Raw genomic sequence first — 503,915 nt, 5'->3', positions numbered from 1 at the left:
ATGGTTTTCAGAAGTAGGAAGTCTCCAGAACATCTAGTTCCTTACACAGAATTGGGAGACCTTAAATTCGGGGTTTGTGAAGACCACACCAGGATTTCTTGAAATGACTGAGTCCACATTCTGGAATAAAAACTATGTCGCACAGTGGATAGGGCAAACTTAAACCAATAAGATATAAAGATGCTTAGTGCAGACCTGGGGCCATCTCGTTTAGAGTGACTTCAACAGGGAGACACAGCAAACTGAAGGCACTGCTGACAGTAAGAATGCATGGTCTCTCATAACGAGGTGGCCATGGCTGGCTAGAGTGCAGCCTCCACATGTCCTTGGCTATACCCTCTGCTGATTGTGGTATCACTGTTGAGCTAGGAACAGGCCACATCCAGACATGGAAGCACCAACAATGAGAAAGACTGTCTTCCTCCTCGAGGCTTTTGCTTGGAGCTAAAGAACTTTCCCAGAGCCCCAGCATTTGCCTCCTCGCACCCCACTCCCCCACCCCTGCTCAGGCCTAAACCAGCAAGGTACAAGCCACACAGAGGAGGGTTAGGAAGGGGAAGAAGGGCAGCCCGGCATAGGTGCCATGGCCATGACAGTGACAGTAGGACTTAGGTTTCTACTCATTCAGGAAGGAGAGCAGAGGGGTAGGGAGGAGGGCCCACAGGCCCCTAGAGCTGGCAGCCACTAGGGTAGTTCAGTGCTGGAGAACAGAGAATCAGCAACTGGGCTGGTGCCACATGTTCCACTGACTTTGGGATCCTGTGGCTGCTTAGACTCCCTGATTTATTTCCTCATCAGTAAAATGAAGGTTTACAAGATAATGTAGGAAAAGTGCTGCTTTATGGTGGGCACTCATTAAAGCATGGTTTAATATCATTATTTTTGCTGCGATTTTGCAACTACCAAGAAGACCCCATTAAAAAAAAATCTTTGCCGTTACTCTGATGCTTTAATTAATTTCCTATCTGCTGGTTGGGGCCTCAAAGTTTTCCACAATCTAATCAGGCATGAGACTGGAAATAGAAATCCCTACAGAAGAGCATGCCGTGGCCAACACATGCCCAGAGGGAGATGACAATAAGCACAGGAGCCCAGCCCTTCTCCACCAACAAGCCTGCTTTTGTTCCTACACAGAATGGTATCAAACACTTGCCTGAACACAGATGTTAACCTGGGGGTTAGAGGTAAGACTAATCAGACACAGAGAAAGGAACACTCCAGGATCCTGAAAAGGAAGGATCCAGTGTCAGGGACACTGTCACTGAAGACAAGGTGGACATGTCCCTATCTCTGCTGTTTGTGTACTGGGTTGACCATCGGGCTTGCCCCTGCCCCAGGCTCTCCATCTCTAAGGCTGGACTTAGCCTGTCGTCAGCCCCCTGCACAAGTAATCACTCTTGCCTCTTCATTCTGACCTGTGGGATCCACCAGCTGCAGTCCAGGAATGTCCTGCCTTACCCTGGGCCCACCTGGAGCAGCTCTGAGCCAGGAACTGAGCCCTGGGCTCTTGCCAGGGGCCTTGTGTCTAGGGAGCTTCCTCTCAGCTCCTGTAGAATGACCAGTCCCATATCAGGGGCCACACAGTGACAGCAGAGAACAGGAGGATGGGACCAACCTACCAGCTCCCCAGCCAGCCATATGTCTAGGGCCCCACACCTGTATCTAAATCCTCTGTCAACTTCTACTTGTGTAAATAGAAACTGGCAGTCTCTTCCTGACAGAACCAGTATGAGATTTACATAAAATAGCAATAAAAATGAAGTTCAGCAATGCAAGACACAGTGCAGGAGGGGCCAGGCCCCAAATGGTGCCACCAGCACCAAAACCCTCTTGGGGGTAGGCTGTTCCTGACTCACCTTAAATGCCCTCGGCTCACCGGCATCCACCCACTGGTGCCTGCTTCTGGGCTCTGCCTGGAGGGCTGACACCTCCAGGCTGGTCTATATGGCTCCTGGGTGCTAATCCTTCTGCATTCAGGCTACCCTGCTGGACCTGCTCCCAACAGAGAAGTACCTTCAAACCCCAGGAGGTCACAACATCATGACAGCCTCTGGCTCAGTGGAAAGCACTGTCCTCTTACAGCCCCATTCCTCAGGAAAGGAAAAGCTCACTGAATTTCTATCAGTTCAGTGGGAGTAAAGCAGACTTTTCTCCAGGGCTTTTCAATAAGTCCAATCTTTGTATCCATTCTCACCAATTTATGACTGTGTGTTTCCCACCTGATCCTGCCTTCTCATTGGCTGGCTGACCAAACATTATTTCAGAGCTGGTCTGTGGAGTAGATAGACAGTGCAGTCAACATGCAGGCAGTGTGGTCTCTCTCAGCCCTCCCAGGACAGTAACAGCACCTTTTTTAAAAAAAGATTTTATTTATTCATGAGACACACAGAGGAGGCAGAGATGTAGGCAGAGAGAGGAGCAGGCTCCCTGCAGGGAGCTCGATGCTGGACTCAATTCCAGGATGCTGGGATCAGGACCTGAGACAAAGGCAGATGCTCAACCACTGAGCCACCTAGGTGCCCCAGCAACAGCACCTTGATGCCAAGGTGGGGTCTGCTTGGGTCACACCCCTCAGGACCTCCTCTCATTCTCCCTCAAAAGCCTAGCTACAGTGTGAGCCCATGCTCTACTTTCCATGAGAATCAGAACAGAAAAGAGAGAGATGGAGAATGCCAGAATCTGCTGCCGAGTCAGCCAGATGAATAGCCAATTTAGTTCTGCCAGGTTGCAGCAGGGGTCCCTTATCGGCCCACTGCAAAAATCAATCAACACAGACCAGGTCGTACAGAGACACGAGAGGAGGAAAGAGCCTTCAGGTCTGCTCCTTGTAAATCAGCATGTAGTTTTGCATCATTTCTTCTGATTGTAAATCTATATCCACCACAGAAAATTAGGAAATAGGGTAAGATGAAGAAATAAAGGCTATCTATAATTCTGCTGCCCAGAGAGACCCACTATTATTAGTTCAGTACATTTTTATCTGGTCTATATTTTTCAGAGGTGAAGTATTGAACATCCAGTTTGGTACCCGGCTTTTTTTCAGTTAATATTTTATACTATCATTTTCTTCCTTAAATACCCCCCAAAACATGACCTCTAGTAGCTGTGTGATGTCACACTGCACAGATATTTTTGCTAATTTCTCATTGCTAGATATCATGTTGGTCTCCAGGATTTTCGCTATTTTAAAAAGCAGTATAGTGATACTTCTTGGTCACAGATGGTTTCCACAGCTCTAAGGCATCCTTAGGTAACTGTGGCAGCCAGCAGCCAGCTGTCCTCCTGTACACACAGCTGGGCTGCATCCCATCCTCCTTGCAGATGGGAGTGCCTGTGCCTGAGCTCCACCCATGCATATCCCACTCGTGTTCCCATGGAAACCACATGTTCAAAATGGCAGAACCTTTATCAGTCTATGTCCCTGAATGACCACAGGGGGAAAGAGCTACCATAAGATCTGTTCCACAGCCCAGGTGAGTCCTGTGAATAGGAAATAAACTTTTGTTGTATTAAGCCATTACCTGTTTGGGTCTTGTCAAGAGTTTAGCCAAGCTACTCCATGGTACTGCTGCCTCAACATCCATTTCATTTGGCTAATAGGCCTATGGGGACCTTAAGTTGATACTAGCCCCTCATGCAAGTGCATGCCCTAGATAATGGCCCACAGAGTCACAAGTTAGTTCCTGAAAGGACTTTCCCAATAGCCATTGTGATCATCCTTCCCAGCCTTTCTCCTTGACACTCCTTAGCACCCATAGAGCTCCCAAAACTCCTTTCTCTTTGGTTTGAATTTACCAATCTGGCCTTAGCCCAGGAACCCAAAAGCACTCTACTCACAGAGTCTAATAAGTCCATGAGCCACATGTCCTATGGATCTCCCCGTCTGCACTCTGCCTTGACTTCTATGCTTGGTTTCCCATCACATGCCATGACCTTCCTTGCTCTAGGACTTGTTAGTAATAAACTGCTCTACTGTAATTTCTCTTGTGGTCTGTTATTGAATCATGGCTCACCATCCAACACCCTGTGCTCCACTGAACAGATGTTAATTTAACACTAGCATCACAAACAGGATGGTAGAGGCATGCTTGCTATCAACAAATGGGAATGCCTTTTAGCTGTGAATGGTGGGCTGGCTTTCCAGGAGGCTAATTCTATCTAGAGAGAGAGATCCACTGCTTGCTAGTGTTCATTCACACTCTTTGCTTGGCAGTATACTGTCTATGCAGAGTGCTGCTTCAATTTCCCATCCCAAAGTGAAAGTTGGGAAAGAAACAAACAGGATTATCCCAAACTTCAAAGTATCACTCATTGATGCTGTTTGAGGTACCCTGAATGTGTTGTCATTTGCCTGCTAACACACCACAGAGGATGAATTTCCCCAGCAGGTATTCAATTTTGGGTGTGTTTCTCAACTCTAAAGGTAGACCTAGCTGTCCACTGTTAGAATTGACTAAGATTTTTTAAAGGTTCTGTTGTGTTAGTTAATAGCCAGGACATGCTAATGGCAACCTCACCCAAGGATGGGCTTCCACAAAAAGGTGCCAGGCAATGACTTTGGGAGCAGGAAGAGATTCCACTGTTTGTAGGTGGCTCTGGAACACCAAGTCCTAACTAATATAATAGGGGCACCCTACCCTCACTCAGGAAGTTGTGGCTCCTCACAAAATCAGGTGCAGCAGAGGCGCTCAGTTCTTCTATTGCTGTGTGCCTTGCTGCTGTTACACCTAATCCCCCACCCCTATGGGATATTGTGGTTCCTACCCCTGGCACATGGTGGAATGAGATCTAATGGCTCGAGCACCTACTATCATCTAAAGTGCCCAGGGAGTTAGCAAGCTCCTCACTAAATGTAAAATGCCCGCAGAAGTGGCCGAGCCACTGCTCAGCACAAGGATACCAACATGCCAAAGCGCCGATCCTGCTCATCATGAAAATCCTTCTTAACCAGATATGTGCTCATCCCGTTTGGCCGACAAGACATCATAGATTGATTCAGATCAAGGTACACATTTCACCTCCTAAGTGGATCAGTTACAGGCTCTATAACTGGAATCTTAAGGAATTTCTGCCTAACTTGCCAGCTCCAAGCAGCTAGACATATCAAGAGGCACAATGGCCTATTCAAAGATGTACTCCTCAAGCTTTTAAACAAGTGGTTCTCCAGATGGACAGAAAATTTACCCCAACCTCCAATACTGCTTGATTCCTGACCCTCAGGTCTCCATGCCCACGCCACCAACTACCAGTTTTCTCCAAAGACCCCCTCCATAAAAGGAGGGGAACTTCTCCTTTGACATCAGGGAAGACGTCATGTTTACTAGATAAGTGCTCCTCTCACCATTGTGATCTTCCCCTTGTCTCACCATCTTCCACATGCTGACAACTTGAACAGTATGATCCCCTTTGTGTAAAAATCCAAAGGGAAAACCCCTACCAAATTGCTTAGAGATCATGATTCTACAGATTTCTGGGCCCAAATGATGGTCCAGTACCAGCCATGAATGAAGCTAAGGCCACCAGCTTTGCCTCACTATTCAGATTATAAAGGCTGGCTAATTAAACCAAATTCATCAGATTTTGTAGAAGATTGAAATTACAGCTTCAGGGAAAATAGCAGAACTGAGTGAATCTCAGAGGAAAAAAGGCCCTTCACCTCATAGATACCAGCCACATCAGGAAATGAAATCCAAGCAGAAACCCTAGGATCTGGTGGTCTCTATTAGCAGACCCCAGCCAGGCACTACCCAACCATAGAGAAAGAAGTAAAGGACCTCTTCCTCCAGAGTAGCCACATTGCCTTTGGTCAGCATCCAGATTGTTTGTCTCAAAGGAGGCCCCTGCAAGGTAGCCAAATACAAATGCCCCCCTTGGTTGTGACTATTATTCTTATTGTGTACAGCCTAGGTAATAGGGTTGCTAGTAGAGCCCTCAGGCTTAACCCCATCTCAGGAGATATGCTGAGACAAAATCAGTCAGGTGCAAATATACTGCAGGATGGCTAAGCACAAGTGCTGATGGGCCCTGGTAGAAGAGATTCAGGCAGCATGCCACCAGGCATGGATTCTGACCCAGAGCTTACCTCCTTCTAAATTAAATAGTACCAACAGAAGCAATGTTTTAAAGAGTCACTCCCTCTTTATACTATGGCCCTCTCAATGTAACCAAATCCTATCCACCTAGCTGGCAGATTTATGCTCTAATTATCTTAGTTTTAATGGGGCCTATCTCTGGATTATAAAAGTTTCATCCATAAAATGTCCCTACAACAAGCCTATCAAAGTACCCAGATTTCATACACATTGTGAATGGTGTCCCCACAAACCTCGGTCAGGGACATCACATGCTCTTCATGAGGTATGCTCCTGATGATCCAAGGGAGCCCACTGAGGTCAGCTTACCTAGCTAGCAGTAGAGCCCACACTTGTAGTTCCATTCTGAGCCAGCCTCTAGCCCATGTATTCAGAATGTAACACTGGCAGTCACTCCTACCCTTCACAGATCTCCCTTGGGATGGTCACTCCCCACCAGACTGGCTCCATCACCTTTAAGTATACCAACATCTCAGAGACACTGCCCCAGCTGAAGAGCTCATGGTTAGAGAAAACTGTGCTGCTAGTTCCTGGGATCCCTTCTCTCTGCTCCACATGCCTGTGTTTGGCTTCTTCCCTGGATGCATGGAAATTCCTCAGTTTTACAAAGAGTTGTTTTTCTGGGCACAATGTCTGACCCACCTGCGTTTCATCATCTTTAGCCAAAATTCTTCCCTGGCCTCCTCTTGGGCAGAGGTGAACAAGTGCTGCATCAGTGATCCATGTCAAGAGTTTTCCACTGAAACTCTCACACACACTGCCCGTAAAGGCCAGCCAGGTATTCCTGAACCAATGTTAGTGTTACTGTGATGCTGTGGGAAGCAGAGTGTAGCACTCCAACAAGCTCCGAATCCTCCCCAAACCACTGTTGTGGGACAGCCCTTAGCACTGCTATCTTTGCCAGACACTGAGGATTCTGGGGTTTCTCAGAGGTCTACCTCCCTATACATCAACCTACCCTTTCTTCTCCACTGGTGTTTGGGAGGCATTTAGACAGATTTCCATAGTCTGTGGTTGGCTCCAGAAGTGTCAATATTCCAGTAATTGTATTAACCTTTTTTTAAAGATTTATTTATTTATTTATTTATTATTATTTATTATTATTTATTTATTCATGATAGAGAGAGAGAGAGAGAGAGAGAGGCAGAGACACAGGCAGAGGGAGAAGCAGGCTCCATGCCAGGAGCCCGACACGGGACTTGATCCCGGGACTCCAGGATCGCGCCCTGCCAAAGGCAGGCGCCAAACCACTGAGCCACCCAGGGATCCCAATTGTATTAACTTTTAACATGCAGAGTGATTTTTGTCCTTTCATTCTAGTTATTTCCACCCCTATGTTTTCCATCAAGTAGAGAAGGAATTGTATCAACTCACCAAAATTTAGCTAAGAAACTTTTGGGAAGAAAACAAGGTGGACAAAAAAAGACTGTTCCTTAAAACTGTGATGTGCTCTGCAGATTGGGGGGGAGGGGGCAGGCACACGAAGTTAAGTCTGCAGGAAAGCAGGCTGTACATACTATAGGCCTGCAGGCTTCCTCCCCGATCCACCCTCCATGCATCATGCTACTCCACCCCATGGCTCTGGGGCCTGGCTGTGGGACTTGCTTTGACAAATGGGATGCTAACAGATGCAACACTCATGCTTACACAGTTGGATACCCTCTTGCATCCCTGCCAGCATGAGGGTATCTGCTGCCTCCCAGCCACCCACAGACATGAATGCAAGAAATAGATGCTGCTGGCTGTAAGAATTAGAGATGTTGTGAGCATATCTTGCAGAGCAAAAGCTGACTTATACAGAGAGCATTTTCTCTAGGCCCCCATTTTCTCTAAGATATAATAATCATATCCTGGAAATGATGCCACAAATCCCCACATGGCCTTAGGGCTCCCAGTTGTGGCCTTGGAAACTCTCACCTCTCCTCATGGTCAGAGGTGTGATACAGGACTCCCTGGAAGAAACTTATCACCATCAAGAGGACCACTTTCTAGCAATTTTTTTTCTCCAGCAATTTTTTAAAAATATTTTTAATATGTAAAATTTAATGTATAATACATTACTCCTAATATCAACGTGGAAATGTTTAAAAGACACAAAAGCCTTCAGGGTACCTGGGTGGCTTAGTTGGTTAAATGTCTGACTCTTGATTTCTGCTCAGGTCATGATCTCAGGGTAAGGGAATCAAGCCCCATGTCAGACTACATGCTCAGGGCAGATTCTGCTTAAGATCCTCTATCTCCCTCTCCCTCTGTTCCACTCCTTCTAAAATAAATCTGGGGATCCCTGTGTGGCTCAGTGGTTTAACGCCTGCCTTCAGCCCGGCGCGTGATCCTGGAGTCCCGGGATCAAGTCATCAAGTCCCACATCAGGCTCCCTGCATGGAGCCTGCTTCTTCCTCTGCCTGTGTCTCTGCCTCTCTCTCTCATGAATAAACAAATAAAATCTTTAAAATAAATAAATAAATAAATCTTAAATATATATACATATATATATGTATGTGTATATATATATATACCTATATATGTATATGTGTGTGTGTCTGTATATATATATATATATATATATATATATATATATAAATGTAGCTTTAAAAAACAGATACAATGGGATGCCTGGGTGGCTCAGCAGTTGAGTGTCTGCCTTCAGCTCAGGGTGTAATCCTGGGGTCCTGGGATCAAGTCCCACATCAGGCTTCCTGCACGGAGCCTGCTTCTCCCTCTCCATGTCTCTCATAAATAAATAAATAAATAAATAAATAAATAAATAAATAAATAAATAAATAAAATGTTTAAAAAAAAAAAACAGATACAAAAGCCTTATAGTGAAAATATCCCCTGCCTCCTTCCCTTCAACCCCTATGTCCTAGGCCTCCACCCAGACTTAAGGCCATGCACATTCCTGCTTGAATTTCACTCCACAGTGAACACACAGCACTCTCCTCATCTCACATTTTTCACTTTGGAAATCAATGCACATCAGCAGTTAGGGAGCTTCCCTTGCATTTTTAATTATATTCCATACCTGAATATATCAGAATATATTTAATTGGTGCCTTACTGATAGACAGTGAGGCTAATATATTGCAACTGCTAACAATATCGCTGTGCACATCCTGGGAAAAATGCCACTCCTATGAATGATTGTATGGCTGCAAGGTAATTTCTGTGCACTTTCTACGTTGACACAGTGCCTTCCATAGACACTAGATCAATTTGATATTCCCTTCACCAACATATGATAATGCCTATAACCCCACAGATTTGCCAACAAGGATCATGGACTCATGGGACTTTTAATTGTATTTCTCTCATCAGAAGTGAGAAGTGAGGTTGAACTTTTATTGGTGGTGGTGTTAGTTTAAGAGCTAGTTGCTTTTGTTTTCCTGCAGAGCTTTTCTGTGTGTCCTTACAGCCTTTGCCTCTTTTCTATGGGTTATTGTAGGAACTGTTCTAGTAAAGACATGAATGCTTTTTATGTAAATATTTACCTTCATCTGTGTTTGCTTCTTGACATTGTTTATATATTTCTAGGTATCAATGTGGAATCTTTTTTAACTGTCTTATAGTTGAATCCATGAATTTTCATTTATGATTTTGCAGTTTTACTAAAATAAGCTTTTAGCTTTCCCTAAAATAAGATTACCAAAAAAAAAAATTTTAACTCTCAAGTTTTTCCTAGTTATTTTTATGGTTTTATATTTAATTTTTAAAGCCTTGGTTTATCCAAAACTTACTTTGGTCTAAGGTAGGAGGTAGATAAATTCTCTTTTCCCCCAAATATCTATACAGTTTTGCCAACTCACTTCTCAAACGGTCCTATTTTTCTCATTGATTTCCACGGCTCTCCTCATCCAATACCAGCTTCCCATTAAGCCAAGTTCTGTCTCTGGAATCTAAATGAAGCAAGAAACATCTCTCCTAAAAAAATGAGTGGGAAATATCAGAAAGGGAGACAGAATATAAGAGACTCCTAACTCTGGGAAACGAACAAGAGGTGGTGGAAAGGGAGGTGGCGGGGGCTGGGGGTAACTGGGTGATGGGCACTGAGGGGGGCACTTGATGGGATGAGCACTGGGTGTTATGCTATGTGTTGGCAAATTGAACTCCAATAAAAATGAAAAGAAAGAAAGAAAGAAAGAAAGAAAGAAAGAAAGAAAGAAAGAAAGAAAGAAAGAAAGAAAGAAAGAAAGAGAAAGAAAGAAAAGAAAAAAAAGAAAGAAAAGAAAAAAAGAAAAGAAAAGAAAAGAAAAGAAAGAAAAGAAAAGAAAAAAAGAAAGAAAAGAAAAGAAAAGAAAAGAAAAGAAAAGAAAAGAAAAGAAAAGAAAAGAAAAGATCTCTCCTGACTGGCTCTACCACCAAAGTTGGCACAAATACAACCCAGAGCTTTCAGGGTAATCAATAAAGAGTGATTTCCTTTACTCTGGGAGATAAAACCATGCTTCATACTTCTCTAGGACTTCATTCTCCCTAGGACCTGTCAGAGTTCAGGAGGAAGGCAGATGATTCATCAGATACTTATGGGTACTACTGACTGCACTGCATCCACCTGACAAACACCTCAAAGGCCAGTGGCTGGAGCTCAATGTGTTCTACACCAGAAAGGGGAGAGCTTTCAGTCCCTGTCAGCCACAATAACTAGGTCAGCCACCATGTTCCAGGTCTGGCAGAGATCGCCAGGTTCCAGGTCTGGAGACCCGAGATTGAGTCCCACGTTGGGCTCCCTGTGTGGAGCCTGCTTCTCCCTCTGCCTGTCTCTGCCTCACTCTCTCTCTCTCTCATAAATAAATAAATAAAATCTTTTAAAAAAGTAATCTGAGTTATTGAAGAATTATATAAGTTTGAACAGTTTAAAGAAAGTCAAGAACAGAAATCTCACAGAGGAAGACATTCACATGGCCAACACGCACATGAGAAAATGCTCCGCATCACTTGCCATCAGGGAAATACAAACCAAAACCACAATGCGGAGGGAGGGGCAAGATGGCAGAAGAGTAGGGTCCCCAAGTCACCTGTCCCCACCAAATTACCTAGAAAACCTTCAAATCATCCTGAAAATCTACGAATTCGGCCTGAGATTTAAACAGAGACCAGCTGGAATGCTACAGTGAGAAGAGTTCACGCCTCTATCAAGGTAGGAAGACGGGGAAAAAGAAATAAAGAAACAAAAGGCCTCCAAGGGGGAGGGGCTCGGCGAGGAGCTGGGCTGAGGCCGGGGCGAGTGTCCCCAGGACAGGAGAGCCCCGTCCCGGAGGAGCAGGAGCTGCACCAACCTTCCCAGGGGGAAAGGGCTCCAGGGAGGTGGAGCAGGACCCAAGAGGGCGGGGATGCCCTCGGGCTCCCGGGGACACTAACAGACACCTGCGCCCCGGGAGAGTGTGCCGAGCTCCCTAAGGGCTGCAGCGCGCACGGCGGGACCCGGAGCAGCTCGGAGGGGGGAGGGGGCGGCTCCGCGGAGGGGGCTGCGGGGCGGGAGCAGCTCGGCGGGCTGGGGGGCGGCTCCACGGAGGGGGCTGCGGGGCGGGAGCACGAATCCAGCAGAGCAGGCCCCGGAGCACAGGGCGCCGGGACACAGACCAGGATCCGGCCTCCCCCGGGACAGGCAGAGGCCGGGAGGGCCCAGGACAGCGAGGACGCTCCTGCCCCGAGCTGAGCAGATCAGCGGCCCCGCCCGGAGCCTCCAGGCCCTGCAGACGGAGAGCTCTGTGGTTACTGCGGGGGATGAAGCCAGGGCTGCAGAGCTGGCCCCGCCACTGGGGTTGTTCCTCCTGCGGCCTCAGGCCCTGAACAACCCCCACTGAGCCCTGCACCAGGCAGGGGCAGAGCAGCTCCCCCAAGTGCTAACACCTGAAAATCAGCACAACAGGCCCCTCCCCCAGAAGACCGCTGGACGGACCAGTTCCAGGGGAAGTCAAGGGACTTAAAGTATACAGAATCAGAAGGTACTCCGCCGTGTTTTTTTTTTTTTTTTTTTTTTTTTCTGGTTGCTTCCACCACCTTTTTCTCCCACCTTTCTTTTTCTTTCTCTTTTTCTTCTCTTTTTTCCTTTTTTTCTTCCTTTTTTCTGTTTTCTTTTTCTCTTTTCTTTCCTTCTTTCTCTCCTCTCTTTTTCTCCTTTTCCCAATACAACTTGCTTTTGGCCACTCTGCACTGAGCAAAATGACTAGAAGGAAAAGTTCACCTCAAAAGAAAGAAGCATAAACAGTCCTCTCTCCCACAGAGTTACAAAATCTGGATTACAATTCAGTGTCAGAAAGTCAATTCACAAACGCTGTATAAAGCTACTGGTGGCTCTAGAAAAAAGCATAAAGGACTCAAGAGACTTCATGACTGCAGAATTTATATCCAATCAGGCAGAAAATAAAAATCAATTGAATGAGATGCAATCCAAACTAGAAATCCTAACGATGAGTGAGTGACATAGAAGACAACTTGATGGCAAAGAGGGAAACTGAAGAAAAAAGAGAGAGACAATTAAAAGACCATGAAGATAGATTGAGGGAAATAAACAACAGCCTGAGGAAGAAAAACATACATTTAATTGGGGTTCCCAAGGGCACCGAAAGGGACAGAGGTCCAGAATATGTATTTGAACAAATCACAGCTGAAAACTTTCCTAATCTGGGAAAGGAAACAGGCATTCAGATCCAGGAAATAGAGAGATCCCCCCCTAAAATCAATAAAAACCGTTCAACACCTAGACATTTAATAGTTAACCTTGCAAATTCCAAGATAAAGAGAAGATCCTTAAAGCAGCAAGAGACAAGAAATCCCTGACTTTTATGGGGAGGACTATTAGGGTAACAGCAAACCTCTCCAGGGACCTGGAAGGCCAGAAAGGGCTGGCAAGATGTATTCAGGGTCCTAAATGAGAAGAACATGCAACCAAGAATACTTTATCCAGCAAGGCTCTCATTCAAAATGGAAGGAGAGATAAAGAGCTTCCAAGACAGGCAGGAACTGAAAGAATATGTGACCTCCAAACCTGCTCTGCAAGAAATTTTAAGGGGGACTCTTAAAATTCCCCTTTAAGAAGAAGTCCAGTGGAACAATCCACAAAAACAGGGACTGAATAGATATCATGATGACACTAAACTCATATCTCTCAATAGTAACTCTGAACATGAACGGGCTTAATGAACCCATCAAAAGGCACAGGGTTTCAGACTGGATAAAAAAGCAGGACCCATCTATCTGCTGTCTATAAGAGACACATTTTAGACAGAAGGACACCTACAGCCTGAAAATAAAAGGTTGGAGAACCATTTCCATTCAAATGGTCCTCAAAAGAAAGCAGGGGTAGCCATCCTTATATCAGATAAACTAAAATTTACCCCGAAGACTGTAGTGAGGGATGAAGAGGGACACTATATCATACTTAAATGATTTTTCCAACAAGAGGACTTAACAGTCCTCAATATATATGCCCCGAATGTGGGAGCTGCCAAATATTTAAATCAATTAATAACCAAAGTGAAGAAATAGTTAGATAATAATACACCTATACTTGGTGACTTCAATCTAGCTCTTTCTTTACTCTATAGGTCTTCTAAGCACAACATCTCCAAAGAAACGAGAGCTTTAAATGATACACTGGACCAGATGGATTTCACAGATATCTACAGAACTTTACATCCAAACTCAACTGGATACACATTCTTCTAAGTGCACATGGAACTTTCTCCAGAATAGATCACATACTGGGTCACAAATCGGGTTTGAACCGATACCAAAAAACTGGGATCGTTCCTTGCATATTCTCAGACCATAATGCCTTGAAATTAGAACTAAATCACAACAAGAAGTTTGGAAGGACCTCAAAAATGTGGAGGTTAAGGACCATCCTGCTAAAAGATGAAAGGGTCAACCAGGAAATGAAGGAAGAATTAAAAAGATTCATGGAAACTAATGAGAATGAAGATACAACCGTTCAAAATCTTTGGGATGCAGCAAAAGCAGTCCTACGGGGGAAATACATCGCAATACAAGCATCCATTCAAAAACTGGAAAGAACTCAAATACAAAAGCTAACCTTACACCTAAAGGAGCTAGAGAAAAAACAGCAAATAGATCCTACATCCAGAAGAAGAAGAGAGTTAATAAAGATTCGAGCAGAACTGAACGAAATCGAGACCAGAAGAACTTTGGAACAGATCAACAGAACCAGGAGTTGGTTCTTTGAAAGAATTAATAAGATAGATAAACCATTAGCCAGCCTTATTAAAAAGAAGAGAGAGAAGACTCAAATTAATAAAATCATGAATGAGAAAGGAGAGATCACTATCAACACCAAGGAAATACAAACGATTTTAAAAACATATTATGAACAGGTATACGCCAATAAATTAGGCAATCTAGAAGAAATGGACACATTCCTGGAAAGCCACAAACTACCAAAACTGGAACAGGAAGAAATAGAAAACCTGAACAGGCCAATAACCAGGGAGGAAATTGAAGCAGTCATCAAAAAACTCCCAAGACACAAAAGTCCAGGGCCAGATGGCTTCCCAGGGAATTCCATCAAACGTATAAAGAAGAAACCATACCTATTCTACTAAAGCTGTTTGAAAAGATAGAAAGAGATGGAGTACTTCCAAATTCGTTCTATGAGGCCAGCATCACCTTAATTCCAAAACCAGACAAAGACTCCATCAAAAAGGAGAATTACAGACCAATATCCCTGATGAACATGGATGCAAAAATTCTCAACAAGATACTAACCAATAGGGTCCAACAACACATTAAGAAAATTATTCACCATGACCAAGTAGGATTTATCCCCGAGACACAAGGCTGGTTCAACACCCGTAAAACAATCAATGTGATTCATCATATCAGCAAGAGAAAAACCAGGAACCATATGATCCTCTCATTAGATGCAGAGAAAGCATTTGACAAAATACAGCATCCACTCCTGATCAAAACTCTTCAGAGTGTAGGGATAGAGGGAACATTCCTCAACATCTTAAAAGCCATCTACGAAAAGCCCACAGCAAATATCATTCTCAATGGGGAAGCACTGGGAGCCTTTCCCCTAAGATCAGGAACAAGACAGGGATGTCCACTCTCACCACTGCTATTCAACATAGTATTGGAAGTCCTAGTCTCAGCAATCAGACAACAAAAAGACATTAAAGGCATTCAAATCGACAAAGAAGAAGTCAAACTCTTCCTCTTCGCCGATGACATGATACTCTACCTAGAAAACCCAAAAGCCTCCAACCCAAGATTGCTAGAACTCATACAGCAATTTGGCAGCGTGGCAGGATACAAAATCAATACCCAGAAATCAATAGCATTTCTATACACTAACAATGAGGCTGAAGAAAGAGATATTAAGGAGTCAATCCCGTTTACAATTGCACCCAAAAGCATAAGATTCCTAGCAAAAAACCTAACCAAAGAGGTTAAGGATCTATACCCTAAAAACTATAGAACACTTCTGAAAGAAACTGAGGAAGACACAAATAGATGGAAAAATATTCCATGCTCATGGATTGGCAGAATTAATATTGTGAAAATGTCAATCTTACCCAGGGCAATTTACACATTTAATGCAATCCCTATCAAAATACCATGGACTTTCTTCAGAGAGTTAGAACAAATTATTTTAAGATTTGTGTGGAATCAGAAAAGACCCCGAATAACCACGGGAATTTTAAAAAAGAAAACCATAGCTGGGGGCATCACAATGCCAGATTTCAGGTTGTACTACAAAGCTCTGGTCATCAAGACAGTGTGGTACTGGCAGAAAAATAGACACATAGATCAATGGAACAGAATAGAGAATCCAGAAGTGGTCCCTGAACTTTATGGTCAACTAATATTCGATAAAGGAGGAAAGACTATCCATTGGAAGAAAGACAGTCTCTTCAATAAATGGTGCTGGGAAAATTGGACATCCACATGCAGCAGAATGAAACTAGACCACCCTCTTTCACCAGACACAAAGATAAACTCAAAATGGATGAAAGATCTAAATGTGAGACAAGATTCCATCAAAATCCTAGAGGAGAACACAGGCAACACCCTTTTTTAACTCGGCCACAGTAACTTCTTGCAAGATACGTCCACGAAGGCAAAAGAAACAAAAGCAAAAATGAACTATTGGGACTTCATCAAGATAAGAAGCTTTTGCAGAGCAAAGGATACAGTCAACAGAAATAAAAGACAACCTACAGAATGGGAGAAGATATTTGCAAATGACGTATCAGATAAAGGGCTAGTTTCCAAGATCTATAAAGAACTTCTTAAACTCAACACCAAAGAAACAAACAATCCAATCAGAAATGGGCAAAAGACATGAAGAGAAATCTCACAGAGGAAGACATAGACATGGCCAACATGCACATGTGAAAATGCTCTGCATCACTTGCCATCAGGGAAATGCAAATCAAAACCACAATGAGATACCACCTCACACCAGTGAGAATGGGGAAAATCAACAAGGCAGGAAACCACAAATGTTGGAGAGGATGCGGAGAAAAGGGAACCCTCTTACACTGTTGGTGGTAATGTGAAATGGTGCAGCCACTCTGGAAAATTGTGTGGAGGTTCCTCAAAGAGCTAAAAATGGACCTGCCCTATGACCCAGCAATTGCACTGTTGGGGATTTACCCCAAAGATTCAGATGCAATGAAATGCTGGAATACCTGCACCCCGATGTTTATAGCAGCAATGTCCACAGTAGCCAAACTGTGGAAGGAACCTCGGTGTCCATCAAAAGATGAATGTATAAAGAAGATGTGGTCTATGTATACAATGGAATATTCCTCAGCCATTAGAAATGACAAATACCCACCATTTGCTTCAACGTGGATGGAACTGGAGGGTATTATGCTGAGTGAAGTAAGTCAATCGGAGAAGGACAAACAGTGTATGTTCTCATTCATTTGGGGAATATAAATAATAGTGAAAGGGATTATAAAGGAAGGGAGAAGAAATGTGTGGGAAATATCAGAAAGGGAGACAGAACATAAAGACTCCTAACTCTGGGAAACGAACTAGGGGTGGTGGAAGGGGAGGAGGGCGGGGGGTGGCGATTATGGGTGACGGGCACTGAGGTGGGCACTTGACGGGATGAGCACTGGGTGTTATTCTGTATGTTGGTAAATTGAACACCAATAAAAAATTAATTTATTAAAAAAAAACCACAATGAGATACACCTCACACCTGTGAGAATGGGGAAAATTAACAAGGCAGGAAACAACAAATGTTGGAGAGGATGCTTAGAAAAGGGAACCCTCGGGATCCCTGGGTGGCACAGCGGTTTAATGCCTGCCTTTGGCCGGGGGCACGATCTTGGAGACTCGGGATCGAATCCCACGTCGGGCTCCCTGCATGGAGCCTGCTTCTCCCTCTGCCTGTGTCTCTGCCTCTCTCTCTCTCTCTCTCTCTCTCTCTCTCTCTGTGACTATCATGAATAAATAAATAAAATCTTTAAAAAAAAAAGAAAAAGAAAAGGGAACCCTCTTACACTGTTGGTGGGAATGTGAACTGGTGCAGCCACTCTGGAAAACTGTGTGGAGGTTCCTCAAAGAGTCACGAATAGACCTGCCCTACGACCCAGCAATTGCACTGTTGGGGATTTACCCCAAAGATACAGATGCAATGAAACGCCGGGACACCTGCACTCCGATGTTTATAGCAGCAATATCCACAATAGCCAAACTGTTGAAGGAGCCTCGGTGTCCATCGAATGAGGAATGGATAAAGAAGATGTGGTCTATGTATACAATGGAATATTACTCAGCCATTAGTAATGACAAATACCAACCATTTGTTTCAACGTGGATGGAACTGGAGGGTATTATGCTGAGTGAAGTAAGTCAATTGGAGAAGGACAAACATTATATGTTCTCATTCATTTGGGGAATAGAAAGGGAGAAGAAATGGGTAGGAAATATCAGAAAGGGAGACAGAAAATAAAGACTCCTAACTCTGGGAAACGAACTAGGGGTGGTGGAAGGGTTGAGGGTGGGGGGTGACTGGGTGATGGGCACTGAGGGGGGCACTTGACGGGATGAGCACTGTGTGTTATTCTGTATGTTGGCAAATTGAGCACCAATAAAAAATAAATTTATTATTAAAAAAAAGAAAGACAAGAGCACATAGATGTTATATTCCCATTTCTGCAGCTGCCTTAGAGTGCTTTTTAGAATAATAGTCAGTGTCTTTTAGAGAAGACCACAGACTGGAGTTTTTGCAATTTCTCCACAATTTAACTTTTGTTACTGCCCTAATCTCCAGACTTGCCACTTTTCTCATGGTGAACAGAAAAATCCTGTGGGCTCAACTTGGAGAGTCAACAGGGTTGCTGGGTGCTGGGGAAATGGTGTTCTCCTGAAAATTGGGCTTAGTGGGGCCCCAGTGGCAGAGTGAACAATGGGCAGACAATAGTCAAGACCAGGTAAACAGGGTCAAGACCAGGGTGTGAAACAAAAGGAGACATTTCTGTTAATACAATTAGAAATGAAATTAAGAGGAAAAAAGATACAAATATTTTTAAAAAGTAAAAAAGGTGCAATGTGAAATTGGAATTTAAGATATTAATTTAACGGTACCTAGGTGGTTCATTAGATTAAGCATCCAACTCCCGGTTTTGGCTCTGGTCATGATCTCAGGGTTGTGGGATCAAGCCCCACATTGGACTCCACATTCAGCACAGAGTCTGCTTGAGATTCATTTCCCCTTCTTCTCCCCTCCCGTCTGCATCTCCTCCGCACTGTGCTTGCTCTCTCTTACTCTCTCTTAAATAAATAAATAAAATCTTTTAAAAAATAAAAATACTTATACAAACTCATGATTTAAAAAATAAGTTTCCTACCTCTTACCCACTGAAAGGGCCAAGAAACTGATATCCCAGCAGGAATTATCACACTCAGAGTGCAGTTTTGGTTTCTAAATACCCCCTCACCAAAAGAAACCAGGGCTCCTTGAAGAAATGACTGGCTCTGGAGCTGAGCCAGGGAAAGAACAGATGATACTGGCATGCTTTGTTAGGCTGAAACCAAGGAAATGCTTCAGTCAAAAGGACTCAGAAGGCACCTTGAAAGGGCTGCAACTGGCTAAAATTGTAGTAATATGAGCATTAAAAGAATAATGATTATAATATATTATAAAACAAACAGGGGTGCCTGGGTGGCTCAGTCAGTTAAGTGTCTGCCTTCAGTTCAGGTCATAATCCTGGAGTTCTGGGATTAAGCCACACATTGTGCTCCCTGCTAAGCAGGGAGTCTGCTTCTCCCTCTCCCTTTGCCCATCCCCCTGCTCCTTTTCTCTCTTTCTCTTGCCAACTCTAGCTCTCTCTCAAATAAATAAATAATTTTAAAAAAAACAAACAATAATGAAAAATCTGAATCCGTAATGTGAGAGGCAGTGATGGAGACAGACATGGGGGAGGTAGGAGTAAATTGAGCTCTCTCTCAAATAAATAAATAATTTAAAAAAAACAAACAATAATGAAAAATCTGAATCCATAATGTGAGAGGCAGTGATGGAGACAGACATGGGGGAGGTAGGAGTAAATTGTCAAATACTCAGGCAAAAATAATTATTCTTAAGCAAAAGTGACAAAATGTTAACAATCGTTGAAGCCAGATGGTAGGTACATTTCTGTACACTTGAGAATATTCATTCTAAAAGAAGCTCCTGGGTACTCCCAATGTGCAGCTGCATCCCATACATGAGGAAGGAGAGAGCAGGTGGGCTTCCACCAATTAGTGAAAGGGGTTTTCCTCAGACAAGTGTGAGAGTGTGTGAGAGTGAGTGTGTGTGAATATGAGAGTTTAAGAGTATATGTGAGAGCTATAAACTCTTGGGACTTCATCAAAATAAAACGCTTTTGCACAGTAAAGAAAACAGTCAACAAACCTAAAAGGCAACCTACAGAATAGGAGAAGATATTTTCAAATGTCTTATCAGATAAAAGGCTAATATCCAACATCCAGAAAGAACTTATCAAACTCAACACCTAAAAAACAACAAATCCAGTCAAGAAATGGGCACATGATATGAACAGACATTTCTCCAAAGAAGACATGCAAATGGCCAAAAGACACATGAAAAAAAGCTCAACATCACTTGTCATCAGAGAAACATACCAATCAAAACCACAGTGAGATACTGCTTTACAACAGTGAGAATGGCTAAAATAAACAACTCAGGAAAAAGATGTTGGTGAGGATGCAGAGAAAGGGGAGCCCTCTTACACTATTGGTGGGAATGCAAACTGGTGCGGCCATTCCGGAAAACAGTGTGGAGGTTTATATCAAGAAGATAAAAATAGAGCTACCCTAAGACTCAGCAATTGCACTACTAGGTATTTATTCAAAGGATACAAACAATGATTCAAAGGGGCACATGCACCCCAGTGTTTATAGCAACAGTGTCCACAATAGCCAAACTGTGGAAGGAGCCTTGGTATCCATGAAGGATGAATGGATAAAGAAGATGTGGTCTATGTACACAATGGAATATTCCTCAGCCATTAGAAACGACAAATACTCATCATTTGCTTTGATGTGAATGGAACTGGAGGGTATTATGCTGAGTGAAGTAAGTCAATCAGAGAAGGACAAACATTATATGGTCTCATTCATTTGGGGAATATAAAAATTAGTGAAGGGGAATAAAGGGGAAAGGAGAGAAAATGAGTGAAAATATCAGTGAGGGTGACAAAACATGAGAGACACCTAACTCTGGGAAACATACAATGGGTGGTGGAAAGGGAGGTGGGCAGGGGGTTGGGGTGACTGGGTGACGGGCACTGAGGGGGGCACTTGGCAGGATGAGCACTGGGTGTTATGCCATATGTTGGCAAATTGAACTCCAATAAAAAAAAACATTTTTTTAAAAAGAACCCCGGGCAATAAAAAATATATAATATATAAAATATAAGCAAACAAACCCTGGGCACTCAGCAGACCCTAACAAAGGCCACTCCCTTCCATTCCTGCCTGCCCCCCTCAGGAGACTCAACCACCTGTGAGTCCAGACCACAAACACAAGGGCCTCCAGAGGTAGCCCAGTGCTGATGCCCAGGGTCACCTCCCCCAGACTGCTTAGCAGCTTGTAAGAGTCTGGGCAGGATGAGTCAGTGGGACGTCAATGGGCAATGGTCTTAGGAGTCAAATCTGTCTTTATATCTGCCACTTTGGCAGGCATATGGCATTGAGCGAATTATCCAACCCTCTGTGCCTGTTTCCTCGGCATAAAATGTGGTGCAATGAGAGAGATTTTCCAAAAATAACCTTAGGGCTCCCTTTAGGTTGCCCAAACAATGAACCAGGTAGGAGCAGGCGCCCTCCAATCTCAGTGGTAGAAGACTAGCCAAGCTCAGCTGTCTGTAGGACCACAGTGTCCAAGTGCTGGGCAGCTCCTATAAATAGCTGACACCCCAAACCCAGACCACTCAATGCCAAACACATCTGCTTATGCCCACTGGGAAGGCTGCTCTTACACATGCCCTACAGGAGGAAGATCCGCAGGGCAGGGCTCCCTCCACTGGAACAAATCAGCATCCTGGCTTCAGCACCCACTCCAGAAAGATAGGGCGATCAAGGAATTCATGCCTTCTCTTTTCTGGCTCCTCTTTTCTTCTCAGCCAACGTGATGCTCACAGCAAGACATATCCCATAATGCCTGTGGAGTGACATCATGAAATTGGCCTCACGCAGGCATGCAGGCTCTGTAGTGAGAGCAGAGTATGCTCAGCAGAACACAGCAGTGGACAGGGCAGGTTCCCGCACCGGGAGCTGGGCTCTGTCACTCAGTCAACAAACGCTCATGCAGTAGCGATAGATCATGTGCCAGATCTATCTAGGCCTAGTGATGAGGCAGGGCATGAAACAATCCCTTCGCCCTTGTGGGGCTTATATGCTAATGAGATGAGACAGGCAGTAAATGCACAGATTGAGCCTGTTAGATAGTCTTAAATTCTTAAGGGAAAAAACCCAATGGGTAATGCTAGCACAGCATATGTTAATCCTTATCTACCATCTACCACTGAAGTCCTTCTCAGTGAAATAATATTTTGGGGGCCCTGCATTTGCCACTGGCCTGCTTGTCCAGCTGGCCAGAGCACAGCCCTGTATAGCTTCAGGCCAACAGAACTAGGGAAAGTGGGACCTCACCCAATACAGATGGCCTGACTCCACAGTCAAACCCCAAAGAGTGAACTTTTCCGAGAAATCCTTTTACTTGGTAGCACATCGAAGCAATCTGATGTCCTAGTCATTCCCATTTATTTCTATTTGTAAATCAGCATGCTAAACAGTCCTGCTTTGGTGAGCTGGTGAAAAATGTGCTGAAAATGTATTCTCCCTCACACACATAATGTTGATTTACTGTTTCAATTAATCTCGATTCTTCCTCTTCCACAATTTAGGTGGTGGCTTTTCACACAAGTTGTCTTTGGAGCTTCAATGAGCACAAGCATAAACATCAGTTAATTTATCTGTTTTCACTGTAGACAATTTCATATGCCTGAACCATCTTTTTATCCTTTTTATGGGCTAGTGGAAGGGCTCCCAGCACCTGGGGGTGATAGTCCCTCATTGCACAGCCAATGAGGGCATCCATCGTTTGTATCTTGCCTTCTTTGAGAGGCCCTAACTTCAGATACCCAGGTAAAACAATAACAGGTATTTCTGCCACAGAAGGGAGTGTTGAGCCTGGGCAGTCACGACATGGGACAGAAAGAGGTAGAGTGAGCCTTACAGAGGAGTAGGGAGCCAGCAGCCCACAGCTGTGCCTGGTGTAATCATGCCCTACTCAGCAGAAAGGTTTATGTCCGCAGACAGAGCTGACCTGGCTCAGCACAAGGACTTGTTCCGTGCTCTTGAGGAAAGCATTTGAACCGCCCCCCCCCCCCCCAACACACACACACTGTAACCACTTTCTGGATCTTGGGGAAAATTTTGAGGCCAGACAGTCTATGTAGGTAATGAAGAGTCCCATGGCCCATTTTCCACTTGGTGGGGACAACTGGGAGGACACTGCAGAAAGGAAGAGAAACTGACCTGCCTGACAGGCCTACTGTGTGGAGGCACTTGATGAGTGAACTGAAGAAGATGTGTGCTCTATGGGCACCCACTCTTGAGTACAAGTCGAGACAATGCTCAGACACAGACCCACGGTCTCCTGGGACAGCTGCATCCTGGCCCCTTTTCACCTCCACTGTCTCTGGCTGGGATTATTGCAGTGGCCTCCTGGTTGGCCCCTCACCCTACACCAATAGCTTCTTGACCTTCTCTTCAGCCAATCTCACCCCTCTGTTACACCCTTCAATAGCTCCTAATCATCTCAAGATAAAGTCCAAATTTTTGATGGCTTTCAATGACCTTCCTGACTTTGCTTCTTGATATTTATTCCCCATATCTACCCTGAGATTCAGCCTCACTAAGATCACTGAGGGGCCTGCAGTTATCTGGACAGGCCAGGTCTCCAGGCAGCTGCAAGCCACGGCTCAGGTAAAAAAAAAAAAAAAACTCTCCCCTCAAACCCACACTCAAGGTCTCATCTCAGTCATGACATCTGGGGTGATCATACCCTGAAACCACCTTCTTCCAACTGTCTCCTTAAACTTAGTGCTCCCCCTGGGTGCTCAGCTCTCTTCTGGGCTTTCCAGTCCTGCACTGGCATCTAGTTACTTTTCTCTCTGACACCACAGTATGAACTCCTTTAGAACAGAGATAGTGCTTCCCTACTGCCACATCTCCAGCACTAACACAGCCAGGCACATGACCAGCATGCCACAAACACCTATTGAAGGCAATACTGGATGGATGGATGGATGGATGGATGGATGGATGGATGGATAATATATTATAAACCATGAATGCTTAAAGGGATTGGCCCAGTTACTCACTGTTGGGAAACTAAGCCTTTGAGTCTCAATGGCCCCAAAATTAAAACATTATTTTATGTATTATATAAGAGATATGAGTTCTTTTTTTAAAAAGATTTTATTTATTTACTCATGAGAGACACACAGAGAGAGAGGCAGAAACATAGGCAGAGGGAAAAGCAGGCCCCCTGCAAGGAGCCTGATGTGGGACTCGATCCTGGATCCTGGAATCATGCCCTGGGCCAAAGGCAGATGCTCAACCACTGACCCTCCCAGGTGTCCCAAGATATGAGTTCTTACTCAAGTTCTGCAATTGACTTGCTGGTTGATATTGGCCAAGTCATTTCCCTGTTATGGACACAGTTTCCTCAGACGAATATAATATACTGATTCCCAAGTCTTATAAGATGGTGGACTGAAATAACACTCAAACCCTTTCTACAACAAAATTCAAGAAGTACTACATTAAGAATAACAATTTTTATTTTTATTTTTTTTTAAGAATAACAATTTTTAAATGCATAACTGAGCTCATAAGAAATAAGACAGGTCTTTATATGCCAGAAACAAAAGAAAAGCTAAAGTCTATACCCTGAAGTATATAAGCTGATGCTGTGACTGCCCAGTTAGTGGGTTGAGGGGTTTTGAACCTAGTTAATTAGAGGCTTAAGTAGTAATATCTACAGAGTACCCAGGAACATAAAGATAACACAATTTTTTTAAGTACAGCGTTTTGAAAGAAACACAAATAGAACTTCCTAAAATGAAAACTATATTAATTTAAATTGAATATCCAAATGGATGGGTTCAGTAGTAAATTCGATAACTTGAAGAGAAAAATAGTAAACCAAAAGAAAGATCTGAGAAATATAATCAGAATGAAGATGGATATAAAAAGAAGGAGCTAAACTTACTGGACAATGATAGGTAAGAATGGATGGAGGTGATGGACGGTAAACATTTTAAGAATCCAGTGTCAGTGAGGAAGAAAATTTGACTTTATTAAGCCTGGTATGCAGACTTAAGAGCAAGCACTAGAATGTATAATTTCCAAGTCAGAGAAGGAAGAGGGTTAAAAAAAATTATTAATACAATAGAAAGAGCAAGAGATAAAAATACATATACATTTTTTTAAAAGGCAAGAAAATGGGTGAAGGTGAGTGTGACATACAGGCTTCCAGCTATGAAATGAGTAAATCATGGGGATGAGAAGTCTAGCATAGGAAATAGTCAATGATGTTGTAATAATACTGCACATGACTGATGGTAGCTACCCTTGTGGTGAGCACAGCATCATGTAGAGCTGTAAAATCACTGTTTTGTACATGGGAAACAAGTGTAACATAGCGTGTCAACTATACTCAAAAATTTTTTTAAATAGCCAAGATATGGAAGCAACCAAAGGGCCCCCCGATAGATGAATGGATAAGGAAGATGGAGTATTATTCAGACATGAAAAGGAATGAGAACTTGCCATTCACATGGATAGACCCAGGGGGTATGATACTGACTGAAATAAGTCTGAATGAGAAAGACAAATACCCTGTGATTTCACTTACATGTGGAATCCAAAATACAGAACAAACGAACAAACAGCAGAATTAGACCTATAAATAACAGAGAAAAAAACTGATGACTGCCAGAGGATGCACAAAATGTGTGCAGTGAGAGATAGAGGTTCTCCAGTTATGGAATGAATAGGTCACAGGAATAAAGATAGAGTGTATGGAATATAGTCAATGGTACTGTGATAACATTGTAGGGCGACAGGTGGCAGCTACACTTGTGGTGAGCACACTATAACATATAAAGAAGTTGAATCATTACACTGCACACCTGAAATTAATGTAACATCAAGTAACAAATATACTCAATATTTTAAAAAAATTTTAACAAAAAGACAAGAAAACTACCAGTCTGGACTAGATGGCACGGAGCCGTTTCTTCCTGCTTCTCCCCTCTGAATATAATTACAAACCCTGGAAGTAACAAAAAGCAACCAAGGAGAACTCTGAAAGATGGAAAGAGAAATGAAAACTAGCTTAGGAACCCAAACTAGGACTAGAACACAACATAGGGCATCTTATATCCCTCCTCCCAACAGAAGACAATGCAGGCCTGGCATTTCTTTCCCAACTCCCAACCTAGTATGACAAGATGGCACAGGAAGGCTCAGGCTTCCTCTAGTTGGAACAGGAATCCCTCCAACACCACTGAGCCAGCCCAGCACCACCAGCAAAGGAATCAATCAGGACTCCCAATGACAATAAATGGTTGGGACTCTCCAACTCTGAGATATACTGGGGTATCTTGGAGGCACCAGCATGAGTGGTCCAATTACAACAAGTAGCCCAGTCCAGAAAATCTCTTCATGCCTGGGAGCCTGAGACTATCCTCCACACTAGATGGCCCAGGGGCAGGGATGAGGGACAGGAAGTGCAAGCAAGGCTTCCACTACAACAAATGACCTAGGCAAAGAGGCCTCTTTGTGCCCTTGAGCCAGAGACTCCCCTCCTTGACTGGGAGAAACTGAGACCACTAGGGGGGAAACACTGCAAAAAGCAGGGACCCCAAAATCATCTTTGCACACATGGGCCTGAGATTCCTCTCCTCACCCCACCCACCTGCCAAGAGGCATGGAGGCAGCTGAGTAGCAGGAGCAAGAAGCATTCTGCCACAGTGAGTGGTCTAGCCCTGAAAGCTTCTTTGCCTCCCTCAACAGACCTGAAATTCTACTTTCTGACCCAAAGACATCAGGTATTTGGGGGCATCCACAGGCACAGTAAGTGCACAGCTCAGGAGGTACACTCCAGCCCTGCACACAGATGGACCCCACCCAAAAAACACACTATCAGAGAAACTTCTCTGTCCTCAGGGACTTGAGTCTTCCAAACTCTCAATCTGGACAAACCCCTACCCCAACCCCACCCCCGCAAACAAAGTACCACTGTGGACCAGCAGGAGCCCCATCAGCACCAGATAAATCAATCAGAATAAAATATCACGTCCAAGGTTCTGAAAATTCGGCTGCCATTGAAACCACAACCAACAAAAAGTAGACAAGAATATGTGCACTAAACATAACTAGGAGATTTAATAGAACCCAGGGGTGGAGTTAAGATGGCAAAGGAGTAGGAAGACCCTAGCCTGCCTCCTCCGTCAAACACAGCTAGATAAATATCAAATCATTCTGAACACCCAAGAAATTGATCTGAGGACTGAAAGAGTAAAAATCCACAACTAGACTAAAAACACTGTTTTGGGAAGGTAGGAGCTGTGGAGAGTTGATTTGGGTAGAGAAGAGCTACGATGGGTGTTACGATGAGGAGGGAGCCCTGATGGCAGAGAGAGGAGCAAGGGAGAAAGGAAGAGAGAAAGAGCAGAAGTGCAGTGCAGGGAATTGCCCAAGAAAAACTGTCCCCCAAATCCACTGACTAGGAAAATGAGAAGGGTAAACTACCACAAGTTTTCATAAACAGCGGGGTACAGAGAATTTTCAGAGGTCTGTGACTCTACCAGGGTCACACCTGGTGAGCTCTGCAGTGCTCTGGTGGGGAAGGAGGACAGAGACGTGGGAGTGAGCAGTTTGGTCTGAGGGTCCCCTGGGTCACATGAGGAGAAGCAGCTCCATTGCTTGGAGTGCATTTGGGAGAGGGGATATGACCTTTCTGGGCAAAAGATTTGGCCAGAGCCACTGAGCTGCCCGTTCCCTAACAGAATCGGGGATGCTGTTTGAGGACAGAGAACCTTGCTGCTGGCTTTCTGCTGTGCTTCACCATAAACCTGAACTGCTGCGTGGTTATACAGATTTCTGGACAAACTGGCCAATGGCCACAGCATAGCAAGACCCTCCCCAAGAGGATCACACTGGTCGGCACTGCACAGATCTCTAAACTTTGGATTTTTGAAACCAAGCCACACACCTGAGATAAAACACAAAGTACTCTGTCACCTGGCAGGCAGGCAGCTCAGATACAGGCACAGTGAAGTTGGGGATCTGACAGAAACAGGAAACACAAGAGACATGACTATTGGCTTTTCTGTGAGGGCTTCCAGAAGAGTAGCAGGCAGGAAATCCCCACTCCAGGGCTCTCACCCTGCCATCAGTGCTGACCAACATCAGAGAGCAGCACAGCGCCATGTTGTGGAGTCTGGAGACATTGACATGGAGCTCAGCCCCACTGCACCCTGCAGGTGCATCTCCCCTGGGGCAAGTCCAACTCAGAATCAGTGCAACAGACCCCTCCCCCAGAGGACTAGCACAAACCCCTGGCTAGAACCAAGCCAACTGACCATAGAGTGCTTCGAAGCTTCAGCTCTAGGGGAAATAGGATCAACCTTCCCTTTTAACTTTATTATTACAATTTTTATTAGTTTTAATTTCATTTTATTTTTATTTTTTATTTAAAAATTGTTTTGTATCTAGCTTCTTTTGTTTAAGATTTTATTCATTTATTCATGGGAGACACACAAAGAAAGGCAGAGACATAGGCAGAGGGAGAAGTAGGGTCCATGTGGGGAGCCCAATATGGGACTCTATCCCAGGACCCTGGGATCACGACCTGAGCCAAAGGCAGATGCTCAAACACTGAGCCACCCAGGTGCCCCCTGGATCTAGCTTCTTTTAACAGACCAAAACACACCTAGGATCCACCTTTCTTTTTATTCTGGACAAAATGACAAGACAGAGAAATTCACCCCAAAAGAAAGAACATGAAGAAACAGCCAGAGATTTCATCAGTACAGAATAAGATGTCTGAAGTAGAATTTAAAGCATCAAGCAGGACAGAGGAGAGTTAAGATAGCAGAGAAGTAAGTTCATCTCATCTTTTGAATACAACTAGATAGCTATCAAATCATTCTGAACACCCGAGAAATCAACTGGATATCTAAGAAAGCAAATGCTGCAAGTTTACCAATACAAAAGTAACTATGGTTTCAAAGGTAGGAGGTGTGGAGACTTGAATCTGGTATGATAGAGCTAAGGGTATGGCGGAGAAGAGGGACCCTGCTGAAGGAGGCTGCCACAAAGCATTATAAGCAGTGGAGTGCAAAAGCAGAACTTTTAGGAGTCTGCTACAGCGGGGGATGTGCCTGGCATAAAGGTGCTCTTGTGGTGAAGTGGAGTGGAATATCAGGTGTCAAAAAATGACCTCAGGATCCCTGGCTCACAAGAACAGATGGTGCCTGAGTGCAGCAGAGTTCCCAGGCATAGGAGCTGGGAAGCCAGCTAAGAACAGCGAGTCTACGAGCTATCCTCTGTGTCCCCATAAACTGTGAACCACCGTGGGGTTGTATGATTACTCTCCTGGGAAAGGTCCAGCAAAAGGCAGAAGGATACAGAGCAAAACCCTTCAATGGGAGGAGTAGCATGTATCCACACAACAAGAGTCCCTAAAATTTGGAGTTTTGAATTTAGTTATACAAGCCTGAGATAAAAAAAGCTCAGTCACATCTATAAAGAACTTATTAAACGCAACACCAAAGAAACAAAAAATCCAGTCATGAAACGGGCAGAAGACATGAACAGAAATCTTACACAGGAACACATAGACATGGCCAATGGAATGTTTTTTATATTCCCCAAATGAATGAGACCATATAATGTTTGTTCTTCTCCAATTGACTAATTTCACTCAGCATAATACCCTCCAGTTCCTTCCATGTCGAAGCAAATGGTGGGTATTTGTCGTTTCTAATGGCTGAGGAATATTCCATTGTATACATAAACCACATCTTCTTTATCCATTCATCTTTCGTTGGACACCGAGGCTCCTTCCACAGTTTGGCTATTGTGGCCATTGCTGCTATAAACATCGGGGTGCAGGTGTCCCGGCGTTTCATTGCATCTGTATCTTTGGGGTAAATCCCAAACAGTGCAATTTCTGGGTCGCAGGGCAGGTCTATTTTTAACTCTTTGAGGAACCTCCACACAGTTTTCCAGAGTGGCTGCACCAGTTCACATTCCCACCAACAGCGCAAGAGGGTTCCCTTTTCTCCGCATCCTCTCCAACATTTGTGGTTTCCTATCTTGTTAATTTTCCCCATTCTCACTGGTGTGAGGTGGTATCTCATTGTGGTTTTGATTTGTATTTCCCTGATGGCAAGTGATGCGAGCATTTTCTCATGTGCATGTTGGCCATGTCTATGTCTTCCTCTGTGAGATTTCTCTTCATGTCTTTTGCCCATTTCATGATTGGATTGTTTGTTTCTTTGGTGTTGAGTTTAATAAGTTCTTTATAGATCTTGGAAACTAGCCCTTTCTCTGAAACGTCATTTGCAAGTATCTTCTCCCATTCTGTAGGTTGTCTTTGAGTTTTGTTGACTGTATCCTTTGCTGTGCAAAAGCTTCTTATCTTGATGAAGTCCCAATAGTTCATTTTTGCTTTTGTTTCTTTTGCCTTCGTGGATGTATCTTGCAAGAAGTTACTGTGGCCGAGTTCAAAAAGGGTGTTGCCTGTGTTCTCCTCTAGGATTTTGATGGAATCTTGTCTCATATTTAGATCTTTCATCCATTTTGAGTTTATCTTTGTGTATGGTGAAAGAGAGTGGTCTAGTTTCATTCTTCTGCATGTGGATGTCCAATTTTCCCAGCACCATTTATTGAAGAGACTGTCTTTTTTCCAGTGGATAGTCTTTCCTCATTTATCGAATATAGGTTGACCATAAAGTTCAGGGACCACTTCCGGGTTCTCTATTCTGTTCCATTGATCTATGTGTCTGTTTTTGTGCCAGTACCACACTGTCTTGATGACCACAGCTTTGTAGTACAACCTGAAATCTGGCATTGCGATGCCCCCAGATATGGTTTTCATTGTTAAAATTCCCCTGGCTATTCGGGGTCTTTTCTGATTCCACACAAATCTTAAAATAATTTGTTCTAACTCTCTGAAGAAAGTCCATGGTATTTTGATAGGGATTGCATTAAACGTGTAAATCGCCCTGGGTAACATTGACATTTTCACAATATTAATTCTGCCAATCCATGAGCATGGAATATTTTAACACCTCTTTGTGTCTTCCTCAATTTATTTCAGAAGTGTTCTATAGTTTTTAGGGTATAGATCCATTACCTCTTTGGTTAGGTTTATTCCTAGGTATCTTATGCTTTTGGGTGCAATTGTAAATGGGATTGACTCCTTAATTTCTCTTTCTTCAGCCTCATTGTTAGTGTATAGAAATGCCACTGATTTCTGGGCATTGACTTTGTATCCTGCCACACTGCCAAATTGCTGTGTGAGTTCTAGCAATCTTGGGATGCAGTCTTTTGGGTTTTCTATGTACAGTATCATGTCATCTGGTAAGAGGGAGAGTTTGACTTCTTCTTTGCCAATTTGAATGCCTTTAATGTCTTTTTGTTGTCTGATTGCTGAGGCTAGGACTTCCAATACTATGTTGAATAGCAGTGGTGAGAGTGGACATCCCTGTCTTGTTCTTGCTCCTGATTTTAGGGGAAAGGCTCCCAGTGCTTCCCCATTGAGAATGATATTTGCTGTGGGCTTTCCATAGATGGCTTTTAAGATGTTGAGGAATGTTCCCTCTATCCCTACACTCTGAAGAGTTTTGATCAGGAATGGATGCTGTATTTTGTCAAATGCTTTCTCTGCATCTAATGAGAGGATCCTATGGTTCTTGGGTTTTTCTCTTGCTGATATGATGAATCACATTGATTATTTTACGAGTGTTGAACCAGCCTTGTGTCCCAGGGATAAATCCTACTTGGTCATGATGAATAATTTTCTTAATGTATTGTTGGATCCTATTGGCTAGTATCTTGTTGAGAATTTTTGCATCCATGTTCATCAGGGATATTGGTCTGTAATTCTCCTTTTTGGTGGGGTCTTTGTCTGGTTTTGGCATTAGGTGATGCTGGCCTCATAGAACGAATTTGGAAGTACTCCATCTCTTTCTATCTTTTCAAACAGCTTTAGTAGAATAGGTATGGTTTCTTCTTTAAATGTTTGATAGAATTCCCCTGGGAAGCCATCTGGCCCTGGACTTTTGTGTCTTGGGAGTTTTTTGATGACTGCTTCAATTTCCTCCCTGGTTATTGGCCTGTTCAGGTTTTCTATTTCTTCCTGTTCCAGTTTTGGTAGTTTGTGGCTTCCCCAAAATGGTCCATTTCTTCCAGATTGCCTAATTTATTGGCATATAGTTGTTCATACTATGTTTTTAAAATTGTTTGTATTTCCTTGGTGTTGGTAGTGATCTCTCCTTTCTCATTCGTGATTTTATTAATTTGAGTCTTCTCTCTCTTCTTTTTAATAAGGTTGGCTAATGGTTTATCTATCTTATTAATTCTTTCAAAGAACCACCTCCTGGTTCTGTTGATCTGTTCCACAATTCTTCTGGTCTCGATTTCGTTGAGTTTGGCTCGAATCTTTATTAACTCTCTTCTTCTGCTGGGTGTAGGATCTGTCCGCTGTTTTTTCTCTAGCTCCTTTGGATGTAAGGTTAGCTTTTGTATTTGAGTTCTTCCTAGTTTTTGAATGGATATTTGTATTACAATGGATTTCCCCCTCAGGACTCCTTTTACTGCATCCCAAAGATTTTGAATGGTTGTATCTTTATTTTCATTAGTTTCCACGAATCTTTTTAATTCTTCCTTAATTTCCTGGTTGATCCTTTCAGCTTTTAGCAGGATGGTCCTTCACCTCCACGTGTTTGAGGTCCTTCCAAACTTCTTGTTGGGATTTAGTCCTAATTTCAAGGCATTATGGTCCGAGAATATGCAGGGAACGTTCCCAATCTTTTGGTACTGGTTCAGACCTGATTTGTGACCCAGTATGTGGTCTATTCTTGAGAAAATTCCATGTGCACTTGAGAAGAATGTGTATTCAGTTGAGTTTGGATGTAAAGTTCTGTAGATATCTGTGAAATCCATCTGGTCAAGTGTATCATTTAAAGCTCTCGTTTCTTTGCACATGTTGTGCTTAGAAAACCTATCGAGTATAGAAAGAGCTAGATTGAAGTCACCAAGTATAGGTGTATTATTATCTAAGTATTTCTTCACTTTGGTTATTAATTGATTGATGTATTAGGCAGCTCCCACATTTGAGGCATATATATTGAGGATTGTTAAGTCCTCTTGTTGGATAGATCCTTTAAGTATGAGATAGTGTCCCTCTTCATCTCTCACTACAGTCTTCGGGATAACTTTTAGTTTATCTGATACAAGGATGGCTACCCCTGCTTTCTTTTGAGGACATTTGAATGGAAATGGTTCTCCAACCTTTTATTTTCAGGCTGTAGGTGTCCTTCTGTCTAAAATGTGTCTCTTGTAGACAGCAAATAGATGGGTCCTGCTTTTCTATCCAGTCTGAAACCCTGCGCCTTTTGATGGAGTCATTAAGCCTGTTCATGTTCAGAGTAACTGTTGAAAGGTATGAGTTTAGTGTCATCATGATACCTATTCAGTCCTTGTTTTTGTGCATTGTCCCACTGGACTTTTTTTAAAGGGGAATTTTAAGAGTCCCCCTTAAAATTTCTTGCAGAGCTGGTTTGGAGGTCACATATTCTTTCAGTTCCTGCCTGTCTTGAAAGCTCTGTATCTCTCCTTCCATTTTGAATGAGAGCCTTGCTGGATAAAGTATTCTTGGTTGCATGTTCTTCTCATGTAGGACCCTGAATACATCCTGCCAGCTTTTTCTGGCCTGCCAGGTCTCTGTGGAGAGGTCTGCTGTTACCCTAATAGTCCTCTCCATAAAAGTCAGGGATTTCTTGTCTCTTGCTGCTTTAAGCTTCTTATCTTTATCTTTGGAATTTGCAAGCTTCACTATTAAATATTGAGATGTTGAACGGTTTTTATTGATTTTAGGGGGAGATCTCTCTATTTTCTGGATCTGAATGCCTGTTTCCTTTCCCAGGTTAGGAAAGTTTTCAGCTAGGATTTGTTCAAATACATATTCTGGCCCTCTGGCCCTTTCGCGACCCTTGGGAACCCGAATTAAATGTATGTTTTTCTTCCTCAGGCTGTCGTTTATTTCCTTCAATCTATATTCATGGTCTTTTAATTGTTTGTCTCTTTTTTCCTCACTTTCCCTCTTTGCCATTAACTTGTCTTCTATGTCACTCACTTGTTCTTCCACCTCGTTAACCCTCGTCATTAGGACTTCTAGTTTGGATTGCATCTCATTCAATTGATTTTTAATTTCTGCCTGATTGCATCTAAATTCTGCAGTCATGAAGTCTCTTGAGTCCTTTATGCTTTTATCCAGAGCCGCCAGTAGCTGTGTAATAGTGTTTCTGAATTGGCTTTCTGACATTGAATTGTAATCCAGATTTTGTAACTCTGTGGGAGAGAGGACTGTTTCTGATTCCTTCTTTTGAGGTGAGGTTTTCCTTCTAGTCATTTTGCTCAGTGCAGAGTGGCCAAAAACAAGTTGTATTGGGAAAAGGAGAAAAAGAGAGGCGAGAAAGAAGAAAAGAAGAGAGAAAAAGAAAAAAGAAAAAGGAAGAAAAAAAGAAGAAAAAGAGAAAGAAAAAGAAGGGGAAAAAAAGGGGTGGGGGAAGCAAACAAATCAAAAAGAAAAAGAAAAAAACCACGTGGGAGTATCTTCTGATTCTGTATACTTTAAGTCCCTTGACTTCCCCTGGAACTGGTCCATCCAGCTGGTCTTCTGGGGGAGGGGCCTGTTGTGCTGATTCTCAGGTGTTAGCACTTGGGGAGCTGCTCTGCCCCTGCCTGGTGCAGGGCTCAGGGGGGGTTGTTTACCCCGTGAGGCCCCAGGAGGAACAACCGCAGTGGCGGGGCCAGATCTGCAGCCCTGGAGTCAGCTCCCGCAGTAGCTCCGGAGCTCTCGGTCTGCAGGGCCTGGAGGCTCCGGGGCGGGGCCACTGATCTGCTCAGCTCGGGGCAGGAGCGTCCTCGCTGTCCTGGGCCCTCCCGGCCTCTGCCTGTCCCGGGGGAGGCCGGATCCTGGGCTGTGTCCTGGCGCCCTGTGCTCCGGGGCCTGCGCTGTTGGATTCGCGCTCCCGTCCCGCTGCCCCCTCCCCGGAGCCTCTTCCTCTGCCCGAGCCCCCCCCGAGCTGCTCCCGCCCCGCAGCCCCCTCCCCAGAGCCGCCCCCGAGCCCCCCCGAGCTGCTCCGGGTACCGCCGTGCGCTGCAGCCCTTAGGGAGCTCGGCGCACTCTCCCGGGGCGCAGGTGCCTGTTAGTGTCCCTGGGAGCCCGAGGGCATCCCCGCCTCCTGGGTCCTGCTCCACCTCCCTGGAGCCCCTTTCCGCCCGGGAAGGTTGGTACAGCTCCTGCTTCTCCGGGTCGGGGCTCTCCTGTCCTGGGGACACTCGCCCCGGCCTAAGCCCAGCTCCTCGCGGGGCCCCTCCCCCTTGGAGGCCTTTTGTGTCTTTATTTCTTTTTCCCCCGTCTTCCTACCTTGATAGAAGTGCGAACTCTTCTCACTGTAGCATTCCAGCTGGTCTCTGTTTAAATCTCAGGCCGAATTCGTAGATTTTCAGGATGATTTGAAGGTTATCTAGGTAATTTGGTGGGGACAGGTGATTTGGGGACCCTACTCTTCAGCCGTCTTGCCCCTCTCTATTCATTGTTTTATTATGCATATATTATTTCATTCTTTCTTATTTTGGGATCCAGTTTCTTTTAACAAGCAGACTAAAACACACAGGATCTAATGAGGTTTTTTGTTGAGAGTTTTTCCTGTTGTTGTTTTTCTTTCTTTCTCTTTTTCTTCTGAATAAAATGACAAAATGGAAAATTCACCCCAAAAGAAAGGAGATAGTAGTCACTGCCAGGGATGTAATCAATATGGATATAAGGAAGATGTCTGAACTAGAATTTAAAACAATCATTACAGGCGACTTGAGGGGCTAACTGCTTAAGCATCTGCATTTGGCTCACATCATGATCCCTGGGACCTAGGATCGAGTCCTGAATAAGGCTTCTCACAGAGAGCCTGCTTCTCCCTCTCCCTGTTTCTGCCTATGACTATACCCTGCCTCTAAATGATTATAAAAATAATCATTTTTACATAAAGATAATCACTAGCTAGGCTTGAAATAAGTATATAGGACAATAGAGAATCCCTTACTGTAGAAATAAAACACCCAAAATCTAGTCAGGCTGAAATTAAAACTGCTATTATTGAGATGTAGTCACAAGTGGAAGTCATAAAAACAAAGATGAACAAGTCAGAAGAATGAATCAGTGATATATAAGATAAAATAATAGAAAATAAGGAAGTTGGAGGGCAGGGCAAGACAGCAGAAGAGTAGGGGTCCTCAGCTCACCTGGTAAGTTAGTGAACTTACCTAGATAACTTTCAAAACATCCAGAACACCTAGAAATTCGACCTGAGATTTAAAGAGAGAACAGCCAGAACACTACAGAAAGGTTTTCGCTTCTAACAAGGTAGGAACGAGGAAAAAAATAAAATAAAAAAGAATCAAGTGGGGTAGGGGCACCGTGAGGAGCTGGGCTAAAGCCAGGCAGTTAAAGCCTCCGAGACAGGAAAGCCCAGCCCCAGAGAAGCAGGAACTTTAAAAATTTGCACCAGATTCTTCCCGGATGAAAAAGCACTTAGCAGAGAAATCAGGAAGAATCGCAGGAGGGGCAGTGAAGGCTCCAGTTTCCCGAAGTCACTAGTAGAGGAAGGGGCACCAATGGGAACGTGCACCACAAACTGTGGACCTATCTCAGTAAAGGGCAGGAGCAAGCAGCCGGCGGGGCATTTGGGAGAAGCCAGTAGGTTAGGAAGGCTGGCTCCAGACTGAGGTGTCTGTGCCCTGCTGCCTTCAGGAGCCACGTACCCAGGGAGCACGGTTCAAGCAGCAGAGGACCCCAGATCCCAGGGCCTTCAAGCAAAGCCCAGGATCCTGCACTTCCCCTGGGATAGGCGGAATCAGGGAGGGCAAAGGACAGTGAGAACTCTCCTGCTACTGGGCACCTCCAAGCTGTGCAGAACAGTACACCCCTGCCAGCTTGAGAGCATCTAGGCCAGTGTGGACTGGGAGACTGCATTAATAGTTACTAGCGGAGAGCTGACTCCAGAGCTGGAATTCTGGCCTCCACCATTATTGTATTTTCTCCTAGTTTTACCTTGTGCCTGGGAGACGCAGGGCCTCCAGGGAACAAAGGCTTCACAGGATAAACAGCTCACACTGATCCCGGCACCTGGAAGGGGGTGGGGCATCTCCCCCAGGCAGAGAATCAGCACAGCAGGCCCCTCCCCCCAGAAGACCAGCTGGAGGAACAGGGGAAGAGCAAGTACGTTTTTTTTTGTATATTTTTTTATTGGAGTTCAATTTGCCAACATATAGCATGGCACCCAGTGCTCATCCCAAGTGCCCCCCTCAGTGCCCATCACCCAGTCATGCCATCCCCCCCCCACTTCCCTTGTGGGAACGAACCCCTTGTTCATTTCCCACAGTTAGGAGTCTCTCATGTTCTGTCACCCTCACTGATATTTCCCACTAATTTTCTCTCCTTTCCCCTTTATTCCTTTTCACTATTTTTTATATTCCCCAAATGAATGAGACCATATAATGTTTGTCCTTCTCCCATTGACTTACTTCACTCAGCATAATACCCTCCAGTTCCATCTGCATTGAAGCAAATGGTCAGTATTTGTCATTTCTAATGGCTGAGTAATATTCTATGTATATATAAACCACATCTTCTTTATCAATTCATCTTTCAATGGACACCAAGTCTCCTTCCACAGTTTGGCTACTGTGGACATTCTTGATGAAACAGTGCTGGAAAGCTCCAGGGGAAGTCGAGGGATTTAGAGTATATAGAACTAGATGGTGTACCCCACCTTATTTTTCCCTTTTTTCACTACAAATGGTTTTAATATCAGACTAAAAATTTCCAATATTCTTTCTCTTTTCCCACCTTAATTACAATATTTTACCTCTTCATTTTTAAGTTTCTTCCTTTTTGACTTTCATATTTCTAAATTACAAGTCTTAGATATATTTTCCACTACTATATTCCCTTCAACATACTCAATTTAATTTTAGGAGATACATGAGGTGTTTTTTCGTTTTGTATTTTTGGTTTTCTCTGACTCATTTTGTTCTGCAATGGCAGAAATTAATACCTTCTAAAACATGACCAGTGTGCACCAGAACCAAGTGGTATATACCATGCTGGTTCATTCTGTGAGATTATATTCTCTCTTCATTCCCATTCTGCCCCCCTCTTTTATCTTGTTTATCTTTTGGTGGCCAATGTTAGGGATATCTACAAATATTGCTGGTTCATAAATTTGGGACTGAGCATCTTCTAACATACAGAACTTAATAAACTCAGAACTAAGATGACCACCCTTTAGGACCCGTCAGAGAGGCTACATTCTCCTGCCACTAAAACCCCTTCACCACCACCATCTCCTAATACCCCCCCTTGTTTCTCCTTTTTTTTCTTTTTTCTTTTTTTCCTCTTTACTTTTGCTTTTTCTCTTCTTATTTTCTTTCTTCTTCTTCTTTCTTCTTCTTTGGGATTCTTGGACTTTCATTTTGTATTATTTTGTTTTAAAATTTGTTTTCAATTTAGTGGTCCTTTTGTTTTCATTTGTTCTGATCTTTGTTTACATTTTCTGGTCTCTGACCTCATCAGAATCATCTAGGGTGAAACTTAAGTAGGTCATTATTGATATACTTGACTCAGCCCACTCATACAACAACTCTGCATTGAGTAAAATGACTAGAAGGAAAAAATCACCGTTAAAGAAAGGAGCAGAAATAATACTTTCTATCACAGAGTTACAGAATATGGATTACAACTCAATGTCACAAAGCCAATTCAGAAGCACAATTACAAAGCTACTGGTGACTGGAAAAAAAGCATGAATGATTCTACACACTTCATGACTGCAGAATTTAGATATAATCAGTACAAAATTAAAAATCAATTAGGAGAGAGGTGGGGCAAGGTGGCAGAAGAGTAGGGTCCCCAAGTCACCTGTCCCCAGCAAATTACCTAGATAACTTTCAAATCATCCTGAAAACCTATGAATTCGGCTTGAGATTTAAAGAGGGAACAGCTAGAATGTTACAGTGAGAAGAGTTCGGCTTCTACAAGGTAGGAAGATGGGGTGGGGTGGTTAGAAATAAAGAAACAAGGGATCCCTGGGTGGCGCAGCAGTTTAGCGCCTGCCTTTGGCCCGGGGCGTGATCCTGGAGACCCAGGATCGAATCCCACGTCGGGCTCCCGGTGCATGCAGCCTGCTTCTCCCTCTGCCTATGTCTCTGCCTCTCTCTCTCTCTCTCTCTCTCTCTCTCTGTGACTATCATAAATAAATAAAAATTAAAAAAAAAATAAAGAAACGAAAGGCATCCAAGGGGGAAGGGCCCTGTGAGGAGCCCAGCTAAGGTGACAGGGCTAGTGCCCCCAGGACAGGAGAGCCCAGCCCCGGAGAAGCAGGAGCTTCATCAATCTTCCCGGACAGGATGAGCACTGGGTGTTATTCTGTATGTTGGCAAATTGAACACCAATAAAAAATAAATTTATTATTAAAAAAAAAAATCTTCCCGGAGGGAAGGTGCTCACAGGGAGTTGGAGCAGAATCCCAGGAGGGCGGGGATGCCCTCAGGTTCCCAGGGGCACTAACAGACACCTGCACCCCAGGGAGAGTGCGCCACACCCCACAGCCCAGCTCCCTAAAGGGCTGCAGCGCGCACTGGGCTGGACCTGGGAGAAGCAGCTCCCAGGCGGCTTGGGCGGCGGCTCCGGGGGGAGGGAGCTGCGTGCCCCGGAGCACAATTCCACCAGCACAGGCCCAGAAGCCTAGGGCGCCGGGGGACACAGCCGAAGATCCGGCGCTCCCCCCAAGACAGGCAAAGGCCAGGAGGGCATAGGACAGCAAGGCGGCCTGAGCTGTGCAGATCAGTGGCCCCCACCCCCAGAGCATCCAGGCCCTGCAGACTAAGAGCTCCTTAGTTATTGCAGGAGCTAAATCCAGAGCTCCAGAACTGGCCGCCACCACTGTTGTTGTTCCTCCTGGGGCCCACAGGATAAACAACCCCCAACGAGCCTCTCAGTGGCCTCACTGGATAAACAGGTTAAATATCTTTCACTGAGCCCTGCACCAGGCAGGGGACTGAGCAGCTCCCCCAAGTGCTAACACCTGAAAAACAGCACAGCAGGCCCCTCCCCAAGAAGACCAGCTAGACCGACAAGGGAAATACAAATTATTGACCAAGCAACACTGGAAACTTCCAGAGGAAGTCAAGGGATTTACAGTATACAGAGGATACTCCCCCTTGTTTTTTGTTTTTTTATTTCTGTTGCTTCCCCCCCCCCCTTTTTCTTTCTTTCTTTTTTCTTTTCTTCTCTTTTTTTTTTTTCTTTTTTCTTTTTTTCTTTTTCTTTTCCTCTATCTCTTCTCCCCTTTTCTCCTTTTCCCAATACAACGTGTTTTTGGCCACTCTGTACTGAATAAAAGGAAAACCTCACCTCAAAAAAAAGAATCAGAAACAGTCCTCTCTCCCTCAGTTACAAAATTTGGATTACAATTCAATGTCAGAAAGCCAATTCAGAAGCACTATTATAAAGCTACCGGTGGCTCTAGAAAAAAGCATAAAGGACTCAAGACACTTCATGACTGCAGAATTTAGATCTAATCAGGCAGAAATTAAAATCAATTAAATGAGATGCAATCCAAAATAGATGTCCTAATGACGAGGGTTAACGAGGTAGAAGAACGAGTGAGTGACACAGAAGACAAGTAGATGGCAAAGAGGGAAACTGAGGAAAAAGAGACAAACAATTAAAAGATCATTAGGATAGATTAAGGGAAATTAGTGACAGCATAAGGAAGAAAAATCAACATTTAATTGGGATTCCCAAGGGCGCCGAAAAGGACAGAGGTTCAGAATATGTATTTGAACAAATCATAGCTGAAAACTTTCCTAATCTGGGAAAGGAAACAGGCATTCAGATCCAGGAAATAGAGAGATCCCCCCCTAAAATCAATAAAAACCGTTCAACACCTAGACATATAATAGTTAACCTTGCAAATTCCAAAGATAAAGAGAAGATCCTTAAAGCAGCAAGACACAAGAAAGACTTTTATGGGGAGGACTATTAGGGTAACAGCAAACCTCTCCAGGGACCTGGAAGGCCAGAAAGGGCTGGCAAGATGTATTCAGGGTCCTAAATGAGAAGAACATGCAACCAAGAATACTTTATCCAGCAAGGCTCTCATTCAAAATGGAACGAGAGATACAGAGCTTCCAAGACAGGAAGGAACTGAAAGAATATGTGACCTCCAAACCAGCTCTGCAAGAAATTTTAAGGGGGACTCTTAAAATTCCCCTTTAAGAAGAAGTCCAGGGAACAATCCACAAAAACAGGGACTGAATAGATATCATGATGACACTAAACTCATATCTGTCAATAGTAACTCTGAACATGAACGGGCTTAATGACCCCATCAAAAGGCGCAGGGTTTCAGACTGGATAAAAAAGCAGGACCCATCTATCTGCTGTCTATAAGAGACTCATTTTAGACAGAAGGACACCTACAGCCTGAAAATAAAAGGTTGGAGAATCATTGACCAATCAAATGGTCCTCAAAAGAAAGCAGGGGTAGCCATCCTTATATCAGATAAACTAAAATTTACCCCGAAGACTGTAGTGAGATTTGAAGCGGGACACTATATCATACTTAAAGGATCTATCCAACAAGAGGACTTAACAATCCTCAATATATATGCCCCGAATGTGGGAGCTGCAAATATATCAATCAATTAATAATCAAAGTGAAGAAATACTTAGATAATAATACACTTATACTTGGTGACTTCAATCTAGCTCTTTCTATACTCGATAGGTCTTCTAAGCACAACATCTCCAAAGAAACGAGAGCTTTAAATGATACACTGGACCAGATAGCTTTCACAGATATCTACAGAACTTTACATCCAAACTCAACTGGATACACATTCTTCTCAAGTGCACATGGAACTTTCTTCAGAATAGACCATATACTGGGTCACAAATCGGGTCTGAACCGAGACCAAAAGACTGGGATTGTCCCCTGCAGATTCTCACACCATAATGCCTTGAAATTAGAACTAAATCACAACAAGAAGTTTGGAAGGACTTCAAACACGTGGAGGTTAAGGACCATCCTGCTAAAAGATGAAAGGGTCAACCAGGAAATTAAGGAAGAATTAAAAACATTCATGGAAACTAATGAGAATGAAGATACAACCGTTCAAAATCTTTGGGATGCAGCAAAAGCAGTCCCAAGGGGGAAATACATCGCAATAAAAGCATCCATTCAAAAACTGGAAAGAACTCAAATACAGAAGCTAACCTTACACATAAAGGTCTAGAGAAAAAACAGCAAATAGATCCTACACCCAGCAGAAGAAGAGAGTTAATAAAGATTCGAGCAGAACTCAACGAAATCGAGACAAGAAGAACTGTGGAACAGATAAACAGAACCAGGAGTTGGTTCTTTGAAAGAATTAATAAGAGAGATAAACCATTAGCCAGCCTTATTTAAAAAGAAGAGAGAGAAGACTCAAATTAATAAAGTCATGAATGAGAAAGGAGAGATCACTACCAACACCAAGGAAATACAAACGATTTTAAAAACATATTATGAACAGCTATACGCCAATAAATTAGGCAATCTAGAACAAATGGACGCATTTCGGGAAAGCCACAAACTACCAAAACTGGAACAGGAAGAAATAGAAAACCTGAACAGGCCAATAACCAGGGAGGAAATTGAAGCAGTCATCAAAAACCTCCCAAGACACCAGAGTCCAGGGCCAGATGGCTTCCCAGGGGAATTCTATCAAATGTTTAAAGAAGAAACCACACCTATTCTACTAAAACTGTTTGGAAAGATAGAAAGAGATGGAGTACTTCCAAACTTGTTCTATGAGGCCACCATCACCTTAATTCCAAAACCAGACAAAGACCCCACCAAAAAGGAGAATTACAGACCAATATCCCTGATGAACGTGGATGCAAAAATTCTCAACAAGATACTAGCCAATAGGACCCAACAGTACATTAAGAAAATTATTCACCATTACCAAGTAGGATTTATCCTCGGGACACAAGGCTGGTTCAACACTCATAAAACAATCAATGTGATTCATCATATCAGCAAGAGAAAAACCAAGAACCATATGATCCTCTCATTAGATGCAGAGAAAGCATTTGACAAAATACAGCATCCACTCCTGATCAAAACTCTTCAGAGTGTAGGGTTAGAGGGAACATTCCTCAACATCTTAAAAGCCATCTACAAAGAGCCCACAGCAAATATCATTCTCAATGGGGACGCACTGGGAGCCTTTCCCCTAAGATCAGGAACAAGACAGGGATGTCCATTCTCACCACTGCTATTCAACATAGTACTGGAAGTCCTAGCCTCAGCAATCAGACAACAAAAAGACATTAAAGGCATTCAAATTGGCAAAGAAGAAGTCAAACTCTCCCTCTTCGACGATGACATGATACTCTACATAAAAAACCCAAAAGCCTCCACCCCACGATTGCTAGAACTCACACATCAATTTGGCAGCATGGCAGGATACAAAATCAATGCCCAGAAGTCAGTGGCCTTTCTATACGCTAACAATGAGACTGAAGAAAGAGAAATTAAGGAATCAATTCCATTTACAATTGCACCCAAAAGCATAAGATACCTAGGAATAAACCTAACCAAAGAGGTAATGGATCTATACCCTAAAAACTATAGAACACTTCTGAAAGAAATTGAGGAAGACACACAGTGATGGAAAAATGTTCCATTCTCATGGATTGGCCGAATTAAATTGTGAAAATGTCAATGTTACCCAGGGCAATTTACACGTTTAATGCAATCCCTATCAAATACCATGGACTTTCCTCAGAGAGTTAGAACAAATTATTTTAAGATTTGTGTGGAATCAGAAAGACCCGAATAGCCAGGAGAATTTTAAAAAAGAAAACCATTTCTGGGGGCATCACAATGCCAGATTTCAGGTTGTACTACAAAGCTGTGGTCATCAAGACAGTGTGGTACTGGCACAAAAACAGTCACATAGATCAATGGAACAGAATAGAGAACCCAGAAGTGGTCCCTTAACTTTATGGTCAACCAATGTCGATAAAGGAGGAAAGACTATCCACTGGAAGAAAGACAGTCTCTTCAATAAATGGTGCTGGGAAAATTGGACAGCAACATGGAGAAGAATGAAACTAGACCATTCTGTTGCTCCATACACAAAGATAAACTCAAAATGGATGAAAGATGTAAATGTGAGACAAGATTCCATCAAAATCCTAGAGGAGAACACAGGCAACACCCTTTTTGAACTCGGCCACAGTAACTTCTTGCAAGATACATCCACGAAGGCAAAAGAAACAAAAGCAAAAATGAACTATTGGGACTTCCTCAAGATAAGAAGCTTTTGCAGAGCAAAGGATACAGTCAACAAAACTAAAAGACAACTTACAGAATGGGAGAAGGAGAATTACAGACCAATATCCCTGATGAACTTGGATGCCAGAGTTTTCACCAAGATACTAGCCAAGAGGATCCAGCAATACATTAAGAGGAGTATTCACCATGACCAAGTGGGTTTTATTCCTGAGCTGCAGCAGTCGTTCAACATTCACAAATCAATGCGATATACCACATTAATAAAAGAGAATAAGAACCATATGATCCTCTCAATAGATGCAGAAAAAGCCTTTGATAATCCTACACATCCTTTCTTGATAAAAACCCTCCTCCATGTAGGGATCTAGAGAACACACCTTAACATCTAAAGACCATATACAAAAGAACTATAGTGAATATCATCCCCAACAAAGAAAAACTGAGAGCTTTTCCCCTGAGGTCAGGAACATGACAGAGATGTCCACTCTCACCATTGCTCTTAAACATAGTACTAGAAGTGCTAGCCTCAGCAATCAGAGAACAAAAGAAATAAAAGGCATCCAAATCAGCAAAGAAGAAGTCAAACTTTCACTCTTTGCAGATGACATGATACTCCATCTAGAAGACCCCAAGAACTTCACTCAAAAACTACTAGAACTTGCACAGGAATTCAGCAAAGTCACAAGATATAAAATTAATGCATATAAGTCAGTTATATTTCTATACACTAACAATGAGACAGAAGAATGAAAAATCAAGGAATCCATCCCATTTACAACTGCACCAAAAACCATAAAATACCTACGAATACACCTAGCCAAAGAGGTTAAGCAACTATACTGTGAAAAGTATAGAACACCTATGAGAGAAATTGAGGAAGACACAAAAAAGATGAAAAAATATCATATGCTCATGGATAGGAAGAATAAAGAATTTTTTAAATGCCTATGCTACCCAAAGCAATCTACACATCCAATGCAGTCCCTATCAAACATTTTTCACAGAGCTGAAACAAATAATCCTAAAATTTGTATGGAACCACAATATACACCCAAATAGCCAGAGGAATCCCCCCAAAAAAGAAAACTAAAGCTGGGGGTATCACAATGCCTGACTTCAAACAGTATTACAATGGTATAATCATCAAGACAGTGTGGTGCTGGCACAAAAACAGACACATAGATCACTGCAACAGAATGGAAAACCCAGAAATGTACTCTCAACTCTATGACCAAAGGAAAGAACATCCAATGGAAAAAGAGTCTCTTCAACAAATGGTGTTGGGAAAATTGGACAGCCACATGCAGAAGGAAACTGGACTATTTTGTCATACCATACACAAAAATAGGCTCAAAACAGATGAAAAACCTAAATGTGAGGCAAGAATCCATCAAAATCCTACAGAAGAACACAGGCAGCAACCTCTCTGACCTCAGCCACAGCAACTTCTTGTGAGACATGCCTCCTAAAACAAGGGAAACAAAGATAAAAATGAACTATTGGGACTTCATCAAGATAAAAAGCTGCACAGCAAAGGAAACTGTCAACAAAACTAAAAGACAACCTACAGAATGGGAGAAGATATTTGCAAATGACATATCAGATAAAGGGCTCACTCGTATCCAACATCCAGAAATAACTTATCAAACTCAACACCCAGAAAACAACAAATCCAGTCAAGAAATGGGCAGAATATATGAACAGACACTTCTCCAAAGAAAACATAGACATGGAAAACAAGCACATGAGAAAATGCTCTGCATTAACTGCCATCAGGGAAATACAAATAAAAACCACAATGAGATACCACCTCACACCAGTGAGAATGGGGAAAAGTAACAAGGCAGGAGACCACAAATGTTGGAGAGGATGCGGAGAAAGGGGAACCCTCTTGCACTGTTAGAGGGAATGTGAACTGGTACAGCCACTCTGGAAAACAGAGTGGAGGTTCCTCAAAAGGTTAAAAATGGAGCTACCCTTTGACCCAGCAATTGCACTACTAGGTATTTATACAAAGAATACAAACATAGGGATTTGAGGGGCCACATGCACCCCAGTGTTTAGAGCAGCACTATCCACAATAGCCAAACTGTGGTAAAAGCCCAGATGTCCACTGACAGATGAATGGATAAAGATGTAGTGTGTATATATGTATATATACACACACACACTACTCAACCATCAAAAAAGAATGAAATCTTGCCATTTGCAAAGTCATGGTTGGAGTATTGTTTGGCATTATGCTCCATGAAATAAGTCAGTCAGAGAGACAAATACCATATGATTTCACTCATATGTGGAATTTAAGAAACAAAACTAATAAACATAGAGGAAGGGAAGGAAAAATAAAATAAGATGAAAACAGAGAGTGATGCAAACCATAAGATACTCTTAACTATAGGAAACAAACTGAGAATTGTATGAATGGAGATGGGTGGGGGGAAGGGGTAATGGGTGATGGGCACTAAGGAGGGCACTTGATGTGAGGAGCACTGGGTGCCATATGCAACTGATGAATCACTAAATTCTACCCCTGAAACTAATAGTATACTATATTTGAACTAAGTTGAATTTAGATAAAAAATTTCTTTTAATTATAAGGATACTACTAGTTGGGCTTGAAAAACTGCCTAGAAGACACTAGAGAATCCCTTATGCATAAATAATATCACTAAAATCTAGTCAGGCCAAACTAAAAATCTCAAATAAACAATTCAACTTTACATCGAAAGCAACTGGAAGAAGAAAAATGATGTTTAAAGTTAGTAGAAGGAAAATAATAATAAAAATCAAAGTGGAAATCAATGAAATAGAGACTAACAATAGAAAAGGTCAATGAAACTAAGCAGTGGTTCTCTAAAAATATAAACAATATTGACAAACTGTTAGACTTACAAAAAAGAGAGAGAAGGCTCAGATAAAATCAGTAATAAAAGAGACACTACAATTTATGCCACAAGTCCAAAGTATCATAACAGACTACTGTGAACAATTATATGCCAACAAATTGGACAATCTAGAAACAATGGATAAATTCTTTAACAGTTACGATCTGGGGCACCTGGGTGGCTCAGTCAGTTAAGCATGCCGTTGGCTCAGATCATGATCTCAGTGTCCTGGGGTGGAGTTCCATGTCAGGCTTCCTGCTCAGTGGGGAGCTTACTTCTCTCTCTCTCTCCCCCATGCTTGTGCTCACTCTCTTTGCTCTCTCCCTCAAGTAAATAAACCTTTTTAAAAATTTTATGAAGGATGATCTGGGAGTAGTTATGTGCTGGGAGGATTCCAGAGTGGGGTGAGGAATGGAATGACACTGGGGCAGGGAGCAGTGTCCATGAGTGGGTGACAGCAAGTAAAAGAAGTAGGGGTGGGGGGACACTGAGGCAGGGAGCAATGTCCGTGGAGGGAGAGAGAACATTGAGTATGAAGGACCAGGGGCCAGAAGCACCAAGGTGAAATTAGGGGAGGCCCAGTCCAGTCCAGTCCTGGGCTGGGAGGGAGGTCAGCCTGAATCAAATGAGGAATGGAAAGCCTCTCCATGGTGCTAAGGACTTCTCAGCTACTTCACCAAGAGGCCTTTCCCAGCATGCAGCACTAGAGGTCTGCTACCTTCATAGTGTGATCTGGAAACCCTGACCATTTTGAACAGGCCAAGGCTTCAACCCAGGGTATTTGATGCCACTCCCTCACAGATGGCCCAACTCCATGATAGTTGAGCCCCTACCTCCATGCCAAGTGCTGAATGCATGCTGAGAACCCAGCTCTAAGAGAGGGTCCACTGCAGGAGCCCAGCAGTACCCTGTATGCTTTAGTGTCCTGGCCTGCAGGAATGACCTTAAGTGCAGCACATATGGTGCTCTGAGCTGGGCACATTTTAAGTGTGTCTTATATGTGTTAACTATACTATTGAGCACCCCTCTCAGGCAGCTCTGTCATGTCCTCATTTTAAGGATGAGATTGCTGAGGCTCAGGGATGATGGGAGTAGGAAGAGGAGACAGCTGGGTCCTTCTCTCTCTGGGCTATCCTTCCTGGTTGCCACTGTACAGGTGCTCACCTTCCTGCACTGGTGACCAGGCTTCCCTTGAAGACCCTGTGGCATAGGGGACTGCCACTCACAGAGCTGGGGTGACTTAGGCCAGATCTGTTACACACCTGAGATGATGATGGTGGTAACTATGGCAGGTACTGGATGCCAGGCACATCTGGAGGATGCTGTCTCTAGGGTGCACACAGGGTCCATGTGCATGTGCAGGCAGGTGCATGTGCAGCTTCCTGAGAGCAGAACCACACCTACCTGGGCCCCTCCCCTCCCCATGTGGCCACAGGCCCCCTTGCAAGGGTCCGTATGTCCAACTCTCTAAGGTGTTCAGCCCACGGCACCTGGTATGCTCAGAGGATTAGTCCCTAGAGAGGAAGAGGAGCTTCAGCACGAGCTGGCAGGCCCCTGCCATAAAGGCCTGAAGGAGGGAAAGTAGCCCAGATCCACTCCTGTCCTGCTTTCCACAGACATGTGTCAAAGCACTGATGACCTTCACTTGCCAAACCCAATGGCCACCCTCTATTTCCACCTCACCTGACCACATCACTGACTGCACCCTCTTCAGCCAAGGCTACTACTCCAACTCTCCATGACCTTTGGCCCTCTGCCTCCCTCGCATCTCAGTAGGTGTGTCCACGAGCATGCCACGGGCACCTGATCCAATCCCTGTACTCAGACCTCTGTCCTGCTCTCCAAATCTTCCCATCGGGACATTTGGGACAAACCTCACCCTTCACACAGCACACTCCTAAGTCTCAGTCTGAGGTGCCCAGAATGGGGCCTAGGAGCTTGGTCAGGAATCCCCCCTCCATCCTCCAGCCAAACCTCAGCAAGTCCTGCCAAGGCTTGCTTGACAACACATCTCCAATTATCCCAAGGTGTGCCTTCCCACCACACAGCTTCCAGCACTTCCCAACACTTCTCCAAGTTCTCTGTCCCCAGAGCCACCCTGCCTAGGGCCACTCGTGGCTCTGTCCCAGTCTGGAAACCCAACATAATCCCCCACCCTCCATCACAGCTCCTTCCACCGCTCTGCAGCACCCACTAATTGGGTGGTTGCTCCACTAGTAGCAAACTAGTCTGTGTATCCAGCCCCATGCCTGGCACTGAGTAGAGCCCAGTATGTGTTGAGTGCATGGATGGTGTACTCTGGTCTTAAATGGAGGAGAGTTTGAGTGGGTCAAACGCAGCAGGGACTGTGGGCAAAGCCTGGGGTGGGTGTTCAGGAGGAGACATGCTGCCCTTCCATGTGGAAGAAGGAGCAGCCACAAGGTTGGACAGGGCCTGAGACAGGCCACCTAGGGCCTACCATGACATCAGTATGGCAGGATGGGCAGAGAAGGGAGGCCTAACTATGTAGACTGGACATGTATAGAGGATTCCTCAGTGGCCTGGAAGGCCCAGGCCAGGGCTCACAGAAGGACTCAAAGCTAGTTTAGAGAAGCCCTGTGGAGGGAGCACCAGCATGGGAGATGCACTTCAGAAGTGAGGGATGGGTGTGAACCACACACCCCTCATGGCAGCCCACATGGTGCTAGGGCTACCCTGGTCTCCACCACACAGACGCTTGCAGATGTACCACCTCAGTGCACACATGGCTCACCCTGGGCAGTTAGGAATGACAGGGCAACAGCCTCTGCGCTGACAAAGTCTCAGGGTGGCCTTTCACAAGGCCCTTCCCCTCTTAGGACCTCTCCCTGAAGCCCCCTTCTCAGCCCCAAAACACTGCAAACAGAAGGCAGGGTAATATGGAACACTTGCCTCAGCCCAAGTCAGTGACCAAGGAGCAGAAGCATGGAGGCAGGGGCTTTGTGACTCTGCAATCAGACACACACCCTGATCCAAGCACATCCTCTCCTTCTGGGTTCAAAGTGGGAGCCCCAGGAGACAGGCAGGCCTGGGAGGGGTTTGACAGCAGAGACATTCTTGGGGCTGCTCTGACACCCAGTGGTGATTCTCAGAACCAACTGCTCCAAGGAGAAGTGCAGCTGCTCCCCTGCAGGGAAGTGGGGCAGTAGGCAGAGAAAGAGGGAGAAGGGGTAGGGTGGAAGAGAGGGAGGGACAGCGGGAGAGGGCAGGAGAGGGCAGGAGAGGGTGGGAGAGGGTGTAGGAGGAAGTCTCTAGGCCAGTGGTTCTTAAGACTGGAACTTGAAGTGGAATAAACTTGGCTGACTTGCTCATTCAGGTCTGGGCTGAGCCAGAGTGTATTTCTAATAGATTCCTGGGGATTGCTGGTGGTCTGGGACAACACTGAGAACCACTAGTCTAGGAAAGAAATGGGAGTCGAAAAGGAACATCTGTGCTAGTGCTGCCTACAGGCTGGTTCTGTCATTACCATGCTATATTCCCATAGTGCTGGCCCCAAAGTCCTTCCGTGGTCCTTCCCATACATCTGCTGAGCAAATGTAGCCTCCCCATTTGGGCATGAGAGGTGGCTCTTGAGAACTGGGATGAACACCTTCCACAAGGACTCAAAGGTTCAGCCTCCCATTGTGCCTGATACACTTATCCTGTGCCCATGAGATGCTCACTTGGCCTTTGACAGGTCACCAAAAGGGCTCTGCCTAAGGGGCTGCTCAGGAACACCCAAGGCTCACGGTCCATTGGGAGATAATCCTGCTTGAGAAATGTCATCCAGATGATTAGGGCTCAGGCAAGGTGCCACTGACCTGATTTATCACTGGCCAGGCAGAGGAACAGAGAGCTGTGTGAAGCCAGTGCCAAACACCTGCCTCCCACTGTATCTCTCCCCTCCTCACTGTTTTGAGCTGGCAGAGGAAGAAAGGCTCCCTAGGATGTCAGTAGGCAGAGCAAGGGTTGAAGGGAGGTGCTATTGGCAGAGTGGAGAGGAAAGCATAAGTGTTCCAGGCAGGCAGGGCTTGGAGAAGCTGGGACCAGGGGTGGTGAGGCTGGAAGGAATGCCCTGGGGACTGGTGAAAGCGCAAAGACTGCAGTCCACCCTGGACCCCTCTGACCTTCCTGAGCCCCAGGAATATGCACTTGTCATCAGCACCTGGACACTGCAACCTCACTGTGCTACACACTATACCTCAGGTTAAAACACAGAGGTCCATTCCTCCCATTGGCTGAGGAGACACAGCAAGTCACACAGAAACAGGCAAGAATGTAGAACTCTCAGTGAAGGGAGGAGAAGGAACAATCAGGGGCCATGATGTCATCTGCCACAACGCCCAGTAAATACTTGATGGGATGAATGAGTTTAACAGATGGATGAAATGACTACATTCATTGCCAGAAAGAGTGACTGTCCTTCTCTAGGTCCAAATCTGCCCATTAATTGGGGAGTAGGGAAAGAAATTACTGAACAACAACAAAAAATCTGTGACCAAATGACATTTGTATTGTGTGAACCAATCATTTATATGTAATTTGCAACTACCTAATGTACTGATCAGTGAATACCCTGCAAATAAGGGTTCACAGAAACTGATTTCCATTGAGTGTCTAGGATAGTTAGGCATTATTATCTGCTGTTTACTGTATGTTCATCAGCAACTGCAGTCAAGGTACTTCTTCCTGAGCTTGGATTACAAAGTGGCCAGGGTGACGTGACCACTGGGATGTAAAAATTTTGAGGCACCAGGCAGGGGCTCCAGATGGAGGGGTCTGCGCCCTGCTGCCTTCAGGAGCCGCGGCCCCGGGAGCACGATTCCAGCAGCACAGGCCCTGGATCCCAGGGCGCCAAGCAGACACAGCCCAGGATCCTACACTCCCCCCAGGACAGGCAGAGGCGGAGAGAGCACAGGACAGCAAGGACTCTCCTGCAACAGGGTACTCCAATGCTGTGCAGATCAGTGTACCCGCACCACCCTAGGAGCATCTAGGCTAAAGTGGACTGGGAGACTGCATTAGTTACTGCAGGGAGCTGATTCCAGAGCTGGAGACCTGGCCACTACCAGTGTTGTTGTTCCTCCTTGTTTCACCATGTGCCTGAGGAGAGGTGAGGCCACAGGGGAACACAGGTCTCACGGGATAAACAGCTCACACTGAGCCCGGCACCCGGCAGGGGGCAGGGCAGCTCCCCCAGGTACACACACCTGAGAATCAGCACAGTAGGCTCCTCTCCCAGAAGACCAGCTGGAAGGACAGGGGAAGAGCAAGTTCTTAACCAACCGGTGCTAGAAAGCTCTAGGGAAAGGCAAGGGATTTACACTATATAAAACCAGAGGAGACCACTTTGATTTTTTTTTCTTCCTCTATCCAGTACAACTGGTTTTTATAGCAGGCTATAAAATTCCAATCTTTTTTCTCTTTTCCCACCTGAAGTACAATATTTTACCACTTCGTTTTTAAGATTCTTCCTTGTTGACTTTCATATTTCTACAATTACATGTCCTAGATATGTTTTCAACTTCTAGATTCCCATCAACATAATCAAATTAATTTGGGAAATTTACAAGATATTTTTTTTTGTTTTCTGTTTTTTGTTTTCTCTGCCTCATTGTGTTCTACAATGGCAGAAGTTAATACCTTGTAAAACATGACCAGCATACACCCAGAACCAAGTGGAACACCATGCTAGTTATATTGTGAGATTATATTCTCTCTTCATTCGCATTGATGCCCCCCTCTATTATCTCATTTACGTTTTGGTGGTCAATGTTGGGGCCTTCTACAAGTATTTCTGGTTTATATAAATTTGGGACTGAGCATCTTCTAACATACAGACCTAAAAAAACTCAGAAACATGAGGATCGAGGTGGGGCAAGATGGCGGAAGAGTAGGGTCCCCAAGTCACCTGTCCCCACCAAATTACCTAGATAACCTTCAAATGATCCTGAAAACCTACAAATTTGGCTTGAGGTTTAAAGGGAGAACAGCTGAATGCTACAGTGAGAAGAATTCACACTTCTATCAAGGTAGGAAGGGGGCGGGATAAAGAAACAAAAGGCATCCAAGGGGTAGGGGACTCTGGAGGAGCCGGGCCTGGGCTAGTGCCCCCAGGACAGGAAAGCCCCATCCAGGAGAAGGAGGGGCTTCACCAATCTTCCAGAACAGAAAGGCACTGGCAGGGAGTTAGAGCAGGACCCCAGGAGGGGCGGGGATGCCCTCAGGCTCCCTGGGACACTAAGGAGGACCTGTGCCCCAAGGAGAGCACCCCACACTACTGCCCAGCTCCCTAAAGGGCTGCAGCCTGTGCAGCTCAGGCGGCGGCTCCACGCGGAGGGGGCTGCGGGACCCCAGGAGCAGCTCAGGAGCGGCTCCCGCAGAGGCACCTCAAGGAGGAGGCTGCACTGACAAGCCCGATTCCAACACCTCAGGCCCGGGAGCTCAGGGCCCCGGGGGACACAGCCCAAGATCCAGCGCTCCCCCCCAGGACTGGCAGAAACCAGGAGAGCCCAAAACAGCAAGGACACTCCTGCTGCCTGGCGGCCCAGAGCTAAGCAAATCAGCAGCCCAGCCCCAAAGCATCCAGGCCCCTGCAGACTGAGAGCTCCATAGTTACTGCAGGAGCTGACTCCAGCTGCCACTATTGTTGTTCCTCCTGGGGCCTCACAGGATAAACAACCCCCACGGAGCCTCACAGTGGCCACACCTGATAAACAGGTTAAATAACTTTCACTGAGCCCTGCACCAGGCTGGGGGCTGAGCAGTTCCCCCAAGTGCTAACACCTAAAAATCAGAACAGCAGGCCCCTCCCCCAGAAGACCAGCTAGACCAACAACGGAAAAACAAATTATTGACCAAGCAGCAGTGGAAAGTTCCAGTGAACTCGAGGGATTTACAGTATACAGAATCAGAGGATAATCCCCCGTTTTTTGTTTTTTAATTCTGTTTGCTTCCCCACGCCTCCTTTTTTTTTCTTTTCTTCTCTTTTTTTTTTTTTTCTTTTTCTTTTCTTCTTTCTCTTCTCTTTTTTCATTTTACCAATACAACTTGTTTTTGGCCACTCTGCACTGAGCAAAATGACTAGAAGAAAAACCTCACCTCAAAAGAATCAGAAACAGTCCTCTCTCCCACAGAGTTACAAAATCTGGATTACAATTCAATGTCAGAAAGCCAATTCAGAAGCACTGTTATACAGCTACTGGTGGTTCTAGAAAAAAGCATAAAGGACTCAAGAGACGTCATGACTGCAGAATTTAGATCCAATCAGGCAGAAATTAAAAATCAATTGAATGAGATGCAATCCAAACTAGAAGTCCTAACAACGAGGGTTAATGAGGTGGAAGAACGAGTGAGTGACATAGAAGACAAGTTGATGGCAAAGAGGGAAACTGAGGAAAAAAGAGACAATTAAAACACCATGAAGATAGATTAAGGGAAATAAATGACACCCTGAGGAAGAAAAACCTACATTTAATTGGGGTTTCCGAGGGCACCGAAAGGGCCAGAGCGCCAGAATATGTATTTGAACAAATCCTAGCTGAAAACTTTCCTAATCTGGAAAGGGAAACAGGCATTCAGATCCAGGAAATAGAGAGATCCCCCCCTAAAATCAATAAAACCGTTCAACACCTCGACATTTAATAGTGAAGCTTGCAAATTCCAAAGATAAAGAGAAGATCCTTAAAGCAGCAAGAGACAAGAAATCCCTGACTTTTATGGGGAGGAATATTAGGGTAACAGCAGACCCCTCCACAGAGACCTGGCAGGCCAGAAAGAGCTGGCAGGATATATTCAGGGTCCTAAATGAGAAAAACATGCAATCTAGAATACTTTATCCAGCAAGGCTCTCATTCAGAATGGAAGGAGAGATAAAGAGCTTCCAAGACAGGCAGCAACTAAAAGAATATGTGACCTCCAAACCAGCTCTGCAAGAAATTTTAAGGCGAACTGTTAAAATTCCCCTTTAAGAAGAAGTTCAGTGGAACAATCCACAAAAACAAGGACTGAATAGATATCATGATGACACTAAACTCATATCTCTCACTAGTAACTCTGAATGTGAACAGGCTTAATGACCCATCAAAAGGCGCAGGGTTTCAGACTGGATAAAAAAGCAGGACCCATCTATTTGCTGTCTACAAGAGACTCATTTTAGACAGAAAGACACCAACAGCCTGAAAATAAAAGGTTGGAGAACATTTAACCATCAAATGGTCCTCAAAAGAAAGCAGGGGTAGCCATCCTTATATCAGATAAACTAAAATTTACCCCGAAGACTGTAGTGAGAGATGAAGAGGGACACTATCTCATACTTAAAGGATCTATCCAACAAGAGGACTTAACAATCCTCAATATATATGCCCCGAATGTGGGAACTGCCAAATATTTAAATCAATTAATAACCAAAGTGAAGAAATACTTAGATAATAATACACTTATACTTGGTAACTTCAATCTAGCTCTTTCTATACTCGATACGTCTTCTAAGCACAACACCTCCAAAGAAACGAGAGCTTTAAATGATACACTGGACCAGATGGATTTCACAGATATCTACAGAACTTTACATCCAAACTCAACTGGATACACATTCTTTTCAAGTGCACATGGAACTTTCTCCAGAATAGACCACATACTGGGTCACAAATTGGGTCTGAACCGATACCAAATGATTGGGATCGTCCCCTGCATATTCTCAGACCAGAATGCCTTGAAATTAGAACTAAATCACAACAAGAAGTTTGGAAGGATTCAAACACGTGGAGGTTAAGGACCATCCTGCTAAAAGATGAAAGGGTCATCAAGTAAATCAGGGAAGAATTAAAAAGATTCATGGAAACTAATGAGAATGAAGATACAATCGTTCAAAATCTTTGGGATGCAGCAAAAGCAGTGTTGAGGGGGAAATACATCGCAATACAAGCATCCATTCAAAAACAGGAAAAAACTAAAATACAAAAGCTAACCTTACACATAAAGGAGCTAGAGAAAAAACAGCAAATAGATCCTACACCCAGCAGAAGAAGAGAGTTAATAAAGATTCGAGCAGAACTCAACGAAATCGAGACCAGAACTGTGGAACAGATCAACAGAACCAGGAGTTGGTTCTCTGAAAGAATTAATAAGATAGATAAACCATTAGCCAGCCTTATTAAAAAGAAGAGAGAGAAGACTCAAATTAATAAAATCATGAATGAGAAATGAGAGATCACTACCAACACCAAGGAAATACAAACGATTTTAAAAACATATTATGAACAACTATACGCTAACAAATTAGGCAATCTGGAAGAAATGGACACATTCCTGGAAAGCCACAAACTACCAAAACTGGAACAGGAAGAAATAGAAAACCTGAACAGGCCAATAACCAGGGAGGAAATTGAAGCAGTCATCAAAAACCTCCCAAGACACTAGAGTCCAGGGCCAGATGGCTTCCCAGGGGAATTCTATCAAATGTTTAAAGAAGAAACCATACCTATTCTACTAAAACTGTTTGGAAAGATAGAAAGAGATGGAGTACTTCCAAATTCGTTCTATGAGGCCAGCATCACCTTAATTCCAAAACCAGACAAAGACCCCACCAAAAAGGAGAATTACAGACCAATAGCCCTGATGAACATGGATGCAAAATCTCAACAAGATACTAGCCAATAGGACCCAACAATACATTAAGAAAATTATTCACCATGACCAAGTAGGATTTATCCCCGGGACACAAGGCTGGTTCAACACTCGTAAAACAATCAATGTGATTCATCATATCAGCAAGAGAAAAACCAAGAACCATATGATCCTCTCATTAGATGCAGAGAAAGCATTTGACAAAATACAGCATCCATTCCTGATCAAAACTCTTCAGAGTGTAGGGATAGAGGGAACATTCCTCGACAACTTAAAAGCCATCTATGAAAAGCCTACAGCAAATATCATTCTCAATGGGGAAGCACTGGGAGCCTTTCCCCTAAGATCAGGAACAAGACAGGGATGTCCACTCTCACCACTGCTATTCAACATAGTACTGGAATTCCTAGTCTCAGCAATCAGACAACAAAAAGACATTAAAGGCATTCAAATTGGCAAAGAAGAAGTCAAACTCTCCCTCTTCGACGATGACATGATAGTCTACATAGAAAACCCAAAAGCCTCCACCCCAAGATTGCTAGAACTCATACAGCAATTTGGCAGCATGGCAGGATACAAAATCAATGCCCAGAAATCAATGGCATTTCTATACACTAACAATGAGACTGAAGAAAGAGAAATTAAAGAGACAATTCCATTTACAATTGCACCCAAAAGCATAAGATACCTAGGAATAAACCTAACCAATGAGGTAAGGTATCTATACCCTAAAAACTATAGAACAGTTCTGAAAGAAATAGAGGAAGACAGAAAGACATGGAAAAATATTCCATGCTCATGGATTGGCAGAATTAATATTGTGAAAATGTCAATGTTACCCAGGGCAATTTACACATTTAATGCAATCCCTATCAAAGTACCATGGACTTTCTTCAGAGAGTTAGAACAAATTATTTTAAGATTTGTGTGGAATCAGAAAAGACCCCGAATAGCCAGGGGAATTTTAAAAAAGAAAACCACAGCTGGGGGCATCACAATGCCAGATTTCAGGTTGTACTACAAGGCTGTGGTCATCAAGACCGTGTGGTACTGGCACAAAAACAGACACATAGATCAATGGAACAGAATAGAGAACCCAGAAGTGGACCCTTAACTTTATGGTCAACTAATATTCGATAAAGGAGGAAAGACTATCCACTGGAAGAAAGACAGTCTCTTCAATAAATGGTGCTGGGAAAATTGGACATCCACATGCAGAAGAATGAAACTAGACCACTCTCTTGCACCATACACAAAGATAAACTCAAAATGGATGAAAGATCTAAATGTGAGACAAGATTCCATCAAAATCCTAGGGGACAACACAGGCAACCCCCTTTCTGAGCTTGTCCACAGCAACTTCTTGCAAGATACATCTATGACGGCAAGGGAAACAAAAGCAAAAATGAACTATTTTGACAAGATAAAAAGCTTCTGCACAGCAAAAGAAACCGTCAAAAAAACTGAAAGACAACCTACAGAATGGGAGAAGATATTTGCAAATGGCATGTCAGATAAAGGGCTAGTATCCAAGATCTATAAAGAACTTATTAAACTCAACAGCAAAGAAACAAACAATCCAATCATGAAATGGGCAAAAGATATAAAGAGAAATTTCACCAAAGAAGACATACACATGGCTAACAAGCACATAAGGAAATGCTCCACCCACTTGCCATCAGGGAAACACAAATCAAAACCACAATGAGATTATCACCTCACACCAGTAAGAATGGTGAAAATTGACAGGACAGGAAATAAATTTTGGAGAGGATGTAGAGAAAGGGGACCCCTCTTGCACTGTTGGTCAGAATGTGAACTGGTATATCCACTCTGGAAAACTGTGTGGAGATTCCTTAAAGAGTTAAAAATGGAGGTACCCTACGACACAGCAATTGCACTACTAGGAATTTACCCAAAGATAGGGATGCAGTGAAAAGCCAAAACACCTGCACCCCAATGTTTATAGCAGGAATGTCCACAATAGCCAAACTGTGGAAGGAGCCTCGGTGTCCACTGAAAGATGAATGGATAAAGAAGATGTGGTATATATATATATATATATATACCGGAATCTTAGCCATTATAAATGATGAATACCCACCATTTGCTTCAAAGTGGATAGAAGTGGAGAGTATCATGCTGAGTGAAGTAAGTCAATCAGAGAAGGACAATAATTATATGGTTTCACTCATACAGGGCATATAAAAAATAGTGGAAGGGATTATAGGGAAAAGGAGAGTAAATGAGTACTAAAAATCAGAGAGAGTGTCAAAACATGAGTCTCCTAACTCCAGGAAAAGAACAATTGGTAGTTGAAGGGGAGGTGGGGGGGATGGGGTGATTGGGTGATGGGTACTCTGGGGGGCACTTGACGGGATGAGCACTTGGTGTTATATGTTGGCAAATCGAACTCCAATAAAAATATAGAAAAAAAATTTTGAGCACCACTGCCAAGCTGAGGAATGGGTTATCTTCACCATCTTTGTCTTCCAGTTGGATGCAGAAGAATCCATGGAATACTCCTAGACAACTAGATAAGGCAGTGTGGTCCCCTATTAACAGCCTGGGGCATAAGTCTCCCCTTCCTATTCAAACCACGGGACAGGGATTTAAGACAGTAAGACCTTCTGTGGTCAGCTCCTGAGATCTAAAGTGGCCATCATAGCAGTCAGCCGTTACATCCAGTGATGTGACTCTCATTTCCACATGTTGGTATGATCCTGCAGGTGTAGACTACAGTAAGAACTTTGGATGGTTATGCTCCCGGGAAGCTTGTTATTCACTAGTTCCACAAAGTCAACAAGAACAGAACCCCTTCAAGAGCCCCACACTGGAATGAGTAACATTTGTACAATATCCTTCTTTATAGCATAATTAATAACCGCAAAAGTCAAATGGGTACTGGACTAAAGGGTAAATCAAATGAATGACAAAGTTCCTTATGGGCTGATATGGAAATACTCGACATGTTATATGAAAAAAAAAATAGGTATAGGACACCATACATCATACATCAGCAGTTTTCAAGATATGACCCAAGGACCCCTAAGGATGCCCGACATCCTTTCAGGGGGTCTGCTAGGTCCTCCCTTTCCAACTACATGTTGGAAACTACATATTTCACTACATGTTCCAACTACATATTTCCTTCTACACATCAACTAAAAACCATATCACAACAGAGTGAATGCAAAAGCAGATAGGACAAACCAGCTGTTTTGTTATACTGTACCTATACTAAAGAAAGGTTTTCAAATGTGAAAATGCTTTGCCTCACTGATTTTATTTTGGAAAATGCATTTTATAAATTATAGGCCTAAAACATCACTATATAATAGCTTTACCTTTTTAAAAATTTTTAAGTATCTTTATAATATTGGTATTGATAAATATAAGTCACATTTAAAAAACTCTTTGGAGGCCTCAAAAATTTAACAGTATGAAAGGATCCTGAATCTAAAACGTCTAAGTACCAGGGGTATATACACCACCCTTTGTGTAAAAAGGGAAGAAAAATATCTTTGTACTAGCTTATATATGCATGAAGGATCTCATGAAGAATAAACCAGTAGTGGTTAAGCAAAGAGAGGGTAGGAAACGGGCAGGTGGAAAACCCCTTACTCAAGCTCTCATTTAAAAAAAAAAATTCTGGAGCTATGAAAATGTATATAGCCTATTCAAAAAAAGTTTTAAGAGGAGATGGAGGCTGCAGGGGTCAGCCTGACAGGAGATGGGGACAAAGTCAGGCTGAAAAGGGGAAGGGGTGCAGTTTGTGTATGGAGTATCTATGTTCCTCACATCCAAAACCATCTCTGGGCAAAATTCTGAAGGATTCTTCTCTATAGAGATGAAACCAAGAGACCCAGAGCTAATGGTATGAAACTCTTCATCTTAAACTATACCATGTACCCACACATCACCATTTAATCAAAGTCTGCAATAGGTGAGGTAAACAGAAAAACTAGCCCAAAGAAAAGCGAGGTAATTCAGGATCTAAAGAAAATTTATAACAACAACAAAAACACAAAGTCATGCACCCAAAAATACTGGATAAGTTACTGAACCTACACTGCCAAGTGGATCTGACTGAGGAAAATGGTACAGTGTTCTAATAGTCATCTTAGAAGAATTATTATACATGCTAACCATATGTTCATGTAGAAATGGTACCTTTATATGCATATAGCAGAAATAAAAAGAATGTGCTTTAGTATCAGATACAAACCCATTTCATTTACTATATGTGTGCTCCTAAGAAATGTATTTAACTTCTGAGTCTATTTCATCCAACATAACCTGGATGATACCTGTCATACAGTTAATACAAGAATTTAATGAGTCACTGTTTTCTGATGTGATAACACATTCCCCAGCACTTAGGGAATTCTCAGTAAGTGCCACTCATATTCCTCATGATGCAGCAGAAATAGCTGACAGTGTGTTACTGTAAAATAATCTAAAATATATATATATATTAGTGGCTGTCAGAAGTTGGGGGTGGGAGAAATGGACAAGCTGGATTTTATTTTTTAGTTTAAATAAATTAAAAAAATAGAAGTCACCATGAAATATGCTTTAAGGTTAATCATTTAATGCATTAACATTTCACCTATAAACATACAATTTGCATATACAGGGAAAAACAGGTTCTGAGGACATAAGAGAATACCAGAGACAGGGAAGCAATCAGAAAATAGATCAATTCTAGGGGTGAAAAATGGAACTGCATTCCATGCCTGTGTCTACATAAACTTGGGAAGGAGAAAGAAAAATGAAACAGATCATAACTAATGTAGAAAATATACCTGGGCCATTTGTCTCAACCGTACAAACATCCTGGGGGTCCTGGTCTGGCCTGTTTCAGGATGATCATCTGAAACACAGCCACTGGTCTCTCCCTTCTCTTTACTAAGACTCTGAAGTGCACTCCAGGAATTAAAAGATCAGATTGGCATGTGTGCAAGGTCAGTGGCCAACTTCTTTCAGGTACATTATATAGAGGTATACATGACAGTGAAATGCCTACTCACACCTGAACAAGCTGCTTCCACCTCTTAACTTTTTTACTTAGGATTACCTAAATTGAGATCACAAAGTTAACATCTTTGGAAGCTGGACCAGGGAAATGAAGTATCTCAGCCCATCTTTATAACCACTATGCATTTCGTATCAGCATCAAGTCACTGGCAACAGTGAATTTCCAGGCTCAACTCTGTCTGCGCAGTCGGGCTGGCCAACAGGGTGCACACACAAATGCCTAAACTTCAGTTCACATCTTCCCCTTCTGTCAGTTGGGAACTCTGCTTCCTGGGCATTTCAGTGACCTAACTCAATAGTGTGTGGTTCCAGTAACTCTAAGTTCAAAATTAATACCCCAATTCAACATTAAAAACTGCTTAATATTTTGTTAGTAAAGCATACAGCTCTAGTAATGACTATAATCTGAATAAAGCCATTCTTACTATATAGGATGTAAAATCATAAAAGCAACATTTTTAACCAACAAAACTGGCGTTGTCACACATCATCTGGCAATTTTCCGCTGTATCAAATATCCAAAGAAATGACAATCAAGTGCACTTCCTTTCAGCTAGATACAGACTCTACAGTGGCCATAAGTTCACCAGAACTGTCCAGGAAACCAGGCCTGCCTGTGGTCACCATAAAGGTCATTTGTGGCAGATGCTTCCACGTGGAGATCTATTTAAATCTGCTCAGAGATGGAGTCAGTTGACCAGTAAGACACATGAGTTATGTATGTAACTGGCCACAGAAAATGAAAATAAAATTTGTGGTACTAGGAGTGTATTTTGTGGAAACGGGCCACAAGAGAGTGCGAGGACAGGCACTGTTACTGTGCTAACATTTTCTAAAGTATGCAGGACAGTAAAATGGACTAATCAGGGGCTTTATAAATTCACATAAATAACGGAAATGCAGTATTATGGGGTTTTCCAGGGCTTCAAACATTGCTGGGGCTCAAAATTAAATGTTTACACTTCTCTATGACACCTGAGTCAGGAATAAAAACAAAGCTGGTGTCCTAGTCAGGTTGAGTAATATCTTGACAACAGCAGGTCATTCATGTCCTTTGGCCTCATTTCCCATCTATAACCTGAGTCTCCCCCACAGCCATGGTCCCAAGAGCCCCAGTATGCTACCACCAGGGCTCCATGCACCTCAGTGCTTGGGGGACAGCTACAGGCCCCAATCCTGCACAATACAAGACACCTGCTCTTTAACAGCCTTCAGAAGGACAGAAAAGAGCATCCTCTACACAGTGCAATCCCTGGAAGCCTGACACAGTAACATCGTAGCTATGGCTCTCATTCCATTTTCCTCACCATTCTTTTAATAGCACTTTCTCAACAAGTAGAAAAATAAGCTATAAGTAGTCTGAGGTGGCAATAAAAATACTCAAAGCAGCCACTAAAAACATAATGTCTCTGAATAAAGTCAATCTACCTCCACATATTTGGAATTATTTTGCCTTCTTCAAATTTTAAAGGATAAAGCCCTAAAAAACTCTGAGGCTTATGTCAATTCCTAATGTGAGATATTTTCCAAGGATCAGTACCAAGAAAACAAAGACTAAAATGAAGCATTATTTTAAAGGGGAGGAGGAGGGAGGGCTGCCCCTCCCCCATCATCCTGAGCAGTCACTGGCCCTATAGATGGTGGGAATATCAACCCCACTGCCTCAGGGAAATTCCTGAGAGCTTAACAGCCCACGATTCCTGAAGTTACTTGCACCCAGTTTTGATCTAAGGCTTGTAAATTTGATGTTTAACAGAAACTGCAACTGCATCAACTCCTTTCCACAACACTCACTCATACATCACCATACTATTAACACAACAGTAAAGTACTTGTCCCTTAAGCACTAATACCTAACTCTGAAAAGAAAATGCCTTTCAAAACAGGTGTGTTCAAAATAAGATCTTCCAGGGAGTTCTACAAAGAAACTCCTGGAATGAACCAGTGCTCCAAAAAGTTCATGTTTTAGCTAAGCAGAAGTCAGAAGTCTTCTCTACAGTAAGTGTATGGATTAAACTATGATGTCACCACTTTCAAAAGAACTATTCAAACTATTATTAAAAACATTTATCACCAACAGAAACACCCTGCAAATTATAGTATTGCACACAGGGCATCAGAAGCTATGCAAATCCAGATATGAAGGACTTTAGAAGACCCAGAACAGAGACCCTAAGGCCATGCCCGTGGCTGCTCCAGCCAGCATGCCCAGAGCCAGATCACTGTCATTGTCTCGATACCGCTCTTGAATGATGACTTGGTTGGCAGGCTGTTGTCCATAAAGTCCTAAAAAAAAGTAAAAAGCAGAACCTGTGAGAAGCAATTTGTGAAGTCCAACATTCCCTCAGAAAGACAGCATATCCTGAAAATGGTAGAGGCCACATCTCCCTGCATCTGTGTCCCTCCTCTCAGTGCCGTCTTCCTCTGGAGAGGTGTGGGGTGGCTGAGTGGGTGCTCCTCAGCTCTCCTCCACCAAAGGCTAAGGTAATGGTCTCTAAGACTGCACTAAGAGGAAATCAAGGTGCTCAACTTTCCAAAGTCCAAAGCCCCAACCACTGCAAACAGCAGGATCCTAATGAAGCTGTAAGCTTCAGTGTCTGCCTTTCACATTACACTCCCGAGGATGACAGGTAGATGGGGGACAGCGTGGGAGATACACAAAGCTGCAACAAGGCAAGAGCCAAGAATCTGCACCTAAAGGTAAATATGTAAAACCCATTTAAAAGCTAATTAGTCTCGTGATATTCATGCAAACCATTTTTAAATTATACCTTAAATCTGCTAATATAACTTGCTTTTAATTTTTAATCATGTCTTTATGGGGGAAAATACTTATATTAGCGGAAAAACTTCTAAAAAGCAAACTAAACAAGTTTAATATTAATTTGCATGATTAAAGTTTACAACTGGAATGTATCATTTGTTCTATACTTCACAGCTATGTTGTCTAATAGCTAATCAGCTTTAAAATTACTCGAATATAAACAGCGTTAACTTTCCTTCCTGACCCACTATTCACTTAAGAATTCAACCCTAGGGGAGGGATCTAGAAACTAATCCAATAGTAATGTATTCATGCAGATAAAAACCAACAGCAAAATAAAGGCTAACATTTAGAAGTGTTTATCACTCTAAGCATTTAGAGTACTACAAGCATTTACGTGTACTGACACTTAATCCTCACAACCTTGTAAAAGGAGTTTACTATTATCCTCATTTTACCAATGGGGAAAAGTGAGGCACACAGGGGGTTAAGTGCAGTTAAGACATGAAAACCCAGGCACTAGGGCTACAGTTGTAAGCTCAGGACCACTAATGCCTCAAATATAATGGAGGGGGAGAAGAGAGGAGAAAACCCTAAAGCTATATAGTAGAATGAGACCATTACAAACCTATGGGCTGATCAAGTACAGGTAACAGCACTGGAAACCAACAATCTTTTATGCAATGTTTAAATCTCAAAGTTAGGAAACTGTAAAAACTTACTTTCACAGCCTTAAAATTTTAAAGTTTTCAGTTAGGCAACTGTAACTATGAAATATAGGACAGTAAAAAATTGTAGGCTGATTTAATTAAAAAGATCCCTTGGACAATCTAAATCTGCATTTCCCACAGAAGGTCACACCAAGGGACTCCCATACCACATGACCAGGAGAGCCTTCTCCTGCAGCTCCTGCTTACCTCTGCTCCTACCAAGGAGTGAAGTCCTTACCCAAGTCAGCTGGAAACATTTCCAAGTTGTGCTTATTATAATTACCTAATTTAACTGAGTTTTCCATAAATGGCCAAAATGTGAATGTGAAACAGGCAGATATTGTTTCCCCAGGATTACTAAATCAGATACTTTAGGGAAAACTAAAGGCAGATAACATTTACAAATTACTATCAAAGCAAGGAACTGAGTAAATTATAGAAGAATCAGAAAATATGGACTTGTCATTTGTACTTGCCAAGGGAAAACTGCAGTGCAATAATGTCATCAGTACAATCTCTGTAAGACAGAAAACTCCAACCACAGAAGCCAACTTGAAGACCTAGAGCCCACATCAAAAGACAGCTGAACAACCATCCACTAATGTGGGTAAATTAAAACAGAACACTTACAGTGTGTACACAGCACCCTTTGTACTTTTTACATTGGCTGACTGACCACTGGCTCCAATCATATTACAGAGAAGGGCTTGGGGGTGTCTGGCTGGCTCAGACAGTAGAGAATGCAACTCTTGGTCTCGGGGCCCTATGTTTGAGTCCCACGTTGGGTGTGGAAATTAAAGTAAAATTTTTAAAGAGAGAGAGAGAGAGCACCTTTAACCTGCTCTATGCATGGACAAAAGGACAAAAGGCAACAGTATGTCATGAAGTTGGCAAAGCACTGGAGCATCCAGAAATGCTGAGAAGCTCCTGTCTGGTTATCAGCACAATGCTACTATGGGATGACCACAAACCAACTCGGCTCCTCTATAGCAAGTATACTTACTAGTTGGTCACAATGCTAATGTTGAATGCCCACCTACTTGACTCTGCCCTTTACAGCAAATATATTGAGGGTGTACATGAGAGTGCTTTTTGTATAAGACAAGTCAATGATAAAGACAGAATCTGATTTACAGAAATTCCCTTTATAAGCACTTGCACAAAACTTCTGCTCTTTCAAACAGTAAGAAACAGCTGAGATTATGCCAGTCTGGGAGCTGAATTAAGAGGCTGGCTCTCATGGCTTGGTCAGGCTAGGGCTTAAAAACCCATCACCAACTCCAAGATAAATGGGCAAAGAAATCAAATTTATAAATAATTATACCATGTTTATTTTCACCAGTCATCGCAGAAAAGTTAATTAAAACCACTTGACAGGATGCCTGGGTGACTCAGTGGTTGAGCGTCTGCCTTTGGCTCAGGGCATAATCCCAGGATCCAGGATCAGGTCCCACATCAGACTCCTTGGGAGGAGCCTGCTTCCCCCCTCTGCCTGTGTCTCTGCCTCTCTCTCTTTCTCTCTCTGTCTCTCATGAATAAATAAAATTAAAAAAAAAAAAAACACACTTGACAATCTGTTTAGACCTAACAAAGCTATCAAAACTTTTAGAGCTAACAACAATAAGCTATCTTTCAGGACGACTGAGAAACCAGTGTTTCATGAACTCCAAGTGGCGTCAGAAACTGGCACACTGTTCTGAGAATCAATTGGGTAAATGGTATCAAGATTTATTGTCAGGACAACTGGGTGGCTCAGTGGTTGAGCATCTGCCTTTGGCTCAGGGAGTGATTCCGGGATCCTGGGATTAAGTCCTGCAACAGGCTCCCCTCAGGGAGCCTGCTTCTCCCTCTGCCTATATCTCTTCCACTCTCTCTGTGTCTCTCATGAATAAATGAAATCTTAAAAAAAAAGAAAAAAGATTTATTGTCATACTGTCAGATAAAATGTTATAAAGTCCAGATTTCCCTCAAAACAATCCAGAGAGGGCAGCCCAGGTGGCTCAGCAGTTTAGTGCCTACCTTCAGCCCAGGGTATGATCCTGGAGACCCGGGATCAAATCCCATGTCAAGCTCCTTGCATGGAGCCTGCTTCTCCCTCTGCCTGTGTCTCTGCCTCTCTCTCTCTCCGCTCTGTGTTTCTCATGAATAAATAAAATAAAATCTTAAAAAAAAAAAAAAAAAAAAAAAAACAATCCAGAGAAGAGAAAAAGAGATAGAAGTGAAATAAAATTAGGCATGATGTGGTAGCTGAAGCTGATAATGGACAAATGACAGTTCATGACACTACTGTCATGTCTACTTTCACATGTTTGAGAACTTTTATACATTTCAATGTATCAAAAGAAGTATAAGTGTCTATGCTCTTTGACATATTAATATGCACAAATAAAAAATGTATCCTAAGATTTAACAGGAATAAAAAAGAAAATCAGAGATGTTTAAAGCAGTACCTATAATTGCAAACAAGAAAAAAGGAAGTAAACAGCGAATATGACAAAATATATACAATTTTAAAATGAGAAAAGAAATGCAAAAATACAAAATTGCAAAGATGAAAAATTTATTTTAATCTTTTTTTTTAATTTATTTATTTATGATAGTCACAGAGAGAGAGAGAGGCAGAGACACAGGCAGAGGGAGAAGCAGGCTCCATGCACCGGGAGCCCGACATGGGATTTGATCCCGGGTCTCCAGGATCGCGCCCTGGGCCAAAGGCAGGCGCCAAACCGCTGTGCCACCCAGGGATCCCTGAAAAATTTATTTTATATGAGGAAGGTAATTCACACCTTGTGCTAAGATCACAGGACTAACAAATACTTTGTTAAATAGTTGTGCTAAGATCACAGGACTAACAAATACTTCATTTTCTAGCATCATCATTTATTGGTTTTCAACTTGACATGAAAAAAAGTCAAGCAAGCAGAATCTCTCATAGTCCGTGCTAGTTGAGTGAACTGACTAAGTTCACTTAGTTCTGCTAAGATCACAGGACTAACAAATACTTCATTTTCTAGCATCATCATTTATTGGTTTTCAACTTGACATGAAAAAAAGTCAAGCAAGCAGAATCTCTCATAGTCCGTGCTAGTTGAGTGAACTGCATCAGACTGCAGGAACAGATGAGCGGAGAAACCCTCATGCGCTAAAAGTATGAGAAACCAAAGTAACCACCAATAATTAGAAGGACAAAGACACTTTGACTCGGGAGCCAGTGATCTCTGGCATTAGCATCAGTGCCCACTTAACCTTTCTGGTAACAGATTCTCCTTCCACTCCTTCCACTGCACTACATTTGCTCACAAACCCCTCAGATTTCCTATCTCTGTTGTTCTTGTTCTAGGCTATTCGCCAGCTCATTCTCTTATATGTGGATCTGACATGCCATGTCCACTGCAACTTGCTCCTGCCTGACTTCCTATGCTCTCCAGGCATCTGGGTGTGACCTTGATCTTCAGTACATCAGTCACATGGCTCTCAGCCCCCTCACCCTGACTGCAGGCTCTAGCCTCATAGCCAGCATTCTCTTACACCTCCCAGTGCCAAAAGTGCACCCAGGACTTGAGCTATCCTACCTACACAAGCCAGTTACTCACATCTATAATCTTTCTCAGGAAAGGTGAACAATGAAAGAAGTGCATCAAAAGCCCAGAATAAATACAAGTACCTTCCAAGTCTTTACTTCACCTGCAAAAGGGAGTATCACCTGAGTAGTGATAATTTTTGAAGGATGTTACCGGAAGAGAAAAACAGGAGACGGAGACTGTTACCCTTAAAACTGGCCTCTTAGTTTGGTTGCTTCTTAATATAAGTGAATACCAGTAAATACAAATCCTCTCCTCGGGAACAAATCTAAATACAATAGTGAAGTTTTGAAAAGCCTACTCTAACTTTCTAAGGGAGTGTAAAAATACATGGGTTTTTTTTTGTTTTTTTTTAAAAAAACATAGTACCAGAATGATTTGTGCTCTATAGTCAGAAACATAGCTCATTTATCCTTAAACTGAGAAATACATATCCTTCGGGACTCCTTGATCTACCCACTAAACGAAGAGAACTGAGGAATGGAAGGTGGGCATGAGTTACCTGCATATGGATACTGGTAGGGTACAGCATAAGCCTGCCCGTTTGCAGCATAGACAACTTGAGTTCCTGGTGGGTACGCACCACTGTATGGACCACAGCCATATGTCTGAAAAGAAATAGGCCCATCAGAAATAAAATTTTGAAATTCAGCATCAATTTGTAATAAAAATTCTCAACAAAGTGGGTGGGGAGGGAATGTACCTCAACATAATAAAGGCCATAGATGACAAGCCCACAGCTGACATCATATTCAGCAGTGAAAAGTTAAAAGCTTTCCTCTGAGATCAGGAAAAAGAGATGCCCACTCTTACCATTTTTATTCAACATCATAAAGTCCTGGCCAGAGCAATCAGGCAAGAAAAAGAAATGAAAGGCAAATAAATTGAGAAGGAAGTAAATTGTCACTATTTGCAGATGAAAGAAAACTGAGAAACTACAAAAAAAAAATAATAAACTAAAAAAAGGAATTCAGTACAGTTACAGGATACAAAATCAATATATATGAATCTATTGTTTCTTTTCTATCAGAATGACAAATTAAGAAACTCCATTTATGATTAATCAAAAACAACAACAAAACCCTAGAAATAAATTTAACCAAAGAAGTGAAAGACCTGTACCCTGAAAGCCACAAGACACTGAAGGAAAAAAAAAAAAAACCTGAAGGAAACACAAATAAATGAAAAAGCATTCTGTGCCCATGGATTATAAGAGTAGTTAAAAGGTCAAAACTATCCAAGGCAATCTATAGGTTCAATGGAATCACTATCAGAATTCCAATGGCATTTTTCCCCAGAAACAGAACAGTTATACAATTTTTATGGAACCACAAAAGATCCCAATTGCCAAAGCAAACCCCAAAAGACAAAGCAATCTTAAGGAAAAAAGCAACAAAGCAGGAAGCATCCACTCCCAAATTTCAAATTATACGACAAAGCCACAGTAATAACTGTATGATATTGATATAAATACAAACACACAGATCAATGGGACAAAATAGAGAGCCCAGAAATAAACCCACACACATATGGCCAATTAATCTATGATAAAGGAGCCAAGAATACACTATGGGGAAAGGACAGTCTCTCCAATGTTGTTTGAAAAACTGGACAGCCACATGTATAGAATAAAACTGAGCCATCATCTTACATCATATACAAAAATCAACTCAAAATGGATTAAAGGTTTGAACATAAGACTTGAAAGCAAAAAACTGTAATAGAAAACATAGGCAATAAGCCACCTGCCATATAAGTCTTGGCAATATTTTGATTTGATTTGACAACAAAACAAAAATAAACAATTGGGATTGCATCAAACTAAAAATCTTCTGGGAGTGCCTGGGTGGCCCAGTCAGTTAAATGGCCAACTCTTTTTTTTTTATATAATAAATTTACTTTTATTGGTGTTCAATTTGCCAACTTACAGAATAACACCCAGTGCTCATCCCATCAAGTGCCCCCCTCAGTGCCCATCACCCATTTACCCCCCACCCCCCGCCCCCTCCCCTCCCACCACCCCTAGTTCATTTCCCAGAGTTACGAGTCTTTATGTTCTGTCCTCCTTTCTGATATTTCCCACACATTTCTTCTCCCTTCCCTTATATTCCCTTTCACTATTATTTATATTCCCCAAATGAATGAGAACATGTAATGTTTGTCCTTCTCCAATTGACTTACTTCACTCAGCATAATACCCTCCAGTTCCATCCACGTTGAAGCAAATGGTGGGTATTTGTCATTTCTAATGGCTAATATTCCATTGTATACATAAACCACATCTTCTTTATCCATTCATCTTTTGATGGACACGGAGGCTCCTTCCAGAGTTTGGCTATTGTGGCTATTGCTGCTAGAAACATTGGGGTGCAGGTGTCCCGGCGTTTCATTGCATCTGTATCTTTGGGGTAAATACCCAACAGTGCAATTGCTGGGTCATAGGGCAGGTCTATTTTTAGCTCTTTGAGGAACCTCCACACAGTTTTCCAGAGTAGCTGCACCAGTTCACATTCCCACCAACAGTGTAAGAGGGTTCCCTTTTCTCCGCATCTTCTCCAATATTTGTGGTTTCCTGCCTTGTTAATTTTCCCCATTCTCACTGGTGTGAGGTGGTATCTCATTGTGGTTTTGATTTGTATTTCCCTGATGGCAAGTGATGCAGAGCATTTTCTCATGTGCATGTTGGCCATGTCTATGTCTTCCTCTGTGAGATTTCTGTTCATGTCTTTTGTAAATGGCCAACTCTTGATCTTGGCTCAGGTCATGAGATCAAGCCCCGCATCAGGCTTAGCACAGGGCACGGAGCCTTCTTAAGATTCTCTCTCCCTCTGCTCCTCCTCCTCCTAATTACTTAATAATAAAAAAATAAAAATTTTCTGCACAGCAAAGGAAACAGTCAATGAAATGAAAAGGCAACCTACTTAGGGGTGCCTGGGTGGCTCAGAGGTTAAGCATCTGCCTTTCGCTCAGGGCATGATCCTGAAGTTCCAGGATGAGTCCCACATCGGGCTCCCTGCCTGGAGCCTGCTTCTCCCTCTGCCTATGTCTCTGCCTCTCTCTGTGTGCCTCTCATGAATAAATAAATAAATAAATAAAATCTTAAAAAAAAAAAAAGGCAACCTATTAAATGGGAGAAAATATTTGCAAATCATTTATCTGATAAGGGATTAATATCCAAAACATATAAAAGAAAGTCATACAACTCATTAATAACAACAACAAAACTAAAATGGTCAGAGAATCTGAATAGACATTTTTCCACAGACAGCCAACAAATATAAGAATGTTTAACATCACTTATCATCAGAGAAATGAAAATCAAAAACACAATGAGAAATCACCTCATACTTGTTAGAATGGCTACTATCAAAAAACATAAACAAAAAACAAGTAACAAGTGGCAGTGAGAATGTGGAAAAATGGAAACTCTGTGCACTGTTGGCAGGAACATAAATTAGCGTAGCCACTATGGCAAATAGCATGGAGGTTCCTCAAATAATTAAAAACAGAACTACCATAAGATGCAACAATTCTACTTCTGGGTATAAAAATGGATAAAAATGAAAACATGACTCAAAAAGATATATAGTCATACCTTGTTTTATTGTGCCTTGCTTTACTACACTTTGTAGATGCTATAATTTTACACGTTGGAGGTTTGTGGCGACCCTGCATCAAGCAAGTGTACTGGCACCATTTTTCCAACAGCATTTGCTCATTTCATGTCTGTGTGTCAGATTTTGCAAATTCTCACAATATTTCAAACTTTTTAATTGTTATATTTGTTACACCAATCTGATCAGAGGTCTTTGTTTTGGTGTGCCACAAACCATGCACATAAAATGGGCAAACTTAATTGATAAATCTTGTGTGTTCTCACTGCTCCACTAACCACTAGTTCCTGCCTCTCCCCATTCAGGCCTTCCTATTTCCAAGACCTAACAATTCTGAAATGAGGCCAATTAATAACCCTGGGATGGTATTTAAGTGTTCAAGTGAAAGGAAGAGTCGCCTGTCTCTCACTTTAAATCAGAACCTAGGTATGATTAAACTTAGTGAGGAAGGCATATGGAAAGCCAAGACAGGCCAAAAGCTGGGCCTCCTTCACCAAGCAATTAGCCAAATTGCAAATGCAGGGGAAAAGTTCTTGAAGGAAATTAAAAGTGCTACTTGGGGGAGTGCCTGGGTAGCTCTGCTGGTTAGGCATCCAACTCTTCATCTTGGCTCAGGTCATCATCTCAGGGTCCTGAGATGGAGCTCTGCATCGGGCTGCATGCTCAATGCAGTCTGCTTGAGATTCTCTCTTTCTGTCCTTCCCCCTACTCATCTTCTTTCTCTCTCTGAAATAAATAATAAAATCTTTAAAAGTGCCACTCCAGTGAACATACAAATGGTAAGAAAATGAAACAGCCATATAGTTAATATGGAGAAAGTTTGAGTAGTCTGAATAGAAAATCAAACCAGTCCAACATTTCCTTAAGCCAAAGTCTAATCCCTAGCAAAGCTCTGACTCACTTCAATTCTGTGAAGGCTGAGGGAGGCGAGGAAGCCAGCCTAGCAGCAGAACCCCCTTCAGTAATTTTTAGCAGTTCCAGGAAGAAGAATATGAAGCACTAGGAAAGTTGCTGGGTAGGAAGACCCTGAGGTCTAAGAACTCAGCAGGTGACTGGGCAATCTTCCAGTAACAGACATCTATGAATGGGCATTGCCAGAAATGGGCAGTGGACCCAACTTTCACTGACCAAGTGAATGACTACTATATTCTGGGAAATCTGGAGACAAAAGGCCCAGCCTTCTTTATAAACTTGCAGGTGGGGGGAAGGGGAGGACAGACACGCGTACAGACAATTACAATTCCGGTTGTCATGTGACAAGTACTATATGACATAGGGAAGAATAGGTTGCTGCTGTCAGACAGATACCTACATGGTTTAAACCTGTTGTCTTATAAAAGCAGAGCACAGGAGTTAAGCTTCTGGAAGATGGCAAAAATGTAGATGTTCCCTATTCTTCCTGCTAAGTATAACTAACAATCCTGAACATAATATATAAAAGAAACATAAGGAGACTCTGAAAGGGACCTCAGGACCCTAAGAAGGACAGATGGTGAGCTCTCTGGGTTTCCTTTTTGGCTCCTACATCCTAGACTAGCTAAAGGAGAAGAGAGGAACCACTAAGTACAGACAAAAAGGCCTCAATAAAAGCCTGCTATCTACCCAAAATCCTTGGGAGGAAAGGTGCCATCTGGCAAGAGAGACCATTTTTAGGCAGTAACTGCTCTACTCCCATCCAGTACTACAGAAATAACTGTGGCCCCACCCCAACTTCCACCAGCAATACCAAGTACAGAAAGTAAACCTCCATTCTCTATACTTGGCTGCAATAAGGCAACCCCTGCCCCTGTTCCAAAGTAATATCAGAGAAGGTCAAGTAAGGAGCTGAGAATATCATCCCCACCGGATGTAAACAACACACACACCTCTAGTCTCATGCCATGGTGTTAGTGGAGAACATGTAAGGAGCCAGAACTCCCACCTTTTTCTGGCACAAACAATGCCCCTCCAGACTTGTGGGATACAATCAGCAGAGACCTAGTGGCAAACAAGTGCTCATCAGTAACCACAATATTAGTGGAGGCTAGTGGGGAGCAGTAAAGAGGACTCCTCCAATTCCCATACAGGCTGATATCAGCAGAGACCTGGAGGAGGGCCTAAATTCCCAACCCTCCTGACAAGAAGGTGACAAGAAACCCACCCCCTGGGAGTTTGGCTTAGTGGAGAACCTACACTTCCATCCCTACATGGCAGCAACACAGTAACTGTCTCTTCACCCATAACAGCATTGGGAGGAAGTGCACTGAAATACAAGATTTAAGTTAAGATTCAGTCTTATGATACTGAAAATGTCCAAGTTTTGATCAAGAATCATTCATCATATCAAGAATCAGGAAGATTTCAAAATGAATAAAACAAAAGAGATCAATATGACAAAGATGTTGGAATCATCTAGAAAGGTTCTTAAAGCAGCTATCATAAAAATATTTCAAGAAGCAATTATGAACATGTCTGAAATACATTTTAAAAAGTCTCCACGAAAACAGAAAATCTCAGGAAAAACTATGTAAAGATACATACACATATTTATATATTTTCAAAATATAAAAAATGAAACTTTTAGAAAAAAAATCTATAAAAAAATACAGTGAATGAGCTTAATAACAGAAATGACAGAGAAAAAGAATTAGTAAACATGAGTATAAATTGGTGAAAATAGATCAATAAAAAAAAATTAACAGAATCTGAGATATCTAACACCCATGTCATTATGTTCAAAAGAGAAAAGGGGTAGGACTGAAAAAACATTCCAGAAATAATGGCCTAAATTTTCCCAAATTTAGGGGAAAAAAATCTACATATTCAAGAAACTGAATACCAAACAAGATAAGCCCCTGCAAAATCCATACCAAAACACATTATAGTCAAATTCTCAAAACTAAGGACAAAGAAAGTAGCCAGAAACAATGCACTACCTACATGGGGGAAAAATTTTAATGATAGGAGATTTGTCCTCAGAAACTATGAAGGCCAAAGGAAATAGCACACACTTGCCAAATGTCCAAAGAAATGTCAGACTTCTATACTAGTGAAAATATCCCTCAGAAATAGAGAAGAAATCAAGACATTCTTGGGTAAAGGAAAACAGAATTTGCTACCAGCTGATCCTAAGAGAATGGCAAAAGGAAGTTCACCAAGCAAAAAGTAAACAATTGAAAAAAGGAATCTTGAAACATCAGGAGGTAAGAAAATATGGTCAGAGCAGAAATGCACGTAAATATAATAAACTTTTCTTCACAGCTTGACTTTTCTAACAAGTCTGACAGCTGAAACAAAATCTCTAATATCATCTAATGTGGTTCTCGTATATAAAAGAAATGTAAACACCTGATTTTGAAAAATACATATATATGAATGACATAATAACTAGAGCAACCACTAAAAAGGCAATAGAAAGAGATACACTCAAGAAACATTACAGATAAATTAAAATTCAATTTTTGGGGCAGCTGAGTGATTCAGTTAGTTAAATAAGCATCCAACTCTTTTTTTTTAATAATAAATTTATTTTTTATTGGTGTTCAATTTGCCAACATACAGAATAACACCCAGTGCTCATCCCGTCAAGTGCCCCCTCTTTGTTTGGGCTCAGGCCATGAGCTCAGGGCTGTGAGATAAAGCCCACGTCAGCTCTGTCAGCTTTGGATTCTTTCTCTCACTCTGCCCCTCCTCCCGCTCTCTTTCTCCCCACCCTAAAATAAATAAATCTTTTTAAAATATGCAATTTTAAAACATGTTCAAATAACTCACAAAAAGCGTAAGAGAACATAGAGAAATTTTAAAAAGAGAACCAAAGGAAAACAAAAAACAAGTGGCATACTTAAACCTAACATATCAAAAATTACATTAAATGTAAATCGCCTTAACATATCAATTACAAGATAATTTGTCATAAATACAAGGAGAGATGACCCAATTACATACTGCCTATGAGAAACTCACTTCAAATGTAATGATATATGTAGCTTGAAAGAAAAAAGATGGGAAGAGATAGCATGCAAACAATAAAAAGTACGCAGAAGTGGCTATATCAATATCAGAGCAGGCATCAGACAAAAGAAACAGAAAGGGTCATTACATTATAATACAGTTAATCCACCAAGAAAATATAAGTGCCTCTTGACCAAACAACAGAGTTGCACATGTAAATCAGACAACTTATATGCTAAGGACCAATTCCACAAAAAGTACAAATTACTACAACCCACTCAATATGAAACAGAGGATGAACAGTCCTATAATTATTAAGAAAATAGAATTTGTAATTAAAAATACCCCCCAAAAAAATCTTCAGGCCCAGACTATCTCACTGGAGATTTCTGCCAAACATTTAAATAAGAAACACCAACTCTATATAATCTCTCTAAGAAATAGAAGAGCAGGGAACACTTCTCAAAACTCATTCTATAAATCCAGTATTACCTGATACCAAAATAAGAGTACAAAAAAACCCCACTACAGATCAATATCCTTCATGAATATAAATGCAAACATTTTTAACAATATTAGCAAAGACAGAATTCAGCAAGAAATGAAAAGAATTATACACCCAACTAAGTGAGGTTTATTCCAGGGATGCAAGGCTGGTTCAGTATTTGAAAATCAATGATCATATTAGCAGGTTAAAAAAAAAAATCACATGGCCATATGAAATTATGTAGAAAAAGTATTTGACAAAATTCAACACCTATTCATGATTAAAAAACAACAAAACAAAACAAGAAAACAACCCTCTCAGAAAACTAGGAAAGAAGGGAACTTCCTCAACTTACTTAGAAATTCCAACCAGGGCAAGGAAATAGAAGGCACACAGATTGGAAAGGAAGAAGTAAAACTCTATTTGTAGATGACATGGTTGTCTATGTAGCATATCCCAAAGAAGTACAAAAGAATACTCCTAGAACCAGTAAGTGAGCTTAGTAAGTTCACAAGCTATAAGATCAACAAACAAAAATCAAAAACCTTGGGGAAATTGAAATTTAAAATAAAATATCATAGACAAGATTAAAAAAAAAAGAAATACTAAAGTATAAATCTAACAAAACGTACAAGATTTTTATATTGAAACTACAAAATGGTGAAAAAAAAAATCAAAGAGCATCTAAAAGTCCATTCATTGACTGGAAAACTCAACATAATAAAGATGTCAATTCTCCCCCCAAAAACCTGATACTTAGGTTTATTTTTTTTTTATTTTTTTTAAAAGATTTTATTTATTTATTCGTGAGAGACACAGAAAGAACAAGAGGCAGAGACACAGGCAGAGGGACAAGCAGGCTCCATGCAGGGAGCCCAACGCAGGACTCGATCCCAGGACCCCAGAATCACGCCTTGGGCCTAAGGCAGGCACCAAACCACTAGGCCAGGCAGGGATCCCCTGATACATAGGTTTAAAACAATTTCTATCAAAATCTATCAAGAAGATTTTATTGTAGATTTAGACTTTCATATGGAAAGGAAATGGAACCAGTATAGTTAAGGGAATTCTGAGAAGGAAGAATAAAGTAGGATATCAGTCTACCCAATCTCAACACTTTTTATACAGCTATAGTAATCAAGTCTGTGTGGTGTCAGAGGAAGAAAAACACACAGATCAATAGAACTGAACAGAGACCCCAGAAATGGACACACACAAATACAGCCAACTGATTTGTGACAGAAATGCAAAAGCAATTCCAAAAAGAACTAAAAGTCTTTCTAACAAATTGTAGTGGAACAATTAGACATCTATACTCCAAAAAAAAAAAAAAGAAGACTTTTAACTCTAACACATTACAAAAAAAATTAACTCACAATGGAAAACACTTAAATGAAAAAAAAAGAAAACACTTAAATGTAAGTCCTGAGACTATAAAACTTTCAAAAAATAACATAGGAGAAAACCTTAGGAAACCTGGTCTGGGTTAAGTGTGAAACGTGACAACAAAAGCACAAACCATAAAAAGTGATAAACTGGACTGCATGAAAATTAAAATTCTGTGAAAGGCATTATTAAGAGAATAAAAACACATGCTACAGAACACATATCTGACAGAGGGCTGCTATCTCAAACATATATAAGAATTCCAAAAGTCAACGTTAAAAAAAATAATAATTAGAAAACAAGCAAAAAACCTGAGGTGACATTTTACTGAACAGGATATATGATCGCAAGTAATAAAAAATGGCAACATCACTAGCTATTAGGGAAACGCAAATTAAGATCTGAATGTGTGGAACACCTGGCTGGCTCCATGGTTGAGTGTCTGCCTTTGGCTCAGGGCATGATCCCAGGGTCCCAGGATTGAGTCCCGTGTCAGGCTCCTTACATGGAGCCTGCTTCTCCTCCCTCTGCCCATGTCTCTGCCTCTCTCTCTTTCTCTCTGTGTCTCTCATGAATGAATAAATAAAATCTTTAAAAACAAAACAAAAAAAAAGATCAGAATGTGTAAGATCACTACAGGTGTTAAGACTTAAACACCTGTTAGAACAGCTAAAATAAAACAAACAGTGATACCACTTAATGCTGGGGAGGATGCAGAGAAACTAGAATACTCATAAGTGAAATGGTAAAGTCATTCTGGAAAGCAGTTTGTTAGCTTTTTAAAAAACTAACCACGTACTTACCATACCATCCAGCAATTCCATTTGGAGGCATTTTTTCCAGAGAAATCAACTTTATGTTTGTACAAAAACCTGTACATGATGAGTGTTCACAGTAGGTTTATTGGTAATAGCCAGAACTCTGTGACAAGTCCAACAGGTAAATATGCCCCCTCAATACTTAATGGGGTACACATGCAACAATCTGGATGGGTCTTAAGGGCACTGTGCTAAGTGGAAAATACTAAACTCAAAAAAAACTCATGTGATCACGTGCTGTATGACTCCATTTATGTAACACTGTGGAAATGACAAAATCATATAGACAGAGAACAAACCACAGAGTTAGGAAAGGGAAGGAGGTAGGACTATGTAAGGGTGTAGAAGGGAGATTTTGTGAAGTTTTAGATCTTGACCGAGGAGAGGAGCTGGTTACACAAATCTATACATATGATAAAGTGACACAAAACCAGACATAAATATTGTGCCCATTTCACATTCCTGGTTTTCATTTTATCTAACAAGTAACAACTGGGGAGCTGGGTGAAGAGTACATAGGATCTCTACATATTATTTTTGCAACTTCCTGTAAATCTATAATTATTTCAAAATTAAAAGTTAAAAAAACAAAACAGAAGTACCTTCCACAACAGACTTCTATATGTAGGACTAAGCATTTGGCAATTCTAACTAGGAGATACCCCCAAAGTATTTGGTATGTGATTTTTTAAGGTTTTGGGTTTGTTTTCTTTTTCAAAATTAAAGCAGTTTTTCAGATTATAAAGAGAATTCCAGTAAATCATTAAGTATAAACCATAAATCATCAATACCATATTATGAAAGCAACTACCATTAACATGAATCATTTTTAGATCTTTTAAAAATGTAAACATGAAGATTATAAATTTTATGAAAGAAAATAATCTCTTACTGGCTCAAGGAGTTCTTAAAAAATTTATTTCTTAAAATAAAAGGATAGTGGCACAGAGACCCCAACTTCCCTTCATTTGGATTCCAAAATGCCAAGATTCGCTCCCTACCTCAGGGGTTGGTGTGGCATAGGCTGTGTAAGGAGGTGGGGAAGAAGCCACAGTTGTTTCATCATACAGGACTTCTGAGCCAACATAAGCCTATGAGAAGAGACAAAGAATGAAAGAGGTTGTCACAAAGCAACCATAAGTTCTTAGGATTCTATGCATATATATTTTATTTAGCAAATTCTTAAAAATTAGAACAGCAAATACAACAGCTCTGTGAGAAGCAGTGAACAGAAGTATCTCCCCACCATTCCCTTTCAACCCTGAACTCTAGTAACCTTTGAATTCAGGAGGGGGGGGGGGGGCGTCTTCAGCCATCTGCAGGAGGCAAGAACAAAGCTCTCATGGCCCAAGGAGGCACAGAGTCTCCATTACCCAGGCCTTTTCAAAGATGTGTCACTCTCAACAACTCTTTTGTTGAATAAAAATCCTACAGTCTGAAATATAGCAGAGATTGTTCTACAGTCTGTTTTTTTATTTAAAAAAAAATTCTTCAAAAAAAATAAAAAAAATAAAAATAAATAAAAAAAAATTCTTCATTAAATTACTTCCCAGTGAAAAGAAAAATCTATGCACTATTTAAAAAAAAAAAAATCTATACCAAAAAAAAAAAAAAATTCCATACAAAGAATCATCTTGGAATCTTACCTCTAACTATATGGATCATTAATACTGATTTCAGCCATGAAGATTTTTTATCAAAGAAAAGGTAACTGGAGTTGCAGAACAGGCTTAGGAGGAACTATCTTGGACTAACAGGAGTAGGAAACAATGACATTTGGATATTAAGTCTTTTGTACTTTCTTTTTCCACCTGCACAAATTATCTTTCTTTTATAAGCTTCCTCTACTTTTTCTTCCTAGAGAGATAAAAGAAAAAAATCCCATCTGAAGAATAAAAATGTTGACCACAAAAGTTGCTTTGATTCTGACACACGCGAGCATGGCATTATAAGCCCCTACAAATGGGATTTACCTGTCTCAGTGACCTCAGAAGCAGAACTAGAGTCAAGTACAAGTTCCAAAAATGCTTGTTTCACAAGGCTGAGATGCTATGTGATAGAAAGGACTCTGCAGTCCTTTATGAGCCATCCCTGTAGATCACAGAACCCAAAGTGTTGCAAAAATTTCTAGATAACAGACATTTCTAGAAGCTAACACTTGAACCAGTGTTGCCTATATCCAGAGGGCTCCTCTTGCCTTTTTATTTTTTTTCCAGTTTCAAATTTTATTTCATTAACTAGACGTTGAAGAAAATGTGCATTTCGAATCTTTAATTAAACTCATTTATCTAAAACATGTTTACACACAGGACAGATACAGGATTTCAAGTAACTTATGGTAGAGTTCACTGTCCATTTAAAAATATGCTTCTTTCTTCCACAAAAACTGTGTTGAAAAGCAAACAAAATTTTCTTTTATACTGCGTAAGAGCTAGATGCAAAGTTCTGATGCAAATTTACTTCACTGTCAACTCTGATGCTGAAGCTGAGAGGCAGAGATGTCCATAGTTCGGTTAAATGATGCAAATAAAAAGCTTCTGTTTCTCTTGAATTAGAAGCCTTCGTTCATGGTCTCTCTCAGTAGTACCAGACGTGGCTCCCATACGCGGTCACTTCTTCTTTCCTTTTCCTTTTTTACTTCCCTCTCCTTGCTGAAGACTTTGGTCCCCACCTCCTGTTTTTTGTGTCCTTGTTTTTAGTTTAGGTATCATTTCTGCTGCATACATTACTGACTTACGTGATGGGAACTGTACGAAACAGAGGCTGCCGTCTTCCTGCTTGAGTTGGACCCAGACTCTGCCCCTGTACTGAACATCACAATTCCACTCTCTAGAGTACATTTTATTTTTCTCAAGGAATACATTAAGTCCGACTGCTGAGCACACATCTTGAATCTCAGTAGCTGTAGGATTTTCAACAGCCTTGCTGATGGGGATGCGCCGGCCCTCGGCGATGGTCTTCTTGTTGTTCAGGTACGTGGGGTAGATGCAGATGAACCTGTCCTGCTCAGCCAGGGACCGCACGGCGGCGCACGCCATCTCCGCCGGGGACCGGGGCGTGCAGGCCTCCTCTTGCCTTTTTAAAAGGTTTGGCAGAATCTAACTTGCTCTCATATCAGCAAAAGGTGCCCTGCCCAGCTATGACTATTCAGCCTTGGCTAGATGGCCAAGAGACCCATCCCCATTTTCCTTTCCTAATCCCTTAGGCTCTCATTTGTTACAGCAAGACTAAATGAAAACGTTTCTGGTGACTGCCTTTAGCAACTTACTGTGTTTATCCTGGAATCCTGGAGTGTAAATTTCCAGGCTCTAGAGAAAAGAAAAAGGAATGTTTTTATATAAAGCAATCCAACATCTAGTTCAATGATTCTCAAGCCTGTGTTGGTATCAAAATTTCTGAAAACACTTGTTTCAAGAACAGGTCTTCAGCCCTTACCTCAAGACTCATTCAAAGCATTTGAGACATGCACAAGAAATACATAATACACAAAAAATATATATCTGTGCTATATACACTATATAATATTTAAAGCATAATCTTATTACTATACAGTTTTTGCTTCACTCTTTAGTAAATAGAAAATGCACTCTGCTTACTATACTGCAACTTGCTTTATTCAGTTCAGGTCACACACACAGATCTACTGCATTTGTTTTTTAATGGCTACATAATGTTCCATGATATGAGATTTAGATTGTCAATTTTTTGGTAACTGAAAATAATGCTGGTATTTTTTTGGTTACCTTTAGAAACTGACATATAACATTTAAGTTTAAGGTATATAACATGATGATCTCATATATATATTGTGATAATCATTTTGTTTTATATATATATAAACTTATATACATATATATAAAACAAATATATACATATATATATATATACATATATATATATATATATAAAACAATAAGATTAATACCTTCATCCCCTCACATAATTGCTTTGTTTTTTTTTTTTCTGGTGATATTAGAAATCTACTCCCTTAACCTGTTCAAGTATATAATAAAGCATTTGTTCATTATAATCACCATACTATATTAGATGCCCAGAACTTATTCATCACATAGCTGAAAGTTTATACCCTTTGACCAACATCTGTCCATTTCCCCCAACCAACAGCCCTGGGAAACCACCAGTCATTCTACTATTTCTAGAAATTTGGCTTTTTTAGATTCTAAAAGTGAGAGAGAACATACAGTATGTCTTTAATTTATTTCACTTAGCACAATGTCCTCAAGGTTCATCCATGCTATTGCAAAAGGCAGAATTTCCTTCTTTTTTTCACGATTAAATATTGCACGCGTGTGTGTGTGTCACATTTTCTTTAACCATTTATCCATCAACAACTGCTGAGGCTGTTTCATGTCCTGGATAATGTGAATAATGCTGCATTGAACACGTGGGTGCAAGTATCTCTTCAAGATAATGATTTCGTTTCCTCTAAGACATATATCCAGAGGGAGACTGCTAGATCATATGGTAGTTTTTTGAGGAACCACCATAATACATCCATAGTGGCTTGTACCAATTTACATTCCTGCCAAGAGTGCCCAGAGTTCCCTTTTCTCTACATTCTCACAAACACTTATCTTTCATCTTTTTAATAACAGCCATTCTAGGAGACGTGAAGTAATCTCATTATGACTTTGATTTGCATTGCCCTGGTGATTAGTGATGCTGAGCATCTTTTCCTGTTGGCCATTTGTAGATCTTTGGAAAATTATTCAAGTCCTTTGCCCATTTTGAAATAAAACTGTGGGTTTCTGCTATGAAGCTGTACAAGTTCCTTATACATTTTGGATACTAAGCCCTTATTATGTAGATAGTTTACAAATACCTTCTACCATTCCATAGGATGTCTTTCCATTTTTCTGTCGTTTCTTTTGCTGTGCAGAAGCTTTACAATTTGCTGTAGTCCATGTTTACTTTTACCTTTGCTTCTATAGTTATACCAAAAAAAAAATCATTGCCAAGACCAATGTTAAAGAGCTTTCCCCCCAAAACTACTACTTTCTTACATGATACACAAAAATAAACTCAAAATGGATTAAGGACCTAAGAAGAGAATACAGGCAGTAACTTCTCTGACCCATCAGCCATAGGAACTTCTTGATATATCTCCTGAGGCAAGGAATACAAAAGTAAAAATAAACTATTGGGACTACATCAAGGTAAAAGCTTCCCCACAACAAAGGAAACAACCAACAAAACTAAAAGAAAACCTACCAAATGGGAAAAGATATTTGCAAATGGTAGATCTGATATAGGTTAGTATCCAAAAAATATAAAGAACTTCTAAAACTCAACACCCAAAAACCAAATAATCCAATTAAACAGAGCAGAAGACATGAAGACATTTCTCCAAAGAGACATCCAGATGGCCGAAAAGATGCTCAACATCACTCATCACTGGGGAAATGCAAATCAAAACCAAAATGAGATATCAGCTCCTAACTGCCAGAATAACTAAAATCAACACAAAAAATATGTGTTGGTGAAGATGTGAAAAAGGAGCCCTCTTGCACTGAAGGTGGGAATGCAAACTGGTGAAACCACCACAGAAAACAGTACAGAGGTTCCTCAAAAAATTAAAAATGGAACCTTATGATCCAGTAATTGCACTACTGAATATTTACCCAAGGAATATGAAAACACTTATTTGAAGAGGTATATGCCACCCCTATGTTTACTGCAGTATTATTTACAGGGCCAAATAGCAGTCCAAATGTCTATCAATAGATAAATGGATAAAGTAGTGTGTGTGTATGTATGTATGTCTAAACATGAATGTTACGTATATGCATATACAAATATGTATATGTATACACACGTATGTATATGACGTGTATACACACACAGGAATATTATTCAGCCATAAAGAATGGCATCTTGCATGCCATTTGCAACAGCATGGATGGAGCTAGAGAGTAGTATGCTAAGCAAAATAAGCCAGTCAGAGAAAGATAAATACCATATGATTTCACTCATTTGAGGAATTTGAGAAATAAAAGAAATGAACAAAGGAAAAAAGAGAGAGACAAATCAAAAAGCATAGTCTTAACCATGCAAATGGATGGTTGCTAGAGGGGAGGTGAGTGGGAGATATGGGTGACATGGTGAAGATAATTAAAAGTACAATTTATCACAATGAACACTACGTAATGTACAGAATTATTGGATCACTGTATTGTACACTTCAAAGTGATATAGCATTATATGTTAACTTACAAGAATTTAGAAAAGAAAAAGGGAGCTTTTTCCCTATGTTTTCTTCCAGTGGTTTAACAGTTTAGGCTCTTCTTATATTTAAGTTTTTAAATCATTCTGAACTAATCTGTGTGAGTGGTCTAAGTTAGCATTCCCATTTCATTCTTTTGCATGGGATTATCCAGTTTTCCCAGCATCATTTAATAGTTTATCCTTTCATCATTGAGTATCCTTGGCTCCCTCATCAAATACACCTAAACTGGCTCAGTCAGAAAAGCACACCACTCGATCTCAGGTCATGGGTTTGAGCCATATGCTGGGTGTAGAGATTACTTAAATAAATAATAAATAAAAATTTAAAAATATATATTGACTATATACGCATGGGTTTATTTCTGGACTCTTGATTCTGTTACAATGGCCTATGTGTCTATGTTTATGCCTATACCACACTGTTTTGATTACTATAGCTTTGTAATAAAGTTTGAAATCAGGAATTGTGAGGTCTCCAAATTTGTTCTTTTTCTAGCTATTCAAGGTCTTTTGTGGTTCCCCCTTGAATTTTAAGATTGTTCTATTTGAAAAATGGCATTTAAACTGATGGGAACTACACTGAATTTACAGATGGCTTGAGGAGTAGGAACATTCTAACAATATTAATTCTTCCAATCCATAAACACATATCTTTCCCATTTGTATCATCCTCAATTTCTTTCATCAATGTCTTGTAATTTTCAGTGTACAGAGCTTTCATCTCCTTGGTTAAATTTATTATTAAGTATTTTATTATTTTTAGTGCTATTACAAATGGGATTGTTTCTTTTTCAGACAGTTCCTTGTGAGTATACAGAAATGCAACTGATGTTTGTATGTTGGGTTTATTTTTTTTTTTTTTTTTTTTGTATGTTGGGTTTATATTCTGTAATTTTACTGAACTCATTTATTAGGTCTAGCAATTTTTTGGTGGAGTCTTTAGGGTTTTCTATATAGAGATCAAATCATCTATAAAAAGATCATTTTACTTCTTCCTTTCCAGTCTGGAGGTCTCTTATTTCTCTTTCTTGCCTAACTACTTTATCTAAGACTTCTGGTGTATTAAATAGAAGTGGTAAGAGTGGGCAATCTTTGTCTTATCCCTAATCTTGGTGGGAAACCTTCCAACCTGTCACCATTAAATATGTTAGCGGTGGACTGGTCATATATACTATTAATATTGACATTCTCATTACCTTTGCACCCTTATGTAAACATTTCTATAGGGCAAATGCCAATAAGTTACACTGCTGGGTCAAGAAATATAAACATATTTCAGTGGGTATTGCCAAATGACCCCGGGAAAAAGTTGTAACGAATTCTGTTCCTACTAACTGCCCATATACAATCACAAAAACTAGACCCTAAGTCTTAAATTTCACAAATTTCCGGTTCTCCCTCCATCCCTTTACCCTTCCCTTTCTTAATGACTCCCCATCCTTCTGCTCTCATCTATATCAGTTTCTTTTCTGTTTTTTTTTTTTTTAAGATTTTATTTATTTATTCATGAGACACAGAGGGAGAGGCACAGACAGGCAGAGGGAGAAGCAGCACTCAATCTCAGGATCATGAACTAAGCCAAAGGCAGATGCTTAACCACTAAGCCGCCCAACCTCTGAGCCACCCAGGTGCCTCCCTTTTCTGTTTTACTGTCATTTCACTACATCCTTGAGTTGAAAGCTTTGCTAAGTTATTTTCAAGGTGAGTTATTTTCAAACATTCTGGTTTTCTAATGAATGCAGTAAAGCTGCAAAATTCCGCAAAAGATTTACAAGCACTTTACTACTGTCATTTATTTCACTAAATAAAGGGTATCCTATTGGATTGTGAATATATTGTATCTGGATTTAATATTGTCTCTTATGGACTTTGGTCTGCAAATTCCCTTCTATTATTTCAGAAAATTTTTCTTGCACTGACTTTCTAACTACCTTCCTGGGTTCTGCACCTTCCAGACATCAATAATCTTCCTGATAAACTCTTGTTTAACTTGTTAACTTGTCTAACATAGTTCTGATCTTTTCTCTAAAGTCTTTAATCTTTTCCCCTTGCTGTCTCTGAGAGTATTCTCAAGCCCTTCCTTCATGCCAGTAATTCATTTTCTAGTTGGGCTTGTAACCCAAGGAAGGGAGCCAAGATTTGTGCCTTTACATTAGATTATAAAATGAATGGCAGATATACCCTATGATGGACCATCGTGGTTACCCAGATGCAAAAGGGCACCAAAAAAACATAAATTCTCTCTCTCATGAAGATTATGCTCTAATAAAAAGAGATAAACACGATAAACAAGCAGCTCGTTAGATGGTTAAGTGTGTGTGTGTGTGTGTGTGTGTGTGTGTGTGTGTGTGTGATGCAAGGGAGGGGGTTATATTTTTAAATTGGTAGCCAGGAAAGCATTCTTGGAAAATTCCATTGTCTCATGGGTTTTCTTTTCCCACAGATGAGGAGGCTCTTATATTTTCCTTCCTATTTTTCCTTTACAGTATAGTTGTCACACCATTTCTTTGTGTCTTGTGTTTAACAAGGGAAATGACACCTAAAACTTGGATTTGCTTTCATATACTATGTGTTATTTCTTCTTGACACCCTTCCTAATCTGACATCAACTGGTAGCTCCACCTCACTCCACCCCAACAATGTGACGACTAGATGTTACCCTCAATCACTTTTCTTTAATCAGAGGGAATAATAATGGGAGAGAATAAAATTTCTTGTGGCACTAAGTCCTTTCTGAAAAACCTGGCTTCTACACTCTTCCAAGCATATTCTCTTGAATATCTCATGCTAGGGCTCACTTCACCAGCCACAGAATTATCCTACTCCTGTGACCTTTGAACCCTTCCAGTGGCTCTGGAATGACAAACCCTGAGGGGAACCTTCCACTCTCCACTGAGGTCCTAAGGATATCCTATTCCCAAGGGTTTTTCCTTAGCTTTCCCAAAAAGCACCTTATTCTTTTAATTAACATCCCTCTCACAATTATTGAAAATTTACAAGACTTAACTCCTCCTTACTGCTTCTGAGAGTTGGGGATAAAAACAATGATACATCTCAATAAAATCTTCTATTTCTTTCTTTGGCCATCACTATTTGTACACGATGCTTAAAGCTGAACTTCTTTACTGCTGAAAGATTTCTCCTTCATTTTACCACTTCTACTCAAAGGTCTCAGTTATGAGTTGAACTCTGTCCTCTGCCAAAAAATGCACTGGTATCCAGTACCTTTGGCTTACTTAGAAATAAATTCTTGGGGTGTCTGGGTGGCTTAATCAATTAAGTGTTCAACTCTTGACTTCAGCTCAGGTCATGATTATAGGGTCATGAGATCCTGAGCCCATGTGAGCCCATGTCAGGCTCCACACTCAGCATGGAGTCTGCTTAGGACACTCTCTCCTTCTCCCAATGCCCCTTCCCAGGCGCATGTGCTTCCTTACGTACTCTCTCTCTCTCAAAAAAAATAAATAAATAAATAAATAAATCCTAAAAAAAGAAAGAAAGAAAGAAAAAAAAGTCTTTACAGAGGGACTCAATCAATTAATGAATTAATTATGGTTCCTTACTCTAATACAGTTGGTGTCCCTTTTAAGAGAACATCTGGACATAGACGCACACGGAGAATGCCATTACAAAAGAGGCAGAGATTGAACTGATGCAGTGGCAAGCCAAAGAATGTCAAGGATCACAAACCACAACCCAAACTAGGAAGGAGGATTCTATTCAGGAGTCTCTGCTGACACACTGAGCTTAGACTCTTAGCTTCCAAAACTGTGAGAGAATACATTTGTTGTTTTAAGGCACCCAATTTGTGACAGTCATGGGAAACTGTCTCCTGAAACTATTTTTACCTTTCTAAGTCATTTTATTTCAAGTGTGTAGCTTAACAGTCTATATAGTTAGACTTTGTATTTTTTACCCAATCTCAGATCTTATTTTTTAAGGATAATTTAATCAGTTCACATTTACTGAGATCATAAATATCATCAGACTAATTACTGCTAGTACCAGATATTTTTTCCACTATTTATAAAAAACATTCCATGTGACACCTCAGTGTATAGTACAACAAAGAGCTCTGGAGACAGGTTTAAATCCTGAATCTAGTCTACTAGCTCTAAAATCTTGGGAAGTGTGGTAGACAGGATAATGTCAGGATTCTAACCCTGAAAAGCTGTGAATGTTACCTGACAGGACAAAAGGGACTCTACAGCTGCAATGAAGGTTAAGGACCTTGAGATGGGGAGATTACCCTGGATTGTCCAGGTTGGTCCACACTACTCATTAAGTCTTTAAAAATATAACCTTCCCCAGCTGCAAAGAACCAAAGAGAGGACCACAAGAAAAGGGGTTGGCCCAGAAGCTAAGAAACTAGGAAGCCTCTAGAAGCTGGAAAGGGAAAGCCAACAGATTTTCCCCCAGAGCCTCAAAGGGATCAGAGACCATGGCCCTGACAACACTATAAGACCCAGTTTGGACTCCTGACCTCCAGAAATGCAATCACAAATTTGTATTGTTTGAAGCCACTAAGCTCAGGGTAATTTATTATAGGAGCATTAAAAAAGTGATATAGGAAGTTACTTAACCTCATTAAGCCTAAATTTTTTTTTTTTTAAGATTTTATTTATTCAGGGCAGCCCTGGTGGCTCAGCGGTTTAGCACCGCCTGCAGCCTGGGGTGTGATCCTGGAGACCCAGGATCGAGTACCATGTCGGGCTCCCTGCATGGAGCCTGCTTCTCCCTCTGCCTGTGTCTCTGCCTCTCTCTCTCTCTCTCTCTCTCTCCTCTCTGTGTATTCTCATGAATAAATAAATAAAATCTTTAAAAATATATTTTTAAAAAAAGATTTTATTTATTCATGAGAGACACAGAGAGAGAGGCAGAGATAGAAGGAGAAGCAGGCTCCATGCAGGGAGCCCAATGTGGGACTCAATCCCGGGACCATAGAATCACACCTTAAACTGAAGGCAGACACTCAACTGCTGAGCTACTCAGGCATCTCAAGGCCTAAATTTCTTATAACAAGAATAGCATATATAAGATATAGTGAGGGATCCCTAGGTGGCGCAGCGGTTTGGCGCCTGCCTTCGGCCTAGGGCGCGATCCTGGAGACCCGGGATCAAATCCCACATCGGGCTCCCAGTGCATGGAGCCTGCTTCTCCCTCTGCCTGTGTCTCTGCCTCTCTCTCTCTCTGTGACTATCATAAATAAATAAAAATTAAAAAAAAAAAAAAAAAGATATAGTGAAGATTAAAAAACATATATAAAGCAGTTAGCACAGTGCTTAGCGCCAAATAAGTGTTCAACATACGTATTTAAATTCTTAAGTAGTAATAATACAGGTCCAGTTTATTAAAAAGTGGCAAACTGACTTTACATGTGGTAATTTCTCCACCAGTCTATAGGAAAGGCTGTATGTCTTCCAGGAAGTACCATTTAAGATTCACCAGAAGACTGTAAAAAAACAGCTACATATGGGATTTAAAGTAAACTCTATTGAGTTCAGCATGAAATAAATGTTTATACTGAAGGTAAACATATATGTGAAATGTGGAGCAGGCACTCTGACAAACTGGTTTGGATTTTATGAAAATAGTCACCTACATATGAATATTTTAATATGAATGAATATTACAATAATCTGTTAGTCAATTATCACAAAACCCAGAGTTAACTCATGAGAGTGATATAGAGTGGTCAGAAAAAAAATTCTTTCCCTCAAATTTTTTTTTTTTTTTTTTTTGAGAGGAGGAAGAGCACGCATGTACTTGTGCTCCATCAGAGGAGGGTGAGGGAGAGAGAGAGGGAGAGAGGGAGGGAGAGAGAGAGAGACTTAAGCAGGCTCCACACCCAACTCAAGGCTTGATCTCACAACCCTGAGACGATGACCTGAGCCAAAATCAAGAGTCAGCCACTTAACCAACTGAGGCAGGTGCCCCCCACCCCCAAATCGTATTTAATCAGTGTTTTCAAGATTCTGATCCAACTTCACTGCCAATGTTATAACAGGCTGAGAACTGATAAACCTGGGTCTTCTTCCTTGTAACTCTTCATTCCTTCTTCAGAGATGGCAAATGGAGGAGGAGCCACCAAAGGAAGAAAAAGACTACATACACAGATGTTAGTATTTTTAAAAAGATATTTATAGGGATCCCTGGGTGGCGCAGCAGTTTGGCGCCTGCCTTTGGCCCAGGGCGCGATCCTGGAGACCCGGGATCGAATCCCACGTCGGGCTCCCGGTGCATGGAGCCTGCTTCTCCCCCTGCCTGTGTCTCTGCCTCACTCTCTCTCTCTCTGTGACTATCATAAATAAATAAAAAAAATTAAAAAAAAAATTAAAAAAATAAAAAGATATTTATATAAAAAGAACAAGATTTAAGAAGCCATTCAACTATGTCCATTACCCAATGTACGTATAATAATGAAAAAAGGTGGAAAGTTAGCTATATATAAAGACTTTGCCATTTACACTATAATGGGATCTGACCTGGACAGCTCTGGAGAGGCAGAAACTAGGACCAGGGTTATCAGGCATGGAGTAAGGCCCTATTACATTTCTTTCACACATCCTCTGAGTCACTTATTCTGCCTAAAGGAAAACTCCATTCTCATTCTTTTCCCTTCTGACAACTGGAAATTAAAACACAACACTTTTTGGGCCACCTGAATGGCTGAGGCCATTGGGAGTCTGCCTTTGGCCCAAGGCATGATCCCAGGATCCTGGGATCAAGCCCTCCATCAGGCTCCCTGCTCAGCAGGATGCCTATTTCTCCCTCTCCCTCTGCTGCTTCCCCTGCTTATGCTCTCTTGTGTCAAATAAATAAATAAAACCTTTAAACATAAAAAACAAAACAAAGAAAACTATTTAAATTAAACACATAAAACCCCAAAACTTACAAACAATCATCTGTGCTTTCTGCACAAAGACTGATAGTTTTCCCATCTCGGCAAACAATCTGCAGCATACATTCTTTTGGCTTCCCATCCGGAGGCTGAATATCTATGAAAAATAAGTAGAAAAAAGGAATATTTATATAGTTTTTTTTAAAGGATTTCTTACCTAATAGCTCATATAAGCAAAGGACCAGTAGTATTCAAAACATTCCAAAAACAAAACATCTCTGTCCTGCTCTGTAGAACCAAGCATATGAATCACAACTCTGTTCCAATTTAAACTTCCTGCAGGAAGAAAAAGCAGGCCTCTTCAAGAGACCTATCTCCACATACAGAGTTAGATGTATAGAACGGTCCAGATATTAGAAGAGTAAGTCCCAAACGATGAAAACTGTTACCAAGCATCAGATAAAATGCACTTTTATTCACAGGAACTACTAAACTGGATCACTACTTTAAAAGTGAAAATCATATTTTTAAAGTAGCTCTGTGTACCAAGAAATAAGGTCTATAATATTTGAGCCTGGTTTAGGTAGATACTTAAACAGCTAGCTAGTCCATGGACACTTGTGTTTCAAGAACTAACATGCAGGGATGCCCAGATGGCTCAAAGACTGAGCGTCGGCCTTTGGCTCAGGGTGTGATCCTGGAGTCCCATATTAGGCTCCCCACAGGAAGCCTGCTTCTCCCTCTGCCTATGACTCTGCCTCTCTCTGTGTGTCTCTTATGAATAAATAAATAAAATCTTTAAGAAAAAATGCAAGGGCAAGATGTTACAACACCAATGGTTATTACAAGCAGATATGCCATCTGTGACCCTTTAACTTAAATACTATTATTTAGAAACAAGATTTCAAACATTACTGTTTATTAAAACAGACTCTTTATTCCAAATAGACACAGAGCTAATAAACAGGGAAGTCTACATATGCCCTTGAATAGAAGTCCATACTTATTAAAAATCTATTCCTTTTAAAATGAATATAAGGAATAACTCCTGGAAACCAAGGCATCATGGATTTTTAAGTGACTGGTGGTGTTATCAATAAGATGCCCCTTTCTGAGTCACAAAACCTATAACTACCTAGGCTCATTCTATTTTTCTTGAGGATCTCAGCACTCTGGTTGTTCTCCACCACCTTCTCCAGGACAGAACAAGGAATGTGGACTGCTGGATCTGATTCAGATGAGAAAAGTAATCTGCCCTAACTGTATGATCTATGATCCAAGTGTCTGGGTGTCCACTGTATCACCTCCCATATGAAACCCTCCTTTGGTCTGTTAATAAAAGCAAAATGAGTAAGGAGGATGATTCAATTCCTACTAAGAATGAGGAAGGGTAGAGGACAGAAGCTGGCCATGAGAGACTCACCCCGACACTCGTGCCCGGTGCGGATATTAATGCAGTCTACTGGCATATGGACCTTATCCTCAATGCTCTGCCGAGTTTGGTCATCATAATAGATCAGGTGACCATCCGACCACAAGTCAAACCAATTCTTCTTCCAACGCTTCAAAATAGTACCTGAAAAAAATGGGAAAGGTTGGCTTTGAGCCAAAAAAGCAAGGCCTTTATCCTCTAGTTCACAGGTAACAGAAACAAAGAAAACTTTCCTCTGGCCCCGTAAGTATCATGCATACAATTGCCCAGAGCACTACATCAAAATGGAGATGAAAGCAGATTCCAAAGGCACAAACACCCATGCTGTACCAGGAAGGACTATATGCAGCTTACACTAAAGATACTAAAAATGCTGTCAACTTAATAGTCCCAATTTTTTTTTCCAAAAATTTTTTTAAAAGCTCAATAAAACCTTGATTTTGATAACAAGTGTTGGTGAGGATATAGAGAAAAGGAACCAAGTTGGTGAGAATGTAAATTGGTATAGCCACTGTGGAAAACAGTATGGATGTTCCCCTAAAAGTTAAAAATAGAAATACCATATGGTCCAATAGTTCCACTATTATTTACCCAAAGTAAACAAAAACACTAATTCAAAAAGATATATGCACCATGTTTATTGCAGTTTTACTTACAATAGCCAAGATATGGAAGCAACCTAAGTTGCTAAGTGTACATCAATAGACAAATGGATTAAGGAAGATGTGATGTTTATATACAATGAAATATTATGCAGTCATTAAAAAAGGATGAGATTGTGTCATTTGTGACGAGATGGACAAACTTAGAGGGTATTATGCTTAATGAAATAAGTCAGACTAAGAAAGACAAATACCATGATTCTACTCATGTGGAACCTAAAAAAAAAAAAAACCCACCCAAATGAATAAACAAACATTAAAGGCAGGAATAGGGGATCCCTGGGTGGCTCAGCGGTTTGGCGCCTGCCTTTGGCCCAGGGCGCAATCCTGGAGTCCCGGGATCGAGTCCTGCATCAAGCTCCTGGCATGGAGCCTGCTTTTCCCTCTGCCTGTGTCTCTGCCTCTCTCTCTCTCTCTCTCTCTCTCTCTCTCTGTCTATCATGAATAAATAAATAAAATCTTTCAAAAAAAAAAAAAGTCAGAAACAGACACATAAATACAGAGAACAAACTGATGGTTCCCAGAGGGGAAGGGGGCTGAGGGGATGGGCAAAAGAGAGGAAGGTGAATAGGAGATACAGGCTTCCAGTCACGAAATGAATAAGTCATGGGAATATAGGGCACTGCCTAAAGAATACAGTCAATGATAATGTAATAGTGATGTATGGAAACAGATGGTAGCTACACTTGTGGTGAGCACAGCATAGCAAAACAGAGTTGTACATCTGAAACCAAAGTAACATTGTGCCAATTATATTCAAAAAAATTTTTAAACTGGGGCAGCCTGGGTGGCTCAGCAGTTTAGCTCTGCCTTCAGCCCAGAGTGTGATCCTGGAGACCTGGGATGGAGTCCCACGTCAGGTTCCCTACATGGAGGGAACTGTGTCCCTCTGCCCGTGTCTCTACCTCTCTGTGCCTCTATGTCTCTCATGAATAAATAAATAAAATCTTCAATCAGAGAAGGACAAACATTATATGGTCTCACTCATTTGGGGAATATAAAAAATAGTGAAAGGAAATAAAGGGGAAAGGAGAGAAAATAAGTGGGAAATATCAGTGAGGGTGACAGAACATGAGAGACTCCTAACTCTGGGAAATGAACAAGGGGTAGTGGAAAGGGAGGTAGGCGGGGTTTGGGGTGACTGGGTGACAGGCACTGAGGAGGGCACTTGACAGGATGAGCACTGGGTGATATGCTATATGTTAGCAAATTGAACTCCAATTAAAAAAAATAAGTAAAAAACTGAACTCCAATAAAAAATAAATTAATTAAATAAAATAAATAAAATCTTTAAAAAATTTTAAACAACTCTGGGAAATGAACTACGGGTGGTGGAAGGGGAGGTGGGTAGGGGGTGGGGGTGACTGGGTGATGAGCACTGAGGTGGGCACTTGACGGGATGAACACTGGGTATTATTCTATATGTTGGCAAATTGAACAACAATAAAAAATTAATTTATTTTAAAAATCCTTCATTTTAAGATAATGAAACATGTAATATTTAATTTTCCAATGTAGTATACACTTTCCCAGGAGTATTTAACTTTGCTAGACTAATCAGAGAGTATTTTTTTTTTGCTAGACTAATCAGAGAGACTGTATAGTTTCTATATACAAATAACAATAATACTTTCCTCTTTTGGAAAAATACCATTTTGTTTTTGTTTTTTTTTTTTTTTTCAAAGGGTTTTCAGGTATATTCTTCTTAACATTCACCTTCCCTTAAAGCCAATACTATGGGAGGGTCTCCCTGCCTCAGACAGACGGAGAAACAATGTATCCACAGCCAGGACGCTGACTCCCACTCTGTGTGCATCTGTCCTGCTACCTTACACATCCTATCGTTGTGCATCTGTCCTGCTACCTTACACGTCCCTATCAGTTTAAGGAATTCATCCTATCGTTTTTAATTTTGAACAAGGCACTTAACTTTGTGAATCTCAATTTCCCTATCAGCCAAAAGGGAAAACTAAAAGGCCAAGTCAGTCACCCTTACCCCTTCCTCACACCAAGACACTGCCTACCTATATCCTTTGTTCCTATAGATTCCACTTTTCTTGGCCATCATGTACAAACCCCATTCCATGTACCTCTCCTTATGCTTCCATAGCCACCAGTGGGGTGTTAAAATATGTACCATATCAACCTTTCAAATTTCTTTTACTATTATCAGGCACCCTCCTTGCTAAGAGGGGCATCTACAGCACTGCCCCAAACTGATAAGTAACTCAGCATTCATTTGATTGGCAGCTCCTGAGCTATACACAAACTACCAAACAAAGCCACTCAAAAACAGACAGATGAAATCACCAGATTAGGGAGTTCCTGAGCTACACACAAACTACCAAACAAAGCCACTCAAAAACAGACAGATGAAATCACCAGATTAGGGAGTAAAGAGTAAATTAGGGATGAAATCACCAGATGAAATCACTTGCCACCAAAGCCCTGACTGTAGATTCCCAAATCAGACTGTCCTCCAGAGTCCTAAGTGTCTGTGTGGCAATGGCAATAAAAGGAATCCTCCAGACTACTTTGCATACATGTAACCATCTGTGTACCTCTGCTACCCAGTGAATATAATACATCTCATCTCATTTTATTGTGATTGACAGTTTTGATTTTCACAAAGGAAAATCAACTCATACACTGAAAGATGAAGAAATGGAGTAAGCCCTCTGAATATACACTCCAAGATTTCCATGGACCAGGACGTTAGAAAAGTCTGTACAACTTATCTAAAAGGTATCTATTTTGTGTATGTCACTATGCTAGGCATTGATTGGGAGCAATCAATTTTGAGAGCAAAAATAGTCGTCAAAATGGCCACTGCTCATTTATGTTGACAGAACATTTGCACTGAATTATAGTGGAGAAAAGAAAGCTTGCCTTCAAACAAGGGCACAGTAAAGCCTAAAGACAAAATCAGAAGACACTCAAAGGGCCAGGAAAGGAAGGTACATCCTCAAGGTCCAAGTAAGGCTCTCTGCATCCTCTGACAATTTGGGGAAGGATGGGACCACAAAACCCAAGAAAAGAAACTTACACAAAGATGGGGGTTAGGCTCCAATATACCAGGACCTTCTTTTTAAAGCCAACACTGTGGGGCACCTGGGTGGCTCAGTCAGTTAAATGTCTGCCTTCAGCTTGGGTCATGATACCAGGGTCCTGGGATGGAGCCCCGCATCAGGCTCCCTATTTATCAGACGCCTGCTTCTCCCCCTCCCATTCCTGCTCCCACTCCCCTTTGCTTGTGCTCTCCCTTCTCTGTCAAATAAATTAATTAAATCTCTTAAAAAATAAGTAAGCCAACATTGTAACAACTCTATTCTTAGAATACAAAACCTGTCACAGACGTTGAAAGGACACCTGGTTCAGCTCTGGGTCTGGGAATATAGAACTAGTGACAGGAAATAAACTGAAGGCTTGCCTCCTAGTAGAAAGTGTGTCAATGTTGAAATGACAGTCCTGAGTCTGAATACAGCTTTGCCACCCACAGTGTTAATAAGTTACCTAGTATCATTGAAAGTCAATTTCCTCAACTAGAAATCAAGATAATGCCACCTACCTCACAGAGTCCCTATGATAATTATGTAATATATGTAAAATCAGTATAACCAGATCACAACCAACCTTCACAAATAATAGTTTTTATAAATCATCCAAAGTATATATGTTGCCCATTCTTTACTGTTAGTCTCAATTTTAGCTAAGTTCTGAAGGTATCCCTCCAACAGAAATTTACATCTGAACAATAAACAGTATTAACTACAGCTAGTAATAAATGATATAGTGATCACTTTTCCCTAAACCCTGCTCTTTCTAAAAGGACAGCAGAATGATCTGTTTACTCTTTCCCCAATAAACTGAGTTGGTTCTTCCTGCTTTAGAACACACCAGGAGGGATCCCTGGGTGGTGCAGCGGTTTGGCTCCTGCCTTTGGCCCAGGGCGCGATCCTGGAGACCCGGGATCAAATCCCATGTCGGGCTCCCGGTGCATGGAGCCTGCTTCTCCCTCTGCCTGTGTCTCTGCCTCATTCTCTCTCTCTCTCTGTGTGACTATCACAAATAAATAAAAATTAAAAAAAAAAAGTTAGAACACACCAGGAATCCTACTACTGATAGCAGCCTCAGAAATAAGCAGACAGTATATGAAAGATAGTCACACACACAGGTGAATCTAAGAAGTGATCTCAATCCCATCAATAAAGAATTGATGGGGCACCTGGGTGGCTCAGTTGGTTAAGCATCTGTCTTCGGCTCAGGTCATGATGCCAGGGTCCTGGGTTTAAGTCCGACACCGGGCTTCCTGCTAACTGGGGAGTCTGCTTCTCCCTCTCCTCCTCACTCACACTGTCTTTATCTCTGTCACTATCTCAGACTCTCTCTCTCAAATAAACAAATAAAATCTTAAAAAAAAAAAAAAGAATTGATTCTATTTTGCAGTTATTTTGGAGAGCCAAAAGTCTAGTTTTAGATAAACTCATTCCCTCAAGTCAAATCTTCATCCCTATAATTAAAGTCTCTAGTATTTGAGAATCTTAATCACTGTTCAATCCCCAAATAAGACAGTATTTCCCACAAAGACAGCAGGACCTCCACGCTAATATATCAGAGCTCAGCTTAGTTAGATTCCAACAGGGACTCAGGTCAGCCATGACTAATAGAGCATGCTAGTGAGAAAAAGAGACCAGCAGGGATTATTACCACGATTCCCTGGTCTTTGTCAAGGTAGCAACCAAGAAGGAACTCTGTGTAAGCAGAAACACAGTTCATAGAGCTCTAAAAATTTCCCAGGGGAAATCCAGAGCAACATCATTAATAAGACTTTGCCATTTGTTTAAGTGTGATCTGTTTCAGCAAAAGAAATAAACACATACTCTAAAGCAACACTAATCCCAGACCCACGGACTCATGTCCTGTACTTACTCTGTCGCAGCAACCATCCACTCTTCACAAACGCCATCTTTCACCTATAAAAGAAACAGCCAGGTTCAAAGTTATACCCAGAAAAGAGAATGGCTCATACAAGTTGTTTTTCACCCACAACACTTCTGACACCAAACATGTGGGGTCTTTCCACACTAACAAAATTCTCCAAATCTCAGGACACCAACTGGATATCTACTGATTCAACTTGATTCTGACCTGAAATTAGCATCAGCCCTCACAGGTTAAGGGCTCAGTTCCACAAGAGTGCTCCCACTTTAGAAACAAGTCCAGAGCTATTTCTGACCTACAAATTGGGGATTCCCATAGCCTATCCTCAAATTTGATAATTTTGCTAGAATGGTTCACAGAACTCAAGAAAGCATTTTACTTACTATTTCCTGTTTCTTGTAAAAAGATACAACTCATGAGGAGCCAGATGCACAGAGTAAAGTATGAGTAAAACTACAGAAGGTTTTCATGCCTTCTGTAGGCACACCACCCCCTCTGAACACTTCTATGTGATCAATTAACCCAGAAGCTCTTAGAACCCTGGCATTTAAGGGTTTTAAGGGAGATTACATTAGGTAGGCATGATTGATTACATTACTGACCACTGGTGACTGAACTTTAATCCCCAGCCTCTCTCCATCCCGGCTGGTCTAGGTATGGGGCTGAAAGCTCTAGCCTTCTAATCGCAAGGTTGATTTCCCTGGCAATTAGCCCTATCCTAAAGTTATCTACGAACCTACCAAGAGCAATCTCATGTGCATAAACTTAGGTATGGTTGAAAAGGGTTTATTATGAATAACAAGATAATCTTAGCACCTCTATCAGGAAATTGCAGGGGTTTTAGAAGTTCACATATTTCTTGTTATATCACCAAATCACAGCCATCTGGTCTAACTCTCCATCCTGATCCCTTTCTGTGTCACCTGAAGGAGGGACCAAAGCCATTCTACCTCACCAGCCATCTGGCATTTACCTAATACCTCTTCAGTGGGACCAATACAACTCCTCACCCCACCTCCTCCCCACCACCGCCACCTCCCACTCCAGACTTTGGCCTCAATACTCTGCCCAGCTTACCAAATGTAAACGCCACTCAACAGAAATAACACAGGCCAGGAACACTAAGATTTAACTCTGTCAAGGATGTGTGGCTTCTCCTAACATGCCCAGCATCCTGCCTCAGCTTTATACCTGGGGTGCCCAGTGGACTTAACATAGCCCAGGCAGATACATGTGCACTGGTGTCAATAGGTAGAGTAGCCTAGTCAGAGTAGAATACCAGGAAGTAAAGAGAAACTGTGATAAATTTTACTCCAGGGACGCCTGGGTGGCTCAGTGGTTGAGCACCTGCCTTCAGCCCAGGGTGTGATCCTGGAGTCTCGGGATCGATTCCCATGTTGGGCTCCCTGCATGGAACCTGCTTCTTCCTCTGCCTGTGTCTCTGCCTCTCTCTCTCTCTCTCATGAATAAATAAAATATTTAAAAAAAAATTTAACTCCATAAAAATAAAAATCTGAGTGGCAAAAAAAGTCAAAAAGACAAAGACTAAGAAAAAACATTTACAACTATATGGCAGCAATGAGCTAATTCCCTTCATGTACAAAGCTCACAAACAAGAGAAATGACAATCATCTGGTAGTTCACAAGAAAAGAAACATGAACGGCCAATAAACTCATAAGATACTCAATTTCTCTTTCAATTCAAAAGACAAAATTCAAAACACAAGTTAACGATATTACCTATCACATGGGCACAAATGACAAAGACTTCGATACCCAGAAAGGAGTAAGCATAATGGCAGAAATGAAAACGGTTGCAAACTTCTAGTAAAAAGTTTTGACATTTATCAAAATTTCAAATGTTCATGAACTTTGACCCAGAGAATTTGTATATCCATGGCAACATCACTTAGACTGCCAAACAGTAGCCTCAACCAAAGTGATCCATATTGGAAGACAGTTCAAAGGGCACCTCCATACTTGATACATCAGTATGCAGATGTGAAAAAGGATGTAGAACAAAGCGTGCTGATACCCACAATCGTTCTGTGCAAGGAATCATAGAAACTGTTAATGACATGTATCTCTGGGCAAAGAAATGAGGCAACACTGTGTATGTATCACAAAAGAAGGTGACTAGGGGCACCTGGGTGGCACAGTTGGTTAGGCATCCAACTCTTGGTTTCAGCTCAGGTAGCAAGCTCAGGGTTGTGAGACTGAGCCCTGCGTCAGGCTCCACAATCAGTGCAGAGACTGCTTGATACTCTCTCTCCTTCTGCCTGTCACCCACCCTCATCGAGCATGTGTGCTCTAAAATAAATAAATTAAAAAAAAAAAAAAAAAGATGACCGGGCATTTGGGTGGCTCAGTGGTTGAGCTCTGCCTTGGGCTCAGGTCGTGATCCCAGGGTCCCAGGATCAAGTCCAGCATTGGGCTCCCCGCATGGAGCCTGCTTCTCCCTCTGCCTATGTCTCTGCCTCTCTCTCATGAATAAATAATAAAATCTTAAAAAAAAAAAAAAAGTGACTATTCAGTCCTATTACACCCTTCTGCTAATACTTAAATTTAACAATTTGCATGTGTTATATCCTTCTTCTTTAATCAACAGATTTTAGGGGCCCCTGGCTGGCTCAGTTGGTAGAACATGCAACACTTAATCTTGGGGTTGTAAATTCAAGCCCACATGTTGGGAATAGGAATTACTTTTAAAATTTTTTGAATTAAAAAAAATAGGGGCATCTGGGTGGCTCAGTCAGTTAAGTGTCTGACTTTGGCTCAGATTGAGATCTTGAGGTCCTGGGATGAAGCCTCAAGTCAGGGTCCCAACTCAGTGGGGAGTTGGCTTATCCCTCTCACTGTCTCTGCTCCTCCCCCTACTTGTGTTCACGGTCTCAAACAGGTAAATAAAATCTTATAAAAAAAAAGAAAAAAAAGATCTTGGGGCACCTAGGTGGCTCAGTTGTTGAGCCTCTGCCTTTGGCTCAGGTTGTGATCCTGGGGTCCTGGGATCGAGTCCTGTATCAGGCTCTCTGCAGGGAGCTTGCTTCTCCCTCTGCCAATGTCTCTGCCTATTCCTCTGTGACTCCCATAAATAAATAAGATCTTTAAAAAAAAATAGATCTTATTTGGAGATTTTATTTGGGCCAAACTGTTTTCTACTTAGCATTTTTAGGTATTCTCCTTAAGGGTTGGATAGCAAAATGGAAGAAAAGCCTTAAGCATGCACCTGAAAAAAACAAGTCTCCCCACAACCCTTTAATTTTTCCATTTCTAAGTATGACTAAATTATCACCTTTCTAATATTTTATTTATTAATGTAAGAGAGAGACAGAGAGAGAGAGAGAGAGAGAGAGAGAGAGGCAGGCAGAGACACAGGCAGAGGGAGAAGCAGGCTCCATTCAAGGAGCCTGACGCAGAACTCGATCCCAGGACTCCAGGATCATGCCCTGGGCCGAAGGCAGGCGCCAAACCGCGGAGCCACCCAGGGATCCCCAATTCTCACCTTTCTCCAAACCTTTACAAAAAGAGCTGTACAAGCTTGGTTCATCCTATACTCCAGCATTCCAAAATCTCATACTGTGAAGGTTCCTAATGTCCTTGTGATTTCTGCCAACTCATGCTGTCATCTCCAAGAAAGTCAGTGTTTTTCACCTTTCTTCATTTTTCTCCCAATTAGATGCTCAAACATACAGTCCCAAGTAAACCAGAAACAGAAAGGCAGTCTCTCCCCTATCTCCCAGTAGATCTGGATTCCACTCACTGCTGACTGGACAGGACTAGCCCAAAGGCAGCTGATTGTAGGGCTAATTCCACCTATCACTGACCAGGAAACCCATCCTAATCCAAGGCTCTCTGTTAGGCAAAAAGATAATTATTTAATGTGGGTTGAAATGGTTTCCTAAAAGTTGTAGCCAAACAAAAACAAAAACAAAAGAACACCTTGCAGCCTAAAACCTTCCAAACACACACCATCATATTTTTACCCAACAAATATTCCCTGAGTGCTAATATGAGCTCAGTCTTGTAGGCACTAAGGACACAGCAGTGACCAAGCCAAAGTCCCTGTTTTCATGTAGCTTACACTGTAGAAGTAACAGGTTAAACTTATAAATTAAAAAGATAGGTGATGCAATGTTATAGACAGCATTACATCTTTATGGTGGTGTTACACCTAATCTTTACATCTAATAAAACAGTATTCATACAAGCCAAATCCTGGATAATTATACTCAAATGCCCTACTATCATGAGGTGAATTCTCAATCTGTATTTCATGTGAAAAAGAAAATATATGGGAATAGGCCAAAAATTATTAGCAGCTATTGAGAGCTACCAAGTCACAATACAAATATAAAACCTGGCTGAAATGCTGTCATACAACTTCGCTGGTAGTGATCAGTTGGTGATTGTGTAAAAATGTGGAGCAATAAAAACGAGTTTCCTGAATTTTTGTGGTAATCTTTGCAAATCTCTTAAATGGACTCTCAACTCTATGGTCGGTCAATCCATCTTCAACAAAGCAAGAAGAACATGCAATGGAAAAAGGACAGTCTCTTCAACAAATGGTGCTGGGAAAATTGGACAGCCACATCCAGAAGAATGAAACTGGACCATTTTCTTACAGCATACACAAAAATAGAGTCCAAATAGATGGAAGATCTAATTGTGAGGCAGGAATCCACCAAAATCCTAGAGGAGAACATAGGCAACAACCTCTCTGACCTCAGCTGCAGCAACCTCTTGCTAAACATGCCTCCCAAGGCAAGGGAAACAAAAACAAAATGAACTATTGGGGGGCATTTGGGTAACTCAGTCGGCTAAGCATCTGACCCTTGGTTTCGGCTCAGGTCATGATCTTGAGTTTGTGGAATCGAGATGCACATCAGGCTTCACACTCAGTGCAGTCTGTTTCAAATTCTTTCTGCCTCTCCCTCTGCCCATCTCTGCTCATGCTGGCATGTGTATGTGCGCACTCTCTCTCAAATAAATAAAATCTAAAAACAAAAAAACAAAAAAACAAAAAAACTCGGGACTTCATCAGGATAAAAAGCTTTTGCACAGCAAAGGAAACATCAACAAAACTAAAAGGTAACCTATGGACTAGGAGAGACATTTGCAAATGGCGTATCAGATAAAAGGCTAGTATTCAAAATCTATAAAGAGGGCCGCCTGGATGGCTCAGCAGTTGAGCATCTGCCTTCCGCCTAGGGCATGATCCTGGAGTCCCAGGATCGAGTCCCGCATCAGGCTCCCTGCATGGAGCCTGCTTCTCCCTCTGCCTGTATCTCCGCCTCTCTTTCTCTCTCTGTCTCTCATGAATAAATAAATAAAATCTTTTTAAAAAATTTTTTAAAAATCTATAAAGAACTTATCTAAATCGACACTCAAAAACCAACAAATCCAATTCAAGAAATGGACAAATGGCATGAACAGACATGCTATGGAATGTGGTAGAGAAAACACAAGTTCCAATGTGAGTTCAGATTCCACACAACGGGACAGACTTAAAAAAAAAAAAAACTTGAAACACTGATTTGTAGAGTACCTTCTCCTCAGTACATAATGCAAATGGTTATTGTGGTAATAGGAAGAGATATTTGCTGTGTTCGCTAACATGCTACAATTTCTTTTTTAGCAAAAAGTCTGGACTTCTGAGTTAAGAACTCAAGTGTACAAAGCTTAGGCAGTAGAGAAGACTGGAGGAATAGATTTTGAAGCAGCCTAAAATTTACTATTAAAAAGAAGGACTTTCAGGAGAAAGCCTTGAATTCACACCCTCAGGAATACACTGAGTTTGGTTACTTGCACTTGCTGTGCAGGCATTTACAAGACAGTCTCCAGAAAAGTCAAAAGGAACCAAGAAAATATTAAAGTCTCATGACAATAAAAGCTTCCTGAAGCCCCTTGTGGGATCCTCACTCTAACTGGGCCCACCACAGCACATCTTCTTGGAAGACTGAGGCCAGGGCATTTTGTCAACTAACAGAAATGCAAGATGGGCACTCATCTGAATGCTGGAAAACAAGTTCTTTAACACCACTGAAGAGATCTGTGTCCTTTAACTGTGCCTACTAGCTTCTTCTGTCAAGGCATCATTTTGGTATCACCACCACCACAGAAAGCATATTATCTCATCAGCCTTAGTCTCAGCCTCCAAAGCCAGAGCATCCTAGCCTCTGGCTCCCAACCCATAAGCAATATGTAACACAATATAGACCCTCCACTTTGGGCACTACAAATAAGATACACCAAAGGCAACAAGTCCTTAAATAAGTAGCTGCTATCACCTGCTCCTTAAATGACTCACCTCACCTAAGCTAGACCACAGCTACATCTTTCTATCTAGAGTCTGTACCCTACCAAGCTCCTGAATCCTGACCACAAAGCAGAGAAGGAAGGGACATTATCCCTGAGCCTACCTGCCCCTCAGCCTTACAGAGCACTCAATGCCACTGCCTACAAGAAGTACGCTACTCATCAGCCTAGCCCAATTCCTGATCCCAGATCCTGCTAGCCTGCCCTGCCTTGAGATTACCTGGAAACAATGGGGGGGGGAGGACCACACGACTTTAAACGTCCATCTTTTCATTTTTCGCTCTGTGTTAAACGGATGTATTACATAGATATGTAAAAATCTGTATTTCTTGTCACTAAACACTGGAATTCACATGAGAGTTATTTTCAGAGAGAAAACACAATAGTAATCTTAAAATGGGAATCCAAGACAAAAGATATACCAGTAATGTCAAGATTACCCATGCCAGTGACTGCTTTGCTATTTTCAACATCAGTGATGGATTATAAGGAGCACAAACAGCTAACTCCACTCCCTCCTGAAATGCAACTAAAATGACTTAGGGGGAAAACAAGGCATAAATCACAAAGACACCAGCAGTAGAGACAAAAGTCAGGATTTGAACATGTGTTCAAGAAATATAGATTTTACACTTGTTCAAATCCTGACTCACTCACTTATAAATAACCTTGAACAAGAGGGGCAGGGGCTGGGAAATAATAAATAACCTTGGGCAAGTTACTTAACTTTTCCAAGCCTTAGTTTTTTTATCTGTACAATGAGAATACCAATACCTACTTAACAGACATTTGGACAATTGGGTAAAATAATATGTTTGGCATAATACCTGACATTTACAAAAACTCAAGAAATGGGAGCTGCTCACACAGCAATTATCACTTATATTTCCTCACTAGCCACCTGACTAAAATCTGCCCAAAACATTCCAGAAGACCGAAGAATATTAAGCTGTGAAGAATGACTTTGCAGACTTAATAAATTAAGATACCCTTGAAAGTCAAAATTTGAACACATATACACTAGAAGTGAACGCAAAAAACAAAAAACCTCCCAAGGAGCACCTGGGTGGCTCAGTCAGTTAATCGTCTGCCTTCAACTCAGGTCATCATCTTAGGGTCCTGGAATCAAACCCTGATCAGGCTCCCTGTCCAGTGGGGGGGTCTTCTTCTCCCTCTCCCTCTGCCCCCACCCACCCAAATGTGTTCTCTCTGCTGCTCTCAAATAAATGGAATCTTTTTAAGATTTTATTTATTCATTCATGAGAGGCATGGAGAAAGAGGCACAGACCTAGGCAGAAGGAGAAGCAGGCTCCCTGCAGGGAGCCCAATAAGGGACTCCACCCCAGGTCCCCGGGATCACGCCCCAAGCAGACACTCAACCACCGAGTCACCCAGGTGCCCCTGAAATTAAAAAAAAAAAAAAAAAAATTGTAAAAAAATTAAACCTCCCATTCTACATAACTAAATCCATCTTTTTCCCCCCCAAAGAGTTTCTTTATTTAAAAGAGAGAGAGAGAGAAAGGGAGCACAAGCAGGGGGAGGGGCAGAAGGAGAAGTAGACTCCTTGCTGAGTAGGCAGCCCAAAGCAAGGCTCAATCCTAGGCCCCTGGAATCATGACCTAAGCAAAGGCAGATGCTTAATCGACTGAGCCACCCAGGTGCCCCTCCAAATCCCTCTCTTGAGGAACAAGAATATTTCTTTGCCTTACCTTGCTATATTCCACATCACTTCGCAACTTATTTAAAATTTCACTATTTATGTCCTGGAGCAAGATCTATTGCATAAACTAAAACCCATCAGATAAAAGGCCTGCTCGTGGTCTCCAGAGAATAAAACACCAGCAAACTAGCTGCAAAATATCCACATTACTCACATGCCAGTAAATCTATAGGAAGTTTTTAAATACAAACCATATTCAACAATTCAAATTATTTTAAATGTGAACTGAAATTATCTTAAAAACACTGAATCCAGGGGTGCCTGGGTGGCTTAGTTGCTTTAGCATCCAACTCTTGGTTTCAGCTCGGGTTGTGATCTTGAGGTCATGAGATCAAGCCCCACATGGGGCTCTGCACTTAGCAGGGAGTCTGATTTTTCTCTCCCTCCCCCTCTGGCCCTTCCATACTTCATGCGTGCATGCATTCTCTAAAATAAAATAAATAGGGACACCTGGGTGGCTCAGTGGTTGAGCTTCTGCCTTCAGCTCTGGTTGTGATCCTAGGATCCAGGGATCGAGTCCCACAGAGGGAGCCTGCTTTTCCCTCTGCCTATGTCTCTGCCTCTGTGTCTCTCATGAATAAATTAAATCTTAAAACAAACAAACAAAATCTTTAAAACAAAACACTGAATCCAAAAGAGATCAATTTTTTTTTAAGATTTTACTTGACAGAAAGAGAATACAAGCACGGGGGTGGGGGGTGCAGCAGGAGAGAGAAAAACAGGCTCTCTGCTGAGCAGGGAGCCTGATGTGGGGCTTGATTCCAGGGTCCTAGGATCATGACCTGAGCTGTAGGCAGATGCTTAACAGACTGAGCCACCCAGGTGCATCCAAAAGAGATCAATTTAACAGAAAGATATTGCCTTTGGAATCTGGTAGTTCTGAGCTTTACCTTTTTACTAACATATGACTTTGAGCACAATACTAAACCTCCCAAGACCCACTTTTTTTTTTACCTATTCGACAGGACATTACTGTTATCTCATAAGGTTAGTGTGAGAATTAACTGAGATAATAAGCCCAAAGCGCCCCATAGGAGCTGCTCCAAAAGGAGAGATGGCTATAATTATTATTTTTCCTAAGAAGTGCAATTCAAGGGTGCCTGGGTGGCTCAGTCGGTTAAACGGTTGCCTCCAGGTCAGGTCATGATTCCAGGGTCCTGGGATTCAGTCCTGCATTGGGCTCCCTGCTCAGCTGGAAGCCTGCTTCTCCCTCTGCTTGTGTGCACTCTCTCCATCTCAAAAAAAGTAAATAGGGACACCCGGGTGGCTCAGCGGTTGAGCAGCTGCCTTTGGCTCAGGGTGTGGTCCCGGAGTCCGGGGATAGAGTCCCACATTGAGCTCTCTGCATGGAGCCTGCTTTATCCTCTGCCTGTGTCTGTCTCTCTGTCTCTCTCTCTCTCTCTCTCAGTGTCTCTCATGAATAGACGGATAAAACCTAGAAAGAAAAAGAAAAAGAAAAAGAGGATCTCTGGGTGGCGCAGCGGTTTAGCGCCTGCCTTTGGCCCAGGGCACGATCCTGGAGACCCTGGATTGAGTCCCACGTCGGGCTCCCGGTGCATGGAGCCTGCTTCTCCCTCTGCCTGTTGTCTCTGCCTCTCTCTCTCTCTCTGTGTGTGTGTGACTATCATAAATAAATTTAAAAAAAAAATTTTTTTTAAATCTTTAGGGGTGCCTGGACGCTTAGTCAGTTAAGTGACTTGAGTCTTGGTTTTGGCTCAGGTCATGATCTCATGAAGTGTGAGATCAAGTCCTGCGCTGGGCTCCACACTTAGTGTTAAGTTTGCTTAAAGATTCTCTCCCTCTGCCCTTTCCCATCATGTTTGCATCTGTGTGTGCACACTCTGTCTAGACACTCTCTCAAGTCTTTAAAATAAATGAAATCTTAAAAAAAAATAGGCAATAAGAATTCTCAAGCCTCTCTAAATACAGGGGACAAGCATTGGGTAACCCATCATTAGTGGTCAGTTCATTTGTAGCATTGGCCACTGACAGGTAGCAACCATTTCTTAATAGCAAGCTTCATACAAGCACTTATCAATGAGGAGACCCACTAGACAGGCAAGAAAGTTCAACTTTCTGTCCCCATGATCAAATTCAGATGCAAACATATGACCAATAAAACATGAATAGTCCACTTTTTGTAACGTTTAATAGTTTACTCTGCAGTTTTTCATACTTACAGACACTAATACTGTTCTTTAGACATCCAGTAAGAAAGAAAAAGACAGAAGTAAGGAGAAAGAAACCAATTATTAACAGGGTAGCAAGCTGGGAAGCATAGTAAAGCTTCTAGAAGGAGTAAAAAAAAAAAAAAAAAAGTCTATCCTTCAGGAAGTAACATGACTATCACAAGAAGATTGGTATCTATTCATTCTATACCACTACCAGTCATGAACAAATTTTACAAATTCAGTCCCTGAGATTATTAGGAATTTTACTTACAGGATGTGCTAACACCATTAAAAATATGCTAGTAAAGAGCCTCTGTCAGGTTCTGGGTTCTTCTCTGCAGCCTCCTTTAGTGAGCATGTACTTCACTGTGCTGTCTGCCAGGGAGATCCTGTGACATTTTGGATTCCTGTCCTCATAAATCAGTACGTTGGGGAGAGGGGAGGGGAGTCAAGTAAAAAAATCACTAACTCAAGAAGTAAAGCCCGGGCATGCTCACTCCCAAGTACAGGCTGGCATGAACAGACGGGATGCACAATCACATATACTCCGATACTGGAGTCCCCGGCCTGCTGGACACATAATGAAGGCCACAAGTAAGCTCTGGCCCGATCAGGAGACCCAGGTACTTCCCTCCCTTTCGACATAACGGCTCTGGGCTCGGGCAGGGGCTCCACCCTGTTCTAGTCAGAGGAGACACAAAAAAAAAAAAAAAAAAAAAAGGATTCTCCAGGAGCAATGGCGCTGGGAATGAACTACGTTCCTCTAGATTTTTTTTACAGGATGACCACATTCCCTCTACCCATCCTGAAAACCAGAAACTTACTTTCGTTCACGTTAATGAGGCCTGTTCTATGCAAATTACTCTACATATAAGGTAAAAACAAGACTCTGTGCGGACGCAAAATTAAAACCCCGAGCTCCGGAGTTCCCGATCTGGCTGAGTGAAAGGTTCAAATGGGGAAGAGATAACGTAATACCACAGCCCTAAGACTACCCACTCGCTGCAAAGCCAGGAGTAGGTAAAACCCGCCAGTGCACCGTTTCAACGGCGGTCCGGGTTCCTGAAGGAGAGGGCGTTCTCGGTGCGGGCGTGGAGCGCGGTGCCCGCAGAGAAGTGGCGGGGAGGAGCTGCGGGGAGCCGCACCTGCGGGGGGGGAGGAGCCGCACCTGCGGGGAGGAGCTGCGGGGAGCCGCACCTGCGGGGGGGGGGGGGGGAGGAGCCGCACCTGCGGGGAGCGGGGGCGGCAGCAGGAGAGCTCGGGCGCGGCTGCGCAGCTCTCGGGAAGGCTCCAGAGGCGCCGGCCCCAGAAAGCCGAGAGGGAACCCGAGCCGGGAGGAGTCCGGCGCGGCTCCAGGGAGGGGGGCGGCGAGGGCCGAGGACCGTCCCCTCTGGAGCGGCCCGTCGCTGGGCGGGTCTGGGCCCGGCCGCAGCCGAGGAATCCGCGGCCCTAGAGCAGGCTCTGGAGGGCCAGGCCCGGGGAGGCGGAGGCCGCGCGAAGCTGGACTGCCCTACCCGGGGCTCCTGGGCGGCCCACGCCGGGCAGGGAGGCGAGGTGGCGGGGGTCGCCTCAGGAGGGCGCTGGGTTGGCGGCGCTGGAGGGGGCGGGGATCCCCGCGGGGAGGGCGGGGCGGGCCCTGAGGGTGCTGCCGGGGGCGGGAGGACTGGAGTACCGCGGGCGGGGGCGGGTCTGGAGGGGCCCTGCCAGAGGGGTCCGGGCCGGGCAGCTCCAGGGGAGGCTCTAGAGGAGCCAACTCGGGGATGGGGAGCAGAGGGAAGCCTGGGGCGCCCCCGCGGGGCCGACACGTTTACCTGCGGACCGCAGCGGGCACCCACGCAGGCGCTGGGGAGCGCAGGACGCCGCGCGGGGGCCGCTCCGACCGCCTCGCGCCTGCTTCCTGGCCGCCGCCCGACGTCGCCCTTCTCCGCGCGCATGCGCCCTGCCCCGAGGGGCGGGCCCGGGGTGGGGGCGGGGGCGGGGCCGGGGCCGCGGCGGAGCCTGGGTGGCGGCGGAGGGAGGGGAGAGGGTGGAGGAGGGGTGGGGAGGGGAGAGGGTGGAGGGGCAAGGGGGGGTGGGGGGGAGCCGGAAGTGAGGGATGCACGAAAACTGCTCTGATCTCGGAGGCGTGTGGGAGGACGCCGGGACCGACTTCGCTAGGGAAGTCAGCACCAAAACGAAGTCTGTGGTACTAGGTCACAGCTTAGATGTAAAACAAGTATGTAAGGATCCATCCACGTGTAAGTAAGGTAATGGGGAGAAAACAGAAGTCTTCTCCACAGAAGAATTCTAATAGATCATACCCCATCCAGAGGGGCTATTAATCTCCAGCGACCCACCCCTAAATTTGCATAATTACTTCCTCCCAAAGAGTAGTGTGAGAGGGGAATGACTCCAGTGGAGAAATCTGACAAACGGCATCCAAACGTGATGAGGTTGACATCGGCCTGGTGAAGTCATGTTGATATGATGTGATGAAATGTCACTTTTCCTATGGTCTTCCTTCCAAAAATAGTATACTGCCAGTCTAACCATGAGAAAAAAAGTAGACAAATCCTAGTTGAGGGATATTCCACAAAATAGCTCATCATTACTCCGCAAAACCATCAAAGTCATGAAAAACAAGGGAACACTGAAAAGCTGTCAATGTGGGATGCAATGCGGAATCCTGGGTGGAATCCCGAAACAGAAAAAGGATGTTAGTGAAAACATTGGTAAATTCCAAATAAAGTCTTCATTTTAATTAATCATAATTACTTGTAATTTTTAGTTTTGATAATTGTACCGTGATTGTGTAAGATGTAAACATTGTTAGGGGAAACTGAGTGAAGAGCATACTAACTTTCCTGCAAATTTAAAATTATTCCAAAATAGGGGCACCTGGGCAGCCCCGTGGCCCAGCGGTTTCGCGCTGCCTTCGGCCTGGGATGTGATCCTGGAGACCCGGAATCGAGTCCCAACTCGGGCTCCCTGCATGGAGCCTGCTTCTCTCCTCTGCCTGTGTCTCTCTCTCTCTCTCTGTCTGTCGTGAATAAATAAATAAAATCTTTAAGAAAAAAAAAAAATAGGGGCACCTGGATTGCTCAGTCAGTTAAACATCTGCTTTTGGCCCAGGTCATGATCCCAGGTCTTGGGATGCAGCCCTGTGTCAGGCTCCCTGCTCAGCAGAAGCCTGCTTCTCCCTCTCCTTCTGCAGCTCCCCCTGCTTGTACTCACTCTCTTTCTCTCTCAAATAAATAAAATATTTAAAATATTAAAATAAATAAAATTATTCCAGTATAAAAAGTTTATTTAAATTTTAAAAAAATTTAAAAGACTATTTAAAAGTTTATTTAAAAAAAAAATTCCGGGATCCCTGGGTGGCGCAGTGGTTTGGTGCCTGCCTTTGGCCCAGGGCGCGATCCTGGAGACCCGGGATCGAATCCCACGTCGGGCTCCCGGTGCATGGAGCCTGCTTCTCCCTCTGCCTGTGTCTCTGCCTCTCTCTCTCTGTGTGACTATCATAAATAAATAAATAATAAAAATTTAAAAAAATAAAAAAAATAAAAAATAAAATAAAAAAAAATTCCTTTTTTTGGAGGGAAAAAGTAGAAACGTTAGTTATCTTTACTGCTAAACGTTTAAGATGCTCTTAAGACCCTGTGGGGCCTCTAGGATCAGGGTAGGTACCCTTTATGGGAAGTAGCCTGAGGGAACTTCTCACAACCCTATTCCTAAAAGGTGAATTTTTTAAACATTTATCAAGCTGTACAGTTCAGGTTTGTTTTCTTCTCTGTGGTGAATAGCAAACATTTAACTGAATAAATTGAGAGATTAATTGATTTTATTCAATGATTCACAAATCAGGCAGCATCACATCCATCAAATAGAAAGGAGCTCCAGTGAGCTGTAGAAAAGGAAAGGTTTTTCAAGGTGAAAAAAAGGATAGGAAAAGAAAATTATTAGCAAAGAATGCACTGTTTCAGGCAAGGTTGTCTGCCTAAGGAGATCAGTAAGGGTCTATCAAGAGGATTATCTCACTATGTTTACCAGGTAATTCCATGTTGTCTGGTTAAAGATTATTCCTGGGAGATTGAAACTACAATTAGGTTAGGTATTAAATCTTGGTTTGCTAGTGTGGAATTTAGCAAAAGTATCTCCATTTTGGGACTGCTTTCTCATTTTTAACATCTGCATGTAAACTTTTTTGCACTCTCTCTCTACACGCGCACACATACACACACTTTAAAAAAATCTATAGGAAAGGCCAGTAGTTAATGGTCTTCAAAACTCCAGACTCTGATGGCAAAAGTTCACGTCTTAACCCAGCTCCTCTCTGAAAAGTAATACAGGGTGGGGAATCCTGTGATGCCTTCCAATCTAATCTTTTGCAAAATAGTGTGACTTAGTCAACAAACAGTTCAAAGATTGGAATCATCTAGAATTCTTCCTGGTCCCACCACCCAAGCATGAGCTTGAGCAAATTGCCTGACATCACTGAAGTTCCTGACCTCTTTCAGTAAGTGGTAAAGCTAGCCCTATATTCTGTGTTAGTTTTAGGTATCTTTGAAGGCTTGGATTTGGAGTGTCCAAACATACACAAACATTGTCTTTGAGTGATGGGGCTATGGATGACTTATTTCTTCTTCATATTTTTCTGTATTTTCCAAATTTTCTTCAATTAATCACTTAACTTTAAAATCACTTAGACAATAGGAAAAAATTATATATATCTATATCTAGATATATCTATCTATATCTATACATATCTATATTTTTAAAATATTTATTTATTCATGAGGGATAGAGAGAGAGAGAGAGAGGCAGAGACACAGGCAGAGGAAGAAGCAGGCTCCATGAAGGGAGTCCGACTTGGGACTCAATCCCAGGATCACACCCTGGGCTGAAGGCGGCACTAAACCGCTGAGCCACCCGGGCTGCCCTATATCTATCTATCTTTAAGCTCACAACCCTTAGATCAAGGCCTGAGCTGAGTTCAAGAGGTAGCCACTTAACCAAGTGAGCCACCCAGGTGCCCCAGAAAAAAGTAATATTTGAACCCAGTTTGGTTTATGCAGATGTTCCAGGAGTTAGAGCAGGAAATGTCTCCTAGTAAGTTTCCTGGTTTAGTAAAATTAACTTTCTTTTCTTTCTTTTTTCTTTAATTCTTTAATCTCTTTAACCCAAATTCAGGTCAAAGTAGTTCTCTTAGGCTATTAATACAGTATTTCACCATAATTGGCAAAGTTCATAAGCACTCACCAGCACTATGACTTGTGCATAGCTACAAATACTATTCAATAAATATGAATTGAAAATCATAGTGCACTATCACCAGTGACGGCTGATACGAAGAACAGCAACATTCAGATCCTAAACATTCCGGACTCCTGGGATTCCATAAGTGGAAGCAGGAAGTAAACCAAAGTCTCCTCTGGAGTGTTCTGACATGCTCCCAAATCACCTAAGTCATTGTGTGTGTGTGTGTGTGTGTGTGTGTGTGTGTGTGTGTGTATTAAGATTTAACTTAGTTATTCATGAGAAATACAGAGAGAGGCAGAGACATAGGCAGAGGGAGAAGTAGGACTCAATCCCAGGAACCCAGGATCACAATCTGAGCCAAAGGCTCAACCACTGAGCCACCCAGGTGCCCCACCTAAGTCCTTCTGAGCCCAGCACAGCCAGCTTGCTGCCACTGGGCCTAGTGCTACATTTCCCAGGATGGTTGCAGAGCTCTCTCACAAGGAACAGTGCCCAGTAAAATTGGCTTTCTGACCAAATTTGCTGACAAGAAAAGTGCAGGAGGAAGAAGACCAACTGCAGGTAAGAACACCTAAATTCCAGCCCCACATCTGCCAATACTGAATATGTAGCCTCTGGTCTAGAATTGAAACAAGGCTTCAAGGAGCTACACTGGGACTCTGCAGTCCTCAGTTGCCTGGTTCCATGGCTCCATAGAATGTGTGGTTCAACATGTTCAAGCCAAATTATGTGTTGATTAGCCCCACTCCCTTTTTTGCCCCAATTACTAGTACTGAAATTGAAAAAAGAAAGTGTAAGTTTTTTGTGGTTAAAAAAGGAAATCTGAATAGTACATCTGGGTGTCTGGCTAGCTCAGTTGGTAGAGCATGTGACTGTTGATCTCTTGGTTGTGAGTTCAAGCCTCGTGTTGGGGGTGGAGATTACTAAAATAAATAAATAGGGGCACCTGGGTGGTTCAGGCAGTTGAGCATCTGCATTCAGATCAGGTTGTGATCCCAGAGTCCTGGAATCTAACCTCCATCCACATTCAGCTTCCTACTCAGCCAGGAGCATGCTTCTCCCTCTCCCTCTGCCTCTCCCATGCTTCCACTCTCTCTCTTAGATAAATAAATAAATCTTTTAATAAATCATTTAAAATAAATAAATCTTAAAAAATTAATAGAACATGAAATAATATATCATGTCTTTCCATGCCACACCCGACATCATTTGGAACCAGAATCCTAGTAAGAAACAGACTTGGCTCTTTGGTCAAGCCAAAGCCAAGTCTAGTCCAGGACTAGGAAGCCTTTCTACTCAGCTTGCTGTACTTTTGCTCTTCCTAGAAGGAAATTCTGAAACTTTCTTTAATGAGTTCTTGAGTGTTTAAATTTGACTTTATTTTGCTCTCAACATCTACTGAAAAGCATTAGTTTTATTCAGGTAGTTGAGCCCATTTCTTTTGAGGAGAGCACTTGTGTTTTTGCCCACTATAGACATGAAACTGTCCATGCATACAAGAATGGGGAAAAGAGACAGGGCACAGCTGTGGCACAGGCAGCCTTACTATTACTGTCTCTGTTTACAGGTGTATTTCTCACCACCCTTCCCCTCTCCTGCTCTGCTTCTTTAAACCATCCACATGAAGGTGAGGCCCTCTCCTCCCCCTACCCACTATGACTTCTACTACTGCTTTAGTTTGCTGTGTTGCTTATTATGTTTAAATACCTACTATCTATTTCATAAAGGTCTAAGGGGAGAATAGAAGGCCAAAGTGTGTTTGGTCTGCCATCTTGAGTCAGAAGCCTCCAACCCCAAATGCTTTCTATCATGCTCAACTGTCTCTTAATGTCTGGTTAATGATAATACCCTTAACTTGTTTTCCAGGACTATTCAGAATTGATTCTTTGAAAAATACTTTTTTTGGGGGGTGCCTAGGTGGCTCAGTCGGTTGAGCATCTGACTCTTGATCTCACCTCAGGTGTTGATCTTCGGGTCATGAGTTTGGGACTCCACATTGGGCTCTATGCTGGGCATGGAGTGGAGCCTACATAAAAAAAAAATAATAAAAATATTTTTTCTTTTAACTAAATAGGGTTTGGAAGAGGAGGGAAGTAGATCCCTATGTTCAATCCTATGTGCTGAACCAAACCATACCAAAAAATCTGCCCTTTCAAAAACTTTGCATCCAGCTAAATCATGAAGAGAAAACAATACTGCTTTCCTATTAACCCCTCAATTTTTATGTAGAAGGAACCCAAATAGATTAATAAGAAAAACACTAAGACAACTCCAGTACAAAAACAGGCAGAAATATATATGAGTAAGTCATTCACATAAGAGAAAAAGCAAATGCAACAAACATGTTTTTCTTTTTTTTTAGAGAGAGAGAGAAAATGAGAATGCAGAGGGGGGAGAGAAACAGAGAATTTTAAGCAGGCTCCACATCCAGGGGTAGAGCCTGACATAGACACATAGACACAAAGCTTGATCCCATGACCCTGAGATCATGACCTGAGCAGAAATCAAGAGTTGGGTATTTAACCAACTGACATATCCAGGTGCCCCTGCAACAAACATTTTAATTTAATTTTTTTTAATTTATTTTATTTTATGATAGTCACAGAGAGAGAGAGAGAGGCAGAGACACAGGCAGAGGGAGAAGCAGGCTCCATGCACCGGGAGCCTGATGTGGGATTCGATCCCGGGTCTCCAGGATCGTGCCCTGGGCCAAAGGCAGGCGCCAAACCGCTGTGCCACCCGGGGATCCCGCAACAAACATTTTTAAATGAATCTTGCCTGTACTCTAACAAATGCAAATTAAAACAAATGAAATAGTTTTTCAGTGATCAGTATATAATATATGTAAAAACATATATACAGAGTTTTACAAAACAATATTTAACCATACTTTTGTGCTAGCACTCTATTTTCTTATTTCTAGTTCAGTTCACTTTTTATTTTTATTTATTTATTTTTCTTGAAGTTCGATTTCCCAACATATAGTATAACACCCAGTGCTCATTCCATTCAGCTCACTTTTTAAAATGCACACAATAAATCATCAGATTGATTTCATGACCTGGGACTGTAGTTTAAGAGAAAGGGTTTCTCTGATTACTTACTGCTGCATACCAATTCACCCCCAAACTTAATGGCTTCAAACAATTTGCTATTACCATGCCGCATAGTACCCCAGGTTGATAATTCCCTTTGTGTTAACCAGTAAGATTTAAATGAAATAAGCTCGTTGGAACTTCAGTTGCTTGTCAGTGACATGAGACACTTCTTTGCTGTGTAAGATAATAATCTTTGGATATTAGAAGAATATGTCCTAAATTTTCTGTGATATTCATAATGTGACAGTTACAGACATCACACCCTTTTATGTTTAATCTACATTATTAATATTTTCTCCATTATCTTCTTAAGCCCAGAACATTAGCAAACAATAAATTAAGTCCTGATTAATATCACTGGACAAATTGCATGTGTAGGTATTCCTACCACTGTTGATTTCAGGCTACAGTGTGACCTCATAGAGGAGAGGCAAGAAAGGAAGCCCTGTAGCCTAGTGTTATAGAGCATTTCCACCAGACAGGTCCAATAGCTGCAAAGAGCCTCACAGAACAGGCAACAATAAAACCCAAGAATTAGGAAAGGATGTTTTTGAATATTTATTTCTTTTGTTTTTAACATCAAATTTCTATAATTAACAATGGCTGTGCTTGCCAAATGTCTTTCCAAATTCTTGAAAATGTATCCTTTGGCTTTTAGGAGCTAGTACAGGTTATTGTAAGCAGACCCCAGTCACCCTACTGAGCTTGTTCAGCTATCCTCCTGGTGATAGATGTGTATACTTTTTTCAATTTGGGGCCATTATCAACAAAACTGCTATGAAAATGTTTGTACAATTCCTTTGAATGGATGTATGTTTTCATCTCTCTTTGGCAGATACCTACCATGTATTAGGTGTTGGATAGGTGTGTGTAGTTTTTAAAGAAACAGCCAGATCTTTTCCCAAAATGATTATACCATTTTACGCTCCTTTAAAACATATTAGATTTTATTTATTTATAATTCAATTTTAGAAAATGTAATACATTCATATATTTCGAGAGAGAAACAAACCTTGAAAATTATTCTTCTCCCTCCCTCCTCCATTTGCTCAGGGTCAACTCTGTCCCTGGCCTCATGACAGGTATCATTCTTGGATTTTATTTTATTTTTATTTTATTTTTAAGATTTTATTTGTTTGAGAGAGAGTGCATGTGTGTGCACATCAGTAGAGGAGAGGGGCAGAGGAAGAAGCAGACTCCTCAATGAGCAGGAAGCCCAATGCAGGGCTCCATCCTAGGACCCTGAGATCATGATCTGAGCTGAAGGCAGTCGCTTAACCAACTAAGCCACATATGCACCCAGTCTCTTGGATTTTAGAAATTAAAGATTATATTTATTTTTACAGAGAGAGAGAGCACAAGTGGGAAGAGCAGAGGGAAAGGGAGAGAGAATTTCAAGCAGACTCCATGCTTGGAGCCTGACGAAGGTCTTGATCCCAGGACCCTGAGATCATGACCTTAACCAAAACCAAGAGTCAGATGCTTAACCAACTGCACCACCCAGGTGCTCCAGAAATTATTTCTGTTTTTATACACAAGTAAATACTAATATATATTTCATTTCCCTTTTTTACACGATGTTCTTTAACACAGTGGTATTAGTGGACTAGGACTGGCATAAAAATATCACAGTCAAGACAGCTTAGACGATGAAAATTTATGTTCTCCCAGTTATGGAGGCTGGAAGTCCAGGATTATGGCGCCAGCAGGGTTGGATTCTCCTGGGGTCTTTCTCCACGGTTTATAGATGACCACTTTCTCACTGTGTCCTCACATGGCCGTCCTGTCATCTATGTTGTCTGTGTCCTCATCTCTTCTTATAAAGATATCAGATTGGGTTAGGCCCACCCCACTGACCTCATTTTAACCTAAGTACTTCTTTAAAGGCCCTATCCGTAAATATAGTTACCTGAGAGGCACAGGGGGTTAGAGCTTTTACATATGGTAAGGGAACATAATTCAACCTATAAAAACAGTTCTATCCTTTGCTTTGTTCATTTAACAGTCTACCTAGATGATATTTCCATTTCAATATATCGAAAGGTTGCTCATTTGGATTTTGAATTGTAGAGTAATTTATTGTATGGATAGAACCAGTCAACCAGTCCCCTATTAATAGATAGCAGGGCTGTTTCTAATATTTTGCTACTCTCAACAATGCTGCAATGAATAAGCTTGCACCTATTTCATTTTACACACTACAGAGCATCTCTGTAGACAAATTACCAGAAGTGAAATTGTTGGGTGAAATGTTTTGTGTGTACTTGTAATCGTACATCACCAGTCCCTTTTGCAGACCAGCAATGTGCCTACTTCCCCACAGCCACATCAGTAGAGTGTACTATCATTTTTTTTTTTTTTTGGATATTTGCCAATCAAATAGAGGGAAAATGCTATCTCAAAGAGTTTTAGCTTGCATGTTTCTCTTAATGACTAACATTGGACTTTTTTTTCATATGATTAAGAGCCATGTACTTTCTTTCCTGTGAACTGTCCTTTTTGTTTTTTATTGGCTTGTAGGACTTCTTACTAACTTCTGAAATTCCTTTATGCAATGGAGATTAGCTCTTTGTCTATCACATGTTGGAACTATTTATTCCTTGTTAATCATCTGTCTTTTGACTACATTCATGATGTTTTTTGCCAAACCAATGCTTTTCATAGTCATGGCTTCTGGATTTTGAGCAGGAGTTTGAAAAGCCTTCTTTACTCCAAGGTTAAAAAGGATTTTTTCCCACGTTTTCTTCTTGTCCTTTTATGATTCCACTGTTACACATTCATATCTTTTTTTTTTAATATTTTATTTATTTATTCATGATAGACACAGAGAGAGAGAGGCAGAGACACAGGCAGAGGGAGAAGCAGGCTCCATGCACCAGGAACCCGACGTGGGATTCGATCCCAGGTCTCCGGGATCGCGCCCTGGGCCAAAGGCAGGCGCCAAACCGCTGCGCCACCCAGGGATCCCCATTCATATCTTTTTTGATTTGAGTTTCACTTTGGTATGGTGTAAGGTATGGACCCAATTTTATTTTATTTATTTTGGATGGCTGTATTTTTGTCTCAATACCATTTATTGAATAATCTATCTTTATCCCTGGTGATTTCCTAAAATTATTTGGGTATATTTTTTGATTTTCTGTTACGTATCATTGATCTGTCTATTCATGCATCAGTGACACATTGATTTATTGAGGCTTTATTATTTTTTAAAGATTTTATATATTTGAGAGAGAGAAAGAAAGGAAAGGAAAGGAAAGGAAAGGAAAGGAAAGGAAAGGAAAGGAAAGGAAAAGAAAAAAAGAAAAGAAAAGAAAAAAAGAAAAGAGAAAAGAAAAGGCACATGAGCAGGGCAGAGGGAGAAGCAGACTTCCTGCTGAGTAGGGAGCCTGAGGTGGGGCTTGATCCCAGGACACCAGGATCATGATCTGAACCAAAGGCAGATGCTTAACCAATTGAGCCACCCAGGTGCTCCTTTTGGAGGTTTAAAAAACATTTTTAGAGTAATCTCTGCACCCAATGTGAGGCTCAAACTTGTGACCCCAAGATCAAGAGTCAAGTGTTTTAGTGATTGAAGGGCAGCCAGGTGCCCTTCATTGAGTCTTTTATTTATTTTTACTTTTTAAAAGAGTGTATGTATCCATTTATTTGGGAGGGAGAGATAAAGCTAGAGTGAAGAGCACAGGAGCAGAGGGGAAGGGGCAGAGGGAGATGGAGAAGCGGACTCCCCTCTGAGCAGGGAGAACTCAGGGCTCAATCCCAGCACCCAGGGACCAGGACCTGATCTCAAGGGGCAGATGCTAAACTGACTGAGCCACCCCAGGCATCCCGTTGAGGCTTTTTAAAAAAGATTTTATTTATGAAAGAGAGAGAGTGGGGGGTGGGGAGGCAGGCCCCATGCAAGGAGCCCGACATGGGATTTGATTCCAGGTCTCTGGGATCACCCCCTGGGCTGGAGGCGGCGCTAAACCCCTAGGCGACCAGGGCTGCCCCCTATTGAGGCTTTTAAATACATTTTCTAATCTAGTAGCCAACCACCATCATATTACTCTTTATTTTCAAAGCTTTCCTGGCTGGTTCTTTCTTTTGATTATTCTTTTTTTTTCCTAAATGTAAATTAGAATTACTTCATTTAGTTAAAAATAATTACTGGCGTTTATAGGAATTTTATTTACATTTATAAATTAATTTAGGGGGATCCCTGGGTGGCGCAGCGGTTTGGCGCCTGCCTTTGGCCCAGGGCGCGATCCCGGAGACCCGGGATCGAATCCCACATCGGGCTCCCGGCGCATGGAGCCTGCTTCTCCCTCTGCCTGTGTCTCTGCCTCTCTCTCTCTCTCTCTGTAACTATCATAAATAAATAAAAATTAAAAAAAAATAAATTAATTTAGGGAGCATTGATATCTTTTTTTTTTTTTTTGCATTGATACCTTTTTGATGTTAAACCTTCTCATCTAAGAGTATGTGTATTTTCTCCATGTGCTTAGGTGTTCTTTTGTGCCATTCAGGGATTAAAGTTTAATACACAGATCTTCAATTCTCATAAAAGTTTATTGGTAGGAATTATTATATTTATATATTCTTTGTATAATATTTATCTTTTATATGATTTCATTGTATCTTCCAATTGTTTGTTATGTAGATGCATGGTAGCTACATACATTTTTTTCATTTTGATTACTGTTGCTGGATTCTCTTATTGTTGCTGAATTCTCCTATTGTTTTTCAGATGATCCCACCTGCTTTTGACCTGATTCATAAGTAAGAAATAAAGTTCTGTTGTGTGAAGACACTAAGATTTTGGGTTTGTTGTTACTGGAGTATTTCCTAGCTATCCTGACAGATATACATACTTTTTTTTAAAAAAAGGGTAATCAACACACAAGTGAAATTCTGCGGGGCAGTGAAATTGAAGCAGTCAAGGAGAAAACGGAATAATTACATTTTTTTTGTTATAGACCTTACTCATGTAAAAATTAAAATGGAAAGAGATGGGCATTGAATTGGCAGAGTGTTTATATTCTAGTGGACGTTTTAGAGAATGACATTTTATCTAAAACTGTTAACATTGAGCACCCTCACTGGCTCAGTTACTGGAGCCTGTGGCTCTTGATCTCGGGGTTGTAATTTCAGCCCCACTTTGGGTGTAGAGATTACTAAAAAATCCTCAGAGGCACCTGGGTGGCCCCATCTTTAGGCAGCCAACTCTTGATTTCAGCTCAGGTCATGATCTGGGGGTTCTGGACCCGGCCCACCTCAGCAGAGAGCGTGCTTGAGGCTCTCTCTTCCTCTCCTGCTCGGGCCCACCCCAAACAAATCTAAAAAAAAACTGTTGACATTTACAGACTGCCAGAAATCATGTCGTTTGCAACTATTTTAACCCACACTGAATTCTTACAGATGTACCAGGTAAAGAGTCTTGAGGAATTCTGTATACTCAGTCTCCCTCCATATCAGGTGGTCCTCTGCATCGCCGCCCCGGTAACCCCCCCCCCCCCCCCCCGTACTCTTTCCGCCGAGCACACGCCCACAGGCTTGCGCTGCCTTCCGCGGCCCTGCCAGAGGGCCCAGCCCAGCCCGCAGCCTGGGACTCCGGCCCGTGTCTTCAAGGCAGGCTCCCGGACTCCTAGCTCGGGCAGAGGACTGATCGCACCAGCAGCCAGAACTGTTCTGGGGAAACCAGCCTGCGGAGCTCCCCCTTTAGAGCACACAGTCTGGGAGCCAGATGTCGGGGTTGGAATCCTGGGGCCTCCTAGTAACGTTTCCTTGAAAGCTCGTCGGCGTCTTTGTGTCTTAGTTCCCTCCTGCGCAGGAGGACGGCCCGACGGATGCGCAACGCGGCGACGGGCGGGGCGAGCTCAGAGTCGGTGCCGCTCGCCGCGCGGCTCCGCGGTGTCGCGCTGGTGTCGTCGGGGGTGGCGGGGGGTGGCGGGCGCGGCGCTGCGGCCCCGGGGCTCCGCGCCGGCTCGGTCCTGGAGGCGCCGTCGTCGCCCCGGGTGTCTCCAGGGGGCCTCACGGCCTGGGCCGGGTCACACAGCACCACGAGCTTCTGCGCTGCGGCGGCCGTTTTGAAAACACGAAGTCGAAGACCAGTACGGCCCTACAGTCCCCGTGTTCTTCTCGCGTTGCCGTAGGCGGGCGGACGCGGCGTGCGGACACGCAGGCCACACGGTCCTCCTCCGGCGGGTCGGCTCCAGCCTCCGCGAGGCCGCCGCTCGCGCTGGGTCCACCGGGCCCCAAGCCCCCGGCACGCGGAGCCCCAGGCCCCGCCGCCCCCGCCGCCCCTCCATCCGGGGCCTTCCCCGCGCCGGCGGGAGCGCGCACGCCGCCCCCCCGCACCGCGCCGTCCGGTCACGTGCCCTGCGCGCCCTCGCCGCGGCGCGCGCCGGGCGGAAGTGAGGTCGGCGGCTCGGTGGCTGCGCAGCGTCGGCGGCAGCGCGGGCTGCGGAGAGGCGGGCCGGGCGGAGCGGAGCCGAGCGGCGGGGAGCGCGGGCCGGGGGGCGGCGGCGGGGGACAGCGCGCCTCCGCCCTTCCCTCGCAGCAGGCGTCCGCGGCGCTCGCCCGTGGCTGAGCCCACCGCCGAGCCCTCCCCGGGCCGGCGTGCGCTGGTCGCCGAGGTCCAGGCCGCCGCCCCCGCCGCGGCGCGGTGAGTGCGGACGGGCGCCCCGGCGGGGGCGGGCCGGGCCGGGCGGGCCGGGGGGACGCGGCGCCCTCTGTGCCCCGGGGCGGGCTGGCGGGCGGGCGCGGGCCGCGGCGGGGCCCGGCCGGAAGTGCGGCGCTTTGTGCGGCCGGGCTGGGGCGGCGCCAAGGTCGGGCCCGCGGCTCGGGGTCGCTGGTCGCCCGGGCGGGCACCGCCTGCTGGCGGCCACGGACCACCCGGGCTGCGCTTTGCCCTGAGGGGCGGGCGGGGCGGCGGGGGCCGGAGAGAGGTGGGGCCGAGGCGGGCAGGTGCCGTGTGGGCGGCGGCGGGGGGCGGCGGCGGCGGGGGCTGCAGCCGGGGGGCCGGGGGGGGGGCGCAGTCAGCGCTCGGGGACGGTCCCCGGGCCTTACTGAGGACCCGCCTGGAAGAAGACCGGCCAGGGCAGGCTGCTGTTTCTGTAACTTAGATCGAGAATTCTTGTGCTTGTGATCGCTTCCAGTGTGACTGCCCATAAAGTGGGAATTATTCTCTTTGCCTGGCAGAAGCCACGGTGCTCACTCACACTCCAGCTTGAAAGGCTTTGAATGATTTCTTAAGAAAAGACGTTTCGTGGCCCAATGCGAGTTAACTTTGAAAAAGAGGTGTGCCTTTGCAGCCTGTCAACAAGCAGGGTATTTTTCTTTTATAGTACATGTAAGTTTGCGTCTACTGGATTGTGGGAGTCCATGTTTCATTAAAGTCCTGCGTAAAGGTGTTTTGGAATGTTTATAGCGACAGGAAAAAATTTTAAGTGGGAAGATTTATCTTGTTGCCACAGCTTAAACTCTCAAGTCATCCTTGTGCAGTTTAAGATTTTCTGAAATATTACATGGAGAAGTTTAAGAGTTTTTGCTGTGGACAATCCTAGGGACGCATTTTGCAACTTTGGTAAGTAAAGAAGCAGTGGGCAATTTTTGCTTTGACGGCCAATTTGACAACTTAAGGCTTTTTTCCCCTACTGTCGAAGCTAGTGTGTCCACATTGTGAAGCTTTTTTTGGTTCCCTTCAGTTTTATGAAGCTGGCTGGCTTTGGTGGGAGTGCATGCCTGTTATTTATGTTTAGTTGTGTTTGTGACTAAATGGAAGCTGAGGCTTGATAGAGGCTTCCACAGGCCTTCTAAGTTGGAGACAGCTGGTGCCTGTGCGTTCTGCTGGGTGTTCTTGTGCAGCAGTCGCTAGAAATGCTGAGCAGGTAGCATCCCCTCTTCCTGGCTCCTGCCCCTGGAAATAGTGGGAAGATTGAGTTGTGTGTGTGAGGAAAGTGGTTGCAACTCTGGAGGAATCACCGTATACTGCTGTTGCCCCTGCCCATTTATCGGGTCCTCATATATATTAGGATATTGAGTTGTTATTTTGTTCTACATCTGCTTTTCAGCTTTTTTCCGTGTTATGGTTAGAATTGTCATGCCAAAATTATTTGAATTTTCGAACATCAGGACTGTGTTATAATGCCACAGAGGTAGAGGATTAGAATTGAAAAAAAAAAAAAAAAAGAAACGTTAACTTCACAGAAACATATTTTAACTTTTTTAGGTTCTGTAGTTTAAAACAAATTTTAAGTAGGCTCATACTGAGCTGAAGCTCCGGCATGGGGCTTGAACCCATGACCCTGAAATCAAGCTCCAGAGGCTTAACCGACTGAGCCATCAAGGCACCCTACAGGTTCTGAAGTTTAAAGGGAAATTTTTGTCTATCAAACTTGACTCACTTAAACAATTTCTTTTCCTGGATCAATTAAAACACTTTTTTTTTTTCTCTCTGAAGATTTTATTTATTTGAGAGAGAGCATGACAAAGGGGTGGTATAGAGGGAAAAGGAGAAGCTGACTCCTGGACTCCGGACTCCTGGCTGAGCAGGGGCTCATGACCTGAACCTATTGAGCCACCCAGGCACCCGGTTGAAACACTTTTAAAATAGTTGTACACCAGTGTAATAGAGTCATAGTTACTTTTCTCATGTCTGTTCCATTTCTACATCTATGTCTGAGATCTGTCCTGTCCTGTGAGAAGTACATGAATTTCTTCCAATAGATTGCAAACCTAAGTAGTGAAGGTCGAGTTTGAGAGAGTTGAGAACTTTCTCCCTTATTTGGTCTTCTTGATAATATCAGACATTGCCGAGAATTTCCAGTGTTTGTGCTAAGGGGTATTTTATCTTGGATAGTGAGGTCTCTGAGAGAAATAAAATTTGAGCTTCTTGAAATTAGTTTTGTTGATATGAAACACTAATATAAAACGCTTTTAGAGTTTTATAATTATTGTGTATAGGAACTTTGTTTAGATCATGGTCTTTTTTGAAACTAGAGAAAGTAGTACAGTGATGGGTGTTAATATGTTTCTAATTATTACCGGATTTTCAAATTTAGAAACTTTTGCTATCATCTTTTTTAAAGGGAAATCTGAGAGTTGTTTATTCTGCTGCAGGTGTCAAACCACTTGTAGGTATTCTGGCAGTTGAATGATTCTAAATAGGAAACTTAAAAAAAAAAAAAAAGTGGTACTCTCTGGACCCAGTGTTGGAATCCGAGTCCTTGGTCTGTCTACACTAAATCAGATTTGGGAAATTGGTGGTTTCTGGGTAGCCAGTGGCACTAAGATCCCAGGTAGAATGGTGGTGATGGGTTTTTCCTTGGGTTTTTTTTTGTTGTTGTTGTTATGCTAACTTAAAAGGTGTAACAATACAATATACATCCCAACATTTCAGTGTAACAATTATTAGCATTTTACTGTAATTTCCCTTTTTTGTAAAAATACTTTGTTAAAGACATGTCATTTTTTAAAATCTTAATCTTCCATGCCTTAGCATGTACCTCTGAAAAATGGTGTCTTTACACAACCAAAATGTTATCACCACACTTAAAAAAATTAACAGTTGATGCCTTTTAATACTTAGCCCCATAATCAGTTGCGTCCCCAAATCATTAAGATCTTTTTAGTTTTTCAATCTAAAAATCCAAACAAAATCTACCTGGTGGTTTTTACATCTAAATCTATTTTAATCTAGAACTGTTCTCCAGCCTCCCCATCCTCACCATTTTTCAGACCATTGACTTACTGAAGAAACTGGGGTTATTTGTTCTCCAAGATGCCCTACCTTTTGGATTTATTGGGTTGCTTCATTGTGTTCATCTTATTCCTTCAATTTCTTTTTCTGTAAACTAGAAGTTGGGTGTAAAAGATCCATTAGATTCAGACTGTAATGTTCTTGTAGCAGTACACCTTAGGTGATGCAGAGTAATTCTATCATATAAGGATGTACATAATGATAAAGAGTTTGTCTTCTGGTGATGTTAAAACTGGCCAACTGGTTCAGGTTTTATAGCCACTAATCAAGAAACAGATGTATTTCAACTGTTCTGAGTTATATTTTAAATACTTTCTTTTTTATTCATTTGTGAGAGAGAGAGACAGCACAAGCGAGAGAGAGGCAGAGGGAGAGTAAAAAGCAGATTTTCCACTGAGCTGGGAGCACAATGTGTAGGGCTTGATCTCAGGACCTGGAGATCTTGACCTGAGCTGAAGGTAGATGCTTAACCATCTGAGATGCCACCCAGGCACCGCCCTGAGTTATATTTTAAATAAATGTCTCAACTTTTTTTTAAGTGAACTGTACACCCAATATGGGGCTTGAACTCAATTACCCTGAGATCAGGAGTCAGGCACCCCTGAACTTCATATTTATTCCTGTGAAAAATTATATATCCTTTTAGTTTTTCTATTCAAAAACATTCAGAAGATATACATAAGCTACTTATATGCCAAGCACTGGTGAGATACATGAAGAAGAGCTGAACAAAGTATTTTCCCTGTCCTTGAGGCTCAGAGTCTTGGGAGAATCTCATTATTTGAACAAGTGACCTAAGAAGGGTTTTGTTTTTTTTTGTTTGTTTTTGTTTGTTTGTTTGTTTTACACATTAGTTCACATAGTTTGTCTTTATATTAAGCCCTTTTATTGAATAGGAAGGGGAACTGACCGCAACATTTTCTTTTATCAATCTTATTATAGTTTCTTGCGTATAATTTTTAATTAAGATTTTTCAATCTCTTTAGGAAACATTCACCTTTGCTTTTAGGAAATATAACTTCTGGGTAGTTTGTAACTTATGGTATTGAGAATTCAGATACAGCTCTATATACTTTTTAGTGGCAAGCTTATAGTAAATTGTATTATTGGTTTGCACTGTGAGATCTTTATGGCAGGAGAACCTTGTGTTCAGTGCTTCATTTGAATTGTTTACAATATTTGGCTATTATGAATAATAAACATTTGTGTACAGATTTTTGTGTGGATGTATGTTTTCACTTCTCTTGGGTATTTACCAGTGAGTAGAATTACCAGATCCTCTGGTAACTCTTGTGTTAAACTGCTGTGCTCTTTATGAGTTGATGACATTTGCTCAGCCGACCACATTTAAGGGTCTCTACATGATGGTTTTAAGAATCTAATTTGTGTTTCCATAGTCATCTTTGCTGATTCCCTACAAGCCCAATTGCCCAATACTCCTATGTATGCATCTTCCATTTTTTTTTTTTTTTTACTTCTGTGGGCTTTTTGGGATACTTGTTCAGAGCTTATTGGAAATACCACCTCTGTAATCAAGTTCCTGGCCATTCTTCCCCTCGCCTGTTGAATTTTGCTCTCTTCACTCAACCTTCAGAGCACTTCATTCTTTTATGGTACTTAATGTGACTGTTAATATTAATACTCTTTGCCCTGTATCACCATTATTCATGTCTTTTATCTTATAGACCTGAGTTCTCTTAATACAATAGCCATTACTTGCATGTGACTGTGATAAGTTAAGCTAAAATGCAGTTCCTTAGTTGTGCTAGCTAGCCACACTGCAGGTGTTCAGTAGCCAACCATTAGTGGCTGCTTTACATGGAAAGTAGCCATACATTCTCAGTTTTGCAGAAGGTTTTATTGGATAGCAAGCACTTTCCTAGATTCCTGCTCAGAAGCAGGATTGTGACTTGCTTTTTTTGTTTTCTCTGTGGACTCTGCATAGTGCTTTGCTTATCTTGAATTCAACTGAGAATAAGATTCTTGCACAGCATAGAGAAACAATTTTAGGAAGTATGTACTTTCTCAACAGATCATAGTTGAAGCAGGGAGATAGATGGAATTCACAAGGCCTTCCACAATTCTTCTGTGGATGATCCACCAAGAATGGGTTAAAAATGCAGGATAATAGGGCTTGGTTGCCAATTTGTTTATTTTTTTTATTTTATTTTATTATTTTATTTTATTTTTATTTTTATTTTTATTTATTTATTTATTTTTAAGTAGGCTCCACGCTGGGCGTGGAACCCAAGGCAGGGCTTGAACTCAAGACCCTGAGATCAAGACCTGAGCTGAAATCAAAAGTCAGACACTTAACCAACTGAACCACTCATGTGCCCCCAGTTTGTTTATTCTTAAATTGTGTGGTAAGATACGTAATCGATTCTCCTGCTTTCTTTATATTCTTCCTATTCTTCTTTTCTCTCATCTGTGTTGTAAACACATGCTGTCCACTGTAGCCCCTAGACATCAATGACTATTTAAATTTAAGTTGAGGCTCAGTTGGAGGAGCCTGCAACTCTTGATTTCAGGGTCTTGAGTTCAAGCCCCACAATGAGTGTAGAGATCAGTTGAATAAATACATACATTAAGAAAATGAATATAAGTTGCAGTCCCATAAAATTGAAAAATCATATCCTGCACTAGCCACATATTTGGGTGTTACTTTCAGCTAATGGCTGCCATATTAGAAGGCACAGGGCATCTTCATTGCTGCAGAGTACTGTTGGCCAGCATTGATCTAGACTTATGTTTTAGCCGTAATTGTGGATGTCACAGTAAGTTTGACTTAGAAGTTAAAAAAAAAAAATTAGACAGTTATTTAGCAAGAACATTCCAATCACTGATGTTCTCGATTTTTTCCTAGTTTATTTTTTAAATTTTTTAAAATTTTATTTATTTATTTATTTATGATAGTCACAGAGAGAGAGAGAGAGAGAGAGAGGCAGAGACACAGGCAGGGGGGAAGCAGGCTCCATGCACCGGGAGCCCGACATGGGATTCGATCCCGGGTCTCCAGGATCGCGCCCTGGGCCAAAGGCAGGTGCTAAACCGCTGCGCCACCCAGGGATCCCCGATTTTTTTCCTAGTTTAGACTAGACCTTGTTACAAAGATGAAGGATGTGACTGGGTATATTTTTTATTGTGAATTTTATTTATTTATTTATTTATTTATTTATTTATTTATTTATTTATTTATTTATGGTGGGCAGCAATGCAAGGTTTATTGAGTGATAGTAAAGTGATAGAATAAAGTTCCTGGGGAGGGAGGGGACCTGAGAGGGTTGCTGTTGATTGTGAATATTTTAAATGAGTCAGGTAAGCTAAGAAGTGGTAAGTTTTTACAATATATCTTTGTATTGGAATTTAATACCTATATCATGTTCGAAGGTGCATATGTTTTTAGAAAGTCAGCAGGTACTTGCACCTGTATTGTTTCAGATACTGTTACTGGTGCTAGAGGTAACTGCAGTAAATAGGACCAAGTCTCTGTTCCTTGTCTGCATGGGGCTACTTTCTGATTGGGGATGTGGTAGGGGCAGACACTATTTAGTATATATGTGTATTTTTTATTTATTTTTTATTATTTTTAATTAATTATTTTAAAGTAGATTTTATGCTGTGTGTGGAGCCCAGTGTGGAGCTCAAACTGATGATTGTGAAATCAAGGCCTGAGCCACCCAGGTGCCCCTATATATTTTTAACTAGATTTTCTTTTTTTAAGATTTTATTTATTTATTCATGAGAGACAGAGGCAGAGACACAGGCAGAGGGAGAAGCAGGCCCCATGCAGGTAGCCTGATGTAGGACTCGATCCCGGGACTCCAGGATCACACCCTAGGCCAAAGGCAGGTGCCAAACTGCTGAGCCACCCAGGGATTTCTTAACTAGACTTTTTTTTTTTTTTTAATTTTTATTTATTTATGATAGTCACACAGAGAGAGAGAGAGAGGCAGAGACACAGGCAGAGGGAGAAGCAGGCTCCATGCACCGGGAGCCCGATGTGGGACTCGATCCCGGGTCTCCAGGATCGCGCCCTGGGCCAAAGGCAGGCGCCAAACCGCTGCACCACCCAGGGATCCCTTAACTAGACTTTTTAAAGGAGTTTTAGGTTCATAGCAAATTTGAGCAGAAAGTACAGAGTTCTCATAATACTTGTTGCCTGTTAGCTAGCTCCCTTTCCTGTGCTGTTTTGTTTTGTTTTTTTTTTTAAGATTTTATTTATTTATTTATTTGAAAGAGAGTGAGAGAGCATGAGTGAGTGGAGAGGCAGATGGAGAGGGAGAGAGGCAGACTTTCCCACTGAGCAGGGAGCCCAGCCTCGGGCTTGATCCCAGCACCCTGGGATCATGACCTGAGTCAACCAACTGAGCCACCCAGGCACCCTGCTGTTTTTATTTTAAACTTAAGATCCCCTTAATCCTTACTACCACATAAGTCAGTGAGTGACTTACTAGGTGAGGAATACAGAACAGTCTTTAAACTCACGCTTTCAGAATATACTGGGTGAAAGAATTCAGAGGAGCTTGCTGGCGATACTGATGAAAATCATTTCTGTTGGGTAAGGAGTAAAATCATGGTTATGGCTATGCAAGTTCTTGAACTTTTCAGGAAAAAAAGATTATGAAAAAAGCATTGAATGGGTTAATAGAGTTGCTAGGCTATAGCTGACTTGTATTTTTAAGAAAATATATGCATATTTAACAAAAGTTATTTAAGAAATAAAGTATAAAGGGCAGCCCAGGTGGTTCAGTGGTTTAGCGCCGCCTTTAGCCCAGGGCATGATCTTGGAAACCCGGGATTGAGTCCCACGTCAGGCTACCTGCATGGAGCCTGCTTCTCCCTCTGCCTGTGTCTCTGCCTCTCTCTCTCTCTCTCTGTCTCTGTCTCTCATTAATGAAGAAATAAAATCTTAAAAAAATAAAGAAAAAAGAAATAAAGTATAAAAAGAACACTAAACCCACCCCATCTAGAGACTGTCTCTGTTCACATTTTTATATTCTCCCAACCTTTTCTGTTTGTGCTGGAAGTGCACATGCCTGTACTATTTGTAGTTATTGCATGTAGGTGCAGGTTTTTTTATTATAACTGCATCCTGCAGCATTGTTATCTTTTTCCTCACTTAACATAGTATCAGTCATGTTTTTAAACACTTTAACAAGTATCTGTATAATATTTCATACACCGGATAGATCTGGTTTCCTTAACTATTTGTTAAAAGGACATTTAGAGGGGATCCCTGGGTGCCTCAGTTTGGCGCCTGCCTTTGGCCCAGGGCGTGATCCTGGGGTGCCGCAATCGAGTCCCATGTCGGGCTCCTGGCATGGAGCCTGTGTCTCTGCCCCTCTCTCTCTCTCTCTCTCTCTCTATCATGAATAAATGAGTAAAAATCTTTATAAAAAATAAAAGGACATTTAGATTATAAGAACGTATTTTCACTGTTTTAAGCAGGGACATAGAAAACAGTTTTTTCTTAGCTTTTGACGGACTGAAGAATTTGTAAAGGAAAGTTTACAATGTTTGGGTGGGCCTTCATCAGGACTTCTGTGTTGGTTGGCAGCAGCATGAAATGCCTTGTTTTTAGTAAACTAGAGAAGGGACTTCTTTTTTGACTGATACTGGAGAGAACTGGAGAATAAAAGTGCTTGGCTAAATCACTTTTCTTTCCTTTTTTAGTTCTGAAATCATGAATCCTGTTTATAGCCCTGGTTCTTCTGGGGTTCCCTATGCAAATGCCAAAGGAATTGGTTATCCAGGTAAGCAAAAGTAAAACTTTGTTTCATTATTGAACTTTGAACACTTGGGAAATTTCCATGTTGGTAAGAATGCTTTCAGTTGACAAATTTAGCTCAAAGTAATTTATACAAGGAGAAAATGTTTCAGCTCATGGAACAAAAAAAAATCAAGAGCTAGGACTGGCTTTGGTCAGAGCTTGATCTGGTTGCTCCAGGAGTAAGTACCAGGATCTAGTTCCTACCTTCGAACTCAGCTCACTTCCTCATGATTGGCTCAGTGTTGGTCCCAGGTTACACTTCTCTTTGTGGTCTCTGTGGTGTTCAGCAGTACCCTATGAGCCTCTTTATCTCTGTTCTATAGGAAACCCCAATGGGGCTTCTTTTTTTCTAATCAGACCAGTCCTGGGTGTGTTCTGATTGCACTCAGCTTCCGTCTCTGAGCCAGGGAGGGGATTCTACTGATTCATGAGAGACACAGAGAGGCAGAGATCTAGGCACGGGGAGAAGCAGGCTCCATGCAGGGAGCCTGATTGGGACTCAATCCTAGGACCCTGGGATCACACCATAAGCTGAAGGCAGAAGCTCAACCACTGAGCCACCCAGGCGTCCCACATTCCCCACTTATGGGAGTCAGCGAGTTGAACATGGGCTATGAGGGAAGTGGTAAAACAAAATTTGAGGGAATAGGAACTGGTTGTTTGAAAATAGCAAATGGTCATCCTAATTGGTGATATCCACGAGTGATTTTTTGTAATGGTACAATTTTATTACGCGTTTTGATAGTATGATGGAACAGATCATCTTCAAATCCTATTGCTAAAAAAGTGTAGAAAATTGGACATTTAAAAAATGTATAACTGATCTTGTAGGGTAGTAAACAAAATATCTGTGCTGAATATGAAAGTGACATAAAAACCAGTGCATTTGGCCATTGAGCTAATAATGATGTTCCTGTGCTGGGAACATTTGCTTTTTGTGGGTTTTGACAACCTACATGGGGACAGAAAGTGAGGCCTTTTGAGTTTGGGGTTTGGGGCTTGGAGAGTGATACTCCCAGGGAAGAGGTAGACTTAAAAAAAAAAAAGAAAAATTCCATTTACTGATTCCACAAGGGAATTTAGTGTCTGCTTGGGCTCTAGGAAGGGGAAATCTTTCTTAAGACTTTGTAACCAGTCAAGGATGTTGGAGTCTCTATTTTGTTATTACTTGTAAATACTGTGTGTGTGTGTGTGTGTGTGCGCGTGCCCTGCCGGCGGGCGCTCATAAATGACAAACTAACATGAAACATAGTCTGCAGCTTGCATTATCCCCAGCACCTGACAGCAGCAAAAGCAAAGCTCCTGTAGAGGCATATGTTTGTTATGTATTCCAGGTAGTGTGGGTTTCCCACAAAATTCTGCCTGTTAACAATGCAGAGTTATTATAAAACATGTGACTTCATCAAGAAAGAGTTACTAGTTATGATAGACTGCAGGAATAGAACCTCAAATAGATAACACATCGGGCAAGTTGAGAATAATTGAAGATCAAGAAAGAATCAGAATGTAAGAGGGGAATAACACATGGGAGGGACTAAAAGAACCAACTTGAACTTAAAGAAATGGCATTTGAGCAAAATTCAGGTTACATTGCAAGCATGACACTGCTAAATGGGAGACCCAGGATGCAAAATAAGGAAAGGGGTAGCTTTAGAAGACTAGTTAAGAAATCGAGATGTCTCAATGAGAAGATTTGGGATGAATTAAGAGCTCCAGAAGGGGTGAATAGAGAAGAAAAGTGACAGAATTTTCCAGAATTGGTAAAAGGTAATTTTAAATTATCAAGATAATTTAAATAATTCTGTTTAAACAGAATGCCAAATAGCTTCCTGAAATCCTGAGTGGATATAGATCAAGGGAAATAATAGGTAAAACCTGACGGCTTTAGCATTACCTGATAGTCTTTTTAATAAACCATTGATTGCCTGTCATGCTTCATAGGTATGTGTCTGGATGTTGTTTCTATTCTTTGGTTGGTCAAAAGCAGAGTTTGACAGACTTTATGTATGTTTCAGGCTTTATGAGGGATAGCCTCTCTGTTGTAACTCCTCAGCTCTGCCTTTCCAGAGTGTGTGTATTTCAGTAACACTGAAAACCGCCTCAGTAGGTTGATTTTTTTTTTTTCCAGGAATAGCAGTGAGTCTTCAAGTCTTTTTTTTCTGCTCTCCCTCTTCTCTTGGGATTCCATTTATAAGTATATTAGACCATTTCACTCTTTCTCACGTTTCTTGCATCCTTTTTGTATTTTGTTATTTTCTGTGAGTCTTAATGTGGATGTTTTATACTGATCTGCTTCCATTTTTCACTAGCCTGCAAATTCTTCTCTAATTTGCTATAGAACCTATTTATTGAGTTTAATTTTTTCATGTACTCCATTTTCTTTTTTCTCTAACATACTACTTACAGTTATATATTTTTTTATTGGAGTTCAGTTTGCTAACATATAGCATATCACTCAGTACTCATCCCGTCAAGTGCCCCCCTTAGTGCCTGTCACCCAGTCACCCCATCACCCCGCCCACCTGCCTTTCCACTACCCCTTGTTAGTTTCCCAGAGTTAGGAGTCTCTGATGTTCTGTCATCCTGACGGATATTTTCACTCATTTCCCTTTCATTCCTTTTCACTATTTTTTATGTTCCCCAGATAAATGAGACCATATAATGTTTGTCCTTCTCTGATTGACTTATTTCACTCAGCATGATACCTCCAGTTCCATCCACGTCGAAGCAAATGGTGGGTATTTGTCATTTCTAATGGATGAGTAATATTCCATTGTATATATATACCACGTCTTCTTTATCCACTCATCTTTTAATGGACACAAAGGCTCCTTCCACAGTTTGGCTACTGTGGACATTGCTGCTATAAACATTGGGGTGCAGTTGTCCCGGCTTTTCACTGCATCTGTATCTTTGGGTTAAATCCCCAGCAGTGCAATTGCTGGGTTGTAGGGCAGTTCTACTTTTAACTCTTTGAGGAACCACCACACAGTTTTCAAGAGTGGCTGTACCAGTTCACATTCCCACCAACAGTGCAAAGAAGGTTTCCCTTTCACCACATCCTTTCCAACATTTGTTGTGTCCTATCTTGTTAATTTTCCCCATTCTTACTGGTGTGAGGTGGTATCTCATTGTGGTTTTGATTTGTATTTTCCTGATGGCAAGTGATGCAGAGCATTTTCTCATGTGCTTATTGGCCATGTGTATGTCTTCTTTGGTGAAATTTCCTTTCATGCCTTTGCCCATTTCATGATTGGATTGTTTTTTTGCTGTTGAGTTTATTTTTTTATTTTTATTTTTTAAAGATTTTATTCATTTATTCATGAGAGACACACATGGAGAGAGGCAGAGACACAGGCAGAGGGAGAAGTAGGCTTCATTCAGGGAGCCCGATGTGGGACTTCATCCCAGGTCTCCAGGATCACACCCTGAGCTGAAGGAGGCACTAAACCACTAAGCCACCCGGGCTGCCCTGCTGTTGAGTTTATTTATTTTATTTTATTTTATTTTTAAATTTTTATTTATTTATGATAGTCACACAGAGAGAGAGAGAGAGAGGCAGAGACATAGGCAGAGGGAAAAGCAGGCTCCATGCCGGGAGCCCGACGTGGGATTCGATCCCGGGTCTCCAGGATCACGCCCTGGGCCAAAGGCAGGCGCCAAACCGCTGCGCCACCCAGGGATCCCCTGCTGTTGAGTTTAATAAGTTGTTTATAGATCTTGAATACTAGCCTTTTGTCTGACACGTTTTTTGCAAATATCTCCTCCCATTCTGTAGGTTGTCTTTTAGTTTGGATGACTGTTTCTTTTGCTGGGCAGAAGCTTTTTATCTTGATGAAGTCCCAATAATTCATTTTTGCTTTTGTTTCTTTTGTCTTTGTGGATGTATCTTGCAAGAAGTTACTGTGGCCAAGTTCAAAAAGGGTGTTGCCTGTGTTCTTCTCTAGGATTTTGATGGAATCTTGTCTCACATTTAGATCTTTCATCCATTTTGAGTTTATCCTTGTGTATGGTGTAAGACAGTGGTCAAGTTTAATTCTCCTGCATGTGGATGTCCAATTTTCCCAGCACCATTTATGAAGAGACTGTCTTTCTTCCAGTGGATAGTCTTTCCTGCTTTGTGGAATATTAGTTGAACATAAAGGTGTGGGTCCACTTCTGGGTTCTCTATTCTGTTCCATTGATCTATGTGTCTGTTTTTGTGCCAGTACCACACTGTCTTGATGACCACAGCTTTGTAGTACAACCTGAAATCTGGCATTGTGAAGTCCCCAGTTATGCTTTTCTTTTGTAAAATTCCCCTGGCTATTTGGGGTCTTTTCTGATTCCACACAAATCTTAAAATAATTTGTTCTAACTCTCTGAGGAAAGTCCATGGTATTTTGATAGGGATTGCATTAAACGTGTAAATTGCCCTGGGTAACATTGACATTTTCACAATATTAATTCTGCCAATCCATGAGCATGGAATATTTTTCCATCTCTTTGAGTCTTCCTCAATTTCTTTCAGAAGTGTTGTAGATCTAGCCTAGAGGAGGGGCAAGATGGCGGAAGAGTAGGGTCCCAAAATCACCTGTCCCCACCAAATGACCTAGATAACCTTCAAATCATCCTGAAAATCTACGAATTCGGCCTGATATTTAAAAAGAGAACAGCTGAAACACTACAGTGAGAAGAGTTCGTGCTTCTATCAAGGTAGGAAAACGGGGGAAAAAGAAATAAAGAAACAAAAGGCCTCCGAGGGGGAGGGGCCCCGCGAGGAGCCAGGCTGAGGCTGGGGCGAATGTCCCCAGGACAGGAGATACCCGTCCCGGAGAAGCAGGAGCTGCACCAACCTTCCTGGGCGGAAAGGCCTCGCAGGGAGTCAGAGCAGGACCCCAAGAGGCTGAGGATGCCCTCAAGCTCCCTGGGACACTAATAGACACCTGCGCCCCAGGGGAGTGCGCCGAACTCCCTAAGGGCTGCAGCGCGCACGGCGGGACCCGGAGCAGCTCGGAGGGGCTCCGGCAGCAGCTCCGTGGAGGGGGCTGCGGGTCGGAGCGCAAATCCAACAGCGCAGGCCCCGGGAGCACAGGGTGCCGGGACACAGCCCACGATCCGGCCTCCCCCCGGGACAGGCAGAGCCGGGAGGGCTCAGGAAAGCCAGGACGCTCCTGCCCCAAGCTGAGCACATCAGCGGCCCCGCCCGGGAGCCTCCAGGCCCTGCAGACAGAGTAGTTCGGGCAGGAGCTGAATCCAGGTTTCCAGAGCTGCAGCAGCCACTGGGGTTGTTCCTCCTTCGGCCTCACGGGGTAACAACCCCCCACTGAGCCCTGTACCAGGTAGGGGGCAGAGCAGATCCCCCAACTGCTAACACCTGAAAATCAGCACAACAGGCCCCTCCCCCCAGAAGACCAGCTAGATGGACAAGTTCCAAGGGAGGTCAAGGGACTTAAAGTATACAGAATCAGAAGATACTCCCCGTGTTTTTTATTTTGGTTTTGATTTCTGATTGCTTCCCCCACCCTATTTTTTTCCCCTTTCTTTCTTTTTCTTTCTCTTTTTCTTCTTTTTCCATTTTTTCTTCCTTTTTTCTTTTTCTCTTTTCTTTCCTTCTCTCTCTTTTTGTCCTTTTCCCAATACAACTTGTTTTTGGCCACTCTGCACTGAGCAAAATGAATAGAAGGAAAACCTCACCTCAAATGAAAGAATCAGAAACAGTCCTCTCTCCCACAGAGTTACAAAATCTGGATTACAATTCAATGTCAGAAAGCCAATTCAGAAGCACTATTATACAGCTACTGGTGGCTCTAGAAAAAAGCATAAAGGACTCAAGAGACTTCATGACTGCAGAATTTAGATCCAATCAGGCAGAAATTAAAAATCAATTGAATGAGATGCAATCCAAACTAGAAGTCCTAACGAGGTGGAAGAACGAGTGAGTGACATAGAAGACAAGTTGATGTCAAGGAGGGAAACTGAGGAAAAAAGAGACAGACAATTAAAAGACCATGAAGACAGATTAAGGGAAATAAACGTCGGCCTGAGAAAGAAAAACCTACGTTTAATTGGGGTTCCCGAGGGCACCGAAAGGGCCAGAGGGCCAGAATATATATTTGAACAAATCCTAGCTGAAAACTTTCCTAATCCGGGAAGTGAAACAGGCATTCAGATCCAGGAAAGAGAGAGATCCTACCCTTAAATCAATAAAAACCGTTCAACACCTCGACATTTAATAGTGAAGCTTGCAAGTTCCAAAGATAAAGAGAAGATCCTTAAAACAGCAAGAGACAAGAAATCCCTGACTTTTATGGGGAGGAATATTAGGGTAACAGCAGACCTCTCCACAGAGACCTGGCAGGCCAGAAAGGGCTGGCAGGATATATTCAGGGTCCTAAATGAGAAGAACATGCAACCAAGAATACTTTATCCAGCAAGGCTCTCATTCAAAATCGAAGGAGAGATAAAGAGCTTCCAAACAGGCAGGAACTGAAATAATATGTGTCCTCCAAACCAGCTCTGCAAGAAATTTTAAGGGGGACTCTTAAAATTCCCCTTTAAGAAGAAGTTCAGTGGAACAATCCCCAAAAACAAGGACTGAATAGATATCATGATGACACTAAACTCATATCTGTCAATAGTAACTCTGAATGTGAATGGGCTTAATGACCTCATCAAAAGGCGCAGGGTGTCAGACTGGATAAAAAAGCAGGACCCATCTATTTGCTGTCTACAAGAGACTCATTTTAGACAGAAGAACACCTACAGCCTGAAAATAAAAGGTTGGAAAACATTTACCATCCAAATGGTCCTCAAGAGAAACTAGGGGTAGCCATCCTTGTATCAGATAAACTAAAATTTACCCCGAAGACTGTAGTGAGGGATGAAGAGGGGCACTATCTCATACTTAAAGGATCTATCCAACAAGAGGACTTAACAGTCCTCAATATATATGCCCCGAATGTGGGAGCTGCCAAATATTTAAATCAATTAATAACCAAAGTGAAGAAATACTTAGATAATAATACACTTATACTTGGTGACTTCAATCTAGCTCTTTCTACCCTCGATAGGTCTTCTAAACACAACATCTCCAGAGAAACGAGAGCTTAAATGATACACTGGACCAGATGGATTTCACAGATATCTACAGAACTTTACATCCAAACTCAACTGAATACACATTCTTCTCAAGTGCACATGGAACTTTCTCCAGAATAGACCATATACTGGGTCACAAATTGGGTCTGAACCGAACCAAATGATTGGGATTGTCCCCTGCATATTCTCAGACCAGAATGCCTTGAAATTACAACTAAATCTCCAGAGGAATTTTGGAAGGACCTCAAACACGTGGAGGTTAAGGACCATCCTGCTAAAAGATGAAAGGGTCAACCAGGAAATTAAGGAAGAATTAAAAAGATTCATGGAAACTAATGAGAATGAAGATACAACCGTTCAAAATCTTTGGGATGCAGCAAAAGCAGTCCTAAGGGGGAAATACATCGCAATACAAGCATCCATTCAAAAACTGGAAAGAACTCAAATAAAAAAGCTAACCTTACACATAAAGGAGCCTGAGAAAAAACAGCAAATAGATCTTAAACCCAGCAGAAGAAGAGAGTTAATAAAGATTCGAGCAGAACTGAACGAAATCGAGACCAGAAGAACTGTGGAACAGATCATCAGAACCAGGAGTTGGTTCTTTGAAAGAATTATTAAGATAGATAAACCATTAGCCAGCCTTATTAAAAAGAAGAGAGAGAAGACTCAATAAAATCATGAATGAGAAAGGAGAGATCACTACCAACACCAAGGAAATACAAACGATATTAAAAACATGTTATGAACAGGTATACACCAATAAATTAGGCAATCTGGAAGAAATGGACGCATTCCTGGAAAGCCACTTACTACCAAAACTGGAACAGGAAGAAATAGAAAACCTGAACAGGCCAATAACCAGGGAGGAAATTGAAGCAGTCATCCAAAACCTCCCAAGACACAAGAGCCCAGGGCCAGATGGCTTCCCAGGGGAATTCTATCAAACGTTTAAAGAAGAAACCATACCTATCCTACTAAAGCTGTTTGGAAAGATAGAAAAAGATGGAGTACTTCCAAATTCGTTCTATGAGGCCAGCATCACCTTAATTCCAAAACCAGACAAAGACCCCACCAAAAAGGAGAATTACAGACCAATATCCCTGATGAACATGGATGCAAAAATTCTCAACAAGATACTAGCCAATAGGATCCAACAGCACATTAAGAAAACTATTCACCATGACCAAGTAGAATTTATTCCCGGGACACAAGGCTTGTTCAACACTCATAAAACAATAAATGTGATTCATCATATCAGCAAGAGAAAAACCAAGAACCATATGATCCTCTCATTAGATGCAGAGAAACCATTTGACTAAATACAGCATCCATTCCTGATCAAAACTCCTCAGAGTGTAGGGATAGAGGGAACTTTCTTCAACATCTTAAAAGCCATCTACGAAATGCCCACAGCAAATATCATTCTCAATGGGGAAGCACTGGGAGCCTTTCCCCTAAGATCAGGAACAAAACAGAGATGTCAGTCTCACCACTGCTATTCAACATAGTACTGGAAGTCCTAGCCTCAGCAATCAGGCAACAAAAAGACATTAAAGGCATTCAAATTGGCAAAGAAGAAGTCAAACTCTCCCTCTTTGCCGATGACATGATACTTTACCTAGAAAACCCAAAAGCCTCCACCCCAAGATTGCTAGAACTCATAAAGCAATTTGGTAGCGTGGCAGGATACAAAATCAATGCCCAGAAATCAATGGCATTTCTATACACTAACAATGAGACTGAAGAAAGAGAAACTAAGGAGTCAATCCCATTTACAATTGCAGCCAAAAGCATAAGATACCTAGGAATAAACCTAACTAAAGAGATAAAGGATCTATACCCTAAAAGCTATAGAACAGTTCTGAAAGAAATTGAGGAAGACGCAAAGAGATGTTAAAATATTCCATGCTCATGGATTGGCAGAATATTGTGAAAATGTCAATGTTACCCAGGGCAATTTACACGTTTAATGCAATCCCTATCAAAATACCATGGACTTTCTTCAGAGAGTTAGAACAAATTATTTTAAGATTTGTGTGGATTCAGAAAAGACCCCGAATAACCAGGGGAATTTTAAAAAAGAAAACCATATCTGGGGCCATCACAATGCCAGATTTCAGGTTGTACTACAAAGCTGTGGTCATCAAGATCGTGTGGTACTGGCACAAAAACAGACACATAGATCAGTGGAACAGAATAGAGAACCCAGAAGTGGACCCTGAACTTTATGGTCAACTAATAATTCGATAAAGGAGGAAAGACTATCCATTGGAAGAAAGAGAGTGTCTTTAATAAATGGTGCTGGGAAATTGGACATCCACATGCAGAAGAATGAAACTAGACCACTCTCTTTCACCATACACAAAGATAAACTCAAAATGGTTGAAAGATCTAAATGTGAGACAAGATTCTATCAAAATCCTAGAGGAGAACAGAGGCAACACCCTTTCTGAACTTGGCCACAGTAACTTCTTGCAAGATACGTCCACGAAAGCAAAAGATACAAAAGCAAAAATGAATTATTGGGACATCATCAAGATAAGAAGCTTTTGCAGAGCAAAGGATACAGTCAACAGAACTAAAAGACAACCTACAGAATGGGAGAAGATATTTGCAAATGACGTATCAGATAAAGGGCTAGTTTCCAAGATCTATAAAGAACTTCTTAAACTCAACACCAAAGAAACAAACAATCCAATCATGAAATGTGCAAAATACATGAACAGAAATCTCACAGAGGAAGACATAGACATGGCCAACAAGCCCATGAGAAAATGCTCTGCATCACTTGCCATCAGGGAAATACAAATCAAAACCACAATGAGATCCCACCTCACACCAGTGAGAATGGGGAAAATTAACAAGGCAGGAAACAACAAATGTTGGAGAGGATGCAGAGAAAAGGGAATCCTCTTACACTGTTGGTGGGAATGTGAACTGGTGCAGCCACTCTGGAAAACTGTGTGGAGGTTCCTCAAAAAGTTAAAATTAGACCTGCCCTATGACCCAGCCATTGCACTGCTGGGGATTTACCCCAAAGATTCAGATGCCATGATACGCCGGGACACCTGCACCCCGATGTTTCTAGCAGCAATGTCCACAATAGCCAAACTGTGGAAGGCGTCTTGGTGTCCCTTGAAAGATGAATGGATAAAGAAGATGTGGTTTATGTATACAATGGAATATTATTCAGCCATTAGAAACGACAAATACCCACCATTTGCTTCAACGTGGATGGAACTGGAGGGTATTATGCTGAGTGAAGTAAGTCAATCGGAGAAGGACAAACATTGTATGTTTTCATTCATTTGGGAAATATAAATAATAGTGAAAGGGAATATAAGGGAAGGGAGAAGAATTGTGTGGGAAATATCAGAAAGGGAGACAGAATATAAAGACTCCTAACTCTGGGAAACGAATTAGGGATGGTGGAAGGGGAGGAGGGCGGAGGTGGGGGTGAGTGGGTGATGGGCACTGAGAGGGACACTTGACGGGATGAGCACTGGGTGTAATTCTGTATGTTGGTAAATTGAACACCAATAAAGAATTATTTTATTAAAAAAGAAGTGTTGTATAGTTTTTAGGGTATAGATGCTTTACCTTTGGTTAGGTTTATTCCTAGGTGTCTTATGCTTTTGGGTGCAATTGTAAATGGGATTAACTCCTTAATTTCTCTTTGTTCAGTCTCATTGTTAGTGTATAGAAATGCCACTGACTTCTGGGCATTGATTTTCTATCCTGCCACACTGCCAAATTGCTGTATGAGTTCTTGCAATCTTGGGGTGGAGTCTTTTGGGTTTCCTATGTAGAGTATCATGTCATTGGCGAAGAGGGAGAGTTTGACTTGATTCTTTGCCAATTTGATTGCCTTTAATGTCTTTTGGTTGTCTGATTGCTGAGGACTTCTAGTACTATGTTGAATAGCAGTGGTGAGAATGACATCCCTGTCGTGTTCTTGATCTTAGGGTAAAGGCTCACAGTGTTTCCCCATTGAGAATGATATTTGTTGTGGGCTTTTTGTAGATGGCTTTTAAGATGCTGTGGGATGTTCCCTCTATCCCTACACTCTGAAGAATTTTGATCAGGAATGGGTGCTCTGTTTTGTCAAATGCTTTCTGCGCATCTTTTGAAAGGATCATATGGTTCTTGTTTCTCTGGCTGATATGATCTATCACATTGATTGCTTAGGAGTGTTGAACCAACCTTGCATCCCAGGGATAAATCCCACTTTGTCATGGTGAATAATCTTCCTAATGTACTGTTGGATCCTATTGGCTAATATCTTTTTGAGAATTTTTGCATCTGTGTTCATCAGGGATATTGGTCTATAATTCTCCTTTTTGGTGGGGTCTTTGTCTGGTTTTGGAATTAAGGTGATGCTGGCCTCATAGGATGAGTTTGGAAGTATTCCGTCTCTTTCTATCTTTTGGAACAGATTTAATAGAATAGGTATTGTTTCTTCTTCAAACGTTTAATAGAATTCTCCTGGGAAGCTATCTGTCCTTGGACTCTTGTGTCTTGTATTTCCTTGGTATTGATGGTGATCTCTCCTTTTTTATTCGTGATTTTATTAATTTGAGTCTTTTCTCTTTTGTTTTAATAAGGCTGGCTAGTGGTTTATCTATCCTTTTAATTCTTTCAAAGAACCAACTCTTTGTTTTGTTGATCTGTTCCACAGTTCTTCTGGTCTCTATTTCATTGAGTTCTGCTCAAATCTTTATTAACTCTCTTCTGCTTGGTATAGGTTTTTTTTTTTTTTTTAAAGACTTTATTTGTTTATACATGAGAGATACAGAGAGAGGGAGAAAGAGAGAGAGAGAAAGAGAGGTGCAGAGGGAGAAACAGGCTCCATGCAGGGAGCCTGACATGGGACTCGATCCCGGGTCTCCAGGATCAGGCCCTGGGCTGAAGGCTGTGCTAATCTTCTGAGCCACTGGGCTGCCCTGGGTGTAGGTTTTATTTGGTCTTCTTTTTCCAGTTCCTTTAGGAGCAAGGTTAGCTTTTGTATTTGAGTTCTTTCCAGTTTTTTGAGGGATGTTTGTATTGCGATATATTTCCCTCTCAGGACTGCTTTTGCTGTATCCCAAATATTTTGAATTGTTATAATTTCATTCTCATTAGATTCCATGAATCTTTATAAGTCTTCTCTAATTTCCTGTTTGACCCTTTCATCTTTTAGCAGGATGCTCTTTAACCTCCGGGTGTTTGAATTTCTTCCAAATTTCTTCTTGTGATTGATTTCTAGTTTGAAAGCATTATGGTCGGAAGATATGCAGGGGCCAATCCCAGTCTTTTGTTATTGGTTGACCCAGTATATGGTCTATTCTGGAGAAAGTTCCGTGTGCACTTGAGAAGAATGTGTATTCAGTTGCGTTTTGATGTGAAGTTCTGTAAATATCTTTGAACTCCATCTGGTCCAGTGTATCATTTAAAGCTCTTGTGTCTTTGGAGATGTTGGGCTTATAAGATCTGTCATTTACAGAACGTACTGTGTTAATGTCTCCCACTATTACTGTATTATTATCTAAGTATATCTTAACTGATTATTAATTGCTTGATATACTTTACAGCTCCCACATTAGGGGCATAAATATTCATGATTATTAGGTTCTTTTGTTGGATAGATCCTTTAAGTATGATAGAGTGTCCCTCTTCATCTCTTACTATAGTCTTTGAATAAAGTTTAATTTATCTGATATGAGTATTGTATCCCAGCTTTCTTTAGATGACCATTTGAATGGTCAATGGTTCTCCAGCCTTTTATTTTCATGCTGTAGGTGTCCTTAGGTCTAAAATGAGTCTCCTGTAGACAGCAAATAGATGGGTCTTGCTTTTTTATCCAGTCTGAAACTCTGCACTTTTTAATGGGATCATTAAGCCCATTCACGTTCAGAGTTACTATTGAAAGATATGAATTTAATGTCATTGTAATTTATATTCAGTCCCTGTTTTTGTGGATTGTTTCTTTGGACTTCTCTTTTACAGAGTTCCCCTTAGTATTTCTTGCAGAGCTGGTTTGATGGTCACATAGTCTTTCAGTTTCTGCCTATCTTGGAAGCTCTTTCTCTCTCCTGTTCTGAATGAGAGCCTTGCTGAATAAAGTATTCTTGGCTCCATGTTCTTTTCATTTAGGACCCTGAATATATCCTGCCAGCCCTTTCTGGACTGCCAGGTCTTTGTGCAGAGATCTGCTGTTAATCTAATATTTCTCCCCAATATTTCTCCCCATGTAAGTTAAGGATCTCTTGTCTCTCACTGCTTTAAGGATTTCCTCTTTATCTTTGGATATTGCAACTTTCACTATTAAGTGTTGAGGTGTTGAACAGTTTTTACTGATTTGGGGAGGGTATCTCTCTATCTTCTGGATCTGAATGCCTGTTTACTTCCCCAAAGTAGGGAAGTTCTCAGCTATGATTTGTTCAAATATACTGTCTCTCCCTCTGTCTCTCTCTGCATTTTCTGGAACCCCAGTTATACATAGATTCTTCCTTCTGAAGCTATCATTTATTTCCCTTAACCTTTCCTTATGGTCTCTTCATTGTCTTTCCCCTTTTTCTCAGCTTCCTTCCTTGCCATCAAGTTGTCTTCTGTGTCACTCATTCTTCTACCTCATAACCCTCATTGTTAGGACCTCTAGTTTGGATTGCATCTCATTTAATTGATTTTTAATTTCGGGCTGATTAGATCTAAATTCTGCAGTCATGAGGTCTCTTGAATCCTTTATGCTTTTTTCCAGAGCCGCCAGTATCTTTATAATCGTGCTTCTGAATTAGCTTTCTGACATCGAATTGTAATCCAAATTCCTTAACTCTGTGGGAGAGTACTATTTCTGATTTTTTCTTTTGTGGTGAGTTCTTCTTTCTAGTCATTTTGCTCAGTGCAGAGTGGCTAAAAATAAGTATTACTGGAAAAAGGAAGGAAAAAAGAGAAAAAAGGAAAACAAACAAAAGTAAAAACAAAACACAAAAACAAGGCGGTGTATCCTCTGATTCTATATACTGTAAATCCCTCAACTTCCCCTGGAGCTTTCCAGAGCTGCTCCGTCAAGAACTTGCTCTTCTTGCCCGCTGTGCTGATTCTCAGGTGTGTGTACCTGGGGTAGCTGCCCAGCCCCCTGCCAGGTGCATGGCTCAGTGGGAACTGTTTATCCTGTGAGGCCCCTGTTTCCTGGCGCCCTGCTCTGTCCCAGGCACAAGGTGATATAGGGAGGAACAACAAGACTGGCGGCGTCCAGGTTTCTAGCCCTGGAGTCAGCTCCCACAGTAACTCTCGCAGCTCCCAGTCCACACTGGCCTGGATGCTCCAGGGGTGGGGGATGCTGATCTGCACAGCTCAGGAGTGTCCTCACTTTCCTGTGTCCTCCTGGCCCCTGCCTGTCCCAAGGGGAGCGCCGGATCCTGGGCTGTGTCCCTCAGAGCCTTGGGCTCTGGGGCCTGCGCCACTGGAATTGTGTTCCCGTTGTGCGCAGGCCACTCCACCTGGAGCCACCGCCTGAGATGCTGCCTGAGCTTCTCCTGGGGCACAGCCCCCTCCACAGGGAGCCACTGCCTGAACTCCTGAGGCCCTGCGGGCGCACGTTCCAGCCCTTTAGGGAGCTCTGCAGGCAGTGTGTGGCACGCTCTCCCCTGGGTCGCGCTTCTCTGTTAGTGACCCTGGGAACCTGGGGGCTCTACTGCCCCTCCTGGGATCCTGCCCGAGTTCCTTGCGAGCACCTCACTGTCCTGGAAGATTGGTAAAGTTTCTGCTTCTCTGGGACTGGGCTTTCATGTCCTGGGGGCACTCCCCGCCTGGCCTTACTTAGCTTGGCTCCTCGCTGGGCCCCTTCCATTGATACATGATTGACAAGTAAAAATTGTAGATACTTAGGTTGTACATCATGTATTTTTTAGAGGTGTATGTAATGATTTAATGTATGTATTCACTGTGAAATGATTACCACAATTTAGTATCTTAAAATACTATTTTGTTTGAGGATTAGAATTTCAACATACAGAATATTACATACAGTAATATTCTAATTACTCTTTCATTATACAAAAGGTAGTGAACACTCAGATGAAATTAGGGGAAATAGGCATTTTTTTGGGGGGAACCTTCGTGAATGTTCTAATGAAGAAAGTACCTAATCAGGTAGGGAGAACCTGAGGACTGTGCTCCGTGTTAAGTTTTAGCCAGCTCATGGGGGAGCTGTGAGGGAAGGATTGGAGGTGAGAGGAGGCAGGCCCTCAGGAGGCACTGCTGCCAGAGGCTGTCAGCCCACGCAGTGTTCATGGCTGAACAGGGGCTTCTTTTCCAGAATAGAAATTCAGGTGGTGATGTTTGCTTTGCTTTGTCAACTCAGAACGTTCTAGAAATTATTCTACATCAGTTACAGAGGTTTGCTTTGTTCTCTTTTATATTTTGCATAGTACTGCTGTGTAAACATGCATCTTGTGGGATTGCCATAGCTAATTCAACCAGTTCTTTGGATAGATAGGTTGTTTGAAGTTTTTTGTTATTCCCATAATGCTGCAGCTTATGTTGATTGTGGGAATTATCTTCAGGATGGGCTCCTTAAGATAAAATTGCTGGGTGAGAGGGTAAATGCATTTGCAATTTTGAGGATGCTTCTGATTTCCCCTTCATAGAATTTTTACTGTTTTGTATCCCTACTGGAAGTGTGTGAGATGGTGGTTTCTCCACAGTCTTGCCAACAAGTGTGTTTTCAGCTTTTGGACTTTAGTGGTCTGATGTTAGAAATCACATCAGTGTACACGAAGTTGGCAGTTCTGTCCATGTCTTCTGTTGATTTATATTTTGATTATTGGGTCTTTGTTTTTTTAGTTTTAAGAAGTATTCATATATTAAGAGTATTAAGTTTTTGTCTATATAATTTGCAAGTATTTTTTTCTTCTTAGCTCATGGTATTTAAAGCTATTCTGAAGTTTTTATTTTCATGAAGTAATTAATTTCATAAAAATGAGTAGAATTTGAGATCACTTATAATCTCTTACAATAGAGGTATCTGGGCAGTGTAGTTTCTAGCTTTCCAATGTTTCTGTCCCAGAAGGGACGTAGACCTGATGTTGAAGGAAATAGTGTATAGTATTTGCTGTGAGTGCATTTTTAGGAAGACACTGTTGTGGTCAGAAAGATTGACAGGAATAGGAAGGAACAGTGCTTCTCAACTTTCTAGAAAAATCAAGAAACAGAAGATGTTACAACCAGGACCAGTTAAAACAGTGCTTGTGACGATCCAGGAAGGTAGTCATTTCAGGGATTTCCATGTGGAGGTTTTGTGTGGTCACAGTAGAAACCTCTGGACTAGAGTAAGTGGGGTCAACTCTTCTGGGGTTCTGGGTCAGGGTGGTAGTGTATGTGTGGGATCTGGTGGTATGTGATCTGTGTGCAAGGGAGGTGTACTTCTGTGCGTGGACATAGAAGTAGAGGATGTCCTATTGCTGGTGGTTAATTATGCTGTTTTAAATACTTGTTAATGTGGCTTTTCCTTATTTTAGAGCATGTTAACTCATTGTTAGAAAGTTAGGATAGGAAGGGCCAAGCAGACCATAATAGTAGTGTCCCAGGAACTCTCAGACACAAGGCAAGTACAGAAGCAGACAATGCCTCTGGAAGATTTATTGGTAGAGCTGAGGGCATTTGGATTTTGAGGGAATTGTGCAGAAGTCTACCAGTTATGATCTAGGTCAGTAGTATTTTAAGCTTTGTTTTTAACAGTGTGACCTTAGAAAAGATTTGTAAGTATTTCCTTAGTTCTAGGATGAGTTAGAGCATCTCCCAGAGTGAATTGAAGGCAGGCTTCAGAGCCTGGTTGGCCTCTTGCTGCTCAGAGTTGAGGCTTCTAAGGAACTGCTTAGGCTTCATAGAACAGATTGAAAGCCACTGCTATATGTTGGCAAATTGAACTCCAATAAAAAATAAAATAAAATAAAAAAACCCACAAAGGTATTAGATATTCAAAACTAAAAAAGAAAGAAAGAAAGAAAGAGAGAGAGAGAGAGGGAGGGAGGGAGGGAGGCAGGCCACTTTCCTGGTCTTTTAAAAAATAGCCATTTTAGGTGTGTTTCAAGTTGAATCTGCCCTTAATATCCAAAATGAGTGAATCTGCTCAGCATTTCATCCCCTCACACTGTTTTCTAATTAATTGGTCAAGCGAGAAAATGATAATTTATGAAAGGAACTCAAAAAAGGTTTTGCTGAGGTAGAGGAGGATCAGTTTTGAGAAAGAAGAAGGTGACTCTGAAGCACAAGATTTGTATGTGAGGTGAGAACTGAGCATCTGCAAGTGGAGATTCCTTGGGAACAGTGCTACTGAACATTTCTGTACCTGCCTCTGAGGAGACCCATGGAACTTACAAGACCGCTATAGCAGGAGGTGCAGCAGAGCAAGGGCATCCTGCTGTGCTGGAGACTGCAGGGATTCCTGTAAGGCACTTTATCCAAAATCTTTACAAATGACATCCAGACTCACAAAGATTAGTTTTGAAATTTTACTGCGAACTCTACTTCTCTTTCTCCTTTATATTACCCTACTACCTTTCATTTTTTCACTTTGGTTACTCTTGACAACCACGGTACCTTAAATATCCCTAGGAGACGCTCCCTCTAAGTCTCCTCAATGGTGTCTTTTGAAGTCTGCCATTCCATTTCAATTTTATTTACCCGTGAAGGGAAAAATGGATAGACAACTTAACAGCTTTTCACAGCTAGTTTGTGACAGTAGTAAAGACTAGGGAATGTGGGTCATCTTCATTGGCTCTGTACCCATATAAGGAAGTAGATTCTAATGCTCCAGCTGTCACATGAATGGAACGTTTTGAACTGTGGACCAGATGGCTCAGGGGAAGTTCTGGGCATGGGCCTTACCAGAGGTCCCTAGGCTCTGAGGAGGCCAGGAGCCGGGTAACTGAGGCCTGCCCCTCTGCTGGTGGATGCCAAGAAGCCAGGATTTTGACTGTGGCACTTACTGTCTTACTTGATATTTTTGTTGTATTCACATGAATTAGTAGTAGTTATGGTTTAGTGTTATTAAGGATTCTTCATTTAAATGGATAAAGAAGATGTGGTCTATGTATACAATGGAATATTACTCAGCCATTAGAAATGACAAATACCCACCATTTGCTTCAACGTGGATGGAACTGGAGGGTATTATGCTGAGTGAAGTAAGTCTATCGGAGAAGGACAAACATTATATGGTCTCATTCATTTGAGGAATATAAATAATAGTAAAAGGAAATAGAAGGGAAGGGAGAAGAAATGGGTAGGAAATATCAGAAAGGGAAACAGAACATAAAGACTCCTAACTCTGGGAAACGAACTAGGGGTGATGAAAGGGGAGGAGGGCGAGGGGTGGGGGTGAATGGGTGACGGGCACTGAGGGTTGCACTTGACGGGATGAGCACTGGGTGTTACTCTGTATGTTGGCAAATTGAACACCAATAAAAAATAAATTTATTATTTAAAAAATTAAAAAAAGATTCTTCATTTATATTAATAAATATTAGGTTGCTTGCAAGTGGATTGTAAGACTGAATTTTTCCCATTTCCATGTGTCAGTGGTGCCAGTTAACAGCCCCTTCACCACATGATATCTTAGCATTCTTATTGTTGCTAAGTAATAAATTATTAGCAGTCTAGAATAAAGCTGCTAGAAGTGTTAGGAATTTCCCGACTTCAGCTTAGGTTTGTGTTCGTGTGTTATTTTTTGGCATTCTAACTCCGTTTTCTGCCAAAAATTTTTTTTAAAGATTTTATTTATTTATTCATGAAAGACAGAGAGAGAGAGAGAGAGGCGCAGAGACACAGGCAGAGAGAGAAGCAGGCCCTGTGCAGGGAGCCCGATGTGGGAGTCGATCCCAGGTCTCCAGGATCAGATGCCCTGGGCCGAAGACGGTGCCAAACCGCTAAGCAGCCAGGCTGCCCAAATTTTTTCAATTGTAGGAAGTTGTAAGCATTTACTGACAGGTTTAAAAAAGACTTGATTATATTTGTGACCCATTCCAATTCCTTCTTTAAAATTTAAATTCAAGTTAGATAACATATAGTGTATTTTAGTTTCAGAGGAGAGTTTAGTGATTCATTGGTTGCATATAACACCCATTACATCAAGTGCCCTCCTTAGTGTCCATCACCCAGTTACCACATTCCCTCACCCACTTCCCCATCAGCAGCCCCCAGTTTGTTCTCTATAGTTAAGTCTCTTATGGTTTGCCTTCCACTTTTTTTAATCTTTATTTTTCCTTTCTTTCCCCTTAATGTTCATCTATTTTGCTTCTTAAATTCCACATATGAGTGAAATCACATGGTATTTGTCTTTTTCTAGTTGAGTTATTTTGCTTAGCATAATACCCAGCAATGTTCTATGCACATTGTTGCAAGTGGGAAGATTTCATTCTTTTTATGGATGAGTAATATTCCATTGTATATATACACTACATCTCTGTTAACCATTCATCTGTTAATGGACATCTGTGATCCATCCCAATTCTGAGGAAAGGAAACAACTAGTAGTGACACTGCTTGGCATATGTAGTACTCTTGGGCTCCTTAAATCAATATGTGGAGTTTGATGAAGGGGATAAGAAGGATTGAGTCTTTGGGAGCCATGTTTGTAAAATTGTGTAACTCCTTCTGGTGGTGACATCACATTGTTCTGTTTTTTTCTCCAGCTGGTTTCCCCATGGGCTACGCAGCTGCAGCTCCTGCCTACTCCCCCAACATGTACCCTGGAGCGAATCCTACCTTCCAAACAGGTATGCAGCATATGTGTGCTGGCTGGCAGAAGTGCTTTATCCTCATGGCCGGGGGAAAGGAGAATGTAAAGTGGTTGGGTTTTGAGAAGTATGGGTATAGTATTAGGATTTGGGGTTGAACTGATTTCTTGGTTCATAAGTTTAGCCTTTATTTTAGTGAAATAAAAACTTTATTCTTACTGCACATAACACTTTAGACACTGCATTTCTGATGTTCTTCCACACATAGATCTGTATTCTAATCATACATTGTTTATAGGTAACTAGTACCAGATTACATATTTATGAAATAGTTTTGATTACTAGAAACTAAAGATCTTTTTCCCAAGTTAATAGATGGAATTTCCATGTTGCTAACAGTTTTAGAGATGACTGATTTCTCTATACTGTTTTGGCACTTCGATTATAGTTTTATTATTTTTTCTTTGAAGTGTAGTTGATAATGTTACATTAATTTCAGGTGTACAACACAGTGATTTCTACAAATCTGCTTTATGTTTTTCTTACACAAGTAGAGCTACTGTCACTGGACAACCCTATTACAGTTCCATTGATTCCATTGACTATATTCCCTATGCTGTGTCTTATATAGTTTTAAAACAAAGTCTTAATTTCAAATGCGTGAGAATATTTTTAGATTTTAGAAATCAGTGATACAGTTGAAAGTCCACTTGTTTTGGATCTGAACTTTGTAAAAGACAGTGGGACTTTGTGAGCTTATGCTCTAGTGTGGGCTCGTTCCAGGCTTTACTCACCTAGACTAGACTTTGTGATTCTGCTGCAGTAGTGATGGCCCACACTGACCTGAAGGCTTGGCCTCATGGATCTGCTGGGGTGCTTCACTTTTTTCACCTCGGAACCCCTAGCCACACAGTTAACTTTGACAGAAAAAGAGAGGCGTAGTATCCTTTCCCTGAATTCTATTTTGCTAATCATAAAATTCTTCCTTCTCTGACTCTTCTGTCCCTTTCTCCTTTTCTCTTCCTACTCTGACTGTATTTGTTCAGCCAATAGCTCACACCTAGACAAAGATCTTGGTTTGGTCTTCCTGCTCCCAAGCCTTTTCTCCTCTAGTTCATGTTTCCTGCTTGCTTACACCAGAGTAATGTTCCCCAATGAAGGTTTCCTGTGACTGAGGGGGAGATTCTCCTTTAATCTCTGGTTCTTTGACACATTGGCCTGTTCTTTCCAGAATAGTTTCTGTTTTGTGTTTTTGCCAGCTTTTACTTAACGTTCTTTCTCTCCCACCTCGCCTAGAGTACTTGTTTGTTGATTAAACCTACATCCCTCTTCCTTGTCTGGCCTCTGGGCAGGGTTACCCTCAAAGCATTTTTCCAGCCAAGTGTGCTGTCGTCTCTCCAGCCAACCTGGGGAGTAGGTTCTGGGTCTCCCATTAGTACCTGATCCTGGCAGTTCCATAAACCCTCACTTACTGCTTTTAAAATTGTATGAACGGTTCACTCGTGTAAAAAACAACTTTAAGACCCACCACCACATGGGCAATCACTCTGTGTCATGATGCAGTCTTGTCTGGTGTTTTTCTAAGTTGTATGTGTGTGGTCTTATAAAATTGGTGTCCCGCCTTATGTGTAGTTTTTTAATCCAGCTCTTTTCATTTAACAAGGGAACTTCTGTGTCATTAAATATTTTTTGAGAACATGAAAAGAAAAAAAGAGATCCTATAGAAATCCTTTTCCTGGGATTAGCAATATTATATTATTATTCACTGGTTTCTTGTTTTATTCTTCTTTTGTTTTTATTTTTTTTCTTCACTGGTTTCTTTAACAGCTAAATGTCACTGTCCATCTCCTTTTGTAAAACTTCTTACGTTGTTTAACGTTTTAAAAGTGGTTCTCTTAAAGGCGCCTGGGTGGCTCAGTTGGTTAAGTGACTGCCTTTGGCCCAGGTCATGATCCCAGGGTCCTGGGATGGAGTCTGGCATCTGGCTCCCTGCTCCGTGGGGAGACTGCTTCTCCCTCTGCCTGCCACTCCCCTTGCACGTGCTTGCTCTCTTTCTCTCTGTCAGATAAATAAATAAAGTAGTTCTCTTGAGGTATAGGTGACATACAGTAAATTGTACGTATTTGAAGTGTATAGTTTGGTAATTTTTGATGCTTTGTATATCGCCCTCACAGTTGGGAGTGAACATAGCTCTCATCTCTAAAAGCTTTCTCCTGCCCCTTTGTAATCTCCACCAGGATCCAGGAAATCACTGACCTGTTTTTTTCCCCTGTAGATTGTCTTATTCTCTAAAATTTTGTATAAATGAATCCTATGGAATGTAATTTTTTCTTTTCTTTTTTTTTTTTTTTGGACTGCTTTCATTCTCCATAATTACCATCCATGTCATAGTTCCTTTTTATTGTGGGTTTCTGTTGTATGGGAATACCACAATTTGCTTATGCATTTGCTAGTTGATGAACCTATGGATTATTTGCAGTTTGGGGCTGTTAAACATGCAACTGCTGTGAATATCTCTGTACAAGTCTGTGTAGATGTAATGCTTCATTTTTGAGTAGATACAAAGGAGGGGAGTGGTTGGTTTCATGGCAAGTGTATATTTAACTGTAAAAAATTGCCAAGCTGTTTTCCCAAAATGGTTATTCCATTTTACATTCTCATCTGCAGTGTATGAGAGTTCCAGTTCCTTTACCTTCTTGTCAACACTTGGTATGGTCATTCGGTTTAATTTTAGCCATTTTTTGGGGGGGGGGTGGTATGGTAATGTGTCATCCCAGTTTTAATTTGAACTTCCCTAAGGACTAATAATGTTGAGCGTCTTTTCATGAGCTTATTTGCCATTTGTAACATCTTTGGTTAAGTGTGTACATCTTTTACTGTATATCAGTTTTGAATTTCTTACTCAGTTTTACTTGTTTTACAGGTACATGATTTGCACATATTTTCCCCTGGTAGTGTTTGTTTCATTCTTTTAACAGTGTCTTTAAAAGAGCAAGAGTTTTATTTTTAATTTGTTCTGTGTGTGTGTGTTTTAAAGATTATTTGTAGGTAATCTCTACACCTAGTTTAGGGCTTGAACTTGTAACTCCAACATCAAGAGTCACACGCTCCATTGAGCCAGCCAGATACCCCAAGAGCAAGAGTTTTTAATAATTTTCAGATTATTGTTTTTTTCAGTTGTAGGTCATATGTTTGGTGTCATTTCTAAAAATGTTTGCCTAACCCAAATCACAAAGATGTTCTCATATTTCTTCTAGAAGGTTTATAGTTTTAAGTTTTACATTAAGTCTGTGTCCCATTTTGTTTACTTTTTATGTATGATGAGAAGAATAGATTGAAGTTTTTTTTTTTTTCTTAAGAATTTAGTTGTTTGTTACTGTATGTGATTATGCTGCAAACTACCATAAAATGTCACGTTCTAGAATTTTCCCTGGTAGCTTATTTGTACTCAGTTTCTCCTTGGAGTACAACAAGTTAATGTAAAAACGTACTAAAAGCGAAGTGCCTGCGTGGCACAGTTGGTTAAGTGTCTGACTCTTGGTTTTGGCCCATATTATGATCTTAGAGTCGTAGGATTGGAATCCATGCTCAGCAGCACAGGGTCTTCTTTTTTTTTTCTTTTTTTTTTTTTTTAAGATTTTATTTATTCATGAGAAAGAGAGGCAGAGACACAGGGAGAGAGAGAGAAGCAGGCTCCATGCAGGGAGCCTGACGTGGGACTTGATACCGAGTCTCCAGGATCACTCCCTGGGCCAAAGGCAGGAGCCAAACCACTGACCCACCCAGGCGCCCCAAGCACGGGGTCGTCTTAGGATTCTCTCTCTTCTCCTGCTGCCCTGCCCCCCTGTGCAGGCGCATGCATTCTCTATCTTTCTCAAGTAAATAAATCTTCAAACAAAAATGTGCTAAAAGCTTCCAACTCTTTTTTTATTTTTTTACAAAAAGAGCCTCAAGTTGTTTGAGGCTGTCAAAGCTTTTCTTGCCTGGAGAGTATAGTACTCCCCCAAGAGGAAGCTTGGTGTTTTTAGGTCTGGTTAGCTTCTTCCTTTGGGGTGCCTTGGGGCCAACCTGTAGAACATGTGTCCTCCATCTTCTCTTTGAGAGATGCGTCCTCTTCTTGCTGCTTTTCCAAAACTGTTCTCAAGTTGCTGTTGTAACCCCAGAAGCTGGAGGCAGGTAGGAGTAATGGGATTGTTGGGGATGGTGGTTGCCAGCAGTGCCTGCCGTATTCACAGGGACATCTGCTGACAGATACTAGAGAGTTGTCAGCTGCCAGACTGCTGGCCCAGTATTGTCAGACCCCTCTGATCGTTAGGGAAAGCTGTTAATAAAGATGTATGTGAAATTTGTAAATGACAAAATAAGTTGAGAATAAAAAATAAGCAGGAAGAGGCTGGGGATAAAGATGTATATGAAATTTGCAGATGTGAAAATGAAAGCACTTTGAAGGTCCCACCAGCGTTCCCCCAGTGCTTCAGGTACCTGATTTGAGTCTGGGCCACAGCAGTGCTCCTATCTTTTTCTGGCATCTGCTCAGTGTTTCATATTATCAATTTAAAATTTTTTCCTTTTCAGTGGGCCTTTCATCTTACATGATGAGCAAGCCAGAGTTGTCACAATAAAAAAGTTAAAAAGAAATTTTGTGTTCAGTTCTGCTGCTTTCTCAACTGCCTTCTGGTTGGTTCTCTCAGCATCAGATTTGTGGACAAAGCTGATGTATAGTACACAGGTGGTGTGTTTCTGGAGATTGGCTTTTGAAGCACTTTGGCAATCCTAAGACCACTTATTACTTCTTAACTCTTCTAAGTATGACATAGCAAGGGTTTAGAGAACCTTGTGATGAGATGTCATGTCTTTTGCTGAAAGATTCCATTACTCAGAGCCTGGAGATGGAGGTGTCATTCATTTCATCCTCATGGATAAGCGTAGTAGGCTGAGTACGCATGCAGCCACAGTGGGTTGTCTTTTTTTGGAATCAGAGCAATATATTGGAAAGAGTTTGGGGTTGGAGTGTGCTAGATGTGGCTCAGATTGTAGCTGTGTCACTTCTGGGAAAGTGATTTTATTTCATTTTTGGCATCTATATAATGAATTAACATATCCTCTCAGCTGTGTTATTTGAGGATTCTGGCAGGCAGTATGCACACCCTGAGGCTGCACATTCAGGCTTCTCTTCTCCCATTTACAGTTGTGAGTATCTGTAATTAATATTTGCAATGATCATCTGAAGTCTTCAAGAGAAGATTCAGTTCTTTACAGTAAACTCTGTTTAAGAAGTGATTTAAACACTACATTAGCACATGAGGGAGTATTTTTTTTCTTTCCAAGTTTTGAAATTCTAGTTAACATACACTGTAATATCAGTTTCAAGTATAGAATTTAGTGATTCATCTCTTAACATGCAATACCCAGTATTGAACACAATTGCCCTCCTTAATACCCATGAACTATTTAACCTATTCCCCTACCTACTAGTACACATTTTAAAGGGAGAAAAATGTTTCATCACTCTTAAGTGATGAAATAGTTTCCTTGGTCATGCCATGCAGGGCTGGATGGAGAATAAATTGGCGAAGATTTGAATTATGTTCATGAAGTAAGGCCCCAGGTTTGTTTAAGAAAAACTTCACTTATAGCAGCCACATAAAAGAGAAAAGCCTTAGAATGTTAGCAGGTCGTGGGGTCATGGAATCTGTTTCTTTCATTTTAATGAAGGGTTTACATGCACATAGTTTGAAGGTAACCTCATTCCTTCCCATCCCTGTTACTGTGACTGTGTGAGCATCCTTTGATGAATGTGTGCCTATTTTCTTCTGCAACTGCTTTATCTTCCCTGGTCCTGGTATCCCAGGTTAGGCCTTACCCTGGGGTCATTCTTCTCCAATATGTCAGGGATTTCTTCTCCCTTTCCCTTCTGGTCAGTTCCTTGTCTTAGTTTACCTTTTGGTTTTAGTGGAGGATCTCCTTTTGTAGTCTCCCAACAGTATGGAAGAGTCACATTTTTGTGATTTTTTTCATGTCTGAAAACATTTTGTTCTGCACTTATACTTTAATAGTTGGGTTATAGAATTCTAGGCTAGCAGTTATCTGCCCCCATCCCTCTGGCCCCCAGAATTTTGAGGACCTTGCTTAATTGTTTTCCAGCTTCCATTGTTGCTGCTGAGAATTGTGATACCTTGCTGATGCTTGATTGATTGGAATCTGGGTTTCTCTTTGGTAATCTTGTATTACTATTTTTGTCTCCAGTGTTTTGAAATTTCTTGATGTTGTGTTTTGGTGCAGGTCTTTCCTTCTCACATTTTATGATCAGGATTTTCTTTTTTCTTTTTTAATATTTTTTGAAGATTTTTTTTCTAATTTTTTAATTTATTTGAGTAATCTGTACACCCATCATGGGGCTTGCATGCTCCTCACACTGAGCCAGCCAGGTGTCCCTATTCTGAAGTTTCTAAATAAATGCCTTTTATGCTAAGAAAATTATATAAAATCTCTTGTGGTATACAGCAGTTTTGGAAGAAATGATCTATTTGAATGTAAAAAGCTTTTGGCACTTCACAGCAGAGTAAGAACAGTGGGCCTTTACATGAGTTTTTCCTTAAGAGGAAGTTAGCCAGCAATGACTCACTTATTTGGTAAAAGTGAAAGGAGAAAGATTCTAATCATTTTGTTGTCTGTGTTGCATTCATATGATGGTCTTTGTAGGAGAGGAGACTCTGGAAAGCTATTACTGTTTTTAAAGATTGTGTAGTGAATGTATTTGGTTTTGTATTGTGAATGGTTGACAAGGCTAAAAATTATTTTAGATAGGCCATGTCAGTTTTGGATACTATGAGAGGGGTGTGTGTATGTATTTTAAGCTTCCTGTTGAGATTCTGTGGATACATTGGAGCTAGTGTTGCATAAAACACAAAGTAGAATGCCTAGCACATACTCAGTTTTAACTGACTGGGAAATATATTTGTTTTCTTGAAACTGATTTGTCTTTAGTGTTGGATAGAAAGTACCTATATAAGAAAACAAAATATATTTTCTGGTTAGTATTAGGGCATAGCTCACAGTTATACAAATTTGCAATAAGATAACATATATTAAAAATCATTGCTGGAGCACCTGGATGGCAGAATCTGTTGAGTGTCTGACCTGATTTTGGCTTAGGTCATGATCTCAGGGTCCTGAGATGGAGCTCCGAGTTAGGTTCTGTGCTTGGGCAGTTCGTTTAAGATTCTCACTGCCTCTTCCTTTGCTCCTGTCTCCACTCCCTCTCTCTCTAAAATAAATCAGTCTTTTAAAAAAATCATTGCTGTCATTGATAGAAATAGTGGGTGACTATTTTTTCCAACATTTTTATTGTGAAAATTTTCAGTATACAGAGAAACTGAAAAAAGTTTCACAGTGAACATCTGCATGTAAACTGCCAAAATTCTATAATTAAACTTTTTTTTTTTTTTTTTTTTTTTTAAAGAGAGATCGTGCACAAAGAGTGTCAGGATGCGGGATTGGGAGAGCGAGAATCTTATGCAGGCTCTATGCCCAGTGCAGAGCCCCACACAAAGCTCAATCTCATGACCCTGAGCTCATGACCTGAGCTGAAATCAAGTCAGATGGTTAACCAACTGAACCACCCAGGCATCCCTAAATTAAACCTTTAAAAATCAACTTATTTTTTTAAAGTTTTATTTAAGTAATTTGTATCCCCCTGTGGGGTTTGAACTCTTGACCCTGAGCTCAAGAGTCATGGGCCCTGGGATCGAGTTCTGCATAGAGGCTCCCTGCTCGGTGGGAGTCTGTTTTTCCCTCTACCCCTCCTCCCTACTTGTGCGTGCACATGCTTGTTCTATCTCTCAAATAAGTAAAAATATAAATAAAATTAACAGTTTAGTTGTATCACTTATGTGTCCCTCCCTCTACCTGCAGTGCATCTTGTTTTTTTAATATGTTTCAAAGTAGGTTGTGGATGTTAATACACTTTACTCGTTTAGTTCAGTGTATATATCATTAACATTTGTTTGCAGTTCTGTTTTAGTTTTCTTTTTAGGTGAAATTTACATATGATGCACACATTTTAAGTGTACTATTTGGTTGCATTCTGACAGGTGTATGCACATAGTAGCTTCTTGGAATCATCTCATCCTCTTCTATAAGACACCTTCAGGTGATTAAGAGACCTAGGGCCAGCTGGAGGGATTTCTGCAGCAGTAGGCCTTGGGCCTCCATTAGAAGAATGAAAGGCATAGGTTGACCATTCATTGGTTGTGTGTGAAGGACTTCATCTTTTTTCAGTGGATGTGGTTGGTCAAAAGAGTGCTTCTGAGTCAGAGAATCTCTCTGTGAAGGGCTATATACCTGGATCTTCCTTGTTTTGATTTTATACTGTATTTGTGGAGGCTCATTCAGGTTGGCAACTTCCATTTTGTATCCAATCCGAGCTCCAAGCTCCTTCTGCATTTTGAATAGTGACAAAATGGTCTTAAACTTTCTTACTAGGAACAGTGGTAGGCTGGAACGCCTGGGTGGTTCAGTGGTTTTGGCTCAGGTCGTGATTCCAGGGTCCTGGGATTGAGTCCCACATCGGGCTGCCTGCATAGAGCCTGCTTCTCCCTCTGTCTATATATCTCTGCCTTTCTCTGAGTATCTCTCATGAATCAATAAATGAAATCTTAAAAAAAAAAAGGAATAGTGATAGACTTTTTAGAGACTCTATTTTCTTCACTTTTTTCATGAATTCATTGTGTGTTTTCACTTCCTCAAATAGCTGCTGCTTTTGCAGAATCAGTTTATCATATTGGGATCAATGAGATGCTGGCACATGGTGGGCAAACTTGTGGCCCAGTTATGGTGATGGAAGCATTCCACCTGAGCAAAGTAGCTGTTTGTTATTTTTACTTACAGTTGACATAGCAGTTAAAATGAATTTCAGAATAATACAGAAAAACCAGGGAGGGTCTTTTCAGTCTTCAAACAGAAGCTTTCTTCAAACAGCTTGGGAGTTGCCTGGTTTGGACAATGGAGTCAGGATTCATATCCAGATCTGGGGTTGTGCCCACTCTGCTACACAGGACTGTGTGACATTTTGGCCAGTAGTATCTTTATCAGCATCTTCATAATGAATGCCATGCAGGACATTTTGGGGAGTGAAACCGAGGCACACAAAGTACATGACAGTTCTAAGAAGGACCTCTGTGACTGACTTGATCCTTGTAAAAGGGAAATATCTTTGTGGCTCAAAAAAAAGCATCATTTAAAACTAGTGCATTTCAGGGTGCCTGGGTGCCTCACTTGGTTAAGTGCCTGACTCTTGATGTCGGCTCAAGTTATGATCTCAAGGTGGTGAGATTGAGCCCTGTGTGGTTGGGCTCCACTGCTCAGCGGGGAGCCTCCTTGACGTTCTTTCTCTACTCTGCCCCTTTCTCTAATAAATAAATTAAGAAAAACCAAACATTAATTTCCTGGGAGTTATTCATTCTCTTTCTCCCTTAAAAACAAAATATATGTACACTTCTAACCACAGTCCAATAATGTCATTTAAATTTTTCTAATTTTCTTAATACTCAGCTTTTTTGTTTTAAGATTTAATTATTTATTTGAGAGAGCGCATGTGAGCAGAAGGTGGAAGGCAGAGGGAGACGGACAGAGAGAATCTCAAACAGACTCCCCACTGAGTACAGAGCCCGACATAGGGCTCGATCCCAGGACCCTGAGATCCATGACCTGAGCCAAAATCAAGAGTCAGATGCTCACCTGAGCCACCCAAGTGGACTTGTTTTTAAACTCGAGGTGTAATTTATGCACAAACACTCATGTATTAAGTATTCAGTTAAGCGGATTTTGACTATTGTATAGACTCATGTGATTACCACCTGAATCAAAATCAAGCACTTTGATCATCCCAGACACTTTCCTTCCACCCTCACCAAACCACCCTCCCTTTTCTGCCTCCATAGGTATACTTACATGCTAGGTATTGAAAATGAGATTGTACAATGTGTGCTCTTTTATGTGTCTGGCATCTTTTAAAAGTTCAACATGGTTTGAGATTTATTCATGTTTTTTTCTTTTTTGATACTGAGTAGTGTATATTTGGATGTATTGTAATTTATCCATTCTCCTTTTAATGAACATTTGGATTATTTCCTATTTTTTGTCTATTATGAATAAATTTGGGTGAAGTGAACATTTTTCTTTTAAGTCTTATTGTGGATGTATGTTTTTATTCTTCTAGGGCAAATATCTAAGAGTGAATTCTGGGTCCTATAGAAAGTATTTCTCTAGCTTTATGAGAAGTTGTGCTGTTTGACATTCCCATGAACTAAGTGTGAGTGAGCCCTTGTAATAAATGAGAAGTAGTATCTCAGACACTTTAAAAAAAATTGTTTTTAAAGATTTATTCATTTTAGAGAGAGAGGTGCGGAGAGGGCCAGAGGGTAGGGAGAGAATCATCACACTCCCCCCTGAGTTTGTGTAGATCCTAAAGTGGGGCTTGATCTCATGACCCTAAGATCATGACCTGAGCTGAAACCGAGAGTTGACACTTAACTGTACCACCCAGGTGCCCCTTTCAGATACTTTTAGAAAGCAATTTTATTGAGGTGTAATTTACATATACTGAAAGTTATCTTTTAAAGCATATGGTGTGGTGTGTTTAGACAGAAGCATACAGTTGTGTAACACCACCACAGCCAAGTGACTTTCTTCTCTTGAAAAGTTCCTCATGCCCTTTGGCCCCTAAGCACCACTAATTGGTTTGCTATCATTGAAGATTAGGTTCATCTTTCCTAGAGTTTCTTATGTGAATTTAGCGTGTATATAAAATTTATATATATATATAAATTTGTTTAAATTTTATTAAGTAGGCTTCATGCTCAACATGGCGGTTTGACCTCAACCCTGAGATCGAGTAGCATGCTCCACCAACTGAGCCAGCCCAGCACCCTGAGCATGTGTTCTTATGTCTGACTTCTGCATCTTACAGTTTTTTTGAGACTTATCCTATGTTGTGTGTATCAGCAGTTGTATCTTTTTGGTTGCTGACTAGTGTTTTATTATATGGATATAGTAGTTTGCTGGTGGACATTTGGTCATTATGAATAAACCTGCTATGAACATAGCAGCTCAGAGACCATCTCTTGGCCTCCCTTGAGAATAAGCCTCTGTTCTGTGTTGGAATGGGGTGGGGAGGCAGGAAGGGGAGCTAGACGTCTTCTGCCTGTTCACCAAATAGACTCTAGGCACTCTTCCACTGTAGCCCTCTGTAAACTCCTGGAAGCAAGTGCTAACAGTTTCCAGGTGTTGAGGAAGGGGTGTTCCTGGTAGCTTCTCGGCTCTCTTCACTGTTGGCTGCGATGCAGCTATTTTGAGTCTGCCAACTCATTTTCCACTTTTGCCTTTTAGGTTCTAAAGTGGTGTCTTCTTTCCCATCCTTCATCCGTGTGACTTTACATCTTTTACTTATTAATCTGATTTATTGTCACTTTGGATGGCAAACGTATATGTTCAACTTGCTGTCTTAACTCAGATCTTTTTACTGTAGTAGCCTTAGTGTTTGACATGTTTGCCCCCTCCCCTTTTAATTTGCTGTAATAACCAACACTGTGATGAGCATTGTTATAGTTGTTGGTCTGTTCCAATCCATACTTTTAATGCCAGATGGTACCCCAGGAAAGTGTACTAATTTGTATTCCCACAGGACAGGTATTTCTTTATGTTGAGTATACTCTCAGTCGAACTTTCTCCTTTGTTTTTTCCTTCTCACCCAAATACCACCTACCTTTACTCCCCTCACATACATTCTTGCACATCAGGTCTAGAAATGAAGTCATATTTTTGTGGAGGTTAGACAAGGCCACCGTGGTGTCAGATTTTGACTGCAGTCAGGGCTGGAACATTGCCTTGTTCCTCACTGCACACTTGGTTCCTCCCAGTGCCAGGCCTGAAAGTGGGTTTGAATTAAGGCCTTTTTTCCTTTTCTTTTAAAATTTTACAATAGTTTCAGGTGTACAAACAGTGATTCAACATTTCTATGTGTTGCTCATTGCTTAGCACAGTAAGTCTGCTCACCGTCTTTCACCATGCAATGTTTTTACAGTATTCTTCATTATATTCCCTGTACTGTAGTTTTCATCTCCATGACAGACTTATTTTATAACTAGAAGTTTGTATCTCTTAATCCTCTTTCACCTATTTTACCCATCACCATTCCCCCTACCCCCAGCCTGGCATCCACTGCTTTGTTCTGTATTTATGAGTCCGTGGTTCTCATTTTGTTTTTTAGATTGTACGTGTATGTGAAATCATTGGATCATATGGTATTTGTCTTTCTCAATCTGACTTATTTCACCTAACATAATACCTTTTAGGTCTATCCATGTTGTTGCAAATGACAAGATCTCATTCGTTTTTTTATGGCTGAGTAATACTCCTGTGTGTGTGTGTTTGTGTGTGTATATTTGTACGTACGTACATACACACACAGACGTATATACAATATCTTCTTTATCCCTTCTGTCTTTGGATACTTGGGTAGCTTCCATAACTTGGCTATTGTAAATAATGCTACAATAAGCAGGAGTGTTGGGGGAAATGGGGCCAGGGACCACGATGACCCTTAGAAGACTTAGAAGACCTTAGAAGACTTAGAAGACCCTTAGAAGACCTTAGAAGCTGGGGGTGCAGCTGGGGACAGAGGCTGCTTGGAAGAGCCAAAAAGGGGGAAATCAGAACCTGCTTGTCCCCTCAGGACAGCACCAAACACACATTTTCTGGTAGGACTTCTGCACAAGCCCAGGCCGGAGAGGTACGTGAACTAGGCGGCCTACTTACGCCCCAGGAAAAGCAACACTGTTCTCTCTGCACTGTCAGGTCCTCCAGGAGAAATTTATAATGTGTGGTTGGTTTTGTGATAATTGTCAAAGCATATTATTTTTATTACTGTTGTGTTATTATTTATTATTGTAATTTCAGTTTGCTTCTGCTGGAGAATCTCAGCAGGAGCTGGCAACTTGACTGTCTCCTTCTCCACCAGGCTCTACCTCTGAAAGTGCTGGGAACCTCTTAGCACCTGCCAGGGACCCCCCTCACTGTTAAATATTTATTTATTGTTGACAATGGAGCTGGTTTCCTAGATGGGAATGATGTACTCAATCCTTGTTTGCCTGTATGTATACTGTTTTTATTTTCTTTGGTTAAATACCCAGTAGTGGAACTTTTGGATCATGTGATATGTCTATTTTTAACTTTTTGAGGATCCTCCATACTATTTTCTGTAGTGGCTGCACCAATTTTACATTCCCACCAACAGTGGACCAGGGTTCCCCTTTCTCCTCATCCTTGCCAACACTTAAAATTTCTTGTCTTTTTGATACTAGCTATTCTCACTGGTGCAGGGTAAGATCTCATTGTGGTTTTGATATGCTTTTCCCTGATGGTGAATGATGTGGATCATCTTTTCATGTGTCTGTGAGCCATCTGTATGTCTTCTTTGGAAAGATGTCTATTCAGGTCTTCTGTACATTTTTTAACTGGATTGTTTGTTTATTTGGTGTTACTTATGTATTTTGGATATTACCCCCTATCAGATTTTTCATTTGCAGTAACGAGGTTGTCTTTGTTTTGTCATGGTTTCCTTTTCTGTGCAGAAGCTTTTTATTTTTGTGGGTGTGTGTTTTTAAGATTTATTTCTTTTAGTGAGAGAAAGAACACAGGAGGGAGGGCAGAGGGAAAGGAGAAACCCAAGTAGATTCCTTTAGTGCAGAGCTGGGAGCTTGGCAGGGGGGCTCAATTCCATGACCTTAAGATTATGACTTGAGCCAAAACCAAGAGTTGGATGCTCAGTCGAGTACACCACCCAAGCACCCCTGTGCAAAAGCTTTTTGGTTTGATGTAGTCCTAATAGTTTGTTTTTGCTTTTGTTTCCCTTGCTTGAGAGATCCATAAATATGTTGCTAAGGCCAATGTCTAAGAGATTAATTACTACCTATGTTTTCTTTTAAGAGTTTTAAGATTACAGGTCTCATATTTAGGTCTTTAATCCATTTTATTTTTGTGTATGGTGTAAGAAAGTGGTTCAGTTTCATTCTTTTGCATGTAGCTGTCCAGTTTTCTCAACACCATTTATTTTAAAAACTGTCTTTTCCCCATTGTATATTGTCTCCTTTGTTGTAGATTAATTGGCCATAAAAGCATGAGTTTATTTCTGGGTTCTCTATTCTGTTCATTGATCTATGTGTCTATTTTTGTGCCAGTACCATAGTGTCTTGATCACTGTAGCTTTGTAATATGTCTTGAAATCTGAGATTATGATACTTCCAGCTTTGTTCTCATTTCTCAAGATTTCTTTGGCTATTTGAAGTCTTTTGTGGTTCTACACATAAATTTTAGGATTGTTTGTTCTAGTTCTGTGAAAAACGCTGTTGATATTTTGATAGGGATTGTGTTGAACCTGTAGATTGCTTTTGGTGTTAAGGACATTTTGATGATATTCTTCCAGTCCATGATTGTGGTGTATTTTTCCATTTGTTTGTGTTGCCTTCAGTTTTTTCCCCCAAGTCTTTCACCTCCTTGGTTAAATTTATTCCTGAGTATCTTATTCTTTTTGGTACAGTTGTAAATGGGCCTCCTTTCTTAATTTCTCTATTACCTTGTTATTAGTGTGTAGAAACACAACAGATTTATGTATATTTCATATACTACAATTTTACTGAATTCATTTATTCTAATTTTTGATGGAGTCTTTAGAGTTTTCTCTATATAGTGCCATGTCATCTGCATGACAGTTTTACTTTTTTCTTACCATTTTGGATGCCTTTTATTTCTTCTTGTCTGACTGCTGTGGTTAGAACTTCCAGTATTATGTTGAATAACAGTGATGAGAGTGGACATCCCTGTCTTGTTCTTGATCTTAACAGGAAAAGCTCTGGATTTCTCATGGCCATTGGCTTTTTTGTTTCAGGTTATACTCCTGGCACACCTTACAAAGTGTCCTGTTCCCCCACCAGCGGGGCAGTGCCACCATACTCCTCCTCCCCTAACCCCTACCAGACCGCTGTGTACCCTGTGCGAAGTGCCTACCCCCAGCAGAGCCCCTACGCGCAGGTAGGCCTGGGGTATGCTGTGGGTCTCTTAATGGTGCTCATGAGTATTGTGTGTATGGGAAGGATTGGTTCTCTCTGGGCTCTCTGATCCATGGGGCGTGGATCCCTGTGGCAGTTGTCTCTCCTCTTCTCCACAGCAAGGCACGTACTACACACAGCCCCTGTACGCAGCACCCCCTCACGTCATCCACCACACCACAGTGGTGCAGCCCAATGGCATGCCGGCGACAGTGTACCCTGCTCCCATCCCTCCACCTAGAGGCAACGGCGTCACCATGGGCATGGTGGCTGGGACCACTATGGCCATGTCAGCAGGTGAGTCCTTGACCCTGGGTCGCCTGTTTTATGATGGCATGAGAGCCAAGGGAAGGGAGAGCTCACTAATTCTCTGATCCTTAGTTTGATTTTTCATGGCTCGAATTGCATGGAAGGACATACGATTCAGGAAAGGAATAGCGTATGATCTTTTTTTTTTTCCCTTCCCTTCATTTCCTCCTCTTGTCCTTTCAGTTGAGAGGAGACTGAGTGTGGAGTTGAGAGTGACAAGCCAAGAACCAAGTACCCTCCCTGTAGGCACGAGTGGATAGTGATCTCTGTATTTGACGACTGAGCTGAGCCCTTGGCAGTAGGGCTGAGGAGTGGCTGGTCCCCCTGAGGAGCACACCAAACTTGAGCAGGAGGGGATTATTTTGATCTAGGTGGGCTGGCCCTTCTGGTACCTCCCTTAAGTGTGGGCTCCCTTTGCAAGGCAAGTTGTGTGAATGTTGGTGTTTACATAAATCTAAGAAAACTGGCTTTGTGTTAATATATGTAACAGCTACTTGGAGAAACCCTTTGGCATTGGTCGACTTTGTTTCCCAAGGCTTCCCTTGGTCAGAAAAATAAACCATGGAGAGATGAGTCTCCTGGGTAGGCTGAATACATCTTCTTGGAAATGTGGAGGCCCTGGGGGCTTGATGTAATGTCTAGGGACTAGGTAACCTCCACTAGGCATAGGAGGTCTTGTGGCAGGGCGGCCAGGTACAGAAGATGCACTTGCTTGCCTGTGGCTGTGGGGTTTTTTTTGTTTTTTTGTTTTTTTAAGTTCCCCTCCCTTTAAAAAAAAAAAAAAAAAAACTTCAAAGTAGGGAGATTGTGCTAGAGAAAAAGGTATGTTAGGATACTGTGTGTTTTTCTGCCCAGATCTCCATTGTATTTGGGTTTCCCATACCTACCCGTGAAGAGACAGAAACTGCATGTTTGAGGCATGTGGAGGAGGGAGGGTTGGCAGGCTGTGGGTCGGTTGTGGGCAGGGAGATGGAAGTGAAGAGAAGCAAGGTGAGGCTGTTAGGTTTGAGGTTATTCTTATCTACAAATGGGCTCAGAGAATTGCTGAGTTATGCAGTTATAGGAGAAATACATTTATCTTTGTATACTCAGAAGCTCATGTACTTTGAAATCTCCTTCCCTCCCTTCAATTTATTACCGTCTTAACCATTTTTTACTATATAGTTAAGTATATTCACATTTTTTTGTAAAACAGATCTCCAGAATTTTTTCACCTTGCAAAGCTGAAGGTCTGTGCTCATTAAATATAACAACTCACCTTATCCTATACAGGCCACACTCCGAGCCCAGCCTCTGGCCACCACCATTTACTTCCTGCCTATCAGTTTGACTACTTGACATACCTCGTGGAAGTGGAATCCTATTGGTTCTCTCTTTCTGTAACTGACTTATTTTACTTAGCACATCCTCAAGGTTCATCCATGTTATAGTATGTAACAAGTTTCCTTTTTTAAGGCTAAATAATAATTTTTTTATTTTGTCAGTGATCATCTGATTTATAAAAATCACGGAGTATTCTCATATGAAGGGGAGGCACAAAGCCTTCTACAGATATTATTATTCGAGCTTGCTTTGTACAACTTTGAGTTGTGTATGATCAGGGTTCTGATAGCACTGTAGGTCAAGATTACCCCTTTTTACTTTCAAAGCAGGCCAGCCCAGAGGCTCTTGCCAGGCAGCATGGAGCTGTTTGGTTACAGGCAGCCTGTGTGGGTGGTGCTGCCTGCCACTGACACAGCTGCTCTTTCTTCCAGGTACCCTGCTGACCGCCCACTCCCCAACTCCTGTTGCCCCCCACCCAGTCACTGTGCCCACATATCGGGCCCCAGGAACTCCCACCTACAGCTACGTGCCCCCTCAGTGGTGATCACCCTGCAAACGTAAGTGACCGGGAAGCCTGTGTCAGCTCTTGACTAAGGTGCATTTTTTCAGTACAGAATGGCACATCTACCATATTTTAAGCACTAATGAGAAAAATGCTACCTGTTAACCTAAAAGCAATGTGGTATTTAAATTTTTGTTCTTACTGACTCTACAAAGTAGAAGGAAGGAATCCATTGACTACTTGCTTTGTACCCTATAGACTTTATTATTTTCCTGTTCCATGCTCTAATCTCCCACTGCTTTCTGGAGGAAACAGGATTCTAATTGTAACTGGAAGTGTCTCTGAGGTCCATGGGAACTGGAAGCAATAGCCTTTCCTGCTACTGCCCTTTCTGGTTCTAATGGATTTTGTCTTCCTTGAGTTAATGAAACACCTCTATTTCTGGAGCAGCGGTGCCAGAGGCACTCTTTGTTGACTCCATGTCTCTCTCTTTCCCTTCCAGATTTGAGGATGGAGCTGTGCAGTCACATCATGGAGGTTCCACAGCTGGTGCTGCAGGCCTCGCGCCTCCAACCTGGACTTTCTTCTTAATGCTCTCGACACTTAGCTAAACACTACTATGGCCCGGCCCAGCAGGTCCAGTGCCATTAGTCTCCAACTAACTCTGTGGGTTGGTCTTAAAGTAAATCCTGTTTTGTGGGCTGCCTGGCAATTTTTTAGCTAACTGTAATGATAAAAAGGGGAGTATTAATCTATTCTGAATCATATCTAGTTGAATGCATGTTTAAAAAAACAAACACAAAAACAAAGCTTGCTCAATCTACCTGCAGTGACTGATGCAAAACCATCATATGCAAACCCAAAGGAATGGAAAAGCATTTTATAACATGTATCACTAATGCACTGTTGTAATGTATCCAGAGTCTTAAAGTTATAAGTGTTAAAGTGAATTTCTTCATAGAGTATCTGAAATCCCTTAGATGATTCTTCAGCCTTTGGGGTTGAGGTGGGTTGCCAGTTGATAACGTGGACTTTGACTTTTCAGCATTCTGTTTTTTTCACACTGACTGCACGGAATGGGGGAGAGTATGGGAAGGGCCACCACTGCCTGGGATGCAGCCAGTTTACTGGGCATCTCTTTCTTGCTGTGTAGTCTTGCCAGGGCATTGTGGTATGGACATTCTTAAAGATGATCCTAAAAGTGTAGAGTTGTGTGGCCAGTACAGTTAGGGGCAAGAAGTGGTGTCTGTATCAGCAAAGCACTTTTCTCTGCCATCTAAGTTTTCTTTATAAGCCTCTTACAGATAAGAGGTTTTCTGTATCTTTACTGGAAAAGTCCTATGTAGAACATAAATTATTTTTCTGGGATGGAAGGTACATGAAGGAGAAACAGCCACACTTGGAGGATGTATTGGCTTCTCCTTTATTTAGCTTAGAAAACCATTCCCCCCCCACACCTCCCCTGAAATGTTTCAGTCCATTGAAAACATATGTAGGCGTTGCTGTCGTCTCGTCTCCCCCCACCAAAGAAGGGCAAAGATTTCAGCTGTTATGAAGAAAGTTGTATATTTAAGAACTATTTTAAACGGGAACAAAACTTTATTTAAAGTTGTTTCTTTTAGAGAGGCAGGCCTGTGGCTGTGTTGGGGCCCATCCACCTGATGGAGACTTGTCATCTGAAACCATTTGGAGGTGGCTCCTGGAAATGGGTCTGTGGAGGTGTGAGGGAAGGGCTGGTACCTCGTCTGTGAGCCTTGTCTGCCATGTCTTGTAGCTGAGGGCTTTTAGCATAAAGCAGGTATGGACAACATAGGGCCAGGCAGAATCAGAATATATTTGCCTGCTGGGATTTATTTGGAAAGGACTTTGTGTTTAAGGTCTGAATATTGTATATAAGAAACAAAGAGGATTTATGCTCAGCTTGTCTTGAGGGAGTGTGTGTCTGTTCAAAGAAGGGGTGGGAGGGTGAGGGTTTTGTTCCCTTTCAGCAGTCTGTCAGGTGGGGGTGTGCTCCTGTTCACCCCATCATTGTTTCAAGTGTTGTGGGCTTTGGTTGGGGAGGGGACCCTACTCTTCTGTCTCTGGCAGCTAGGTCAGGGCTCTGGCACTGGTTTGGCATTTGGCCTCATTTGTTGAGTGGGACACCTGAACTCTGAGCCTTTGGTAACCTTATTTTTTTATGGTAAGTACCCCATAATTTTCTTTTTCACATTTTATTTTATAAGAAGTTTAGGAATATTTTTGCATGGATCATTGTAAACAGAAGATTCCTTATTCCTAATGTCTATTAATGTAGTGTGCTTACTGATAAGTTCTTTAAATTGCTCATTAGCACTTAACCCACATGTGTGTTTGAGAGAGAGCAAGTGAGATTGTATATGTGTGAACCATTTATTCCAGGCACATGGTTTGTGTCCAGTTCTTCAACTCTTTGTTGGTAATTCCATCTGTATAATAGATGGTTTGTAATAAATATCTGATAGGTTCTAAGGGATCCAGGGCTGAACTGACCAAGTAACAGAAAAGTCAGTTTCCCCAGTTTAGTGTAATAGATTAGGAGAAAATATGATTTTAGTGTATGCTTTAAAAAAAGCCCTAGCACCAGAATGGGAACACACACACACACACACACACACACACACACACACACAAAACTATATGTAAGGGATGGAATTATTTGAATTGAACAGAAAGAAGTTATATAGGATGCTTCATTGGGCTTGCTTAAGACATGGCACACACAGGGTGAGTGTTTTCACAAGCACTGAATTAATTGGTGTTTTTGAGAGCAAGGAGGGTGGGTTGCATTTTGCCCCCATTTACATCAGCTTCATAAACTTTCCCTTACGATTTTCTTAAATCTTTTTCCCTTTTGTGAAGGTGTGTTTGAAGACTTTATCAAATATTTTTGCATAATGGAATACATCTGGAAATCTTTTCAGTTTTGAACCTATCAGGGCATAGCTATCAAATATGATAATGAAAGGTAGATCTTGTCTAGCAGGTAAGAATTTGGACATATGAATAGTAGCAAAACTATCATAGGTTGTAATTTTAACAGCATTGAATTCCAGTAAAATTAACTAAGGAATAGATTTCTATTATAAAGTTCATAATTTGATATCTCAAGCATAATAGTGGAACATCCAGAGAAACTTAACTTTGGTCGGGGTCGGGGGGGGTGACATTCCTAATTTGAGAGTCTTTCAGCTGAATTATGGTTCTCTTAGAAGTGGAGATAGGCAAGCAAAGGACCTAATTTTTTTAAACAAGAATGGGTATTTAAAAAATTTTTTTGTTCTACAGCTTTTCTGCTAAGGTTTAGGAGGTCTGTTTTTCTGGTTATGGAGATTTTGTTTGGATCCGGGCTGGTGACTTGAGTGTTTAGTAATGAGCGATGGTCCCATTAGCTTGCTGCCTCTGAAAAGTGAGACTATCATCAGGGCCAGGTCCATTCATGTGATAGGCACAGAGGCGAGGTACTTCCAGAACCTTTTAGATCTCTTGTGTTAAATCTTTTTAGAACATTCTTGTTGGTATGGTTATTAGGCCTGCCAGTTGCTATTCTGTGAATCTGTGTCTTTTGAGTGCTATGCAAATGTAGTATTTACAGGAGATGAGAGAGGTCTTGAACCTTGGGCTGGGCACCTGGTTGGTGGACATCTTGCCCTTCCCATGCTGGGCATATAGTGCCTTGCTCCATCTGGTGGCACCATCACTTCTATAATGAGAGGAAGTACATTTTAAGGCACTTTGGATATGCTGATATCTGGCCCAGGGGTTGCTATGAGTGTGCCTGCCAGTTGGGTAGTAAAAAGTGGCAAACACCAGCCACATCTATATTGGGGCCTACTTCAAAATGGAAATCCAGACTTCTTCACCTGTTCTTGTAAACATTTGGAAACAATATTTCTCTGACTAATTGGGCCACCTTTTCCCCATCTGGCGGCTAATGGCTGGATATCCCAGTCATTGCCAACCTGAGTATTGCCCAGACAGGACAGGATGCCTGTCTGACCCCTCAGCAGGCTCGCAGTTTTAAGGGTGAATGGCTTGAGGGTGGGGGGCAGCTTCTGGTTCTTCTCTGGTGCTTTCTAAGGATGGATGGGGATATCTGTAGAGGAGTGTGGTTGGCTCAGGGGAAGAGCAGACTGCTTAGCTCTCTTCTCTCTAGCATGTCTCAAATGTTTGTGTGTGTTTTTTTCCCTGAGCTGCTTATTATTCAGCCTGAGCTTTCCTGAAGGTCCTTCAGACTTTTTTTGAACAGACTTGCAGATGACCTGCTACACAGGAGGGTCTGATCTTTTTGGGTAGAAAGTTGCAAAGTTGATCTTAACATGTTTCAGAGGATTTGTCCCCCCTCCTCAACCCCTATTCATTGGAAGAACAGAAAATCCTAGGGGTAACCTTATTTGAATCCCAAAGACTAAAGTCTGCTCACTTGGGACAGGGAGACAGAAGAGAGGCAGGCGTCTGTTCAGGGAACCTGCGGTGGTCTTCAGGAGCTCCCAGGGCTGGTGTTTTGGAGGTGAGCCTTGTCAGTATCCCCCTGGGTCTTTATGTAGACTAGTGGTCAGTAAAATAGTTGGGCTCTGCTTTGCTCCTGGCAGGGTTGCTGTGATGGAGGAGAGCCCCCAAGGAGCCACATGGATTCAGACTGACTAGGAAATGGTTCCTTTTTTTTTTTTTTTTTTTAATTTTTAAATATTGGGTTTTTTTTAGACCGTTCTCTTGGTACTTTTTTTAAGCTTAAGTCAGCATTGTCTTCCAGTGTTAAAGGCATCCCTCACCTCTGCATTGAACTTACGGTGTCAATCAATATAAAGGAATGGAACATCCATCTTGAGCCAGTTCCATTATGTGTAAATTCATACTATTTTAATTTTTTATGCAATCTGATGAGTAGATGAGCTCAGATTTAAAATTCTTAAAAGCACGTTTATTGTAACAAGAATTGTTATGTATTAATACTGCAGTTTTCAATAAAGATTGACTTGTGTTGCATATTGCGGTTTTTAAATTTTTTTTCCCCTGTAGGTTTTATTTTGAAGTGGCATGGCCTTGCTGGGAGGTGATGTAGCTTCTTTCAAGTTAGGAAATCCAGGGTTTGGGGGCAGAGGGCCTTGTGGTGCTCAGCCTCAGGGACCTTGTGTTGGGTGTAAGGGTGTGTGGAGGCAACAGGTTGTGGGGACTGTCTCCCCAAGAGGAAGGGAAGGAAAGCTGGCCCTCTTCCTCTTCTGGTCCTCTGGCCTGGGTCCTCCTGGGAGGACACATTCTCCATTTCACTGAGGATGCTAGGACCCAGAAAGACTGTAGACTGCCTGACCCTCAAATTCACATTTGCTAAACTTCAGCTAAACATTGACTCTGGGAGCAGTGAAGGAGGCAGTGGGCTTCTAGGCCTGAGTGGGTTGCAGGCGCTGAGCCAGGACAGCTCCCAGGCCATACACTGTTTTCCCAGCTCCTTCTGAGTCTCTGAAGTACTTCTCCCATCACCTCTGCTTCTTTCCACCAAAGCTCTGAGGGCATGGTCTGCAAATAAATGAGCTCCCACAGCACTGAGTGATGCTGTATCATCCTTTCTGTTGAAGGAAATGCCCAGGGCAGAGATAGGTAAGAGGTACAGGAAGGACAGGGAATGCAAAGGAGAAAATACACAGACAAAAATGGAAAAACAAGGGCTGGCAGCCAGGTAATTTTTCATAAGTTTTTTATGAAATTAAATGTGGTTTCTGGCTTGGAGAAGGTATAGTGCAAGAGTTGACTGTACATGCTGCTGAATCCCCGTGGGCAAGAGACAGCTCAGGTTCTGGTTGTACTATGGGTAACCCTTCTCATTGGGATGTGGGCTTCTCTTTAACTCACATGACCACCGGCCTCTGGGTTGGTGGGTCAATCCTGGGTGCTGGGCCACAGAATTCAGTCCTTATGGCTTCTCACACTCACTTAGGGTAAGGCAATCTTTCTGTGTCACTAATAACAATTCTTTTCCCCATTGTTAGAAAAACCACACAATCCAAACCAAAAAAAAAAGGACCAGGTTCTGGAGTCAACCCACAGCTATATGTGGACTGGTCACGAACCCTGACAGATGTATGCAGTGACTATGGTTTTGTTTTCTCTCCACTATAAACAAACACATCACGAGGAGGGTGTCCAGCAGCCAGGGGTGTCTAGAGGGGCTGGGAGGCAGAAATGAGTAGGCTCTGGGCTGGACATTTTTGTGCACAGAATTCTACTTCCCACCCTCCAGTGATGCAAGTTGCCTGGCACCAGCAGCTGGGGGACTGGGGGCCTGAGGGGCATTTGGAGGGCAGAGGTGTACAGAGCCCAATTTTGCAGAGGCTAAAGGCAGATGGTTTCCTGCCCAGAGAAAAGAGGAGGAGGGATGATTAAATGTCCAGAGAAGAGGGTTCAGAGCGGCCAGTCTTCTCACACACATTGCCCTGGCCGGGGGCTCTGCACTGTGCCTCCCAGGAGGCCCCATAGAAGTCCAGGGGGCAGTGGGAGGCTCACTGCTGTGGGCCCCTGCCCCTCCAGCTGGTGTCTTCTGTGCACCAGTAGTAGGGAAGAACCCACAAATGGGGGGCCAAGCAGCTCTCTCACTCAGTCTGTAGCTTCCAGTGTGCGTGAGGCAGAGGAGGCCACATGCGCTGGGCCTCAGGGGAAAAGGCTGGAGGCCCACTGCCGGGCCAGGTCCCAAGAGTGCTGCCAGATGGGAAGCTGGCTCACTTGCGGAAGGGTGCCAGCCGGCTGATGCTGTGCCAGAAAGTAGAAGGCTTCCGCTTGGGTTCTGCCAGTACTAAGACCTGTTGCTGGGGCAGGCTGGTGGGTAGTGCCGGGTGCTTCTGGCGTGTCAGGTAGTAGGGCCGGCTGAGGGCTAGGCAGAAGAAAGGGATCTTACGTAGGTGCCTAGGGAGCCGGGTGGCACAGGGCAGAGCAGCAGCCTTTGCTTGGTAGGGGAGTGGGATAAGGTCTGTCCCACAGGAGGGAACTTCCTATAAGGGCAACCACCTCCAGTGGCCTGGGCCACCCTCTGGCCTGCAGAGCAGATGGACAAGGGACCAGGGACAGTGTGGGTCCTGGAGCTACTCCGTAGCATAGGCCCCAGGCCAGGCATTTCACATCTCTGAAGAAATGGGGCTATGAGCTCCTTGGCAGGGGGGTATATGGAGGCATGCCAGAAATAGTGCTGCATGGGGAGCTGTGATATCACTAATAGTACTGCTTTGGGAGACCCACGGGAATCGAGAGCAAAATCAACTGCTCAGACTAAAGCTTTGTCACTGGTGGCCTCACCAATCCGGGAATAAATACCTACAGTGGGCAGTGGGCAGTAGATGGGCCCCAGGTGCTAGCTGGCTTTGCTCTGGGGGTCAGAGAAGAGTTTGATCATGGCTAGGGCTAGGCTGTTGTTAGAAGAGATAGGGTACCATCCACTTACCTTTGGGCTTCCCAGTGGCCTGCTGCTTGCTGGCATTCAGCATGGCTTGCTTTCTCTGCAGCTCGGTGATAGAGAAGCCTGAGAGGAAGAGCCACAAAAAGACCTCCACTTACTCTGAGGACTTGGCTGCCTTTCTACCTCCTCCCTCCTCCCCATCCAGTGTTCCTCTTGGCCAGTGCCTCCTGGTATCTGTGTGATCCTCTGGGTACTCTGCACCTCCCATAGGGCCTGGGGTCCCAACATGCTGCAGAAGCTCAGCATTCTGCTCAGACAGCCTGCCTTGGCCAACAAGGCAGAGAACATTACATGCTCAAGGGCCCTCCCCACATGGCTTTCCATGCTCCATCTCTCACCTTGACCCAATCCTTGATGTATCAAGCATCTAGTGTCCGTCCTTTCCACTATGGTAGAGACTCCTTTCCCAGACCAAGAGCAGCCAATCTGGTCACTCTGAACATGATGCCCAGGGACCCATCAAGAAGAGAGAAATGCAGTGGGAGGTGCCTTGCTTATGTTGGAGTGGAGGAGGCTTCTCAAAGCCAGTTCCCAAATCCTACTTGAATGGTTTGTGCTAGAAAAGGGCTTCGCTAGGTCTCTGCAGCTGAGCAGAGGGCCCCCACTTTATGGAGTGTGCATGCATATGTGTATATATGTGTGTTCTGGAAGCAAAGCCTAACAGACCAGGGGGCCCATGCCCCAGGGCTGAAACAAAGAGATGTCCTGGAACCTTGCTAAACCCTGAGGCCCTTGGGCTGTGGGACACACTGTTTCAAGGCTCTCCTGACCTCACATTCAGGAGTCAGGAGGGCCGGGTGGGCTCTCACAGTGGAGCAAGGCTGAGTAGGGTCTCGCACCTGTCTCCTGGTCCAGCTGCACTTGTTCCCTCTCCCTGGTGAAGGCCTTGAGCCAGCGCTGTTTCTGCTCAGGCTTCCTGGCACACAGCAGGTGACTCTCTCCTGTGGTGCCGCAGAGCAGCCGGAAAGCATTCTTGACACTCACGTGGAGGTCTCTGTCTTTCCCATCTTCCAGATCCACCACCTCCAGGCCATCCATGTCCACTCGGCCCTTATAGTACAGCACATCCCGGCGGAGAAGGTCCTGCCAGAGACTCCGTGAGCTCCTGACCTATCCTGCTTGTTGGGTCCCTCCCAGGCCTCTGAACCACTCTCCTCACCTCGCACCCTGCAATTGGGAGGGCCAGTGGGCAGCACACCCACTTTCCCAGCAGATGGTGAGCTCATGAGGGCAGAGTGAGTGTGATTTGGCCCACAACTCTGCTGAACCTATAATGGAGGAGCCTCGTTCCTTTGATGAACATTTACTGACTGGCCTGGAGGGTCTTTGAGGTATTCACAGTCTCATGGGGAGGGCCCATGTTGCATGATAAGAAGAGTACCAGGCTTACCAGGCTGGGCCCAGGGCCAGTGCCAGGCAGGTTACATGCCCAGGGCCCCTTGGGCCATGTGTTGAGAGAAGTAGAAGCTAATAGTAAAGCAGCAAAAGCAGAGGACTCCAGGGCTCAAGGGGAGCTGAGTTTTGCAGGGACAGGAGAGGTGGCTTTAGAAGCAAGTAGGGGCTAGATCAGGAAGGAGGGTATTCTCAACAGCACTGGGCCCTGGCCAGATTATAAGGGCCATCCCATGGTCCGTGGGCTACTTGGCTCCCTCTGCAGTCACCCTCATCTTGCCCCTACAGACCTGACCAGGGAAGAGCCTGCTCTACTAAAGGTGGGAAAGGAACCACCACTGTGTGGCTCCTTTTTTTTGGCAGTTACTCCCAGCCCTCAGCTTCACCCCTTCCATCCTGCTCTAAATGGCTCATCCCAGCAAGGCAGAGCAACTCTGGTACCTTCTTGCAGTAGATGAGCTGGTGGTCAAAGAGAAAAAACATCCTCTGCTGGCTCTTGGCTTGTGGCTGTGTAACACGAGTCAGCTCCCCCGAGTAGATGAGTTCTGAGCTCCTGACCAGGAGATCTTCCCCCTGGGAGACCCCAAGGAGAGCTGTGAGCTGAATGTACTCAACGCTGGAAGCCCCCTCCACTGGGTCCTGCCGCCTGCCTCCATCAAGAGTTGGGTAGGCTCCCCACTGGCCTGGCCTGCCTGTGGCCTCCACTGGCAAGTAGTAAGCAGCAGACCACCGAGGGAGGGGTTGCTCTTGAAGCCCAAGGAAGTGGTGGGGTTACTGGGGGTGGTGAGAAGGTCATTTGACCTATAAGTTGCTATCTCAGCAAAATGGGGCCCTGTGACAGCCAGTGGCATGTGTACTTGAAATGTGGCTAATCCCTGCTGAGATTATCATATTAGTAAAAGAATACCAATTTTGAAGACTATATAAAGAATGTGAAATATTTCACGAACGATTTTTTGTTGAGTACACTCTGAAATGATACTTTGGATATATTGAATTAAAACATTAAAAAATTTTAAAACATTAAAATTAATTTCACCCGCTTTCTTTCTGTTTTGAGATGGCTATTAGAACATATACAATTACCTATGTGGCTCCCATGATATTTTCATCAGATATGAAAGTGCTGTTCTCGAGAATAACTAGACCTAGCTAGAAGTCATCCATGAGCCTTGTCTCTTAGGGGCTAAGGAAGTTTTCCCAGCTAACTGTAGTTAGTACCTGAAGCCCCACGATCAGACTTCAAACTTTCAGGTTAAGCCCTTCCCCCTTCCGGTTCCTCCTGGGGAATACAAACCACATCCAGGAGTTCTTCACAGCCACTGAGTTTGAGCTAAGTGAATTTGTAGTGGTCTTTAGCCAGGGCTGGGGCTCAGAACCATTCACCAGGAAAATTAAAAACCCGGAACAAAACAAAGACCATATTGCTCTGCCCTACCACCAGAGATTCTAATTCCCTATTTCTAGGGTGGGGTCCAGGATCCAGTATTTTCATCACATTTTATGGCTGGTGAGTGGAGGTGAGAGAACAGGATAGGAAGACCTTTGGAGGACAGGAATGTTCCCATTAGGTCAAGCACACTGGGTGCTTTAGGAGACAAGACTGGCAGATATAAGGGGTATGTGCAAGCCAGAATGGAACCAGGAGGCTCTGACCCATGCTTTTGGTCATACTATGGCAGGTCTGAACCCTTCTGTGGGGAGTCCCAGGAGCTAACTAAAACTTGGGGTCTGGCCTGTCCCGCTGGGCTGGCTGGCCCCACTAGGAGCAACAACTATTTCACACATTTGCTCCTCTCTTGACCCTGAAAGGGGCCATCAGGCCTGTAGCTCAGTGCTCAGGTGGGTTGGATGGGGCAGAGGACCAGCTTTCCTGCCACTAGTTCCTATTTGCCAGCTCCCAAGAGCATGGCTTCCTGCTTAGGCTCCTTCCTAGATTTTTTTAGGGGCAGAGCCAGGGGCCATGCCCCATGGTATTTTCTGAGATGTGGGGCCTTCACCTCCCAGTCCTCTATGGAGCTCTGCCACTGAGCAATCTTGTCGATGTTTTCAAGCCTCCGTTTTCGTTCATTAATGAGCTGGGCCACATTCTTCATGGCATGTAAGGCTGCTTCCACATCCTTGAAATCCCTGGGGCGGAGCAAGATGGGAGAAGGCTGCACTACAGAGAGCAGAGAGGCCCCCCCACCCCCCCCGGAGCTACTTCCCTCTGGGGCTCTGTCCATGCACACCTGTCTGGACACAGAACTAAATACCCCACCTCTGTCCTCTTCCCTCATTACAACAGCGCATGACAGTGGGGGCTGTTTTACTGTGTGCCGCTGGCCAGTGCCTGTAGCAGTACCCCCACATTACCTGCACTCAACACACTGGCTGACCTAGGGTATGAAGAGCCTCAGGCGGGTCTCCCACCCCAGCGGCCTCCTACCTGTGCTGGGGGGGCGTGTACTTGAGTAGCTCGGCCAGCTGCAGAGGGTACTTGCAGATCTTCTGCACTGGTGTTAGCAAGAAGCCGTCCAGTGAGATGTCTATCATCTTCTGCAGCAGCCGGCAGGCCTCAAAGAAGTATACGTACTTGCTGAGCTTGGTGAGCCGGGACAGCTCCACACAGGCATTGGGGTGGTTGTTGCAGTACTCAGAGTAGATCTGGAAATCCGCTTGCTGGGGGCACACAGAGGTTAGGATGGTGACCTCCTGCTCTTTTGGGCCACCCAAGCAACCCAGCCACAGTGTTGAGAGGAAGCAGGAGCCTCTGCATTTCCTTCAGGAGCTGGGCTGAGAGGGCCCTGGCTCTGCCTACCTACTTCACTGGGCACACACTATATGGAATTAGGCACAGGGATGTGAGTGTTCTGGAAACTCGGGCTTGTGTGTGCCCTGTCACCACCTAGCTTTCTCAGCTGGGCCTTCAGCAGATATTTTGACTATATGTCTGGTTTTTTTATGAAATCAATGATGTTAATAAAGCAGCATTATCAAAGCCAAAAACCAGAGAAAGAGAAGGGAGAGAAAAAAGAGAGGAAAAGGAGAGAGAGAGGAGGAGAGAGGGAGAGAGAGCAAGAGGAGAGACGGAGAGGAGAGAGAGAGGAGAGGAGACGGGGGGGGGGGGGCGGGTAGGGAGAGAGAGAGGAGAGAAGAAACAGAGGGAGAGAGAGAGAAGAGAAAGAGATTAAGAGAGGTTAAATGGATGCCAGGGTCTATGGCTATGCCCCTGTAGTGTTTTCATCCTCAGCCTAGTGTCTGGCTTCTCCTTCACAAAGCTCTGATTTCATACCTGAATGGCTGCTCTGCTACTTTATTCAACACAACATGACAGGTGTGTCTACATTGTGTGTGTATCCTGCATGAGACTCACAGTGCCTCCCCCCACCCCTTTTTTAAAAATTCCATCTACCTGGAGCCAGAGGAAGGCCAGGTATTCCCTTTAGTGACTAGGACTTCATGGACTTAGGTGGGAAAGGATGGTGACAGCAGTGTGGCTCACTGGTGGCTTGCTGTGACAGTCACACTAGGTAATATGGATAAAGTGCCTGCCCCTCCCTCCACCACAGTTCTGTCTGCTGAGTAATTCGGTGCAAATCTCACACTCATTCAGGTGCTCTTATCCTCCGTTGGCTCCTGCTCAGGGAGTCTAAGGTCTCCCTGTCCAGTTCTCCTCCTGCCACTGGAGTGAGGTGCCAGGGCCTTTCCAACAGCAGAAAGGAACCCACACTGTCCTTGATGGGCTGGCTGTGGCATCCTCTGCTCCACCCCACATTTGACTGCCATAGGAGAGAGGTAGTAACATGTGCCTTCGTTACCAGGCAAAGCTAGAAGGAGTCCATGTGCCCAGACCAGTCCAATGAACCTTGGCTGAATGCCCACTGGCATTTAGATCAGAAGTAAGCCCTGAGTATTTCACAAATTCCAATTTTCCCACTGTGTGAGAAAGCCCAGAACCTGTTATGAACAGCTCTGAGGATGCTCAACAGGTGGCCCAGCCCAGCTCTGTCTTTTCCTCACTCTAGCCCAAGCACATATTTCCAGGCAGATGCCCAGACACCCTTGCTCCAAGGAGCTTCTCTCCCAAACAAGCAGAGACACTGCTAGAACAGCGGGAGGGTGAGGGCAGTTGGGCAATAGGATGTGGGGCCTGGAAGCTTCTGGAAAAGAGCAGCCAGTTGCTAGGGCTTTAGTCTGCAGGGTCGACTTCTGAGAGGAGGCAGGCATGGGAGAAAAGAGCAGAGGGAGGCTAAGGTGTGCTGGGGCCAGGATGTGTGTGTGTAGGGGAGTGGGGACCCCCCAGCAGAAACTGACGGGGCAGGGGGCCCGTCTAGTCGGGAGCAGGGTCCGGGCGGGCCTGCTCACGTGCTCCAGGAAGCAGGCGCCCAGCTCGCTCAGGTGTGGACGCTCCCGGTTGAACCTCTGCTCCAGTGCTTTCACGAAGGCCTTCTGGCAGCGGTAGATGTCCTCGATGTTCCCAAAGATGGTGCGCAGCTGCTCCTCACTGAACATGTCGGCGCGCTTGCGACACTGCCTGATGTAGCCCTGCGGCCGCGGCCCGTCAGGTGTCTCTCTGCGCCCCATCCCCCCCGGGCCTCTCCGCGCCCCATGCACCCCCAGGCCTCTCCGCGCCCCATCCCCCCCCAGGCCTCCCCGCGCCCCATCCCCCCCAGGCCTCTCCGCGCCCCATCCCCCCCAGGCCTCTCCGCGCCCCATCCCCCCCCAGGTCTCTCCGCGCCCCATCACCCTCCAGGCCTCTCCGCGCCCCATCCCCCCCAGGCCTCTCCGCGCCCCATGCCCCCCCAGGCCTCTCCGCGCCCCATCCCCCCCCAGGCCTCCCCGCGCCCCATCCCCCCCAGGCCTCTCCGCGCCCCATGCACCCCCAGGCCTCTCCGCGCCCCATCCCCCCCCAGGCCTCCCCGCGCCCCATCCCCCCCAGGCCTCTCCGCGCCCCATGCACCCCCAGGCCTCTCCGCGCCCCATCCCCCCCCAGGCCTCCCCGCGCCCCATCCCCCCCAGGCCTCTCCGCGCCCCATCCCCCCCAGGCCTCTCCGCGCCCCATCACCCTCCAGGCCTCTCCGCGCCCCATCCCCCCCAGGCCTCTCCGGGCCCCATCCCCCCCAGGCCTCTCCGCGCCCCATCCCCCCCAGGCCTCTCCGCGCCCCATCACCCCCCGCCGCGGCCCGTCGGGTCTCTCCCAGACCCTGCCTCCCGCCCCGCCCCTCACCTCGCAAATGTCCCGCAGGTGCTTGATGTAGTCCCGCTCGGTGCTGAGGATCTCGTTGATGACGTTGGTCCGCATCTGGTCCCTGCTGCTCTGCGCCTCGGCCCCTCTGTCCTCGGCCCCGCCGTCCCCGGCCCGCACAGCCGCGTCGTCCGCGGGCTCGTCCTGGTTCACCCTCAGCTGCAAGGCGGCGGCGCGCGGGGTCAGCGCCCCAGGGCCGACCCCCACCGAGGGTCAGCGCCCCGCGACCGGCACGCGGCGGCAGCGGGAAACTGAGGCGGGCAGACCCAGCAGCACCCACTGCCCCTCCCTCCCGCCCGCCCGCCTCCCCCTGCTCTGCTGGTCCTGGCCTCAGTGCGGGGAGTGGAGCAGATTCTTACTCCCATAGGGACTTTGGGAACCGATGCCCGCTGGCACCAGGCCAGCCCTCTAGAGGCTGTGACGGAGTGATGCGGGGTGCAGCCCTTCTGGCACCCCGGACCCGTGGGTAGGACAGGCTAGAGGATTATCCACAGGGTCTGGGGCAAGAGAAGCACTGCACCGCAAGGCCTGGGATATCTCCTCCCTTCTGCCCTCTGCCTGGTTTTTGAGATGGCGCCACGAGTTCTTCCTTGGAGACCAAAGGCTGCCAAACATAGGCTCCGGGCCCCCTTTCTGGGATCTCTTGTGCTAACGACTTAACTGGTGCATGCCTCAATTTTCTTGGGTGTAAGTGGCTGTTCCCAGCTCCCAGGGCATTGTGAAAATTAACATGGAGACGACCCTCCAAATTTTCTGCACAGTGTTTAGTAAATGCCTGGTATTCAGTTGTGTGTGGCGATGGAATTCTAACATGCAGATTCCCTGTGGAGGAATCCACACACCATCATTTCTGACTCTTTCCTTTCTGGACACTGAGGGCACCCTGGAGGGAGGCATGGGAGCAGGCAGGAGTTGGTGATGGCTTTGCAGGAGGAAGGCTGTGTCACAGCTCTGTGGCTGGCCTTCTTGACACCTCCCACCCTATCCCCAACCCACAGCCTTGCAGTCCAGGCACTGCCCTGAGGGTGGAGACAGGGAGGGGGAAGACCCCAGAGTAGTTTCAAGTTTGCAGTTCTGAGCAGAGCCAGTTGGCTCCTTATGGGCATAGGAGAAGCACAGGTGGGTGCCATACCCTCACAAAGCTGGCTGGAAACCAGCCCTCGCCGTCGGCAACACGACCCCACCACCACTCTCTGTTGGTGGCATCCATTACTTCGATGACATCCCCAGCTTTGAAGCCCAGTTCCTGGTCATCCATGGTGACATGGTCCCAGAGTGCTTCAGCACAGACCACACTGCCATCACTGATGAGCTGTGGAGAGAGCCACAGACAGGCAGATCAGTGACTAAAGCTGCCATCGACCTACTCATGGGACAGGGTGCTCCTGCCACCTGCCCTCTAACCCTGCAGAGGGGAGCCTGACTCATGTTACAGAGGAGTGAACGGAGGCTCCCTCTGAGCCAGTCATTCTTCAGGGGACAGGACTATGCCCTGGGCATGTCTACACTGGCAGGGCTCACGATGAAGGCTGAAGTGAACTTGACCACTAGAATCCTGGTGAGCCACAGAATCTGAGAGGCAAGCACGTTACTCCCCTGCACAGGGCACACCTTCCTCCCAACCTACTGGGCCAGTGATGAAATCATTGCTCTCAGTTTCATTTGCCATCTCTGCTCTGTGATGCTGTGACTGAGCTCAGAAAGCTGCATTTCTTCTGTGCAACCCCATTAGGTTCTCCTAATGTGGCACTGGAGGGGACCACAAGGCTGGAGGGAGAAGGGACTTACTCCCTCCCGCTGGCTTCTTGTGGACTTGCATTACCTGTGAGTTCATCTGGCAAGAACAGTGCCACTCCTCCAGGCACAGGGGTGGTGCCCAGCCATCACAGTAGCTGGATCTAGTTCGCAGTGGTTTTGAACACTTGCGGAACCAGTCTCATGGCCCTCCCCGCTGCCCCCACCAGCTCTATCTAGCTGAGCAGTACCTATCCTTCTATCCTAGGTCCCAAGCCCCACAGGATCCTTAGCTTTAATTATTCCAACTCCTTTCCTTTATTCCCTGGCTCTAGGTGAGGTAGGTACATCTTGCAGCTGCTACCTCTGTAACAGATACCTCAGGATTGTTCTTGTGACTTGGTTATGGAGTCAAGCACTTTATACCTGGCTCACAATTCTTTATATTAATTTCTTTCTGATGAAATAATTTGGTGTGTTTCCTTCCTCCCACACAGTAATGGACCTCCCATCAGGAGAGATGGTCCCCTGCCCCAAGGGGGACTCCCTCCCTCCCCCATGCCCCAAGCAGCCTTGTTCTTAGAGCTCCATTTCTTGTTGGGCTGATGCCTGCCTTCCTATAATGTGGGCTCAGTTTCTGCTCCATGAAGAACGAATGCCTCTGGGGCTTATGACAAGAGGAGGGCGTAGGTTGGGGGCTATACAAGAGGTGAGATCCCTGCCCTTCTCTGCTAGGACCAAGTGTTGGCTCTGGCCTCCACAGCCACAGGGTGGCTCTTTGGCAGTCAAGGCCTCAGAGCATCACCAGTCAGACCCTGTACACTATTTCCTCCTCTGAGCTGCTTGCTCCTGTCCCTACTCATGAGTGTGAATCCTCCCTTGGCTTCAGGTCCAGTGGAGCCTTCTCTGGGTGCTCCCAGGGTAGTGTGTGCGCTATTCCTCAGACCAAAATGGGACCAGAGCGGGGCTGTAGCAGGACTGTCTGGGTCTCCAGCTGAGAGTTCTAGTAGCTAGGAGGCCTCCCTGAGTCCCCAAATGGGCAGGGTGAGGGGTGGGGTAGGCTACTCGGGGACCAGAACCCACTCAGGCCTTCCTTCAGGGTAGGGCCTGAGTAAGCACATTCAGAAACCTCCAGTTCATGTTTTCTGGGGATTAAACCTGCTCTAAACCCTGATGAAACCACTCCTCAGAATGATCCACAGCCTATTGTACACGTACTCTCACATGCGACAGCCATTCAGGAGCTGCAGATTCCTGATGCCCACCCAGGGACCCTGGGCACCAAGCACTGGGTTATTTCTGGGGGACTGCATGCCTCTTGAAGGGACCGTGGCACTCATCCCTGCTAAAAAGATCTACTACAGGCATGGCCTCTCCTGCAGGAAGGCCTGGCCCCCCGGATCAAGACCTCCTGGCTGCAATATGAACAAGATGAGACAAGAGGACTCAGAGAGGCCACATGACAGTGGCTGCTGTACCTAGGGAGCAGGCACTAGACTAGGCAGCCCATAGCTGGCACTCTCCACACAAGCAGGCTACCACTACTAGCCTCCAGGGATCTTGCCTGAAGACAAGGAAGAAACAGAGTACTCAAGGGTGGTGTGGGTGGGCCAGTGAGAATATGGGATGCAGGTGAATGTCCAGGGACAGTGATCCCAGGTAAGCAGGTGCATCATAACAGAAGGTATGTGTGACCATGTGTGAGTGTGAGCATAAGGACAGAGGGTGTGTGTGACCTCAGGCAAGTGTGTCATCACAATGGAGGGAATGCGTGACTATAGGCTACTTGGGTAGTTTTGATCCTTGAGAGGTAGGTATTCTGAGACCCCCTCATCCTGCACACACACATGCACCTGCCAACACACATTTATACACTCACTAATGGCACGCTACACTTTGATCTCTCAAGAACAGTCTGCCATACTGCAGGTGAATGCTGTCCATCCTAAGTTCACACCAGCTGCACAGGCAGGTGTCCAGGACATCATGGAGGCTGCCCCTCACTGCCAGAGCTCAGGCAGGGAGGATGTAATGCAGACGTAGCCCATGCAGCCCAGCTTCCCACCATTTCCCATCCCAGCTTGGGCCCTACTAATATTAACCAGGTCAGGTGTCTCCTCCTAACCCCAGGTTCTCTCAGATGAGCCCTCTTGCGCGGCCCAGTGCCTCCTCCTGCTGCTTTCTCTGCCAGCCCTTGCAGAGAGGTACAGATCTTACCCAGGTGGTTTCCTATACAGCTGCAGAGGAAGGACTCTAGGTATGAGACAAAGAGGTAGGGCTCCCTAGAGAGACCAAAGTTCCGGGCACCTTTAGGGACAAGCCCTCACATCTGCCTTGTCCAGTCATCCATCCAGAAGCCCTTATTGGTGGTGGGGGCAGTCACCTTTGTCACTTCCTTGTTCCAGTACCTTGCTGTGCACAGGAGGTACGTGACAGAGACACAGCTGTGAGTAACTCCCTGTGCTTTGGTTCCGACTGATGCACAGTGACAATGTGCTCTCCCTGGGCCACACAGCTCCTTGATAGCTCCACAAATGGGAGCACTCCGTCAAGTAAGAGCAGTGACATGAATCATTTCTGTGATGTCACCAAGACAAAATATAGCTCCAAGAGGTCAGAGATGCATTCTACCTCCAGGACAGCCCAGAGGCCACCAGGGCCCTCACTGGATGAGTTTCTGGGCAGAAACTCTGATGCTCCTTGTCTGATGTGCAGCTGCATGGAAGCCCAGATTCAAGTCCAGCAGGCTGAGGGGCAGAATTTGCATGCTCTTTCTTGGCCGGGCAGCAGAAAGCACAAGCTGGCTGTGAGACAGGGGATGTTTAGGTGCAGGCAGGCAAGGAACTGCTCTGTGGTGGGGGGCAGGAGGCAGGGGGCAGGATCCACTGCTGTACCCTAGAGAATGTGACAGGTTCAGGAAGCCAGGCTTGGCCTCAAGGTCCCCCTGATGACTACCCACCACCTTGCCCACCCTGCCCCCACCTCCTCCTCTCTCTCACGCATGCTGGTGGAGGATTCCAGTCAGACAGTCTGGGAAGGAATGAGGCTCAGCTCCTTTGGGTCCCTGTACAGGAGGGGATAGGGACATCCAGCATGCCTACCTTGGAGGGGTGCAGAAGGGGCTCTGCCTGTGGTGGGGGCAGGCTGATGGAGACACCTAAGACTGAAAATGGGGAAAGCAGCTGCAGATGACATGTAAAGAGGAGCCGACTCATCTTCCCAGACATTTTCCACCCCAGTCCCTCTCCCACACAGTCACATGTACAGTTTCCAGACAAGCACGCAGCCGTGGCCACAACAGCCTCTGCTGCCTCAGGTGCACGGAGATGCACCATTTAGCCCTACACACACCGCACATGGCACGAAGGGCAGGTGGAAAGGCCTGCGGCACCCGTGTCACCATGCCCTGAGTCACCCGCAGGCCCGGCCTCAGTGCCCGGGGCCGGTGGGGGCGGCGTCCCAGGGTGGGTCCGGTGCGGGGCTCAGGGGGGCCGCACGGGCTGGGGCGCGCCGGCCCCTGGGAGGCCGAGGCCGAGGCCGAGGCCGGAGGGGCTGGTGCGCGGCGGCCGGAGGAGCGCAGCGCGGGCGCCACTCACCACTGCGCGGTTCCCCGCGGCGCCGCCCGGGCGGTCAGCGGAAGGCCAGCAGGAATGTCAGCACGACGTTGATGAGGACCAGGAGCGCCAGCACGGCGAAGACCACCGCGCGCTGGGCGCCGGGGGGCAGGTTGCAGCGCAGCAGGGCGCGCAGGGCGCTCCCGGGGGCCGCGGGGCGTCGCCGGGACTGCGGGACCCTGGCCATGGCGCCCGGGCTCCCGGCTCCGCGCGGCCCGGAGATCCCGCGGCGACAGGGCGGGAGCCGGGCGGCCGGACCCGGGGGGGGGGGGGGGGGGCGGGGGCGGAGCCGCGGCGCTCGCCGGCCCGGGGCTTCTCGGCTCGGCCGCGACGTGCGCGCGGCGTCGCCAGGCCCCGCAGCCCTGGCAACCGAGCCCGCCGCGGGGCGGGGTAGCCGGGGAGGAGGGGGAGGGGGAGGGGAGGGGAGGGGAGGGGGGGGAGGCCCGGGAGTCCGCGCGGCTCGGGGCGGCTCCGGGCGCCTCTGGTGGTGGGCGGTCGGGGGACGTCGACGCGCACGGGCGGTTCTGCCTACGGCCGCCGCGCTCAGGGGGCCGCGGTGATGCTCGCGGCGAGGGCGGGGGTCGCGGAGCCGCGCGGGGCCAGGGGATCTGCGCAGGAGTAAGCCCAGCGCTGAAAGATCAGGTCGCACAGGGATCCAGGGATGCTGGAGTCAGGACTTGAGCTCAGGACGCACGTAGGTCATCCACATGGAGGTGCTCCGAGAAGCTCCTCACTCAGGACCTCTCCATCACAGCCACATTTTGTTCCTTTGGAAAAGCAGCTGGCTTATCCCTGCCTCCTCCCAAATTTGTTAAGGTATGATGGACAAATAAAAATTGTGTATATTTAAAGTGTGCAACTTGAGATTTTGAAATAGGTATACGTCGTGAAATAATCACCACAATCAGGCTAATTACCATCTCTCTCACCTCACACAGTTACCAGTTGTGTGTCTGTGTGTGGTGACACTGCTTAAGATCTATCCTCTTGACACATTTCAAGTGCACAACAATGTATTGATAACTGTTGTCACCATGCTGCACATTAAATCTCCTGAACCTATTCATCTTGCAAAACAGACACCTTGTATTCTTTTGTCTGACATATTCCCATTGTTCCCTCCCCCAGCTCCAGGCAACCACCCTTCTCTCTGCTTCTGTGAGTTTGACTTTTAGATTACACATTTATAAGTAAGATCATGCATTTTTCATCTTTCTATGTCTGGCTTATTTCACTTAGCATAATAACCTCCAGGTTCATCCATGATATCACAAATAGTGGACTTTCCTTTTTTAAGGCTGAATAATAGTCCATGGTATATACATCACATTTTCCTTGTCCAGTCATCCCATCAAAGGGCACTTAGGTCACTTCAATGTCTTTGCTACTGTGAATAATACTGCAATGAAGATGGGAATGCAGATATCTTTTTGAGATCCTGATCTCATTTCTTTTGGAGCATCTGGATCAAATTATTCTTTTTACATTATTTGAGGAATTTCCATTATGTTTTCCAATCTACATTCCCACTAACAGTTTCTAAAGGTTCCCTTTTCTCCACATTGTCACCAACACTTATCTTCTGTCTTTTTAATAATAGGCATTGTAAGAGATGTGATACCTCATTGTAGTTTTGATTTACATTTCCCTGATGATTAATGATGTTGAACATCTGTCCATATATCTGTTGGCCACTTGTATATCTTCTTTTGAAAAATGTCTATTCAGGTCCTTTGTCCATTTAAAATGAGTTATCTGTTTTTTTCTGTTTTTTGTTTTTTTTTTTGTTACTGAGTTGTATGAGTTACTAATGTATTTTGGATATCAATCCTTTGTCAGATATATGGTTTGCAAATATATTATCCTATTCCACAGATCGCCCTTTCACTCTGTTGACAGTTTCCTTCACTGTACAGAAGTTTATAGTTTGGTGTAGTCTCACTTACCTATTTTTACTTTCATTACCTATGCTTTTGGTATCATATCCAAAAAACTATTACCCAGACCAGTGTTAAGAAGCCTTTCCCTGAAAAAAATAAAAAAATAAAAATAAAAAGATAAAAATAATAAAAAATTTTTAAAAAAGAAGCCTTTCTCTGTTTTATTCTAGTAGTTCTATGGTTTCAGGTTTTTGGTTTAAGTCTTTAATCCATTTTGAGTAGATTTTTGTGTATGTTGTGAGGTAAGGGCCCAGTTTCATTCTTTTGCATGTGGTTCAAGCAGCTTTTTTTTTTTTTTAATTTTATTTATTAATGAGAGACACAGAGAGACAGAGAAGCAGAGACACAGGCAGAGGGAGAAGCAGGCTCCATGCAGGGAGCCCAATGTGGAACTCGATCCTGGGACCCGGCGTCACACCCTGAGCCCAAGGCAGATGCTCAACCACCACCCAGGCATTCCCCAAGCAGCTTTAAAAACAAAAACACAAAAAACCCTATGGCAGGGGCACCTGGGTGGCTCAGTCGGTTAAGTGTCTGTGTTTGGCTCAAGTCATGATCCCGGGGTCTTCAGAACAAGTCCCAAGTAGAGCTCCCTGCTCAGTGAGGAGTCTGCTTCTCTTCCTCTTTCTGCTCCTTCCCACATTTATGCTCTCTCTCTCTTTCTCAAATAAATAAATAAAATCTTTTTAAAAAATTTAAAAACCCTATGTCAGCTATGCAGGAGTTTCCACTGTCTCTCTGACAGAGGCTGCAAACTTAATGCTGTAGGGCTCAAAGCTCATGTGCAGGTGTCTCAACAGTGAGCTCTGTCACAGTCACCATGCCCCTCTGATGGGTTAGAAGGCTGCAGTGGAGGGAGCCGAGGAGATTTAAAAGCAGGTAAGAAGTGAGTAGAGATTTCTAGGTTCCATGTTCAACACTGTGCCTCCTTAGGCAGAAATCATGGAATATGTGCAGAGATGGGTGTTCACATGTGGGTGACTTTGTTTCTGTATGTTCAGGTTTCCATGTGTGGGTCAGTAACATGCCTGTAAGTGAGTATAGATGAGTGCACCTGTGGGCACCACCCTCCCATGCCAAGCAAATGCTGGGATGTATTTGTGTATGTGGGTACCTGTGTGTGTGCCAGGGGAGGGTCAGGATTATATCCAGACAACCTGGCTGCCTTCCTCAGATCTGAAGGTTCAGCCTGGTCCCATCTGTCTGGTTGTGAGAGGAAACTTTTCTCTCTGTTCCATCTCTTCAGTTTTTCAGGAAACAAGGCTCAAGATTTGCTCCCTTGAGCTCTCAGGGGAATGGTGAGGGAAGAAAAGGCATCCAAGGCTCCTTGCCACCCCAAATACCAGGACTCCTCTGGTAAGGCTGTGTGGCATGCATTCCGATAGGGTGTGGCTTGGAAGCCTTGACTTGGGGCCAGATGTTTTATTGTGCCCCTTGGTTTCAAAGCCATTAGATAACAAGGAGGAAGGGACAGAAGGAAGTTCTGGGGAACTTCCACTGGCCAGTGCAGTGCTGAGCACCGTGAGTCTGTAGCACTCTATCTGCTGCTGTACTGGCCTCCTGGGGTATGTTTAAGGCTTCATCCAAGGCCCAGTTCTGGGATAAGGCCTCTGTGTCTCCCCTGTAGCTGACCAACCTGGGGCAGAAGAACATCTGAACCTGGACTGGGATCAAGAACTCAGAGGTGCCCTCTGCCCTACCTGGAGGCACTCAGACTCTAACTTCTGATGAAATGGGTATATAGCAGGGAACACAGTGGAAACATCCTTTTTAAACGTGTTTCATGACTTGAAAGCAAAGCCTTAGGCCCTTGAGGGATTCAAGCTTGATAATTCCATACCAGGGAGGGGAGAGTAAGTGGAGGTGGCTGCAGGAAGTGGCCCACCCAGGCTGCCAAGGTAGCAGGACTAGCAGGGAGATGGAACAGGGACATAAGTGTCCTTGGGCTATGGGGGACTGTGTCTGGGAGAGGGAAGAGGAAGCTGCTCTGGGTATGCTGGCCACTGGACAACTTGCAGTCCTGGCCGTGGGAGTCTGCAAGCCGATGCTACCCCACCTTATGGAGAGTCAAATACAGTTGTTGACCAACAACAGGGCATGCATGCAAGAGGGATTTGGAGCACTGGCTGGTATCAGGCTCTTCTCTCGAGCTGGTGCAGGAAGGGGTATAAGAGCCAGGTCAGGCCTTAGGATGAATACCCAGGGTCACAGGTCCTGGGGAAGACAGAAATACCTGGAGAGAATGTCAGACTAGCTTCATGGATGGTGGTCACGAGCTGGTCTGGTGTCCTGCAATGTCCTTTTAGTGTTCCACAGAGAATTCCTGGGAGCTTGAGGATGGCAAGACTGTCTTCTATCCTTCTATCCTCGGGTGACCCTATGGCCTAGTGGGCCAGGACAGTCTCACTTCCCACCTGCTCTGCTGGCCTAATTATTGGTAGAGCTCCTTTTATGCTTTGAGCTCCAGGGTGGAGGACAAGATTTGTGTCTGTTTGCCCTCTAGTTCAAACTTCATCTCTTCTCAGTAAGAGGATCCAGGAATGGTCCCCAGTCCCCAGCTTGCCCTCCTGGACCAGGGACATCAGAACAGTGTTTGGAGTAGACCTGAACATGACAAGGCCCTCAGAGTCATGCAGGCGGTGGGCAGAATTGAGAGCAAGACCAGCTCCACACATGTGCCCTCCTGTAATGCAGCTGTGACCTGGCCCATCTGGGAGACACTGCCATCCACAGCACAATGGAGAGGGCATCAGAAGACCCCAGACTTCTGAGCCAGGAGCCATGTCCTCCCCTCCTCTGGTCCCAACTCATAACTGAGCAGACAGCAGGGGCTAGCTGGGTGGAAATGAAAAGAGAATAACATCTTCCAAAGACACCGCCTCCTTTCTGCCTACAACTCCAGAAAATATGCTTGGGCTAAGGATGCCCTCAGGCCTGACTGTAGGGAGCACAACCCAGCCTAGCAGGGCATACTCAGAGCTCTGAGAGGAAAGGAGAGGCTGGGAAGAGGGTGAGGAACCAGGCAGAATGGCCCAGGCCTGGGTCATGGGCATCTGGGCAAGGCACTGAGTGGGACAATGCTGAACAAGATGGGACACTTCTAGGCACTGAAGTTAACTCATGTAACAGGGGCTGGACTACCGTGAGGTGCAAGGCAGGAGTGAGATGCAGGGAATACAGAATGAACATGATACTGTGTCCCTGCTTGCTTCTGTCAGGGCACATCCATGAATGGCCTGCTCCCTACCACCACAGTCCTAAATCCCAGGGCCTGACACTCATGAGATACTCACTAGATACGTCACATACATACAACATACACAAACGCACATCACACTCATGATCTTCAGGTGCATGTGTTTGTGGGCACATGTACTCCTTTCTTCTGTACCCAGAATACCAGAGTGTGCCACTGTTCTCCCCTGCATCTACTGCTCTTTGGGCCAGAGGAGCTCCCTTCTGCTTGGAAATTGAGATGTGGTCTCTCCTTCTGAAGTCAATACAAACAAGAGAGTGTCACAGTTTAGAATATGATATTCACATGTATCTAAAAGTACAAGTGAATATGTGATATTAAAGCAAATAAATATTCTTTAGTATGGACTTCTCTTTGACATGTGTTGCTTCTATAATCTCTAAGTATGAAACTCACATTGACCTAGCAAGTCTTCTTGCCATATATGTGAAGCAGTGGTGAGTGTCAGAGGGTTCAGGGGATGTGCAGTGGGACTTCGCAGCTCTAGGAGGCCAAGGGAACTAGCGTGTTATTGGAGAATCACCTTTTATGTCTCTTCAGTTTCTGATAAAGTGGATCTATTTAATGCTGCCAACAAATCACAACAGGTGCTGCCTTTCCTGAGTATCTTACACACCTGGGCACAGTGACCCTCCTGCAGCTGCTGGTGGGACTCAGGTGCCACATCCACCCCACAAGAGGAAACTGAGGCCCTGAGGGAGGGTATCTAGCTAGTGGCAGGATGGGGGTAAGATATGGGGCTGGCAGCCTCCAAATCAGGCCTTGTCCTTTATGCTGTACTGGCCTGAAAGAGGACCTCGAAGTGCTGGTGTGTCTCATGAAGAAGAACAGCCTGGTGGCCACTGACCAAGTCAGGAGCCCAGTCTCCAACCTGCATTTGCTCACTGTGTCCCTGGAAAGGGACTCCTCAGTCTGACGTGGCTGCCCTGCTTGTGATGTGACACATCCTTCCCCACTGAGGCACGTCCAGGAGAGACCAGTACCCTGGGATCACTGAGTGCTCTAAACATAAGCAACAACATTACCACCTGGTCTATGAAGGAACCTCAAATACCAAGAGAGGCCTTAGAACCAAATAGGAAACAAATTCTAAGTAGCCCAAATAGGTGCTATCCCATTCATAATCTAAATTGCCTTCATTGCCCTCAGAAAGGTGCTGTTTGCCAGAGCCTTTTTGTTCTTTTAGAGTTCTGGCCCTGGGCTTCCCTCATTCAAAGCATAGGATGAAAACCTTGTCAAGGGCCTCAGAAGGCACCTCCTCACCAGCAGCAAAATGTGACAGACCAGAATTTCACCATCAGGTAAGAGACACGCAGCTAAGAAAAACAGACACCAGAACTCTAGCCATATAGCACCGACGGCCAATCAAGTAACACCAAAGCTCTTCATCGTCCCAAAAGCTGTGTGTGAATATTCCCTCTTTGTTATCATTCTCATTGCTGGAAATTTACTGGGAACCCACCACATGCCGGGTTATTTACGTAATTCAGTCAGTTCTCAGGTAACCTGATGGCTATCCTATTTTACAGTTAAGTAAACCAGTGTTCAGAGGGTTTACCTGCTCAGAGCTCCACACATGGTCCTGGGCAGGGAGGAACTCCCATTCAGGTCTGGGAGGCCCCAGGGCTCAGATTCTACCCCCTACACCATGCTGCCTACCACCAGGGCTGGGGCCCAACACTGAGGACAGCAGCCCAATACTTCAAGGAAAAAAAAAATAAACCATTATCTGTGCATTCAGGTTAAATAACATCATTTTAGAACATCTTTCATTCAAAATAGTCATCGAAGAGTACTATTGTATTGGAATACAATTGTATACTATTATATACTTATGTATTAGAAAAGTCAACTTCCTTGGATATGTGTTACTTAACACATCATGGATGCTGAATAAAGCATTTTTTAATGACTGTTTTAAATCATTATTCAGACCCAGACCTCGGAGAAGAGTTCATCCACCATTTACAGTTTGTACCCATCTGTTGAGTAGGTAATGAGGATAGCACACTCCTCAAGGGGTTCTGAGAAGCCCACCTGCCCTTCACTGATTCAGACTGTCTGTAAATCCATCCCTCCTGAGGTGCTGCAAGATCCTGGGGGTCAGATCCAGGTTTTGATGAGGCAGAAATACACGGTAACTCATGACCAGGAAGAGAATGTAGTATTATGGATGTGGGTTATTGACCACATTATGTTTAGTGGCATGCCCTGCCCCACCACTGAATTAAGTAAAAAAGAAGAGGACAAGAAAATAGGAGCACAAGTGAGAAAAAGAGAGGAGTGAAGGTCTCAAAATTTCTCTGTGCTTGGAGAATGCAAAAGGAACCAGTCTTGCCTAGATGAAGTTTGTCCCTAATTTCTTCTGTTTAGATAGGACCAGCAAACAAACAAACAAACTTGCACACGGTTGTCATAGCAACCACAATGGTTTTTGAGCTCTTGGAGTCAAAGAAAAATTAATTTTCACTTCCCTTGCTTCCCATCCTGCCCAGACAACTTCTTGGAGGGATGATGGGCTAAGCTGTGACCTCCATTCTACCAAGAAGAGTTTGCTTCATCCAGGATGGCTTACGGGGCTGTCATAGGGTAGGACAGACCAGCATTCTTTCATCATAGGTCTTGGGTCATGCCTGCCCTTCTGGGTTCTCTGTAGGCTCAGGAGGGCAGAGAGGCAGGTCCTGTATTTGGGTAAGTGAGAGCCATAGGCTGAAACTGTGCTGTGTGCATGTGGGAGCCACTGCCATCTGCTTGGAATACAGAGACTGTGGACAGCCTGTGTGAGCATGCTGGATTCACCTTGACATCCAGACCATCTGTCCCAGCCCCGTCCCTTCACCCATGCAGCCCTGACCCTACCTCATTGATGGCCAGCTGCTCACCACCCCCTCCGGGGTGGCTGTAGTGGTGACTGGAGCTGTGCATGTCTTCATACAGGTCCTCCTCACTCCCCGCCTCATCAGCACGGATGGCTGTGTCCAGAACTCCATCAGGGATAGCTGGAAGGAGAGATACCAGCTGGCAAATAGGAACTGAGGAAGGGGAACAGGTAGAGAAGGAGATGAACCTGTTCAGGATAAATGTACTACTTTGAGAGGAGGGAGAAGACCTGGGAACTAGTTTCTCAAACCATTTTTACTGCAAATCATGATCTGGTTGAAAGAATGCACAGGCCGACTTTTGCCCCATCACTGTTAATCACCTACCATTTCAATCTCCACTATCTCCCTAAACAAGGAAACAGAAATATCTGTAAGAGTAGGACACTCAAGAGTCCCCTCCAGCTGAATTCAATTCAAAACCATCTACCAATGTGCCAGGTATAGTAGATGGCCTATAAGAATAATGCTAACCATTTATTGTGAAATATATATGTATCCAAAGAAATATATAGTATGTACATTGAAGCATAGTTTGGAAATTAATAAAATGAACTCCCATAGTACTTATTCTGCTAAAGAAAAATACTCGAATCTTAGAATTCAACCACCTGCATGACCTACTCCAACTGTATTCCCCTCTCTTTCTTTTAGAGCTATCCAATATTTTTATAAATCACACCCATGGTGTGTTTTAGTATTTATTTCTGTTGAATCTTGCATAATTTGGCCTTATATAAATGGGACCATCTAGTAGGTTTTCTGCTTTGGCTGGATTTTTTGATTTTTACTTTTTTTTTTTTTTTTTTTACTCAACTGCTTATATAGTTGTGAATGATTCATTCTCACTGATGGACAGACTTGCATTTTATGAATATGTCAAATTTTACACATCCATTTCACTGCTGGAGAGCAGTGGGTGCTTTTCTGTCTTGCTGCTGGTATGAATAATGGTATTGCAAACATACCCACATACCTCCTAGGTACATGTTCCAGAGTTTCCCCTTAGACAGTGTTTCTCAACCTCTTTTTCATTATTACCCTCTAAAAAGCCTTTCATACATTGTTTTCCCAATTGTTCCCATGAAATATTAATACCACGAATATACTGTATATTTGTTATTTTCCATGGCTTTTGGAAGGCCACAAACCATTGTCACACCTTAGATTTTTGCCCCGTTTAGTGTGAATTTATGCTCTGGGGTGTAGGACTGAGGTGTGGCATCCCTGGGCCCTAGGTGTGCCAAATTGTTTTCCAAAGCTATTCTACCATGTAAGACTTCCAACAGTGGGGCTCCTGGGTGGCTCAGTTGGCTAAGCATCTGACTCTTCGGTTCAGCTCAGGTCCTGATCTCAGGGTCATGGGATGGAGCCCCACTTAGGCTCTGCAATCTGCGTGGTCTGCTAAGACTCTCTTTCCTCTCCTCCTGCCCTTGTCCCCTGCTCTTTCTCTAAAATAAATAAATCTTAAGAAAAACTTCTAACAGTATGTATGAATGTTCCCACTACACCACATCCTAGCCAGCTCTAAAGATTGGCATCCTCAGACATTGTTGACAAGCTGATGGATATGGAATGGAATCTTACTGTCATTTGAATTTACATTTCTCTGATGACTAATGATCACTAATGAAGTGAACACCTTGTCTATATTTGTGGGCCATTGGTATTTCCTTTAATGTGGAAAATATGTGTCTATTGAGCTGTTGCTCTTTAATGTAATCAATAATGTAAAAAAAATACATTTCTATGTATGTGTGTATATATATATATATGCACTGCCCCCATTCTGCATACTAAATCTTTGTCACCCACTTTATCACAAGTATCATCTCCTACTTTGTGGCCTGTCCCATCTCTTTAAGATGCTTTCGGTGAACAGAAGTTCTTAATTTTCATTAGACAAATTTATCAATCTTGTCCTGTATGGTTTATATTTTTTTGCCTTTAGGACATCCTTACCTCCAAGTTGCAAAGTTACTCTCCTATGTTATCCTTAAATGTTTTATAGCTTTTCTTTTGACATTAAATTTTTATTGCACTTGGGAATGATTTTTGTGTATTGTGTAGATAAAAATCTGTGCTACTGTGATTTATAAGAAATATATATTTTGTCTTTGACCCTTTCCTGGCACAGAGCTCATAAAGCTCTTGGAACGTCCCGTGATAAGAGTGATAAAAAGTTTCTTTTGTTATGTTAATGATTACTTTTGGGAAGCCCCTAGGTAACCCAGGGATAGGGCTGCCCCAACCCACTTCTAGGGAGGGGACAGGGGCTGGCTTAATAGCCAGTGGCCAATGATTTAGTCAGGCTTACATAATGAAGCCTCTGTAAAAACCCAAAGGACAGTGTTTAGAGAGCTTTTGGGCTGGTGAACACGTGGAGATTTGGGGAGAGTGGTGAGCCAGGACAGGGTATGGAAGCTCTGTGGTCCTTCCTGCATACCTTGCCTGTGCATCTCTTCCATCTGGTTGTTCCTGAGTTATATCCTTTTATAATAAATCGGTAATCTAGTCAGTAGAATGTTTCTCTGAGTTCTGAGACCCACTCTAGCAAATTGATTGAACCCAAGGCAGGAGTTTGTTGGAACCTCCAATCTATAGCCGGTTGACCAGAAGTACCTCTGGCTTGTGACTAGTGTCTGAAGTGGAAGAACAAGGGTACTCTTGTAGGACTGAGCCCTTGACCTGTGGGATCTGATGCTATCTCCAGGTGGAGAGCGTGAGGATTGCACTGAATTGTAGGACATGTTGCTGATATCTGAGAAATTGCTTGGTAATGAGAACATACCGGAGAATGGGATCCAGAACTTTTAGAATCCAATTTCTTTTTTTCTGTAAGGATAAGTAATTTTCTCAGCACCAGTTATGGGATAGACAGTCCTTTCCTAAGTGTCCACAATGTCTGCTCTGGCTTAAAATCAAGGTCTGGACTCTATTCTTGTGGGAGGCAGAGTAATGGCCTCCAAAAGACAACAAAGTCCTAATCCCCGAAACCCACAAATATGTTATTTTACATGACAAAGAGGAATTAAGATTGCAGGTGGAATAAGTATGCAAATCAGCTGATCTCAAATAGGGGGATTATCCTAGATTACCCAGGTGACCCTAACATAGGTGAAAATAACTTTGAAGACTCATCTCAAGCATTACAACCTCTGTGCAAGTCTTATGTGACACCATCACTGCAAGGACTGACATCCACTTCTGTCTCACTCCCAACGTGCTCTGTACGGACAATGGTCGTGGCATTTACTGTGGTCCCTTATACATTGTGTTGTCTGACTGTCTCCCCCAAAGGCAGCAACCATGCTTTATATAGACTTTAGTTAAGTGTTAAAGAAATGAATTAGTAAAGACATAGATGAGAGAATGGTGGACACAGTGCAGAGTCTGCCTGAGTCTGCCTGTCTTCCTCCTTCTGCTCTTCTCCCCATCTCTAAAATAAATAAATAACTCTTTTAAAAAACTTGTTTTAAAATTTTGAAATAACAAAAAAAAATAAAATAAAATAAAATAAAATTTTGAAATAACTATAGATCACAGAGAATTGTAACTGTAATGCAGAGGTCCTGTGTACCCTTTACCCAGTGGTTATAGCCTATGGAATTATAGTATAATATCACACCCAGGAAAATAACCTCGGTATAATGTGTATATATGATTCTACATCACTTTATCATATGTGTAGATTTGTGTAACCACTACAGCAACCAGTATGTAAGCTTTGGAGGATGGCTTTTTCACTTAGCCAAATGCCCTTGAGATCTATACCTCATTCATTTTATTGCTTACTAGTATCCCATGCAATGGATGTACAAGTTTGTTCAACCATTCGACCCACTGACAGATATCCAAGTGATTTCTAATTTTAGGCTGTTTTAAGTAAAGATGCTATGAACATCTATATACAGGTTTTAGGGTGGACCTAAATTTTCATTATTCTGGGACAAATGCAATTGCCCAGGGTTGTAACTGCTGGGTCATATGGCAGTTGAGTGTTCAGTTTTCTAAGAAACTGCTAAACTATTTTCCAGAGCAGTTGTACCATTTTACAATCTCACACTCAACAATGTGTGTTTTTCAGAATCTTTACCTGCATTTGGTATTGTCACAATTTTATATATTTTTAAAAGATTTATTTATTTATTTATTTATTTATTTATTTATTTATTTGAGAGAAAGAGAGAAAGTGAGCATGCAAGAGTGGGGCTATGTAGGGGTGGAGGGAGAGGAAGAGAGAGAATCTCAGGCAGACTCCTTGCTAAGCTCTGAGCTCCCAAAGCCAGGCTCGATCCCACGATCCTGAGATCATGATCTGAGCTGAAACCAAGAGTCACGCACTCGACTGACTGAACCACCCAGATGTCTCTGTCACAATTTTATATTTTAGACATTCTGATAGGTGTATAGTGATATTGGATCATGGTCTTAATTTGCATTTCCCAAAGGGCAGGTGCTTTGAACGTTTTTTCATGTGCTTATTTGTCATCCATATATCTTTTTTGCTGAAGTATTTCTTCATTTTTTTGGCCTCTTTTCCAGTTAGAATATTTATTGGCTTTGATGTTGAAATTTGAAAATTCTTAAAATTTTTTTTTTGTATTAAGTAAACTCTAAACTCTATCCCCAATGTGGGGCTCAAATTCATGAGATAAAGAGTTGCATGCTCTTTGAACTGAGCCAGTGAGGCATCCTGAAAATTCTTTTTTTTTTTAAGTTTTAAATTCTTAAAAAGATTTTTAAAGTAATTTCTATACCCAGTGTGGGACTCAAACTCATAACCCCAAGAACATGAGTCACATGCTCTACTAACTGAGCCAGCCAGGCACCTCTGAAAATTCTTTATATATTCTAGATAGGAGTTCTTTGTCAGATATGTGATTTGCAGATATTTTCTCTTAGTTTGGAGCTTAGTTTTTCATCCTCTTTCATGAGCAAAAAAATTAAAATTTTGATAAAGTTCAATTTATTGATTTTTCCTTCTAACAGGTAATGTCTTTGGAATCATGTCTAAGAACTCATCATCAAACCTTGGTTCCAAAAGATTTTCAGTTATGTTTTCTCCTAAAAGTCTTTTTTTTTATTTTTTGTTTTTTTTTTTAAATTTATTTTAGTTTTTTTATTGGTGTTCAATTTACCAACATACAGAATAACATCCATCCTAAAAGTCTTATAGTTTTAATTTTTACATGTAAATCTATGATCCATTTTGAGTCGTGGGTTTTTTCTTTCTTTTTTTGGTCAACTGTTGTACATCTAGATAAACTAGACGATATGGATAAATTCTTAGGAACACATATCTACCAAAACTGACTCAAGAAGAAACAAAAAATCTGAATATGCCTAAAATTAGTAAGGAGATTGAAACCATAGTCAGAAACTACCCAACAAAGTAAAGCCCAAGATTGGATGGCTTCACTAGTGAACTCACCAAACATGTGAATAAGAATTGGCATCAGTCTTTCTCAGTTTCTTCTAAAAACTGCAGAAGAGAGAATACTTCTTAACTCACTAAAGCCAGACAAAACACTAGAAGAAAACTGCAGACAAATATTCCTTATGAATACAGATGCAAAAATCCTCAGCAAAGGATTAGTAAGCTGAATTCAACAAGTAAACTAACTAGTAAACTGAATTCAATAGCATATCAAAAGGATTATATAGCTTTACCTACTAGGATTTATTTTTGGAATACAAGAATGGTTCAACAAATGAAAATTGTTCAATGCAATATACAACATTAATAGAATGAAGGGGAAAAACTGCATGATTATCTCAATTGATGCAGAGAAAGCATTGGCAAAATTCAAAGCCCTTTCATGATAAAAATACCCAACAAACTAGAAATAAAAGAGAATTTCCTCAACATGATAAAAGTCAGGTGTGAAAAAGCCATAGCTAATATACTCAATGGTGAAAAACTGAAAGCTTTTCCTCTAAGATCAGGAATAAAACAAGGACGCCCACTTTAATCACGTCTATTCAGTACAGTGTCGGAAGTCCTAGCCAGAGCAGTTAGGCAAGAAAGAGGGAAAAAAAGCATCTAAAATGGAAAGGAAGAAGTAAAGTTATTTCTATTCACCAATGACATGATCTTATGTATAGAAAAGCTGAAGAATCCACAATAAATCATTAAGGCTAATAAATTCAGCAGTACAAATCAATACATAAAAGTTAGTTTTATTTCTATATACTTGCAATGAACAATTTGAAAAGGAAAAAAATTAATTTAGTTATATTATAAATAATAAAACCACAAAAGACTCCTAACTCTGGGAAACAAACAAAGGGTTGAGGAAGGGGAGGGAGGATGGGGTAGCTGGGTGATGTGCACTGAGGAGGGCACTTGATGGGATGAACATTGAGTGTCATACTATATGTTGGCAAATTTAATTTAAATTTAAAAAAATGTGTAAAAGAAAGTAATAATAAAAATACTTAAAAATAGGTTTAACCAAGCAGGCAAAAAATGTGTATAGTGAAAATGATCAAACGTGCTGCAAGACATTAAAGAAAACTTAGTAAATGGAAAGACATTCCATGCTCATGAAATGGTAGAGTTAATACTGTTAAGATGACATTACTACTCAAAGCAATCTACAGATTCAATGTAACCCTTATCAAAATGCCAATGGCATTTTTACTGAAAAAAAAAAGTTATCCTAAAATTCATATGGAATCTAAAGGGACCCTGAATAGCCAAAACTATCTTGAAAAAAAAATTCCAAAATTAAGCTGGAGGACTCACATTTCCTGGTTTCAAAACTTAATACAAGGCCACAGTAATCAAAACAATGTGGTACTATCCTACAGATAGACATATAGATCAATAGAATAAAATAGAGATCCCAGAGATAAACTGCCATACATATGGCCATTTGATTTTTGACAAAGCCAGGACAATCAGTGGGAGAAAGACAGTCTTTCAACAAATTGTGTTGGAGGAGGGACGGTCAAGATGGCAGAAGAGTAGGGTCCCCAAGTCACCTGTCCCCACCAAATTATCTGGATAACCTTCAATCATCCTGAAAATCTACGAATTCGGCCTGAGATTTAAAGAGAGAATAGCTGGAATGCTACAGTGAGAAGAGTTCGCGCTTCTATCAAGGTAGGAAGACGGGGAAAAAGAAATAAAGAAGCAAAAGGCCTCTAAGGGGGAGGGGCCCCGCGAGGAGCCGGGCTGAGGCCGGGGCGAGTGTCCCCAGGACAGGAGAGCCCCGTCCCGGAGGAGCAGGAGCTGCACCAACCTTCCCGGGCGGGAAGGGGCTCCAGGGAGGTGGAGCAGGACCCAGGAGGGCGGGGATGCCCTCGGGCTCCCGGGGACACTAACAGACACCTGCGCCCCGGGAGAGTGTGCCGAGCTCCCTAAGGGCTGCAGCACGCACGGGGGACCGGGAGCAGCTCGGGGGGCTCGGGGGCGGCTCCGAGGAGGGGGCTGCGGGGCGGGAGCAGCTTGGGGGGGCTCGGGCAGAGGAAGAGGCTCCACGGAGGGGGTTGCGGGGCGGGAGCAGCTCGGGAGGCTCGGGGGGGGCTCCGGCGGAGGGGGCTGCAGGGCAGGAGCGAATCCAACAGCGCAGGCCTCGGAGCACAGGGCGCCGGGACACAGCCCAGGATCCGGCCTCCCCCGGGACAGGCAGAGGCCAGGAGGGCCCAGGACAGCGAGGACGCTCCTGCCCCAGCTGAGCAGATCAGCGGCCCCGCCCCGGAGCCTCCAGGCCCTGCAGACCGAGAGCTCTGGAGCTACTGCGGGAGCTGACTCCAGGCTCCAGAGCTGGCCCCGCCACTGCGGTTGTTCTTCCTGGGGCCTCACGGGGTAAACAACCCCCACTGAGCCCTGCACCAGGCAGGGGCAGAGCAGCTCCCCCAAGTGCTAACACCTGAAAATCAGCACAGCAGGCCCCTAGCCCAGAACACCAGCTAGACTGACAACTTCCAGGAGAAGCCAAGGGACTTAAAGTACACAGAATCAGAAGATACTCCTCCGTGGGTTTTTTTTTCTTTTCTTTTTCTTTTGCTTTTTGATTTGTTTGCTTCCCCCACCTCTTTTTTCCCCCTTTCTTTCTTTTTCTTTCTCTTTTTCTTCTCTTTTTCCCCTTTTTTCTTCCTTTTTTCTTTTTTCTTTTTCTCTTTTCTTTCTTTCTTTCTCTCCTCTCTTTTTCTCCTTTTCCCAATACAACTTGTTTTTGGCCACTCTGCACTGAGCAAAATGACTAGAAGGAAAACCTCACCTCAAAAGAAAGAACCAGAAACAGTCCTCTCTCCCACAGAGTTACAAAATCTGGATTACAATTCAATGTCAGAAGGCCAATTCAGAAGCACTATTATACAGCTACTGGTGGCTCTAGAAAAAAAGCATAAAGGACTCAAGAGACGTCATGACTGCAGAATTTAGATGCAATCAGGCAGAAATTAAAAATCAATTGAATGAGATGCAATCCAAACTAGAAGTCCTAACGACGAGGGTTAATGAGGTGGAAGAACGAGTGAGTGACATAGAAGACAAGTTGATGGCAAAGAGGGAAACTGAGGAAAAAAGAGACAGACAATTAAAAGACCATGAAGACACATAAAGGGAAATAAACGATGGCCTAAGGAAGAAAAACCTACGTTTAATTGGGGTTCCCAAAAGGGCCAGAGGGCCAGAATATGTATTTGAACAAATCCTAGCTGAAAACTTTCCTAATCTGGGAAGGGAAACAGGCATTGAGATCCAGGAAATCGAGAGATCCCCCCCTAAAATCAATAAAAACCGTTCAACACCTCAACATTTAATAGTAAAGGTTGCAAATTCCAAAGATAAAGAGAAGATCCTTAAAGCAGCAAGAGACAAGAAATCCCTGACTTTTATGGGGAGGAGTATTAGGGTAACAGCAGACCTCTCCACAGAGACCTGGCAGGCCAGAAAGGGCTGGCAGGATGTATTCAGGGTCCTAAATGAGAAGAACATGCAACCAAGAATACTTTATCCAGCAAGGCTCTCATTCAAAATCGAAGGAGAGATAAAGAGCTTCCAAGACAAGCAGGAACTGAAAGAATATGTGACCTCCAAACCAGCTCTGCAAGAAATTTTAAGGGGGACTCTTAAGATTCCCCTTTAAGAAGAAGTTCATTGGAACAATCCACAAAAAGAAGGACTGAATAGAATCCTGATGACACTAAACTCATACCTTTCAATAGTAACTCTGAACGTGAACAGGCTTAATGACCCCATCAAAAGGTGCAGGGTTTCAAACTGGATAAAAAAGCAGGAACCATCTATTTGCTGTCTACAAGAGACTCATTTTAGACAGAAGGACACCTACAACCTAAAAATAAAAGGTTGGAGAACCATTTACCATTCAAATGGTCCTCAAAAGAAAGCAGGGGTAGCCATCAGATACCTCTATCAGATAAACTAAAATTTACCCCGAAGACTGTAGTGAGGGATGAAGAGGGACACTATCTCATACTTAAAGGATCTATCCAACAAGAGGACTTAACAATCCTCAATATATATGCCCCGAATGTGGGAGCTGCCAAATATTTAAACCAATTAATAGCCAAAGTGAAGAAATACTTAGATAATAATACACTTATACTTGGTGACATCAATCTAGCACTTTCTACTCTCGATAGGTCTTCTAAGCACAACATCTCCAAAGAAACGAGAGCTTTAAGTGATACACTGGACCAGATGGATTTCACAGATATCTACAGAACTTTACATCCAAACGCAACTGAAGTACACTTTCTTCTCAAGTGCACATGGAACTTTCTCCAGAATAGACCACATATTGGGTCACAAATCGGGTCTGAACCGATACCAAAAGGTTGGGATAGTCCCCTGGATATTCTCAGACCATAATGCCTTGAAATTAGAACTAAATCACAACAAAAAGTTTGGAAGGACCTCAAACACGTGGAGGTTAAGGACCATCCTGCTAAAAGATGAAAGGGTCAACCAGGAAATTAAGGAAGAATTAAAAAGATTCATGGAAACTAATGAGAATGAAGATATAACCGTTCAAAATCTTTGGGATGCAGCAAAAGCAGTCCTAAGGGGGAAATACATCGCAATACAAGCATCCATCCAAAAACTGGAAAGAACTCAAATACAAAAGCTAAGTTTACACATAAAGGAGCTAGAGAGAAAACAGCAGATGGACCCCACGCCCAGCAGAAGAAGAGAGTTAATTAAAATTCGAGCAGAACTCAACGAAATCGAGACCAGAAGAACTGTGCAACAGATCAACAGAACCAGGAGTTGGTTCTTTGAAAGAATTAATAAGATAGATAAACCATTAGCCAGCCTTATTAAAAAGAAGAGAGAGGAGACTCAAATTAATAAAATCATGAATGAGAAAGGAGAGATCACTACCAACACTAAGGAAATACAAATGATTTTAAAAACGTATTATGAACAGCTATAGGCCAATAAATTAGGCAATCTAGAAGAAATGGACGCATTCCTGGAAAGCCACAAACTACCAAAACTGGAACAGGAAGAAATAGAAAACCTGAACAGGCCAATAACCAGGGAGGAAATTGAAGCAGTCATCAAAAACCTCCCAAGACACAAGAGCCCAGGGCCAGATGGCTTCCCAGGGGAATTCTATCAAACATTTAAAGAAGAAATACCTATCCTACTAAAGCTGTTTGGAAAGATAGAAAGAGATGGAGTACTTCCAAATTCGTTCTATGAGGCCGCATCACCTTAATTCCAAAACCAAAGACCCCACCAAAAAGGAGAATTACAGACCAATATCCATCAGAGATATTGATGCACATGGATGGATATTGATGAACATGGATGCAAAAATTCTCAACAAGATACTAGCCATTAGGATCCAACAACACATTAAGAAAATTATTCACCAAGACCAAGTAGGATTTATCCCCGGGACACAAGGCTGGTTCAACACTCGTAAAACAATCAATGTGATTCAACATATCAGCAAGAGAAAAACCAAGAACCATATGATCCTCTCATTAGATGCAGAGATAGCATTTGACAAAATACAGCATCCATTCCTGATCAAAACTCTTCAGAGTGTAGGGATGGAGGGAACTTTCCTCGACATCTTAAAAGCCATCTACGAAAAGCCCACAGCAAATATCATTCTCAATGGGGAAGCACTGGGAGCCTTTCCATTAAGATCAGGAACAAGACAGGGATGTCCACTCTCACCACTGCTATTCAACATAGTATTGGAAGTCCTAGCCTCAGCAATCAGGCAACAAAAAGACATTAAAGGCATTCAAATTGGCAAAGAAGAAGTCAAACTCTTCCTCTTTGCTGATGACATGATACTCTACCTAGAAAACCCAAAAGCCTCCACCCCAAGATTGCTACAACTCCTACAGCAATTTCGTAGGGTGGCAGGATACAAAGTCAATGCCCAGAAATCAATGGCATTTCTATACACTAACAATGAGACTGAAGAAAGAGAAATTAAGGAGTCAATCCCATTTACAATTTCACCGAAAAGCACAAGATACCTAGGAATAAACCTCACCAATGAGGTAAAGGATCTATACCCTAAAAACTATAGAACACTTCTGAAAGAAATTGAGGAAGACACAAAGAGATGGAAAAATATTCCATGCTCATGGATTGGCAGAATTAATATCGTGAAAATGTCAATGTTACCCAGGGCAATTTACACGTTTAATGCAATCCCTATCAAAATACCATGGACTTTCTTCAGAGAGTTAGAACAAATTATTTTAAGATTTGTGTGGAATCAGAAAGACTCCGAATAGCCAGGGGAATTTTAAAAAAGAAAACCATAGCTGGGGGCATCACAATGCCAGATTTCAGGTTGTACTACAAAGCTGTGGTCATCAAGACAGTGTGGTACTGGCACAAAAACAGACACAGAGATCAATGGAACAGAATCCAGAAGTGGACCCTCAACTTTATGGTCAACTAATATTCGATAAAGGAGGAAAGACTATCCATTGGAAAAAAGACAGTCTCTTCAATAAATGGTGCTGGAAAATTGGACATCCACCTGCAGAAGAATGAAACTAGACCACTCTCTTTCACCATACACAAAGATAAACTCAAAATGGATGAAAGATCTAAATGTGAGACAAGATTCCATCAAAATCCTAGAGGAGAACACAGGCAACACCCTTTTTGAACTCGGCCACAGTAACTTCTTGCAAGATACGTCCACGAAGGCAAAAGAAACAAAAGCAAAAATGAACTATTGGGACTTCATCAAGATAAGAAGCTTTTGCACAGCAAAGGATACAGTCAACAAAACTCAAAGACAACCTACAGAATGGGAGAAGACATTTGCAAATGACGTATCAGATAAAGGGCTAGTTTCCAAGATCTATAAAGAACTTCTTAAACTCAACACCAAAGAAACAAACAATCCAATCATGAAATGGGCAAAAGACATGAACAGAAATCTCACAGAGGAAGACATAGACATGGCCAACATGCACATGAGAAAATGCTCTGCATCACTTGCCATCAGGGAAATACAAATCAAAACCACAATGAGATACCACCTCACACCAGTGAGAATGGGGAAAATTAACAAGGTAGGAAACCACAAATGTTGGAGAGGATGCGGAGAAGAGGGAACCCTCTTACACTGTTGGTGGGAATGTGAACTGGTGCAGCCACTCTGGAATACTGTGTGGAGGTTCCTCAAAGAGTTAAAACTAGACCTGCCCTATGACCCAGCAATTGCACTGTTGGGGACTTACCCCAAAGATACAGATGCAATGAAATGCAGGGACACCCGCACCCTGATGTTTCTAGCAGCAATGTCCACAATAGCCAAACTGTGGAAGGAGCCTTGGGTCCATCGAAAGATGAATGGATAAAGAAGATGTGGGTTGTTTTATAGAAGTTTTTTTTTAATTTTTATATATTTGTGATAGTCACACACACACACACACAGAGAGAGAGAGAGAGAGAGAGAGAGAGAGAGAGAGGCGGAGACATAAGAAGAAGGAGAAGCAGGCTCCATGCACTGGGAGCCTGACGTGGGATTTGATCCCTGGTCTCCAGGATCGTACCCTGGGCCAAAGGCAGGTGCCAAATCGCTGTGCCACGCAGGGATCCCAAGAAGATGTGGTCTATGTATACAATGGAATATTAGTCAACCATTAGAAATGACAAATACCCACCATTTGCTTCAACATGGATGGTACTGGAGGGTATTATGCTGAGTGAAGTAAGTCAGTCGGAGAAGGACAAACATTATATGTTCTCATTCATTTGGGGAATATAAATAATAGTGAAAGGGAATATAAGGGAAGGGAGAAGAAATGTGTGGGAGATATCAGAAAGGGAGACAGAACATAAAGACTCCTAACTCTGGTGGTGGAAGGGGAGGGGTGTGGGGATGAATGGGTGACGGGCACTGAGGGGGGCACTTGACGGGATCAGCACTGGGTGTTATTCTGTATGTTGGTAAATTGAACACTAATAAAAAATAAATTTATTAAAAAAACAAATTGTGTTTGAAAACTCGATATCCATATTCAAAAGAATGAAGTTGGGTCCTTACCTTATATCATATACAAAAATTAACTCAAAATGGATCAAAGACCTAACATAAGAATGAAAACTGAAAACTGGAAGACTCTAAGAAGAAAACAGAGGAGAGGCTTTATTACATTGGGTGGGAAAATGGTTCCTTGCATATAACACCAAAAGTATGGGGAACAAAAGAAAAAATAAACTGGACTACATTAAAATTTGAAAGTATTGTGCATCAAAGGATAGTCTCAAGAGAGTGAAAAGGCAGCTCACAGATTAGGAGAAAATAATTGCAAATCATGTGTCTGATAAGAAATTAATATTCAGAATATGCAAAGAACTGTTGCAGTTTGAGGATAAAAAGAATAACAAATTGAATTAAAAGAGGCAAACGTCTTGAATAGATATTTCTTCACACATAAAAGGATGCTCAACATGACTGATGATTAGGGAAATGCAAATCAAAACCACAATGATATACCACTTTACATCCTTTAGGATAGGCTATTATTTAAAAAAAAAAAAAAAAACACCAAAGAATGAAAACATTGAAATAACAAGCATTGAGGAGGATTGGAGGGACTGGGTTCCTCAGGCACTATTGGTCAGAACATAAACAGTGCAGCTGCTTTGGAAAACAGTTTGGCAGTTCCTCGAAAAGCAAAACATAGAATTACCATATGATTTAGCAATTCCACTTCTAGATATGTATCCAAAAGAATTGAAATCAGGGAATCAAAAAGATCCTTGTACACCAATATTTATAGCAGCATTATTTACAATAGCCCCAAATTGGAAACAACTCAAAAGTCCATCAACAGATAAATGGATAAACAAAATACAGTATAACATACAATGGAATATTATTCAGTCATAAGAAGGAACAAAGTTCTATTTCATGCTACAACATGGATGAACCTTGAAAATACTATGCTAAGTGAAATGAGCCAGATACAGTAGGACACATATTGTATGATTCCATTTATATTAGGTACCTAGAATAGGCAAATTCTTAGTGACAGAAAATAGATTAGAGGTTATCAGGGTCTATAGAGATAGCGGAACAGGAGTTATAGCTTAATAGTTAGAGTTTCCATTTAGGGTGATAAAGCTTGGCAATATGTAGTGGTGATGGTTGCACACCTGAAAATAATTAATGTCACTGAATTACACAGTTAAAATGGCAATTTTTTAAATATATATTTTATTTTTATATATTACTAAAATTAATAATAGTAATATATAGCAAAAAACACAGAATTTTATACTTTAAGTGCATTGTATGGTATATGGCTTATATCTCAGTAAAGCTGTTGGAAACACTGGTTGGCTATACTTCCTTGGCACTATTTCTGAATTCTCTGTTCTGTTCCAATGATCTATTTGTTTATTCCTCCAATACCATATAGTCTGCACCACACAGTTTTCTGTAGCTACATAATAAGTTTTGAAATTTGGTACAGTGGTTCTTCCTACTTTATTCTTTTTCAGCATTATTTTAGCTATTCTTGTTGCTTTGCCTTTTATATACATTTTATTTTATTTTTAAAAGGATTTTATTTATTTCTTCATGAGAGATCCAGAGAGAGAGGCAGAGACATGGGGAGAGGCAGAAGCGGGCTCCCTGCAGGTACCGCAATGCAGGACTCAATCCCAGTACACCAGGATCACGACCTGAGCCAAGGCAGACATTCAACTACTGAGCCACCCAGGTGCTCTTTTTATATACATTTTAGGATAATCTTGTTTATAGTTACAAACTACAGTTATAGTTGCTGAGAGTTGACAGAACTTGCATTAAAACTGTGTATCAATTTGGAGATAACTGACATCTTTACAAAACTGTTAAGTCCTCCAGTCTGTGAATATGAAATATCTCTCCATAATTTAGATTTTTAAAAATTTCTTTCAGCACTGCCTTATTTTAAAGCAAATCCCAGACATTCTATAATTTAATCTATAAATACTATAGAATATGTCTTAAAAGATATGTCTCTCTCTCTCTCTCTCTCTCTCTCCCCCCCCCCCCCCCATCCTTCTTCTCTGAGGAATTTAAAAATCAGTGGTTTGGGGAGAAATAAAACAGATTCTGTGTAAGAATCACTCTTTTCTTGGCTTTTTTCTTAGCCAGTCCCAGCTGGGATTTCAGTAGCTCACAGAAGTATTACTCACCTATCAAACTCAGACCTGAGAGAAAAGAAAAGCACATTTCAAAATAATTTTCACTACAAAAAATTAAATACCAAATAAAATATCATGACTTTCATGGAAGATTATAACTGAGCCAGTTATTTTAAATTGATTGTATCTAAAAGGTGTCTCTGCATAAACATTTAAAGAAGAATTAATAGCAATCTTCTCAACTCTTCTGTTAGAGAGAGATGGAAGCTGAAGAGATGGAAACACTTCCAAACTGATGCCAAAGCCAAAGACATGACATGAAAAACTACAAAACAATAACCCTGTTGAACATTGATGCAAAATTCATCAACAAAATACTAGCAAATCAAATTCAACAGCACATTAGAAGAATCATATACCATGACCAAGTAGGATTTATCCCTGGGATGCAGGGGTGGTTCAACATATGATAATCAATGAATATGATACCACATTAACAAAAAAAAGGATGAAAATCACATGATCATTTCAATAGACACAAAAAAGTATTTGACAAAATTAAATCTCCTTTCATGCTAAAAAATTTCAACAGGGGATCCTTGGGTGGCTCAGTGGTTTAGCACCTGCCTTCGGCCCAGGGCGTGATCCTGGAGTCCCAGAATCGAGTGCTGCCTTGGGCTCCTTGCATGGAGCCTGCTTCTCCCTCTGCTTCTCTCTCTCTCTCTCTCTCTCTGTCTCTCATGAATAAATAAATAAAATCTTTTAAAAAATTTTTCAACAAGCTAGGGATAGAAGTACCTCCACATAATAAAGGCCATGTATAAAAACCCCACAGCTAACATTGTACTCAATGGTGAAAGCCTGAAAGCTTTTCCTCTAACATCAGGGATAAGGCAAGGATGACCACTCTCACCATTCAGTACAGTACTGGAAGTTCTAGCTGGAGTAATTAGGAAAAAAACTGCATTCAAATTAGAAAGGAAGTATAATTGTCTTTGTTTGCAGATGACGTGATCTTATATATAGAAAACCCTAAAGACTCTATTAAAAAAACTGTTAGAACTAATAAATGAAGTCAATAACGTTGAAGGACATACAAAATCAAGTACACAAATCAGTTGCACTTCTACACATTAACAAAAACTATTGAAAAGAAAAGGAAAACAATTCCATTTAAAATAGTAAAAAATAGTGAAATAAAGGGGAAAGGAGAAAAAATAAGTGGGAAATATCAGAAAGGGAGACAGAACATGAAAGACTCCTAACTCTGGGAAATGAACTAGGGGTGGTGGAAGGGGAGGTGGGCAGGGGGTGGGGGTGACTGGGTGGCGGGCACTGAGGTGGGCACTCGATGGGATGAGCACTGGGTGTTATTCTGTATGTTGACAAATTGAACAGCAATAAAAATAAATTTATTAAAAAAATAAAAAATAAAATAAAATAGTATCAAAAAGAATAAAATATTTAGAAATGAGCCTAAGAAGATGAAAGACTTGTCTATTGAAGACCACAAAATGCTGAAAAAAGAAGTTAAAGAAGACACTAAAAAGTGGAGAGATGTCCTGTGTTCATGGATTGGAACACTTAATATTATTGAAATGTTCATACTACCCAAAGTGATCTACAGATCAATGTAATGTCAATCAAAATCCAAAAGGCATTTTTTTAGAAATAGAAAAAAAATTGTATAATTTATATGGAAGCACAAAAGACCACAAATAGCCACATCAGTCCTGATAAAGAAGAACAAAGCTGGAAGCATCACACTTTCTGATTTTAAACTATGTTATAAAGCTTATAGTAATTAAAACAATATGGTACTGGCAAAAAGAGACATACAGACCAATGTAGCAGGAGAGGGAACCTCTCCTCATCTCTACCATGTATGGTCAATTAAACTTTGACAAGGATGCCAAGAATACACAATAATGAAAAGACAGTCTCCTCAACAGATGGGACTGGGAAAACTGGATAACTGGACCTTTATCTTATACCTTATACAAAAGTATAAGTATACTTAAGTATACTTAAATGTACTTAAATGTAAGACCTGAAACTGTAAAACTCCTAGAAGAAAACATAGGGGAAAAGCTTATGACATTTGTCTTGGCAATGATTTAATGAGTATGACACAAAAAGAATAGGCAACAGAAACAAACAAGTGGGACTACATCAAACTAAAAAGGTACCATGCAGCAAAGGAAACAATTAACAGAATAGAAAGGTAACCTATAGAATGGGAGAAAGTATTTGCAAACCATATATCTGATATGAGGTAATTCTCATCAAAATATACAAGGAACTCCTACAACTCCATAGCATAAAAACTATTAATCCAATTAAAAAATGGGCTGGGGTACCTGGGTGGTGCAGTAGGTTGAGTGTCCGACTCTTCGTTTCAGCTAGGGGTCATGATTCAGGGTCGTGAGATTGAGCCTTGTGTCAGGCTCCATGGTCAGCAGGGAATCTGATTGAGTTTCTCTCTCCTTCTGCCTCTCTTCACTGTGCTTACTCATGTTCTCTCTCTCTAAAATAAATACATCAATATCCAAAAACTGGGCTAAACACTTGAATAGACATTTTTCCAAGGAAGTTTTACAAATGGCCAGGAGGTAATAAAAAGATGCTCGTCATCACTAATCATCTGAGAAATGCAAATCAAAACCACCAGAGAGGTTACTTCACACCTATAAGGATGGCTAGTATCAAAAAAATGGAAAGACACATCTTGAAAGACACATGTAGAGAAATTGGAACCCACGTACATTTTTGTTGGAATGCAAAATGCTGCAGCCATTATGGAAAACAGAATGGAAGTTCCTCAAAAAATTAAAAATAGAATGATCATATGATCTAGCAATAGCAATCCCACTTCTGAGTATTTACCAAAAGAACTAAAATCAGGATCTCAAAAACATATCAGCATTCTCATGTTCATTTCAGCACTGTTCACAATAGCTAAAATGTGGAAACAATTTAAATATCCATCAATGGAAGAATGGATAAAGATGATGTGTATATACATAAAATGGAATACTATTCAATCTTAAAAAAAGAAGGAAATTTTGCAATATGCAACATGGATGAAACTTGAGCACATTATGCTAAGTCAAATAAGCCAGTCACAGAAAGATAAATATTGCATGATTCCACTTATTTGTAGAATAAAAAATAATCAGATTTATAGAATAAAAAAATGGAATGGTAGTTGCCAGTGGCTGAGAGGAGGGAAAATGATAGTTACTCATATATGGGCATAAAGTTTCAGTTAAGGAAGATCATATTGCTCTAGAGATTTGCTCTATAGCTTTTTACCTGTAGTCAACAATAATTTATTGTACACTAAAAAATTTGCTAAGGGGGTATGTCTCATGTTAAATGTTCTTACAAAGTAAAATAAAATTTTGTAAAATTGTCCTTAAACAAGGTGAGGCCATGCATGTAAGCTTTAATGTTCAGCCCACAGAGGCTGAGTGTGCCAATACTAGTTTCAGGTTGAGGTAACTTTTCAAATACTGCTATGTCTTCACATGCACAATGGAACCTTCAGTATAGCTGGGCTTTACCTTGATGGTCATTCTAGCTGACCTCTTTGGAAGATCTGCACTTTTTTTTGGTTTAAATCAAACATTCATACAGACTTTCTTTAGCCTATTTATTACAAAAAGAAGACCCTCCCTAACATAGAGTTAAACATTTTAAATAACAAATATAAATACATATATTGCTAGATTGGAGAGACCTAGAGGAACTTATGTTTTATACTAATCTTGATGAACATTTCTCTATAAATGCTTTTATGGGTATCTTTATGCTTTGGTCTTTTGAGGCTGATGATTTTTCAGTTTCACCATTTAATATTTGAAGATATTGTATTTGTCATTAGTTCCAGGAAATTGCTGAAGCGAATCCTTTTGCAGTGATTATTTGAATCAGACTTGTTTTTCTTGGATCTTGAAGATGCAGTTTGTGTGTAAGCCTCTCACATTCTACATGTAAATGAAATATTGGGAGACTTCATTTCCATTGTGTGTCCAAAGAGCAAACTGGAGAATGTACTTGCAATATGCTTTGACTCTTGCTGTATGAATAAGTAGTTTCACAATGGAAGTTGTTTTCCACGCTGTGCTCTGAAGTGTATGGCTATATAAGTGTCGGCATGAGCTATCTTTTGCTTGCCACCCTCACACTTGGTTTCACATTCAGATATTGGGCATTTTTGCACTGCTGTCATTGTAACAGTTTCTGGTGGGTGGTTTATTCCCCAGAATCCAACCATTTCTCATCGCTCTACCACTAACCTCTGGCGCAGATCACATCATTGTTCCCTCCTCCACTGAGTGACCCAAGAGCCTCCTCGCTATCTCCCTGTGTTTGAGCCTGTATCCTCTACAGCCAGAGTGTTCTTTGGTAAAATATAATCAGATCACACCACTCCTCTACCTAAAACTTGCAAATGCTCCCATTTACTTTCTAGTAAAAGTCAAAGTCTTTACCTTAGTGCCCATGGCCTGTGTCTTGTCTGGCCTCATTTCTTCTCTCTGCCCCTATCCCTCCACTCCAGCTCCTGTGGGCTCCTAACCAATCTGAGGAATAACTAGTTTTGATGCAAGCTACCAGGAAACCACTAATGTGGTTAATAATAGCATGTGGTTAATTAATAGCATGTATTTCTGGCCAAAGTAGCTGATACAGAGAGAGAGAGAGAGAGGCATATTTAACATCCTGACATTTGAGACTCAAATCGTAAATTTTGTTGGAATCATTCAGAGTTCCTAGAAATTTCCTTTTTCTTCTCTGCCACTATCTTTTTTCCTATTAATCCTGACACTGTCAATTCAAATCATCATATTCTTTCAGATAGATAAAACAAATCTGCTCAAGGCTACTTTTCTCTCATTGTAAAAATATTTCCCATAAAATCCCTGGTCATGGGTTTGAACACTGTGAAACAGAATAATCTGGAGGGTGGGGAAAAGGGATTAAAGTTGGGACAAAGAGAGCTAAAAGAACAGGTGTACTAACATGCTTGGACTGTTTTGTTTTACTATCAAGAAAGTCCAATCTAAACCTTTTAGATTCAGAGTTAGCAAATATTTATCTCTCTGTCATGTAAACTAAGTTATATGTCTTAATTTTACACAAGAGAAATGCTGTCGCCTGGAGAGTCTATCAGGTCATGGAAAAAGTGGCAGTAGAACTCACACACAGACTTGAGTCCTATGACTTCAAGACTGACACTCATACCTTTGCACTACCAATTTACCTAGATCTTGCTTTTTTCTTTTTCTGAAGACCTGTCAAGAATTAGCTTAAAGACAGTGTCCATTTTGGATCTTCTTTTATTATTGTTTTTTAAAGATTTACTTATTAATTTCAGAGAGAGAGAGTGAGAGCGAGCGAGCATGGGGAGGGGAGGGGAGGGCCAGAGGAAGAGGGAGAGAAACAGACTCCCTGCTGACCACAGAGCCTGATGCTTGGTGGGATCAATGTCATGACCCCCAAGATCATGACTTAAGATGAAATCAAGAGTCAGTTGCTTAACCAACTGAGCCACTCAGGTGCCCCTGGGTGCTTTTAAAACACAAACATGAATGAATTTGATTTCTGAAATGGGAAAGTCCCCTGAAATATTATGAAATGTGGGGCTCTGTAAGGATGCTAACTTCCATTTATTATATGCCAAGTATGCAAATAAATTAATCTCAGTTACAACACTAACACTGTGACTCAATCATCCTTAATTATTCTACTTAGAAATGGTTAAGGTCAAGCAAAACTTATTTTCCCATATCAGAGAATGTAAAAATATATCTCCCTCAACTACTCAATAAATGAGATATTTTTATTTAAAGGGCTTCCAGTTAATAGTGGAGTGACTTTTTTTTTAATTTTTTTTTTTTTTTTTTTTTTTTTTTAGTGGAGTAACTTCTATCAGAAAAACTCTCCCGTGGATAATTATACCAGTGGGAAAAAATGTGAAAGTCAACAATCTGATGGCCCTGGAGAATGACCCAAAGCAGGAAGAAATTAAGAGGTGAGAAAAACGGAACACTACCAGGTAAGTTTCCTGCTCTTAGTTTTTTGCCTTAGGGCAGACTCCAAGATCTAGCTAAAACTCAGCTAGAAACCTTGCATTCATAGTCTCACTGACAGAAGAATCAGAAAACATAATTCAGGGAGATCATAGAAGCTGGAACAAGGAAGATGATCCTAGAAAGGAGAGAGCTGCAAGGGGACAGCTACAAATAATTGCTGAGTGGAACTGCCCAAATTTCTGGCTGACTCCTGAACTGTGAAGGTATGGGGAAGACTACGAAATCTAGCTAAGGCAAAAAATAAATAAATAAATAAAAAAATAAAGAACGAGAATGTGAAGTTCTAACTCAATCACCTTAATTTCCTGCTAAAAATTCCTCCCCTTTCAATACTCTTTAGAGAAACAGATTATACTCTACAACTTATCATTCAATGACCAATATACAATCCAAATTTATTAGATATATGTAGAAAAGGACTGGTTCTCCAGAGAAGAGTTAATCAATGGAAACTAATACTTAAATGATCCAGATGTCAGAATTAGCAAATAAGTTATTGTGACAATGCTTAGAAATATACAGAAAAATATGTTTCTAATGAGTGAAGAAATAGAAATGGCAAAGAAATGGAAATTATAACAAGGAACCAAATAGAAATTCTAGAACTGGAAAATATAGTACCTTCAATAAAAATATGCACTGGATAGGCTTATTAGCACAAGGGAGATATCAGAAGAAAAAGTGAATTTGAAGGTGGACCAAAGAAATGATCCAATCTGAAAAAGAGATTTAAAAATAATGAAGAATAATAAATAGCACCTTTGTGATTTGTGGGACGATATCAAATAATATACATGAGGTCTAATATATCTGAGGAGAGAGTGAATGGGGCAGAAACAAATCTCAAGAAATAACAGCCAAATATTTCAAAAATTTGGTAAAAGACAAAATGTACAGGGACATCAGTGATCCCCAAGCAGTAGTAGAAACATGATTAGACAGACCCTGGTTGAATGACAGTTGACTTCTCATCATGAGAACAGAGATGTGTAACATATCTTTGAATTGCTGAGGGTAGTGAAAGCTGTCAACTCAGCTACATATTGCAAAAATATCTTTCAAAATAAAAAATAAGTGATAAAATTTAAAAGAAAAAAGGAATAAAAGTTATATAAAGACATCCTCAGAAAAATAAAAACTAAGAGAATTAGTGATGAGCAGATCATAAGTGCAAAAAATACTAAGTTCCTCAGGTTGAGGTGAAATAACAGATGAAAACTCTGATTTTCAAGGAGGAATGCCAAGCACCAGAGGTGATAAAATGTGGGCATACACAACACACTACTTAAAAAAAACCGACTTCTCTAAAATAAAGGCAAAATTTATAACAGTATATTATGGGGTTTATAGTGTATATAGATAAATGTATGCAGCAGCCTTATTATGAAAGATGAGAAGGAGATGAATAAGGCTGTATAATTGCAAAGTTCTTACATTTTACATGAAGTGGTATAATATTACTCTTGGTAGACTGTGAAAAGTTAAGGATATATCTAATAATCTCTAGAGCAACCATTACAAAACAATGCAAAGGAGGAGTGCCAAACTGATATTAAATAAAAATGGGATTTAATAAAAGGAATTGATTAAACCAAAAGAAGTGGAATGAGTAATACAGTAGGTATACACTTACTTTTTAAGAAACTGCCAAACTATTTTCCAAAGTAGTTGTACCTATTGACTGATTTTTGAAAATGTAATTAGGTTAGATGATCCTTTTTTCACACAATGCAGAATTTGATTTGTTAATTTCTTGTTTAGAGCTTTTGCTCCATTCTTCTAACTTCTTTAGTTACATACACATATCTTCGATGTAGTACTGTGATGGTCCAAGGAAGTATGGGTTCCATTGTTCTGGTGGAACATGTGTGGAATATTCTGTCTGGCTCTTGGCAACACACTTTCAAGAGGGACCCCCACAAATAATGAGCATGTGTCTGGTAGAAAGTAATTGGGACAAAGATATGTCTATAGATATCAGGAACAGTCATAAGAACTACTGATGATTATCTTGGCAAAGGGAAGACTTGGAGGCAGGAGCGATGAGAAAGGTTTTCAGACTTCTTAAGGTATGTCACATTTAAGAAAACTAAAACTTTATTTCAATTACTTTAAGGTATGAAGAAGAATGAAAAGCTACAGGAAGGCTGATTTTGACCCAGCATAAGGAGGAAGCTTTATCTAAAGCGGTAAAATTTTCCTAAATTAAAACTAATGTGTTCCATCAGGGCAGAAGGAATGATATCTGATGTAAGTAATAATGAAGGGGTTCTTGCTTATGGTTAATGATTAAACCAGAATGGACTTTGGCCATTTGTGATATTCTTCTTTTTGCAAAGATACAAGACGGGCCTTAGTTCCAGGCATTTGGTACCACTGCATGCTTGTCCCATGAGAAAACCACAGGCCCCAAATGGAGTCACCATATCAGCAAACTTAATATCTAACCCATCTGCAATTTCAGCTCCTCTTCCCTCCAAGAATGTAACCTTTAACCTTTAAATCAACATGAATTTCCTGGTCAGCACTGGGAAATTCACTGATAGACCCCTTCCATTTCCTGAGGAGGGCGACCTTGCTTAAAACAATGGATTCCTTCCTAATTTCCTTTTTTCTACTCTCTCCCTTTAAAAAGGTTTCTTTCTTTCTTTTTTCCTTTCCTTTTCTTTCTTTCTTTTTTTTTTTTTTAGATTTAGATTTATTTATTCATGAGAGACATACACAGAGAGGTGGAGACACAGGCAGAGGGAGAATCAGGCTCCTTGCAGGGAGCCTGATGCGGGACTCATCGTAGATCCTGGGATCAAGGCCCTGAACCAAAGGCAGGTGCTCAACCGCTGAGCCACCCTGGGATCCCCAAAACCTCCCCTTCTCTAGCTTTACAGCGCTCCTTTCAATTTGCTGAATGGGATGCTGCCCAATTCATAATGGTTTTATAAAGCCAGGTTGTTTGTTTGCTTGTTTATTTAACTTAAATTCAATTAGCAACATATAGAACCCATTCGCTTCAGCTGTAGTTTTCAGTAATTAATCAGTCAGTTCAATCTTTTAAATTCCTCAGCTGAGTTCTTGTTATTTAACAGTATAAATAAATATTAAACAGTGTTACTGAATAGAAGAGGAGAGCTCCAGACTGATTCTCACAGCCAGAGTATTTCCAGCAGAGCCCAGACCTATCCTCTTAGAAGGAAATGAGGAGACAAGGGGAGCACAAGCCAAGGTAGCCCCAGAACAGATTTTTTTTTAAATCACATTCTGTTCTCCTCCCATCCTGCCATGTCCCATTAACAGCCAGAACTCTAGGATACTTCATGAAAAAACAGTAACTCTTGCATATAAAATCATGATTGCAGGGGATCCCTGGGTGGTGCAGCGGTTTGGCGCCTGCCTTTGGCCCAGGGCGCGATCCTGGAGACCCAGGATCGAGTCCCACGTCGGGCTCCCGGTGCAAGGAGCCTGCTTCTCCCTCTGCCTGTGTCTCTGCCTCTCTCTCTCTCTCTCTGTATGACTATCATAAAAAAAAAAAAAAAAGAATTAAAATCATGATTGCAGGTGAATGGAAGAAGGAAAGTCTACAAAAGGATTCATCACAAGGTTCCTTTCAGTTGTGGAGAACCCACCTCCACCTCCAGTGCATTTACACAGTTGAGATTTCTTTCTTTTCTCTTTTTATGAAACAAGAAAGTTTTCATTGAAAAAAAATTAGGGCACCCTGGGTGGCTCAGTGGTAGAGCGTCTGCCTTTGGCCCAGGGCCTGATCCAGGGGTTCCGGGATAGAGTCCCACATCGGGCTCCCTGCATGGAGCCTGCCTCTCCCTCTGCCTGTGTCTCTGCCTCTCTCCTCTCTGTGTGTCTCTCATGAATAAATAAAATCTTTAAAAAAAGAAAAAGAAAAAGAAAAAATATTAAACAGTATCTAAATAGTGGAAGACTGCCCACCACACTCCCTGTATAAAATACTATCAATAATTTGACATATATTTTTCTTTTTTTGACATACTTTCTAGATCATATTCTGTACACATACATGAACATATATGTCAAGATTTAGCTTTTCAAAATTTAACTCATATACAAATACATATGTATATGATTCTTAACATTAATCCAAGGAAAAATGGAAACTCTGAGCATCGAATGCTAAAATAGCAGGCTTATGCCAGGAACTTTACATCATTTACTTGTTTTTTTTCCTTTATTTAGATTCAATTTGCTAACATATAGGATAACCCAGTGCTCATTCCATCAAGTGCCCTCCTTAGTGCCTGTCATCCAGTCACCCATTCCCCTCACCCACCTCCCCCTTCAGTGACCCTCCATTTGTTTTCAGCGTCAGGAGTCTCTCGTGGTTTGTCTTCCTCTCTGATTTTTCTTCACTCAGTTTCCCTCCTCCTCTTTTGGTCCTTTTCACTGTTTCCTATATTCCACATATGAGTACATCATTTATTTTAATTCTTATAACACCCAGAAAGTAGATTTTATCATCCCCATTTTAAAGCTAAGCAAGTGGAAGTGAAGAAAGATAAAGTGATTTTTCTACTAAGTGCCTAGGAACTTTAAACCCAGGACTGTCTTAATTAAATTCTCATGTACCCTTCACTGTTTGGACATCCTGTCTCTTGAAGGCTGCAAGAGGCATTGCTCCATTATTATGCCCTCACAACTAATCTGCTACTGATGAAGAAATTTGGTCCCTCAGAGAACTTTGAGTTATATAAACCAGACATGATCTAAACAGTCTCAACAAATGACAGCTTCTTAATGTTTTATTAGGCAGATCATATAACTCCTTTCTAATGCACATGACCATGACTTGTGAAATAGAACCTTTCAATCTTTCAAATGCTAACCTGCTAACATGTGGGGATACAGTTTTCTCTCCTCTTCAGTATCAAAGCTCCCCAACCCCGTCTCAGGTCACAAGTCTTCCAAATGCTTCTGACAAAGCAGTTCTCAAATGGGGCATGGGGTCTTAGGTGGTACCTGTATAGAAAGAGAACCTGGATTTCCCCCCACTTTTTATTTTGAAAATGGCAAACCTCAAAGGATACTGCTTCACCTAGATTCATCAACCGTTGACACTTGCCACATTTACTTTATCTAGTTTTTTAAAATTGAGATATAATTGACTCATAATATCAAGTTCCATTTAAAGCACACAACATGTTGATTTGATAATTTACATGTAGTAATATAATTACCACCCTATAGCAGCATTAGCTAACACCTATACTCAGACACAAAACTATTTCCTTTTTGTGGTGAGAACAATTAGACTTTAGTCTCTTAGCAACTTTTAGGTTTATAATACAGTATTGTTGACTATAATCGCTTTGCTGTGCATTAGATCTGCAGAACTTATATAGCTACTAGTTGGAGTTTGCACTCTTTTAAAAATTTTTAATTTTTAAAATTTATTTGAGAGAGAGATCATGAGAGGGAAAGGGAGGAGCAGAGGGAGAGGGAGAAGCCGACTCCCCGCCAAAGGGGGAGCCCAGCCAGGGGCGGGGCTGATGTGGGACTCGATTCCAGGACCTTAGGATCATGACCTGAGCTGAAAGCAGATGCTTAACCAACTGAGCCACCCAGGCACCCCGAAAGTTTGTATTCTTAAATTACACTTCTATAGGTCTTTCTTTTTCTCCATACATACATTTTCCTCCAACACATAAGTGATTTATGTCACGTACTTTGTTTTGTGTTTAAAAGTAAATTGTGGCCATGGCAACACTTCCCTTTCAAAGCATCAGTGTACATTTCCTATGAAAGACATTCCCTTACATGAGCACAATACTATTATCAAATATTAGAAAATTAACATTAGTTCAATAATATTGACTAGCCTAAAGCCACATTAAGGCTCCTAATTTTCCCCAAAAGAAGTTTTTATAACTGGTTTCTGTCTCCATTGTATCTCAGTGCCCAGGGCAATACCTTAATAACAATTTGATGAATGAATTAACCTAACACTTGGGGACAGGTGTGGTATCAGGTGTTAGATATCAGGAAAAGGTGACAGTGTTTACACTCTGTATTTGATTGCTATATCTCTTTGGTTTCTTCTAACTCAAAAAGATAGACCACTATGTTTGGAGCACCTACTTTTGTGTAATTAGCCTCACAATGTTCTAAACTTTTTCGTCATTCCACTTATTATAAACACCAGCACCCGGCTACCTCCAGAATCATGATAGATGCCATGGCCGACCTGTTTGTTGCTATAGTCTTAGTTCTAGCACAATGTCTGAGGGACAGAAAATGCTCAATATTTTTTGAATAAATGAGTGAACTAAACTAAGAATTTTTAGATTAATTTAGGAAAAAGATGATGTTTTACTTTATGATATTTAAAAAGAAGTTTTCTAATTTTCAAGTTTTGTCTCAGTACAATTTTTAAAAAAAATTTTTTAACTTTTATTTATTTATGATAGTCACACAGAGAGAGAGAGAGAGAGAGAGGCAGAGACATAGGCAGAGGGAGAAGCAGACCCATGCACCGGGAGCCCGACGTGGGATTCGATCCCGGGTCTCCAGGATCATGCCCTGGGCCAAAGGCAGGCGCCAAACCACTGTGCCACCCAGGGGTCCCGTCAGTAGAATTTTAAAAGCTTCTTCATATACCTCCATCACATTTCCTTTCAAGATACACAGATATTTTTTAATTTTGGTTAGAGATTTATGTGACATCTTTTCTTGGATTATTCTTGCTAATATATTAAAAAACTTGATTTTTTTTAAAGATATTTATTTATTTATTTATTTATTTATTTATTTAAAGATTTTATTTATTTATTCATGAGAGACACACACACACACAGAGAGAGAGAGAGGCAGAGACACAGGCAGAGAGAGAAGCAGGCCCCATGCAGGGAACCTGATGTGGGACTTGATCCCAGGCCTCCAGGATCACGCCCTGGGCCAAAGGCAGGCTCTAAACCACTGAGCCACCCAGGGATCCCCTTATCCATTTTTAGAGAGAGAGACAGATACAGCGACAGAGAGCACAGGAGGGAGAGGCAGAGGGAAAGGGAGAGTCCCAAGCAGACTCTGCACTGAGCTTGGACCCTGATGTGGGCTTAATCTCGTGACCCCGAGATCACCACTAATGCCAGAACCAAGAATTGGAGGCTCAACTGACTGAGCCACTCAGGTGTCCCCCCAAAATTGTTGGTTTTTAAATATATTACTAAGTTTGCCTTTTATGTTGGAAATATAATTCTATGCACTAATTTTGTGGCCAATTACATTACTGAATCTATTTACATCTAAAAGTTGATTCTCTTTGGTTTTCCAGGAATAAATAATAATCATCAAGTTATAATACCTTTGTCTCCTCCTTTCCAATTTTTATGACTTTGATTTATTTTCTTATTTTACTTGCATGTGTTAGTACCTCCAGAATAATAAAAAAAATTTTTTGAGTCTATGTATTAGAAACTCAGTTAGTGCTTTATTATAATCTCACTTAATCCAAACAAACCTCTTGGTGGGCACTATTATCTCAGTTTGTTTATTTGTTTAAAATATTTTATTTATTTATTCATGAGAAACACAGAGAGAGAGGCAGAGACCCAGGCAGAGGGAGAAGCAGGTTTCTTGCGAGGAGCCCAATGCAGGACCTGATCCCAGGACTCTGGGATCATGACCTGAGCCAAAGGCAGATGCCCAACTACTGAGCCCTATTATCTCAGTTTAAAGAAACTGAGGCACAGAGCATTTAGGTTAACCTGCCCAAGGTCACATAGCCAAAGAAATGGTGAAGCTGGGATTCAAATCCAGCCATTCTAGCTCCAAAACCTGACTTTAACCTGAATGTAAAATCCATGCTTTCAACCAAAACTACTCTAAGTAAATCTTTTCTATAGAATAAGCCTATTCATACTGTTTACAGCATAGCTTAGGACTAGATTGTATCTCTCAGAAAGGTAGAGTCCTCTCCATATTTTAGGAATGACTTTGCTCATGGCCGTGTCTCTCTGAGGATCCCTTGCATTTTATGGCCCCATCTGAGTCAGGAGGAAGTGAGGAGCACTCACTCCAGCCCAGCCCTATCTACAATTAGATCCTCAGCCACTACCCACTCTTTGCTCCAGCTATTCCACACATGCTGGGAATCTACCCTGCTCTCCCAGAGAACCCCCTTATGTGAGCAATGAAATTTTCCATAATCTCTTGGTCTGTATGTGGTGTCATCAGACTCAACATCTACCCCAGGTTTTGGGATGCTGAGCAGGGAGCTGATCCTGCCTCCATGGGGCAACCATAAAACAATATGCAAGCTACATGCCACCACTGGATTAAATTAAAAAATGAAGATGTTGTCACCAGAAGGTATCAGTTGAAATGTGTGCTCCCTGGATACAGATCATGTATGCTTCATTCTCACACTAGTACAGAGATCTAGGCCTGGACTCTGTAAGGATATGGGTGGGACACAGGACACTGCACATACCTAGGGGTTGGCTGAGGTGGCAGGTGCATGCGGCCCCAATATACATGCCAAAGAGGCAGGGTCTGGGACATGGCCTTGGAAGGACTATTGATACCAGCTCTGGGGGTATGTCTAGGAAGGCTTAGCTCTGCTACTGAGTAAGCTTCATCAACCTATTTCTGTCCCGGAGCCTTTCTTTTTGTTTTGAGGAGAAAAGACAATCACAGAATGGAAACATTTCAGAATGCATTTTAAAAACTAATGGATATCTTGAATCTAAAGATGTGCCCAGAATTCACACTACACTGGACCCAGGATCCACCATTCTTTGTCTCTCCCGGAGTCAGAGCAGACCACCAGGGGCACTGGGAGGCTCTGTGGGTGAAGCTCCTGTCATGGCCCCCCCAAGATGGCCCTTGGCTGTTGAAAGCTTTGGGCTTAAAAAAGTCCGACTTCAACAAAACTTCTTTCAAAGGATGCCTGCATAACAATTTCCAAATTATTATTGTCCAGTTAGCCTATGTAAGTTCTTTCCAATTAAACACATCAGTTTTACAAAAGTCTATTTTCCAAAAGACAGATCTGAAAACCACCAGCTGATGGACATATACTTGGTTAGGTTTAGATTTCTAGGCTAGGTGGTCAGATATTATTTTCTGCTCAATGTTTCTGCATTTTAGCAGCATTATAGCAAGTGCTGTCACATACTATCGAATGCAAGGCAGACTGCTGGATAACTGAAAGTTCAGAAAAGATTATCTCAATCTTAACATCAGCATCATTTGAGTCTCTGAGACAGGGCATACCCTTGTAAATGGTTGGGCTGTTGTCTTTCTCAGTGACTCAGTAAGTCTGGACAGATTGTCTTTTAGATTTTTTTCAGCCATCTGCCTACGGGCCACTTGTCTAGAGCTTTTGGGGACTCAATGAACCATACATTCCCATAAGACAGTGTTTACTGAGTGTCCTGCTTTGACTAGAAGTCTGCTCGGTGAAGAGAATTCTCTGCAGAGATTACTGGAGAAATTTTAAGAGAGAGTTCTCAAGCTCAAGAAGGAAGAACATAAAACTAACATTTATTGAGAGGATATCATGTACCAGAAAATTTCATATGTATTATTTCACTTACTACAAAGATGGTGAAACAAGAATCACCACTGTTTATAAACAAGGAACTGAGTGAGGCTCAGGCCAGCTGTGATTTGGAGTAAGTAGGAGGGTATGGATGTGAAGTCTAGCTATATCCAGAGCAAACTAATTTCCAGTGAGAAACCAAGGTGAACACAGACAATAGTAAACAACCAAATGTAGAGGAATTATTGGCATTCCCATGTATGACACAAAGGGAGATATGCTGGCTCGAGGAGATTTCTAAGAACAAGAGACACTGGAGCTGGATCTTACTTGTGGTTGGGATTTTGTATAGGCAGAAGATGGGGTAAGGCATTCAGTTGGGCAGAATCAGGAATCAGGAAGACTGTGAGGGGCCCTGCAGAAGAAAGATTTGTTTAGAGAACTTTGGAAAGATGAAGACAGAGAATGTTGCTAGAAGTATAAGTAGCTTCAAACCCCTGTGGAATTAGCTCTTTGGATGACAAATATTTTTGGCTCCAGGTTTCAATATGGAGTCACACAATTGTGTCCCAAGATAAAAGAGTCAGTAGAACTGGTAAGGTAATAATAGACAGGCATTCCTGAATTATAACCATGTGCCTAATACTCCTGCTATAAACTATGGAAATTGGGACAATCTGCCTAATTAAACTACAATGCATGACACACCATGAGGCAATAATGCAAATAACATCAACCAAGCTGGAAATAGAACAGGTAATGGCAATCTTGCCACTCTCTGTGATACACATCAATAATTGACCACAACAGTCTGTCTGAGAAGTTGTCTAGGCCTGGTAGGAATGTTACAGCTGATGATCTATGCTTATGATGGGGTAAATGAATAATCCAGAAAGGAGCTATGAAAGATAGATATGTGCTAGCATGGCCAGGGAAGGGTAGGTTTGAAGAGAGAGAGAGAGAGAGAGAGAGAGAGAGAGATGCGGACGGAACTCAAAATGCATGAGTACAGATACACAAACAGAAACAAGCATGGTGGTACTGTAGAGTCTATCTTAGAGCAGCAGATGTATGTAAGGAATCAGAGGAAGTGAACCCTTGTGGAAAGGTCCACTCAAACAGGGGAAAGCCATGGATGGCAGGCAGAAGTGCCTCTCAATCTTGTTCATCACCTGGCACACACAGAACTGGTAATGTATGTGCCTGTGCACCACCCAGGAAAAGAGATAGTGCTGCTACATATACACAGAATACAGAAGAAGGAATGGCCACAGCAGAGTGAGCCTGGTCACACTTCTGAACACACTCTGGATTGCTCTGTCCTTCGAACATTGTAGTACACATATCTGCAATATCTTAGCAATGGTCTAACCAATCAATCCAAAATTGGATTTCAAATACCTCAGCCTAATGCTGGGAAGAATGTCTTAATTTGCTTGTTCTCTTCACCCTATCTCTGACTCCTTTAATTGTCAACTAAAGCCCTTCAGCAGCTTTTTTCCTATGGAGCCATGTCTCCCATATCCTGCCCTGTGTAGTGAAGTTTTTAAAATTTTAGCTCTTATATTTAGGCCTATGATACATTTTGAGCTAATTTTTTAATATGGTATGAGGTAGGGGCCCAGCTACATTGTTTTGCATGTGGATGTCCAGTTGTCTCAGCACTATTTGTGAAAGACCATTCTTTTATCCAGAGAATGGTCCTAGCACACTTGTTGAAAATTAATTTAGCATAGATGTATAGATGTATGTCTGGACCACCAAGCTGATTCTATTGACCTATATGTGTATCTTATGCCAGCACTATACTATGTCTTAGTTCCAAGAACTCTGTGTTATATTTTGAAATTGGGAAGTATGAGTTCTTTGACTTTGTTCTTCTTCAAGGTTGTTTGGTTATTCTGGTTCCCTTGCAATTCCATATCAATTAATTTAAAGATCATTTTTCAATTTCTGCAGAAACAGACAGTTGGGATTTTGATAGGGATGGCACTGAGTCTGTTGATCATGGAATGTCTTTCCATTTAGATAAGTCTTCTTTAATTTATTTCAGTTATGGTTTATAGTTTTCAGTGTATAAGTCTTAGACTGTTTGTTAAATTTATTCCTAAAACTTTTCTTTTTGATGCTATTATAAATGGAACTGATTTCTAAATTTCACCTTCAAATTGTACAGCACTAGAAGATGGAAATGAACTCATTTTTGTGTGTGACTATCCTGGAATCATTTTTAGCTTTAATTTTTGTGTGTGTGTGTATTCTTTCAAATTTTTATATAGAGAATCATGTCATCTGTGAATAGAGATAGTTGTACTTCTTCCTTTCCAATGTAGGTGCCTTTTATTTCCTTTTCTTGTCTACTTACTCTAGCTAGAACTTCCATTACAAGGCTGAATGGAAGTGGTGAATGCAAACATCTTTGCCTTGTTCCTGATCTTAGGGGGAAAGCTTTCAGTCTTTTACCATTAAGTAGGATGTTAGCTGTGGCTTTTTCATATGTCCCCGGGGACATCTGGGATTCCCTAGATTAGTGAGATTCCTTCTTCCTCGATGTCTACAGCACCTAGCCCTTCTGTCTACAGAAATACTAACATCACCTTCTGTAGTCATTCCTGGCAAATGTATGTTTCACTGCGTTTCTATTGGTCTGGGTTCTCTACTAGGGTAAACTTCCTGTAAAGACCAGGAACAACTTTTTGTTCCAACTGTATCCCACCACCTGGCACAAGGCCTGAAACACACTGGGTACCCATACAACTTGGGTGCAAATGTCTGACTCAGACCATTCCAACTACCAGACATGGGTCCCAGAGGGTCTCCTTTGGCAGCCATCCTCTAGGTCTGTGTTTTCATTTGAGGTTGTGAGGGGAAGGCCTGGATCGAACGCTTTGTTTTGGTTACATATGGCTGCCAATAGTGGTCTCTGCTTTTCTCTGGGCCATTCTCAAACACCATGTTCAGAAGTATAAATGAGACTGACCAGGTCCTCAAGAACAAGCCATCCACCCAACAAAAATCCAGAACTCAAGTCGTGGCCAAGGATAACAACATCTGGAGCATATGGGAGGAATGGAGTGAGGGAGCCCAAGGGCAATAGGTCCTCACTAGCTCTGGAACATGGCCTGTGGCAAGTCCTACAGAACTTTTAGAACCCCAATCTGATGCCTACTGTATATGACTCTTGTCAGTGTCTGTGCTAAGACAACTGTACCATGGCTCAGTCAGGATGCCACCAACCCCATAACTACTGCCAACTGTGAATACTGGTCCTTCATGGAGGAACTTTTCCCACTAATCTAGGTACACAGGGTTTGCATGGTCAGGCAGTGCTCCTTGTTTTCAGTCGTGGCCAAACTGGCAGGCCCATGGCATGCACAACACCTGTCATACCCACCCAGACCCTTGGCCCAGAAGCACAGGACAACTGTACTTGTTCCTTATTTACCTTCTCCCATGCTGTTCACACCCCAAAACACAGGTATTGGGGTTCTGCTCTTGGCCTTCTCTTGTTCTCTCTCTTCCTCCCCTTTGGCCCTTTTGTTCATGTTTGTTTCAAAATTCTGTTTCACCCTGTTTCAAAAATCTCCCACGATGCATGACTAGCTTGATACATGCCCTCCCTCCCCTGAGCACTCTGCTGCTCTGACATTTTCTGGGCAGGACCTGTGCCTCTACTCAGGCCATTCCCTCTGGTTGAAAAGGCTGTCAGCATGTACTTGCTCATCTTTTAGGGTCCTCCTTTATCATCCCTTTCTTTTCTTTTCTCTTCTTTTCTTCTGTCTTGTCTTGTTTTCTCTTCTTTTTTAGTAGGCTTCACACCCAGCTTGGAGCCCAATGTGAGGCTTGAACTCACAACTCTGAGATCAAGACCTGAGCTGAGATCAAGAGTCTGACACTTAGCTGATTGAGCCACTCAGGTGCCCCTTTACCATTCCTTTCTGATGCTTCAACCACTACTGACTTCCTAGTCTCTGGCTTCCTAATCTCTGGGTATAGAGTACTGGGCATGGCAGTCCTTGCATGATTGCTCTAATAACTTCAATCTTCCAGGTCTTTGGAGAATTGATGCAGGAGGTAGAACAGCAAACGGTCACAGCTGCTGTTACTAGTACTCATTACTACTACAAATACTATTGGACCTCTAGGGGCAGATCTCTGCTTGTTGCCCTCTTGTTGCTCCTGTTGTCCTGTATGCTAGTCTTGCACAAAGTAAGGGTACCCAAAATCTGTTCCATGAATACAGTAATTAGAAGGCATCCTTGTTTATTCATTAAAACAGTTCCTGTAAATGACTATTTGCAGCACTATAGACCTGAGGTGCTCATTCTATGACCTAAAAAGTATAAACCATAATGCTGAAAACCTTGTACAGAAGTCAGACCAATAGCTCATTTAGACTTTACATTCCATTTATGAAAAGGCTAATTTTATAAGGAGCAGTTAGCTTTCTTCCCCACGTTTTTTTTTCCTTTTAAATATTTTTAAGAGCAGGTTTAGGTTCACAGCAACAGCAAAACTTAGCAGAAAGTACAGTGAGTTCCTATATACCCCCTGCCCCCTGCAGCCTCCTCTGTCAATGTTCTGTACCAGAATGGCATGGCACGTTTGTTACCCACAGCTTTTTAAGTTCCTGATTCCAGGGATAAGGAGAATGAAGCTGAATAGATTTAGAAGTGTAATTAGAGTGTTAAAGAAGGAATAGCTCCCAAATGGGTCTTTTAAAAAATTATCTTAAGCATTAAAAATTTTTAATTCTGAAACTTTTTATTTTTTTAAATTCTGAAACATTTAAAACTCTGTAAACTCCATGAGCATTGGGCAACATGTGTACCATGTTCACTGCTCTATTATAAGCATCCAGAACAAAGCCTGACAGCTAGCAGGTGCTCAGTAAATATTTTTTGAATAAATGCAAACTAAATATACAGAAAAGCGTAGAAAGTAAAATGGAAAAATCTTCCATTAAACAAGTATTAACATTTTGCTGTATTCTCTGCTATCTCCCAAAATACTATGGGAGCATCTGAAGCCCCACCTTTCATGCTAATTCCTTATCTTCCTCTCCAGAGGTATATCTTTGTACTTAAAATTATCATTTATTCTCATGCACTTCCTATAATCTGACTAAATATGTGTATATCCAAAGGGAGTACTATATTACTAATACTAAATATATATATCCAAAGGTATACTATTATGGATTCTATTATTTCTGTTTTACACATTTACATAAATAGTATCATACTGCATGTATCCTAAAGCCTGCTTTTTCTATGTTCCTTGGTTAAAACCAAACCTTGAAATACCAATCAACACATAGCTGTCCCCTCATGCATGTACTGATGACTTTATCCAGTATACAGAAAAATTATCTTCAACTTTACTAGATATTAGCAAACCACTCTCTAAAGGACCTGTACAAATTTACACTACCACCAGCAGCTTATAAGAATTCCTGACCCTGTATATACTTACCAGTATTTGGCATTTGCACTTAAAGTGTCTGTCAATTTGAAGGGTGTGATGTGACTTGTATGTTGCTTCTTAGACTTTTGTAGTTCTTAAAAAAGATTTTATCTATGTATTTATTTTTGAGAGAGACAGAATACATGTGTATGCAGGTGTGTGGGAGGAGGGGTAGAGGGAAGGAGAGGGAGAGAGAATCTCAAACAGACTCTCCACTGGGGCCCAAATCAGGGCACTGAGATCATGACCCAGAGGAAACCAAGAGCTGGGTGCTGAACCAATTGAACTGCCAAGCGTCCCTTTCTCTATTTTAAGGCATATATCTTTCCCTTTAGGTTTTGCTGTAGTTTCAGTTTGTCGTTCAATTCTACATCTGAAAACCTAGATAAAATAAATTCTGAAAAAGTACATTAAATAGTAAAAATGTACATTAGTGGTAAAAGTGGCATAAAAGAAAACTTGAACCAACAAAAGTCTAAGAAATTAAAATGGGGGAAAAAAGAAATTAAAATGGGGTGTTCAGGCAAGATGGTGGAAGAGTAGGGTCCCCAAGTCACCTGTCCCCACCAATTTACCTAGATAACTTTCAAATTATCCTGAAAACCCACAAATTCAGCCTGAGATTTAAAGAGAGAACAGCCGGAGCGCTACAAAGAGAAGAGTTTGCGCTTCTAACAAGGTAGGAAGACGGAAAATAAATAAATAAGTAAATAATAAATAAATAATCAAGTGGGGGATGGCCCCGCGAAGAGCCAGGCAGAGGGGGTCAGCGAAAGCCTCCAGGACAGGAAAGTCCAGTCCCAGAGAAGCAAGAACTTTAAAAATCTGCACCGGTTTCTTCCCAGAGGGAAAGGCACTCACAAGGAACTTGGGAAGGAGAAGAAGGAGAAGTTCCCAAGAAGGGCAGTGGAACCTCCAGGTTCCCGGGGTCTCTAACAAAGGAAGTGTGCCCCGGGGGAGAGCATACCACACACGGCAGAAAGATCCATCAAGGGCTGGAGCACGCACCCGGCAGGGCCTTGGGAGAAGCTCAGGTGGCAGCTCCAGGTGGAGGGGGCTGCATGCCAGGGAACACAATTCCAGTGGTGTAGGCCCTGATTCCCAGGGCACTGGGGGACACATCCCAGGATCCTGCACTCCCCCTTGGGACAGGCAGAGGCTGGGAGGGCCCAGGAAAGCAAGGATGCTCCTGCCACCGGGTGCCCCAGAGCTGTGCAGATCAGTGCTCCCTGTCCCCCCTTCCAGTGTCTGCACTGGGAGCTGTGGTAGTTACTGTGGTAGCTGACTCCGGAGCTGGGGAGCTGGCCGCCGCCAGTGTGATTGTTCCTCCTGGTGACACCCTGTGCCCGGGACTGAGTGGGGGCCCAAGGAACAGAGGCCTCACGGGATAAACAGGTCCCACTGAGCTGTGCTCCTGGCAGGGGGTGGGACAGCTCCTCCAGGTGCACACACCTGAGAGTCAGCACAGCAGGACCCTCCCCAAGAAGATCAGCTGTAGGACAAGGGAAGAGCAAGTTCTTGACCAAACAGCGCTGGAAAGCTCAGGGGAAGTTGAGGGATTCACAGTATATAGAACCAGAGGATACAGCGCCTTTTGTTGTTGTTGTTGTTTGTTTGTTTTTACTTTTTTCCTATTATTTTCTTCTTTTTTCCAGTACAACTCGTTTTTAGCCACTCTGCACTGAACAAAATGACTACAAAGAAGAACTCACCACAAAAGAAAGAAGCAGAAACAGTCCTCTCTCCCACAGAGTTAAGGAATTTGGATTACAATTCGATGTCAGAAAGCCAATTCAGAAGCACAATTATAAAGCTACTGGTGGATCTGGAAAAAAGCATAAAGGATTTGAGAGAATTCATGACTGCAAAACTTAGATCTAATCAGGCCGAAATTAAAAATCAATTAAATGAGATGCAATCCAAATTGGAGGGCCTAACGACAAGGGTTAATGAGGTAGAAGAATGAGTGACATAGAAGACAAGTTGATGGCAAGGAAGGAGCTGAGGAAAAAAAAAAGAAAAGCAATTAAAAGATCATGAGGAAAGGTTAAGGGCAATAAATGACAGCCTCAGAAGGAAAAAACTACATTTAATTGGGGTTCCAGAGGGCGCTGAAAAGGACAGAGGACCAGAAAGCGTATTTGAACAAATCATAGCTGAGAACTTCCCTAACGTGGGAAGGGAAACAGGCATTCAGATCCAGGAGACAGAGAGATTCCCCCTAAAATCAATAAAAACAGTTCAACACCTAGACATTTAAAAGTGCTACTTGCAAAATCCAAAGATGAAGAAAAAAATCATTAAAGCAGCAAGGGACAAGAGATCCCTAACTTATATGGGAAGAAATATTAGATTGACAGCAGACCTCTCCACAGATACCTGGCAGGCCAGAAAGGGCTGGCAGGATATATTCAGGGTCCTAAATGAGAAGAACATGCAGTCACGAATACTTTATCCAGCAAGGCTCTCATTCAGAATAGAAGTAGAGATAAGGAACTTCCAAGATAGGCAGAAACTGAAAGACTATGTGACCACCAAACCAGCTCTGCAAAAAATATTAAGGGGAACTCTGTAAAAGAAAGAGGAAGCCCAAAGAAATAAACCACAAAAACAGAGACTGAATAGGTATTATGATGACACTAAATTCATGTCTTTCAATAGTAACTCTGAATGTGAATGGGCTTAATGAACCCATAAAAAGATGCAGGGTTTCAGACTGGATAAAAAAGGAAGACCCATCTATTGGCTGTCTACAAGAGACTCATTTGAAACCTAAGGACACCTACAGCCTAGAAATAAAATGTTGGAGAAACATTTACCATTCAAATGGTCCTCAAAAGAAAGCTGGGGTAGCACTCTTCATATCAGATAAATTAAAGTTTATTCCAAAGACGATAGTAAGAGATGAAGAGGCACACTAAATCATACTTGAGGATCTATCCAACAAGAGGACCTAACAATCATGAATATTTATGCCCCTAATGTAGGAGCTGCCAAGTATATCAATCAATTAATAACCAAAGTTAAGACATATTTAGATCATAATACATTTATACTGGGAGACTTCAACACAGCACTTGCTGAAAATGACAGATATTCTAAGTACAACATCTCCAAAGTAACAAGAGCTTTAAATGATACCCTGGACCTGATGGATTTCACAGATATTTACAGAACATTGCATCCAAATGCAACTGAATACACATTCTTCTCAAGTGTACATGGAACTTTCTCCAGAATAGACCACATACTGGGTCACAAATCAGGTCTTAACTGATACCAAAAGATTGGGATTTTTCCCTGCATATTTTCAGACCATAATGCTCTGAAACTAGAGCTCAATCACAAGAAGAAATTTGGAAGAAATTCAAGTACATGGAGGTTAAAGAGCATCCTGCTAAAAGATGAAGTGTCAACCGGGAAATTAGGGAATTAAAAAGATTCATGGATAGTAATGAGAAAGAAGATACAACTGTTCAAAATTTTTGGGATACAGCAAAAGCAGTCCTGAGAGGGAAATACAAGCATCCCTCAAAAAAATTGGAAAAAACTCAAATACACAAGCCAACCTTTCACCTAAAGGAACTGGAGAAAGAACAGCAAATAAAACCTACACCCAGCAGAAGAAGAGAGTTTATAAAGATCCAAGCAGAACTAAATGAAATAGAGACCAGAAGAACTGTAGAACAGATTAAGAAAACCAGGAGTTGGTTCTTTGAAAGAATTAATAAGATAGCTAAACTATTAGCCAGCTTTATTAAAAACAAAAAAGACTCTAATTAATAAATCACGAATGAAGAAGGAGAGATCACAACCAATACCAAGGAAATACAAATTATTTTAAAAACATATTATGAGCAGCTATAAGCCAATAGTTTAGGCAATGTAGAAGAAATGGACACATTTCTGGAAAACCACAAATTACCAAAACTGGTAGAGGAAGAAAGAGAAAACCTGAAAAGGCCGATAACCAGGGAGGAAATTGAAGCAGTCATCAAAAACCTCCCAAGACACAAAATCCAGGGCCACATGGCTTCCCAGGGGAATTCTAAAAACGTTTATACAAGAAACAATACCTATTCTTTTTTTTTTCCTTAACAATACCTATTATTTTTTAAATAAATTTATTTTTTATTGGTGTTCAATTTACCAACATACAGAATAACACCCAGTGCTCATCCCATCAAGTGCCCCCCTCAGTGCCCGTCACCCATTCACTCCCACCCCCTAACTAGTGCCTAGTTAGCTTGTGTATTTTAGTTTTTTCCAATTTTTTGAGGGAGGCTTGTATTGCAATGTATTTCCCTCTTAGAACTGCTTGTGCTGTATCCCAAAGATTTTGAACATTGTATCTTCATTTTGATTAGTTTCCATGAATCTTTTTAATTCTTCTCTAATTTCCTGGTTGACCCTTTCATCTTTTAGCAGGATGTTCTTTAACCTCCATGTATGTGAATTTCTTCCAAATTTCTTCTTGTGACTTCTAGTTTCAAAGCATTGTGGTCTGAAAATATGTAGGGGACATTCCCTATCTTTTGGTATTGTTGAGATCTGAATTGTGACCCAGTATGTGGTCTATTCTGGAGTGTATCATTTAAAGCCCTTGTTTCTTTGGTGACGTTCTGCTTAGAATGTCTGTCTTTTGCAGTAAGTGCTGTGTTGAAATTTCCTACTATTAGTGTATTATTATCTAAGTATGTCTTTACTTTAGTTATTAATTGATTGATATCCTTGGCAGCTCCCACATTAGGGAAATAAATATTCATGTTTGTAGGTACTCTTGTTGGATAAAGCCTTTAAGTTTGATATAGTGTCCCTCTTCATTTCCTACTACAGTCTTTGGAATGAACTTTAATTTATCTGATTGAAGATTGCTATCCCAGCTTTCTTTTGAGGACCAATTGAATGGTAAATGGTTCTCCAACCTTTCATGTTCAGGCTGGATGTGTCTTTAGGTCTAAAATGAATCTCTTGTAGACAGCAAATAGATGGGTCTTGCTTTTTTATCCAGTCTGAAACCCTGTGTCTTTTGATGGGATCATTTAGCCCATTCACATTCAGAGTACCTATTGAAAGATATGAGTTTTGTGTCCTTGTAATATCTATTCAGTCCCTGTTTCTGTGGATTATTTCTTTGGGCTTCCTCTTTCTTTTACAGAGTCCCCCTTACTATTTCTTGCAGAGTGGGTTTGACGGTCACATAGTCTTTCAGTTTCTGCCTATCTTGGAAGCTCTTTCTCTCTCCTTCTATTCTGAATGAAAGCCTTGCTGGATAAAGTATTCTTGGCTGTAGGTTCTTCCCATTTGGGACCCTGAATATATCATGCCAGCCCTTTCTGACCTGCCAGGTCTCTGTGGAGAGGTCTGCTGTTAATCTGATATTTCTCCCTGTATAAATTAAGAATCTCTTTTCTCTCACTGCTTTAAGGATTTTCTTTTTATCTTTGGAATTTGCAAGTTTCACCATTCACAATCATGAATATTTGTTCAAATATGCTTTGTGGCCCTCTGTCCCTCTTGACATTTTCTGGAATTCCAATTATACGTAGATTCTTCCTTCTGAGGCTATCATTTATTTCCCTAAGCCTTTCCTCATGGTCTCTTAATTTTTTTTCTCTTTTGTCCTCAGCTTCCTTTCTTGCCATCAACTTGTCTTCCTTGTCACTCATTCTTTCTTCCATCTTATTAACCCTAGTGTTTAGGACATTCAGTTTGGATTGCATCTCATTTAAGTTGTTTTTAATTTCGACCAAATTAGATCTAAATTCTGCAGTAACAAAGTCTCTAGAGTCTTTTATGCTTTTTTCCAGAGCCACCAGTAGCTTTATACTTGTGCTTCTGAATTGAATTTCTGACATCGAATTGTAATCTATATTCTGTAACTCTGTGGCAGAGAGTACTATTTCTGCTTCTTTCTTTTGTGGTGAATTCTTCATTCTAGTCATTCTAGTCATTTTGCTCAGTGCAGTGTGGCTGTATGAGCAGGCTGAGTCAATAATATCAACCACGACCTTAGTAAATTTCACCTTAGATGATTCTTGCTATAAGGTAAAACCCTTCTCTCTGTAGCGTTATGGCTGTTCTCTCTTTAAATCTCAGGTCAAATGCATAGGTGTTTAGGATGTTTTGAAAGTTATTTAGGTATGTTGGTGGGACAAGTTGAGTTTAGGACCCCTACTCTTCCACCATCTTGCTCTGCCCTAAATATTTCAATTAAAAGAGAGCCTTTCATATTGCATTTTAAAACTCTCTTAACTTGCTATTTATAAGAGTTATGTTTAAACTAATAGAAACATTACATTTAAAAGAATGGAAGCTTTAATGTCATACAAACACTACCAAAAGGAAGCTAATGCTGCTCTCTTTATACCAAGGTAGATGTTAAGGCAAAAAACATTATTGGAGATAAAGAAGAACTTTTAATATTAGCAAAAAGTTCATTTTTAAGGATGATATAATCCAAATCAAATTTGTATGTTCCTAATAACATAGCTCCTAAATATTTAAAGCAATTAGAAACATTAAAAATCCTGATTGAAAAATCTAAGCATACTTTCTCAGCATCTGATAGAATAAGTAGACAAATAAATATAGTAAGACTTGACTTACTGACTTATTTGCATTAAGACATAGAAACGAATTTGCATGATTTCAATCCTTCTTAATTTGTTAAAACATGATTGATTTTCAGTGTTTTTTATGTACTTGAAAATAATGTGTATTCTATCTTTGTTGAAGGCAATAAGTCAGAAATTAAGGACAAAAATCTAATTAGAAAATCCACATATATTTAGACTAATAATACACTTCTGAATAACCCATGGGCCAAAGAAGATATTTAGATATAAATTAGAAAAAATTTTGAACTGAATGGTAATGCAAATAATAGAAACGTCTCTAATGCAACTTAATCTGGTTGAAGGAAAAAATATAGCCTTAAGCTTGCAATAGAAAAGATGAAGGGCCTTCATATATTTATTTTAACTTCACTCTTGAATGATACTTTATTTGGATAAGGCATTATTATTAGCACTTTGAAGTACTTTGAAGTTATTAGTGAAGTTATTATTTTGTTACTGCTAAGAAGTAGGCTTTTACTCTAGTAGTGTTCTAGAGTTCTCTCTGCTTGGTTGCTTTTAATATCTCCTACTTGCCTTTGGTATACTGGAGTTTCATTATGATGAACAGCTAATTGTGATTGTTGAATTAAACATTCATATCTTTATCTATTTTAGAAAATTTGTAGCCATGAATGCTTCAAATATCATTTCTTACTCTACTTATTTTCCTTTTGGAATACCTTTAGATATATGAATGTTTCTCAAATACCCTGTGTTACCACTAAATAGGACTGATTTTTAGATGATTTCCCAATTTGTAGGTTCTCAGACTGCATGAGTTGATGTAAAAATGAACCCTATATCCATGTAATGTATAGGCCCAAGATTTTAAATTCTCAAAGAGTCTATTTTTTTTTTTTTACTAATACAGACCCAGAACCCAGAGAGCAAGAGTTGAATGGAATTAAAAAAAAAATCCACCCTCCTACTGATAGTTCAAGCTCTTACAGGGCCTCGGTTTTGAGTAAGAGTTTTAGTCCTATCTCATGCCTTGTATAGGTGAAAGGCCTGATCCTCTGTTCCCAAGTGGATAACAACAACTCTAGCCACTATGATTTCAGGCAAATACCCCCCTTTTCCTCATCAACTATAGTGTCAGAGTGTATTATTGTCTATTGTCATCTTCAGAGCCTCCCGATGCTGGCAGTTGGAAGCTCTCTTCTACTGCTATGCAGTTCAGGTAAATTTTTGAAACATATACAGCAAATAAGTTTTAAGGTTATCTCAGCTTACGAGCTGGAAGAACTGGAAGATATAATTTTATTTTTACATAAAACATTAGCTGAATTGCAGCTTCTAAGACTTTAAACTCATCAAGAAGCTAATAAGAAATTAAATCTCAAGAGAAATCATGGAAAATACCAGATTGATGAATGTTTAAAAAAAATCTTTTTTTTTTTTACCAACACCCAAAACACTTCTACCCAAGGATGTTTTATATACCTCTTAACACTGTTAATAAACATACTTTCCCCCTAGCCGCAAGAAGAAAAAGAAACAATTGAGCTGCATAGAGAGAAACCTAAATTTTGGATATAGTCAATTTTCAGCAGAAAATAAATAAAGACAGGGTTCCTGGATGGCTCAGTCAGTTAAGCACCTAGCTCTCGATTTTGGTCCAGGTTATGGTCTCAGGGTTGTGAGATCAAGCCCTGTATCACACTCTATGCACTGTGGGGAGTCTGCTTGAGACTCTTTCTCTCTCCCTCTCTCTCTGCCCTTTCACCCACTTGTGCATGCTCTCTCTCTCTTTCTCTCTAAAATAAAAAAGTCTTTAACAAAAAATGAAAACAAAACTAACTGCTATTAAGGATTTGTTAAAAAATGTAACCTATTAAGATCATTATTTATGTGCTAATTTCCTATGCCTTTTCTCCCATGGTTCTTGGCCACAGTGCTGATATCTGGGATGTTAACTTCAGTCGTAGATCATAACCATTGGTGATGGTGTTAGGGAAAGCAGAAGAAAATATTAAGCACTGATTAAGCATCTACTATATGCCAAATACTGTGTTAGGAACTTTGCATTCAATATTTCAACCAATGGAGTATCGTTAGTCCTATTCTAGAGATGAGAAAATTCAGGCACCAGATTAAATAACCTGCCCCAGGCCAAGCAGTTCACCAAGGCTGGAGCCAGGGCTTAATCTCAGCTGGGTCTGACCTTGAAGCCCATGCTAGGTCTACTTTATTACAAAAACTGTTACAATATCTGCTGACACTTAATTATAAAGAAAAAATATATCAAAGTCTCTAGGCTCATTTATAGAAAGGGGAAATAAATGCACTCAAATTTAGGATAAAAATGCAAAAATATTCAAGCAGAAAGAATTTACTATGTAGTCCTTGGCCATTCAGAATATTTTTTTTTTCAATAGAATTAGCAATTTGCTCATCTTCAGAAGGCTGAGCTGTGTTTGCATAACAATTCATTTAATGTATAAAATATTTTTCTGGAATGTGCCAAACCCTAAAAGCTTATGTGAAACCAAAAAGAGGTTCTAAACCTCTCTACGTTCCAAAGCTGCAAATTTGAATGGATCCCAACACAGCAGGGGTTAGGAAGCTCCCAGTAAAGTAGTGTGGAAGTGTGTAGGGGAAATGATCACTGTGTTTGCTGACAGAAGTGCAAAGGGATTTGTGTATAGGGAACTGCTTTTCTCCTGACTTCTGAGAAGCAGCAATGTAAGATAATCCTGGAAGGGCAGAGGCTCTGAGGCTTAACTACATGGCAGTAATTCCCCACCCATATGGTCACAAGACTGATTTTACCTTTGCTTTTCCTGACTCTCAAATCTGTTCAGAGAAGGTCTATATAGAGCATCTGCTTGGTGTTTGTGACAGTGCTATGCAATGTTGGGCCATAAGGAGGGATAAAACATATGCCCTGTCATCAAAAACCTGATGGAGAAGGCCAAGCGCACTTTACTACACACAAATCATACCAGCAGAAGTACCAAATGAAGGGTATAGAATGATCTCAGTTCTGTTTAAATGAATAGAAAAAAAATATGGAAGGAAAATACTAAAATGTTAAGAATAAATCTAATTGGGAAAAGGGATTACAGGTAATTTTGTCCTATTTATGCTTTTTCATTCTTAGATTTTTTTATCATAGTCATTCTCATTGCTAACAATATAATGTGCTTCTATTAAATGTTTTATAAAACATCTTATTTATGATGTAGTGTAGTTTCATAACAAATTTATTGGCTTTAATATATTATTGAAAATATAGAATATAATCCTGTTCTAGAGATTTGTAGCAAGGTAAATAAGATTGCAATCAAAGTTTAATTCGAATTATCAGAAACCTTAAATTTTAGATACATTTTGACTCAGCAAATCTATTTCTAGAAGTTTGGCTTAAGAAAATAATCATGGGGGATCCCTGGGTGGTGCAGCGGTTTGGCGCCTGCCTTTGGCCCAGGGCGCGATCCTGGAGACCCAGGATCAAATCCCACGTCGGGCTCCTGGTGCATGGACCTGCTTCTCCCTCTGCCTGTGTCTCTGCCTCTCTTTCTCTCTGTGTGACTATCATAAATAAATAATATATAAAAAAAAGAAAGAAAATAATCATGGAAGAATACAAAGATATATGTGGAGGACACCCATTAAGGTGCTGTTTAAAACACTAAAAAATTGTAAATAAGACCTAAATGTTTAATAATAGAATATAAACTAAAACTATTATGATATGTCCATAAAATGTAGCCATGAAAATAATAGGAATATTTAATGACATCCAGAGAAGCCACAATATATTAAGTGGAGGGAAAAAAATACATGCTGAAACAAAACATACAGTAGGAGCTCTATTTTGTTAATAAAAAATTTTATAGGGATCCCTGGGTGGTGCAGCGGTTTGGCGCCTGCCTTTGGCCCAGGGCGCGATCCTGAAGACCCATGATCGAATCCCACATCGGGCTCCCAGTGCATGGAGCCTGCTTCTCCCTCTGCCTGTGTCTCTGTCTCTCTCTTTTTCTCTCTCTGTGACTATCATAAATAAATAAAAATTAAAAAAATAAATAAATAAAAAATTTTATAGATGGAATAACAGTTGGCCAAATATACACTAAAATGTTAATAGCAATGATTTCTAGGTTAGGAGATTATGAGTGGTTTTTCAAACAAAATTCTATAACAAACATACATTGCTTTTGTAATAATAGTTGATGAAAAGTAAAACATCAGAGGAGGGGTACCTGGGCGGCTCAGTTGGTTAAGCGTCTGCCTTCAGCTCTGGTCATGACCCTCGGGTCCTGGGATTAAACCTCACATCAGGCTCCCTGATCCGTGAGAAGTCTCCTTCTCCCTCTCCCTCTGCCTTTCCTCCTGGCTTATACTTACTCTCTCTCAAAAAAATAAATAAAATCTTTTTTAAAAATCAAAAGATGAAATTTTATCTTGACACATAGAACATTAATCCACATCTTTTGCCACATTCACAAGCTGCTTCTCCATTAAAATCCACACCTAATGTGGCCTTGACATAGTTCATAACATCCACTGTTGAAGGTCTGCAGGCTCTCTGCCTAGGACCCCCCAAAAGAACGGGGAAATTATTCTACGTAATAAGAATCACCATCGTGTTTGGATCTTGAACAGCAAGAAAGCTGGCTGCCTTCTGGCCTCATGGAGCTGTCTCCCTGTGGCCCTGCATAGATGCATCCAGAGTCAGAATGGTGCAGTACATCCTTGGGCTGCACTCTGTGCCTTGGGCTGTGTCCTGGCCCCATGTTCATGGGCTAGCATGAGCCGCACAGCGCAAGGTCAGTGCCCCTACACTGTCTGCCTGTGCACACTGGCTGCACTCTTGTCATTGGTCATGGGGCTGCTACAGCACCATGGCAGACATGCTTAAAGAAAGCCTTATTGGAAGTACAGAAGAGTGGGTCTACTCGAGATGTGGGTGAGATGCAACAGTACCCTGAAGGGGTCTCATTCTCCCTGTTGCTGCTTCAAGGCCAGGGAAGTGCTCTTCCTGACTTCACCCCTCCATTAATGCAGACCACCTGGGGCAGTGCACCCCAAGGCACTACAGACAGTGTTGAGGGAGGGAGGTGGAGAAGACTGTTTTAAAACCTGCTAAATTGCCTGAAGCAGGAGAAAGGAGAAGCCAGATGAAGGGGTAATCTGGGAGAGCAGGTACTTGCGAACAATTATTAGGCACTTACTTGCCAATTATTTTCCCAAAATTTCACCTGTCTCTCACATCAGTTAGTGCCTTTAAAATCCTTTTCTCTTGGGGCAGATGGCTGCAATCTGAAAGGAGGCAGAGGCACTGATGAAATGAAGCATATCCAAAGGAGAGCTCTTTTTACTGGGCTCCAAACCAGTCTGCCCATGAGTTTGGTAGTGGAGGTCCTGAGCTCTATCCTGCAGTCCCCTGCCAGCTCCCTTCTGCCTCCGGTGTACAGACCTGCTGCACTTCCACATTCCTCAGGCTCAAACCCCTCAAAGTCAACCTCTCCAGCCTACACAGGATCCTCTCTCCCTTCAGCCTCCTTAGCAGGGGTGTCTGAGCTATGCTTTCTAGCAACAGTGTCTCCATTGCTTTTTGTGTATAAATAGCAGCTTTTTAATGAGACTAGGAACTCCCTGCTGTACATACCTCTTGGAATGTCTGTCTGGCTCACATAGGCAATTATGACTGTGCTGGCTTCAGATGATTACACACGCTAAGGTAATCAGGATCCTCCTCAAAGGATCTCTAACTCTAACTGGGAATGAGAGACGCTTGACTTCTCTATGAGAACAGACTGTAACATTTGACCTTGGACACTGTGGGCTGCTTCAGGAAACCTGCAGAAGGTACTACTTTCTTTTCTAAACAGACTAAGAAGGAAGCTGATGCAGAGAAAAGCAGCATAAGACACCACACACACACACACACACACACACACACATGCACGCACAGACACACACACACAAGACACATAAGCACCTACCAGATTCCTAGACTGCATTCTGGCTTTCTTATATCATATCCCTTCTTTTGCCTAAACTAGTATCTCTTATTTTAAATCACTTGCCTCTAGTCTATGGGAGCCCATCCTTTCTTCTTCAGTGGATCTTAACATATGTCAGGTTTTCAGTTAAGACTTTTAGATTCAGGGATCCCTGGGTGGTGCAGCGGTTTGGCGCCTGCCTTTGGCCCAGGGCGCGATCCTGGAGACCCGGGATCGAATCCCACGTCGGGCTCCCGGTGCATGGAGCCTGCTTCTCCTTCTGCCTATGTCTCTGCCTCTCTGTCTCTCTCTCTCTGTGTGTGACTATCATAAATAAATAAAAAAAAAATTAAAAAAAAAAGACTTTTAGATTCATTGAGAACTGTCTATATGATTTTCTGAAATTTCCTGGAGGAAGAGTTTCCACCTTCATTTTTACTCTGCCCATCAAAGTCAGTTAGTTGCTGGCACTATTACCAGCTGATTCTAGTGAGCATAATTCAGAAGTTCCTTTATAACTTCTCACCCTACAGCCTAACCTCAGAGTCTAGGAATGGCTTACGGCACCCCACGGGGCAGATGCAGGCAAGAAACTGAACAGTGAAGTCAGCATTTCTCCTGTGTTCCTCAGACATACACATACATGTGCACACATACACACATGCACACACATAAGAATTATGAAATAAAAAAGCACTACATAAAAATTAGAAAATTATGGTTCTGAGACACTGTAACCTGCATTTTCCAAACTGATTTGATCTATGGATTTCTCTTTCACTGAACATTGATCAAGACTGGTGCTCCAGGCCACATACTCTGGGATATATGTTTCGAGCTTCACTTTCATACGAATGGCCTTGGACAAGCTCCCCATGCATCAATTTCCTTATTTTTCAAAGACCAAACAGAAGCCCCAGATTAGAGACAGCTAGAATGGAACAAACATGGAAATCTGATAGACCTGAGGTCAACTCGAAAATAATTAGTCAGCTGTGTAATGTTATCACTGTAAGTTAGTTAAACTCTGTGAGCTCCCACTTCTCTTATTTATGAAATAGGATGGTTGTGGGGACAACATAGAAAAATCCTTAATGTGCCATTTCTTCTTTCTCTTCCTCATTTGTACAGTGTTCTTTCAACTATTGACTGCAGAGGGTGGGTGGAGAGGTGTCTAACCCTCAGGTCTGGATCACCTAAATTAGTGTGTTAAAATGTCCGGATTTGTTTTCATCAGATACAGTAAGACACGTGGACAAGGAAATGACTGTCATGAAGGCATAAGTTAATACAGTTTCCTACACATAGGAAAGATGATCTGCCACACAGGGCTACATGTGGGAAGCACCAATGTTAGGTAGCACAGAGTAGGGGAAACATGGGTGGTTTCAGTGGGGAAAGCAAGGTGACATGGAGTAACCAGGCTTAGACTTAACTAGTTTGAATAATTTCAGCAGATGCTGGGGTCTAGAGATTGCCTCCAGTTGCCTGGTCTCTGAGCCTGGGATGATTAAGGCTGGAGGACAGCGGTGCTGAGTGTAAGAGCCCCAAAAAGGAGGTGGTTGGGAGAGTGAGCTCTGGATTGGTTAGCCTGCATTTAAAGAGAATGACTCTTGATGGAGTCCCAATAGTTCATTTTTGCTTTTGTTTCTTCTGCCTTCGTGGATGTATCTTGCAAGAAGTTACTGTGGCCAAGTTCAAAAAGGGTGTTGCCTGTGTTCTCCTCTAGGATTTTGATGGAATCTTGTCTCACATTTAGATCTTGCATCCATTTTGAGTTTATCTTTGTGTCTGGTGCAAGCGAGTGGTCTAGTTTCATTCTTCTGCATGTGGAAGGAGCCTCGGTGTCCATCGAAAGATGAATGGATAAAGAAGATGTGGTCTATGTATACAATGGAATATTACTCAGCCATTAGAAATGACAAATACCCACCATTTGCTTCAACATGGATGGACTGGAGGGTATTATGCTGAGTGAAATGAGTCAATCGGAGAAGGACAAACATTATATGTTCTCATTCATTTGGGGAATATAAATAATAGTGAAAGGGAAGAGAAGGGAAGGAAGAAGAAATGGGTAGGAAATATCAGAAAGGGAGACAGAACATAAAGACTCCTAACTGTGGGAAACGAACTAGGGGTGGTGGAAGGGGAGGAGGGCGGGGGGTGGGAGTGAATGGGTGACGGGCACTGAGGGGGGCACTTGACGGGATGAGCACTGGGTGTTATTCTGTAGGTTAGCAAATTGAACACCAATAAAAAATAAATTTATTATTAAAAAAAAATAAACCACTGAGCCACCCGGGCTGCCCCATAAAAATAAATAAATAAATAAATAAATAAATAAATAAATAAATAAATAAAAAAGAGAATGGCTCAGGGCAGCCCCAGTGGCCCAGTGGTTTAGCGCCACCTTCGGCCTGGGGTGTGATCCTGGAGACCCAGAATTGAGTCCTGCATTGGGCTCCTTGCATGGAGCCGGCTTCTCCCTCCGCCTGTGTCTCTGCCTCTCTCTCTGTGTTTGTCATGAATAGATGGATAAAATCTTTAAAAAAAATAAAGAAAGAAAGAAAATGGCTCAGATGAGTGTTTGTTCCCAGGAAAGAGGCAGCCTGGGAGTGGCTTTCTCTCCAGTGTTGGCAAGGCCCCAAGATGTCAAAGCACTCGCAAATAAAAGCATGACAAATGCAATTCTTTGTACACTCAGAAGAAGGGGATCTGATCCCCGCTGTTTATTGATTCCCAAGTTGTCAACATGTTCAGAACTTAGGTCAGCATCTTCCTTCCCTAAACCTGTTTGTCCTGGACTACTTATCTTAGAGAGAGTATCTCCATCTACCCAGGCATCCAAGTCAAACACCTTTGTCATAGACAAAGGACTTCCTGCCCAATGCTGGAAAGTGATGGTAGCCTTCAGTGACAGTCCCTGTAGGGACTGTCATAGCCTTAGGGAGCCACCTTATTCAGGGCTTTGCTGCTCTATCCAGTGGTCCGTCAGTCTATGTGGAAGGATAGAGGTCTAGCCATCTTGGCCCAAATCAAGACCACTCTGAATGTCCTTCCTCTCATTTCATAGATATTGATTGTGTCTGAGTCTGTTTCTCAGGTAACCCAACCCATGACACCAATCTATTACCAAGTTTTGGCAACATCTCCTACTCTACATCTGTGAGGTCTGCTTTCAAGTCTTCCCCTACTATTAGTGTTTAGTTCATGGCCACTGTCATGTGTTGCTTAGATAACCACAAGAGACTCTAGGGAGTCTGCCTTCTGGCCAGAAATCTATATTGGAACTTTCAGGTCTGATCACAGGCAATTACACCTGCAGTCTCTGAAGGGAGTTGTAGTCAGGGCTCAGGCATCTTGGCCAGCCATGCTTCCACATATACTTGCATTCCTAGCCTAGGTGCCTCTGGACATCTCTTTATTTGGGGCCTTCAGGCAAGGCCTTACTCAGGTGCTTCTACAGACACTTCCTTATAATAGTAGTGAGGAGAGAAACGTTGAAGACTCTTTTCTTCACTTTGACTCAGGACCTAGCACTTCTGCTCCCAACCCTGGCCCCCTGTCCATACCAAGTCAGGAGTCTTTTGTTCTATCCTCTCTCAGCGCTGAGACATTCTCCCCACCAGCTCTGATACTTGGGGAAATGAAACACTGGGGGAGCCAGTGCTTTGTCGTCTTGCTTATATATCATAGTGAGTGATCAAAGGCTTGAGTGATGCTTCATTTTGGCTGGTGTTAATTAGTTACTCCAATATGTGGGAACTTCAGCCCAGTGCAGTTCAGGATGGACTCCTAATTTTTCTCCTTATATAAAAATGAAAACGATCTTTTAAGACATTAACCAAGATAGACCATACTCTGTGCCATAAAATCAAGCTTTAAAAATTTTAAAGGAAATAAGTCATAGAAAATATGTTCTCTATTGAACATATTTGAATTAAATTATTTGAACATAATTGAATTAAAGTAGAAATCAATAAAAGATATTTGGAAGAATCCCTAAGTATTTGGAAATTTTAAAAAAATCAACGTAATTTACAGATAAAAGAAGTCACAAAGGAAACTAAGAAATATTTTAAATTAAATAAAAATATAACATCAAAATTTGTGAGATATAGCTAACGCAGTGCTTAAGAGGGAGACTCAAGTTTAAATGCTTCTGTGAGAAAAGATGAAAGGTTTCAAATTAACTATTTACACTTATACCTTTAAGAAATTAGGAAAAAACAGCAAAAAAACCAAAGAAAGCAGAAGACAGGGAATAATAATGGTAAGAGAAGAAATCAATGAGATTAAAAACAGAAAAACAGAAAAAAAGTGAATGAAGCCAAAAGTTGGTTCTTTGGAAAGTCAATAAAATTGACAAACCTCTAGTTAGATCGACTGAAAAAAAAAAAAAAAAAAAAAAAAAAGACCACAACAGCAAGTTTCCCCAGGCCTAGATAATTCTACTGTTGAATTCCATTAAACACTTCAGGAAAAATAATCCCAAATCTACATAATCTCCTCTCGACATAGAAAAGAACAATTCAACAATGTTGAATGTTAGCTGAGCCCTGTTTCCCAGAAAACAGAAAAACCTCCCTCCTTTTGTGATCCTTCTGTATTCTGAGAATACAAAGGACCACCCTTATCTCCCATATCTTGAGATAAGACCACTTCTGTCCTTCTGCAAGACTCCCTTGTTTAATAAAACCGCAAATTTTCTCTCTTTTCTCTGCGACTTTTCTCCCTATTGCAATGGCTTAAATCAAACCATCTCAATTGCCCAGTGCACTTCATCTTTAGTGGTTTTAGTGCTGTGATTTGTGCCGTCCCAGAGCCAGCCTTCAGATCCCAATTTGGTCCCCCCAGGTGATGGTGATGAGTCTCTCCTTCCTGATTGGTGATTCAGAAACAATAGTGTGTCAGGCTTATGGTCCTGAGCTCCGGACTTGTGTCCAGCAGGAGCATGGTAAGGATTTGATTTCGATTCCTTTTGAGTGCTCACTTAATTTCTGGTGCTGACTTCTTTTGGTTTCATGGTCTGACCATTTGGTGATCTCTGAAAACTGTTGAGTGAAGATGGCAGAGAATCTGGTTTGTTAGTCTTCTGCTTGTCTGTTTGTCTATCTTAAGCTCAAGTCAATTAAGAATTCCATGCCCACCAGGAGGTGGTATCTGGACTGGTGAGTTTTATATGCATGTAAAATGGCTGAAATTTTATAAATGAAGCTTATAAACTTTCTCTGTATGTTCACCTGACTGTAATTCAGAAAGGACTTTGCTTCTCATTGTGCAAATATATAATATTTTCCTAACTTCAGGCAGTATTACCAAATTAGATTATAAATTCTCTTAAAGGAGCTCTTTTCTGATCAGCTTAAAAATAATCATTTGTAGTAACTGAATATTCCTAATATTATAAGAAGTTAAAGAAATTGAACCTCAAATATTTTCTTTTCTTTTTTTAAGATTTTATTTATTTATTTGAGAGCCAGAGTGAGAGAGGGCATGAGTGGGGGGGAAGGGGTAGAGGGAGAAGCAGGCTCTCTGCTGAACAGGGATCATGACCTGAGCCGATGGCTGATACTTAATCGACTGAGCCACCCAGGTGCCAGAACATCAAATATCTTCAATGTGAAAAAAATATGACTCAGAAACAGTTTTAACTATTCAAGTTCAGATAATTTAGGTGAATCTTTGACAGGCAATACTAGTTTAATATTTGACTTAATAAACGAAACTATGTCTTCTCTATGTTAAATAATTACCAATGCCAAATAATATATGTGTAGGTTTTTATTCTACTTGGGTATGTTCTTCCTAAACTTATAAGGGCTTACTGATTGTATAAGCTAGCATTACTTTTACTAAATGTTTACCATTATGAAAAATGTACATGTATTTAACAAAACTGAGTCATTATTCTGACAAACTCTCTTTCAACACTAGGTATGTTAGCATGAAGATAGTTTCTAAGATTTTTGTGTCACTCAACCTTGCAGTTAACTAGTGGATATTCAATAGATATTTAGATTATTTCAATATGATAGAATACTGAATCGTTTATTGATTACTAAACATAATTTAAATTTAAGTGTTCTTATTTTTTATTGCTACAGAGAGACTACAAACATATAATTGGGCCTGTTAAAAACTGTGTTTCCTTTTCCCATCTTGAGAAGTGTAACATAAGGGATATACACAGAACTAGAAGATTGTAAGGGAAGAATTCAACTTGCTACGGTCAAAACTGATGAAGAGTTGGTAGGTTTTATAAGACTTGCAAAAGGAGCTGTAGTATTGAATATTATACTGATGTAAAAAAGATTTGGTTTTCTTTGTTAAAATGACAAAATTTTCTTGGATTATTGATTTGCTCTTAATAAGAAGTTGGAGAAGGTTATTTGTTGCTTTCTGTGTCATCTGCCTAGACAGCAGAGATTCGATATATTATGAAAATCATTCTTTGTGTTTTCTGTTGACTTTGCCATGTCTCTGATTACCTCAGATCAAAAGTTTCTTAGTTAGAAAAGAGCTAAGATTCCTTACAATTGTGTTTATTTTAGAAATATTTTGTTACTTTGGTTAAACATCTAGTCAAGTATTCTTCAGTAATGCATGATCTTATCTTAATCAGCGTTCAAATCTCTTGACAACTTTTGATATTTTGCCCTTCCAAAATTAAATCCTTAGAACCTGAAACTGCCTTTGATATTTCCTACAGGGTCCTTGGAAAATCATAAAGCATTTGTTCTTTCATCTTGTGAAAAAGACAAGTGCTAGAAATGTTTAGCTTTATTTGATGTGTTATCACAGATGAGTTGAATGGGAAGAGATGCCAAATTAGAGAGATGCCTGACGTTCCTAGGTTAAAAATGAATGGATAAGGCAGCCCCAGTGGCCCAGCGGTTTAGCACCGCCTTCAGCCCAGGGTGTGATCCTGGAGACCCAGGATCGAGTCCCATGTCAGGCTCCCTGCATGGAGCCTGCTTCTCCCTCTGCCTGTGTCTCTGTCTCTCTCTCTCTGTGCCTCTCATGAATAAATAAATAAAATCTTAAAAAAAATAATGGATAAAATGTTAACATAAATACTTCAGAAATTGTATGCTTTATGGAAACCTCCTAGAGAATTACCAATGCCCTTGCATCAGAGTACTGGTGCTACTTTGCCTATATGACAATAATATAATGTTATAAGTGATGATTTCATTTATTTTTAAATGTTAAATTGGTTGCTTTACTTCTTTAATTTGAATCTAGCAATTTAGAGGCCAGTAATTTTCAACTGGGGATTGAAATAATGTAACCTATGCAATTATATTAATATACAGATGTTTAGGATCTGCTCCAGACTTATTTAACCTCTTTATAGATATTCTTGGTATTCTAACTACATGGTTGGTCTATTCATAATAAGCTTGTCAGGATTATTACATATTATTTTTTAAAAGATTTTATTTATTTATTCATGATAGACACAGAGAGAGAGAGAGAGACAGAGAGAGAGAGAGAGAGAGAGGCAGAGACACAGGCAGGGGGAGAAGCAGGCTCCATGCCAGGAGCCTGACGTGGGACTCGATCCCGGGACTCCAGGATCATGCCCTGGACCAAAGGCAGGACCCCTGAGCCACCCAGGGAACTCCCGGATTATTACATATTATATCTGAAGTTTTTTCTGTAGAGATTATGCTCATTCATTTTAATAAATTAGCTGTAATATTAACTATCTTCTTTCAGTTTTAAAATTATTAGTAGTAATTTAATCATAGCCACCTTAAGTTTTCCACAGATAGTTTTTTATTGTATTCTGATGCTATAGCTATTGGCCTGAGAGTTTCCTCTTCCATAAAGAACTGTCTCAGTACCCCCATGAAAGGGACTATGCCAGGTACTTTTGGGTGTAGAGTTCTGATGATATTACATAATCAACTTTGACATTCCAACAGTGGATTTCTAAAACTCTAGCAGAGAAGCAGGTGGATTTAAGAGATCACAAATCCAGGTGTAATTAACTACATTAAACTGAATGAATTGACGAAGGATGATTGTGGATTTTATTTGTAACATTGTTAATATTTTAATGTTCTAGTTTCTTGATACATAAGGAACCCCTTATTTTTTCTCTTAAGTTATCCTTAATTGATAAATAGCCATTTATAGCTGTAAATAGCCAGACTATGTTTTTATCAAATGAAACATTTGTTAATTATGCCTTTTTCTCCCTGCCTGACCCCTCTAGAATTTGGATACTCTGAGTACTCTTATTTTCATAGCAATATAATTGTTCCCATAGGTTTAATAAGAATCTGTCCTCCTTGTTAACAGAAGGAATATCTGGAAACTTGGTTATATGACCAAGGCCTTGAATAGAATGTCATATTTAAGAATATGAATTTAATAACATACACCTAGACACTTTTAAGAAGCTAAAGTTGACTTATGCAGCCAATGCTTACAAAGCCATCTTAAAAAACTGGTCTGATTTGGGGCTTATAGAGTTCCCAGCTTTATAGGTCAGTGAGGAAGGTCACTATCTGGCAGGTCTAGAAACATTAGGATATTTTGGAAACTTTTAGAAGGGAGGAATTCATCCAAATCTATATGTACTGTAGGTGACTGGTGCGTGGTCCATGGCTTAGCTTCCTAGCCTCCAATGTACAATGTTGATAAATTGGAAGACTCCATATTGTCAAGATTTCAATTATCCCCAAGTTTATTTACAGTTTCGTTATAATCTGTATCAAGGAGGACATTTGTAGATATTGACAAATTGATTCTAAAATGCAAATGGAAAGCAAGAAAAAATAGAATAATTACAGTAATACTGAAAAAGAAGAATAAAATAGGAAGTTCACATACTTTTCTCAAGACATACTATAAAGCTACGGTAATTAAGACAAATGGTATGGACAAAAAGATAAGACCCTTAAATCAGTGGAACAGAACAGAAAATCCAGAAATAGATCACAAATATAGAAAGCTGAGTTTTGACAAAAGTGCAAAGGCTATTCAGTGGAGAAATGATAGTCTTTTTAATGAATGGTGCTGCAAAACTAGTATGCAAAACGGTATGTAAAGGTATGCAAAAAAATGAACTTTGACCCTCATCTTAAACTATATAAAAACTGACTCACAATGGATTAAAGATCCGAGTATAAAATGTAAAACTATAAAACCATCTAGAAGAAAATGCAGGAAACTCTGTGTCTTCAGGTTCAATAAAGGAGTTCCAGTATACAACACTAGAAGTATAATCCATAAAAGAAAAATTATAAATTGGATTCCACTGAAATTATAAGCCTTTGCTCTGCAAAAGATACTGATAAATAATTAAAATACAGGGCACAGACTGGAAAAAATATTTGCAAATTTGCACTTTGCAAATACAAGTGCTGATAAAGCACTTGTACTTAGAATAAATGAAGAACTCTCAAAATGCAGTAGTAAGAAAATAAACAATCCAATAAAAAACGGGCAAAAGATTCAGGCACTTCACTAAAGAAGATACCCATACAATCAATAAACATACAAAAAAATGTTCAACATGAGTAGTCACCAGGGATATACAAATTAAAACCAAATGAGTTATCACACACCTAACAGGATGGCTTGAAACACTGGCAGTACTAAGTACTAAAGAAAATCCAGAGCAATGGGAACCATCATGTTTTGATGGTGAGAGTGAAAATGGTAGCTACCTTGAAAAAGAGTTTGTTGATTTCCTATAGTTAAACACTTACTTAGAAAATGACCGCACAATTTAGTCCTAAGTGTTTAACCAAGAGAAATGTAAACTTATGTCCATACAAAGAATCGTACACTAATGTTCACAGTAGCTTTATTTATAATAGACAAAAACTGGAAACAAACCCACATGCCCCTCAATCAGTGAACTATTAGGCAAACTGTGGTATATCCATTCCGGAATACTATTCAACAAATAAAAGGAAAAGACAACTATCTATACATGCAAAAACACAGATAAACCTCAAATGCATCATGCTGGGTGAAAGAAGTCAGCCTCAAAAGGCAATATGATATGAGTCCATGGATATGACACTCTGAAGTAGTCAAATCATAGAGATGGAGTAAAGGCTGGGTGTGGGGGGAGGTGTTGACTACAAAGGGGCAGCATTCAGTTTTTAGAGTAATAGAACTCTTCTGTATTTAGATGATGGTGGTAGTTACATGACTGTATACAAGTGTCAGAACTATATACCAAAAAGAGTAATTTTACATGATGGTAGTGGTTACATGACTGTATACAAATGTTAGAACTATACACCAAAAAGAGTAATTTTTACTGTGTATAACTTTAAAAATAAGAAGAGAAAGTATGCAAACATTTGGCCACATTAATGTCCTGTTTAATACCTTTCCATGGCTTCAAGAGCTAATAGTACACAGTTCTTAGCATGGAGCCACAGCGTGGTCTTCCAAATTTTCTCTTCCTATGCTCCTCATTCCGTATTATTTGCAATTCTTGAATATTTAAAACACCTGACACAGAACCTAGCACAGGTGCTCAGTAAACACAGGCTCCCTTCCTTTATATATCTTTCTGCATTTATGTTGGCTCTTCCTCACAAAGGCTCTTTCTACTCCTTCCCACACAGCTAACTTGCAGTCAGTAAGACTCAGGCAGTACCTTCTCCTGAAAGGTTTCTCTGACTTCTTCCTCCCCATCTCTGTCCCTCACAATCAGTGTAGTCTGGTGCCTCTCTTCTGAGCTTCCTCATCTGAGCGGTAAAGGCTTGGGAATGTTTCAACCTTACACATTATGAAGAAAGGGCTGGCCTTCAGCTGGTTCTGGGGAGATTGACTCTAAGTCCCTGGAATATCCTCCCTGCTAACAGTGACTTTGTATACCTCAGGTCTTTAGCCAACCCAGACCTTGGAACTAAGGATATTAAATGCCTCTGCTGGTATTCTCATTATACTTTTCCCAAAGGTCAAAATCAGAAGCTGAACTTCCAAAGAGAGGAAATAAAAGTTCAGCTTAAAAGTAAAACAAGGAAACAAAAAAACCACACTTTGTGTGTGTGTGTGTGTGTGTATATATATATATATATGATTTATGATTTATGATTTATGATGGGAGCCCTGGGCTATACTGTATCAATGTGAACTCTGGAGAACCTGGAGACTAAGTAATGAAGGTCAGTCTTGTGGACACTACATTCCTAAGTAACTGACCTCCAATAAAAACCCTGAGCACCAAGGCTTTGGTGAACTCTCCCAGCTTTGGGGAGAGCTAAGCAAGGTCCAAGTGACCATGGGAGGGAACATCTGGAGGTATGCACCTGGTTTCTCTTATACTCTGCCCTATTCATCTTTTTGCCTTGGTTGATATTAATCTGTATGCTTCTGCTGTAATAAACTGGAACCATGGGTGTAACAGCTTTTCTGAGCTCTTTGAGTCTTCTAGAGACTCATCCACTAAAAGTGGCTTGGGCACCCCTGAAGTATCATCTCACTGGGTTTATTTCTCTCAGGGCCCTTATAATGAACTGTCACTGTCTGTCTCACTCTGATGTCATTTATTTAAGGCCAAGAACCTTGTATGATTTGCCTACCATCTTTAGTGCCTAGTGCTATGGCTGGAACATTATAAGTGTTAAATAAACATTTGACTGCAAGAGAAGCCTAGCCTTCTGATAAGTCTGATTCCTATCTGAGTCAGAAAATTGCCTCAGGGACTTGCAGAAGAATGTAGAAGTAGCAAGCACTCTCTCCAAGAAGTCATATGGCATTAACCATGCAAAAGCACAGGTAGTGAAAACTGTCAACCCCAGAAACCTGAACTGAGAAATAATCCTGTCAGACAAGACATCCAGAACAGAAATGTAAAAAGCCTTAGCCCCGTAGCAGAAGTGTGGTAAACATAGCTGAGGGCTGTGGAGACTATAGGCACCTGCTTAGGGGGAGATGAGAACAGTGTGGCAGAAAGAAGGGTTGTAGAAATTCCACCTTGTCAACTATGTTTAATTTTTAGATTCTGCCTTTAAGGAAAGCCCTCTCCACACCAGGAAATGTGAAATTTCAGTGGAAAATGCCAAGATTGGACATTTAAAATTCAAGAAGTCTTTTGGAAATAAAGGAGAATCTACAGTTCTCTGCTAGATTCCCTAGCTGATGTTCTGCCCTGTGGGTTAAGTTGCGATTCCAGCTTCAAGTACTAGCCTTTCTGGTTTTTGCTGACAACTACAAAAATGTTTAACAAAAATCACAAAAATAATAACTAAGTTTGCTAAGGATCTTTTACTGGTAATTTCTAATCTTTCTTAATAGAGAAATACAGTTCAATTAAACACACATGTGCTTCGTCTTAGAGCCATAGACCAAACAGAAATACAATATATAGCAAATGCCAACTCATGGAGGGTATCCATCCCAAATCAGTAGCTCTGACTAGAATTATGGAATTTTATAGTTGATTAGAGAAGAAGTCAGATCTTTGATTTCAATGTCTTCATTCTGAAAATGGGTTAATTGGGATCTAGAAAAAAAGCCGCGACTGTCGAGTAAAGATAACAGCATGCAAGTAGCCAAGACATGATTACAATATGTCCCTCCATCCTTTCTCTCTGCCCCAACACAATCTTTTCTCTCTGGATCTGGCCCTTCATTGGAGCCTCCACTCCAAACTTGGTAAAGAGCCCTTATCAAATCATACCGATCCAGGCCTGAAGCTCTAGTTAGACATGGCCTAGTTAGATTACTGCATCTCTCTGACCCTGTTTTTGTACCTGAGTTGTAGGATATGCTTACCTCACTGGATTTTTATGTGGTAAAGCAGGTAACATGGTGCATGATGTTCAATAAATTACTTTCCCTTTGTTCTTCCCATCAAAACCCCTCCATGGCAGCCTATCCAACCAGATCTCCTCATCTAAACCACAAATCCAAAGAGCATTACGTAAATGCCTATTTTCTCAATTCCTCTCAAGGATGGCAAATAGCTAGTATCATTCTAGTAAAAGGGAAGAAAATTCCTCCATTGCATATAGTAGAAGTCTTAGGAAATTAGGGCTGGGCTTAATTCTCCCCAGGAACCCAGCTGAGATGGCTTCATGGACTCACAAAACTCTACAGGGTTCGTGGCAGCACCATTACAAATCTAGTATTGAATACAACTGATACAGAGTCCCCAGAAAAAGGCAGGTAGTAGAGGGCTGAGGTATGGGATTGAGGGCAGAGGATGAAGAAGTGATTTAAAATACCTTCAAGTCCTGAGTCTCTGTGGTTGGTTACTGACCAGAACTCCCTGAGCAAGGGCAGTGTGCTGTCCATATACCTCACAATACCTGTGTTTTGGCAGAGGTATGGCATCTGCTTCTGGGTCTCTCACATCAACTCTCCCAGTATCATGTTGCTTTAAACCCTGTCCTCCCATTGTAGGAACATTTCTGAACCCCTCAAAGTTCTGGACTTTAGGTGACCTTGCTTCACCTCTCAACAGACATATACACACCACCCCACACCTTCATATACATATGGCTATTATCTCTGAAACTCATCTGGTGGCCTCAGTACCCCTGGTGTGGTCTGGGGAGTCCCTAAATCTCAGGGTCACCTAATAAACCTGGGTCTCTGCCATTTCCATCTGCTTCACCCCTGCCCTGGGGCAAAGGAATTCTTGGGGGCACCAGGGCCACCTCTCTGAGCCTGTTTGCCAATTGCTGAGGTGGAGCAGGTATGCCTTCTCACGCTGGATGTGGAATTCCTTCCACAATTTGTACCATTTGGGCACAGAGAAAAAAGGGTACTTTGTCAGTTTCCTTACAGTCTCACTTAGGGTATTATCTTATTTGGTTTTCTCAAGTTGGGTTATATTTAAACACCCCAGGGAGGGAGGAAAAGGAGAGTTTCAAGGAATTGGGATGGGAAGGAGTCAGAGATGCAGAATTCTAAAAAACTTTTATTTGGAGGAGACCCCAACTTTTCTGAGTTTCAGTGTTTGTTTTGGGACAGAGCAGATGAGAATCACAGAGTGCTCAATATAAGGGTCTGGGCATCCTTCACTTGCCTTTTGCAAACCCATTGACTTTAGAGCAGAGTCCCAACCCTGCATCTGCCCGTAAGGGTACTCTCACACCCCTGGGAGACAAGCTTTAACTGCACTCCCCCAAATGGCCTGTGCTCCACTCTTGGGGGTAGGGGGAATTGCTCTGTGTATGGGCCCCTGCCCCTCTCTGGCTTTGCTGCTCTGACCAGGGCACATATAGAGCCTCACCTCCACCACCTCGGTGGGACCATGCAGCTCTCACCAGCTGCACCCCCTACCCCATGTATAAGCATAACTTAAGCATTATCTCCCCCCCTATTCCATTTCAGATTATTGGGCAGCACCTATCTTCCTTTATAGCTCCTATGGCATGACTTGTTGAATGTTTGGAAGAAGTAAAATATAAATAATCCAGTTTGTCAATTAGCCAAGGGCAGGGGATCACCATTTATAAAATCACTCTGAACTTCCTTAATTAATATTTAGGGTCAAAGTCTTCCTCTCACTTTGTACCCAGAATTCGGTCCTCCGAATAGGAAGGAGAGCGCTAAGGGGAGCACATGGTCCTTGTGGACCTCAGAACAATCCCATCTCAGAGAAACTGCACTGCTTATTTCAGAAGGTCCAAGACCATTCTCCTCCTCTGGGGGGTGGGGGGGTGCTGACCTGAAGCCAGGACAAATCCACTGAATCCGGTCCACCATTGGCCAGCGAGCCCTCTCCTCCCTTCTGTTTTACAGAGGTCAAAAAGCTGCAGCTCAGAAAGCCAGACACGTGCCATTGGTCACGAACCGTTTGGGGAAGGGTAACAGCGCATCAAGGACCAAATTCTAATCTCACCTTAAGCACTCAGTTTCCCGTTGACGACGCGCCCTGCTGGGGAGGGAAGGGGCAGACAAGGTCCCAGATGTAACAGGTAGCCCACTGGTAAAAGTGGGTGCAAGAAGGGACAGGGATGGTGGGAGGTGGTGGTGGTGGCAAATCAGAAGAAAACCAGGGAAAAGAAAAGGAATCCGGAGGGCGAGGCAATGGGAAGCAAGGAGCCAGAAGATGGAAACGAAAAACAGGAAAAGTGAAGCAGGAGAGGAAAGGCCCGACCTCTTCGAGGCGGAGGAGAGAAGCAGGAGGGCCGCTCCGGGGAGGACTGGCTCGCGGAGCGGCAGGGGCGCGGGCGGCGCCCTTACCGGCGGTGGCCGAGCGCAGGCTCTCCAGGCTCCAGGAGCGGGGCAGGGCGCCGCGCATGCCCCCGGCGCCCCCGCGGCCGCCGCACACCACGCCGCTGCTGTCCGAGTCGGAGCCCGGGGACAGCCCGGCGCTACTGCCCGCGCGGCTGCTGCTGCTGCTGCTGCTGCTGCCGCCGAGGTCGCCGCTCGTCTGCCCGCTCGACTCGCTCGGGCACTGCTGCGCCCCGGTGCAGGCGGGCCTGAGCTCCAGCCACAGGCTGGGGGGCGGCTGGGCCGCGGGCGGCGGCGCGGGCCCGGGGCTGCCGGGAGACAGGGCGAGGGGGCCGGGGCCCGGGCCCGGGCCGGGGCCGGCGGCGCCGTCGGAGGGCGAGGGGCGTGCAGCGGCCGGCGCGGCGTCCTCGGCCCCATCCCCGCTGCCGCACGGCCGCGGCTCCGGTTCGGCTGACATCATGGGGCTCCGCTAAGGAGGCTCCCGGCCGGCCGCCGCCTGCTCGGGCTCTGCGGCCGCGGCGCGGGGTCCTCTCAGGGCCGGGGCTCGCGCGGCTCCGGTGCAGGCCAGGCGCCCACCCGGCAGGGCGCAGCGCCCGGGCTCGCCGCCCGGCCCCGGCCAGCCTGGCTGCGCACCGCGGCGGCGGCGGCGGCGGCCGGGCTGCGGGTGGCGGCGGCGGCGGCGGCGGCCCGGCTGCGGGTGGCGGGCCCGTGGGCACGCGCTCACGCAGGCGCGCACGCCGACCTGGAGCGGCGGCGAGCGCGGGCGCCGCGCGCGGGGGCACCGGGCCACCCTCCGTGCCACAGGGCCGCGCCCGGCCGCCCGCGCTCGCACGCGTGTGTGAGGTCAGGGTCGTTCTCCGCGAGGGACACGCGGAGGCCACCGTGACGAGGAGAGCCGGTGGGCGCTGGCCTTTGCTTTGCAAGGACCCAGCTCCGACTGCGGGCGGCGCCTCCCTGCCCAACCGGGGCGGGAGCTCCGGCGGGTGAGCGGCTCGGCCCGGGTCTGAGACCGAGCCCAGCCCTGCGGCGGGGAGCCCCCCCGGGAGCGCGCCTGGCCGGGACACGCCCCGCGCCCTGCCGCGCGCCCCCACGACGCTTCCGCGGGGCAGCCGGGGGTCGCCGTCCAGGTGCTCCGCGCCGGCTGGGAGACCATGCGAAGTAGAGTCATCGGCCCGAACGGTTTTATACAGCGTCCGGAACAGCCCAGTGACAGGCACAAATGAAAATGGGAGCCCCAAAGCACAAGACAGAGAACCAGAGATTACAGGGGGTTGTTTTTTGGCAGAGGGATAGGCACTATTAGGAAAGAATGTTGCTGTTTCCTTTGATCCTTCCAGACACTTGTGAACGTTTTGTGGGTTCGTGGAGTGGGCTTAAAAGGTGAGGTACCTCCAATGTTCCAAATAAGAATGGTAAATCAAGAAGTACTCACATGAAATACAAAATCTGGGAAGTGAAAACAGTAGGAGACTTGGTCATGGAGGTGACATGTGAGAGGGTAAGTCCTGATATGGATTGATATGGCCTGGTCAGGGTTGCTGACCCTCCCTCCCAGCCTCCTACCCTTCCAGTCCCCTACCCCCAGCATTGTTCCTCCTCCAACTCCTCCACGTCCTAGGGAGCTAGTTGTAAAGTGGCTGAAGTATTATCGATAATGAGGATAAAATGAGAGGTACTTGCCACACACCAGCTAGTATAGGGCAGATGGTGGTAAAGGTCATTTTTCTCCCCTTCCCTGCATTTGGGGTCCATTTCCTGTGGCCCATCTCTTTCACTAAGCTATATGTGCTCCCAGCTCTGTACCGTAAGGGACCCTGCATCTTTATAGATTTCTAACTCCTCTTCTTGTAGGGCCTCTGTTGTCTTGTCTATCAAATGAGTATATTAATATCTGCTGGTATTAATAGAGTCAGGGGCTGGGGACATTGGCATGCCAACATTTGTGTAAAGTACAAAGCTCTATACAAGCAGAAGGCAATAATGGTGTTGTTGGGTGTTTAATTGATGGGCACTGGAGGGTGACTCAGCCAATCTGCATCTTGAAGACCCCTCCCTCAATTTATTTTACTTGTCTGGGAAAACTGTGTACTTTCCCCCATACCTGGAATGCACACCTCCTACCATCCTTTCCTGCCCCTTGGAAGAACAACTCTTCCCTTCCCATGTTCCTGATTGTGGGCAGTACTGCAAGGAGGGTCCCCCCTATGTCCATTCATGTGTGGCTGTCTGGTTGAGGACTCTGAGATAAACTCTGGTGGGTGGGAAGAACTGCTCAGGAAGGAGGTGGTCATTGTCAGTGTGAGGCACAGATCAAGAGACACCTCTCCCAACTCATTAGCAAATCTGGGTTCTGCCTCCAGAGTAAGTGTCAAAGTTGTCCATGTCTTTACTGCTACCACTATCACACTGTGCTTGGAAGACATCTTTGTTTTTTGTTTTTTGGTTTTTTTTTTTGGTTTTTGTTTTGTTTTGTTTTGTTTTTACTTATTCCAGAGAGCAGCCTGTGGGAACTCTAAAATATAAATCATACTATTTCATGCTCCTCCTTCAAGCCCTCTAGAAGCATCTCTTCACAATTTGCCAGACCTGCAAGAAAGACCCTCTGTGTTCTGACCTGACCTATTTCTGCAACTCTTATTATCTCCCCTATCCCTTGCTCTCTGCATTCCAGCCACTGTAGCCACCTTGCTGTTTCTCCTTCTAGCCTCAGGGTCTTTGCACTGACTGTTCCATTTACCTGGAATGCTATTCTTTTTGTTTTTTAAGGTACTGGCTCCTTCTCAATATTCAGATCTTAGCAACTGTTTTTTTAATAATAAATTTATTTTTTATTGGTGTTCAATTTGCCAACATACAGAATAACATCCAGTGCTCATCCCGTCAAGTGCCCATTTCTTTTTTAAATCTTCATAAGACTTTAGTAAACTCTTAATTGAACCAGCTATCCTGGTTTCAGCTGTATTGCTGAATGTCTTCATTTGAGCTATGCTGTGAAAAAGGGATCTACGTTTTTTAAGACCACAGTCATGATGGCAGCTAAAATTAAATATTTAAAAAAATTATTTATTTATTCTAGAGAGAGAAAGGGAGAGAACGAGTTGGGGAGGGGGAGAGGGAAAGAATCATAAACAGACTACCTGCTGAGCATGGAGCCGATGCAAGGCTCAAGGCTCAATCCCACAATCCTGAGATCATGACCTGAGCCAAAACCAAGAGTTGGATGCTCAACCAACTGAACCACTCAGGTGCCCCGGCATCCAAAATTAATACTTATTTCCCAAGCTTAAGGGAATTCTTGAGGGATACAAGTTGATGCAGTGAGACTTAGCTGCCTCCCTACAATGGGAGGCCCATCAAACTCATCTATTTCTGATATTATTAAGGGAGAAAGGAGATTTTGGTTCTCTTAACATCACATGATAGGTTTATAATTATAAGTAATTACCTCTCTCTCTGTCTCTGAATTAACAGTAACACAGTGCTTTTATCAGAAAGGTCAGCACAAAAGAATTACTGTTTTTTTTTTTTTAAGATTTTATTTATTTATTGATGAGAGAGACACACACACAGAGGTAGAGACAGGCAGAGGGAGAAGCAGGCTCCATACAGGGAGCCCGACATGGGACTTGATCCCGGGACTCCAGGATCACGCCCTACGCCGAAAGCAGGTGCTAAATTGCTGAGCCACCCAGGGATCCCCAAGAATTACTGTTTGAGGCTGGCTCAATGATGTGAAAAAAGAAGCTGCAATTGAACTGTACATGTAGGAAACAGACACAGAATGGGATTGAAATTTGTCTAAGCTTAGTGATTGGCTTCTGTCCTGTCATTCCTGACTAACCCGTATTTTGATTTCTACAACAATGTTAAATGGAAAGAAGCTTTAAAGCCAGAGAGATCTGGGTTCAAATTCTGGTTTTCTCTTACTATTTGTGACTGGGCAAATTATTTAAACTTCTTAAGTCTTTCTCCCTACACCCATCAAATAATGATACTAACAACTATTTTTGCAGGATTATTGTAAGTATTAAATGAAGTGATACATACATATACAACAGTGTCTAGAAATGTCTGAAATCTTAGCTGCTATTTATTAAGTATATACTAAATGTTAAGTATTTGCATATATTTTTAAAATTCCACAACAACTTCAAATGATAGGTACTATTATCAGCCTAATTTTTCAGTTGAAACTAACAAGCTCAGAATGATCCAAGGCTACACATCCAGGAAATGGTAGAATTGGTTCCAATGCTCACCAGCTATGCTTTTAACCACTATGAAATTGTTAATTCCTTTCCTCCTGATTTTGAGGATTCTCTTCTTTTCTTTTTAAGATTTTATTTATTTATTCATGAGAGACATACAGAGAGAGAGGCAGAGACATAGGCAGAGGGAGAAGCAGGTTCCCCCCAAGGAGCCTGATGTGGGACTCGATCCCAGATCCCGGGATCACACCCTGAGCCAGAGGCAGACGCTGAACTGCTGAGCCACTAAGCCATCCCTTGAGGATTCTTTAGACCGTTTTTTTTTAAAAGATTTTATTTATTTATTTGACAGAGAGAAAGAGGGAGAGTACAAGCCAGGGGCAGGTAGGTATAGGGAGAGGGAGAAGCAAACTTCCTGCTGAGCAGAGACCCTGACGCCGGCTTCCATCCCTGGACTCTGGGACCATGACCATGACCTGAGCCAATGGCAGATGCTCAACCGACTGCCCACCCAGGCACCCCTCTGTAGATAGTTCTTGCTGGCATATTATCAGTATCATTGGCAAGAGCCACTGTGAGCCTACTTAGTACAGAGCATAATGCTAGCTGTTAGGAATATAATGAAGTTTAAGCAATGGATCTTGATATTGAGTAAGTACGACTTGAGCTCAGTCATCTAACTTCTCTACTTTAAGACTCTAACTGAAATGACTAATAGGTTATAAAAATAGGGGAAATTGAGATTGACGTCATGCAGGCAGGAAAATGACAAGGTCTACTGACCCACTTTCCAGGAAACTAGTGAAAATCACTTAAAAATAACCACTTAAAACCTCTGGATATGGCTTTAGGGGCAAACAGCAAATAAAGAAACATCTGTTCAAGAAAATCAATGAAAGTTTACAAAGAAGGGTGAGAGTCTATGGTATTTGAAGCAAGTCCATTCCTTCTTCTCTTCTTTCTGGCTTAGTGAGTTGGAGATTCTGGATACTCCAGAATACTCTGGATGACTAAAGCCAAGAACATAGGGCCCCCTCTTTCACCATCTCCCAGCTGGAGAGCTTACTTCCCTAGAGGAGCAGTGTTTTTCACCCTGTCCCCAACTACCTGTTGTTGAGGCTAAGTCCTGTACAAGAGGGCTGAGCAGTGGAGCCTCCCTTCTTCTGCATACCAAGAATACTGGAGCTCTGATAGTTTTTCCCTCTGCTTGGGAGGCTGTGATTCCATGCCAGGCAAGCCCAGGTAACCATATGTGAATGTATCCTCCTTCTGTGATTGTCTCTCAGAGAGAAGCCTGCCATTATCTCTATCTCCAGCTCCAGGCTTTTGCTCAAATATGTTGCCTGGGGAGAGAATTTTGACCCTGGGAAGGCTGTAAAACAGATAGCTGCTAATCTCTTCCCAAAAGAACTGACCTCATTTGTATTGGAGCATGGGGAAGTTTAAACCTAAAGGTGGTCCCAAGAGCAATGGAGCTTCTGGTAGAAGGCATTGGGAAACATATTCATGGATCTAATAAAGATACAGCCTAGGTTGTAAGCCTATTAGTTTGCAAGAAAGAACCAGGAGTAAGACATTTGGGGGGATTCATTCTGGGATCAGAACAAACTCCAAACACACATCTCTGAAACTATTTCTTCAAAGGAGCCAGAATTTGATTGAATTAGTTTGTAGAGCAACTTATACCCAAGGCATGGCTGTAAACAGTAGAGCAATCAGCTGCCAATCAGTGGAGTTTAAGAGCTGGGTTTAGCAAGAAAAGGGTCAATTCATCAGGAAGATATAAAAATTAAAACATATATAGGCCTAATAACAGAGCATCAAAATATATAAAGCAAAAATGACAGAAATGAAGGGAAAATAGATAATTCAACAATAGTTAGAGGTTTAAATATCCAACTTTCAGTAATGGATAAAACAACTGCACAGAAGATCAAGCAAATAAATACTTGAACAACATTACAAACCAACTAAACCTCTTAGACATCTTAGAACATACCACTCAACAACAGAGTATACATTCTCCTCAAGAATACATGGGACATTTTCTAGACTAGACCCTATGTTAGTCCATAAAACAAACTTCAGTAAATTTAAAAGGATAAAAATAATACAAAGCATGTTCTTTGACCACATGGAATAAAATTAGAAATCAGTAACAGGAATTTAGGAAACTTACAAATATGTGGAAATTAAACAACACATTCCTAAGTAACCAATAGGTCAAAGAGTAGATGAGAAGAAAAATCAGAAAATACTTTGAGATAAGTGAAAATAAAGACAAAATTTGCCAAAATCTATGGGACACAGCTAAAGCATGCTTATAGGGAAATTTATAACTACAAATGCCTGTATTAAAGAAAGAAGAAAGATCTCAAGTCAACAACCAAATTTGCACCTCATGATACCAGAAAAAGAAGTGCAAAACCTAAAGCAAGAAGAAGAAAGGAAATAATAAAAGTTAGAGTAGAAATAATTTTTTAAAAATAGTCTTTTCAAGAAGTAGTGCTGGGACAACTGGATACCCACATGCAAATGAACTCAAATCAAAAATGTAAGAGCTAAAAGTATAAAAGTCTCAGGAAAAAAAAAAACAAACATAGAGCCAAATATTCATGACCTTGGGTTGGCAAAGGATTCTTAGACATGAGATAAAAATCACAGACAACAAAAGAAAAAGGAAGATAAAGTGGGCATCACCAGATTTTTAAAACTTCTGCGTTTCAAAGGATACCAACAAGAAAATGAAAAGACAAATCACAGAATAGGATAAAGAAAATGTCTGTAAATAATTTAATTGATAATGGATGTGTATCCAGGATGTAAAGGACACTTACAACTCAATAAAAAAAAATCCCCAAATATCCCATTAAAACACAAAATGATGTTTATCAGAGGGTTTGTAGGTGGGGGGATGTAGGAAATAGGTGATTGGGATTAAGGAGGCACTTGTGATGAGCACTAGGTATTGTACAGAAGTATTAAATCACTAAATTGTATACCTGTAACTAACATTACATTGTATGTTAACTAACTGTAATTTAAATAACTGCTTTAAAAAATGAGCAAAAGATTTATTTTTTTATTGGAGTTCAATTTGCCAACATATAGCATAACACCCAGTGCTCATCCTGCCAAGTGCCACCCTCAGTGCCCAGTCACCCCAACCCCCTGCCCACCTCCCTTTTCATTATGCCTTGTTCGTTTCCCACAGTTAGGTGTCTCTCATGTTTTGTCACCCTCACTGATATTTTCACTCATTTTTTCTCCCTTCCCCTTTATTCTCTTCCACTAATTTTTATATTCCGCAAATGAATGAGACCATATAATGTTTGTCCTTCTCTGATTGACTTATTTCATTCAGCTTAATACCCTCCAGTTCCATCCACGTTGAAGCAAATGGTGGGTATTTGTCATTTCTAATGGCTGAGGAATATTCCATTGTATACATAGACCACATCTTCTTTATCCATTCATCCTTCGATGGACACTGAGGTTCCATCCACAGTTTGGCTATTGTGGACATTGCTGCTATAAACATCAGGGTGCAGGGGTCCCGGTGTTTCACTGCATCTGTATCTTTGGGGTAAATCTCCAGCAGTGCAATTCCTGGGTCGTAGGGCAGTTCCATTTTTAACTCTTTGAGGAACCTCCACACAGTTTTCCAGAGTGGCTGCACCAATTCACATTCCCACCAACAGTGCAAGAGGGTTCCCCTTTCTCTGCATCCTCTCCAACATTTGCTGTTTTCTGTCTTGTTAATGTTCACCATTCTTACTGGGGTGAGGTGGTATCTCATTGTTGGTTTGATTTGTATTTCCCTGATGGCGAGTGATGCAGAGCATTTTCTCATGTGCTTGTTGGCCATGTCTATGTCTTCCTCTGTGAGATTTCTGTTCATGTCTTTTGCCCATTTCATGATTGGATTGTTTGTTTCTTTGCTGCTGAGTAATCAGTTCTTTATAGATCTTGGATACTAGCCCTTTATCTGACATGTCATTTGCAAATATCTTCTCCCATTCTGTAGGTTGTCTTTTAGTTTTGTTGAGTGTTTCTTTTGCTGTGCAGAAGCTTTTTATGTTGCTTAAGTCCCAATAATTCATTTTTGCTTTTGTTTCTCTTGCCTTTATGGATGTATCTTGCAAGAAGTTGCTGTGGCCAAGTTCAAAAAGGGTGTTGCCTGTGTTCTCCTCTAGGATTTTGATGGCTTCTTGTCTCACAATTAAATCTTTCATCTATTTTGAGTTTATCGTTGTGTATGGTGTAAGAGAATGGTCTAGTTTCAGTCTTCTGCACGTGGCTGTTCAATTTTCCCAGCATCATTTATTGAAGAGACTGTCTTTTTTCCAGTGGATAGTCTTTCCTGCTTTGTCAAATATTAGTTGACCATAGATTTGAGGGTCCACTTCTGGGTTCTCTATTCTGTTCCATTGATCTATGTGTCTGTTTTTTTTTTTTATTTTTTTTTTTTATTGGTGTTCAATTTACTAACATACAGAATAACACCCAGTGCCCGTCACCCATTCACTCCCACCCCCCGCCCTCCTCCCCTTCTACCACCCCTAGTTCGTTTCCCAGAGTTAGCAGTCTTTACGTTCTGTCTCCCTTTCTGATATTTCCCACACATTTCTTCTCCCTTCCCTTATTTTCCCTTTCACTATTATTTATATTCCCCAAATGAATGAGAACATATAATGTTTGTCCTTCTCCGACTGACTTACTTCACTCAGCATAATACCCTCCAGTTCCATCCACGTTGAAGCAAATGGTGGGTATTTGTCATTTCTAATAGCTGAGTAATATTCCATTGTATACATAAACCACATCTTCTTTATCCATTCATCTTTCGTTGGACACCGAGGCTCCTTCCACAGTTTGGCTATCGTGGCCATTGCTGCTATAAACATCGGGGTGCAGGTGTCCTGGCGTTTCATTGCATTTGTATCTTTGGGGTAAATCCCCAACAGTGCAATTGCTGGGTCGTAGGGCAGGTCTATTTTTAACTGTTTGAGGAACCTCCACACAGTTTTCCAGAGTGGCTGCACCAGTTCACATTCCCACCAACAGTGTAAGAGGGTTCCCTTTTCTCCGCATCCTCTCCAACATTTGTTGTTTCCTGCCTTGTTAATTTTCCCCATTCTCACTGGTGTGAGGTGGTATCTCATTGTAGTTTTGATTTGTATTTCCCTGATGGCAAGTGATGCAGAGCATTTTCTCATATGCATGTTGGCCATGTCTATGTCTTCCTCTGTGAGATTTCTGTTCATGTCTTTTGCCCATTTCATGATTGGATTGTTTGTTTCTTTGGTGTTGAGTTTAATAAGTTCTTTATAGATCTTGGAAACTAGCCCTTTATCTGATATGTCATTTGCAAATATCTTCTCCCATTCTGTAGGTTGTCTTTGAGTTTTGTTGACTGTATCCTTTGCTGTGCAAAAGCTTCTTATCTTGATGAAGTCCCAATAGTTCATTTTTGCTTTTGTTTCTTTTGCCTTTGTGGATGTATCTTGCAAGAAGTTACTATGGCCGAGTTCAAAAAGGGTGTTGCCTGTGTTCTTCTCTAGGATTTTGATGGAATCTTGTCTCACATTTAGATCTTTCATCCATTTTGAGTTTATCTTTGTGTATGGTGAAAGAGAGTGGTCTAGTTTCATTCTTCTGCATGTGGATGTCCAATTTTCCCAGCACCATTTATTGAAGAGACTGTCTTTCTTCCAATGGATAGTCTTTCCTCCTTTATCGAATATTAGTTGCCCATAAAGTTCAGGGTCCACTTCTGGATTCTCTATTCTGTTCCACTGATCTATGTGTCTGTTTTTGTGCCAGTACCACACTGTCTTGATGACCACAGCTTTGTAGTACAACCTGAAATCTGGCATTGTGATGCCCCCAGATATGGTTTTCTTTTTTAAAATTCCCCTGGCTATTCGGGGTCTTTTCTGATTCCACACAAATCTTAAAATAATTTGTTCTAACTCTCTGAAGAAAGTCCATGGTATTTTGATAGGGATTGCATTAAACGTGTATATTGCCCTGGGTAACATTGACATTTTCACAATATTAATTCTGCCAATCCATGAGCATGGAATATTTTTCCATCTCTTTGTGTCTTCCTCAATTTCTTTCAGAAGTGTTCTATAGTTTTGAGGGTATAGATCCTTTACATCTTTGGTGAGGTTTATTCCTAGGTATCTTATGCTTTTGGGTGCAATTGTAAATGGGATTGACTCCTTAATTTCTCTTTCTTCAGTCTCATTGTTAGTGTATAGAAATGCCACTGACTTCTGGGCATTGATTTTGTATCCTGCCACGCTACCGAATTGCTGTATGAGTTCTAGCAATCTTGGGGTGGAGACTTTTGGGTTTTCTATGTAGAGTATCATGTCATCGGCGAAGAGAGAGAGTTTGACTTCTTCTTTGCCAATTTGAATGCCTTTAATGTCTTTTTGTTGTCTGATTGCTGAGGCTAGGACTTCCAGTACTATGTTGAATAGCAGTGGTGAGAGTGGACATCCCTGTCTTGTTCCTGATCTTAGGGGAAAGGCTCCCAGTGCTTCCCCATTGAGAATGATATTTGCTGTGGGCTTTTCATAGATGGCTTTTAAGATGTCGAGGAATGTTCCCTCTATCCCTACACTCTGAAGAGTTTTAATCAGGAATGGATGCTGTATTTTGTCAAATGCTTTCTCTGCATCCAATGAGAGGATCGTATGGTTCTTGGTTTTTCTCTTGCTGATATGATGAATCACATTGATTGTTTTACGGGTGTTGAACCAGCCTTGTGTCCCAGGGATAAATCCTACTTGGTCATGGTGAATAATTTTCTTAATGTACTGTTGGATCCTATTGGCCAGGATCTTGTTGAGAATTTTTGCATCCATGTTCATCAGGGATATTGGTCTGTAATTCTCCTTTTTGGCGGGGTCTTTGTCTGGCTTTGGAATTAAGGTGATGCTGGCTTCATAGAACGAATTTGGAAGTACTCCATCTCTTTCTATCTTTCCAAACAGCTTTAGGAGAATAGGTATGATTTCTTCTTTAAACGTTTGATAAAATTCTCCTGGGAAGCCATCTGGCCCTGGACTCTTGTGTCTTGGGAGGTTTTTGATGACTGCTTCAATTTCCTCCCTGGTTATTGGCCTGTTCAGGTTTTCTATTTCTTCCTGTTCCAGTTTTGGTAGTTTGTGGCTTTCCAGGAATGCGTCCATTTCTTCTAGATTGCCTAATTTATTGGCGTATAGCTGTTCATAATATGTTTTTAAAATCGTTTGTATTTCCTTGGTGTTGGTAGTGATCTCTCCTTTCTCATTCATGATTTTATTAATTTGAGTCTTCTCTCTCTTCTTTTTAATAAGGCTGGCTAATGGTTTATCTATCTTATTAATTCTTTCAAAGAACCAACTCCTGGTTCTGTTGATCTGTTCCACAGTTCTTCTGGTCTCGATTTCGTTGAGTTCTGCTCGAATCTTTATTAACTCCCTTCTTCTCTTGGGTGTAGGATCTATTTGCTGTTTTTTCTCTAGCTCCTTTATGTGTAAGGTTAGCTTTTGTATTTGAGTTCTTTCCAGTTTTTGAATGGATGCTTGTATTGCGATGTATTTCCCCCTTAGGACTGCTTTTGCTGCATCCAAAGATTTTGAACGGTTGTATCTTCATTCTCATTAGTTTCCATGAATCTTTTTAATTCTTCCTTAATTTCCTGGTTGACCCTTTTATCTTTTAGCAGGATGGTCCTTAACCTCCATGTGTTTGAGGTCCTTCCAAACTTCTTGTTGTGATTTAGTTCTAATTTCAAGGCATTATGGTCCGAGAATATGCAGGGGACAATCCCAATCTTTTGGTCTCGGTTCAGACCCGATTTGTGACCCAATATGTGGTCTATTCTGGAGAAAGTTCCATGTGCGCTTGAGAAGAATGTGTATTCAGTTGAGTTTGGATGTAAAGTTCTGTAGATATCTGTGAGATCCATCTGGTCCAGTGTATCATTTAAAGCTCTCGTTTCTTTGGAGATGTTTTGCTTAGAAGACCTATCGAGTATAGAAAGAGCTAGATTGAAGTCACCAAGTATAAGTGTATTATTATCTAAGTATTTCTTCACTTTGGTTAATAATTGATTTATATATTTGGCAGCTCCCACATTCGGAGCATATATATTGAGGATTGTTAAGTCCTCTTGTTGAATAGATCCTTTAAGTATGATATAGTGTCCCTCTTCATCTCTCACTAAAGTCTTCGGGGTAAATTTTAGTTTATCTGATATAAGGATGGCTACCCCTGCTTTCTTTTGAGGACCATTCGAATGGTAAATGGTTCTCCAACCTTTTATTTTCAGGCTGTAGGTGTCCTTCTGTCTAAAATGAGTCTCTTGTAGACAGCAAATAGATGGGTCCTGCTTTTTTATCCAGTCTGAAACCCTGCGCCTTTTGATGGGGTCATTAAGCCCGTTCACATTCAGAGTTACTATTGAGAGATATGAGTTTAGGGTCATCATGATATCTATTCAGTCTTTGTTTTTGTGGACTGTTCCACTGAACTTCTTCTTAAAGGGGAATTTTAAGAGGCCCCCTTAAAATTTCTTGCAGAGCTGGTTTGGAGGTCACATATTCTTTTAGTTGCTGCCTGTCTTGGAAGCTCTTTATCTCTCCTTCCATTTTGAATGAGAGCCTTGCTGGAGAAAGTATTCTTGGTTGCATGTTCTTCTCATTTAGGACCCTGAATATATCCTGCCAGCCCTTTCTGGCCTGCCAGGTCTCTGTGGAGAGGTCTGCTGTTACCCTAATACTCCTCCCCATAAAAGTCAGGGATTTCTTGTCTCTTGCTGCTTTAAGGATCTTCTCCTTATCTTTGGAATTTGCAAGCTTCACAATTAAATGTCGAGGTGTTGAACGGTTTTTATTGATTTTAGGGGGGGATCTCTCTATTTCCTGGATCTGAATGCCTGTTTCCCTTCCCAGATTAGGAAAGTTTTCAGCTAGAATTTGTTCAAATACATATTCTGGCCCTCTGTCCCTTTCGGCGCCCTCGGGAACCCCAATTAAACGTAGGTTTTTCTTCCTCAGGCTGTCGTTTATTTCCCTTAATCTATCTTCATGGTCTTTTAATTGTTTGTCTCTTTTTTCCTCAGTTTCCCTCTTTGCTATCAACTTGTCTTCTAGGTCACTCACTCGTTCTTCCACCTCGTTAACCCTCGTCGTTAGGACTTCTAGTTTGGATTGCATCTCATTCAATTGATTTTTAATTTCTGCCTGATTGGATCTAAATTCCTCAGTCATGAAGTGTCTTGAGTCCTTTATGCTTTTTTCTAGAACCACCAGTAGCTGTATGATAGTGCTTCTGAATTGGCTTTCTGACATTGAATTGTAATCCAGATTTTGTAACTCTGTGGGAGAGAGGACTGTTTCTGATTCTTTCTTTTGAGGTGAGGTTTTCCTTCTAGTCATTTTGCTCAGTGCAGAGTGGCCAAAAGCAAGTTGTATTGGGAAAAAGAGAAAAAGAGAGGAGAGAAAGAAGGAAAGAAAAGAGAAAGAGAAAAAAAAAGGGAAGAAAAAGGAAAAAAAAAAACGAAAAAAAAAAAAAAAAAAGAAGAAAAAGAGAAAGAAAAAGAAAGAAAAAAAAAAGGGGGGTGGGGGAAGGAAACAAATCAAAAAGCAAAACAAAACAAAAACAAAAACAAAAACAAAAACAAACAAACAAAAAAAGAACCACCGGGGAGTATCTTCTGATTCTGTGTACTTTAAGTCCCTTGGCTTCTCCTGGAAGTTGTCCGTCTAGCTGGTGTTCTGGGGGAGGGGCCTGTTGTGCTGATTTTCAGGTGTTAGCAGTTGGGGGAGCTGCTGTGCCCCTGCCTGGTGCAGGGCTCGGTGGGGGTTGTTTACCCCGTGAGGCCGCAGGAGGAACAGCCCCAGTGGCGGGGCAGCTCTGGAAACCTGGATTCAGCTCCGGCAGGAACTCCGTCTGCAGGGCCTGGAGGCTCCGGGGCGGGGCCGCTGATGTGCTCAGCTGGGGCAGGAGCGTCCTCGCTGTCCTGGGCCCTCCCGGCCTCTGCCTGTCCCGGGGGAGGCGGGATCCTGGGCTGTGTCCCGGCGCCCTGTGCTCCGGGGCCTGCGCTGTTGGATTCGCGCTCCCGGGCCGCGCAGCCCCCTCCGCGGAGCCGCCGCCCGAGCCCCTCCGAGCTGCTCCTGGAACCGCGCAGCCCCCTCCGCACGGAGCCTCTTCCTCTGCCCGAGCCCCTCCGAGCTGCTCCCGGGGCCGCGCAGCCCCCTCCGCGGAGCCGCCCCCGAGCCCCTCCGAGCTGCTCCGGGTTCCCCCGTGCGCGCTGCAGCCCTTAGGGAGCTCGGCGCACTCTCCTGGGCGCGCAGTTGCTGTTACTGTCCCCGGGAGCCCGAGGGCATCCCCTCCCTCCTGGGGTCCTGCTCCAACTCCCTGCGAGCCCCTTTCCACCAGGGAAGATTGGTGCAGCTCCTGCGTCTCCGGGACGGGGCTCTCCTGTCCTGGGGACACTCGCCCCGGCCTCAGCCCGGCTCCTCGCGGCCCCTCCCCCTTGGAGGCCTTTGTTTCTTTACTTCTTTTTCCCGGTCTTCCTACCTTGATAGAAGCGCGAACTCTTCTCACTGTAGCATTCCAGCTGGTCTCTCTTTAAATCTCAGGCCGAATTCATAGATTTTCAGGATAATTTGAAGGTTTTCTAGGTAGTTTGGTGGAGACAGGTGATTTGGGGACCCTACTCTTCCGCCATCTTGCTCCTCCCCCTGTCTATGTGTCTGTTTTTGTGCCAGTACCACACTGTCTTGATGACCACAGCTTTGTAATACAACCTGAAATCTGGCATTGTGATGCTCCCAGCTATGGTTTTCTTTTTTAATATTTCCCTGGCTATTCAGGGTCTTTTTTGATTCCACACAAATCTTAATGAGCAAAAGATTTAAATAGACATTTCACCAAAGAAGATATATAAATGGCTGATAAAGACATAAAAAGGGAAATGCAAATCAAAACCACAGTGAGATACTACTTTATATCCACTAGTTTGAATAGAATAAAAAAGTCAGATAACTAGTGTGGTTAGGATGTGGATATTGGAGTAGTTACACTGGTGGTGGGAGTATAAAGTGGTACAGCTGCTTTAGAACATGGTTTAGCAATTCTTCAAATGATTCAACATAAAGTCAACATCTGACTTTATGGATGAAGTTCTACTCCTATGTATATGGATGAAACCATCTGTCTTCACTAAAACTTGTCTAAGAATTTTTAAAGCAGCATTATTCATAATAGCCAAAAGTTGGAAACAATCCAAATGTCCACCAGCAGATGAATGAATAAACAAATTGTGGTATATCTGTACAATGGAATATTATTTAGTCATCAAAAAGAATGATACATGTGACAAAATGGATGAACCTTGAAAACATTATTCTAAGTGAATAAAGCCAGTCACAAAAGACCAGGTCCTATATGATTCCATCAATGTGAAATTCCAGAATAGGGAAATTTGTGATGATTGCACATGTATGTGAATAGACTAAAATTTTTGAATTTTACAGTTTAAATGGATGAATTGTATGGTATATGAACGATATCTCAATAAAGCAGTTTAAAAAATAGAGAAATTTAGCCACAAGATACAATAAAGATATTACTGGCCTGAAGAAAGAAATGACCCATATCTTTGAAATAGCAATGCACCCAGAACCAAGTAGGAAAATGCCTGGTGGAACCCTGCCAACCCTTCTTCAGTCATAGGCATGGGCTCTGGAGGTGTCAAGGGCTTTATGTGATGTGTGCATCTGCTGTACTGGCGACTTGAAGAGTTGTATCTTGCTCTGCTGGCTCCACCAAGAGAGGAGTGGGTGTGGTGCAATTTATCCTGGGCACCAACTTGTGGGGCAGAGTGTGGCATGCTTTCACATTAGGGTAATTCTTGGCTACTCCTCCAAACATAGTAAAGAAGTACTGGCAAGAGGCAAAGCTTTCAGCTGGAACTGCTTACAGCTCCTTTCAAGGTGACTGAACTTGTGATATATGTTACAGGGAAGTTTAACTTTTCATATCCTGCTTCAGCCATGTTTAAATGATTTTTATTTTTTTTAAATTATTTTTTAAAAGGATTTTTAACAGGAATCTATAGCAGTCTCTGACAGGGTGCTGTCTCCAATGCTACATGATAACAAGCCCTTGCTGGGGAAGGATTGATATCTGTAAGGATAAGCCAATAGAGAAATTTCCCCTACAGAAAAACTACTAGTCAAAAGAAATGCAGGTGTTTTTGGAAATGAATTGATAAAACATGAATAGGAGACAATTTTTACAAAATTCTCTATTTTCTGTTTTTAACAAGCTTCTAGAGGGTATTGGAAAGATTTATTGTAGATTAAAAGTGTGATCACTGAACCACAAATTCCAATGAAGGCAATGAACAGGTAGATAAAATCAGAAAACCAACACAGAAAATTAAACTAAGAACTTCTCCCAGAACGTAGAGGGAAAAGGAGTAAAAAATGAAAATGATGAGAGAGGTTCCAAGGATAGAAACTGTAAATAGAATCTGTAGAAAAGAGAAATCTCAGAAGTTTGGAACAGAACAGTTGGAGTGGAAGTGATAAAGAAAAGCAGGCTTTCCTGAGTTAAATCCAGAGACTCTACCCATGTTAACTTGACCCTCATATTAACCAATGAAATGGGAAAGCAAAAATTATTACTTATTTTTTTGAATAATAAAGTAATCTGAAATACAGAGAAACAGAGGGATGTGCCCAATTTCTTATCCTCATATCAGTGCAGCTAGAACCAGAGCCCTAAACTCTGACATTCAGACCAGTATTCTTGATATGCAAACATCCCAGGACATATGTGTCACTGTGAGGTTTTTAAATTGTTTATCCTGAAATAAAGTCACCTGTTAATTAATACAAATGAACTTATGAAATAATAAGACTATGTGATTGTTAAGCTTTGGCTTTGTAAGAAAGTTCTAACTTCAAGGGCCAAAATCAGCCTTGACAACTATTGCTAGAAAAAACACTACTGGAACCCATCATGGCCCCTTCCATGAGTCTCTAAATAATCCCATGATTTAATGAAAAGCTATGTTAGAAATATCTTTCTTTCCCTTGAAAAGATTCTTTCAGCAGTTGTCAAATACCTTTCATGACTTTTCTTGTTGTGAATTTAAGATCACAACCACACTTGGAAAAGAATAAAGGTCCACTGCAAAATGCAGCATAAGTACATACATTTGTTAATGGAAAACAATCATGTCCACCAGCTAATCAGTTCTCCCAGGACCAGCAGTTAGTATGCACTAAGTTGGATTCGGGCTCAGGACTTAGGTCTACATCAGAGTTGACCTTTCTCAGGATGGCATATGCCACACTCTGATGCTCAGAGCCTGGCCACAATGCTCCTATCATCTTTTGTCCTCAATGCCAGTCCTGTTCCCACTCCCCAAGTCTGGACACAGTACATGTTTGACATGGGGAGCTAGTTTGCCTTTTTATCCCTGTCTAGGACTTTACCATTCTTTATCCTTCATAAACGGCATAGGCCCTCCACCCCCGCCCACCCCACCAGCTAGCTTTTAGACAGTAAGGTTACTATCTAATATAATCTGCACTGCTCAAGACCTAACACCTGTCCTTCCATCAGGAGCCCTTGAGCATTTTCAGCATATCCAGGCATTTCTGGGTTAGGTCTAGGACAGGGGGTAGCTTTGCATGAGGATGCCCTATCTTGGTTCTCACTGGGGCCCAGCTTCCTTCTGGAACAAAGACCAGCCCTTTTATGGCCAAATATGTGATGCGAAGCTGTTTGGTATAGATTTGGGAAATAGACTCATAGAAGTTGCCATAAAACTGGAGGAAGAGGCTTGTCCCTCAGAAGGGGAAAACACTCAAGTTCCATTCAAATTAGAGACAAATCTCTGTGATTATTTCTTCTGCAAATTATATTCTATTACAAGACCCAAGAGGTGGTCATTAGTTCTGCTTAAAATAAACAAAGGGAAACAGGTTTGGGGATTCAATAATGAATTCTTCCCCAAGCCAAGAATTCCCTTTCTCTGGGAGCTAGGGACCTCTTATCCTGAAAGGATAAGAAACACTGGTTTATCTATCTCACTTACTTTAAGTTTCTTCTTCCAGACAAGTAAACATAGCAGTCAACAACATTCTCTCACTTCTTGTCCTTCTTTCCAGGACATCAGAGTATAAAGCAGAAGAGAGAGGTTCATAACTCACCAGTGTCAGGTATGTACTGTGGCCAGCCCATGCAGTTCAATCCTGTTGGGGCACTCTGGGAGAATGGATGGCTTCTTCTAGCGAGACTCAGAGACTCTGGAGAGGTAATAGTCACCTTCCTCCAACACTGGGAGAGGAGGAAAGACATAGAGAGTAAATGAAGAAAAAAGATGACAAGCTGTCATTGTCATTTCATACTTTTTTCATTGTCTGGGATCTTTGTTGTAGTAGGGTACACAGCCAAAATGTACACAGCTTCAGGAGGTGCCATTCACATCAAAATCCATGAGAAAAAAAACCCCGCAAAACTTATCCTGGAGTCTACATCCTGTGTGGCCATATGTTGTAGTTGTGGCAGGATAGGTTGTCATTCAACAATGTAAAATGAGGACTCTTGAGAAGGTCTCCAAACCCTTAAGTCTCCCCCAGCTGCTGAGTAACAAAGCCTGACATCTTTCCAAAAGCATAACTGTTTAATTAAAATTAATTTAATTAGGGGATCCCTGGGTGGCTCAGCGGTTTGGCGCCTGCCTTCGGCCCAGGGCGCAATCCTGAAGTCCCCGGATCAAGTCCCCGGATCGAGTCCCCTGTCAGGCTCCCTGCATGGAGCCTGCTTCTCCTTCTGCCTGTGTCTCTGCTTCTCTCTCTCTCTCTCTCTCTCTGTCTATCATGAATAAATAAATAAAATCTTTAAAAAAAATGAATTTAATTAAAATGCAACTCGTAAAGCCCCTGACATGTCATAATTATGAGGCAGACCTTACCTTTCAAACTGCAAGGACCAGTGTTGTATAGAGTCTTGGGAAGAAAATGGATACTGTCCCTTTCTTTATCATCCCATCATCTAGAGACAAAATTAGCCCCTTCCAGTTTTGTCTACTTTGTAAAGTTATTGTATTAACTTAAAATTTTTGATATGTATTCAAATAAATGTTCAATTTCCTTTTCTTATGTATTCCTCACACAATTAAGCAAGTATGCTTGAAAAATTCTTTTGTTCCTGTGATATCCTGTGGTCTGAACTCGGCGGCAGCTTGAAATTGCATATGGATAAAAAGGAATCCAAAAGAAGCCCTCTCTGGTCTGAAGGGAAAGGGGCCCCTAGAGACTATGAACAAATGGGGGAAATATTCTCTGTTGTTCCCCTCCTGTACTGGATTCCCAGGAAATCCCATTATAGGATGGCAACAATAGCCAGACAGGCACCTAAAACTCTGAGGAAGGGGAATCTTTTATGACCTGAGGAACTGTGGACCCAAAAGCATGGGATAGGTGGAGAATCCTGTTTCATTTTTCTCTCTCTCCTACTGCCACTTGGTCCCAGAGGCAGACAGGATGGCAGGAAGTATGTGGCAAAATTGGAAAACAAAAGCCAGCAATCTTGCAAAAAACCAGGAATGTAAGTGCTCCTGGAATCAGGAAGTGTCTGAAAGAATGCAGAGAGGAAGGAGCTCAAGAAACTGATCCTCAAAAGTTGTTCATAAGCTACTGGACTTACCCCCAAACTGTGCATGGGGGGATCTGATCCTAAACAGAATACTTAAGTCTTTGAGAACTGAACTATGGAACAGAACATTTTACAGGTCCTAAACTGGCCACTGAGTAATCCACATTATCCAAATAGTACTGAAAACACCTTGAAAACTGAACTGACATAAGAAACATAGCCTCTGAAGGTTAGTAAGAACTTTTAGTCTAAATTGGATTCAATTGCCTGAAAAAATGTAATGAAAAATTGTTCTCCATAGCAATTAAACAAGGCCCAGAGTCTCATAACATAGTATTCAAAATGTCCAGGATATTGTTCAAAATTGCTTAATATACAAACAACTATGAAACTCTCAATAAAGTATAAGGGAAAGGACAACTGACAGATCTCAACACCAAGATGACATGGTCATTGAAATGATCAAAGATTTTAAAGCAGCTCATATAAACATGCTCCAAGAAGTAAGGGTGACTACTCTTGAAATGAATGGAAAATAACATCAGGGAAATATAGCTAACATTTGAACAACATGGGTTTCAAATGCACAGGTGTACTTGTGGATTAAAAAAAAATAACTATAGTACTGTAAATGTATTTTTCTTATGATTCTCTTAGTAATGTTTTCTTTTCTCTAGCTTACTTTGTTGTAAGCATAAAGTATATAATATATATGACATAAACAATATGTGTTAATTGATTGCTTATCTTATCAGTAGACTATTAGTAACTTTTGGGGGAATCAAAAGTTATGTGGATTTTTGACTGTTTTGGGGGGGGGGGGGTTGGCATCCCTAACCCCTGCATTGCTCAAGGGTTAAATAGATGGAAAAACGAATGCAATGGAAATATTAGAACTGACAGATATAATAACTGAAATAAAAAATTTACTGGTATAGTATAGTTACAAAGTAAGATGGTTGAGGAAACAGTCAGTAAACTAAATAGCTCAAAAGAAATTATCTGAAGAACAGAGAAGAAAAAATATTGGAAAAAAAAACAAGAGCTTCAGGGACCTGTAGAACAACAAACATTTAACATTCTGCCATCAGAGACCCTGAAGGAGAAGAAAAAGTGTGGTGCTGAACAATATCAAAAAATTTCTGAAAAGATTCTAAATGTGGTGAAAAACCTTAACATATAGTACAAGAAGCTCATCAAACTTCAAACAGGATAACCCAAGAAAATGCCCAACACAGCATAATCGAACTACCAAAGATTAGAGACAATGAAAAAATCTTAGAAGCAGCCAGAAACTAACAACAAATCAACAAATTCCTTATATAGGGAGCAATCATTCAAATGACTATAGATTTCTCATGGAGGCCAGAGAGAAGTGGAACAGTATTTTTTAAATGCAGCCCCAACTGTCAACCCAGAATTCTATATCCAACAACAACAACAAAATGCTTTAGGGAAGTTGAAATAAATACATTCTTACATGAAGAAAGCAAAGAAAATTCATAGCTAGCAAACCTGCTCTAAATACACTTTGAGGGGGGGATCCCTGGGTGCCTTGGCGGTTTGGTTCCTGCCTTTGGCCCAGGGTGTGATCCCGGAGTCCCGGGATGGAGTCCCACATCAGGCTCCCTGCATAGAGCCTGCTTCTCTCTCTGCCTGTGTCTCTGCCTCTCTCTTTCTCTCTCTGTGTCTCTCATGAATAAATTCATCTTTAAAAGAAAAAAATAAATACACTTTGAGGAATATGTTCATATAAAGAAAAATGGTATTAGAGGGATGCTTCAAAATTCAGGAACTGAAGGAAGAGCAATAGAAATCGTAAATATATAGGTAAGTGTAACAGGCTATTTTTCTCCTCTAAGTTCTTTAAACTATGTTTGATAGTTAAAAGCAAAAATTACATTGTCTGATGAGGTTTTCAATGTACACAGATGACACATGACAACTACAGCGTTAAGGAGAGATTAAAGAGATTTATATGGTGGGAGGTTTCATATGTTCTACTTCAAGTAATAAAATAACCAATTGTAAAAAGTGGACTGTGATTAGTTAAAAGATGTATTTTAACCCCCACAATGACAATTAAGAAAAAAACCCACATAAAAATAGTGTAAAAAACTCAATAGGTAAGTTAAAATGAAAACTAAAAATTATCCAAATAATCCAAAAGACAGTAAAAGGAAACAGAGCAGTGAATCAGAGGAGCAAGCAGAGAACATGGTAGATCTAAATCCAAACACATCAGTAATTACATTAAATTGAAATACTAAGAACACATAATTAAACAGATTTTCAAAATGGATTAAAGAAAAAAAACCCTCACAATATGCTATCATAAGAAATCCACTTTCAAAATAATGATGAGGGTGAAAAGTAAAAGGTAAAAAGTAAAAGGTTGGAAAACATATGCCACACAAACACTGATCAAAAGAAAACTTGAAAGGTTGCACTAATATCAGACACAACAGACTTCAGAGTAAAGAAAATGACCAGGGATACAGGAGGACTTTACAAACATAACAAGAGGGTAGATTCATCAAGAAGACAGGACACCATCTAACCACTGACCTTCAAAATATATGAAGCAAAACCTGATACAATGTATACTTGATCTTAGCCAAAAGGCTGAGAAGCGCTAAAACCTGATACAATTTAAAGGAGAAATAGAAATGCCACAATTATGGTTGGATACTTTAACACTTCTACCACACTAATCAATAGAAAAAAGAAACATAGATAGCAAGGGGACAGGTGAAGGAACAGCATCATCCACCAAATGGAACTGACAATTACAGAATAGTCCACCCAACAATCACAAAATATGCACATGGAATATGCATATTACCTGAGAGACTATATCCTTGATAAGCATGATAATAGTAACAGTAACAACAACAATTTAAGTTTAAAAGGACTAAAATCATACAGAATATGCTTCTTTAACCATAATGGAATTACTCTAGAAATCAGTGATAGAAAGGTAACTGGAGAGTCTTCACCTACTTAGAAATTAAGCAACACATTTCAAAATAATCCACGGTAGTAAAGTGACTACACTTTGAGAACTGTGATCCAGCATTCCAATTTCTTCAATATAGTCTCTCTCTTTTTTTTTTAATTCCCAGTGTTCTGATTTTTTTTAAGTACACTGTATTATTCTTCATCATACTCTTTTGATAATCATACCTATAATGTATCTTTTTGTGTTTACTTGTAGAAACTATCAGAGCATTATATGACTCAACTAGTATATAATTCCCACTTCCTACTAAATTCTCAGAATTCTTTTTTAGGCCCCCAAACCTGTTAAAATCATAGAATCTCAGACTTAGAGTTCTCTAGAAATCTACTTTAATCCTGGTTGAGGGGAAATGGACCCTGTAAATGTTTTCATGGAGGCCAGATTATGTCTGATTTTTAAAAACAGTCATGTCAGTTGGTGACTATATCATTTTCATAAAACTTTTTATCAAGCCATCTTTCACATGGATTACTAAAACATCCTCCTAAATCCTCTCTCCTTGCTCCACACCAGATTCATCATGCCACTCCGCTACTAAAGCCCTAAAAGACTGCCATTTCTTATAGGATCAAGTCAAGATTGACTGACATGGGGCCAAGTTTTTCACATTCTGTCTTCTAGCCATTACAACAACCCCTGTTTCCTGCCTCTGTAAGGCACCAAGGACCTACCACGTACTATCCCCGATACTCCATGAATTCCATACTAGCACACCCTTAAAAAATTATAGAGGTATTATTGGCATATGACATAATCTTAATGATTGAGGTATAAAATAATATTTGATATCTATATACATTACAAAGTGATTACCACAGAAGTTTAGTTACCATCAGTCCTCATACAAAGATAATTTTAGGATTTACTCTTTTGGCAAACTTCAAGTATTTTCTATAACATTATTGGCTGTAGTCACCATGCTATATATTAGATTCCTATGACTTATTTATTTTATAACTGGAAGTTTGTACCTGTTGGCTGCCTTCACCTATTTTACCCACTTTCCACTCCTTCCCCTCTGCATCCACCAATTCTGTTCTCTGTATCTATGAGTTTTGTTTTCTAGATTCCACATATAAGTGAAATCATACAGTATTTATCTTTCTCTGTCTGACTTATTTCAATTAGCATAATCCCCTTAAGTTCTATCCATGTTGTCACAAATGGCAAGATGTCACTTTCTTTTATGGCTGAGTAATATTCTACTGTGTATTGATATCTAGTTTTGTTCTTTCTCAGGATAGGTTTGGCTATTCTTTTGTAGTTCCATACAGATTATTTATTTATTTATTTATTTATTTATTTATTTATTTAAAGATTTTAATTATTTATTCATGAGAGACACAGAAGGAGAGAGAAAGGCAGAGACACAGGCAGAGGGAGAAGCAGGCTCCATGCAGGGAGCCCGACATGAGACCATCCTGGGACTCCAGGATTGTGCCCTGGGCCGAAGGCAGCTGCCAAACCACTGAGCCACCCAGGCTGCCCCCATATAGATTTTAGGAATTTTTGGTCCTAGTTTTGTGAAGAATACCCTATGTTTATTGCAGTGTTACTTATAATAGCCAAGAAATGGAAAAACCCACGTGTCCATTGATAGATAAATGGATAAAGAAGAAATTGTATACAATGGAATTGAATACAATGGAATATTATTCAGCCACAAAAAGAATGAAATCCTGCCATTCATGACAATATGGATGAATTATGGTATCATGTTATGTGAAATAAATCAAACAGAGAAAAACAGATATATGATTTCACTTACATATGGAACCTAAAAAATAAAACAAAAAAGAGAAACAGACTCATAGGAAAAAAACTATTGGTTGCCAGAGGGGAAGAGGGTGGGGAAATAGATGAAATAAAAGAAGGGGATTAAGAGGCATGGCTTCTAGTTATAAAATAAATAAGTCACAGGGATGAAAAGTACAACAAAGGGAATACAGTCAATAAAACTGTAATAACCTTATGTGGTGCCAGATGGTAAATAACTTATTGTGGTATGCATTTTATAATATATCTAATTGTCAAATCATTCTGTTGTCCACCTGAAATGAATATTATATTTTATGTCAACTGTACCTCAGTTAAAAAAAAAACAGTATAGCACTGGCATAAAAACAGACACATATCAATGGAATAGAATAGAGAGCCCAGAAATAATCCCATGCATATACAGTCAATTTATGACACAGCAAGCAAGAATATACAATAGGAAAAGGAAAAGGATGGTTTCTTCACTAAATGGTGCTGGGAAAACAGCCATGGACCGCCACATGGAAAAAGAAACTATGCTACTATCTTATACCATACCCCAAAATTAACTAAAAAAGGATTAAAGACCTATATGTAAGACATGAAACCAAATAAACTGCTAAAAGAAAACACGGGCAGTAATCTCTTGGATGTCAACCTTAGCAATATTTTTCTGATATGTCTCCCAGGCAAGAGAAACAAAAGCAAAAATAAACAATTGGGACTACATCAAACTATCAACCTTTTGCACAGTGAAGGAAACCATTAATAAAATGAAAAGGCAACCAAAGGAAGAAAATATTTGCAAACAGTATATCCAATCAAAGTTAATATACAAAATATAAAGAACTCATACAACTCAACACCAAATAAATAATTAATCTAATTAAAAACGGGCAGAGGAATGGATATTTTTCTAGAGTACGAACAGACAACAGACACATGAAAAGATGTTCAACATCACTGATCATCAGAGAAATGCAAATCAAAACCACAATGAGATATTACCTCACACCAGTCAGAATGGTTGGTATCAAAAGACAAAAAATAAAAGGTTTTGGCAAGTTTGTGGAGAAAAGGGAAGCCTGGTAGGTGGTTGATGGGAATTTAAATTGTTGCAGCCACTATGGAAAGGATTATGGAGGTTCCTCAAAAAACTAAACATACCATACTAGTTTGATTACTATAGCTTTGTAATATAGTTTGAAATCAGGGAGCATGATACCTCCAGCTTTGTTCTTCCTTCTCAAGATTGCTTTTGCTATTTGGGATATTTTGTGGTTCCATACAAATTTCAGGATTGTTTGTTCTGTTTTTGTGAAAAAATGCCATTGGAATTTTGAGAGTACCTGCATTGAACGTGTAGATTGCCTTTGATAATATGGACATTTTAACAATATTAATTCTTCCAATCCATGAGCATAGTATAACTTTCCATTTATTTGTGTCTTTTCAATTTCCTTCATTGATGTTGTATAATTTAGTGTACAGGTCTTTCTCTTTGACTAAATTATTCCCTGGGATTTTGTTATTTTTGATGCAATTGTAAATGGGATTGTTTTCTTAATTTCTCTTTCTGATAGTTTGTTTTAAGTATATAGAATGCAACCATTTTTTTTGTATATTGATTTTGTGCTCTGCAACTTTAGTGAATTTGTTTATTCTAACAGTTTTTTGGTTGAGTCTTTAGGGCTTTCTATATATGTAATATCATGTTGCCTGCAAATAGTGACAGTTTTATTTTTTCCTTTCTGATTTATATATATTCTATTTCTTTCTCTTGCCTAATTCTTCTGGCTAGGACTTCCAGTACTATGGTGAAGAAAAGTAGTGACAGTGGGTATACTAGTCTTGTTGCTGATCTTGGAAGGAAAGCTTTCAGCCTTTCACCATTGAGTATGTTAGGACATTCAAACAAACAAACAACCCAATCCACTCTCCCCTGCTCCATGACATCAGGTGTAGCATGTGACTCCTTCAATTTTTACTAAAATCTACTGTAGGATTCACTGGCCAAGTACCTTATGATTGTGAACCTTAAAGATAAAGCTGCCCATAGATAAATATCACATGGTTTTACTCATACATAGAACATAAGAAACAGTGCAGAGGCTCATAGAGGAAGAGAGGAAAAACTGAAAGGGAGAAATCAGAGAGGGGACAAACCATGAGAGACACTTAACTACAGGAAACAAACAGGGGTGTTGGAGAAGAGGTGGGTGGGGGGCTCGGGTAACTGCATGATGGGCATTAAAGAGGGCACCTGATGTGATGAGCACTGGGTGTTATATGCAAGTGAGGAATCACTGACCTCTACATCTGAAACTAATGGTGTAATATATGTTGGCTAATTGAATTTAAATAAAAAATAATAAAACTAAACTAAAATAAAATTAAAATTAAAAAATTAAAAAATAAATTAAAAAAAGAGTATGATGTTAGCACTGAGCTTGTCCTATATGGCCTCTATTATAGTTATGGCGAGGCAAGTTCCTTCTATGCCCACTTTGTTGAGAGTTCTATCATGAATGGATATTGAATTCTGTCAAATTATTTTTCTACATTTATTAGGATGATCATATGATTTTATCCATTTTGTTGACATGGTGTACTGCAATGGTGCAGCTTTTGAACCATTCTCACAGTGTTGGAATAAATCTCACTTGATCATAGTGTATGATCCTTATAATGTATTGTGATATTTGGATTGCTTCAGTACTTTATTGAAAAAAATTTACATTTTTGTTCATTAGGGATATTGTAATGTAATTTTTTGTGGTGTTTTTCGTTTTGGGATCAGGGTAATGTTGGCTTTGTAAAGTGAGTTCAGAAATGTTCCTTTCTCTTTAATTTTTTGGAAGATTTTGAGAAGGATAAATATTAAATCTTTGAATGTTTGATATATAGCTCCAGTGAAGCTGTCTGGTCTTGAATTCTTGTTTGTTGGAAGGGTTTTGGTTACTGTTCAATTTCCTTAATAATAATCAGTCTATTCAAATTTTATATTTCTTCATTATTTAGTCTTGGAGTACTGCATGTTTCCAGGAATTTATCCATCTTTCCTAGGTTGTCCTATTTGTTGGTGGATAAAAGTTCATAGTAGTCTCCTATGAGCATTTGTATTTCTGTGGTATCAGTTGCAATGTCATTTATTACATGTATTTGTTTGAGCCCTCTTTTTTTCCTTGGTGTCTGGCTAAAGGTTTGTCAGTTTTGTTTATTTAGAGAATCAACCCTTAGTTTCATTGATCTTTTGTACTGTCTTTTAGTCCCTATTTTTGCTCTGATCTTTATTATTTCTTCTCTCCTAATAATTTTGTACTTCATTTGTTCTTTTCCTAATTCCTTCAGGTATATGTTTTGATTATTCACTTGAGACTATTCTTGGTTTTTGAAGTAGACCTGTATTGCTATGAAGTTCCATCTTAGAACTACTTTTCCTGTATCTCATAGATTTTTGGAATGTTGTGTTTCCATTTTTATTTGTCTTGAATTTCCCTTTTGATTTCTTTATAGTCTCATTGGTTTTCCAGTAGTGTTTTGTTTAGTCACTGATTATTTGTAATTTTTCCAGTTTCTTCTATGAATTGATCTCTAGTTTCCTACTATTGTGGTTAGAAAAGAAGCTTGAAATTATTTCATTCTTCTTAAACTTATTGATACTTGTTTTGTGGCATAACCTATGGCCTCCTGAATGGTCTATGTACACTGTAGCCTAACCTATGGCCTAACCTGTGATGTCTCCTGGAGGATGTTCTATGTACACTTGTGAAAAATGTGTATTCTGCTGCTTTTGGATGGAATGTTCTGTATATATTGTTAAGTCCATCATGTCCAATCTGCTGTTAGAGACCAATGGTTCCAACAGTGTAAGAGAGTTCCCTTTTCTCCACATTCTCTCCAACATTTGTAGTTTCCTGCCTTGTTAATTTTCCCCATTCTCACTGGTGTGAGGTGGTATCTCATTGCGGTTTTGATTTGTATTTCCCTCACATCTTCTTTATCCATTCATCTTTCGATGGACACCGAGGCTCCTTCTACAGTTTGGCTATTGTGGACATTGCTGCTAGAAACATCAGGGTACAGGTGTCCCGGCGTTTCACTGCATCTGTATCTTTGGGGTAAATCCCCAGCAGTGCAATTGCTGGGTCCTATGGCAGATATATTTTTAACTCTTTGAGCAACCTCCACACAGTTTTCCAGAGTGGCTGCACCAGTTCCCATTCCCACCAACAGTGAAAGAGGGTTCCCTTTCTTCCACATCCTTCCAACATTTGTGGTTTCCTGCCTTGTTAATTTTCCCCATTCTCACTGGTGAGGTGGGATCTCATTGTGGTTTTGATTTGTATTTCCCTGATGGCAAGTGATGCAGAGCATTTTCTCATGTGCGTGTTGGCCATGTCTATGTCTTCTTCTGTGAGATTTCTCTTCATGTCTTTTGCCCATTTCATAATTGGATTGTTTGTTTCCTTGGTGTTGAGTTTAAGAAGTTCTTTATAGATCTTGGAAACTAGCCCTTTATCTGATACGTCATTTGCAAATATCTTCTCCCATTCTGTAGGTTGTCTTTTAGTTTTGTTGACTGTATCCTTTGCTGTGCAAAAGCTTCTTATCTTGATGAAGTCCCAATAGTTCATTTTTCCTTTTGTTTCTTTTGGCTTCGCGGACGTATCTTGCAAGAAGTTACTGTGGCCAACTTCAAAAAGGGTGTTGCCTGTATTCTCCTCTAGGGTTTTGATGGAATCTTGTCTCACATTTAAATCTTTCATCCATTTTGAGTTTATCTTTGTGTATGGTGAAAGAGAGTGGTCTGGCTTCATTATTCTGCATGTGGATGTCCAATTTTCCCAGCACCATTTATTGAAGAGACTCTCTTTCTTCCAATGGATAGTCTTTCCTCCTTTATTGAATATTAGTTGCCCATAAAGTTCAGGGTCCACTTCTGGATTCTCTATTCTGTTCCACTGATCTATGTGTCTGTTTTTGTGCCAGTACCACACTGTCTTGATGACCACAGCTTTGTAGTACAACCTGAAATCTGGCATTGTAATGCCCCCAGCTATGGTTTTCTTTTTTCTTTTTTCTTTCTATTTTATTTTTTTGTCTTTAAAATATTTTATTTCTCAGTCTTCACTGGAATTGCTTACAATGAGAAGGTCTTATTAAAGTTTTTTAATCTGCATAAGACACTTTTTTTGACTTATACAAATTAAAAAATCACAACTTAAAATGTAAAAGACATTAAATCAATATGACACCTTTAAGGACCCAGTATGTCTAACTTCCTGGGTTAATGTCACATTTGAAAATGTTACTTCCTCAATTTTTCTGTGTGAATGACTTTTCCTTCAGAACCAAAGAAATCAATTCTCCCTAGAGAACATTTGCAAATTTTTTCATAATGAAAAAAAAATCAACTTCAAATTCTTGATTTGCAAACGAATTATCCATCATGAAGTAAGGAAGAAATAGTCTTAAAAAATCAAGTTCTAAAATGGACCCACTGTAGTGAACAGTCAGAGCTAAGGGCTACTCTTATGTTTACCAAAGAAACAAACAATCCAATCATGAAATGGGCAAAAGACATGAAGAGAAATCTCACAGAGGAAGACATAGACATGGCCAACACGCACATGAGAAAATGCTCTGCATCACTTGCCATCAGGGAAATACAAATCAAAACCACAATGAGGTACCACCTCACACCAGTGAGAATGGGGAAAATTAACAAGGCAGGAAACCACAAATGTTGGAAGGATGTGGAAGAAAGGGAACCCTCTTTCACTGTTGGTGGGAATGGGAACTGGTGCAGCCACTCTGGAAAACTGTGTGGAGGTTGCTCAAAGAGTTAAAAATATATCTGCCGTAGGACCCAGCAATTGCACTGCTGGGGATTTACCCCAAAGATTCAGATGCAATGAAACGCCGGGACACCTGCACCCCGATGTTTCTAGCAGCAATGTCCACAATAGCCAAACTGTGGAAGGAGCCTCGGTGTCTATCGAAAGATGAATGGATAAAGAAGATGTGGTTTATGTATACAATGGAATATTACTCAGCCATTGGAAACGACAAATACCCACCATTTGCTTCAAAGTGGATGGAACCGGAGGGTATTATGCTGAGTGAAGTAAGTCAATCGGAGAAGGACAAACAGTGTATGTTCTCATTCATTTGGGAAATATAAATAATAGTGAAAGGGAATATAAGGGAAGGGAGAAGAAATGTGTGGGAAATATCAGAAAGGGAGACAGAACATAGAGACTCCTAACTCTGGGAAATGAACTGGGGGTGGTGGAAGGGGAGGAGGGCGGGGGGTGGGGGTGAGTGGGTGACGGGCGCTGAGGGGGACACTTGACGGGATGAGCAGTGGGTGTTATTCTGTATGTTGGTAAACTGAACACCAATAAAAATTATTTTATTACAAAAAAAACAAAACAAAAAAAACAAAATACCAAAAGTGGCTGTCTTAGGGTATTAGAATAAAAGAACCCTTGCTCCTTAAATGAGCTGTGGAAGGAAGAAATGGGAATGCCCACTGAATTCCTTGCTAATTACTCTTACATCACTGCCTGCTTTCCCACCAACAGCCACAGGAGGGAGCCTTCATATCTCCAGGTTGAGTTTCATGTTCTGTGATTGCTCTGGGCTTCCGCTAGAGAGCAAATTTCCAAGTTTTTCTCCCATTCCCAATCCTGTGTTCACTTATCTACTTATGCTACTTTCTTGTCTTCCTACATGTTCTGATGTGCAAGCACACTAGGTCTTCCCCCTCCTCCAGGTGTAGTATAAGGAAGGAGCAGCTGTGGTAGGCCTCAGGCAAACATCTGGAAGGTGCCTAAGAAAGGGCCAGGCATGAAGTAGGTGACCACTGTTAGCAGGAAAACAAAAGAGCAGCAGATACATGAACGCAAGGGAAGTGCGTGAGAGACCCACAGGAGTACCTGGATGGCTGACATGCAGAGGAGGGAGAGCACAGACCCAGAGCAGCACGACTGGCCTCTGGAAGATGGCTCCCTCAGGGAAGGGGCTCAGCAGGAACCAGGGGCAGTCAGGCCAGCACTGACTGGCTCTGCCTGGAGACTAACACTGAACTTGAGGTCCTTGCACATCAACACAGTGCTCAACACAGGTGAGACACCATACCATTTATCTAAAGAAGCGAAGGGGTAAAGGGTACACAGATGCAGAGTTGGGCAGGACATAGAGAGGTTTTCTTTCACAGTCCCAAGGGTATTCTTTCTGGAATTTCAAGAAAGCTACCTCCTTCTCAGGGCAGTGACTCATGAGAAAACTCAAGCTTGTATACCCTTTCCTGTTCCTGACCCAGCACCACAGTTACCCTGTTCTGGGTAGATGCCGTTGCTTTGGGAGAGAGACCATTTTATTTACTAATTCAGAAGCACCAACAACTATCTCTTTACTGAAATAAGTTCAACTGTATCAGAACTAAATTTAAAAAATAAACAGATTAAAAAGAGTAGAAGACAAAATAGGGAGATTTCTTTTTTAAAAGTTTCACAGTGGGGAAGGGCGCAGGTGACACGAAAAAGCCTGCATCAACCACCTGATAGAAGATGGGCAAAGACTATGAATAGGCAGTTGACAGAAAAGGGGATTCAAATAGCAAGGAAAAAAAAAAAGTCAAAAAATTATAGTGAAAGGCCGATTCCTACTTGTTTAGCAAATTCCCAGAAGTTGGTCATACATTGTATTGATCAGAGTTGGGACACTCTAGGAGTGTTAGATGGTACAGTCTCTCTCCACGGAAGGCAAATTGGCCTTCCTGCTTCACCTCTCCCCTCACTTAGGAAAATTTCCCATATGGTTCCCTCCTCTTGTATTTAGAAGTAAATAAACAGGTTGGTGTGAGCCACAGGTAACTCACCTCACTCCCAGGAAGGTCCCTGAGTGAGGGTGTGATGCTCAGGCCATGGTGATTCCAGCATCTCTTCCTGCTCTCCTCTTTCTGGTCATCCTGGTCTAGTGTCTGCAGAGAAAGTAGGAGGCTTGCTCGGGTCTTGAGGGTCTTGGGCCTTTCAGAAGCCTCTGAGTTGTTAACCACATCAATGTAGCTTCCAAGAGAAACCATGGAGACAGCACTGCTCCTGCCTGAGTACTGGAGATCAGCCCGATGAACACCAGGTCTGGGGCTCCGGGGCTTGGGACTCATGGGTTTGCAGGGCATGCCTTGGCTTCCATATGCCAAGCAACAGGCAGACCTAGAGGGAAGGGTGCAGCTGATCCCAGCCTGCTGGGTATGAGGGCTGGTGGGTGACATCAGCCAGGACTTTTCAGGAAAGATACCTAAAGTTAGGTACCTGCCACTTTCCTGGGGGCTTGTGCATTTGATGTTTGGCTCACTTTTTCTCCTGTTATGTGGAGAGACCAAATTGCTGGATGTCAAAGGTGTGGGGAGATGTGGAAGTGACCAGTGATCTTCAAAAACACAGCCTTCCTGGTCTTGTACCTGTTCCTCACAGTGACTGTTGGGCCCTGGTGGAGAAGGTCTGAATGGATTCAAGATTTCCTGTCCTGGAACCAGACTAACTAAGGGCCTTTTTGTGCCTTCTGCATCTTTGCTTTTCAGAAATGCACACCAGGAACTCTGCCATGGCCTACTCTTCTCCTTCCGGCCCTTGAGAAAACCTAGAGAACATTCATCAGTATTCTCTTTTTCTAAAACCTTTGACTCAAAAAAATTTGCAAAGGTCTTATGAGCTAAGGCCAACTGTGCTCTGAACCTTTTCTCTGGAGTTTTGAGTCTCTTGGCATCACAGCTTTCTGAGGACAGTGTTCTGCTACCAAGGTCCCCTGGTGTCTCCACATTGTCCCCTTCTCTCAACCCTGCTCCCTGGCGGATGACCTTCTGAGAGGCGCTTGTACCCACTTGGTGTGTAGGAGGTATGTCCCAGCCAGCTGCATTCTGCCAGCAGGCCATAGGGTCATGACTGTCCACAGCCAGCTCCTGGAGGCCCGAAGAACCTATGGTTGGGGCAGGGGTGCTGGGTCCCTGTGCACCGGCGTCCCTTCCTGGGCTCTTGGTAACCATAGGCTTGCTTTTTCTGAGGGAAGTCACCTTAGGAAATGTCAGGCACTTCCCAGGCTCCTGCGAAGTCTTGCAGGGGCAGAAGGATGGGCCTGGTGGTGGGAGAGCTTGGGCGGGGGCAGAGGCCGGGGTGCCAGATTCCTTCTCTGTGTCCTCTGCTCCCCCAACCCCTCTCCCGGCCTTGGGGCTCTGTGCTCTTTGGCTCCCAGTGTGATGAAGGCCCTGGTCTCTGTGTGTATCTTCAGGATAGGGGCCAGGCACACTAGCAGCTTGTTCCCTGTCTGCCTTAGTGCCAGGAGTCTGGCTTGCCCCAGGCAGTTTCTCTTCTGCAGTATCCCCTGTGCTTAGACTGCCCTGGGTCAGCTCCTGGGGAAAAGTCTCTTTGCCCAAGGGCCTCTCCTGGGGGGCAGCCGAGGGCAGCAGAACTGGCGTAAGTTCTGTGGCCTGGGCCCTCTGCCAAAGACTCCCATCGTCACCTCCTAGGCCGCTGCACGCAGACAGCTTGCACTCATTGCCACAGGTTTGTGGTTTCCCAGCCCTGGAAGATTCAGAGGGTGTCACTTCAGCACTACAAGGAGATTGTGGTCTTTTCTCCAGAAACTCAGACTGTGTTTCTGAAAGAGGACCCGCTCTCGTCCTGGTGGCCTGCAGACCTTTCTGCTCAACAGTTATAATGAAGAGTGTACACCTGCCCCTAGGTGTGTCTGCTGTGGGCTCTAGCTTCAGGCCCTCAGAAGAGGGCTGCACACCAGCCTCCAGCCCCTGCTCACACTCATCCCCACCGCTGCAATGAAGCACAGTGGCTGCTGTCATTTCTGAAAACTCTGGTAAGGCACTTTTGGTGCAGTTGGAGTCTAGTACCATCACGTCTTCCACTTCCTGCGAAGTGTCTATGGCACTTGATATCAGGGTGGTCTCTGGAGCAACTGAACAATTACCCACTTTACAGCAACCCATCCAGTCTCTGTTCCACACCTGCAACCTGCTATTGCTAGAATGAAGTGGGAACTTGGCCCTGACAGGTGGCTTTCTTTTCTCACTGAGAATGGACTTTGATCTGTAATTACTGGTTTGGTTTCCGGCCTCAACAGAAATGTCCTGAAGATGTTTTTGTCTGTCACTCACATCAGCAATGTTTGGTGCAGGGCCAGTGCCTCGGGGCTCCTCTTGCAGGCTTTCTGGTCTGTGTTCCGACTTGCACTCTGTGGGCGCTGGTGCTTCCTCTGTGTTAAGGCTCACAGACTTTGCAGTAAGGCATGAAGAGACTGGGCAGGATCTAAAATCCTGTCCCAACTGGTTTTCCAAGCAGAGATATTCACAAGGTGTGTCCTGAAAGGCCTTCTTCCAGCTAAGAGCCCTGAGTTTATACTGATCCTGTAAGTAAGGGGCCTTCCTTTGGGAAGCAGAAGGCAAAGGAGACAGTTGGGTGGGAACAGGGTGAAGAGGGTTTTGTGCTCTTGGATCTTGTTCTGATTTGGTTCCTTCCTTCAAATGAGTCCCAAATTTCACAAAGTTCTGCTTAGGAGGATTCTCAGGGTAACCTATAGGAAACACTGCTAGGGAATGGGCCCTGGTCAGTGTCCCCATGTGCTGACAGCAGTACTCTGGGGATGTCCTGTCCTTGTCATTAATATTTTCTGGGGCACTATGGTGAAGCTTGGCATGTGGAAGGCAAGATGTCCCTAAAGGAAGCTGGCAAGGGGCGTCGGAGTAGGGCTGGGGGCAGAGCAAGTCTGTGTTCTCAGGACCTAGAGTACTTCCCTTCTTTGTCCTGGCTCCCAGAGGGGCTGTGCTATGTAGTGGACCTCTGTAAGGCAGCCCTGGTCCCCTGGCCCAGGTGTGGATATATGGCCAGCTCTGGCCCAGTTCACAACACCAGTGAAGGAAGGGCCAGGCCACTGGGATGCCCAGACAACTTTCAGACCTGGATTTCTGAAGAGAAAAAATAGAGAATCCCCTAAGGTCTTGTGCAGTCACCACCTTTGCTGGCTGGAGACTGTAGCTGCCTGTGGTACCCTGTGAGCAGTTCGCTGTGTGGTGAGGAGACCCTGCCAGCCAAGACTCTTGCTCTAGGCTGGGAACACCATTGTCATGGAGGTGTTCTGTCTTCTCTTCTCCAGGTTCTACAGCAAAGTCTTGGAACCCACTTTTGTAGGACTCTTCCTTGAAGTCAAGGGACAAGTCTAGTTTCTCCTTTGGGTCAAGCCCAGGGACACCAGTTGAATGCTGCTCCTGAGGAGGTCTGGGTGCTGGGATGTCAGGGCATTGCCAGTGTCCTTCTCTGTCCACAGAGGTACCACTTAGAGGAAGGCAGATTCCCCCAGCGAGGTCACCAAGCAGGGACTCTGTGTCGGAAGCACTTTCAAAGGGGTCAGTTTTTGTGTCTGAATGACTTTCACTCTGGTGGGACAGTGTCTCAAAGTCATTGTGGTCTGTTTCCTGGTTCCATGCCTGTTTCTCTGGTTCTGCAGGAGAAGTGGGGAGCTGCTTATCTTCAATTTTGTCTTCACCTGGCAGGTGTACACCTGGCTCTGGAGTCTGCAAGGGCAAGAAGAAAGGAGTCAGACAAGGCCTCAGGACATTTGCACTCATGTTACATTGCACCAGCCTTTGTCAGAAGGAGGAAGGCTCAGAAACATCTTATTAGTTCCCCATGTGTGCCTAGGAAAAGAGAGGTAAATATGAAGAGCTACCTTTTATTAACACAGAAAACAAGCGATGAAGCCAAACCCAAACAGTACGGAGAAAATGTAGCACATAGTTAAAGCAATTCTATTAAAAAATCAGAATAGGACAAATGAGCATGTGCAGTTTAAGTAAGTATAAATATGTTGTGTGAGTCATGGTGAAAAGCATATCTCTGCCTAATGTTTGCAGCAGTAAATATCAAATTAATATATGTTTGTTTTGTGTTGTTTATTCTTACATAACCAACTGGATTAAAGTCAAGACTCTTACACTTAGAAATGTTTTCTGAGTTAGGTTTGCTGGAGTAATTAAAAAAAAGAATTATTGAATTTTAAACACATTTCATGATATTATAAGTGCCTAAGACAGCTTTGAGAATAGGAAGAAAAAATGGAGAATTGTTCAAGTATTTGCAAATTTTCCTTTTGACATTACACATTTCTTTTTTTTAAAAAAAAATTATTTATTTGAGAGAGAGAGAGAGTGAACAGAGGGAGGGGCAGAAGGAGAGGGAGAGAATCCCAAGCAGACTGCCTGCTAAGCACAGACCTGACCCGGGGCTCAATACCACAACCCTGAGATCATGACCTGAGCTGAAATCAAGAGTCAGATGCCAAACCAACTGAGCCACTCAGGTACCCCTGTCTTACACATCTCTTAATCAACTTGTTGAGATATAAATTTATATGCATCTGTTTAAAATAGATGGACCTATGTATTTTGACAAATGTGGACACCCATGTAACTACTATCAATAAAAACCTAGAGTATTTCTATTTCTCAAAGAAAAGCCCCTGCCTCTTCCTAGTCATTCTCTACCTCTGTCCTTCTTACTTCGCAATGACGTGTTTTCTACCATACAGTCTAGATCTCTGTTTTCTGGAGTTTCAAATGATCAGAATATGCAGTTTGTATTCTTCAGGGTCTGGCTTCTTGCTTTCAGCATAGTATTTGAGTTTCATTCACGTATCATGGTTGTAGCATGTGTTGGACAGACAATGCCTTGAATGAGGTGATAATGCTACACCCTTCTTTCAATCACCAAACTCCCCAAAGACTCCTTAGACCAGAGTGGAACAAGCAATTGGCTCCATTTTTAGCTAAGGCTCCTCCACATTAAGTTTTGTACAAAAGCCGTTCATTCAGCCAGCCATTCCTAAGCACGTTTCTTAGGACTTGTCATAAGAGATTTCATTACTCCTTAACTGAGAGGAGAAAAATGGACAAACACCAAAGCATGCAATATGAAGCTTTTTAAGACACAAGATAGATTCAGAACATCAGGAATAATATGATAGTATAGTTTCAAATTTGTTGCAAGGCAGGTAGGAGTCAGTCCGGAATATGAAAGGAAACATTAAAAATCAAAACATTTGGAAAGGAGTGCTGTGTGCTTGCTGTGTGGTATTTGGGGGAGATATCCAGCTAGGAAGCCAGGGTTTCCCAAGTTCCCCAGCAGGAACACAGGGGCAAACTCTGGTCACTCCCAGGTCACCCACAGCCCTGTGAGGATGAGCAAGATGTGGATGTGAACATGCCTTGGCAAGCACAGAGGCCTGTTGCCGGGAAGGAGAGAAAATGAAGGCCACCTACAGCTATTGTTCAGTGAGTGCTGCTTTTGGAGCATGTCCACTCCCTCATCTTGCCAACTGAGTTATGAAATCAGGAACTGACACCCCAATGATAGAACATGTGAGCAGTCCTTTTAGCCAGACATAGCTCGACATAAACTTATAGACCCATAGTGGCATCAATACTCACATGCTTCAAGCCCAGAGAGTTCCAAAACCCAAGTTCCAAAAGGCCAATGCTCTGGACAATGACTATCCCAAAATTCCTGTGCTTACCTCTGTTCAGTATCACCTCCCAGAACACTGCCCATAAGGGGATGGACTAACGCCAAGGTACTGGACTCCCTGGCTGGGTCTTCTTAATGATCAAGCCTTTCTTTAAATTCCAGGTTATTCGGGCAAGAGGTCTCACTCTGTTTCAATGAAAATAAAAGAAAATTGCAGAAAAATACAAAAAATAATTTTTCCAGATTGCAAAATTGGTGTTGTCTCTGCAAGTGCACTGGTATAGCAGGTTTAAAATTCCTTAAAAGTGTACAAATGCTGAAATATGAAGAGCACATATCTTTTTAAAAAAGCATTTGATTTGGTTGAATATTAGGTTCTAAATCTTCTAAAGAAAGAATCTTTTCCTCCTGACTTGGCATAGGAGTAATCCTCAAGTAATTTCTCAGCATGAATCCATGTAATTCCATGGTTACCCTGGAGGGATGGCCTAGGGATTAAATCTAGAAGCAAAAGTATTCTTTTTGTTTAAATTTTTAAAAATATTTTATTTATTTACTCATGAGAGCCAGAGAGAGAGAGAGAGAAAGGCAGAGACACAGGCAGAGGGAGAAGCAGGCTCCATGCCGAGAGCCCGATGTGGAACTTGATCCGGGGACTCCAGGATCACACCATAGGCCAAAGGCACACGCCAAACCTCTGAGCCACCCAGGGATCCCTGTTTAAATTTTTTGTGAGAGTGAGCGGTGGGTCAAATTTGAATGTTCTTAAGCAGAGAAACTATTTTTGTCACAGTCCTGGCACTTCCTAATTGTCATGTTTTTGTAACTATATGAAGCTTCAAACGCTAGGGCAAGGTGTTTGGACTTTCTCCTGTATTTTTTTTTTTTTTTTCTAAAAGCCATTATGATTTGCTCTTTGACCCATGATTGACTGATTGATTGATTAAGATTCTATTTATTTATTCATGAGAGACACAGAGAGAGAGAGAGAGAGAGAGAGAGGCAGAGACACAGGCAGAGGGAGAAGCAGGCTCCATGCAGGGAGCCCGATGTGGGACTCGATCCCTGGTCTCTAGGATCATGCCCTGGGCTGAAGGCGGCGCTAAACTGCTGAGTCACCTGGGCTGCCCCCATGATTTGTGTGTTTGAAAAGAATATGTATTCTCTAATAAGATCATGCAGGGTTTGATAAGTGTTCATTAGCTCAAGCTTGTTAACTGCTAAATCCTAATTAATACTGTTAATCCTCAGTAATTTGACCAGTTTTTCATCTGCTATTAAGAGAAGGGTGATTTTAACATTTAATGTAACCACAAAGGTGGTGCACTTGTCAATTTATTCTTAACTCTGTCACCTTTTGATTGACATATCTCAGCATTATGTTAGTAGGTGCATAAACAAGTTTATGATGGTATACCTTCCTGGTGAGTGGCTCTCTTGCTACATAGTAACCTTTTTTATCCCTAATAAAGGTCTTTGCTTTCAAAGCCATCTTCTCTAATATGGGTTAATTTGGGTTATTATTTTCCTAGTTTTTCCATTCCTTTATTTTCAATCTATGCTCCTTAAGTATATTGTTCATAAACCACATGTAGCTGGGCTTTCAAAATCCCATCTATTTCAGTCACTTTTATTTAGTTTTTAAAAAGATTTTATTTATTTATGAGAGAGAGAGAGAAAGAGTGGGAGCATGAGTGGGGGAGGGGCAGAAGGAGAAGCAGACTCCTCCACTGAGCAGGGAGCTCAATGGTATGCAGGGCTCGATTCCAGGACCCTGGGATCATGACCTGAGCAGAAGGCAGATGCTTAACTGACTGAGCCACCCAGATGCCCCTTTCATTAACTTTTAACTACAAAGTTTAATCAGTGAGCATTTATTGTGATCACTGGTATATTATGGTTTCAGTCTACCACCATATTTCATTCTTTTGGGGTTTCTCCTTTTTTTCCTGGGAATTTCTCTTTTTTGTGTGTAGATTCAGCAATGGTTTGCTTAAGAGCATAAATATACGCATCATTTCTGTGTATTTTTGTTGCAGTGAGCATTTTGGGCAATACACAATCTGCAAAAATTCTAGAAACAGAAATTCACTCTGCTCACTGTAGTCTGACTGGCTATCTGTTCATTCACCCAAATCACTCTGGCAGAAGCCCCTAGTGACCTCTGCACTACCAAACCCAGGACTCTGGTTTTCTGTCTTGATTGCTCCTTGTTGTTGTTGTTGACTATTTAATTTTTTACAACTTTGTTGAGGTATAATTGACATAAAATAAAATGTACATATTGCAAGTGTACAATTAAAGTTTTTACATACATCTGGGAAGCCATGACCACAGTCAAGATAATGAACACTTCTCTTGCTTCCAAAAGTTACCTTATGCTTTTTTGCTTCCTCTCATCTCCTTCTCACCTCTCCCTGGCCACCCTCCTCCATACCCAGGCGATCTTTACTTGCTTTCTGGTTCTACAGATTAATTTGCATTTTCTAGAATTCCATAAAATGGAATCATACTGTATATATTTTTGGTTTGGCTTTTTTTTTTCACTCAGAACAATTATTCTGAGAGTCATCCATGTCTCATGTGTCAATAATTTGTTTTATTGCTGAGTAACATTCCCTTGTATAGAGATTGCACAGTTTATTTATCCATTCACCTACTGATGGACATTTGAGTTGCCCCCAGTTTTTGGCTTTTCAAATAAAGCTGCAATGAACATTCGTGTACAAGTCTTTGTATAGATGTGTGCTTTCATTTATCTTGAGTAAATATTTAGAAATGGAATGACTAGATCATATGGAAGGGCTATATGTTTAATTTCTTAGGGAATGGCAAATGGCTTTCCTTTCCATTCCATTCCATTCCATTCCATTCTATTCTATTTTATTTCATTTTATTATTTTATTTTATTTTATTTTATTTTAATTTTATTTTTTTCTTTAAAACAAGCTCTGACCAGTTTTATTAAAGAAAAATTTTGTGTGATTTACTTTTCACCAGTCTGTTCTGGCAGGCTTCTAATGATATCAGAATCACCTGGATCAATGATAGCCAGTGTGCATACTCTGTAGTATTTCCCACATGCTGTGCCCAATTCAATATTATTGCCACTGTAGTGATGGACACCAGTTTTGGCCAACATGGCCTAGTATTCTATTTCAGATTTCCTCAAAGCCGGGCAATTGTTGGCCAGGATGACCAGTTTCGCTTTGCCGTGTCTGATCATTTTCAGGGTCTGCTTGTACCCCAGCACATACTTTCCACTTTTCATAACCAGTTGGAGCCTAGAGTCGATCGACTCCAGCGACTTTTTCGTCTTCTTTGCGGCCACCATCTTCCTGCCTTAGACGCGGGACGGCCCCAACCAACAGCAACCGCCAAAAAATCCCCATTCCCTTTTATACTGCTCCAGCAATATATGACAGTGAGCTGCTCCATATCCCCCCCCACCCCTACCCTCCCCGCCCTGCCCAATCTGGTATGGTATCCTTTGTTCATTACAGCCATCCCAGTAGGTGTGAAGTGGTCTTAATTTGCATTTTCCTAATGACATATGATGTAAACATCTTTTCATATGCTTTTTCAATCTGTACATCTTTGTGAAATAGCATTTCAATTTTCAGTTTTTTGCCTATTAAAAAAATTGGGTTGTATTATTATTATTGAGTTGTAAGACTACTTTACAGATCCTAGATATAAGTCTTTTGTTTGATATATCTTTTGCAACATTTCTTCCAGTCTATGACTTGCCTTTTCATTTTATTGATAATTATTTTTAATTTGCAGAGTGAAAAGTTTTTATTTTGATGAAGCCTAATTTATTCGTTTTTGTAGGTCATGTAGGTCATGTGTTGAATTTTAAAGACTCATTCCAACTTAAGATCACAAAGATTTTTCCTATCATTTCTTCTAGAGTATGGTGGACAGGATAATGTCCATCTCTCCCAAAAGATATCCATATCTTAATCCCTGAAAGCTGTCAAAGTTACCTTTTATGGCAAAGGGGATTTTACAGATGTGGTTATGTTAAATATCTTGAGAAGATTATGCTGAATTATTGGGGTGGGCCTGATGTAATCATGAGGATCCTTTTAGGGGAAAAATAAGAGGCAGGAGAGTCAGAGAAGGAGGTGTGATAATGGCAGCAGAAACAGAGTGATTCAGGGAGGGCCATAAGCCAAGGAATGTGGGCAGCCTTCAGAAGCTGGAGAAAGCAAGTAAATGATTCTTCCTAGAGCCTCTGGAAGGGAACACAGTCCTGCTGACCCCTTGGTTTTAGCCCACATGAGAGTTTTCCATGTTGTCTACCAGTAGGCATGTGTAGCACAACACTGGCAAGGAACACAAGCACTGTGTCACATATAACGATGTTGCTTTCCAGAGAAAGCTCATGGTCTTTTTAGTGTAGTAGAGTCTGGGTTATAGGCCTATTTTTCTCAGTTGTCTGAGTTCACATTTCTGTCAGTGGCTGCCATAAGGCTGAGTGCACTTATCTTACTGGATTTGAAGAAAGACGAAGGAAGGAAATTAGAGCCCTCCAAAAATTCTAAATATTCTTCTGCCACTCTAAGTTATATTGATTTCTCTATGATACATGTGGAATATAAATTCTATCAGTTCTTTTCACAACTAACTGGTCACAAAAACTTTGGGGACATAAATTGTGTCATACACACATCATCTCCTGCTGCATCTGTTCCGGGGGTACAGAGTAAACACAAAGTAAGTATTTGAGGGATACAGAATCACACAGGATCACCATGCAATGGATGGCTGTTTCAATTCTGTGGCTAAAGATCTGAAAATCTTATGATTTTATTTTCACAGATCATTTCCCCCAAGCATAATATTCAAAGGTACATCCAGATTTACACACACATTTCCTGCTTATTGTATATATTAGACTTGTGCCAGCAGAGGCAGAGCATCTTATTTTTTCAGTTTTCCAATTTGGAATGTATTTTACTATAGAAATGAAATATTTTACTACTCTACTTGAGTAAAGAAACATTGTGTGTGTGTGTGTGTGTTTTAACAAAAGGAAACTCTTATTCAAATAATTGGAGTTAGACTGCAGTTCACAGAGGCCTCAGACAAGAGGGAGGGTGAGTCCCACTGCAGTCTATCCTCTGGTTGCTCAAGGAGCACCTGATGACTCCTCAGTCACAGCTCAGGGTGTGGCACACAGTTGGGCAAGGTTTTCCAGTAAATGTTTGTCAGGTGAATTAATGAACAGAATGCAGTGACAGTTATTTAGTGGGGGTGTAGAGAGACAGACAGAAAAAGAAGAAAGTTGGGGAGGTCTGAGGAGCCCTAGAAGCTCCCTCAGTTTTAAAGCAAGCTGCCCTATTACCTATGGACAGAGCCGCTCACTTACTCAACCTCATTCCCTACCCCTCCGTGATGTTTGGACCTGATCTGATCATATTTACCTTTTTTACTCTCTAAAAGCATGGGATTTTAGGTCAGTTGTTCCCACTGATGAAGTTATAAGGCAAATGTATTCTCTACACTGCCCAAGGATTCAAGCAATTTCTACCTCACTGTACCTACATGCACTACATGCACTTAGTTTTTACTCATTTGTTAGGTGACAAGATTTCTTCTATCTGGAAAGTCCTTTTAGGCAATCAATGGGAGTTAAATATGATCTTGGAAGTATTACTATTATGTTTACTTAAAAATATTCTAGAATCTTGGGGTGCGTGGCTCAGTCAGGTGGAGTGTGTGACTTTTGATCTCAGGGTTATGGGTTGAAGCCCCGTTGTTGGGTGTAGAGATTACTTAAAAATGAGATCTTTTAAAAAAAAGAATATTCTAGAATCCTAAATGGCCTTTTCCTTTAATTAGCCCTCATTCTATATGCTCAGCCTGAATTTCCACATAAATCAGACACTTTTTATTTTCAAAGGCCCTATAGCAATCTACTGCTTTGTCTGATTTTTCTGGGAAAGTACAGATGCATTTGCCAAAATTCTGGATTCAGAGCCACTTAAGAAGTTGCCATTTAATAAAAAAGATGTGATTATATATATATATATATATATATATATATATATATATATATATATATATAGCTGTGACTGTGATACACACACACACACACATATACCTAGAGTGGAATATTACTCAGCCATCAAAAATGAAATCTTGCCTTTTACGGTCACGTGGTTGGAGGTAGAGTGTATTATGCTAAGTGAAATAAGTCAGACAGAGAAAGACAAATACCATATGATTTCACTCATACATGGAATTTAAGAAAGAAAATAGATGAACACATGGGAAGGGGGAAAAGAGCAAAAGGAGAGAGGGAAACAAACCATAAGACACTCTAGAAGAAGTTGCCATTTACTAGAACTGTTATGTACCAGAGATGGTTTGAAATAAAAGACACACAAAACAAAGCCCCTTCTACCAGAGGAGTTCTTTTTAAAAAAAAAAAATATTTTATTTATTCAAGAGAGAGAGGCAAGCCAGCTCCATGCAGGGAGCCCGATGTGGGACTTGATCCTGGGACTCCAGGATCACACCCCAAGTTGAAGGCAGGTGCTAAACTGCTGAGCCACTCAGGGATCCTCTATCAGAGGAGTTCTAAACTAACAAAGGAACAAGCAGCTAGGCAACTAGCAAGTGTGAAATGTGCTGCATGCTCTACCAACAGTATAAACAAAAACTATACACACACATGAAAATGAATGATTTTAGAGGGAAGAAGTTCTCACGGGGGCTTCCCTTTGAACTGTGTTATGAGAGATGAAGTTTCATAAGTGCCAGGGGGAGAAGTGTAAAAGTAGGCCATTACTGATGGCAAGTAAGGTCCCTGAGGGGCTTGGTAGCAAGATGGGTCCTTAGCACTCTTCATTTCTTCTTCTATGTCAGATGAGGGCATATTTACCTACTCTGTACCCACCAGAAGGTGTACATCTCCACCTTCTCACATAACACATAATGCTGCAATCATCAGTATTATTCAACAATACCAAAATCTGGAGGTATACAGGTGAATCAAGTAGACCTTGCCATTGCCCCCAAAGACACACAAACAGCAAACAAGGACATGTGTGTGCATAATTAAAAATTCAGATGAAGGTTGTAAAGGGATAAAAGCCAAGGGGCAATGAATGATTAGGGAAAGTGTTTACTCTGAGACCTGAAAGCTGAACAGGAACCATCTGTGGAAAGGGTTAGGGAGGAGAGCATTCTAGGTCAAGGAAAAAGCATAACTCACAGGTCTAGACACTTTGGCTCAAGTGATCCAATAGGACAGGCCACTGTGACCTCATGGGGGAAGGCAAAAGGAGGTAAAGGCCAGATACTGTGGGGACTTGTAGGTGTGTTGGAGATTTGGATCTCATTCTTAGTTGAGAGGAAGCCAATAAAGAGTTTAAGACGTGATGTGGTTTATCTTTAGAGTCACTTGGGCCAGTCAGAAAACTACTGTAGTTTTTTACTTGTCTTCTCTATTAGACTCTAATGTCTCACTGCTGGGCACCTACTAAAGGCACCCTATTATCTGGCTGCATGCCCTCACATTGGCCTCTGAAACCTTTTCTCCTTCCCCATGGACTACTCTAAATGGTGAACTGAATCACCTGAGAAACTAGTCTAGAATCCCTTTCCAATGGGAAATAGGCATTTAACCACAGCTTAGAGAGGTAAAAAGTAAGTGACTCTCATTGTGATGAGAATTTGACTTATATGCAACTCACTTCCCTTTTCTGTACCTCAGCATCCTCATTTGTAAATGAAGGCATATGACTGGATTAGCATATTCCAAGACAGCATTCTAACTGCAGCTTCTGCCTTGTGATACAAATGAGCTCAAAGGAGCATCACTCTTACTCTTAAAATGAAAAAGCAATAGTTTCAAATTCACAACTTTTTTTGGAGCCATCTGAGAGCTGAGGTTGCAGAGCAAAGTACTGGCCCAAAATATGAGAGACGGGCATCTGCAGGGATATAGGAAACTCAAACTTCCAAGACTAATACCAAATGATCTAACACATGTCATGATTAGAATCCTAGAAGGAGAGGAGAGAGAGAACAAGGCAGAAAAAAATATTTGAAACAAGAAGTCCAAGAATTTCCTCAAATAAGTGACCATATTAAGCTACAAATTCATAAAGTTCAAGTAAGATAAATATAAAAGAAAAAAGTTCACATGTATGAATATCATACTTAATCTGCAGAAAACCAAAGACAGAGAAAATCTTCAAAGCAGATAAAGAGACACAATAATAGAGACAAACGAGGATAAGAATTAGAGCAAAAATCTTATCAGAAATCATGGAAACTAGTATGCAGTGGAGTGACCTCTTTAAAGAGCTGAAAGAAAAAAAATATCCAGCAAAAGAATCTTTCAAACATGAAGGAAAAACAAAGATTTTCCTAGCAAAAATTGAAGAATTAATTTCCAGCAGGCCTACTGTATAAGAAATGTTAAAACTTCTTCAGGCAGAAGGAACATGATAGCAGGCTGAATCTTGGGTCTACACACAGAAATGAAGAGTGCAAACAGCGGAAGAAATGTTCTGGACTTGATAAATGTAATCTATAAAAAATCCTAAGGCTAAATCCATACTTAATAGGAAAAATTGAATGCTTTCTCCCTAAGTCTTTAACAAGACCAGGGTGTTTTCTCTTATCACTCTTACTCAATACTGAACTCTGTAGTCCTAGCCAGTGTAATAAGACAATAGAAAGAAATAAAAGGAATACAGATTAAAATGGAAGAAATGGAAGAAACTAAATAGTCTATGTGCGATTTTCTACATAGAAAATTCCAAAGGGGGGAATCCCTGGGTGGCTCAGCAGTTTAAGCGCCTGCCTTCGGCCCAGGGCATGATCCCGGAGTCTCAGGATCGAGTCCCGCATCCGGCTCCCTGCATGGAGTCTCCCTGTGTCTCTGCCCCCCTCTCTCTCTCTCTGTCTCTCTTTCTGTGTGTGTGTATGTGTGTGTCTCATGAATAAGTAAAATCTTAAAAAAAAAAAAGAACATACCAAAGGAAATTAAAAAAAAAACCCTCCTAGAATTAACAGGAGGTTTTAATAGGTTTCAAGACGATAAGGTCAAGAAACAAAATAAGTTGTATTTCTATATACTAGGGATGAACAATTAGAATTTGAAATAAAAAATAGCATTTTTTGAATTATAAAAATCGTAGCCAAAAATTATATCCCTACGTATAAATCTAAGGAAAAAATTTAGGACCTATATGCTATATTTCATCAGCATGGCTTTTTAATCAGTACTAATCAAAGAAATCAAAGTAGACATAAATATATAAAGCAAGTGTGCTTTTCATGTATTTAAGGACTTAATACTGCTTTATACTACTATTACTTAATATTACTAAGCCAATTCTCCCCATTTTGGAATCATTTAAGTAACAAGATAACCATATTATTGAATTATAACCCAAAGAGAGAATAATTATCCATAAGCCTATACTGATAGGAATAAATGACTGAATAAATATTAAAAAGGGGATAAATAAGGGCACATGGGTGGCTTAGTGGCTGAGTGTCTGCCTTCAGCTCAGGACATGATCCCAGGGTCCTGCAGGGACCTGCTTCTCTCTCTGCCTATGTCTCTGCCTCTCTGTGTCTCACATGAATAAGGGGGAAATATAATTAATAAATAAGAGAAATAGTTGCCATTGTCATAGTAAGAGTTCTCTAGCTGAGTAAATATATAAAAATTTATATGTATATATATATGTAAATATATATATAAAATGTCATCCATTTTCATTTGTTTCCATTTACTTTATTATTTCTTCTTTGATATTCTGGTTGACCCTTTCATTATTTAGTAGCATGTTATATAGCCTCCATGTATTTGTGGTCTTCCCAGATTTTTTCTTATGGTTGACTTCTAGTTTCATACCATGTAGTTGAAATAGATGCATGGTATGACTTTGATATTTTTAATTTGTTGAGACTTGTTTTGTGGCCTAACGTGATCTATTCTGGAGAATATTCCATGTACACTTGAAATGAATGTGTATTTTGCTGTTTTAGGGTAGAATGTTCTGAATATATCTGTTAAATCCATTTGTATAAGTGTATCACTCAAAGTCACTGTCTCCTTACTAATTTTCTGTTCAGAAGATCTGCCCATTAATGTAAGTGGGATGTTAAAGTCCCCTACTATTATTGTATTATTATCAATTGGTTCCTTTATGTTTGCTATTAAGTGTTTGTGCATTTGGGTGCTTATATCTTGGGTGCATAAATAATTACAATTGTTATATCTTCTTGTTGGATTGTTTCCTTTATTATGATATAATGTCCTTTGTCTCTTGTTACAGTGTTTGTTCTAAAGTCTATTTTATCTGACATAAGTATTGCTACTCCAGCTTTCTTTTGACATCCATTTGCATGATAGGTTTTTTTTTTTATCTCCTCACTTTCAATCTGCAGGTGTCTTTAGGTCTAAAATGAGTCTCTTGTAGGCAGCATATAGATAGGACTTATTTTTTTTTAATCCATTCTGTCACCCTATGTCTTTTGTTTGGAACATTTAGTCTATTTACATCCAAAGTAATTATTGATAGATATGTATGTATTGCCACTTTATTACTTATTTTGTGGCTTTCTGAAGATTTTCTCTGATCCTTTCTTGTAAAAAAGACATATTTTTATAAACACAACATCAAATACCTTAGTACATAAGAATATATATAAATATATGTCCATAATCTTCATGGAAAAAAATTTTTACTTTAAATGCAAAATTTCAGTTTCAATTTAAAAGTTTCTTGGAAGACATTAAAGGACTTCTGGTTCTGCCAAAGATGGAGCAGCCTCATTGCTCCCACATCCTCCCCCTTACAACTAAATAACTGTAGGCACAAGACAACAAGACAGTAAGTCTCTGAAGAGTGGGAAGAAGAAGGTGGCTGTTTAGGACCTTCTAGACTTAAGGAATGACATGAGTCCACTGGCTTTCTTATTGCTTACATGTATATTGAAGAACCTGTAAACCTAAGCTCACAATAGGCTCAAACAAAAACTGCCCTAATGAAAGGTCCGGGACAAGGGTAGCCTCACAAAAGAATACCTTTTTGGCAACACCTTCCCTGTTCCAGCCAAACACCAGTGAAAACCACATTGTCTCATCTCACTCTGGTTTCAGCAGGGTGAGTGCTCAGAGATACTCCACCTGTTCCCAGGAAGGAGGTGATGCTCCAGTTTTCTCATCTGTGGGTATTGCCCCTAGTGGGCAATGTCAGTGACCCCAGCAGAAGGCAGATATCCTGTTCAGTGGAAGCAGGTGGTATTCTGACTCCTTTGCCATCAGAGTGCCAGCAGGGTGCTGAACCTCAATCCCAAACCAATAACAATCAGACTTAACAAGGCAGAATGAGAAGGAGGTAATTACCACCATGTTTCACTACTACCTCCTATCCCCCAGCGAAGACTCTACCCCAACCCAGCATCACATAGGTGGAAAGGCTGGTGAAAGGCTGGCTTGCTTATCCCTCCTCATGCCTCCCTTCCCATTTCTTCTCTGGTGCCATCACCCCTAAGCTTCCACCCCTCCCTGAAGCAACAGTGTGGTATGAGTCAGCCCTCTGCTTCCCCTTCCTGTACAGAAAGAGGCAATGTCAGTCAGTGCTCCATTTTTATTGGGCTGTTATTGTCAAGGCCCAGTATGAAGTTTAACATTACACATCCACCATGCCCTAGCAGTACATCTCAACTGGGTATTGCCTACTACTAAAGGAAGATTAAATAGGATCCAGAGTGTTATAATATCCAAATGTCTTAGATACAACTGAAAATCACTGGTCTTACCAAGAACCAGGAAAATCCCTACATGAATGAGAAAAGACAATCTACAGATACCAACACCAAAATGAATCAAATGTCAGTCATTTTTTTTAATATATTTTTTTAAGATTTTATTTTTTTAAAATTTTTTTAAAAATTTATTTATGATAGTCACAGAGAGAGAGAGAGAGAGAGAGAGAGAGAGAGAGGCAGAGACACAGGCAGAGGGAGAAGCAGGCTCCATGCACCGGGAGCCCGACGTGGGATTCGATCCCGGGTCTCCAGGATCGCACCCTGGGCCAAAGGCAGGCGCCAAACCGCTGCGCCACCCAGGGATCCCAAATGTCAGTTATTTGACAAAATTTTAAAGCAGCCATCATAAAAATGCTTCAATAAGCAATTATGAATTTTCTGGAAACTAATAAAAACAAGAAAACAGGAAAAAAAATAGGGAATAGTTTTCTTTTTAATGAAAAAGAATCAAATGGAAATTATAGAACTGAAGAATATAATAAGAGAAAGAAAAATCTGGGTTGTCTGAGTGGCTCAGTCGGTTGGGTGTCTCTCTTTGGCTCAGGTCATGATCCCAGGGTCCTGGAATTAAGCCCCAAGTTAGGTTCCTTGCTCAGCAGGGAGCCTACTTCTCCCTCCCCTCTGTCTCTGTCTCTCTGTCTCTGTCTCTTTCTCTGTCAAATAAATAAAGTCTTAAAAAAAGAAAAAAATATGCTGGCTAGGCACAGAAGCAGAGGGGAGATGATACAGGATAGAATCAATAAACTTGAAGAAAGATCAATAGAACTTTCCCAATCTGAACAACAGAGAGAAAAGAGACTGTAGCAATATTAATAGTCTCAGGGATATGTGACATCATAATAAATAAGCTCATATTTGTATCATCAGAGTCTCATAAGGAGAGGAGAGAGAGTATAGCACTGCAAAACTATTTGAAGAAATGATGGCTAAAAATTTCTCAGATATGGCAAAAGATACAAATTTACAAAGACTCAGAAAGCTGAGCAAACTCCAAGTAGAATAAATAGAAAGAATTCCATGCCAAGAACAGCATAATTGAACTTATGAAGACTAAAGACAAAGAAAAAATCCTGAAAGCAGCCAGAGAGAAATGACATACTCTTGTAGCAAACACATTTTGAATGACAGTTGATTTTGCATCTAAAACTATGGCAGTGGAAGAAAGTGGGTATTTTTTAAGAGCTTACAGGAAATAACTTGCCAACTAAAAATTCTGTAGACAGGGAAAATATCTTTCAATAATGAAGAAAAAATAAGGACACTAGAGAAGACACGTAAGTGGAGAGATATGCTATACTTCCGAATCTTAACAATTGGCCATGCCTGGAGAGCCTTGCTTCATGATCTTCAATGTGATAAATTAGTAATGCTGTGAGCCATCTACCCAAACCTGTGAATTACAGGATTCCAGATGATCACTAAAGATAAGGAATAAATAATGTGTCTTGCATTTATACTTTAAAATTTCTTAAAAATCTGTTTTTATCGCCCTAACGAAAATCTTTTCATTTGCCCCAGGCCAAGGCCCACCTTGTTAAGTGTGCACTCAGGAAGATGTAGTGGGAACAACAAGCCCCTTGTGGCTCCTCAGACATGGGTGCTTACTGTTGCTCTGCAATTCTTCCAGTAATTACTCTCTCATTCTCCACAAGGCTACTTCAGACCTTCCTGCCACCCAATTCTCCTGCTCCACATCTTTTACTTGTCTCTTCCAGGTGATCTGATCACCTCCTTAATGGAGACAACATTGTCACTCAAGAGTACCCTCAAATTTTGTCTCCTCCTTTACATTCCCTTAAGTGTCATTCATCTCTTCCTCCTTTCAAGTACACTTTCAGTCCCATTCCCTTTCTCCTGTATGTGTTCCCAGTCACACCTTCTCCTGCTGATGTGAGCCCTCCAAACTCCAATGACAATCTTGTCTTTTCTGTAAGTTCAACTTTCCACTGGCTTTCTCCCAATAGCACTTAAGCATAATTTTCATTCTCTCATTTAAAGTAAAGTCCTCCTCCCAACTTTTTTATTATATATATTATATATATATATTATAATTATATATATTATATTTATATTATGATTATATATATATGAAATTAAAGTTCAATTTGCCAACATATAGCATAACACCCAGTGCTTATCCCATCAAGTGCCCTGCCCAGTGCCTGTCACTCAGTCACCCCATCCCCCCACCCACCTCCCCTTCCACTACCCCATGTTCATTTCCCAGAGTTAGGAGTCTCTCATGTTTTGTCACCCTCTCTAATTTTTCCCACTCATTTTCTCTCCTTTCTCCTATAATCCCTTTCACTATTTTTTATATTCCCCGTATGAGTGAAACCATATAATGATTTTTCTTCTCTGATTGACTTACTTCACTCAGCATAATACCCTCCAGTTCCATCCACATCGAAACAAATGGTGGGTATTTGTTGTTTCTAATGGCTGAGTAATATTCCATTATGTATATATATATATATATCACATCTTGGGCAGCCTGAGTGGCTCAGCGGTTTAGCACTGCCTTCAGCCCAGGGCATGATCCTGGAGACCCGGGATGGAATCCCATTTTGGGCTCCCTGCATGAAGCCTGCTTCTCCCTCTGCCTGTGTCTCTGCCTCTCTCTCTGGGTCTCTCATGAATAAATAAATCTAAAAAAAAAACAAAGAAAAATTATATACCACATCTTCTTTATTCATCTTTCAATGGACACTGAGGCTCCTTCTACAGTTTGGCTATTGTGGACATTGCTGCTATAAACATTAGGGTGCAGGCATCCTGGCTTTTCACTGCATCTGTATCTTTGGGGTAAATCCCCAGTAGTGCAATTGCTGAGTCGTAGGGTAGCTCTATTTTTAACTCTTTGAGGAACTTCCACACAGTTTTCCAGAGTGGCTGCACCAGTTCACATTCCCACCAACAGTGCAAGAGGGTTCCCCTTTCTCCACATCCTCTCCAACATTTGTTGTTTCCTGTCTTGTTAATTTTTGCCGTTCTCACTGGTGTGAGGTGGTATCTCATTGTGGTTTTGCGGACCATTTTCTCCTGTGCTTATTGGCCGTGTCTACGTCTTCTTTGGTGAAATTTCTGTTCCTGTCTTTTATCCATTTCATGATTAGATTGTTTGTTTCTTTGGTGTTGAGTTTAATAAGTTCTTTATAGATCTTGGAAACTAGCCCTTTATCTGATACGTCATTTGCAAATATCTTCTCCCATTCTATAGGTTGTCTTTCAGTTTTGTTGACTGTTTGTTTTGCTGTGCAGAGGCTTTTTATCTTGATTAAGTCTCTTTCTTTCTTTTTTTTTTTAGTATTTTTTTTTAATTTTTTTTATTTATTTATGATAGTCACAGAGAGAGAGAGAGAGAGAGAGGGGCAGAGACACAGGCAGAGGGAGAAGCAGGCTCCATGCACCGGGAGCCCGACGTGGGATTCGATCCCGGGTCTCCAGGATCGCGCCCTGGGCCAAAGACAGGCACTAAACCGCTGTGCCACCCAGGGATCCCTTGATTAAGTCTCAATAGTTCATTTTTGCTTATGTTTCCCTTGCCTTCATACATGTATCTTGCAAGAAGTTGCTGTGGCCAAGTTTAAAAAAGATGTTGCCTAGGTCCTCTAGGAATTTGATGGATTCTTGTCTCACATTTAGATCTTTCATCCATTTTGAGTTTATCTTTGTGTCTGGTGTAAGAGAATGGTCTAGTTTCATTCTTCTGCATGTGGCTGTCCAATTTTCATAGAATCGTTTATTGAAGAGACTGCCTTTTTTCCAGTGGATATTCTTTCTTCCTTTGCTGAATATTAGTTGACCATAGAGTTAAGGACCCATTTCTGGGTTCTCTGTTCTGTTCCATTGATCTATGTGTCTGTTTTTGTGCCAGAACCACACTATCTTGATGACCACAGCTTTGTAGTACAACCTGAAATCTGGCTTTGTGATGCCCCTGGCTCTGGTTTTCTTTTTCAATATTCCTCTGTCCTCCCAACTTTCTTGACATTAGTTCCCTCCAGCTACTCGCTACTCTCCTTATCTTACCTTCTATGTCACTTTTTAAAAAAGATTTTATTTATTTATGAGAGAGAGAGAGAGAGCCCAACAAGGGGAGCAAGAGAGGGAGAGGGAGAAGCAGACTCTCCTCTGAGCAGGACCCTGGAATCATAACCTGATCTGAAGACAGCCACTTAACTGACTGAGTCATCCCTTATGTGTCGCTCTTTAATGCAATACCACCTGATCCTGCCCACCATCTATGGGAATTACTCTAATAGATCACCAGTGTGACCTTGCTGGTGCTAAATCCAGTGCACATTTTGGTCTTCATTTAACCTGACCTCTCAAGAGCACCTGACCTCAACTTCTTTCTTGAAACTCTATTCTTTGGCTTTGAGCCACCATACCCACCTGGGTTTCCTTCTTCTATACCTGCTGCTTCTTCCTCCTTCTCTGGCTCCTCTTCCTCCCTTCCACATCAAGAAACATCAAGAATGTTTCCAGTCATTCACTGATGACCTCCAAACCTTATCACTATCTTAGAGCTATCCATGGAACATCACCTCTCATTGTCATAGCCACTTCAAATGATTAAATATCTCTAAAACTGAACTCATGCTTTCCACTGTTCTGTCTCTCTTCTAGTCTCTGTGAAATGGTGCCATTTTGCATCTAGTCAGCCAAGCTAGGAACTCAGGGATCACTCATAACTTGGTACTTTCTCATGCTCAATCCCACATTGTATCACATTCACCTCTCTCCCTCACACTGGTATTTCTACTTTTCAAGCCATCATCATCTTGCTTGGATTACCGCAACAGTCTCATTAGTTTGCCAGCCTCCTCTTTAAATACAGTTCTGTCCATTCCCATAGTACTATCAGACAACCTTTCTAAAATGAAAATCTGATCATCTCAGCTCCTTGCTTAGAGCCTTTGGCAGCTCTCTTACCTGTCCTTTCACTGCCCTGTATCTCAGGCTCCCTGAAGTGAATTCCATAGGCCAACAACAATGAGCCACTGTGCAGCAGAATAGCATTATTCTTTCTGCTTGGGACTTTCCCACCCTTGCTAAATTCTATCCATCACATCAGATATTCTTCCTCCAGGAAGCTGCCCCTGCTTCAAATAGACTTCCTAAGTACACCACAGCACTGTGTTTATTCTTCTTGTAGCAATAATTAGACTGTATCTTAACTCCCTGTTATCAATTCTGATCCCCCCTTTTGAGTTGGAGGCAAGAGCGTGCAGAAGGCAAAATTTTTGCCCCCAGTATCACGTTCATACATAAATTACATGACACAAATGATTTTGCAGATATTGAGATTAATAATCAGTTAAAATTAAGATAAAGAGATTACCCTGGATTACTTTGGCAAGCCCAAAGTAGTCATATGCTTCAAAGCAGAAGAGGAAGGCAGTGAGCTGGGGCAGAAGTCAGAAAGATTCCAAATGTGGCAAAGCTCGGACACTCCTTCACTGGCTCTGAGCTATAGGGGGTTATGTGCAAGATGTAGCTATGGTAAAGAATTCTATGAATCGGGGAAAAATTGTGAATATGAGATATATGTATATTTTTGAGATTGAGAGGAAATTTTCTGGCACACCCTCACATCAAACTGAACCCATGCTCTGTTGTAGCCTGGCAGTCCAATATAGTGCTCTTAGTAGCTAACATCTGTCCTATCACTTAAACCTGGCTCCACCAGGAGTGTGTTTGTGTGAGCTGCAGAACCCTTCTGCCTTAGTACATAAAAAGGAGCAGCTTCAGTCTGCAGCTTTTTATTGCCTATCATTTCCCTGTTTTTCACACACTCCTTCTTGTCACGGGTGTGTTCTGGCTCCCTATGAGGCCTTGAAGCATCTGCCCAATCAGAGTCCTATCATTTCCACCTGAGAATCCAGGTCTCTCTCTTCTCTCTGACCAACTCATCAATCTACTCAGTGCTGCCATCTCATGAACTCTCCCAGACCCAAATCCACAATCTTGTATTCCTTCCTTCATTTTTAATTCTTTCATTGGCCATCTTGTGTTAAGTCTCTGTTCCATGCCAGGCTCTGGGCTTGGCACAAGGGACATACAGACAAATATAGGGTTGACTCACTCCTCCACTATTAGTTTCCTGATCTGGGAAAGTGATAATTTTCTTTCATCCTGGGCTGATACCCGTGGAAGGCCTCCTTCCCAGGCCTGCAGAAGGACTTGAAAAAGTGCATGTTTACTTGCAGCACACTGCCCTGTGCTCGAATGGGCTTTAGCTCCAGTGGCCCTGCTGCACAGGACTTGGCTACATGTATGTCTTATATTCATATCCAGGACTGTATTCAAAAGATCTGTCCATGCTCCTGGCCCACCCAGGGCTCTTATCTGGAGGCATAATAGCATTTTTATGTCCATGGTACAGGAGAAAAATGTGGATAATATGAAACAACCATACTACAAACAAAATGCAGTTTTTCCTACTTACATATTTAAATATTAATCTTAGCATGCACATGTATAGCCCTCTATTCTGCCTGGACTTCTATATTTCTTCTGGCATGTTTACTGTACAGTTAATATAAAGGTTCATTTAGTTACTTAAACATAAAAAAATACAGCTAAAATAGGTCCATTGTACTTGACAGCATGCAAACTTTGCATTCATTAACTCATTTGTTCTTCACAATTTGTGTACTATTATGACAATTTTGAATTAGTAGCAGCATGGTGTCTCAGAAAAATTAAAAGATCCTGTTGTTAGAAAGAACTACCACTTAGCCTTATGTCTGTGGGTAAAGGTATCAGACTTGCCTGAACTTCAGTTTCCTTATCGGTAAGATTTAAGGAAAAAATGCTATATCATGTATGTATGTTTGTGCTCAAATGAAAAAAATAGGTGTAAAATGCCCAGCAAATAGTAGATATTCAACAAATACTGGGTCTTTTCCTCTTTAATTTTAAAATTAACACAACTGAAGCTAGGGAAAAATTAAACAATGTGGCAATGTTTATGCCTCCTGCTTCTGGGTGGAGTGACCTTCACACCTGCTCACCCTGACCTGCGGCCTTTCAGGTCCCATACATCCATAATGGAAAGCAAGATCTTCTGTGGCAGGAGGCTAACATTCCTAGACTCACAGTTAGCAGCTTCAGCTCACTTAGTAACCAGCTATCACTTATGCAAACACTGCATGTCTTTTGTTTCATAGAAGCAAATGGTATATACATTTTCCTGCGTGTGCTGTGGTTTAAAAAACAGAGCCATGTTCAATGATGGGCTGGAAGTGCACTGTCACAGAAATATTTTCATCCGGTAGCATTAGAGGATGGGAGCTAGCATTTCTAGAGCTCACTGTGTCTTATATTCTTCCTTTCATTGAAATTCTATAGGAACTACATTCCTCTGTCCTCCCCTAGCCTGGTGATCAGGGCCAACAGGCTAATGCTAATTCATTCCTACCAAATGATAGAAATTTTACCTGTGCTATCTTATTCAATTTTCATCACCCTAGAGGATGATTGCCACTATTTCCATGCAGACTTAAATTCCACTGAACCAGTGGCCAGTCCCTGGCATGAGTGGCCGGCCACCAGTATGGATCCATATGGAGCTGGGGACCATTCATTCTGGCTGCTGTTGATGCAGACATCTACCTCATTGTCTCTGGTCTGTAACTTGGACTTCAGAGGCTCCTACCCTTTTACCCTGAGGCCTGAGTTCTCTTTGTTTGCCAAATATACCTTCATTTGGTAAGTGATAGTTCGTTCTAAAATATCATAAATGTGGGGACTCCTGGGTGGCTCAGTTGGCTAAGTGCCTGCTTTTGGCTCAGGTCATGATTCCAGGGTTGTGGGATTGAGCCTGATGTCAGGTTCCCTGCTCCCTCAAGGAGCCTGCTTTTCTCTCTCCCTCTGCTGGTCCCCCTGCTTGTGCTCTCTCTCTCTCTCTCTCTCTCTCTCAAATAAATGGATAAATGAATAAATAAGTATTTTTAAAATATCATTAATATGGTGGTTAATTTTATGTGTCAACTTGACTGGGCTAAGGAATTCCCAGATAACTAGTGAAACATTATTTATAGACGTATCTATGAAGGTGTCTCTGGAAGAGATTATTAGCATTTAAATGGGAAGACTAAGGAAAGAAGACTGGCCTCACCAATGCAAGTGGGTATCATTCAATCTATTGGGGACCCAAATAGAACAAAAAAGTGGAGGAAGGGAGGATTCACTCTCTTTGGTAGAGCTGAGACATCCACCTTCTCCTGCCCTTGGGGATCAGTGCTCCCTGCTCTCAGTTATTTGGAACCAGGCCAAGACTTACACCATCAGCCCTCTAATTCTTTGAACTTTAGACTCAAACTGAATTATACTACTGGCTCCCTCGGTTCTCCATCTTGCAGATGGCAGATCATGGGACTTCTCAGCCTTCATAACCACAGAAGCCAATTCCTATAATAAATCTCCTCTTATATACATCTCTATATACTCTATTGATTCTCCTTCTATGGAGAACACACACACAGTTAATATAGTAAAATATGAAAATTGCCAGTACTGGTGAAGGCAGTATAACAGAAAGAAAAAAAAGTTCCAAGCTCTGAAATGTTTACTGTGGGTCAGTTAACCATCCTTTCTGAGCCTCATATTTACCATCTGCAAAATGAGATAGCTATTCTCACCTCATACTGTTGTAAGGGTTAAATTAGGTACCTGAAATATAGTATGTGCTCAATGAACATCAGTTGCCTTCCCATATACACACGCCATCCCTGCATAATTAAGTATTGTAATGTTCCTGAGTCACTGCTGCTAGAATAATGGTTTCTGCTTGGACTACAACAAATAAGAAGCTCTCCCTGTCTACTTTACATAAAATCTCTCCTATTTGCCAGCACAAATGGCTCTGTACACACAAGGGATTATAAGACTGCTATTTCAAGTATTCCAGAAAAAGAGAAAGAACAAAAGGTCATTTGTTAACATATATATGAGGTACTATATTTTTATAATGTTTTAGATTAATAACAAATCAAAAAAGACTATATAAAAACCAAACCCTAGGGGCACCTGGGTGGCTCAATTGGCTAAGCAACTGCCTTTGGCTCAAGTCATGGTCACAGGGTCCTGGGATGGAGCCGACATCGGGCTCCCTGCTCATCGAGGAGTCTGGCTCTCCCTGTGCCCCTCCCCATTGCCTGTACTCTCTCTCTCTCTCTCTCTCTCAAATAGATAAAATCTTTAAAAAAAACCAAACCCTAGAATACTAGTCTTTTTAACAAATGGTACTAGAACTATAATCATATGCAAAAATGCAAAATAAAAAAACCCTCTACCTTATACCATACATACAATTAATTCAATATAGATCATATACCTAAGTGTTAGAACTAACCCATAACACTCTTGAAAATCTTTATGATCTTGGATTAAAAAGCTTGTACAACATGCAAAAGAAGTGAAAATCAAACTTTGCTCAAATTTAAAAATTTTACTGCTTAAAAGTCACTGTTAAAAAAATGGAAAGGTAAGCCACAGACTGGAAGGAAATATTTGAAAAATATACATCTGATCAGCACTATATCCAGACTATATAAAGCACCCTTATAGCTCAGTAGTAAGACAAACAACCCAATAAAAAAAATGGGCAAAAAATATGAACATACACTTCACCAAGAAGATTAGGCAGATGGCAAATGAACTCATGAAACAGTGCCCAACATTCTTAGTCCTTAAGGAAATGTAAATTAAAACCACAGCTCTCACATACTGCTGATGGGAGTATAAAACAGTATAGCCACTGGGAAAGAGCTTGGTAGTGTCTTATAAAGTTACACACTTGCCATGAGATTGGTGGTTCTACTCTTATATTTTATTTTTTAAGATTTTATTTATTTACGAGAGAGAGAGAGAGAGAGAGAAAGAGAGAGAGAGAAGGGGTATAAGCATGCAGAGGGCAAGAGATAAGCAGGTTCCTCACTGAGCAGGGAGCAGGACCACAGGGCTCAATCCCAGGACCCTGAGATTGTGACCTGAGCTGAAGGCAGACACTTAACAAAGTGAACCACCCAGGCACTCCTCTACTCTTATGTTTTTACTGAAAAAAAGTGAAGCACATGTTCACACAAAGATTTTTAAGCAAATGCTCCAATAGATGTATTCATAATTCATAATATTCAAGCTGTCAACCATCCAAATGTCCACTAACTGGTGCATAATCACACAGTGACATCATGGAACACTACATAGCCACAATAAGGGAATGGACTTCTCACACTCAGAACAACATGGTTGAATCTCAAAAGCATTTTACTAAGTGAAAGAAGCCCAACACCAAAGGCCACCTAAGCTGCCATTTCATTTATGTGAGACTCTAGAAGAAAAGGACACCTGAAGTAGCAGAAAACACACCCATGTTTACTGGGGTCATGGGAAGGGGATTTACTAGGTAGGGGCAGAGGGGAACATTTTCAGGGAATAGAAATGTTCTATATGATGATTGTATAATGATTGTAGGGATAATTATGCAATTGAACACATTTGTCAAAACTCATCAAATTACACTTAAAAGTGGTGAATTCTATTATATACAAATTATACCTCAATAAAGCTAGTTTTAGAAATCCATATTGTAATCTCTAGGTTGGCCAGAAAAAGAATCACAAAGGGAGCTAATGGAAGATACCTTAAACAACTGCATACACAGAGATTGAGGTTAATCTGCCCAAAAGGCTGTGAATTGGCTAACCTGACACCATGCAACAGGGGGGCCATGCAGGGAACCACAGAATAGGACCTTTGAAGAAGCAAAACCTGGACTGGATGAAATTGTTAAGGATTCTCACCAGTTTTTCCTCTCCAGAAGAGAGTGTTTTTTTTCCTAAAAATTAGAAAAGCAATAGATGGTTCATTGTGCAAACAAAGCAATGAACCAGAAGGATATGAATGACAATAGAATCTCCTCTCTGTCCCAGGACTCCCAGCCCTGGTCTCAGAAGTGCCCTCTGGTGCCCTCTGGGGGCAGGACCACGCCCCTCATATTGTCCTCCTGTTTCCCCTACAGGTAGTTCCTCAGTGGTTCTTTAATGAAAAAGGACTGAAAGCCACACTTAGATTTAGTTTGCAATTTAGGGGTTCAGATTTCATTAAACAGATTTCCTCATAAAATCTCAAATCTCACTTCTGCAGGGATCATATCTGGAGTGCATAAGCCCTGCCTGATCACTATACATGTAGAAATCAAGCAACTGTTCTGGGTGGGCAGTGGGTAAAATAAAGAGCAGGAATAAGCATGTAGATAACACCATTACAGTAATTTCTGTGTAACTAAGTTAAAGTTCAGTTTAGTTTAATAAATAGCTTTTACAGAAAACAATCACATCCATAGCAAATTGACATGTATACCCAGTTTGTAACACACAGTTTAAAATTCTGAAAATATATCCAATGATCAAGTATACTTATACAGGATCTGTTTGCGCCCTGCCATGACCTCAATGGGTTGTGGGTTGGCACATCCTTCATATCCAGGCACAGCAGGGCATGGCAGGGCAGGCTGAACAGTAACAGGACCATCTAAACTCTGAATTTACTCTCCCATCCAAATCTCATCAAAAAGTCTCTTCCTAGACACAAGAGTAGTCTCCCTTCTTAGAAGCACATGTGGCCTTTCTTACCTCTTAGGTCCAGCTGTCCTGGAACACAAGTAAACCAAGGTGTGGCCTTCTCCAACAGAGTGCCTTCTGCAGAGAACTGGGGAACATGCCTGGACTGGGCAGGGAGGGAGGCTTTGTGAAGTTTGGAGAGTGCCTCTGGGTATTTGCAACACCAACACGTGCTTTACTAAGCCCATTCTGGTTGGGCTGATTCACCAGGTGGGGCCACAACACCTGACAGATGAAAAAATGGAAGCACCGGCTTTCCTTCCTGAACTCCACCCTCTGGCTCCACAGGACTGAGTCCTGGAGGAAAAGCAGGGAGGAGATTATGTCTCCCCACCCTGCTGAGGCTACACTGACTGGCATGGAAGACAGTGCAGCTCAGCCCAATTCAGCACTTTAGCTCCTGAGGCCATGCTCTGTTTCTAGCACTGTGCCAGACTGGAAGACCAGCCCCCACAGAACAGAAGAGAGACAAAGGTAGCACAAGATGAATTAAAAAAACAGTGCAGGACAGTTTGTAACCAGATAGAATATATCCATTCTCCATAATTCAAAAATTTATTCAAACATTTATTTGTTGGGTCTTTATGCCAGATTCTATGCTAGGTAATAAATAAAAGACTCTGTGCTGACCCTTCGGGAGGTCAGACAGAAGTTGAAGCAAATAAGAAGGCAGAAAATTATAAGGCCAAGTGATGAGTACTAGATTACTGAATGTGAAAGTTTGGTGGGACCTCCCAGGTAAATATGCCAAGGCAGACAGGAGAAACTTTCTAGAGAAAGAATGCATGAGCTAAGCTGGAAACAGGAGTAGAAGTTCAGCATGTAGAAAGAGGGGATGAAACTGAGTCACTTAGCACAGTTGGAACACTTACTGGAATGGCTAGAAAGAGTGATAAGGTTCAACTTTATTAGGCAGGAGCCAGGGTGCAAAGGGTTATATACACTATGCTCAGGGCTCTGGCCTTAATCTACAAGACACAGCCTTTAAATAAGAAAGTAAATCAACATATTTCTGGGTGAAAAACATCCACTTTGGGAGCCATGTAGAACATAGACATTAAGACACTGAGAATGAAGGCAAGGGGTATAGCACTGAGAATGAAGGCAAGGGGTATAGCACCTATGTATAGATGGGTCTCAGAGGCAGACCTGGCAGCTGCAGAACACCTCCTGAGGAGATGGGTCCTGGGTGGGCTGTGAATGCAGGCAATCTGCACAGGCTGCACAAGGAGAGTAGAAGTCTAGGGGAGGAATCTGTGGAGAGATGTGCATTGCAGGGTAGGGGTGACCTGACTGCTGGAATGGGATTTGTCCTGGCTCTAGTTCTCAATCTGCCACCAAGAGCTGTTGCTACTGGGCAAAGTTTAGAGGTACTTAGCTTCAGTTTTCTTCTGAGATGAATGGTATAGAAGAGGCCATAGTTAATAGCCTGGAGCACAGGATTGGTAAAGCCTAAAAGAGTGATTTGCTTAATAACATGCAGCTAATAGTGCAAAAGTTGTACGTAAACACAACTGTTCATTGACCCACTATATCCCATTGACTTTATTCCTGTGTCCCATCCACTCACTCCTCCCACACCCATATAGGGGTCAGATGCCAAGGCAGTGCCCAGTGAATGCCTGCTGGGTGACAGCCTCCTGTCATAGTGTACTGGAGTCGCCTATAGGGAGCCACTCACCAGATCATTCATACCACCATCCTCTCAGAAATGCTTTCCCAGTAACAGGGTTGGCCAGGCCTCCTGTGTAAGAATCGTCATCGCATCCTAGTGAGGCAGTTCTTAGGCTCCCCCATCCACTAGCATGGGCCCAGGTTGTCACTCAAACCAGCATTAGTTTCATGTGTCTTGTAGATTAAGGCCAGCATTAGCATTAGCAAGAAACCCACCAGAATGCCAAAATCAAGAAAGGAAGACCTAACTCTCAGAGTGAGAAGTCCTGAGGCCGATCTTGCTACTTCTCCTTCTTTGTCCATCCAAAAAGCTTTTCACCCCAAAGACTCATTTCTCCTTATAAATCCCAAGTCCTCCTAGGTCTTACTGACTTGTTAGATTTAGCAGGTCCACACCTATTGCATAGAACAGAGAAGCAACCAAGAAAGATCCATTCACTCATGTGAGATGCCTGATTATTGGCAGCTCCCAAAGAGCAATTTTGAATAGAAATGAGTAAAAGAGTCTTGTGAAAGAGGCACTGCCAAGGATTTAGGGGCTTTCTTCAATGATGCTATAATTTTAGCCTGAGTCATATCTTAGCATGCATCAGGAAGGGTCGGGGTTTTCTCTGTCTTAATCACATCTGTATCTCTAGCACATAGAACTCTGTCTTACACACAGAAGATGTTAAAAATACATATTTGAATGAATGAATGCATGAATAGAATGATTCAGGCTGTTTCACTTTCATACATCACACCAACTGCAATTTAAACTCAAGTTTTATATCTTATTCTATAAAAAATTAAAGATAGGGCAATGAAATAAAACTCATTCAGGACCTATTTACTATCTTTCATCACTTAGGTGCTTCTGATAAATTAGGCTCCTCTCAAGGGAAAGCTAAGGTCAGGATACCTATTTGGTCAGTGGGGCAAAGCATCTGACCCTGGCTTTGCCCCAGATGCTATACTTTTCCTGCTGAGGCTCAAGAGCCACTAGAGCCAAGAATGAGCACCCTAAAGAAATATGATTTCAAATAAGTTTTGTCACATTTACAGGTAATCATCTTTATATATCTAGAAAAGGAATTGGCAAACTGCAGTCCATAAGTCAAATCAGTTTGCTACTTGTTTCTGTAAATAAGGTTTTAATTAGGGACACCTGGGTGGCTAACTTGGTTAAGCATCCAACTCTCAGTTTTGACTCAGGTCACGATCTCACGAACCTGAGATTGAGCCCTGTGTTTTGGCTCTGTGCTCTGCATGGAGTTTGCCTGAGATTCTCTCCCTCTCCCTCCGCCCCCCCCCCACTCTCTTTCCCTCTAAAATAAATAAATAAGGTCTTTAAAAGTAAGATTTTATTAGAACACAGCCTTACCCATTTATGTGTTGCTTAGGGCAGCTTTAGGCTCTGTTATGAACAATATTGTGTCCTCCTACCAAATTCATATGTTGAAGCCCTCAAACCCCCAAAGTATTATGAGGTAGAACCTTTAAGGAGTTAGTTAAGGTTAAAGAAGGTCATAAGGTGGCATCTGTCTGATAGCACTGATGTCCTTATAAGAAGAAATCTCTCTCTCCCTCTCTGCACACATATGAGGACCACATGAGGACACAGCAAGTAGGTAGCCATTTGAAAGCTAGGAATAGTTCTCATCAGAAACCAACCCTGATGGCATGCTGATCTTGGACTTCTAGGTTCCAAAATTGTGTGAAAATATTGGAACCTAGAAGTGTCTCTCAGGCATTTTCTTGTTTTTGACAGCCCTATCAGACTACTACAGGCTATAGAGACTAATACAGGCTACAATGCTAGAGCTGAGTAGATGTGAAATAGACCATACAGTCAACAAAGTCTAAGATGCTTATTATTTTCCTCTTTATAGAAAAAGTTTGCCAAGCTCCAATCTAGATGCTCATAACCAGTTATTAATAAATGTTTAAGAAATAGTTCTCAAGTTAGTTTGTTTTAATTGTATTATTTTAGTTATTAATTAATTCACTTCTATAGTTGTATTTGCATCCCGGCTATGTGCCCAGAACACTGAATAATGCAATCACAAAATATTTACTAAGTCTTGTCCTAAGAACTATAGTCATAGGGATGCATCAAACACAGTCCCTGCCCTCAGGGAGCTCACAGTGAATCACGGAAATATAAGTCTTAGCTCCATAAAACGTATTCCATGCTCAATGACATCATCTCTATTGTATAATTTTGGGGGAGGCTCCAGTGGGCAGACACTCCTCTCTGTCTTGGAGCAATTTCTCAGAGTTTCAACTTCTAGCTAAAGGTAGATGATAGAAAAGGAATTAATGGACCTTGAGACAAGTGTCTTGGTGCTTTTTTCTCTATGATAGGCATAATGATTCTTCACAGCTGGGTCCTGAGGACCAAAGGAGACAACAAATGCAAAGTGCCTGAAGCTAAAACAAGTATGTTTCCTATGTTCAAAGAAACAGAGACAAGTACACACAGGAAACAGGAAACTAGATATTAACTTATAGAAATCAAAACCTTTTAAAACTAAACTAAAATAAAAGGATTAAAAACTTAACAGCTTTAACAGCGAATTAGATACAGCTAAAAAGAGAATTAGTGAATCACAGGATGGGACAAAAGAAATTTATAAAATAGCACAGAGGACAGAAAGGATGAAAATTATGGAAGAGAGGTTTAGGAGACATGAGGAATAAAGTGTGGAAATGTACCAAGTTTAAAATGGAGTTCCAAAGGGAGGGGGAAAGAAGATGGCAAAGATGCAATATTTGAAGAATTAATGGCTGAGCATATTGTAGAACTGATAAGATACCTATCCATGCATTTAGGAACTCTGACAAATCTCAAGTTCAATAAATAAAAAGAGAAATCTACTCATAGACAAATTAAAGTAAAACTGAAAACTCCGTTTAGGAAAGGAACATCTTAAAAGTAGCAAGAGGGGGAAGGAGGGACAAGATGGCGGAAGAGTAGGGTCCCCAAGTCACCTGTCCCCACCAAAATACCTAGATAACCTTTAAATCATCCTGAAAATCTACGAATTTGGCCTGAGATTTAAAGAGAGAACAGCTGTAATGCTACAGTGAGAAGAGTTCGCACTTCTATCGAGGTAGGAAGACGGGGAAAAAGAAATAAAGAAGCAAAAGGCCTCCAAGGGGGAGGGGCCCCGCGAGGAGCCGGGCTGAGGCCGGGGCGAGTGTCCCCAGGACAGGAGAGCCCCGTCCCGGAGGAGCAGGAGCTGCACCGACCTTCCCGGGGGAAAGGGGCTCGCAGGGAGTTGGAGCAGGACCCAGGAGGGCGGGGATGCCCTCGGGCTCCCGGGGACACTAACAGACACCTGCGCCCCGGGAGAGTGCGCCGAGCTCCCTAAGGGCTGCAGCACGCACTGGGGACCCGGAGCAGCTCGGGGGGGCTCGGGGGGGCTCGGGGGCGGCTCCGCGGAGGGGGCTGCGGGGCGGGAGCAGCTCGGGGGGGCTCGGGGTGGCTCCGCAGAGGGGGTTGCGGGGCAGGAGGGCGAATCCAACAGCGCAGGCCCGGGAGCACTGGGCGCCGGGACACAGCCCAGGATCCAGCCTCGCCCCGGGACAGGCAGAGGATGGGAGGGCCCAGGACAGCGAGGACGCTCCTGCCCAGAGCTGAGCAGATCAGCGGCCCCGCCCCGGAGCCTCCAGGCCCTGCAGACGGAGAGCTCTGGAGTTACTGCAGGAGCTGACTCCAGGGCTCCAGAGCTGGCCGCCGCCACTGTGCTTGTTCCTCCTGGGCCTCACGGGGTAAACAATCCCCACTGAGCCCTGCACCAGGCAGGGGGCAAAGCAGCTCCCCCAAGTGCTAACACCTGAAAATAAGCACAACAGTCCCCTCCCCCAGAAGACCAGCTGGACGGACAAGTTCCAGGGGAAGTCAAGGGACTTAAAGTATAAAGAATCAAAAGATACTCCCCCTTGTTTTTTTTTTTTCCTTTTTTATTTCTGTTTGTTTCCCCCACCTTTTTTACCTTGGTTTCTTTTTCTTCTCTTTTTTCTTTTTTTCTTCCTTTTTTCTTTTTCTCTCTTCTTTCCTTCTTTCTATCCTCTCTTTATCTCCTTTTCCCAATACAACTTGTTTTTGGCCACTCTGCACTGAGCAAAGTGACTAGAATGAAAACCTCACCTCAGAAGAAAGAGTCAGAAACAGTACTCTCTCCCACAGAGATACAAAATCTGGATTACAATTCAATATCAGAAAGCCAATTCAGAAGCACTATTATAAAGCTACTGGTGGCTCTAGAGAAAAGCATAAAGGACTCAAGAGACTTCTTGACTGCAGAACTTAGATCCAATCAGGCAGAAATTAAAAATCAATTGAATGAGATGCAATCCAAACTAGAAGTCCTAATGACGAGGGTTAATGAGGTGGAAGAACGAGTGAGTGACATAGAAGACAAGTTGATGGCAAAGAGGGAATCTGAGGAAAAAAGAGACAAACAATTAAAAGACCATGAGGATAGATTAAGGGAAATAAACGACAGCCTGAGGAAGAAAAACCTACATTTAATTGGGGTTCCCGAGGGCGCCTAAAGGGCCAGAGGGCCAGAATATGTGTTTGAACAAATCCTAGCTGAAAACTTTCCTAATCTGGGAGGGGAAACAGGCATTCAGATCCAGGAAATAGAGAGATCCCCCCCTAAAATCAATAAAAACCATTCAACACCTCGACATCTAATAGTTAAGCTTGCAAATTCCAAAGATAAAGAGAAGATCCTAAAAGCAGCAAGAGACAATAAATCCCTGACCTTTATAGGGAGGAGTATGAGGGTAACAGCAGACCTCTCCACAGAGACCTGGCAGGCCAGAAAGGGCTGGCAAGATATATTCAGGGTCCTAAATAAGAAGAACATGCAACCAAGAATACTTTATCCAGCAAGGCTTCCAAGAAAGGCAGGAACTTAAAGAATATGTGACCTCCAAACCAGCTCTGCAAGAAATTTTAAGGGGGACTCTTAAAATTCCCCTTTAAGAAGAAGTCCAGTGGAACAATCCACAAAAACAAAGACTGAATAGATATCATGATGACACTAAACTCATATCTTTCAATAGTAACTCTGAACGTGAACGGGCTTAATGACCCCATCAAAAGGCGCAGGGTTTCAGACTGGATAAAAAAGCAGGACCCATCTATTTGCTGTCTACAAGAGACTCATTTTAGACAGAAAGACACAAACAGCCTGAAAATAAAAGGTTGGAGAACATTTTACCATCAAATGGTCCTCAAAAGAAAGCAGGGGTAGCCATCTTTATATCAGATAAACTAAAATTTACCCCGAAGACTGTAGTGAGAGATGAAGAGGGACATTATCTCATACTTAAAGGATCTATCCAACAAGAGGACTTAACAATCCTCAATATATATGCTCCGAATGTGGGAGCTGCCAAATATATCAATTAATAACCAAAGTTAAGATATACTTAGATAATAATACACTTATACTTCGTGACTTCAATCTAGTACTTTCTACACTCGATAGGTCTTCTAAACACAACATCTCCAAAGAAACGAGAGCTTTAAACTATACACTGGACCAGATGGATTTCACAGATATCTACAGAACTTTACATCCAAACTCAACTGGATACACATTCTTCTCAAGTGCACATGGAACTTTCTCTAGAATAGACCACATACTGGGTAACAAATTGGGTCTGAACCGATACCAAAAGATTGGGATCATCCCCTGCATATTCTCAGACCATAATGCCTTGAAAGTAGAACTAAATCACAACAAGAAGTTTGGAAGGACCTCAAACACGTGGAGGTGAAGGACCATCCTGCTAAAAGATGAAAGGGTCAACCAGGAAATGAAGGAAGAATTAAAAAGATTCATGGAAACTAATGAGAATGACGATACAACCGTTCAAAATCTTTGGGGTGCAGCAAAAGCAGTCCTGAGGGGGAAATCCATCGCAATACAAGCATCCATTCAAAAACTGGAAAGAACTCAAATACAAAAGCTAACCTTACACCTAAAGGAGCTAGAGAAAAAGCAGCAAATAGATCCTACACCCAGCAGAAGAAGAGAGTTAATAAAGATTCAAGCAGAACTCAACGAAATTGAGACCAGAAGAACTGTGGAACAAATCAACAAAACCAAGAGTTGGTTCTCTGAAATTAATAAGATAGATAAACCATTAGCCAGCCTTATTAAAAAGAAGAGAGAGAAGACTCAAAATAGTAAAATCATGAATGAGAAAGGAGAGATCACTACCAACACCAAGGAAATACAAACGATTTTAAAAACATATTATGAACTGCTATACGCCAATAAATTAGGCAATCTAGAAGAAATGGACGCATTCCTGGAAAGCCACAAACTACCAAAACTGGAACAGGAAAAAATAGAAAACCTGAACAGGCCAATAACCAGGGAGGAAATTGAAGCAGTCATCAAAAACCTCCCAAGAAACAAAAGTCCAGGGCCAGATGGCTTCCCAGGGGAATTCTATCAAAAGTTTAAAGAAGAAACCATACCTATTCTACGAAAGCTGTTTGGAAAGATAGAAAGAAATGGAGTACTTCCAAATTCATTCTATGAGGCCAGCATCACCTTAATTCCAAAACCAAAGACCCCAGCAAAAAGGAGAATTATAGACCAATATCCCTGATGAACATGGATGCAAAAATTCTCAACAAGATACTAGCCAATAGGATCCAACAATACATTAAGAAAATTATTCACCATGACCAAGTAGGATTTATTCCCGGGACACAAGGCTGGTTCAACACCCGTAAAACAATCAGTGTGATTCATCATATCAGCAAGAGAAAAACCAAGGACCATATGATCCTCTCATTAGATGCAGAGAAAGCATTTGACAAAATACAGCATCCATTTCTGATCAAAGCTCTTCAGAGTGTAGGGATAGAGGGAACATTCCTCAACATCTTAAAAGCCATCTACGAAAGCCCACAGCAAATATCATTCTCAATGGGGAAGCACTGGGAGCCTTTCCCCTAAGATCAGGAACAAGACAGGGATGTCCACTCTCACCACTGCTGTTCAACATAGTACTGGAAGTCCTAGCCTCAGCAATCAGACAACAAAAAGACATTAAAGGCATTCAAATTGGCAAAGAAGAAGTCAAACTCTCCCTCTTCGCCAATGACATGATACTCTACATAGAAAACCCAAAAGCCTCCACCCCAAGATTGCTAGAACTCATACAGCAATTTGACAGCATGGCAGGATACAGAATCAATGTCCAGAAGTCAGTGGCATTTCTATACACTAACAATGAGACTGAAGAAAGAGAAACTAAGGAGTCAATCCCATTTACAATTGCACCCAAAAGCATAAGATACTTAGGAATATACCTCACCAAAGAGGTAAAGGATCTATACCCTAAAAACTATAGAACACTTCTGAAAGAAATTGAGGAAGACACAAAGAGATGGAAAAATATTCCATGCTCATGGATTGGCAGAATTAATATTGTGAAAATATCAATGTTACCCAGGGCACTTTACATGTTTAATACAGTCCCTATCAAAATACCATGGACTTTCTTCAGAGAGTTAGAACAAATTATTTTAAGATTTGTGTGGAATCAGAAAGACCCCGAATAGCCAGGGGAATTTTATTTTATTTATTTATTTTTTCAGGGGAATTTTAAGAAAGAAAACCATATCTGGGGGCATCACAATGCCAGATTTCAGGTTGTACTACAAAGCTGTGGTCATCAAGACAGTGTGGTACTGGCACAAAAACAGTCACATAGTTCAATGGAACAGAATAGAGAACTCCGAAGTGGACCCTCAACTTTATGGTCAACTAATATTCGATAAAGGAGGAAAGACTATCCACTCGAAGAAAGACAGTCTCTTCAATAAATGGTGCTGGGAAAATTGGACATCCACATGCAGAAGAATGAAACTAGACCACTCTCTTTCACCATACACAAAGATAAACTCAAAATGGATGGAAGATCTAAATATGAGACAGAATCCATCAAAATCCCAGAGGAGAACACAGGCAACCCCCTTTTTGAACTTGGCCACAGCAACTTCTTGCAAGATACATCTATGAAGGCAAAAGAAACAAAAGCAAAAATGAACTATTGGGACTTCATCAAGATAAGAAGCTTTTGCACAGCAAAGGATACAGTCAACAAAACTAAAGACAACCTACAGAATGGGAGAAGATATTTGCAAATGATGTATCAGAGAAAGGGCTAGTTTCCAAGATCTATAAAGAACTTCTTAAACTCAACACCAAAGAAACAAACAATCCAATCATGAAATAGGCAAAAGACATGAAGAGAAATCTCACAGAGGAAGACATAGACATGGCCAACATGCACATGAGAAAATGCTCTGCATCACTTGCCATCAGGGAAATACAAATCAAGTCCACAATGAGATCCCACCTCACATCAGTGAGAATGGGGAAAATTAACAAGGCAGGAAACCACAAATGTTGGAGAGGATGCGGAGAAAAGGGAACCCTCCTACACTGTTGGTGGGAATGTGAACTGGTGCAGCCACTCTGGAAAACTGTGTAGAGGTTCCTCAAAGAGTTAAAACTAGACCTGCCCTACGACCCAGCAATTGCACTGCTGGGGATTTACCCCAAAGATACAAATGCAATGAACCCCCGGGACACCTGCTCCCCGTTTTTTCTAGCAGCAATGTCCACAATAGCCAAACTGTGGAAGGAGCCTCGGTGGCCATCGAAAGATCAATGGATAAAGAAGATGTGGTTTATGTATACAATGGAATATTAGCCATTAGAAACGACAAATACCCACCATTTGCTTCAACGTGGATGGAACCGGAGGGTATTATGCTGAGTGAAGTAAGTCAATCGGAGAAGGACAAACATTATATGGTCTCATTCATTTGGGGAATATAAATAATAGTGAAAGGGAATATAAGGGAAGGGAGAAGAAATGTGTGGGAAATATCAGAAAGGGAGACAGAACATAGAGACTCCTAACTCTGGGAAATGAACTGGGGGTGGTGGAAGGGGAGGAGGGCGGGGGGTGGGGGTGAGTGGGTGACGGGCGCTGAAGGGGACACTTGACGGGATGAGCAGTGGGTGTTATTCTGTATGTTGGCAAATTGAACACCAATAAAATTTAAATTTATTATTAAAAATAGTAGCAAGAGGGGGAAAATTCTAATTGTACAATATTAGACTTATAAGAGCAAAAACAGAAGTCAGAATAGAATGGAAGATCTTCAATATGCTGAAAGAAAATAGCTGCCCAACTAGAATGATATGTTTCCAGTGAAAACACATTTTAAAAATAAGTCCAATTTAAGCAAACAAAAGGCTGAGAAAAATTCACTCCTAGTAGACTCTCATTAAGGAACATCTAAATGATGAGTATCTGACAGAAGGAGAGTAATTCCAGATAGACAAAAAAAAAAATGAAGGTAAAGAAGTAGTACATAAGTAGGCAAATAAAAATGCACATGGACTATATAAAATAATAATATCTTAGAGTTAGAAAACAGACATAAATTACAGAACAATATTAAAGAAATTATTAAAATTATAATGTTAAGGTGTTTTGAGATCATTATATTATCCATGAGGAAGATAAAGGAATTGATTCACTATAATTTGGTTAAGTTAAAAATACATATTATAAGTTCTGGGCAAATATTAAGAGAAATGCAAACAGAATGTGCAACTTCTAAAAAAAGTAGAGAAAAATAACACAATTCAAAAGACTGAAATAATTCTGTGGATTTCAAGTAGAAATCAGCAAAGGCACATCTCCATATATTTAGAAATTAAGTAACAATATACAATACCCATGCATTGGAGATGAAATATGGTTGGAAATCAGAGGTATTTTGAACTGGATGATTTTTAAAATACCCTCAATGAAACTTGTGGGATACTGCTAAAGCATTACTTAGGGGAACAATTTATAGTCCTAAATTCTGGAAAGAAAACCAAATACTAGAAAAGGAAGCCCTGTCATTAATAAATTAAGCATTTCATTTAAGAAGTTAGAAAGTGAACAGAAAAATAAAGCCAAATTAAGTATAAGGAAGAATATAAAAGGCGAAGAGCAACAATTAAGAAAATACAGTGAAGCAATTAATAAAATAACAGAGAAAACCAGTAAAGGAAGAGTTTTTTTTTTTTTTAAGTTTAAGACTAATAAAAATCTTTATAGATTATACGGGATAGCTATAGAAACCTATTCTTCTTTCTGGGCACACCCCTCCATAACATTTCCCAATGCCTCTAAATGGTTGTGGCTGTGTAACAGTTCTAGTTGTGGAACATGAGCAACAGTGACACACACCATTCTCACCCTGCCTGTTGAGCCCTCCAACATGTGGCCTTCCATACACTTTCCTAGCATGGTATAGGCAAGCAAGTCAGCCTTGGAAACCTCATTGTGAAGATGACAGAGCCAAAGATAGAAAAGGTCTAGCATCCTTGAGTCATCACTTAGAGGACAGCCACTGCTGACTAAGAGCACCTATTTGGAGAAATAAACTTCTGAAATATCACATTGTTGGTTGTTGTTAGAGAAACCAGGAATACCTTAATGCAGCCACAAACTTTTGAAAAGACTGGTTAAGGGAGAAGTGGAGACGCACATAATAAATATGAGGAATGAAAAAGATGGTACCATTATATATGTTGCAGGCCTTTAAAAACATTACTAAGAAGGTTGATGGAGAAAAAGCCAATTACTTTGAACAGTTAAATGAAACTGCACATTCTCAGAAAATATAATTTAACAAAACTGGACTCAACATTGTTAAGGTGTCAATTTTTCCTAAATTGTTCTGTATGGTAAATGTAGTTCCAGTCAGGATTCTAGCAGGCTTTTTGTAGAAACTATAATGTGATTCTGAAATTTACACAGAAATGCAATTTTCTGGAATAGCTAAAACAATCTTGAAAACAGGAAACAAAACTAGGGTACTATACAGGCTGATTTCCAGACTTTCAAGACTAAAGCTACAGTAAGCAAGACAATCAGTGTAAGAATGCTAGATTGATGAGACCAAATAGAGACAAGGAATTAAACAATATGTACCCACAAAGAGATCATTTTGTTGGTGCCTTTTCATTGGGAAAAGGATAGTCTTTTCAACAAAGAATGTTGGGCACATTATAGATCCACATAGAAAAAAATAACAGCAAAAAATAACTTAGCAAAAAAAAGTAGAAATTGTGAATAGCTCAATAACCATTAAAGGAATTGAATCAGTGCTAAAATATTTTTTCTAAAAAGGAAGCTTCCTAGCAATTTTTACCAAATAGTCAAGAAATGAGTAATAAAAATTTTATACAATCTTTTTCAGAATTTTAAAAAAAATGTATTACCTGTCAGTTCATTTTATAGGGTTAATACATCTTTGATATCAAAACCTAAAACATTAATGAGCTTGAAAAATTACCTACCAGTCTCATATATGAATAAAAATGCAAAAATCTAAAACAAACTATCATTATACCAAATCCAGCAATATAGGAAGAAACAAAACCATAATTACCAGGTTTGGTCAATACAAAGTTTGTACTTTCAGAAATATAGTACCTCATTTTATTTTCCTCTCTAGTGCTGTAAGATGATGGATTTTGTCCTCATATTACTGATAAAACTGAAGAGGGCCTAGAAAGGCCAAGGATTTTCCCGGTCAGGACAGATCCTGGGGACAGTCCTCAGTCTGCAATCAAATGCTGCTCTATAGGAGGCAGCAGGGCTTGGTTTTGAGAACCCCTAGCCACTTCCAGTTGGTCCTGGAAAAACAGGTATACACATCCTAGTTCATCAAGAATATTTCTTGAATCTCTCTACCACCATGGGCATTTTGAGACATTGCCTGGTATTACGGTTACCTGTTCTCTCTAGCTAAATGGTTTGTATCTTCCAACAATGGACAGCTCAGAAAAGATAAGCAATCTGCCTTTTACTCCTTGAAGTAACAAAATTCATGCCAAATACCGCATATTAGGTGCATTGTTAATAATGTCAGCTAATACTTTTGACTGCTTTTATGTGCTTTTGATCATAATCACCTTTCAGGTAGGTATTATAAACATCCCCATTTTACAAAGAAATCCACTGAGGCACAGAGAATTTGAGTAATTTACATGATGTTATGTAGCTAGTAAATGGCAAAACCAGTAATCTAACAATTGTAGTCAGGTTCCAGAGTGTGCTCTTTAACCATTAACTAAATTAAACTGAGTTTCTCTGAATGCTCTTCTGTCTATTCATTTGCCACTACTTACATTTCTCCACGCTCAGCTCATTTCCTGTCTCCTTCAAAAAGCCTTTCTAAACTATTTAGTGAAAACATTTCCAAAACATTTTCAAAATTCTTACACCACTTTTTGCCTTCACAATATAAAATAACATTGTAATATGTCAGTATAAGGGGACATAATGATGACAATGATGATGATGATGGTGATAATGAACCTTAGTATTTGTTGAACACTTATTTATGTGCTACCCACTATTCTATGGATTTTACATGAATTAACTCATTTAATTCTCATGAATATCCTGGAAACATACACTATTATTCCATATTTTGTGGAATATGGATATATATAATATGAGGGGTCTGAGACTCAGAAGGTTAAACAATTACCCAAAGCCACATGGTTAGCGGCAGAACCATTGCTAGCCCACACCCTCTGCCTGCAGAGAACTAGGATGTTGAGGCCTTTCAGAAAACCAAACTGCCCACTCTTTCAGACACCTCAGAGAAGAAGCCCCAGATACACAGTCATTTCACAGCATGCTGCCTCTGCCTGGCTCATCCCTGTCTCCCATAGTTACACATGAGTGCTACCATCAGCTCTGTGACTGGGTTAGAGCCAGGAGAGTAACACTTGCCTCTGGTTTCCCCAGGTCTGAACAACTGAGATAACTCAATAACCATTAAAGGAACTGAATCAGTGGAATTGAATCAACCCACGCAGAAAATTTAGAAAAGTTAACAATATAGTATTTTCGATGAGAGAGAAGAAGAAAAGAGGCATTTGAAAAATCCATGATATCTTGGAGTTGGACATTTTTTTTCCCATAAGAAAAAAGATTTGTTTAATTTTAAGTGACTGCCTACCATTCTGCTCCAGCATTCCAAAGAATAGAAGAGGAAGTTCTGGCATCCCTAAAGACTTCAGGGCACTTTCATAATTCAGGGAGTGCCTACTCACCTGAATGTGTTTTGAATCAACAGGAAAACAGAGAAAACACAGGGAGCCCCTAGCCCCAAGTCCCATAAGCCTCCTTCTTAAGCCCCGTATCTACCTCATTTCAGTGCAACAAATATTAGCTGTCTAGGCATTGGCAACACAAAAATGAATGAGATTTCTGAAATCTCAAATCAGTTCAATCCTGAAATCTCACTCAAATCTTATAGGGAAGACAGACATGCACCAGACAATTCTGAGGCATGAACACAGGCAGCCATCAGGGAAAGCATAAAGGTTCTAGCATCTTGCTCTTGAAAAATCTTAATTTCTCAATAGTATCCTGGAAAAATGACTCTTAGAGTTGGAGGTAGAGAAGAAATAAAAGAAGTGTTTACCACCTTGTGGGGTGAGAGGCAGTTAGGTAATGAAACCTTGGGCTAAAGAGGGAAGTCAAGTCTTTTAAAGCAAGCCCAAAATAAATTAAAATAAAACATAAACTAAAATATAGAAAAACAAAAGTCCCAGGTAGAATGTCTAGCCCTATTTAAGACCTCCCCCAACCCCACCGTGGGGACCGTGGCAAATAATGTGGGTGGAGGAGGAGCTTCTCCATGCAGTGCAACCTGAGAAATCAGGACAATTGCTCCCTATGCTCCTAAGGAACATGGCCCTCTTGGTTGCGCCAGCAGAAATTTAATTTTCTATCCAATTTCTTTTAAAATGTGAACACCTGTGGGAGAGCATGCATGTGAGATATCATTCCCTTGTTCTGTATTAGTGGCATTTTGTCTTGGAATTGGAAGCCTCCGGAGCAGGCTGCAGATCTAAGGACAAGAAGCAATAAGAGGACTGAGGATGAGGGGACAACCCTCTCTTCCTAAGGCCTGGCCTGACCACTTACTACCTCTGCCCATTCTGTCATGAATTATCTCCTCTTTCGGCTGGGCAGTGAGCTTTCCTTCTCACTGGCCATTCTCTATATTCAACTCATAATGCTATCTTTGACCCCTCCACCCTAGTCACTCTTGACTCCCATGGATCCTACCTGTGTACCAGCTACCTGGACAAACCAGAGAAGAGGGTGTTTCTTTTGCCGGCTAGCTTAGCCTTGGCCTCAAACCAACCCCTTTTGGCCCAGGAAGCTCTCTTACAGCACACCTGCTCCAAGCAAACTCTCCCCATGCAGACTCTCACCGCTTGTACTCCGCATCACTTTTTCCTCCTTATCTCCAACCCACCTCCACTCAAGGGCCACCCTCCAAGTGTAGAGACTCTGACCCATAATTACCTCTTCCTCTTCAGAATCTCTGTAGCATTCACTATGGCAAAAGCCTTGGAAAAGAGGATACCTTCCAAAGACAACTCATGCACAACTGTAGTCTCTGTTTGATGAATTCCAAACCAGTAAAGCAAAAGCCCAATCTCTTAAGTCACTTAACCTTGAATATCATATATCTGGACTGTGCTGCCCACAACTACTTTTACTGAAGCAATATACGTCTATTTTACATGCCCTTATTCCTTCAAGATTTTGGTTCCTAACTTACCACTAACTCTCCCCAATGCCAATTGTGTCCTAATTCTTGGCAATTTCAATATACTTCTAGAAAATTCTTTGTGTCAAGCCCTGTGTTTAGTGTTTTACAAATACTATGTTATTTTATCTTCACAACTCATTTATCAAAGGAGGAAAATGAGAATTGGAGCAAGTAAGCAATCTGCCTAATTCCCCACAACTATTTAGTGAAGGTGAGCAGCTCATATCATAAAGCCTATGGTCTTGACTGTTATGCTGTGTTGCCTTCCACTGGTAGAACATGTACCTTTTCTTGGAAGGAGTTGAGAATAGGTAACTCAAATAGAAGAGGGAGTTTGGGGTTTTCTTTTACTTCTATCACTGTTCCTGGTCTGCTTTCATATCTCCAATGCAAGCTATTGCCTTCTATTGTTAGTTAATTCCTGGATGCTTGTATTGCGATGTATTTCCCCCTTAGGACTGCTTTTGCTGCATCCCAAAGATTTTGGATGGTTGTATCTTCATTCTCATTAGTTTCCATGAATCTTTTTAATTCTTCCTTAATTTCCTGGTTGACCCTTTCATCTTTTAGCAGGATGGTCCTTAACCTCCACGTGTTTGAGGTCCTTCCAAACTTCTTCTTGTGATTTAGTTCTAATTTCAAGGCATCATGGTCTGAGAATATGCAGGGGATGATCCCAGTCTTTTGGTATCAGTTCAGACCCGATTTGTGACCCAATATGTGGTCTATTCTGGAGAAAGTTCCATGTGCACTTGAGAAGAATGTGTATTCAGTTGAGTTTGGATGTAAAGTTCTGTAGATATCTGTGAAATCCATCTGGTCCAGTGTATCATTTAAAGCTCTCGTTTCTTTGGAGATGTTGTGCTTAGAAGACCTATCGAGTATAGAAAGCGCTAGATTGAAGTCACCAAGTATAAGTGTATTATTATCTAAGTATTTCTTCACTTCGGTTAATAATTGATTTATATATTTGGCAGCTCCCACATTCGGAGCATATATATTGAGGATTGTTAAGTCCTCTTGTTGAATAGATCCTTTAAGTATGGTATAGTGTCCCTCTTCATCTCTCACTACAGTCTTTGGGGTAAATTTTAGTTTATCTGATATAAGGATGGCTACCCCTGCTTTCTTTTGAGGACCATTCGAATGGTAAATGGTTCTCCAACCTTTTATTTTCAGGCTGTAGGTGTCCTTCTGTCTAAAATGAGTCTCTTGTAGACAGCAAATAGATGGGTCCTGCTTTTTTATCCAGTCTGAAACCCTGCACCTTTTGATGGGGTCATTAAGCCCGTTCACATTCAGAGTTACTATTGAGAGATATGAGTTTAGTGTCATCATGATATCTATTCAGTCCTTGTTTTTGTGGACTGTTCCACTGAACTTCTTCTTAAAGGGGAATTTTAAGAGTCCCCCTTAAAATTTCTTGCAGAGCTGGTTTGGAGGTCACATATTCTTTTAGTTGCTGCCTGTCTTGGAAGCTCTTTATCTCTCCTTCCATTTTGAATGAGAGCCTTGCTGGATAAAGTATTCTTGGTTGCATGTTCTTCTCATTAGGGCCCTGAATATATCCTGCCAGCCCTTTCTGGCCTACCAGGTCTCTGTGGAGAGGTCTGCTGTTACCCTCATACTCCTCCCCATAAAAGTCAGGGATTTCTTGTCTCTTGTTGCTTTAAGGATCTTCTCTTTATCTTTGGAATTTGCAAGCTTCACTATTAAATGTCGAGGTGTTGAACGGTTTTTATTGATTTTAGGGGGGGATCTCTCTATTTCCTGGATCTGAATGCCTGTTTCCCTTCCCAGATTAGGAAAGTTTTCAGCTAGAATTTGTTCAAATACATATTCTGGCCCTCTGTCACTTTCGGCGCCCTCGGGAACACCAATTAAACGTAAGTTTTTCTTCCTCAGGCTGTCGTTTATTTCCCTTAATCTATCTTCATGGTCCTTTAATTGTTTGTCTCTTTTTTCCTCAGTTTCCCTCTTTGCTATCAACTTGTCTTCTAGGTCACTCACTCGTTCTTCCACCTCGTTAACCCTCGTCGTTAGGACTTCTAGTTTGGATTGCATCTCATTCAATTGATTTTTAATTTCTGCCTGGTTAGCTCTAAATTCTGCAGTCATGAAGTCTCTTGAGTCCTTTATGCTTTTTTCTAGAGCCACCAGTAGCTGTATAATAATGCTTCTGAATTGGCTTTCTGACATTGAATTGTAATCCAGATTTTGTAACTCTGTGGGAGAGAGGACTGTTTCTGATTCTTTCTTTTGAGGTGAGGTTTTCCTTCTAGTCATTTTGCTCAGTGCAGAGTGGCCAAAAGCAAGTTGTATTGGGAAAAGGAGAAAAAGAGAGGAGAGAAAGAAGGAAAGAAAAGAGAAAGAGAAAAAAAAGGAAGAAATAAAACGAAAAAAAAGAAGAAAAAGAGAAAGAAAAAGAAAGAAAGGAGAAAAAAGGGGGGTGGGGCAAGGAAACAAATGAAAAAGCAAAACAAAACAAAACAAAACAAAACAAAACAACAACCAAAAAATACCCCACGGGGTAGTATCTTCTGATTCTTTATACTTTAAGTCCCTTGGCTTCCCCTGGAACTGGTCCGTCTAGATGGTCTTCTGGGGGAGGGGCCTGTTGTGGGGATTTTCAGGTGTTAGCAGTTGGGGGAGCTGCTGTGCCCCTTGCCTGGTGCAGGGCTCAGTGGGGGTTGTTTACCCCGTGAGGCCCGAGGAGCAACAGCCCTAGTGGCGGGGCCAGCTCTGCAGCCCTGGAGTCAGCTCTGGCAGGAACTCCGGAGCTCTCTGTCTACAGGGCCTGGAGGCTCCGGGGCGGGGCCGCTGATCTGCTCAGCTCGGGCCAGGAGCGTCCTCGCTGTCCTGGGCCCTCCCGGCCTCTGCCTGTCCCGGGGGAGGCCGGATCCTGGGCTGTGTCCCGGCGCCCTGTGCTCCGGAACCTGCGCTGTTGGATTCGCGCTCCCTCCGAAGCCCCCTCCGCGGAGTCCCCCCACCCCGAGCCCCCTGAGCTGCTCCGGGTCCCGCCGTGCGCGCTGCAGCCCTTAGGGAGCTCGGCGCACTCTCCCGGGGCGCAGGTGCCTGTTAGTGTCCCCGGGAGCCCGAGGGCATCCCCGCCCTCCTGGGGTCCTGCTCTAACTCCCTGCGAGCCCTTTCCGCCCGGGAAGGTCGGTGCAGCTCCTGCGTCTCCGGGACGGGGCTCTCCTGTCCTGGGGACACTCGCCCCGGCCTCAGCCCGGCTCCTCGCGGGGCCCCTCCCCCTTGGAGGCCTTTTGTTTCTTTATTTCTTTTTTCCCCGTCTTCCTACCTTGATAGAAGCGCAAACTCTTCTCACTGGAGCATTCCAGGTGTTCTCTCTTTAATTCTCAGGCCGAATTCATAGATTTTCAGGATAATTTGAAGGTTTTCTAGGTAATTTGGTGGAGACAGGTGATTTGGAGACCCTACTCTTCTGCCATCTTGCCCCTCCTCCCTCTGAATCTATAAATCTTAAAAGCTCAGTAAACTCCAAGTAGTTTAAACATAAAGAGACCCACACTAAGACAAACTATAATCAAATTGTTGAAAGTCAAATATAAAGTATCTTGAAAGCAGCAAGGGAGAAGTGATTTATCATGTACCAAAGACTTCTAATAAGATTATCAGCCATTTACAGAGACTCTGGACCAGAGATAGTATATTTAAAGTGTTGAAAGAAAGACACTATAAATGAATAATTTTATATATGGCAAAGTTGAATTTCACAATTGAGGGAGAAATTAGGCATGCTTATATAAAAAAATTGATGGACTTCAATACTGCTAGACATATCTTACAGAAATAATTAACAGAGTGCTCAGGTTAAAATAAGAGGAAACTATGCATTAACCCAAAATCACATGAAGAGGGACACCTGGGTGGCTCAGCGGTTGAGCGTCTGCCTTTGGCTCAGGGCATGATCCTGGAGTCCTGGATCGAGTTCTGCATCCGGCTCCCTGCACGGAGCCTGCTTCTCCCTCTGCCTATGTCTCTGCCTCTCTCTCTATGTCTCTCATGAATAAATAAATGAAATCTTTAAAAAAAACCACACACACAAGAAGATATAAAGATCTCCAATAAAGGTAAACATATGAGTGTAACAGTATTATTGTAATCCTAGTTTGTAATTTGTATTTTAATTTTCTACGAGTTTAAAAGACAAAAGCATAAAAATAGTTAAAATCAATATTACCAGACACACAATGTATAAATATGTAATTTGTGACACCAAAACATAAAGAGGGTAGAGAGAGCACTACTGGAATCAGTCCAAATTAGATAAATATAACTATAGGGTATTATAGGTAATCTCCATTTAGCCATACAGAAAATATCCATAGAGTAGCCACAAATGGAAATGAGAAGGGAATCAAAATGTGTCACTATAAAAAAAGCAATTAAACACAAAAAAAGTAATGAAGGAAATGAAAAACAAAAAGGTTACAAGACATACAGAAAATAAACATCAAAATGGCAAAAGTAAGACTCTCCTTGTCAGAAATTTAATGTAATGGCTTAGACTTTTCAATCAAGAGGCACTTGAATGGCAAAATTGGTTAAAAAACAACAATAACTCCATAATCCAACTGTATGATGTCTACAAGAGACTCACTTAAGACTGAAAGTCACAAATAGGGTGAGTGTGAAAGGATGGAAAAATGTTTTCCATGCAAATACTAACCAAAGGAGAGCTAACGTGACTACTAATTTAGATAAAATAGACTTTAAGTAAAGAACTGCTACAAAAACAAAAATATTAGAGATTGATAAAAGGATCAATCCACCAAGAAAATATAACAATTTTAACATATATGCATCAAGTATCAGGACCCTAAATCTATGAAGCAGACATTATAGATTTGAAGGGAGAAATGGGGACATTGAATAATGAAGACTTCAAAACATCATTTTTAATATGGTAGAACCAATGGGAGATCAATAAGGAAATAGAGGACTTGAACAAAACCATAGACTAATTAAACATAACAGAAATATACTGAACATCCAAGAACAGCAGAATACGTATTTTCTCAGTGCACATAGAAAATTCTCCAAGAGGGACCGTATGTTATATCACAAAATGAGTCAATACATTTTAAAAGTTTTCAATCATAAAAAATATTCATGTCTATCACAGTAGATAAAAATCAATAACAACAACTAGATTTACAAATATGGGGAAATTAAACAACACATTCTTTTTTCTTTTTAGATTTTATTTATTAATATTATTTATATTGTTTATTTATATTATTTATTTGAGAGAGATAGAGAGCATGAGCATAGTGATGGAGAAGCAGGGGCTTGATCCCAGGACCCCTAGATCATGACCTGAGCTAAAGACCAATGCTTAACTAACTGAGCCACCAGTTGCCCCTAAACAACACATTCTTTTTCTTTTTTTTTTTTTTTTCAAAAACAACACATTCTTAACCAATGGGTCAAAGAAGAAATCAGAAGGGAAATTAGAGAACACAAGCAGTCTCCACTTATAGTGGTTCAACTTACAATTTTTCAAGTGTATCATGATGCAAAAGTGATATGCAGTCAGTAGAAACCATACTTTGATGTTTGAATTTTGATCTTTTCTTGAGCTCATTATATATGATACTATTAATACTCTTGTGATGCTGGAGAGTGGCACCCAGTCACAGCTCCCAGTCAGCCCTGTGATCATGAGGGTAAACAACCAATATAATTACAAACATTCTGTACCCATACAACTATGGTTTTCATTTTCAGTTAAGTGATCAAGAAATTATATGAGATATTCGACACTTTGTTATAAAAGAGACTTTATGTTAGATGATTTTGCCTAAATGTACACTAATGTAAGTGTTCTAAGCATATTTAAGGTAGTCTAGGCTAAGCTACAATGCTCAGTAGGTTAGGTATATTAAATGTCTTTTTGAATTATGGTACTTCCTTTGTTTTTTAAAAGTTTTAATTTTAATTCCAGTTAGTTAACATATAGTATTTTATTACTTTCAGGTGTACAATTCAATACTTCCATACATCACCCTGTGTGCTCATCATGACAAGTGCACTCCTTAATCTTCATCACTTATTTAACCCATCCCCCTACGTCTCCCCTCTGGTAACTATCAGTTTGTTCTCTATAATTAAAGGTCTGTTTCTTGATTTCTCTCTCTCTCTCTCTTAAATTTTCCTTCTCACTTTTTTTTCTCAAATTCCACATTTGAGTGAAATCATATGGTATTTATCTTTCTTTGACTTATTTTGCTTAGCAGTATACTCTCTAACTTCATCCATGTTGTTGCAAATGGTAAGATTTCATTCGTTTTTATGGCTGAATACTTTTCCAGTGTGTATGTGTGCGTGTATATATGTGTGTGTGTATATATATGTATACATGTATATATCACAACATCTTTATCCATTCATCAATCAATGGGCACTTGGGCTGCTTCTATATCTTAGCTATTGTAAATAATGTTGGTATAAACATAGGGATGTATGTATCCTTTGAGTGTTCTTGTATTCTTTGGGTAAACACCCAGTAGTGTAATTTCTGGATCATAAGGTAGTTCTATTTTTAATGTTTGAGGAACCTCCATACTGTTTTCCACAGTGGGTGCACAAGTTTGTATTCCCACCAACAGGGCAAGAGCATTCTCCTTTCTCCTTGCCAATACCTGTTGTTTCTTGTGTTGTTAATTTTAAGCCATTCTGACAGATGTGAAGAGATATCTCATTGTAGTTCTGATTTGCATTTCCCTGATGATAAGTGATGTTGAGCATCTTCTCATGTATCTGTGATCATCTGTATGTCTTCTTTAGAAAAGTGTCTGTTCATGTCTTCTTCCCATTTTTCAATTGGATTATTTGGGTTTTGGGTATTGAATTTTATAAGCTCTTCATGTATTTTGGATACTAACCCTTTGTTGAATATGTCATTCACAAAAATCTTCTTCCATTTAAATTATGATACTTTCAGCTTATGATGGGTTTATTGGGATATAACCCTATTTTAAGTTGAGAACGATCTGTGTACATTGAGACAAATGAAAGCAAAAACACAAAATACCAAAATCTATGAGATATAGAGAAAGCAATGATATGAAGGGAATTTATAGCTATAAATGTACACATGAAAAAAAGTATTAAGTCAATAACCTAATTTCATGTCTTAAGAAAAAGAAAAGCAAATTAAACCCAAAACTGGCAGAGGGATTAAGATTCATATTACTAAAATCAGAAATAAAAACAAAACACTACTACTGAGGTTACAGAAATAAAAAGAATGTGATTTTTTATATTAACATATTAAACTAAATGAAGCAAATTCCTAAAAACACACAATGCACCAAAACTGAATCAAGAAAAGAAAAACATCTGAGTAGACTTATAACTAGTAAAGAGATTAAATCAATAGACACAACCTTCTAACAACAACAAAAAGCTAAAACAAAATGGCTTTACTAGTGAAGAGTACCAAACATTTCAAGAAGAATAAACACAAATCCTTTTCAAACTTTTCAAAATACTGAAGAGGAGGAAACACATCCTAACTCATTCTATGAAGCCAGGAGTACCTTGACACTCAAACCAGACAGACAATACAAGAGAACTACAGACCAATATTCCTTATAAATGTTGTAAAAACCTTCAATAAAATACTAGCCAAGTGAATTCAGCAGCATATTAAAAAGACTGTGTATCGTGACCAAATGAAATTTATCCCCAGAATATAATAATGATTCAAGTGAAAACTGATTCAGGAAAATCAATTATTAGAATGAAGGGGAAAGAACATATGATCATCTCAACCAATGCAGAAAGAGTATTTGACAAAATTCAATATCCCTTCTTCACAAAAAAATAAAACAAACTCAATAAACCAGGAATATAAGGAAACTTCCTAAAGATGATGTGAAAAACCCAGATGTAACATCATACTCAGTGGTCAAAGATTAAAATTATTTCCCCCAAGATAGAAACAAAATAGAGATTCCCATTTTCTACATCTTCTATTCAACATAGTCCTGGAAATCCCTGCAAGAGCAAATTGGCAAGAAGAAAAAATAAAAGGGATTAATATTGAAAAGGGAGAAATAAAATTATCTTTGTTTACACATAATACGACTTTATATATTCCAAATACACATGCACACACACACAACCATTAACATTAATAAACAAATTAGCAATTCAACAAAAAATAAACCAATATTGTGGGATACAAAATTAACACAAAAAACTCAATTGCATTTCTATGCACTAATAACGAAAGATCCAAAACAAAACTAAGGAAACAATTCTATTTAAAATATCAAGAAAAAGATTAAAATACTTAGGAATAAGCTTGACCAATGGAATGAAAGGTTAATACAGTGAAAACTATATAACACTGCTGAAAGAAATTAAAGAAGGTGCCAATAAATGACATCTTATGTTCATAGACTAGAAGACTGAATATTCTTAAGATGACAAAACTACCTAAAATGATCTCCAGATACATTTAAAACCCAATCCTATCCTGATTGGGTTTTCCTATCAAAACCCAATGACTTCTTTTTGAAGAAATAGAAAAAACTATTTTAAAATTTTTATGAATTATCAAGGGACTCCAAATAGCCAAACAATCTTGAAAAAAAAAAAAGAACAAAGTTGGAGGTTTAATCAGGCTGAAATGTTATTACTGAGATGCAAAAAAAATGGAGGCTCTAACAAGGATAAACAAGGCAGAAAAGTGAACGATACATAGAAAACAAAATGATGGAGAATAAAGAAGATGAGAAAAAGAAAATCAACTACTTGATCATGAAAGGAGACTTCAAGAAAATGATATCATAAAGTGAGATAATATTCAAATAGGTGTCCCAGAAGATGAAGAGAGGGAAAGACAGGGGCAGAGGTTTATTTGAACATATTATAGCAGAGAACTTCCCTACCCTGGGGAAGGAAACAGGCATTCAAATCTAGGAGGCACAGAGAACAAAATCAATAAAAATAGGCCAACACCACAAAATGTAATAGTGAAACTGCCACATTTCAAAGATAAAGAGAAAATCCTGAAAGCAGCTGGGGACAAGGGGTCCTTAACCTACATGGGTAGACACCTAAGGCTAGTAGCACACCTGTCTACAGAGACTTGGTAGGACAGAAAGGACTGGCATGATATATTCAATGTATCAAATGGGAAAATATGCAGCCAAGAATACTTTATCCAGCAAGGCTGTCATTCAGAATATAGAAGGAGAGATGAAGAGTCTCCAAGATAAGCAAAAACAAAAGGAATTTGTGAATGGTAAACCAGCCCCTGCAAGAAATATTAAAGAGGATCTTTTGAGTGAAGAGAGAGCCCAAAAGTAACAAAGACCAGAAAAGAACAGAGATAATCTATAGAAATAGTAAATTTACAGGTAATACAATGGCACTAAATTCATATCTTTCAATAGTTACTCTGAATGGAAATGGACTAAATACACCAAATAAAAGACACAGGGTATCAGATTGGATTTAAAAATGAGATCTATCAATATGCTGTCTAAAAGAGACTGATTTTAGATCCAAAGACACCTTCAGCCTGAAAGTGAGGGTGTGGAGAACTATGTATCATGCTAATGGACATCAAAAGAAAGCTGGAGTAGCCATCCTTATATCAGACAAACTAGATTTTAAACCAAAGACTGTAATAAGGGGTGAAGGATACTATATCATAAGAGGGTATATCCAACAAGAAAATCTAACAATTGGGGTACCTGGGTGACTCAGTGGTTGAGTGTCGGTCTTTGGCTCAGGTCATGTGATTCTGGGGATCTTGGAATTAAGTCCTGCATCAGGCTCCCTGCTGGGAACCTGCTCGTCCCTCTGCCTGTGTCTCTGCCTCTCTGTGTGTCTCTCATCAATAAATAAATAAAATCTTTAAAAAAAGAAAATCTAACAAATGTAACTATTTATGCCCCCAACTTGAGACAGCCAAATATATAAGCCAATTAATAACAACAGTAAAGAAACTTATTGATAACAATACAATAACAGTAGGGGACTTAAACACCCCATTCCCAGCAATGCACAGATCATGTAAGCAAAAGATTAACAAGGAAACAAGGGTTTTGAAAGACACACTGAACCAAATGGACTTCATAGATATATTCAGAATATTTCATCCTAAAGTAACAGAATACACATTCTTCTCAAGTGCACATGGAACATTGTCCAGAACAGATCCCATACTGGATCACAAATCAGGTCAGAACCAAAAAAGACAGAGATCATACCATGTATATTTTCAGACCACAATGCTTTAAAACTTGAAATTAACCAGAAGAAAATGTTGGAAGGACCAGAAATACATGGAGGTAAAAGAGCATCCTACCAAAGAATGAATGGGTCAGTCAGGAAATTAAAGAAGAATTAAAAAATAAATGGAAGAAAAAAATACACGGAAGCAAATGAAAATGAAAACACGAAAGTTCAAAACCTTTGGAATGCAGCAAAGGTAGTCTTAAAAGGGAAGTATATAGCAATACAGGCCTTTATCATGAAACAAGAAAGGTTTCAACCACACAACGTCATCTTACACCTAAAGGAGATGGAAAAAGAACAGCAAAGAAGCCTAAATCCAGCAGGAGAAAAGAAATAATAAAGATTAGAACAGAAATCAGTGACATAGAAGTAAAAAAGACCCAGAAGAACAGATCAATGCAACTAGGAGCTGGTTCTTCGAAAGAATTAATAAGGTCAATAAACCCCTAGCCAGACTTATCAACAAGATAAGATGAAGGACCCAAATAAATAAAATCATGAATGAAAGAAGAGAGATCACAACCAACACTGAAGAAACACAAACAATTATAAGAAAATACTATGAGCAATTATATGCCAACAATTTGGCAATCTGGAAGAAACAGATGCATGTAAACGTGTAAAGTACCAAATGGAAACAGGAAGGAATAGAACACCTGAAAAGACTCATAACCAGCAATCAAATTGAAGCAGTAATCAAAAATCTCCCAACAAACAAGACTCCAGGGCTGGATGGCTTCCCAAGGGAATTCAACCAAACATTTATTTTTTTTAAAGATTTTTATTTATTTATTCACAAGAGATACAGAGAGAGAGAGAGAGAGAGAGAGAGAGTGCAAGAGAGAGAGCAGAGACACAGGCAGAGGGAGAAGTAGGGTCCATGCAGGGAGCCTGATGTGGGACTCGATCTCGGGACTCCAGGATCACCTCTGGGCTGAAGGCAGGCTTTAAACCATTGAGCCACCCAGGGATCCCTCAACCAAACATTTAAAGAAGAATTAATATCTATTCTTCTGAAAATGTTCCAAAAAAAAAATAGAAATGGAAGAAAGACTCCCGAATTCATTCTATGAGGCCAACATTACCTTGATCCCAAAAACAGACAAAGACCCCACCAAAAGGGAGAATTACAGACCAATATCCCTGATGAACATGGATACAAAAGTTCTCACTAAGATACTAGCCAATAGGATCCAACAATACATTAAGGGGATTATTCAACATGACCAAGGAAGATTTATTCCTGGGCTTCAAGAGTTGTTTAATATCCATAAAACAATCAATGTGACACATCACATTAGTAAAAGAAAGGACAAGAACCATATGATCCTCTCAATAGATGCAGAAAAAAGCATTTGACAAAATACAGCATCCTTTCTTCATAAAAACTCTGCAGGGATCCCTGGGTGGTGCAGCGGTTTAGCACCTGCCTTTGGCCGAGGGCGCGATCCTGGAGACCTGGGATCGAATCCCACATCGGGCTCCCTGCATGGAGCCTGCTTCTCCCTCTGCCTGTGTCTCTGCCTCTCTCTCTCTCTCTCTCTGTGACTATCATAAATAAAAAATTTAAAAAAAACTCTCTGCAGTGTAGAGATAGAGGGAATTTACCTCAATATAATAAAAAACATATATGAAAAACTCACAGTGAATATTATCCTCAAAAAGGAAATAAATAAGAGCTTTTCCCCTAAGATCAGGAACATGACAGGGATGCCCACTCTCACCACTGTTGTTCAGCATAGTACCAGAAGTCCTAGCCTCAGCGATCAGAGAACAAAAAGAAATAAAAGGCATTCACATTGGCAAAGAAGTCAAACTCTCCCTTTTCAAAGATGACATGATACTGTATATAGAAAACCCAAAAGACTCCACCCCAAGATTGCTAGAACTCATACAGCAATTCAGTAAAGTGGCAGTATACAAAAATCACTGCCCAGAAATCAGTTGCATTTCTATACACTGAGACTGAAGAAAGAGAAATTAAGGAATCAATCCCATTTACAGTTACACCAAAACCCATAAGATAGCTAGGAATAAACCTAACCAAAGTGGTAACAGATCTGTATTCTGAAAACTATAGAACACTCATAATAAACAATCCTAAAATTTGTATTGTACCTTTAAAGAACCCAAATAGCCAAAGTAATACTGATAAAGAAAACCAAAGCAGGAGGCATCACAATGCCAGACTTTAGGCTATATTACAAAGTTGTGATCATCAAGACAGTATGGTACCGGCATTAAAACAGACACATAGATCAATGGAACAGAATAGAGAACCCAGAAATTGGCCCTCAATTCTTTGTTCATCTAATTTTTGACAAAGCAGGGAAGAATATCCACTGGAAAAAGACAGTCACTTCAACAATGGAATATTGCTCAGCCATCAAAAAAGAATGATATCTTGCCACTTGCAAGGATGTGGATAGAACTAGGGGGTATTGTGCCAAGCAAAATAAGTTAGAGAAAGACAAATATCTCATGGTTTCATTCATATGTGGAAGTTAAGGAACAAAACAGATGAACAGGAGAAAGCAAGGAAAAATAAAATAATATGAAAATAGAGGGGGAGGCAAATCATAAGAGATACTTAATTATAGGAAACAAACTGAAAGTTACTGGAGGGGTGGTGGGTGGGGCAAGGAGGTAATTGAGTGATGGACATTAAGAAGGGCACTTGATGTACTGAGCACTGGGTGTTATGTGCAACTGCTGAATCATTAAATTCTACCCCTGAAACTAATAATACAGTATATATTAACTAAATTGAAGTTAAATAAACAATTTAAAAAATAATTTAAGAAAAATAATAGGACAATCCAAACACTTGAAAAACAAAACAACACATGTCTAAATAATCCAAGGCCAAAGAGGAAGTTTCAAGGAAAAAGTAAAAAAAAAAAAAATAACCAAATGAAGATGCAGCATATAATAGATTGTGGGACACAGCTAAAGTCATGCTGCGAGGGAAATTTATAGCATTAAATGAACATATTAGGAAAAAAGAAAGTCTCAATTTATTACCTACATTACATATCAAGAACTTAAAGAATAGCAAAATAAGTTTAAAGTAAGTAGGTAAATAAATAGTAATGAGCAGTAATCAATGAAGTAGAAAACAAAAACAAAGAAAATCAATGAAATAAAGAGCTGATCAAAAAGTCAATATAATTGACCAAGCTCTAACTGGACTGACAAAGAAAAATGAGGAAGATACAGATTATTGATATCAGGAATGAAACAGGGGATCCTGCAGGTATTAAAAAGATAAGAATACTACCAATAATTCTATACATATAAATTTGAGAACTTAGATGAAATGGATCCATTGATTAAAAGACACTACTATACAACCTAGCAATTGCACTTTTGGGCCTTTTTTCCAGAGAAATGAAAATTTACATTTACACAAAAACCTGTAAATTAATGCTCATAGCAACTTTATTCACAATAGTTCAAAATCAAAATAACTTAACATTCAGAGTAGATCAAAACTGGAAATGGCCTGGATTTCCTTGAACAAGTAAATAGTAAGACAAACCAGTACATCCATCCAATGAAATACCAGCCATTGCACACACAGCTTGGGTGCATTTGCAGAGAATTATGCTAAGTGAAAAAATCCAAACCTAAAGTATTACATACTGTATGAATCTACTTGTATAATATTCTTGGTTATTTTTTAAAGGTTTTTATCCAAGTTCCAATTAGTTAACATACAGTGTAATATTAGTTTCAGGAGTACAATATAGTGACTCGACACTTCCATACAACACCCAGTGCTCATCACAAGTGCTTCCTTAACTCCCATCACCTATTTCACCCATCCCTCCACCCAACTCCCCTCTGATAACCATCAGTGTGTTTTTTATAATTAGGAGTCTGTTTCTTGGTTTGCCTTTCTCTTTTTTCCTTTTATTCATTTGGTTTCTTAAATTCCTCATATGAGTGAAATCATATGGCATTTGTCTTTCTGTGACTTAGTTCACTTAGCATAATACTCTCTAGCTCTAACCATGTTACTGCAAATAGCAAGATATACAACATTCTTTTTAAAAAAATATGGAACACTTCAGGAATTTATGTGTCATTTTTGCACATGCTAATCTCTGTATCATTCCAATTTTAATAGATGTGCTGCTGAAGTAAGCACTATAATATTCTTAAAATGACAAAATTATAGAGATGGAGAACAGATTAGTGCTTATCAGTAGTTAAAGATGGGGGCATGAATGTAGCTATAAAGAAGCAACATGAGAGATCCTTATGGTGACAGAAGTATTGGGTGTCCTGATGGTATAAATGTCAACATCCTGGTTGTGATATTGTGCTATAGTTTTACAAAATGCTGTCACTGGGGGAAAGTGGGTGAAAGGCACATGGTAGCCCTCTGTATTATGTCTTCTAAGTTTTATGTGTATCCATGATAGCCTCACCCTCAAATTTAACTTAATTATAAAAATAAATCTTAATCCTACCCACTAGCTAATCTGAATTCTTAGGGTGCCCTTTAAGGAAGTTTCAGCGAATTTTGTCTCTATTTTCCATATAAGAAGGAGAAGGCACACATACATGTGAATTATGCTGAGGTCTCAGGTATGAGTGCTGAGGCTGGCCATGTTGGAAACACAACATGCAGATAGAATAACTTTTAGCTTTGCTCTGAGTCAACCTGCACATACCACAATTCCTCTGACCTACTCTTCCATCGCTTGGGGAGAAAACAGGATGACAAACTCTTGTAGTGCCCCCTTGTGGTTTGTCTGCTGAAAATAAGAATGAATGACTGGAATAGATCCTGTTCTCTGAGTGGAACTGAAATGCTGATTTTACAGATGGAACATCCCCAAGAGGCTGGTAACTTACTGGGGTCAAGCAGTTAGTAAGCTATTTATTAATTTATAAAGGGACAAAACCGAGAACTAATTTAGGCTGTTGGTCCAGAGGTGCCTGGAAGGCTAAAACCGAGAAACAAAAAGTTCAAAATTCTTCATTAATTTAGAGAGCCAATTTCAAAATAGCCTCTCACTTTGATCTCTTAGGGAAAGAGCCTCATAGGGATCTGTTACCACCAGGGAACAGTAAGGAATCCAAAATAGTCCTTTCTTGGCAAGATCGGTCTGTAGAAAGAACCTGGGTGTATCTCCTGGAAATCCCATTTTGGCCCTGGGTATCCCTGAGCCAAAGTCCACATCCAGGAGCACTCTTAACCCACCTGCTACCACACATACACACTGCCCAGTGTTGCTATATATGGTTTCTGATCTCCTATCAGTCTGGATTAATTTCTCTGACCATGAACAACAGCTGGCATATAAAAGAGGACTATGACTATATCAGATATATATCCTAGTTAGTTCTGCCACTTACTCAGTAAAAAGTAACCAGTACTGATATCTGAGTCTTAATTTCTCCTCTCATAAAATGGGAGAAATGACAATAAATTTATTGAACCTTATAGGAGTCTCATGACTGCCATATGAGGTAGGCACTATATCCTAGGAGATGAAAATAGGGCACAGAGAAATCAAGTAACTTGGTCATGGTCACACCTGCTAGGAAGTAGTGAATCAGGATTTAAACCCAGGCCGTTTGGCTCCAAGCCTTTGTGTCCATTCCTCTGAAGATTAAGAAAAGTGACAAAATAAAGTTAGTGCCCACAGTTAGCCCCGTATTAGTCATCTGACTTAGAGCTTTGCAGCCGTAGGAGTCTTTAAAAGCATGCTCTGCAAGCTAATACTGAGTGTGAGCATGTGTGGTCACAGGTGGGCATGTGGACCAGATGCAAGCTGGGAGGTACTCCAGGTAGCCTTATAGAGGCGGCCCCCATTCTTCAAAGGTGGGCTACCATGGAGGCCTGACCCCATCCCATCAAATTGTACCTCAGCCCTGTGAGGTGCTGGTGCTCCTGTCTTACACATATGGCGTTCGTATCCCAGCCCATTCTTTCTCCTCTATTCCTTTGTATCTCCTTGCAACCCATAATCCCCAAACAACAGGGAAATTCTTCCCTCTCATAAGGAGCTAGCAGAAAGAGTCTCTTTTCTGAGTGACTCCATTAGAAATCCCATTAAGAACCTTGCATACATTAGGCAAAAGAACTTGCCATCAGTAAGATTTGAAATTGTATCCAGTGGTCATGGGGAAGGGACACACAACTGGTATAATTCAGCTCAAAGCAGCTCAAAGAAGAAAGCTGGGAAATAGGAGCCAAGCTCTAAAGTAAGGTCTGCTGACAAGAGGCCTGGTTGGAGGAACTAGAAATGGTTTTGCTTTAGGACTGAACAGTCTGTGGGTACAGAATCCAACAGGGCCAGGTTTCCCAAGACAATCTCAATTTCAAAATTTCATCTGCCATCAATCACATACTCCTAGTTTTAGTACAAAAGCCATGGCTTCTTCTAGGGCAGGTTCTAGACTGGAGAAATCTTTTAAAGCAAGGCTTACATACTGGGGTGTGCTTGGTACAAGGCTAGCAGAGGAAGACCCATTAACTCTAACAACAAGGTGAACAACTTGAAATAGGCTTGAAGCCATTTTTAGAAAGCTAAGCTTATTCCCTGCAGAGAAAGGAATAGCAGTACCCTTCCTTTCAGCTAGGTGCATTGCCTCTTCTTATGTAAACTGCAGAGCAGCCTTGCAAGGCACCATGGCTCCATTTTTCATATTTCATATATGCAGTTTGTGTTCTGCCAGGTTAAGTACTCATCTAAGGTGACACAGCTGACAGGTGATGCACCAAGATCTGGAAACATTTCACCATTTCCTACGACCACCTTGTTTTGAGGATTTTCAGAAGGAGGAATTAACATCAACCCAGGAAGTCAAGGTCTCTCCCTTTTTATTGCCCCAGTGTTGACAGAACCATAAGGGAGTGAGTCAAGTTGATTTTTTAACAAAGAGTTGGAGGGTCTTTCCAGGATCTGGAGGAGTTGAGTTTCCCAGATTGCTGGCATGAAGCATTTTCTGAAGCAGGGTTCACATGATTTGGAAGAGAAATGATGAGCCTGACAATCAGATAATTTTGGAAAATGCCGTGAGTTAAATTGATTTTTTTCCTTATAGACTTCTCAAAGCATCTGTACATTAATGGGCATTTCAAAGATCCAAGTGTAGGCAGCTGAGGTTTAGACCTCCCCTCCAGACAGCTTTGATGCTCTTTGTAATTCTAGAGACAGCCCCTGGGTCATCTGGTCTACTGTGGTTTCAAGTGCTGCCTGTGTGCTCAGCACACCAATAGCTGTCACCACCTTCCTCTGTAGACCTAACTGCCTATTAGGCAGGGCTCATTGTTTATCTCATAGATACCCCAAAGTCAGGTTCCTGACAAAACCAGTAATCTCTCTCTGCCTCTCCTGTACTCCCTATTGATCAACCCAACTGATGAGCACAGAAACCCTGAGCCCTTCTAGACCTCCTTTCTCATTCATCCCACATCCTAACTGGCTACAAATCTTGTGGGTTATACCTCCTGAGTGCTCTACATAAATCCTCTCCTCTGTCCCTTTGCCACTGATACAGATCAGTATCCACTGATATTGGAAGCTTCCAAAGTACTTTCTAGGCTTCCAGCCTTACTCTTCCCACTCTGTTGCCAGACAGATCTGAATTATACAGTTTATCACATCATCCCCCCCCCCAATCAAACTCTGTGAAATACCTTCTGTGTAGGGTGAATAATAATTCCCACAGTGTTCATGTCCTAATATCCAGGACCTATGAATGTCACCTTTTATGGCAAAAGGGGCTTTGCAGATAAGTTTATGTTCAGGATGTTGTAATGGAGAGTTCACCCTGGATCATCCAAGTGGACCCAATGTAATCACCCAATCAGTCTCTAGTAGGCTGAAAAAAGCAAGGAAATGGATTCTGGAATAAAAGTATCAGAGATCAGAATAATGAAGCTCTAGGAGGAGAGATTTTAGAGGAGTTATCAATATTATTATATTGAGTACCATGTAAATGGTCACATCTTACTTTATTTAAAAGACTGGTCCTAGGTGGAATGAAGCCTGGTCCTGGTGTTAGTAGGTTCAAACCTCATCCAGACCCTACAGCAGACTTGGTGTTTTTATTCAACTCTAAAAGGATTCCCTTATTCAGGTCCTGGACCTTACTCGGCAAAAATTTTAATCCATAAAGGAATGTGGCTGCCCAAAGAGCTAATGCCATCTTAGGATCCATCAACTGACAAACATTGTACAGAAGAAGAATGAGATCAAGTCCTACACTCCTCAGCTAGTCAGACCACAGTAGCCTGCTCAGTTCTGAGGCCCATGCTTCAGTAAAATACTGACAGATTTGATCAAAGAATGGTGCTTAAGATGGGAAAGAACCTCAAAATCATCCTGAATGAAGAATGATTTAGCAATGGATTTTGTTTAACCCTAAGGGAGGAAAAGATGCGTTAAAAGGCATAAAAAATTAAAGATCTTCACTTTTATTAACTATCATATGTATGGAAATTAGACATGTCCTGTGTGGATTAGAGGAAAGAAAGGACATCCACTAATGACAGTACTGCAGGGGCACATGAGGATGAGTTCTGGGGCTGCAATTGTAGGCAGGTCATGTACACACCTATGGGCCAGAATTTTTTCATCAGGAAAATAATAATGAGGAGGAGGATGCACCATCTATCTCATGTGGAAAGAATTACTTGAGACACTATTTCTGAGACAGTTCTGTCAATAATAACTGCATCATAAATGTTAAGAGTATTATCAACAGGAGAGTCTATTTAATACAAGGAATAATTTTCCAACGATTAGAGCTGCCCAATAGCTTATGGGCAGAAGGCACCTGAGAGGGTTGTACAAGCATAGAGCACTTGAAAACAATTCTCTAAGCCTTCACCATCTACTTAAAGTCCACCTATTTTTAAAGGCCCAGTACAAACGTTTCCCTCTTTTAAGATGCCTCTTATGACTCCTCAAATCCTTAAAAATCTTAAATTGTGGTTGTAAATTTCCTCATCAAACCCTTGCTTAAATAACAAGCTCCTCCTGTGAGGACAGGGAACACAACCTAAATATTTTACAGCATTGTAGGAGTTCCGTATGTGACAGAGATATTTGAGAAATGTTGGCCAGTTGACTAGTACTACTCCCAGAACACAAAGCCATATCATGTCTCTGCCATCAAAGGAAAGGAGTCACCTGATGTCACTTATATCTCCTCAACTTTCTAAAGATTTATTGAGTTATAATTTACAACCATACAAATTACCCATTTAAAATAGACAATTGGATAGAGGGGGAAGACAAACTATAAGAGACTCCTGACTCTGGGAAACAAAGGGTTGAGGAAGGGGAGGTGGTTGGGGGGATGGGGTAACTGGGTGATGGGCATTAAGGAGGGCACGTGATGTGATGGGCACTAGGTGTTATACTACATGTCAGCAAATTGAATTAAAATAAAAGATAAGGTAGACAATTGGATTTTCAAAAATAAACTCAGTTCTACAACCATCACCACAATCTACTTTGAGAATGTTCCCTCCCTCACTCTGCCAAAAGAAATCCTATTAGCATTCCCTCCCTATTACACATCCCAACACACACATCTCAACCCCACCCTACTTTCTGTCTCTATAAACTTGCCTATTCTGGATATTTCCTATGAGTACAATCGTACATTACATCATCCTTGTGACTGGCTCTTGTCACTAGCCTTAATTATTTTGAGATTCATCTATGTTCTATATCTATGTTCTATATGTGTCAATAACTCATCCCATTGTTGCTAAGCAGTATTCCATTGTATAGCTATGTCACAGTTTATCTTCCCAACTGCTGATGAACATTTGAGTTTTTCATACTTTGAGATTATTATAAATGAAGTTACTTTGAGTATTCCTGTACAAGTCTTTGTGTGGATGTATGCTTTAATTTCTCTTGGATAAATGCAGAGTGCAGGGAGGGAGGAGCAAGATGGCGGAAGAGTAGGGTCCCCAAATCACCTGTCTCCACCAAACTACCTAGAAAACCTTCAAATTATCCTGAAAATCTATGAATTCGGCCTGAGATTTAAAGAGAGACCAGCTGGAATGCTACAGTGAGAAGAGTTCGCGCATCTATCAAGGTAGGAAGACGGGGAAAAAGAAATAAAGGAACAAAGGCCTCCAAGGGGGAGGGGCCCCGCGAGGAGCGGGGCTGAGGCCGGGGCGAGTGTCCCCAGGACAGGAGAGCCCCGTCCCGGAGGAGCAGGAGCTGCACCGACCTTCCCGGGGGAAAGGGGCTCGCAGGGGGTTGGAGCAGGAACCAGGAGGGCGAGGATGCCCTCGGGCTCCCGGGGACAGTAACAGCAACTGCGCACCCAGGAGAGTGCGCCGAGCTCCCTAAGGGCTGCAGCTGCACGGCGGGACCCGGCGGGACCCGGAGCAGCTGAAGGGGCTCGGGCGGCGGCTCCGCGGAGGGGGCTGCGCGGCCCGGGAGCGCGAATCCAAAAGCGCAGGCCCCGGAGCACAGGGCGCCGGGACACAGCCCAGGATCCCGCCTCCCCCGGGACAGGCAGAGGCCGGGAGGGCCCAGGACAGCGAGGACGCTCCTGCCCCAGCTGAGCACATCAGCGGCCCCGCCCCGGAGCCTCCAGGCCCTGCAGACGGAGTTCCTGCCGGAGCTGAATCCAGGGCTCCAGAGCTGCCCCGCCACTGGGGCTGTTCCTCCTGCGGCCTCACGGGGTAAACAAGCCCCACTGAGCCCTGCACCAGGCAGGGGCACAGCAGCTCCCCCAAGTGCTCACACCTGAAAATCAGCACAGCAGGCCCCTCCCCCAGAACACCAGGTAGACGGACAACTTCCAGGAGAAGCCAAGGGACTTAAAGTACACAGAATCAGAAGATACTCCCCAGGTGGTTCTTTTTTTGGTTTGTTTGTTTTTGTTTTTGTTTTGTTTTGCTTTTTGATTTGTTTCCTTCCCCCACCCCCTTTTTCTCCTTTCTTTTTCTTTCTCTTTTTCTTCTTTTTTTTCGTTTTTTTTTTCTTTTTCTTCCCTTTTTTTTCTCTTTCTCTTTTCTTTCCTTCTTTCTCTCCTCTCTTTTTCTCTTTTTCCCAATACAACTTGCTTTTGGCCACTCTGCACTGAGCAAAATGACTAGAAGGAAAACCTCACCTCAAAAGAAAGAATCAGAAACAGTCCTCTCTCCCACAGAGTTACAAAATCTGGATTACAATTCAATGTCAGAAAGCCAATTCAGAAGCACTATTATACAGCTACTGGTGGCTCTAGAAAAAAGTATAAAGGACTCAAGAGACTTCATGACTGCAGAATTTAGAGCTAATCAGGCAGAAATTAAAAATCAATTGAATGAGATGCAATCCAAACTAGAAGTCCTAACGACGAGGGTTAACGAGGTGGAAGAACGAGTGAGTGACCTAGAAGACAAGTTGATAGCAAAGAGGGAAACTGAGGAAAAAAGAGACAAACAATTAAAAGACCATGAAGATAGATTAAGGGAAATAAACGACAGCCTGAGGAAGAAAAACCTACGTTTAATTGGGGTTCCCGAGGGCGCCGAAAGGGACAGAGGGCCAGAATATGTATTTGAACAAATTCTAGCTGAAAACTTTCCTAATCTGGGAAGGGAAACAGGCATTCAGATCCAGGAAATAGAGAGATCCCCCCCTAAAATCAATAAAAACCGTTCAACACCTCGACATTTAATTGTGAAGCTTGCAAATTCCAAAGATAAAGAGAAGATCCTTAAAGCAGCAAGAGACAAGAAATCCCTGACTTTTATGGGGAGGAGTATTAGGGTAACAGCAGACCTCTCCACAGAGACCTGGCAGGCCAGAAAGGGCTGGCAGGATATATTCAGCGTCCTAAATGAGAAGAACATGCAGCCAAGAATACTTTATCCAGCAAGGCTCTCATTCAAAATGGAAGGAGAGATAAAGAGCTTCCAAGACAGGCAGCAACTAAAAGAATATGTGACCTCCAAACCAGCTCTGCAAGAAATTTTAAGGGGGACTCTTAAAATTCCCCTTTAAGAAGAAGTTCAGTGGAACAGTCCACAAAAACAAAGACTGAATAGATATCATGATGACACTAAACTCATATCTCTCAATAGTAACTCTGAATGTGAACGGGCTTAATGACCCCATCAAAAGGCACAGGGTTTCAGACTGGATAAAAAAGCAGGACCCATCTATTTGCTGTCTACAAGAGACTCATTTTAGACAGAAGGTACACCTACAGCCTGAAAATAAAAGGTTGGAGAACCATTTACCATTCGAATGGTCCTCAAAAGAAAGCAGGGGTAGCCATCCTTATATCAGATAAACTAAAATTTACCCCAAAGACTGTAGTGAGAGATGAAGAGGGACACTATATCATACTTAAAGGATCTATTCAACAAGAGGACTTAACAATCCTCAATATATATGCTCCGAATGTGGGAGCTGCCAAATATATAAATCAATTATTAACCAAAGTGAAGAAATACTTAGATAATAATACACTTATACTTGGTGACTTCAATCTAGCTCTTTCTATACTCGATAGGTCTTCTAAGCAAAACATCTCCAAAGAAACGAGAGCTTTAAATGATACACTGGACCAGATGGATTTCACAGATATCTACAGAACTTTACATCCAAACTCAACTGAATACACATTCTTCTCAAGCGCACATGGAACTTTCTCCAGAATAGACCACATATTGGGTCACAAATCGGGTCTGAACCGATACCAAAAGATTGGGATTGTCCCCTGCATATTCTCGGACCATAATGCCTTGAAATTAGAACTAAATCACAACAAGAAGTTTGGAAGGACCTCAAACACATGGAGGTTAAGGACCATCCTGCTAAAAGATAAAAGGGTCAACCAGGAAATGAAGGAAGAATTAAAAAGATTCATGGAAACTAATGAGAATGAAGATACAACCGTTCAAAATCTTTGGGATGCAGCAAAAGCAGTCCTAAGGGGGAAATACATCGCAATACAAGCATCCATTCAAAAACTGGAAAGAACTCAAATACAAAAGCTAACCTTACACATAAAGGAGCTAGAGAAAAAACAGCAAATAGATCCTACACCCAGGAGAAGAAGGGAGTTAATAAAGATTCGAGCAGAACTCAACGAAATCGAGACCAGAAGAACTGTGGAACAGATCAACAGAACCAGGAGTTGGTTCTTTGAAAGAATTAATAAGATAGATAAACCATTAGCCAGCCTTATTAAAAAGAAGAGAGAGAAGACTCAAATTAATAAAATCATGAATGAGAAAGGAGAGATCACTGCCAACACCAAGGAAATACAAACGATTTTAAAAACATATTATGAACAGCTATACGCCAATAAATTAGGCAATCTAGAAGAAATGGACGCATTCCTGGAAAGCCACAAACTACCAAAACTGGAACAGGAAGAAATAGAAAACATGAACAGGCCAATAACCAGGGAGGAAATTGAAGCAGTCATCAAAAACCTCCCAAGACACAAGAGTCCAGGGCCAGATGGCTTCCCAGGAGAATTTTATCAAACGTTTAAAGAAGAAATCATACCTATTCTCCTAAAGCTGTTTGGAAAGATAGAAAGAGATGGAGTACTTCCAAATTCGTTCTATGAAGCCAGCATCACCTTAATTCCAAAGCCAGACAAAGACCCCGCCAAAAAGGAGAATTACAGACCAATATCCCTGATGAACATGGATGCAAAAATTCTCAACAAGATACTGGCCAATAGGATCCAACAGTACATTAAGAAAATTATTCACCATGACCAAGTAGGATTTATCCCTGGGACACAAGGCTGGTTCAACACCCGTAAAACAATCAATGTGATTCATCATATCAGCAAGAGAAAAACCAAGAACCATATGATCCTCTCATTGGATGCAGAGAAAGCATTTGACAAAATACAGCATCCATTCCTGATCAAAACTCTTCAGAGTGTAGGGATAGAGGGAACATTCCTCGACATCTTAAAAGCCATCTATGAAAAGCCCACAGCAAATATCATTCTCAATGGGGAAGCACTGGGAGCCTTTCCCCTAAGATCAGGAACAAGACAGGGATGTCCACTCTCACCACTGCTATTCAACATAGTACTGGAAGTCCTAGCCTCAGCAATCAGACAACAAAAAGACATTAAAGGCATTCAAATTGGCAAAGAAGAAGTCAAACTCTCCCTCTTCGCCGATGACATGATACTCTACATAGAAAACCCAAAAGTCTCCACCCCAAGATTGCTAGAACTCATACAGCAATTCGGTAGCGTGGCAGGATACAAAATCAATGCCCAGAAGTCAGTGGCATTTCTATACACAAACAATGAGACTGAAGAAAGAGAAATTAAGGAGTCAATCCCATTTACAATTGCACCCAAAAGCATAAGATACCTAGGAATAAACCTCACCAAAGATGTAAAGGATCTATACCCTCAAAACTATAGAACACTTCTGAAAGAAATTGAGGAAGACACAAAGAGATGGAAAAATATTCCATGCTCATGAATTGGCAGAATTAATATTGTGAAAATGTCAATGTTACCCAGGGCAATATACACGTTTAATGCAATCCCTATCAAAATACCATGGACTTTCTTCAGAGAGTTAGAACAAATTATTTTAAGATTTGTGTGGAATCAGAAAAGACCCCGAATAGCCAGGGGAATTTTAAAAAAGAAAACCATAGCTGGGGGCATCACAATGCCAGATTTCAGGTTGTACTACAAAGCTGTGGTCATCAAGACAGTGTGGTACTGGCACAAAAACAGACACATTGATCAGTGGAACAGAATAGAGAATCCAGAAGTGGACCCTGAACTTTATGGGCAACTAATATTCGATAAAGGAGGAAAGACTATCCATTGGAAGAAAGACAGTCTCTTCAATAAATGGTGCTGGGAAAATTGGACATCCACATGCAGAAGAATGAAACTAGATCACTCTCTTGCACCATACACAAAGATAAACTCAAAATGGATGAAAGATCTAAATGTGAGACAAGATTCCATCAAAATCCTAGAGAAGAACACAGGCAACACCCTTTTTGAACTCGGCCATAGTAACTTCTTGCAAGATACATCCACGAAGGCAAAAGAAATAAAAGCAAAAATGAACTATTGGGACTTCATCAAGATAAGAAGCTTTTGCACAGCAAAGGATACAGTCAACAAAACTCAAAGACAACCTACAGAATGGGAGAAGATATTTGCAAATGACATATCAGATAAAGGGCTAGTTTCCAAGATCTATAAAGAACTTATTAAACTTAACACCAAAGAAACAAACAATCCAATCATGAAATGGGCAAAAGACATGAACAGAAATCTCACAGAGGAAGACATAGACATGGCCAACACTGCATATGAGAAAATGCTCTGCATCACTTGCCATCAGGGAAATACAAATCAAAACTACAATGAGATACCACCTCACACCAGTGAGAATGGGGAAAATTAACAAGGCAGGAAACAACAAATGTTGGAGAGGATGCGGAGAAAAGGGAACCCTCTTACACTGTTGGTGGGAATGTGAACTGGTGCAGCCACTCTGGAAAACTGTGTGGAGGTTCCTCAAACAGTTAAAACTAGACCTGCCCTACGACCCAGCAATTGCACTGTTGGGGATTTACCCCAAAGATACAAATGCAATGAAACGCCGGGACACCTGCACCCTGATGTTTCTAGCAGCAATGGCCACTATAGCCAAACTGTGGAAGGAGCCTCGGTGTCCAACGAAAGATGAATGGATAAAGAAGATGTGGTTTATGTATACAATGGAATATTACTCAGCTATTAGAAATGACAAATACCCACCATTTGCTTCAACGTGGATGGAACTGGAGGGTATTATGCTGAGTGAAGTAAGTCAGTCGGAGAAGGACAAACATTATATGTTCTCATTCATTTGGGGAATATAAATAATAGTGAAAGGGAAAATAAGGGAAGGGAGAAGAAATGTGTGGGAAATATCAGAAAGGGAGACAGAACGTAAAGACTGCTAACTCTGGGAAACGAACTAGGGGTGGTAGAAGGGGAGGAGGGCGGGGGGTGGGAGTGAATGGGTGACGGGCACTGGGTGTTATTCTGTATGTTAGTAAATTGAACACCAATATGTAAAAAAAAAATAAAAAGTTGAAACGTTAAAAAAAAAAAAATAAATGCAGAGTGCAATTCCTGGGTCATGTGATAGCTCTATGTTTAACATTTTGAAAAACTGCCAAACTGCTTTCAAAGTGACTGGACCATTTTACGGTTCTACCAGGAATGTATGTATGAGAGTTCCAACTTCTCCAGATCCTCACCAAAATTTTCTATATTTTTTATTACAGCCATGGAGTGCATGTGAAGTGGTATCTCTGTGATTTGCATTTTCCTAATGATTAGTGATGCTGAGCAAATTTGTATGTTTTATTGGCCCCCTGTACAGCCTCCCTAGAGAAATATCTATTCGAATCCTTTGCCTACTTTATATTTGGGTTGTTTTCTTCTTATTGAGTTGTAAGGCTTGTTTATATAAATCCTGGGTATAAATGTCTTACCAGAATATCATTTACATGTATTTTCTCCATTTTGTGTACTTTTAACTTTCTGGATGCCATTTTTTGTTTGTAGCATAAAAGTTTTTCACTGGATTAAGACTTTTATGTTTCTTTGTCATTTCTCAAATATCCTTCAGTTATTGCTTTCCAAGTTAATTCAATTTTAGTTCAAGAATATACTTTCTTTGATTTCAATCCTTTTACTTTTTTTTTTAAAGATTTATTTATTTAATTATGATAGACACGCACACACACAGAGAGAGAGAGAGAGGCAGAGACACAGGCAGAGGGAGAAGCAGGCCCCATGCCGGGAGCCTGATGCAGGACTCGATCCTGGGACTCCAAGACTGCGCCTTGGGCCAAAGGCAGGCGCCAAACTGCTGAGCCACCCAGGGATCCCCTCCTTTTACTTTTTTGATGATTGTTTTATGGTCTATTCTGGAGAATGGTCCATACACACTTCAGAAGAATGTGTATTCCACTTCTGTTTGAGGTAATGTTCTATCGATGTCTATTAGTTCTAAATAGCTCACAGTGTTGTTCAAGTCTTCTGTATACTTGTTGATATTTTGCCTAGTTGGTTTATCATTAATTAAAGTCTGATATTGAAGTCTCCAACTATTGTTATTAATTGTTTATTTCTTCCTTCAATTCTGCCTATTTCTGCTTCCTGGACTTTGGGACTCTTAGTAAGTACATATGTATTTATGATTATTTTATCATCTAAATGGATCAAGCTTTTTATCATTATAAAGTGTCCCTCTCTATCTGTAATAAATTTTTTGTTTTAAAGTCTGTTTGGGCTGATACACGTATAATCACTCCTGTTCCTGTTGCTTTTATGGTATATTTTTCCACTCTTGAGTTCCAACATATTTGTGTAATTGAATCTAAAGTGTCTTCTATAAAGAGCATATACAGATTGTCCTTGACTTACAGTGGGATTACATCATAATAAACCCATAATAAGTTGAAAATAAGTCAAAATGCATTTAATATGGCTAACCTACCAAACATCATAGCCTCACTCACCTTATGTTCACATACTTATATTAGCCTATGGTTGGGCAATATCATCTAACAAAAAACCTATTTTATCATAAAGTGTTAAATATCTCATGTGATTTATTGAATGCTCTACTGAAAGTGAAAAACAGATGGTTTTAAGTGTATCAGTTGCTCACCTTCATGGTTTCATGGTTGATTGGGAGCTGTGCTCCTGCCCCTGCCCAGCCTCACCAGAAAGTATTCTTACCACATATTGCTCACTTGGGAAAAGGTCAAAATTCAAAATTCAAAGCCCAATTTTTACTGAATGTGTATAGCTTTTGCACCATCATAAAGTGAAATTAGCAAGTGGAACCATCGCAAGACAAAAACTACCTCCAGTTGGATGTAGTTTTTTTATATATATTTTTATATCCATTTGGACAATATCTGCTTTAGATGAGATCCGTCACCCAGTGCCATCCTATCAAGTGCCCTCCTCAGTGCCTGTCACCCAGTTATCCCAACCCCCCGCCCACCTTCCCTCCCAATACCCCTTGTTCATTTCCCAGAGTTAGGAGGCACTCATGGTTTGTCTCCCTCTAATTTTTCCCACACAATTCCCTGCCTTTGCCTTATAATCCCTTTCACTATTTCTTATATTCTCCATATGAGTGAAACCATATGATGATTGTACTTCTCTGATTGACTTACTTCATTCAGTATAATATGCTCCAGGTCCATCCACATCCAAGCAAACGGTGGGTATTCATCCTTTCTGATGGCTGAGTAATATTTCATTGCATATATAGACCACATCTTTATCCATTCATTTGTCGAAGGACATCGTGATTCCTTCCACAGTTTGGCTATTGTGGACATTGTCGCTAAGAACATTGAGGTGCAGGTGTCCTGGTGTTTCACTACATCTGTATCTGTGGGGTAAACACCCAGTAGTGCAATTGCTGGGTCATAGGGTAGCTCTATTTTTACCTCTTAAGGAACTTTCACACTGTTTTCCAGAGTGGCTGCACCAGTTTTCATTCCCACCAACAGTGCAAGAGGGTTCCTTTTTTTCCACATCCTCATCCATTTGTTGTTTCCTGTCTTGTTAATTTTTGCCATTCTCACAGATGTGAGGTGATATCTCATTGTGGTTTTGATTTGTGCTCCCCAGATGGCAAGTGATGCAGAGCATTTTCTCATGTGCTTGTTGGCCATGTCTATGTCTCCTTTGGAGAAATATCTGTTCATGTCTTCTGCCCATTTCATGATTGGATTGTTTGTTTCCTGGATGTGGAGTTTAATATGTTCTTTAGAGATCTTGGATACTAGCCCTTTATCTGATTTGTCATTAGCAAATATCTTCTTCCATTCTGTAGATTGTCTTTTAGTTTTGTTGACTGTTTCTTTTGCTGTGCAGAAGCTGTTATCCTGATTAAGTCCCAATAGTTCACTTTTCTTTTTCCCTGGCCTTCATAAATGTGTCTTCAAGAAGTTACTGTGATCAAGTTTAAAAAGGGTGTTGCCTGTGTTCTCCACTAGGAATTTGATGGATTCTTGTCTCACATTTAGATCTTTCATCGTCCATTTGAGTTTATCTTTGTGTATGGTGTAAGAGAATGGCCTTTCATTCTTCTGCATGTGGCTGTCCAATTTTTGTAGCATCATTTATTAAAGAGACTGTCCTTTTCCCAGAGGATAACCTTTCCTGCTTTGTCGAATATTAGTTGACCATAGAGTTGAGGGGCCATTTCTGGGTTCTCTATTCTGTTCCATTGATCTATCTGTCTGTTTTTGTGCCAGTACCATACTGTCTTGCTGATCACAGCTTTGTAATACAGCTTGAAATCCGGCATTGTGATGCCCTCGCTCTGGTTTTCTTTTTCAATATTCCTCTGGCTATTTGGGGTCTTTTCTGATTCCACACAAATCTTAAGATAATTTGTTCCAACTCTGTGAAGAAAGTCCATGGTATTTTGATAGGGATTGCATTGAACGTGTAAATTGCCCTGGGTACAACAGACATTTTCCCAATATTTATTCTTCTGATCCGTGAACATGGAATGTTTTTCCATCTCGTTACATCTTCCTCAATTTCTTTCATAAGTATTCGGTAGTTTTTAGGGTATAGATCCTTTACCTCTTTGGTTAGGTTTATTCCTAGGTATCTTATGCTTTTGGGTGCAATTGTAAATGGGATTGACTCCTTAATTTCTTTTTCTTCAGTCTCATTGTTAGTGTATAGAAATGCAACTGATTTCTGTGCATTGATTTTGTATCCTGCCACATGGCTAAATTGCTGTATGAGTTCTACAATCTTGGGATGGAGTCTTTTGGGTTTTCTATGTACAGTATCATGTCATCTGTGTAGAGGGAGAGTTTGACTTCTTCTTTGCCAAGTGAATGCCTTTTATTTCTTTTTGTTGTCTGATTGCTGAGGCTAGGACTTCTAGTGCTACGTTGAATAACAATGGTGAGAGTGGACATACCTGTCGTGTTCATGATCTTTGGGGAAAGGCTCTCAGCTTTTCCCCATTGAGGATGATATTCACTGTGGGCTTTTCATAAATGCCTTTTAAGATGCTGAAGAATATTCCTTCTATCCCTACTCTCTGAAGAGTTTTGATCAGGAATGGATGCTGTATTTTGTCAAATGTTTTCTCTGCATCTATTGAGAGGATCATATGGTTCTTGTTTTTCTTTTCTCTTGTTAATGTGATCTATCATGTTGATTGTTTTATGAGTGTTGAACCAGCCTTGCATCCCAGAGATAAATCCCACTTGGTCATGGTGAATAATCCTTTTAATGTACTGTTAGATCCTATTGGCTAGTATCTTGTTGAGAATTTTTGCATTTTTGTTCATCAAGGATATTGGTCTATAATTCTGCTTTTTGGTGAGGTCTTTGTCTGGTTTTGGAGTCAAGTTAATGTCAATTTAATGCTCATAAAAAGAGTTTGGAAGAATTCCATCCTTTTCTATCTTTTGGAATAGCTTTGGTAGAGTAGGTATTGTTTCTTCTTTAAACATTTGATAGAATTCCCCTGGGAAGCCATCTGGCCCTGGACTTTTTGTGTCTTGGGAGGTTTGTGATGACTGCTTCAATTTCTTTCTTTCTTTCTTTTTTTTTTTTTTTGACTGCTTCAATTTCTTCCCTGGTTATTGGCCTGTTAAGGTTTTCTATTCCTTCCTGTTCCAGTTTTGGTAATTTGTGATTTTCCAGAAATGCATGCATGTCTTCTAGATTGTCTAATTTGTTGGAGTATGCCTGCTTGTAATACTTTAAAAAAAATCATTTGTATTTCTTTGGTATTAGTTGTGATCTCTCCTCTTTCATTCATGATTTTATTGATTTGAGTCTTTTCTCTTTTGTTTTTAATAAGGCTGGCTAGGGGTTTATCTATTTTATTAATTCTTTCAAAGAACCAACTCTTGGTTTTGTTGATCTGTTCTACAGTTTTTCTGGACTCTATTTCATTGAGTTCTCCTCAAATCTTTATTATCTTCTTCTTCTTGGTGTAGGCTTTACTTGCTGTTCTTTCTCCAGTTCTTTTAGATGAGAAATTAGCTTGTGTATTTGAGTTTCTTCCATTTTTTTAAAGATTTCATTTATTTTTTTCATGAATGGCAGAGGGAGAGGCAGAGACATAGGCAGAGGGAGAAGCAGGTTCCTTGAGGGAGCCTGATGTGGGACTTGATCCTAGGACAAGGCCAGGATCACAACCTGAGCCAAAGGTAGATGCTCAACCACTGAGCCACCCACGTGCCTGGTTTTATACAATTTTTTGAGGGAGGCTTGTATTGTGATGTATTTCCCTCTTAGAACGACTTTTTGCTGTATCGCAAGGATTTGAATGGTTGTATCTTCATTTTCATTCCATGAATTTTTTTAATTCTTCTCTAATTTCCTGGATGACCCATTCATCTTTTAGCAGGATTCTCTTTAACCTCTATGTGTTTGAGTTTCTTCCAAATTTCTTCTTGTGATTGAGTTCTAGTTTAAAACATTGTAGTCTGAAAATATGCAGGGGACAATCCCAATCTTTTGGTATTGGTTGAGACCTGATTTGTGACCCATATGTGGTCCATTCTGAAGAAAGTTCCATATGCACTTGAGGAGAATGTGGATTCAGTTGTATTAGGATGGAAAGTTCTATATATATCTGTGAAGTCTGTTTGGTCCAGTGTATCATTCAAGACCCTGGCTTATTTGGTGATGTTCTGCTTAGAAAATCTGTTATTTCCTGAAAGTGCTGTGTTGAGGTCTCCTACTATTAGTGTATTATTATCTAAGTATCTCTTTACTTTGGTTATTAATTGATTGATATACTTGGTGGCTCCCACATGAGGGGCATAAATACTCATTATTGTTGGGTCTTCTTGTGGTATAGACCCTTTAAGTATGATATAGTGTCCCTCTTCATCTCTTACTACAGTCTTTGGGATAAACTCTAGTTGATCTGATATGAGGATTGCCACTCCAGCTTTCTTTTCAGGACCATTTGAATGGTAAATGGTTCTCCAACCCCTCATTTTCAAGCTGGAGGTGTCCTTAGGTCTTAGGTGTCCTTAGGTGCTCTAAAATGAGTCTCTTATAAAGAGCATATCGATGGTCTTGCTTTTTTATCCAGTCCGATACCCTGTGTCTTTTGATGGGATTATTTAGCCCATTCACATTCAGAGTAATTATTGAAAGATATGAATTTAGTGTCATCATATTACCTATCCAGTCCCTGTTTTGGTAGATTGTTTTTTGGGCTCCCCCTTTCTTTTACAGAGTCCCCCTTAATATTTCTTGCAGAGCTGGTTTGGTGGTAATATATTGTTTCAGTCTGCCTATCCTGGAAGCTCTTTGTCTCTTCTATTCTGAATGAGAGTCTTGCTGGATAACGTATTCTTGGCTGCATGTTCTTCTAATTTAGCATCCTGTATATATCCTGCCAGCCCTTTCTGGCCTGCCAGGTCTCTGTAGAGAGGTCTACTCTTAATCTGATATTTCTCCCCATATAAATTAAGAATCTCTTGTCTCTCACTGCTTTGAGAATTTTCTCTTTATCTTTGAAATTTGCAAGTTTCACCATTTAATGTCCAGGTGTTGAACAGTTTTTATTTAATTTTTTGGCGGGTCCTCTTTATCTCCTGGATCTGAATGCCTGTTTCCTTCCCCAGATTTGGGAAGTTCTCAGCTATGATTTGTTCAAATATACTTTGTGGTCCTTTCTCTTTCTCAGCCTCTTCTGGAATCCCAATTAGACATATATTCTTTTTTTTTTAAGGTATCATTTATGTCCCTAAGTCTTTCCTTGTGGGTTCTTAATTATTTTTCTCTTTTTTCCTCCGTTTCCTTCCTTACCATCAACTTGTTTTCTATGTCACTCACTCTCTCTTCCACCTCATTAACCCTGCAGTTAGAACATCCAGTGGGGGGATCCCTGGGTTGCTTGGTGGTTTGGCTCCTGCCTTTGGCCCAACGCGCGATCCTGGAGTCCCGGGATGGAGTCCCACATCGGGCTCCTGTCTCTCTTTCTCTCTCCCTCTCTCAAATAAATAAATAAATAAATCTTTTAAAAATCTTTAAAAAAAAGAACATCCAATGGATTGCATCTCATTTAACCTATTTTTATTTTCAGCCTGATTAGGTCTCATTTCTGCAGTAAAATAGTCTCCAGAGTCCTTTACACTTTTTTCCCAGAGCCACCAGTAGCTTTATAATTGTACTTCTGAATTAAATTTCTGACATCGTATTTAAAATCAAATTCTGTAATTCTGTGGCAGAGAGTATTGTTTCTGGTTCTTTCTTCTGTGGTGAATTCTTCCTTCTAGTCATTTTGTTCAGTGCAGAGCAGCTGTATGAGTGGGCTGAGTGAAAAATATCAACCATGTCCTTAGTAAAATACACTCTTGTTAGAAGCAAAAACCTTTCTCTCTGTAGCATTCCATCTGTTCTCTCTTTAAATCTCAGGTCTAATTTGTAGGTGTTCAGGATGTTTTGGAAACTATCTAGGTAAGTTTGTGGGGCTATGTGAGTTGAGGATCCCTACTCTTCCGTGTGTCATGTCTTTTTTTGTGTTCCTCCTTTATTGATTCTTCTTTGTGTTTAGAATATCTTCTAGTGTGACATTTTAATTTCCCTAAAGCTTTTTTTAACCATGCTTTTTAGTTATTTTCTTAGCATTACAATATTCATCTTTTCTTAACAAGATATGCTTCAGATTTATATGAACTTAATTCCAATGAAATATAAAAACTTTACTTTTATATAGCTCTACTTTCTTCTTTTTTTGGTGCTATATATTTTGTACACATTGTGTCTATAGATGTTACAAACCCATCAACACACTGCTATAATTATTACTTTATGCAAATATATATATGTATTAAACATTTTATTTACTTATTTTAGAGAGAGAACGAGTGTGAGTGGGGAGGGGTGAGGGGAGGTTAGAAAGAATCTCAAGTAGACTCCGCAGTGAGCATGCAGTCTGGTGTGGGGCTCTAACCCACGACTGTGAGATCATGACCTGAGCCAAAACCAAGAGTTGGATGCTCAATCTATGGAGCCACCCAGGTGCCCCCAATTTTATATATTTTTAAAAAGCTGAGAAAAGTATGTATTTATAGAGTTTGTTAATATTAACCTTCTTATTTACCATTTTTGATTCTCTTCCCTTTCTTCTATAGATTTGAGTTATCATCTTATAGGGTCTAATACAGCTTCATTTATGCTGTACACAACCCACATCTGATATCATCACTCCTACTCTCCACCACCCTCAGAAAATGTCTCTGCTAAGGCCCATCCTGGCCCTACTCTGCTACCAGGACTATGCCTTCCATATCCCAGCATATACCCTGTGCTTCTCCTGAGATTCCCATGCTTGCAACATACACCCTCACTGATTCTTTGCCTTTTGCATATTGTCCTTTCCTGCTTCATCAGGCTCCCTCCAATTCACTCTTCAGAATCTCCCTCAAGAACTACCTTAGTCGTGCAGCCTTTTTTGAGGTTCTGTAGGCAGCAGGCACCCCTGACACCAGTGCTTCCCACACTCCTGAATAATGGCCTGTTTACTTCTCAGTCTCCCTGGTTCCCCAGGAGTCTCCCCTGCCTCCCCAGACAGGGTTGAGTGCTTCTTTTCCTGGGTGCCCTAATTCTGACTGCTTTTTGGTTCAATCCCTTGCTGCACAGGCATTGCTGTTTTGTTGCTATCAATGCTGTTGCTTTTGCTGCTGCTGTCAGCCAATCTGTGTCCCCCACTAGATTTCCAGGCTCTGCTGAGGGGACAGCATGGCTCAGCCCTTCTAGAACTCCAGTTTCCAGCATAGGGTTCACACAGAGAAGCTGCTCAGCAACACTCTTGAGTGAAAATTGTGAAGTTGGAGAAATCTGTCTCTCCTCTTATAAAAAATAACATTTATAATAACAAAATAGTTAAGTACGAAGTGCTCACCATATGTCTTGTACCTTTTATACATTTTAATCCTATAATGATGCAGGTGGTATTGTCTTTATTCTACAGACATCTTTATGAATCTCAGAACAACAACCTGCCCAAGCTACTTGCACAAGTTACTATCTGGTGGCGTTTAAATCTGTATGAGGTATTTCTGACTCCCAATCTCTGTGTATACAAACATTAACTTGTGATATCTCATGAACGTTATAGAATCCTCCGGACAGCTGCACAGTGAGTCTTCATTTCCTCACATCTCCTGCTGTCCATGTCCACAGAGGCCCTGTGAGGGTCTGTGACTTGTTCTAGATCACAGAAGAGCTGATAATGGGAGCCATAAGGAGGATTATAGTAGCTGTGTGTCCATGTTTGTGATGTTACTCTGTTTCTCCATGTGACCCACAAAATGCCAGACTCTGGCCTGCAGCTTCACAGGTACACTGTACACAGGTACACAGGTATGGTAGGCCCTTAGCCTACCATACTCCAGTCTCTTGGACCAGAGATAGTGTGCAGCTGTCCATCCAAACCATGGCAGCAGCTCCTGCTCCTGGCAGGGTGAGGGTAGCCTGCCCTCCTCAGATCTAGCAGAAAAGGTTTCCCCAAGATGAAGGAACTGCTCCTGGTGCTGGCTGGCTTGCCCACATGTCCTAGCTGTCTATATCATGGGGAAGAGTGTCACCTTTGTTTTTCTGAAAAGACCTAGATGCCCAAGAAACAACCCTGCACAATCTACTAATGCCACCTAGAGCTGGGTGAGGAGCCTGCACAGGCTCTTCTCCCAACAAATGAAATAATGAGCCACATACCAGCTGGGCCTCACCCAGCACATGTCTGTCACCATCTATGGACATGTCCTGATTTGTGTCCTCTCTGCCCTATCTTTCCTGGATCAGAACTCCCTCTTCACCCCACCACAGGCAAAGGTAAGGCATATGCTGACATCTGGTCATGGAGAAACTGTCTCATCCCAGCTACAGTCAGTACTAGTCCTCCAAGTGCAAACACATCTGCACCTCAGTAGTCATCAGGACTCCTGACTTCCAATCAGTGTCCTATACAGTGCACAAATCTGGAGAACCTCACATCCCATTTGACCTTTCCACAGTCCTGAATGGGAGTACTCTAGTTTTGCCCCAGATGGGTACTCTAGTTTTGCCCCAGAACAGACCTACTCAGAAGAACTGAGTGAACTGCTTATAGTGGATCTGTAGGCATGGCAGCCCCAGGTCCCAGGCTAGGCCATTCTATAGGCTGCATGGGGGCCCACAGCACATCATGCCCTGCATAGAGATAGTCTTCTTCCCCCAAGACAGAAGCACATGTGTAACAGAGGCCTGGATGGCCCCAGGATGTCATCAGAAAGGGTCTCACTGGAAAGCTTCAACTGCAAGGGGGGCCCAGTGTGCAGAAAAGTGGGGGTTTTGACGTTGACTCTTGTTCCATTACTTCCTTGTGATCTTGCCGCCACTGTGCTCACCACCAGAAAGAGTTTTAATTCTTTCATCTATGAAAGCCTGTGTTAAGAGATACACTTGCCTACCTACTGCAGCTTCACCCCTGCTAGAGGCTTTGCCATTTCTACAGTCTGTCTTCATTGCCCACTGGTGGTGTGCTTTATTTATAGTGTGGCCCTGTTGTATTAGGATAAGTACAACTGGACCAGAGGGGAGTCTGTGTGTCCTGAGAGAGGCATTGGGCCAATTTGGGGGATTTGATATTGGGAGTTGTGGACGACAGACAAGTTGAAGGGGTCCTAGGACCTGCCTCACTGGAGGAGCATAGAGCTAGTTCCCAGAGAAAAGCAATCTTTGAACCTGGTGGCTCAGCCACTGCCTGTGTCAATAACTCTGTGGGAAAACTCCAGACCATGGGGGTCATCAGAAGTGTCTGCTCCCGAAGTTCCCTGCGAAGTGATTCCATCCATCTGCAGGAAGGAAGATACAGCACACACTTAGCCAACATGGCTCTTACTTTGTCCATCAGACAAAAACCAGGTTGATTACACACACTTCTATTAAGATGTACTATAGGTGGCTTTAGGGACTGGGGCTGGATCCTCTGTGGAAATTTGGGGAAATCTGTGCCTTCCTCTTGGGGAGTCTTACCCCACTATCTTTGTGTGCCACTTTGAGGATACTCTGGAAGTGTGCACTCCAGTCTCTTTCAAGAAACCTCAATGAATCAGACTGGCCTGATTTAGTAGTTATACGCCTCCAGGTGGTGGTGGTAGGACTGTTAATTGGGGTCTCCTGGGGATGTCACACACTATGTTTCCTGATCATATATGAGGTTTACAACTATTCTATTTCCTCAATGCAAAGATGTCATGAAGTTAATGATAGCTTTTAAGGGAGAAGAATAAATCACTTTTAAGTGTACACATCATTTATAAGTGCATCTTGATTTTTAAAATATTAGGCTGTTTTTTTAAAAGTGTATCTTAGACTCCAGCAGGTAAACTGTGCCCATTTTATAAAGGAACAAACATGCTTCAAGATCCTGCTTTGCTAAAGGCCACACCAAGTGGAGCCATAAGAGCCAGAATCTAGGCCACTGAACTTCTGGACTGGAGTTGCAGACCTCACATGCTATCTTCTCCTCCTTTGGCCTGTGGCCTGTCTCTCTCTGCTTACCTCTCTGGCTTGGCACCAGCTCTCCTCCACTGACTGGCTGGGATAGAGGATCAGAGTTGTCTAGAGCCCACTCACCTTCTCCAAGGCATAGCCCTTTGGCCTCCACACAGCATCCCTGGCTAGGTCTGTCAGCCTGTGAATGGCCACTTCCCCTTCAGGCTCACTGTCTTTCCAGTGCCTAATTCCCAGGAACCCCAACCCTTCCAAACTCCCCCTCACTGTAGCCCCACTGCAACTCATCTCCCATGGATAGTGCCTGACTCTTTGTCACACTGACAAGGACAACCCACCCTTCCCCTACAACTCAGGTCTCAGTGACCTGGAATAAAGGGCCATGTTACCAGTCACCTCACTGAAACAGGCACAGAGCCTCCACTTCACTCAAAGCTCAGTGCTGGGCACTTGAAGGTGGGAAAGAGAAACAGTGGCCCTGGTCCTTAGGAATTCACAATCCAGAGCAGGGATCTTAACTTGCCTTCCACAGGTTTTGTGGGCCTCTGAAACTGGAAGCAGAAGGTACATGCACACAAAGCAGGGAGAGTTTTCAGCATGAGGGTTCACATCCTCTACTGAATACTCAAAAGGTTACTGGCCCTATAACCCAGGAGTGCTCAGAATGACTTATCAGGGGCTTGTGACTGGACAGGCTGTGTCTTGCTTATGGTTTGGTCTCCTTAGCACAGTGCTTAGGATCAAATAAACCTCAGCAAATTCTATGTGTTAAAATGAATGAACTGAACTTCAAGGTTTGAATCAGTGTACAGGCTAGAGCATAGGATGCATTAGATTAGATCCTGGCCTGAGGAAGCCACTGTAGAGGGCAGCCATAAAATACAGCAATGGTCAGAGGGGCACATTTGCCCCCAGAGAACATAGTATCATGCAAATACTATCACACTGCAAATATAGCCCTACTCTGATGTGGGAGACTGGGGCCTTCAGTGCCTCCTCCCCACCTGTCCCCAGTGTCCTGCATTCAGGTCTCCTTTCCCTTCTTGTTAAGGAGTTCCTGTTCCCCATGGGGCCTCTCCCACATCTGTGGTCTGTATGTGGAAAGTCAGCATCAAACAGAGGTGACCTGCCACACATGTCTGCCCACAGAACTCCCTGTCCAGAGGAGATAGGGCTGGGGGAGGGCGTGTGGGGAGGGTGAAAGGCTAGTCTGGGGAGGTGGAGCCAGGAAAGGGCACCAGGCTGCACAGAGGGGTGGGGCCACATTGGCTGTCCTTTCAGAGCTTCCTCCACACTGTCTGCCTTCTCCACATCTTACTCATTGCCCTCCAGCTGGAGGCCACACCTTCTCTAAGCCAGTGTTTTTATTCCAATGAACCCTCACCTGACGTTTTATAAAGCCCAGAACCCACAGACAGAGAAGGGACTGGGGAAGACCCAGGAGGGGATAGAATATCAACGTGTTCCTGCCTTGGAGTCTAGTCCTCAGGAACACTCAGGGTCTCCAGGCCAGGTATTTTACAAATGTGAGCATACTGACTTTCACAACCATCTTACAGAGACATCATTAGCTCATTTTACAGATACAAAGACTGAGTATTTTGGATAACTAAGTCATACCAATATGCAGTTAGGATTTCATGGTGCCCCTAAGTCTACTATGGTGACTGACACCAACTCTGTCTTAAAGTTTCTGCCCCCCCCCAAAAAAATAAAGTTTCTGCCCAGTCAGCTGTGAGGTCTCACACTTTCCCTAAAGATTAATTAGTGCTGTCTGGAATTTGTAAGCATGTAGCATGTGGCTTCTCTTACTCAGCCTAACTCTCTGGAGATTGACCTAGGCTGTCATATGTACCAGCAGCTCATCCCCTCTGCTGCTACATGGTAGTCTATGGTGTGGATGGACCACCATTTAGCTGTTTCTCATTCTCTCAAAAGCCTCAATGTCCACATGGAGGTAAATGCTCCCAGGACCATGGCTTCTCCCATTGGTTGTGCGAACCACTCTGAGATGAGTTGCTAAGAGCCAGTGCTCTCCTGCTGAACATGGACTTTGTCTCTACATAAGGAACTGCAGCCAACAGTATCAATGTAAGCAGTACCCTCGTGGCCCTGTATTAGGACATGGGTTTCCATTCACTTCCACTGATTTTAAGAAAAAAACATTTGTTTTGGGGAAGAAAGGCACAAGGAGATAACAGTTGTTGAGTGCTCACTCTGTGCTGAGGAAGTCCCAAGTTTCCCATGCTTTTACTATCCCAGCTAGCTTCCACAACACCCCTGACATGAACAGATTTGCATGAAGGAACACTGAGCAATGAGGGAGAGCTGGTCCACACTGGGGCCCCATGGGCCCACTGCCTACAAAAAGAGACCTGGGAGGCGGGGTAGGTGCCATGGAAGGTGGCTTCCAGACCCAGACCTTGCTCCAAGAAGATCCCTTCTCAAGCTCATAGGCAAAAAGTTGTCAAAGAGAGATCAATCAGCCTACTCGTACAGATATGGATGATGCTCACGGCATATCAAGCAGGCCTGCATGGGATGGGTCTGTAGTGGTATACTGATAAGATTCATCTATATTCATTACAGTCAACAGGGTGCTGTTGCCTGGGCAGGGAGGTATATGCTCCCTACCTTGGTTATCACAAGGTGTGAAGGTTGGAGGGCAATGTGTGGTCTGACTTTAGCGTCTCTTGGCCCTGCTCTGATGGACTGTGCAGGCAGCTTCAGAGTCTACGGTATAGGAATTCTCAGCTAGGCTGCACACTGGAGTCACCCTGGAGCCTAGATGCCAGTGCTTCCACCCCTGTCCTGAATCTGACCCACTTGGTCTGGGTGTAGCCAGTGGTTCTGACATGTAACTGTGGCTGAGGAGGGCTACAGCTTCAGGTAGCCAGGCTTGCTTTTGTTAGTGCTTATGGCATGTCATACATCAGAGTAAGATGTAAAAGAGGAAATTATAATGTGTGGTCATGGGGTCTTCTAAGAATAGTAAGAAACAGAAATAGCAATAAGGAGACCCTTAATAAAGGTAACATCTAATGAATGTGTGAGAGGGGCACCTGGGTGGCTTTAGTCAGTTATGCATCTGACTCAATCTCAGCTCAGGTCTTGATCTCGGGGTTGTGAGTTCAAGCCCTGCATTGTGTGTGTGTGTGTGTGTGTGTGTGTGTGTGTGTGTGTTTGTGGGAGTGAGAAACAACTATGTCACTATGCTCCTATGACTGAAGGAAGCTAAGTTGCAGCACAGAGAAGGGGCCAGAAGAGGGTAGGGAGGCACCAAGGAAGATTTCCTGGAGGTAACACTGCATTCTGAAATAGAAATGGGGCAAGGCACCTTGTGAGCAAAGGGGTAGCCCCCAACCTAATGGCCTGTGTACATGGGTCACCAGATGAGGGGCTGCAGGGTCTTATAGACAGTACACCCATACTCTAAGAGGTTCAGACTAGGTACCTCAGGAGGGTTCAGAAGCCAGGCTTGGGGGGCCAAAACAAGCAACATCACTTAATCTCACAGCCTTACAACCAGCAAGAGGGAGACTGCCCATTGCAGAGAGGAGGAAACCATGAAAGGATTCCCTAAAGACAGAGCACCCCTCATGAGCCATGGAGCCAGAGTGCAGGCAAGCTGCCCAATTTCACCAGGCAGGAGAAGCAAACAAAACATCAAGAGTCAGCAAGCCCTACGTGAGACCAAGAGTAAATTCAAACCCAGCACTTCCCTGGGATTATAAACAGTAGCTGGAGTCTCAGGGTGGCACATCATGAGCAGAGTCTATAGCAGGTAGACTGCTATAGCAGACAACAGCCCCCAGTTAAGGGGAGGCCAAGTTATCCAGAATGGGGGAGGCTGGGCCACGCCAAGTCTGAAGAGCAGGGCTAGGCTTGTTTGAGTTTGGAGAGAAGGTTTTAAGAGTCTCCAGAACCATCCACCCTAGGCCTGCCTGCTCAGGCCCTCTGGATTAAATGGCCCCCTCAGAGCTCTGACTTGGCTAAGGTTTTCTGTTGTTAATTCATTCATAGGCTCCACTTGCACTTCTCAAGACATACTATGCTCCAAGCCCCAGGCCTGTCCTCTCAGATTCTAAGGTGTAGGAGGAGAAAAAAGGACCCATAATATGGAAGTACTCAAGGAGGCTGGGTGGAGGCAATCTTGTCAGTTGCCTCCCAAATTGGCAGAGGGAGTAGAGTGAGAGACTAGGACAAAAGGTGGGGACCATGCCCTGGGACCTCTGGCTTATGGACACAGTTAAGACTTATGAAGGGCAGTATGGGAGAGCAGGCCCTAGGGAAGGAAGCAGCCCTGGGCCTCTGAGGAGTGACAGGGAGACAGCAGCCCTGAGGAGGTATTGAGAGCCTCTGGTAGATAGCTGGTCCCATGCCTGGTCTGTCCTGCCCATCCACACTCTCCCTTCTTCCATCCAGTGGGACCAAGGTATTTAAGACTCAAAGGGACAGCCTCTCTATGTCCTCTAATAGAACAGTTTTTAGGGTCTCTGTGGCCTCAGGTACCTGATATGACCTTTACACAGAATAGTTCAAACATGTGGGTGTCTCCCTAGCAAATGTCCCAAGGGACCTGGGGCTTACAGTTTCCCACCCCCAAAGTTGGAAGTTTGAGTGAGTCCTGGTGAGACTTTTCCTTAATTGCATACTATGAAGGGGTATTTGCTGCTTTTCTGCCCAGCATTTGAACAGAAGTCCTGATTGGGGGTATGGAGGTTGGGGGGGTGGGATCCCAGAGAATTGAGAAACTGTGGCCCATCCATCTCAGAAATAGAAAGGGAGCAGATGTGCTGTCTTCCCATTTTCAAAATGGCAGCTCAGCTAAGCTCCAGCCAGGACCTTGGATCTTGAGGACAAACCTAAATGTCTATAAAAGGGAGATAGAAAATATTCTTGGAGATTAAAGAATCTGGCAGAGAGTAGGGTCCCCAAGTCACCTGTCCCCACCAACTTACCTAGATAACTTTCAAATCATCCTGAAAACCTACAAATTTGACCTGAGATTTAAAGAGAGAACAGCTGGAACACTACAGAGAGAAGAGTTTGCACTTCTAACAAGGTAGGAAGACAGAATAAAATAAATAAATAAATAAATAAATAAATAAAATAAAATAAAATAAAATAAAATAAAATAAAATAAAATAAAAAAGAATCAAGTGGGGAGGGGCCCCTGCAAGGACTGGGGCTAAAGCCGGGTGACAAAAGCCTCCAGGACAGGAAAGCCCAGTCCCAGAGAAGCAGGAACTTTCAAAATCCACACTGGATTCTTCCCAGACTGAGGCACTTAGCAGGGAAATCGGGCAAACCACAGGAGGGGCAGTGGAACCTCCAGGTTCCCGGGGTCACTAACAAAGGAAGTATGCCCAGGGGAGAGCGTGCCACACACCACAGGCCAAGCTCCATAAAGGGCTGGAGCACATGCTCAGCAGGGCCTTGGGAGAAGCTCAGGGAGCTGTGCCCTGCTGCCTTCGGGAGCCGCGGCCCCGGGAGTGCAATTCCAGCACCACAGGCCCTCGATCCCAGGGCACCAGGGGACACAGCCCAGGATCCTGGCTCTCCCCCAAGACAAGTGGAGGTGGAGAGGTCACAGGATGGCGAGGATGCTCCTGCCGCCAGGAGCCCCCGAGCTGTGCAGATCAGCACCCCTGCCCCCGGAGCATCCAGGCCAGTGCAGACTGGGAGACTGCAGTATTTACTGAGGGAGCTGACTCCAGAGCTGGAGATCTGGCCACCGCCAGTGTGGTTGTTCCTATTTGTGTCACCCTGTGCCTGGTAGAGAGCAGGACTGCCAGGGAAAATGGGCCTCACAGGATAAACAGTTCCAACTGAGCCCTGCACCTGACAGGGGGTGGGGCAGCGCCCCCAGGTGCACACACCTGAGAGTCGCACAGCAGGCTCTTCCCCCAGAAGACCAGCTGGAAGGACAGGGGAAGAGCAAGTTCTTCACGGAGCTGCTCTGGAAAGCTCCAGGGGAAGTCAAGGGATTTACACTATATAGAACCAGAGGATACCCCTCCTTGTTTTTTTGTTTTGCTTTGTTTTGTTTTGCTTTCACTTTTTTCTTCCCTTTTCCAGTACAACTCGTTTTTAGCAACTCTGCACTGAGCAGAATGACTAGAAAGAAGAACTGACCACAAAAGAAAGAATCAGAAACAGTACTCTCTCCCAGAGTTACAGAATTTGGATTACAATTCAATATCAGAAAGCCAATTCAGAAGCACTATTATAAAGCTACTGGTGGCTCTGGAAAAAAGCATAAGGGATTCAAGAGACTTCATGACAGCAGAATTTAGATCTAATCAGGCCGAAATTAAAAATCAATTAAATGAAGTGCAATCCAAACTGGAGGTCCTAATGATGATGGTTAATGAGGCAAAAGAAAGAGTGAGTGATATAGAAGACAAGTTGATGGCAAGGAAGGAAGCTGAGGAAAAAAGAGAAAAACAATTAAAAGACCATGAGGAAAGGTAAAAGAAAATAAATGACAGCCTCAGAAGGAAAAATCTACACACAATTGGGGTTCCAGAGGGCGCCAAAAGGGAGAGAAGGCCAGAAAGCATATTTGAACAAATCATAGGTGAGAACTTCCCTAATTTGGAGAGGGAAACAGGCATTCAGATCTAGGAGATAGAGAGGTCCCCAAATAAAATCCAATAAAATAAAAGCCATTCAACACCTAGACATTGAATAGTGAAACTTGCAAATTCCAAAGATAAAGAGAAAATCCTTAAAGCAGCAAGAGACAAGATATTCCTAACTTATATGGGGGAAAAATGTTAGATTAACAGCAGACCTCTCCACAGAGACCTGGCAGGCCAGAAAGGGCTGGCAGGATATATTCAGGGTCCTAAATGAGAAGAACATGCAGCCAAGAATACATTACCCAGCAAGGCTCTCATTCAGAAGAGAAGGAGAGAGAAAGAGCTTCCAAGATAGGCAGAAACTGAAAGGATATGTGACTACCAAACCAGCTCTGCAAGAAATAGTATGAAGAACTCTGCAAAAGAAAGAGGAAGCCCAAAGAAATAAGCCACAGGACTTATTGATGGAACAGGTATTATGATGACACTAAATTCATATCTTCCAATAGTAACTCTGAATGTGAATAGGCTAAATGATCCCGTCAAAGGATGCAGGGTTTCAACTGGATAAAAAAGAAAGACCCATCTATTGGCTGTCTAAAAGAGACTCATTTTAAACCTATGGACACCTACAGCCTGAAAATGAAAGGCTGGAGAATGATTTACCATTCAAATCATCCACAAAGAAAGCTGGGGTAGCAATCCTCATATCAGATAAATTAAATTTCATCACAGAGAGTGTAGTAAGAGATGAAGAAGGACACTATATCATACTTAAATGGTCTACCCAACAAGAAGACCTAACAATCATGAATATTTATGCCCCTAATGTGGGAGCTGCCAAGGATATCAATTAATAACCAAAGTAAAGACATACTTAGATAATAATACACTTATACTGGGAGACTTCAACAAGGTACTTTCTGCAAATGACCGATTTCTAAGCACAACATTTCCAAAGAAACAAGAGCTTTAAATGATATGTTGGACCAGATGGGTTTCACAGATATATACAGAACTTTGCATCCAAACACAACTGAATATACATTCTTCTCATGTGTACATGGAACTTTCTCCAGAATAGACCACATACTGGGTCACAAATCAGATCTTAACTGATACTAAAAGATTGGGATTGTCCCCCACATATTTTCAGACCATATGCTTTGAAACTTGAACTCAATTACAAGAAGAAATTTAGAAGAAATTCAAACATGTGGAAGTTAAAGACCATCTTACTAAAAGATGAAAGGGTCAACCAGGAAATTAGAGAAGACTTATAAAGATTCATGGAAACTAATGAAAATGAAGATACAACCGTTCAAAATCTTTGGGATAAGCAAAAGGAGACCTGAGAGGGAAACACATCACAATACAAGCATCCCTCAAAAAACTGGAAAGAACTCAAATACAAGCGCTAACCTTGCACCAAAGCAACTGGAGAAAGAAGAGCAAATAAAACCTACACCCAGCAGAAGAAAAGATTTAATAAAGATTTGAGCAGGACTCAATGAAATAGAGACTAGAAGAACTGTAGAACAAATCAACAAAACCAGGAATTGGTTCTTTGAAAGAATTAATTAGATAAACCATTTAGCCAGCCTTATTAAAAACAAAAAAGACTCAAATTAATAAAATCACAAATGAAAAAAGAGAGATCACAAGCAATACCAAGGAAATACAGACGATTTTAAAAACATAATTTGAGCAGCTACATGCCAATAAATTAGGCAATCTAGAAGAAATGGTCCCATTTCTGGAAAACCACAAATTACCAAAAGTGGAACAGGAAGAAATAGAAAACCGGAACAGGCCAATAACCAGGGAGGAAATTGAAGCAGTCTCCAAAAACCTCCCAAGACACAAAAGTCCAGGGCCAGATGGCTTCCCTGGGGAATTCTATCAAATGTTTAAAGAAGAAACCATACCTATTCTACTAAAGCTGTTCTGAAAGATAGAAAGGGATGGAATACTTCCAAACTCGTTTTTGAGGCCAGCATCACCTTAATTCCAAAACCAGACAAAGACCCCACCAAAAAGGGGAATTATAGACCAATATCCCTCATGAACACAGATGAAAAAATTCTCAACAAGATACCTGACAATAGGATCCAACAATACATTAAGAAGATTATTCACCATGACCAAGTGGGATTCATCCCCGGGATGCAAGGCTGGTTCAACACTCGTAAAGCAATCAATGTGATATATCATATCAACCAGAGAAATAACAAGAACCATATGATCCTCTCAATAGATGCAGAGAAAGCATATGACAAAATACAGCATCCATTCCTGATCAAAACTCTTCAGAGTGTAGGGATAGAGGGAACATTCCTCAGAATCTTAAAAGCCATCTATGAAAAGCCCACAGCAAATATCATTCTCAATGGGGAAGCACTGGGAGCCTTTCCCCTAAGATCAGGAACAAGACAGGGATGTCCACTCTCACCACTGCTATTCAACATAGTACTGGAAGTCCTAGCCTCAGCAATCAGGCAACAAAAAGAAATAAAGCTTTGGGAGGGAGAAGTCAAACTCTCCCTCTTTGCAGATGACATGATACTGTACATAGAAAACCCAAAAGATGTCACCCCAAGATTGGTAGAACTCATACAACAATTCAGCAGTATGGCAGGATACAGAATCAATAGCATTTCTATACACTAACAATGAGACTAAAGGAAGAGAAATTAAGGAGTCAAAACCATTTACAATTGCACCCAATAGCATAAAATACCTAGGAATAAACCTAACCAAAGAGGTAAAGATTACAGAACACTTTTTTTTTTTTTACTACAGAACACTTCTGAAAGAAATTGAGGAAGACACAAAGAGATGGAAAAATACTCCATGCTCATGGATTGGCAGAATTAATATTGTGAAAATGTCAATGTTACCCAGGGCAATTTACACGTTTAATGCAATCCCTATCAAAATACCATGGACTTTCTTCAGAGAGTTGGAAAATATCATCTTAATATTTGTGTGGAATCAGAAAAGACCCCGAATAGCTGGGGGAATATTAATAAAGAAAACCAGAGCTGGGGGCATCACCATGCCAGATTTCAGGTTGTACTACAAAACTGTGGTCATCAAGACAATGTGGTACTGGCACAAAAACAGACACAGAGATCAATGGAACAGAATAGAGAAACCAGAAATGGGCCCTCAACTCTATGGTCAACTAATATTCGACAAAGCAGGAAAGACTACCCACTGGTAAAAGGACAGTCTCTTCAATAAATGGTGCTGGGAAAATTGGACAGCCACGTGCAGAAGAATGAAACTAGACCATTCTCTTACACCACACACAAAGATAAATTCAAAATGGATGAAAGATCTAAATGTGAGACAGGATTCAATCAAAATCCTAGAGGAGAACAACAGGCAACACCCTTTTTGCACTTGGTCACAGTAACTTCTTGCAAGATACATCCATGAAGGCAAGAGAAAAAAAAGCAAAAATGAATTATTGGGACTTCATCAATATAAAAAGCTTCTGCACAGCAAGAAACAGTCAACAAAACTCAAAGACAACCTACAGAATGGGAGAAGTTATTTGCAAATAACCTATCAGATAAAGGCTAGTTTCCAAGATCTATAAAGAACTTATTAAATTCAACAGCAAAGAAACAAATAATGCAATCATGAAGTGGGCAAAAGACATGAAGAGAAATCTCCCAGAGGAAGACATAGACATGGCCAACACGTACATGAGAAAATGCTCCACATCCCCTGCCATCAGGGAAATACAAATCAAACCAACAATGAGATACCACCTCACACCAGTGAGAATGGGGAAAATTAACAAGGCAGGAAACAACAAATGTTGGAGAGGATGTGGAGAAAAGGGAACCCTCTTACACTGCTTGTGGGAATGTGAACTGGTGCAGCCACTCTGGAAAGCTGTTTGGAAGTTCCTCAAAGAGTTAAAAATAGAACTTCCCTATGACCCAGCAATTGCACTGCTGGGGATTTACCCCAAAGATATAGATGCAGTGAAACGCCGGGACACCTGCACCCCGATGTTTCTAGCAGCAATGGCCACAATAGCCAAACCGTAGAAGGAGCCTCGGTGTCCATCGATGGATGAATGGATAAAGAAGATGTGCATAGGTATACAATGGAATATTACTCAGCCATTAGAAATGACAAATACCCACCATTTGTTTCAATGTGGATGGAACTGGAGGGTATTTTTCTGAGTGAAGTAAGCAATGGGAGAAGGACAAACGTTACATGGTCTCATTCATTTTGGGAATATAAAAAATAGTGAATGGGAATAAAGGGGAAAGGAGAGAAAATGAGTGGGAAATATCAGTGAGGGTGACTGACCATGAGAGACTCCTAAGTCTGGGAAACGAACAAGGGGTGGTAGAAAGTGAGGTGGGCAGGAGGTTGGGGTGGCTGGGTGACGGGCACTGAGGGGGGCACTAGACGGGATGAGCAGAGGGTGTTATGCTATATGTTGGCAAATTGAACTCCAATAAAAAAAATACAAAAAACTGTTTGTTTTTTGTTACAAAAGAAAGTATTCTCAGTGAGGAGTAGTAGAGCTGAGTGTCCCCGAGGAGCATCCTAAGCAGCTGGCCCACCTAGAAGGATTTACTGCGCTTTTCTTCTCTGGATCGCTGCCCAAGCTGGGTCCTTTGAGCTACCCTGTAACTTGCCAACTTACTTTTTCACTTGACTGGAGTCTGTTTCTGTCTTTTGCAGCAAAGAGCCTTCACTAGCAAAGAAATTGGTATAGGATGATTTCAGATAACAGACCCACCAGGAAAGGGGAGGGGAGTGTCTCAGATTCGTTATTCACCTGATTAAGGCCAATGGCAGTGAAAATATATTGGCAATTATGTTATGAGAGTCTAGTATGCCATAGCATGCATGGCAAACCCCTAATCAAATCAGCTGTGGCCAAGTCCCCTAGGGGCTTTTAGGGAAAAGTGACTCTTACAACAAAACCTGACAAAAAGGAAAAGAAGAATTCAAGTAGTATAAGGTGGGCTTATTTTTTCTAACTGCTCTGGCCAGCTTAAAGGGAGAGTAACAAAGTAAAATCCCTGAGCTTCCAGGGACTCACTATGACTATAAATGGAGAGTCTCTTCTCTCTTGCAGCCACAGGCCTGAGACATCCCTAAACCAAAAGCAACATGATTCCATCCATCTGTGGGCTGATGAATTATAAAGCCAGCTGAATGGATTGCTTTCCTGCTCCCCTAGTGAAAGTTAGAGCATCATTTAGGAAACAGTGGGACTCTCTGTTCCTAGGAATGGGGCTCTGTTAGGGGATTCACAAACCTAATGAGTCCTTACTCCTCTCTCTGGCTGCTTCAAAAGCCTGTTTGCATCTGTTCTGTAAAGTGAGACCAGCTCTCCTCATGCCCACCCCTGCCCCCTTCCCTGCCCCCAGAACAAAGTAGAGTTAGATCTCAACACAGCCATGGGAGCCAATTACAAAATCAAACTATAGGAAAAAAAGGCTCATGTTTCAGAAAATTATGACTTTGCTAACATGTGCTGGCAAGAAGCTGAGGAGACCGGTGGAAACGGATTCTGAGAGTATTTGACCAAGGAGGGAAGAACATCATCTGGGTCAGGATGAATGTGTAGATATGGGTGTACTCACCCATTCTGGACTCATTGTACTAGCTTCAAGAGCCAGGATGTGTTCCAGCAGGTGATGTGTTGGTTGATTAGAACCTCAGCTTGATATTGGCCTCCCCATGAAATGAAACAGAAAAGCCATAAATTCCTTGAAGGAATCCAAATATCTGAAGGAATAGAGTGTTGGGATAGATTTATCAAGAGTAACCTGCTCACCAGCCCCTACCTATGTCCTCTAGAGGACCAAAAAGATGCACTCTTGGCAAGGAGAATGTCAACATCTTGGAAAAATGTTCTCTACCAGCTGGCAATGCTGAAGAAAGATGCCACCTTTGGGGGAAATTTTACAGGTGGGATGGCAGGAGCTGGCATGACAAGGAGGAGAAGCAGTATTTAAGTGCCAGAAGCCAAAGTAATATCAGAATGTTCGGAATGTTTTGATGCCAGGGTTTTTTTTGGCATTGACTAATTAATCATGGGGTTGCCAGGACTGAAATGAATGGGCAACATCAATTAAGTCCAACTGTACTTGTGTAACATCGATAAAAATGTACAAAAAATTTAAAATAAGTCTGGTAACAGGGCGCCTTGAGTGCTGGGAACAGTGTCTGGCAGATAGTAGATGTTCAATAAATGTTCATTGATTAAACTCCACTGCCCCTTGCCTAATTCCCAAACTTGAGTCAATAGATGCAAAGTTCCTTCAGTGAAGGAGCATCTTAAGTACATACTGTAAATCTTCTGAAGGCTTCTATAGAGAAATACCTAGACCTTTCAGAGATTATTGAACACTAACTCAGAGCTAACATTAATTCCTGGGGGCTCAGGATGGCATGACAGCTCACTACCAGGAGTGAGCCTATAGGAGGTGGGAGGCATGTCAGGTCTCGAACGGAGCCTTACTATACATCCAACCTCATAGCAGTGCCCTTGGATCCTGATTCTGTCCTATGGTGATTTCCCCAGCTCCTAGGTGTTCAGTTGGCAGAGACCTGCTCAGTTCCTGGTAGAAACTCCACTCCAGCTCCTTCATCCACGACACAGTATGAAAGGCTTTGTGATATGAAAGGCTTACCAGAAACCTCTAGAACACCCTCTCCCCTTCAAAATAGAGCATAAGCAATACTTAATCTCTGGTGAGTAGGAAATCACCACCAGGAGTGGAGAGCCTTTCTGCATCCCTATTCAATTTCCCAGTTTGGTTTATGGAGAATATGTGAGACCTGGAAGAATGCCAGTTAACTGTTTCAGGTTTAATTGCAACTATTCTGTCCCACATATTATCTTCTTAAATGGAATAGATCCATTATGTTCCTTGGCCAATGATTTGGTGAAAACTATGCCTGCGGGTGCCGGTGTGTGCCTGTGTGCATGTGTGCGTGTTTCCTGTCTTAACATTCAGGGATCAACAGAAATGGGTTGCTTTACCCAAGACAGGGACATCAACATAATTTCACCATCCTTCCTCAGAGTTTCAATCGCTCACTGATTTTGTGCCACCATTTAGTTACCAGAGACCCTGACCTTCTTACCTCAAAGGACCTCATGCTGGTCTATTGCTTTGTACTGAGGACTTGGAGAACAGCTAGTGACAAGGGACCCTTCCACTTCAGTGAAGGCTCCAGGCAGGTAGCAGAGGCATCCAGTTATATGAAACTTTTTGGGACAATCCTTTGAAAGCAAAGGACATGTTGCTGGACATTAGCTCCCTACTATAAATGAAGATGCACAATGCTTGTTGGGCCTTCAGACTTTTTAAAAAGATTTTATTTATTTATTCATGAGAGACACACAGAGAGGCAGAGATATAGGCAGAGTGAGAAGGCTCCCTGCAGGGAGCCTGATATGAGACTTGATCCCAGGACCCCAGGATCACGACCTACACTGAAGGCAAATGCTCAGCCACTGAGCTACCCAAATGCCCTGGGCATCTAGATTTTTAAAACAACATATTTCCTCCTTGGGTATGCTATTCCTACTCATTTACTGGGTGATCCTAAAGGCAGTGAACTTCATGTGGGACCCATGCAAGCACAAGGTTTCTGGTCCACTTGCACTGTGGACCTCACCGGATGAAAGTGCCCATGGTAGAACTAGACTGTGTAGAGACTGCAGCAAGTCCCAACAGAAGTCTTGGCAGGACCTGGGGTTTGAGGAGCTGCTCTTGGCCTGGGCCTTGGTGGAGACTGACTGTATCTCTCCTACCAGACTCTGACTGTGGGATCCAAGGATCTGAGTTTCTTAGAACAAAGCAGTGTTCTTGATCAACCACTAGGTCAGGTTCCTATCAAGTGGTCAATACAGGCCCAGGCCTAGGCAGGGCCAGGAAATGGTTTGAGCAGGACATGCTTCCCTTCACCTCCCACACCTGTGGCCTCATGGAGCATTCTTCATGACCAGTGTCTGAGGAAGAACATGTGTGAACTGTGTTTATAGGTGGCTCTGCAAGATATACCTGCACAGCCAGATGTAGACTATGGTATTAAGGGCCCTCCCAAGGGTGGCTCTGAAGGACAGCAGAAAGGGAGATCCTCTGAGAGGTACTTCTGATCACCCCATATGTGCAGAGAGAGAGGCCTGAGGTCTCAGGACCAGCACTGAGATCTGGGCACAAGAAAGGGTAGAATGGCCTCCCAGAACAGGAAGTGACACAGAGATAGTGTGTCACTTGAGAATATCTTCCCAAAGATCCCCTTTCTAAGGAGGCTCCCAGTCAGCAGGTGGGCAAAGTGCTTGCGCTGAGATATCCAATGACCTCTTCCCCAGCTATACCTGCCTGTTTCTTGAGCTTCCGCTGGGCATCTCTTATTCTGCCTGGCCAACCTCCCTCATCCAGTTGACCTGCTGCTGCCACTACCATGGATGGGGAAGGAACAGGGTCTCAGACACCTCTTTATAAAAACATGACATTTTATAATAAGATCCTCTCACCCACCTTAGAAGGTGGGAAACTATCATCCACATTTTTGAAAGAGGAAAACAAGACCAACGTGGTTAAGTGATTGTCCCAAGATTGTATATCTTTTTAGTGACAGATTAGAATTCAAAAGGCTCTGATACCAGCCAGGCTCCTGTGTTCTTCAAAGGCATGTCCTACACTAGCATAAATGAATATCCTACAAGCCTTCATGAAAGACTCCATCCTTCTCTGCTGATGTTGGTAAACAAGTATTTATCCCTGAAGGTGTGAGCATCCACAGGCTGCTCTTCCACACTGGCTGAAGAATGGGCTGAGGGCAGCAGGGTGCAGGTCCAGCTCTAGGTCATCTAGCTTCTTGCCACTTTCCCAGAGCTCTCAAAGCCTCAACTCTTGAGTTCAGTCTGCACCTCCAGGAGAAGGCGGCCTCCCAGCTAAGCAGAGCTGGACCTCCCACCATGGACAGCCTTGCTGTCTGGCCTGGCCCCACTCACAGCTATCCATTCCTCTGGCTGCACTCTGGCAGTTCTTCCCTATTTCTTTTGTATGCAGTTGCTTTGGCAGTCAGAGGCATCCCCATCCTGCCTCCCTCCTACCCACCTCTCACTTTGCTCACTTGGAAGGTGGAGCTTGGCAAACTGCAGAGGGTCACCCCTCTGATAGTGCCCTGGTGCCTACCGCTCACCTTGGGAGCCCCTTTGGGGGCAGAGGAGGTAGAGGTACCCCAAATGAACAGGTCCCCATGGACAGTGGTCAAGTCAGGAACTTAGGGCCAGGAGAGAGTATACTTTGGGCGGAAGCATAAAGCTCTCTCAGGTTCCTGTTCCCCTCCTCCTGCTTAGACGCAGCTTCCCCAAAATGGTGCCCAACCTTCTTGGTACACTCCCTTGGTACCTTTGGGTACCGTCAGCGGAGGTAACAATAATATCAACCGCCTCTGGTCACCTATCGGGGCAGGCAAAGCCGTCCTTCCCAGAAGTGGCGGCCCTGCAGGGGCGTAGGCTGCCGAGCGCCCTGCTCCCGGCTCGGCTCGCGGAGGGCCCGGTGCCCGCCGTCCGCTGACGCTGGCCTGCCGGGGCCTCCGACGCCGCGCCTCTCCCTGCCCGCGGCTCGGGCGGCCCGCTCTCGCCTCCCGGGCAGCACATCTGAAAACCGGGGGCGGTTAGGAGCGCCCAGGGTGCCCGACCCACCCAGTGTCCAGCAGCGGGCCCAGGGCGCGGCGGGGCACGCCAGCTCCCCCACGGCGGGGCCGCGGACGCCTCCTCTCACCTGGAAGAAGCTCGGGAAGAAGCGCGCGGCGGCGAGCACGGTGGCCCCGCGGCGCTCCGGGAACGCCAGCCCTCGGGGGCCCCCGCGCCCGCGCCCGCGCCCGCGCCCCGCGCCCACGCCCCGCGCTCGGCCGCCCGGCGCACGTTTGGGTCTCGGGGGACGCGCCCAGGCGCCCGGGCGTCCCGCTCCCGGCTCCGCACTTGGGTCGCTCGCAGACCGGGAACGCGGGGCCATCCGGACGCGGCCTCAGGACCCCAGAGAGCAGCACCCGCACCCCGGCGAAGGTCCTGCTGGGACTGGGAGCCTAAGTGTTTCCTAGAAAGAACAATTGAACTCGCGCCTTCACAGCTACACCGACAAGGCGGAGGTGCGCGCCTCGCGGAGTCCCTGGGCGCGTCCGCCGAACCTTGACCGCCTGAGTCGCCTGCTTCGTCTCCGCCCCCACGCCGGGGAAGGGGCGGCCGCTCGTTCTGCAGGACACCTTTGTTTTTCAATGGATCATTTGCCTAACGTTCTCCTTTACCACGAGAGGGACTGAGTCTCAGAGAGGCTCAGCGACATGCCTGAGATCACACATCTGGTGGGAAGTAAATGCAGACTAGAATCCCTGGGATCTAATTCTTGGTCCAGAACTCGCATTTGCTCCTCTCCCGACCCTTCCAGGTATGGTCCTGCAATAGGATGTAAGTGGACAATCATCCCTCAAGTACGGCACAGCTGTTATCTGCTAAGGGGCCAAGGGAAGTCCTAGCTGTTTCCTCTGTGCCATTTAAGGACGTGAGGCCTATCCAGGAGACACACTCTCACTGTCCTCTAGGACCACAATATTTTTATGAGCCAACTAAAATGTTTTAATTTGAATTGCTTTTAAAAACAAAAAAAGAATCTCAGTAAAGTTATAATGTAAAAATACCAGCCTGGATTATATTCATCTTTACACATAGCTGTAAATGATAATTTTAAATAAATATATATATTTAATAATAAATTTATTTCTTATTGGTGTTCAATTTACCAACATACGGAATAACACCCAGTGCTCATCCCGTCAAGTGCCCCCCTCAGTTCCCGTCACCCACTCGCCCCCACCCCCCGCCCTCCTCCCCTTCCACCACCCCTAGTTCGTTTCCCAGAGTTAGGAGTCTTTATGTTCTGTCTCCCTTTCTGATATTGCCCACACATTTCTTCTCCCTTCCCTTATATTCCCTTTCAGTATTATTTATATTCCCCAAATGAATGAGACCATATAATGTTTGTCCTTCTCCGATTGACTTACTTCACTCAGCATAATACCCTCCGGTTCCATCCACGTTGAAGCAAATGGTGGGTATTTGTCGTTTCTATTGGCTGAGGAATATTCCATTGTATACATAGACCACATCTTCTTTATCCATTCATCTTTCGATGGCCACCGAGGCTCCTTCCACAGTTTGGCTATTGTGGACATTGCTGCTAGAAACATCGGGGTGCAGCTGTCCCGGCGTTTCATTGCATCTGCATCTTTGGGGTAAATCCCCAGCAGTGCAATTGCTGGGTCGTAGGGCAGGTCTATTTTTAACTCTTTGAGGAACCTCCACACAGTTTTCCAGAGTGGCTGCACCAGTTCACATTCCCACCAACAGTGCAAGAGGGTTCCCTTTTCTCCGCATCCTCTCCAACATTTGTGGTTTCCTGCCTTGTTCATTTTCCCCATTCTCACTGGTGTGAGGTGGGATCTCATTGTGGTTTTGATTTGTATTTCCCTGATGGCAAGTGATGCAGAGCATTTTCTCATGTGCTCATTGGCCATGTCTGTGTCTTCCTCTGTGAGATTTCTGTTCATGTCTTTTGCCCATTTCATGATTGGATTGTTTGTCTCTTTGGTGTTGAGTTTAATAAGTTCTTTATAGATCTTGGAAACTAGCCCTTTAACTGATACGTCATTTGCAAATATCTTCTCCCATTCTGTAGGTTGTCTTTTAGTTTTGTTGACTGTTTATTTTGCTGTGCAAAAAAGCTTCTTCTCTTGATGAAGTCTCAATAATTCATTTTTGCTTTTGTTTCCCTTGCAAGAAGTTACTGTGGCCAAGTTCAAAAAAGGTGTTGCCTGTGTTCTCCTCTAGGATTTTGATGGAATCCTGTCTCACATTTAGATATTTCATCCATTTTGAGTTTATCTTTGTGTATGGTGAAAGAGAGTGGTCTAGTTTCATTCTTCTGCAGGTGGATGTCCAATTTTCCCAGCACCATTTATTGAAGAGACTGTCTTTCTTCCAATGGATAGTCTTTCCTCCTTTATCGAATATTAGTTGACCATAAAGTTAAGGGTCCACTTCTGGATTCTCTATTCTGTTCCATTGATCTATGTGTCTGTTTTTGTGCCAGTACCACACTGTCTTGATGACCACAGCTTTGTAGTACAACCTGAAATCTGGCATATATATTTTTTAATGCCAGAAGGGACTCATGAAAGAAACTCATGCCAGGGGCCCATGGGTGTCATACTGCTGTCCTGCTCCAAGCCTACCATGTCTGGTATCCAGAGACTCATGGATGCTTATAGCATCTAACCAGACTGGCTTTACATAAACCTACCCATGTCTGCGCCCCTTCTCAATTCCTGGACCTCCTGAATGCTATTCCTGATTAGCAGCACATGTCCAGTATTACCTGGCAGAGTAGTTTTTCCCCAACTCTCAACTTACCTCTGCTTCTTCCCAAACCCTCAAAGCAGCCAGACCAGAGCAGAGAGCCTGAGACATAAATGCTCAGAGTTTGTGGGGTCTGCAAGCAGAGGGGTTGGCCATGAGGTCATTTGAAAGTTCTGAGTCCCCAACCCTATTCTCTATTACCCAGAGTCTAGAGTCTATGGACCTTTCTTGTCCTTGCTTACGTGTCCCTGAGGCCCCTGGTGGTACGAGGAAAGGTATGGGATTTGCACTTGGATGCCTGTCTGTGCTATACACAAATTGTGTGATCTTGATCTCCCTTGTAAACCTGTTTCTTTCTTTCTCTTACTCTTTTTTTTTTCTTTTAAGACTGATTTATTTATTTGAGAGAGAGAAAGATCTTGCATGGGGAGAGGGGCAGAACGTGAGAGAAAATCTTCAAGCAGGCTCCTGGATGAGCACAGAACCTCGACACAGAGCCCAATCCCAGGACCCTGAGATCATGACCTGAACCAAAATCAAGAGTTGGCGACTTAACCAATTGAACCACCCAGGTCTCCCTGTAAACCTGGTTCTTTAACCTGGAGTGGAAGACCTGCCTGATGGGGTTATTATGGAGATTAAAAAGAAATTAAACCTCATGAGTACTCAGCAAATGTTAATTCCCTCTCTTTTGAAGCCTTAAAGTGCTAAGGTGGGGGGCAGAGGGAGGTTCAATGAAAATACACAAACCCCTGGCCACAGGGGAAGTCCTGTGACTTCCCTGACTGTCCCAGAGTTATCTGGACTTCCTCTCTGACCAGTGGAGGAAGCCCTGGATCACAGATTCTCAGACTTTAACAGGTATCAGAACCACCCTAAAGGCCAACCCTAGAGTTTCCTGGATAGTAGTCGAGGGGGGGTAGGGGTGAAGATTTACATTTTAAAAGTTCCCAAGTGACACTGCTCCTGCTGATCTTGGGACTGCATTCAGAGAATCCCTGGACCACGAACTGGTGCCTGGGCCAACCTCAGAATTTAGCAGAGGAACAGACCCTAGGTCAGATAATAACCATCCTAACAGTTCCATTTACAAACACCTAGTGTGTCTCAGCCCTGGATTAGGCCGTTGACATATTTTCTGTCTTTTAATCCCTCAGCAGTCCTTGGGGGAAATTATAACACTGGATGTTCAAGGGGAAGTAAGTCAAATGTAGTCTTATGTCTGAATTTTCCTTCTATAGAACATGATTTTGAGAGAATTGACTGTATTGTGGAGCTAAAGGGTCATTTAAAAACCTGCTCTCTTTTGTTATTAAAAGATAAGAGGAAAAAGATCAGCATTTGCCAAGAGTTAGACACAAGGGAGGAATGAATAGGCAGAGCACAAGGGATTCTAGGACAGTGAAAATATTCTGCATGGCAGTACAATGGTGAGTATCCGTCATTATATGTTAGTCAAAACTCATAGAATGTATAACACCAAGCATGAACCCTAATTAATATGAACTTTAGATGATAATGACATATCATTGTAGGTTCCTCAATTATGAGAAATGTCCCACTGTGGTGGGGATGTCAATAATGAAGAAGCTGTGCATGTGTGGGAGAGGGTGCATATGAGAAATCTCTGTACCTTCCTCTCACTTTTGTTGTGAACCTAAAAATACTCTAAAAGTAGTGTATTAAATAAAAAAACGGGCCTCTTTGGTTTGCAGAAGAATTTACACAACATGGTTTCTAATTAGCCAAGTGCACAGTGTTTAAATTCTATTATTCCAATTTTGAATCTGTCATATACAGCACTGAAGCAGGTTTAGCAAGTCCGGGGGTGAGTCAAGTGGTCAGAGACAAAACATTGCACCAGATGCCAAGAGGCACTGGGGTAGCAGGAAGAGCATAGGCTCTGGCAGAAAGGGCTCAGGAGTGCTCAGTGCTTCCCTGACTGGTGACCTTCCCTCCCTTGCTGTACATCTTTGTTCCAAGTCCCCAAGTACACATATAGATGGGCCTACACCACCAAACAGGGCCTGGGTCCCAAAATACAGCTGCCCCCTACAGCTAATCTCGCAGAATGGGGTTTTTGGAAGACTGTGGAGTAGGTCACAAATCCATAGTCAAGTGGAGGGATACTGACTCAAGGAAGAGGCAGAAAGCAGGAGAAGCTGCCCTGGCAGCTGGCAGCTACAGCCACAATTCTGCAAGAGAAACTGCTGTTTTGGAGAGGCTAGTGCTGGGTCCTCTCCCTGGACATGCTGCAGCCCCAAACACTTGCACTTTGTTCTTAGCCTCTGGCCTGCCTCAGCCTGTGCCAGTGACCCCTCCATCCCTAGACCTGGATTGGCTTCCAAGATGTAAAAGTCCAGGATTGCTGGAGTTTCTGGTTAGGTGCCTGCTATAGGGAGCAAAGGTAGGTAGAGGATGACCCTTTAGTGTCCTTGCCTGCACTGCTGTCACCAAATGGGCAACAAATCATAGACATATTGGAAACAGAATTTAAGGGCACCTGGGTGGCTCAGTGGTTGAGTGTCTACCTTTGGCTCAGGGCATGGTCTTGGGGTCCCGGGATGGAGTACCGCACCAGGCTCCCCACAGGGAGCCTGCTTCTCCCTCTGCCTGTGTCTCTGCCTCTCTCTGTATTTCTCATGAATAAATAAATAAAATTAAAAAAAAATAAAATAAAAGCTCCTGAGGCTAGAAAGCCAGGCTGACACCAAAAGATACCGTTCTCTGGGGTGATTGTGAAGTGCTGAACGGAGACCAAATGAACACTGACAAAAGGGCAGGTGTGCAGAGAGCCAGTTCAGATAGCCACGTAGGCACGTAGCCCTGCTGGTGGTTAGCCAGCAGACAGATGTGGCGGCATTGGTGTCCACTCTTGGCTGGTCCAGGAGGCAGTGTCCAAGAGAGGGGCTTTCCTGCCCCCACCACCCTGGCTCTGTCGTGCCCAACTCTATAAGTTAGATTTTCATGAGGACTTGGGACAACCTGTCAGGGACTTCCAAACTGAATTGGTATTCTGAAATAGTGGTATGTGGAAAGGGCAGTAAAGAATTAGGGAAGGCTCAGGGGGAGCCCATGCTGGTTTTCTCCAAGGGCCATCAGGAGAAGTAGGCAGATGTACTCTGCTTAGGGCTTAGAGCTAGGGTAGGAGCCAGGATGGACCTTGATGTAAAGGACTTTGTGACAGTGACTGATATAGGACAATTGGCTGAGAGCAGAGTCAAGCAGAGGCTGACACACTTGTGAGGAGCTCAGCAAAGCACATGAGCCTGAGCCTCCAAGTTTCCAGGAGAACTGTCTGTGCAAGGAAAAGGGCAAGGGCACCCACAAGCTGAGCCATTGCAAAGGATTCACCCTGCCACCCACCATTCCTAACCCCTTTTGCTTTCCCCAGGTGCTGCAACTGCAAGGTAAGAAGCTCCTCTGTTCTCAGCAGCTCACCTACCTCTGGGCCTCAGCCCCACTCACTGGTGAGGAAGCTGCTCACCTGTGACTTGGGTGCTCAAATGGTCCTACCCTGTGCCCACCCCTTGGCACCCTCCCTGTCCTCATTTCCCATCCTCTTTTTGGACCCTCTTTTTCTGTGTCCCCCAGAGGAGCCAGGACTGGGCTGATTGCAATGCAGGCAACACTGGGGTATTTTGAACCTAGGAAAGTGGAAGACTGGGCACTACTATGACCAGCTCAGTGCACTAACAAACTATTCCCCATCTCTGCTCCCAAGTCTGAAAAAACTCAAGTGAGCCTCTGTTCAGCTCCCTGAGGTCATGACTCATGAGGCATATTCTGAGTAAGGCAAAGAAATGTCCACAGAGTCTCTGGCCAATACCATGGATGGTTTATTACAAAGTGAAAGGAAAGAAAAAGAAATGTAAAGGAAGAAAGGAAAGAAGAAAGAACCAGCAGAGTTTTTGTTTGAGAACAATAGGCACCTTCTTCTTCTGTCTTTGCTGTTGGAACCTCAAGCTAGGAGCTGAGTGGGCATGTCTCACAGAGTCTCAGGACCTCCTTTGAACCTCAGGTCCTGCCTGCAGCGCCTCCCCCCGCCCCCACACACACGCAGTGCCTCTCCACCCCTAGGGAAACCACTGGAGATCAGGACCATGGAGGAGAGGCCACAAGAGAACAAGCCCTGGGTGGGGAGAGTCCCAGAGGAACTAGGGCTCTGGGGACTGAGCTGGGATGTGAAGAGAGTACTGTGCGTCCTCACAGTACACTCTCCAAACAAACGCAGGATGTGGGGAGATGAAGTCTATTGAAAGCTGGGCATGTGGAAGCCTCAGAAATAGGATCAGGACTCTGACCTGTAGCCCCTCCTCTCACACCACACCTTCTTTTGCACTTTCATGTCCTCCTGCCCTGTACCTCACATGCCAAGATGAATTCTGTCCTGGTATGGGACTACCCTCTGCTTACCTCCACCTTACCCCCCTCAACTCTGGAGCAGGAATGGTGTGCTGCTGCTGCAGGATACTTGTGCTCCAGCTGGGTACCACTCTTCTCAGTTTAAGGGCACAGCTGCCTTTTAGCAAGGAGGCAAGGTGCAGGAGAAGGAGCATGCCATTGAGCCAAGGCCTATAGGTGACAAGGAGCCAGTGACTTCAGGATTCTGAAGCAGACCCTGACTGGGGATACTCTATTTGGAGTTCCTCAGTTGTGGGGTACCTCGGCTGTGTAGATAAGCTGCCTACCCTGGATGCTGTGTCTGAGGTAGCCTGGGGACCTACATAAACAGCTGGGAGCATGGGCTCTGGGCACCACCAAAGACAAAAGACTTGATTCTTCTGTTCTTCTGTGCCTTCTTTACTTAAGTGTAAAAAAGGGGCAGACTTTGCACCTGCCCCCCCACCAGGGCTACTGTTAGCCCAACTGGACAAGTGTGTGTGGATACGTCAGACAAAGCCTTATTCCACTCATCTGGAACCCACCTCCCAGATCCTGGCTGAGGGAGTGGGGTAAAGAAAGAAGGAATGACTGACGAAATTGCTTTGATATCCAAACTGTTGGCAGCAGTCACCTCTGTGGCTAGGCTTTTCCCTTTAAATACTTTGCATGGCTTGAATTCATTTTATTATTATGGCTCTAATGATAAATGACACCAACAAGAAGAAGTGGGGTCTTGTGTGTGCAAAGTAGGCACCACCTACCAGCTCAGCTCACTGGGCCTGGGCCCCTCTTATACCAGCCCTCTTCCACTTCTTCCTCCCCACATAGAGCCTCCCAGCAGAGTCCTGTCAATCCCCAGAACCATGAGAGGTCATGACAAAAGATTGCGTGGAATCCTTAAATTTGGGATGCCCACTGCCTCCTCTTGTTGAAGTGAGGCCCAGAGTCAATACAGGGAGCAGCAGCCAGCATCTGGCACATGTCAGCGTCCAAGTTACTGTGTCTGCTTTTATTTATTTTTATTTATTTTTAAATTTTTATTTATTTATGATAGTCACAGAGAGAGAGAGAGAGGCAGAGACACAGGCAGAGGGAGAAGCAGGCTCCATGCACCAGGAGCCCGATGTGGGATTCGATCCCGGGTCTCCAGGATCACGCCCTGAGCCAAAGGCAGGCGCCAAACCGCTGCGTCACCCAGGGATCCCTGTGTCTGCTTTTAGTACTGAATTGTGACTCACCACCTCTGAGTGAATGATGCTCCAAGAAGGGTGACATGCACCTGTGGCCCATGTACTGGGCTCTGGAAGCCTTGAAGTACTGGCCTGAGGGGCAAGCACAGGGCAATGGCAGCAAAGGGAGTAGTCCCCATCTGGGGGCTAAGAGAGCCCTGGGGAGAACAGGAAGCCTGTCAGATACCTGGCTTCCAGAAGAGGAAGAAGAGCAGCTGAAATGGGGGCAGCAGGCAGGATCTTGTGGCTTGAGAGCTTACTTGGGGCCCAACAGCTGGGCAGAGGGGGGGACAGATGGGTTGGGCCGGAAGGCGCCAGTCTCCGGGGTGACGCTGCCACTGCCTGGTCTCAAAAAGAGAGGCCAAAATGGGCTTTTGTGTGCAGCAGAAGGGGGTGTGTGTTCCCAGGCCTGATGGGGATAGAAAGGATGGAGGGAGGAGATGACTGCAGGAAAAAAAGGGGGCTGTAAAACATGGTGAAGATGCCCACCTAGTACCCTTACTAGGCAACAAATAGCTTTTATTCTTGACCCAGAAGGCCAGGGGCCTGCATGCTTTGAATAAGGGCCTTACCAGGAGCTTTGGGGCCTGAAAGAAGCACTCCATTCAGGATGAGAATGTTCAGCTTTTGCCTGTCTGGATGTAACAAGGCAGTGGGCATGTTTGCAGGCTGAGCAGTGTTGTTCCCATGGCAGAGACTTCTCCCTCTTGCATGAAGGCCAAGAGGCCACCCGGCTTTAGTTGGAGGAAACATAAATCAAAGCCAGAAGCCTAAATTCTCTGAGCTGCATCCTCATGTCCCATAGTAGGTCTGCATAGGCTGTGAATTCTGTCTCCCATCTCAGAAGCAGGCCTGGTCCTGAGGGGAGTATCAGTCATATGGAAGTGATCCCTGGGCATAGCCCCATCTTTGTGCCTGCCCCTAGCTTCATAGCACCGGTGGGAAAGGCTGTCCAGGAATGGGCAAGGCTCCCATTTTATGGGTGGACAGGGTGAGACTAGGTTTTTCTTTGAGGAAGACCCTGGCGCTGGAGAGCCCATGCATTCTGGCTCCCTACCCACACAGGCCTACTTTTGGAAAGGATGGGCTGAGGAGCCTGGGAAGGGGGAATTCCCTCAGAAATCTCCAGGATTTTACTCATACTTGAGTGAAGGGCTTGTGCTATGCTGTACTGTGTAGCTGTCGCAGTCCTGCCTCTCCTATAGACTAGGCCAATTCTGACCTCAAGCTAAACGCTTCCTTGCAAACAGGGGCCCCTGCCCTGAAGGCCAGTCCTGGATGCCAATGGACAGGGGATGGCTAGGACAGGGACCAGAGCCAGGGTGACCCTGCATCACTGCCCACTCATCACTACTTCACTTTCCTTATTGCACTGCCACTACACAGTAGGACCTGAACACCTTCCTTCACTCTGTCCCCATGGCCCATGCCAGCAGCAGAACAGACATTGGGTCTCTGTGCCTGGGAGCCAGGCCAAGCCTTCTCTCAGCAACAGGGCGCACAGGGAGAAATCTGCTCATAATTCAGGCTGTGCCTGGCTGCTGGCCACTGCGATTGTGCACTTGTGTGAGACTCCTTTATAGAAGGGGAATGTGTGTGTGTGTATGTGAATCATTCCTGCTTACACATAAGACAGCTGAGCTCAAGCAGAACAAAAAGATTGAATGAGGGCCCATCACCCTCATTCACCATCAAGGGGCTGTTTGAGAGTCTTAGTGACTCATGCTTCCATGCAAAGCAGAAAACAGAAGAGATTTGGAAGTTTCAGGGCTAGGTATTTGTGAATCAATTCTCTCACACAGGAAACAATCATAACTTTCAAAAAAGAAAGCAGTATAGCAGCAGTTTCAAATGTCCTCACAAGAACATTTTGGTTTCCTACAAAGAAATGATCCAGGTGTTATGCCATGGGCTGCTCAGGATATCCTGTTTGTGTGGGTGTGTGCAGGCCCCAGGTGGCTGCCCTGGGGAGCTGGGCCAGCTCTGTTGGCCTTCTAACAGCTGCTCACTGTTATACCCACAAAGAAGGTGCTTCACCTACATCAGTAGCCCATTTCACGGATGAGGAAACAGAGTCTCAGAAGTCATGATTTCCCAAAGTTATCTGCTCCAGTGAGGGAGTGGCAGAGTCAAATTTGATCCCAGGTCTGACTGACTTTCTACTGCATGAAGAGGGGATGGGAGGTATGTCCAGAACTCACTGGGTTCATGAGGGGATCACTGGGGATGCAGCCAAATCTCTTGGACATGGCAGGTCTTCAGTGTTCATGGGGTGGGGGAGGAGGAGCTGGGGCTGAGCTCTCAGAAGAAAAGCCCAAAGCAGGGCCCTTTACTCTTAGCCCTGGGAATGATAGCCAGCTGGAACAGAGAGGTGGCAGGGCTGGGGCCTTGAGAAAAAGTTCCAGCTTCTAAAGGCATCAGGTTTCTCACCTGGAACCTGGAGGTTACAGGCCTCCCATGTGGCCTCAGAAAATCCATCTGTGGGGAGGGGGCTTGTATGAATGCATGAGGGAATGCTGGGCTGCTTGGCTTAATCACTGCCCCATTACATTGCCTCGCTTGTCCAGGGGGTGATGGCTAGCCAGATGTTCAAGTCCACTCAGCCAGAAAATATGAGGGACAACCTCAGCCAGAGGCAGGCAGACATGGAACAGAACTAGGGTGTGCTACTATGGCTTCACCCACAGACGGTCATCTCCTGGAAAAAAGATGACAGCAATGGGCTCCATTCCTTGGGAGTACTATTGGCCCTGCACAGACAGACTACAGAGATGGACACAAGTATTTTTCTCTGGTCCCTCAACAGCCAGAACCCAGCTTCTTCTGAAGCAGCATGGCCCATGAAAAGCTCCAGGCTAATTGAAATTCTGCTAAAGTGTCAGCAAGTAACCTCAAGTCTCCCACTCCTACCTACCTCCTCCTACCCCCATCAGCAGCTGTATTCTGCTGGGACCAGTCTCCATATCTTTCCAGGCATGCAGATTCCAGCAGGACTAGCTCAATGCAGGACCTGGCCTGGCCATCAATTCCTACTTTCTCCTGTTCCCTGACTCTACAGAGTCAATTGTTTCCTTGATCCCACCCCCAAAGTAAAAGTACCTGCCCTGGAGCCATCTATGAATCAGCAATGCCACAGGCTTACAAAACACAGGAAGTGTGCGTGGGGGTGGACCCTACACCGACGGACTCTCAAGGACACTGATCTAGCCTAGGAGGATGTCATAAGGGTGCTGCACCAGCTGTTCCCCCTCAGAAAGGATAGGGGATTTCCTTGATATAGGATGGGCAGGGGAGAAGGCAGCCAGCAGGATTGCAGTGGCCCAGATGAAACACATGGATCTCCATCTGCATTGAGCTGGGCACTCCCCCAGGGCAGCTTGGCCTAGCACAGAGAAGATGCCCATCTCCCTTCCCGAGGGAGTGGATTCTGGGTGAGGTGGTCAGCTCTAAGCAACCTTCCCTTTCCCAGTAGGGTGAGAGAGGGTAGTGGGGTACCCTTTCAGCTGGGCTGGGACCCTTCAGTGTAAATTGGATTCCTCTAGCTAGAGTCTTTGAGTGGACTGGTCAGAGCCATAGCCTGCTGAAGGAGCAAAGCAGGGCTGAACATGAAGGCCCTCAGATGAGCATGCCTTAAAGAATGCGCACCCCAAAAAAGGATGCTTTGGAAATAAAAGGAGCACTGTCAGTTGTTACACTGGGACTAAAACATCAACCAGGAGTATGCTGGGGAAACAGGGCATGTGGTCCATTGTTACAAACACTCACTTAACAGATATGAACTCTTAGTTAATCATCTCAGCAGTGATCTATGACATTTAGCTTTTTAACAAAAGCAGTATTCTTCCCCCTCTCGTCCCTCCATAAGGCCCTCTGCTCTCCTCCCCTCCCTCACTACAGGCAACTGCTCCCAGGTTTTGGAGTGTGTTCTTGGAATCAGGTGTCTTGTTTTTCATGTGAATGTATTTTGAAAATACACAGACACTACTGTGCTATAGTTGTTGTGTTTCTTGGTTTCCACCTTCAGTGATATGCTTTGGGCAGAGCCAAGTGGCCATGGGTGCCCCATGGAGTAGTATCTAGGAAAACCGCTCCTGTGCTTTCCCTCACTCATACACTCAACAATACGTGGACACCAGATATGTGAGGTTTATGCCACCAGCTGGTGTCCTACAGTTTAAACCAATTCTGACAGAATCTACCCAGCACTCTATCCCATCAGTCCCATAAGACTCCCTCTCCCACCTGGGAGGACAATGGAAAGCTCAAGTTTGTCTCCATTCCTTCTGACCCACTGGCTATGAATCAGGGTTCCTGCAGCTGCCTCCTTGCATTGGATAATTTTCTAGAATGGCTCATGGAATTCAGAAAAACACTGTGTTTACAGGTTTATTGCAAAGGATATAATAAAGAATACAGATGAACAGCCAGATGAAATGGTACATAGGATGATGTCTGGGGAAGAGGTGCAGAGCTTCCATGCTCTCTGAGTACATTGCCTTTATGTGTTCACCAATCCACAAGCTCTAAATCCTGTACTTTTGGGATTTGTATTGAGGCATGACTGCTTATTAAGTCTTTCCAGCTCCTGTCCTCTCTCCAGAGAAAAGGGAATGAATGGAACTGAAATTTCCAAGCTTCTAGTCATGGCTTGGTCTTTCTGGTGACTGAGACCAAGAAGAGAGCTGCCTCACTAGAACAAAAACTATTCCTACCACCCAGGAAATTCCAAGGGATTTGGGAGCTCTATGTCAGACACTCCTATCAGGAAATTACAAAGGTCTTAGGAGCTCTGGGTCAGGAACCCAGGGCAGAGACCAAAAGTATGTCTCTGACACCTCCTCATCCTGGCCCCAGGAATGAGCTTCAGGAAAACCAGCCTCTTCCAAAGTGAAGGAGGTTGGCTGTTCTTGCTAGTTTTTGTCACTAGCAATCCCCCTTTGGCAACATGGGTCATGGTGAAGTCTCTTAACTGCCATCACTTCTGTGTCTACACACTGGGGACAGAGATGCCCTTTCCACAACTGCTATGTTCCTTCAAGAGATGGTGCATCTGGTGTAGAGCTTGGCAGAGCCTTTTGGCTACCTTCCCAACCTCTCCCTTGTCTGCCTCTCCTTGGTACAGGAGCCAAGGCTGTGTGGTGGAAGCAAGGGCACCAGAGCTCTGCCCTCAGTGATGCTCTAGAATCTGATTCAGTCACTAGGAGCTGCTGATGGGGTCAGCCTCTGCCACCTTGGACTATCTAGCCATTTGATGGTAACCACCCTTCTAGGAGCCAAGCCAGAGGGGTGGGAACCCCTCTCTACCAGCGCAAAGCTGGTTACTTCCATGTGAGCATTCCTGAGAGCTGAGATGCACAGAGGCCCTCCGATTGTGGCTAAAGTCATAAAGGGGACACTTGGGTGGCTCAGTCAGTTAAGTGTCTGCCTTCAGCTCAGGTCATGATCTCATGGTCCTGGGGTGAAGCCCTTTGTGGGGCTCCCTGCTCAGTGGGGAATCTGCTTCTCCCTCTCTCTCTGCCCCCTCCCTGTTGTCTCTGTCTCAAATAAATAAAATCTTTAAAAATAAAAAAGTCAGGGCAAATTGCTGGTGCTTGGGAAGAGATGCCAGGGAGAAAAGGAGCAAGGGCTCTCAACTTTGTAACTGTCACAAGAGACTATGTGTGGAAGGTTTGGGAAGCAAAGCAGGGCCATGTTCTCACTCGGGTTGGTGAAAGGTTTCACAGTGCTCCCTGGCTGGCTTACCTTGTTGGTGTGAATAGCAGCCTGGCCACAGCTCTGCTAGTCCCTGCTAGGTTCTCCCTCACCTTCGCCCATAAGCATGTTCAGCTCCTGGAGAAGGGTAGCAGCTTTACCCGTAGGACTCTCATCTTCTAGTTGGAGGCTTAGGTTCCAGCTGGTCCTGGGGATTCCAGTGGGTCCCTTCCCTTCCTGCATTCCTCTTGCACATCTATGTCCTCCTTCCCCACTGACTTCAAGCATCAGTCCAATGGGCAAAGACAAGAGCCTCACACATGCTGATTACCCACCTCCACAACCATACAGGATCAAATGCCTAAGACAAAGCTCTAATCATATGACACCCTAAGAGGTCTGCTTAGTCTACTTTGGGTAGGTAACATCTATTAGTTAATGAGCTCACTCAACCACTCCCCCACAGAAACCCGCAACAGGCTCCAATTTCAGAGGTCCAGAGATCTCAGTCCTGCCCTCTCAAATGAGCTGGACTTAGCTGGCCCCATACCCTCCCCCAGGGCTGCCCTGTCTTGGTTTGCAAGCAGTGCAGGTGTATGCATACCCACTCTCCTCTCCTAGCCGTCCTCTTGCATCCTGCCCAGACCCTTCAGCCTCTGGACATACATGAGTTCCCTCCATCCCTCTCACTGATTGAACTGGTAGCTGCCAGAATGGAGCCCAGCTCCTTGGGAACAAATGGTGCAGGGGACTGCCTGCCTTGAGCAGAAATCACAGACCTATAGCATGCCCCCTCTGGGCAGTGTCTCCAGCCACTAAGGCAGATGTTGTGAACCCAAACTTGGGGAGCTCACACTTTCCCTGCTGCACTTTACCTTGTAGGTCAAGCCTCATGTTCCAGACCATCTCAGCACAGAGATCAACACTCTGAAATCCACAGAGCATTTAGTAATCCATTCTGGGGTGTGATCAGGAACCTACTTCAGATTCAGACTTCAGCTGAATCAAGAGTCAGCTCAATTAAGACTGACTAGCAGGAATATTTCCTCCTGGTACAGTCATGAGGTCCTTAAGAGCCAGGCATTTAATTTCTCTCCATTTGTTTAATTTCATTTCATTTCACTAGTCAGTAGTAAGAGCCTGGACTAGAACTAAGCTGCCCAATAAACCCCAGCTCTGATGCATATTTACTTTGTGATCTGGAGCAAGTTGCTAAATTTCTCTGTGCTTCAATTTCCTTATGTGTGAAATAGAACAAAGACAATATCTCTCTTACAAGGGCTGTTGGGAAGATTAAAATCAACAAAAGCACAAGTTTCATGTATGTTAGCTACACTGTCATTTAATTCATCAGATCCAATGATCTTTTCCTGATTACCCAATGGTGCTGGGCATTGCATCTTTGAAGAGGGTCCCTGAAGTTGCTCACAAGGCAGTCACTAAGGGCCTGGGGTTGATAACCACCTCCAGTCTAAGAACATCCATGTGAAGGAGCCTCCCTCCCTGTGCCCACTGTCTCTTGGAGAGCACCTTTTCTGACACTTGGAGGTAAATGCCTCCCCACCCCGCCCCAGCTTCTGGAAAACTCCATTACTGGAAGCTTCAGGCTGAAAGCACTTTGTTTTATGACTGTGGGAGCAAATTTGTCATCAGAAGCAGTGGCTCCAAGCCAGATTCCTTTCCTGCTAAGGAAAGTTGGCGCCCAGCTGGGGGGTGTTTCCTTTACTTCTCAGAACAGCCTGTTCACTGCACAGATCTCCAGGAAGAACATCATTTTCCCACACTGGGCATGCTTTTTTGTGAGTATACAGGGCTGCCAGCTGCTGAGCAGAGAGAGAAAAGTGCAATCATGACTTTACTTCTCTAGTATATTTGTGATTAAAAGGTTTTCCGAACATTTCAACCAACAGAGGATGGAGGGCCAGATTTAGATGCTTCCTGCAGACAAGAGTTGGCAGCAACCTGATGTGCTGGGTGAGGAACAGCGGACATTGCTTATTTCACATGGTATGTATGTATTTACAGGCATACGTCATTTTACTGCACTTTGTAGATATTGTGCTTTCTGCACACATGTACTTATGCTTTTTGCTGTGTTGAGCAAGCCTCCCAGTAAAATTTTTCCAGCAGCATTTGATTGTGTCTCTATGTCAATAAAGTATTTTTAAATTATGGTATATATATATTATTTTTTAGATAACACTATTGCACACTTAATAGGCTACAATGTAGTGTAAATGTAACTTTTATACGTAGTATGAAACCAAACAATTCATTGGACTCACTTTATTGCATTAGTTTGCTTTATTGTGATGATCTGGAACCAAAACCACAGCATCTCCAAGGTATGCCTATATTCCATACATTTATTGTCCATGGATTATTTTCATATATTTTGCAATAACTGAAATATTCCACTTACTTTTTAGATATTATTTAATGTATTTTTAATGTGTTGTTACATAATATTTTTATTTATCTATTTTTAGATATCATTTATTTATTCATGAGATACAGAAAGAGAGACAGAGACATAGGCAGAGGGAGAAGCAAGCTCCCTGCAGGGAGCTGGATGGGGGACTTGATCCCAGGACCCTGGGATCACTACCTGAGCTAAAGGCAGACGCTCAACTGCTGAGCCACCAGGTGTCCCAATATTTTTATGTTTCAAGATGTTTATTCCGTATATTTTTGCCTTCACTCCTACATATAGAGGTAATGCAGAGCAGGTGAAGGAAAGGTTAATTTTGTTTTTCTCCACATAGGAGGTGAGAGTGAGTCATGAAGATCCTCGGAGGAAGAACATTCCAGGCTGAGGGATAGCTTTGAGAATGCCTAGCATGGCCAGTTTGCCGATAGTGAAGTGAGTCAGGTGAATAATATGAGAAGTCAGAGAAATAGGTGTGACAGGTGGTGTGAGGAATTATAGGCATTGTGATGCTTCAGTCTTTACCCTGAGTGAGACTTAGAGGGTTTGAAAAGAGCAGTGACATGGTCCATACAAACATACACATGCTTGTGTATATATATTTTATTGTGTATGTGTGTATATATTATTGAGTTTATTGAGCTACAATTCACATCCATACAATTTGCTTTTTAAAAGTATACAATTCAGGGCAGCCCGGGTGGCTCAGCGGTTTAGCGCCACCTTCAGCCCAGGGCCTGATCCTGGAGACCTGGGATGGAGTCCCATGTCAGGCTCCCTGCATGGAGCCTGCTTCTCCCTCTGCCTGTGTCTCTGCCTCTCTCTCTCTCTGTGTCTCTCATGAATAAATAAATAAAATCTTTTAAAAAATAAATAAAAGTATACAATTCAGTATTTTAGTATATTTATACAACTGTACAACCATCACTACTGATGGTAGCATGTGTTAGAATTTTAGTTTTTTTATTGCTGAATAATATTACAATGTTTGGATACACCACATATTTTTTCTTGCAATGGTTTGAGTTGATTTTGCTATTTTTAATCATCAATCCATGCCTAAAACAGTAGCTAGCAGCCAACTGAGCTATATGTGCAGGTGTGTGAGTCCACATCTGAGTGGATGAGTGCAAGGCTGCTATATGTATGAGTGTGAGTCTGACAGTATATGCTCTTAGCAGTGGCTCATGTATGTGTGTTGGGGCTTGTCCAGGTATGGGAGTAGGCCTGGGGACTGGGAGGTGGGGAAGGGGGACTTTCTTTGTGTCAACCTGAGTCCCAGGGCCGGGGAAGTGTTCCCAAGGGACTCGTCCTCATCCCTTGAGCACTGCCAGTCTCCACCACTATAGTCATAGATTCTCCGTGGCCATGAACCTGTACTGGTTAAGGCTGGTGTGTCTGGGTGTAGTCAAAGTCTGGTTTAATGCTCTGCCTTTTGGTTCCTTCCCTGAGAGCCTGATGAGACCTATCCTCTCAGAGGTTTTCTCTTTCCTTCTACCCACTTTTAAGATTCAAATAATGCTTTCAGTGCCTCTGCTTGGTCTCCCTGAGAAACACCTAGTGAGATGTGGTTCATGGTGGGGGAACTACTGCTCCAAAAAATCTCCCTGCACTACCATTACCAACCAGTGCCTAGAATTCCACTCAGAGATTTTAATACATTGAACCTTGAAGACTTAGAGGTCTTCAAGAAATTAAAGGGGAGTGGAAAGCTCTGGAGCAGGGAGATCTGGCCTTGGACAAGTCACTTAAGCTCTCTTGATCTGTAAAATGAAGTGAGTTGTCATCTTACATGGCTTACTGTGTTAAATGAGGGAAATAGGTGAAACATTTAGCAAGGTGTTTAGCACGGTAGACACTTGATGAATAGATATTCCCTTCCCATTGGAATGCCAGGCCCCCAAGAAAGGATCTCTTCTTGGAATCAGTGAAGAGGATTTGGGCAAGAGAGGCCACCACACACTGGAGGAAATAAAGGAGAATTTAAGAGACATCAGTTTGTTCATTTATTCATGGATTCCTTCCTGTAATTAATCAGTAGTACTTGAGTACCTACAACCTGCCAGACACTGTTCTATGTGTGGGGATCTTGAGAATCACTGGGTCTCCCTGGGAGTTACAGTCAGCACGTGCATATGTAACTCCTAAAGCATGTGCAAGTAATGTAGACAGACTTTTCTGAAGTTTTTATGAGGAACAGAAAAGCAGGTTATAAAAAGCAAACTTTGTAAACATCACTTTTAATAAATTGCATTCTCTCTCTGGCACTTGCTATGCTATCCCCGTCTCTTCTCTCTCTTCACAGCCCTCTCTCTTCCCCTGTTTCTTTTCCAATGGCTTCCACTTCCTGGGTCATACTATTCACACCCTGCCCCTTTTTAAACAGCTTGATTGTGATATAATTAATATACTATACAACATGACATACCTTGAACATAACATACCTTAAAAAAAATCAGTCGATACATCCATCCATTCTATCTACCTATTATCTATCTATCATCTATCATCATCATCATCTATCGTTCTATCACCTGTATCTATCTATCATCTATCTACCTATCATCTTCTGTCAGTCACCTATTATCTATCTATCATCTATCATCATCATCTATCATCTATCACCTATCTCTATCATCTACCTACCTATCATCATCTGTCAATCATCTATCTATCAATCATCTATCATCTATTATCATCTATCTACTATCTATCATCTATCTATCTTCATCTATCTATCTATCATCTATCATCTATTATCATCTATCTATCGATCATCTATCTATCTTCATCTATCTATCTAGCATCTATCTATCTATCTATCTATCTATCTATCTATCTATCTATCCTCCTCATCATCATCTATCTACTGCTAAGGCGTGTCTTTCTGCCTAGGGCTAGTTTCAGGAGGCCTCCTTGGCCCTGACATCCTGTTTCTGACCATGTTGGACAGGTCCTGTTCTCCACGGGATGTGGAGGTGGGTGAGTGGAGGTTGGACAATTCACTTTTTTAATGCACAATTCAATTATTTTTAGTATATTCACAGAGTTGTGCAACAATCACCATAATCTAATTTTAGAATATTTTCATCCTCCTTCACCTAAAAACCTCCATTCTCCTTAGTAGCCACTCCAAATCCTGCCTTCCTTTGCCCTAGGAAACCACCAATCTACCTTCTATCTCTATGGATTTGTCTAGTCTTGACATTTTATATAAATGGAATCATCCAATATGTGGTCTTTAAAAATTTTTTAATTGTGGTTTTAAAAAACCCATAAAATGACCATCCTAACTATATTTAAGTGTACAGTTAGCATTAACTACATTCACAATTGTTGTGAACAGATTCCTAGAACATTTTCATCTTGACAAATGGAATTCTATACTCATGAAACAACTTCTCATTTCCCCTCCTCCCTGGCCCCTTGGCACCACCATTGTACTTTCTATGAGGCTACTCTAGGTGCCTCATATAGTGTTGTCTTTTTGTCACTGGCTTATTTCATTTAACATAATGTCCTAAAATGTCATTCATGTTGTTGTGTTTGATTTCCTTCTTTTTTAAAGATTGAATAATATTCCATTATATATATCATGATTTTTTTTATCCATTTATATATTGATGGGCTTTGAGTTGCTTCTGCCTCTTGGCTACTGTGGGTAATGCTGTAATGAACATGGGTGTGCAAATATCTCTTGAAGATCCTACTTTCAAATTTTTTGGACTTATACCCAGAAGTGGGATTGCTGGGCCATGTGATAATTCTGTTTTTAATTTTTTGAGGAACCTCCATACAGCTTTCTATAGTGGCTATATCACTTTACATCCCACCAACAGTGTGTAAAAGTTCCAATTTCTTTATATCCTCACCAATACTCATGATTCCCACCCTCTCCTTTTATTCTGATAATAGCCATCCTAATGGGTGTGTGGTGGTATCTCATTGTGGTTTTGATTTGCATTTCCCTGATGATCAGTTATATTGACCACTTTCTCATTACCAATTACACATCTTCTTCATAAAAATGTCTTTTCAGTTCTGCTGTCCATTTTTCATTCATATGTGGGTTTTTTTGTCTATTGAGTTATATGAGTTCTCTACATATTTTGTATTTTGACCCCTTATCAAATTATAATCTGCAAATATTTTCTTCCATTCTGTAGGAAGAAAATTTCCTTTCACTCTTTGTATTATTTCCTTCCATGCAAAGAAGTGTTAAAGTTAATGTAGTTTCATTTGTCTGTTTTTCTTTTTGTTGCCTGTGCTTTTGATGTCATGTCCAAGAAATCACTGTCAAATTTTATGTCATGAGGGTTTCCCCCTGTTTTCTTCTAGGAGCTTTATAGTTTCAGGGTCTTATATTTGATATCTGATCCATTTTGAGTTAAATTATGTATATGGTGGGATGCCTGGGTGGCTCGGTGGTTGAGCATCTGCCTTTGGCTCAGGTCATGATCCTGGGGTCCTGGGATCGAGTCCCGCATAAGACTCCCCACAGGGAGCCTGCTTTTCCCTCTGCCTGTGGCTCTGCCTCTCCCTGTGACTCTCATGAATAAATACATAAAATCTTTTTTAAAAATTGTGTATATGGTACTAAAAATTTTGTATAAGGTACTAAGGTCCATGTGTATATCCAGTTGTTCCATTACCATTTGTTGAAGAGATTTTCTTCATGGGAACTCTTGTCAAAGATCACTTGACTATGTATGTGAGGATTTATCTCTAGGTTTTCTGTTCAGTTCCACTGATCCATACAACTGTCTGTATTCCCGTACCACATTGTTTTGATTACTGCAGCTTTATAACATGCTTTGAAATGAAGAAATTTAAGGTCTCCAAATTTATTTTTCTTTTTAAAAGAGTGTTTTGGAAAAAAAAAAAAAAGAGTGCTTTGGCTATTACGGGATCATTGGGATTCCATGAGTTTTTAGGATTTTTTTCTATTTCTGCAAAAATATAATTGAGATTTTGAAAAGATACATTGTATCTGCAGTTCACTTTGGATAGCAAGGACAATTTAACAATATTAATTTCTTTCAAATCATAAACATGATGTCTTCCCATTTATTTTTGTCCTTTAAAATTTTTTGTGAATGTTTTGTACTTTTCAGTGCCCACACATTTCATCCCATTGATTACATTTATTCCTGATTATTTTATTCTTTTTGATGCTGTTATAAATAAGATTGTTTTATTAATTACATTTTATTTTTTTAATTTCTTTTTATTGGAGTTCAATTTGCCGACATATGGAAATAACACCCAGTGCTCCTCCCATCAAGTGCCCCCATCAGTGCCTGTCACCCAGTCACACCAAACCCCCGCCCACCTCCCTTTCCAACACCCCTTGTTCGTTTCCCAGTTAGGAGTCTCTCATGTTCTGTCACCCTCTCCGATATTTCCCACTCAATTTCTCTCCTTTCCCCTTTATTCCCTTTCACTATTTTTTAAATTCCCCAAATGAATGAGAACATATAATGTTTGTCCTTCTCCGATTGACTTACTTCACTCAGCTTCACTCCAGCTCCATCCACGTGGAAGAAAATGGTGGGTATTTGTCGTTTCTAATGGCTGAGGAATATTCCATTGTATACATAGACCACATCTTGTTTATCCATTCATCTTTCGATGGCCACCGAGGCTCCTTCCACAGTTTGGCTAAGGTGGACATTGCTGCTATAAACATCGGGGTGCAGGTGTCCCGGCGTTTCACTGCATCTGTATCTTTGGGGTAAATCCCCAGAAGTGCAATTCCTAGGTCGTAGGGCAGATCTATTTTTAACTCTTTGAGGAACCTCCACACAGTTTTCCAGAGTGGCTGCACCAGTTCACATTCCCAACAGTGCAAGAGTGTTGCCCTTTTCTCCGCATCCTCTCCAACATTTGTTGTTTCCTGTCTTGTTAGTTTTCCCCATTCTCATTGGTGTGAGGTGGTATCTCATTGTTGTTTTGATTTGTATTTCCCTGATGGCCAGTGATGAGGAACATTTTCTCATGTGCTTGTCGGCCATGTCTATGTCTTCCTCTCTGAAATTTCTGTTCATGTCTTTTGTCCATTTCCTGATTGGATTGTTTGTTTCTTTGGTGTTGAGTTTAAGAACTTCTTTATAGATCTTGGAAACTAGCCTTTATCTGATACGTCATTTGCAAATATCTTCTCCCATTCTGTAGGTTGTCTTTTAGTTTTGTTGACTGTTTCTTTTGTGGTGCAGAAGCTTTTTATCTTGATGAAGTCCCAATAATTCATTTTTGCTTTTGTTTCTTTTGCCTTCATGGATGTATCTTGCAAGAAGTTACTGTGACCAAGTTCAAAAAGGGTGTTCCCTGTGTTCTTCTCTAGGATTTTGATGGAGTCTTGTCTCACATTTAGATCTTTCATCAATTTTGAGTTTATCTTTGTGTATAGTGTAAGAGAGTGGTCTAGTTTCATTCTTCTGCATGTGGATGTCCAATTTTCCCAGCACCATTTTTTTTTAAAGACACATTTATTCAGCGTCATGATCAGACTATTACATTTAGCAATCAACAGCATGGGTACAAAAAAAATCTACATTAAAACCCTTTGTTGGAATGCTTTACACTTTCCACAGAACAGAAACTAAAATAACCTGTTATACAATTAGTCACAAATACAGTCCTCGAGTTTTTTGCCCATACACGAGTATTGTCTAAAACATGTCTTCTTTGTAGCAGCTAGGCCCTGCCACCACTGTGCTTGGCTGAGTTCACAAATCTGTTGTAACCTGTAGCTTCCCTGTCACTTCTCTGGCTCTCCTCTCCTGCTAAGCTTTGTTTCCTGGCAGTAATTAAAACCTTCTGCCACTGCCATAGCTGCTGCTGGAGCCACCATAGCCACCTTGGTTTTGTGGTTTGGCAAAGTATTGGCCTCTACCACCATAGGGGGCCAGAGCTTCTGCCTCCAAAATTTCCTCCTTTCATGGGTCCAAAATTTGAGGATTGATTGTTGTAATTGCCAGAATTGTCATAGCTTCCGCCACCTCCAAAGTTCTTCCGTCATTACCAAATCCGTTTTAGCCATCCCCACTGCCACTGTATCCACCACCACCTCGACTGCCACCGAAGCCACCTCGACCACTGAAGTTCCCTCCATGACCAAAGTTGTAATTCCCACCAAAACCACCTCCACGAACACCACCAAAGTTTCCAGAACCACTTTGGCCTCTTTGGCTGGACGAAGCTCTAACCATCTCTTGCTTCGATAGGGCTTTCCTTACTTCACAGTTGTGGCCATTCACAGGATGGTATTTTTGAATGACAATCTTGTCTACAGAGTCGTGGTCGTCAAAGGTCACAAAAGCGAAACCTCTCTTTTTGCCACTGCCTCTGTCAGTCATGATCTCAATCACTTCAATTTTCCCATACTGTTCAAAATAATCTCTTAGATGATGTTCTTCAGTGTCTTCTTTAATGCCAACAAAAATCTTTTTCACAGTTAAGTGGGCACCAGGTCTTGGAGAATCTTCTCGGGAGACAGCCCTCTTTGGGTCCACAACTCTTCCATCCACCTTGTGCTGCCAAGTGTTCATGGCTGCGTCCACCTCTTCCATGGTGGAGGACTTTGGTGAACCCAAAGCCAGCCTCTGGAGCGCTTGGTGTTAGAGTCTCTCATTACCACACAGTCCGTAAGTATCCCCCATTGCTCAAAATGGCTCCTCAGACTCTCATCGGTTGTTTCGAAGCTCAAACCTCCGATGAAGAGCTTCCACAGCTGCTCGGGCTCTTTGGGAGACTCCGACTTAGACATGACGCTGATGGGACCCCTCCCAGTCTCCCCGACTTTAACGATGCTTACTCGGCGGCGTCCAGGGGCAGAAAGCCCCAGCACCATTTATTGAAGAGACTGTCTTTTTTCCAATGGAAAGTCTTTCCTGCTTTCTCGAATATTAGTTGACCATAAAGTTGAGGGTCCACTCCTGGATTCTCTATTCTTTCCATTGATCTATTTGTCTGTTTTTGTGCCAGTACCACACTGTCTTGATGACCACAGCTTTGTAGTACAACCTGAAATCTGGCATTGTGATGCCCCCAGATATGGTTTTCTTCTTTAAGAAGAAAGAACCATTGGCTATGCAGGGTCTTTTCTGATTCCACACAAATATTAAGATGATATGTTCTAACTCTCTGAAGAAAGTCCATGGTATTTTGATAGGGATTGCATTAAACATGTAAATTGCCCTGGGTAACATTGACATTTTCACAATATTAATTTTTCCAATTAATGAGCGTGGAATATTTTTCCATCTCTGTGTCTTCCTCAATTTCTTTCAGAGCTGTTCTGTAGTTTTTAGGGTATAGAGCCTTTACCTCTTTGGTTAGGTTTATTCTTAGGTATCTTATGCTTTTGGGTGCAATTGTAAATGGGATTGACTCCTTAATTTCTCTTCCTTCAGTCTCATTGTTAGCGATATGATGAATCACATTGATTGTTTTACGAGTGTTGAACCAGCCTTGTGTCCCAGGAATAAATCCCACTTGGTCATGGTGAATAATCTTCTTAATGTATTGTTAGATCCTATTGGCTAGTATCTTGTTCAGAATTTTTGCATCCATGTAAATCAGGGATATTGGTCTATAATTTTATTTTTTGGTGGGATTTTTGTCTGGTTTTGGAATAGGGTGAAGCTGGCCTCATATAACAAGTTTGGAAGTATTTCATCTCTTTCTATCTTTCTAAACAGCTTTCGTAGAATAGGTATGTTTTCTTCTTTAAACGTTTGATAGAATTCCCCTGGGAAGCCATCTGGCCCTGGACTTTTATGTCTTGGGAGGTTTTTGATGACTGCTTCAATTTCCTCCCTGGTTATCAGCTTGTTCAGGTTTTCTATTTCTTCCTGTTCCAGTTTTGGTAGTTTGTAGTTTTCCAGAAATGCGTCCATTTCTTCTAGATTGCCTAATTTATTGGTGTAAAGCTGCTCATAAAAAGTTTTTAAGATCCTTTGTATTTCCTTAGTATTGCTGGTGATCTCTCCTTTCTCATTCATGATTTTATTAATTTGAGTCTTCTCTCTCTTCTTTTTAATAATGCTGGCTAATGGTTTATCTATCTTATTAATTCATTCAAAGAATTAACTCCTGGTTTTGTTGATCTGTTCCACAGTTCTTCTGGTCTCTATTTCCTTGAGTTCTGCTTGAATCTTTATTAACTCTCTTCCTTTGTTGGGTGTAGGTTTGATTTGTTGTTTTCTCTCCAGCTCCTTTAGGTGCAAGGTTAAATTTGTATTTGAGTTCTTTCCAGTCCTTGGATGGATTCTTGTATTGCGATGTATTTCCCCCTCAGGACTGCTTTTGCTGTATCCCAAAGATTTTGAATGGTTGTATCTTCATTCTCATTATTTTCCATGAATCTTTTGAAATCTTCCCTAATTTCCTGGTTGACCCTCTCATCTTTTAGCAGGATGGTCCTTAACCTCCATGTGTTTGAAGTCCTTCCAAACTTCTTCTTGTGATTTAGTTCTAATTTCAAAGCATTATGGTCTGAAAATATGCAGGGGACAATCCCAATCTTTACGTATTGGTTAAGACCTGATTTGTGACCCAGTATGTGGTCTATTCTAGAGGAAGTTCCATGTGCACTTGAGAAGAATGTGTATTCAGTTGCGTTTGGATGTAAAGTTCTATAAATATCTGTGAAATCCATCTGGTCCAGTGTATCATTTAAAGCTCTTGTTTCTTTGGAGATGTTGTTGTGCTTAGAAGATCGGTCGATTGTAGAAAGCACTACATTCAAGTCACCAAGTATAAGTGTATTATTATCCAAGTATGTCTTAATTTTGGTTATTAATTGATTGATATACTTGGCAGCTCCCACTTTCAGGGCATCAATATTCATGTTTGTTAGGTCCTCTTGTTGGATAGATCCTTTAAGTGTGATATACTGTCCCTCTTCATTTGTTACTACAGTCTTTGGGATAAACTTTAGTTTATCTGATATAAGGATGGCTACCCCTGCTTTCTTTTGAGGACCACTTGAATGGTAAATGGTTCTCCACCCTTTTATTTTCAGGCTGTAGTGTCCTTACATCTAAAATGAGTCTCTAGTAGACAGCAAATAGATGGGTCTTGCTTTTTTATCCAGTCTGAATCTCTGCACCTTTTGATGGAGTCATTAAGCCCATTCACATTCAGAGTTACTATTGAAAGATATGAATTTAATGTCATCATGATACCTATTCAGTTCCTGTTTTTGTGGTTTGTTTCCTTGGGCTTCCTCTTTCTTTTGCATAGTCCCCCTTACTATTTCTTGCAGTGTTGGCTTGGTGGTCACATAGTCTTTCAGTTTCTGCCTATCATGGAAGCTCTTTATCTCTCCTTCTATTCTGAATGAGAGCCTTGCTGGATAAAGTATTCTTGGCTGCATGTTCTTCTCATTTAGGACCCTGAGTATATCCTGCCAGCCCTTTCTGGCCTATCAGGTCTCTGTGGAGAGGTCTGCTGTTAATCTAATATTTCTCCCCATAAAAGTTAGAGATTTCTTGTCTCTTGCTGCCTTAAGGATTTTCTCTTTATCTTTGGAATCTGCAAGTTTCACTATTAAATGTTGAGGTGTTGAGCAGTTTTTATTTATTTTAGGTTGGATCTCTCTATGTCTTGGATCTGAATGTATGTTTCCCTTCCCAAGGTAGGGATGTTCTCAGCTATGTTTGTTCAAATACATATTCTGGACCTTTGTCCCTTTTGGCGCCCTCAGGAACCCCAATTAAATGTAGATTTTTCCTTCTGAGGCTGTCATTTATTTCCCTTAATCTCTCCTCATGATCTTTTAATTGTTTTCCTCTTTTTTCCTCAGTTTCCCTCCTTGCCATCAACTTGTCTTCTATGTCACTCACTCATTCTTCTCCCTCATTAACCCTCATCGTTAGGATCTCCAGTTTGGATTGCATCTACCTTAATTGATTTTTAATTTCAGCCTGATCAGATCTAAATTCTGTAGTCATGAAGTCTCTTGAATCCTTTATGCTTTTTTCTAGAGCCACCAGTAGCTTTATAATTGTGCTTCTGAATTGGCGTTCTGACATTGAATTGTAATCCAAATTTTGTAACTCTGTGGGAGAGATGAGTATTTCTGATTCTTTCTTTTGGAGTTAGTTTTTCCTTCTAGTCATTTTGCTCAATGCAGAGTGGCCAAAAACAAGTTGTACTGGAAAAAGGAGAAAAAGAGAGATAAAAGAAGAAGAAGAAGAAGAAGAAGAAGAAGAAGAAGAAGAAGAAGAAGAAGAAGAGGAGGAGGAAGAAGAGGAAGAAGAAGAAGAAGAAGAAACAAAATGGGAGGGATGAACAAACAAAATAAAAAACAAGGGGGAGTATCCTCTGAGGAAGTTCCATGTGCACTTGAGAAGAATGTGTATTCAGTTGCGTTTGGATGTAAAGTTCTGTAACTTTATTCTGTTTATTTATTCTATATACTGTAAATCCCTCAACCTCCCCTGGAACTTTCCAGTGCTGCTTGGTCAATAACTTGCTTTTCCCCTGTCCTTTTAGCTGGTCTTCTGGGGGAGGGGCCTGTGTGCTGATTCTCAGGTGTCTGCACCTGGGGGATCTGCCCAGCCCCCTGCCAGGTGCACGGCTCAGTGGGAGCTGTTTATCCTGTGAGGCCCCAGCTCAGTCCCAGGTACAAGGTGACACCAGGAGGAACAACAGTGGCGGCAGCCAGCTGTCCACCTCTGGAGTTAGCTCCCACAGTAACTATCACAGCTCTCAGTCTGCAGGGGCCTGGATGCTCCGGGGGTGGGGGCCGCTGATCTGCACTGCTCGCCCCCCCCCCCCGGCTGCAGGAGCGTCCTCGCTGTCCTGGGCCCTCCAGGCCTCTGCCTGTGCGAGCGGGGATGGAGGGGAGCGCCGGATCTTGGGCTGTGTCCCCCACCGCCCTGGGCTCTGGGGCCTGCGCCACTGGAATCTCGCTCCCGGGACTTGCAGCCCCCTCTGTGCGGAGCCGCCTCCGAGTTGCTCCTGAGGCCCAGCCAGGCACGCGCTGCAGCCCTTTAGGGAGCTCTGCCGCGGTGTGTGGTGCACTCTCACCTAGGGCGCAGTTCCCCTGTTAGTGCCCCTGGGAGCCTGAGGGCATCCCTGCCCCTCCTGGGATCTTGCTTGAACTCCTTGGGAGCGCCTTTCTGTCCGGGAAGGTTGGTGCAGCTCCTGCTTCTCTGGGACTGGGCTTTCCTGTCCTGGGGACACTCGCCCCGGCCTTAGCACGGCTCCTCGGGGGACCCCTCCCCATTGGATGCTTTTTTCTCTATTTTTTTTTCCATTTTCCTACCTTGATAAACGCACAAACTCTTCTCACTTTAGCATTCAGCTGTTCTCTCTTTAAGTCTCGGACCGAATTCGTAGGTTTTCAGAATGATTTGAAAGTTATCTAGGTAAGTTGGTGGGGGCAGGTGACTTGGGGATCCTACTCTTCTGCCATCTTGCCCCGCCCCCCTTAATTACATTTTAAATTATTTATTGTTACTGCCTAGAGATGCAGCTGATTTGGGGGGTATTATATAGCTTGCAACTTTGCTGAATTTTTGCTTTTATTTCCCTTGCCTCCAGATACACCTCTAGTAAGAAGTTGTTCTGGCTGAGGTCAAAGACATTGCTGCTGGTATTCTTTTCTAGGATTTTGATGGATTCTTTGTCTCACATTTAGGTCTTTCATCCATTTTGAATTTATTTTTGTGTACAGTATAAGGAAGTGGTCCAGTTTCATTCTTCTACATGTAGCTGTCCAGTTTTTCTTTCTTTTTTTTTTTAGACCAAATGATGAATAAATTTTTATTGATCTGGTTAGTATTTGTCCTGATCCCAGGATACAGATACAATAATAAGTTGTGGGTTAGAGTTTTTAAATTTACTCATTAATCCACTCAAATATATTCTCTGAGCACCTCTTCTGTGTCAGGCACTGTGCTTGGCATAGAGGATATTAGCAAACAAGATAGACAGAAAAAAAAAAAGATAGACGGAGGTAGACATCAAACAGTGACAGGTGTGGAGCATCTGAGTGGCTCAGTTGGTTAAGCATCTGACTTTTTTAAAGATTTTATTTATTTATTCATGAGAGACACAGAGAGAGAGCCAGAGACACAGGCAGAAGGAGAAGCAGGCTCCATGCAGGGAGCCCGACATGGGACCCAATCCCGGCACTCCGGGATCACACCCTGAGCCAAAGGTAGATGATCAACCACTGAGCCACCCAGGCATCCCAAGCATCTGACTCTTGATTTTGGCTCAGGTCATGATCACAGCCTCCCAGCTCAGAGGAGATCTGCTTGACCAGTTTAGCGCCTGTCTTCAGCCAGGGTGTGATCCTGGAGCCCAGGATCGAGTCCCACATCCAGCTCCCCGCATGGAGCCCGCCCCTTCCCCTGCCCATGTCCCTGCCCCTCCCTCTGCGTCTCTCATGAACAAACAAATAAAATCCCCCCAAAAAGAAATATCTTCAAGTCAAAGGGAAAAAACCTGGTTGCTAGGTAAAGAATACATTGGGGCAGGAGGGTCAAGGGATGAAGCAGAGCGATCCATTAGAAGGCTACTGTTATTGTCCAAGTGAGAGATGATACTGGCTCAAATCAGGTAGTGGTAAGAAGGGGTCAGATTCTGGATGCATTTTGAAGGTTGTCCAGTTTTTCTAACACCGTTCATTGAAGATGCTGTCTTCTTTCTATTGGATATTCTTTCCTGCTTTGTTGAAGGTTAATAGACCATAGAGTTGAGAATCCATTTCTGTGTTCTCTAATCTGTTCCACCGATCCATGTGTCTGTTTTTGTGCCAGTACCATACTGTCTTGATGATCACAGCTTTGTAATAGAGCTTGAAGTCTGGAATTGTGATGCCTTCTGCTTTCTCTTTTCTTTTCTCTCCTTTTTTTGGATTGCTTTGGGTATTTGGGGTCTTTTGTGGTTCCATACAAATTTTATAATTGTGTGTTCTAGTTCTGTGAAAAATGCTAATGGTATTTTGACAGGGATTGCATTGATTGTGTAGATTGCTTTGGGTAGTATAGACATTTTAACAATGTTTTTTCTTCCAACCCAAGAACATGGAATGTTCTTCCATTTCTTTGTGCCCTATTCAGTTTCTTTTGTAAGTGTTCTATGGTTTTCAGAGTACAGATGGTTGTTTATTTCTAGGTATATTTTGTGCAGTTGTAAACGGAATAGATTTCCTTGATTTATTTTTTTGACTGCTTCGTTATTGGTATATAGAAATGCAACAGATTTCTGTACATTGATTTTGTATCCTGTAACTTTGCTGAATTCATGTATGAGCTCTAGCAATTTGTTTGGTGGAATCCTTTAGGTTTTCTAAATAGAGTATCATGTCATCTGCAAAAAGTGAAAATATGACTTCTTCCTTGCCAATTTGGATTCCTTGTATTTCTTTTTTATTGTCTTATTGCTGAAGCTAAGACTTACAATACTATGTTAAGTAGTAATGGTGAGAGAGATCATCCCTGTCTGGTTCTTGACTAGGTGAAAAGCTCTCAGTTTTTCCCCATTGAGGATGATATTAGCTCTGGGTCTTTCATATAGGGCCTTCATGATATTAAGATATGCTCCATCTCTACCGACTTTGTTGAGGGTTTTTTTTTTTTTAATCAAGAATGGATGCTGTATTTAGTCAAATGCTTTTCCTGCATCTATTAAGGGGATCTTATGGCTCTTATCCTTTATTTTACTAATGTGGTGTATTATTGATTAATTTGTGAATATTAAACAATCCCTGCAGCCCAGGAATTAATCCTATATGATCGTGGTGAATGATTCTTTTAATGTACTGTTAAATTTGATTTGCTAGTATTTTGTTGAGAATTTTTGCATCCGTGTTCATCAGGGATATTGGTCTGTGTTTCTCCTTTTGAGTGGGGCCTTTATCTGTGTTTAGAATCAAAGTAATGCTGGCATTGTAGAAAGAGTTTGAAGTTTTCATTCCATTTTTACTTTTTAGAACAGTTTGAGAAGAATAGGTAATAATTCTTTAAATGTCTGGTAGAATTTCCCCGGGAAGAAATCTGACCCTGGACACTTGTTTATTGGGAGATTTTTGATTACTGATTCAATGTTTTGCTGGTTATGGGTTTGTTCAGGTTTTCTATTTCTTCTTGTTCTAGTTTTGGTAGTTTGTATTTTTCTAGTAATTTATCTATTTCTTCCAGATTGCCCAGTCTGTTGGCATACAGTTTTTCATAATATTCTCTTATAATTGTTTGTATCTCTGTGGTGTTGGTTGTGATCTCTCCTCTTTCATTCATAATTTTATTTATTTGGCTCCTTTCAATTTTCTTTTTGATAGGTCTTGCTGAGGGCTTATCAGTTTCATTAATTCTTTCAAAGAACCAGCTCTTAGTTTCATTTCACTCTTGTTGTCATTGCATCCAGTAGGTTTTGCATCTCAGTTATAGCATTTTTATTTCAGCCTTACTAGATTTTAGCTTTTATCTGTGTAGTAAGGAATTCCCTAGTGTCTTTGATGCTTTTCTCAAGCCCAACTAGTATCCTTAAGAATGTTTTTTGGGATCCCTGGGTGGCACAGCGGTTTGGCGCCTGCCTTTGGCCCGGGGCGCGATCCTGGAGGCCTGGGATCGAATCCCACGTCGGGCTCCCTGCATGGAGCCTGCTTCTCCCTCTGCCTGTGTCTCTGCCTCTCTGTCTCTCTCTGTGTAACTATCATGAAAAAATAAATAAAATCTTTAAAAAAAAAAAAAGAATGTTTTTTTAAGTTTTTAGTTATACCTGTTTTGATTAAATTCCTGGTTTTACTTCTGTTTTTTTCTTTTTCGGGTGAATTCCTCTGTCTTGTCATTTTGTCTAAGTCCCTGGTTTTTGTTTGTATGTTAGGAAAGCTATTACATTCCTGCTCCTGAGCGTAATGGCTATATTTAGAAGAGGTCCTACACTACCTTGGGCCTGGTGCTTCAGGAGGTATTCAGAGCATATATTCTGCTGTTGTGTTTTGGCTGCTTCTTCTTTCAGGTCAGTCCTCAGCAGAGTTTCTCCTTGCCTGCAGTGAGGGTGTTTGGACCTTATCCACTGTGTGGCAAGCTTTAACTAGGTGTGTTTTGGTCTTTGTGTTAAAAGAAGCTTGATCCTATTTCCCCTTGAGCTGAAGCTTTGTAGTGCTCTATCATCTGCACACTTGGTGCATGTCAGGTGTGTGTAGTGGTCTTCTGGGGCAAACTTGCTGCTGATTCTCAGGCAGACTTGCTCTAGTGGAGATACACCTTCAGTGGGCCGGGGCGGGGGGTGAGGTTTGGTATAAGTGGCTCCAGCCTTCACTGGGGGATGTTGTGTTCCTCACTGAAGTTGCTTAGTACTTAAGGGGGTGGAGGAATAGCATTGCCTCACACTCTTGGTCCAAAAGCAGGGAGTTTAAACCTGCCATTCCTCAGGAAGCCCTCACAGAAGGGCAAACAATCTCCCTTCTTGTGTACCTGGCTACCATAACATTCCTGCCTTCATCCTGTCTGTGTCTGAGTTGTCTGCCTGCCAGATGAAACAGCACTCCTGTGTTTTATCTCAGGTGTGTAGCTTGGTTTTCAAAACTTCAAATTTGAGGAAACCATAAATCCTTGCTGATCCTCTGGGGGAAGGTCTTGCAGCACTGTGGCCAGTGTTGGTTTGTCCCAGAAAAACAGTCTCACAACCACACAGCAGTTTGGAGTTTATAGTAAAATGCAGCAAAATGGCACCACCAAGGATTTTTGCCCTCATCAGGCATTTCTGTTCCTATGCTAGTGAACAAGGCAGCACCTTGTGGCCCACCAGCTATTTGTACTCAGAGAGGCTGTACCACCACTTCCAAATGCACTCCAAGAAGGGGAACTATCTCTCCCAGTGAGACCCAGAGGACCCTCAGACCATGCTGCCTTCTCCAGGGCCTCAGCCTTCCTTCTCCACAAGGAGTACCACTAAGCCCACCAGGCTTGATTCCAGCTATGATGTGAACTTCTAAAACTTCAGACTTTGAGCTCTGCTGCTTATAAAAAGTTGTGGTAGTCCACCCCTCTCCCTTTCCCAGTAAGTGGTTTTGGGAAAGAGTTTTTCTTGTGCAATCCCCTGCTTGCTTTCTCTCTTTCTCCCTGTCTTTCCTTCTGTCTCTCTCTCTCTCCCTGTCTCTCCTGTCTCTCTCTCTCCCCTCTCTCCAAGTCTCTCCCTCTGACTCCCTGTCTCTTTCTCTCCCTGTCTCTCTCTATCCCTTTCTCTCCTTCTCTCTCTCTCTCTCTTCCCGTCTCTTTCTCTCCCCCCCTTTCCTTCTCTCTGTCTCTCTCCCCGCTCCTACTCTCTCTCTCTCCTTCTCCCCTGACCTCATGATCATGGCTAGCTCCACTCCACATCATCCACAATTCTTTTCTCTCTCAAATCCACTCTCTGCAGCTCTTTCCTTCCACGATGTGGCCATTTTCCTACATCTAGATTTGCAGTTTTTTTTTTTCTCAGCCCTCAAATTGATTTCTTGGGTGTTCAGAATGATTTGATATTCATCTAGCTGTGTTTGAGGGAGGAGGCAGGCTAGGGTCCACCTACTTCTTTGTCATCTTAACTGAGGTGATCATGTTTTTTGTCTCTCATCGTGCTAATATCATGTGTTTCGTTGATTTTTATATGTTGAACAATCCTTGCTCCCAAGAATAAATCCAAATTGATGGTATATATTCTTTTTAAGGTGCTGTTGAATTCAGTTTGCTTGTATTTTATGGAGGATTTTGCATCTATGTTCATTGGGGATATTGGTCTATAGTTTCTTTTCTTGTAGTATCTTTGTCTGGATTTGATACTAATGAATGTTGACCTCATAGAGTGAGTTTGGAAGTGTTCCTTCTTCTTCAATTTTGGGAAGAGTTTGAGGAAGATCGGTGTTAATTTTCCTTTCAGTGTTTGACAGAATCCTCCAGTGAAAGCATCTGGTCCTAAGCTTTTCTTTTTTGGGAGATTTTTGGTTACTGATTCAATCTCCTTACTAGTTATATATCTGTTCAGATTTTCTATTTCTTCATGATTCAGTCTTAGATTCTGTTTCTAGGAATTTATTCATTTCTCCTAAGTTATCCAATTTGTTGGCATATAATTATCCATAGTAGTCTCTTAAGAACCTTTTTATTTCTGTGGTATTGCTCTTTCATTTCTGAGTTTGTTATTTGAGTCTTCTCTCTTTTTCCCTTGGTATTTAAGGGTTGATCAATTTTGTTAATCTTAAAAACAAAACAAAACAAAGCAAAACAACCACCCACTGTCAGTTTTGTTGATTTTTTTCTATTATTCTTCTCTTCTCTATTTCATTTATTTCTAATATTTATTATTTCCTTCATTCTCCTTTTTTTCTTTTTTCAGGTCATTGAGTTGTAAAGTTAGATTGCAGATCTGAGATTTCTTTTTAATCTAAGTATTTACCACTACATCTGTCCTTCTTAGTACTGCTTTTGTTGCATCCTCATAAGTTTTGGTATGATATAGTTTTGTTTTCATTTGGCTCAAGATATTTTCTAAGTTCTCTTGGGATTTTTTTTCTTTGACTCATGGGTTGTTTAATTTCTACATATTTGTGAATTTTCCAGTTTTCTTTCTGCTGTTCATTTCTACTTCCATTGCATTATGATCAGAGAAGATACTTATATGATTTAAGTCTTCTTTTTTTTAAAAATTTATTTATTAGTCACACAGAGAGAAAGAGAGAGGCAAAGACACAGGCAGAGGGAGAAGCAGGCTCCACGCACCGGGAGCCCGATGTGGGATTCGATCCCGGGTCTCCAGGATCGCGCCCTGGGCCAAAGGCAGGCGCCAAACCGCTGCACCACCCAGGGATCCCTTAAGTCTTCTTAAATTAAGATTTGTTTTGTGCTATAACATGTAGCCTATTTTGGTTAAAATTCCAGGTATGCTTGAGAAGAGTTCGTATCTTGTGGTAGCATTCTGTATCTATTAGGTCTATTGGTCTAGAGTGTTGTTCAAGTCCTCTTTCCTTAGTGATGTGGCTGTTCTATACACTATTGGAAGGAGAGTATTGAAATCCCTTCCTATTATTGTAGTGTTTTCCATTATTGAAAGTGGGGTGTTTCTTAAATTCCACATATGAGTAAAATCATATAGTATTTTGTTGGAGGGAAGAAAGAGAAAGAGAATTCGTAAGGGACTCTTAGAGAACATATTGAGGGTTGATGGGAGGGAGGTCGGTGAAGGATGCGTGAAGGGTATTAAAGGAGGGCACTTGTTATGATAAATGCTGGGAGTTGTATGTAAGTGGTAAATCCCTGAACTCTACTCCTAAAACCAATATTTCGCTGTATGATAACTAGCTAGAATTTAAATAAAAATTTGAAAGGAAAAAAAAAAGAAAATGGAGTCTTGAAGCCTCTGACTATTATTGTGTTGCCATTTCTCCCTTCATTTTTGTCAATATTTGCTTTGTATCTTTGGGGTCTCTGATGTTTGGTGTCTATGTAGTTATAATTGCTGTATCTTCCTGTAGAATTGACCCTTTTATCATGTATAATGTCCTTCTTCTCTTACTACTGTTTTTTTTTCTTCTTACTACTGTTTTTGATTTAAAGTCTATTTTGTGTGACAAGAGTATGGCTTCCCCTGCTCTCTTTACATTATTATTTGCATGGAAGATCTTTTTCATCCTTTGCTTTTCAGGCTAGGTGTGCCTTTACATCTCAAGTGAGTCTCTTAGCAAATGATCTTTTGTTTTATTTAATCCATTCTGCCAGTTAGGTCTTTTTGTTGGGGACTTTAACTTACTCACATTTAAGTTAATTACTTAATTACATTAAGTTAATTTAAGTTAATAAGAAAGGACTCACTATTGCTGTTGTTGATTGTTTTCTATATGTCTTACAAGTATTTGGTACCTCATTTCCCCTCTGGTTCCCTTCCTTTGTGTTTCATTGATTTTGTGGTGACGTGCTTTGATTCCTTTCTCATTATCTCTTGTGTATCATCTATAGGTATTTTGTGGTTAAAAATACATAAAATGTCTTTCCTATCTCTGCTGTGGTAGGGCCAATTTAAAATAAAGAATCTGAACAATCATTACCATTGTCCTAATCTGTGCCCAGCGCTGAACCATCAGTTGATCCATGTGGACAGTCTTGTCCGTCAGTGACAATCCCAACAGGATGACCCTTTCTGCCTGCACCAACTTCCCAACCTCATGACCATGCACACAGGGTTGGGGAGAGTGGGATTCTCGTACATGGATTCCAGAATTACTGGTTTCTAGGAGACATGACTATCAGCCTGGCAGACTTACTTCCAGAGGGGGCTGTTAAAATCCACACAACTTCCAGAAAGCCGTAAATTCCTGTTTTCTCCAGTAAAGTCCTCCCCATTCCTAAGGCCAGAAAGGAAGGGGACGAGAAATCACCAGGGACAGTGACAAAGGGCCTCATTTGGTTTCCACTCCACCCTGAAATCCCTCCTTACTCAAATGATAAAGGAAATCCCTTTCACTTCTACTGGGTCACACTCCCCTCTTGAGGCTCTGAAGGGAATAGCACATTGTCTCCCCTGACTGGCTGTTTTCCTCATGCTCCTTCCAGGGGTGACCTGAGAGGGCAGATTGTGCGAGACATGTCTGGGGAGGCCATATAATTGGACTCACAGTCAGTGTTTATTGTCTGCCAGGCTGAAGGCACTCAGACCACCTTGGAGTGATCCTATGTTGGGATCCTATGGACAATTGGACACATTCCATGCTGAGGGGCTTTATTGGCTCCTATACCTGTGAGGAACCTTCAAAGGAAGCAGGTCTATGATAGTAAGTAGTGGATTGAGCTATCCTGGGTCCCCAGAAGACAGGCTAATAAACTAAAATCCACCTTTCTGAGCCCAGTTGGGCCAGCTACTTCTTCACCACATGTGATTCCCTCCCACAGAGGATACAGTGTGCAGAACTCAGGAATGTATGGTGGGGGGTGGAGGCACACACTACAAAGGCAAATGGAGGAGGCTTCTCTGAAGGACAGGTTTTGAGGCAGACCTCAGGTTGAATTGTTTAAAACACAGCCTGCAGGTATGGCAGGTACTTGCAGCATCCTGGGTGGCTGGGCTGTTGGAGGTCTTGCTCCTGCCTAGGGTCTTCCCCATGGCTCTGGGTGCTTGTGCTGCAATACCCACTGCCCTGGGGCATCTGTTCCAGCATTCCAGCAAGACCCTTCATCCTGATTGGTTCCCTCAGCACCATAAAGTGCATAGAGTTGGCGCAACAAGAGAGGACTTGGGTCAGAGAAGGTGGGAATGTCTTTAACTATAGAGGCAGCAGTGGCCTGGGAAGGAAGCCATTACACTGTGGCCTGGCCAGCCCTTTGGGCACTTTGGTCTGAAACAGTAGAAGGCTGCTTCAAGAGAAGTATAGCTGCCCCTTGCCAATGGTCCCACTTCCCATGCACGTGTGGCTACCTTAGGGGCCAGGAGGATTGGGACCCCTTTCTGAGTCTGAGTATGCTGTAGCGCTGAGTGCTGTGACAGAGACTGGTTACCTTTCTGTGGGACAGGCACATGCAGGGGGTCTTCAGGGAAGACAACTTGACACTCTGAGGCAGCCTGAAGGAGGTAGTTGGTAGTAGAGGGTGTCATCAGACCTCAACTACTTCTGCAGCTTTTAGAACTGTGAAAAAATTCTTGTGAGGGGACCGTGGAGGCTAGAGAAGGAGCATGAGCACCTGCTGCCTCCACACTGGCTGCGAACAGAGCCAGGTGAAAGCTGGGCCTTGGGTGAGCCAGAGGTGGTAGTCCTATAGCTGTTAGAGGTAGTACTGCCTTTCCTGGAGCCATAATGTTCTCTTCTTCCTCAGGCCTTGGGCTTTCAAGCTCAGTCAGTCTCCCATCTTCCCTCCTTCCTCTACAGACAGGATCATCCATTAAAGTTGCCTAAAAACAAGGCTCCTATAGGGAGCCTTTGGCATAACCCAAACTCAGGTTTGTTTTTGCCTATTTTTATTTATTTCTTTTAAGACCACCTCCTTACAATCTCCAGAGAGAAAGTACAAAACAAGAAACAGACTTGATTTTTTCAATTTTAGTTTTATTTATTCATGAGAGACACAGAGAGAGGGGCAGAGACACAGGCAGAGGGAAAAGCAGACTCCATGCAGGGAGCCCAATGTGGGACTTGATCTCGGGACTCCAGGATCACACCCTGGACTGAAGGCAGGGACTCAACCATTGAGCCATCCAGGATCCTCAGACTTGATTTTACATACATAAACAGTGTGCTGGACTTTAAAGCACTACTGATAACATTACAGAAGAACTTCACCTTACTCCAGGGCACTTCAATATTTCAGAAGAGTAGGTAAAGCATGTTCTCTTTATTCTCCTACTGGATGTTCTCAGGTGTAAGTCACTGCTCCTGCTTTTTGACATATATTCCATGTAGAAGATATGGAGCCTAGAAATCACACTGACAGTTGCAGTAGGCCATAGGATGCCTAGATACCCCAGGATACCCAACATACAAAAACTGCCCCCTGTGGGTTGGCCCCAGCCATACTGACCTTATCATGGCCCAGTTCTGAGGGAGTATTTGTGGTGAGCCTGTCATGTGAAGGCACTGGGCTATCCATACTCACCACGTGTAATCCTCACTGACTATGAGGCAGGACCACCATGATCTAGGTGAGATGTGGTGCCAGGAGACTGTTCTGAGGGCCAAGGTCAACATGTAGTGGCCTAAGCCGTTGGGCCTAGGCAGTCTACCTCTCTTCAAATTCCAGGGCAGGGTCAACAATGGTGCTATAACAAGGAAATTTTGCCCAACTGATAGTCAGGTTGTCATTAAGCTGTAATAATTATGACAGGATGGTGTTGGTACAGAGAAGTATAAATGGGCCATGCAGTGTAATAGCACATCCAGCAGCAGAACTTACTATAGATGGAAATCCAGTTTATAATAAAGCTTGCAGATCAGTGGGCAAATTGTGGGCTGAGAAATCAATTTGCCAGAGCAATTTGTTATCCATATGGAAAATGAAATAAAATTGGATGTTTGTTTTAAACCATAAATAAAAATAAATTGCCAATGGGCTAAAGACCTAAAAGTGAAAATTAAACATTTAAAACTGTTAGAAAAATTTGCAGGAGACTATATTTATGAGTTTTCTGTAAGGATTCCATAAACAAGACACAAAGTGTAAATCATATAAGAATTTGACATCATAAAAAACAGCAACAAAAACAAAAAGCCCATTAACAGGGAGAAAATAGTAGGTTAGTGTACAGAATGCATAATGAAGTTGCATAAATCAATAAGAAAAATATATAAAAATTTATGGGTAAGTAACATGAAAAGGCATTTCCCAGAAGAGAAAGTGTGGGCTGCCCAGAAGAATGTGAAAAGACACTATGTCTCATTAATCAGCAACATGCCACATAAAATCACAGTGAAATACTATTTTACACCCACTAGACAGCCCTGAACAAAAGTTTCTGACAATACGGAAGTCCTGTTCACTGTTGGAAGCAGGTCCATCACTGTCAAGAGGAGGGTAGTTTGGCAGAAGAAGTGGAGGGATGCACCCCTCACACCCAGCAGTTCCAGTCCAATGAATAGAAATGTAGAGAATAGAGAATAAGGCACTCCACTGACCATGAACTTAATTCAAAGGGTCAAGGCCAACATCCAAAAATAGAATAGAATTGAAAATATCAACAGTGCACTAAAGGTAGTTAGAGCACACATTATTTCAAGGAATTCTTGTAAACCTATATGTATTGAGTTAAAATAAAGAACTGTTTTTCCTCTGCAGATCACAGTAAAAAAACTGATTGAAAGCCTCTATTTTGAAGGAATGGCTGTCTGTACATCAGGAACAGCCAAGTTGTTTACTGTAGCACTTGAAAGAACAAAGAACTGTAAGCAAATGAAAGGACTGGCAATCAGAGAACAGATTGTGGGACACTCTAAAAGTGGGGTATTACAGAGGAGAAATACATGCACCAGAATTGTGCCTAGCCATAGATGAGCATCAGAGACTTTTTAAAAGATTTTATTTATTTATTCATGAAAGACACAGAATGAAGGCAGAGTCATAGGGAGAGGAAGAAGCAGGCTCCTCGCAGGGAGCCTGATGTGGGACTTGATCTCGGAACTCTGGGATCATGCATGCCCTGAGCCAAAAGCAGAGGCTCAAGTGCTGAGCCACCCAGGTGTCCCAAGCTTCAGAGACTTAAAGCTGAGTAAGAAAAGAAAATTACACAGGACTTTCTTCAGAATGATGCCATATATACAACATATAAAAATTACAAGCCACAAGGACAGTATATAGTTTAAGAATTAACCTATATTGAATGAAAGTATAAAGGGATGCATGGGGCTAACAATAAATACCAAATTCAGGACAGTGGTTACTCTGGATGGAAGGAAGTAGAGGCAACTGGGGAAAGTATATGAGAACAGTGTTTTATTTCCTAAGCTAGTGGTGGGTACATGGGTATCTACTATGCAATTTTTATATGTTTTGGTATCTTTTAAATAGTACCAAATTAAAAAATTATCTTTTAAAAAACTGTCTTCTGGGAACTTTATCAGTTCCTTACACCGGTCAGTCCTATCCACCCCAAGATGAGGTTTCAGGGAAGATGTGGGCACCACCCCCTCAGGAAAACAGGAAGGAGGTTCTTTATTGAGGCATAGAAAATGGGACCCTCCCACCTCACTGTTTGCTCTTGTGCACAGGGCCCTATCTCCTCTGCACTAAGCAACTTGTATCTCCTTAACCCAACTGTACATGCATGCCCATCTCCACGCTTTGGCTCAGGACCTGACATCCCTGGGCCTGCATCCAGTGTCATTATCCTTATCCTTCAAGATGTAGCTTGGGGCCTCCTTGAAACTTCTCCTGAAGAGTATCACTGACCCGTGCCCTTCTGGGGGTCAAGCACCCCTGTGAGCATCACTCCAACAAATCAGTTTCCTCCCTGGGTATCACTGCCTGTGTGGTGATCTTCCTAGTGGGCCTCAGCTCCCAGAGGGCAGGGACTATTTAGAAGTTATTTGCCATATCATCAGCTCTTAGCATAGATAAGACACTTAGTATACACCAGATGATGAAGGAATGGAATTAAAATGTTCTTTAAAAAAAAAAATCAAACAATTATTTGCATCTCCTGTCTTGATAGTTAAGATGATGAACCATATGGTGGAGGACACAGAAAACTGACCCCTCATTCCCTGAAAAAATGTTGAATGATGAGAACAGGATGGTGGCACAGACAACCTGGATTCCAACCACGTTGGTTGGAATCCAACCTATGGTTGGTTAGCATCATGAAACTCCAATGACAGTAGTAAAAATGAATCTCCTCTCATTTCCTCCCTTCTTTTATATTTTAGATTTTGGAGAATCATTTTGTCTCTATATGTTTCCTTTCCTTAAAAATTACCTGCCTCACATCAAAAAGAAAATATTCAGGGATAAATTTAACAACAACAAAAAAGCACAAGACTAGTGCACTGACAACTACAAAATATTGTTGAAAAGAATTACAGACCTAAATAAATGGAAAGACAACCATGATCATGAATTAAAACATTTAATATTATTAAGATGTCCATACTCTCCCAAATGATCCCTAGATTCAACACAATCCCTATCAAAACCTCAGGGGGGGCCTCGGTGGCTCAGTAAGTTAAGCATCTGACTCTTGATTTTGGCTTAGGTCATGGTCTCAGGGTCATGAGATCAAGGCCCATGTATCAAGCCCCATGTCAGTCTCCTCAATATGTGAGGATCCTGCTTGGGATTATTTCTATCGCTCCCTCTGCCCTTTCCCCTGACTCTCTCTCTCTTTCTCTATCTTTCTCTCTCTCTCTCCAGAATAAATATTATTTTAAAAAATCCCAGCTAAGGGCACCTGGGTGGCTCAGTTGGTTAAGCATCTGCCTTCAGCCCAGGTCATGATTCTGGGGTCCTGGGATCCAGCCCACATTGGCCTCTGTACTCAGCATGGAGTCTACTTTTCCCTCTTCCTCTGCTTCTCTCCCTGCTCTCTCTCTCTTAAATAAATAAGTAAATAGAATCTTTAGAGCTTCCATGAAGCTATATTAATCAAGCTAGCATGGTACTGGCATTAAGTAGAGATATATAGATACATGGAATAAAAAAGAAGCCAGAAATAAACTCTTAATTCACGGTCAATTGATTTTTGGCAAGCATGCCAAAATAATTCAATGGGGGAAAATCTCTTCAACAAATGGTACTGTGACAACTGGATATTCAAATGTGAAAGAATGAAGCTGGAGCCCTAACTCATGTCATATATAAAAATTAACTCTAAACAGATGATAAACATAAGTGCATAAAACAACAAAACTCTTAGGAGAAAGCAGAGTAGTAAATCTCTACGAACTTGGGTTAGGCAATGGTTTCTTATATATTATGACAAAAGCACAATCATAAATAAATTGGATGTCATCAAAATGAAAAACTTTTGTACTTAAAAGAACACAATCAAAAGTGAAAGGACAACCTTCAGAATGAGAGTAATTATTTGCAAAATATATATCTGACAAAGGTCTAGTATCCAAAATATACAAAGAAGTATAACAACAGTAAAAAGACAAAATCCAAACTTAAAAAGGACAAAGATTTTAGTAGACATTTCTCCAAGTGATCAATAAGTACACGAAAAGATGCTCAACATCATTAGACATCAGGAAAATGCATCAAAATTACAGAGATATCATTTTTATCCACTAGGATGGCTATAATAAAAAGTGTTGGAAAGGATGTGCAGAAACTGGAACCTTCATAAATCATTAGTAAGACTGTATGAGGGTGCAACTGTTGAAAAAGTTTGGCAGTTCCTCAAAATGTTAAACATCGAGTTGCCATATGGCCTAGAAATTCCACTCCTAGGTATATACCTTAAAAAAAGCCATACATCCAAAAAAAATTGTACTTGAATATTTATAGCAACATTATTCATAGTAGTCAAAAAATAAAAGCAAAAGCTACTCAGATGTCTACCAGCTTATTAATGAATAAATAAAATGTAGTATGACTACAGAGTAGAATATTATTCAGCCATATGATACACGTGACACCATAGATGAATCTGAAAACATTACATTGCCTAACGGAAGCTGATCCAAAAAGACCACGTATTATGATTCTATTTATATGAAATGTCCAGAATAGGAAAATCTGTAGAGACAGAAAATAGAGGAAAGAGGACACTAGCAAATATAGGGTTTTTATTTTTTTTTAAGATATCATTTATTTATTCATGAGAGACACAGAGAAAGAGAGAGAGAGGCAGAGACACAGGCAGAGGGAGAAGCAGGCTCCATGCAGGGATCCTGACATGGACTCGATCCCAGGTCTCCAGGATCAGGCCCTGGGCTGAAGGCAGCTCTAAACCGCTGAGCCAATATAGGGTTTTTAAAAGAAAGGACAAAACTATTTTAAAATCAGAACTATGTGAAGGTTGTACAATTCTGTGAATACACTAAAAATCCATAGAACTTTCCATTTTAAAAGGGTAAATTTTATGGTATATAAATCATATTTCAATACAGCTCTTATAAAAGAAATTACCTGCCAGAGCAGCAGCCCATGAGGGTGTGGGGGCCGGCCTTAAGTATTTCACAAAGTCTGACAGACCCAGCTGCTGAGTCTTGCTGAGGCAGCCCAGATGTCAGCAGGTACATCTCAGGCCAACAAGACAATTAGGTTATTAATACCTCCTTACCAACAGAGCATGTTTGCCTTTACTTTACAACCCTATTTAAGTAAATAGGCTCATTTGGTTGAAGGTGACTGTTGAGTGTTAAATGGCAGTAAACAGACATTACTGCTCACTCTATGGCTTGGGGAATTCCCCAACAGAAACCTTGACTTGACTGTTGGTTTGAGCCTGTCATTCAGCAGGGACTGCCCATGGACCCGGTTTGTGATTTCACCATCCAAGCACTGTCTGTTGGCTTACCACCATGAAGGGACAAGTGTCACTTGCCTTCATGGTGACATGTGTCACCTCAGGCAATGGTGTTTGGCATTTAGGATAGCCCAAGCTTCCTAAGGCCTATTGTTTCCCCTTTTGAGCCCTAAAGGAAGCTATGAGGAGCCAGCACACCACAGACTTACCTCCTCAGTGCTTCCAGATGGCGTAAGGACCTTTTCCCCCTGGCTTACCTAAACTCAGGCATAGTTGGGTCCAGGCCCACCTGATTCCCATGGTACTGGGGCTGAACCACCATTGCTGGGTCACCAGTGGGTGTGTTCCTTGGTTGAAGGAAGGGTCAGGTGTTAAGGTATGTCTCTAACCTGAATCACTCAACCTCTCTGGGCTCAAAATAGAAATAAGTACAGCTATTTTGCAGGGGTGTTGTTAAAGGAAGGCAAACACACACTTTGGGCCAGACAGATGGTTAGTGCTCAATACATCATCTGGTTATTCTTAGGCCAGAGTTTCCATAAAACTTAGTCTTTAGTCTTCTTAGTCTTTTCAACCTTTACTCTCAAATTCCACCTCCTTTGCCCTCAAAACCCAAGCAGAATGTGTGGACGAAATTGAAGAAGGCTGGCCCTGCTTCATGGCTTCAAGTTGACTGTGAACCATGAAGCCTTTTGTTTCTGCATTTCCAGTTTAAAAACACCTACCTCAGAACTCTTTGGAGCTCTCTGCCCTCTCTCAGCACTGCTACTTTCCATTTTATCTCTGTCTGACCTTGACCATTTGCCCCTAGATTGTGATCTCTTCTTTAGTAGTAGGTGTGGGTGATCAGCCTTTAATTAACCACATTTGTGCTGTACCCCAAAAGCTCAAGGGACCTATGTGGAAGGACAGATAGCAACAATGTGATGAATTACTTTCTCTGTCTTCTTCCTTTTCACCCCAGCCCTAAGTCCCCACCACTGCTATCATTATCTAGCAGCCTAAGAATTAAGGAATTGGAAGAGACCTCTTAAGGTAGCCTGGGGCCCCTAGAACGATAGTGAAATTCATTCCCATCTCATTGATGGAAGAAAAAGATGTGTGAGTAAAGCGCCAAGAATCTTCCCTAAGGATCGGGCAGGTGTCTTCTGGTTGTACTTCTGATGGCTGTACTTCAGGAACTGAAGTTTGGAATTTTCTAATACCATCCATTCATGCATCCAACCATTCATCCATCTATCTATCCCTCTATCCATTCAGACATCCACCCAGACATTCTGGGCACTATCTTAGCTTGGTACTATATACCAGAAACTTTATAATACTTTAACTTTTCCTTAGGGAGCTCATAGATATGTACACACAATAACACATAAAAATCACATTAAGTCAGAATCTCACTAGCTACAAACAGCAATAAACAAAATGCTGCAGCTAAGGGTGCATTTGCGTTGGAAAAAACCAGGAAGTCTTAGTGAAGAAGAAGGTTTTCAATGGATAAGAAATGGAGTGAAGCTGGGATTTCATGATGAATGGAGATGATTAAGGGAGAGAATGGCTGGGGCAAGGGATGCTGCTGGCGTGGGGTTGACTCAGCATCCTGACTGGGAATCCCAGTGCGGCTCAATAGTTTTATATGTAATCTCAATTAAAATATAGGAGTTTGGACTTCAAAGTCTTCCAGGTCAGATGTAAGAAAGCTTTTTCTGTAAAAAGCCAAATAGTAAATATTTTAGGCTTTTTAGGCTATATTATTTACTGTTGCAAATACTCAACACTGTTGTAACAAAAGTAGCTATAAATATTATGTCAATAAATGGGTGTGACTGTGTCCAAAAAATTTTATCATGGACTTTAATCAAATTTTATATAATTCCATGTGTCATGGAAAGATTCTTTTCCTTTTTTATCCATTTAAAAAATATATATCAAACGACATATGTGACTTCACCTTCTGTCCTCCCACAAAGATCAATAATTAGACAGATAGCCACTAACATAAACAACTTTGGGAGAGCTCTGGAGTCCACTTAAGAAACTTTAGCAACAAAGTAGGATAAAAGCATAAAAATAACTGTAAGAGAAGGAAAACAGCTTCATTTTGCCTACATCATCCCAAGTCAGCATTGCTCAGCACCAACAGAGAATTTCCTTACTAGAAAGAAGTCCTATCACTAGGAAAATTTTATCCAATCTAGATGGGTCTTACTTTGGTTCTATTCAACCCAAATTGGCAAAGCTTAGATGTATAGGAACAGCTAGAAACAAGGGAAGAAAATGAAGAAGCTACCAGTAGCTAAGTATAAGAAAGAAAAGCAGAGGCTACCAGTGACAGCCATGCTGCAGGAGCAGTTACAGCTCACAGTGACTTGCTCTGTGATAAACTCAGCAGATTTTCTTACTGAAAAAACAGTCAGCATAGCCACCCTGGGCCCTTGGCAGATTTCACCACCTTTCTCCCAACAGTTTTTTATGTCTGCTGACACTTAAGTCCTACCCTACTTCCTCCACTCCCTACCTCTACAGCCTAAGAACTACAATGGCAGATAGACCAGGACTTTGTGGCTTCACAGTACAAGACACCAGCTTAGACCCCTAGAGCTAACCATCCTCCCCACTATGCATGTACTCAGAGCAAACCCCTCCAGCTGTGCACCTGCATGCCTGCAACCTAACTTCCATCACCAGCCTCTATTACTGTATACATGCCAGTAAGGGTGGGGGAGACATTGAGCAGCCAAGGAGATCATGTTGATAACCAGGGTAACTACAGCTGCCAGTGAGCCTATATAGTTTGGCTCTGGCCCTTTCTTCCTGCCTTGGCACACCCACTAGTTTCTGCAATTAGCCCTTGCCACTACACAGACACCAACAGTTGATCCCTGCAGCCAAGTGTATGTACATCATCGTCTCCAGCCATCACACTTGGAACCCTGAACCACTAGACCCAGGGATACAGTATGTTCCATTTTCCTCACCTGCAGGCAAAAGTCCTCCTTTACTGAAGCCATTTCATAAAGTCTGGAAGAGAGGAGGGAAGGCAAGATGGCAGAGGAGTAGGGATCCTTAACTCACGTGGCTCCATCAACTTACCGAGATTACTTTCAACTCATCCTGAAAACCTATGAATTCAACCTGAGATTTAAAGAGAGAATAGCGGGAGGGACAAGATGGCAGAAGAGTAGGGTCCCCAAGTCACCTGTCCCCACCAAATTACCTAGATAACCTTCAAATCATCCTGAAAATCTACGAATTTGGCCTGAGATTTAAAGAGAGACCAGCTGGAATGCTACAGTGAGAAGAGTTCGCGCTTCTATCAGGTAGGAAGACGGGGAAAAAGAAATAAAGGAACAAAGGCCTCCAAGGGGGAGGGGCCCCGCGAGGAGCCGGGCTGAGGCCGGGGCGAGTGTCCCCAGGACAGGAGAGCCCCGTCCCGGAGGAGCAGAGGCTGCACCAACCTTCCTGGGGGGAAAGGGGCTCCAGGGAGGTGGAGCAGGACCCAGGAGGGCGGGGATGCCCTCGGGCTCCCGGGGACACTAACAGGCACCTGCGCCCCGGGAGAGTGCGCCGAGCTCCCTAAGGGCTGCAGCGCGCACGGCGGGACCCGGAGCAGCTCGGGGTGGGGCTCGGGGGGGGGCTCGGCGGAGAGGGCTGCGGGGCGGGAGCAGCTCGGGGGGCTCGGGGACGGCTCCGCGGAGGGGGCTGCGGGGCGGGAGGGGCTCGGGTGGGCTCGGGGGTGGCTCCGCGGAGGGGGCTGCGGGGCGGGAGCGGCTCGGGTGGGCTCGGGGGCGGCTCCGCGGAGGGGGCTGCGGGGCGGGAGCGAATCCAACAGCGCAGGCTCCGGAGCACAGGACGCCGGGACTCAGCCCAGGATCCGGCCTCCCCCGGGACAGGCAGAGGCCGGGAGGGCCCAGGACAGCGAGGACGCTCCTGCCCCAGCTGAGCAGATCAGCGGCCCCGCCCCGGAGCCTCCAGGCCCTGCAGACCGAGAGCTCCGGAGCTACTGCGGGGGCTGACTCCAGGGCTCCAGAGCTGGCCCCACCACTGCGGTTGCTCCTCCTGGGGCCTCACAGGGTAAACAACCACCCCTGAGCCCTGCACCAGGCAGGGGGCAGAGCAGCTCCCCCAAGTGCTAACACCTAAAAATAGCACAACAGGCCCCTCCCCCAGAAGACCAAATACAGGGACAGGGGAAAAACAAATTATTGACCACGCAGCACTGGAAAGTTCCAGGGGAAGTCAAGGGACTTACAATATACAGAATCAGAAGATACTCCCCCGTGGGTTTTTTTTCTTTCTTTCTTTCTTTCTTCTTTCTTTCTTTCTTTCTTTCTTCTTTCTTTTTTTTTTTTTTTTTCTTTTTGCTTTTTGATTTGTTTGCTCCTTTTCCCAATACAAATTGTTTTTGGCCACTCTGCACTGAGAAAAATGACTAGAAGGAAAACCTCACCTCAAAGGAAAGAATCAGAAACAGCCCTCTCTCCCACAGAGTTACAAAATTTGGATTACAATTCAATGTCAGAAAGCCAATTCAGAAGCACTCTTATAAACCTACTGGTGGCGCTAGAAAAAAGCATAAAGGACTCAAGAGACTTCACGACTGCAGAATTTAGATCCAATCAGGCAGAAATTAAAAATCAATTGAAGGGATGCAATCCCAACTATAAGTCCTAACGATGAGGGTTAACGAGGTGGAAGAACCAGTGACATAGAAGACAAGTTGATGGCAAAGAGGGAAACTGAGGAAAAAGACAAACAATTAAAAGACCATGAGGATAGATTAAGGGAAATAAAGGACAGCCTGAGGAAGAAAAACCTATGTTTAATTGGGGTTCCCAAGGGCGCCAAAAGGGACAGAGGTCCAGAATATGTATTTGGACAAATCATAGCTGAAAACTTTCCTAATCTGGGAAGGGAAACAGGCATTCAGATCCAGGAAATAGAGAGATTCCCACCCCCAAAATCAATAAAAACCGTTCAACACCTCCACATTTAATAGTGAAACTTGCAAATTCCAAAGATAAAGAGAAGATCCTTAAAGCAGCAAGAGACAAGAAATCCCTGACTTTTATGGGGACTAGTATTAGGGTAACAGCAGACCTCTCCACGGAGACCTGGCAGGCCAGAAAGGGCTGGCAGGATATATTCAGGGTCCTACATGAGAAAAACATGCAACCTAGAATACTTTATCCAGCAAGGCTCTAATTCAGTATGGAAAGAGAGATGAAGAGCTTCCAAGACAGGCAGGAACTGAAAGTATCTGTGACCTCCAAACCAGCTCTGCAAGAAATTTTAAGGGGGACTCTTAAATTCCCCTTTAATAAGTCCAGTGGAACAATCCACAAAAACAAGGACTGAATAGATATCATGATGACACTGAACTCATATCTTTCGATAGTAACTCTGAACGTAAACGGGCTTAATGACCCCATCAAAAGGCGCAGGGTTTCAGACTGGATAAAAAAGCAGGACCCATCTATTTTCTGTCTACAAGAGACTCATTTTAGAAGGACACCTAATCCTTGAAAATAAAAGGTTGGAGAACCATTTACCACTCAAATGGTCCTCAAAAGAAAGCAGGGGTAGGCATCCTTATATCAGATAAACTAAAATTTACCCCAAAGACTGTAGTGAGAGATGAAGAGGGACCCTATATCATACTTAAAGGATCTATCCAAGAAGAGGACTTGACAATCATCAATATATATGCCCCAAATGTGGGAGCTGCCAAATATATCAATCAATTAATAACCAAAGTGAAGAAATACTCAGATAATAATACACTTATACTTGGTGACTTCAATCTAGCACTTTCTTAACTTGATAGGTCTTCTAAACACAACACCTCCAAAGAAACCAGAGCTTTAAATGATACACTGGACCAGATGGATTTCACAGATATCCACAGAACTTTACATCCAAACTCAACTGAATACACATTCTTCTCAAGTGCACATGGAACTTTCTCCAGAATAGACCACATATTGAGTCACAAATCGGGTCTGAACTGATACCAAAAGATTGGGATAGTCCCTTGCAGATTCTCAGACCATAATTCCTTGAAAGTAGAACTAAATCACAACAAGAAGTTTGGAGGACCTCAAACACATGGAGGTTAAAGACCATCATGCTAAAAGATGAAAGGGTCAACCAGGAAATTAAGGAAGAATTAAAAAGATTCATGGAAACTAATGAGAATGAAGATACAACTATTCAAAATCTTCGGGGTGCAGCAAAGCAGTCCTGAGGGGGAAATCCATCCCAATACAAGCATCCATTCAAAAACTGGAAAGAACTTAAATACAAAAGCTAACCTTACACATAAAGGAGCTAGAGAAAAAGCGGCAAATAGATCCTACACCCAGCAGAAGAAGAGAGGTGATAAAGATTTGAGTAGAACTCAACGAATCGAGACCAGAAGAACTGTGGAACAGATCAACAAAACCAGGAGTTGGTTCTCTGAAAGAATTAATAAGATAGATAAACCATTAGCCAACCTTATTAAAAAGAAGAGAGAGAAGACTCAAAATAATAAAATCATGAATGAGAAAGGAGAGATCACTACCAACACCAAGGAAATACAAACGATTTTAAAAACATATTATGAATAGCTATATGCCAATAAATTAGGCAATCTAGAAGAAATGGACGCATTCCTGGAAAGCCACAAACTACCAAAACTGGAACAGGAAGAAATAGAAAACATGAACAGGCCAATAACCAGGGAGGAAATTGAAGCAGTCATCAAAAACCTCCCAAGACACAAAAGTCCAGGGCCAGATGGCTTCCCAGGGGAATTCTATCAAACGTTTAAAGAAGAAACCATACCTATTCTACGAAAGCTGTTCGAAAAGATAGAAAGAGATGGAGTACTTCCAAATTCATTCTATGAGGCCGGCATCACCTTAATTCCAAAACCAGACAAAGACCCCACCAAAAAGGAGAATTACAGACCAATATCCCTGATGAACATGGATGCAAAAATTCTCAACAAGATACTAGCCAATAGGATCCAACAATACATTAAGAAAATTATTCACCATGACCAAGTAGGATTTATCCCCAGGACACAAGGCTGGTTCAACACTCGTAAAACTATCAATGTGATTCATCATATCAGCAAGAGAAAAACCAAGAACCATATGATCCTCTCATTAGATGCAGAGAAAGCATTTGACAAAATACAGCATCCATTCCTGATAAAAACTCTTCAGAGTGTAGGGATAGAGGGAACATTCCGCAGAATCTTAAAAGCCATCTTGAAAAGTCCACAGCAAATATCATTCTCAATGGGGAAGCACTGGGAGCCTTTCCCCTCAGATCAGGAACAAGACAGGGATGTCAACTCTTACCACTGCTATTCAACATAGTACTGGAAGTCCTAGCCTCAGCAATCAGACAACAAAAAGACATTAAAGGCATTCAAATTGGCAAAGAAGAAGTCAAACTCTCCCTCTTCACCAATGACATGATACTCTACATAGAAAACCCAAAAGCCTCCACCCGAAGATTGCTAGAACTCATACAGCAATTTGGCAGGGTGGCAGGATACAAAATCAATGCCCAGAAGTCAGTGGCATTTCTATACACTAACAATGAGACTGAAGAAAGAGAAATTAAGGGGTCAATTCCATTTACAATTGCACCCAAAAGCATAAGATACCTAGGAATATACCTCACCAAAGAGGTAAAGGATCTATACCCTAAAAACTATAGAATGCTTCTGAAAGAAATTGCGGAAGACACAAAGAGATGGAAAAATATTCCATGCTCATGGATTGGCAGAATTAATATTGTGAAAATGTCAATGTTACCCAGTTCAATTTACACGTTTAGTACAATCCCTATCAAAATACCATGGACTTTCTTAGAGAGTTAGAACAGATTATTTTAAGATTTGTGTGGAATCAGAAAAGACCCCGAATAGCCAGGGGAATTTTAAAAAAGAAAACCATAGATGGGGGCATCACGATGCCAGATTTCAGGTTGTACTACAAAGCTGTGGTCATCAAGACAGTGTGGTACTGGCACCAAAACTGACACATAGATCAATGGAACAGAATAGAGAACCCAGAAGTGGACCCTCAACTTTATGGTCAACTAATATTCAATGAAGGAGGACAGACTATCCACTGGAGGAAAGACAGTCTCTTCAATAAATGGTGCTGGGAAAATTGGACATCCACATGCAGAAGAATGAAACTAGACCATTCTCTTACACCATACACAAAGATAAACTCAAAGTGGATGAAAGATCTAAATGTGAGACAAGATTCCATCAAAATCCTAGAGGAGAACACAGGCAATACCCTTTTTGAACTTGGCCACAGTAGCTTCTTGCAAGATACATCCATGAAGGCAAAAGAAACAAAAGGAAAAATGAACTATTGGGACTTCATCAAGATAAGAAGCTTTTGCACAGCAAAGGATACAGTCAACAAAACTAAAGACAACCTACAGAATGGGAGAAGATATTTGCACATGACGTATCAGATAAAGGGCTAGTTTCCAAGATCTATAAAGAACTTATTAAACTTAACACCAAAGAAACAAACAATCCAATCATGAAATGGGCAAAAGACATGAACAGAAATCTCACAGAGGAAAACATAGACATGGCCAACAAGCACATGAGAAAATGCTCTGCATCCCTTGCCATCAGGGAAATACAAATCAAACCCACAATGAGATACCACCTCACACCAGTGAGAATGGGGAAAATTAACAAGGCAGGAAACCACAAATGTTGGAGAGGATGCGGTGCATGGTGCAGCCACTCTGGAAAACTGTGTGGAGATTCCTCAAAGAGTTAAAAATAGACCTGCCCTACGACCCAGCAATTGTACTGCTGGGGATTTACCCCAAAGATGCAGATGCAATGAAACGCCGGGACACCTGCACCCTGATGTTTATAGCAGCAATGTCCACAGTAGCCAAACTGTGGAAGGAGCCTCGGTGTCCATCGAAAGATGAATGGATAAAGAAGATGTGGTTTATGAATACAATGGAATATTCCTCAGCCATTAGAAATGACAAATACCCACCATTTGCTTCGACGTGGATAGAACCGGAGGGTATTATGCTGAGTGAAGTAAGTCAATCGGAGAAGGACAAACATTATATGTTCTCATTCATTTGGGGAATATAAATAATAGTGAAATGGAATAGAAGGGAAGGGAGAAGAAATGGGTAGGAAATATCAGAAAGGGAGACAAAACATAAAGACTCCTAACTCTGGGAAGCAAACTAGGGGTGGTGGAAGGGGAGGAGGGCGGGGGTGGGGGTGAATGGGTGACAGGTTCTGAGGGGGGCACTTGACGGGATGAGCACTGGGTGTTATTCTGTATGTTGGCAAATTGAACACCAATAAAAAATAAATTTATTATTAAAAAAAGTTTAAAAAAGGAAATAATAGGAAAAAATAAAATAAAGAGAGAATAGCTGGAACACTACAGAGAGAAGGCTTTTCACTTTTAACAAGGTAGGAAGGCAGAAAAAATAATAATCCAGTGGGGGAGGCGCCCTGCGGGAAGCCGGGCTAAAGCCAGGGGCGAGAGCCTTGGGGAGGGGAAAGCCAGCATTGAAAAATCCGCACCAGATTTTTCTCGGACTGAAAGGTGCTTAACAGGAAAATCAGGCAGAACTGCAGGAGGGGCAGTGGAGCCTCCAGTTTCCCGGAGTTACTAATAGAGGAAGTGTGACCAGGGGGCAGCGCGCCACACAGTGACTGATCTCCATAAAGGGCTGGAGTGCCCACCTGTGGGGCCTCGGGAGAAGCCAGTTGGTCAGGCGGCGGTTCTGGACCGAGGGGGCTGCGCCCTGTTGCCTTCAGGAGTCTCGTCCGGGGAGCGCGATTCCAGCAGCACAGGCCCCAGATCCAAGGGCACCAAGCAGACATAGCCCCCATCTTGCAATCCCCCTGGGACAGGTGGAGGCGAGGATGGCACAGGACAGCAAGGCCGCTCCTGCCGCTGGGCGCCCCGAGCTGTGCTGATCAGCGCCTCCGCGCCTCCCCAGGAGCATCCAGGCCAGTGCGGACTGGGAGCTGCGGTAGTTACTGCGAGAAGCTGAATCCAGAGCTGGGGACCTGGCTGCTGCTAGTGTTGTTCCTCCTTGTGTGACCCTGTGCCTGAGAGAGGTGGGGCCGCCAGGGGACTGGGGCCTCATGGGCTCAACAGCTCCCACTGCGCCTGGCACCCGATGGGGGTCGGGACAGCTCCCCCAAGTACACACACCTAAGAATTAGCACAGCAGGCCCCTCCCCCAGAGACCAGTTGGGAGGACAGGAGAAGAGCAAGTTCTTGACCAAGCAGTGCTGGAGAGCTCCAGGGGAAGTCGAGGGATTTACTATATATAGAACCAGAGGGTACCCCTCCTTTTTCTCCCCACTCCTTTTAAAAAAAAAAATCTTCTTCCTTTTTCCAGTACAACTCGTTTTTAGATCAGACTGTTAATTTCCATTTTTTCCCCTCTTTTCCCACCTTAACTATAATATTTCACCTCCTCTTCATTTTTAAGATTCTTCCTTTTTGACTTTCATATTTCTACTATTACAGGTCCTAGATATATTTTCCACTTCTAGATTCCCTTCAACATACTCAGTTTAATTTTGGGAGATATACACGATATGGGGTTTTTTGTTTGTTTTGTGTTTTTTTGTTTTCTCTGCCTCATTTTGTTCTACAATGGGGGAAGTTAATACCTTCTAAAATATGACCAGCATGCACCCAGAACCAAGTGGTATACCATGCTAGTTCATTCTGTGAGATTCCTCATTCCCATTCTGCCCCCTTCTTTTATCTCATTTATGTTTTGGTGGTCAATGTTGGGGCTCTCTACAAGTATTTCTGGTTTATATAAATTTGTGACTGAGCATCTTCTAACATACAGAACTTAATATACTCAGAACCAAGGGGATCACCCTTTTGAACCCCTCAGGTAGACTACATACTCCCTCCACTACAACCTCTTCAGCACCACCATCTCCCAGTCGCTCCCCCATCTTTTCTTCTCCTTTTTTTTTCTTTTTCTTTCCTTTTTTCTTTTCTTCTCTTTTCTTCTTTAAGTTTCCTGGCCTTTTATTTTTTTACTACTTTGTTTTAAAACTTGTTTTTCACTGTAGTGGTCCTTTTGTTTTATTTCATTCTGGTCTTTGTTTTCAATTTCTGGTCTCTGACCATGGCAGAATCATCTAGGGTGAAATTTATTTAGTTCGTGGTTGATATTATTGACTCAGCCCACTCATACAACCACTCTGCACTGAGAAAAATGACTAGAAACAAAGAACTCAACACAAAAGAAAGAATCAGAAACAGTACTCTCTCCCACAGAGTTACAGACTTTGTTATAATTCGATGTCAGAAATCCAATTCCGAAGCACAATTATAAAGCTACTCGTGGCTCTGGAAAAAAGCATAAAGGAATCAAGAGACTTCATGACTGCAGAATTTAGATCTAATCAGGCAGAAATTAAAAATCAATTAGGTGAGATGCAATCCAAACTGGAGGTACTAACGATGAGGGTTAATGAGGTAGAAGAGTGAGTGACATAGAAGACATGTTGATGGCAAGGAAGGAAGCTGAGGAAAAAAGAGAAAAACAATTAAAAGACCATGAGGAAAGGTTAAAGGAAATAAATGACAGCCTCAGAAGGAAAAATCTACTTATAATTGGAGTTCCAGTGGGTGCCAAGAGCACAGAGGGCCAGAAAGCATATTTGAACAAATCATAGCTGAAAACCTCCTAATTTGGGAAGGGAAACAGGCATTCATATCCAGGAGATAGAGAGATCACCCCCCAAAATCAATAAAAACCATTCAACACCTCGACATTTAATAGTGAAACTTGCAAATTCCAAAGATAAAGAGAAAATCCTTAAAGCAGCAAGAGACAAGAGATCCCTACTTATATGAGGAGAAATATTAGATTAACAGCAGACCTCTCCATGAGACCTGGCAGGCCAGAAAGGGCTGGAAGGATATATTCAGGGTCCTAAATGAGAAGAACATGCAGCCAAGAATATTTTATCCAGCAAGAATCTCATTCAGAATAGAAGGAGAGATAAAGATCTTCCGAGATAGGCAGAAACTGAAAGACTATGTGACCATCAAGCCAGCACTGCAAGAAATAGTAAGGGGGATTCTGCAAAAGAAAGAGGAAGCCCAAGGAAACAATCTGCAAAAACAGGGACTGAATAGGTATTACGATGACACTAAATTCATATCTTTCAATAGTAACTCTGAATGTGAATAGGCTAAATGATCCCATCAGAAGACGCAGGGTTTCAGACTGGATAAAAAAGAAAGAGCCATCTATTGGATGTCTACAAGAGACTCATTTTAGACATAAGGACACCTACAGCCTGAAAATGACAGGTTGAAGAACCATTTACCATTCAAATGGTCTCAAAAGAAACCTGGGGTAGCAATCCTCATATCAGATAAATTAAAGTATATCCCCAAGACTGTAGTAAGAGATGAAGAGGGACACTATATCATACTTAAACAGTCTATCCAACAAGAAGACCTAAATCATGAATATTTATGCCCCTAATGTGGGAGCTGCCAAGTATATCAATCAATTAAGAACAAAAGTAAAGACATACTTAGATAATAATACACTAATCCTGGGAGACTTCAACATGGCACTTTCTGCAAATGACAGATCTTCCAAGAACAACATCTCCAAAGGAACAAGATACACTGGACCAGATGGATTTCAGATATTTACAGAACTTTACATCCAAATGCAACTGAATACACATTCTTGATACACTGGACCAGATGGATTTCAGATATTTACAGAACTTTACATCCGAACGCAACTGAATACACATTCTTCTCAAATGCACATGGAACTTTCTCCAGAATAGACCACATACTGGGTCACAAATCAGGTCTCAACTGACACCAAAAGATTGGGATTGTCCTGTGCATATTTTCAGACCATAATGCCTTGAAACTTGAACAAGTTTCTTTACAAGAAGAAATTTGGGAGAAACCCAAACACGTGGAGGTTAAAGAGCATCCTGCTAAAAAATGAAAGGGTCAACCATGAAATGAGAGAAGAATTAAAAAGATTCATGGAAACTAATGACAATGAAGATACAACCGTTCAAAATCTTGGATACAGCAAAAGCGGTCCTAAGAAGGAAATACATCATAATACAAGCATCCCTCAAAAACTTGGAAAAAACCCAAATACACAAGCTAACATCGCACTGGATGTTATGCTATATTTGGCAAACTGATTTCCAATGAAAAAATATACAAAAAATGTCTAGAAGAGGTGACTCTTTCTTCAAATGTACAGATAACTATACAAATCTACAGAGGTAATGAAGAATCGGGGTAACAGGCACCAATGCAATACAGTAAACCTCCTGTAACTAGCACCAAAGAAATGGAGATCCAGAAATTGCCCAACAAAGAATTCAAAATAAAGTTTCTAAAGATGCTCAGAGAGCTACAGGTGATATAAATAAACAATTTAATGATATCAAGCAAAGAGTATGAGAACAAAATGAGAAGTTGAATAAAGAGATTAAAAACATAACAAAGAACCAAAAAGAAATTTGGAGCTGAAGAATACAATGACTGAAGAATTCAACATAGAGGTTCAACAGCAATTAGGCCAAACAGAAGAAAGGATTAGAGAGCTAGAAGACAAGAACAATTGAAATTATCCAATAAGAGGAGTAAAAAGAAAAAAAAAGGAATGAAAAGGAACGAAGGAAGCTTACAGTACTAATGGGACACCATTAAGAGAAATAATGTACTTATCACTGGAGTCCCAGAAAGAGAAGAGAGGAAAAAGGGAGTAGAAATAAAGCCTAAGATGTTCCCATACATGGAAATAGATTTGAATATCCAGGCTTATGAAGCTAAAAGGTCACCCAAAAATTTCAATGCAAAACAATCTTCTCTAAGACATGTTGTAATCACACTGTCTAAAAGGAAAGACAGAATTTTAACAGAGAGGGTCAAAAAGAAAAAACAATTCTCTCATTCAAAAGAAAATAAATAAGTTCTGGAGATCTAATGTGCAGCATGATGATTACAGTTAATAATACTGTATTATATACTTCTAAGTTGCTAAGAGATTAGATATTAAGTATTCTCACCACAAAAAATAAATAATTATGTGAAGTGATAGAGGTGTTAACTAGCTAACACTGCTAACACTATGGTAGTAGTTATTTGCCATTTATAAGTGTATCAAACCAATGTACTTTACTCTTTAAGTTACACAATGTAATATGTCAACTATATTTCCATATAATTGGAAAAAATTATCAGTAGCAAATAAAAAATAAAAAAATAAAATATAAAAACCATTCTTAGTTTGTGGACCATATGGAATGTGGTCTGAAAGACAGATTCTTCTGAGCAGTTTGTTAAGTCAAAAACTATCTGAGTTTTCTACCTAAAGTTCTAACCAGGAGGCCCAGATGAGGCTGAGGCATCTTGACTCCTAATTATTTCCCCAAGATTCTAGTACAGCTGGCCCAAAACTGAGTATTCAAAATTACTGTGGCTGGTGGGAGAGTCTTTGATAGTTTCTATTCAGGGGTGTAATGTTGTTGATAAATCTCCTGAGTTGAAATATAGAGGATGGACTGAATGAGTTGGAACTAAAGTCAGAAAGCCCTACTAAAGGGCTCTGACCTGGGTCCAGGGACAGCACAAGAGTCTTGAAGCACAGCAGTGCTGGAAAGACCAACAGAGGCAGAGGATGGGTTAAAGATAAATGCTTGAGAGAAAGAATAGAAGAACTGATAGAACTTGTCTGGATATAACAAATTGGACAAACATAGAAGGTTTAGAATGCCTTATGAAGCTGGGGAGATGGGAACAGTGAAAACTACAGATTTTAAATGAAAATGCTGAGATCAGGTTGGAATGTGTGATGCATGGAGGTGTCTGTGGGATAGCCTGTGATCTTGAGAACCATGATGATAACTGAGATTGACTACAGGGGTAATAGGTATCTACTGAAAGTCTTTAATCTAGAAGTGCAACATGGAGGATTTAGAACTTAAGGAAGGTTGCATTGGTGTGGAAATTGCAGTGTAGATGGGGTACATAGGAGAGAGATCAACCACTTAGGAGGTGATGGTGCTTGTCCAGGTGAGAGATGGTGGGGACTCAAGCTGGGAAATGCAAGGGTGCTACTAAGTGCTCTCTCTAAGGAAGAGTATTAATAAGATTTGTGAGCTCCTTTTGATGGAAATAAAGTAGCTATTAATTCATCTGGATTATAAATCCCCTCGTTCATACTTGGAATCTTCTTAAAGTGGGGCCACTGTATGCCTGTCTAGGACAGGGAAGTCATGTGGGAGAAGGCCCACTGGTTCCTTTTTGCATCTCCTAGAAGCTGTCTGAGAGACTGCTTATCTCCTGGCAGGTTCAACACTTCTTTGCTTTTTGCTTAATAGTCCTACTCTTACCCTGGCTTCCCAATTGTGCTTTCTTAGGAATGATGGCCACAAGGAGCCAGAGCCTCACCTGCTTTGTGCTCAGGACTGGACTAGTTGATAGTGCATATTAGTTCTTCATGCTTAATGGGTCATGTCTATCCTTTCCCCCAATGGCTGCCATATTAGAGAACAAGCCAGGTTCACATGTCTGCTCATTGTAGGCTCCACACTGTGGCCTAGTCTGAGGAAACCTCTCCCAATCCTCTTTGTTAATGAGATAAATAAAAAATCAACAAGGTATAGGCTTTTTAAAAAAAAAGATTTTATTTATTTATTCATGAGAGACACACACACTTTCCTTTCTTTCCCCCATGTTCATTTGTTTTGTTTCTTAAATTCCACAAAGAGTGAAATCATGTGGTATTTGTCTTTCTCTGACTAACTTGTTTCGCTTAGCATAATACCCTCTAGTTCCATCCACCTTATTGCAAATCGAAGATTTCATTCTTTTTGATGGCTGAGTAATATTCCATTGTATGTATATACCACTTCTTTATCCATTCTTCTGTCGATGCACATCTGGGCTTTTCCCGTAGTTTGACTATCATGGACATTACTGCTATAAACATTGAGGTGCGAGTGCCTCTTTGAATCACTATGTTTGTATCCTTTGGATAAATACTTAGTATACAGTGCTGGGTTGTTGGGTAATTCTATTTTTAACTTTTTGGGGACCCTCCATACTGTTTTCCAGAATGGCTGTTCCAGTTTGCATTCCCACCAACAGTGTAAGAGGGTTCCCCTCTCTGCATCCTTACCAATGTCTGCTGCTCACTGAGTTGATCATTTTAGCCATTCCTACTGATATAATGTGGTAACTCATTGTTGTTTTGATTTGTTTTTCTCTGATGATGAGTGATGTGAGCATTTTTTCATGTATCTGTTAGCCATTTGCATGTCTACTTTGGAGAAATGTCTGTTCATGTCTTCTGGCCATTTCTTAACTAGATTATTGGGGTTTTGGGTGTTAAGTTTGATAGTTCTTTATAGATGTCGGATACTAGCCCTTTATCTGATCATTCATTTGCAAATATTTTCCCCTATTCTGTAAGTTGTATTTTAGTTTTGTTGACTGTTTTCTTTACTGTGCAAAAGCTTTTTATCTTGAGATCCCAATAGTTCAATTTTGCTTTGTTTCTCTTGCCTTTGGAGATGTGTTTAGCAAGAAGTTGATGTGGCTGAGGTCAAAGAGGTTGCTCATCATGGCTCTCAGGATCACAGGCTATCCCATAGATACCTCTCCTCTAGGATTTTGATGGATTCCTGTCTTACATTTAGGTCTTCTAGCCATTTTGAGTTTAGTTTTGAGTTGGGTGTAAGAAAGTGGTCCAGTTTCATTCTTCTGTATGTGGCTGTCCAATTTTCCCACCATTTGTTGAAGAGACTCTTTTCCCATTGGAAATGCTTTCCTGCATTGTTGAATATTAGTTGACCATAGAGTTGAGGGTCCATTTCTGGGTTCTCTATTCTGTTCCATTGATCTATGTGTCTATTTTTGTGTTAGTACCATACTGTCCTGACGATTATAGCTTTGTAATACAGCTTGAAGTCTGGGATTGTGATGCCTTCAGTTTTGGTTTTCTTTTTCAACATCCTTTGGCTGTCCAGGGTCTTTCCTGATTGCACACAAACTTTAGAATTGTTTGTTCCAGCTCTGTGAAAAATACTGGTGATATTTTTATAGAGATTACATTGAATGTGTAGATTGCTTTGGGTAGCACAGACATTTTAACAATATTTGTTCTTATAATCCATGAGCATGGAATGTTTTTCCATTTCTTTGTGTCTTCCTCAATTTCTTTCATAAGTGTTCTATAGTCTTCAGAGTAAATATTTTTTTATCTATTTGGTTAGGTTTATTCCTAGGTATCTTATGGTTTTTGCTGCAATTGTAAATGGGATTCCTTGATTTCTCTTTCTGCAAGCCTCATTATTGGTGTATGGAAATGCAACAGATTTCTGTACATTGATTTTATATCTTGTGATTTTGCTGAATTTCTGTATCAGTTCTAGAAATGTTTTGGTGAAGTGTTTCAGGCTTTCTACATAGAGTATAACATTATCTGTGAAGAATGAAAGTTTGACTTCTTCCTTGACAATTTGGATGCCTTTTAATTCTTTTTTGTTGTCTGATTGCTGAGGCTAGGGCTTCCAGAGCTATGTTGAACAACAGTGGTGAGAGTGGACATCTCTGTCATATTCCTGACTTTAGGGGAAAAGCTCTCAGTTTTTGCCCATTGAGGATGATACTAGCTGTGAGTCTTTCATATGTGGCCTTTATGATGTTGAAGTTTGTTCCTTCTCGTCTATTTTCATTTCCAATTTTAGTACTTTGAGTCCTCTTTTTATTTCCAATCTAGTTAGAGATTTGTCAATTTGGTTGGTTGAGCTTTTCAAAGAGCCAACTTCGTGTTTTTTAACTTTTTCTAATATTTTTCTATTCTCCATTTTATTTATATCCACTTTAAACTTTCTTATTTCCTTCTTTCCACTGACTTAGTTTGTTTTTCTTTTTCTAATTTCTGATGGGGCAAAATCAGGTTATTGATTTGATATCTTTCTTATTTTGATTTTTTTAATATTTATTTATTTATTTATTTATTTGAGAGAGAGAGAGAGAGAGAGACAGAGAGGGAGAGGCAGGCAGAGGGAGAAGCAGGCTCCATGCAGGGAGCCTGATGTGGGACTCAATCCCAGGTCTCTAGGATCAGGCCTGAGCTGAAGGCAGGCGCTAAACCGCTGAGCCACCCGGGCTGCCCTCTTTCTGATTTTTAAATGTGTGGATTGTAGATATTAATTTCTCTCTTGTACTGATTTCTCTGTATCTCATAAATTTTGGTATGTGGAGTTCCATTTTTACTTGTATCAAGATGCTTTCTAATAAAGCTTTCTGATTGTTTACTCAGCCTCATTGAATCTGCAGATGAGTCCCTTCCAAGGAATTCTTTATTTTGTTAACAGTATTTTTGATTTATCACAAATTCTTTTGATTCCTTCCTTAGAAGTCTTTAGTTTATATTACCACAGATATTACATATTGCCTACTTTTTCTCATTAGAGCTCTTAACATATTAATAATACTTATTTTATAATACTTACCTGATAATTCCAATATGTTTGAATCTAGTTCTGATGATAGCTTTGTCCTTCAGACTTTGTTTCTTCTTGACTTTAGCCAGCTTTATAAATTTTTATTGAAAACTGGACATATTATATAGGGTAATAGGTAGTGAGGCAAATAGGCTTTTAGTGTATGCATTTACATTAATCTGGCTGTTAGTCTGGTTTAATATTTGTCATAACTAAAGGTACCAGAGGCTTCATATTACTCTAGTGAACTTATTTTTCCTCCCTCCTACACTTTTTTCCCCTTCTTCCTCCTCACACTCGCCCTCCTCCCCTTCCTCCTTCCTGTCCTTCTCCATTGTCACTGCCTTCTTCTCTTTATCCTCCTCTTTTTTTCTTTTTCTCCTTTTCCTCCTCCTCCTCCTTTTTCTTCTACTCTTCCTTCTTTTTCTTGTTCTTCTTCTTCTTCCTCCTCTTTTCCTTATCCATCTTCTCCTTCTTTTTCCCCCCCTTTCCTTCTTCTTCTTCTGGTTTCCCTTGTTCTGGTCCTTAGATGGAATCTTTATCTTGCAGCTCTTTTAGCTGTAACCCACTGTTGTTATTACTAGATCCTTATTAATGTGGTGGTAGGGTGAGTGGGTAGAGTAGGAAGGGAAGGGATGTTCCTTTATCTCCTAAGCTTTGAAGTAGGTCTCAGCTCTTTGTGGGCTTGTGCCTCAGGGGTGGGGTTAAATCTTCAGAAGACTTAGTCCCTTCATTCCTACTGTTTCCAGTCTATTTTCTTGAAATCCTCTCCCAATTCACTACACCTTACTTTATGTAATTATATACATATTTACTTACTTGTTTATTCTTACGCAGGACAGAAAGGTTGGAGAGGACCGTAGTGAGGTGAAGTTCCTTCCCTTCAGCTTGGAAAATTTTCAGAATAGCCCTCTGGAGAAGTCCTTTCCCTGTGAGGTAGACCTGCTCAGAGAAGGGTCTGGAGGGTTCCACAGTAGCTACTTTTCCATTCCCTCTGCCATGTCCATGAGGGGATTTTTCTCTATCCTCACCCTGAAAACTTAATGTGGTTTCTAGAGAAAGGGCTATGAAAGCATATGCCCCCTCTTTTTATCGTCCAGCCCCCCATCTTCCTCCTTGTCCTGCAAGAATTTGTCAAAATTACTTTTTAACTCTTCCCACCAGTTTTTGTCATTTCGTAGCTTCTGCTGCAGTTCTTTGTTGCTGTATTTCTCTGTATCCACTATTTCTCCATGTTTCAAGAAGTTACTTGCCCTGTTCTCTGATGGGTCAAGAAAAGTTATTCAGTTTGTCCAGCTTTCTCTTGTTGTAAGGATGAGAATGACAATTTTCAAGGTCTTACATGTAATAAAAAAAAAAAAAAACACCTTTCCCCTCCCAAATATCGGTGTGTGTGATACTTCCATATCACCATGGAGCCTAGGCATTAACATCAGGGCCTCAGGACAGCTGGGCCTTGGTGTGGATACAGGAAACAAGATAGGATGTGTGATTCATTTTTAAAATGCATCTTTTTATTGTTAAGCATCATTTTTATAGTTTTTAAGAGGACTTTAATAAATAAGATTTAGGAGAATAAAGAAGTGAGCACAGCATTATTTCTAACAGCAAAAATCAAAATAACTTGAATATCCATCAATAGGATAATGTTTAAATTAATTGCTACCTATAGGAGACTGCCATGGAGCTGTTCAAGAGAATGGAGAAACTGCTTGCTGCTGGTACCTGCCAAGAAGATGTCTGACAGAAAGAGAGAAGGGCACCTGGGTGGTTTAGTCAGTTAAAGTGTCCTTGGTTAACGGGTTAACCATCAGCCTTTGGCTCAGGTCACAAACCCAGGGTTTTGGGATTGAGCCTGCCTCAGGCTCTTCACTCAGCAGGGAGCCTCCTTCTCCCTTTCCCTCTGCCTGCCACTCTACCTACCTGTGCATTCCCTCTCTCTCTTTGTGTCAAATAAATAAATAATTTTTTTAAAAAAAGAAGAGAGAGAAAGAGAGAGAGAGCAGGCATGAGCAGAGACAGAGAGGGGCAGAGGGAGGAGATGCAGACTCTCTGCTGAACAGGGAGCAGAAGCAGGGCTTCATCCCAGGACCCCAGGGTCATGACCTGAGCTGAAGGCAGATGCTTAAGTGAAATAAGTCAGTCAGAAAAAGACAAATACCATATGATTTCACTCATATGTAGAATTTAATAAACAAAATAGATGAACACAGGGGCACCTGTGTGGCTCAGCAGTTGAGCATCTGCCTTCAGCTCAGGTCGTGATCCCGCAGTCCCAGGATCGAGTCCCACATCGGACTCCCTGTATGGAGCCTGCTTCTCCCTCTGCCTCTGTCTCTGCTTGTCTCTCTCTGTGTATCTCATGAATAAATAAATAAAATCTTTTAAAAAATAGATGAACACAGGAGAAGGGAAGGAAAAAGAAAATAAGACAAAGTCAGAGAGGGAGACAAACCATAGACTCTTAACTCTAGGAAACAAACTGAGGGTTGCTGGGAGGGAGGGGATGGAGGATGGGGTAACTGTATGATGGGAATTAAGGAGGGCAAGTGATGTAATGGGCACTAAACTCTACCTCTGAAACCAATAATACACTATATGTTAAATAAAATAGAAGATATCTGTGATATACTGTTCAGTAAAAAAGATTGAAGTTTATGTGTGTTTACGTATGGGTATAAAAAGGGTCTGAGGACACATTCAGTGTTTGAGAAGGTCAGGGAAGTGGACGCTCAGCACTTCACATTGTTTGGTTTGGTTTTAGTAAATGGGAATTAGTTTTATAATCAAAACAACAGAAGGGTAAAAGAAGAAAGGAGACTCACTTTTTATTGTTTTCTGTCTTTTGAGTTTTGAATCTTATATTTATTCCATAAAAAGTAAAATAAAATAAGAAACCAGGAAAGGAAAGAGGTACCCCCTGATGTAGTTCACTGAATCTTCCTCAGCATATGCTGGCCTTTACCCATTTCCAGCACTTCCCTGCTGATCTCTGTCCTGCCCTCCTGGTGCACCCCAGGCCACGCTGCTGTAGGCCCAGGCCACCCCCACCACTGGGAGACTGCCTGGCCCCTTCCCCAACACTTCCCAGTACCCAGTACAACCTCGGAATCCTGGAAGGTTGAAAGGCACAGTGCAGCCAGGGTGAACCCCAGCCCTCTGCTTGCCACTGTGTGGCCCTGGGGAGTCACTCAGGCTCTGTGGGACATCTGTGAGCTGGACTTTTACTTTATATGGGAGAAAAAAATCTCCTATAACCTCTACAGCCATGCATGAATGAGAGAGTAGAAATGGCCAGAATAAAAATGTCCTTCAGGCCTATGCTATTCCTAACACTGGATAGGCACTCATCTCAGGAGCTGGCTCAGTAGTTCCATTCTTTCGTCTCAGTGAGTCACCTGGACAATATGCTTGAGACCTGGAGAATCCCATCAAACTGGTGCTGTCTGTACCCATCTCGCAGAGGAGGGCAGCCTAGGAGGTGGGATATAGAGAGAGATGGTCTGAGGTTTTCTCAGACCCACTGGACCTAAGAGGAAGGGAAGGCTCTCCTTCATTCTCTCAGCAAGGTGCCTAGCAGGCCACTGCTGTGATCTCCCAATCCAGAGAATGAGAATTTCTAGGGTGTCAGGATTGCCCAAGATGCTTCCCAGAGTGAGAGTCACTGGGCTGGTGACTCTTTGGTAGGCATGGCCTCAGTTCCTTATCTCTGCTGCTCTGTTGCTGGGTCACTGCAGACCACCCTCACTACAACTTCTGTGCTCTGAACCTCCTTTGTCCTTGCCTTTCCCAACACTCTTGGGATTGACTGGATTCACCCCATCACCAGTAGTCATCATGTCACAACAAGGAAACACTCCCTCAGAATCCTGCAAGGTAAAATCTTAACTCTGCTACTCTCTAGACACAGGCTTACATTCAATAAGAAATCAGAAAACCATGAGCAACCTTTTGATATTTCATTCTTTTAACAAGTAAACATGTTCTGAGCACTTGCTCTACTCAGGTGCAGTACAAAGAGATAAGGGCCTTGATTCAATAAGGGATGTCCCCTGTCCCCAAGTGCTCAGGCTGCTGACAGAGAGACACACAGCTGGCACCCAGAGGGTGCCTGGAAGAAGGGAGGAGTGAAGGTTTTGAAAGAGTTCACAGCAGGAGCTCAGCAAGAGAAATTCTAGAGCCTCATGAAGAGCTGGGCCTTAGGAGCCAATATGTGGGACTCAAACCCTATTGGCCCCACACACTAGCTGTGTGCATCCATGGGCAAGTCACATCAGCTCTCTGCACCTTGGTATCGTATCTGAAAAATGAAGACAACATCTGCATTTAGGCTGATGCAGGGATGAGGTAAACTATTCCATGTGTAACCTGCTCCCAGCACAGCTCAATAATGCTAATCATTTGTGGAGGTCCTGGGAGGAGGAATCACCTGTGGTTTTCTAGGAAGTCTGGTCTGATCTTCCTCAGTGTCACAGGGATGGGCCTGGTCAGGAGCCTACAAAAGTTCACAGTAGGCCCCAGTAAGCCCTTGTTAATGAGGGCCACAGAACATTTTCTAGTCTGAAGTGAAGCCTCAGGCAATCAGGAGAGGCAGCAGCCTGTGGTCAGCTGTCAGACTGCATCCCTTTGGCTGGAATTTCTCCCCCACCACCTGACCTACCTCTTTCTATGATGACCTTTCCTCTAGAAACAGTTGCATGTCTGTGGCATCCCATTCTTTGCATCTCATTGCAGCATGTCAGGTGAGATAGGAGGGCCTTGATACAGGGTCTATCACTGTACCTGATGTTCTGGCACCTGCCTTTTCTGAGGATGTGGGCCATCTTTTCCCTCCATGATTCTGAACATCTGGTGCTGTGCATGTTGTGACTTTCAGGAAGATGAGAGTTACCGCTGCATTCCAAGGTAAGTTTTCCTGAATGGGGAGGCAAAGATGCTGAGAGTGTGGAATGGTGAGAATGGTAGAGTTATGGACAATCAAGCAGCTCCTTTCCTAAGAACATTGCCATACTTGGCTTCATTTAGAGGGGTTGGGGAAAATTATTGGTCTGATTTTTTTTTTTATTGGTCTGATTTTTAATAGAGAATTCACCAACACCCGACTAGGGTCTATAGGGTCTAGCCTTGGCAAGGTTGCACAGTCTGCTGATTCAAGGCTCTTAGTGAGATGAGGCTGGTCCTGCTTCTTATTCCACAAGAAGTCCTTCAGGGCTCTAGTGCACTATGGCTGCCTGTTCTGGGGGTAGAGAACAGGCTGGTGTGGGGCTGGTGGGCATTACTGAGCTCATCCACAGCCCCCCAACTTGCCTATCTCCCATTCTACATCCCACCTCTAAGCCTTCGACCATACACTTATTTTTTTTCAACTCCTATGTAGATTTCTTGGCTCCCTCTACTTCCCATTTATAAGACGTACTGCTATCTTCCCACCAGGTTCAAGCCTGAGCTCTTCTCTCTAACATGCTGTATAAGGAAAAGCCAGGTTTGGCCACTTCACAGCCGGTTGGGATTGGAGTCTTCATTTCTTTGTGGAGAAATCAGTGAAGCACACTTTGAAAGCAATGGCAGTTGTGCAGCTGTCCTTGGCCTTGGGCTGGCCTGGCTGAGCTGGTTGAGGCATGGATGCCTCCACATTAAAATGCTCTGCTCCACTTGCCTGTGTCCTGCTACCTCAACCCCCCAACAGTCCTTACATCAGGGACAAAGGATGGAGATTTGGGTGTTAGGTTTTGTTGAACGTGGCCACAAAGACACAGTTTTTGGTGAGTGAGGGCCCATGCTACAGATGAGGCTCAGCCATGGCTGGCCTAGGGGCCCCTGCTTCTGGCTGGTTGCAAAGGAGGCCCTCATGGGCCAGGAAACTGTACTAACTTTCTGGGGCACTTGCAGAGGGGGGATCACTTGCACTGGCTGTTGGAAGTGAGGTCCAAAATTCCTGGCAGTTGGCCCCTAGGGCTCAGCTGTGTAGCAAGGCCAAGCAGGGCTATGAGTCCAGCTGATTCCTATGTGCCACCTGATTCACAGCCCTTGAACTGAGCTGCAGGGGCTGATCCTCCGTAGAGGCACGATGAGCCTGGGTATCCATCCTTGTGGGCTCAACCCTGAGCCGGCTAAGTTCTAGGATGTGGCCTAGGCACCTCTGGTCCTGTGAACTATGGAGTGGACTAGCCAGGGAGGGCAGGCCACACACAACTGACATGTTAGGGAAGCTGTTAGGTTGTTTCTGCTGGAGAATTTCAGGGCTCCTGGCCTGAGGCTGCCTACAGAGCCCACTGCTTGTGTCCTGCCTTGGGGGCTGTGTAGTAGGGGACTGGCAGTCTGAGTGGATCTGCAGGGCTGCAACCTGGGCCACACAGCCTGTCAGGGAAGGCTCTACATTAAAGGTGCTTCCTCCAGGACCTGACCTCCAAGGACCTTGGAAACACTCCAGATTCCCAGGTGGCCTGGACTCCTGGAAGCCAGGCCAAGGGTTTGGGAGCTTGTTTTTGCGGTAAGTGTCTGTTGCTGCAGAGGCTGCAGACCCCACAGAGAACAAACTTTCATGGCAGCCTTGTGTCCCTCCTTCCCCAGAGACCTGTACACATTCCAGAGATGGGTCCCTGGACAGACTGCTGGTTCCTTGTTTGGGTCCTGCTAGGCCCTTGCTCTCTCTAGCAAGTGGGCCCTTGGTACCCGAATGTGCCCACAGCTCCTGCCTGCTGGGTGCTAAACCCACAGTGGTTCTATTTGCATCTGAAACCCCAACCCCCCTGCTCTCCTGCTTCCCTGGATCTGAGCCCTTTTTCTCAGAGCCAGCTCCTAGCTTCTCTGCAGTTTCCCCAGGGGCTGAGGCAGGTGGGGTACGGAGCTCAGGGCCACGGCGAAGCCAGTTGATAATGCCCATGGTGATGGCAAGCTCAGTGTCACAGAGCTTTAGCAGACACTCCTTGCCCTTCCAGGAACTTTGCAAAAAGCTCTGGCTGAGCACGTCTGGGCCTGGTGCTGGGGCCAAGTTCTCCTCCGCCCCCACATGGAAGCTGCACATGGACAGTGGTGCTCCTAGTGCTGGCCCTGACAGACTCTCAGACACACATAGGTCATCATCCAGGCTTGGGCCAACAGGGCCCTCACTGGGGTCATAGAAGAGTTCATAGAGGGCGTCTCCGCTGTAGCTGTCCCGGGGGAAGACAGCTGAACGTGTGCCTGGGCTCAAAGCCTCCTTCTTGTCTTCCTCAAGGCCAGGTGAGAAGGAGTCATAGTAGCCCTCATCACTTGTGGACACAGATTCCGGCTGTTCACTCTTAGGGGTGCCTGTGTCTATGGAGCTGGCTTTTGAGCCACTGTAGGGGTCTCTGCAGGGACACAGGGGGAGCTCAGCAAGCCCAGCAGCATCTAGCCTGGGCCGATCTGTGTCTGTCCCCAGCCGTGGGCCCAGTAGGGCATGGTGCTGCTGCCTCACAGAGTGATTCACACTGTCCCAGAACTTGGCAAAGTCAGACATCTCATTTTGGGCAGGTGATGCCAGCTGTTCCACGCTGCCCTGGAAGGGACCCCTCAGAACCTTGTTTTCAAGGGCCTGTGATACTTGGGCTGGGCTCTCCAGGCCCTCATTCAGCTCCAGGGATGGTACTGAGCTTTCATCTGCAAAGATCTCCCCACAGCCTGTGAGAGAGTCAAAGCTCTTAAGAGAGGCCACATCCTCACACAGGGCCCTGCAGAGGTCAAAGGAAGAATCAGGCAGGAGGAGCTCACTGTCAGATAGGTCCTGACACAGGCTGTCTGACCCCAGCCCCTCACCTAAGGGGAAGAAGGCTTTGCCTGGCTGCCCCCCATTCTCTGATGGGCCCCTAGAGGAGGACAGGCTCTCCCCCTTGGTCACCAGTGAGGCCAAGTTCTCAGTCTTGTTTCTGCGAATGTGGAATAGGTTCCGAAAGCACTTCTTAGGTCGTTTCAGGGAGATCCTCTTCCTTGGGATGCTCTTGGCCACGGCTGGCACAAAGGGCATCTGGGGCACAAAGTGGCGGTAATCAATCATGCGCTGGCTGCTGGAGGGCCCTGGGAAGCTTGTGCTGCCCACCAGCTGCCCTGTAGCCGTGCTCGCCCTGCCAGCCCCAGGCACACTCTCATGAGTCTTGCTCTTTCGCACCAGTTTGAAGGTGGCCCCACAGAAGGCTGCAGCCCCCACCTCAGGTTCTGGTTCTGCTCCCTTACTGGGGTATCTGTCATACCCTTGGGTGCTGGGACTAACCTGTGGGGCCCTCTCACTCTGGGGCTGCTGTTGCCCTCCTGGTGAGACTGACCGGGGACCTGCATCCTCCATGGTCAGAGCAGTAGCTGCTGGGTCTGAGGGTTTCTCGTGGGAAATCTGCAGGCTGGATTTAATAAAGGTCTTTCCTCTCTTCAGTTCCATGCTGCCAGTGCTCCAAGCTGCTGTGAAGGAAAGCAGGAGGCACTTAGTATCCAAGATGAAGGCCTATATGGCTCTAAATGACCTCTGCCTACCTCTGCTTATACAGTGGCTTTGGAGTCAAGTTCTGACATCTAAACTTGGATCCTCCATGGAGATAGGGATAGGGAGATAAGAATGGCCCCATCCATGCTCACTGCTCCAGGGCTGTTCGTTGCTCCATAGAAAGCTGATACCAGAGAAGTTAAGTCACCTGCTTAAAGTCACATAGTAGGAGCCAAATTAGAGTAGGTTGGGGGTCTGGTGCTCTTGTAGTCTGATCTCTCAACTCAACTCAGCATCCTCTCAGAGCTTATCTGTCCAAGTCAGATTCCCATTTCCAGGCCCAGGCACTCTACAAATAGCATCCTTACAAGGGAAGTGTCACAGACTTTCTAAGTGGTGGAGTAGAGAATTCAATAAATAAATTTCTGCTTTTATTTAAGAGACAAAGCTCAAAGGGAAACCCAAGCCTGCCTTCTGGGATGGACACAGGTGCTTATCAGCTGGAAAAGAAGATATATATTCTGCCTTCCAGGGATATTGCATCCATCTGAGAAGGCAAGACTCAGTCTACACAAAGGTCATCAGGGCAAGCACAGCCAAGCATCTAATGGTGCATGCTGAGTTTGAGCACTGAGAAGAGAGATGGCACCGTGGTAAAGGAAAAGTGAGGAGTCAGGCATAATGCCAGGGCCAGGCAGGTTGGATAGACACAACACATGATGGGCTGGAGAGCAAGCAGGTATCACCTTCTGTGTAATTCCTGAGAGGTATCGATGCCTAGAGTGCCATCCAGAGTGCCACCCAGACGGATGCCCAGTCTTAGTCCAATAGGAAGGGATGTTGGGATTGATTACTGATGTCTGTCCTGGTTGTGGGATGGAGAAGCCCGTAAGAGTGTTATCTTGACCATTTTTGCATAGCTGGTGAGTGTGGCCTTTCTCTGAGGCCAATGAAGAACTATAAAATCTTCTGAGTGAGTGGGTGGGTAGAAACAGTGGCATAATAAAGTTGGTGGTCTAAGACCATTTCTCTGACATCTGAGTGGAGGACAGAATAAATTAGGAGAGAAGCTTTGAGCAGAAAAGATTCATAAAAGGCAACTAAAGTGGGCTGAGTATTTGGGGATAAGCTCCAGATAGAAGCTGCAGTCATAAGTCACAGAAAAGAGAGGAGAAATTATAGGGCCTTCAAAGGCAGAAACACTAGGATCCAGCAACTGAATAAAGAGAAAGAAGTTATCAACACTCAGGAAGCAGTAAATATTGACCCACAAGTGGGAAAACATAAGGAAGTGGAAGCTGAGTAAAGGTGAGGAAGGAGCCTATGCTAAGAGCTTATTTGAGAGAGACAAACAAGACTCTATAGTTTTAAAATGTTGCCTTTGAAGTAAGTTTAAAGACCCATAAGAGAGGAAGAAAGAAGGTGATGCCTAAGAGCACCATTTGAGAACTTCCCTGGACTCCCTTATTGTCTCTTCACAGGCACCCAGCTCACAGCTCAGCCTGTTCCAGCAGGTCCTCCTCTCTTTTGGTGGTGAGCAACCTACCAATCAGTCCTGTCAGTTTGGCCAGGGAAAGATTTGGGGAGAGAGTATGGGGTTTCTTTGATTCTCCATAAGAACTTGCTTCATAGGGAGCACTTGAATTCACTCCCCCACAGTTTGCAGTCTGCGAGGAAGGGATGCAGCAGGTGTAAAGGCAAGTGGCTCTGTCAGCCTACATGTCACTCAGATCCACTGCCCACAGAGCTTTGCAGCTAACTTCAGAAAGCTGCTTGATAGCTATGAGCTATTCAGGGTCAGCTCCAGAGTCTCTCAAATGCTTAGCCATGAGGACCTGGAGGTGAGCAGAGTGGCTGCCTCACAGCCCAGTTGACATTAAAGCTGAAGATGAGAAGGGGTTACAAGGCTACCATTGCAGAGGTTCACAGAGGCAAGCTGATCAGCCTCCACCCATTGGCAGTGCTTCCTCCCCTGCAGAGGACACCTGGGACTTTAGGCTGGAGGACAGGAGACAGAGCAGGCACCGTGCCAGAGAAACCCACAGAACCTCAACTTGGTTCTGGTGGCAGTTCATCTCTTGATGGAAGCACCCTGGACAATGCAACAGTGCTTCTAGCCACCTTTCTGCCTCCTGTGAGGTTGCATGTGCCCATACCTTTCCTACCCTATACCTACAGATCCTATTTTCACCCCTCACCCTTTGTGGCCTAGATAAGTCATTCCCTAGCTCTGTTGGGTTTTATTATACACAGCATAGTGGTTACTATCTGGACTCTGGAGTTGGAGAACACAGATTTGCATCTATCTAACCAGGTGAGTGCTTGGCCTATAACCTTATAAGAGACATACTATAGTAACCTTCATTTTATAAAGGAGAAATTAAGGTCCAGTAAAGTCAATAGATTGGTCCAGGTCACACATGTGGTAAGTGACAGAAGTAAGATTTGAAATCGAGCCTGTTTGATTCTGATCGTGTGCTCTTAACCACAACAGACATTCTATGAACCAACAGTCCAAACTCCTCTTCATAAGAAATTTAAGAATCAAATAACAAATGTGTTTTTATGAAGAGTTTTGGAAATCACAACAAAAATGACAATTCAAATAAAAAGTACAGCTCACACAAATTTAGAAAAATTGTAACTGAAGATAGTATAATTTCTATGACAAGAAATTTTAGAGATATTTATTATGAGATCTCTATTCTATGTTTTAGAAAAGTCTTTTTATTACCATAGTCTTGGAAATAACTTCAAGTAAGCACGATAAAGATCATTTCACTATGTGCAGAAGTTGCAACTACAAGAACTAAGATGGTTTATCTGATATTGACCTCTATAAATAAAACTACTGATTTCTTAATTCTTAATTCAGTTAACTGATTTAAAATCCTCCAAAACTGGAAATTTCACCACATTCTGAACTTGGAAAATGACCTCCCAAAATAGCAGTCATTGCTACAGATGGATGGACTCAGTGTCACTAATGTTGCCAACTCTGTTTCCTGAGTTCGTTTAACACTTTGGCGCATTGATAGGGCAATGAGCACTAAGATTCAGAATAATGAATGAGAGACTTACAAAATACTGGAGCAATCATGTGAAATCCAGTGTATATTCAGTCCAGCTTCCACTTTAAAATATTGCATCAGAGCCTGACTCTTTAGAAATGTGGAGCCCATATGTGACATGGGTGGGAACTCTGAGGGGTCAGAAAGCCCATTGCCTAATGGGAGAAAGAGCAGTTACCTTCTGTGACAGTTCTCAGGGACAGAGTGGAATTTATCTGGACAGCCAGATGCTGGCACTGATGTTGCCTGAGGCCAAAGAGATATAGGTTCTCAGCTGCAAAAATGCACATTCTGCTTTGTAACTTTTTAGCTAAAGGCCCCTTCACTGAGCCCCTGAGAGGGAATCCTTTACCATGTGCCACATCCTTCTCCAAAGGACAAAGTAGCCCTGTCCCTTCCTGGTTTGGCCCTTTCTTATTGTAGCACTCAGTGATCACTGGCTGCTTATTCTGGTGCTTATTTGGTCTTTATACTCCCCAGTGAGGTTGAAAAATTCTCAAAGATTCAGGACTCCAACTGTGGTTGAAAGTGAGCTACTACTTATTTAAGTGAAGTATTTATGTTTTGGAGACATTTTAGCCATATATTTACATCTAAGTTTCCTAGAAAGGATGCTGAGTCTGGAGTTTTTAATTCTACAGTTTGTGCTCACTCTCTAAGATGGGTCTCAGTGACACCAAGACCCTGGACCAAGTCTTGCATCTCTAAAATGAACTTGCAAATTCCATGAGTACAGGGACCACACCGTGTACTTATTTAATCAACTCTGATTCACAGATGTGGTATTTAAACCAAGATCTAAAAGACAGCCAAAGACAACCAGGTAAAAGATGTGGGAAGCATATTTCAGGCAGAGAGCACATCCCTCAGAAAAGCCTTGTGGAGCAAAGGATGATTTAAAAGCTCTGAAAACAGGCCCAGGTGGCCAGAGCAGCAAGCCAGTGGGATGGGGCTGGGAGATGAGCAGGGAAAACTGTACCAGGCCTGAGGTCACGAGAGGATCTTGGCTTTTATTCTATACCCCATGGAGAGCCAGCCATCAAGGGTATCAGGGGTCAATTTTCAGTTTTAACATATTAGTTGTAAATGAGAATGAAAAGTAGGCTCAAGGAGTGGAGGCAAGAAGGCTGATTAGGAGCCAGAGCAGGGCCTAGTGGAGAGTAAGTAGTGAGAGACTTTCCTTCTATGAAACCTTTCCTCTCAGTGTCTTACACAGAGTATACACTTGGATATGGATTTATTGCAAATTGAGAAAATGAAGTAATTCTACTGTCTGTTTTTCTACAAGATGGATAACTTTAGTTCACCCACCTAGGGATTTTCTTTTCCCTTTGAGAAGGTAATTCTGTGAGCTTCATTCCCTTTTTTCTTTTTTTTATTGGAGTTCAATTTGCCAACATATAGCACAACACCCAGTGCTCATCCCATCAAGTGCCTCCCTCAATTCCCCATTTTCGACGAGATCAGGCACACTCAGGGTGGTATGGCCGTAGACAATTCCCTTTTTAACATGAAAGTGATTGGGTATATCATGGAGCAATATAAAAACCTCGCAGGTACACATATGTAATAAAAATGGTTTGGAGACAAAATTTTTTCTTAATAGTTTTGGCATTTGCCATGCTTTTCCCTGCTCCACCCCCAACATCCAGTAAAATCACAAGCCTTGAAATACAAACAGGTGAATGGTGATAAGAAAGCAGAGGCCTCAGAGGGGAGACCAGCCCTGAGGGACTTCCTGGACATTGGCGTCAGAGTGGCAGGCTATGTATGGGGCAATAGTTTATCTGTGCAGAGGGTGCCTTGTCTAAGCCAAAACCTTCAGGATGGATGGAGTGAAGGCTATTGTGGAGAGAGAAAGCCTCTGTTATGGGGTGGGTGGGGGGTGGAGAATGAAGCAGAAATAGAATCTGCAGTGAGAACATTACCAATTCACCCACCCCCCACGTTGGAGAGACAAAAGGCCTTTTGGGGAGTGAAGGTTCCGGCCCACCAGTCTCTAGGTGTTCCCGGGTTTCCTGGCTGAAAGAAAATGGGTCTCCAGTTTTATCTGTACTTTCCCAGCCTCTGCATCCGTGCACAGGGATTGTCTCCCCTTCCTTAGCCCGGGCCTAAAAGGGTCATCGCCGTCCCCCCGCCCAGGTCCCAGATTCCGCATCATCTACGCGGGACACTGTGGGGTGGAGAGAGAGCCAGAGAACCCCTGGTTCCTCCACTCAGCCCTCCCATCACGCGAAAGAACCCATAAAAATTCCCAAATCATCCTCTTTCTCCCCAAGCCTAAATCCTAGGGCCTTTAGCGACTTACCTTTGGTTGCCGAGAGTGTCGCAGTACGAGGCCTTGGCAGGGCCGGGAGCCGCGCCCGAGCCCCGGCCGCGCGCCCAGCTCAGCACCACGGTCAGCTCCCGGCGCCGCGCGTCCCCGCGGGTGGGGAAAGAGCAGGGCCCGCGCCGGCTGCCGCGGATGGGGCGGCGGGGGCGGCGGGGGCGGCGGGGGCGGCCGGGCAGCCGGCGCGGGCTGGCGCTTCTGACGCGGCGGTAGGGCAGCCGGGGGCGGGGCCAGCTGGGGGCGAGCTGAGTGCGCCCGGCCGGGGTGGGGCTGTTCCCGGAGAAGTGTGGCCTCGGTGAGCCGCCGCCGCCCGGGCCTCGGTCTGTCTCGCTTTGTTAGCTTCTCTGTGTCCCCGCAAGGCTGTGGTTTGCATCTCTCAGCCCAGCTGCGGCTGCTGCCGGCACGTACCGCAGCTCAGTGGTCTCCTCTGACTCCCGACCGCATGCCTGCGAAGTGGTCCGAAACGCTAGAGCGCACAGCTGTGGGTGCCCTGGTCTCCGCAACCCACAGCATCCAGGCGGATTGAACCCTGCCTGTCGCGGAAGGGCTCCGTCACACGGGGCCCAGTGGCGATTCCTACGCAGGATTCGGAGCTGGCTTGGAAGAAAGGGGCATGCAGCATGACAACAGATGTCCCCTCTCCCGGCGTTGGTGGTGTGATCCTGACCTTCCCTGGCAGTTTCTGGCCATTGGAGCTCGCTTAGTCAATTCTTCCCCTATTAGGTAGAAACAAAGGTGGATCTATATTTCATTTCCACCTATACCCTGAAAGAAGAATAGAATTCCCACAGATTCCATAGTCCTTCCTGGTTGAAGTTAATAAACATTAGTTTCTTCTATTCTGGCCTTCGCTCTTCTGCATTACAAGGACTTTATATTTTTCTTCAGCTTTTCCTTTTTTGAGGACAATTATGGGTTTAACTTCATCCAATGAGTAATAATTGCTCTTTTCCATTCCAACTTGTCACCCTTTGGCCAATGAGAGCTATTCTAAGCCATCCACTTTCGTCCTTTCAGAGAGTTTTAAAACATACATAACTTTTAGGTAACAAAACAAATTAAATATATAATTTATAATATATAATTTTTTTATCTTCCCCCAAGATATGGGATCAGGTCTTCTCCACGGACCCCTGGAAAGATCTTTCACCAATATTTCCAGTTCAGGTATTCCTGAATCATTTTTAACAGTGTTCTGTTGTAAACTTGCTTTCTGTTATTTTTATAATACACTTCGTTTTCTCATCAGGACTCACATTTCTGGACTGTAGCTCTAATGCTTTTCTTTTCTCTTGTCTGGCCTTGCTCCCTGGTTATTTGATTGACCAGTGGGTCTCAGACCTTCTGGCCATAACTTTTGCTTTCTGACAGATTCAAAGGATCTCACCTGGGCAGCCCTGGTGGCTCAGCGGTTTAGCGCCGCCTGCAACCCGGGGTGTGATCCTGGAGACCCGAGATCGAGTCCTGCGTCGTACTCCCTGCTTGGAGCCTGCTTCTCCCCCTACCTGTGTCTGTGCCTCTTTCTCTCTCTCTCTCTCTCTCTCTCCCTCTGTCTCTATGAATAAATAAATAAAAATCTTTAAAAAAAAAAAAGGATCTCACCTGACTATGAGCACAAATATGACAGTAGCCTGTTAACTGCGTTAGTCAGAGTGCAAAAATTCCAGATTTGAAGATTAGACTCAGTACAGTCTTGTGGGTCCCACATCAGAGAAGACTGGGACATAAGGCAGTGGGATCCTATGCCTCCAAGGAAGGATAAGAGGGCTGGGACTGTCAACTTGGAGAAAAAAAAGGTCAAGAGCCACAATTTGGAGTAGATGGCTGCATGGGGAAGAGGGATGATGGCTCGAAGGATGGGCATGGCAAGAGGCACCCTAGTACTCATGCTAGTTCCCCTGAAGAGAGATGTCCTTCACAATTTCAAACAAACTAACATTAGGGAATACATTCACATGATGTGGCCTACTGTGATGACTGGGTGTTTGCTTATTCTTTCAAAAGTATCTGTATTTTGTTTTATTTTTAAAAATTTAGTTTTAAAAATATGGAACACTTTATGAATTTGCATGTCATCCTTGCATAGGGACAATGCTAATCTTTGTATCATTCCAATTGTAGTATATGTCTTGCAGAAGTGAGCACAAATTACCTATATTTTAAAAGTTTAAACTTAAAAAAATGAACACAGCTTGTTTCTTTTTTTAAAAAAAGTCTCATAAAATATATATAACATTGAATTTCCCATTCCAATACTTTTTAAGTGTATGATTCAGTATCATTGGGTACAGTCACATAGTTGTATATCGTTATCTTGATCTATTTCCAGATATTTTTATCACCCCAACAAAACTCTACCAATTAAACAAAAATTCCTCATTTGTCTCTCCCTCTAGATGCTGGTAACCTCTATTCTACTTTATTTCTATATGAATTTGACTGTTCATATAGATGGAATAATACTATACTTGTCCTTTTCTATCTGGTTTATTTCCCTTACCATAAGCTTTTTTTTTTTAATATTATATTTATTCATGAGAGATAGAGAGAGGCAGAGACATAGGCAGAGGGAGAAGCTGGCTCCCTGCAGGGAGCCTGATTTGAGACTTGATCCCAGGACCCCAGGATCACAACCTGAGCCAAAGACAGACACTCAACCACTAAGCCACCCAGGCGCTCCAAAGCACAAGGTTTTCAAGGTTCATCTATGTTGTATTATGTATTAAAATTTGACTCTTTTTTAAGGCTGAATAATACTACACTGTATGTATATACTACATTTCTTTATCCATTTTTCCGTTGATAGACATTTTAGTTGTTTCCACCTTTTGTCTGTTGAGAATAATGCTGCAATAAACAATGGTGAATAAATATCTGTTCAAGTTTCAACTTTCATATCTTTTGAGTATAGGCCTGGAGGTGGAATGGTTAAATCATAATAGTAATTCTTTGAGAGAACATTGTACTTTTTTCTACAACACTTTATGTTCCTACCAGCAATGCCAAAGAACTCCAATTTCTTTACATCCTTATCAATACTTTCTGCTTTTTTTAACAATAGTCATCCTAATGAGCATGAAGTGGTATCTCATTATGGTTTTGATTTGCATTTCCCTATGGAACTAGTGATATTAAGGAATTTTTCATGTAACTAGAAGTGATATTTATATATATTTTTGGAGATATGTCTTTTAAAGTCCTTTAGATTTTAAAATTGTACCATATTTCTTCATAGCTGTATTGAGATATTATTTTTTTTTTAATTTTATTTATTTATGATAGTCACATAGAGAGAAAGAGAGAGGCAGAGACACAGGCAGAGGGAGAAGCAGGCTCCACGCACCGGGAGCCCGACGTGGGATTCGATCCCGGGTCTCCAGGATCGCGCCCCGGGCCAAAGGCAGGCGCCAAACCGCTGCGCCACCCAGGGATCCCCATATTATTGACATATCCATATGGAAGTTTAGGGTATATAATCTGATTATTTGATACATGTATATATGGTAAAACATCCCCCCACAATATGAGGGTGTGAGAGTAACAATTTAAGGTTTACTCTCTTAACAACTTTCTTTTTCGTCTTTCAAAATTTTATTTAGGGCAGTCCCAGTGGCTCAGCAGTTTAGCACCGCCTTCAGCCCGGGCATGATCCTGGAGTCCTGGGATAGAGTCCCACGTGAGGCTCCCTGCATGGAGCCTGCTCCTCCCTCTGCCTGTGTCTCTGCCTGTCTCTCTGTGTGTGTCTCTCATGAATAAATAAATAAAATCTTTAAAAAAAACTACCTTAAAAACAAAACAAAACAAAATGTTATTTAAATTCAAATTAGTTAACATATAGTATAGTATTAGTTCCAGGGGTAGAAATTAGTTGCATAACAGTTGCATATAACACCCAGTACTCATCTCATCAATTGCCCTTCTTAATGCCCATCACCCAATTATCCCTTACCCCCCAAACCACCTTCCCTCCAGCAACCCTCAGTTTGTTCCCTAGAGTTGAGAGTCTCTTATGATTTGCCTCCCTCTATTTTTTTTAAATATCTGATGCTGAATTTTTTATTTTTTTATTGGAGTTCGATTTGCCAACATATAGTAAAACACCCAGTGCTTATCCCGTCAAGAGCCCCACTCAGTGCCCGTCACCCAGTCACCCCATCCCTCTGCCCACCTCCCTTTCTACCACCCCTTGTTCGTTTCCCAGAGTTAGGAGTCTCTTATGTTCTGTCTCCCTTTCTGATATCTCCCACTCATTTTTCTCCTTTCCCCTTTATTCCCTTTCACTACTTTTTATATTCCCCCAATGAATGAGACCATATAATGTTTGTCCTTCTCTGATTGACTAATTTCACTCAGCAAAATACCCTCCAGTTCCATCCACGTCAACGCAAATGGTGGGTATTTGTCATTTCTAATGGCTGAGTAATATTCCATTGTATAAATATACCACATCTTCTTTATCCATTCATCTATCTTTTTTTAATAATAAATTTATTTTTTATTGGTGTTCAATTTGCCAACATACAGAATAACACCCAGTGCTCATCCCGTCAAGTGCCCCCCTCAGTGCCCGTCACCCATTCACCCTGACCCCCCGCCCTCCTCCCCTTCCACCACCCCTAGTTTGTTTCCCAGAGTTAGGAGTCTTTATGTTCTGTCTCCCTTTCTGATATTTCCTACTCATTTCTTCTCCCTTCCCTTCTATTCCCTTTCACTATTATTTATATTCCCCAAATGAATGAGAACATATAATGTTTGCCCTTCTCCTATTGACTTATTTCACTCAGCATAATACCTTCCAGTTCCATCCACATTGAAGCAAATGGCGGGTATTTGTCATTCTAATGGCTGAGTAATATTCCATTGTATACATAAACCACATCTTCTTTATCCATTCATCTTTCGATGGACACCGAGGCTCCTTCCACAGTTTGGCTATTGTGGACATTGCTGCTAGAAACATCGGGGTGCAGGTGTCCCGGTATTTCACTGCATCTGTATCTTTGGGGTAAATCCCCAGCAGTGCAATTGCTGGGTCGTAGGGCAGATCTATTTTTTTTAATAAAATAATTTTTATTGGTGTTCAATTTACCAACATACAGAATAACACCCAGTGCTCATCCCGTCAAGTGTCCCCCTCAGGAGCAATTCTATTTTTAACTATTTGAAGAACCCCCACACAGTTTTCCAGAGTAGCTGCACCAGTTCACATTCCCACCAACAGTGCAGGAGGGTTCCCCTTTCTCTGCATCCTCTCCAACATTTGTTGTTTCCTTTCTTATTAATTTTCCCCATTCTCACTGGTGTGAGGTGGTATCTCACTGTTGTGATTTGTATTTCCCTGATGGCCAGTGATGAGGAGCATTTTCTCATGTGCTTGTTGGCCATGTCTATGTCTTCCTCTTTGAAATTTCTGTTCATGTCTTTTGCCCATTTCATGATTGGATTGTTTGTTTCTTTGCTATTGAGTTTAATCAGTTCTTTATGGATCTTGGATACTAGTCCTTTATCTGATACGTCATTTGCAAATATCTTCTCCCATTCTGTAGGTTGTCTTTAGTTTTGTTAACTGTTTCTTTTGCTGTGTGGAAGCTTTTTATCTTGATTAAGTCCCAATAATTCATTTTTGCTTTTGTTTCTCTTGCCTTCATGGATGTATCTTGCAAGAAGTTACTGTGGCCAAGTTCAAAAAGCGTGTTGCCTGTGTTTTCCCCTAGGATTTTGATGGAATCCTGTCTCACATTTAGATCTTTCATTCATTTTGAGTTTATCTTTGTGTATGGTGTAAGAGAATGGTCTAGTTTCATTCTTCTGCATGTGGATGTCCAATTTTCCCAGCATCTTTTATTGAAGAGACTGTCCTTTTTCCAGTGAATAGTCTTTCCTGCTTTGTCAAATATTATTTGACCATAAAGTTGAGGGTCCACTTCTGGATTCTCTATTCTGTTCCATTGATCTGTGTCTGTTTTTGTGCCAGTACCACACTGTCTTGATGACCACAGCTTTGTAGTACAACCTGAGATCTGGCATTGTGATGCCCCCAGCTATGGTTTTCTTTTTTAATATTCCCCTGGCTACTTGGGGTCTTTTCTGATTCCACACAAACCAGGTTTTTTTTAAAAAAAAAACAGTTTCAGAAGAATAGGTATTAATTCTTCTTAAATGTTTGGTAGAATTCCACTGGAAGGCCATCTGACCCTGGACTCTTGTTTGTTGGAAGCTGTTTTTAAGATTTTATTTACTTATTCATGAGAGACACACAGAGAGAGGCATGGACATAGAGGGAGAAGCAGGCTCCCTATGGGAGGACCCTGGGATCCTGACCTAGTCAAAGGCAGACACTCAACCACTGAGCTACCCAGGTGCCCCTGATTTGTATATAATATATTCTGGAAAATAATCCATGTGCACTTGAGAAGACTGTGTATTCTGTTGCTTTAGGATGAAATGCTCTGAATATATCCGTGAAGTCCATCTGGTCCAGTGTGCCATTCAACGACCTTGTTTCCTTGTTGATCTTCTGCTTAGTTGATCTGCCCATTGCTTGGAGTGGGGTGTTAAAGTCCCCTACTATTATTGTAGTATTATCAACGTGTTTCTTTAATGTTATTATTAATTGGGTTATATAATTGGATGCCCCCAAGTTAGAGGCATAAATATTTGCAATCATTAGATCTTCTTGTTGGATAGACACTTTTATTATAATATAGTGTCTTTCTTCATCTCTTATTACATTTTTTTGGCTTAAAATCTAGTTTGTCTGATGTAAAAATCACTACTCCATTTTTCTTTTGATGCCTATTAGAATGATATATGGTTCTCTACCCCCACACTTTCAATTTGGAGGTGTCTTTGGGGCTAAAATTAGTCTCTTCTGGACAGATATCAATGAGTCCTGTTTTTTGGTTTTTTAAAGATTTTATTTATTTATTCATGAGAGACAGAGAGAGAGAGAGGCAGAGACGCAGGCAGAGGGAGAAGTAGGCTCCATGCATGGAGGCCGACATGGGACTCGATCCCAGGTCTCCAGGATCACGCCTTTGTCCGAAGGCAGGCACTGAACTGCTGAGCCACCCGGGCTGCCTGAGTCTTATTTTTTTTAATCCAGTCTAATATCCTGTATCTTTTGATTGGAGGATTTATTCCATTTACATTCAGAGTGAGTATTGAAAGATATGGATTTAATGCCATTGTATTACCTATAAAGTCACTGTTTCTGTAGATTTCTCTGTTCCTTTCTGGCCTTTGTTACTTTTGGGCTGTCTCTTCACTCACAGGAGCCCCGTTAATACTTCTTGCAGGGCTCTTTTAGTGTTCATAAATTCCTTTAATTTTTGTTTGTCTTGAAACTATTTGTACATCTTCTGTTCTGAATGACTGTCTTCCTGAATAAAATATTCTTGGCTGTGTATTATTCCATTTAGCACATTGAATATATCATATCAGTCCTTTCTGGCTGCTAGGTCTCTGTGGGCAGATATGCTGCCAGCCTTATGTGTCTGTCCTTATAGCTCTTGGCCCCAGCTGCTTTTAGGATTTTATCTTTATCTTTGAAAGTTGCCAGTTTCACTATTATGTCACAGTGTTGATCTATTTTTATTGATTTCTCTGTGTCTCCTGGACTTGAATGCCTGTTTCTTCTCCCAGATTAGGGAAGTTTTCACTATAATTTGATGAAATAAAACTTCTGTCCCTCTCTCTTGCTCTTTATGGTCTGAGACTCCTACCATCCAGATATTATTTCACTGTATGGAGTTGATAAGTTCTCGAAGTCTCCCTTCAGGATTCAGGAGTTGTCTTTCTTCTTTTCAGCTTCCTTATTCTCCATCATTCTGTCTTTTTTTTTTTAATTTTTATTTATTTATGATAGTCACAGAGAGAGAGAGAGAGGCAGAGACATAGGGAGAGGGAGAAGCAGGCTCCATGCACCGGGAGCCCAACGTGGGATTCGATCCCGGTCTCCAGGATCGCGCCCTGGGCCAAAGGCAGGTGCTAAACCGCTGCACCACCCAGGGATCCCCATCATTCTGTCTTATATGTCACTGAATCTCCTGCCTGATTTTTCTCTCTGTTAAAGCATCCATTTGTTACTACACATCAGTAATTGCATTTTTAAGTTTGGCCTGGTTAGGTATCAGTTCTTTTATATTTACAGTGATTCCTTAGTGTCTTCTATATTTTTTTCAATCCCAGTTAGTATCTTTATAATCATTTTTAAAAATTCAAGTTCAGGGCAGCCCAGGTGGCTCAGCAGTTTAGCGCCACCTTCAGCCCAGGGCCTGATCCTGGAGACCCGGGATAGAGTCCCACATCGGGTTCCCTACATGGAGCCTGCTTCTCCTTCTGCCTGTGTCTCTGCCTCTCTCTCTGTGTGTGTCTCTCATAAATAAATAAAATCTTTTTTTAAAAAAAAGAAAAGGAGCTAATAAAAAATAGCAAAAACAACACAGCAGTAACAATGACAACAACAACAACTTCAGAAAGTTTCTGGTGTGTGCTGTGTACACTCTGCTTTGTGTTTTGGCAGCTCTTTTCCAGTGATCCTTCCCCTACAGAGCTTCCTCATTACTTGCAGTGGAGAGTGTTTGGAACTTTATGTAGGTGTGCTTTGATTTGTTTGCCAAGAAGTCTGTAAAAGAAAAAAAAAAGAAAAATTAACAAAACCCAAAAAACTTAATCCAAGACAAGAGAATGGAAATGGAATAAAATGGAAACAAACAGAGAAGCAATAAATTATAAGTCCGATTCTAAAAAATAAGAAAGGTGAAAGGAAAAAAGAGTGAGGAAAGAAGAAAAGAGAAAAAAATAGAAGGCTTATCTGAAAAATATGAGAAGGAAACAAATGACCAACAAATTAACAGAAGTATTAGCCTGATACCAAAAAAAAGATAGAAAAGAAAAAATGTATATAAATTAAAGGATAGAGAATAGAAAATAAGAGATAGAAAAATAAAAAATAGATAAAAATTAAGAAAAGGGTAAGAAAAAAGCAGAGAAACAAGCCTGGTCTTATTTCCACTGGATGTTGGTGTTTTGGATCTCTCTTTAATCAGTAGACTTGGTAGATGTAGGGGGCCTTTGTTAAACTTCTGAAGGAAAGACCTGCTGGGCTGGCTCACAAGCTAACTTGCCCTTGTAAAGATGCCCCTGCCAGGCATAGGGGGGTGGGGTATATTGTAGAGGACTCCAAGCCTCTACTGGAAGCGCTATGTTTCTCTCTGAAATATGATTGTGCTGGTGGGCATGGGCAAGAGGTAGGGATGGTGGAGGAGGAGGAAGAATATGGCACTCCCCTTCCCCACTGGCCCTGCCCTCATCTCTGGGGGTTGGGCCTCACAGCCATTGCAGTTCCAGAGGCCATCTTAGAGAAACAATCTGGGTCCCGTGCTTTCATTAGTTCCTTGCCTTTAACCTGCCTGTGCCCAGGCCATGGGCATGCCTGGAGCCACAGATCTCCTGTATTTTATCTTTGCTAGCACTTCTGACTCAAAACTCCAAGGTTTTTGTTTGTTTGTTTGTGGGTTTTAAAGATGTTAATTATTCATGAGAGACATGGAGAGATGCAGAGACATAGGCAGAGGGAGAAGCAGCTCCCCATGTGGAGCTATATTTGGGGCTCGATTCTGGGACCCAGGGATCATGCTCTGAGCCAAAGGCAGGTGCTCAACCACTGAGCCACTGAAGCATCCCAAAACTCCAAATTTTAAAGGGTGTGGCAAGGTGTTGGCCCACTCCTGTTCCCCAGAGGAGAGGCTCGAGACATGTCTAGCACTGTCTTACACCCAAAAATCAGTCACTCAGTGCACTTTCAGAGGCTAGAATTTATTGTAATGCTCAGTGGAAAGTTGTAACTTGGTTATTGGCAGTTTGCACTCAACTCAGTCCTCTACTTCTTTCTGCCCCAGAAAAGCTATCAGAGGCTTAAATCTATTGCAGCAGACAGCAAAAAGCAGTGGCTGGGTTATCTGCAATTTGCTTCTCTCTGTTCTCTGCTCAGTATTGCCACAAAAAAATATCTGCTTGGCTGGCATACAGAGGTTTAAGCCTATTGTGGCTCACAGTAAGAAGTAGTTTAAGAGGTTTTCTGCCCCCTGTGTGTACCCTCTGACCCTGCTGTTGAACACCACTCAAAGGCTCCCAGTTGGCCTTTGTCCTTGGAGATGGAAAATATACTCTTCCAGATGCCCTCCCAGAAGGGGAGCTATTTCTCCCTGTACAACCCAGAGTATCTTCTTACCATGGCTTATTGTACTGTCCCTAACTGCTGGACTCTCTTCCACTTTCTCCCTCTCCCAGATTTTGCTCCATGAAAAGGATTCCCTCCCCTTCATGGCTGTGCAGCTTTCTTCTCCCCCAGTTCAAGGCTTCCAATTTCACATCTGCCATGTTCTCTCCCTCCAACTGCGCAGATTCCTTAATCCTCAGATCATCTTCCTAGTTGTTCAAAATAGTTGAATGTTGTCCTTTCTGCCCCTGGACACTGCCAAGTAAGCATCGTTAAAGTCTCTCCCCTCCCACCACTGTCATGTCTATGTCAGAGTCTCCCAAAGAGCCTGAGCAGCTGTGGAAGCTCTTCATCGGAGGTTTGAGCTTCGAAACAACCAATGAAGTCTGAGGAGCCATTTTGAGCAATGGGGGACGCTTATGGACTGTGTGGTAATAAGAGACCCCAACACCAAGCGCTCCAGAGGCTTTGGGTTAGTCACCTACGCCACCATGGAAGAGGTGGACGCAGCCATGAACGCTTGGCCGCACAAGGTGGATGGAAGAGTTGTGGACCCAAAGAGGGCTGTCTCCCAAGAAGATTCTCAAAAACCTGGTGCCCACTTAACTGTGAAAAAGATTTTTGTTGGTGGCATTAAAGAAGACACTGAAGAACATCATCTAAGAGATTATTTTGAACAGTATGGGAAAATTGAAGTGATTGAGATCATGACTGACAGAGGCAGTGGCAAAAAGAGAGGTTTTGCTTTTGTGACCTTTGATGACCATGACCCTGTAGACAAGATTGTCATTCAAAAATACCATCCTGTGAATGGCCACAACTGTGAAGTAAGGAAAGCCCTATCGAAGCAAGAGATGGTTAGTGCTTCGTCCAGCCAAAGAGGCCAAAGTGGTTCTGGAAACTTTGGTGGTGTTCGTGGAGGTGGTTTTGGTGGGAATTACAACTTTGGTCGTGGAGGGAACTTCAGTGGTCGAGGTGGCTTCGGTGGCAGTCGAGGTGGTGGTGGATACAGTGGCAGTGGGGATGGCTAAAACGGATTTGGTAATGACGGAAGAACTTTGGAGGTGGCGGAAGCTATAACAATTCTGGCAATTACAACAATCAATCCTCAAATTTTGGACCCATGAAAGGAGGAAATTTTGGAGGCAGAAGCTCTGGCCCCCTATGGTGGTAGAGGCCAATACTTTGCCAAACCACAAAACCAAGGTGGCTATGGTGGCTCCAGCAGCAGCTATGGCAGTGGCAGAAGGTTTTAATTACTGCCAGGAAACAAAGCTTAGCAGGAGAGGAGAGCCAGAGAAGTGACAGGGAAGCTACAGGTTACAACAGATTTGTGAACTCAGCCAAGCACAGTGGTGGCAGGGCCTAGCTGCTACAAAGAAGACATGTTTTAGACAATACTCGTGTATGGGCAAAAAACTCAAGGACTGTATTTGTGATTAATTGTATAACAGGTTATTTTAGTGTCTGTTCTGTGGAAAGTGTAAAGCATTCCAACAAAGGGTTTTAATGTAGATTTTTTCTTTTGCACCCATGCTATTGATTGCTAAATGTAATAGTCTGATCATGATGCTGAATAAATATGTCTTTTTTTTTAAATGTGCTGTGTAAAGTTAGTCTACTCTGAAGCCATCTTGGTAAACTACCCCAACAGTGTGAAGTTAGAATTCCATCAGGGTGATGCCAGGTTCCAATTGAAATTTATTTGCAACCTGCTTGGGCACAGAAACCATTGTTTCCACAAACCTTGGTGTGGTTGAACTGACAGTTAATGTGTTGTGACCTTGAGTTCACCGTTAAAAGGGTCATCCAAGCAAAGTCCTGGAGTTTATTTGGTTATTATGATTGTTGGCACATCCTATGCAATATATCTAAATTGAATTATGGTATCAGATAAAATTATAGATGGGATTAAAGCTTGTGTATCGTCCTTATCATGTGTAATCAATAAACGATTTAATATTAAAAAAATAAAAACCCAAATTGTTGAATGTTGATCTAGCTGTATTCGAATACAAAGCAAGGTCAGGGTCCCCCTACTACTCTGCCATCTTAACTCTATCCCCTATGCACATGGTTTTCAATATTTATTTCTCACTATTTTTCCCCATGCACTTCAAATCTTGTATCTGGAATAATTTTCCTTCTGCCAGAAATATATCCTTTAAAATTTCTTTACTGTATCTTATTAGGAATATTGTCTCTTGTGTTTTGTGTTAATGATTTCTATTTTTGCTTTGTGAAGATTGTTTTCCCATAGGTAGAATTCCAGGTCAAAAGTTATTTTCTCTCATCACATTAACAATATTATTTCAGTTACATCAGACTTATACTTTTTTTTCTTTTTCTTTTTTTTTAATTTTTTAAAAATTTTTATTTATTTATGATAGTCACAGAGAGAGAGAGGCAGAGACACAGGCAGAGGGAGAAGCAGGCTCCATGCACCGGGAGCCTGATGTGGGATTCGATTCCGGGTCTCCAGGATCGCGCCCTGGGCCAAAGGCAGGCGCCAAACCGCTGCGCCACCCAGGGATCCCCTTTTTTTTCTTTTAGAAATCAGAAGTCAGTTAAATTGTTCTTTTATCTCTTATCTCTGCCTGCTTTAAATATCTTGTCTTTGTATTTGGTTTCCTGCAGTTTCACATCCACTTAAGGTGGATTATTTGTCACTCATCTTATTTTCAATTGGTTAGAATTCTTGAGTCTGAGGTTTGATATCTTTCAATAAACCTGAAAAATTGTCAGCTATTATCCCTTTAAGTGTTTTCCTTTCCACATTTTCTCTATTGTATTCTCTAATTGGACGTCAGTCTTTCTATTCTAAAATCAATATTTCTTAATATCTCTTTTATATTTTTTGCCTTTTTATCACTCTAGACACTTTAGATCATTTATTTAAACCTATCTTCCAGTTTACCAAATCCCTCTTCAGTTATCTCTAATATACTTTTTACCCCATATTAAATATAACCCATCTTTTGCAATTCTGGTTATTTTACATTTTTTATTTCTAGGAGTTTTATTTAATTCTTTTCCTAATTTGAATAGTTATTTTAAAAATGTATTCCTTCTCATTCCTATTTCCATCTCATTTTTCATGTCTTAAAACATTGAACATTTTTGTATTAGCCAAGTGTCTGACAATTTAAGGAGGCGGATGGAGTATACTGATGCTATCTTGTTTCTTCTTATTTTCATTCATGGTGTCGTGTGTGTGTATGTGTGTGTGTGTTTTGTGAATTTTGACTATGTGCAACTCATTTTCTTTGAGATTCTTTTACCACAGAAATTCTTTGAAACCTGAGCTAATGCTCTAATCTTCCAGAAGAGCCACACCAACCACAGAATGAGGTCTATTAACCACAAAAATAGTTTAAAACCTAGTTCTAATCCTGTCTACAGGGTGGCTTCTCCCCAAGAGTAATTGAGGAATTTTCTTCCTTTTCTGCACAGCACCAATATCAAGGAAGAAAAGTCGCCCTGCTATTCTGTTGGTTGTCATTTATCTTTGTTCTGAAACTATAATCTTTTGGGGTTCCAGCTTCATAAATGTCTTCACAACACCCCTCAGTATACATGGGTCCTACATTGTTCTCCTCCTTCCCATATACTGAGGAGCTTCCAAAATGGAGGCTCATGGTTCCAGATTCAGCAGATCTGCTTGCTCACTTTCCAGGTTCAAGCTTTCAGTAACATTTTGGTTTCTGTGTGTTTGTCAGCAACAGTGCTTTGCCAGTGGTGATAGAGGGTATGGTGGAAGCCATTGGAAAAACACAGCTCAGGGCCTCACCCCACTTTGATCAGAGTTCTGCTGAATCACTTTTATTTGCTTCCATTTTCAAGTAGAAAATCTTCACTTCAGTGAGCTTTCTCTACTTAAAAACTTTTGAAATGTAAAAAAAAAAAAAACCTTTTGAAATGTTGAAAACCATCAGTTGAGATAATCTTAGAGGTTCTGTTGTACAAGTATATGGCAATTTCTCTGGAATTGGCAATAATTGGATGTTGAAGCATCTGATGTATAATTTTTAACCTCAGCTTGCCAGACTGTGAAGACTGTAGCTCTGAGAAATAGTGAAGATGTCACTGTGCCTCTTGGATGAGAAGTGGCCCCAGACCATCTCCAGTAGCTTCCAGTAATGAAGTGTGTACAGATATGGAAGTTGGGCACAAGGAGGCATCATGAACACCTCGTTCTTCACTGCCATGAGCCACACATGAGTTCTGGCATCAGTGTGGTGGTACTTGATTAGCATGATGTCCAGGGAAAATACCACAACTGAGCTAACATACAGTATGATTAGCACTGTGTGGATAAGCAGGATACCCCTGGATCAGGAACAGCCTTGTACCCAGATACCTGAAGTCCTGGTCTCTGCATAGATCCTCCAGAAGCAGTAGGTGTTGAGAGGTGTGCATAGAAAGAGAATGCATAAAATTCAGGTGTGGGTGACAGTGACCAGTGGGCCACAACCTGACTCAGTGCCCAGAATTAGCTGCAGGATACATTAGGCCCCTTGCTCCTCTAACCTGGCATTTTGCTGCTTGCTAAGCCAAATGAGACATCTGAGAAGAAGCAGGCCACCAGCCAGATGAGGGCCACCACTTTCTGGGCAGCCTCATAGGACATGAAGGAGAAATAGCACAGAGGATAAGCAACTGCCAGGTAGGTGTGTAGCACAGTGGCCATGAAGGCAAGATGGTGCTGATATAGGCAGTGAAGATGGCATCTGTGAGAATACCACAAGCAATGAGGCCCAGGGACCAGCTGCCCAGGTTGCTAGGGGAAATAAGCATGTGGAAGACAAGATAGGCCAGATCCGAGAGCAGGATGTTAGCCAGTAGTAGATAGTGGGACTCTTGCCACAGTCTCTGCCCCTGCAGGATGGTTACCAGCAGCAGAGGGCTCAAAGTCAGTATAGCTACAGCCAGCATATTTCAGGGGAAGAATAGCCAGTGCAGCAGGGAAACAGCCACCTTGAGGTCTCCAAAGCTCAGAGAGGTGTTGTTGGATAACTGAGGCATGCAGGAAGGCTCACGTATGAGCTGGTCAGAGGCTGGCCAGGCTGTTTGTGTCCAGGGGGAAAGGTGTCAACTGATCCCCTATGCTTCCTGATAGGAATGGCAGGTTTTCTCACAGGTGGTTGGTTCTGTACCCACCCAAGGTATGGATCTCCCCTGCAAGGATCCTGATGGTGCTACTCCTCTACAGAAATGCTATGCTTAAAAAAAAAAAAAAGAAATACTATGCTTGAGCAGGTCATAGGAATAACTATTTAACAAAAATAAAACAACAAAGCAAAATTCTATTCACACACGGCTTCCTACATTCATGCACATCTGCCAGCTATCCTGACTTTATATATATGGGCACACCTAAATGGGACAGTCAATTGCCATGATTCATTGGTCACTGATCTCTCAAGAAGTGTCCCCCATCTGGTTTAGGTGAGCAGGCTTTATGCCTTTGAGATCCTGGCTCTGAGACTTTGGGAAGCTTTGTTCATCTCTCCACATTTATTTCCTAATATGTGAAATGTCAATGCTGCCCATGCAGACCTCATGGGAAAAAAATCCAGAGGTAACATACTTAGTGCAATACATAGCCTTGGGTAAATGCTCAATACATGTTATGTTTTACCTTATCACACTCTCCAGAGGTTAGGGTGCTCTCTGCTCCATAGACTCTCTTGTCCACGCTACAGAAGGAGTGTGCTAGGTGCTTCATGCCCTCTGGGATATAGATAGATAGATAAATAAACCATTAGCCAGACTTTTTAAAAAGAAGAGAGAACAGGCTCAAATTAATAAAACCATGAATGAAAGAGGAGAGATCACAACCAATACCAAGGAAATACAATTTTAAAAATGTATTATGAACAGCTATATCAACAAATTAGGCAATCTGGAAGAAATGGATGCATTTCTGGAAAACCACAACTTACCAAAACTGGAACGGGATGTAATAGAAAACCTGAACAGTCCAATAACCAGGGAGGATATTGAAGCAGTCATCAAAAACCTCCCAAGACACAAAAGTCCAGGGCCAGATGGCTTCCCAGGGGAATTTTATCAAATGTTTAAAGAAACATCAATACCTATTCTACTAAAGCTGTTTGGAAATATAGAAAGAGATGGAGTACTTCCAAATTCGTTCTATGAGGCCAGCATCACCTTAATTCCAAAACCAGACAAAGACCCCACCAAAAAGGAGAATTACAGACCAATATCCCTGATGAACATGGATGCAAAAATTCTCAACAAGATACTAGCCAACAGGATCCAACAATACATCCAACAATACAATACAATACAACAAAGAAAATTATTCACCATGACCGAGTAGGATTTATCCCCGGGACACAAGGCTGGTTCAACACTTGTAAAACAATCAATGTGATTCATCATATCAGCAAGAGAAAAACCAAGAACCATATGATCCTCTCATTAGATGCAGAGAAAGCATTTGACAAAATACAGCACCCATTCCTGATAAAAACTCTTCAGAATGTGAGGATAGAGGGAACATTCCTCAACATCTTAAAAGCCATCTACGAAAAGCCCACAGCAAATATCATTCTCAATGGGGAAGCACTGGGAGCCTTTCCCCTAAGATCAAGAACAAGACACGGATGTCCACTCTCACGACTGCTATTCAACACAGTACTGGAAGTCCCAGCCTCAGCAATGAGACAACAAAAAGACATTAAAGGCATTCAAATTGGCAAAGAAGAAGTCAAACTCTCCCTCTTTGCCAATGACATGATACTCTACATAGAAAACCCAAAAGACTCCACCCCAGGATTGCTAAACTCATACAGCAATTTGGTAGTGCGGCAGGATACAAAATCAATGCCCAGAAGTCAGTGGCATTTCTATACACTAACAATGAGACTGAAGAAAGAGAAATTAAGGAGTCAATCCCATTTACCTAGGAATAAACCTAACCAAAGAGGTAAAGGATCTATACCCTAAAAACGATAGAACACTTCTGAAAGAAATTGAGGAAGACCCAAAGAGATGGAAAAATATTCCATGCTCATGGATTGGCAGAATTAATATTGTGAAAATGTCACTGTTACCCAGGGCAATTTACATGTTTAATGCAATCCCTATCAAAATACCATGGACTTTCTTCAGAGAGTTAGAACAAATTATTTTAAGATTTGTGTGGAATCAGAAAAGACCCCGAATAGCCAGGGGAATTTTAAAAAAGAAAACCATAGCTGGGGGCATCACAATGCCAGATTTCAGGTTGTACTACAAAGCTGTGGTCATCAAGACAGTGTGGTACTGGCACAAAAACAGACACATAGATCAATGGAACAGAATAGAGAATCCAGAAGTGGACCCTTAACTTTATGGTCAACTAATATTCGATAAAGGAGGAAAGACTATCCATTGGAAGAAAGACAGTCTCTTCAATAAATGGTGCTGGGAAAATTGGACATCCACCTGCAGAAGAATGAAACTAGACCACTCTCTTTCACCATACACGAAGATAAACTCAAAATGGATGAAATATCTAAATGTGAGACAGGATTCCATCAAAATCCTAGAGGAGAACACAGGCAATACCCTTTTTGAACTCAGCCACAGTAACTTCTTGCAAGATACATCCACGAAGGCAAAAGAAACAAAAGGAAAAATGAACTACTGGGACTTCATCAAGATAAGAAGCTTTTGCACAGCAAAGGATACAGTCAACAAAACTCAAAGACAACCTACAGAATGGGAGAAGATATTTGCAAATGACGTATCAGTTAAAGGGCTAGTTTCCAAGATCTATAAAGAACTTATTAAACTCAACACCAAAGAGACAAACAATCCAATCATGAAATGGGCAAAAGACATGAACAGAAATCTCATAGAGGAAGACATAGACATGGCCAACATGCACATGAGAAAATGATCTGCATCACTTGCCATCAGGGAAATACAAATCAAAACCACAATGAGATCCCACCTCACTCCAGTGAGAATGGGGAAAATAAACAAGGCAGGAAGCCACAAATGTTGGAGAGGATGCGGAGAAAAGGGAACCCTCTTACACTGTTGGTGGGAATGTGAACTGGTGCAGCCACTCTGGAAAACTGTGTGGAGGTTCCTCAAAGAGTTAAAAATAGACCTGCCCTATGACCCAGCAATTGCACTGTTGAGGATTTACCCCAAATATTCAGATGCAATGAAACGCCGAGACACCTGCACCCCGATGTTTATAGCAGCAATGTCCACAATAGCCAAACTATGGAAGGAGCCTCGGTGTCATCGAAAGATGAATGGATAAAGAAGATGTGGTTTATGTATACAATGGAATATTACTCAGCCATTAGAAATGACAAATACCCACCATTTGCTTCAACGTGGATGGAACTGGAGGGTATTATGCTAAGTGAAATAAGTCAATCGGAGAAGGACAAACATTATATGTTCTCATTCATTTGGGGAATATAAATAATAGTGAAAGGGAATAGAAGGGAAGGGAGAAGAAATGAGTGGGAAATACTGAAAGGGAGACAGAACATAAAGACTCCTAACTCTGGGAAACAAACCAGGGGTGAAAAAAAAAAAAAAAACAAACCAGGGGTGGTGGAAGGGGAGGAGGGTGGGGGGTGGGGGTGAATGGGTGACGGGCACTGAGGGGGGCACTTGACGGGATGAGCACTGGAGCACTGGGTGTTATTCTGTATGTTGGTACATTGAACACCAATAAAAAATAATTTTATTAAAAAATTCTCAACAAGATACTAGCCAATAGGATCTAACAATACATTAACAAGATTATTCACAATGACCAAGTGGGATTCATCCCCAGGATGCAAGGCTGGTTCAACACTCATAAAGCAATCAACATGATAGATCATATCAACAAGAGAAAAAACAAGAACCGTATGATCCTCTCACTAGATGCAGAGAAAGCATTTGAAAAAATACAGCACCCATTCCTGATAAAAACTCTTGAGAGTGTAAGGATAGAGGGAACATTCCTCAGCATCTTAAAAACCATCTACGAAAGCCCACAGCAATATCATTCTCAATGGGTAAACACTTGGAGCCTTTCCCCTAAGATCAGGAACACAACAGGGATATCCACTCTCACCACTGCTATTCAACATAGTATTAGAAGTCCTAGTCTCAGCAATCAGGCAACAAACAGAAATGAAAGGCATTCAAATTGGCAAAGAAGAAGTCAAACTCTCCCTCTTTGCAGATGACATGACACTGCACATAGAAAACCCAAAAGACTCCACACCAAGATTGCTAGAACTCATACAGCAATTCGGTAGTGTGGCAGGATACAAATCAATGCCCAGAAATCAGTGGCATTTCTATACACTAAAAATGAGACCGAAGAAAGAGAAATTAAGGAGTAAATCCCATTTACAATTGCACCCAAAAGCATAAGATACCTAAGAATAAATCTAACCAAAGAGGTAAAGAATCTATACCCTAAAAACTACAGAAGACTTCTGAAAGAAACTGAGGAAGACAGAAAGAGATGGAAAAATATTCCATGCAGGATCCCTGGGTGGTGCAGTGGTTTGGCACCTGCCTTTGGCCCAGGGCGCGATCCTGGAGATCCGGGATCGAATCCCACGTCAGGCTCCCGGTGCATGGAGCCTGCTTCTCCCTCTGACTGTGTCTCTGCCTCTCTCTCTCTCTCTCTCTGACTATCATAAATAAATAAATTAAAAAAAGAAAAAAAGAAAAAAAAAAGAAAAATATTCCATGCTCATGGAATCGAAGAATATTGTGAAAATGTCTATGCTACCCAGGACAATTTACATGTTCAATGCAATCCCTATCAGAATACCATGGACTTTCTTCAGAGAGTTGGAACAAATCATCCGAAGACTTTTTTGGAATCAGAAAAGACCTTGAATAGGCAGGGGCATTTTGAAAAAGAAAACCATAGCTGGGGGCATCACAATGCCAGATTTCAAGTTGTACTACAAAGCTGTGGTCATCAAGACAGTGTGGTCCTGGCACAAAAACAGACACATAGATCAATGGAACAGAATAGAAAATCCAGAAATGAGCTCTCAATTCTATGGTCAACTAATATTTGACAAAGCAGGAAAGACTATCCTCTGGTTAAAGGACAGTCTCTTCAATAATTGATGCTATGAAAATTGGACATCCACATGCAGAAGAATGAAACTAGACCATTCTCTTACACCATACACAAAGATAAACTCAAAATGGATGAAATATCTAAATGTGAGACAAGATTCCATCAAAATCCTAGAGGAGAACACAGGCAACACCTTTTTTGAACTTGGCCACAGTAACTTCTTGCAAGGGAAACAAAAGCAAAAATGAATTATTGAGACTTCATCAAGATAAGAAGCTTTTGCACAGCAAAATAAACAGTCAACAAAACTAAAAGACAACCTACAGAATGGGAGAAGATTTTGCAAACGATATATCAGGTAAAGGGCTAATATCCAAGATGTATAAAGAACTGACTAAACTCAACAGCAAAGAAACAAGCAATCCAATCATGAAATGGGCAAAAGACATGAACAGAAATTTCACCGAGGGAGGCATACACATAGCCAATAAGCATATAAGAAAATGCTCCGCATCACTTGCCATCAGGAAAATACAAATCAAAACCACAATGAGATACCACCTCACACCAGTGAGAATAGTGAAAATTAACAAGACAGGAAACAACAAATGTTGGAGAGGATGTGGAGAAAGGAGAACCCTCTTGCACTGTGTGGAGAAAGGGGAACACTTTTGCACTGTTGGTGGGAATGTGAACTGGTACAGTCATTCTGGAAAACTGTTTGGAAGTTCCTCAAAGAGTTAAAAATTGAGCCACCTTATGACCCAGCAATTTCACTACTGGGGATTTACCCCAAAGATACAGATGCAGTGAACGACTGAGACACGTGCGCCACAATGTTTAAATTTTTTTTTAAATTTTTATTTATTTATGATAGTCACAGAGAGAGAAATAGAGAGAGGCAGAGACACAGGCAGAGGGAGAAGCAGGCTCCATGCACCGGGAGCCCGATGTGGGATTCGATCCCGGGTCTCCAGGATCACGCCCTGGCCAAAGGCAGGCGCCAAACCGCTGCGCCACCCAGGGATCCCCGCACCACAATGTTTAGAGCAGCAATGTACAATAGCCAACTGTGGAAAGAGCCTCGTTGTCCATTGAAAGATGAATCAATAAAGAAGATGTGGTCTATATATACAATGAAATATTGCTCAGCCATTACAAATGACGAATACCTACCATTTGCTTCAACGTGGATGGAACTGGAGGGTATTATGCTAAGTGAAGTAAGTCAGTCGGAGAAGCACAATCATTATATGGTTTCATTCATACGGGGAATGTAAAAAATAGTGAAAGGGATTATAGGGGAATGGAGGGATGATGATTGAGAAAAATTAGAGAGGGTGACACACCATGAGAGACTCCTAACTGGGAAATGAACAAGGGATAGTGGAAGGGGAGGTGGGCGGGGGAATTGGGTGACTGGGTGATGAGCACTGTGTGGGGCACTTGATGGGATGAGCACTGGGTGTTTTACTATATGTTGGCAAATTGAATTAAATAAATAAATAAATAAATAAATAAATAAATAAATAAATAAATAAACATATATAAACAAATAACAAATAAATAAATAAAATTTCAAAAACCCAGATTTTTTAAATAATTAAATAATACATATTAGTGAAAGATAAATTAAAATCCTGATAGCTCTCATAGCCCTTACTACTCTCCCTATCTCCTGTGTTTAGTTGGTGACATGGCTCTCTACCACACTGAGCTCCTTGAGTGCAGGACTGGAGCTTGTGTATACCCATGCACCTTCTCCCTTCAGGTGGTATTGACAGCTCAGCCCTCCTACCTGCTAATTTCTGGGATAATAAATAAATGGATGGTAGCACTGGGATCCTGTGCAGGGTTTCTGGGACAGGCAGACCGTAATGTTTGGCCCTCATTGTCTGTATGCAAACTTGAGTGCCTCATGCTCCTCAGGGCCAACCCACAATTCACCTTCTGCACACACCAAGGTGTCTATCACCCTTTCTCTGCATGGTAGTCAGAGGAACTTTTTTATTCATACCTTCCCTGAGGCCTTAAAGTTTATTTTATTGGATTTTAGCATACCGGGGATATCTTTGAAAAGCCTCTTTAATTCTGCCTATAGTTAAAGGCCCCAAAAGTCCCCATAAAGCCTGGAAAGTCATTCTTGTTCTGTCCCAGCTGAAGAAACCCTATGACTATCCCTCCCTACATGGCAGCTACCCATAACTCTCTCTGCCCAGTCTGTTCCCACTAAGTCCTCTGCCTGGCACGCTCCTCAGCCATTCTCTTCAGTTGTTCCTTTAATCTGGAGGCTGCTCCTTCCCATCTTCTGTAGACTCAGTTCCTCTCCATTACATCACCCCGCTGCTTCCGGTACTACCTAGATCACACTTGGGATTTATTTTGCCTACTTATTTAATTCTAAAAGTTAATATATATGACACCCTGTTCTTTTACAATCATTGTAAACTATTTTAAATATATTGAAAAATACAGAGAAGAATTTACAAATGCTCATGGACCTACTATCCAGAATTAACAAATGTTCATTTTTTGCCATATTTGCTTCCAATAATTTTATATATCATTTTATTTTATTTTATATGCAAATAAATGTATAAAATATTGTATGTTTTATATGTGATACATATCACATATAAATATAACAAAATATTTCACATATAATTTATAGCCCCTTTTGTCACTATCCTCTGGCCTTTCTCTTTCCTTCCTACCCAGAGATTACATCCACTCATAGAATTTGATCTATATTTCTTCTGCCCATGTGTTTGAACTTTCACTGTAAATATATGATTCCCAAAGCATATATGGTATTGATGTTCATGTTTGGTATTGCACTGTGATTTAATTATGCTATTGCATTTTTTACTCAGTATTATACCTTGTAGGCCAGTGTTTTCCCCACACAAGTCTAGTCTATTCTACAAAAATGTCCTACAGCATTTCATTCTCTAAACATACCATCGCTCTTTATCCTTCACCTATTGCTGACATGTATGCTATGTAATGTATTACAAGCAGAGCGGTGATGAAAATGCTAGATCAAGTCTTTGAAGTACATATATGATGTTTCTCTAGAAGTACTTTTGCTTGACCACTAGGAATCACACATTCATCAGAATTTTCCTCCTGTAAGCAACATGCAGGTAGGATGGAGTACCCTTCATTTAGGAAATGGATAGTCCCACTGTGCACAGTCATGTCTAAGGCCTGAGCACCTGTGATGAACTGAAGACATCCAGAGACCTCTGGAAGGGAAAATGCACCCAGGATGCTGGTGGAACAGGCTCTTCCTGGCCCTGCTCTCCTGGGGCTTCAGGTACCCCAGCTGCATATCATCACTCCACAAAGAGGCTGTGTCACACACAAAAGAAAGCAGCCTCTGCCTCAAAGGAGCTTGTGCTGCAGCAGGAGGGTGGGAAAGGGGGGCAGTGCACCCACAGGACGGAACAGAGGAAGATAATGTTTTTAAAACTCCCCACACGCTTGATGGGATGAGCACTGGGTGTTGTTCTATATGTTGGCAAATTGAACACCAATAAAAAATAAATTTATATAAAAAATAAATATATAAGAAAAATACATTAACAATATACAGTGAAATGTTAAAAATTTATTCTATATTTGATGGCATGTGGTATTTTAACAATAAATTTAATAATAAAAATAAATAAATAAATAAAACTCCCCACAACATACTAAGGGGATTTCCAGAGGCAGTGAGCTTCCATTTGGTGGGGGAGAATAGAGGGGGAGCCATTAGGGGGTCAGGTATGGTGCAGATGGTGGGAAGGTTAGAGGGATAAGGGTACACTGAACTAGGGATGGTGGACAGAGTAGCTACCAGAGAACCAGTGTACCTGAAGATGAATGCCATGATTTTAGGTCCTACGTCTGGGGATACAAGCTGGTTAAAGCAATCTCAAACAGTTTAATGCTGCCACCTGGTGGCAAGCCTCAGAGCAACCTATTACTGAAGGAAGGAGAAAGTGGAAAAACCCAACTGGGCATGAAAATGCTAGAGGGGAAAGATGCTGTCCTGTCCCATCATTTGTAGGTGGTCGCTGCAGTGCAGACTGTAGAGAGGCTGTATGGAACAGTGGCTACCATCATGGGTTCTAGAGCCTACTAGTGGGGCCCAGTCCTGGTACTGACCATGCCTGTATGCCACTTTCCCTTCCTACATGTGAGGTAGGAATTAGGACAGTCCATCCCCCCAGGTGACTGTGTGACCTCACAGTGTTGCTCCTCTGCAGATGCTTGTCCAGTGCCCTGCCACTGCTCATAGCGTGCCCTTCACTTCTCCAGACCCACCCAGCGCCTGATGGTGGCAGGCCTGCTCTAAGCCTATCTCTGCATTCCCTTGGAAATAGCATAGAGTTGGGCAAACGAGGAACACGTTAGGGCTCTGACTGACTATAAACAGGACATAGGAGGGCATCAGCAGACCTGGGGTTGAGTCCTGGCCTTCTGTTCCTTGTGTAATGGTTGGTTTTCTTTGGATTCAGTTTCCTCACCTGCAAATTGCCAATGTACGTAGTTGTGGAGATGACATGTGGGAGGCATGGAAGGCATATGTTGCAATGCCAGACATGTCCTTCCCTCCCGCTGAGCACTCCAGAGGCAGCCCAGATGGTGAGCAGCAAATCTCCAGTACGTCATCCTCTCCAAATTCCCCTTCATCCTCCCACATTCCCTGAAAACAGTTTTCCAGTGGCTTCTTATTGGGAGGCTGCCTTTGTCCTCACATCCACTTGCCTGGTGTGCCCTGGCTCCTGCCCAGTTGTCACTCCTACCTTCTGAAATGCCTCCATCCTCCCCACTCCTGTTGCTTCCTTTGAGGCCTGGTCATCATGCTTCCCCACTCTCCTCACTCTGTTCATTTCTTCCAGTTTCCCTTCAAAACTCTCAGTCTTGTCCTCTATGTCTCTGAATATATTAGGGAGAGGTATAGTACTTTTTATTCTTCAGCTTTTGTGTGTGGTAGGGGGTGGAGGGTATATACATAACTTCTCAAGAGAAAGCCAATTTAGAGAGGGAATTATCTCAAAAATATGTGTGGATGTGGATTTGCCTAAGAGAGTGAAAACAATGAAATCCACGTAAAGACCACAAGGTTCCTGAGTTTACGTCACAAGTAGTACTGTGGTCTGGTACTGACAGGAAAAGAAAAAGTACAAAATGAAAGTTTGGGCCCTCAGATCTCAACCAGGGGGAAGCAAGCTGGCAGATCTTGCAATAGGTGCCATTGCACCTATTCAGGTGCAATTTTGTGCAACCATGTGCTACTTCCCCCCAAAAAAGGGCATGGTGTTTGCAATTATTATTTTCTTTGTGATTTTTACAGTGAGTGCCCATTATTTTAAATGAATTTAGAGAAATATTTTAAAGTTCTTTAAAATATAGTCATTGAGATTAGGGCTATAATTTGTGAAAATATCAATTAATGACTACAGAATGCATACAGAAAAATTTAGAACTTCATTCATAAAAATCTCTAAAATACTATAAATGCTGTTTTATAGATTTTGAAGATTTCCTGTTAAGTTTAAGGAAATATTAAAGGGCAAGAAAAAGTATGGAAGAGGGAAAGCAAAACAAAACAGTTCAGAGAGTATAAAAGGAGCAAAATTAAATATAAAAAAAAAAAAGGAAAGATGGCCAAGAGTCCAAAGGGCAGAGCCAAGAGTCACAGAATTTTTTCTAAGGCCTTGAGACCTTGCCCAGTAGAATATATAAACAAGTAACTCCTTTTAACTTTTCATCTCCCCTCTTCTTCCCTTCGAATGGCAATGTCTGAGATTGTCATCCTAGGCCTGTCCCACTATTGTAAGTTGGGAATGTTGGGTTGGTGGTTTCTTTAGTTTTATGGGTCCACAAATGGAGGAAGAATTGTGCTTAAGAACTATGCCTAATGGATTAAAGCTAGAAGCCTCATCATCACTTAATTTAGAGTACTTCAATAATGAGATTCTGGACTTTGGGCTGATGAGATACTGATGTTTTCATTTAGATAAGGTTGGCTTACAAACTGGCCCCAGCATGGATGGCAAGGAGAGACTAGAGAAAGAGGCTGCTGCAGATTGGTAGGTGGCAGATTTAATTTGCAAGGGAATGTAAGCATGAGGCTTGTTTTGGTGGGCCACAGAATGAGTGGATCTCTAAACGGGCAGTTTATTTATTTTATTTATTTTTTATTTATTTTTTATTGGTGTTCAATGTGCAAACATATAGAATAACACCCAGTGCTCATCCCATCAGGTGCCCCCCTCAGTGCCCATCACACAGTCACCCCCACCCCCCACCCACCTCCCTTTCCACCACCCCTTGTTCGTTTCCCAGAGTTAGGAGTCTTTATGTTCTGTCTCCCTTTCTGGTATTTCCCACTCATTTTTTTTCTCCTTTCCCCTTTATTCCCTTTCACTATTATTTATATTCCCCAAATGAATGAGAGCATACAATGTTTGTCCTTCTCCGATTGACTTATTTCACTCAGCATAATACCCTCCAGTTCCATCCACGTAAAGCAAATGGTGGGTATTTGTCGTTTCTATTGGCTGAGGAATATTCCATTGTATACATAAACCACATCTTCTTTATCCATTCATCTTTCGATGGACACCAAGGCTCCTTCCACAGTTTGGCTATTGTGGACATTGCTGCTAGAAACATCGGGGTGCAGGTGTCCTGGCGTTTCATTGCATCTGAATCTTTGCGGTAAATCCCCAATAGTGCAATTGCTGGGTCATAGGGCAGGTCTATTTTTAACTCTTTGAGGAACCTCCACACAGTTTTCCAGAGTGGCTGCACCAGTTCACATTCCCACCAACAGAGCAAGAGGGATCCCCTTTCTCCACATCCTCACCAACATTTGTTGTTTACTGTCTTATTAATTTTCCCCATTCTCACTGGTGTGAGGTGGTATCTCATTGTGGTTTTGATTTGTATTTCCCTGATGGCAAGTGATGCAGAGCATTTTCTCGTGTGCTTGTTGGCCATGTGTATGTCTTCCTCTCTGAAATTTCTGTTCATGTCTTTTGCCTATTTCATGATTGGATTGTTTTTTTCTCTGCAGTTGAGTTTAATAAGTTCTTTATAAATCTTGGATAATGGCCCTTTATCTGATAGGTCATTTGCATATATCATCTCCCATTCTCTAGGTTGTCTTTTAGTTTTGTTGACTGTATCCTTTGCTGTGCAAAAGCTTCTTATCTTGATGAAGTCCCAATAATTCATTTTTTGCTTTTGTTTCTCTTGCCTTCATGGATGTATCTTGCAAGAAGTTACTGTGGCCAACTTCAAAAAGGGTTTTGCCTGTGTTCTCCTCTAGGATTTTGATGGAATCTTGTCTCACATTTAGATCTTTCATCCATTTTGAGTTTATCTTTGTGTATGGTGAAAGAGAGTGGTCTAGTTTCATTCTTCTGCAGGTGGATGTCCAATTTTCCCAGCACCATTTATTGAAGAGACTGTCTTTCTTCCAGTGGATAGTCTTTCCTCCATTATCGAATATTAGTTGCCCATAAAGTTAAGGTTCCACTTCTGGATTCTCTATTCTGTTCCACTGATCTATGTGTCTGTTTTTGTGCCAGCACCACACTGCCTTGATGACCACAGCTTTGTAGTACAACCTGAAATCTGGCATTGCGATTCCTCCAGCTATGGTTTTCTTTTTTAATATTCCCCTGGCTATTTGGGATCTTCTTTGATTACACACAAATCTTAAGATGATTTGTTCAAACTCTATGAAGAAAGTCCATGGTAAAATGATAGGGATTGCATTAAATGTGTAAATTGCCCTGGGTAGCATTGACATTTTCACAATATTAATTCTTCCAACCCATGAGCATGGGATATTTTTCCATTTCTTTGTGTCTTCCGCAATTTCTTTCAGAAGTGTTCTGTAGTTTTTAGGGTATAGATACTTTACCTCTTTGGTTTGGTTTATTCCTAGGCATCTTATACTTTTGGGTGAAATTGTAAATAGGATTGACTCCTTAATTTCTGTTTCTTCAGTCTTCATATTAATGTATAGAAATGCCACTGATTTCTGGGCATTGATTTTGTATCCTACCACACTACCGAATTGTTATATGAGTTCTAGCAATCTTGTGGTGGAGTCTTTTGGGTTTTCTATGTGCAGTGTCATGTCACCTGCAAAGAGGGAGAGTTTGACTTCTTCTTTGCCAATTTGAATGCCTTTCATCTCTGTTTGTTGCCTGATTGCTGAGACTAGGACTTCTAGTACTATGTTGAATAACAGTGGTGAGAGTGGATATCCCTGTTGTGTTCCTGATCTTAGGGGAAAGGCTCCCAGTGTTTTCCCATTGAGAATGATATTTGCTGTGGGCTTTTCATAGATGGCTTTTAAGATACTGAGGAATGTTCCTCTATCCCTACACTCTGAACTTTTGTGTCTTGGGAGGTTTTTGATGACTGCTTCAATTTCCTCCCTGGTTTTTGGCCTGTTCAGGTTTTCTATTTCATCCTCTTGCAGTTTTGGTAATTTGTGGTTTTCCAGAAATGCGTCCATTTCTTCCAGATTGCCTAATTTATTGGCGTAAAGCTGCTCATAATAATTTTTTAAGATCGTTTTTATTTCCTTGGCATTGGTGGTGATCTCTCCTTTCTCATTCATGATTTTATTAATTTGAGTCTTCTCTCTCTTCTTTTTAATAAGGCTGGCTAATGGTTTATCTATCTTATTAGTTCTTTCAAAGAATCAACTCCTGGTTTTGTTGACCTGTTCCACAGTTCTTCTGGTCTAGATTTCGTTGAGTTCTGCTTGAATCTTTATTAACTCTCTTCTTCTTCTTGGTGTAGGATCTGTTTGCTGGTTTTTCTCCAGCTCCTTTAGGTGCAAGGTTAGCTTTTGTATTCTATAATTCTTTCCAGTTTTTGGATGGACGCTTGTATTGCAATGTGTTTCCCCCTCAGGACTGCTTTTGCTGTTTCCCAAAGATTTTGAAGGGTTGTATCTTCATTCTCATTAGTTTCCATGAATCTTTTTAATTCTTCCTTAATTTCCTGGTTGATCCTTTCATCTTTTAGCAGGATGGTCCTTAACCTCCACGTGTCTGAAATCCTTCCAACTTCTTCTTGTGATTTAATTCTAGTTTCAAAGCATTATGGTCTGAAAATATACAGGGGATGATCCCAATCTTTTGGTATCAGTTGAGACCTGATTTGTGACCCAGTATGTGATCTATTCTGGAGGAAGTTCCTTGTGCACTTGAGAAGACTGTGTATTCAGTTGTGTTTGGATATAAAGTTCTGTAAATATCTGTGAAATCCATCTGGTCCAGTGTATCATTTAAAGCTCTTGTTTCTTTGTAGATCTTGTCCTTAGAAGATCTGTCAATTGTAGAAGTGCTACATTCAAGTCCCCAAGTATAAGTGTATTATTATCTAAGTATGTCTTAACTTTGTTTATTAATTGATTGATATCCTTGGCAGCTCCCACATTCAGGGCATAAATATTCATCATTGTTAGGTCCTATGTTGGATAGATCCTTTAAGTATGATATAGTGTCCCTCTTCATCTCTTACTACAGTCTTTGGGATAAACTTTAATTTATCGGATATAAGGATGGCTACCCCTGCTTTCTTTTGAAGACCATTTGAATGGTAAATGGTTCTCCAACCTTTTCTTTTACAGGCTGTAGGTGTCCTATGTCCTAAATGAGTCTCTTATAGACAGCAAATAGATGGGTCTTCCTTTTTTATCCAGTCTGAAACCCTGCATCTTTTGATGAGGTCATTAAGCCCATTCATGTTCAGAGTTACTATTGAAATTTTGAATTTAGTGTCATCATGATACCTATTCAGTCCCTGTTTTTGTGGATTGTTCCCTTTAGACTTCCTCTTTCTATTACAGAATTCCCCTTAGTATTTCTTGCAGAGCTGGCTTGGTGGTCACATATTCTTTCAGTTTCTGCCTATCTTGGAAGCTCTTTCTCTCTCCTTCTATTCTGAATGAAAGCCTTGCTGGATAAAGTATTCTTAGCTGCATGTTCTTCTCATTTAGGACCCTGAATATATCCTGCCAGCTCTTTCTGGCCTGCCAGGTCTCTGTGAAGACGTCTGCTGTTAATCTAATAGTTCTCCCCATATAAGTTAGGGATCTCTTATCTCTTGCTGGTTGAAGGATCATCTCTTTATCTTTGGAATTTGCAAGTTTCACTATTAAATGTCTAAGTGTTGAGCAGTTTTTATTGATTTACGGAGGGATCTCTCTATCTCCTGGATCTGAATGCCTGTTTCCCTTTCCAGATTAAGGAAAGTTCTCAGCTATGTTTTGTTCAAATACATTTTCTGGACCTCTGTCTCTTTCGGCGCCCTCGGGAACCCCAATTAAACGTAGATATTTCCGTCTGAGGCTGTCATTTATTTCCCTTAACCTATCCTCATGATCTTTGTTTTTCTCTTTTTTCCTCAGTTTCCCTTCTTGCCATCTACTTGTCATCTATGTCACTCACTCATTCTTCTACCTCATTAGCCCTTGTCATTAGGACTCTAGTTTGGATTGTATCTCATTTAATTGATTTTTAATTTCTGCCTGATTAGATTCTGCAGTCATCAAGTCTCTTGGATCCTTTATGCTTTCTTCTAGAGCCACCAGTAGCTTTATAACTGTGCTTCTGAATTGGCTTTCTGACTTTGAAGTGTAATCCAAATTTTGTACCTCTGTGGGAGAGAGGACTGTTTCTGATTCTTTCTTTTGAGGTGAGTTTTTCCTTCTAGTCATTTTGCTCAGTGTAGAGTGGCCCAAAACAAGTTGTACTTGATACAAGCGCAAACTATTCTCACTCTAGCATTCCAGCTGTTCTCTCTTTAAATCTCAGACCAAATTCGTAGGTTTTCAGGATGATTTCAAAGTTATCTAGGTAATTTGGTGGGGACACGTGACTTGAGGACCCTATTCTTCCTCCATCTTCCCCCCTCCTACCCTTGAGATTTTGACTGAAGAGGTCTGCAGTGGAACTCTGTGTCTGAACTTTTCAAATCCTTCAGGTGATTCTGATGAGAACAACTCACGGCATCACCTTGACATGAGGTTTCCTAATATCCACTCCGTGAAGGACAAGGGCACTGTCTTCACACTGCCTAAACCATGTGTGTCCCCTTCTATCTTGGTCCCCCTACTCCTACTGTTTCTTTCCTCAGGGAGATTCTGGGGGCCCCTTGGTCTGCAAGCTGAGCAGTAGTACTTGGTTTCTGATGGGGCTATCTAGCTGGAGCCTGGCCTGACACTACCCTATAAGCTTCAGCATCTTCACCAGGGTCACCTACTTCTTCATGTGGATCAATGAGAAGTGGAGTGCCTCACCCAATCCTGATCCTTCTTTTGCTCTCCTCAGGACACACCTCCTATTTTGAATGACTTTTCTTCTCTTGGCTCAGTGTATAAGCCCAGAACTGTATAAGCTTTGTGTCTTCACAGACCTTCCTTCTGCTGCTGATTTCCCTAAGGACTCTGTGACAGACCCCATGGTCTCCCCTCTACAAACTTTTCTGCATTAGTGCTAACTGGCTTACTTTCTTCTTAAATGTGTCAATCTCTGAGCTCTCCCATCCATCTGAGGCCTACTCCAGGCCTGACAAATAAAAATAATTAAAGAAGCTTCCCACTTCCTGTTTCTGACCTGTCAGAGATGCTTTCCACTCCCACCCCCACTGTTCTTCAAGCTCCTCAGCACAAGAAGCTCTCTTTCCTCCCTGGACTGGGGGTGGGGAAGGACAGGGACACTCAGGGGATTCTTGGCCATCCAGAGCTGAGTCACTAGCTTGGGGAGTCTTCCAGGAGAGCTATCATGGCTTAAGGGCCAAAGTCTCACCCCTTGGAGAAAGTGACATGCCCTAGGTACCACAGACCACTAACGGCCAGTGCAATGGGGACAGGTCCTCATACAGGTGGATGATTTGCCATGAGTTGGGCATGAATAAGAATATACCAAGTCCACAGGTCACAGAGCCTCTGTTTGAAAGGCTGTATTTGAAATAGACTATGATGGGCCTTGGCCACAAAGCTAAGGTCTAAAGTCTCAGGTCAGCTGCCCTCAGAGCTCTACTTTAGGATTAGCTCTTAGTCTATTCCCCTAGTACCCACAGCTCTAACCTCCTCCACTTAAACATGTCTGGATCACAGAACCTTAACTATTTAGCAAAATGCTCAGAAAGGTTTCACAACCCTTGCCCCCAACCCAAATACTTGGTGATCAGGAAACAGTCCCCAACCATTGCAGCAACCATTTGTATACATTGGTTTACTGTATCCAAAATGCTGTTTACTGCATCCAAAATCCAATCAGGTGTTCTGTGCAAACTCTTTCCAATCTTGTCCCTCAAGATTGGTGACTGTATTGGATTTCTCTCACACAGTGACTTTTGTTTTGTTCATCAATTTCTGTGTGGAGCATGGAATGGTGTGACTATTTACTCCTCCATGAAGTGTCTTGGGCCCCACTCAGTAGATGCAAATTCATTTCCAGTTCACTGTGCAGAT

At 42.1% G+C, this 503,915-nt stretch overlaps 6 protein-coding genes, 1 long non-coding RNA gene, 1 other non-coding gene and 3 pseudogenes across 14 annotated transcripts; 3 read left to right on the top strand and 8 right to left on the bottom strand.

Moving 5' to 3' along the window:
* Positions 1-61,374: 61,374 nt before the first annotated feature.
* Positions 61,375-111,414, bottom strand: PLEKHB2 (pleckstrin homology domain containing B2). 5 transcript variants are annotated; one of them, XM_049097095.1, is made up of 9 exons: positions 111,272-111,400; positions 106,858-106,970; positions 99,243-99,286; positions 93,643-93,795; positions 92,274-92,376; positions 82,401-82,440; positions 80,134-80,223; positions 69,400-69,505; positions 66,532-67,477 (listed from the first exon to the last, which is right to left on the bottom strand). In XM_049097095.1, the coding sequence occupies exons 3-9, from the start codon at positions 99,277-99,279 to the stop codon at positions 67,338-67,340; spliced, it is 669 nt and encodes a 222-aa protein (XP_048953052.1). In that variant the 5' UTR covers positions 99,280-99,286; positions 106,858-106,970; positions 111,272-111,400; the 3' UTR covers positions 66,532-67,337. The 5 variants fall into 5 exon arrangements, with proteins under 5 accessions (XP_025291730.3, XP_025291731.3, XP_048953052.1 ...); XM_025435945.3 differs by lacking the exons at positions 66,532-67,477; positions 106,858-106,970 and adding an exon at positions 61,375-64,128 and having other exon boundaries at positions 93,643-93,818; positions 111,272-111,414; XM_025435946.3 differs by lacking the exons at positions 66,532-67,477; positions 106,858-106,970 and adding an exon at positions 61,375-64,128 and having other exon boundaries at positions 111,272-111,410.
* LOC112652421 (signal recognition particle 19 kDa protein-like) lies at positions 81,375-82,238 on the bottom strand. The gene has a single exon (XM_035702285.2). The coding sequence runs from the start codon at positions 82,168-82,170 to the stop codon at positions 81,742-81,744; it is 429 nt and encodes a 142-aa protein (XP_035558178.1). The 5' UTR covers positions 82,171-82,238; the 3' UTR covers positions 81,375-81,741.
* A 12,858-nt stretch (positions 111,415-124,272) lies between the features above and the next one.
* On the top strand, positions 124,273-175,352 carry FAM168B (family with sequence similarity 168 member B). 2 transcript variants are annotated; one of them, XR_003131485.3, is made up of 8 exons: positions 124,273-124,442; positions 133,215-133,294; positions 153,066-153,149; positions 168,055-168,197; positions 168,334-168,511; positions 170,278-170,403; positions 170,851-171,628; positions 171,660-175,352. XR_003131485.3 is itself a non-coding variant. In XM_025435993.3 (7 exons), exons 2-6 carry the CDS (start codon positions 133,225-133,227, stop codon positions 170,388-170,390), a joined length of 588 nt encoding a protein of 195 aa, XP_025291778.1. In that variant the 5' UTR covers positions 124,273-124,442; positions 133,215-133,224; the 3' UTR covers positions 170,391-170,403; positions 170,851-175,352. The 2 variants fall into 2 exon arrangements, 1 of the variants encoding a protein (XP_025291778.1); XM_025435993.3 differs by having other exon boundaries at positions 170,851-175,352.
* Positions 175,353-176,041: 689 nt separating this feature from the next.
* On the bottom strand, positions 176,042-298,140 carry ARHGEF4 (Rho guanine nucleotide exchange factor 4). Its single transcript, XM_049097354.1, is given in 14 exon segments — positions 176,042-177,134; positions 177,137-177,228; positions 177,793-177,870; positions 178,647-178,890; positions 179,641-179,772; positions 181,200-181,329; positions 181,628-181,860; positions 183,547-183,726; positions 184,409-184,585; positions 185,559-185,738; positions 197,830-197,969; positions 280,716-280,842; positions 294,831-294,932; positions 297,117-298,140. Coding segments are annotated over 14 exon segments (2,403 nt in total). The 5' UTR covers positions 297,579-298,140; the 3' UTR covers positions 176,042-177,008.
* On the top strand, positions 298,120-298,888 carry LOC112652471 (uncharacterized). Of its 2 annotated transcripts, none has more exons than XR_003131486.3 (2): positions 298,120-298,361; positions 298,509-298,888. It is a non-coding gene; the product is annotated as an uncharacterized LOC112652471 (long non-coding RNA). The 2 variants fall into 2 exon arrangements; XR_003131487.3 differs by having other exon boundaries at positions 298,463-298,888.
* A 4,534-nt stretch (positions 298,889-303,422) lies between these two features.
* On the bottom strand, positions 303,423-303,855 carry LOC112652470 (60S ribosomal protein L30-like; annotated as a pseudogene).
* A 50,766-nt stretch (positions 303,856-354,621) lies between these two features.
* Positions 354,622-354,718, bottom strand: LOC112652484 (U6 spliceosomal RNA; annotated as a pseudogene).
* Positions 354,719-460,085: 105,367 nt separating this feature from the next.
* Positions 460,086-471,251, bottom strand: AMER3 (APC membrane recruitment protein 3). The gene is made up of 2 exons (XM_025435963.3): positions 471,093-471,251; positions 460,086-465,691 (listed from the first exon to the last, which is right to left on the bottom strand). The coding sequence occupies exon 2, from the start codon at positions 465,669-465,671 to the stop codon at positions 463,266-463,268; it is 2,406 nt and encodes an 801-aa protein (XP_025291748.1). The 5' UTR covers positions 465,672-465,691; positions 471,093-471,251; the 3' UTR covers positions 460,086-463,265.
* Positions 471,252-471,364: 113 nt separating this feature from the next.
* LOC112652431 (heterogeneous nuclear ribonucleoprotein A1-like) lies at positions 471,365-483,265 on the top strand (annotated as a pseudogene).
* Positions 473,155-473,258, bottom strand: LOC112652487 (U6 spliceosomal RNA). Its single transcript, XR_003131500.1, has one exon. It is a non-coding gene; the product is annotated as a U6 spliceosomal RNA (small nuclear RNA).
* A 2,104-nt stretch (positions 483,266-485,369) lies between the features above and the next one.
* On the bottom strand, positions 485,370-496,103 carry GPR148 (G protein-coupled receptor 148). The gene is given in 5 exon segments (XM_049097154.1): positions 485,370-485,899; positions 485,902-486,030; positions 486,033-486,405; positions 486,407-486,447; positions 495,947-496,103. Coding segments are annotated over 5 exon segments (1,230 nt in total).
* Between the last annotated feature and the right edge of the window lie 7,812 nt (positions 496,104-503,915).

The sequence above is a fragment of the Canis lupus genome, chromosome 19 (assembly GCF_003254725.2).
Source record: "Canis lupus dingo isolate Sandy chromosome 19, ASM325472v2, whole genome shotgun sequence".
Classification (NCBI taxonomy): domain Eukaryota; kingdom Metazoa; phylum Chordata; class Mammalia; order Carnivora; family Canidae; genus Canis; species Canis lupus.
The sequence above is the reverse complement of the archived record's forward strand: the minus strand, read 5'-3'. Positions and strand labels throughout refer to the sequence as shown.

Bases quoted from the DNA above. Each gene is read 5' to 3' on its own strand.
- LOC112652421 (XM_035702285.2), bottom strand. From the start codon at position 82,170: ATGGCGTGCGCCGCCGTGCGGTCCCTGGCTGAGCAGGACAGGTTCATC.
- PLEKHB2 (XM_049097093.1), bottom strand. From the start codon at position 111,394: ATGCGCGCGGAGAAGGGCGACGTCGGGCGGCGGCCAGGAAGCAGGCGC. The intron at 82,441-92,273 runs GTAAGTTTTGGG...TCTTTTCTCTAG, and splicing joins GAAAGCACAGATGATTGTTT to AGCCTGGAAATTTACACTCC. The intron at 80,224-82,400 runs GTAAGTTGCTAA...CTCTTCTCATAG, and splicing joins AGGATTCCAGGATAAACACA to GCTTATGTTGGCTCAGAAGT.
- FAM168B (XM_025435993.3), top strand. From the start codon at position 133,225: ATGAATCCTGTTTATAGCCCTGGTTCTTCTGGGGTTCCCTATGCAAAT. The intron at 168,198-168,333 runs GTAGGCCTGGGG...TCTTCTCCACAG, and splicing joins AGCAGAGCCCCTACGCGCAG to CAAGGCACGTACTACACACA. The intron at 168,512-170,277 runs GTGAGTCCTTGA...TCTTTCTTCCAG, and splicing joins CACTATGGCCATGTCAGCAG to GTACCCTGCTGACCGCCCAC.
- AMER3 (XM_025435963.3), bottom strand. From the start codon at position 465,671: ATGGAACTGAAGAGAGGAAAGACCTTTATTAAATCCAGCCTGCAGATT.